General features: G+C 43.9%; 4 protein-coding genes and 1 pseudogene across 8 annotated transcripts in view; 3 read left to right on the top strand and 2 right to left on the bottom strand.

Moving 5' to 3' along the window:
- Shisa6 (shisa family member 6) overlaps nt 1-52685 on the top strand; it is a 295943-nt gene extending 243258 nt beyond the window's left edge. The window contains exons 4-6 of the mRNA XM_051168000.1: nt 45201-45257; nt 49882-50034; nt 51828-52685. Of these exons, the coding sequence (XP_051023957.1) occupies nt 45201-45257; nt 49882-50034; nt 51828-52378 (761 nt within the window). The 3' untranslated portion in view covers nt 52379-52685. The remainder of the gene's footprint in view (nt 1-45200; nt 45258-49881; nt 50035-51827) is intronic.
- A 20877-nt stretch (nt 52686-73562) lies between these two features.
- On the bottom strand, nt 73563-74001 carry LOC127207943 (40S ribosomal protein SA-like; annotated as a pseudogene).
- Nucleotides 74002-91652: 17651 nt separating this feature from the next.
- Nucleotides 91653-419917, top strand: Dnah9 (dynein axonemal heavy chain 9). The gene is given in 70 exon segments (XM_051167603.1): nt 91653-92096; nt 98734-98930; nt 101744-101902; nt 103122-103252; nt 111516-111727; nt 113496-113729; nt 124589-124756; nt 127773-127889; nt 131007-131157; nt 132526-132640; nt 136308-136376; nt 138449-138575; nt 139218-139473; nt 140526-140767; nt 145752-145887; nt 149516-149712; nt 149805-150229; nt 161779-162001; nt 164951-165117; nt 174244-175114; nt 178248-178378; nt 178858-178984; nt 183400-183552; nt 184681-184806; nt 186925-187164; nt 187764-187924; nt 198006-198162; nt 205652-205756; nt 214352-214509; nt 219093-219231; nt 221518-221805; nt 224709-224919; nt 229403-229530; nt 232045-232153; nt 233674-233821; nt 239959-240133; nt 244769-244942; nt 245399-245606; nt 257548-257713; nt 260660-260762; nt 261240-261479; nt 270386-270547; nt 274782-274978; nt 281477-281639; nt 283778-283901; nt 299296-299438; nt 299790-299951; nt 300105-300338; nt 309981-310241; nt 335746-335952; nt 335954-336172; nt 345719-345838; nt 349406-349594; nt 351903-352138; nt 356527-356649; nt 358064-358268; nt 361186-361350; nt 370269-370409; nt 374552-374722; nt 376087-376209; nt 386566-386759; nt 389441-389589; nt 398408-398535; nt 403314-403541; nt 404531-404722; nt 405585-405776; nt 407355-407525; nt 411619-411801; nt 417614-418003; nt 419602-419917. Coding segments are annotated over 70 exon segments (13455 nt in total). The 5' UTR covers nt 91653-91685; the 3' UTR covers nt 419830-419917.
- A 4898-nt stretch (nt 419918-424815) lies between these two features.
- Znf18 (zinc finger protein 18) lies at nt 424816-438901 on the bottom strand. Of its 2 annotated transcripts, none has more exons than XM_051167514.1 (6): nt 438418-438901; nt 437114-437303; nt 436663-436742; nt 431334-431418; nt 430440-430553; nt 424816-425860 (listed from the first exon to the last, which is right to left on the bottom strand). In XM_051167514.1, exons 1-6 carry the CDS (start codon nt 438805-438807, stop codon nt 424977-424979), a joined length of 1743 nt encoding a protein of 580 aa, XP_051023471.1. In that variant the 5' UTR covers nt 438808-438901; the 3' UTR covers nt 424816-424976. The 2 variants fall into 2 exon arrangements, with proteins under 2 accessions (XP_051023471.1, XP_051023472.1); XM_051167515.1 differs by having other exon boundaries at nt 430440-430550.
- Nucleotides 438902-465906: 27005 nt separating this feature from the next.
- Map2k4 (mitogen-activated protein kinase kinase 4) lies at nt 465907-559763 on the top strand. 4 transcript variants are annotated; one of them, XM_051168191.1, is made up of 12 exons: nt 465935-466058; nt 479589-479621; nt 497401-497503; nt 521085-521259; nt 534986-535105; nt 541629-541748; nt 543944-543995; nt 545467-545594; nt 552470-552547; nt 555017-555165; nt 557435-557480; nt 558581-559763. In XM_051168191.1, the coding sequence occupies exons 1-12, from the start codon at nt 465950-465952 to the stop codon at nt 558692-558694; spliced, it is 1227 nt and encodes a 408-aa protein (XP_051024148.1). In that variant the 5' UTR covers nt 465935-465949; the 3' UTR covers nt 558695-559763. The 4 variants fall into 4 exon arrangements, with proteins under 4 accessions (XP_051024149.1, XP_051024148.1, XP_051024147.1 ...); XM_051168190.1 differs by having other exon boundaries at nt 479556-479621; XM_051168192.1 differs by lacking the exon at nt 479589-479621 and having other exon boundaries at nt 465907-466058.
- Nucleotides 559764-576716: the final 16953 nt, after the last annotated feature.

The raw sequence follows: 576716 nt of genomic DNA, 5'->3' as shown, positions 1-576716 counted from the left end.
GGAGCTTCATACTGAAGTCTCTGTCAACAAAACCAGCTACCTGCAGAAATGCAGTGTCTGCCCCGTGTACTTAAATACAGCATCCCTAGAAGAAGGAATCCTGAACACTGGAGGACAGTATTGGGGGTGAGAAATACAAGGCACAGAACCTACCTGCCTTATGTTCCACAGTAATGTTGACTGTCCACCCCCAGCCCAGGACACATTTTATAATACAATTTTCTTTGATATGTCTGTGATCATAAAGCCAGCCCTCCTCCTGTGTGTAGCAGAGATATAGTCATAGAGAAAGTGTTCTGCACATTCCAACATAGGGGTCACTGGTCATAGGCGGCTATTTAAATTAAAATGAAATCAGATTAAAAATTCATTTTCTGAGTTACACAGCCATGTTTGGGGTGATTGTTCATGTGGTTAGTGTCTGTACTGGAGCTTGCCTTACCTCAGAACATTCTATTGGAAGTAGCTGGATTATGGACTATGTTTAGGTACACAGGGAAACCAGGAAGCAAAGTGAGAAACACCTTCAGGTGAGCCGTGTGTCAGGAATTGTGGGTCCTCACATGCCTTCAGTCTTCACTAGGGCTGGCCTGCGAGTGTTTCTGTGACTCTCGCCCTAGAGAGGAAGCTGTTAAGTAGCTAACTGTGATTGCATAGCTTGAAGGGGACTTGGATTCAAGTCTGTTTGACTTCAGAGATCAGGACTTAAAGATTAAAGAACATAGACTAAAACACTGCTATTGAGCCAAGCAAACAGATGCCATCCTCAGGATGGGAAAGACAATTAAAGGGCTCAGAGCTAATTACAAGAATTAACGAGGCTTGCTGCATACTTGAAGAGAAAAGCCCAGGGGTGATGTAATCCCATCTCTAGGAATGGGCGGCTGCTGGGCTGGCAGCACCCTCCATAGGTGCTACAGGCCAAAAAGAAAAAGGAGTGTGAGGCGAAGACAGCTCTGACACTCACCAGGCGAGGCTTCTAAAGCATGCAGAAATGAAGATGAGGTGGGCCACCACCCCACGAGCTAACCAGAGAAAAGGAGCCTCCCGTCTTACACCCTCTAAGGCTCCAGTGATGTCAGGGTCATGGGGAGGGCAGTGTTGTTCCTTCTCTTGATGGTGGAGTCAGAGGGTACAAGGGAGGGAGTGATGGATAGACATGGTAAGGGAACACTTGTCCCCTCCCTAGGGCTTTATTAGGAAGTGGATAATTCCTTGATATAAAATTACTTCATTTTCCACTCTGGTTCTTCAGGTCCTTCCCTGCAGGCCTTGGGGACACCAGATGAGGCCACGATGCGTGGACAGCAGCTCTAGATTCAGTCCAATCACTCTGATGTGTGAAAGTGCAGATGATCCAACGTAAAAACACTCTCTGTCAGGCTCTGGGTTGGGGTCCTGTCTGGGGTTTGCATCTGACTTGGAGGGACTAGTGGACCCCTGGCTTCCTGAAGCCTTCTCGCAACAGGACAAGAGGTAGCCTTCTGGAGTTGGCTTGGGCACAGAGCCATGCCTCAAGGATCTCACTAGGCATGCATGTGGTATGGAGAAGGCTGGGAAGCTGGATTGCCTTCGGGTCAACCATCTTGGGTTGTGTTTTATTTCCCCCTCAGAAGGTGGTGCCATTAAAGCACAACCTAACTTGTCTGTATAAGATCGTGAAGGGTTGTAGGCTCATCTGCTACATGACAGATAAAGAAACAGCATCAGAGAGGCGAGGTGATTTTCCTGTCATAGCTGGTTGGTGACCAAGCTAGAGCTGGAAGCCGGACACTGAGAGCATGGAGGTGTTTAATGGGAAGTTCTCAACACACAGAGGGGTGTCTTTTGCCTGTTAATCCAGTGCTGGGAACATAGTCCAACAAACTAAGAGGAAGTTCATCTTTGGTCATTTCCAGGGCCTGAATTTGTCAAAGGATATGGAGTGTAGACTCAGGGTTTGAACAGAGCTCAGTTTGACCACAGAGACAAAGTTTTGATCTTTTTGCTATCACTGAGATTCTGGAGGAAGGGGTGCCTTTGAGTATCCATCCAACTCAACATGGTTCCCACCTAGCCTTATGCATTTCCCCACATCTTGCTTTCCTTGTGTTGTTTCCTGATTTTTCTCTTACTCTCCAAGCCCAGTCATGGATGACCTCCCACCAAAAAAACAAACAAACAAAAACAAAAACAAAAAAACAAAACTAAACTAAACAAAATGCTCTCTGAGGTTTCCTAAACTTTCTTACTCACTAGTGATGTAATAATGCTTTGTGTGTTGTTGTTGAGTGTATACTGAAAATAGATGTTGGTTATGTTAAACTATGATGTTTGCCAACTTTCATCTGCTCTGTGTACCCAATGCTGTTTCATGTTGAATGTAGTAGCATGTAGCCACATCCTGAGCCTGTTGTCTGTATTGTATGTGTATCTGTATGCTCTGTCAGTGTCTCTGTGCCCTTTTATATGTACAAACATGTTAATGTTAATGTGTAAGCTCTTTGCAGCCTTCTGATGTCTGTCTCTGTGTGTATTTAACCTTGTTCCGATATTCACAATGTAATAAAACAACCAAAATAACACAGCGCCTTCTGGCGATTTTTAAACCCTTGGGAAGTGATTCTCCCTTATCTGGGATGGCTGCATGTGTTATTATTAAAAGGCAATGGGTTGAATAAATGACTCTTGAATGACCTGGAAAGGGTCTGTAGGTTCCTTGACCTTCTACTGAATGTAGGCAGATGAGAAAGTGCTCATATACGTAAAAGAAGAGGGAAGGCTGCTTCCACAAGCTTGTCAGGTGAATCACTACAATCTAGTGTTCTGCATGAAATCCTAGGATGCAAAGCAGAAATAAGGCCCCTAATTAATAGTCTGTGCTTCCTGGTGTATATAGAGGCTCCATGGAGCCCACTCTTTAATAAAAAAAGACTTAAATCACTGTGCAGACTTTTGCCCTTAAAACACTCTTTTCATCATAGGGAGGACCTTTTTTTCCTACTATGCTTTCTCTGCTGCATCTCAGAAGCCCAGCTAGAGGATACTTAACATTTTGAGATAGTCCTATCCTTCAAACAAACAAACAAACAAACAAACAAACCACCCAAACTCAGCATTCCTGTGTATGGCCAAAAATGTGAAGGTCAGAGGAAGGGGGTGCTTCCTCAGGTCACATGGATAAGTTGAGGTAGAGGAAGGGAAGCTATAAACAGGATGTGTGGTTGCAACCTAACCCTGGCCTCTTCCAGATTCTAGTGATCTGGAACCCTGGGTAAAAGTCTCAGACATATCATGAACAACATGATGATGGAAAACGGGAATAACATACACACCCTCACGTTCTTCATGGAAAAGAGACAGCCAAGGACTTGGAGACACAGGGATTTAAAAACTGCTGCTGAGTCTAGACATGTAATGTTGCTGGCCCTTCTCAGGGGCCCACACAATGAATATTGAAGGAGGTTACAACAGCACTTGTTTTCCTAGAAGTACCTGAGCTCTCATGAAGATGTTCTGTAAATATGTGTTCTTTAAATATGCTGTGGAACTGATAGGTGCCTCCTCTGGGATTACTACAACTGTATTGCCAGAAGCTTACTTCTCTGGCACTAATGGGTTCTCAAAACAAAGCCTTTGTTCAGCACCTAGAAATGTCTAGCTAGAATCATATCTATTTGAAATGGTGGAAGAAAACTTCAGAAATCCCTTTCCACTCCATGTGTAATTATCTTTCCTCTAAAGAGTAAGAGGAAGCATGGTTTATTTCCCACAATTCCAGATTCACACACAGATTCATGTAGAAAAGTTCTTGCCAGAAACATCTTTCTTGGGCATCCTTGGATTCATGCATAGGTTGCAGAGCAGACCCCTTGCTGTCTGCTAGCCTTGCAGAACCTGAGAGTAGGAGATAGTTCCACATATTTGAGCCCTTTGAGTTAGTGTAGGAAGATACTGTAATTCCTGTATAGAATCTTCCATCATATATATCTTCCTAGCCTGATCACCCTACGTATAGCCAGCAACACTCTGTAACATGGACCAAGAGTCAGACATGGTTTGAAGGCTCTTTCTCGGCACTCTCGCCTCTATAAATTGAGTTCTACATAAGTTCTAAAAATATCATATGCACTTAAGCAGTGTGATGTGCCTGATTTGTTAATCAACATGATTTGGGTTCTAAGAGATAGGATCCCAAAAGAGAGGATAGACCCCTGCCTTCTAAAAATCATTCAAAATGCAAATGAAGAAAGCTTTAGGCTTCTCCTTTCATATCACAAGATGACCCGTGATAAGGGTTGGGATAGCAGTGAAATCTAAGAATCATGGAGAATCCAGGGGAGATGTTTTTACAGATATGGTGACATGGGCAGCTTCCTGGAGGGGGTTGGGGTAGAGAGAGACTTGGAAGATAGGCAGGACCTGTCTAGGATTTCATGACCAAGCACTGCTGATAGGATAATGTGAAAAAAGACTGTGTGATGAGAAGTGAAAAAATGGGAGAAATTAATGGTTTTTGGAAGGAATTTTTATTCCTAACCAGTGATTATAACATGATAATTTGTAAATCCTAATAAAGATTTTCATAGAAACAGGATATAGGGTTGGGGAGACAGAGAGAGAGAGAGAGAGAGAGAGAGAGAGAGAGAGAGAGAGAGAGAGAGAGAGAGAGAGAGACAGAGAGACAGAGACAGAGAGACAGAGAGACAGAGACAGAGAGAGACAGAGACAGAGACAGAGACAGAGAGAGACAGACAGACACACACACACACTATGTAAGGCTGATATTTAGGAAGCTGATGAAAAGTTATTTTATAAGCTTAGAGGAAGCCATTGCTTCTTATTCCCCTTCCTGAGCACACTTACACCTCATTTCCTTTTCTTGTCTGACCTTTCTGCATCATCTTCCTTTGTTTCTAGTTTTCTTCATTTTCTCTTTTCTCTCCTTCCCTTTCATTGACTCCCATCTGCAGTAATTTTGGGAAGATGATATACATTAACAGAACAGTCTCTAATACTGGTTCAGAGACTCTGGGCACCATACAGAAGTCAGTTGGGTTAGACAAATCCTTTACACATGATCTCTTTTCTTCTTTGGAAGAAAGAGATTGTTACTTTTCTTGTTCTAGTATTTTAAGTATCTTTAGTTAAACTCATTCTTATAAGGACTTAGCTAGGATTGGGCCCCACAAAGTCAAGCCAAGCATTGTAAGGATGGGATTGATGCTGAATTTAGTCGCTCTCTGTAATCACTGTCAACACTAAGAGGAACAGTGACTTGGGGGAATCTGGAATGGCTAAACAACAGTGATCTCACACCCCTTTTCCCCCTGAACAGAGATCCCCAGTGATCTCACACCATTCAGGTCAAGGAACTATGAAATGATAGGATCTCTTTATAAATGAACTTTAAACTAACACCAGTCAGGCAGAGAGCATCTGCCTTTTTTGTCCACCAGCACTTCACAGCTTACAAAACAAGGTTCAGCACCTAGGACAGTGACAGCCCATGCTTGCTGTCTACTGGATAGAGAGGATGACACACTGACTCAAGGCTGAGCATGAGGAGAGCAGAGAGATGCTTATAGTGCCCAAGCATGGCTAACCCATCTGATCTGATGGTCCACAATGTGGAGATCTAGTCTTCACTGCCAATCATCAGATGTGTGTCTCTCCGGTTTACTCGTCTATGAAATAAGAAAAAACAGTTACATCTGTCCCAACGGTATCTCATAAAGATTTAAGAAATGAACATATATCAGTTTACCCTACAATTTAAGTAGCTCAATTAATGTTGCTTTTTCTACTCGTATTATTAACAGTTATGCAAGCAGTTTGGACAGGCAAGCTGGAGAACAGACTGTCTGACTGTTCTTAACACATAGCACATGAGTCTTGCCACCCACACTGAACCTAGACTTTCTTGGCCTCAGTGATAATGTAAGGCAAGGAAACTCCCTACAGCCTGAGCCTTCTACACTGCTGCATCTTCCCCTTATGTCCCTCTAGCATCTCTCTCCCTCCTTGAACCACTTGGGTACCTCTCAGGCTGCCATCCTCTTACACAGAGAGCTACCTCTTATTTCCTACGTACTGGGGAATGTGACCCATTCTTAGGCCTCCCCTTTTTCCCCTGAACAGCTTTAGCCTTTCTTGCATCTCCTTTCTGAGCCTCTGAGATGAAACCCTCCCACAGCACACACAAGTGATGGCATTCTCTTACTCCTCCAACTTTATTACTAGAAAATATCATTTTCAGAAAATGAGTGTGGCACAGATCTGCTCTCTGCTCTATCACCGCCCCAACTTCAACAATATGATCTTAATGTGTCTCTTGCCACCAGCCTTGAAATACATCTCTCCTTGAAAACAATAAGGGTCTTTCATTTCTGATCTTCAGCATCCTTCCAAGTTCATAATCTCCTTGCCTTCTGGGCATATCCTCTTTAAACAGCTTTTCAGATTCCACTTGGTCTCTGAGTTGCAAACACCAATATACAAGCAACCCTACCAACCCTACTCTATCTAGAAGACACAACACCCAAGAGAGTTAGCCAAATAGGCCAGTGCTGCCCACTAGACTGTCACCTACATTCCTATCACTATAATCACCACTTTGAGATATATTGAGATATATTGTGTCTCAAATTCAAGCCTTGTATTAAAGTTGATTTCTTCTTCTCCATCCAAAGGCTAAAGAACTTCAAGAATGCACTGTTTGGAATCTGAGGTCTGATTCTGATTCCTACTCTGAAATGTATTCGTTGTGTGACCCCCCCAACCCATATATACTTCTATACCAAGCCATGGTGCGGGCACTTTAAAAAGCAGACAAAGAAAGGCCATATACATCTAGTGCTCACCTCTGGAAGGTGGAAACCCAAGCCCAAGCACCAACACCCAGCATCTTGTGAGAGCTGCATCCTGTGTGATCAGATGGGGAGAAACAACAAAATATCTGTGTTAAGCCCTTCATCATGATCCCTGAATGCACTCTTGGAGGAAAAGCCTCAGGTCCTGTCACCTTCCAAAGGCCAGAGCCCTTAGCACCCTCACACTGGCAACTCTTTTATTAGAGAAGACTCGCTCAAATCTGCAGCAATAGTTTTCACCTACATTTCTATCACTATAATCACCACTTTGAGATATATTGTGTCTCAAATTTAAGCCTTGTATTAAAGTTGATTTCTTCTTCTCCATCCAAAGGCTGAAGCTCCTTGAGGTTCACTTCCCACGTGTTTTAAGAAGGATACCTAAACCAAAAGACCTCTAGAGCCTGGAAATTGGTGACCAAGTCTGCAGGCCCTTTCTGCATTAAACCAGCGTTTGGGACTTCTTTAGCTCTCTTTGCCTCCGTTTCCTCATAGTGGGGACCACACACAACCTCAGAGAACCAAACTTTCTCTAGATGTACGCATATGTGGCCTCTTGGTCTTTTTGTCCCTTGAATATCTATTTAAGTTGTCTGCTATATGCCAGTTACTAAGGTATGGGTGTGTGATTAGCAGGATAAATTGTGACCCCTCCATCTATGCCTTGAGGGGAGACAGCCAATGACCAGACACAAGTGCATAAAGGAAATAAGTGCATTTTTCTGGGGGTGCCAAAGTCCATGGGGTACAAAGGTAGAGAAGGCACATGTTTGCCCATCTAATGGAGGCAGCAGATCTGGGAAGGGAAGCATGTACCTAGCTCTCCATGATGGAGAGACCCAGCCTTCCAGGGAGATGGAGCACATGCCATAAATGGACCTGGATGGGACAAACTGAGTGGCCTGCAGAGAGATGCATGTAAGAGAGGAAGGAAAGAGGCAGGTCCAAAGGTGACGGCAGAGGCCAGAATGGAGTGGATGCTGTGAGCCATGGCAAAGAAAATAGGATTGAAGCAAGGAGGCACAGTGGGTGAGGCAGAGAGACTGAAGGTTTGAGAACAGTCTGGGGTATCTTGTGAGATCTCATCTCACAAAAGAAACCAAAACAACAAAAATCCCAAGACTGTAGATGTGAAAGTCTGACATTCCCCCCAAATAGATCATGTTACAGTTAACACTTGCCTGGAAATGAAACATCAAGTGTGAAAGAAAGAGAAAAATCAAGATGAGTGACTTAGCTTTTAGCCCAGGACAACTAGAGGCCAAAGTCCCTTCTCTCTAACTCTGAGCATCTCCAATACATGCTATACGTCCCCTTGTCTACTTCCTGCCATTCCTACTGCCTTCCCCCTCATTTAATATCTGAGATATGAAGGACAGATAGACAGCCAATCAGCAAGGACTAACAGGCACATTCAACCTGACAGTCCAAGGTTACATACATCCAGAATATCTATGAGTGTGGCTCAATTAATTTGTAGATGGGAAATGTCATCAAAATGTTAAGAAGTTGGACGTCACCCCCTCCTGAGAGCCTTTCCTACGTGTCTTTCAGTAGGATCTCCTCTTGCCACAAGTCTGGATTCTCATTTCCCAGGCTGCTGTCTTTCTATGTGATCATAGTTTGTTGCTATAAAGTACACAGTCTGAGGATTGCATTCAAAGATCCAACGTCAAGCATTGTCATTTATAGGAATAATTAACACTAGAGACCTGATTTTTTTTTACCTGGTAGGATAATAACAATATCTTAAAAACCCTACCATTTAAGGAGCACCAAATGTCTCTCAGAGGGTGAAAGACAGAGGGACCTCAAACTCCAACACAGCTTGCATGCCTGCACAACCTGAATCCCTCAGGCAATCCAAGCCAAGGGAGAGTTTGATTGGCTAGATCCTGAGCTAAAGTTCTGCATGAAGCTATGTTTGGGCAGCAGAAGTTGTTCTGTCTCAGATAGGAGGCAATTCTCAGCATGTCTCCTTCACTCTACTAGGAATTTTAGCCAGAGAAATTCACTCGGAGCATACAGGCTCACACTCTCATTCTTCACATCTACAGCAGGCTTCTGCAACTAGGTGGTACTTTCCAGCCTCTGTGGAATGGGAGATGGACAAGAGACTGAGTTTCCAGGGTTGGGAGAAATGTTTGAGGTGCCCCCGCTTCTGTGTACTTTTATCCAGGGCCAGCATGCACCACCAACCCAGGAGAGCTGGTGACTTGGCACCCACATCTCCTGTTATAGTAACCCTCAGCTTCCCGACCTCTCTGAAACTTCCTCCCTAAGTGGGATCAGAGGGGACAAATTAATAAATGCATCAGGAAGGACAGGAGAGAGGTTAGGCTTGGCCCAGAGTAGGAGAGGGAGCTGGATGTGTTCCATTGAGGAGGAAGAGGTGAAGGTGAGGGGAGATACCTGACTTTCTAATATTCTGTGGTACTATAGGCACTTGTGCACCTTGGCCTGGGTAGGGGGACACTGGTGGGTTCACTGATCACTTATGCCAAGTAGAAGAGCAGCCTGAAGAAGGGATTTTGTAAATGAGTGAGGAGAACTGCAGATCTGGGGTGGATGACAAGGGAGGAGACACAGAGACCAATGGCACACAGGGGAGGTGGAGCCAAAAGAGATACACAGCCCACTGCTCTGCACCCAGGTCGACAACAGTGACTTCACAGCATTCCTGTCTCCTGATGGTCTCTCAACCATGTCCCTCTGATCCCTCCCCAAAAATCTCATCACCAGCTGTTTCTCAATGTCACAGATGGAATGCCACTGCTTCCAGGTGCCTTTTCTGATGTCCAACCCCCTCCCCCAAATGGCCTGTAGTTCCACAAAGATACCTCAGGGCAACCATGCCCTCCTGTATATAAATGAACCTGAGATGCTGAAATGCTGGGGAACCCAGAGGTGGGCAAAGAGATGCAGCCTGTGTCCTTTCTGCAAGCAGTGTGTGGGGAGGGGATGCTTACTCGCTGGACGGGGACTTGGGTGGCTGTTTGGCATGGTAGTCTCACTCAGAGATGGGCATGGTTAGTGAGGAAGAACTTCCTGTACACACTGCTGCCCAAGTAGGGTACCCCACAAATCTTGGAATCCACTGAAGGGTGACTGAAGTCCTTGGTCTGCCCAGTTCCTGTGCAGAGGTTCCACAGGTGCCCCAGTGTATTCTTTCCTCTGTATTTGACCTGCTAGAAAGAATGCAGACATCTGTGAGATGTGGGTCTCCACGCAAGCTTCCTAACTGAAGTGCTGGCTTAGACTTGAATACATAACGCCATTCTTAATGACATGCAAGTTATGGGATGTCACTATAGACTGAGCCCAGTGCCTAGCTCAACACATCTCAGCCAATGGTAGGTACAGCAACTCATGCAATCACCTCAGGAGCCTGAGGAAGTTAGAAACTGAAGGTCTAGATTCCAAACAGTTGGTGTGTCCTGAAGCTGGGACCTGCCATCTCCTGCATGCGACAAGGCTTTTTTTTTTTTTTTTTCTGCACTGTACCCCGTTCTTCTTATCTATTGATTAAGCCCAAGGAAGAGGTCCTACCGAGGAAATTGTGATTATGAAACCAGATAGTGGATTAACAAGGCTTAGATGCGTACCTTGTGCTTGGTAAGCACCCAGTGTTTAGTCAGCACCGTTTGGCTCGGTATTATTAACACGAAACATGACTTTTAAGCTTCAAAGCTCTGTAAATTAAGCAAAGTCATCCTCATTCTTGTATCTGTGCATAATCCCTTCACTACCTGCAGTTGGTACACCCAGCCCACATGACTCCTGCTTGCAAAGCACACGGATCTGGCGTGGGAGAGAACGGGAATGCCTGCGTGTTAGTGGACAGTATAATCCGCAGACATAGTCACACACACACACAGGCGTGAACAGACAAGTCATAGGCAAGGAGGATGGAGAAGGCAGGGTGTGGCATGAAGAGCAGAATCAAGATACTCTGATTCCAAGGCCGCCACTCTTCCTGTTTACTGATTCAATTACCTCTCGCTTCTGACCAATGGTTTTCTACGAATGGGTTTGATCCGAAAGTGCTTCCCAGCAATTCCCACCGCTTAGTGATAACCCATTATGGTTTCATTCCCTTTGTTGTTGTTTCCCACACTTTCTTTTTGAATTTTAATTTATTATAATTTGTTCAGATTACACTCGTATTGTTATCCCTTTACTTGTTTTTTTTTTTAATTTTTTATTATTAATTTATTTTTGTTACATCTCAATGGTTATCCCATCCCTTGTGTCCTCCCATTCTTCCCTCCCTCCCCGTCTCCCCTTATTTCCCTCTCCTATGACTGTTCCTGAGGGGGATTACCTCCTCTTGTATATGCTCATAGGGTATCAAGTCTCTTCTCGGTAACCTGCTGTCCTTCCTCTAAATGCCACCAGGTCTCCCCCTCCAGGGGACATGGTCAAATGTGAGGCACCAGGGTACGTGAGAAAGTCATATCCCATTCTCCACTCAAGTGTGGAGACTGTTCTGACCATTGGCTAGATCTGGGTAGGGGTTTAAAGTTTACTGCCTGTATTGTCCTTGGCTGGTGCCTTAGTTTGAGCGGGACCCCTGGGCCCAAATCTGCCCCAGCACACAATAAGAAAATTTGCTCAACCATATTCATAGCAGCCTTATTCATAATAGCCAGATCATGGAAATAGCCTAAGTGTCCCTCAGTAGAAGAATGGATAAAGAAACGGTGGTACATATATACTATGGAATACTACTCAGCTATTAAAAACAAGGAATTCCCGAAATTTGTGGATAAATTGATTGAGCTAGAAATTATCATAATGAGTGAGTTAACCCAGAAGTATCCCTTTACTTGTATCTTCCCATTCCCACCCTCCCTCTATCACTCTTCCACCCTATTTCCCTCCCCTGGCCGAAGGGGACTTCTTCACCATATTACCACAGGTCTCATCTGAATAGCCTGCTTCCCCTTCCTCTCTGTGCCCACTGGGCCTCCTCACCAAGGGGAAGTGATCAAATCAGGGGCATAGAGTTCATGACAGAGGCAGTCCCCACTAGAAAACAATATATTCCACAACAAAACAAATTTAAACAGTACCTATCCACAAATCTAGCCCTAAAGAAGATACTAGAAGGAAAACTCCAACCCAAGAAGGCTAACTACATGCAGGAAAACATAGGAAATAGCTAACTTTACTTTAGCAAAACAAAAATTAGACAAGCACACAAACACACTACCACAAGCAAAATTAGGGAAAAAAAAAAGACCTAACAGTCATTGGTCACTAATCTCTCTCAATGTCAATGGTCTCAACTCTCCAATCAAGAGACACTGGCTAACAGAATGGATGTGTAAACAGGACCCAACATTCTGCTGCATACAAGCAACACACCTCAGCCACAAAGATAGATAGTACCTCAGAGTAAAGGACTGGAAGAGAGTCCTGCAAGCAAATGGACACAAGAAGACAGCTGGAGTAGCCATTCTAACACCAAATAAAATAGACTTTCAACCAAAATTAATCAAAAGATATCAGGAAGGACATTTCATACTGATCAAAGGAAAACTCAACCAAGATGACATCACAATTCCAACACTTTCTTGATCTCTAAGCACCTTTGGAGAAATTTCTATTCAAAAATTTGTTCCTTGAATTGAACCTGTGATGCTCTCCAAAAGGATAAATGTATAAGCCTTAATATTTTAATTAAAGCACTTCTTTCTGTCTTTGTGTCTGGAGGGATCTACCCCTTGGAAGAATCTATTAGACAGTACCACCTCCTGCGGTTCCCTTTTTACCTTTGCTACCATACTCTCAAAGTTTAGGACAGAGTTATAGCAATCAGGTCAATACACACACACACACACACACACACACACACACAGACACACACAGACACACACTCGCGCGCGCAGGAGAGAGAGGCGGGGGGTGGCGGGGGGGAGCACTAGTCGTGTCTCCTTTTGCTTCCGAGAGCAAATCTCGTTGTTTATCTAATACATATAATTTTATAGCTTCCTGTTTAGCCAAATAAAATCTATTTAGAACTTGTCCAAATTTAATTACTTTAATTTTTAAACTCATAGCTTTTTTGTTATTACTGCAGCTATGTAAGTGGTAGAAAAATCAGAACACACAAGTCAGCCAAAAACCCATGGGAAAGTGTCAGCAAGGGTACCATTCAGAAATAACCGTTTCTTATGTTTTCCGTCACTTAATACAAATAATTTATATACTTAAAAATCACATTCTAGCCTGTTTTCCTGTTGCCTTCCACATCTGTCTTGCATAAATGTGCTGCTTACCCATAAGTGAAGGCCAAGTGGCAGCTTGGAGGTTTGTACTTTATTAAGCTCATCTGCTGTGACTGGACATGGGTTGCTTCTGAATTCCTACAATGACTGATGGTTCTAAGGAGACCTGTCTGGGTTCCTTCCTTCCTTCCTTCCTTCCTTCCTTCCTTCCTTCCATCCATCCTTCCTTTCTTCCTTCCCTCCTTCCTTCCTTCCTTCCTTCCATCCTTCCCTCCCAATCCTCCACTGTTAAACAGTCAGGTGAAATGGTCTGTACATTTTCAAGATTCAGATATGTGTATTCTTGCATTTAACTCCACACAATTTGAAATGAGCGTGTGAGTACATAGTTTGTTCTTGGGCCGCACATGCCATAGCCATACACTGCCTGGCTATCTCGAATCTGCTCACTTGCAGTGTGAGGAGGAGATGGCATCTTGCTGTTTGGGGCGTTTCTTTGCCCACTGAGATGCATCTTTTGTGTACAAGCTTATTGATAAAAATGTGCCATCCACACAACCAATATTTATTAGTTACCTATCATGTGCCAAACACTTCTCAGGTTTGTTCTTCCTTTCTGAGTTTGCACTGACTAGGCAAGGATGTGGCAGTGACGAGAACACTGATGCTTAAGCCCCCTCGCCATTACCCTGTGTCCATCTCTAGTTCACAGACAATGACATAAACTCTGTCCCCAGACTCCATGGAGAATGCCACACCTGGGAACTTATTTCTGATCTCTCTGAGTCCTTTCTTCTCCTGCCTCTTGACTAAAGGAGTACCAGCCCCACCTCCCAGGAGGACTCTAGAGGGATGACCATCGGAGCCTTCCATGGAGAGATCTGAGTGGACCACCACAGCTCAAAGTCAAGCCTAGGTCTGACACATCCAGAAACTCAACCTTGTTAGTGCTCCAGCGTTCACACAGGCTGGCTCACAGTGACTAAACTCGGTGTAGGCTGAGTGTGCTTAGCACAGAGGCAGCTTCTCAATTGTGAAGAGAAGAAGAAGAAGAAGAAGGAGGAGGAGGAGGAGGAGGACGAGGAGGAGGAGGAGGAGGAGGAGAGAGAGAGAGAGAGAGAGAGAGAGAGAGAGAGAGAGAGAGAGAGAGAACACACCTGACAGGCAGACCAAACAATTGCTGAGCTCTCCAATACAATTTACAGCCCCAGGCAAGTTGCAAAAACAGCCAGATATCTTAAGAGAGCTTATGGGTAGGAGAGCAGAGCGAGGGCCAGGTTTGTACATTTGGCAGCATCGTGTTCTGACAGCCAAGGCACCATTCGTGTCCTCTCCCTAGACAGTGCCTGGGTGGGAACAGCCAGTTGGGCACTGAGCTTTGCAGCTGACAGACCAACAACCTCACCTTGGCCTGGTCAGCATTGATCAGCTTAGCAGAGATCACAGCCTTGGGCAGAATATCTTCTGGCCGCCATTCGCCATTCATCCTTCTGTGTTCTCATGATGTGTTGGCCCACACTAACGTGCAGACTTAGAGTCCCATGTGCCACTCTGCAGATTTTCTGTGTCCAGTGTATGCACACTGAGAACTTTCCTGTAGTCACATACGTGGGTTATAAAGCTTGGGCTTCTGATGTTGACTGAGATCGGGTAGCCTAAAGGCATGATGGTCAGTCTCAATGTTGGTTAAGGGAATCTGTGTAGCCAGCTCTAATAAGGCCCCCTTTGGGGAACTGCCCTTTATTTACTTCAAGATTATTAGGGTGGCTACTGCAGCGTGTCTCTCTACCACCTGGATCCCAAGTCCTTGGCACATCTCGTATCAAGCTTAGTTTCAGGGGACAGTTTTGTGCCACCTCGGGCTCCCTCACATGTGTGTCACTCTATCTGAAGCTCATGCTTGGGTTTTGAACTCAAGAGTGATTCTCAATGTAGCAGAAACTTAGAAACTCCAGGGAATCTATATGGCCAGGAGACTCTCATCCTGGGTAGGATGGAGGCCAGTCCCAGTGACGAAGCCATGAGGCCCCTGTGCCGTCCTTAGGAGGTCCCTGCACATACCTCATGTCCCATTTCACTCAGCAGAAGTGTACTCACTGAAATTCATTTTTCCCCTGCCTTAACATCAGAGATCAACCTGCACACACACACACACACACACACACACACACACACACACACACACACACACACACACACACTAGCTGCTTTGAGTGCTATGGAGGCCAAGGGGGTCTTGCTGCAGGCACAAGTTGCTGAGATGGCAGCAGACAGAGCCCTACAAGCCTCCTTCAGAGACCACAGTGGGTGATGGAGTTACCTCAGGCAGCGTGAGGTCATCACAGGGCAAAGAATTCTTTAATTCCTCCTACCACTATGTCACCAGGGACAGGGGTGATGTTAAGGGGCGAATCCTTAGCAGATGTTCCAAGTGACCACAAAGACTTCATTTAACCCTTAAATCCCCAGCTAGAACAATTTCCTGTCTTTAGCTGGGATTCTTAGAGGCTCTGCCTCAGAGGGGAAGCTGGCAAGTGAGTGACTAGGTCCTCAGAGGAAGGGAGGGAGAGTATGAAGGACAGAGTGGGGGTGTAAAGCTAAGTGGGTGTGGTCTTGGCTGTGGGCTTGCTTCAGCAGAATCCTTCAGAGAACCCTGGCTCACAAGTGAAAGGCACAGACATAGCCTTTCCCCACGTGCAATGTCTCCCTAGCCAGGCGCCTCAGATTTTGACCAGGACACCTTCCTGAGTATTGGCCAAGAGGGGTAATGTGGTGGAGACCAGCGGTGGAGTGCTTGCTTAGCTGCTTTCACAAGGCTTGCACTCTATGAGTTCTTGGACATTGTGTGTGTCAGTGGAGGCGGGGGCGGGGGGAGATAAATGAGGTGATTGTGAGCTTAGTGAGGGTGAAAAGAGCCAGAGGGAGGCAGACCAACAAAGGGGATGTGAGCAGGAGACAAGGGGCCATGAGCAGGGTGGAGGGCTTGGGGAAGGAGGACATGAGAAAGCCACCACTGGTGTCTTCTACACTCCCCTCAGTAAGGAGATCCTGAGAGGTAAGCCTCTTTCCCTTCAGTTTCCTCATGGTGCGGAAACTTCTGCTCCAACTGGAGCTAAGTCAAACCCCCTTCCTCAGAAACCCCGTTTAATCTTTAGGAGCCTCTCAGCTTCACACAAAACAAAGTACAACTGAGGGAGGGCAGTGGTGTGCCATGGATCCTTCCCACACACACTAGAGAAAGAATTTTTTTGTGTGTGTTATGACGTCATCCTAGTCCTTAGCATGAAACAGTTCATAAACCCCATTGCGTCTAGCAGGGCTGTGTGCCGAGCACATGAGGACCTTTTGTAAACTGAAGGCTGGCATTTCCTCAAGCACTGGGCTGCCTCAGAGGCAAAGCCTCTGCTGTCCTGGAAGGGTCGTGAGACGTCTGTCCTGCTGAAGCATTGGTGGCAGATGCCACAATGACTCCTTAAAACAATACATCAGAGTCTAATTCCAGAGCGCAGACCTTCGTTGGAAAACACTAGCTCTCAATTCCAGTCCGGCTGATCGCCCATCAAGGGCCGCTTGACAACTGGCCTCCTTCACTCAGCCTCCTTCAGCCTTGCTGAGCTCATTGTCAGGGACAGAGCAGAGATTAGATTTCAAGTGAACATAGCAGCCCCTGATTGCAACAAGGCATGAGATCAGCAGTGTGCTAGACCGAGCAGATGATGACTCCCTGCACGTTCAACGAAAGACAAATGAGTTAGAAAACAGGCCGAGGAGGGCTACTGTCCCTGGCCGTGGATGGGCTCAGCAAAACCTAACAGGATCTTGGTGCCACGTTCCTCCAAACCTTCACACATGTAGGTAACTTTCATGTGTTTACACTTGTTGCAGCCAGGGGCAATGCAGCTTCAGTAGCCTCTGGGATAGGAATCATGTCAAAGTTTGTCATGAGACTTGAAGGCTTTGGGATTGGGGAAAACAGCTACCAGGGCTAGAAGCCTAGAGACCAGAAGAGCACACTGGCTGGGAGCTAGGGGAGGCAATTCTGGGTGTCATGAGTCTGATTGCTCATGTCCAGGCAACTGTGAAAGCAGAAGGCTGCCCCTGGGTGCCACATCCAGGTACCATAGCTTCTGTCTGTACTTTCCACTCTGTGGCACTGGCCTAGCCCCCATCCTGGCCACCTGCCCTGCAGACAGTTCACCACCTCAGTGGCTTTAGCATGGGGCTATGTGGGTGCTTGAGATTCCATGGGAAAGATGTCTGCCTCAGACATTCCATTTTGCCAGTTCCCCTGACCTTCACTTCTCCTGGCTTGCCTTTGAAGCCTTCTCCTGGTCTGTGTGTGGAGAAGTGCCGCATTTTCTGCAGCCACTGCACAGCTGGCTTTAACTAGGCCCACCCTTCACCTTTCACTACACCTGTGCATCCTGGAAGGTCTTGTACAAGCTTTTCTGCCGGCTTTCTGTATTTATTTATTTTGATACAGAATCTCAATTCATTGCCCAAGCTAATCTCTGTCACCCAAGATAGCCTGGGACTCCTGATCCCCCACAGTGCTGGGATTACATGTATGTACACACATCATACGTGGTGACAGTGGCTTATCAAAGCATTTCTTCCAGACCTAGGAAGGGCCCTTCACAGATGAATTGCTACTAATTCTTCTGTCTTATTTGTGTATAAGAAGGACAGGGCCAGAGTTTAGATTATGTATTTGGGGAGGGGAGGATAAAAACACGGACTTAAGGTTCAGATTTCCTAGTCCCAGGTGCCATGCCGGGGTTCATTAGCTATGTGTGTCGCCATGTGCCTGCTTTCCTTTTAGACCTCACTTTCTTCTTTGCAGAATGGATACATTGACTACTGTGAGGACTGTTAGGCACCGTGTCTAAGAGTGTGTTGGGTGTACAGTGACATTAACTATTACCTTTATAGATAGTGACACTGGTGAGAAATGGGTTCTCAATTGAGTGGGTTGGAAAAGGAAAAAAAAAGTCTAATGAAGAGTTTTGCTGGAGTTTTTACATGTTGTGTAGGAAACACACACCCCGTACAGTTTGCACTGGCTCATTTCACTTGAAATTTATGATTACGAATCTCAATCTGGGGCTTTGACACTCTTGGGAACCCTGCCATTTTTCTCTAACCAGTTGACTTTCCTACCCTAAAGCATTCTGTCTCAACCAGCAGTACCTGGGGAGCTTTCCTCTATTTGTTTGTTTCATGTTGGCAAATGATAGTTGTGGGTGTTTTGTGCAGTACAAAGTGATGCTGAGATTTCTTAATATGATGTGAAATGATTAAATCAAGATAATTAACATATCCATCACCCCAAATGCTTGATTGTTTTTGCAATGAGGCTATTTGAGATTTCCTCTCTTGGTGATACTGGAAAGCACACAGTGCTTGGTTATCGGCTATATTTTCCATGCTATGTAATCAATGTTAAAAACGGAGCAACGCTATTGTCCCTAGCTAAGAATTCCCATGCTCTGACTATTAACTCCCTCCCCAACCCCAGGTCTGGGTTACCCCCACTCTACTCCCTACACTGTGTGTTCAGCATTTTGAGATGTCACATGGCGTGAACACGGTGCTCATCTTCCTGTCGTTCTCGACCCATGTATCACATGGCTGTGAAATAGAGGAGTTTTAAAATTGCAGTGCCCAGGCCTCACCCAACACCAATTAAATCACAATCAAAATGCAGTAGAGGCAGCAGCTGTCAGAAAACCATGCAAGCTCTGCTTTGAGGGCCAAGGAACAGCCGAAACAGAAGCCACCCTGTAGCGGTCCATCCCGTCCCTCCTCTCCACACCCCCTCTCTTCCATCAGCCCTCGCTGATGAACTTGCATCACACTTCAGAACTTCAGAGAAGATGGAAGCAATTTGAAGGCCTCTTCCTCTTACCTCCTGCCAAAGCTCTCAAAGGACCTGTGTCTAGAGCCATGCCGTCTTTTTATCATCCTCAGAGCAAGTGTTTCTCCTCTGCCCAACGACTGTCTCCCCCACGTCATTGTCTTTTCCTCCCGTTGTTCCCCAAATCTGGTCAGTGGTTCTCCCCCCCCCCCCCCCCCCCCCGCCACCCGCAGGCATTACTAACAGCAGACAAACTTGGTTTCTTTGAGCTTGGGGAACAACAATGAAGCCAAAGCTGTGCATTCCCTCCAGCTCTTGCAACGAATTGCTGATGGCCTGGGCACCCAAAACTCACTGCAGCACTTTTCACAGTGGCCAGGAGGTGCCCATGGATGCATCAATGGAAAAAACCCAAGTGTGATACAGTCTCACGAGGGGATATAAGACTGGACACATCAAAATATGTGGGTGCTCAAGACTCTTACAAAATGGATCCATGTTTTCACAGCACCCGTGTAATCCTCTCAGTCACTGAATCACCCCTACATCACACACAGTGCCTGCCACATAAGCACTACGTCAGTAGTGCTGTGTTGCTCAGAGAACTATAAAAAGTGTATGCTCAATATAAGTACAATTTTTTCCCAAATATCTTCATCTATGGTTGGTTGAATTGCAGGAATAGGAACTGCAAGCGGCACATAGGCTCATCTGTATTATTTAGTCTTCAAGAAAAATGAGATTGTGACATGCACTTCAGCAGGAATGAATCTTTAGGGCTTTTATTAAGATAGGCCAGGCCAGCCACAAAACAAATAATGTGATCCTATTTATATTATCTAAACAGTAATAGTAATAATAATAATAATAATAATAATAATAATAATAATAATAATAATAATAATAATAATAGTTTAAAACTGTAGGAGAGAAGCAGTCAGAGGCTCGGGACGAGGAGGATCTGTGCAGCCATCCCTTAGCTGAGTGAGACTGCCCTGGAGCTGGATGTGGTGACGTCTGGGAAGCCCTGGGCATGCATATGCTGCTATGGGAGTGGCCAATTGGACACAGTGACAATGCACATTTATAACCTATATTTTACCACAATTAAAAATTTCAAAATAATAGTAAGCATTGTAAACACCAGCTTCCCTACCTGAGCCCCACTTTCCTTTCTCAGCCCACAACCTATCTGGCTCCCGCTTCCTCCATCCTTCCAAACGTCCAGCCAAGGTCACCTTGACACACCTGCTTGAATCTCAGCAAACTGCTCCTTTCCCTTCCTCCCATAATCCCCTCACTGAAGCCAGCTGCTGAGGCTTCCAGTATTCCTGCCCCATCCTCGGCTTTCCATGGCTCCACCCTTTCTGCCCTGTCTCTTCTAGTCCGCAGGTTAGATGCTGGTTCTTGGGCATCTAGGCCTCTCATTTCTCCCAGACCTCTCTCTCTCTCGGATTCTCTCTTCCTGTATCACCATGTCCTTACCCAGAGCGACTCATGAGCTCTGCAAGTCTTAATGCAGTTCGTTCGTCTATGACTCACAGAGCTGCATCTCCAGCCCTGGTCTTTTTCTCTGAAACTTTTGTGCGTCCTTGACCTCACCATTCAGGTGTGTCAGAAGCATCTCACAATTAATGTGTTCCAAACGTGACCCTTGGCTTTACATGCCAGGCCCAAACCATGCAGCCAACCTTCTCCCTTATCTCGGCAAAAGTGAAACTGCTCAACCATTCGGATACTGTGCCTTCTTTCTCCCATTCCCTCAGGCCACCCATACTCACAGCTTCATCTCCTCACTTTTCATATATACATTATGCATACAGATTACCTTCAGCCTTGAGTGATGCCTTCAATCCACTTCCCCGTGTTCTTTCTACTTCGTTGGTCCACCAGCGCCTCTCCTCAGCTATTACCTTGGCCTCCTTACTGACCCAGCAGCCTTAGCGTCTCTTCTCCTTCTCCTTGCCTTCAGCCACAGTGTTCTACCTACACAGGCCATCTCAACGTCACTTCGGTGCTCAACTCAGCTTAGCTTTATCCTACCCCGAGACTTTGCATACACAGGATACACACAAACACTTCTACCTCGTTCTCCCTCAGCCTATGTCCACTTTGCTCAGCTGGGTCATCATTCTCAAGACCTCTTAATAATATCACTTCTCCGACAATTCATCCTTGATCACTGCAATAGATTCTGCATTCTTTTTTTCCTTATTTTTTATTAATTTATTCATATTACACTTCAATTGTTATCCCATCTCTTGTATCCTTCCATTCCTCCCTCCCTCCCGCTTTCCCCCTACTCCCCTCCCCTATGACTGTGACTGAGGGGGACCTCCTCCCCCTGTATATGCTCATAGGGTATCAAGTCTCTTCTTGGTAGCCTGCTATCCATTCTTTTATTTTCCATTTCTCATGTCTGACTGTCATTGCCTTAGCCTTTACCACTATAAAGCAATTCCTTGTATGTTTGTTAACCTATTATTACTTGTGTATTGCTATAAACCCTGGACACAGTACAAACCAGAGTCACATCTGCTTGGGTCAGTAATGTATTTCTAGAAGCCTTCTGACAGTCTCTGCTTGGGCCATGATACCCTCATTAAATCCTTGTTTGACAGATTGAGTTGATGCCACCACGAAACGCAATGCCTTTGACTTAGCTTGTGCTTCTGTTGAGATTTTTTTTTTTTTAAATCGGCCATGTTCTAGCAATTTACAGTCCTGAATTTCCCACATTTTGTTAACTAATAAAAATTAATTCAAATGAATACTATGAAGATTCATTAACACATTTGTCTTCTGACATGTTTTAAGGCTAATGTTTATATGTTTATTTTGTACTTAAACCAAGAAGTTTTTGTTGTTGTTTTTGTTTTTCAAGACGGGGTTTCTCTTTGTAGCTCTGACTGTCCTAGAGCAGGGTGGCTTTGAACTCACAGAGATCTGCCTTGCCTCTGTCTCCTGGGTGCTGGAATCAGAGGTGTGCATGAACCACCACCACTTGGCTAAAGCAAGAAGTTTTTGTGAGAGTGAATAAGAATTTGACATCGTTGAAAACCTTATCATCAATTCATCTTAAACATCTTTTAAACTTGGGGCTTGCTTTTCCCCTCCTCCATTGATTAATTTATTTAAGCACTTTACATCCCAATCCCAGCCCCCTCCTAAGCACTTTACATCCCAATCCCAGCCCCCTCCTTCCTCTCCTCCCAGTCCTCCCCAACACATTCCCCCTTCCATTCTCCTCTCTCTTTCCTCACAGAGAAGGGGAGGCCCCCAAGTGGTACCAATCTACCCTGGCATCTCAAGTCATAGCAGGACTAAGCACATCCTCTCCCACCAGGGAGTGACAAGGCAGCCTAGCTAAGGAAAAGTGACCCAGTGGCAGGCAACAGAGTCAGAGCCAGACTCCTACTCCTGTTGTTAGGGGACCCACATGATGACCAAGCTGCACATCTGCTACATATGTATAGAGGGTCTAGGTTCAGTCCATGCATGTCCTTTGTTTGGTGGTTCAGTCTCTGTGAGCCCCCATGGGACCAGATTAGAATACTCTGTAGATCTTCTGTGGTGTCCTTGACCCCTCCGTCTCCTTCTGTCCTTCTTCCCACTCTTCTGCAGCATGCAACCAACTTGACTTAAAAAATGCTTCTAGGATTGCTTCCGGTGGCTGGTTAAATGTTTTTAGAGACTTTTTTTTTTTTTCAATTTCTGCCTGTCTTACTTAGAGTTTCTATTGCTGCAATGAAACACTGTGAGCAAAGGCAAGTTGTGGAGGAAAAGGCTTATTCGGCTCACCCTTCTACACCATAGTCCATCATGGAAGGAATTAAGGAGAGGTACTCAAACAGGGTAGACACCTGGAGACAAGAGCTGATGCAGAGGCTTACACGGGCTTGCAGACTCCCCTGACCTGCTGAGCCTGCTTTCTTATAGACCCCAGGAAGGCCCGCCCAGAAATGGCCCCACCCACAATAGGCTGGGCTCTCCCACATCATTCACTAAGAAAATGGCCCACAGCCTTGCCTACAAGCCCGGTCCTATGGAAGTATTTCTCAGGTGAGGTTCCTTCCTCTCAGATGATTTTAGCCTTTGTCAAGTGGTCATAAAACTATCCAGTGCGTTGCCTTTCAATCAGCAGCTATGAAGTGACTAGCTGAGCCTCAGCTCAGCTCTCTTAGTTTATCCTTAGAGAGGCAACCCAATATGCAAGTTTATGGAAATTTTGCATTGGGCATTTTAAAAGAAAACCCAAACTTCTAACTGGGATCTCCAGTTATGGAATCATATATTTCAGATTTCATTTTTATTGCATGCTTTTGTTCTCTGTTCCAGTGATGCATTTTTCAAGCAGGATTTCTTCATACTGGGTCGAGAGCCTTAAGATTTACATGGAAGCTTCCAGAATTTCCTCTACCCTGTTGAGTTTCCAGATACGACTTGAGATTACAAGCAGCCTCAGAATTGCTGTCTCCAGGGCTTTTCTCCCAAAGCAACTTGTGCACTTTGCTTGAACATAATTTTATAAAGATTAAAAAAAAAAAAAAAAAAAAAAAAAGTTGCTCAAGCCCAATTTCCTGGCAGGCGTCTCATCAGCAGCCTTAGCTGAACACTCTGTGAGCCCTAAAAAGATCCATCGCTGTGTTTTCTAGGAACCACCAGCGAAGCCTGGTAGCGATCAAGATGAGGAGTTGTGTGACAGGCATATTCTTGGGCCGAGCAAGGAAGTTGCTCAAGTCTCCTACTCAAAAGAAACAAAAGAGAGAAAAGCCCACTTTGCCTGCTGGATTCCCGGCTGCTGCTCATGGCTGCAGCTTCCCTTGTTTATATTCTGAGCAATTTATCCTTCCTGGTGTCTGTGGGTGGAGTTGGCTTTGCAAAGGAAATCTGACAAAACACTGAGAAGTGCAGGTTGAATGAAAGTGCTGAAATATCACTGCAGAAGCAGACAGGTGACTCTCGCATGGGCCAGAGAGACAAGAATGCTTGATAAAGAAGCTCAGATGGCCCCAATATGTTGGGAGAGAGGTCAAGCTCATAGCTTGTGATGTCAGGGGATTTTGGCATCAAGTCAGGGTGAGTCTGGCTAACTGCGGTAGCTTGTTTGTGTGTGCCTGTGTGGGTGCGTATGTGCCTGCTTTGAAAACAGCTCGCTTTGTACTCATTTCCAACATGCTTGGGTTTACCTCCTTCACAATCAGTTCTTTACTAGGTAAGAGATGCAAGGAGCTATAATCTTGAAGGTGTTGAAAATACTGTGTGTTACCTTCTGGTTTGAGTTCTAAAACAAGGTCACACTAATGCCATCTGAAGGGAAGTATGCCCCAAAATCGCCGAGAAAGGGACTGGGCCCTGCCTGCTCAGTGGTGAAACAACAAGGTTAAACATTACAAGAGAGAATCTTGGGGCCAAGATGTGTAGAAAATAGGAATTGTGGGAAGACAAGCAGATTTTGTTCACCTGCAGATTGACATGGTCCAGAATTGTCCCAAACAGTGTTCTGGAGGAGGCAAGTCAAACTCACGAATAACAAATGACCTGACAGGTTTTAAGATGTGGAATGTTTCTCTGGATACTGGACCCAGAGGTGGATTTCACGTTGTTGAGCTGTCAGTTTTCTAGAATTTCTGAATATCTTGCAACAACAATTACTTCTGTAATCTGAGACTTCAAAGTTACTAGTAAAGGGCTGGGCGGTGTGGCTCAGTGGTAGAGCACTTGTCCGGCTAAGACAAGGCCCTGGTTCAATTCCCAGCACCATAAAATAAGGAAACAGATAAAAATAAGGCCATTGAAAGAAAAGAAATTAGAGACTATTCTTAGAACCTGACTCCCATACCTGGTGAAATTCTAGGACAATAGGTCCAGGATATTCTCAACTCTAGCTAGTAGAAGACCAGCAGGGCTTGGTTGCTATTTTGATTTTGATTTGAATATTGTTCATATATCGTTCACCTTGTTTCAGGAAGGAATGAAACCAGCCTTGTGAAAGAGTGACTTACTTAAAAGGGAAAGAAAGAAAACAAAGGTGGAGGGGACAAAAAGAAATAAAAATCAAGACTTAAGCTAAATACAGGGCCCCGCCATCCACTCTCCTGCGGGTCTGAGCAGGCCGTTACGACATCCAGTCACAGAATGGCATTGCGTTGGTGACATGAAATGTAACACCCTAGGAGAAAAGCAGGCATCCATGAGGTGGTGCCTGACTACTGGAATAAGGTCAGGTTCTTTTTCCCAGGGCTGTCTTCCAGAGTAGGTCATGTCATCACGAACAAGGCTATTAGAACTGACTGGCATCAAAGGCCTGATTGCCATCACAGCCTTCAACAGAGGGAGGTATCGCCCCGAAGTCAGTGTCAGTAAATGTAAATGGTGGTGGTATATGACATGAGCCCAGGAGCTCCTTGTCCTCTGCTAACTGGATTTGTACAACGTGGCTCTAAACACCATCGTGAACAAACCGTCTGTGTTTACTTCCTTCACTTCTCCCTGGGTATCATGTCTCTCAAGCACACTGCTGACAAGCATACACAGGAGAGAGGTCTGAAGGTCCCTGTCAGTGCAGTTGGCCTGTGAGTAACAGGTACATGTGCGTAAGATCAAGTGGGTGTGGCTCCATGGCACGGCACTGGCATAACATCTCTGAAACTTTGCACTCTATTTCTAGGACCACAAAAATAAGGATTCATAGGAAACTCAAAGAGGTAACTAAACAGAAGAAGATATCGTGTGCTTGGATGGGGAATTTTTAGTTACCTCCAAATTAGCTAGCAAATATAATTCCAAGCAAATATTCTGAATTGGTTAATATGACCAAATGACATCTGAAATTAAACACATCCACAAGAATGGACGAATAAGGCATGCGTCTAAAAACTGCAGGTGGGTGTTTGTGCTCGTACACATTTGGATACTTAAAGGCGGCGTACATTTTTATGAGCAGAGTGGGAAAAGTGGCACCAAACACAAATAGACCGGGCAGCGTGGAACTGAAGGAGAAATTTTACTCCACAGGGAAGGCATCACAGCATAGACATCAGGTGGAAATAAATGTTCACTTAATAATAAAGAACTGGCTTGTCTGTTTTGTGTGTGTGTGTGAGGTGTCGGCACCCAGAGCACAGCAGAGAGGGCTGTCAGAAGCATCTAGGCTGGTGTTCACAACCCACAGAGATGCCTCTGGGCAGCAAGCCCTGATGACAGACAGCAGCAGCAAGGGGCAGGCTTTAACAGACCTCATCACTCAGTGCCCTTTTGTATGTAATTGTAGCTTACTTTGTGAGCTAGTCCTATTCGCAGGGCTCCCTTCCTCCAACTGCTCTTCTGCTACCCACAGGGTCTCTCCCTGGTCCTGGTGAGCAGAGCTGTAATCCCGGCCCTGCCCCCCTCACCGCACGCACTGAAACAGGAGGATCACAAGGTCAAAGTCAGCCTGGGCTACACAGTGAGGCTGGGCGGGGGGGGGGGGTGCTTTGGATACACCGAGAGTTCTCCTTACGCACCCCTCTGCCTGGACAGCCCACTCTTTCTGCTCTCTTGGACACTGAGCTGCCAAAGTATGGTATCTTTCACAGTGGCTTATGGTTTGGTATGGAATTAATACAGAAAGGAAAATACAGTAAAGAAAAGGCTGAGTTCCAATCAGCATCGAGCCATTTCATAATAAATTCCTGTCTCACAACATCGAACAAATAGGTTCCATGATAAAAGCATAGAAAAGCAATGTATGTGTTCCTGAGAGCAGGGGCTTTCTCTGTGAGCGGACCCTGACCTAGCTCCAAAGACAGTGCTCAGAAACTGCTTCCTGTGCCAAGCCGTGTTTCACGAGTACAGTGCTCACCCTGCCTGAGTGAGACCCCAAGTTTCATCCCAACACTATTAAAAAAAAAAAAACTTTGTGCATTATAAATTAATAAATGGACAAAGAGAAAAATCACTGACTACAACTTTAATGCATAGTATTTGTGAGGGGAAAAAAGGACCGAATGCTTTTTTTTTTTTTTTTAAGGAAAATGCCGTGATGTGTGACAGTTGGAGAGCCAGTGGCCTTTATATATCAAACTCTTTTAAAACTCTTTGAAATGATTTTTTAAAAAAATAAGGTAATATCCCCCAATATAGGTGCCTGTGCTAAAAAAAACACTGAGTATATTTAACATATTCAAACATAGGTCAAACACAGATAAACTCTTCCTCTACCAAACACAGCTGAGATGGAAAGATGAGTGTTCATGCTAGGGATTCGTGATGTGCAAATATCCTTCAGGTTGGTGAAGACAACCCCTCAAAGAAAGTCCCAATGCTCCTTGGGGTGAAGGGAAACCACCATCAACTTTCCATTCAGAACAGGAAGAATTACCCACCCAGGCAGCAATTCTGTGGAGAAAGTTATCTGAAACCCTTATAACTTAGAAATGTAGAATCTAGAGATTTTTCTCTGGGGAAAACAATGGTCCTCCTGCAGAGTATTATTTATAACACATTGCAATGGAAACAGCATACCTATAACACAAGGAACTGCTTTAAAGAAAGCTATTGCAAGGACTATGCTGTGGCCATGTAGCTGAAAGCTAAGCCACTATTTACAGTCACAGAAGTGTGTATGACTTACCTCCGAAATAGCCACGCTGTTTTGTTACCAAGAAATAATTGGTTCAGCAGTATTACATTTTTTGTGGACAAAATGCACAATCCTCATTTGTTTTGTGTGCTTGCTTGCTTAGTAGCTTTGCTTCCTAGATTTTCAACAATTTCGCATGTTAATTGTATAGCCTTTAAGATTAAAACCAGTAGCAACTGGAGTTGTTTTTCAGGGACCAGAGATCCTCAGCTGTTCCTGGAAGCCATAAACAAGCACAGATGCAGAAGTTTCCCACCACTTTCCCCCTGCTTTGTCACACTGGAAAGAATGTCCCAGGCAGGGTCCCATGCTAGATAGTTCTACCAGTGTCATTGACATGTCTCTTGTCAAGGCTGGCCATTTATTTAAGATGCCTTTCTTTGTGCACAGCTTTCTGTGTCCATGAAAAAAAAAAAGCAAAACAGAAAGCAGAGTGTGGATTTTTCACCAATGCAAGGACATCTCCCGGTGAAGGTGCAGAGCCCTGTGATGTGAGTAGACAGTTCTCAGTCTGATGAGTGAAGGTGGAATTGGACAGCAAGCGGGGAACTGAGTAATTGCTCTTTCTTCTCACTGACAGTATCAGCTGACGGTTGGTATTTTATTACGGTGTTCATATGGGCAAGGTTCCCAGGAGACCAATAAAGTCTTTCCAGTTGTCTTACAGCTGATTTGAATAGAATGTGGCCATGGAAAAATCAACTGCAGCGCTGGCAAACAGGAGCAATGCGTATGTGGGTAGTGTGGGTGAGGTGGGTTTGTCTGCGATGGGATGGTTGGGGTTCACCAGCCAAGCCATTCGTAGCCATGTGACCTGAGCAGGTGGCCACATTGAGCCCAGGTTTTCCTCTCTGTGCTGTGGGGAAGATATTAGTCTCTTGCTTTTGAAGTTGTAGTAACGGTTCAAGTAATACATACAAAAATTGTAGACCCCTATAATTTACCATGTTAGTGGGTCTTTTTACATTTATAATATTAACTCTCCTAAGTGATCTCATGCACAAAATCAATGCCTTAGCCAATGTAAGAGAGATTTGAGGACTCAGAATGAGGACTATAGTCCATAATGACACTCATACACTTCACGCTTCGAAATTAAAAGTGCCCGCCACCACTGCCCATTTTTTTTAAAAAGAGCACAGGCTACTCTTTTGTATGTGTTTGCTGTTTGTTTTTTGGAGACTGGGTTTCTCTCTGTACTCCTGGCTGTCTTGAAATGCACCCTGCATATGTACACCAAGCTATCCTTGAACTCAGCAGTCCACCTGCCTCTGCCTCCCAAGTGCTAGGAATAAAGGTGTGGGCCACCACCGCCTGGCAAGTTTCAAGGTTAAGGGTGAGATTCTAAATGTTCTAACCAGAGAACACATACCAAGACATCACATTGCTGCCCTGCTCTTGGCTGAGTCAGCCATCCTGCGTGTAGGTATTGGGGTGTAGATTGTAATAATACATTTTTTTTCCTTCAAGTATCAACTGTCTTTGCTAATTAGTAAATCTAGAAATTCCATTTGGCTCAACAGTAGAGTTTGCATGTATACATTCTAGAAAAGTAGTGGTATGATACAGAACTTAAGATCACAACACTGGAGGCTTGAGTAGTAATCCTGGATGCTGCTTCAGCCTTTCCCCTTCTGTCCTTGAGCAAGTCAGTGTCCTCTCTAAAATGGGAATGGCCTCATAGTTTGTTGTCAAGTTTCAGTAACGTAACTTTTATACATGGTAACATGTCTGACACAACAAATAGTTACTCATGGAACGAGAAGATGAAGAGACTAGCTAACTGCAGGGCTAACAATACTGCCTGCTCTTCCAGAGAGCTGACGTTTAATTGCAAGCACCAAGATGGCAGCTAACGATGGTCTATAACTCCAATTTAAGGTGAGCCAACATCCTCTTCTAGCCTTGACAGGCACTGCACACATGTGAAACACAGACATATATGCAAGCAAAGTACCCATATACAGAATTCTTTAGACGCTTTAAAAGAAAATATAATGGATAATGATGAATTAGATAGATAGATAGATAGATAGATAGATAGATAGATAGATAGGCAGATAGATAATCTTTGTTAATCACAAATGTCATAGTGTGTCAGATACACTCCTAATATTACAGGGTAGATGCAGGTCCTGGGGTGATCTGCTTTGTGCCAGGGTGTTTCTCATGCTTCCAGGGTGTTGCACACCCTTAAAATTTCAGACGACATTGTCCAGCACATCTTTATTTGGGTTATACTTTGGAATACTGAGTGACTTTTTGTTACCCAGTGAAAGCGTTAGAGCCCTAGACTAGAGACTCCGACAGTGGAAGATGGAGTGTCCCGGTGAGGGTGAAAGAAATCTGATATCTGCAAATTAATTTCACAACAACCTCCACTTCTGAGCGGCTGGCATAGACCTCAAGCCTCCATAGGGAGCCCATTGAACTGCTAGCTTGGCACAACAACAGCGGTCAAGTCTAATGCCCCCTTTCACGGATCCACAACATTGCAGTCTGATGCTCACACCTGATCCCACTTCCTGGAATTTCCCAGACATACCGAGCTTGTCTTTCATGAGCGAGATTTAAAGAGCTCAAGTGGACACACTTGGGCCTGCCTTGGCGAACAGAGGAGGAGTATTAGCTCCCTGGAGCTGAGCAGGGATGCTAAATGCTCCTTTTGGGGCGACTACAATAACCATGAGCAGAACCAACAGCCTCAGAGTCTGCGATACAGAGGAGCCTGTCTAACCCCAGGAAGTGGGTCGCATCAGGCACTAGGCAACACTCCCAAGGAGACCTAAAGTTGGCCTTTTCAAATGAATCTGGTAGGAAGACACATTGCTTCCCGATGTGGGCATGGTAACCATGCAATACCATTCTTTCCAGGCAGAATTAAAAATGAAAACCCTTGACAGAATAGGGAGGCTAAATAATCCTGTTGGGGAGGGTTTCACAGGCTAGATGCGTGTGTGTGTGTGTGTGTGTGTGTGTGTGTGTGTGTGTGTGTGTGTGTGTGTGTGTGATTTGAGAAACCCTGTATGAGAGTCATTCTTGTAAGGAGGGGGTGGAGGTTGGACAAGGGCATCACAATCAATGAGCTCATGATGTCATTGGCAGCCTACCTGTCCTTGGAGGAATCCCATATTTTGATGCCAAGCTTACAGCTTGCCTCTCATGATGTCTCATAATACCAAGAAGAAAAATGGTTGTGCTGGACTGCATTAAAATAGCAACCAATCCTCAATAATTGCTAAGTGTGTGTCAGACGTAAGGTGAAAAGAGAGTATTGCCCAACTCTTCCATACACACTCATACTCCGACATAATAAAGCATTATAACCTATAAAAACTGGTCCAGACAAGTTCCCACTTTGGTGCTTAAGGGGGAGAGTGGGTAATAAGCAGGGGGAACTCATCATGTTTTTCTGCCTCAAGAGTTAATTTTTTTACTTGTTACATCATTCAGAAATCTGCACTAAGACCTTAGAGAGCCTATGAGGGCTAAGATACAAAGGAAGACATGGAATTCATCCCATCCCTATAGCATGCCCCATGTCCTAATAGTTGGAGAGAAGACACTTGAATGCATAAGGATTTAATTACCTTCCAAGGAGTGAACAAATGAGATGGTGACATCACAGTGCCGTGCGTGACCAAGCATTAAACGCAGTGGACATTGGTGATTCACTCTGCCCTTCCAGAATAGTGAGAGACACCACTGCCCGGGAGACCTGAGCATGGCTGTGTGAGGAGACACTGAAGTTTTGATGTTAAGCAACTAAACTTTAACCACCTGGGAATTTGTTGCATTCGCAGGCTCAAGGCCAGATGGACAGTCATGTCTGTTTAATGGTGCCATTATCTGAGAAACACAGCCGGGCAAAGCAGGCCCTAAAGAAGCAGGGAGGAGATGGGGATGTTGTCATGGCAATTCTAGAATGTGGTGTCAGGACCCAGCCTCAATGCATGCTATATTTGTCCTATATTCTTGGATCCCATTGATCAAGCCACTGCCTATATTTGGCAAAGGAGTTGTACCCTTCTCCTAGCTTTTCTGTGCCTCCCTGAGGAGGAATCCCATTTGTTAGACCTATAACTGACTTATCATTTAGAGTCCAACGCCAAATCACCAAATTCCTCCAGGGCTGGAATGACATACCAGCTCCACCATGCTCTGTCTCAACCTCTCTCTTCTTCTACCGTTTCCTACTCCAAACATACATGTGCATAGTGTGTTCCATAAAGAAAAGTAGCCACTTCCCTTAGGAAGCCAGTCCCAAAGCTGGGAGGCTCGTGGTTAGCTCCATCAGCTTTGGCTGCCGACGTGAGGATGGAGGTTCTGGTCTTTAATGGCCTCTTCACTCTGTCAGAGGTCCATCTGCTGCCAGGGGACAGAACGTTCCTCACTGGGTCTCTTTACAGAGCCTTAGAGCTCTGGTGGAGGATGTTTTTTCACTTTATGGTCTCATCAATGTGTCAATCAATGAGGCCTGGCCACTAATTAATTGTTATGCTATCCTGTTCCATCCATCAGGAAGGCTGGTGGCCCCAACTGGGCACTGTGCCAAGACTCAGGAACTGACTATAGCAAGGAGAGCAAGAGAGACTAGTGAGGGAAGGGGTGCAGATGAGATCAATTGATCAGTCTAGGGAGGGACAGGATGCCAAATTTAACAGACTGGCTACACATCCCCACAAGAAGAACTGGCAAAATCTGGGATCTATCAGCTTGCCTGTGCTGTGTACACTAAGAGTTCTGCTTTTCTACAGCCTGCACACGTGCCCACTTCCTACATATCTCAGACCGTCACCCTGGACCCCACCCAAAGTTCTTGGGATGTACTAAAGTTACATTTGTCAATGTTAAAAGGCCTAGGGTAAAGCTTCGTGCCTCACCTACAGCCACTGTGTACCTCACCTACAGCCACTGTGTGCCTCACCTACAGTCACTGCGTGCCTCACCTACAGTCACTGCATGCCTCACCTAAAGTCACTGCGTGCCTCACCTACAGTCACTGTGTGCCTCACCTAAAGTCACTGCATGCCTCACCTACAGCCACTGCATGCCTCACCTACAGCCACTGCGTGCCTCACCTACAGTCACTGTGTGCCTCACCTACAGCCACTGTGTGCCTCACCTACAGCCACTGTGTGCCTCACCTACAGTCACTGTGTGCCTCACCTACAGTCACTGTGTACCTCACCTACAGTCACTGTGTACCTCACCTACAGCCACTGTGTACCTCACCTACAGCCACTGTGTACCTCACCTACAGTCACTGCGTGCCTCACCTACAGCCACTGTGTGCCTCACCTACAGCCACTGTGTGCCTCACCTACAGCCACTGCGTGCCTCACCTACAGCCACTGCGTGCCTCACCTACAGCCACTGCGTGCCTCACCTACAGTCACTGTGTGCCTCACCTACAGTCACTGTGTGCCTCACCTACAGCCACTGTGTGCCTCACCTACAGCCACTGTGTGCCTCACCTACAGCCACTGTGTGCCTCACCTACAGTCACTGTGTACCTCACCTACAGTCACTGTGTGCCTCACCTACAGTCACTGTGTGCCTCACCTACAGTCACTGTGTGCCTCACCTACAGCCACTGTGTACCTCACCTACAGCCACTGCGTGCCTCACCTACAGCCACTGCGTGCCTCACCTAAAGTCACTGCGTGCCTCACCTACAGTCACTGTGTGCCTCACCTAAAGTCACTGCATGCCTCACCTACAGTCACTGCATGCCTCACCTACAGCCACTGCGTGCCTCACCTACAGCCACTGCGTGCCTCACCTACAGTCACTGTGTGCCTCACCTACAGTCACTGTGTGCCTCACCTACAGCCACTGTGTGCCTCACCTACAGCCACTGTGTACCTCACCTACAGTCACTGTGTGCCTCACCTACAGCCACTGCGTGCCTCACCTACAGCCACTGTGTACCTCACCTACAGCCACTGTGTGCTTCACCTACAGCCACTGTGTGCCTCACCTACAGCCACTGTGTACCTCACCTACAGTCACTGCGTGCCTCACCTACAGCCACTGTGTACCTCACCTACAGCCACTGTGTACCTCACCTACAGCCACTGTGTGCCTCACCTACAGCCACTGTGTGCCTCACCTACAGCCACTGTGTGCCTCACCTACAGCCACTGTGTACCTCACCTACAGCCACTGTGTGCTTCACCTACAGCCACTGTGTGCTTCACCTACAGCCACTGTGTGCCTCACCTACAGCCACTGTGTGCCTCACCTACAGTCACTGCGTGCCTCACCTACAGCCACTGTGTACCTCACCTACAGCCACTGTGTACCTCACCTACAGTCACTGTGTGCCTCACCTACAGTCACTGCGTGCCTCACCTACAGTCACTGCGTGCCTCACCTACAGTCACTGCGTGCCTCACCTACAGCCACTGTGTACCTCACCTACAGCCACTGTGTGCCTCACCTACAGCCACTGTGTACCTCACCTACAGCCACTGTGTACCTCACCTACAGTCACTGCGTGCCTCACCTACAGCCACTGTGTACCTCACCTACAGTCACTGTGTGCCTCACCTACAGTCACTGCGTGCCTCACCTACAGCCACTGTGTACCTCACCTACAGCCACTGTGTGCCTCACCTACAGCCACTGTGTACCTCACCTACAGCCACTGTGTACCTCACCTACAGTCACTGCGTGCCTCACCTACAGCCACTGTGTACCTCACCTACAGCCACTGTGTACCTCACCTACAGTCACTGTGTACCTCACCTACAGTCACTGTGTACCTCACCTACAGCCACTGTGTACCTCACCTACAGCCACTGTGTACCTCACCTACAGTCACTGCGTGCCTCACCTACAGCCACTGTGTACCTCACCTACAGTCACTGTGTGCCTCACCTACAGCCACTGCGTGCCTCACCTACAGTCACTGCGTACCTCACCTACAGTCACTGTGTGCCTCACCTACAGCCACTGTGTGCCTCACCTACAGCCACTGTGTGCCTCACCTACAGCCACTGTGTGCCTCACCTACAGCCACTGTGTGCCTCACCTACAGTCACTGTGTGCCTCACCTACAGCCACTGTGTGCCTCACCTACAGCCACTGTGTGCCTCACCTACAGCCACTGTGTGCCTCACCTACAGCCACTGTGTACCTCACCTACAGCCACTGTGTACCTCACCTACAGCCACTGTGTGCCTCACCTACAGCCACTGTGTGCCTCACCTACAGTCACTGTGTGCCTCACCTACAGCCACTGTGTGCCTCACCTACAGCCACTGTGTGCCTCACCTACAGCCACTGTGTGCCTCACCTACAGTCACTGCGTGCCTCACCTACAGCCACTGCGTACCTCACCTACAGTCACTGCGTGCCTCACCTACAGCCACTGCGTGCCTCACCTACAGCCACTGCGTGCCTCACCTACAGCCACTGCGTGCCTCACCTACAGCCACTGCGTGCCTCACCTACAGCCACTGCGTGCCTCACCTACAGTCACTGTGTGCCTCACCTACAGCCACTGTGTGCCTCACCTACAGCCACTGCATGCCTCACCTACAGTCACTGTGTGCCTCACCTACAGCCACTGTGTGCCTCACCTACAGCCACTGTGTGCCTCACCTACAGCCACTGTGTGCCTCACCTACAGTCACTGCGTGCCTCACCTACAGCCACTGCGTACCTCACCTACAGTCACTGCGTGCCTCACCTACAGCCACTGCGTGCCTCACCTACAGCCACTGCGTGCCTCACCTACAGCCACTGCGTGCCTCACCTACAGCCACTGTGTGCCTCACCTACAGCCACTGCGTGCCTCACCTACAGTCACTGTGTGCCTCACCTACAGCCACTGTGTGCCTCACCTACAGCCACTGCGTGCCTCACCTACAGTCACTGTGTGCCTCACCTACAGTCACTGTGTGCCTCACCTACAGTCACTGCGTGCCTCACCTACAGCCACTGCATGCCTCACCTACAGTCACTGTGTACCTCACCTACAGCCACTGTGTACCTCACCTACAGTCACTGTGTGCCTCACCTACAGTCACTGTGTGCCACACCTAAAGTCACTGCGTGCCTCACCTACAGCCACTGCGTGCCTCACCTACAGTCACTGTGTGCCTCACCTACAGTCACTGTGTACCTCACCTACAGTCACTGCGTGCCTCACCTACAGCCACTGCGTGCCTCACCTACAGTCACTGTGTGCCTCACCTACAGTCACTGTGTGCCTCACCTACAGCCACTGCATGCCTCACCTACAGTCACTGTGTGCCTCACCTACAGTCACTGTGTGCCTCACCTACAGTCACTGCGTGCCTCTGGACCTCTTTTCCTACCTGAGAAATCAATAGCCTTTAAACTGACTTCTTGGCAGTTGAAATGTTTCTTCCAATGAACTCAGATAAAAATCAAAGCTCAGAAGATGAATGGAAACTAAATAGCACTGACTGAAGAAGCAGGGAGTGGGAAGACACCGAGGACACATGATCCTGGAGACAAACCTTTTGAACTGTTGCCCGTGGGGTCCTTTTAAGATACCTACATAGCTCACCACTCAGAGGCTGTTTTGATACGATCACAGAGTGGGTCTTCCTCACCAGGGACTCCCCTTGGAAAAGGTCTAGAGAGTCACTGGCTTTGCACGTAGGGCAAAGCAGGTAAGGGCCATGGAAAATGTATCAGATTTAGTCAACAAGTAATGTCCTTGTTGTCAGGGTAAAGGCACTGAATCCTATTGTGCCCTCCTCTGACATAACTTCTATACTAACAGACTCTGATATTCCAACTATTCAAATGGATGAACAGTCTGAAATGTAAACATAGATCATATTCTACCTGCACACATGCTCAGTGGTTTTACTAATGTCAAGGTTTTTATTATTTAATTAATTTATTCAGATTACAACTCAATTGTTATCTCACCACTTGTATCCTCCCATTCTTCCCTCCCTCCCGCTTTCACCCTATTGCCCTCCCCTAGGTCTATGACTGAGGGGGACCTCCTCCCCCACTATATGGTCATAGGCTATCAAGTCTCATCTTGGTAGCCTGTTTATTCTTTCTTTGAGTGCCACCAGGCCTCCCCACCAAGGGGAGGTAGTCAAATATGGAGCAACAGAGTTCATGTCAGAGTCAGTCCCCATTCTCCACATAACTATGGAGAATGTCCTGTCCATTTGGCTGGATCAGAGTAGGAGTTCGATGTTTACCACTTGTATTGTCCTTGGTTAGTGTAATAGTTTGAGCAGACCCCCCTAAGCCCTGATCCACCCGTCTTGATATTCTTCTTGTAGGTTTCTAGGACCCTCTAGGTCCTTCTATTTCCCCACCTTGTATATTTCTCTTACCTAAAGTCCCAGGGAAATGTCCTCACATCTATCCCAATCTCCTGGTAAGTGAAGATTTTCATGGGACATGCCTTTTGGGCTAGTGCCCAATTATAAGTGAGTATATACCATTTGACTCTTTCTGCTTCTGGGTGAACTCACTCATTATGATCATTTCTAGTCCCACCCATTTGTCAACAAATTTCAGGATTTCCTTGTTTTTAATAGCTGACAAGTATTGCATAGTGTAAATGTACCATAGTTTCTTTATCCATTCTTCAACTGAAAGACATTTAGGCTGTTTCCAAGTTTCTGGCTATTATGAATAAGGCTGCTATGAACATGGTTGAGCATATGTCCTTGTTTGGAGGAGCATTTTCTGGGTATATTCCAAGGAGTGGAAAAGTTGTTTTTTTTTTTTTTTTTTTTTAATATCTTTAAGTTGCTCAGAGGAGAAACGCATAGCCACAATTGCTCCACCTCCATCAAATAGCTCTTTGACAGACCACCAAGGCCTCAGGGTGACTGGGGAGCTGGAGGGTGATTGAAATTTTCTAGACCACAGGCACATCTGTCCGTGTTTCAGTAAGAAGACTGGCAAACCTTTTCCCATAATGCAATTAGGAAACACGTGTACAAAATTGACACAGCGGTTTTATTGCTCCGGAAATACGGCTCTGGAAATTGACTGCGGTGGTTAAGTCTAGCTGTGAGTGTGACTGGATGAAGACATGCCTGAAGAACCGGTAAAGCAACTACTGGGGCGTGTGGGGTGACAGTTCCAGAGGGGACCAGGAAGCGGGAGTGCGTAAATGACGTGAGGCAGAACTTCCCTCCATGTTGGTGGTCCCTGTACAAAAGGCCGGAGCGAACAGATGTAGAGGAGAAACCTCTCTCACCCAAGAAGGAGAGCTTGTTTTTCCGCCACTTTGAACATTAAAACTGTGGGCTTTCTGGCCTTTGGACTCCAGAAATAACACCGATTACTGTCTCGTGACCCTCAGCACCCCATGTTCTCAGACTTGGACTGTACCAATGGCTACCATGGTTCTGAGTCAGCCATCCTGGAATTGTCATGCTTCCAGCATATTCCAGGGCCTCCAGCCTGCAGGCCTCTCATCTTGGGACTGCTCAGATACCATACACATAACTTATGTATAAGAATATATTGGTATTGTCTCTCTAGAGATCTTTAAATAAAACACACTGGCCAAAAAAAGAAAAGAAAAAGAAAGAAAGAAAGAAACAATACTTTGAGAAACTCGTGACTTTTGGAAACAGTTGCAGTTCAGGTAGGAGCAGTGGGCGCTCCAGGTAGGAGCAGTGGATGCTCCGTAGTTCTGGTTAGTCCTGTCTTAGACACATTGTCTTCTCCTCAGTCAGCACAGAAGCACTACCAGGGTTGGATAGACCATGAGTCCTGGCCTCTGTGCTACTGTAATTCTAAAGGGGCTGACTGGCTGCTGCTGTTCTTCCTCTCACCACACAGAGACCGAGCTCTCTGCTCTTCCTAAGCAGTGGTGGCCAGGGCGCACTAGAAAGACCTATTCTTCCTGGTGCCAAAAGAAGCGGGGATGTAGTTCAGTGGTAGAGCCCTAGCCTACTATATATGGGGCTCAAGGTTCAATCCATGGCATTGGACAAAAATTAACAAACAAAAAGCAAGTACCAGAACAGTTGAGAATGCATGACTGCCCAAAGCAGCTAAGGTCCCTGGAGTTTGGGTGGCAGAGATAAGTACAGAATCATATTACAACGTCATAGCAGTCAAAGGCAGGACTCTTGCTCAAAGAGGGACCACTGTTAGTTATCAGTGTAAACAAGAAAACAGTAAGGTGTGTGTGTGTGTGTGTGTGTGTGTGTGCGCGCGCGCGCGCGCGCGCGCGCGCACTCAAGAGACAAGCTTAAAACAACAAGATACAGAAAGGTTAGACACAACAGATTGGACAAAGTTTGTCAGGCTAATGCAAACAAAAAGGAAGCAGAGCTGGCAACATAAATATCAAATCAAGTGAACTTACAGGACAGAGGTGTCACTGAACAGGACAGAGAGGGCTACTGACAGGGGCTAAAAGGGAATGTGTCCTAAAGGAGACATTAGTGTCCTGTGTCTTTGGTACTACAGAGTGTAGCTCTGGAATGTAGAAAGCCAACTGTTAAGAATGCAGAGAGGAAATGGCAGGAACGCAAAGGTAGTGGGAGACCCTACCACACCTCCCTCAGTCTTTGACAGATTAAGTAAGTGAAGAATGAATTAGGGTATAAAGGGACTGAGCAATGTGTTTCAAATGTCTTACTTAATAGACAGATGTCAAGTTTGTACTCTATGAAACAAAAATACACCTTGTCTCTAACTGCCTATAAAGCATTCAAGAGTGTAAAGCATCCAAGAGAACCGATTTTATGGTATCCCACAAAGGAAATCCCAGGAGCTCTGAAAAGTAAAAGTTGGACAGGCTCTGTTCTCAGACCATGGTACAATAAAATTGAAAATTAATGGCAAAAGTACAAACCAGTGACTCCAAACACTTTGAAATTTAACAGCACTCTGCTAAATAACTGTTGGGTCAATGAGAAACCAAGGCTGTAATTATAAATCATTTATGTCCCAACAACTAGAAGAGCACCGTGTGCTGACACTTACGGGATGATGCTAGAGCTAAGTCCATTGCTGAGGACCTGACATCGTTAGCAGAAAAGATAGAAGATAGATGGACCGAAAAGTCAAGCCCAGAAATTAGAAAACTATTTAAAAAAGCAAGCCAAAGATAGTGAAGAAACAGGAGTTACCAAATCACAAAGCATAAAGTACTAATTTTTTTTTAATTTTTTTTTATTAATTTATTCTTGTTACATCTCAATGTTTATCCCATCCCTTGTATCCTCCCATTCCTCCCCCCCCCATTTTCCCATTATTCCCCTCCCCTATGACTGTTCCTGAGGGGGATTATGTCCCCCTATATATTCTCATAGGGTATCAAGTCTCTTCTTGGCTACTTGCTGTCCTTCCTCTGAGTGCCACCAGGTCTCCCCCTCCAGGGGACATGGTCAAATGTGAGGCACCAGAGTACGTGAGAAAGTCTAGACCATTGGCTAGATCTGGGAAGGGGTTTAAAGTTTACCTCCTGTATTGTCCTTGGCTGGTGCCTTAGTTTGAGCGGGACTCAAGAAATTAAACACTACCAAACCGAATAACCCAATTGAGAAATGGGGCTTGGAACTAAACAGAGAATTCTCAACAGAGGAATATCAAATGGCTGAGAAACACTTAAAGAAATGCTCAACCTCCTTAGGCATCAGGGAAATGCAAATCAAAACAACTCTGAGATTCCATCTTACACCCATCAGAATAGCTAAGATCAAAAATTCAAGCGACACCACATGCTGGCGAGGATGTGGGGAGAGAGGAACACTCCTTCATTGCTGGTGGGAATGCAAACTAGTACAGCCACTTTGGAAATCTATCTGGTGCTATCTCAGAAAAATGGGAATAGGGCTTCCTCAAGACCCAGCTATTCCACTCCTTGGAATATACCCAGAAGATGCTCCAGCACACAACAAGAAAATTTGCTCAACCATGTTCATAGCAGCCTTATTCATAATAGCCAGAACATGGAAACAGCCTAAGTGTCCCTCAGTAGAAGAGTGGATAAAGTACTAATTTTGAAGGTTGAAAAAAATGTATTGTCAGTGAGATGGCTCTTTCTAAATGAAAGCCTATATGAATAAATTGCTAGTCCAAAAACATAGTGCCAAGCCCCCAAAAGTAAGAAAAAGGGGTTGCCTTCATCAACAGAGGCCTTTGGAGGGTCTATAGTTTTAAATATCCAATAGATATTTTATTATTTTTTGTTTTACTTTATGTTTTTGAGTATTTTGCCAGCATATTATGTGCAGTACCTCCGTAGACCAGAAGAGGGCACTAAATCACCTAGAACTAGAGTTCTTTAGGCAGTTTTGAGCTGGCCATTGGGTGCTAGGAATGGAGCTTGGGTTGTTTGCAAGAGTATCAAGTGTTCTTAACTACTGAACTATCTCAGCATTGATTATTTTAAAGAAAAATAAAAACTGCAAATATAATTTAGAGTAAGAAAACTAGAATCAATGAATGAATGGATTGATGGGTGAATATATTCCCAAGTAGGAGAAGGCAGTACACACACTGGTTAGGATTTAGGTCTAGTGACAACTTACAGATTCAGATGCAGAACGTCAAACAACCTCTCCCAACCTCAGTTGCCTTATCTCTAAATTGGTGATGAGAGCAGCATTGACCTTCTGAAGCTATCAATAAAATAACAAGAGCCAATAAAATAATAAGAGCCAACTTTGCTAACAAAGGACTCTATACCCACAGAGACACATAAGACACATGCAGTGATATACACAGAGACACACAAGATACACACACACACACACACACACACACACACACACACACACACACACATACGTTCACTATTACATTTCTCCAGACCCTCTAAGTATCCAGTATTTCAAATGCTAGGTAAGTAACTTCAAAGCATAAGGATGCAGCCCTGTTCACTTCGCTTTACAAAATCATAACTTTAATACAAAACCTTAACAGTGTTAGCACAGAAAATGCAAAGTCTTTATGAGCATATGTGTGTACATATATGTTAGACATGGGTAAATGTAATCCGGAGTTGTAATAAAGTAAAACACCAGAATCAAATAGGGCATGTCCCAGGAAAAAATGAATGTTCCAGCATTAGGAAATCTACCATCTATTTTGGCACGTTGGGAGGCAATTGATGATGTGTTGACCCAGAAATGTAGTTATTAGCCTAAGGAAATAAGACTCAGCCAAAGACTGTGCCCAAGGTTATCTGAGGTAACATTATTAAATCCTTAAGCCATCCAAATACCCAATCTGGAGGAACACTCAAATATACTTAGGTTATACTGTGCTTAGACGAATAGATTATGCTTAAGTGACAGATAGAAATAAAAGGCAGCCTATCCTATAGGAAGAATTTTGGTTAAATCATAAAACAAAATGCTTCAGTGATTATTTCAAAATGTAAAAAAATATATTCATGATACTGTTCATTAAGCATAGAAAAATTAAACAATATGTACAGTGTCCAGAGGCTGCACATTTGAATATCTGTGTTTATGTGTATGTGTATAGACTATATACACAAGAATTACATAAATACACAAATCTTCAAATATAAATATTGGCATTTTTCTTGCTTTTCTGATGTACTAATGTGGCAATAAATAGTTGTATATGTTTATTGTTTTGCACAAATGTGAAGATGAAATCACCATCCTGTTTTGAATCTTTTAAAGCAGATTAACTGCATGAAAACTGACACACAATTATTCATTATAATATTAAGTGTGTGTGTGTGTGGTGAGGGAGGAGGGAGAAGAGAGAAAGGGGAGGGAGGGAGGGAGCAGCCTTTTATGAAGCAAAGAAAAATAAGAGGAAATAGAACAAAATGTCACAGTAGTTATTATAGGGCAGTTTTAATTTTCATTTCTGTGCTTCATTGGAAATACTATTCCTTAATGCCAGCAGACAAAAAAATGTCAAATGTTACAAAAATTACTTTCAATGAGTCTCAGACAAGGAGCAAAGCTCCACACATCTCTCAAGTCAAGTCATTTACCTGGTTTTGACTTCATCTTTTAAAATGCAGTAAAGATTACAGTTAAGGTACCTGGGGAATCTCCTATAGTATCTGGTTATGACAAGCCAGATAGTATATATTCATTCAACTCCAATTCCTAGTCAGGACCATTTTAAGGACTAGTCAAGAAAAAAAGATGCATGTGAAAATAAACGAACCAAGAGGACACTATGTTAAGTAAAATGTGTCCGCAGAGAAAAAAAAAAAAAAAACAGATTACAGCGTACTCCCCTGTGTGGATGCCAAATAGTTGATCTGAATACTGAATAGTGATTTCTTGAGGCCGGGAAGTATGTGAGGGTGCTAGACAGGAGAGAAGCAGGTTAAGTCCTGAGCTCCGCAGCACAGGTGAGGGTTAGCAAACGTGAGTCCATGACTAACAAGAGGAGATTAGTTTAAAGCTCTTGAACATAAACAACGAGATGGGCATGTTAATGTTCCTGGTTTGACCAGTTCACATTGCACATGTGTCTAATAGTACCCTGTGTTCCCAGCTAAGTATAATAATTATAATTACAAAAAGAATTTTAAAAGAAAAGAAATTACCTGGTCATGGAGGGCACCTGGCCATCAGAAATAATTCTCTAAATCTAGGTGTCCACCAGGATTTCTTCCTTCCACCAAGACTTCAAGATGGGAGATTCAAAATATAACTAGTTGCCACTCCATCCACTCAACCTGGGCTCTACTATTTTTTTTTTAATCTTGCCACACTGTTTTAAATGGGAAAACACACCAAATAAAGCAAAGAAAGAAGATAAATTGAATCCCCTCTCTCCTCTCCCTCTTCTGACAAGGGTTTTCATTGTGTAGCCCAGGCTAGCCTCAAACCTCCCCCTCCTACCTTAGCCCTCTGAATTCTGAAATCACAACCCTCCCCCCCACACACACAGAGTCTCTATCTTCCCTCCTCCCCTCTCCCTCTCTTCTCACTCCCTCTCATACTAGCCTCTCTCCTCTCTCTCCTCCCCCACCTTTCTCTACCATATGAGGTGAAAATTTCTCTTATTATTTAAATTAAGGTCTAATGCAGAAAGGATTCGACTTTTGGCAGATGGTTTCTTTCTCAGGGAGGGTTAGTGCCATCCTCTGAGGAATGCTGGCCTGCTGCTAAGCACCCATCCCTGATTGGCTCTTCTGCTTGCCTACCTAAAGGATCCATCTTCAACAGAGGAACCAAGCAATCATTCCACCATTCTAGCCTAGCATCATTTGTTAGGAGGAAAAAGAATATTTTGTCTTAGAAATGATGAAGGAGAAATCTTGATTAAAAAAAATAATAATAGTGACGACTTGTGAGACTGGAATCAGGATATTATATGGAAGAAAACTTTGTGTTTCATCGGCTATGGGGGAATGAAAGCAAAGAATTGCCAAGATGACAGACCTTTCAAATTCCAAGCTCATTGGGGCACCAGTGTCATGGGGCAGACCTTGAACACTGGGGAATGAAAACGGCAAAGTCACTTTTTGAAGGACAGGGATTTCGAGGGGATGGAAGGGGTCCATAGGTGGCTTAAGATCTAACATTCACACTACACATGCTGACTCGGAAGTGATCCTTTCAGACAAGAAGTTGGAAGTTACAAACCAAAGCCCACGTCTTCATGAAGATACCTGGGCCCAACAAAGCCCCAGTATTTAGAGAGGAGATAAGGGGCTAGATTGTGAGGCTGGTGGTAGGAAAACCACATTCAAGAACATGCACAGAGATGGAGATAATATCCCAGCCCTGCAAAGACAGGAGAGATATGACTCATATGAGCATAGATGGCTTCTTCCCCTTGTTTTGGCTAAAATCAGATGCATGTACCGATGCAAGGCAAGAATACAATGCTGTGTTAAAGCAATAACACAGTGTTGGAGTGTACTTTAGAGGCAAGCCAAGTGTTCATTCAAACCATTTTAGAAACCGTTGGAATGCCCTGAACTCTACACATTGGCAGCCTGGCTCGATTGATTTTATTGTTCATTCAACTTAAGTGGGCTTTTGCATTAGGAGTAGAGAGAATGCATTTGAACTATCCAGCTGCATCAGTTAGCCAAGAACCCAGGACTCCTGATCTCAAACACTGAACAGTGCCTGATCTGCATCTCAGATGCAGTCGTATCTTGTATGTGTCCTTGACAAATGCTCCCTCATCTTCTTTCTTCCTTCCTGACCCACATGTACCCTGGCATAGCCTCTATAGCTAGTCAACCAAGTCCAAAGGTGTGTGTGTATGTGTGTGTGTGTGTGTGTGTGTGTGTGTGTGTGTGTGTGTGTGTCTGTGTTTTTGTGTCTGTGTCTGTGTTTCTGTTTATGTGCATGTGCGTGTGTGTGTGTGTGTGTGTGTGTCTGTGTTTCTGTGTCTGTGTCTGTGTTTCTGTTTATGTGCATGTGCGTGTGCGTGTGTGTGTGTGTGTGTGTGTGTGTGTGTGTGTTGGGGGGAGTCACCACAGTGACTAAAGAAGCCTGATATTGTTGGATAGAGACAGAAACAGCAGGAAAACATTTTTTTTTGCCTAGTATATTGTTGCAAGCTTTTCTTGGAAAGGCCTCCATTGAGTTGGAGAAAACTGGCAGATATGAGTTAAGAGAAGTACTGCCGTGTTAGAGAACCAACAGAAAGCCTGAACTTTTCTCTTAAAATGTCTTTTCTGTGATTTTCAGGTGATCGTCAGTACAATCATCCAATCTTAAGCAGCGCTACCCAGACCCCTACACACGGTGAGAGCTGGTCGCGAGCATCCCATCTGCACATCAAGTGGCTCCATTCCAAGGACGGGGGAGGAGTTGGAGCCATGTGCCTGCCCTCCTCTGGGCTACAGAGCTTCACTTTTCCTTTAAGACCATTGTCCCCTGGATGTTTGTGTCTTTGACATCAGAAGGATTTTTCTGCCTTAAAAAAAAAAAAAAAAAAAAAGAAGAGAGAGACCCTTTCTCAACTCATTTATATTAGTAATCTCTATCACTTCTTGGATTTACACATCCCATACGTCCATAGCAAGACTGTTAATGTACTCCTTTGCCCAAAGCCATTAGATATCATTGACAAATGAAATAAGACTTAGTTGAACAATCTTAACACTCCCCAATCTAATTAAGATTTGACAAAACTCAAAATTGATTTGAGCTTTACCCTCTTGGCAGTGACGAGGCTGACACTTGCCCAGCAGGGGGCTGTTAGTAAAGAGACAGGAAGTGGTAAGAACACCTTCCCCTGTCAGGTTCTAATGTCCTCTCTGAAGACCACAACTTAACATCTGTATCCCCTGGAAAAAAATTATCTGATGTCTCTCTCAAAAGTCAGTAGAACAGAGAATAGCCCTGTAAACTGTCACCTGCCAGTCATGCTTGTCTCTTTACTATAAAAGATTAAAGAAAATAGTAGTAGTAGTAACAATAATAACAATAATGATAATAATAATAATAATAATAATAATAATAATAATAATAATAGGTGTTTCCTGAGAGACACACTAAAAACAAAGATAAATTTGAAGCCAACTTTGATGGTACAGGCTTACAGTCTCAGATAATAAAGGAAAACGACGCAGGAGGATTGCCAGCTCAAGGCCAACCCGGGAAACTTAGTGAGCTACTGTCTCAAAACAAACCCAAAAGCTAGCTCAGTGGTTGCATATTTGTCTAGCATGCATGAGGCCCAGTGCTTGTCTCTCATAATGCAAGAGAAGACCGAGGGAAACTGGACAGCTCACCATTCTTACCATCATTAAGCCGTATTGCACAGCACCTCAGCACCGAGGCTGGGGTACACCTGGATTAGGAAGAAAGAATGGTGTATTTAGACATGCTTTTTCAGCACCACGGGCTAGTGGACACCTTTATGAGAGCAGGAACATAATTGGAAGCTTCTGGTAGGAGGATCTAACCGAGAAATTGTGGGGACAATTAAGAGAGGTTGATGGCAGTTTTAATGTTGATGGTGGGGACAATAAGGAAGACTGAGGTAAGAATTGAGAAGGTATAGTCAGTCAAAATGTCCATCTCAATGGAGAGCCAAGAGTATTTGGAAGAATGGAGGCTTGGCTGTGGATACCGTCTAAGGACTGAGACAAATAGCCAACATGCAGGAATGGAATTCGTGATGGGGAACTTGAACTTGAACTTAAAAGAATCTGTGTTGACCGTGGAAGATGCAAGAAAAAAACATTCTGGAGGTAGTGTGAGGCTGGAGCTGGGGATGTTCTCATCAGTCTTTGAAGGGAGTAACAGAAGGCTTGAAAGTGGGGACTCTGTGCAAGAATTCTGCAATGGGGGAAATAGAAGACAGAGACAGAGAGTCTGGGGGTGCTGTGGGGATCTGGGAGAGGGAAGAGGAGCCAGAAGAGGCAGACGAGGAAAGTGCCCACGTGTTCGGTAACATTCTGGAATGAACAACCACTGAGCTGAGCCTCCTTGGGAAGAGCCAACACAAGCATAGGCTCGTGAGTACAAACAGAGGGACTGTCCCCAACTCTACCTCTTCGTGTCTCCTCTCTTCCAGCTGGGACAAGGAGATGGGAATAGAGGTGCCCTAGTGCCGGTTCTTGAGCAGCTTGCAGCACGGTTGAAGCAGAGCTTTCCTACCTTCCTTTCTTGGATGGTACCCCTTTCCCCATACACACACACACACACACACACACACACACACACACACACACACACACAGACACCGAAGAATGAGTAGAATAATCAGGAAGGTCTGAAAGACCTGCGTCTACTTGATCAGCCCCAAATCATTCACTAGATCCTTAGCTTTGCCATGCAATCTGAGAGAAACAGGAAAATTAGAAAGCGGGCCGACTGATGCAAATGTCATCTGAGATGAACACAGTCAAGTCATATCAAGTCATTAGAGAGCAATCAGTGAGGTACTAAGTAGAGGGTAACTGAGTGAGCAGGGACAGTAGGAGGGAAGAGCAGATGCCATTGAGGAATGACAAAACGTGACAAGGTTGCGCTCACAAGCTTCTAATCAAGGAAAGATGTGATGGAGGACAAAATAAAGCAGGGCATCTCATTAGAAGACAAGCTGGATGAAGGGAGGCTCAGGCATCCCTGGTCAGGACAAAGGGCAAAATGTTCTTGGCTCGGTGGTAATTTCAGAATAAGTGGTAGATGACAGCATATAAACCCACAGCCTTTGGAAGAAGGAGAACTGAGCAATGACCTCAGTGGGAGTAAGATGCCAAGACTCAGAGGGATCCCAGTTCCTCTCCAGCATGGTGAGGAGCGAAGAAACAAGAAGCCGTGGGTTCGTGGCTATTAACCCAGTGCAGGGAGCAGCGCTCTTCATGCCCACTCCACTTGCTGGCATCTGTCCTGGTCCATGCCAGGGAAGCTCTCTCTGTACAGCATGTTCTGATCTCTTGGGATACAGAGCATCCCTCACCCCCTCACATATGTACGAAGCTGGCAAAAACACCAGCTTATTGGCTGAAATCCCCTGGCTCAATCCCCAGTTTTGGGGGTGACAATGCAGGCAGAGAAGGAGAGAGAAGCCAGGAGTCCCCATGCCTGGGGCAATCCTTGGATACAGCCTTTCTTTCTCTCTTTCTCTCCCCCCTCCCCCCCCCATCTCTGGCTGTCTCTGTCTCTCTCTCCTTCTCTCTTTCTCCCCCTCCCCGCCAGGGATAACAGGATTCTTGCATTCTATAATGTGACACTCTCTGCCAAGAGGTGTATGAAACCACAATCCGCCTATACATCTATACCAGCTTAGGGCTTGCCCCTTCTCGGAGCATCTTTGGCTTTGAGGAGTCCCAAACAAAGAGGACGAATGGATGATATGGCCAGACCAACTGCCTTTCCCTACTCATTTTGGGAATGGTATCACTATCTCCCTGGACACTAACTGTTGACTTTTTTTTAATGGTTCCTCCTCCTCATGTCAATCAAGCATCAAGGCATTTTGTCCCCTCCCACTCACCCACTCACCATCATTTGTTCACTCTGTTGACTGTTTGTTGCTACTCCTCTCTTGACCCTTTTTCCCTGAGACTGGCAGTGAACTGCACTCCATTTTGTCAATGCTGACTTTGGAATTTCAAGATTTATCTTAGGGAAAGTGAGAGAAAAGAGGAAGGTATGATAGACAGGTTTTACTCAAGGTTTTCCCTCTGGGAGCTTAGAAATTCCCAGGGCAGCCTCTCAGAGAGGGCTTAACATATGCAGCAGTGGCTGTGTGGCTCTCAGAGGCTTGCCCATGTATGGAACACAGAGAGGCCCAGGGGAGCTGCCCCAAAGGTGCATGGCACGATGGATTGAAAGTGGATTGCAGCTGCAATGGGTTTGGGTCCTGTACCCAGCTACCCTGTGGCCACTACAGCTCTCTGAAGTTGGATTAGCTGGACATCAGAATTAGATCAGCTATTAGGATGAGGCAGTGCATTCGTGTATTGGGGGGGTTGGTTTGGTTTTTCAAGATGGGATTTCTCTGTGTAGCCCTGGCTATCCTAGAATTCACTCTGTAGACCAGGCTGGGCACAAACTCAGAGATTCACTTTTAAAGACACCTCTCTCTCTCTCTCTCTCTCTCTCTCTCTCTCTCTCTCTCTCTCTCTCTCTCTCTCTCTCTCTCTCTCTCTCATTCTCTCTCTCTGTATTGATGACATTATGATGCTTGTCTTACTGTCTCTATCGCTGTGATAAAACAGCACAACCACCACCCCCAAAATTGAGGAGGAATGGTTCATTTAGCTTACACTTCCACATCACAGCCCCTCATTGAAGGAAGTCAGGACAGGAAATAGGAGCAGAAGCTGAAGCAGAAGCCATCAAGGAGGAGTCTTGCTTACTGGCTTGCTCTTTCATGGCTCACTCAGCCTGCTTTCATCTACCGTCTAGGGTGATGGGTCCAAGAGGGGCACTGCTTCCAGTGAGACAGATGCCCCCACATCAGTCATCCATCAAGACTTGGCTACAGGCAGTCTAGTGGAGGATCTTCCCAATTGCAGTTTCCTCTTCTCATGTGGCTGTCACTTGTGTCAAGTTGGCAAAAGTCTAGCTAGGAATATGTTATTTCATTACATCTGGCTCAGTTTTCATCAGACAGACCAATGATATATCTGGATTTAAAAAAGAAAAAAACTGTTGTTGAGTGTCCCAATTGAGTCCTCATGGACTGATCAATATCCATGGGAGCCAGAGGCAACCAAGACAATGCCTTCCCCCACCCCACTCCCCAGATTGTTGACTAAGGGAATTGAGCAGGGGGATACTGAACCCCAGCATTCCCCACTGGGGACTCTAGTCAGGAATGGAGGAGAAGGTACAGAGAAAGCTTGGCCACTCTGACCTCAGCTACCTCTGCCTTTCTGTCCACTCATGCCATGCCCTTCCTTTGCAGAGAAGCCGCGGTTGAATAACATCCTGACATCAGCCACCGAACCCTACGACCTCTCCTTCTCACGCTCTTTCCAGAACTTAGCCCACTTGCCTCCATCATATGAATCTGCAGTGAAGACCAACCCAAGCAAGTACTCATCTCTGAAAAGGCTAAGTAAGTCAAGGCTGTCTGGAATTGAGGTCTGTCTCACGGGTCTCCAAGTCATCCTCCTCTGTGTCGCATACCCAAGGGACGAACTGTAGAATCCCAAGAGCCAAGGAATGAGTTGTACACAGGATGATGAGAATACAGAACCCTCTCTTTTCTTCTGTTGCCCTTAAATCCAGTATTTTCATAGTTAAGAATGATGCTCTAAGACCCTGAGGCCCTTGTCCTCTATAAGCTGTACTTACCACTCAGGTACCAGCTTGCCAGGGGCCTTCCTCAAACCACGGGCATTCCTGTGTGTCATTTCCTGTAATAGAGGCAGCAAGGGCCGATAAAACCATTCTAACTGAGCCAAGGCCATCTCAAGGACCCAAGCACACTTCTCATGTATGTACCTTAATAGCATCCCTTAAGACTGGTTTATATGGGGACCCACCTCTGCTGTTTGGCCCTGAAATGGCTGTTGGCATTGGTGGGTTTAAGACATCAAAATGTCAAGAAAGTACATTTAGGGGCATTTTTTTCTTTCCTGACCTGACATTTCTCTATGAGTGAGTCTATACCCCCGTGTGTGTGTGTGTGTATGTGTATGTGTGTGTTGGCATCCTTGTGTGTGTGTGTGTGGTTTTTTGGGGGATGGCACACAGAGCCCTGTGCATGCTAGGCAACCATCTGATCCCTGAGCTCCTGAGCTACACTCCTAGCCCCACAAGTGTCCTTTGATGGCTGCCCAGCTTAGTTGGCTCTCCACTGCCAAGCATGTGCTTAACTTCCAGGGTAACTCACATTGGTAGAAGTCCAACCCAAGTCTATCTCATCTACCTACCGAGAAATGTTGAGTCTTTATAGCAACAAGTGAACATCTCTGGCCACCTGAGATGGCCAACTGGTGCCCCAAAATGAGAAGATGGGGTTCAGTAGGCACCCCTAACTCTGAGCCCACTGAGGAGGAAGTGGCATGCCCACACAAAGGAGAAAGTCCCAAAAACCTGCCTGCAGGGGGCCTCCTTGCTGAAATCTGGGACGCTGTACCCTTAGCCAGTGCCCTGGAAAAGGTCAAGGATCCATAGGGCAATTCTGGGAGAACCTTCTAGAACAGGAGGCCAGAACAAGATGCACATATAGTGTGGCTACGGCCCACTGCCTGGTGGGCACAAGGAGTACGTGCGGGCTGATGATATGGCTGTGTGTGGGGCTGGATGCCCATGTGTTGGCTCCCTGTATGTTGGCTGTTACTCCAGAGAAGGTGTTACTAGGTTCCTAGGTTACCAGGGAAGCTTTTCACAAACGCCTCCTAGAGGAGCATCCTACTTTATTCTAACAGAAGCTGGTTCTGAGCCCAGTTTCCATAAGGAAGTGCTCTAGCCACCATTGGGAAACTGTCAGCTCTACCTGGGTGCTGTAGCAAGACCAGAACCCACATGGTGTAGGCACAGCAGACAAGCCATAGGAATACCTTGAGCTTGCCACCAGCTCTGCTGTGAGCTGGGTGGGGAAGTCATTTAACTATCCCCCAAGGTGGTCCCTGAAGGAGAAACAGCATCTGTGGGACCACTGCACATATGGGATCTGGGGGAAAGGCAGTGCTCCTGAGCATCTTTCACGGGCTCTCAAGGGTTAGTTTATGGATGCAGTGGAGGAGGGAGTTAAGGTCATCAGCCTGAACTCCCCTCACCTTGTAGATTTCCAAGTCTGTGGTTGAGCAAGAGGGCGTACACGCCCACGCCCACGCCCACATTCCCCTCACTCCCTGAGTCGTCCTGGCTCACCGATCACCACCCATCTCTGTCTCCTTGCAGCGGACAAGGAAGCTGACGAGTATTACATGAGGCGGAGGCATCTGCCAGACCTTGCAGCCCGTGGTACCCTCCCCCTCAACGTCATCCAGATGTCTCAACAGAAGCCTCTGCCTCGAGAACGGCCGCGCAGGCCCATTAGGGCCATGTCCCAGGACAGGGTCTTGTCCCCACATCGGGGCTTGCCTGATGAATTTGGCATGCCCTACGACCGCATCTTGTCTGATGAACAGCTGCTCTCCACGGAGCGCCTGCACTCCCAGGACCCGTTGCTGTCCCCAGAGCGGACCGCCTTCCCGGAACAGTCGCTGTCGCGGGCCATCTCGCACACGGACGTCTTTGTGTCCACGCCGGTGCTGGACCGCTACCGCATGACCAAGATGCACTCCCATCCCAGTGCCTCCAATAACTCCTATGCCACCCTGGGCAAGAGCCAGACAGCAGCCAAGCGCCATGCCTTTGCCTCCCGCAGACACAACACAGTGGAGCAGCTGCACTATATCCCAGGCCACCATACCTGCTACACAGCCAGCAAGACCGAAGTGACCGTGTGATCAGAGCGTGGCCTGGGCTGCTCAGCAGAGCGAGCGAGGGCAGGACAGAGCAGAGCGGGGCAGGGGTGAGGAGCAGCACATCCAGCCTTGCTCTCCGCCCTTCCCAGGTTCACCCCCATTGGAGCTGGAGGTGGGCTGCCTTTATCCAGAAAGCCATACCCCCAGGGACATGGCGCCAAATGCCTGGTCCAGCAAGCACAGGCCCAGGCTCTAAAGCCCTTTCTCTCCCAGTAGACTCCCCCTGCAAAAGAGAAGAGTGATGAGGCCCACGTCTTTCCTATCATTCAGTCCCTGCCCGGCCCCTTTCCAGGGGGACTCAGCGCGGGTTCTGCCAGTCAGTGGATCCTCTCCTGAAGGTAATCTGAAGCTGCCTGGGTTTGAACAGCCAGCCAGCCAGCCAGCCAGAGGGTGCAGTCAATGGGCTGACCAAATAGGCTACTCGGTCTTCTTCCTGTATTTAGAACCCCGTCACAGAAATCTCTTAGTGCCTAAAAACTGCCTGCTCGCTCTCAGCCAGAGAGCTGCTGTGTCCATAAGCACAATATGATTCTCTTCTGCCTGCTTGAACTCTGGTCTTGACCGAGTGGCTCTTCCCTCGCTGAGCCCTGCCGCCCACAACAGGGAGGAGTCCCCTCCTCCAGCTGCTTGGATGCCCCTGCCTCTGTGCTGTGGGGGCTGTGCTCTCCCAGCCGTCACTGTTTTCTCCTCAGAGCTCTCTAGAGCTTTAGCTCTTGCCCCCCACGAGGGAGCATTAGCTCCTGGCCTCCAGAGAAGAATAGCGATGGGTTGCCAGGACTTTAGAGGTTCCTTGGCAGCGGGCAGATTGTCTCCCCACTTCCTCCAGGCCTCTGGGTCTGAACTAGGACCGCCTCTCAGGCCTGCCTTCTTCACCCAAGCTCTGCTCCCTGGAGGCACCTGCAGTGGGCAGACAGCTAGGGTGTGGGAGGCCACTGTGATGCCCAGAATCTCAGGGGCTCACCATTCCCATTTTCTAGGGCTCTGCCTGCCCCTCACCCACGAGCCTCAGGCAGGACAGAGGCAGAAGTTTCCAGATACAGACAGAAGAAGCTTAGCCCTCAAACAGGCAGAAGCTCTCTGACGTGGTCATGCTGGAGCCTGCCCATTCTTTTCCACCATCTTTGCTCACTCCACCAGCCCTTTCCTGTTTAGAAACCATTCTCTCTCCCTCTGCTCCCTCCCTGACCTAACTCCCCACCTCGCCCCCTGCAGCTCCATTATTTTCCTCAGACCAGTGGATCTAAAGGACCAGGGCCCATTGGCCTGATGCAAAGAAATAATAGTATCCTGGGATGTTGCTCTGGGGGCCTTGTTCCTACATATGCTTGGGCATAAGGCAGGGGCACCTTAAGCTCTGTGAAAGGCCCCACTGCCAGCCCATCTCAGCCCCTTCTTTGCCTCTAATTTGAAGGTGGACAAGGTGTGACCAGCTACTGGGAAATGATCAATGAGGGCAATCCTGCACCCCCCCCCCAGGATAAAGAGAAGAAAGACAACGAGGTCCCCCACCACTTCTGAGGTTGAGGGCACCTCTCTGGGACTGGGGAGAATTGGTCCTAGACTGTCTGGTGGAGGGATGTAAGAAATGGAACCATCGCTTACCAGGCTACAGTAACGATGCCCTTAGGTCAGATTTTTATATCTCCTCCGTTCTGCATGGGTAGCCCTTAAAAAGGGAGGCAGTGAGAAGCTTAGATCTGTCCTGGTCATTTTTAATCTAGCTTGGTTGACAAGCCACAGAGAAGGCAGTGGATGGCTTCCCCTCACTCCTTTCAAGAGGTACAAGCTCTCCTGAGCCCTTCCTCAGAATCCCCCTCTGTGAGCAGGAAGGTTCTGCATAACTAGGAAGGATCGAAGCTGGGTCTTCCAAAAGCAGTCCTCAACCTCACCTCGGAGGGTGTGTCCCTGGCACCATGAGGCTAGGAGGCCCCAGACCATCCTGTTTTCCTCTCCACAGAGACACAAACCTTCTTAAGGGCTGGTCCCCACAGGTCTAAAAGCATTCGTTGTAGAAGGTACAGCTTACAGGAAGAGAGAGAAACTCTCAATCTGAATAGAGAATAGCTCACTTCCAGAAGCAAAGGCATGTCTCACAGCTGGTCCCCTCCCAGCACCCTGTAACTCTCTAACCCTTAGCTTGGTCCCTTCGAAGGCCATGTGCTCGTGGGAAATGAAAAGGACAAGATTGTGGTGGGCAAGAATCCCCTCCCACGTGTTTGTACATCCCGTGAAGAATCTTCCACACACCAAGTTTTCCAGCCCTTGGGTAGAGCAAGATCTTAACCCAGGCTCTTCCCCCAGCCTTGGCTCTGACAAGGTGTCTGTCTATCTTCCTGCCTGCCTGCCTGCCTGTCTGTCTGTCTGTCTCAGGGGTTGTTTGATAAGGTGATTCCAAACTATTTCTCATCCCTGCCTTACCACCATCCAGTATAAAATACCTGGCATCAGTTACGTCAGAAAATTCTAATGGAATGTTTGCTTCTCCTGAAGGTTTTTCTTCTGTTTCACCTTTGGAAGGAAAGAAATAGTAACAAAGACTGAAGTCTACAGACTAATCCAGCCCCTTCTCCAAACTCCAGAAAACTGTGTCTTAACTGGGACGTGAAAACACAGTTACCCTCCCCCTCCATCTTCAGTCTTGCATGACTCCATTTCAATAACCTATAGACAACTATGATCCAGAAATATTTACATTTGTCTTAACTCTTTTGAGAGAGTCTACAATCACATAGCTTTTGTTACAGTATCTTCTTATAACCTGTCCTATTTTATTGTCAATATCTTCCTGTGCCTAATTTACAAATTAAACCTTATTGTATGTGTATGTACACAAAGAAAAACACAATACGTAGAGAAAGAGTTTGGTACTGTGTGTAGTTTCAGGCACCTGTTGAGATTGTTGGATCTTATCCCTCAAGGATAAGAAAACAAACAAACAAACCACTTGATCCCATCAACTCATCCATCACTCCAGAACCAGCTAGCTCCATTGCTATATGAAGCCACTTGAGAGTGTCTGGGGCTGGAACCCGAGTCACTGCTTCTACACCTAGCAAGCTAGTGTCTTCTGTCCCATAGGAGGGCCATGGCTCCCTCGTGATAAACACTCATATCCCAAGCAGACCCACTGTTTGTTTTGTTCTTCATGTGTGTCTCTGCTTCCCTGGATTTGGGTATGTACAGGTTTCGCTTGCCCAAATGTTCTGCCTGAAGACCTCTTACCACACCCTATCCTTCATCATTTCTCTCAAGCATCCTCCAGTGAACTCTTGGCTCCATATACTCATGAGCCACAGAAGCTTGCCGATAATTCCTTAACCTCCCATCTGGATTTTGACCCTCAGAACTCTGCAGTGTCTCAGGCGATGCCTCTCCCTTGGGAAGTTCCAGTCCTCCCCCCCACCCCCCCGCTGAGATCGCTCCCTTTCATTACATGCTCACTCCCATCGTAACCTTCTACACCAGTTTCCTCTTGACACCCTCTCATTTACCTCTTCAATCATCAACCTTCCTCCAGCTCTGTGTTCTTTTGCCAGGACCTGCTGAAGTGTCTAGTTTTAAGAATTAGAGCTCTTGATGTAAACTGTGGATGACTCTGACATTCTTTGAGTCGTTTGTTTGCCTCACTGATTTGTTATGCTTCCCCATATGGGAAATGATGCCCCAAGGTGTGAGGTCATTGGGCTTCCCAGATGCCTCTGATCTCAAAGAGGAAAGGGAGAGAGCTGCCTGGTTAGAGGTGCCGTGGCCCAAAGATCAGCTTTGATTTCTGCAGCCATCAGACTCAAGAACCTCTTGACTCAGACTGCTATTAGCCCGGAGTCTTCTGCTCTGGCCAAAGATTCACCCCTTTGATGCTTGTAGCTCTTGCTTCTACTCCAACGCCCTTCCTCTAGTGGATATCACAGGTTTCCCTTCATCCCAAAGACACAAAGGACCTTGTAAGTCTCCAAGTATGGAGGAGTAGTCATCCCAACATCTGCCATCAGACTCGACGACCCATTGCCTTTGGAGAGTTCTTGACTGCCACCTGCTTCATCCATCATTCTTTGCACAGATGTCTGTGGACTGGACCCAAGGACATAGTCTGAAAGGGCTGCCCATGACTTAGACCCTGGAAGGCACCTGCTGTGAGAGGAGCAGGCGCATTAGCTCCCACACATCCCTCTGAAATCCTCTCTAAATCTGAGGAACTCTTGTGTATTTTCAAGAGGCTCGCTGTGCTTTACTGAAGTATTGTCAGGGCTTAAGTGTTTTATAAGCAATGCATTTTAGTGGTATGTTAAACGTGAAAGAAAGTTCTTTCTGGTCCCTCTCTTTGATTTTGGAAGGTGGCATATCAAAGATGGAAAAAAAAAACTAGGAATGAGGCTCTAGAAACATGGGTTCTAGATCTGGCCTTTGTCTCCATCTTGCCCTATGGCTATAGGCAAGTCACATTTCAGTTGAGTGACTCAGTTTTCTCACCTAAAAAAAATGATGTGCTTTGGCTAGATGAGTGATCACCCAAAGTTTCATCCAGCCCTTACACTCTAGTGTTCTCACTCTCCACTCTTTCCCTTCTCTTCACCCATTCCCACATCAACTGAGCTGTACCCGCCATATGCTGCCTGCCCTTTGATAACATCATCAGAGGCCCTAGACAGACACCAGACTCCTTACCAGATTTGGGGTGGAACCAATGGGTTTGGCCACTCTTGGATGTTCTTGTATCAGAAAGCTAAGGCCTGACCACTCACCAGGTCACCAATCATGTGTCTCCGAAGCCTCTCATATAAACATACCTACAACACCTGGATTTCTGTTGCTGTGAAAATCTGAGTTTGGAGTTTTCATTTTTTGATGTTGTCCTTTTAGCTGGAGGGAGGTGATTCTAGATTCAGAGAGGGGACAGGCTGAAAGAGGGTCTAGAAGTCTGACCATGAAGGTTGGACACAGAGTTTATATTTAAGGTCAGAGAGGAAATTTGTCCTACATCCCAAAGGAGCATACTTGGCAGAAGTTCTGTGTGGCAAGGGATGTTATCATATCCCACAGCACAGCGCACATCCTGAAGACCACATCTAGATGCCGAAGCTCCATCTCAGCTGGAGAGGACGAGGCACCATCACCTGGGCTTCTGGGAGGCCGGTTCTTACCCCATCCCAGTATTTTTGTGGTCCCTCTTCATGAACCATCATCCTCCCCATGAAGGCTTGCAAAGCACTAATGAAAATTCCAAGTGAGTGTCATCAAACACATCTTGTAAATCGCAAACACATTATCCTTCCATCATTCAGAAAAAAAAAAAATGCTGTGTGTTTGCCTAACAGCCTCCCTCATGTGGAGGAGAAGACGCTGCTCAACTTTGCTGCCAACCTCCATGGCCCTCCAATGCCACTCCACAGAAGGACCCATCCATTTGCTTATTAGTGGCAAATACGTCTGTAGTCCTGTAAACTCAACTAGACATTTTGTAGTAAAGAAGTCTTGAAACTCTCTAATAAGAGGCAATTCTTACTGTAATATTTTTAGTTTGGGGACACAATTTCCTAAAGGGGGGGTTAAGGAACATTTTTACTCATTAGCTGGATTTATGGATTCTATGTTTATTGTACGGTAGCATTATGAAGAATACCTTTCTATCCGTACCTCTGCAGTTTCTCTGTCACTCAAATGCCCCCATTACTGCTTCTGTACAAATTCATTTGCCTTCCCTGTCAAAGCACACCCTATATGTACTGTAAACAGAGGTTGCTTTAGTAAGATTTAGTCTTAGGGATTTTTCCACTTTTGTCAGTAACAGATATTTATGGATCAAAAAAAATAAATAAATAAAGCTGTTTCAACATAACCTGTGTGTCTTAAAGTAGCCACATGCTTATACAGTTAAAACCAAGGTCATGCAAAAGCAAGGAAGGTCATGGGCGATAGCTATAGTCAGGAGAAGAAGCAGGTATCCACCACAGATAGTTGCTAGGGAACTTGGGTGTTATGAGGTGTTTTAAATCTTGATATGGCCAAGCTCAGTGGTGCCTACATACCTGCAATCCCAGAACTCAGGAGAATGCTGCAAAAGGATTGAGTTGAGTTTGAGGTCAACCTAGGCTACATACCAAAATGTCTCAAAAAACAACAATGAAATCTAGGTTGCGGTGACAGCTTCAGAACAACATAGATCCCTGAAATCAGCTATAATGTGTAGATTTATGACCGCTGTAAACATGAGGGCAGAGGAATGCAGAAAAGTAGATCCTGGATATTGTGTCACCTGAGAGTAGAGCTGAGCTTCCCAGTGCTGCCCATGCACTAATGGTGCTCTAACATTAGTCTTAAATATCGGGTTTCAGTCTTATTTTAGCATTAGTTACCTTGGCTGAGCAGATAAAAGGTGGCTAAAGATCCGTGACATTTAACTCAGAACACCAAAAACTCACCATGAAAATTGATTCAGATTTGCAGTTTCATTCAAGACTCTTTCTCTGGATGTGGCTGTGATATTATTTTCTTTGGCCCATGCTTGTTTTGTTGCTAAGGCTATTTGTTGGTCACTAGAGCCTAGAAGCAGGCTGAACAAACAAAATGCTGCCTGGGAGGGCATTTAGGCTACCCCACAAGGCAGCGTCTCTGTAGTTTCTAGAATCCAGGGCTCAACATACTCTAATCTTAATCGTCCAACTCTCCTGCCTTCCTCCCTGGAGGCATTGGGCTGCTTTGTTTAAATCCTAAACCAGACCTGATGTTACAGGTCTGCAAACTTCCACTACTCAGGAGGCTGGATCAGGAGCATCAGAAGGGAGTTCAAGGTCAGCCTGAGCTAGGGCTTTCTCAATAGTCAATGTTATTACTTAGTTAATGGGCTAAGGACATATCCCAGTTGTAGGGCATTACCACACATTTTGCCCTTGGTTCAATTCTGCAAAGAAAGGCTTTTATTCTCTAGCCCCAAGAGTTTTTAGTCCCCTGAAATGAGCACAGTGTTGGTTGCTTCTCCTGGACATGGTAGCACATACTCCAGAACTTGTTCATTAATCATCACTCTCGTTGAGGCAGCGCCATCTCTTCTTTCCTAAGTCAGTCTCCAACACAGGACAACTCACAGCAAGTGCACACATGCACTGACACACATGTAGAAACATTTGTAGTCTATATTCATCACTGAGGTTTTCCCTGAAACCTCAGGGAAAACAATTTTTTTTTGATTGGAAGATTTTTGAAGAAGTAGAATTTCATCTTAATGCTTACACATACATTTAATGACTAAATTATAGTACTCAAAAGAAACTCTCTGGAGACTTCCCTATTGAACATACAAAATTAATAAGACATGTAATTAAATACACATTCAAAACCTGACCTTCCTTCTTTCTTACCTTCCTTTTATTTCAGTTTCATGCTGGGGCCACAGGACAAACTAGCTTGGAACTCATTAGTAGCCCACTGATTGAACTGGGAATCTTTCTGTCTTGGCTTCTTGAGTGCTAGGATTACATGCCTGAGCCTCTTCAAAGCTCAATTTCTGAACTTAAAACAAAACAAGGCAATATATAAACCAAAACACCCTCTGAAATGCCTCTTTATCACATTATTCTGTATTTCCTTAGCTTCACTAAAACTTTTTAGAAAATAGTCAAGGGGGAAGAGAGAGGGGGGCAGAGGGGAAGGGAGAACTCATAATGGTGTCACTTACAAGGCAGTATCTTTGCACTTGTCAGCATATCCACCCTTATATAAAAAAGAAGGTGATTTTGAATGATATTCTGAGGAAAATCTCATTGGTTTGATTTAAACTTACTGTCATTGTCCTTGGTGGTACTAGATTTGAACTAAGGTATATTCTAATGTTAAGCAAACAGTGAGTGTACCACCATGTCACATCCTGCCTACATTTTTTTCATTTTTATTTTCAGAAAGATTCTCACTAAGATGCCCAGCCTACCCTTGAACTCACTGTATCACCCAATCTGGAATCAACCTTATGATTCTCCTGCCTCAAGTCCTGAAATAGCCAGAGTTACAGGTGTATGCTACTATTTCCAGCTGGCTTAACTTCTTATGATTCCTCAAAACCTATAACTTGACCATTAGAGAAATCCCAAAGATTTGCATTTTCACAGAAAGTTCTAGACTGTTTATGAGTTCACCGCCCTGACCTTAGAGAGAGAGCTTATCTCTGTGTTAGAAATACCAAGAGGATAGGTATTGTCATTTAACCTCCAGGCTTAATCTCAATTCAAATCCCGGTTAGAATGAAAGATAGCCACTGTGACATACTGAGGCTCTTACGCTGTCATTCCCTATTGAGGGTCTCTTAAGGATTCTCCTTTGGACCACACAGCAAGCTATTCCCATGAGTACATCATAGCAGTCTGGGAAAGACCTCCCTTTCTCCATAAAGGACATTGGCCCACACACTGGACTTCATTTTAGAGTCTTAGAAAACAAAGCCTCTAAGTAAGGCTCATCCCCACGTCCTCAAGAGCATGTGTCCACCCAGAACACATGCCAGACTTATTCAACTGAAATTCATGCTGGCACAGCCCTAGGATTTGCAGAAAACAAGATCCCTACATGACTCTATAGACGTTAAATATTGAGAAGCACACCATTTTGATTTTTCCTTTTTTAGCATTGAATGTGCATGACCATATGACAAGAATGGCTTTTAGTTCTGGCAGTCGTCAGAGTGGTTTATGTAGTGTGATGATTTTGAGTAACCAGCTTTAGTGAACAGATTAAAACAAAAATGAGCTTATAAGGGACAAGTATTTAGGGAATGAAGAGAAAACTGAGGCTTGACGTACAAATTACCCACAAGAAAGTTTGATATAAGAGAAACTATGGTGACTCTTAAGGCTAAATGGGAACCTTCCAGACCACTCGCCTATGACGAATGAGTCAGATGCAGAAAAAAGGGAGGCCAAGACTACAGATATAAATGGAGGAATAGGAGGGTGGCTGGGCATGTCCAGACCTGCTCCTCTCGTGCTTCCTGGGCAGTAAAGGGGCGGCCATCTTGGAAGAGAAAGGGAGAGGGCAGTCCAGGGTGGATCCCTGCAGCATCCCAGTCATAGTGCATGAGGTGAAGCATCCAAAGAGCATGAGAGGGGCCGACTGCGATGACATGGTAGTGCCTAAACTTTCTCCAAACACCATATGATTATTTTTCACTCATTGTTTTTCTAGGCTTCTGTGGTGCTTTCAGAACCCAAAAATAGAAGAGCTGATATCAACAGTGTTACTGTTATGGGGAAAAGTAACTAAATTCCAAAATTACTGGGAGAAAACACAGAAGCCTCTAAGATTCACTCTGTGTGTCCATTTCCTATTTATTTTATAACAAAATAGAGGGTCTAGCAAAGACTACTAAATGGCAGTCTAGAATGACTCGAGTCGTTTCCACTCATGTCTTTGTGGCTGGAACTATCTATACAGTCCTACCCCACCATAGCAGAGCCGAGAAGTAGGACTCTACCATGTTGCAGGAAGACAGAGAACAGAAAACATGGAACGGACCACTGGTGAGCACCATGGTTAGCACACTGTGTTTGCAGATAAAGGTCAGGAATTTACAGAGGAAACAATGCCCTTCTGTTGCCAAGACAAACCCGTCTGAGTTATTTAAAAGCAGGCAAAGCTTTCTACAGCTGATTTATTACATCTGGGGGGTTCATCCACTTTTATTCCAAGTCGGTTACTGATGTCTTATTCAGGATTCATTTGATGGTAAGAAATTCTTATTAAATTACTCAAATTGGTTGAGGAAAATAATGAGAATTTCATCACTATTATTAGCATGGGATATAAAAACTTCTCATAAGACATAAGGCATCACAAAAGCTAAGGGCTTTTCTCCATTCAGCTCTTGACAGTCTCCTTCCTCCCACTCCCAAGCCAAGCACTGTCTTTTCTCCAACTCTGCAAAGGTCTAGCTTTTCCTTATATATGGCTTTCTCAGATGGTTAAGCTGAACTGAAATAGTATCTTCAGCAATTAAGCCTCAATAACTTTCCCTGCCTAGCCCTTATGGCTAATTGCCTCAAGTTCTGTCTCTAAATTCCAAAATTACTGGGAGAAAACACAGAAGCCTCTAAGAGTCACTCTGTGTGTCCATTTCCTATTTATTTCATAACAAAATGCTCCTAACTTTATTCTATTTTATTTTTATTGAGGAGTAAACCTAGGCCTCATGCCAGGCAAAGACCTCACCTCCGAACTATATATATCCCCAGCCTTAAATGCCCTAAAATTAATGGCAGCTTGCTGATTATTGTTAGCATGATTCTGAAAAAAACAACTAAGGTTCCTTGAGATAGTTCTGAGCTGGGTCCGTTATAGCTGCAGTTAGATGGCAGATTACTGGAAGAATTGTAAATCCTTCCTCACTCCTGTGTCTGGCTGTTAAGGTAAGGTGTCAGTTAGCCCTCAACCAAGGCTTCCCATATAGTATGCTGACAAGGGTCCCTCCACAAAGGCGTCCTCATAGCATGGGAGCTGGGTTCTGGTAGCAAATGCACAGAAAGAGCAAGAGAGCAGGCAGGTGAGCGAAGCACATTAAGAGGATGAACCTGGCAGGACATCTGTCCCTTTGTAATGATGTGCTCCTCAGAAGTCATGTAATCTGCTCTCTGAGTCATGCGTTGGTTTGAGGTCACAGAACACAGGCTATGGTGTGAAGGGAGCATAACAGAGTTATTCTGAAAAAAAGAAGTGTGTTGATGGAAGCTATCTTTGCAAATAAAATCTACTACATTTTGTGTCAAGTGTCTAACCTTGGTGCCACAGTTAGTAGGAAAGGCTTGTATCACTGACTCAAAAATAGCTACAAACATGTAGCCCTGAAGGGGTTTCAGAAAAATGAAATGTGGGCCTGAGACCCACACTGAACAGATCCTTTGTAGAGGGGCACCCTCAAATTGTTGAGAAAACATCCATGAGAGAACAGCTTCTCTTCTGCTCTGTCCCAGGACCCTGGAGAGGACAGTGGCTATGACATGCATACAGCTGACTCTGTCCCTACCACAAGGTGAGGATTTTAGAGTGTGGTAGTGCCCTTTGTTTGCCTTTGTCCATCTCCCTCCAGACCATACCAACCACAGCAGTAACCACCCTTTACTCTGCCCATTGGGGAAAAGGCAGACTAAGACCACAGGAAGAAGTCTTTGTGAACTTGACTTTCAAAATAGACCATTTCAAGTGCAAAGACTGCCACACACTTTCAAAGGCCTTGCAGCAGAAAGGAAAGAGAAAGGCTTGTTTTTAACGTTTAAACACTGATCGCTGAGTAGCAAGGAGTCAAACTTGGGAAGCTTGAGGCTTTACAATAAGCCATAGAGTGGAGAGCACATAAGATACGAAAGAAACATACACAGCTAGTCAAGACCAAGAGGAAAGCCTTATATGCTTGGAGTGGGGATCCTGGAAAGAATCCTTGAAAAGATAGAGAGATGACTCTTTCAGAGACTCCCCACCATGGTCAATCATCACAGGGTGAACTCTCAATGATGAGAATAGGGAGAAGTGGATAACAGAACTTTCCAGATAGATTAGAAGATCTGCAGGCAGAATGGGCCTCTGAGAAGCAAGTTCCTGATGACGCCCAATGTCCATAGTAAGGTAGAGATTAGAGCATAAACTGTTGTAAGCTAGGGCTGCACAAAGGGATGGTCCGTGACTCTGCCACCAAGGCCTCACTTTCCTGTCTGGCACTTTGAAACGTGTCTCCAGAGTCGTCTCAGAGCTTACAGCAGCAGCACACTGCCACACATAAAAATGAAAACATGTATACCTGTGCAATTGCATTTGTCCAAAGCTGCTCAATGCATATCTTGAGGCCCAAAGCCTTTCAACAATGGCTGTCACAGTGTTTTGTTTCAGGGCCTTGTTACACTCTTTAAAAGTATCAAAGACCACAATGAGTTTTTTGCTTCTTTAGCACAGACTGTATACAATTACTAATATTTGAGATTAAAATGCAGAACATTTAAATTTTATTTATAAAAGTCACAGCCAGATGGGAGAACAAGTCTGATGTTCTATTACACAGAAGTGTGATTATAGTTAACAATATTGTAATGCATAATTCAAAATAGCTTCAAGAGACAGTTTTAAATGTCCTCATCAGAAAGAGATGGATAATACTTGTGATGATGGAGAAGTAAGCATCCTTCTGTCAACATGAAATGTATAAATGTAAATGTACTGGGATATTACACAATACACTGTACCCCATAAATATGTGTGGCTTTGATCTGTCAATAAAGATAAATGAAAACACAATGTATTTATTAGCTCATTTGACAATAACAATGCAACAATGATGTGTTAACATGGATAACATATTCTTGTGGAAATGACTACAATTTCAAAAAAAGCAAATTAGCCAGAAGTTTGAAATTATTTTACATTATTCTTCAACAGTGTTGGGTGTCTGGCTTCCTAGAAAACTATTGGATTCTGGTGTTTGCTGCTGTGGTTAGTCAGCTGCAGCATCACAGACAGTAGCACATTTCCCCCAGAGCAGCCTGCAGAGCATGAAGGCCGGGAGAGCATCCCTACAGAGGAAGGAGAGAGAATTTGCCTCCTCTCCGCTGTGCTGTACAGCCTAAGGCAAGCCTGTTTTAGGGGCTGGAAGAAACTTGGATTTTATAGTGATCTGAAAGCTAGCAATCACGGGTTGCGCTCAGTCTTAGGTAGACAAGTTACCATACGGCTTCCTACTCTACAGAAAGCCTGGAAAGCAAAGGGTGGCAAGAAGGAGTAAAGTCACTTATTGGTGGTGCACTGTGTTTCCCTTGCTTGCTGTGTGAAATGTGTATGAACCCACTTGGTTTGGGGCCTGTGTGGGAAGAGGAATTTTATACTGAAGACTTCACTAGAGGAACACGTTGCTACCAGGATAAGAAACTGTTTGCTATGGTTGATGAAGGGTAAGAAGAATTTCCTATATTAAAGGCCAAGTCTTCAAAAGAGAACAGGATAGGATGGCGGTAGGGGACATGATGCGCAGACAAGGCAAGGCTTCTTGCCTTATATTGTCCTGGCCACCACCCTGTGTCCTAAGCATCTTCTTGTCATGGACTCTAATCTTAACCCATCACTGTAGACAAATGACTCAGATGGGATCTCAGCTTCAGGGACTGAAGCTTAGTTAATTACATCAAACCCAGGGGTACCCAAAGCCACATGCCACAAAAAAAATGGAGAGTGCAGGCAGCGGAGGGTGCAGTGACTGCTTACATGCATTTGGTGCTTGCTGCGCGTTGGCATTGCTCCAAAGCCTTTCCATGCATTAACTCAGGTATCCCTACACCACTTGATACTGGCAGGGATTACCACATGCCCCACCATGAAAGGCCATCATCTCATCCTAAGGACAAAGAAAGGTAATTGAGAGGCCACAGAGAGCACGGAGGCAAGAGCAAAGTTATGCTGCTTCAGAAAGACAACCAGAGCTTTAAGCACTGTATGAAAGTGAAGAAACCACTGCTAAAGGTCAGGTGCACAGGAGCACAGTGGAGGTATCTGGAGATGCCTACCAAATCCTGGCTGCCCTAGTTAGGATTCTGTTGCTGGGATAAAACCACGACCAAAGGCAATTTGAGGAGGAAATGCTTGATTTTAGCTTACGGATTATAGTATAAGTCTATCATGGAGATAAGTCCAGGCAAGAGCTCAAGGCATGCAGGGACTGACGCAGAGACCATGGAGGAACATTACTTACTGGCTTGCTTCTCCTACTTGTCCTCGGCCAGCTCTCTTATACAACTAAGAATCACCTGCCTAGGGATGGATAGCACTCCCCACAGTGGGCTGGGCTCCAGTCAATTAAGACAATATAGCACAGTGTAGTGGATGTAAACATGTTTTTGTTTTGATCCCAAATGTGAGATGGGGAACAGCCATGTGAGAGAACAGGTGATGTTTATCCACTAAAAGACAAACCACCTCATGTCGGGGCCTGGTTTTTGCCAGCTGAAACACATCTTAGTATAGACTCTGAGAGGATATATACATATATGAGCCCAAACAGGAAGCTTGGGGCTTTTTTGGGGGGCTTAGTATCATTTGGCTGTTCAGTGCTCCACTTCAAGATGCTCCTAGAGAGACCCACTCCAGAGAATTCTTCAGGGTTTTCTGGTTCCAGCTGCTGTTCCAGGTTCCAGGAGCAACTTTGGTTGAATTGCTGGTCTACTGAAATTCTGCCGAGTACGCCAGGTAATCACTCTCAGGAACTGAGTCCAAAAAGGTCTGCTTCGCCGATCTAGGGTAGGTGGGTTGGAAGGGAGGTGTAAGCATTAAAGACCCTCAAATGAAGTAGGTTTGTAAAAAGGTCACAGCCTACAGCACAGGCCAATCATCTGTTAAGGGCAATTCTTCAAGTCTCTCCTCCAAGCTGTGTCAATTTGGCAACCAAGATTAACCATTACAGAAGGCTTTTCTTTTGCTTTAAACTTTCAATGTTATCCCAAAACAAAGGGGATTGTAAGAGGGGGATTGTGAGAGGGAGATTGGACCACAGAATGGCACCCTTTCTCAAATACATACAGAAATGTATTAGGCAGTCTACGTATTAGACAAGGTTCCCTAAAAGGATGGGAATGGTAATATACATTGTGGAGGAATGCTAAGTGAATGTATCAACCATCAATAACGCGCTGTTTAGCCAATCAGCTGGGCAAAAGGGCAGGAAGTGGAAGGCGGGACTTCCTGGAGGTGAGGAGAAAAGTTTTATAGTTGGAGAGAGAGGAGGATTTTGGGACAGTTGGAAGAGGGCGGTGGGAACTGGACACGGACCGGCCCAGGGGTCATAAGTGGCAAGTGTTTGGAATATATGTATGTTATAAGGCTTAGAGTAGTTTGTTTAGTTTATGAGTAGATTAGAATCCGTTCAGACTCTGCCCGGCGAAGTGTTGGCAGCTTTAAAGGACGTTTCAGTCTCCCTGTGTCAGTTATTTGCGTTGTAGGCCAAACGGATACAAAATTTTACATATATATGCACACACTGTAGATGGGGTGTGTGCATAAAATGTAAAATAAACAGCCTAGCAACCCAGTTGTCTTATCTACTAGATAATGAGAATCTATCCAATTTATATAACTTCATCATATATATTGGGGGGGGGCATTAGAGTGGCTTTCAGGCTATGGTCCATCTAGTCCAACAGTGGTTGTCTGCCACCAAAAGATCTAAGAATACAGTAGTTATTCAGGCCACAAGGCTGGATGTCTCAGCTGGCTTTCAGTATTTCAGTATATGCCAGAATGTTAAAGAAGTAGGCTCTAACTCCAGTTAAGGAATGGGCTTGCCATCGAGGGTGAGAGGCAGCAGGCAGAGAGAGCAAGCGTCCTTCTCTCATGTTCTTTATATAGGCTGCCAGCAGCAGGTGTGCTCTAGAATAAAGGTGGATCTTCCCACCTCAAAACGATCTGCATTAAAAGGTAGTCTTCCCACTTCAAATTATTTAATTAAGAGAGAAAAAAATCCCTCACAGGTGTGCTCACACACTTGGGATTTATTTAGTTCCAGATGTAGTCAAGTTGACAACCAAAAACAGCTGTCCCATTCTCCATCACTGTTCTTGTTTCAAATGTAGACAAATAAAATGGTTAGCAGTAGACAAGATATATCACAAATGGCATTTCCATATCTGATTATGATTATTATGGGATGTACTATGCTTGACAATCTAGATTGAGTGTGTGTGTAAAAAATTAACGAACTAGCAAATCAATTATCTTATCCATCTTGAGTAATGAGAACCCATCCAATTTGCATGACTTCATTTTTTAAAATCTATAGTTTCTAATTTTCTACAAACATATTAAATTTGGTTCATACAATAACTAGTACATGCAATGTTGAAAAAATTATAAAATTGTTACATACAAATGTACATAAATGTGTGCATCAAAAAATGACTGGGAAGAAAATTTCCCAAATTACTAACTGTGATAGTGAATGCAAGTGCTTTTTGAAATAGTTATACTTTTATGTGTTTTCCAACATTTTATGATGAACATATATTACATTTTAATAGAAAAAAAAGATATTTATTCTTTTAATTTTTGAATGGAGTAGGAGTAGAGGGTTTTCTCTTAGCAACAATACCACACACTTCTGGAAAAAGAGCAGCAAGCGTTCTTAGCCATTTTTGGCAGAGGCCCCTTCTACAAAAGAGGACTTGTCTTGGGTAGCTGCTGCTAAGAAACAAAGTCTGCCATTATGTGCCTTTGCGTTACCATTGGCTCACCTTCTTTCCCAGAACAGTGCTGCTATGACGGCCTAATAGGCTTCTTTTCCTGCAGTAGTCTTTTTGGGGGTGATGAACAGTGAGTCAGGGGCTACAGGAGACTGGTGGACAGTGACCTCCCTTTAGAAAGAGACTGCCCCCTTATATCACTCAGATCCCTAAATTCCCTGCTACAGCCATCATAAGCCAATTACTATTGCCTTTAGAGAAACATACTCCCTAGGCTATCTTTAATTTTACCCTAATATTATGTCTGTTGGGTCCTTTAGGAGGTGGTGAAATCAGTGTCAAATGGGAGGGCATAAGTCCCCGCTGAAGAAACAGGAACAGCTCAGCCCTACCAAATATAGTGGCCCCTCACTGCTATTGTGACTGTCCCTTTGATTTTGTCTCAGAATAAGATGAAACATGTGCATCAAAGACAGTGGAAATTAGATCAGCTCCTGGCTGCAATAGACCAAGCACGTTTCTTTTATGTTTTTTTCCCCACAGAAATTAAGGTCAGTTGTACTCTAAACTAGATTATAAGTTGGGGTTGTACAATGTGTGCCTGAAAGTGATCAGATCCAACCAAAGTGCCACCTTTGATTTGAAATATCATTCCATGAAGCATCATAGCATGGACTGGGCTCGTCCTTATAGAAAGACAGAACCTTCTTCTTGTCACATTTGTCCAGGGGCTAGTCAACACAAGGAAGCTTTTCCATGCCTGGGCAGAGAACTAACTGGGAAAAATCTCCCCACAGAGGACCAGAGCTAACAAAGACCTTGGCTCTGAAGGCAGACCACTTCCTCTCCTTAGACCATACATTCACACTCGCTTTGATTCCGTCAGATCTATCTGTAAAATGGGGTTACTATTGCACATAATCATGTTTTTGTAAGTGTATGATAATTCACTACTTGTGAAGCACTTGAAATCACACTTAGGGCACTGTGGTTCACACCCACAATCTCAGCACTCTGGGAACTAAGGCAGGAAGGCTGTAGGGATTTCCAGGCTACCTTGGGCCACTTAGTGAGTACAAGGCCAACTAGGGCTACATGGTAAGTTACTGTCTCAAAGCTACCAGAAAAAAAAAAAAATAAGACTTAACTTGGTGTAGAGTAAGGATTAATGAAGGATTAATGATTGTGACTTCCATGCCATGTGATGGAGGTGCATAGGGAGCTGTGAGGCCAACTACATGAATCTATAAATGTGTCCCTGTCTCAGAGAGTGCCCATGCTAAACAAAGTTTCACTACTGAAATATCTATATGTGTACAATGGTTGTAGTTCCTGTCAATCAAAATATGTTTCCGAAGTCTCCCTTTCATAATTAAAATGTTCAAGTATTGTGGTCAGAGTCTTCTACTTCAAGATGGAGTAAGTATTTATCATCCTATCTCAAAAAGTTGAAAAATGTGCATGTATATGCATATCCAAACATATGTATGCCCAGGGGGAAATGGCTTTGAGGAAACTGAATATTAGGCATCAGAGGACACATGTGAAACACACAAAGAGAGCCTTATGTCTGCCCCAGCTCATTACCTGGAAAGAGCTTTCACAATGAGGAGACACAGTTTAGCTTGAGGTGGGGAAGACAAATGTCAATCATGTGATCATGTATCTGTTGGAGGACTTTTCCCAGAGGATATAAGAAATTCTAAAAAGTAAACTAAAACAGCCTATCCAAAGTGGAGGTGTGGTTAAAATATTTGAATAGATGCTTTACAAAAAGATATATTTCACATCAATTAAGAGACAAAATTCTGCTCAAAATTGAATATTGTAGAAGATGGGGTGGAAAGAATGTAAAAACTGGAGGAGGAGGAGGAGGAGAGCTCAGAGACTCCTCCTTCTGAAATGAAACAGCTGTCGCACCCAGGAACTCACAGATGCTCTAGGGCCATCAACATCCAATCAGGGATGGGGAAGGGCACTTGAGGCCCCACCCATCCTTGAAGAGTCATTGGTTGCTGGAAGAGGAAGAGTCATTTTCTTTTTCTTGATGTAGCCACTGGTAAGTCTTGGTCCATCCTCCATTTAAAATCAAAAACCAAAAGCAACACCAAGCTCAGGCAAGGGACCCAGATCATAAAAATAAAGGCATGGAAGTAGGAGGGGGCCTGATGGGAAGAAGAAGAAAAGATTCAGTAGGGATGGGCAGAGGTTGAGAGAGAGAGCAATTTGGGATGAAAATTACAAAAACAAAACAGAACAAAAAACTGAACACATTGTATACATGTATGAAGGTTTTTAAATGATAAAAAAAAGTTCAAGATCACTTCATCTTCAGGAAACATAAATCAGCATCACAGTGGGATACTACCACACAGTATTAAAATGGCTAAAATAAGAAAGAACAACCATAGCAACAGTGGACAAGGGTACAGAGCTGATTAGAACTCCTGTTTGCTGCTGGCTACAGTACAAATTGCCATTTGGGGATACAGTTGGGCAGAATGTTTTGTTAATAAACACATATACACTATAATCCAGATACTCTACTCCTCAGAATCTACGCAGAAGAGACAAAAATGTGTGCTCACAAAAACCCATACACAGGGCTGCAGAGGTAGCTTGGTGCACAAAAGCACTTGCCACCAAGTATGAAGACTCAAGTTCAATCCATCATGACACGATGGAAGGAAAGAACCGACGTGCAAAAAACAATCTGACTTCCACACATGTGTACACATGCAATGAAGTAGGCAAATAGATGTAGTTTTGAAACCTTGTATATGAAACGCGCATTAACTAAGAGCTAGAAACATCCCAAATGTGTGTTAATGATAAAGCATGAAACGGTGTGTCCAACCCAAATGATTTTGTACTGGCTGGAAATACTGCTGGACTTTGAGACACAAATAACATGGACAAATCTCAAGGCCATTACCCTAAATGAGAAAGGCCAGCACTCAGTTGAGTGCTTGATCCCACTTTGCGCTAAATTATAGAAGACGGTCTAGAAAGACAGACAACAGAAACTGTTTCTGGGGGACAGGAGGTGGTCAGGAGCAAAAGTGAGATGCTAGCACAAAGAAGCTTGGGGTGCTCAGGTGTGCGCTATTTTTTTTTTTTTTATCACAGGGTGGTTTAGGGACACACAAACATTCTACAGTCCATCAAATTGTATACTTACATGTGGGTAATACGCTGTATTAAATAAGATGCCAAATACACTTACATCTGTCTCTAGCCCTCTTGCAGGCTCTTCAGTCTTGCACTGTATTTACACTAGTATGGCCCAAACAGTGCTTTCTACAGAGGCCAATGAATCCTGCCTCCTAGGTGAGAAGGCTTCCTTGCACCCATATTTTCCCAAATGCAGACATACTCAACCCTTTAGCCAGCTAGGCAGGAGAATCAGCTTGTCTACAGCACCAACTGAGAGCTCAACCATATGAGCAGCAGCTTAACCTCTGGGCCGATAGTCATTTCCAAATGGGGTGTGTTTACAATGCTCCTCTTACCAGGCTCTTCCCAATGAAAACATTTTCCCAGTGCTGAGAACCACAAAAAGCACACACGATAACTCAATTAACCCTACCAAGCAACTCTATATGCATTTTACATCCTATTCATTTCTCATAGGATAGAGAAGTAATCTTATTATTTTTGTAAACTTCATTTTTAATTTTATTTGTGCATTTTGTGTGAGAGAGTATATACCATGCGTGTGAGTGGCCATGGGGACCAGAAGCGGGTATCAGACACTCTGGGGCTGAAGCTATAGTAAGCCACCGGAAGTGAGCACCGGGAACTAAGCCTAGGTCCCGTGCAAGGGCAGCAAAGGGCCCTTAACCACTGAGCCATATCTCCAGCCCAGTATGTTTGTTCTTTATCAACTTACTTTGCTGGAGAAGTCATCAAATGTTGTTTTAAGGGTTGCCCACAAAAGCACTGACAGCTAGAAAGCCCTCAATCCTTCTTACTTGTCAAGGAGAGGAATCCCACAGAGGAAAGCCTCACCCTGCACTCACCCCACCCCCACGCCCCAAGGATGCCTTTGACAACTTCCTTCTCTCAGAGAAGACTCCCTAGAACTCCCACTCACACGTTCTCGAGCTCGGGGAAACGATGCGGGAGAGTTTCCTCTCCAGGCACTCCCAGCTCCCTTCTTAATTCCCTACAGATTTCTACCTCTGCCCGCTTCATCGCTATGGGCCACGGGGAGAGAAAGGATGGACAGGACAAAATTCCTCCCAGTGCTCTATCTTCCTGTGTCAGTCTGAGTTCTCCAGAGAAACAAAATCCCGCCACCTGCCCGCCTGAAGGCCTAAGAAAGTCAGCATTGTTTTTAGAAGGCCTGAAAGCTGCAGAGCAGCTGGGGTAGATTCTGGCAGGATCTGAGGCCTGGACTGCAGGTGTGCCGAAGGATGGACGACCAGTGTCCTCCTAGCTCATGCAGTTAGGCAGTGCTAATTCAACTTTCATCTACCTTTTGTTCTCTTTGGGCCTTCAACAGACCGGATGATGCATACCACATGGGGAGGGCCATCTGCTTCATAAAAATCAGCCCACCAATTTAAATGTTAATTTCTTCTGGAAACTCCCGGAAATACTGTCTTACTAGCTATTTATGCAACTATCCCATGACCCAGTCAAGTTGACATGTACAGAACGAACCATCACAATCAATAACTGAGTTCCCTAATTTTTTCCTCTGACTTCCAATTTTAAAACAATGCAGAGAAAGCCGGTTCTGCATTGCACCCAGGCACAGGCACTGCCCACTGCTAGGCAGCCCAACTTCGGCTTCTTTGACCCCACACCCTTGTATATGGTTCCCTCTTATGTTTGCCTTGGAGTGTCTCCCAGATGCAAACTATGGAGGGTATTCTCTGAGGAGGGCAAGCTCTGACTGCATAGCCTCTGCTGGTTTTGTTGTTGTTGTGTTTTTTTTTAAAGCCATTCTCCCTTTGCTCACGTGTCTGCAGAGCAGCTCAGGACCACTCAGTGGTGGCTGCAACCCCCTTGACGGCCTGTGCTGTGGGAGCCGCTGACCAGTCCTCATGGCTGGCTGGGCGCTCCAGTCCTCGGTAGGGAACTGCTGGATGGGTACAGAGGGCACCTGCACACCCTCAGACCAGTCTGCCACTTCTGGGTGAGCAGCGGTGAACTCAGGAGCTGGGGCAGTCCATTCGCCCTGGAATTCCTCCTTGGTCACTGCCTTCTCAGCTGCAGCCTGCTCCTCCTTCTCAGTCTCCGCTGGGTCTCTGTAGAAGTAAGGATCAGGCATAACCTTCCATGGGTGCTCACGGGAGATGGCTCTACGCATGCGTAGTACTTCACAGCCAGCATCCAGCACATCAGACCCATTGAGTAAGCTCCCTTGTTGTTGCCTGGGATGGCAATGTCCACATAGGGCAGGGGAGAATCCATGTTGCGGAAGAGCGAAGGTGGGCAGGTTGACGTAAGAGGGCCTGTGAGGGGCTGGTGGCCAGCCCTGGGGTCAGTCACCACTAGGCTGCTTGCATCTGGTTAGTGAAGGTCGCAGGTGCTAAGCAGCTTGCAATGGGAGTGGCTCCCTGAACCTGCGAGAAGCTGTTGCTTGCTGCTCAGGCTATGGTTGGCCCTGCTGCTGTCAGCTTCATCTCCTCAAGGAACACTAGCCAGCGATCTGTGCTGAAGTTTTCTGCGGCGTCTGGAGCCTCCGCTGGTGTTAACGCAGGCTGTCTTTGTTTAGTTAGACACAAGGCACTGATACTAGGCGGTGCGGCGGTGGTGTGGGGAGGTCGTCTTGCAGCAGGTGGGTTTATTCCGGTGAGTCACTAGAGGTCTCAACCAACCTGTGAGCTCACGAGTTTAAGGATCTTGCTTTTAACTGCGGAGGGATTCCGTGAGGAAGAAAGCAGGAGGCTCCTCTTCCTGGAGCCTGGCTAGCAAATGTCACCACCATGATGCTTCTGAATTATCTGAGGAGCTTGTGAGATGAGACCCGTTCTCAAAGTGGCCTGGGGGTGGGGGTGGGGGGTGGGGGGAAGGTGCAGAGTTGGGAATTGAGAATTTGCATTTCTATTCAGTTTTGGGGTCCTGCTGCTGTTGCTGCATACCTGCCTGGGACAGCCCTAGGGACAAGGACCCCAGACAATTATCTTGTCTTGAGGATCTTCAAGGCCTAGCTCCCCATTTCAAACCTGTGGCTATTGTGAGTTTTTACTTCAGACAGGACCTCTGGACCTAAGGAACCCTCCCTCTTGCTCTGGTGACTGAGAGGCTTTCATCATTGTAGGCTAGCACTTTACCATCGAGCCATAAGCCCTAGCCTTCCTCCTCCTGGTCATCATCATCCTCCTCCTACTTCTGTTCCTTCTCCTCTTCCTTTTCTTCCTATTTATTATTATTATTATTATTATTATTATTATTATTATTATTATTATTTTATTTTTTTAAAATTTGAGACAAGGTCTAGCTTTAGTTGCCCATGCAGGGCCTTAAACCCATGATTTTCCTGCCTCAGCCTTCAGAGAAGATGAGATTGCAAACCTGTGCCTACAATCCAGAAAAGATATTTTGATGCTTTGGGATTGAACTCCATAAATATGCTCTCTACCCCTGACCCACAACCCCAGACCCTAGGATCTGAAGGGGTCTTAAAGGGGTAAGATCTTCTAATACTGGAGAAACCAGTGGTTATGAGTCACCATGTGGGTGCTGGGAATCAAACCTGGGTCTTTTGGAAGGACAGCCAGGGGTTTTAACAATGGAGTCATCTCTCCAACCCCTGTGTGTGTGTGTGTGTGTGTGTGTGTGTGTGTGTGTGTGTGTGTTTTTAAGGAAAAACAGAAAAGGATCTAAGTGAGTCGGCTTCCCTCTAGAGAAGAAAGGTCTCTTCAGTCCACTGGCATGGCCTGGAGTCACCTGACGATCTTCCAACAGATGCCCAGGCTAGGGCCCCTAATAGCTGCTCAATTGCACTGGGGCGGGGCCTGGTAACCATGTTCCTTTTCATATGCTGGAGACGGGCCCAGGGCCTTGCACATAAGCGCACTCTGTGTCACCTTCACCAGCCACAGCCCCTAACCATACATGAAAATATCCCCAGGTGACTTAAGCTACAGCTGCATTGAGGAGTCAGGCAGAGAGATCTACACACCCCAGTGGAACTTACCTGTAACTGCGTGGAACTCTCCTCCCCGTGGACGCTGTCCCACTGTACCCTGGGCATAGCTTGGTCCACTCCAACCAGCTCAGAGCTAAACATGCTTTTTCAAATCAATTCACAAATGAATATGTGTCACACAATTTTATAAGCTCAGTACCACCAAAAAGGCTGGGCTCCCTGGATCTGCAAAGAGTGTAATTTCCTCTAAAACCACAGAGGGCCACATCTCAGAAGTAAAATTCAACCCGAAGCCCAAGAATTCCTACAATTTGCCAAAAGAAAGAGCCAAGGAAGTGCGTTTGCACTGCGCCATCCCTTGTTCTGCCCACCTGTATCCTGTGGCGTAAAATGCAAGTTACACTCTATGGATCATTATAATTAAGTAGTGTGTGGAACTCATTTTTAAAAATAGCTTCATCAACTCTTCATAGCATATTTCTGCAAGACAAGTGCATGCGAAAGTAAGTGGGACCGTTATTGTTTAGCGGGTTTAATTAAGTAAGTATTTCTTTCGCCCCTTTGGGAATTAAACATAGAGCAGGGAATCAACATGGAAAAATCTGCCCATATTAATTTCTGGCTTACTGCTTTCATTCAAAAGCAGGGTGAAAACTGAGGTTGTGTCTATGGTCTGCGCCTTTTATGTGTTAACTGAAAGGATTCAAGGTCTCCCCTTAGCTCCCACTGTAGAAGTAACCCAGGAAGTGGCCCCTTTGTGTTCCTTCTCAACTGTTTCTTTGAAGGACTCTTTCTGCCTTACCAATAAACATGCAGTTTTTTTTCTCTCTTTGCAAAAGTTGCTACTCTTACTTAACAAGGGATGGACAGAACTGAAGTACTTGTCTACTGGAAGGGAACATGGTCACACAAAGGAGTCCTCTCTCTCTCTCTCTCTCTCTCTCTCTCTCTCTCTCTCTGTGTGTGTGTGTGTGTGTGTGTGTGTGTGTGTGTGTGTGTGTGATATGCGATAGATCTAAGGCCCAAACAATGCCATAGGGACCACTTCCTCTCCTCCATTTTTTGGCTCCCTTCCATTGTCTGAGCGCCACTGAGGCTAAGGTGGTTCTGACCCTCAAGGAGCCCAGGTAGCTACCAAGCTTTGCCCTCTGTCCCTCTATTGAAAATAGAAATCCCTCATTTACCACAACAGCCAAACCAAACCTCTGGCTCGCTCTATGGTCCAAATGGGATTGAATGAGCATTAGGCATTGTTGATTGGTAACAAGACATAAACAATGAACCAAGACACCTGCTTCCTGCAGAGCTGGGGGCTGAGTGTTCTGGAAATCTATGGAATAGGGTTACTGTATGAAAGGGCCTAGTGTCTTAAGCAAAACTGACCAATCATTACTGGGAGAGTATAGGACTTGTGACTAGTTGTTTAGGTGACACAGCTATAATCCCAGTTACTTGAGAGGCTGAGGCAAGAGGATCAAGACCAGTCTAGCAAATATAGTGAAATTCTATCTAAGTAAGTAAATAAATAAAAATAAATAAGTAAAAGGCAACCTAGGCATAATGGCTCATTCCTGTAATCTCATAATTTGAGAGACTGATACAGAAAGATGCCATGAGTTCCAGGCCATCCTGGTCTACATAGCAATTGCCAGGCCATCCTGGTCTACATAGCAATTGCTAGGCCAGCCAGGGCTTCACAGTGAGACCTTGCCGCCAAAAGCCAATGAACGAAGGAAAAAAAAAAAAATCCAACAATGACACTTTTGTATTAAGTATGCCCCATTTTGCTCTGCAGTTTATGCAATAGTTGGGATATTAACTAAAATTTTTATTCATTGCTCATCTAAAATTCAGCTTATGCCTTTTCTGGTCATGTTCCCTGGGGACGGAGTGACCACTTCCAAGACCACCCCATTGTGTTTCCGGTAGATGTGCCGTTGAATATCACTCTGCTTGGGAGCGGGTGTTCTGACATGAGGTGTTCTGGCTTCTCACAGTCCTCCACAGAGTAAGGCTATTCCACCCATTTCAGGGCAGTGCACGCTGTTCTGATCAGTACCATCCAGCCATCAGCTTGCAGCTTTCTGCACTCCTTTAAGCTCTTCTGTCGATGTTGAACTCTGTGTCACATGCAGAATGACACTGATCCTTCCAGCCTGTATGCAGTGGCTGCAGGGAACAGTTTATCAGGCCCAGTGAGCCAGGCACTTCTGATGTCTGTTTCTACTCAAGGTTCCTCCCTCTTCCTCTCCCTCTCTTCCCCTCCCTCTCTCCCTCTCTCTTTCCCTCTCTCCCTCTCCCTCCCCTCCTCCTCCTCCCCCTCCCCTTTCCCCCTCCCCCTCCCCTCTCTGTGGTGTGTGTGTGTGTGTGTGTGTGTGTGTGTGTGTGTGTGTGTGTGTGTGTTGGATGGTGGTAGAAGGGCTTGTGGGTCCTGGCCAGCTTATACATGCTCAAGCTATCAGGTGAAGGGGCCCTTAGTATACAGCTGTCTTTTGTCCTTGCTGAAAAGATACTTTATAAAGACTTAATTATTTGTTTGTTTATTCATTTGTTGCAAGCTCTTGCTATGTAGCCCAGGCTAGCTTGGAACTTATAATTCTCCTGCCTCATTTTCCCATGCTCTGGGATTGCAGGCAGATGTATCTGGCCTCATGTAGACTGTATAACCATATGCTCTTAGCTATGAACACTTCTAATTAACACAGCTATTTATGTTGTCTCAGGCTGGGTTTAACCCCCAAGCTGATAATCTACATAATTTTAGCTCTCCTCCTTCTGTCTACAAAGATTATAAAAACTGTCAGCTCCTGTCCCATGACTGGAAGTGGCCTCATTGAGATGCTTTCTGTCCCTTGGCTTGGTCCTGCCCCTATTGCCCTTATACCAAGGCTTCGCTCTTTCCCTGACTTTCCTGGGAAGCTTGGCCCAGGGGTCACATTTTTCTGGACACCTGGGTATTTTTGCCATCACTGTCACCCCACCTTTTCTCCTGGACCTACCTGAAAGAATGCCACACCTTTGCCCAATGTGTTTTGTTGTTGTTTCTTTATTTGTCGTCATACTAGAGATAAAAACCCAGAAATCTGGGCATTCCAGACAAGTGTCACACCACTGAGCAATATTCCAAGCGCCTTTATAATGCTATGTTTCTTTTGGGACTTATTCTCACTGAGTTGCTTGGGATGGCATTAAACTCTTTATGGCCCACACAGACCTTGAACTTGCCACCTTCTTGCACCAGCCTCCCTTGTACTGGGATTACAGGCCTCCTTCTTGGTTTACCCAACCTCCTGAAAATGCTCTTATGTTTCCTTTGTGAGGAAATCTGCTTATTGTCATCCAGTTCTCCTTTCAGATCTATGGTTTAGATGGATAATGTCCTAGTCCGCCCGCTGTGCCCTGCATATTCAAAGCCAAGCTTTAGAATTAAATTATACATGCACACAATGCACATCTTTTCTCCCTCCATGTGCTCGGCTGTTACAATATAAGAAAGTAAATCATGTGGCTACCACAGCTATTGTCTCTGATTTGTGTTTAAAAGTGTCTTAAGCATCAAAAGGCTGCTTTAGGATGAGGTCTGTGACAGCTAAAGTGTTGCTAACTCACTGGGTGGAGACCATAGGTCACCATGGAGACACATGGAAACCCTCAGTTCCCACCTCAGGATGTATTCCCTGCTCATAACTGCCAGTTTATATCACCAGAGAACCAAATCAAGGAGAGCAAGTATATAACACAAAAGAGCCCTAGAATACCCTTCTAGCTGAGAAGAAATGCTGCCAGATGAGAACCGAGTAGGTTATTAAATTTTGGATTAAACCCCATGAAACAAGCTTTATTTCTGATCCAAAATATTTCAATTACACACACACACACACACACACACACACACACACACACACACACACACACACACACACACACTTAAATATTCAGGTAACTTCAACATATTACCTAAAAAGAAACAAACATCAAGTTGGCTTTCAACTTATTTTCCAAACTAAGTTCTAGAAAGCAACAGAAGCATCTCTGAAGAGGTTTCCCCAGTGGTAGTTAGAGACAGAAGCTGCTAGTGTAGGAGCAGCCTGGAAAATTCTCCTCAGGTCCAAGTGAGATGGTTATGTATATCACAGAAAAGAATTCCGGGCCACTTGGTATGACTCACATTTGGACTTTTTTAGGAAAAAGGATTTATTATGTGTTTATGTGTTGAGAGATGAGAGGGAAGCTCCATCCCTCTACCTTTAGACACCTCTGCATGAGTAGTACTGGGGATTGAACTCAGGATTTCACACATGCCAAGTACACTGCCCCTGAGCCTCCTCATTAGAGTCTTACTAAGTTGCAAGCTGACCTTTAGCTTACTCTGTAGACCAAGCTAGGCTTGAACCCATGGTCCTCCTCCTGAGCTTCCCCAGTAGCTGGTAGAGTAAAAGTGGGCAAGTTGAAGACAAGTTTATTACCCTGGGACTCTATTTCACTTTAATTAGGTGCAGGAACACTGCTTTTGGAAGTCTGGCTCTTTCTTTGCATGTTCTACAGACATGTACACACTCCAAAATAATGCACCTCGATATCTCAAATCTCCACACGCCCACTTCTGCAACAGGCTTCGCATACACCAGTCTATGAACAATAATGGGTATTTCTCTGTCCCTAATAACCGTCGATTTAGATTCTATTTGAATCTATCCCTGATGTATCTGGATATGAAAATGAGAAAGGTTGACCCAATCTCAAGTAGCTTTGGCGAATGTGCAGTAAGGACATGCACTTTTAGAGAGAATCTATTTACCATCTTATGTCTATGCATAACTAGACATTCATATGATTATAGCCAGATGCACCATGGGAAGGAACTTAACCTATCAACCAAAATAGAGACCGTCCAAAACCACACAGCTTATTAACCAACTCTTCTTCCTTTAGATCTCAGGCTGTGACTTAGAGCCTTTGAGAATCTTACCCACGTGTTCCCTCTCAGTGTATCCTTTTTCTTAAAATAAACTTTCTTTGCTATTTTTGCAGATGTATCTGCTTCTATTTCAATTCTTCGAATAAGAAGCCTAGAACTAGGAATCACCCTGCCTAGACGTTGACCACTAGGAACAGAGAGATACATATGAACAAGACAGTTGCCTAAGAAACAGGGTAGAAAACAGAGACAACCTAAAGGGACATGAGACGTAAGGACAGAGCCCTCACCATGGTGTCTATTTGTCTTTACTGCTGACTGAGATAAAATACACTGAGATAAACCCCAACTGCCTACAGAGATCATGTGTGTTTTCTTAAAGACATCTTTGCCAAGGATGTTAAAAACAACACACCTTGCTTAGTTAGGATCAGAATGCTTTTAACCTTGTTACTATCTTAGTATCCTTCTCTCATCCCTAAATATAAACAGTGATTTAAAGAACCACCTTAGTTTCATTTCTGAAAGAAAGTTATTTTTCATCATTTTATTAGTTGGTAATTTCATAGAATGTATTTTGACTATCTCCACTCCTTTCCTTGATTCCTCCTAGATCATCCCCTCTTCCCTACCCACCCCACCTTCCCGCCTTCCCCTATATAACTCGTCAGGTTTAGTTTGTGTTGCCTCTATTTCTTCTGGATGTGCTACTGTCGCTGGAGGATGATCAACCCACTGGAGCTGCACTCTTAAAGAAAACTGACTTCCCCTCTTCAAAAAGCTATCAATTGCCAGTAGCTGCTTAGCTGGTGGGGATAAGCTGGGGCTTTATTCCCATGCCAGCCCCCTCCATGTAGCAATTTGTGTGGCCCGAGCCTGCACAAGACTTGTGCCTGTTGTCACAACTACTGTGAGTTCACATGTACCTTGTTGTGTCCATAAAACACTGTTTCCTTGTAGTTGTCCCGGATCTATGGCTCTTACATCCTTTCTGGCCCTCTTCCGTCATGAACTATTAGAGAAGGGTGTAGTGGATATAAACATGCTTTTGTTTTGGTCCCAAGTGTGGGATGGGGAACAGACTTCTGAGAGATCAGGTGACATTTATCCACTAGAAGATGAACCACCTAGTACGGGGGGCTTGGTTTCCTTGCCAGCTGAAAGACATCTTAGTAAAGACTCTGAGAGGAGATATATGAGCCCAAAACAGGAAGGGGGCTTTTTGGGTCTTGGTATTGTTTGGCTGTTCGTTGCTCCACTTCAAGATGTTCCTAGAAAGCTCCACAGAAAGCTTCAGGGCTCCGGGTTCCAACTGCTGTTCCAGGTTCCAGTAGCAACTTTGGTTGAATTGCTGGTCTGCTGAAATACTGCCAACTATGCCAGAGCAATCACTCCCAGCTACTGAGTCCAAAAAGGTCTACTTCTCCTGTTCCCATTAACCTCTTTTCTCTCCTATCTTGGCTAGGTGTCTCTCCTATCTAGGGTAGGTAGGTTGGAAGGGAGGTGTAAGCATTAAAGAACCTCAAATAAGTAGGTCTGGAAAATGTCGAAGCCTACAGAAGGGAATATGATATAGATGCCACATTTAGTGCTCCCTCATCAGTTATGGGTCTCTGTGTTTGACAAAATGTGCATCATATTAAACTTATTATTATGATTATAGATTAGTACATTGACTTAACCAGCATCACAGGAGCTTTTCTCCCCCATAAATAGTATTTTCCCCCAGTAAATAGTGATTGATTAACATAGAGACTCCAAAGAAAATTCTTTAAGAAAAACAATAAGTAGGAGGACCCTAGATAGCAGACAATACTCAAGGATGGCGAACAAGAGTCTCTAGGAAATAATGTGGGGAAGGCTGCAAACCATTGACCAGATGTCAATGGCCCATGCTAAGGCTCTTCACCTTGGCAATGACAGTCAACAGATCAGGAACAAAGTACAGTTTCAAAAAGATTTCTAGTAAAGTGGCATCATCAGAGCCCACCCCCCCCACACACATACACATACATACACAGGAGAGAGAGAGAGAGAGAGAGAGAGAGAGAGAGAGAGAGAGAGAACAAAAACATAAATGAAAAATAAATGTACAAAAGAAAAAGAAGTTGGCTCCATTGGTTTTCTGTTTCCAAGAAACACATCTCACTATCAAAGACAAATATTAATTATATTGCTGGAGTGGGGGGAGGGGAAGGATGGAAAAGGTGCTCCAGGAACAGGGAACTAAGCAGGAACCATGCGTTGCTATTCTTGTATATCACAAACATAGGCTTCAAAACAAAACTGGCCAGGAGAGACAAAGAAGGACACTCCAATCTGAGCCACACAACCCATCAAGAGGACACAGCAGTTCTCCACAGTGAGCACAGGTGAAGGATCGGGGGAATTATGCCATTCCCAATAGCTATAAATAAATAAATAAATTGCCTTGGAATAAGCTTCACCAAGGAAATGAAAGATCTCTAGAAAGTAAACTTTCAAATGTTAGAGAAGAAAACTGAAGAGGATATTAGAAATAGCAAAGCCTCCATTATTCATGGATTAGAAGTAATTTTGTGAAAATAGTTCTCCTACCAAAAGCAATATACAGATTCAATACAACTACCCTGCAAATTGCAACACCATTCTTTACAGAAATAGAAAAAAAAGCTTCACATTTTATATGGAAGCACAAAGGACCATGGGTACCCAAAGCACTGTTGAGCAGTAATAATGCTAGAGGAATCATCCTGTCATTTTCAAGTTACATTACAGAGCCATGGTCATAAAAGCAACGTGGTACTGGCAAAAATAAGACATGTAAGTCAATGGTATAGAACAGAGGACACCTATATAAATTCTCAAAGCCACATCCAGATGATTGTTTACAAAGAGTCCAGCAATACACATTGGGGAACAGACAGCCTCTTCAGCAGATGGTGCTGGGGAAATTGGGTATCTGGATGTAGAAAAATGAAAGTAGATATTTATCTCTTACTCTGTGTAAAAATCAATTCCAAGTAGAAGGAAGACTTGTGTGTAAGACCTATAACAAACTGCTAAAGGGGAAAACACTTCAAGATATCAGCACAAGTAAGGCTGTTCTGGATACAACTCTGGGTGTTTAGGAATCAGACCAACAACTGACAGAATGGAACCTCAGGAAATTACAGAGTGTTGTCTGTGTAGCAAAGGAAACCATCAATCAACTACAAAAGCAGGCTATGGAATGGGAGAAAATCTTCACTAGTTATATATCTGGCAGAGGGCTAATATCTAGAATATATCAAGAAATACAAAAATAATGAACATTAATAAAATAACCTAACCCAAAATAGGCTATAGAAACGGACGGAGTTTACAAAAGAATACAAACGGCTACCAAACATTTTAAAACTAGTCAACATCACTAGCTATCTGAGAGATGGAAGTTAAAATGGTTCTCCGATTCTATCTCACCCTAGACATAATGGCCATCATCAGAAATACAAATGCTGGTCGAGATATGGAGAGAGGAAAACATGTGCTTGATGCTGACTATAAAATAGTGTAGCCACTGTGTTGTGTATGTTTCTCAAGAGGCAAAGAATTACCATGTGACTCAGCTACATCACTGCTAAGCATATACCCAGTTGCTTCTGTATCCTACTACAGAGATATTTGCATATCTCTGTTCACTGCTGCTCCATGGTAAGGAAAGGGAAGCAGGACTATGAGGTGCATATACACAGTGAAATTGTATTTAGCTACACTAAAAGTGAAGTGAATGAAAAAGGAACATCTTGTGCGTTGTATAGATGCAATATCTGTCAACTAAAAAACCTATGGCCTATCGCTGAGGCAAGAAATAGGTGGGACATCTGCAGGCAGAAGGGATCCTGGAATAGAGCCAGGTGTGTGAGATTCGGCCACCAAGTGGTAAAGAGGATGAATACATGGTACCTGAGTTCAGGTAATCGGCCACATTGCAGAATGAATATTAGGATTAATGGGTTATTTTAAGTTATGAGCTAGTCAGAGAAGAGCCTAGCTATATGGCCTAGTTATATGTAAAATAATAATTAATTCTCGTAGGTCATTATTCTGAGAGCTGAGGGCAGGAGGAAAAAAAAAAAAACCATATACAACAAGTGAAATTTGCAGGAAAGTGATTGGAACTAGAAAACATTATACTAAGTGAATTTATCCAGGCCCAGAAAGAAAAATACCACATGTTATCTCATATATGGATCCTAGGTTCACACATTTAGATCTGTATGTTGACTTTGCTGTGCAGGTAGAAGCTATGAATCTAGAAAGGAGTCATTTGAGAAAGGGATAAAAATAAATAGGCCGTAATGGGGAAAGCGCAGTAGAACATTAATGATATGAAAGTAGAGTAATGGCTGGAAAGGTTTAAGCAGGAACAAGGGTAGGCAATGGGGGCATAAGAGGGTTAAGAGAGTGGGGATTTACTAAAACTAAAGATACATGAAAAAGATATTTTAAAAACTAGTAGTTTAAAGCCTATGAAAAATACATTTTTCTAAAAGTTTGAATGGGTGTTTACTGCATGGGTGTATAACACTATTCCCAGAACCATATGTTTATAAATAAAATTCTAGCTCCAGGTGCATAATACTTCTATGAGTTGCTGGCTAGGGAGGTTCCAGATGCCCCTAAAGCAAGGGAGGTTACTGTCATTCCTCCTTGCTGCCCATTACTAGATGAATACGCCACATGCTCTGGTTGTATGCTGTAGAGAAATGAAGCTGGGACTAAGCTTCCTCCCTGCCAACTGTCTCTCATAATATTCCAGGGTGCTGAGAAGAAAAGTCATCAATGGTCTTAGTCATCAGTGAACTTTGTGACCTGCAATATCAGCCTCCCAGGAATGACGTTTCCACTGGTGCAATAGCAGGATACGGTAATTGTTATGGGAGCAACTAATCATTTTCTGATTGGATGTGAGGCCTGCTCCACTGGAGGAAATTCCCTCCTGGTACTAAACATCTAGTCAATAACCCATGGCTGTGAGGTTATAGGCCTTCATGGGAAATCTAGTACTTGTGCTTTCCTGAAAAACAAACAAACAAAAAACCAAGATGCCAAATTACCTTCTGAATATCTATTTATACTTTACTTAGTGCTGATCTCAGCACTGGTCAGAGAAGCTTCTATCTCCAGTAGATGATGGTTAAAGCACAGACTCCATATTGGTCCAGATGCTGAGAATGTGTGACTGTTGGTTGCTTAGCCCTAAATAACACATGTATATCACCCCTCCCCCCAAGACACGGAGGTAGTGAAGAAGAGGGAGCAAATCGAATGTAAGAAGTTGGAGAGCAGAGTTGACATGGGAACACTATATGACCATAGAACTCATGGGTTCATTTCAGCTGTGGTTACCGGAAGGACACATGTACAAGATGACGCCTATCAACATTCCACCATGGACATTGATGGCAGTGGGGTAAGAGGAGTCATTTTCTTCAGTGGTGTAGGCACTGGTAAGTCACATGTGTGCCAGCAAATAACCCCACACCAATGACCATGCGAACAAAATGCAAAACAAAAGACATGAAGGTAGAAGGGGGAGTTCTTGTGAAGAAGGATACTCAGCAGGAGTTGGAGGGTACAAGAAGAGGCAAACATTTACTTTCATTTCTGTTGCTACGACATAAAATAGCCTAAAGCTCATGTGTCTTTAACTCTTAGCCTTTATTAAACTGTTTTGTCTATTGTATCTTTAACAAAATTAATGTTCGGTTTATTAGGTTTTTGTTTGTTTGTTTGTTTTTGGTTTTTCGAGACAGTGTTTCTCTGTGTAGCCTTGGCTGTCCTGGACTCACTTTGTAGACCAGGCTGGCCTCGAACTCACGGCGATCTGCCTGCCTCTGCCTCCTGAGTGCTAGGATTAAAGTCATGCGTCACCACTGCCAGGCCTTGTTTATTAAGTCTTTAGAGGGGATTATTGCAGCTTACAATTCCACGCTATACTCCATCATTTTGAGGAAATCAAGACAGGGATTTCAAACAGCTCAGTCACAGTACATCTATAGATAAGAGCAGAGGAAAATTAATACATATGTACTCAATTAATTGTTTGTGTTCTGCTTGACTTCTCCACTCTTAGACAGTTCAGCATCCCCTGCCTAAGGAATGGTGGTACCCATAGTGTTCTGGAGCTTAATGAACTTAAGTGAGAAAATCTTCCACAGACATGCCTATGGGTCCACCCAATATAATCCTTCATCAAGGCTCTCTTCCCATTCTAGGTTGTGTTAAGTTGAAAATTAAAGCTAACCTTTACAGCAATGGTTGGTTGGTGAAATAACCAAAATTCACTAAATATACCATATTATGAAACTGTCAAAAATTTAAAGAAAAACAATAAGTGAATCAACTCATATGTTTTAACCTTCTAATCTTCATTTAAATACTTTATCTTTAGACAGTCCTATAAGTCATATCCTTTGGGAAATGTAAGTCTAAAATCCCCAGGATTGTACATATAATCATTGTAATGCTACTTAAGCATGAAGCCTGCATTCACATCTTGGGGTCATATACTGTCCTTTTTTCTACATAACTGTTGGTCTAAATATTTACTAAACTAACTTTCCTTTACTCTGGTTTGTCTTGAAATATTTTTCTATGACCTAGTCAAAGATCCAACTTTGCTTCAGTGGAGGCCTCAAAGGAGATAGATAATGCCTTCTCAACCTTCTGATGGCATTTCTGGTCTATCTCCTTGCCACCAGGCCTGGTGCACACTGGAGAAAATCAACTTCCATAATCTAACAATAGCTATATGTACAACTTTGAAGTTACAGTGTCCAGAGGCTTAAAAAGGTTAAGCAGAGATGTTTGGTCTACTAATCGTATTTGTTACTGTTCTATTGCTGTGAAGAGACACCATGACCAAGGTAACTCTTACAGAAGACAGTATTTAATTATAAGCTTGCTTACAATTTTAGAAAGTTAGTCCTTTATCATTATCATGGCAGGAAGCATGGCAGCAGGAAGGCAGTCTTGGAATTCAGAGCTTACATCTTGAGCCACAGGCACAGAGAGAAAGAGAGAGAGAGAGAGAGAGAGAGAGAGAGAGAGAGAGAGAGAGAGAGAGAGAGAGAGAGAGAGAGAGAGAGACAGAGAGAGAGAGAGAGAGAGACAGAGACAGAGACAGAGAGAGACAGAGACAGAGAGACAGAGACAGAGACAGAGACAGAGACAGAGAGAGAGTCTGGGCCTATCATGGGCTTTTGAAACTTCAAAGCTCACCCCCAGTTACATCTACTCCAACAATATTTCCCAAAAAGTTCCAGCAATTGGGGACCAAGCATTCAAACACATGAGCCTAAGGAGGGGGCATTCTTATTTAAGCCACCACACTTACTTTCAACTAAGCAACTTTAATAAGTGATGTTATGAGGTGGCTTATGAAACTCATAGTATAGTTGTATAGACTGATAAGATAAAATAAGTGAAAAAGTCAAAGTATTTGCGACATATATTTTTGACTAAACGTAGTTTAGTATCTTATTTGTGATATTTTCTCAAAAAAGAGATTATAGTCCTTTGCTGATGGCTTGGACATTTTTGTGAGAGACTTAAACCAGATCTCTGATATAAATGGCTCTATTTCTGTTCCTACACTCAGTTAATTTTCCCTTTTCCCTTGCCTTAGTTTGAGTGTGTAAGTTGTATTATTACAAAAGACAATACCTTACCAAAATCTGGCTTGGACATAAGGGTGTGTGTGTGTGTGTGTGTGTGTGTGTGTGTGTGTGCGCGCGTGCGCGCGCGCCATTTTCATAAAGGGAAGAACAGTTGATTTGGATGAACAAGATCATGCAAGGAGAGAGTAGAAGTTGAGAAGACAGAGATGCCTGCAATACCAATGTTAAAGGGACAGGAACAGGGGAAGAAGCCAAGGAGACTAAGAAGAAGTGGCTACACAGGAAGGAGAAAAAAGGAAAGTGCTTGTCATAAAGCCAAAAGATAAAATGCTTCCCCATCCATGAATCAGGAATCAACCAGATTGGACAGAGTCAAGAATCACAGTGAGAGACAAGCAAGCACTGCCTACTGGATTGGATAACGACGATGCCACCAGTAACACACTTGATTATGAGGTTTCATTTATAAGATCTTTGATTATAATTTTATGAATGCAAACTGAGTATTTCCATTAGGTGGAATGAGCTTTTTGACATAGAGTCTCATGTAGCACCATGTGGTTGAAACCCTCTATGTAGCCAAGGATAGCCTTGAGCTATTAATCCTCTGGCCTCTATCTCTTAGTGTTGATGTTCTAAGCACACATCCCATACTTGGTGTGCTTCTTTATTTGTATTTATTTGAGCCAGGGCCTTACTATGAGGCCCAGGTTAGTCCTGGCCTTGCCTGTAGTGATTCTACTTAAGTCTTCCACATGCCAGGATTATAGGCATGAACAACTGTGCTAGGCTTATTTATTTATTTTTGTTGTGCATTATATAATTATATATAAGGAAGTAAACTTGTGTAAAGTTGAAGAGGAATGGTAAAAGTGAAAATCCATACTGAACAAAGACAACACCAATAGACATGCTAACATGGAAAGCTCATGAGGCCTCAACCCTAGACAAAGAACTATAGGCAAATAAGGAGTGTTGAGAGCAGGAGATACTGTCTTCCCTAGGGAAGAGCATGCCAACTGGTCATCCAATACCAAATGGTCAAGTCAGCCCTAAAAATAGACACAGACAAGATTGTAGTTGTGTACCTAGGAATCAACACAACACACACACACACAACACACACACACACACACACACACACACACACACACACACACACACCAGCAATTAAAGACAAAGAAGCCATGGATTTGAAAAAGAGCCTCCTGCCAGCATTCAACTTTGACCTGCCAGTTTGTAGAGTGTGCCATCTTGCAGGTGACATGCCAAGCTTGTTCAAGCCTTTAGATGATTGATGGGCCCTAGCAAAGCTTAACCTTCACCATCACTAAAGATCCTATTTCACAACCATCTAGACAAGCTGTCCTCAAAATCCTCACCCACTGAAAAATACCTGGAATAAGTATTTATTGGTATTTTAAACTTCTAGGTTTGAGGATAATTTTTTATTGTAACTATTCAATAAATAGAAAATATCAGTTTTACAAAATAAAACCTATAGAGAAATTTCCAAAAAAATGGACTTCTAGAATGATTGGAAGATGTGTTTTAGAGAAACATAAAAACATATGTCAATGTTTGGGAGACTACCTTCAGGCAGACATCTTCAGGGACTCTTTCATTCTCTCTGTGTGTATGTACATATGTGCACATACATGCTCATGTGTGTATATATGTCCCATACCAGTCAGAGAATGATGTGGGACATCTCTCTCTATGACTTTCTGTTCTATTTCTCTCATTAGACCAGAAGTTCACTAGCCAGTGAGCTCTTAGGATCCACCTGTCCCTGACCCCAATGTTGGGGTTACAGGTATGCACAGATATGCACAGCTTTTACCATAGGTCCTAGGGAGGCTGAACTTGGGTCCTAACTAAAGCCTGAAAAGTAAATTCTCCTGCTCACTAACACATCTGCCTGTCCCATCATTCACCCAGTTTTTATATATGTTGGGGCATGAGGGCAAATGACATACAGGGCAGACACAGCCAGAGTGAGAGCGGCACAATTTTTATTTGAAGGGCTTATAGGAAGCGAATGGTCTTGAGTTCACTCTACATGCAAAACCTAAGCGGATCAACACATTGGAGACACCTGCCATCCAAAATGTCCATGACGATGTCTTATGAGAAGGGAGGAGGAAGAGAAGAAGAAAGGAAGGGAGGAAAGGTAGAAACAAGGGATTATGACGTTTATAAGAAGCCTCTGGCATTTCTATTTCCCCCAAAGTCGTTTTGAAAATATCAATTTTAAAATTCATTTGGTCCCTTTCTTCATAATTGCTGCTCTTGTTGTTTAATGCAGCTATAGACACAAAGATCCATTTTCTAATGCCAACATTTTCATCACAGAACCCCTGGGTTCCAGTTATTGAGAAATCAATCATTTTAGCTGCCAGGCATTGGTGTTGTCCTGAGGGGGTCTTGTTAAGCCAAGCTGCCTTTGATAAGTGCCACTCTGTTAATATTCCTCTGAAGATTGTTGTAAGCATTCGCTTTACTAAGAAACCCCGCGGTCCCTGGGAGGTAACACAATCAGAGTGGAGGGGTAGAGAGGAGATTCTTGCCGACCTGCAGGCCTCATGCTGAGTGTCCATTTCCTTGGCACCCACAACACCGGCACCTTCATTCACACATGCATACAAAGACTCAAGCTGTTGACCCTGATCATGGAGAAGGATCCAGCCTATGAGCAGTGTCTTTATAACTGTCTCAGCACATTTAAGAAATGACCTGAGGTCACTCCCCCAGAATCTCATCACGCAGCACAGTTGCCCTTTTGGTAGATGAGGGTGTAGCAAAGCAAGGTACTGGAGACTATTTTTACAATAATTTATCATAAACATTTGAAGTGGAGACATCTGAAGTACTTACTAGGCATGTGTAACTATTTAATTGTAAATTTAAAGAAAACAATTAAGTCCTGGGTGTCACCAACAGATCGCATGTCTCTGTAAGCCCATAATTTGGGGAAGAAAAAAAAAAAACTCTATTGGACAGCACTCTCCTAGAGTCTTCAAGTTGTCACCTTGGAAAAAGAAATTTATATTGCATTCAACTTCCTTGCCTTCATGGTATTGTGATTTGGCATTGGAATTGACTTTTTAAATGATATATTTAGGATACGGTAAGAAAACTATGCTGTTTGTGTATGGAGGCGTCTGAAGACTTTAATTTGACCTTGGACAAAGGAATCCCACTCAAGCCTTTGCTTTGCAGTCTTCAGCACACCTCCAGTCCACAGGACCAGCCTGGAAGTGGGCACCTCCACCAGTTTCCCAGCAACAGCGACGCGACCCCGCCCATTCCCAGCCCCTGCCTACCTTATTAACTTAGGGGGGCGGAGCTAGAGTCCAATGCCCAATATAAGGAGAGGAGAGGTGGGAGGGTCTGGTATCCCCGTCGCCAGGGAAACAGACGCTGCAGCAAGCTGCTAGAGATGCCCGGAGCGGAGGAACCGTCCACGCTTGTAGAGACTGAGGATGAGGAGCCTGGGGACCCGAGGCTGCGGCTCCTCGGGGCATTCGTAACTCGGAGCCTCCGTCCGGCCGCGGGGGCCTGGGAGCGCTGCGCAGGCACAGCCGAGGTGGGGCAGCTGCTGCAGGCATTCCTGGATCACAGTGCTGCCTCAGAGCCGCGGCCGTTGCTGGTGGTGCAGCCCGGGCCCGGGGGCCTAGTAGTGAGACCCGGTCTGGCCGCAGGACCAGAGACAAGCCCGGCTCGTGCCAAGGGGCTTTTTTTCTTGCGCACCAGTCCTGAGCCTCCTGGAAGTCACAGCCTCCGCGGCGCGGTGCTTTGCGGGGACCTGCCCGCAATGCCTCTGGAGCACCTGGCCCCGCTACTCTCCGAGGTAAGGATGGGTGGGTGGGTGGCCCCGGAGGCCCCTTGCTATCAGAGGCTGAAGCCTAAGGGGGGGCAGGGGGAGGACGCGCGTGTACATAAGGGGCGGAGTCAGAGCCAAAGAGGTGGGGCGACGCTGCAGGGGGAGGGCAAGTGGGCGGGGTCCCAGGCGGAGGGCGGAGGCCAGGGGTGGAGTCTGGAAGAAAGAGGGCTGAGGTTGGAGCACAGCAGCCTGGGAAGGAGTGAAAGGGCGGAGCTGCGTAGAACCAAAATTCTACTGAACTTGTAAGGTGCCAGGTCAAGGCAAGCCAGGCCACAGTAAGAATCAGTCTTGGGTCAGGGTCTTGGTTCAAGGGGAAGCCGGAGTGTGAAGAGTGCCTGAGTCCTTGCAGCTTTGTAAGTCGGGACTTACATATCCTTACTTTGCAAGGGCTGAGGACAAGTGAAGTGGCAAGTATTTCCAGTGGGTCTGCTGGGTGGAAAGAAGCTGTGCTGCTGTAAATAGTATTTGCCTTGGAAAAGGAGTTTAGAGGAAGGCGGTTTGGTTTTGATGCTTATGTCGTTCATTTACCATGTACCTATTTACTAAAAGACAGCCCTATGACTACAGCAGTTGGGTATCCTTTTGGAAATGGCCAGCGGGCACTGGGAAGGGTCTGTCCTAGGCCTGAGTAAAGGGACGTGAGTGGAGCCTCTGAACCTTTAGAACTCAGAGGATTTTCACAAGGATATTCACCAGAGATTCTTAGAGCTTTCCAGGTGGAATAAAACTTTCCTGCCTAGCTTAGGGCACATTGCTCCTGGAGGTTGGTCCGCTCTAGGTCCAGCTGGTTGTGAAGTTAGTGCGTGCAGTTACTAGCTGTGTGATGTTTTGTGTAGTTGGTGCCCTGGAAACCGCACAGGACCTAAACATAAGTTCCCATCCGTGGAATGCTTCCCTTAAGAAGCCCAAACGCGTGCATCTAATCATGTATTGACAATATTGGAAACAGAAGACAGCCAGGACAAGCACTTACTAAAATTTGAGCCTAGTGGTAAAAGCCAAGACCCAGGTGTTCCATGCTACATCTGCTGTTAGCTCCATAGTTGCTAAGGAAGGGGGGATTCCTAGGAGGAACATGATGGCTGGACAAGCTCTCGGGGTCTAGGAAGCTAAGCTGCTAGCAATGTGTTCTTCAATGCTGTTAAATTGAATGGTCTTATCGCTGTAGTATGTTTGAACAACCATCCATAGAGAAGTCCACTTGTGGGTCACATCCCCTAGGGAAGGATAGAAAGTGCCTTTGGCTTCAGAGCAAAGGCAGATGCACACAGTCTAAGATGTTGCCTTGAGCTTAGTGTTACACTGACTTCTCATCTGGGAGAACAGTTAAGGGCACGTGTTGCTCTTGCAGAAGACCCATGTTGGGCAGCTCACACGCACCTGTAACTCCAGCTCTTGGGGATTTGATGACCTCTTCTAACCTCTATGGATATCTGAAGTCACATGTACACACAGATATGTAATTTTGGGGGCGGGGGTTGAGACAGGGTTTCTCTATGTAGCCTTGGCTGTCCTGGACTCACAAGGCTGGCCTTGAACTTCTAGAGATCCGCCTGCCTCTGCCTCCCAGTGCTGGGATTAAAGGCATGTGCCACCACACCCAGCCCCAGATATGTAATCTTAAACACACACACACACACACACACATACACACACACACACACACACACAAACCAAAACCAAAACAAAACAAAACAAAAAAAACCTAAATGCTTAGAGATGTGCCACAAACTAATAAGGGCTTGAGCACAAGTCAGGATTGTGCAGTTGCTAAGGAAACGCAATCCCAGCATGCAAAAGTAGTTTTAGAGGCTGCAGAGATGAATTAGAACTTACAAAAGCACATTTCTAGGGGACAAGAGTTTGATTCACAACACCCAAGTCAGGAAGCTCCCAGCAGCCTAAAACTCCAGCTCTAGGAGATCTGACACCTTCTATGCTCCATGCACACTTACACATATGGTATAATTTCACACAGACCACACATAAAGACAATTTACCACTAAAGTTTTTATTTTTTTAGGACAGAGTCTTACGTGGCCCGGGCTGTCCTTTAACTTGCCGTGTAGCTAAGGGTGACCTTTAACTCCTGGTCCTCCTGGCCCCACTTTCCAAGGGAGTAAGGTTTTGCAATACCAAGCCACCTGATTTTTTGTTTTGTTTTGTTTTTAGATTGAAAACAAAATTATTCAGTCAAGGAGTAAATGAAAGAATTGGGGGGGGGCATTTGTACAGTGAATTGCTAATGTGGAATGCTCTTTAGGGTATTATTTTATTTTGGAAAAATAAAAACAACAACATAAAATTGATCCCCTCCCTGCAGGAGTCTCAAAATGTACAGCACAATGTTGTTGGGCACAAAGGCCTTGTATGACACGTCTCCAGCTCTTCCCCTGACCTAGCATGATTGAAACTACACTCATCAAATAACACACACATCCCTGCGCTCACTCACACCCGTTGAACAGCATTCTCCTGTATGTCTTTGTGAATTCCACTGCTCCAGGTACCTATGCAAATGGAGTCATGTGGCATCTGTCTCTCTGTGACTCTCAATGTTGTTTCTCCTGACTTAACAATTATGTCAACAATTGAAAGGCCCTCCAATCACATGGCCTCTGGATCCCAGTCTTTTTCTTCCATTCCCTGCCACTCTGGGACCCAGAGTACCTGCCCCCTCCCTCCCCGAACAGTGCTTCTGATTTTCTATCTTGCTACCCCCATACCCTGACTATAGCAGTCTCTGGACTCTGCTGGGACCTCAATCCTTTGCCTTTCCAATGCCCCTCGGCCACAATAGTGCGTTTGTTCCTTGTTCAGATTGGGAGGCAGCACCATCATTATTATTCCACTGGATCATTCTGTTTCACTTAGCTAGTGTCCTCGTGGTTCGTCCTGTCTTCCCATACAACAGATCTGCCTTTTCCTCTTTTGTTAAAACCAAATAATATTATACTGTATAACACATTTCCCCCAATTATCTCCATCATGTCAGCCTGTGGGCATGTCTATGGGGAAATTATCTCGACTGATAGTTGACGTGAGAGCGTCCAGCTCGATGTGGTGATACCATCTCTGGGTAGATGGTGCTGGATTATAGTAAGAAAGCAGGCTGAGCAAGCAAGAAAGAGGAATCCAGTAAGGAACACTCTTCCATGGCATCGGCTTTAATTCCTGCCCCCTGGTTATTCCTTGAGTTATTGAGTCCTTCAATAAAGGAGTGTGACTAGGAAGTGTAAGATAAAAATAAAACTTTTCCTTCAACAGGTTGATTTGAATCATGTTATTTATATCAGCAATGGAAAGCAAACTAAGGCAAAGGTTGACTCCAGTTCTTGGCTATCATAAATAATGTGGTAATTATGAATTTTTTAAGTTCAGAATTTATAGATAGCATGTAACCACTTGTGTTAAAACGAGAAAAAAGAGACTGGGCAGGTAGCTCAGTGGGTAAGATCACTGGCTGTTCTTCAAGAGGGCCTGGGTTTGATTCTCAGCACCCACATGGCTGTTCAACAGTCAGCTGCAACTGCAGTTATAGTGAAAGAATAAGCATTTTTTTAAAAAGCAGCCAAGTTGAGAATCTTGACTCCATTGTTAGGGTTAAAATGAGCTGATTGGGGTCACCCAACATGGTTTCTCTTTGGGGGCCCTTTCCCACGTTGAGAGATGGACATAGAACTCACCTGAGACAATGAGCATGTGACCCAGACTTTCATTCCAATCCTCATGGAAGAGAAAGCATTTCTTTGGCACTCACCTGGAGCCTTGGAGGGGATCACCTTCTACGTTGAGGGAGCCTTAGAACAAAGTAATGTAGAGGCGAAAGAATTTACAGGGGAAGAAAAACCAAGTGGCCACTTGAGTTCCTGAGCCAAGCTGCTCTCGAAGCTTTAGGGTTGTTTTAAACTGAATTTCTATGACTAGTAGCTTTAAAAGCTCAGCTCACTAGGAGCTACTTCTTATTGCAATATGACAGCTAATACAGCACGATGGACACGCCAGGCGGACAGGGATGTGGCAGTCAGATAATCGGTTCAGGAAATCATAAAAAGAAAAAAATGGATCCAGGGCTGGTAAATAACTCTTGGTGGTTGCAACTTAGATAGCTCTTGCCTGATCTTTCTAGAAACATGTACTGAGCAGAGATCATCATTTGGGCAGAGTGCTAGAAGCAACAAAAAAGATCCCACACTAAGTTCAGTCACGTTTATGTTGGACTTGGGGGAGAAGGCTGAGCAAGAGAAGGCTTTTCCTAGGCTCTCAAAGGCAGAGACTGAATCTCAATTGATTCTGAAGCACTCATATTCTCCCTTAGGGTCTGGCATCTTGCTGCATCCCCTTAGAAGCTGACAAGTGTATACTAAGAGACAGAAAAGTGGGGATAGGCTTAGGTGGAGGTCTGTAGGGATTTGAGGTATAGAAAAGCAATGGCTAAAGTTTTGAAGAAAAGAAAATCTTTTTGTTTTGTCTCCTGCGACCACTTCAGTCATCTTACAATCACCCTGATGGGGGAGGGATTGATGAGGGTAGAGTGATGGAGACAGCAAACCATGTGACTCCCAGCATAGCAGATGGCATGGATAGTGTTTACTTGTCATGTGTACCAGTGAGAGGAGCAGGTGACTACCACACAGGACCACATGGAGCTGACTTTGGGAACACAGTGAACCAGGGACTGTGGGAGGCATACTTTATAGTCTCAAAATGGAGGTGTGCCCCTGGTTCCTGTGGGTGGGAGGATGTGTTTGACTTGTATGAATTATCCCTTGGCTAGCAGAGAATAAAACCTGCTAGTAAGGGTTAAGATGCCAGAGTGCCTGGCCCCTCTGGGTGAGGAGGACTGTTTGCCTGGGGGACATTCTCCAAGAAGCAGCTGAGAAGGGAATTGGGAAGAGTGCTGTTGGAGGCTTCCCTGGTTTCCCTGGAGGGCAAGGCAACATATAACATTGGGCCCTAGTCTCAGGCCTTACAGAATAGTGACTCGCAGAAACATAGGTCTGGTGCTCTGCAAACTGTTCCTCACTTCTCTCTCCTCCCTCCCTCCTTCCCTTTTTTCCTCACTCCCTACATTTCCTGTTTCACTTTGTTTTGTTTTGTTTTCCTTCCGTTGGTATTTATTGATAGTTTTCTATTTGTATGTGTTATTAGCATATGCCTCGTTACCTTTGCTTGCTCTCTCATTCTGCTGACCCCTTCTTCTTCCTAACTAGTCTCCTCCTCCTCCTTCTCTCTGTCTCTCTGTTGTCTCTCTCTGTGTGTGTCTCTCTCTGGCTCTCTTGTTTAAGTGGTCACAGCTTCTGTGTGTTCATTATTGTCAGAGCCATGCCATACCCAGGAGACAGCCTTTTATAGCTCTCTGCCTCATCCTTTGCTGCTCACAGCCCTGCTTTCCAGAGAGTTCCCTGGACCTTGGATTGGGTGGTGGAGATGCTCCACATTGACCTGAGTACTCAGAAGTCCCTTACTCTCAGTGCTTTGATGGGTTATGATTGTCTGATTGAACCACTGTATGTTGCCAAGGGGCTTCTCTGACTCAGGCAGACAGCTACACTAGCCTGAGGGTGTTTAGAATTTGTCTTAGTTGCTTTTCTATGCCTGTGAAAAGATACCATGGCCAAGGTAAATTATAGACGTAAGAGCTTATTGGGGCTTACAGTTCCAGAGGGTTAGTGGTCATTCTGGTGGGGAACATGGCATCAGGCAAGCATGGTGCTAGAGCAGTAGACAAGCACTTACTTACTTCTTTATCTGCAAGTAGGTAGCAAAATAATGCACACTGGGAAAGGCACAAGTCTTTTGAAACCTAAGAGTCCACCTCCAGTGACACTCCTCCTCCAACAAGGCTACACTTTCTAATCCTCCCCAAACGGTTCCACCAATAGAGGGCTAAGTATTCAGCCATGAGCCTACGGGGGAAGGGTCATTCTTCTTCAGACTCCACTACACAAGGCAACGTAACAATATGTAGATTTAGCAGAACACCAGCAGTAGATTCTTCCATTGGGCCAACAACCTCAGCAGTCATGGGCTTTTCACCAGGTTTACAGTTCCACACATGTATTCCACCTGTGGAGTGGACCTCAGCTCCAATGGAGAAGCAGTTGGTTGTATGCACGACAGTCATGCCACTGATCACCCCGTGGGTGTATCTCATCTGGGAAGTTAATATTATGATACGCAGTGTCTACATCTGGATTAAATTATTCATGGCTTTTCTTCCCCAACAGCTTGCATAGTACCTTCAGCACTGTCTAGCTCAATTCCAGTTTCATTTCTCTATGTCCTATATCCAATGTGTGTGTTGTCTTCAGCAACAGGATCTCACTGTCGAGTTCTGGTGATCAGCCCAAATCAGTGACAATAGCCTGTATTATTTTGAGAGCCTCGGGGCGTTCTTGGCCAGTAACTCATAGGGAAGTATTCCATGTACTAGGATTTTTGGTTTAACAACCAAAGCAACATCATCCACCCAGGCAGGCTAATTTCATTCAAGTTCTTTTTTTTTTTTTTTTTTCTTTCTGTTGAGACAAGGCCTTACTATGTAGCCCAGGCTGGCTTAAACTCACAACCTTCTTGTTTTCTTGGTGTGTCTCTGTTTCAGGTCATTATCCCTGTCCTAGCCAATGAGAAGAACCATCTAGATTGGCCCTACATGGTCTGTCAAGACATCAGGCATCACGCCCACTCCCTGCAGTGTGACCTCCTGGTAATCCTTGAGCACGTAAAGGGAAGAACCCTGCTGCCTCTTCCTGTTAGCTCAGACACTGCGGAGTTTGTAGATGGCCACAGTAGGCCAGTGTAAGTACCGCCAGCCCATAGGCCTTGGCGATGGGAAAGAAACTGGTTTTCCTGAGTGTTTTCTCCAGGGCCTTTCCTGTTGTTGACTTTGCTTATCCTAGTTCACACACAAGCACCACTGTTGGCCCTGCCTGCCAACATCCTTGGACTGTGTATTCACACTGATTATGTCCCTTCCTCAGTCTTACTGCTTGAGGTTTCCTAAGGTTCCCTCAGCAATGTGGCCATTATTCTACCCAAATCATTTCAGGGCTCAGATCAAACAAGGCATTTTCAATGTAATGCAGACATGGCTGATATCTGACCTACAGTCCACCCAGTAGCTGCACAGCTCTTGCCTGCATCCCCCAGTGTGCAGCTATCGATCTCACTTTCAGCCTCTTGCTACTGTTCCAGGCTCCATTCTTCAGCAGCTGTTGACTTTTCATACCCTGGAGATATATATTTTAACCCAGACAAATCTGGCTTTGCTGGGGAGTCGATGCTTCCTGCCCCTGAGTGGGCATTAAAACTCCTACCTCTTTTGATTATGTTGTCTTTGCCTATTCATTTGAGACAAGCTCTCATTCTGTGGCCTAAGCCGTCCTAGAATTTTCTAGGTAACACAAGCTGGCCTCAGACTCAAGATTCTCCTGCCTCAATCTCCCCAAGGGCAGGATAACAGTCCTGTGCCAACACACCAGAGCCTCTGCTTTACAATGCTGTCTTCCATCTGCTTCCTTTCAGCTATTCCAGTTTTGAGTAGTTTTCTTTGTCTTTGTATCCAGGAGTATTTCTTCCCTTCTAATCCAACCTATGTGTGTAAATATATTTTTCTTGTATTTCTTTGCCCAGCATTTCTATGCATTTGTGGCAATGGGTCATTTTCCTGCATGAGTGTGGTTGGCCATATTGCCAGGATTCTCTCAACATGTGTCTCATCGTTGTATTTATTCAGGAGCCGTGATGTATCTGAAGATGCATCCAACTGCAGAATACTTCTTACTAGTTTTATGTGGAAATGATTATATAATTTGAAGCAGCATCCCAGTTAACTGGAAAGCTTACTATAGTTTAATAAAAGTATCCAACTTTAAAAATAAGTACAATTAATCTCCCCCATTTTCTCATCTCCTCTATACCACACCTTAATAACATTCAGCTCATGTATATAAATCATTGCTGAGTTTATCTCTTTTTGTTCACGTTTGATAATTTCCCCAAAGGCTGCATCATTTGAGGGAGGAGAGCATTTTCTTTTAATGCCTTTCATAATCACTTGTGCTGTATCATCTCTAAGCAAATATGAATTTCACATTACGTGAAGGTGATTTCCTGATGTGAAAATGTCAACTATAAATTTCCTTTCTCATCACTGTGCCCCTGTTACCTGACATATAATTTCCAGTTAAGACTCGGAACATTAGCCAATCCAATTTTTATTTTACTTTATTTAAAATGTATTTACTGTTATTGTGGTGTCTGGATAGGTGTACAGATTGTGTGTGTGTGTGTGTGTGTGTGTGTGTGTGTGTGTGTGTGTGTGTGCGCGCGCGCATGCGTGTGTGTGTGTGTGTGTGTGTGTGTGTGTGTGTGTGTGTGTGCCCCACGCACACATGTGGAGGTCAGAGGACAACTGTCAGGTCTCTCCTTCACCACCTGGGTTCTAGTGATGGAACACAGGTCAACAGGTTTGCATGGCAGGTGCTTTTAGCGCAAAGCTATCTCACCTGGCCTATTTTAATTTTAATCTCTTGCCATATCACACTCGTGTTGTTTAAAACAAAATGTGTTTGGAGGAGAGCACTGGGGGATTCCATTGTGTGTTGAAAATCTGAAGACAGAATGGAAGGTAAGTCCCAGGGAAGGTCAATGTGGCCAACTGTCTTCTGTAAGTGCTGGTTGACTGAGGAATAGGCTGCTGTGTTACGCAGGGAGCTTGTCCTCTGGTGAGAATCAAGCAGGGGCTTTGAGTGACATCTCAGTGCTTCATGCATTGACAAGATTTTATGCCATTTAAGGTTCTTAAATTAGTCTTTAGAATATTGATGGACCCCTGACCCCAGTATAATGTCGAATATACATGAGAGTGAGCATGTTTCCCCAGAAAAGGATTTGGACAGTTTGTTGATGTGCTCAAAGGAATCTGTTACAGGGCTAAAAGTTTAGAATTCATAGGTTAAAGATATTGGTAAAGACCTTGGCACACGAGCATGGGGACCTGAGTTCAGATCCCTAGCGTGCCCAAAACATTGAGCATGACATTGTGTGCCTGTAACCTCAGCACTGGGGAATAAGTGAGTTGGAGACAAGTGGACCCCTGGCGCTCATTGAACAGCCAGCCCAGCCAAACCAATGAACTTCAAGTTCAGTGAAAGTCCCTGAATCAAAGAGTAGGTGGTGAGATGCTACAGAGACATTAGGCACCGACCTCTGCCCTCCATATTCACGTGCACAGGCAAGGCACCAACATGCACACATCCGCATGACCATGTACACATACACACAAACACACACACACACACACTTTACAAACAAAATGATTCCTAAGTTAGGTGGAATTTCCCACTGTTTTAAAAGACTTAAGGTTCCCTTTTAGAGAACACCCAGGGATATGTCTTGAATGACTTAAGTTTGTCCCCCAAGGATTTGTGTGTTGGTATTTTGTTCTTCAGTGTTGCTCTGTGTGGAGGTGGTGGGATCTTTAAGACTTGAGCTTAGTGCAGGGCAATTAGGTCAGAACACGGCCCTCAACATTCTTTTCTCTCTCTCTCTCTCTCTCTCTCTCTTACACACACACACACACACACTGCGATTTCTCTTGTCCTTTGCAGCTTGGATTCCGTAGACAAGTCAACTGTCTATGCCATGGAGTCTGCAGTGATCAGATGGAGCCACCAAGTGCAACTGGTACTCAGGAGAGAGTCTTCTCAGCAGCTCTTACAAGGGGGAAATCCCACCCCCACGGTGGAGCTGGAGTTCTGGAAGAGCAGGTAGGCAGGGAAGCTTGGAGAGGATTGGTTACAGAAGAGAGAGCCAAGGCTGGCCCCAGGGAGCCGCCATAGAACCCTGTCCCACCTCCAGATGTTTTTCATCCTCTCTAGGGCTGACACTTGGGTGTCTTTGGGTTAGTACAGTTTTTCCCCCCTGTGAACTGGGAGGCATAGTAGCCACCCTTTTTTCTTGGAGCACAATCAGTTCCTCAGGGGAAATCTTTCAGCAATGTGTATATAATTGAATCAAGACTTAAAGCATCATTTTTGTTCTGTTTTTAAGAATTTTTAATTTTGTATGTATGAATATTTTACCCGAATGTGTGTGTATGTGGACCACAGTTGCCCAGTCCCCTGAAACTAGAGTGAAAGATGGTTGTGAGTCACTATGTGGATGCTGGAAACCAAACAGCGGTCCTCTGTAAGAACAGCCAGTACTCTTAACCACGGAGTCATCTCTCTGGCACTGACTCTTACTACTGTGTATACTGAAAAAAAAAAAAAAAAAAAAAAAAAAAAAAAAAAAAAAAAGAGGAAGAAGGGATTTTGGACATTGGCTGCAAAACTGTGCATCCCGGGTCTCGGTTCCTCATTAACATCCACTGTGTCTCTGTCCCGTGGGGTGACCAGAAACAAACACCTAACTATTGCTCCTGATGACTTCTCTTCCTACCCTCCATCCCTTCCCTCCTATTTATCATTGAGCTGGTGAATCTTTTCTGGAGAAGACAGGCAGATGCTGGAGGCAGATGTCCCTGACCCTACATAGAACGGAGTGTCCATGTCACAGGACCAGCTGCCCTGTAGGGCTCCGGCCCTCTTCGCAGTGCCATGCTGAGAAGCCCATCACATCACCTGGTTTCTGACTGTCTCCTGGCCTACAATGAAGCCTTTCTCATTGTCCCACTTAACAATGCTTCTATAAGAACTAATGACCTCCAGCTGCCAAGCTTGTGGGCCACCAGCTGGGCACAGCAGCGTTTCCTGGAGCTTTGCCTCTGAGCCTCTGTTCCTGACTCACTGCTCTGAAACAGATATCCAGGCTTTGGGGGCTGGAGCTAGGTCTCTGTGGAGGCACCTGAGGCAAGGCCTGGCCTCTGGCTGCAGGAGAGTGGGGCAGCACAGTGTGACAGCATTACCAGGTGCTCACTCGCATCCCCTCACCACCCCCCCACCCCCCCCACCCCCGCTCCTCCTCCATGGCTCCATGGTATTGCAGGTATGAGGACTTGGGACACATTTACAATCAACTGACGGCGATTAAGGTGAGGGGCACGGCCAGACTCCTGGACAGACTTCAGAGCAGCTACCTGCCAGCTTTCAAAGCCATGTTCAGAGACGTGGAAGCAGGTGAGGACCCACAAGTGTTTCCACAAATCTATTTGACTCAAAGTTTTCTTTAGCCCTGCATCTGCTTCTCTCTTCGTGATGTCAGCATCTTTACATCCTTATTACCTTCTTATCGGACACAAGACAGTACTGTGGCAGGAACAGCAAATCCGGAAGCAGCTGTGTTTGTGGGTCAGCAGCCTCGTGGCCTTAGATAAACCTGTAACCTCTCTGTGGTTGGAACCCTGGCTCTGGTGTGCCCACTTCCTTGCCTCCCTCAGGCCTTGTGAGATAGTCTAGATGGAAGGATGTTATTAGCTGCACCACACTGTGAATGCATGCCGTGACAGAGGTGACATCTCACCTCTGGAGTTCAGGGCCCTCTGCGACATTGGCATCTTGAGAAATCTCCTTTCTGCTTCTAGCACCATTGTGCCATTTCTGTTCAGATGGGACTGCAATTTCCTGTCCCTCTGAGTGCCAGACAAGATCAGCCTGTCAAAATTGCACAGCTGGCAAGGACTCTGATGAGACGTAGGTGCATTTTTTTTCTAGGCTCCCTCTTCCCTTATTGGTGTGGTATGCCCCCGCTTGCCCAATTCCTACCAACTCTGCTTCTTGTTCTGAGTACTGTTTGTCAAAATGGGCTCTTAAAGGTATTTTCAATTTTGTGTGATTAAAATTAATCTAAACAGTGATTCACAATGCTTTCTTCTCCTCAGACTTCCTTTTGGGACTCTGCTCTATGTATGTCCAAAATATAAACCTAATCGGTGTCTGTTTGTCCGTTAAGAAGGGCAGCATCATATCCAGAGCCCACTAGCTGACCTGTCTGTCATCTTAGTCTCTCCTTCTGCCCTTGGGAATAAAAGAATTAGTGACAGCGTTATCTTTTTCTCTTTCCTGTTTATCTATGTTGTTGTTCTTGAGATAGCATCTTGCTGTAGAGTTCAGACTGGCCTTGAACTTAGGATGTAGTCCAGGCTGGCCTTGGACTTAAGAGTCTCTTCCTGCAGACTCCTACGTGTTGGAATTAGAGGCAGGAGTTAACATACCCAGCCTTGGTGCTGGGGCTTCTGAAGGGAGCCATGCAACAGAGAAGCACTGTCAGAAAAGTCCTGAGCTTCACCTGGTCCCATGAGCCATTGTGGCTGCTCCTGAGCCTTGCACATGGTGTCTGTTGAAGCTTCAGATCAGTCTTTGCCCAGAGATCTGTGTCCCAGGGGTATTATATGTGCTCCCAGTTTGCATTTCAGTTGGGGTACACAGGTATCACCAATGTTTACATTGCTGTATCATTGTGGACTTGAGAAGTGACTGGACAAGTGTTTTATAAAATGACTTTAAAAATGCCATTTTGGCAAATGCTACCAGTTTTCTCCTTGGAGTTGAAGCAGCTTTCACTTTATATACAGTCAGCCCTCCACATCTGTGGATTGGTCTTTATGGAATCAACGGACGATGCTTCTTAATTTTGTGTTGGTTATACACAAACACTACGCCTTTTTTACACAAGGGGACTGAGCATGTGTGTTCCTGGGTTTTAGCGGGAAGTCCTGAAACAGATCCTCTCCCTCGCCCTATGGACACCAAGGAACTATTATAATTTTATCTATGTCAAAGTGGGAGTTTTTAGAGAACGAATGGGAGAAACAGTGCTACAATGTGCACTGCACACACACACATATAACATGGGGCAAATGACCAACACTTAGAACTCAGCTAACACAGCAGAAAGCAGGAGTGTGCTATGCACTGGTTGGTCCAGACGAGCTTGTTTTATCTTTCATATTTGTAGGTTAGGAAATTCATTGTTCACATGCACTAATGGGTGGAAAGGGTTTGTTTCTTTTGGGAAGCTTTAAAAAAAAAAATGCTTTCTTCCCAGCTGTATACTAGGAGCGAGACCTGAAGGAACAGTGCTATGGTAGTATCAAACATACAGTACAGCAACCGCAGAAGTCTTTTCAGTGTGTGATTCAATTCCCATGATGGGAGAAAAAGAAAATTAGATTAGAGGTGTTAAGGAGACCCTTGGTCAGGAATTTGGCAGAGTCTGGAAGAATAAAAGATATTAAAGGCTGTTGACTGGGTTTTAGCAGTTCTAATCTGATTGCAGAACATCTGGCTCTCCTTATCCTGAGTAGATACGGTGGGTGCGTTATTCTTATTGGTCAGCGCTGGCCAGTTCATTGGCTTTGTATGGACTAAAGAGAGGTGGAGGAAAAGGAGGATCTGTGGGTTTGAGCACAGACCAGAGAGCCAAGGATGCAGTGCGGGAGCAAATATGATTGGAAATTGAATTGATTAGAAGTTGAAACAGGAAGTGGAATTGACTGTCCCCTTGGAGGCAAGAATATCTAGCTAGAGAATTTTCTTCCTGGTCATTAGCGAGAAAGATTGACACAGAACAACCTGCTTTCCAGTTTCTCGGTGGGGCCATATTGCCCTAGCAGCCATCACAAACTGGGCCATGTAGTTGACACTGTTTTGGGGGCTGAGGCGATCAAGACTGTGACCACGGAGTTCAGTTGTCTAGTGAGGGTTGCTCTTTTCCTGCAAGATGGCACTCGGTTGCTGCATTCTCTGTGGAAAGGTGGGGAAGTGCTGCGTCTTCATATATGGAAGTGGAAGACAAGCTACCAGAATGCTACAAGAAGCCTTTAATCCCAGTCACAAAGGATGAGACCCCATGGCCTAACCACCTTTGCCAGCCCCTCCAGTTAGCTCTGCCCACTGACCATTAATTTTCAACATGTGATTTTGTGGGGGAGGGAGGGAAGGATACAATGAAGCCACAGCCCCAACCAGAGATGTTTCCCAGGTAGACTAACTGAGAAAGAAGGCATAGCCCTATGCTGCACTGGAGCCATGGAGCACAGGCCCGCTCTTCTATGCTTCTCTCTTAATTTCCCACCCCTACTTCCCAAGAAGCACTCAGATAAGGTAAACCAGTAGCTTGAAACTGGACATAGTGGATATATTGTGAATATATGTACCAAAAATTAATAAATGGACACATAAAAGCCTTTCCCCTTATAGTTTGTTATTAAAGGTTTACCAGCAAATGACTGCAAATGTCTGTCAAAGTTTAAATAAATAAGTACAGTATAACAACATGAAACTATACAAATTCTAAAATAGGCAGGAAGAAAGATGGCTCAGTGGTACAATCACTGTCTCTGCAAGCATGAGAACCTGAGTTCAAGGCCCGGCACCCACATAAATGCTGGCCTTGGATGTGAGTACCTATAAACCCAACATTGTGGGCCAGAGATTACAGAGTCCCGGAGCTTTCCAGGCAGCCATCCTAGTTGAAAGGAAAAATTTCAGTCTAGTGAGATAACTTGTCTCAAGGGGACAAAGTAGAGATTCCTACAGGAGTACATCTGACACATCTGGTCTCTCTTGCATGCAGCTGTGCCTTCACCATACCCACATATGCATGACACACACACACACACACACACACACACACACACACACACACACACACACACACACAAACCACAAAAACATACCATGGCCAGCATAAAACCATACATGTAGAACAATAGAGCAAAACAGAAAACACAAACATGAGTGCACATAATTACAGCCATCTCATATTGACCAAGGTGCCCAAAATACACACTGGAGGAAAAAAGTATTGTTAACAACAAATGGTGCTGGGAAAACAGGATGTCCACATGTAGGATGAAAGTAGACCCGTATCAATTGTTCGGCACAAGTATCAACTGCAAATGGATCAGAGACCTCAGTGTGAAACCTGAAGCATTGAGCCTGCCAGGAGAAGATGTAAGCTGTACCTTACAGGATAGAGGTGGGCGAAGGGACTTTCTGAGTGGCACTCCATTCACCCAGAAATCAAAGTGACCAGTTAACAAATAGGACCTCGTTAACTGAAAAGCTTTTATACTGCAAAGAAAACCTGCGAGTGATAACGGAGATGACTGAAGGAGAGTCTTTGTCAATTACACATCCAACGGAGGATTAATTTTCAGAATATGCAGAGAGCTCAAAAACAAACAAACAAACAAACAAACAAAACCAAAAAACAAAAAACAAAGACTCTAGAAGCAAACAATCTTATGAATGATGGAGTCCATATCTGAACAGAGGCTCTTCAAAAGGGGCGGGGGGAGAAATATATTTAAAAGTGTTCAATGTCTTTAACAATCAGGGAAATGCAAAATAAAACTGCTTAGAAACCCCATCTCACCTGAGTCAGGGTAGTGATGGTTAACAAAGCAACAAATTCTGAAGAGCATGTGAGGGAAGAGGAACCCTCTCTGCAAACTGTTGCAACCACTCCAGAGATCAGTATGAGGAACTCTTTAAAAATCTAAAAATAAATAGAGCATATGGCCCAGTCGTACCATTTCTGGCATATGCTCAAAAACCTTGACATCTTGCTCCACAGACACGTGCCATGTTCATCACTGCTCTGTTCACAGTAGTTAGGAAATGGAAGCCCCTAAATGTCCTTCAACGGGCGAAAGCATGGGATACATACACCATGGGATCCTATTCATCTGTAAAGAAAGTTGACTTGTAAAATTTGCAGGCAATGGTTGGAACTGAAAATTACACTGAGTGAGGTGACCTGGACCCCAAAAGGCAAACTCAGCCCATTCTTTCTCATTGTGGTTCCTAGTACTGAGTCTGTAGATGTGAGTATCTGACCTGATGAAAGTGTGGAGGCAAGGGGAGCATAAGACAGAAGGAGATATATAATATTAAAAAGTTTGAAAAAGCCATAGGGAACATCATTTTATGATTATATATTATGTATTATATATTATATTATATATTATGTATATTATGATTATATATATAATTATACCATACAAAGTGATAATTCTCCCCACAAAAGCCATAGCTATTGAACGGGCATGAGTTATTAGTTGGGCTCAAGAAACTCCCTAATCAATATAGGTCATTACCATAACCCTTGGTTGCCTCCCAAAATTTGAAGACCTTATCATTGAAGGCACCACAGTTTGGACAGAGGGCTTGGAAGGATCCAGCTAGGGCTGACCTGGAAGCCTCCTCCCTGAGGACTAGCCAAATTTTAAGATGTTGTGCAAGCTGCCATGGGAGAAGAGCAATCAATAACAGTTCTATCCACCCTTAAAGGCTAGTAACCATAGCAATGACTGGCCCAAAAAGGTACCCCCAATGATGCAGTAATGGTACCTTTGTCTTGGGATAGCTGATAAGTGTGTAACTGAATGTAAGACCTGTCCAATGAGGAAAAAAAATCATTCCTGGCATTGCAAATCTAGGCAACTACACATGGCTGGAAAAGTTACAGACTCTAGAGGTTACTTACTACGGCCATACTGCCATTCCCCTAAACTAGCATAATTTCTAACTCTATTCTAAATGTTTATCCATCTATACACAGATGAGTGTAGCTCTCCCAGCCTCATCAAAGAAGTCTCTTTTTACAGCAAAGGGGGATGATCACAGGGACTCGTAGCTGGTCAGAACTCATTGAATAAGTGACCATGGGATGTTCACCCCAACTGGTACATATAACAACACAACCCCTGAAACTGGAAAGAGAAGGGCTTGGGAAGCTTGTTAAGAGCTATCTAGTGTCTTCTACACATGACAGGGGCTTTTTACCCATGACACCTCAGCAAGATGGTTTACCTAAAGCAGGCCTGGATGATAACATCAGATGACATGCCAATATAGTTGGGTGAAATTTTACAAGGTCCCACCCCCTAGAAGACCTACAGGCAATTAATGGCTGCTTAGAGAGGGAGAGCCTTGTACCTTCTCCAGGTCCAAAGCCTGTGATAGGTTATCTAATCCCAAATGGTCACATATACATAGGAATAACACCATTGTGTGTGTGTGTGTGAATTTCTCAAAAATTCTCAGATAGTGTGAATGCTTGGCATGCATGAGGCCTTAGGTTCCACCTCAGCACAACATACACAGAAAATGCACTTTAACAACTACTCTGCATTGTCACTGTAGTCAGTATAGTAAGTGTCAGAGAGACAATTGACATACACAAGAAGATGTGCACAGCTTATACGCCAACACTGTGCCATTTTAAATGGGACTTGAGAATCTGTCTTTGGGGATCCAAGTGGGGCTAGCAACTAGTATCCTTCAGAAATTGAGGAACAGATATCTTAAAACAAATCAAAACAAAACGACAACAACCAAGCATAATTCTAGCTCTATTTGTCTCCTCCCTTTCTCCCTCCCCCTACCTCTCTCTCTCTCTCTCTCTCTCTCTCTCTCTCTTGGATAGCTCCCTGATAGAACTAGGGAACAGCCTATACTTTCTCAAATATTATGGTATTATGGTCTTAAAACAAGCCAGTTAACAGTTGTGTGAAAAAAGATTTGAGTTTTAAGGGGCCTCCGAGCAGGGTGACATAAAGAGAAAGCTCCTGTGCCTACACCTCAGCCGCCTCTTCCGTGTGTGTGTGTGTGTGTGTGTGTGTGTGTGTGTGTGTGTGTGTGTGTGTGTGTGTCAACCTTAGGTCTCAACAGCACCTGTGATGCCAGGGATTGCATTCTTTAGAATGTCTGCTAGATATTAAAGTCCTCTGCCCCAACTCAGGGTCTCTAATACACCCTGTCAGCCCCTCCCCCTCAGAGTTACTGCTCTTCCTGAAGTGCCGTGTCATTTGACTGACTTGCTCCCCTTGGGATATAAAGTACAAGCATCCATATCCGTACATCATGTGTGCCTGGAGCCTCGTGGTAACTGAACCAGAGGCTCGTAAGAATTAATGAGAATACCACTCCTGTTGTCCAGGCAAACAAGGCTGGTTGGGTCACACAGTGAGCCTAATGAAGTACATAGGCCTTATAGAATGCTCTAAGTCTAGTGGTGGAATTCCTGATATGTTAGAGATTATAGCTAAATCAGATAATTTGTTTCCTTTAGGGTAATCATGGAGCCTCATCCATATAGTATGACCTAAGACCATCTGCTCTCATAGGCACCGCCAGTTACCTGCCCAGGAGGGAAACATCTGCTGGTGTTCCCTTCAGTCTGGCTCCTTCCATTTCTTTTGGGTTGCTGTGCCTGTGCATGCGTCAGTGTTACCAGCTTGCCCACACTTCCCTGTCAGCTACCACAAGATGACTGCTGAAGGCTTCTCCCTCCGAGCTGTGTTCAAGCGGGTGGTAGAATAGTTCTTTGGTTTGGAAAACCAGCAGACTCTGGCCATCCACAGCCCATGCCACTCTTCCATTCCCCGTGACTTCTCTTTCACAAGCACTCAGGAAAATCTCTATTAAACACTCACCAGAGACGCAGCAGCTGTTTATTAACTAAATGCTACAGTCCCGGTACCACGCTGTTCTCCAGGAAGATGCCGTTAGGACTGCCTCCTGTTTTCATGAGGATTCAAGAAATTGCCTCCCAGATCAGCCCATTGTTAAATGAGCCCAAAGTTATATGGTTGGGAGGTGCCTGGTCAGCGTTTGAAGGCATACTCTCCTGGCCTTTACACTTGTCCCATTGGCTGTCTTCATGTCCTCTTCATGACATCAGCATCAAAGCCATTAGCAGGCATTTATCCAGGGAGGTCCCCTAAAATAAGAGCTGTAGACTGGGGCTGTGTGCTGGCTAGTTTTATGTCACCTTGACACAAGCTAGAGTCATCAGAGAGGACATTAGCTTCAGTAGAGAAAATGCCTCCATAAGATCAGACTTTAGACAAGCCTGTAGGACATTTTCTTAGTGATCAATGGTGAATGACCCAGTTCATTGTGGGTACAGGTAGGCCAAGGAGGGTGGTCCTTGGTTCTGTTAGAAAGTGGGCTGAAGAAGCCATGGAGAGCAAGAGTAACCTTTCCTCCGTGACCTCTTCATCAGCTCCTGCCTCCAGGTTCCTATTTTGCTTGAGTTCCTGTCCTGACTTCCTTTGATGATAAACTGTGATATGGATACCTAAACTGAATAAACCATTTTCTCCCCAAGTTGCTTTGGGCATAGTGTTTCATCAACAGCAATGATTGCCCTAATTAAGACAGGCTGGGAAAGCCAGGAAGAAGCTCTGATCCAGGCTGTTGTCATAGGGAGCTTCTTAGCCCATCATTCTAGACTTTTCAGAGCACTTCAGATTTCAGCCTTTGTACAGAAGTGCCAGGAAGCTTTCTGAAACCATCTTCTGGCTATCTTCTCAGGTCAGGAAGAAATCGCAGCCTTGGCTCTGCCAACTCTTTGCTCTCCAGACACTGGGGGCTCCAAGAGGTGGGAGGTGCCCCATCAGGGCTAGCTGATATCTCTAATTCCTCCCAGCCCTGACAGAGGCCCAGGACATCTGCGTGCACCTGTTACCACTCCAGCAACACCTGGACATCCTGGGAAGCATGGAGTTTCCTGAGGTGAAGGGCAGGCTGCAGCCTCTGCTCCACGTGGTCTGTCTGATTTGGGCTACCTGCAAGTGGTACCGATCTCCGGGGAGGCTCACAGTGCTGCTCCAGGAAATCTGCAACCTCCTCATCCAGCAGGTGAGCTGATCTGCGCATCCCAGCCACTCCTCCCCAGGGGCTGGTTGGCACAAAGGCACATGGAAGAGTAAGATGTGCCGGTTTCCCTAGGCACGGAAGTAATTATGGGCCCAAAGAATTCTCTCACTTGAATTATACATTTTCACAAGCCAGCAGTTCATAGAGAGGTTTTGGGTACTGCTAACTCTGGGGGTGGCCCAGTCTCTCCTTTCTTTCTGCCTAAGCCCCGAGTGATGCAAAGGGCAAGGCTGGTAAATTACAACCTCCTTTGTGATCTGTGTGAGGGATAGGTATTACATCACCAGCAGAGCCTAGTAATTAAGACAGAAGCCTCTGACATCAAGGGGTTCTGTTTCTGACTTTCCAGGTGTGAGCTATGTGTTCTAGGGCAAGCCACCTACCTGCTCTGTGCCTTGTTGTCCTGTTCATAACGGTGCACCGGGGATCATTAGGACGCGTCAGTGTAACAGTGTCAATGATGTCTGTGCCCCGCACATGCTCAAAGCTCCTTTCCCGTGCACTGTCAAGATGCTGCTGCTGCTGCTGCTGCTTGGATTACACAGATTAGTCCTCTACTATTTGTTGCTGGTGGTGGGTTTTTGTTTTTGTTTTGTTTGATGATTGAACCCAAGGCCCTTCGCATGTTTGATTAATCACTCTATCACTGAGCTACATATTTTTAAATTTTATTTTGAGACAAGGCCTCCTTATATTTCCCAACCTAGCCTTAAACTAAAACTCGCAATCCTCCTCACTTTCCCAGGCAGATGGGAGTATAGCTCTGCTTCATAATACTGACTTTCTTACTCCCTTTTAGGGATTCCTGTAGTACTAAAACAGTCTAAGTTTTAGAGAGTGTATCTGTAAGTGGAACTAGAAGCTTTGGTTTGGGTCACCTTTACTCCATATTGACTTCTTTTGGTGCCTAAGGACAGTCAACTCTAAGGAAGCAATGAGCAAGCTCACAGAATGGTTCACAGTAACTGGCATTCTCTGCAATGTTGAAGCTACAAAATGGTGTTGCATTTATAATCCTAGTCAGACATCAGATGAGGGAACAATAGGAGTCTTGGAATTTATTGCTTATTTAAAGAAGTTGGTCAAGGTTCAAGGCATTGATTTCTCGCCCAGACCAGCACCTATATCTAGAGTGCTTGTCTCACAGACCTGCAATTTACCATCACTATTGATGGGGACTTTTAGTTGAAGATAGACAAGACCTCAATAGAGAGCTCGGATTAGCTCCCATGCTTTGAAAATCCCAGGCAAAGCTAATGATTTACCTTGTGCTTTCAGATGATGTCATCCAAACCCAGTACTCTCTGCTGCCCCCTGTGTTGGTGAGAGGGACTGCCCAGTAGCTTAGCTTCCCAGTTCCCAGGTTCAAGTCTCTTGAAGAGAGAGAAATAGTCACGGTGCAGATAATCCTTGCATTCTAAGTAGTGTGCTGCCGAAGCCATTAAGTTATGTTGGGATCAACATCTGCCCAGGTGCAGCTGGCCCAGCTGAGTCCCGTGGTGCCTTCTGGTCTCTGATCACAGTGTATTTTCCACAACTGTGTCACTGAAGGAACATACAGACTTGCTGGGCTTCAGCACCGGCCCAAGATCACATGTGGAAATGAAAAACTGGTCAGAGGTTTTTCTGTGTTGTATTTGTGAAGAATATTACACGGGCAATTATCTGGTGCTAAGACAGTACTGACACAGTTAGGGGTTTCCCCGTGCCGGCCACTGTGTTCATGGATAATGATTTATCTCTCTCCCAGGCCTCTAGTTACCTCAGCCCAGAAGACCTCCTGAGAAGTGAGGTGGAAGAAAGTCAGAGAAAACTGCAAGTGGCCTCAGACACCTTACACTTCTTCAGACAGGCATTTCAGGACAGAAGGGAACATCTCCACACTTACTTCAAAGAGGACTCGGAAGTCAGGGGATGGGACTTCCAGGCAGCTCTGGTGTTTGTGCGACTGGATGGCTTTCTGGGCCGGCTACGCATGGTGGAGGTGAGAATCCTCATCTACCACAGGCTCTTTCGGTCTCCCGAAAGAGTCATTCGGCTCACAGGTACAGATGGATTTAGTCTATGGAGGCAGGATCAGGGAGAAAACAGGCACCATCTGTGGCAGCAGCAACACTTGGTGCAGTGACAGGTCACGGAGTGATGAGACAGAAGGCAGAGAGCTGGGCTGGAACCAGGGCTGAGTTTCAGAGGCCTGACCCTAGCAGTCTGCTTCTGTCAGCTAGGCTCCACCTACTAAAGGCTCAAAGAATTCTTGCAATCACAGCCTCCTAACACAGCCGCACCACCTGAGGGATCAAGCATCCAAACATGAGAGCCTGTAGGTGACATTTTAGATTCAGTCACCCACGGTTGACAGGAGGAGTCATAGAAAATTTTTGTTTGGTTGGTTGGTTTTTGTTTTTGTTTTTTGTTTGTTTGTTTGTTTGTTTGTTTTTTGAGACAGGGTCTCTCTGTGTTAGCCTTGGCTGCCCTGGACTTGCTCTGTAGACCAGGCTGGCCTCGAACTCACAGCGAGCGATCCGCCTGCCTCTGTCTCCCAAGAGCTGGCATTAAAGGCATGGGCCACCAAGCCCAGCTTTTTGAAATTTTGAGTAAATGGTTCTCGTGTGGCTTGACCGTTAAGCAGTGGTTATTCTGTCAGAAGTTGGAGACTCTGGTCATAGTCACTTAGGGAGAAAGCTCCAGAAGTCAGTCTGCTAACTCAGCTTATTTTCAAATAAACTGAGGCTGGAAAGCCCAGTGAGTGAAATACACAGCTGCCCATTCTCACAGCCCAGCTGCTTTGAATTTCTTGTTCTTTCCTGGACAGCCCAGTGGCTCTAAATCCCTAACACTGGTGAATCCCTGGGCAAAAGAAATACATCTGATTCATAGTTGTCTCCCTCTGCAAATATTTAAAAATTACTATGAATTTTTGTTTAAGTCCTAGGAAGAAAATGACATGAAACTTTTCCGTTTGTTTTTAAACTCAGAATTTAGTGTCTTACAGCTGTGGGCTTACTTATTACATTTTGGTGTTTAAAAAATATGTTCTTATATTTAGAAAATATATTTATCACTTTATTTCTCCTCTTTCCTCCATCCAACCTATCCGAGCTACTTTTTCTTGAACCCCCTCCCATGTACTTCCCAAGCCTCAAGATAATAGCACTTTTTATTATTATTGTTAACTTGTGTGTGTGTGTGTGTGTGTGTGTGTGTGTGTGTGTGTGTGTGCAGTCATTTCTAGAAGAGATGCATACTTCCTGCTATTCTGACTGACTCTTAAAGCCTTTCCAGGCCCTCTTTCCACATCTTCCCTGAGCAGGAGCTGTGATGTAAATGTGTGTAGTAGGGATGGGTTCCCCACAATTTGCTGGTCTCTGTATTGTGTCCAGTTGTGGTTTTCTGGGACAGTCTCCATTTGTTGTAAGGAGGAACTTGAGGACATCCGGGTCAAGTCCAATGTTAGACCAATAGCTGAGGGAACGGGGAAAGGGCATCAGACCTCTGCTCTGAGCTAACAGTAGCGTTGTGGAAATGCCATAATGAACCTAACAAACTGTTTGATGACAAAGATAAAAGAATAATAGACTAAATCTGTTCATGGCAAAAAAAATTTTTTTTTAAATGCGTATTGAAAAAAATCTCCAAGCACTGAGTTAAGTGCTGGCATCCAAAGATGTGTAAAATATAGTTTTGCCTAAAGAACTTTCTAGACACATGGTCATGGCATAGGAGAAGAGAGCTAAATTAGCACAGAACATTAGCACAGGGTAGAAAAGACATCGAATCGGTAAACTTTGCTAAGGTGAATTGAATGTCCTAATAAAAGCACACGTGGGTTACTGGGATCAAAAGAGAGGGAGGACCCTAACCCAGGAGAGCTTCGAAAAAATAGCAAAGAGCACAGGAGGAAGTCAAATTTGAACTGGAAAAAGAATTCACTGGGGAAAGGCATAAAGGCAGAAAATATGTGAGAGAAAGCCAGAAGCTAGATTTTATGAAAGGCATACCTTAAAAACCCTTCATCAGAATCAGGGGAATATTAATAATTGATATCTAGCATCCCCCTAAGTGCCTCGTCTTCTCTCTCAGCTGTTTCTGGCACAGCTCTTGCTGCTCAGCCCCCCTCCCCCCCCCCCCCCCCCCCCAAATCATTATTCAACTCTTCTCCCACATCAACTCCAGGCTGCTGTTTAGCCAAAGTGATGGACACCCTGGCCTCTGGGCTGACCCTGGAGGAATAATTACCTCTGTAGCATTGCAGCAGGCATGTCTGAGGCTCTCCAGCCTTGAAACAAGCTTCCACTGACTGTCTGGGAGGGGAGGTCTTCAGCCCAGTACACACATGCTAATGCTGTGGCCTTATATATAGACAGCTATTGTAACATAAGGGCACCTAATCTGCAGGGGGTATCGGTAAATATTAGCATAGCTGGCCACAGCCTCCCCAGAGCCGTTATCTCACAGTAGTCCCTTCTCCGCTTTCTTTTTCAGAATCAAAGGCCCAGATGCATTAAAAAGCAGCTGCCCTGGTTTGATTGCAGAGAGCTTGGATGCCCTCTGCCCTCTGCCCTCTGTCCCTTGGCTTCTGCCCCTGCAAAGTTGTCTGTCTTGTGTTCTGGGCTACTTACTCCTTTGCTCCTGGGTACAGCTCCTCTGTTTCTTCTTCTTCTTTCTTTAATCTCTCCCATGTTGGCTCAGATTCAACCCTCTTGCCCTTTTCTGTCTTCTCCTCCCTCCACCCTCCCCATCTCTTCCCTCCTCAGCTCAGTGTAGCAGGACAGGGGACTATCGATTGTCTTCTGACATATTTCATGTAGCCCTTTAGTTAACATTCTGAGTTTCACAGTGATCAATGCCTGTTTGAAATGGGATTAATCTGCCTCTCTGGCAGGAATTAGCATGAACTTAATCTTCTCCATCTTCTGTTCTAATGCGATGTGTGACTGCCATGGTGCTGGCACCTGTGATGAAGAGATAGAAGCAGGAAAGTGAACAGAATGTCATCGGTGCATTTAGCTGCCCCCCCCCCCCCCACCCCCCCCTGCTCATGCTGCAGGCCGATTGCAAGGCTCTGGGTTCTAATCTCTCCCACCTGTCTTTCTTTCCTCTCATCTGTGATGTTCATTATCCTTTTTGCTTATCTTGTTGGATGGGTGCCCGCTTCCCTGAGGGGTGGTGTGTGCCAAGGAGGGTGTGTGCAGGTGTGGAGCAGCAGCTTCCCAGGACGGCAGGATAACCAGCTTTCTTCCTCATGGTCAATACCACAGGGCCTACCAGAATAGAGAAACGATGCATGCGAGAACTTTTCTCGTGTTAGGGTATGCGTCGTTGCAATCCTTAAAAAAGCTAATCATCAATACCCATCCTTAACAAACAGTTCAAACCAACATGTCAGTTAATTTATCCATGGTCACCCAGAAGCAGAACATTGAGTTGGGATTTGTTCCCAGGAGCATGTACTCTTTACAGCAAACGTTGGCATCCTCCAGGGAGTTGTAAACATCTCTGTTCCCCATTCTCTTTCTTCTTCTTTCCCTTCTTCCCTCTCCTCATCCTTCCTTCCATCCTCGCCTTTTTATTTTAAGGGGGCTCAAACTGGCTCTTTGCTTTTATTTCTACCTTTACATAATCTTTTCCACCTTTGCACACCCTGTTTCTTGTTTGTTTGTTTGTTTGTTGTTTGTTGTTTTGTTTTTCAAGACAGGGTTTCTCTGTGTAGCCATAGACTCACTTTGTAGACTAGGCTGGCCTTGAACTCACAGAAATCTGGCTGCCTCTGCTGGGATTACAGGCCAGCTCATGCCCTATTTTTAACTCTATAGTTTCTAGGTCTTTTTAACTAAGTAGGTCCCTCATGTAAAGTTCTAGTTCCAGTCCCATGGAAGGGCTTTATCTGACTTTATGGTTCCACCTAAGGCAGTGGCTCTCAACCTTCCTAATGCTGAGACTCTTTAACACAGTTCCTCATATTGTGGTGACCCCTGATGGTAAAATTATTTTCATTAAGATTTCATAACTGCAATTTTTCTACTGTTATGAATCATAATATGAACATCTGTGTTTTCCAATGGTCTTAGGCGACCCCTGTGAAAGGGGCTGGTGGCACCCCCAAAGAGGTCACAACCTACTCGTTGAGAGCCACTGACCTAAGGGTATACCCAAAGTCTACAAAATCCTTGCCAGTTTGAACAGTCAAGGAACTGAAGAAAAGCCATCTCCTTGTGCCTCTGGGTTCCCCGACTCCTACTTCCCAGCACCGTACTCCAGCACGGGCACACGCATGCCCACAGTTCCCTTTTCCCACAACATCGCAGAGTATGAGCATCCTTGTTTATGTTTCTGCCGGCAGCCTCTTCCCTGCAAATGATGTGGGAGCCGTGTGGAGAGAGCCCTCATTTCTTTCATTATAAAATTGCTGTGATTCACTTGGAGACAAAATGATTTCCTGCTGGGGCTTTATGCAGAGTGATTAGCAGGGAGAGAGGTAATAAGCTGACCTGATACACACCACATTTCCTTGTGGCCCCTCTGCCATCTCCAGCCACTTTGCCCAGCTTCTCTTTTCATTCCCAGCCTAATTGGGCTGGCTTTCTTTTCAGCCCAGCTTGAACATGTGGTCACGTGTGAGACCATTAGCTGCATAAGGTTAGTGGCAGTTGAAAGGTAAAGGAAACAGCCTTTTTTTTTTTTCCAAATGACCTTTTGAGATTTTCGTCTGTGAGTATCTGCTTTGTGCTCTCCCTTAATGAATTCCGAAGACATTTCTTTTAAGCTTGGCGGCGTGACCTCTCCTTCGGGAATGGAGTAGCTGTTGGTAAAGCTCGCCATTGCATCTGGTTTTGCTCCTTCATCTTATGGGCCAGAGCACAAATTGAGCCCCATCTCTCTACCTGCCACTGCCATTAAATGTTGCATCTTTTTTTTTTTATAACAATAAGTCCCAATCAGCCCAGTAAGTCTTCTGGGACCCCGGGTGTTTTGTGATACCTGCCTGTAAATGAGCAGCATGGGGTCTCCTGGAGAAACTATTACTTATCCAGAATCTAATGACATCAGGATGCTCATATTTATCACGGTGACACGTTACTGACACCCTACATTGGCCCTTTCTGCGGAACCTCATGGAATGTTAAAAATCACGTCACAGGTCCCATCCGCAGGTTAGGCAAATGAGTCTTCGAATCTCAGTGTTTGGCAGCAAAGAGCAGGACCAGGGTTGTGGGAACATGAATGTCACAGCTTTTCTACGATGTACACCCTAGCTCCAAGGCTCATACGCACATCCTGTACACAGCACAATGCATTTCATGGTTTCACTACTAGGATTAATAAACATGGGCATTTAAAAAAATTTTTTAACCTTATTGGTTTAGATTTGCCTTTTCTCTGTCATTGAGGACTTTTAAATGGGCTGTGAAAAGAGCCTATGTGTAAATTAAGAATTCATGATGGGTTGTGGTCCGTGTGCGAAGTCTGCTTCTGCAGCTACAGAGATTTTTTTTTTTCCTACAGCACTGTCCACTGTGCATTGTACTAGAATCTTCTCAGAGATAAAGAGCTCAATGTCTGGCGGGCAAGCGAGCCAGTCTGATTGGACTGTCTGAAACTCAGATGCTTTATTCCCAGGAACTGCTTTTTTTTTTTTTTAAGATTAAAATGATTACATATCAGCAGTCGCTCAACCTCAACCCAGATGGTCCGCTCCTGTGCTCATTCGCTCAGATGCCTCTTTCCTGAACGTAGGACCACAAAAGTGTCTAACTGGCATCTGCCAAAGACCCTTTCAACACCGAGGTGCCCTGCCTTTGCTTTCTCAACCCAGCTTTCTTCCTTCTCGCTAATGGCCCAGCAGTTGTGGTTACTAGGTTTTCTGTCACTTTGTCACTTTCTGCTGGATGTGCAGTGGCGAAATTAAAGCAGAAACATGTCTTCATTCAACAAATACTGATTGAGTGTTGTGCATTCTCTTGGGCACAGGGAAGTCTGGGATAGCTTTGGAATATCGTAACCTCCTGAGAAAGATGGCCAGAAATAACATAACAAAACATAATGTTGAATATCATTGTGACTGAGTACAATAAGATTCCAGAAGAGCGCTAAAACAGAAAAAGAAGATGGGTGGTGCTGAGAGAGGGGAAGGAGGAAGCCCTTTTGATAGGAGTTGAAGGCCCCCCCACAACCTTCACATGAGCCCCAAATAAATGCTTCATTTGCTGTATGTTTAAGTTAGGTAAATTATAAATATCTGTCATTTCCTAATAACAAGACACCCCAGAAGGAGGTTCCATCTGGCTTTTGGGAACTAGTGTCCTTTTTGATGTCTGGGGACCTTCCTATGTATGTGGCAGTGGTGGCAGCCTTTTGTTGTAATGTCTGCTACTCCTGCAGTGGAAGTGTGCCTCGGACATAGGAAGCATCTCGGAGAAAGCGGCTAGCTAGACTTTCTCTGAGAATGCCGTGATCAAGGAGCACCCCGATACCTGTGATCTCCTGCTTACATTATCAATAAAATGCCTCCCACTGGCAAACTAGCAGCGTGCTTCAAATCTTCTTGAGAAATAAAAAGTGTAATGAAATTATCATCTCATTTTCTGCCATAGCCAAATGTGTCAAGATGCATCTGTCTTTTAAAAGTGATTAGAGAGGATTTCCTTACAAATTGAAATTGGCATCCACACAATTGTGAAGAGTGACTGCTAAGGAAATATTCCAGGGCGCAAATATTTTCCGCCCATAACACGAAGCAGCTAGTTAGAGATTTGAATTACCGTAGAGGTCAGTTTCATTTCGGTGGGACCCATTTGTTTCTTCTAAGCAAATACTGTTATTTCTTTGGGTCAGAGTCTCTCTGTGTAGCCCAGGCTGGCCTAGACACCATAATTCTCCTATCTCGTCTTCCACAGTAGTAGGATTATATACTACAGGATTATACAGGATTCCCAGCCACTATTCTGTGACTATTTGAATTGTACAAATTTATGAGATATAGTTATGATGCTGTGTCACGTGTATATAGTGTGATGGTGAAACCAGAGTCGTTAACACGGCCTTAAACACATAAAAGCCTTTTCCTGCTTAATACACATTCACTGTGAGTGTTATGGAGTACACTGTAATATTCCAATGCATTGTGCGGTACATATAAATATTATCAGGTCAGGGTGGTCAGCATTTTTATGTTCCCATTACTCCGCAGGGCCTTGGAGTTCCTCCTTTCTCTTCCTTTGTCATATATGTAGCAAGTCACGATAACTGCCACTCCCCGCTATTCACTAGACCTGACTCCTAACTGATTGGGTCTGTGTACCCACTATCAACCCCCACCCCCACCCTTGCTGTGGCCTTCTCTGTCTGCAGGAGTCACCACTGTACTTGTTGACTGAATTGTTTGTAGCATCCACATGTGAGAGAACGGGACTTACTTGTCCTCTTGTATCTGATGTATTTCTCTTCACATATGTCCTTTGGTTCCATAGACTTGGGTATGTAGGATAGATTACTATTATTTATAACAAATTTCACCCATTTGCCAGTTGATGGACACGAAGGCCATTCCATATTTCATCAATTGTGGGTGGCACAGCAACAAGTATGGGCATGCTGAAATAATTTCCTTTTAATATTTATGCAGAATGGATGGGGGGGGTGTCATATGTTAGATCCAACTTCAGTTCAGAGGTTGGTGACCCTCCATACTGTTCTCTCTGGTGGGCTTATTAAGTTTGTCACCAACTCGGCTAGCTTGTGTCTTTAGAATTCCAGCCACCCCAACTGTGGTGTGCCATCTCATCATGATTTTAACTTGCATTTCCTTAACTGCTAGTGAAGCTGAAAAAATTTTTTTCATGAATTTGGGAGCCCCCTCCCAATTTTCTTTTTCCCTTTTTAAACAAAATGCAAATATAAATTTTTAGTGAATAATCATCACACAAACGACCATATCCTCACAATCACTGAGGCCCAAGAATTAAAATAGTGTCAACACATGGATGCTTTTTTGTGTGTTTTTCCATGATTCAAATGCCTCTGCCTCAGGTAATGGCATCAGGCTGGCTTTGTGGTGTTGGGGTTGAATGTGGTAGCTCTACTCCTTTAGTGATGCAAGAAATCACAGCATGAAAATTCACTTATCAAAAGCTGCCCATAGAGTTACCATCTTCTAATTGTGCTCTGGGCTGATGAGTGGGTTCTTTTGGCACACAAAGGGTACCATTTTTTACTCCTACTGCATCACGCCCAGTCTTTACAGCCAGTGCTGAGTGAGACATCACTGGTCACGCTAACCTAAACCTTGCTTTGTTTTTCATACAACTTGTCTTTTCAGGAAGCATCTAATTCATGCCCTTTATCCAATTTGCAGTTGAATTGTTTGGCTTTTGGTTACGAAGTTGTTGTTTTTTAAGTTTCTTATATATTCTGGATATTCATTTTCCATCAGGTAAATCATTTGTAAATACCCCAGGATCGCAGCTGTCTCCTCGATCTATTGATTGTTTTAGCCGCTGTTCTGAAGCAATGCACTCTACCATCCCTGCTGATCTGCTCTCGCTTCTGTGTCCTCTGCCTTGGAGATTGTACCCAAAAAGCCACTGACTATACTGACTTCTTGAAGTGTTTCCATGTTTTCTTTTAGTATTTTCTTTCCCTCCATTCTGTCTTCCTTCCTTTTCCCCTTTTCTTATTTTTATTAAATATTTTTTAAAAAATTTTAAATATACATTTATATTATTACGCATATATACAATAACCTACTACAGCAAAGAGAACAATGACACAATCAGGAATTATATAAATGTTACATTCATAGTGTTTTGGCTCTTTGTGTTTGGCAGCCTTGAAGAAAACATCTTTCCTATCTTGGCCTTTCCCCCTTTTCTAACGCCAAAGATGGAACTGGAGGCTTCACTATGCTAGAGAGGTGTACTCTCTCTAACATAAATCCTAATATTTTAGAGTAGTGATCCCCTCACCTCTCCCTGCTCTGTTTCCCCACCTATTAAGGCACATCAGCCTGTGACCACCTCAACAAGTAGATCCCGAGAGGGGAAGCAGGCCTGGGAGTGGCTGGGGTGAGAGAGACCTCAGGAAGTGATGAGTGCTCAGCGAGAATCAGACTTCTTGGGAGACAGCTCATTTAATTGGGGGGGGGGACAAAGTCTACTTAAACTTTTGGGGGGTAGGTAGAGGTTTTGGGGTAAGTGTATATCATTGGCCAGGGCTAGGCGACTGGGGCTTCCTTATATGCATGAAGAGGAATTCCAAGTGTTCCTAGACATGACCTTATAAGTGTAGGGGAAGTTTAACCTAGCTACCAGGCTATGTGACCTCCTGGGGGGCAAAAGTGGGGGCTCATGGCTATATACACTGGGACATGCAGGCCCAGTGCAGGGGAGAAACAGTCATATTCCTGCCAATCTCAGGAGGAGATTTCCAGGGTTTGGACACTCCTTAACCACACCCTTGCTCTGGGCATCCACATTCCATGGCTCCCCAGCTCCACATTCTCCTAAGGAGGCAGGAACGCTGATCCTGATGTTCCTGTCTCTTCCTTGCTGCTGTCTCCGCGCTGCCTCTTCATGCCGCAGCATGGCTGTGTGAATGGTTGCCAGGGGCTGCATGGGTGACCTCCTGGCAGTGTGAGAAGTTGGTGGCTCCTCCTCACTACTGTGCCTCTGTCACTACTCCTGGGCTTGGTATCAGTAGCAGCAGGGACCACCGGCCATGGGAAGTTCTAGACTAGAGGCAGGACCTGATGTCTCACAACCTCAGGTGGGGTACTAGGACTGGCTCTTCATGTTGGATGGCCCTTCCCAGGGATCATCACAAAATCTCCCCCCTCTCTTTCTCTCTCCCCCCCTCCCCCCGGAGGAACACATACATAGACTGAGAGCTCTGACAGCAAACACATCTTGGTTTAGAGGTTTTGTGATGTTCAGACAGGTCCTCACAAGGGATAGATCCAATCTTCCTTATTCAACATGCTCCGAAGGCATTTCTACTATTAGATGTGACATGGCTTCCATAGGCTTGGGAGAAATTCCTCCCCAAGGCTTTTGGGCCTTGTCAACCATCTGCCATTTAATTCTGGGCACAGCTGGGATGTGGTGTGTCAACGGTGACAGTGACACATGTGGCGTCCTGGCAGCCACTTCAATCTCATGCCTGCAGTAACTTAAGTTAGTTCCCTACAGTGTCATGGAGTGTTACATTACCCTGCGTGAGATGGAGAAACACAGCAAAGAGATGATAAGCAACCACCTTCTGTCACTGAGGTGTCACTGTAGCTTAGCATGCCAAGAACACTTGTATGTGTGTGCGAGTAGGGGGGTGCTGCTTGGTAAAGGGAGTTGCGAGAAGGCCATTGCCATCCCATGCACGGGTCTCCTTCGCCTTTTGCAGGTTTTGCTTTCTAGCAATATTATCTCAAACATGGGCCCTTGAATTCACTATTAAACAAGGCTCGCCTTGATCCTCCTGCCTCCATCCCCACAGTGCCTGGAGAACAGGCACATAATCACCATGCCTGGCTTGATATTAACGTCTTTGAATAAAAATTCACACAAACCATGCCAGTTAGGATTACCTTTTGTAATTCTTTGTAGAACACGGAGATGCTGACACATGCGTTACATGATTTACTTGTTTATTCTGGCTTCTGTTGATCCAGTTTTTCTGTACGTTTTATTTCAGTTTGTTATGGAGTTTAAGCAATCTGATCTAATAAGGTTAAAAACTAGAGACATTGCACTTTCCCAAGCAACCACTGTCCCTGCAGCTTCTCCCTCCTCCATATGGTGGTGAGGGTGAGTGTCATGATGTTTCCTTTAACTGTTTGGTGAACTGTCCTGATAGGATCTTCTGAAGACAGCCTTGGATTTCAACAAGTTGGAAAAGCTTGAGTTCAGTGGCCTCCGAGGGAACTCCCTGAGTCAGCAAGTCCAGCAAATTCACAAGGAGTTTGAAGAGATGCACAAAGTCTTCTTGGAGTGCTCCTATGACTGTTTGGACCCCCAGTGCATGGTAGGACTTGGATGGGCTAAATCACCAATTTTGACCCTTTTTTCAGCTGCCTCCAGCTGTAGCAACCTAAGTATTTATGTGATTTTTTTTCTCAAGAATCTCCTTTGGCTATGTGGTCTTAGTGGTTTTGTTAGTTATTATTGGTGTCAAGAGAAATTGCCATTCTTGTGTCATTAGTAAGTTCCTAATTATTCTGTGTGAGGAATATAAACCAGAAATGGCCTCTCTCAACCACTGACCATCTCAGACTAATGCTACCTAGGGTTATTGGCATGGGAAGACAGGAGGAGTCGTGACTACTTTATGCCTTCAAACGTTTAAGCTGAGCAAAGTAGGACAGTTGCGAAGGGACAAATGCTTTGTGAGTTCACTTAACCCTGGGATCTCAGATAGTCCAATTGTCAAGTATACACGCTGACTAGAGTGGATCTTGCCCCTGGGATGAGAGAGAGGGAAATGGGAGGAGTTGGTCAATAACCAAAAAGTGTCCTTGATACAGGGTGAGTGGTGTCTACAGGTACAGTGTGGTGGTTATAATTAATAACACTATCTTGAATATTTGAAATCTGCTGAGGGGTTACTTCCAAGGACATGCACACACAGACACATAGACACAGAGGCACACATACACAGACATAGACACAGACACACGCACAGAGTCACACACAGACACACAGACACACAGATACACACAGTCACACACACAGACACACAGACAGACACAGTCATACAGACAGACAGAAAGACAGACAGACACACACACACACACACACACGAAAATGTTAGTAATGTGAGGTAATGAAATCTCATGGATTTAAAAAGAAATCTACACTAAGCCCACTAATCATGATAGGTCCATTCCCTCCATTGCTTTCATCATTTCACAGTGTGTACAGGTATCAAAACATCACTGTACACATTAAACACACCGTTTTAGCAATTATACTCAATAAGGCTGCAAATAAATTCTAAGCTGTAAGCACAGACTGCCAAGCAAAGGCAGGCATACTGGTGGGAGTTTATTTGTAGTTCAGAGTTGGGTAAAGGAAGACCACGCATGATAAGCAAAGGCAAGGAGGAATTTTTTAAAGATTGGGGCTCAGAGTCCAGGTCTCACTCACAGTCTCCCCAAAGTCAAGCACCAGAGGAGAATAAAATAGCTGGCTACTGAGGGGAAAGCGAACAGAGTTCTCCCCAAAGAAAGGCAGGATTATTGGAGAAGGAATTGTAGTAGGGGAAGGAAATGCAGAAATTAGGGCAGGACTCTGTTCTGCGCACATTCAGTTTCCAGGGATCCTTCTTGGCCAGATCCAGGGGGACAGAACTTAAGGGAAATTCCATTAGTTGGAAGCATAAAATAAAAACAAAAATAGATTACAAAATAGAATGTATATATATATATATAATATATTATGCATATATTACATATATGGTATATTTAAAACTATATAAAAATCTCCCATTTTCCACTTATTATATATTATATACTTAGTTATCATATGTGCCCATATATTATACACATATATGTATACTTTGCAATATATATATGTGAAATACACGTATGAATGTATATCATAATACCACAATGCCAATGTATTTAAAAAGTAGAGATGTGCTATGTTTTCTACTTTTCTTTGTATTTTCTTTTAAAGACACAGCGTGGGGGCTGAAGAGATGGCTTAGCACTTGTGAGTGCTTGCTCTTGCACAAGAGCCGAGTTCAGTTCCCCACACCCACACTGGGCAGTTTACAACCACTTGAAAGTTCAACTCTAAGAGCTCTGACACCTTCTTCTGGCCTCTGTGGGCACCTGCACTCACATGCACACCATACAGACAGACCCACACACATAAATGAAAATAAGTAAGTCTTTAAAATATAACATAAGAACACGTTCCTGGTGTAAAACAATAATAAAAAATAGTAAGTGTGCAAGTTAGAGAGTGGAGCCATCAATGCTTTCCTGAAAGCTGCTACCTCCTAAGAAGTGAGGCACTCTTAGCATTGCCAGATAAAGAACAATAATTAAGAGAGACTTATATTTTTTTAAAAGATGTTTCTCTGAAACTCAGATTTAACTGTGTACCCTGAGTTTTTATTTGCTAAATTAAGAAACTCAAGAACAATGGCTAATTGCCATCTTAACCAATTAAGGTATTTTTGAAAGGAGTAATGTGTATTCATTTAATTAGTTTACTTTCCTTCCCAGGATTATATTAATTTGGTTACCCTGGAAAAAGAAATGCATTTAACTTGGGGGTAGAAAGACAAGAAGGTGGTGATCCTGGGGCTGTTGCTGCTGCACTAATCTTTAGGGGAGTATGAGCTGCATGGTGCTCAGAATAGGAGATCATTTAGAAAGTGGAAGAGAGAGGGGCACAGAAAGGCCGGCGAGTAGATGCCAGCTTTAAATTTCATTCTACTGTGCCATTTTGGCCAGAGTGCCATGCTCTCATGGTGTCATAGTTAGGTTTTGTCAACTTGACACACACCCGGACATTCCTAGGAAAAAGAGAATTCAGCTGGAGAACTGCCTCCACTACATTGGCTTCTGGATGTATCTGTGGGGAGTTTTCTTGATTGTTGATTGGTGTGTGAGGGCCCAGACCAGTGTGGGCGGTGCCTTCCCTAAGCAATTAGGTCTTGCCTGTATAATAAAGCTAAACAAGGCAGCAAGTAGCTCTCCCTCAGGGCTTCTCCTCAGTTCCTGCCTTCAGGTTTCTGTTTGAAGTTCCTGCTCCAACTTCCTTTAATGATGGACTGTGAGGTGGAAGTACAAATCAAATAAACCTTTTCCTCCCCAAAGATGGTTCTGGTCAGTGTTTTATCACAGCAACAAAGGAGCTAACTAAGACACCTGGGGAGGTTTAGAAAGTTAAAATAAATCTCTGGTATGACTGATTTCAGCACCAAGGTTAGCAGCCAAGACTGTGATGAGATTGGGTTGGAAAAAAACAAAACAAAACAAAACAAAAAACCACCATGGGTTTCTTACATGCATGTAATGTCTCCTCAGGAATTTGAAAATGATGTCTGTGGATTTAACAAGAGAGTGGAAGATCTTGACCGGAGATTGGGGACTATCTTAATTCAAGCTCTTGATGACGCACCTGATGTGGAGCATGCCTTTAAGGTTAGCATAAGGGGAGCAGAAGGCTCCCCAGTGAATCCTCCTCAGTGCCCACCAGAAGAAAATAAGTCTGAGCTTCTCATTTCTTCCTGACAATATTGTCCCCACCCTAGGGCTGGGGATTCAGCATATATAATTGAGCTTCTTGGGCAGATCACTTATGCTTTTTGAAACTGTAAAAGTGCTTTGAAAATGGCAGTGCTCTTTTTAGGTGCCATGTATCTCTCTGGAAGAACTGATGTGCTTAACCACTGAGCCATCTCCCGAGCCCATGCATCTCTCAATAGGGTCACCTTTGGGAGTAAGAAGGTCCAGTGTGGTGACTGTCTTGAAGACATGGCTCAGAACCACCAAGGCTGCCTAATCACTGAGGCAGGGTTGACTCAGCCTTGAGCAATGCATTTACCAAGAGGTGGCTTCCATGACCCCAACACTGGTGGCTGCCATAACTCTTGCCCTGGTTCTATCTCCCACATACCATGTGGGAAGAAGAATAGAGAGAAGGTTTAGGGTAGTGAGCGCCCAAGTGGCGACACACTCAGAATGTTGATGTAAGACTTAGGACTCAGTAAGGTGTGAAAGGTCTCCTGTAAGTACATACAGGCCCAATGCTTCAAGGACTTGGTTTAGAAGAAAGTCACAGGGAGGGGCATTTTGGCTCAGAAGAGAAAATAGATTTCTATCAATGTTGTTCAAGATGAATTGAACTTTCCAATCATTGAAAATGTCCAAACAGAGACGAAATGATTTGTAGGACAATTGTCAGAGAGGCAAAAATCTTGGATGGGCTAATCTAGGTTTTTCTAGAATATTAAATAACCCAAGTGTTTCATGCTCCATTTGCTGTCGTGTGTGTGTGTGTATGTGTGTGTGTGTGTGTGTGTGACATTTAACAATCACCTGTTATTAGTAACCTACCCTCACCTGCCAATACTTCAGAAATCCCTCTTCAAACATCAGAAATGGTTTATAGGTGTCCATAGAACGATCCTATATACCATTAGCTGTCATGACTAACTAGGACTCAGCATGCAGATACACTGTAAAGATGTAACTCTACCCATGTGCAGAAGCTGCTCCCTCCCACCCCAGGAATCAATCCCTCTGCACCTGCCATTCTGAGGGTGTTCGTGTGATGCACTGTGTTCATCCCTCTCACTCTGCCTACAACACTGGTGCATGTCCCTGCTCTGTGTCTAGAGGTGCCTTTGGAAATTCCTCTACCCAGAAAGACGTTTGGGGTCTTTCTATTGCTCTTTGGATGTTCCCATCATGAAAACACTTATCTTTCTCCAAGGAGAATATTTCTAATCTATAAGTTTTAAAATGTTCAGTTCTTGAAAATATATGGGATAAGGGTTCTAGATAAAAGGAAAAAGGACCCTTTATAGTTTTGGCCCTGGTCCTGAAAAATCTCTGTTTTCAGCCACACTCTCAAAGTGCTTTCATAAAAACAGATCCCTTATCTAACCCTAACTCATCTTAGCAGCTCTTAGAAACTGCAGGGGAAACCACAGCCAGCCAGCCAGCCCTCTTGCCTGATCTATTTTCCTCCTTTTGGTCATCTCACAAATAGGAAATTAAAACCTTTCCCTCTTCCTTCACCCAGCGCAAATGCTCCAGTGGGCATAAATTAATATCAATAAGTAGTTTTTCGCACCTGGGGAGCTGGCCAAAGAGATCATCTAACTCCATATACCCACCCCTGTCACTGCTACACAATCATCTAACATTATTTGTAGCTTGGTAGTCATGACCAGGGTGTGTGCAGGTCAAAGCCCTCAAGCCAGTGGCATGAGGTGGCCACGTGGTTTATCAGCCCCCTTGTCTGCATAGTCTCAACTGGAGGCTTGAGTCACAGCAGAGAAACACGTCCCTTTTGCCTCCATTAAATGGGAGATGCTTTCTCAGGCTGAAGATAGCTCAGTCAGTAAACTGCTTCTTGTGCAAGCATAAGGACCTGAGTGTCTGTCTGTCTGTCTGTCTGTCTGTCTGTCTGTCTGTCTCTCTCTCTCTCTCTCTCTCTCTCTCTCTCTCTCTCTCTCTCTCTCTCTCTGTCTCTCCCTCTCTTTGGAAAAGCTCATTTGAAATATGTACCACTTAACAAGGTCATGGACAAAGTTTGGCTATGTACTGTTGTCTATCGTGAACCTCTGACTTGACATATGAAATAGACATGAGAGCTTATAATTCAGTGGTTCTCAACCTCTGGGTCATGACCCCCATTGGCAAACTCTATCTCAAAAAATTATTTACATTATGGCTCATAATAGCAAAATTACAGCTATGACGTAGCAATGAAAATAATTTTATGGTTGTAGGGTCACCACAACACGAAGAACTATATTAAAGGTTTGCAGTATTAGGAAGGTTGGGAACCATGATTATAATAGAACGCAGGTTTAGAAACAGCAGGGCAATATCCCAATATTGCTGAATCCCTGTGTGGCTTAGTCTCAGGCAGCATCACCGTTAGAGAAATCACAATCCAGGAGTCATTAAAGCATTTCTTTTTTTCTGTTGACTTTGGAGACACCTGGGGCTGGGTTTAATGTACAGGAAAATACCTCAGATTGTCTGCATCATGCCTGTGATCGACAGGGCAGCTGATTCCTGAAACTTTCTTCTTCTGTCTTTTTCCATCACCAGCTCCCTCCTGTGTCGTATCTCCTGTGTGTAGTTCAGTTTGCCTTGCTGGTGTCTTTGGTTTTCCTTTTATTTAGAGCCTTACAACAGAAGAACACTTGGTAGATATCCATCAGGACAAAGGAAAGACTGGGCACAGTGGAACCGATGGAGTAATCCCATCACTGAGGATGCTGAGGCAGGAGGATCATGAGTTCCAGGCTAAACCTGGGCCGCACAGTGAGAATTTCTCTCATAATGCCAACACTCCTACCCTTCCCCTCAAATAACTAAGAAGCAAAGAAAGGAGAAGGAGAAGGTTCCAGATATCCAACTCTGGTGGCACTGTTATAGTTCTGCCATAATATATATATATGCACCCTTCCAGAGCTGGGTCATAGGAAGGAAAAAGGGGGAAAAAAATAAACAGAAAGGAGGAGTTTTTCAGCCTTGGAAAGATTAAGTACATGTCCTTATCCTTTGCCCCCTCTACAGATGCTAGACATTGCAGGAACCCTCCTGGAAAGGCCCCTGCTGGCACAGGATGTGTCACACAAATACCTGGCCCTCATCCGAATGTTCAGCACAGAACTGGATGCCGTGAGAGTCATCTACAGTCAGCACATCCAGGAGGAGGAAGAACATGGTAGGGTGGTTGCTAGCGGAACGGGAGGGGTTGCTGGGATGGGTAGAATGCACGCATCTTCTGTTTGCCTATCCACACATGGATCTATAACATTCTTCGATACCCACAAGCATAGTCCTTCGGATGGGAATTCCAGATCACCTTGGGTGATGGTAGAGTTCACTCAACCGTACATTCCTTGGTGTGAGAGACTGAGGTTGCCAGGGTAACCTAGACCAGTGAAATCTTGACTACCATTGGCCAGCTGTGGCCTCGGCATAATGAGTGAGTAGTCGATGGACCCCTGTGGCCACACTGGCTCATTGTCCTCATAACTCATTGTACATGTTACGTACCTGAAAAAGAAACTTCCTGTCCCCTGCAGTGTCTCTGGAGGAAGGAACTAGGAAGCATCTGACAAGGCCAGTCACTTTGCAGGTGTATATATGATTTAATACCATCTCAACCCTTGGACCTGTTGGCCACAACCCTTCTTTAGCTACCATTCTCTTCACCTTGGGTGGAGTGTGGCTCATGGGCTATGGCCAACCACCCTTCAGTGTTAATTATTTTACCCCCCACTCAGATCCCACATATATACCTTTCATATAGTGAGGACTCAAGAACTGTATCTGAAAAGGAAAGAAACTCAGGTTTCATTTTCAGACATGTAAGATGGAGTACACAGCCCAGAAAACCTGGAGATGCCACACCTCTGCAGTGGAGTTCATGGTGAGGTAAAGGGACTGTCCCCTCTCAGCTCCTGTTGGGAGTTAGAAATGGCAGCAGTGGCAGATAGTGGGCAGTGAAATTTTTCCCTGAAGAGCTGAATGCTTTTACCTTTAGGTGAAATCTCACCTTTGATAAATTGTGATAACTGTTTATATAGAAGTAAATTCAATGTATGGACCAAGAACATAATACATGGGCTGCTGACGTACTTCATAATCCACATGGCTCATCCATTCATAGCCTGATGGGATTCTCAAAGAAATCTTTGACTGTTACTAACCAAGGGAAAGGTGGTCACCTCCATTTTACAAATGAGTAAAGTGAGTCCCAGAGAGATGAATTTATCTGTTTAAGGCAGCTGCCTCAACCCTCAGTGTTCAAGTAAAACTCTCCTGAGCTGTCCTAAAAGTAACTATGACCAGCTGCTAGACCTATTCAGTCAGGATGACTGGGTAGGGGACCGTGTTCCCTGAGCTGTTGTATTCTCCCAAAGGTCTCTTTAGTAAGGCATTTGACTCAGTGTGGCCATTTGAAGTCAGCGGGTGACTTCAGGCTAGACATAGATACAGCAATATAGGGACAACTGGAGAAAGGTCTCATGGGTAGAGCGAACTGGGAGCTGTACCCTCTCTTCAGGACAGTTCTTCACATCTCCAGGATTCTCTCCGGTGCACAAGAACATGCCCACTATGGCCGGGGGCATCCGCTGGGCACAGGAGCTGAGGCAGCGCATCAAGGGTCCCTTCAGCAACTTCTCACACATCCCACACCTGTGAGTATCTGATTCCTGAGAGACACCTGACTGAGGGATACACACACACACACACACACACACACATGCACACACCACACACACACATGCACACATACGCACACATGCACACACACACGCACGCACACACACGCACACACCACACACACACATGCACACACACATGCGCGCACACACACACACACACACGCACACACACGCACACACCACACACACACATGCACACATACGCACACATGCACACACACACGCGCGCACACACACACACACACGCACACACACGCACACACCACACACACACATGCACATACACGCACACATGCACACACACGCGGGCGCGCACACACACACACACGCACACACACACACACACGCGCGCACACACACACACACACACACACACACACACATGCACGAACCATCTTCCCATTATTCCATGTTCAATCCTGGACCAAATTGTATCCAAGTTGGACCAAGTAATGAGACTATTAGTACATAGGGTTTGAGATGTGGCTCTTTCAGGGTTAACTGAAGCTTAGCCCATGATAGGCTGCCTCCTGCCCTCCTGCCCTCCTGCCCTCCTGCCCTCCTGCCCTCCTGCCCTCCTGCCCTCCTGCTCCATGGGTCATTTCCAGAGGAAAACCAACTAGGGCTTCACATTCTAAGGAGACCCTCAACATTACTTCCTTGGAAAAGTACTCCCTGTGTCCCTGGAACATCTGGGAAATAGCGAGTGCTTCCCAAATGTGGTCTGAAGAGCATGCAGCTCCCTGGCCTCACTTGTCAAGTCTGGGGCTGGGCTGGGACTCCCTGTCACTGGCAACCTCCTTTGGTGACTGATGGTAGCCAGATTAGGGAAACATGGGCCTGCTTCATGGCTGGGTCTAGGAGCTGAGCCTCTTAGAAGGCTCCTTGACTGCTAGCAGTGGGTGAGAGGAGACATTGTGTTTAGGATGCTTCGTGCCCGGGGACAAGCAGTCTTCCTCTGATCCTGCTTTATAGAAGACTTGATCTTGTTCAAAGCACTTGGCCTTGGCGAGTACAACAAAGATGAAGTATTTGGAAGCTGGCCATCGGCGTTACAGCTTTGCTTAGAGTCAGGAATGTCCATAGAGACCCTGGGATCAGGTAGTAAGATTAAATGTCTTTCAAGATGTGAGACAGAAGCATCTGTAGGGATAAGTCGCTACCACACTCCACTGTTACCAGCCAGACCAGCAGTCTCAACGTGAGCAGTCCCCTCTTGGAAAGGGGCTGATCTCTGCCCTGCTCTGCTGTGGTTAGCTTTTCATGCTGCGAGTGGAGAAACCAGGCAGAAAGAAGGAAGGTGACTCCCCTCTGGTCCCAGAGACTGCCAAGAAATAACCAAGAGAGTCATCTGGGCCTTCAGCTTCCAGCCCAGAGTTCCTTTCAATGTTCTCCAGCCACAGAAAATTTGTCCAAGAATGGAGCTAAGCCCCCACGCCCTGCAGGCATATCCCTTAAGGCGATGGTTCTCAACCTGTTGGTTGTGACTCCTTTGGGGGCAAAAGTTGAACGACCCTTTCACAAGGGTTGCATGTCAGACATCTTACATATCAGACATTTACGTTATGATTCATAACAGTAAGATTACAGCTACGAAGTAGCAAGGAAAATGATTTATGGTTGGGGGTATCACCACAACATGAGGAACTGTATCAAAGGGCTGCAGCATTAGGAAGGTTGAGAACCACTGCCTTAAAGAAAGCATGCAGAAGGGAGTCAGCACTGCTTCTAGGCATAGGGACTGCATAGCTGTCATTGGTCTGGCTCCTAGGATGCAAACTGTGAGACACATGTGCAGAGACTACCAAGGATGCTCTCTGCAGCAGCAGCTAAAGGACAGAGGGAACAGGGCTGGGTGGGTAGTGGGTTGGGGTTAGCTGTATCTGAGGCTTCTGTGGATTCTGCAGGGAACACAGCTCTTCAGAAGCACCTAGGCTTGGCATCCCTACCTTAGCTAGTTCTTATCTGTGGGCTTTCACCACACAAAACATGACTATGTGCCAGATTACTCAGTCCAAGAAATTCAACGCCCTCTATTGGCTACGTGGGTGCCAGTGCACAGGAACACATAAATGCAAAACAATCACATGCATAACAAAAATACAAAATAAAGTAAAAAGAGAGAATGCTGTAGGGTTCTACCACATGTGAGATAAAAGAGTCATCACATTGCTTCCGGTGACCTCCCAAACCCACTGGTCAATATGGCCTGACAGACACCTTGTGAAGTAAACTTTATGCACATCGGCCTTAGCCTCTCCAGATCCAAATCTGAGATGTGATCTTTGTGAGGCCTGTAGAAATCCTGCAAAACAGGAGGCAATTAGCGAATCTGAGGCACAAGCCACCTGCCTGGTCTGGAGCCCTCGCCACAAGGCTGCTTATTCAGCACAAATGGGAACAAAGCAATCTGGTGCTTTCTCCGCAGGAGTAAGGGTTTGGGGAAGGCTCCAGGGATCGTGTGAAGAAACGTGTGCTGGCATAAGGAGAAAGCGGATGTTAAAGATTTGGCAATAAGCTCCCTTGTTTTGCTATCAGGACAAACAAAACCAGACTCCACTCAGTTAGTGTGAAGATATTTGAAAATTAATGTTACTTCACCTGTTTTCCCCAGGAGCTGGGCTTTTATTTAGTATTACAGCCAGTGCCAAATGGGGGGAAAGAGTTGTGGTAACAGTATTGCAGGGTAGACTCTGCCTTGTCTTCTGTGGTCCTCAGGATCCTGGCAGAAGCCTCTGAATGCATCTGTGAGACTATGGTGTTTGTGGATGCATCTCTGTGTGCAGGCATGTGCATGTGTGTCTTGCATTGTATGTGTACACATTTTAGGAGGGGAGACATGGGTGTGGCCTCATGTACACATGTCAAGGAATAGCAGTGCTTCTGATCAAGTGTCTTGGATTTCAGAAACCAGTCTGTCTGTACCTATCTAGGGAAAGGGAGTCTCTGTCTCTCTGTCCATCTGTCTACTATTTATCTTCTATCTATCCATCATGTATCTATCTATCTGTCTGTCTGTCTGTCTGTCTGTCTATCTATCTATTGATCATCATTTATCTATTACCTATATATTATTATATAAGGCATTGTTATGTGTACATCTGCACACATTTAATGTTAATGTTATGTGGCTATTTTTCTTCATACACAGAAAACAATGCCACCTATAATTTTTCTTTACTCCCTCAACCTTCTTTTTACTCATGTTTTGTGAAACCTCATCTACCTGATATATATAGGGCCAGCTTAGCCATGAGAGCAGTTGGTGGAAACGCTGGCAATAGAGAGCACACTGCCCCTGTCATCTAGGATACTTCCCAGCATTGTAGGAAGTACAGATGCCCTCTAGTGGCCTGTGGGGGATGTTCAGGGCAAAGAATGCAGTCTCTTTCCAGGCCTTTGAAATCTAGCCCAAGAAACTGTCCCAGCGCTGGTTTGTTTGGCTTTTGTTATTGTCATTTTATTTCTTCAAAGTCATAGGATCCCTGTAGGTGTCCCAGGCAGGGCTGGGACACACGATCTCCCCTGCCTCAGTCCCCCAATTATCATTACTTTCTCTGTAGCCGGCAGTTTGTTAGATGGCAACGTTGGCTGCTTCTAATTTTATGTCTTTGTCTTCCCCTTTCCTGTGCACTGATAGGTGCTTGCAATCTGCTGAAGGAAAGCGAATGACACAAAAATATGAAGATCTGCTCTCCCTGCTAGAAGAGTAAGGAACTTCTGAGATTGCATTGCACTGCCGTTTGCCCCGCCTCACCCAACCCTCCCCACCGCCCCCAACCCCTCATTCCCCACTCCCTACACTCCCACACCCACACCCCTCCACCCCCACACCCTCACACCCCCACACACCCCCATACTTCAAGCCTTTTGATGTTCCTAGGGCAGATTCCATATCGTCTCTGAAATCTCCTTGCATGCTTTATGGTATGGCCCAGCTACCTGTGAGTTCAGTATTCCAGGGCCTTGAGAACAAGTCTCTGAGGGCATGTGTTTCTACTCTGGACACAAAATATGTTCCATGTGTCACTTTCCTGGATCTGTGAACCTCGCGGAGAGGAGCGGGATGCCATGCGTGGTGCCCTGAGAGGGCTGAAATTGCGGTCATTGCTCAGTGAACAGAAAACAACAGTTTATGCTGCAAGGAGTGAAAACTAAGTCTCAAAATATGTCCTCCATACTTTTAGAGAGAAAGAGTAAGAATGGGATTTGCACAGCGGCCCATAAGGTTCCTGCTCCGCAGCCCAGTAAATCTTTCAGAGGTTCGGGGTCTACAGGCACCTCCTTCAACATGGCCGTGACTTCTGCCCCTGCCATTCCTTTCTCCTAGTTCCAGAGAGCAGGGTATAGGCATAAAAGCTCAAATTCTGATACTGCTTGACATTGGGTTAGACAAATAACTGGTGGCCCTCTACCTGCCAGGAACCCACAGGTCTGCTCTTTTATACTGTAAATATCTTAGCAGTATATTCTCTTCCTTGTCTCCACTGGTAGACTCTTACAAAAGCAAGCAAGCAAACAAACAAACAAACAAAAAACCCAAAACTAGCTCTGCTCTAGCATGAGCTACTGTAGTGGCTTCGCCAAAGCCCTCCCTGCCTTCTTATTTGTGTCCCTTGATGCCCACACTAACCAAATCTAATAATGTCACCAGAGCCCCAACAATTGAAGACCTCTCCAAGGTTTCCAGTCTTCCCCAAGCCTTGTGTCTCCCTAGCCTCAGATATATCATCTATGCTTTATTCCCAGTTCAGTCTGGCTATTTCTCACTTCCAAAGCTCCTCATCGCTTCTGATGGGAACCATCATCCACATCTACTCAGCCATGAAACTAAGTCAAGACTTGCTCCATCACCTCCCCCATGTAGACTTGCTCCATCACCCCCCCCAGGTAGACTTGCTCCATCACCTCCCCCAGGTAGACTTGCTCCATCACCTCCCCCAGGTAGACTTGCTCCATCACCTCCCCCATGTAGAGTTGCTCCATCACTTCCCCCATGTAGACTTGCTCCATCACCCCTCCATGTAGACTTGCTCCATCACCTCCCCTAGGTAGACTTGCTCCATCACCTCCCCCAGGTAGACTTGATTCATCACCTCCCCCAAGTAGACTTGCTCCATCACCTCCCCCATGTAGACTTGCTCCATCACCTCCCCCATGTAGAGTTGCTCCATCACCTCCCCCATGTAGACTTGCTCCATCACCTCTCCCATGTAGACTTGCTCCATCACCTCCCCCAGGTAGACTTACTCCATCACTTCCCCCATGAACCTTACTTGATCTCCTTACCCACCTCTAACTTCCTGCCTCTGCCATCTTATGCCCTACAACCATGACAACTCTCTAAGATTGAATTTGCTGTACTGTGTTATAGTGTTCTTCCTGTGGTCCCCACCATTAGCTGTATTTATCACGAGTTATTGATTCACTAATTTATTCTCCAAGCTCAGCACATGGCATGACCCTCCCCCCTGAGTCAATGTGTGATGACTGAATAATGAATTCCACAAGCTACTTGAAGGTTAGTGTGGGAGTGATTGTTACCAATATTGTCTCTACATGTCTCCGGAGCTCACCGTGACTTTCCATCTCACTCCAAAGATCATTGAAATGTTCCATTGTAGTGGTACCTCTTTAAAGATCGGCAGGCACCTGAAGGTGCTAGCTCCATCTGGCTTGATCAGATACTAGTTTCTTCTGCAGATGGTACTACAGAGCAGGGCCGGGAGCTGGGGGTTCACAGCATGTTTAGGGGGTGGCTGTTGTCTCTGGTTGTTGCAGGTATGAGAGAAGAGTTTATGAGGACTGGTGTCAGACAGTGTCTGAGAAGTCACAGTACAATCTCTCCCTGCCACTTCTGCACCGTGACCCCAACACAAAGCAGCTCTCTGTCAACTTTAACCCACAGGTCAGCTGGGTGACAGTGATTTCCATCGGGGTTCCAGAAGCAGTCACTTAACTTTGCTGATTTCAAGGGTCAAGAGGCCTTTAAAAAGATTTTCCAAATCTACTCAAAAGAACTTATGTCCTGCACTCTCTTGTCAGGTGGGGGGGGGGGGGGGAACCAATCTCAGGTTGGAATATTTAAGTTATTCATGTTAATGATCTTTCTCAAGGGCTGACCAAGGCATTCTACTTTCCACAGTAGGGAATCAGATATGAGCTGCATATTGACAGGGACCCTTTCTCAGAAATGCATTGCTAAGTGACTTTGGCATTGTATAAACATAAACTCGGTGCACACAAGCTAAAAACAGCTGGGATATTACTAGATAAGGTGACCTTATGGGCCAGTGGCTTCTTTCTCAGGACCTCTTCTTCTTCCTCTTCTGTTTTATACTTCTGGCCATCTTGCTACCCTCTAAGTCATTGGCTTTCTGCTGAGCACTCACTCTCCCTCCCATCATGCTGCATGCAAGGATCTGGTGGGGACAGAGGTCCATAAGAGGCCCAAGGCCTTTAGGTCCCTGAGATTCTTGCATCCTTCCTGGATACAGTTGCTTTCTTGCTGACCTGAGCAAATGCTGCTTACGTTTGCCTCTTTCCTCAGCTGGTTTCAGTGTTGAAAGAAATGAGCTATCTTCAGCCCACTGAGATGAAACCCATCCCTGTGACAGCAGCAGCCATGTGGTCCTCCAGGGAGTTCTATCGGCGCCTTGTGGCCAACTTGGAGTTGATGGCGAGTTGGTACAACAAGGTTATGAAAACTCTGCTTGAGGTGGAATTTCCGCTGGTGGAGGAAGAACTGCAAAATATTGATCGCTGCCTGAGAGCTGCCGAGGAGACTCTGAGCTGGAAAACAGAAGGTAAGGGGGAACAATTTCAGTTAGAAAGGAGTGTGGGTACTGAAAGACACAGCAATACTTAAAGAACCCTCATTATCCACCCGTAACCTGATTTACATTGGAAACACAAAACCAGCTTCTCTGTAGGCATACACCCAAGCTGGGAAGCATGGACATCTGACCTCCTCTTCTTTCTCCTCCTGGGATTTAATTTGTCATATAAACCTCTATAACCTGCACCTCGAGGGGCCCAGAGGTTGCTGTGGTGCCCCCTTGTTCTCCCACACATGCTGGTCACTTCATAAATGAGAACGCTGATTGTTACCATTGCTGTTTAGTTTGCTGAGCTAGGGTATGAGCACAGTAAGGAAGAAAGCAACACATTTACCACCCTGGTATCTCACAGTGGAATCCAGGAAATCTTTAGTTACTGCTGAGCATGAGCTTGTGAGGGACTCCAGGGATGAAGTGCGACATGCTGTAGACTGGCCATGTTCTCTATCATCAAGGAGTTCACATCTGTGGGGAGGAGGGAAAGGCACGCATAACCCAAATCATGCAGGACTGGCCAAGATTTTTAAAACCAATCATGAAGTTTGTAATGAAGTGTAAAGAATTATGGAATAGGGAAGACAACATTAAGGTCCTTAGAAAACTTAGCATTAAAAGAAAGACCATAGTCAACCCAGGAAAGCTCCAGAATATTCCATTAAGCATGACAGGACTTTTCCCAGTATATGAAAGAGAATAACATTTTCAACATACAACACATTGCAAGTTGCTATAAAAAAAAAAACATGATTAAGCCAAATAAAACCATCAAACTGACCTGGTGTTCCCTGGCAACTGTGGTAATGCCTATCTGCTTGGTAGCTAAGCATCTTCTTGTTCGTTTCCTATATAGTCAGAACTGTGCCGGGAAGGAGTGGACTCTGCTGACAAAGAAGCTACCTGTGCAGAAATGTCTCCTAAAGCCCATAGGCATAAATTTCCATCATTCAGAGCACACAGCCCTTCAGCGCTGCCACCACTATAGGCTGTTTCAGTTAACTTTATTTCTTTTGGGGGAGCAGGCATTTGGGATTATGCCGTGCAGACAACCAACAGGGTTCGTGACCTGGAGCAGAGAATTCAGAAGACAAAAGACAACGTGGAAGAGATTCGAAACATCATGAAGACATGGGTGTCTCCAATATTTAAGAGAAAAGATGGGAAAAAAGATGGGCCCCTCTCTCTGGATGATCAGCAGGACCTCACGGAAAAATATTACAGCCTCATCAGGGAATCTGGCATTAAGATTCACGCTCTTGTTCAGGTAACAGCCGGCCTCTTAGACACGGTACCGGGAAGGGTATTTAAATGCTAGGGAGGAATCTATGCACTAGAATATCAGTAGATGCTGAATCTTCTTCAGGTCAGAATAAAACTCTAGACTCACAGTGAAATGGCTACAGCTAATAGATGCTAGGGGCCACAAGTCAAGGTGTCAGTATCAACACTGCCAAGTGTAACTCAAGTCTCATGCCTAGCCATCCAAACTAGAAGGAGATGATGGCAGAGCAGAATCCTAAATCGCCCAATGCCCCGAGCCCCTCCTCCCCGTCCCCTGCCCACACAGCCTGGTTTGGTTCTACAGCATCATCCTGATGGCCTACCTCTAAAGAGCCCTGACAGATGAGAGAGTGCCATGGTATCCCCGGCTTTGATCAGAAGAAAAAAGAATTCACAGTACCACACTTAATGCGGCAAGGCTTTTTGTCCTGTGTGATGGTCAGGCACCATCAACAATGAAAGCGTCCCTGTGAACACAGGGTAGGATATAAATGGCTGCCAGCCCTAAACACTACTGAAAAAGCAATGCACACGGTCTGACAGGTTGGCCCATGCCAGAACTAGGAATAAATCACCATTCTACACAGGCTGTGGTTTGAAACACAATTAAGATGTCAAGTCATACATGTTAATGGTGACCAATTAAACGAAGGAGAATTTCCTAAACTTTACCTTTGAAAGTTGATGAACTCTTTTACTTGATTTTTTTTTTTTTAACATCATCTGGTCTTAGAATTTTAGGATATATTGCTTATCTTTTTTTTTTTTTTTTAATAGACTCATAGCATAGAAATTTAGTGTCTTGCCATTAGGCCTTCCTTTCTTCCTTAGATGATACCTCTTTGGCAGTATGTTGCCTTCATGTCACAGTCTTGGCCTGCCTCATTTCATCACTGGCTTCAAATGCTTCCCTTGTATCACTTGGCTAATTCCGAGGTCATTTAGGAATGTGTTTTCTGATTTCTCTACAGCTGGGGCTTCTCTGTATATCTTAATGGAACTCATGTCTAGTTTAAGTCTATGGTCAGAGAGATACTTGGAATTAACTGAGTCATGTTCTGCATCTTCTCTTGGAGAGGATTTCTTGGGCATTGACAACAATGTCTGTGCTTCTGTTTTGGGTGTGGCATCCTTTGAATAGATGTGATGGTGCTGTTGGGATCTTTAGGATGCTTTCTGGTCCTGTTTATCCAGTTTTTCTATCAACTTGTGTAGGTAGAATATTAAAATCTCCACGATTTTAGGTTTGCCTATTTAATCCTTTAGTTCTATCATATTTTCCATCATGAATGTGAACTCTGCGGGCACAAGCATGCTTATAATTTACCATGATCATAACTTCCTGATGAACTGACTGTTCCATCACTGTGAAAGGCTCTCTTGATTTCCAATAACACTCCATCATCTTGAAGTCGGCCCTTTTCTGAAAATAGTGTAACCTTCCCTTCCTGATTCAGTGTCCCTAGTACTTGCATTGTCCATGTCCTTACACATTTACCTTCCACCTATGTATTTCTCTACAGTCAAAATTTACCCTTTGAGCCAGTATATAGTAAAAGGACTTATAATTTATTATTATTATTTAGAAATATCATGTGTATATGTGTATGTCTGTGTGTAGGTATGTGTATCAGTCAGTTCAGGGGCCCATGGAGCCGAGAGATAGTATTAGATGCCTAGATCCTGGAGTTACGGGTGGTTTTGAGCCACCTGAAGTGGCAGTTGAGTACCCAGCTCAGGTCATCTGGGAGAGCAGTATGTGCTCTTACTGTTGGGCTGTGTCTATAGGCCCAAGGAATGTGTTCTTATCACTGACAGTTGCAGCTTTTAATTAGACTGTTTGGATTGTTTGTGTGCAGTACGGATATAATGGAGTTTAATTCTGCTATTTATCCTGCTTGTTTTGTTGTTGTTGTTGTTTTCCTCTCTGCTTTTCCGTGTCCATCCTTGTGGGTTCACATGGAATTTTCTGCGTCATATTGACAGCTCAGTTGCAGTCCATCTTTTTACACTGTTGCCTTCCATTTCTAGGGGTTGATCTAGGTTTCAGCTGTTTTTTTTTTTTTTTTCTTTTCTGAGATGTAGAGAGACCATGGAAAGTGCAGGCTCACTAATGCTCTGCTCTACCATGGTGATCTTGGATGCTCCACTCAACACAATGTTCATTCACCTAGGTAGGGAGTTTCAAAGAGAACCAATCCCACTTAGGTTGGCCTCTGAGCAAACCTATGAGGAATTTTGTTAATGAGGTTATTTGAGGTGGGAAGGCCCACTGTGAATGTGGGTGGCTCAGGTTTCCTAGCCTCCCTAGACAGCAAGAACCTTAGAGAGCGAGCTGAGCACTGGCATGCAGGCACTGATTCATGGTTCTCTGCACTTGACTGTGAGTGCATTGTTCCTGGTCAGGTGTCTGCCGCCTCGACTTCCACACCATGACGGACTGGAATTATGAGATTAAAAATCATCTCTTTCTCCCCTAATTTTGGTGTGTGTGTGTGTGTGTGTGTGTTGTCTTTTGTGGTTGTTGGTTTTTTGGGGGGGTTGCTTTTGGGAGGGTAGAATATTTTATCATGGCAATGGAAAACAAAACTAAGAAACTCATAAGCTACCTATGCTATATTGATATGTTAAATATAGTAAAATAGTAACACATTCAGTCATTGATATGTTAAATACTGCCAGACTTTTTGTTCATTAAAATTTTAAGAGAAAGAGAAATAAAAATAAGAGGAAGACTTATGGAGGAGAAGAAGGTGTCAGAGGAGTGGGAGAGAGATGAGAGAAAACACTGACAAGTAGGTGTATTTGAATATGTTACACGCATCTATGAAACTTTCAAAAACAAATACAATTTAAATAAAATAATAGGGAAATGCATCAACGACTAAATTATAAGTGACTCATCCATCTTCTTTGTAAAAATAGCTTAGAAGTATTGGCAGCATTCTCTTGTTACCCCCACACATGTCATAGTCATACCTTTTAGTCTTTTCTGTGGATCTGTGCTTCTGTCTGCACTTGTTTCTCTTAGGCTTAATGAATGTCTTCAGTCTCCTGGAGCTCAGGGCTCACGTTGATACATTGGCCCAGCTTTCAGTGAAACATGTCCTGACTTCACCTGGTTTGGGAAGGGCAGTTTTCCTGGCAAGAAAATCCCATGCAGTCTTGTTTTATTTCCATGTTGTTGCTCGGTCTTCATCCCCACACTGTGCCATAAGAAGCACGCTGTAACCATGCCTTTGCCTCTTCTCAAGTTGATTGTAATGGATGCTTAACCTTTTCTCAGCTTTCAATTCAGCTATGATGTGCCTAAGTGGACTTCCATTGCACTCACCCCGCTTAGGGTTTGCAAGCTCTTTGGATCTTCTTTTCACCAGATTTGAGAAATCACTGTAGTTTCCTTTCTTGGTCTGTTGTTTTGTTTTAGAGATGGGGTCTCCCTCTTTAACCCAGACTGGCTTTAGAGTCATGATCCTTCTGTCTCAGGCTACTGAGAATTAAAATTGTAGGTGTGTGCAATTGATGCTTGGCTTAGCCAGGCATGGTGGCTCACACCTGTAATCCCAGCACTCAGGGAGGCAGAGGCAGGTGAATCTCTATAGTTAAAAGCCTGCCTGGTCTACAAAGTAAGTCCAGGATGGCCAAGGATGCACAGAGAAACCTTGTCTTGAAAAACAAAACAAAACAAAAAATTTAAATAAATAAACAAATAATAGATGCTTGGCTTACTAGTTTGTCGTTTGTTTCACAACTACAATGGTCTTGTTTAATAGTTACAAAATCTACTCTATTCTCCTAGTCAGACTCTTTTCCGTGAAACAGAGTTTGTCACATAAAATAAGCCTAACAGTTACTTAGTGTAGAAACATACGTCTTAACACCTGCAAGCCACAGCACATCATCACGTATTACAATTTGCATAATGATGGGCTTAAAGTCATTAAGAAAACCTTAAACCTACTTAGGATGTAAAGGCATTGGTAATGCATCTTGAAAATTTTAGAATCATGTCACTTAAAAAGCAGGATCGTGAAATCATTAAGCTCCGGCAGGATCCATAATGTGGCAATGTTTCCTCAAGGGGTAAGTGTGAGTCATTTAAGAGCGTCACCTCTTCAGGTTGCCTACTGCTTCTCTGAAAACACCAACTCCCTAGAAAGAAGCTCTAAAGTCATAATCATGAAAATGATGAAAAGCAGATGGATGTCTGTGCTGAGTATCATTGGGCACTTAGGTTCCCTCTCCTTGATGTCCAAACTTTGTTACCATAGTGATACTTAGGGTACCACCATAGGTCATTGAGGAGAGAGAGAGAGAGAGAGAGAGAGAGAGAGAGAGAGAGAGAGAGAGAGAGAGAGAGAGAGAGAGAGAGAAGGAGGGAGGGAGGGATGAAGAGAGGGAGCAAACAAAGAGAAAGATTTCTTATATGGTTTGTTTTCTAAGTCATTCAGTGTGATGAAATGCCTTTAACTAATACTAGGTGCCAGCTACTAGGCATGGCCCATTTCCAAGGATTATCCAGGAAATCCTGTATAGTCCTGAATCCTGGTCATCCTCCTGTCTTCTCTCCCTCCTGCTCTGATGTGCCTCCCTCAGCAGTATGAGCAGTGAGAGCTGTCAGAGCACACGTGTGTGCTGCATTCCTCAGCATTCCCCCTGAGAAGCCAGCTAGAATGTGCCCTCCATTTTCAGGGGCAGATATGACCCCACATCTCCTTTAGAACTGACTTGTGTTCCTCTCAATCAATGGCTATCTCCATTTGGCAGAACAGGCTGTATGGACACGTAACATCAATGATTTTGCAGAGAGCTTTGTGTGTGTGTGGTGTGTGTGTGTGTGTGTGTGTGTGTGTGTGTGTGTGTGTGTGTGTGGTGTGTGTTTGTGTGCATTCCTACTGATAATGGTTTTTTTCCAGTTTTCCTGTGTTGTTAGTCATGGCTTACACCCTGTCTTCTTTCTTCTGTAGGAAAACCTGGTTTTGTTTGCAGCAGACCCAGACTCCAGCACCTGGAAGACTTATGTTAACTACATCGATTCCATGTTGTTGGATGGATTCTTTCTTGCCATTGAGTGTTCTCTCAAATATCTGCTGGAAAACACTGGTACCTAGCAGCTGATGGCTATGGGCTATAGCTGGCCAGACAGCAGCAGCAGTCTCCGCTGTATTAGAGTGAAGTCAGAGTCGGGCTTTGGCAAAGGGGTGGGGTGTTTTATGAGTGATGCACGGATAAACTAGCCAAGGGTGGTTTAAAGAGGAAAGACTCATGACTTTAAACATCGCACGACACAACAGACTGTAAGATACTAAGGGCCCAAAGTAGCAAAGGCCAAATGTGAACTCTGCCAAAGTCAAGGCCCAGGAGAGGAGTGGCTGAAGCGGCAGCCGAGGGAAGCGGTTACTAAGGACAGCTGCCTCAACACTTGGCTCGTGGGCAGATGGCAGGGAGTGTTCTGTGACTTCAAGCTCTACATGTTCCTATCTCTGTGGCCTTCGGGGAACACAGAGGGTTTGAAGTTTCCAGGTAACAAGGGAAAAAAAACCCCACAGAATTATGTGTTAAAAGGAGACAAGAAGCCAGGGAGAAGACAGCTCTTGGAAGGAAGAGCTGTTAAGGAGGCAATGAGTTGTCACTGAAGCTATGTGAAATAGGCAAGGGCTTTGAATTAGGGTGGACAAACTAGGGTAAAGTGCACAGAATCAAAAAGTTATAGCCGCTCAACTTGGCTAGTAAATGGTGAGACAGAAAGGGGCAGACGAGTTCAAGACTAAAAGTTAAATTGGACCTTCACAGTCTGGTAGATTCTGGGTTGTCTAGCAAGGGTCATGTTGAAGAATGAGTCAAATTACACCAGCAAAGGAATATTTTGAAGGCAGAGGATCAAAGTGAGATGAGCATTTAATGTCAAGTCCAACCAGATACAGAAATCGAGCACAGAGATAGTGTCAGCAGGTCAACATGAATGCTGCTATTCAGCCTGGGAAAGAGGGTACCCAAGTTGAGGATGCAAATTGGAGCCATGCTCAGCTCAGTGTGTCTGCAAAAAATAATACCATGGCCTCAGTAGCTGTAAAGGCTGGGGTGTGAACTGTGGTGCCTATACCGAGCAGGGCTGCTCCAAATGAAAGAAAATTGGCAAAGCACTCTGGGAGGTTAGTTACTAGAGCCTGGGGAACAGAACACAGATGCTGAAACTCAAGAACTAGCTCTTATTTACTGAATTTGACAGATAGACTTCTCTGATGGTGTTGAGCTTTGGCAAAGGGGTGGGGTGTTTTATCAGTGATGCGGGGATAAACTAGCCTCCCATTCAGATGGTGTCTCAGGTTAGCGATCCCACCTTGCCTAACCGCTAGCTGACTTTGATATGGAATGACCTGGTGTGTCACTTGCCCTGTGATGAAAGATGAGATTGGAAACAAAAGGATCGAGAGGAAGTGGCAATGTTTCTCCAAGATCACTAATGTCATATTCCCTCCAAGGAGACCAGAAAACAGAGGAACACCTTTTCCTCCAAACATAGCCTTTACAAATTCTTTGAGTGGGGAACATTTTGTAGCAGCACATGGGTTCTACAGCTGCCTGAGCTGAAGCTTTATAGGTAAAATTTAAGCCCAGGTCTGGTGGTACATACCTGTAATCCTAGCATCTAGGAGGCAGAGGCAGGAGAAATGCAGCTTTGGGGCAAGCAGGAGTGACAAAGCAAATTCCAGGCCAGTTGGATTACATAGAAGGAGCCTGTCTCCAAGAAACAAACAAACAAACACCAAATTTTTTTTTTTTTTTTTTTTTTTTTTTTTTTTTTTTTACAGATACTGGCTAGCTAAGGGGAAATGAAGTGGCATAAAAGACATTAGATTTTTCTTGTTGGTCTGTTTTCTCATGTTTGCCTCCATGAGTAGGATCTAGTCTACATCTTTGGCTGGCTTCCTCATCGCATCTGCTCAAATGTTACATACATAGCAGGTTAAATGTCACTTACCCTACCGAGACACAACTCCCCCTCCCCCCTCCCACACCTTACCTCCTAAAGGACAGGCTTGTACATCCACTGAGGAAGCGGGGCAGTTTTCCTCCTCTAATAATGATGTCGGCATTTTATCCCATGTAGGGATTTAGTTGTCATGCCAGGACATGTGGCAAAAAGTCCTACAGCTCTCTGATATTCTTTCAAATCTTGTAAATGGTAGAAACCACACATGGCTTTATCTACCAACATCATATTTCGCAGTGCAGTGACCACACACTGAGAACCCCTGACTGAAGGTCTGAAATCCAGAATGCTCTGAAATACTAAGCAAGCTCTAAAAGTTTTGGATTTCAGACCATTTGCAACTTTGGATGAGGAGTGCTCCATTAGCTGTCTGTGCTGCTTGTCTAAGCCATCTGAAACCCTTCGAGCCCCAAGCGTTTCTGACAAGTGATGCCCAGCCTACTTAACCATGAATTCCACAGGATTTTATTGCTGTTTGTATTTTTTTTTATACCTCTCCCAAGAGATCAGACTTGCAAGGGTATTGGTAAACTTATCTCCCTTAGGCTAAAATACACTTGTTGAGACTCTCCTGAGTCCCATAATACGTATTCATTATCCGATCCCTGTGGTTTTGAAAGTAAGATCTTAGTCTTAAGTAGGACCCTGTAGTTTTTAGTTAAAGTGAACGGCCAATCTATGGTAACCAAAGCTCCATCCAAAAGATGGCTTAAGGGATAAAGAAGCCCAAGCCACAGCAAGGAACAGTCCATGAGAATTGCCCTTTTGTGGCAGCTTGCTTCCACTCTGTAGCTCTGCCAGTTTCTGGGGCCTTGTTCTCATTCTATGATTGGAGAGCCGTGTCACACCCAAGCCGTGGTCTATGAGAGGGGAAGTAGGAAGTATCACAAAGGGCCACCTGCCTCTCTGGGGTCCCTTCCCACCTTCCCAAAATGGAAATAGCATCACTACATGCAATCCCATGTAGAGCTGAGGAATTTGGCCACGCACCCAGTTTTAGCTCTTTTTCTAGGAAAAAAGAGGGCAGTGGTTCAGTCGGGAGACTCCTTCGGCCACATTGTCCAACCCACTTATTTCTACTGTCAAAAGATGCGTGGTAGTCAGTCATTACCGATAAAACTTTTGAGTATTTATCTTTAACAGGGAACACTGTTCCACATTATATTTTGACTTAAATCTAGCAAGGCAACTTTGTCTAGCAAGTAATCAGGAACCTGTGAATTATTTATGCTGTTTTTAAAATTTTTATCACTGCAAGACTGCTGAATTAAACCCTATGTTTATAGAAAAGGAACAGAAGAATCTGGATTGTGACTCTTCAGTGTTCATTCCTGTGTGGGCAGACCCCACTTGGGAAATGACAGCTGGAGAGACTGTTGGTTGAAAACTCCATGTCTTCTTCTGGAGAAGCAGCCCCACCCCGGGGAGGCAGTTGAGGATATGGGTGGGAACTCTCTGCTCTATGGCTTGGGTTGGCCTGTCACTGGAGTGTGTTCTCCAAGGACAAGGGAAGTAAATGTCCTGAGATACCCAGGAGAGCACCACGCAAGGATGGGTTCACTTGAAATGTCAGCAGTTCCTTGTGGTGAAACACTATAGGGCTGCCTCTTTCTCTTCACAGGCAAAGTTTACATTTGCATTTCTCTGCCCTCTAAAGAGATGCTGGAGTCCAGGTCTTAGGAAATGGTGTCTTGTCCACTTGCCCCACTCACCCCGTTCTGTTGCTTTGTTTTCTAGAATGTAAGCCTGGACTCACCCCGATATTTGAAGCACAGCTCAACCTTGTCAGCACAGAATTAGTTTTCCACCCATCTCTGGACTCTGGAGTGAAGGGAGGCTTATATGACATTGTCCAATGTCTCGTCAGCAGCATTTTTACAGTCCCATCCCTGGTGCCCCGGCTTTCCTCACACAGTGGCTCTCCCCACTATCAGGTACCAGAATGACAACCCTCTGCTCTGTTCCACATCTAGCCAATCCCAATAAGCACCAGGGTAACCTCCATGCTGTGGTCTCACTCCCCTAGGATGACCTAGAGGACATGGCTGACTTAGCCAGCCTGCGGAGCGTGCTCATGGAGAGGGTGCACAGTATGATGGGCCTCTGCTGTGCCTATCGGAACACGCTCAGCCAGTATTCTTACCTGTACGTGGAGGATAGGAAGGAGGTGCTTGGTCAGTTTCTGGTCTATGGGCATGTCCTCACACCTGAGGAGATAGAAGCCCACGCTGAAGACGGCATCCCAGAGAGTCCGCCCCTCCTCCAGCACTTCAAGGTCCAGATAGAGTCCTATGAGAGGCTCTATGAAGAGGTGGTCAGCCTGGAGCCCACCAAGGTGTTTGACAGCTGGATGAGAGTCGACGTGAGACCCTTCAAGGCATCTCTGCTGAACACAATAAAGAAGTGGAGCCTCATGTTCAAGCAGCATCTTGTTGACTTTGTCACTAACAGGTAATGCCGTGGTCCTAGCCACCTTCCAGCATCCCAGGCTACAGGGATGCCTTGCTTAGCAACCTCTTGATAGCTTTCCCCATTGAATCATCGATTAAATTAAAATGGCTGGTGGCTTTTCAAGTCAGATACTACGATCATTTCAGCCCTGTCTCCTTGTTCACCAGATAATGGACTGTGTTATTTTTCACTTGGTGCTCAGTGGACGAGAGGCACCTAGTACATGGTAAATAATATTAGAGACCGTCGTCAGAGATCTATCTATCTCCCCTCACAATTCTCATGGTGATATCTAAGCCTTGCAGGCAGAGGGGGGGCTAATTTCATTTAAAATTTTATTTCCTATCATGTCATCTTTGCTCTAGATGCTCCAGCAGGGCACTGTGGAAGTCATTAGGGCCACAGGCTCCTGTGTGCCTCTCTGTGCCATTCTAGCCATGACACACATAGAATCTGAAAGTTGTCTCTCCAGAAACCCAGAACTACTTAGCACCATATCCTTCAATTTGGAGCCTTGTTCTCTGCATGGAAAATCTAATTGGTTGACAGTACCCTGGTCACTCCATCTTAGTCATTGTCCCTAGAATCTCACCAGCTGTCTCTACTACAAACCTTGAGGAGTGTTCATGTACAGAGAAGGTATTCTGTGTCAGGTGATGTTGTGAGGAAGCCAGCCTGGCCCCACTCCAGCATTCTGAGCTGACCCTGCTGCTCAATGCTAAAGCTGCTCCGTAGAAAGGAGACAGTGAAACTGAGTCATCACCTACCAAAAAGAAATCCAAGAGCCTGCCAGGGTGGTGTTCTAGCAGCCTACAGAGACTCTGCAAAGCACAGGTCACCAGGGTGCCTTCGGAAGCAGCAGTTGGCTTCTGTCCATCTGGGGAAGCTTTTGCTCACCAAGGAGCTGGAGGCAAGAGGAAGACTTGCTGGCCAGTGGTTTGGTGCAGACAAATACCCCTGGAAGAAGCCCCAGAAGGCTCTACGGTCCTCCATTTGTAGACCTGATAACTGATAAACACTGCACACAATTTAGGATGAATAGTTGGTTTTTTTTTTTTTTTTAATTAGGGCCAGAGCAGCATATTACAAAATGCGTTTGTTGTAGTTTCCAAGCAGGAAGACACCTGCCATGTTACATATGCCCATGCATGGAGCATTTATGTTGGGCAAGGAGAAGGGAGACAGTGGTAAGAACCTCTATTGTAGTTTTCGTGGGAAGGAAAGGATGATGCGTGTAATTGACCTAGGATTGGTGGGTTTGAGTAATTGTAGGGAGCTCTGGAGCCCAGGGCCATCCCAGGGGTGACAGGGATGGAGGAACATGGTCAGAATATAGGAATCTGGTATAGGAAGCCTCTGAGGTTGGTGTATGTATGAAGGGTGAGGAGTTTGTCAGTCAAAAAGGCTCTTTTACAGCCAGCAGGCTCTTCCTGCACACAGTAGTTCCCCCCAAGGGCTGTAAAACTATATGTATGACAGAATAGAAAAAAAAAAAAAACAATGGCTGCAAAGCGTAGTGACTGAGCAACCATAGGCAACCATCACATAGAGTCAGGGTGCCTTAGAGATGGTTTAACAGGATAAAACCACAGCAGAAGGGTTAGGAGGCTGAGATCTTGCCTTTAACCCTGTTTCCTTATTTCTGAAAACTGACAATACAGTACTTGGCTTAAGTCAGTGATTCTGTCTACTTTGTAAGCCTTAAGGAGAGTATTTTATTGTGTTATTGAAAACCAGATAAAAATAGAGATAATAAATTTAACAAGCTGTTAATGCTGAGTATCTGCTGTATCCTATGCCTTCTTTTAGTGGCCTGGATGGACCACAACTTGCTTTACATGTTATGCAAGTCCCTCGCTGTCCGAAGTCCAGCCTTCTATCATCTAAACTCTCATCCCACTCAGCCGGGATGGCTCTAATCTGACTCCGCCTTGGAGAGGTCCACTCTACCCTCTCTGTGATTTTCACTAGGCCTAGACCTTCAGCAAAATGCCTCCTGTTCCCTTGTCTCTCCCATCCCTAGCTGGAACCTGGTTGTCCATTAGAAAACCTGCCACCACAGCCCTCCCAGAGGGGGCTGCCTCTTCTGTACCCGTCTGAGTGCTGGGCCTAGAATAGACATATTCCCTGCTGTCACCTGCAGCTGGCAAACCATTTCCCCACATCACTAGCACTACTGAAATGTCTTCTTACAGACAGTACCAGCTGCCACTCATCCTTGCTAAAGCCACCTACTAAGCTCTCACTATCCATCTAACTATCACCAATAGGCTTATGTCCGTTCCCATCACCCTAGTGACCTCACATACCCCTTGAACTGCCATAACACCTGATATGTTTTGTTGACTCTTGCACACCCTGTCTCTCTGCCATATGACTAAACCTGATTGTATGTTTTGCTCTCAGTGGGGTAGGGCAAGATAGGGAAGTAATTGTTCTCCTTTCAAAAGCTCGGGTGTAAGCATTCCATTTTCTGACCACACCTGGTATCTTTCCACCTCACTTACTTGGCAGCCCCGCAGTGTAGAAATCTTCAGACCGATCAGAATTTCCAACCCATTGGCTCCACCACCTTCTCAGTGTCTGTCAGTTCACCATAGCGTCTCACTCCCACCCTGCAGACTCCTGACTCTATTTAAATCTCCACATCTGCACCTGTGCTGTTTATCTTAGCTGAAGTCAACACGAACTGTTCTTCCGACCAGCCCCATATTCAGAAATGTCCAGTACCTACCTGTAGACATGCATCCAACTACCTCCATATGTTCTAGATGCTTCCATCTCTCCCAGACTTCCTTGTTTTTGCTCTCCACAAACTCTGAGGGTTTTTTCCCCCAATGTCAACAAAGATACTGTATTACTGTATATCAGCATATGCACAGACAGATGTTCTTTTAGGATATCTACATATGGGCAGAGTCACTGGATAAAGAGCAGGTCAGCTGTGGTAAACCTACTCCGAGGTAGAGAATAGCCTTGTGTCCCAGTCTCTGTGTCCCAGCATCCTTAGCACGTCTTTGTCTGTTTCATCCTGGCCTCTTCTGTGGAAATGCCATAGTACTTCATGGAGCCAAGCACTTTAACAGAACTTGGGTCAGGAGGAATAAGGTGACTCATCTTTTTGCGCCTTGGGCAACTGTTTCCTTTCTGTCATATTTTTATATCATCTTCCCGTTTCTGTTGAGCTTTATTTTGTATTTATTCTCATTTAAGAGTTACTTGCACATGTGAGCTAGAGAGATAGCTCAGTGGTTAAGAGCCTTGGCTGTACTTGTAGAGGACGAGGGTTTGGTTCTCAGAGTGCATATCCTGGCCAGGCTTGCAATCACCTGTAAATCCAGGTCCAGGATTTCTGACATCTTCTGGCCTCTTCTGAGTGCTGCATGTGTGTACATACGTGACACTTATAACAAACTCATAGCACAAACACAACAATCATACACATAAACTAAAATTAAAATCTTTTTAAAGTTACTTCCATATTCTATGTGTGATATTTTGCTAGTTTTATATAGATCACCGATACACAACTTCCCAAAATAGCCCCTAGTCGTGTGGCCTATATTTCTCTTCCATTTACAGGCAGCCATCTGTATTCATATGGTCTACGTTGTAGATCCAAACCACCACACATCAAAAAAATATGCTCTAGAAACTACATTTGAACTGAACGTGTACAGACTTTGCTATCGTCCCCTAAGCAATGAGGCATAGCAGTCATGTGCACAGCATTGACACTGTAGGAGGAAGTCGTCAATAACTCAGGTAGGGGTGACACAAAGTACATGGGACGATTTGCATAGGGAAGACGTAAGTACCATCCTGTTTTACAGATTGGATGCGGATGTTTAGAGAAATAGGAATCCACAGGTGGTCCTGAAACCAACAGGGTGTATAGGAGGAGGGTTGCCCTTAGTGATCAATTCAGCCTAGCCCAAAGCACCTCTCTTCTCCACTCGGTCCTTTTCCTCTTGTCTTGTTGAATAAACTCTCTTTCTGCCTGGAGATCCCAAGAATGCTCTCTTATATTCTAAAAGTTTTAGAACATCCCCTCCCACGTTAAGTGGTTCCCTGCCTCAGGAACATGACAAACCCCTCATTACTGTGGCTCTGTAACACGTCTTGATATCTGGCGGGGCACGTCTCTGCCCATTTACTTTCATAAAAACGTCTTGATGGTTCTTGGCCATTCTTTTTTTATATAAATATTATCCATCATTTTGTAACAACGAAGGGGGCCATCGGGGTTTCTCATTAAATTTGTACTCAGCATAGGTAAGTTTGGGGATTTTTATCTGTACAGTATCACATGTCCCTGTGGAATGACATTATTTCCCCCCACTCTTGTTTGCTAAGAAAATTTTATAACTGTTACCTTTAAGTTAATTCACAAATGGTTTTGTTAAAATTATTCTTCAGTATTTTTTTGGATTTTAGTTCAAAAGATTTTAAAAATAAAATTCTAGGTGAAAAATGTAATTGTTTTAAATATATTGGTTGGCTTTTTTTTTTTCTAGAAACCCTGCTAAATTAACTTATTAACCCCAATGAATAATTTGTTGACTCTTCGGGGTTTGCTATGTACATAGCCACGCCTGTAGATCATATGAGTTCCGTTCCTTTCTCTTCAGTCATTGTGCTTATGTAAATTTTTAAATAAATTTTTACCATGCTGGCTAGGACTTCCTGATTGCTGTTTGAAACAGGTGTGTGGGCAGGCATCCATGCCTTGGCCCTGATCTTGGAAAGGATTTTGAGTTATATTTGTGTGGGAATGTGTGGTGTGTAAGTGTGGGGGTTGCACATGTTGGGGGTATATGTTTGGGTGTTTGTGTGAGAATATATGTGTGTGCGTGCATGTGAGTGTGCACGCACATATGCACAAACATGTGAATCTTCCCAACTGATTAAGGAGCCCTCTCCTATTCCTAATTTGTTAAGAGTATATATCATAAAAGTAAGTATAATCTTTTCAAGTCATTTTCCTGAGTCTGTCATGATAATTTTATCTTGAACGTGACTGTTTGATTTCTACTATCAAACCAACCTAGTGTTGCTGGGGTAAGCCCACCAGGATGTGTCTGTTCTGCTCTGACCCTGGGTTGAGCTTGTATGCAAATCCTTTAGCATGGCTGTTCCTGCGCCTGTGCTTGTGCCTGCCTCTTGTTGGCTCTTTCACACTGCCTTTGGTTTTGAGATTTTTCCAGCTTCGTAAATCAAGTTAGGATTCAGTTCTCTTTGCTTATTGCTCGGCTCTCCGCTGTGTGATGTTGGAATCCTTTGGTCCTTGGAAGTCTGATTTAAATTTTTTATAAAGGTATTGGGGCTTGTCATTTTCTCTGTGTGAAGATTTTAAACTACAGTTTCTTTAATGGTTATAAAGATATGAAGATTTTTCTAGTCATTACTAAGCCTACTTTCTATAAATGTGTCCATCACACATTAGTCATCAGATTACTGTCATGAAATGTACAACTTCATCTTAATCCATCTATTCCAGGCCTTACATTTCTATTGATTTCTGATTGCTCTCTTTGGCTCTTTTCCTGATTTGTCTTACAAATGACTACTTCACAATTCATCGATTCTGTCGTTATAGTTTGGCATTTATTTCAATGTATTATTATTTCATGTAAGTATTTTTTCCTTTGGGTTTATTTCCTATCTCTTTGCTGTCTTAAGATGGATGCTTTTTTTTTCCTGTGGAGGTTTAGCTACACATTTACTTTTATTATATAATAATTTCATAATGATCTACTTCTAAACATGTTTAACATTCATGCTGATGGTGTTTGTCCAATTGCTCTGTGGTTTACTTCTGAGTTGCATTGTGATACACATGATGGCAAGCTTCTGGAGCATGCTGGTGTCTGTCATATGCGCCACAGTCAGTGTTCCTGTTATGTGCATGGGTGAAGAGAGTACATCCAGTAATGGGCATGATGTTCTATGCCCCCTTGCCATTTGGTCAAGCTTGTTAACTGTTTTAGTGAAATCTGCTGACTCCTGATTGCTTTTTTTTTCTTTATGCCTAATATACCAATTGCTGAGCTCACCTGGTTCAAGCCTCCTGTTTTGAGGTGATCTACACTGACTGCACTGTCTGTGGAATTCCATCTCTTTGTCCCATGTTATATGAGTCTACAGCACTTGACTTATTATATATTCTTATATACCAGACCTTTAAGTGGACATCAGAGCCCTCCTTCACTCTGGCTGTGTCTCTGTAGATAAAGTCTGCTGTGTTGGACGTTAGCGTAGCTAAAGCAACTTTCCTCAGATTGCTACTTGCATCTCATGATCCCTTGGCTTTCAACCTCGCCACGCAGTTCCATTAGGAGAGGCTTTATGATGGGCATCACTGAAAGTTTAAGCCACTGTTAGCATGCTCCCCCTGTGTGGCGGCTTTCTTCACTGCTCTCACTGGGCTGTGTTTTAGTTTAATTCTAGCAATTTATAGGGTGCTATTTGTTTGTTTGTTTTGTTTTGTTTTGTTTGTTTTTACAATCTTTTCTTCTTTGCCTTTTAGGTTCAATGCTTTATTTTCCATTTCTATATTCCATTTCCTGCCTCTGCTAGCTCACTTATTACACTATTGTACAGCTCTGAAGGCTGTTTTAACCAGCCCTGTTAAATGGCTAAATGCATTGGTATTGTCACTCTCCTCCAAGCCAGTGCAGAGGGTTGGGAAACTGACCTCAGGGCTAAAGTGCAACTCCCTTAGTTCTGTTCCCAGCATCACATGCACATATACATGCACACACACACACACGCACGCGTGTGCACGCGCGCGCGCGCGCACACACACACACACACACACACTATAACAATTTCATTCTATTATTTACACATCAAAATGTATCCTTCTATTTCTGGTCATGTAGATCACTTTCCAATATTTTAGGGTTTTTCGTTTGTTTGTTTGTTTGTTTGTTTGTTTGTTTTTCAAGACAGGATTTCTCTCCAGCCTTGGCTATCCTCAGACTGGCTTTTCTAGACCAAGCTGGCCTTGAACTCACAGAGATCTGCCTGCCTCTGCCTCCTGAGTGCTGGGATTAAAAGCACACACCACCATGCCTGGATAACATATATATTTAACCCCCTCAAATTGAATTTTATATGAAACATTACATAGGGTTTTTTTTTCTGTGGTTCTGGGAATCAGACCAGGCTTGTATATGCCAGCAGGTGCTAGGCTTCCAAGCCTGGACCTCACTGCCCTGTTTTGTTTTATCTAGATCCACCCCTGTCACTGCCTCAGGTGTATCCATTGGTGGCTCCTTTAGCAGACGGGTCTATTGGAAGGACTCTGCTCTTCATCTAAGTGTACTTATTGTGCTGCTGTTGTTTTTTAAAAAATGTGAAAGAAATTTTTAGAAAGTCAAATTTCTTTCCGATTGTTGAAATATTATTCCACTGTGTCCTGGCTTCTATTGTGTTTTCGCTACTAACTGGTTGCTGTTAGTATAATTGCCCCTCCTGTCCTTCCCGCCTCCTCTTCTCCTTCTTCTGGTAACCTGAAGTTTCATGCTGAAGCATGTGTGGGCTTGCTTTATATTTATTCTGGCTGGTGTTCTGCTCTGCTTGTTTGTTTTGTCTTTCTTGATACTGTCTAGTGAATTTCAGAAATGTAAGAGAATTTGTGGAGCCAAGCACTCCTCAAATATTACTTTTGTTCATCCTCTCCAATGTCCCCTTGTAGAGCTCGCATTTGCCCTTAGCTTTGGCCACAGCCTGTGCTCTCCTTGTGGCGCCACAGCTGAGACGAGCAGCTTTCACATCTACCAGAAACCAGTCTGACTCCATCAGTTTTAATTCACAGGTCAGTCAGGTATTGAGGGAGGAAATACAGAGAAACAGTCTCACTGCAGCCCAACGTGGCCTGAGCTCACTCTGTAGTCCAGGCTGGCCTGAACTCACTCTGCAGCCCAGGCTGGCCTTAAATTAGCAGAGGTCCTCACACGCCCAGCCCCTTGAACCCTGAGATTACGAGCTCGAGATGTCACGCTGCACTAATTGACTCGAAATATCTCTTTAAGTGTCTCAGTTTCTCCATCAAAAAGGTATTCATATCGTCATGTGGGCTGCACAAGAAATAAAAGCCTATGATTCCTTGCCTTGGTTTTCCTCCAGGCTTCACTATGCCGAGTCACTGAGATCATTTTTGTCAAAGTCATCAGGAATCCTCAGATGCTCATTCCTGGGGCCATTTGCATCCGTGTCTCTCTTCTGTTGATCAGCAGTGAATCCCGCCTCCCTGTGCCCTCATATGCCTCCATGTTTGCTTCCTTAGTCAGTGTTCCGTTACTGTGCGCAGACACCATGTCTAAGGCAACTCTTATAAAGAAAACATGTAATTGGGGGTTATCTTACAATTCAAAGATTAGTCCATGGTTATCATGGTGGGGAAGTTGGCAACACGCAGGCAGACATGGTGCCCGAGAGGTAGGGGAGAGTTCTACATCTATCTGCATCAATAGGCAGCAGGAAAAGCAAGTGAGACACTGGGTCTGGCTTGAGCACCTGAGACCTCAAAGCCATCCTCAGTGACACAATTCCTCCAACAAGGCCACAACCTCTAATGATGTCATGCCATATGAGCCGATGAGGCCATTTTCATTCAAACCACCACAGTTGCTTTCTTGTTTTCCTCTCACCTCACTAGCTATGCCTTCCTGGTCTCCTTTGCTGGCTTCAGTGTGTCTCTGAGGTCTCTAAGTACTGGAATTCCGTAACCCTTCCATCCTGGTCTTTTTTCTCTGGTATCTCCACTGTTTTGGGCATTTCTGGTCCTTTAGAAATGTCTGTAGAATTGGTGATAGAGGTCAGGTGTAGAACACTTGCCTAGCATGTGTGGCTCCCTGGGTTTCATCTCCAGCACCACCTTAATTAATTGAATGATTGACTGAAAATACCTATATGCCAGGCATAGTGGTACATGCTTGTCATCTCAGCACTGGGGGTACTGAGGCAGGAGAATCATAAACTCCAAGTCCGCAGAGGCTACTTGATGAAAGTTTGTGCCAAAACGGCACAAAGAAACTAAGTGCTGATAGCTACTGGCCTTATAATTAAAGCCTCATCTTTCTAAAATAGCAGAAGTATATGTAACTGCCTGTGAGAGTTACTTTTCTCATCACTGTGACCAAGTACTTGACAAGAAGCTGCTTGAGGTAGTGGCTCTCAACCTTCCTAACACTGTGACCCTCAACCATGCAATTAGTTTTGTTGCTGCTTTATAACCTTAATTTTGCTACTGTTATGAATTGCAATGTAAGTATCTGATATTTCTAATGGTCTTAGGAGACCCCTCTGAAAACATCTTTTGACACCCACCCTACAAACTAAAGAGGTCATGAACCACAGTTGAGAAACACTGACTTAAGGGCTTTATTTTGGTGTCTAGTTTGAGAAGGGGTATAGAGCATCATTGTGGAGAAGCTGTGGCGGCTGTAAGACAGCTGGCCACAGTGCATCTGCAGCCAGGAAGTAGAGTCAGGTGAATGCTGGCACTGGGTTAGCCCTTCCTTTCTGTTCAGTCCAGGACCCCAGCACATGCAATGGTGCTGCCTACATTTAAGATGGGTTTTCCTACTTCTGGTAATGCAATCTAAACACTTTCTCACAGGCAGCCCAGAGGCTTGTCTCTGTGGTGACTATTGGTCCTATGAAGCTGGCAATCAGTTCTAACCATCACACCTGGCTAATAGCTCCCGTAGGAGTTTAAGACATTCCTTGCTCATTTCCCACAATACAACTCAGCCTTACCGGCTTTTCCCTTACCTCTGTAAATGGTGTTATCATTCGAGTCACTGCTACAAGGTACTAGAAGTTTCCATCATCCCCTTATGGCTCTCATCCAACCCATTGACTGGTCCTATGCTCTGTGTGCAGGACCATCCTGAATCTGATGACTTCTGTACCTTCCAGGTCAACGGTGGCACCATCTCTCAGACAGTGACAACCTCTCCCAGATACTCCTCTTGTTATCCATGCTTGTCTCCCCACCACCAAGGTCACTGTCCCCAGCAGCAGACATCCATCCAAAGTCTACACTATCCAGCAGTAGAGCTGTCTGCAGGCATGAATGAAGTCACATATTGTCCTCAGAATTCTTTTATTTAGAATAGGCTCTGAGCCTACTAAAGTCATCAAGGTCCCTGTTCACCACATTTTCCATCTGTCATGCTTCTTTCTCTTCTTATGCTTCTACCACCTTGACTTTGCCTTCCTCAAGCACACAGAATTTAACTAACCCCGCTGCCTTTGTTCATGTCTTTCTTGCCACTGGGGTTCCTCTCATATGCCTTTCTGTGGCTCACTCCGTTATCCATTCACTTCTCTGCTCAGTACATCCTTTCTAGAAAAGCCTTGGCTGGCCCCCATCACATCAAGTCTTGACTTGCGTCTCCACTCCTTCATCCTGACTGTCCCCAAGGCCATTCCACTCTGTGTGAAGCTGTGCCATGTATGCCATTGTTTGCTTCCTCCTTTCTCGCCCTGCTCTTACACAAGCTTCGTAAGTGTAGGGACTTCGCTCATCTCCTCTATTGCTCTACTCTCAGCCCCTGGAATCTTGCTAGGGCTCCTAATGGATGCTCGCCAAACCTTTGCTGAATCACGGAATGTATCTCACTTGACTGTCATAACAGCTAGTAAGAGAGGATGAGCCTTCCAACCCTCCAGGAAGGGAAGCCAAGGGCCTGGGATGTTAAGTGTGTTGGCCATAGTGAGATGTCTAATACCTGTCAGAATGAAACTCATGTATGTGTGCGTGTGCGTGTGTGTGCGTGAGAGAGAGAGAGAGAGAGAGAGAGAGAGAGAGAGAGAGAGAGAGAGAAAGAGAGAGAGACAGACAGAGAGAGAGAGAGAGAGAGACAGAAAGAAATAGAGAGACAGAGACAGAGACTTTGGAAGTAACATCTTTGCATGTACATGTTTATTTGTTCTTGTTGTTTTGTTTCGTTTTCAGACAGGAGCCCCTGGATCTCACTTTATATACCAGGCTGGCTTCAAACTCACAGAGACCCATCTGCCTGCCTCTTGAGTGCTAGCACTAAAGGTGTGCACCACCACACCCAGCCTTCATGTTTGCCTTTTAAAAATTTGATTTAATATTATTTCAGACTTAGGAAAAGTTACAAAAACGGCATGACATTTTCTATTGATGCTTCCCTGACTTTGCCAAGTGATAACATTGTGTCTAGCCACACTTCAGGCCATGAGTTATTGTTGATGTAGGAGCACTAATAACTAATCCCCAGATCTGTCATGACTTAACATAAGTTGCCCCACTCATATGCTTTTTCTGGTCCAATATCCTACCTAGAAGCACACATGCATTTGTGTATCATATCTCTTGAGGGTCCAGGGATGCCTTCACCTTTCATATGTACACTGCTGAAGAAAGCCACATTAATCACAAGCTTAGTCCCTCAAAGTGCCAGGCCCACAGTGAGCTGTCTGAGACAATAGCTCCTGTTAGAGATGTCAACAGCCTTCCTCTAAGGAGCTCAAGGAGACTGGCCTTGTGCTTTGTATTCATCCAGCCTGGCTGACCTTGATGCGTTCATAAGGAGCACCGAGAGTGGTTTGCTCAAGAAGGTGGAGAAAGGAGATTTCCAAGGATTGGTTGAGATCATGGGACACCTTGTCACCCTTAAAGAACGGCAGAGCAGCACCGATGACATGTTTGAGCCTCTGAGGCAAACGATCGAATTGCTGAAGTCCTACGAACAAGAGCTGCCAGAATCTGTGTTTAAGCAGCTGGAGGTCAGTGCGTCTGACCACTTTTTACAAGACACAGAAGGAGAGTCTTAGGTGTTCAGAAGGGGGTGGTAGGTGGGCTCAAATTAAATGAAGAATGGTTCTGTGATGACTCCAGAACCAAGGTCCATATCTTAGAACAAGAAAGGATAATGCATGGGTAATGGTTAGCATTATGGGGAAATTTAAATACTGAAAATTGTAGTGGCAGAAATCATAGGGATACCAATTTTATCCCAGATTTAAAGACAGGCCAACTCTTTTTTGGGACCAGGTTTTGCTACGTAGCCCAGACTAGGGCTTATTTCATCTTATAACTCTCAGGTCACACTCTATCACGGAGGGAAGGCAGGGTAGCAAATCAAGGCAGGAACCCAGAGGCAGGAACCTGGAGGCAGGAACCTAGAGGCAGGAACCCAAAGGCAGGAACCCAGAAGCAGGAACCTAGAGTCAAGAACCTGGAGGCAGGAAACTAGAGACAGGAACCCAGAGGCAGGAACCTAGAGGCAGGAACCTGGACACAGGAACCTAGAGGCAGGAACCTGGAAGCAGGAACCTGGAGGCAGGAGCCTAGAGGCGGGAACCTAGAGGCAGGAACCTAGAGGCAGGAACCTAGAGGCGGGAACCTGGAGGCAGGAATCTGGAGGCAGGAACCTAGAGCTGGGAACCTGGAGGCAGAAACCTGGAGGCAGGAACCTAGAGGCAGGAACCTAGAGGCGGGAACCTGGAGGCGGGAATCTGGAGGCGGCAACCCGGAGGCGGGAACCCGGAGTGGAAACCTGGAGGTGGGAACCTGGAGGCGGGAACCTGGAGACAGGAACCCGGAGACAGGAACCTAGAGGCATGAACCTGGAGACAGGAATCTGGAGGCAGGAACCTGGAGGCAGGAACCTAGAGGCAGGAACCTAGAGGCAGGAATCTAGAGGCAGGAACCTGGAGACGGGAACCTGCAGGTGGGAACCTGGAGGTGGAACCTGGAGGCGGGCACCTAGAGGTGAGCACCTAGAGGCAGGAACCTAGATGCAGGAACCCAGAGGCAGGAACCCGGAGGCAGGAACCGGGCAACAGGAACCTAGAGGCAGGAACCCGGAGGCAGGAACCCAGAGGGAGGAACCTAGCAGCAGGAATCTGGACGCAGGAACCTGGAGGCGGGAACCTGGAGGCGGGAACCTGGAGACGGGAACCTGGAGACGGGAACCTAGAGGCGGGAACCTGGAGGGGGGAACCCGGAGGCAGGAACCTGGAGATAGGAACCTAGAGGCATGAACCTGGAGGCAGGAACCTGGACACAGGAACCTAGAGGCAGGAACCTGGAGGCAGGAACCTAGAGGCAGGAACCTGGAGGCAGGAACCTAGAGGTAGGAACCTGGAGGCAGGAACCCAGAGGCAGGAGGCAGGAACCTAGAGGCAGGAACATGGACACAGGAACCTAGAGGCAGGAACCTAGAGGCGGGAACCTAGAGGCGGGAATCCGGAGGCAGGAACCCAGAGGCAGGAGGCAGGAACCTAGAGGCAGGAACATGGACACAGGAACCTAGAGGCAGGAACCTAGAGGCAGGAACCTGGAGGCGGGAACCCAGAGGCGGGAACCAGGAGGCAGGAACCTAGAGACAGGAACCTAGAGGCAGGAACCTAGAGGCAGGAACCTGGAGGCAGGAAGCTAGAGGCAGGAACCCGGAGGCAGAAACCTGGAGGAACCTGGAGGAACCTGGAGGCGGGAACCTAGAGACGAGATCCTGGAGGCGGGAACCTGGAGACAGGAACCTGGAGGCGGAAACCTGGAGACAGGAACCGGGAGGCGGGAACCCGGAGGTGGGAACCCGGAGGCGGGAACCCGGAGGCAGGAACCCAGAGGCAAGAACCTGGACAGGAACCTAGAGTCATGAACCTGGAGGCAGGAACCTGGAGGCAGGAACCTAGAGGCAGGAACCTAGAGGCATGAACCTGGAGGCGGGAACCTGGAGGCGGGAACCTGAAGGTGGGCACCTAGAGGCGGGCACCTAGAGGCAGGAACCTAGATGAAGGAACTCGGAGGCAGGAACCCGGAGGCAAGAACCTGGAGGCAGGAACCTGGTGATGGGAACCTAGAGGCAGGAACCTAGAGGCAGGAACATAGAGGCAGGAACCCGGAGGCAGGAACCTAGAGGCAGGAACCTGGAGGCGGGAACCTGGAGATGGGAACCTAGAGGCAGGAACATTGAGGCAGGAACCTAGAGGCAGGAACCTGGAGGCAGGAACCTGGAGGCAGGAACCTGGAGGCAGGAACCTGGAGGCAGGAATCTGGAGGCAGGAACTGAAATAGGGGCCATGGAAGAATGCTGCTTATGGCTTCTTCCCTGGCTTGCTCAGACTGCTTTTAAAAAAAAATACCATACAATATCATTTGTACAACCCACAGGGGGCTATCCCATATCAATAATTAATCAATAAAATGCTTCACAGACTTACCAACAGGCCAGTCTGATGGAAGCATTTCTGAGTTGAGGTTTTTTCTTTTCATATGATGCTGATGTGTATAACGTTGACAAAAAGAAGAAAAAAGAAAAAACAAAACCATCTAACTAGGATATAATTCGTGCCTTGCCCTACTCTCTGACAAAGGGTTGAGCCAATTATTTGATTTGAGGAAAACAATCGGGTCTTAGTGATACTAAGAAGGTCTGAGGTGGGGAAAACCTCAAAAACAGACAAACAAACACCCTTGAGGACTGTAGAAAAGGACAAGGGTTACTAGGTCAGAGGGTGAAGGGGAGAAGAGCACTGCTGAGTCGAAAGAAGCTGACTGTGGAGAGAGAAGACAACTGGAGTGGTAAGTTGAGGAAGAGTTAAAAATGGCACCAGTCCACCCCAGTGTGCCCTGCAGAAGGGATGGAAGTATAGTGGCAGTGTGCACTCTCAGGCTGGAGGGGAAGGGAGAGCAGTAAGGATGTGAGCCTTCCTACTCGTCCCCTACAGGAACTTCCCGAGAAGTGGAAGAACACGAAGAAGGTGGCCACCACTGTGAGGCAGCAGGTGGCCCCTCTGCAGGCAAACGAGGTGGCTCTCCTCCGCCAGCGCTGCTCAGCCTTTGACTCCGAGCAGCAGCAGTTCCAGGAGAGGTTCCGCAAAGAAGCACCCTTCAGGTATGGACCAGGGTGGTGATCTTTCTCTTGGGTTTATGCTTTGGCTTTTGCAGCAGACAAAGGCTTATTAACAGTCCCTTCCCCCACTCCCCACCTCCCCCTCCCACCCACACCCTCACCCCCACTGCCCCCCCCACCTCCTTGTCCTTGTAGATCCTGTAGTTATAGTGCAGTCCTGAGGTGGGCGGAGTCTTGGTTCCACTTGTATGAGTGACCAAGGACTAGACAACCACCCTCCCTTTAAGAAAGACTTAGAAGCTTTTTATGCCCCCAGATTAATGAGGGAACTGTAGGGGTTTGTAAAGGAATTACGGTAAAATAAGTAGGATTTCCTATGTAAGAATTCTGATTCCTTTGATTCTTTGGCTGGGCTTAAAAAGTGGTTGCAAGAAAACACACAGGCACATATCAATATGTGTGTGTGTGCATGTGTGTGCGTGTGTGTGTGTGTGTGTGTGTGTGTGTGTGTTGCGTACACATGTATTTTTAAAACTGGCTGCCGCTAGGATGTTTACATAATGTTGGAAGGCATTTTGGTAGTTTAAAATTTTGGCAAAGGTTAATGTCTGAGGATGTTTCTCTGCACTTGGCACTCCCGTGGAATATCTCTGTTGGCAGCATAAACAAATCAACCCTGGGAGAGGCGACATCACTCACATGTGCCCTACAGCATACTTCTGGTCTATGCATCAGCTTCCCACACTCTGCTTGGCCTCCAGGTCTCGCCCTAAAGGCAAAGCCATATCTGAATAGCTAGGGACCTCTCTCCCCCTCCGCCCCTGCACTGTGGTCTGTTTCCCATGGCTGAGGTTTTGTTGTTGTTGTTGTTGTTTTGTTTGTTTGATTGTTGCTATGGCTTTAGATTTAGAAATCTCCAAATGTAGGAAGCATATGGAAAGACTGAGGAATTTTTCCAGGTCTGGTCCTAGTGTCTATATCCCACCCAGGCTGTTCAATGCTGTTTGTGCTCTAGTTACCTCATAGGTTAATACTGGAATTAACAAGATAATTGTTTAAAGTGTTGACTGCTGTGCCCAGTGTGTTGGTGTCCATCCATCCTGGTAGGCCACTGTTGTCCAGTTTTAGCACAGAAAGTCTCATGTCTGGGCCTAATCTTTTAATAACCTATTTTAGTTGGCAGGTAATAATACTTTCATGTCTTCTGAGATACAACATAATGCTTTGTCCTATTTATACTCTGTGTAAAGATCAATTTGGAATTTTGAGGCTTTCCCCCATTTCAAGCATTTTCCATTTCTTTGTGATGAAGAAATTTGACATCCTCTTTTCCAGCTGCTTTGGGTCTTACCTTGCAATCATATACAATCTATAGCCAGACCTCTGTGTAAAGAAGCCCTGTGTGCATCCCTCCCGGTCAGTCTATCTCCTAGTCAGTCTATCTCTGTACCTTCTTATCCTTCACCCCCAGTGAGGCCACATTCTCACCATTCAGTCATCTAATGTTGATTGAGCAGCCACCAGCTTCCAAACACCATCATTGGAGCCACAAGGCACAAGATGCTGAGCTGCTAAGAAGCCAGCAAGAATGGGAGTCTAAACTATGTACACTATGGACATATAAAGCTCGTGGCACTACAGCAGGGTGCTGTCCAACAATCACAGTGCGGAGCTTTGAAAGCCTGCAACGTCCAGCCTGTTGTGAAGACCCACTAAGTTAGATTTTCAGGGGCCACACCTCTGCATCAGTATCAAGTGAGGCTCCCCCAGTGATTCCTGTGCAGCCAGGTTTGAGAACCATTTCCCTGAAGGGCAGTAGCTGTTGGTTTGTTTGTTTATTTGGGGTTTTTTTTAAAGCAAACATGCAACAACTTAGAATTTCAAATGACTCTGCAGCTTAACAGTTATGTTAGGGGGTTGTAACTTTGTTCCAGGGGACCATTCTTTCAAGGTTCAAGGCTTATATTTTGAGTCCTCCTTTGAGTGTACAACCTCAGTTCTAACCTGAGCTCAGATTACAAAGAGGCAACACTAACAAGGGAGGTTCATTTTCAAGAGATCAGCGCTCATCACAACCCTGTCAGAGGCAGCCATAAACAAGCCTTTGTGTCAACTGTCTACTTATCTTCAAATGAATCCCACGGATACCCAGAGGAACATCTTCCCACATTGACTGTTCCATAGGAAGCAACCATGGTGTCCTATTGTATGTCCATAGCTCATGTGTAGCATGTGGGCTATTTCATGTGCTTCCTATCTGTGGTTGTTTCTCCTTCCCGGTGGCTGCCATGGCTGTGCACTCTTAGCCGGCTTTCTAGGTTCACATCTGTTAATTTCACATGCAGATGAATCTTTAGAGGAGACTGCTTCCAAAAGAACTCTCACAACAGTCTGAGACACCAAATGTTGCTGAAATTCTGATGTATTTCTCTTCCAGAATCATGGGGCTCTTGCTAAAGGGAAGCTTAGCAGGCATCAACTCATGGGCTGTCTTGTGTTGTTCCTTACTTTGGTGTGTGCAAGTATGTAAGATGTGTGGCCAAGCATGCTCTTGTTCTTTGACATTTTGATGCTTTATAGGTCTCCAGAGCAAGCCGCATTCGCTCTGCTGAGCTCCTAATGTTCTTGTCTTTGAGAGGAAGAAGAAAATGAGTCTCTCATTAGGCCTTTGCCATCTGACAGGTGCTGTGCAAAGTTGAGCTTCTGAAATTTAGATTCTCGCTTCGTGCCCAAGTCAAATGTTCCTTCTTCCTTTAGTTCTTAACTCCAGGACAGCTCAGCACATTTCTTAGCTGAGTCCCCACACTTCAGAATAATTGACTGAAGTGTCATATTCAAGGACCCTTTACTACTTTTTTTTCAGTCTGTGACAGATTCTACTGAAACAAATGCTCCATGCTTCTGTCATTCTCCTGCTCAGTCTTTGGCCTTGAGCACAGGGTTCCTGACCTTACAGCTTCCTGGTGCTGTGATGAATTCTCTTCCTACCTTCGCTAGGCCAAGGTAATCCAAGGAGTTTCATGGCCTAGATGGTCTATCCTATGAGCTCCAACTCACAGGGAAACTGTTAGGACTCCAACTGGCCACTGGGTCCTGTGAACAGCTGGCAAAGCCTACCTGAAGGTGCCCTCCATTAGAAGCTATGCACAATAGCAACAGGAAAAAAAGACATGTTTTCCTAATGGCCTTGTGCAGGAGCATGAGGGTAATGGGGATTCAGCTTGCCTGACTTACCAGTTAACCTGACTTGTTTATGATTTATATGATTTGGGATTCTGTAGTGTAGATGAGACATGGCCTCAACAGTGGAGTTAGCTAAGAACTATAAGCATACTAGAATTTTTCAGAAATACACATCCCCTGACATCAACAAAGCATAGCCTTAAGGATAATTTCAAAACTGAGTAATAAGACATATTATTGACACCATCTTTAGCTGAAGCTGCTCATACATACTGGGAAAGGTGTTGATTGAGCCCATGGCAAGTAAGTTCCATTTGGGATTAACAAGTAAAGTGGAAAGCAAGGATCTTCTATAGAAAGCAATCATGGACAAAAAGACACAATGACTGAAAGTGTAAGGCACAGAGTGAGAGGGAATACAGCTGAGATGCAGGAGCCAGGGCATGAGGGTAGACCGAGAGGTCCAGATGACCCAGACTAAGAAGTCAGCATATGGAAGCACAGCCTTTAGATATACAGTGGGCTTTGTCCCAACAACCTTTGATGTACCTGGCCTGCCAAACCCCAACGCTAGCAACACAGCAGGGCACAGAAGGTCAGTTGTTTCTCTCATGATTGCATGCCTGGTTACTGGTACCTGTTCTCTGCCGTTATGATGGAGGATTGGACTGCAAGCCTGTCGCTAGCCAGAAAGGAGAACAAAACTCACATCCCAAGTCACAGTGCTGTTAGATTAGCATTGCTTTTCTGCAACTATAAAATAAAAGACATACATTAAAGCATTTGGATATTGGAAATTTGTCTGTAATGTAACTCCCACTTGCACATGGAGCAGGACAGACTGAAGACCAGGTCTCAGCTGAGAAGTTATAGCAGCCATGAATCAAAGTGGTAAGGCCTGAACTGAAGCAGTGGCCAGGACTAGGTTTGTGAAACAGGAGAATCATTGAGAACTGGAGGAAGAGCCTATGGGATGCTCCTCCATCTTTTAGCTTGAACAAACAGGTAGATGCTGGTACTGAGATGGGGCAGCCCAGCCTGTGCAGGACTGGGAACTGCAGTTGAGGGTGGGCACCTTGAATTTTGTGTGCTGATAGGATGCTATGCTGGGTACATGCCATTCTTCATCCACCGTGCAGATGTTACGCTGCAGTCAGTACTCCCAGGTGACCACCTTCCTTCCTAAGAATCACAATAGGCTCTCTCTCTCTCTCTCTCTCTCTCTCTCTCTCTCTCTCTCTCTCTCTCTCTCTCGACTCATGACTGAGCAACGCATTTCCATTACTTAATTACTTCAATTAGTTTTATTCATGCAGACATTTTTCCTTCAATTTAAGATACTGATTGTGTCTTTATTTCAGTTTCAAAGACCCACTGTGCCTTTCCTCTCTGTGACATTATTTTCCTTAAATTTTCTTCTTTCAATGATTTGGGAAAATGCTTCATTTTTAGCACATGAGTAAAGTTTATGAATATCTTGACAAGTTGTTATAAAGGAATGTTCTGGAGACTGAGTCTCATTGTATAGCACAGGCTGGACCTCATGATCATTCTGCTTCAGCATGCTGCGTGGTAGGATTATAGGCATGTGCCACAATGCCCAATTTATTATAAATGTTTGAAACTGCTAGCCACTGTCACATGAAGAGAATCCCTTCAAACTAATTCAAGTTGGTGTTCATGCATGATCAGACACAGGAAAAGATCTTTCACAAATTTAAACAACAAACAAAATTATCTCAAAAACACATTTAAGAAACCATTGTAAATTTCTGGATGTTTATTTAATGAGGAAAAATAGTGCATATTACTACCTTCTGTGCACTGTAAATATTCCTTAACTTCAGGTAACTTCTTCCTCAATTGTGCACCATAATGATTTAAATGGGATGCAGGCTTTTTTTTTTTTAAGTTTGTCTGAATTTCATAAATCTTGTTCTAACACCAAATAGATGATTTCACATTCTAAGTTTCCTGTAGACTAGAGAGAAAGTACAGTTCATACACACCAACAGTTCATCTCTGAAAGAAAAAAAAAGCAGAAGAATCCTTTGTGCCTTGGTGATCTTTCTTGCTGAAACACTATCACAACGACAATTCTATTTCTCCCATTTAGTCTATTATCTTCTGCTTGCTGCAGAGGAGGCAAGGAAAACTCCAGAGAGGATGCTGGCTCGCTCTGAAAACCACCCCAGTATTCTGTGCTAAAGGCTAGCCCGGACCTGTGCATTGTGTTCAGCCACATGTCTTGGTGGCCACAGTCCACAAGGCAAAACCAGTTCAGAAGAATTAGGCAGGCTGCATGCAGAATGTGCAAGCAAGGAATTTGACATTAATGAAAAGGTGTGTGTGTGTGTATGTGTGTGTGTGCGTGTGTATGTGTGTGAATGTGTGTATATATGTGTATGAGTGTGTGTATGAGTGTGTGTATGTGTGTGTGTATGTTTGTGTATGAGTGTGTGTATATGTGTATATGTGTGTGTGCATGTGTATGTGTGTGAATGTGTGTGTATGTATGTGTATGAGTGTGTATTGTGTATGTGTATGTATGTGTATGTGCATGTGTGTGTATGTGTGTGTATGTATGTGTGTGTGTGGACATGTGTGTGACTGTCACTAAGCTGAACAGTGATGGGGAGGAAACAGTAAGCAGCTCAGGTGAATGGGTTTACTTAGGTGTTCTTTCCATCTTGTATGGCAGATATTTCTAGAGACAACTAGAAGAAGAGAAAGCTCATGAAAGGGAGTCTGCATGCATCCTCGTCCTCCCTTCCACCCTTCCATAGCCTCTCAGTAAACAATCATACACAGTACATAGAAGGAAGTAACCAGTTCTCTAGTCTCTTGTAGCCTTTTATCATCCTCCTGAGGAGCCTCTGAGGCCCTGTCCAGAGGGTAGAAGAATGTATTCATTCTCCATTAAGTCATAGGACCCCAAATATCTACCTCAGCACACAGAAGCAAAGCCTTCTGTGGAAGTGGAAATGGAAAGGAAATGGAAATGGAAATGGAAAGGAACGATAACAGGAGATGAGAGAAGGGAAAGCAGAGGTCCCTTGAAACTCAGGTCATCCATGCCCCCGACCATGTGACTGCCCTGTGAGCCCTTTGCACATGAAGCTGTTCTGTTAAGGAAAGGCTTTGTCCTGAAGCATGCCGTGAGTGTCAGTGCAAAGTGTTAACACTCAAGGATCAGAAGCCATCTCCAACTGGGTATATGCTTTTGGCATTCAATAAAAAGGGAAAAGAACATGAAGCAAAGAGATAAAACTAGGTATCATGCTTAAGGAAGTCACATGCAGAGTTAGAAGTTGCTAGGAGGGAGCAGCCCAAGGATCGGTGAAAGTTTACAGATGGAGGAGAGTGGGGATAGCCAAGAGGAAGACAAGGAGCCTAGATTGAGGCAGTGAAGAAAAGGGAACAAATTATTTAGGGATTTGAACTCAGTTTTACAGTGGTTCTATTAAGTTAGGACAACACTGATGATGCCAATACCAGTGCCAGTGCCGATGCCAGTGCTGTTGCTGGTGCTGATGCTGTTGCTCTTGCTGTTGCTGGTGCTGATGCTGGTGCTGGTGCTGGTGCTGCTGCTGATGCAGGCTACAGGTAGGAGCTCCTCTGTGGACATGGACACTACCTTAGGATATCAGAATACTGGAGAAAGCTTGAAGGCTGTTGCTCCTTGGACCCCTTGATGACTCTGATCATACCATCTAGATTTATGTCAACTTGACACAAGCTATAGTCATCTTGGAGGAGCAAACCTCAATTGGGAAAATGCCTCCATTGGATCTGGATGTAGACAAACCTGTAGAGCATTTTCTTAATTAGAAAGTGATGGGAGAGTGCCCAGCCCATTCTGTGTGGTACCATCCCTGTGCTATTGCTCCTGGGTTATATAAGAAAGCAGGGAAAGCAAGCCATGGTGAGCAAACCAGTAAGCAACGTCCCACCCCTCCCACCTTTGTGGCCTGACATCAGCTCCTGCCTCCAGGTTCCAGCCTTGCTTGAGTTTTGTCTGGCTTCCTTCCGTGATGGATGACAATGTGTACGCGTAAGCCAAATAAACCCTTTCCCTCACAACTTGTTTTTGGTCATAGCATTTCATCATAGCAGTAGTGACCCCTACCGGAGCAGAAGTTAGTGCCAGGCTAACACAATGTTGCTGTGACAAGCCTGACCATGTTGTTCTGAAGGGGTTGTGGAAGGACTTTAGAACTTTAGGCTAAAAATGCCGCTGAGTGTCGAAAGCTCAGCCAGCTGGTCTGTAGGAGCTTGGAAGACAACAGAGGCCTGGCTTGTGATGTTCAGAGGGAAGCAAAGACTCCACTGGGCCTTTGGTGTGAACTCAGTGGTGACTGGTCAGCTAGCACTAAAGAATCAGCCCTGATTGACAAGTGACCAGAACCACTAAATAAAACCTTTGTTTTGCTGGAACAATGGACGCTGGTGAGCTGGGGCTGAAGAATCCACTGTGATTAAGGAGAGACTGGCATGACTGAGGTGAAATCTTCTGGGAAGTGTTTCCTCAGAGTTAGCAAACAGAAACTGTGTTCGTGAATTGGCCAAGGTTGTGCCTTGTGCTGGCAGCTGGACTGGTAGTGTAAGAGTCACCCAAGCGGGCCCGGTTTTGAAGGAATGAAAGTTTGATTGTGACTGTGCCATGGTTTTGAAGGAATGAAGGTTTGATTGTGACTGTGCCATGGTTCTTCCCTCTTGAAATAAGAAAGCCTTTAATTTATTTTCAATTATATAGGAGCCCACAGTTGAGAGATTTTGATCTTTTAAAAAGATTTTAGAGTTTTACAGAGATTTTAGATTTTAAAAGAGACTAGATATTTTTAAAGATGCATAGATATTTTTAAAGATGCAACTTTTTAAAAGTTTAAATTTGTATGAATATGGGACTTTTTAGTTTTGTAAAATGTTTTATTTAATGATTATTTATGTGTTATCTTAGGGATAGACTATAAAGGGAAGGTTTTAGTTTAATGGGGATGTGTTTGTGTGTCAAGTTGGCAAAAGTTCAGTTGTTCTGTGATTTATGTCAACTTGACCTAGGCTATCATGATTATAGATGAGGGAGTCTAAATTGAGAAAAAGTCCCTGTAAGATCGGACTGTAGGCCCTATAGAGAGTGGTCTTATTTAGTGATTGATGGGTAGGAGCAGCCCTTATGAATGGCGTTACCCCTGGGTCATTGCTCCTGGGTTCTCTAAGAAAGCAGGCTGAGCAAGCCAGGGGTAGCAAGCCAGTAAGCAACACCTTCCATGGCCTCTACATCAGCTCCTGCCTCCAGGTTCCTGCCTTGTTTGAGTTCCTGTTATGGCTTCCTCCAGTGATGGACTAGGATGTGGAAGCATAAGCCAAATTAACCCTTTCCTCCTCAACTTGCTTTCAGTCATGGTGTCTTAGTAGTGGCCCTAGCTAGGACATTGATTTAAGTGATCTGGGAGATGTTTGTTCAGAGGAAACTTGCAGCTTCTAACTCCTAACATGCTCCTAACATGTACCCAAAGGCAGAGAGCACTGACCTACAGGGGACAAAGGCAGAGCTGTCTCATGGAGACCTGGATACAGGCCCTAAGATTAATTATGAAGAAGTACATAATGACAGGTCTATTTTAATTTTTCTTGGATTTGGTAAGAGGTGTAAGCATGGTATTGCTCTTTTATGATTGTTGTGTTTTGGGTTTTTCAGACAAGGTCTCACCATAGAGCCCACAGTGACCTCAAGCTCCGGGTCTTCCTGCCTCAGTCTTCCAAATGTGTGGATGACAGACATGTGCCCCCACACTCTGATGTTCTCAAATAGCTCTCCCTTCTAGTGCCTCCTCCACCCCATTCATCCCCAGATGAGCATCTATGTTAGGAGCTTTTCCTCTGCCCTGGGATATTGAGCATTTCAGCAGATGCTGCCTTAGTGGGTCCAGGAGTTGAGCCCTGTGTGCCTTGCTTACCAAGGGGCCATGTTGTGCCTTCTAGGTTTGATAGTATCAATCCACATCAAATGCTGGATGCTTGGCACTCGGAGATCCAGCACATGGAGTCCACCATGGCCACCATCTCCAAGTCAGCTGATTTGTTTGAAGTCACCGTCCCTGACTACAAGCAGCTGAGGCAGTGCAGGAAGGAGGCCTGTCAGCTAAAGGAGCTCTGGGACACTGTTAGTATGGTGACCTCCAGTATCCAGGCCTGGGAGGCCACCAGCTGGAGAAACATCAGTGTGGAGGCCATGGACTCAGAGTGCAAGCAGTTCGCCCGGCACATCCGGAACCTGGATAAGGAGTTCAGAGCCTGGGATGCATTCACGGGCCTGGAAAACACAGTGTCGAACACCCTGACCTCCCTGAGGGCTGTGGCCGAGCTGCAGAACCCTGCCATCCGGGAGCGGCACTGGGAGCAGCTGATGCGGGCCACCGGTGTGAGCCTCACCTTGGATCAAGACACTACCCTGGCTCATCTCTTACAGCTCCAGCTCCACCACTTCGAGGATGAGGTCTGCGACATCGTGGATAGAGCTGTCAAAGAGATGAGTATGGAGAAGACCTTAAAGGAACTGCAGACCACCTGGGCCAGCATGGAGTTCCAGTACGAGCCCCACACACGAACCCATATACCCTTGCTGCAGTCGGACGAGGACCTCATTGAGGTCCTGGAGGACAATCAAGTGCAGCTTCAGAACCTGATGATGTCCAAGTATGTTGCTTTCTTCCTGGAGGAAGTGTCAAGCTGGCAGAAGAGGCTGTCCACGGCTGACTCAGTCATCACCATCTGGTTTGAGGTGCAGCGTACCTGGTCGCACCTGGAGAGCATATTCATTGGCTCGGAAGACATCCGGGCTCAGCTACCCCAGGTACCTTCCCAGAAGTCCTATGCTCCTTAGTTTCTGGTCCAAGTAAAGGGAAGAGCATCCCATCCCAACAGTGTTGGGGTTCCTTTCCTTGCACCTGAGGGTACTTCCTACAACTGCTGACCTGACCCAACACCAAAAAAATGGTAACATGCTTGCAATCAGTTGCCTTTACATGTGAAAGAGAAAGGAAGGAGTGATTTAAACTTTATTTTCAAGTATGAGTGAGGAAAGAGATAGAAGGTAGCACCTGCTGTAGCTCAGGGATGGCTCTTCATGAGCCACTTCATAGGTCCTACAGCACAAGTACTCAAAGAAACTGAGTCTTGTTGCCAGGCAAGTTCAAGAGCATCCTCCCCAGGCAGCAGGACCATACTGCAAACTGTTAATTGACACTAGCACGCCAGATACCAGTTCTCTGCTAATGACCTGCAGCAGATTTGCCTAAAACACATGCACTCGTTATTCCCTTCCACATGCCTGCCCCTCCTCATTATTATCCCTAATTAATGTGTCATTAACCCAACCCCCCCCCTTTCTGGTGGACCCTCATCCCTCCTCTTTAGCCCTAGACTTCTTCTGTATCCATTCAGTACAGCCAATTCTTTGCTGACAAATGCGTTCGGTTCTAAAATGTCACCAGTTGTCCAGGCCTTCCTGAGAGCTTGAAGCTCATGCCACCCGGCATTGCAGCTTGCCAGCTCCTCCTGCAGAAGCATGCTAGTGCAATAAGGTGGCTTAAAGGCCGACATTCGCAACAGAAATGAAGAGGGAGCGATTCTGCACTGTGGTTGTAATAAAGCCAGCTCCAGACTTTATTTCTCCTAAACACCAGCAATCGAGGAAGAATAGGCTTAGTTAGAAGAGGCAAAGGACATAGGTGCAGACTTTGAGCAAGACTTTAAGGGGATTTTGGGGAAGCTCTTATGAAAAACGTTAAAGACTTTGCTCTCTGGATAGTGCCACAGGTTTGTGCACACAGCATGCAAATGCCCACACTTCTTTCCTATTAAAAATGTAACAGAAATGAACCAAGTCACATTACATCCTAACTAGTAACTGTTTTTATCTATTATGACTATTTCCCAACTTTTGCACACGTATACGCATAGTTTTTACATAATTTTTCCCAGGGTCATTCCAGTTTTCTGATTGGCTCTTTTCATTTGAACATTCATGCCAAGTATGGTTCCATACTTCTGACACCTTGATACCGTTTCATTTTCAGCCAAATCAAAATACCTCATTGGGAGGGGATTATAATGTACTCCACGCATGACTCTTGTTGTATGATCTCCTTGGGCAGTGGATGTGGTTTACCGAGAGGAGGACAGTAGGACTTGGCTTCAGCCCTAGTCCTCCCATGTTGTGCAATTACATAATGTCTTCATGCCTTCATTTCCTCACATGTGAATAGGGACAGGCACCTACTTCAGAAAGTCCATTAGAGCAATGCACACAACATATAACATTGTGATTGCTGTTTATACTAACACCATTTGTTCTTACCAGGTTCCATAGTTAAGCCAAAATGCTTTTTATATATTAGAGATGTTTTTTGTTCATTTTAGCAACACAGTGAGAATAATGACACTGAATAATTTTGACAGCATAGTGACACCTTTGAGAAAAAAAATTTGGTCATACAAATATTTCTTTTTTAAAAGATTTATTTATTATGTATGTATACAGTGTTCTGCCTACATATACACCTGCTTGCCAGAAGAGGGCACCAGATCTTGTTATAGATGGCTGAAAGCCACCGTGTGGCTGCTGGGAATTGAACTCAGGACCTTTGGAAGAGCAGCCAGTGCTTTTAACCACTGAGCCATCTCTCCAGCCCCCCATACAAATATTTCTATAGATCTAGAAAAAAACATCCAAGCTGGGCACAGTGGTGCGTACCTATAATCCCGTCCCTCAGGGAGGTGGAGGCAGGAGGCTCTCTGTGAGTTCAAGACCAGCCTGGTCTACAAAGCAAGTCCAGGACAGCCAAGGTGACACAGAGAAACCTTGTCTCAAGAAACCAAAAAGAAGAAACGGGAGGGGGGGCGAAGAAAACACATCCAATCTACTGCCTATTTGACTTTGAAACAATTTATTGGACAATTAGAGTAAGTGTGAGGAGTCTCTGAAACTTTGTTAGGGGACTACAAGGTGCACATGACCTTAGAAATTATATGTGCTATTTGGCTTTTTGACCTTTGTTCTCCATGAACACACATGAGCTTCTGTGATTCTGCACAGTCTGTCAGAGCAAAGTATACCAGAAGCAGAAGCCAGTGTGGAACAATGATGCGTTGTGTTATGTCAGATGAGTACAGCAAATTGGAGGTTGAAAGAGCAGAAGGGTGTGACTTGTGTTCTCATTGTAGTGGTTTTGGGTTTTGTAAAATTATTTTTAGATAAAAATATATTATGCTAAACTGATAGGCTCATTATTATTACATTTAAATTTTATTTTGAGGGCTTAGAGCAAACTCCTGAGTTGCAAACTCCTTGGTTCTTCTTTCTTTAAATAATTTTTTAATTTAAATAATCTATTTAGGCTACACCCTGATTGTTATCACCTCACTTGTATCTTCCTGTTCCCCCCTCCTTCTTTCACCCTATTCCCCTCCCCTAGGCTTGTGACAGAAGGGGACATGACCACAGCCTGTCAGGTCTCATCCCAATAGCCTGCTTACCCTTTCTCTGAGTGTCATCGGGCCTCCCCACGAAGGGGAAGTGGTCAAATAGGGGGCACCATAGTTCATGTCAGAGTCAGTCCCCGCCCTCCACACAACTGTGGAGAATGCGCTGTCCATTGGTTAGGTCTGACTAGGGTGTCTACTTTTACTGCATGCATTGTCCTTGGTTGGTATGGTACTTTGGGCAGGCCCCGCCTCGGTCCAGATCTGCCGGTCTTGATGGTCTTCTTGTAGGGCTCCAGGACTCTCTGCCGCAGTAATCCCAGAGCCTTAGGCACAAACATTGTGATGAAGATTGTATCCACGGGGCCTGGGCTACACAACTTTGCAGTCAATCAGCTGTGATTTTTCTATAATGGGACTGGACTGATTTCTGCCTGCAGATGACTGCAAGGGCCAATCCAAGACAGATATTGATGATCATTTTCTGTATGTTTCATCTGTAGGACTCTAAGAGATTTGAAGGCATTGACTCTGACTTCAGGAAGTTGCTGCATGATGCTCAGAAAACCCCAAATGTGGTGGAAGCCACAAACAAGTCAGGTCTCTATGCGAAGCTGGAGGACATACAGAGCAGGTGGGTCGGCTGGCTGCCCCACCTGGGGGGAGGAAGCAACCTTTCCTTCTCCGTGTCTTATTTTTATTAACCACCCGCCAGCGAGAACGTACTTTCCCATTGCTTTGCCTACAGGTTTAGGTAAAGTAGGGCACGGTATGCAGTTGCTGGAGTTCCTTATGCAAAATATAGTTGTGTCTAACCTGTGTAACCCTCTCATGGGTTACATGATACCTCTAGCTTATTTACAATACCTAATCAATGTAAATGCTTTGCAACTGGTAATATTGTTTAATTTGGGGATTGATGACCAAAATTATTTGGATGTATTCAAACACATGAAAAAAATTCCCAAGTACTTTTTCAATCTTTAGGTGGTTAGACCCTCAGATGAGGAATTCCCAGACACTGAGGTCTGACTGGATTTGCATTTAGGTAATATGTGTGTAGCCTGGGGCCAAGTATACCAAACTATGAGAGCCCGTGTTCTGTGCCCCCAGGTTGTGCCTGTGTGAGAAAGCACTAGCAGAGTACCTAGACACCAAGAGGCTCGCCTTCCCTCGGTTTTACTTCCTGTCCTCCTCTGACCTGCTAGACATCCTTTCCAATGGCACAGCTCCACAACAGGTAAAATGGGTAACAGACTCAAGATCATCCAAAGGGCTGGGGCACTCCTAGCAGGAGCCTCCTCCTCAGTGAGGAGGCAAGCATTTCACATCTGTGTTACCCTGAGCATCTCTGCCCCTTCCATCTTTCTACACCACCACCATCACCACCACCTATTGTTTTTAAATTTTCTATATTATCAGAATCAATTAAGACACAGACACTTGTTATATTTTAAAATAGCCTTAGTTAACCTGGGGTAAGGCAGATATCAATCCTCTAAACTACTTTCCATAGTGGGGAAGACATAGGATTCCTGCCTCAATCCCATGCCATCTGCTTCCAATAACTTCTATTAAGATACCTCCCATCCATGATCCCAAAAACTTGCTAATGTTCTTTATCTGGGCCAGATTCTCCATCCATGCCAGCCATGTGCTTCTCCTCCAGCTAACCCATGGCGGCCTTCTACTTGTCTCCTCTCGAGACCCTTGGGTCTTCTTCATCCTCCAATGATTTCTCTCTCTCTCTCTCTCTCTCTCGCGCTCTCTCTCTCGCGCTCTCTCTCTCTCAGCCCAGGACCGGAGCCACACCTCTATTCCGCGGCCCGCCCGGTGGGGGGGCGGGAGAATTAACAGCAAAATACATCAGACCAGCCCCCAACCACCACCACCCCACCCACCAACCACCCCACCCCCCAACCCACCAAACACACACCACCACACACACCAACCACTACCACCACCACCACCATACCAACCAACCACCACCATCACCGTACCAACTACCACTACCACCACCACCACCATCACCACACCAACCAACTACCACCATCACCACACCAACCACCACCACCACCACCACCACCCACCGTACCAACCACCACTACCACCACTACCACCATTGCCACACCAACCAACCATCACCATCACCACACCAACCACTACCACCACCACCACCACCATCACCACACCAACCAACTACCACCATCACTGTACCAACCACCACCACCACCACACCAAACATCACCATCACCACACCAACCACTACCACCACCACCACCCATTCCCCAGCTGCTGAAACAGAAGTGGAGTTGCAAAGGAGCATGAGGTTAAGCTTCTGTCAGGAATGCCTTTGATCTGGTTCTGACAAGACATCTAGTCACTCGCGGTCAAGAGTGACAGCTGTATAAAGAGGAATGGCATTCTGTCACTGGCAAGGTGGCATGCATGGAGCTGGAGGCTGTGATGTGAAATGATATGAATGGGTCACAGAAAGACAAATGCCACATGTGGGAGCTGAAGTTGATCTCATAGAAGTAGAGAGGAGGGCAGTGGTTGCCTGAGGGGTGGGGGGAATGGCTAGTGGGTGAAGGGTGCTGGATGTGGCACAATTGGGTAACTTTTTGAAATTTTATAGCACAATAAGATACTACAGTAGACAACAGTTTATATATATATATATATATATATATATATATATATATATATATTAAAAGCTAATAGGATTTCAATAATCCCAGTATAAGAACCAATGTTTGAAATGATAGTCCTACCAACCACCCTGACCTGATCATATTTGTTGCATAGATGTGTTGGAGTGTCACAGCAGGTCCCAGAAATCTGTACAATTATTATGTATATGAATGTCAATTACAGATCAGATCAGAAAAAAAATGGTGCCTATAAGTTGAGACATTTTATTGATTGGGCCTTAGGGTGATTTACTTAAAAAAAAAAAAAAGCATATATGAGGAATCCCAGGTTGTTGGCCAGATAGGCTAGTATTTCTTGGAGTCAGTTGCCTTCCATGGTTTAGAGCCTTTGAATCACTAGGTGAGGCTCCATTGGTGCTGGGCTCAGCAGACACCAGCCCTCCAACTGGAGGTAGTAGCAGAAACCCGTGGGAGGGCTATTCCAAGCACAGGCTCTCAGTCTCTCCCCAGGGTTGATTTCCTGGTTCCAGATGGGGCTTTGCCTTTTGAAGGCTTTCCAAGCGAGACCACACTATGAGACCCAATGCCATTGACCATGCAGTCTGTGTCTCTCCCTAAATGTCAGAGTGCTCCCTCTACTCACATCTGAGATGAGTTCAGAGAGCTTTAATTTTACCTCGGGCTGAAGATATGTACCCTGAGCACTTGACTGAGAAGTCCCTTGGCAGAATTCCTTTCCTCCCTTCTGTGTGACTTTGTCATTCATTTAAAGTAGGAAGGGGTTTATTTGTCTCGCCTTTTTGCTTATTTGTGTTTTTTTTTTTAAAGTCATCTACGCAGTTTGTTTTTATTCTTTTAGTATACAGAACACTGATTTGATTCCAAGAGCCACACCATGTCAAGAGACACATATGTCTGAGGAGTGCCCCTCCTTCTTCTGTCTGTCTCCCACCGTCACTATCTGCCCTCCATTGTCCCCATAGCTGACCAGTTTCCCTGGGTCCTGATTTATCTTTCCTGTGTTCATCTTTGCACAGATGGGCAGGCTCACATTTGTACCCACGCAGATATGTTCCCCCCATCACCTATTCTTTCTCACGCAGAAAGTAGCATGCTGCACAAAGCTGTTTGCACTTGATCTTAGGGGCTTGGGGTGGGCAGGGTGTCACTCTGTAGTCCCATCTCACCTCAAAATTGTGGTCCTCCTGCCCCTTCCTACTAAGATTGCAGGCATGTGGCACTAGTTTTGTGCCTTGTTCTTTTTTTTATGAGTTGTGTATCTTAGAAATTATTACATGTTAATCTGCTTTCTCTCTGTGTCTCTGTCTCTGTCTTTGTCTTTCTTTGTCTCTCTCCGTCTCTGTCTCTCTGTCTCTGTCTCTCTCCATTTTAACATTTGTATATCATTGTCATAATATGACTATTGTTTTACAATCTCAAATGAAGTAGTGTTGGGTAACCTTGTGTTTTGGAGACCTGACTTCTGGATTTAGAGAAATTCCTAGAAAACACTGGTTGAAAGAGTAAACACAGCACAGCCTTGTTAGCCCTGCAATGCTTTGCTGAACAGGAACTGTCCCTTTGCATCACTACCAGTCAGGAGAGAGAGCTTCTCCAACAGAGCCAAACAGCAGCTCCAGTGGCTCCTAGTCTGCTTGTTAATAAAAAGTACGTGTTAAAGGGACATCATCTTTGCACTTATGGGTCTTCTGTTTTAATTCTGGAGACTAAATCCCTTCCCCAGTAGCCCAGGCACAGTGGAGCTGAACTACATATCATATCAGCCTTCTGTTTACAGCTGTACAAATTCCATGTGTAGAAGGGGTCAGACCACCTCCATCCTTTCTATATCTTTAGTACCCAAGTACTTATTCTTAAGTATTTACTTCTCATTTGGTTCTATTAAATCTTTAAAGAATCCACCTCTCACATACCCTAGGGAATGAAGCATAGGAAAGATATTTCCCAGCCCCTCCTCTGTGTGAGTGACTGAATGGGTTGGTTTAGAACTCATAGTGGCAATAATTCCTTTTAACCTAGATGTCTGTTGAAATAAAAAAATTCATATTAGTGCTTAAAACATGTCTTTGTTTATGAATTTGCTTTATTTTGTCATTTTTTGTAACATTTGATGAGTTTTTCCCCCCTATCTTGAAACAGTGGCTTCTGTAATTGTGATTTTTTTTCTATGATGTTTTAGAGCATTTCTGTTCCACTGATCTGCCCCCTCTGGGTTCATCACACACATGTAAACTGAGGTCTGCTGCCTTTGGCTGCAGAAACCCTCTTCTCTTTGACTGTAGCTCTTAGTTCACTTCCATGCCATTCTTCAGACCTTCACTGAATTTAATTGTTTGTGCCAGTTGAACTCTTTAGAGAAATTCCTAGAAAGCACTGGTTGAAAGAGTAAACACAGCACAGCCTTGTTAGCACTGCAATGCTTCGCTGAACAGGAACTGTCCTTTTGGCATCACCACAAGCCAGGGGTGAGAGCTTCTCCAACACAGCCAAACAGCAGCTCCTGCTGTTAATACTGCTGAAAATTGATTTTGAGTTTGCTCCCTTTGTTTCTGTACCAGCCCATCTTTTGATTGACAGAGCTTGTGGGTTATTGTTGTTGTTGTTATTGTTGTTGATTAAATGAAAGCAAAACCAAGTAGTAATGATTTCTCTTGTTAAAAACATTAAACATGTCAGTGCTTGTTTTCACTTGCACTCATTCCTGTTTGCTCCTCTTTGATTTCAGGAGTGGACCCTGGCTCCCATAATGGAACTACAATGGCAGCACTGTTATCACTAGTTTTATATTCCTTTGGTCATGTCTGTCCCATTGGCATGGCTTCTAGCTTCATACCTCCATAATTGCTACAACCGCCCTTCCACATGATTGGTGGTCACCCTTTTATCTTATGCTAGAGTTGTTCCCTGTCAGGCCCTAGACGTCTGTGATCAGCTTCCTGTGTGTCTTCTCAAATCACCTGCCATTGCTTCCAATTTTCAGGTTCAACGTCACCTTTCCAAGCTGTTTGACAACATGGCCAAGATGCAGTTCCAGTTAGATGCCAGTCAGAACCCAACCAAGACAAGTCTTGGCATGTACAGCAAAGAAGAGGAATATGTGGCCTTCAGCGAGCCCTGTGACTGCAATGGGCAGGTAAGTGACAGTCCCCCTCCCCTCCTCACACCATGTCCAACCCCCCCTTCAAACAAGATTCAGTGAACATCAGTTTCCCCCAGGCTAGAGTTTGTGACCTGGAAGAGGGGCTTTCCTTTTTTGACTGGGGTCCACACTGGAGCTGCCCCTGGAGCCTTCTTATCCCTAAGAAAAACATATGTCAAAATTTATATTTCTTCACTCAGCAGAGACCAGTGCTGGGAGAAATAAAATGCACACAGTCACTGCAGTCATCTATGAGGAGATTTTAACATAACTGACAGCACAGAAGAGGTTAAGGTATTCCCCCTGGAGTACCTCATGGAGGGGATCTGGAGCCAGATACTTTCCTCAGAAACACCTCTCTGAGATGTCTCTTCTTTTCAAATATACTTCAGAGTTACTTCCTCCCATAGTTCTTTTCCTCAGAGAGCTGACTATACACCCCATTCTCCAGGAAGTCTCACTACATTTCCAGGCCTCTCACATCCAACTGCGGGCACATGAATCATAGAACAATTCTTTCCTTACATCCCACCCTGTCCTTCAGCATCATTGAAGTAAAGTCCTGACCTGCTCATTATTCCCAGTGAAACAGCCAAGCGTTGTCCCTGGGGGCTTAATTTCCACGAAGAATAAGGCCTGGACAAGGTCTTTCAGAAGTTCCCACCAAGAGAAATTCTCCTATCAAAAAACCATCCAAAGTTCTCAGCTACATGGAGGTGGCTGCAAACTTTAGGTTAAATTCTGACTATGATCTTTTGATAGACCAAGACCAGAAAGCATTCAACTGAGAAGCACAAAGCCAGCTAACATCTCTACGCTGTGTAGACAAGCCCATGAGAACCAACTTGATTAAATCTGCCTCCATCCAACTTAGGGCTCTTTGTATGAGCTCTGATTAGCATTCTACCACTCCTTCACCTGTTGTCACATTAGCACATTAGCCTAACTCCCACTCATCACATCCAAGATCATAAATACAAAATGTCTACCCTTGCCTCCTTCTACTATCTGGGTTGTATACAATGCTGGAGCTTCACCCCCTCAGACTGGGTGAAAGAAAACAGAGAGTATCAATCAAGACCTCTCAGGCTCGTGAAGTCTAACACACAGCTCTTCTTTCAGGTCGAAATATGGTTGAACCATGTGCTTCATCACATGAAAGCTACCGTGAGGCATGAGATGACAGAGGGGGTAATTGCCTACGAGGAAAAGCCCAGGGAACAGTGGCTCTTTGATTACCCAGCTCAGGTATTCTCCCAGTTGAACTTTCCTGGGTTTCTTTCAGACCTTGTGGGCCTTCTGAGGCTGAAGGGCCTCAAACTAACAACCCTGTAATTCACAATAGGAAAGGCTTGAATCCTAGACCATTGCAAGAGCCAGAAGACAGAGCAGAGGTGTTGGCAGCCATGACTGGATTCAGTCATTGCTTTAGAAAATTTGGGTTATATATCTGTATTGTTATTTATAGGAAGAAGAGGTGAACAACTAAGGTCTTCACATCCCCTTACACTGTATGTGCCAGCTTTTTGTTGACTATGAGAGGGGATGCCCAACTGGAGACAGTTTTAGGCAATCTGCCCTGTAGAACCCAGTCACTGTAAATGTGGCTAGTATGATCATAGTGTAGGCTCAGAGCTCCCTGGGCATCTATAACTGGCTGGTGGGTCTGATATTTTTTTTCTGAAGATATATTTAAGCTAAGGTATGAATTAAGAGTTAGGGAGCTAAATAATGGAGAGAAATAGCACCCCATATAGGGAGGAGCATAGACAGATGTTCAGAAGCAAAAGAGAGCACAGTGTCTGAGGAATGTGGAAGAGCTGGGTATGATGGAAGGGAGGCTAAAAGGGGAGGGAGCAGGAAGCATCTGATGGTGTCTATCTGGGAAACTGGAAGCCAGTTCTTATGGACCGCATCAGGGAGACTGTATTGATGCCAGATTTTGAGTTCTGCCCATTTTTCTCAGGAGGGTTTCAGTTAAAAAGACAAATGAAGACCATTAATGAATCTGTCTATAGTATACCACTCTTCCTGCGTCTTACTAACAGGAAAGTGCTGGTGCTGTGTTAGCTGGGGATTGTAGACAAGTGTAGTCACCTAAAGCACAGGATTAGATTAGAGTGACCATGAGGAATTTGGTGGTGAGAGTGAAGCACGGCTCCCTGAGCATCACCAAGAGCCTGGGAAGGTAGGAGGAGCCAACAAAGAAAAGGAACCAAGAGTCTTCTCAGAAGGAAGGTCCAGGCCACGGTCATGAAATGAAAAACAAGCTGTTGGTAGCAGAAGAACAGTATCAAATTGCCAGTTACTTCTGTAAGATCAAGCAAAACAAGGGAAAAGTCTGTCTGTCCCTGGATTACTTAACTAGGCCATTTCAGCAGAGTGCAATGGAATGGGCCACATGGAAGTGGGTAGAAGGGTCTGATGAAGCAGCAAAGGGCTGAGTACAGAGAACATGGAGAAATAGGGCTGTAGAGAGAAAGGAGCCCCATCAGGGCCATGTTATAAAGCACTGATACGGAGGGGCTTTCTCTAACAAACCTTAGTAGGATGCAATCTCACAAGAAAACACAGGCGACCTAATGGATGGGACTGCTTGCAACACTGATTCCTGTTTCATGAAAGGAATAATTCCCATGAGAGTTCGTCATAGCAGATGTCCTGTACTAGAGTTTTGAACTAAAAAGAAAATAATGTCTCCTGCTAGTAAATACATAACATCTAGACCACTGTCTCCAAAGTCCAATGGAACTACAGATGAACAGTGTATCCAAGTCGTCCATTATAAGTCCTCAGAAAGATGAATTTGCCATGAACAAGTCCAGAGTCAACAGGAGACGTATTGATTTAAATTCCCCTTTCCATGTTTATGTTTAATCTCTGAAAAACACAAGTGTAATGACCACATTGAATCTTGGTCCTATCCCCCTGACCTCCACCAAAAGGAGTCAGCCTCAAATTGCAAATACTTGGGACCCTAAAGGATCAAAGACCAAGTGCCATGAGATGCTCAGTCAGTGTGTTGTCCTCCCACATGGGGCAGAGGTGCCATTTCTGGGAAATGAGAGGTGAACAATGCCTGGAGCTATTCCTAGAAACCGCAGTATCAGCCAGAGCCAGCCTTTGGCAGTTCTCAACCAGGATCCATCTTTCAAGAGCAGAATGTGCTCTTCTCATTTGCATTGTAATTAGTTCACATCTCTGAGGACTTGGAGCATATGGTTGCCTTAGTCAATGATCAGAAAAGAGGGAAAGGAAGAGGCCTGTCACCCACACAGTCACGTCCTGAACCCTTGCTGCATCATGAGTGGGTTGCTTGGAAACAGCCTTGGCAGCAGCTTTACTAAGCAGCTCTTGGTGTCACAGGTGGCTCTGACCTGCAGTCAGATCTGGTGGACGACGGAGGTGGGCATTGCATTTGCCAGGCTGGAGGAAGGCTATGAGAACGCCATGAAGGAGTATTACAAGAAGCAAGTGGCTCAGCTCAAAACCCTCATCACCATGCTAATTGGGCAGCTGTCCAAGGGGGACAGGCAGAAGATCATGACCATATGCACCATTGATGTTCATGCCCGAGATGTGGTAGCCAAGATGATTGCTCAAAAGGTAAGCACTGTACCTCTAGGTATGTTTCTCTTGTAAGTAGAATGGGACAGCTCCAATATAGGCCCCGGCTCTGCAGATCCAGTGGGTGAGGAACGTGGTAGTTCCTGCTATCTTTCAAAACTTCCAGCACAACAGTATTGGGTGGTCCTTGATTTATGGTGGCTCAGATTGTGGTGTTTTGACATGATGGCAGTAGAAAAGCAATATGTATTTATTAGGAACTGTACTTTAATGAATAACATGAGCTCCTCAACACAGTCACGTAATAGACGTTAGGTAAGACGGTTTTATCTGACTATAGAGTAATGAAAATGTTTTCGCCATGTAAGGTCGTTATGATGTTTAGAAGGGTAAGTGGATCAAATTCATTTTCCACTTAGAACATTTTCAATCTCTCGTGGGTTTATTATCATGAGGATGTAGCCCCAGTGTAAGGCTCGAAGCATCTGCCTCTGCTTCCTATGCTATGGGCCGAGCATTCTGCACACTCCAGTGTCAGACAACATCTGAGCCACTCAGAGGCTTCCATGTTGTGGACAGGGGCTACCTATCTGTGAAGCACTATACTTCACCCACCTGAGCTGCCGCCTCCTCCTCAGGTTGACAATGCCCAGGCTTTCCTCTGGCTGTCACAGCTACGCCATCGCTGGGATGATGAGGCCAAACACTGCTTTGCCAACATCTGTGATGCCCAGTTCCTATATTCCTACGAATACCTGGGAAATACACCTCGCCTAGTCATCACGCCATTGACTGATAGGTAAGTGCTGGTGCTAGCTACCAATAGTTCTCTTTATTTCTGGGAAGGCTAACCACGTGGTCATCCAGAATCAAGGTCACCATAATTTGCCATTTGTTCACATGGCTTCAGGGGGGAGAAATTTGACTCAACACAGCAGCCGTAAAAGAAAATTTGAAAGGCTGTAAGGTGGTCTTCTTGGAATGAGTCCCAGAGAAATCAATGAGCACTGTCTTTCTTGAGGAATTACTCAAGGTGGTGGCACACTCCTGAACCCCAACACCAGATCTAATACACCCCAATTGCTTAACTATGACCAAAAGTGACTTTGCATTCGGTTTTCTGAGCTGTCACATGGAGGTAGTGGTTGATATGGTACATGATTTTTTTTCCTCCCTGAGGATAGGGCAGTAATCCTAATGAAAAGTTTTGCAGCTGGGGAGTATCTCAGTTGGTGAGGTGCTCACCCCGCAGATACAAGGACCTGAGTTCAGTCCCCAGCTCTCACATTTTAAAACCATATGCATTCCCAACTGGCACATTTATTCATTACCTCATTCTCAGAATACAAAACTTTAAGGAACATATTTACAACTGCTAAGGTACATTCAGTGATTTGGGAGTACAAAGTCTCCATCCTTCATCCTATTTCATATACGAATAAACTCTGGCCATACACTGGTATTTCCAGTTGACTAAAATATTTCCTACCCTTAAAAACCAATACTAATGGGGAAGTAAAACACATGCAGATAAAAATTTAAGTAGCACAAGCACAGAGGGTCCTAGACCTTAGCCTCAAGGAAGGCTGTGAATTTCCAAGGTCGGGGCACAGAGTATACTTTCTGAACACAGAATCCCATCACCGCAGGAAGAAAATGATGCCTAGAGGGGTTTGAGCAAAAACCAGAAAGTGCCTGATCTGGACCTTAAGGGCATGCTGGATCCAGGGTGGAGGCTTTCCCGGTATCCGTCATGCAGTATGAACTCTGTGTGTGAACCACTCTTGTTGCTGAATGGGACTCTAGTATCCATTTTGTTTGTCTGGATTTTTTGAGAAAGTGCCTCCTAGCTCAGGACGTCCATGAATGTCTGATCATCCCTCCTCAGGTCTACGCCACCACACACAACATATTTGTACATTGTCAAAATAGATCCCCCCAAGTGAAATAACTTTAGATCTTCATTAACTGAAACATTGCAAAGCAAAGTCACGGAAATGAGAGACCCTGGACAGAGTTGCAGACTCTTGACTTTGGGGAAGGCAGCCAGTCACCAGAACCAAACTAGAGAATGTAAAAGATGTGTTCTTTATCCAGTAGGTAATGGTGAAAATTGTACCTTACAAAAGTTTATCCAGCCCTCTAAGCTACCATTTTAAATGGTATCATCTGTCTCACAGCAGAGTGGGCATGAAGAGAAGACAGCATGGGCAAAATGGCATGAGAGATATGGTCTTTTAGGTCTCCTGAGATTTTTTTTTATTTTATTTTTTAGTTTTCTGTGCCCTTTGCTTATACAACCATTGAACATAACATCTCTTCTCTGGAGAGAGTAGCTCACCTGGGTACTAGAGGTAGCAAGGTGATTGTTATAAACTGTGAGTTAACATGGGCTGTATCATCTCCCCCCACCTCTCTCTCTCTCTCTCTCTCTCTCTCTCTCTCTCTCCCTCCCTCCCTCGTGTGTGTGCATGTGTGTGTGTGCGTGCGTGCGTGTGTGTGTGTGTGTGTGTGCTCACACGCATGCATGTAGAAATAAGAAGACAACCTTGAATTTTATTCTTCAGGCACTTTCTACTGTTTTCTGTTATTTTGGATTGGGGTTTTCCTTTGTTTTGTTTCTAGACAGGGCTTCTCACTGGCCTGGGAACTTGCCACGTAGGGTCATCTGTCTACACAACTCTGGGAATCCACCTATTTCTGCCTCCTCAGTGCTGGAATTACAAGTGTGGATTCTGGGGATTGAACTCAGGTCCTCACGTGTGCAAGATAAGTACTTTACCAACCGAGCCACGCCGCCAGCCCTCCAGCTCTCATCTCAAGCAGTATCATCTGCCTTGCAGCCAAATCCTCAAACACATTTCCAAAGATCTGGTGGACGTTTTCAAGTGACTTAAACTTTAACCACTGCTTATGAAACTGAGAAAACGTGGATACCCAGCATCTTCTGTAGACGAAGAGTCTTGGCTTGCTTGCCTCCGGGTTTTCACATCCTTCATTCATTTTCCTGCCCAGTTGGAAAGGTCTCTTATACCTACAATTCCACTCAAGTCATTCCCTTTTTATTCTCACGACTCCTTTTTTGGGTGAGCTTCATGAGGCCACATCCCTGACTTCAGTGGCTCCCCGCTGCACTCCAGCTAAACTCTAAAGTCTTTGCATCACATTGTTATCCCTGCCCATCTCCCTTCTCCTCTCTCCCTGCTTTGTCCCCAAACCCTCCTTTCTACTTATCATCAGAAGTTCATGCCAACTTAGAGTTTCTTCCTCCAGGCTGTCTCTTCTACCATGGCCCCTCATCCTTTCCTGACTGCCATTTCTAAGAAGCAACCTCTTCCATCTGATGTGCACAGAGCGCAGGCAGCCCTTATTGGACCCTTTGCAGTCTCCCTCCTAATTTCTCCCACTTTCTGAGATGATCTACTTCTCTGCTTGCATTCTCTTTCGCAAAGATGGAAACTTCCATCTTCCTGGTACGCAAAATCACCAGTGCCTAGTAGCATTTAATGAATGAATGAATGGATGAGTGAATGAGTGAGTGAGTGAATGGTGGCTAAAAATGAAAGTTGCTAATCATAAGAAGAGGCAACATTGAGGAGAAGTTGACTTGGGGTTTTACTTGGACTCCATTACCTCTGCGGTCCCTCCAGATGAAGGAAGTTTTTCCGAACTCAAGGTACATTAAGACTGGATTCTCCCAAAGCATCTTTTAAAATTCTGACTCTCAGTAACACATCCATCATTAGAAAGAAATCTGGCAGCACATTTTAGTTTTACTGTGAGTTTTCTGGCTTGCCATGGAATATGAGCTAATAGTCAGGGAAATTATATTACTTGAAGCAGTATAATAAAGCCATTACATGTTTGAGCAACTTGATTAATGTCTGTCTCCATCTCTAGACTGCCTGTCCTGTGGTAGCCTTGACTTTGGTTTGTCCTGTTCTGCTCTCAGGGCTTAACATTGTGTTCCTCTGTAATGGGCGCTCAGGATAGACCCTGAGTGCATGCAGGGAAATGAGTTCTGAGGCTCAGGTGTGGATGCTGCCGGGGTGTGGATGCTGCTGGGGTGTGGATGCTGCTTCCCCATAGCATTCTTTCTTCTGACCCACCAACATCATCATCCCCAGTCATAGGAAGTATAAGACTCTTGTTTCCCTGCATTTTGACACTTGCCTGAAAGTGGAGAAGATAATTAGCACCTTTGGATTTAGAGGTACCTCAAATATGGTATGCTCATGCCAAATGATCTTGGGGGAGCAGGGAGAGTAGTTCAACAGTGAAGTGTTTCCAAAACAGGGATTTATCACCACCACCACCCTTCCATGGGGTATTACAAATAACAGTTTAAAAGGAGGGTTTGCTACAAATATTGGCGAATACAATATAAACCTTGGCCTCATTTTGCGCATTAGGTGCCTTACTGACAGAATGTATATAGTTGAATATTTACATAAGCCCCCTTTCTCACTGACTGCAATTATTATCTTAGGAAATGTTTTACCCAGAGAAACAGAAGAGGAAATAAAATTGATCTCTACCTAGGAAGTCACATTTTAGAACGCATTCAGCCTTTAGTGTGTGCAGCATCGGGACATTTAATTCGCTCCTGCCATAAGAATTAATCAAACGAACAATTGATCCCTACAACCTTTGCACATTCATTAAAAGCACACCCGTGTACAGCACATCCGACCGATTGTGCCCGTGTCTTTGGAACTTCCCACTGCCCAGATGGGACTTGAATATATAAGTAGGCTCAGTCGCTGTCACGGACTTAGGTACAGCACTAAATTGAAGAACCAAATGGAAATGTTTTCTCAGGCTGAACAAAAGCAATTGTTCTAGGTTGTCCCTTAGCCTTAGGTGAGCTCCTTGCCTGCCTCCTCTTGCCTCCCCTCCCCTTCACACACAAATGCCCCTATCTGCCCTGTGCTATATTAAGTAGTTTTAATCAGCTGCTTATCAATTTTTGAGCACCTCTTAATTTCTCTGGAAAAACTGAAAGTAGGTGAGATATAATTGATGCAAGAGGCTTTGAAGGTGGTTTGCTGGACAAGGGCAGAGCCAGAAAGTGTCTGGAAGGTTTTCCTCCATGCTTCTGTTAGAGAAAAGCTGAAAACCTTAGAAATTAAAGAAAAAAGGCCAAGTCACCCATAGGCGCTGTCACTGTTTACCCACTTCCTTCTGTGTGTGGGTGCTGAAGACAGAAATTGAGATCATATCATGATGTGTTATGAGGCAGGGATTTCTCATTTTACTTAACACGGTGCTGTGTGGCTCTTTTCTGAACATGGCCGCCAATGATGATCTTTATCAGAGCAGCTTCATCTCCTGCAAGGGACCCTTAGGCTCTGGTCTGCTGCCTCCTTGCTCTGCCTCTGACTCAGTAGTTCCACCCCAATTGCATATGACCCTGTAGGTGATGAAGCATAGTGATTGTAAAAGGTTAACATAAAGGGGAGACCTCCATTTATGGAGCTCCTGGAAGTTGTCATCCATGCTGGGGTGAGAATCTCAAGTGGCTAGACTACTTTATTCTGTAGGTAACACGTCACCCACAGTCTCTAAGCAGGCCCAAAAAATACACTGGTCTGTCAAGTGGGATGCCAGTGACATTGTACGTGGTCATTGGACACGGTACGTTGGTACGGGGACATTGGAGCCTCATCTGGGGTGGGTAACCATTTGTTCACATCTCCCCATGGATATTCCATTTATATCCTCTGCATCTTCTAAGACAATTCAGGAGAGGAGTCACAGCCTGCTTGCTAATGTCCCGTAGTTTATGTGATGTAACCATTGGGCAGAGGCATCTGAGTTATGACTGAATTCTACCGTTAACAACAAAGCTTCAGAAACTCCTCTGAATGTCCCTCTAAGGTTCTTATCATTTCCTCTGAGATCCCAAGAATGAAAATAAGCAAATGGTACAGACTTGCAGATCATCATCTGTGCATGTGCGTGGACACAAATATGTTTGCAGGAGTGCCCACGGAGGCCCAACAAGCATGCCTCACTCCTTGCATCTGGAATTACAAATGACTGTAAGTCACATGGTGTGACCTAGGTGCTGGGATCCTAACTCCTATCCCTAGTAGAGCAGCAAGTTATGCTAACCACTAAGCCATGTGTACAGAACCCTGTTGGTTTTACTTATTGAAAATTAATGTTGTCCCCACTCTCACTGGTTTCTGAAAGGGTCCAGAGGACGGTACCTTAAATAGCTTTATGTATTGCTTTAGTGCCCCAATTCATTTTGCTGGTCACACTATATCTCCTTTGGCTTTGGGCCTTAATTACTCACAGGCCACGGAGTCATATGTTTATTGGTGACTGGATTTTCTTCTCCTCAGAGTTATGCTATCACTGTTCTGGTTCATTACAAATAATTGCTCTTATGCTTAGAAAGTCTATGTTCAAAGTGTAATATAATATTTTCCTATATCTTTTTCTAGCTTGTTTTATTTTGCTTCTTGTTTAACCTCTTTGAGTTCTTTCGGAAATGTTTTGACTGTTGAGAACAGTGAGTCAAAATATGTTTTCATCAAAACCTTTTTAATGATGAGTGGTGGCAGTCCAAATTAAGCCAGCCTTTAGACTGAAGAGGAAGCATTGCCCAAACCTGGAAACTGTGTCCATCCGGCTGGAGCATAGTTACCTTTCAGCCCTAAACACTGGAGACCTCAGGGCTTGAACTCCATGGACACACCACATTTTGTCTGTGCATTTGGGTAGTGGCAGACACTTGTGATGTTTCTAGCTGGAGCCATTGTCACAATACTGATATGAATATTTTTTTGTGCAAGTCTTCATGTGGATGTGTGTGGGTGTTTTGCTTTGTTTTGTTTTGTTTTTTTGTGTTGTTTCTTCTTTTGCTTGGATGGGGACTTGTTAGGTCTTTTCCCAAAATGGCTGTACTATTTTACACTCTCACCAGCATTCCCATTTCTCTGTATAAGCAAAAGAAAGTTGCACCCTAGATGGGAAAGGACTTTAGAGCCAAAAACAGAGCCAGAATCATAGGTATTTAGAGTAAATACAAGACATTGAAATGTAAGCGTTATCGTATAAAAGGACCAGATTTGTTCTAGATTAAAGCAGATGGCATTTTTCTTCTCTGATGCTGCCTCTTATGTTGAGGTGGAGACTTGTTAAAAAATCTATGGTCCTTTTACATGGACCTCCCTCTAACTACAACCCCACCCCCAATCTCTGTGGGTACCAATGTTGGAAGACAGTTTTGCGTTCATCTCTTTGAAGAATGAATTTATCATCCCTAGCCCATCATTTTCAATATTTTATTAATAATCTCACACAATATATTTTTACCATATTTACCTCAACTCCTCCGTTTAGAGCATCCCAGACCCTCTCCCAACTTTGTGTCATTTTTAAAAATTCATTTTATGTCACTCATACATTCATGGGCATAGGGCATCATGTTTAATTGCTAAAATTGTTTAGAAATTTTGTCCTAGTTAAAAATCAGTGGGTCACAACACAAAAAATATGAAAGTGATAAGGAGACCTGAAAGAAAAGGGGGAAGGGACAGGGATGGGAGGGAAAGGGGGAGAGCGAGACACAGAGAGACACAGAGAGAGAAGAAGATGGAACGAGAATAAATAGAATACACTATATACATATATGAGATTGTCAAGGAACAAATTAAACCAATAAAAAAAAAGTCCATCTTCTACACGATAAGTTACTTTTTAATTCAAATGACCAATAAGGATATTATTGAAGGTTGCCGGAGGCCTCCTTTCAGGCGGACATTGCTGTGCCTGTTTGATTCCTCAGCTTCCATCACTGTAAAACCCCATGTTTTTCATTTGCGGGCAGAAAATGGTGGCGATACTGATGATGTCATTTCTGCAATTGTGTTTCATTCTATGGAAGGCCAGTCATCATTCTGTCACTGTGACAAAAACCTCAAGAAAACCAACTTGAAAGAAGAACCATTTGTTCGGGCTTCTAGGTTCAGAGGTTTTACTCTCTGGTCACCTGGCCAAGATGCCCTGGGCCTGTGACAATGCAGTGCATCATGGCGGAAGAGTGTGGGAGAGAAGGCCTAGACACCTCAAGGTGGATGAGCTCCCAGCTGCAGCTGACGGCTTCTGCTTTGCTTTGAGCTCTTCTTGTTGCCCATTCTAAAGTCCCCACTGGTACTTTTTAGTTATTAGATCCCATAAGATGACCCAGTTCCCTCCACTGAGAACCAGTCTACACTACCCTTCTGTAAAGTCAAGAGGTTGGATTTGCTGACACTGGAAATCTCACTTGGTTCTGAGTTCTATTGTTGTGGATGGAAATAACAATATTTTAACGTTACGCAAGTGCTCAGAAACTCAGTGCATCCTCAAAACAAGAGCGGCACCTAATTCCAAAGCTATCATTCAAATGGAGTCTTTTTTTAAAAATGGGAATTCTAGTTTGTGCAGCATGCCTTTATAGACTTCCACATCCTGTGCAAGTTCTACCACTCCAGAGTGGAGATACCTAGCCCTGCCCTTCAGTTATAAGAGGGGAGGAAGGGATGAGAGGGAAGGGTAGGGTGTATCCAGGTTAGGTCTGTGCTAGTTCAGGCAGAAGCCTTTCTTCCTGGGTTTGGAGTCTTGGGCTTCAGTGACTGGGAGAGCCGTCAGGTATGGGACCAGTCTATAACCTGAAATCAGGGTTTGGAAGTTTCTGTGAAGATCTCATAGAGAATCCAAGTGGAAGTAATGGCCAAGAAAGATGACATGAGGTCCATCTGGCTTTAAACCTTAACCATCACTCGCTTCATCTTGCCCCATGGCCTGCCTGATGCTCAAAGCCCCTCCTCATTGTGTCTTGTGGCCGTTTTTTTCTCCAGGGAAAGTAAGGTAACCCAGTGAGGCCGCATGGCCAGAGGCTAAAGCCGAATGCAACCCAAATCCCTGTGCTCAGCTAAAATAGTGTCATATATTTTACAGACAAACTAGAGAGATGAGATAGTTCTGACTCGTTTCTTCCTTCTGCCCAGAGAAACTGCCCTCCTGGGTTCCACTCAGCGGCAGAAACAGGGATGGGGAGCTGAGTAGTAGAGAATGAGGAAACTTACGTTGAGTCCCTTCAGCATCATGCCGGTCTGGGCTCCATCACCAATAAAGGTCATCGCCATCCGACAGGAAAGATACTTACTCAGTTGCAGGTCAGCCTGAGGCATCAGATACCAAACTAGACAGATAATTCTGGACACTGCTTCCATCAGACTGAGCTCATGAGTAGAGTCTGTACTGATTCACTGGGTGTGAAAACATTAGACCGTTGGTGCAATTGAACAGATTAATCAAGATATAGTTTTAGTGTCTTAAAGTTCACCTACAACAAGGGCACAGTTCATCTGATCATGTCTTTTATGGTATTTGTGGGAAATCTCTGCTCATACTCCTGCCCCTAGCAGCCACTGATATGCCTGGGGCTACCTATCTCTATTGGTCATTTCTGGAAGTTTTGGTGATCTTGTTAATCTGTCTTTTTTCACTCATGGCACATGATGCTGATAAGTTGCACCTGCCATGTTCATGTCTTCATCCCTTCACGTTTCTAAGGAGTGTTTTGTTGCATGGTTGCTGCATTTTGCTTATCTACTCACCACGGGTGGACATTTATGAATATTGCTACCATGGTTGAGTACTGCAAACTCCAAGGAAGGGGATTACTGAATTGTATGAAAAGCCCTTCTCCTTCTTTTGAAGACACTTTTAACCCATCTTTCAAAGTGATTGCATCAAGTAATATTTCCCCCAGCAACATATGACGCTCTCCCTTCTCTTGAATCCTTGCCACCATGTGTTATGGCCATGTTCTAGGTTATAGTCATCCTGGTAATGCACTGTGTGCACAGTGAGTTTCTCTGGGTGCCAATACTAAGCATCTTTTCATGTGCTTATTATCCAATGAGCACAATTAAATGGAACTATGAATCCTTTTGAATACCTTAAATATTTGTGTGTAGGGGTGTGTGGTATGGTGTGTGTGTGTGTGTGTGTGTGTAGTATGTGTGTACATATATAGTATGTGTGAGTGTGTGTATATGTGCAGTGTGTATAGTGTGTATGTGTGTAGTGGGGGGGGGGTCCATATGCCATTGGGTAGACACTGTCCACTTTATTTTTATGACAGGATCTCTCTAAATAAACCTGGAACTTACCATCTCAGCCACACTGGGTGACCAGTGAGTTTGAAAGTCTGGAAGGCCTTCTGTATCCACCTCTACACACACGCACACACACACGCACACACACACACACACACACACACACACACACACACACTAAAGTACTGGTATTACATATATGTAGCACCGACACCCATATTTTACATAGAACCTGATATCCTGGACTTAGGTCTTCACACTTGAGCAGCACTTTACCCTCTGAGTCATCTCCTCAGCTCCATCAGAAATAATCTTAAAGCTGACTTCATTCCATTGTTACTAGTGAAGACAGTAACAGGAATATTAAACTGAATGATTGTTGGTTCACTCATGGAGTCGTAAGAGTCATTGAGGTCTTATAAGTGCCTGGAGGCGTGCTGCATTCTGAAGGTAAAGCAACAAACAAGAAAGTTATGCATCATCACTCATACAAACACATGTGTGAAAGATCTGTACAATATGCATGATGGGAATTAGGGTGGATCAGAGTGGACAGGAGCAGAGCTGATCATGGTGGCCATGATCAGGTTTTCTCTGGGAAGTCCAGGCTCTGTGGGGAACAGATGAGGGCGTGTTCTGGTTTTCTTTCCTTTGTAGATGCTAACTTTGGTCCCTCTGTCCTTGAGCGTCCATCTCCCCGACACTGAGCAGGGCCATCTGTGGCATGATTAATGGCATTTGTGCTCCTATGTTTGGCAGGTGCTACATCACTCTCACCCAGTCTCTGCACTTGACCATGAGTGGGGCTCCGGCAGGACCTGCAGGCACAGGCAAGACAGAGACCACCAAGGACCTGGGCCGAGCCCTGGGCATCATGGTCTATGTGTTTAACTGCTCTGAGCAGATGGACTACAAGGTATGAGTTCACCCATCCTCTGGAGAGACTGGGAGTTTGGTGGCAGCTCAGTCAGGTACATGATTTGTCTGTACTTCGTTGGCCCCTCTCTCCCAGGAAATGCAGCATCCACATAGGAGGTTTCTCCTTACTCTTTCACAGTAGACTTAAGGTTGCTTTAACCCTTGTGCCTCCTAGCAACCTCTTACCTAGCCAAGAAGCACAGCCCTGTACATCCTGACTCCACTAAACTTTGTGAACAAGTGGGTTGTTTGACATTCTTGCATCACCTGTAAAATGATCAGGCTGAACAGGTCCTCCCCAAAGTCCTAAATTTACTGATGGGTGGAAGGGCAGAAAGGCTCATGAGTATCTGTAATGATGTTATGGCAGATGAGACTCCTGTAAGCAGAAGTGACTAGCCACTGCCCACTGCAGGAGATACCTGCAGACAGGCAGTGTAGAGACCACATCCTTCGTCGTTCCAGAACCCAGCACAGTCCAAATACCTAATGTGTTCCAGGTTATATGCTGGAGAAAAGCCAGAAAAAAAGGCCCATGAGGTCACTTTCAGCTACAGACACTCTGCTCATAAATGAATAAAACCTCATTTTAGGGATGTGTAATAGCAGCTTGCCCCACTGCCTCTACACTGGAGTTTCCTCATAGTATATGTTTTTAATAAGATGCTTTCTGTTTCTCGTGTAAACAGAATAAAACAGATAATGTGAACATTTCAGAGTAGAAAAAAAGTTACATTAAATAGATCAAATACAATTTCCTGTTTGAAAATACACTTCATGTAGAAATAATTTTAGAGGTTGCAGCTACAGAACCCTTGTTCTTTAGCTGACACTACTTTCCTAGAACTGGGCTGGTTAACTTTTAGTAGAGACCCTTCTGTGGACAAGCCACAGAGCCCTGGGAAGCCATGTTTTCTCCTCACAAACAGAAGGGGCATTCAGACCTGAACCCCTCCCTTCCCGGAGCCATTGCCTCTAAATTTGGGCACAAATGTTTTTATTGATGAATACATTAAGATAATGTTTCTTTTCAGGGCTGGAAGAAGATTTTTTTTTCCTCTTTAAAGAAATAAACTCAGTCTTAAGGATTATTTTGAACTTCTAGATTCTTCTATAGTTAATTATTGGCAGCATTGTTGAAATAAGTAAGTCTCCCAAGGAGACTATTCTGGAAGACACACTCATTTGAATGTAGAAGGTGTGTGTCTTCATGACAGAAAACCAGCAGATGTCTTCAAAGTCACATCAAGCACAGCCAACAGGAAGAGAGAAGTTGACTCTGTGCCCACCCCACCCCCATCATGAAGGTCATTTATCACAATGCTTTCAGAGCTAATCAGTGTCCCTGGCCCCACCTATTCCCCTGACTACCAAGTCTTAGAAGAGTGTTGATCTTTGGCTCATCTGGGCTGTCAGAAAAGTTTGTCTCTGAGTCCAGGCCAGATACAGACTAGAGCAGTGTCAATAGAAGTCTAATGACGCCACAGAATGAAGGTGCTCACTTCCTATGCACAGACAGCTCTGTAACCAGGCAGGCTCACTAAACTGCTCCTGCAAGCCTGTCTCCTCTATGTCCGGCTATTTGGAAACACTCCAGAAATAAAGTAGGTTGCTTTATTGGTTACTGTCATTGCTTAGAATGTGTGGGGCATTTGGGAAGATAGCAAAATAAATGTTTCATCCTTCAGAACTGCAGATGGAGAGGCTCCAAAAGTAGCCAGCTGGGAATTCCCACCAAGGAGTATCCTTAGCCATCCCGAGATGGAAGCGCTTAAGGTTCCCGAGAAACACAAAAGGCTAGTGTGTCACTCAGGGGGGAATGTTTTCTTAGCATGCATAAGTCCACCAGGACTCCAAGTTCGATCTCTAGCACCAAAGGAGGCCAGGAGGTGGGGGAGAAGAAAGACGGAGGGAGGGGGGGATGGAGGGAGGGAGGGAGGGAGGGAGGGAGAGGAAGGAGAGGGAGGAGAGGAAGAAAGGAAGGACAGACTAGGTGCTAGGGAGGTCAATGAAAAGCACTCAGCAGAGGCATGTGTAGAGTGCTGGGACTTATCCCTGAAGTTAAGCTGTGACAGTGACAGGCTGGGGTATTCTGTGGAGGGCTGTCCTCAGCCAGTGTGTATGGCTTCTATGACACTTAAGGAATTTTCTTCAGGACGGGGGCCAGTTTCTTTAGGTTTGTGAAACCACCAAAATGTCTCTGCCAGTGTCTAGGAATATACCGGCTTAGACTCAATGCTGCTGGAAAAACCTGCTGCCAGCTGAATCAAGAGTGGTCAAGGTACTATGTGGTTTTCAGAGAAGACACAGAAGGAAAGTGGGAGGGTCATGGGAGACCGTATGGATGATATAGATGAATAGATAGGTACATTAGGTATATCACTAATTGAAAGATGATACATATATACATAGATCAAATATAGTCTGCTCTATCCGGAGGGACAAGACATTTACGGAAAAGCCAGGAGCCAGTTCTAAGCAGCCAATATCTCTATTCCAGGCCTCATCAGCTTCACTCCTGAGCTTTTCTCCTAGAGCCTGGCTAGGGTGAGGAGAGAAAGGAAAAAGAGCCAGGCATAGCTGTCATGAATTTTTTATATGTTTGCTATGACTCTAACAGTGATAACTTCTGTTTGCATTTCTCCAGAGTAGAGACTAGAACTGAGGATAGCATGGTGGCCAGGAAGCCTTAGGGAGGTTTGGGGGATATCAGGAGTTGGGTGGAGATAGAGTACAGATGCCACTGACCATAGGCCCTTCAGGTGGTGGGCTACAGGGAGACCTGTGGGCTTTAGAATAGCAGTGAAACATAACCATGCCAAGAAGCTGTTGTGGGGAGTCATGTGAGCACAGGCAGCTGGAGAGGAGACTGGGGAGAATTCTGCAGACTTTAGACAGGACAAGAGAGAACCCAGGCACCAAGATAGTGAAAGGGGGAAAGAAATAGCATGAGAGACTTAAGGGAAGCAAAGCCCAAAGATGATCTAGGAAACAAGGGGAAGTAATGGGCTGATAAAACAAACAGGTATTAGAGGGGAAGGCTAGGGCTGTCCTTGTGAACTTCCGTCCCAGAGCATCCATCAGGACATAAGCTGACTCAACTCCATGACCACAGGTACAGGGCCTGGGCATTCCTAGAACAGCCTGAAAATATGGAAGAAAGGGAAAGTGGGAAACTTACAGAGCTAGCCAATGTCCCTAGACATAACCAATTAACACTGAAGAATCTTATAGATCTCACTAGGCATGGGACTTGACAAAGCTGTGACACATAACCCATAAATGAATCCACCAACATCAGAATAAAGCCATAGAGCTTATTAGAATGCTGAAGTAGAGCTGAAATGAGTGAAACAGTGAAGAGAAACTGTGTGCACAGAGTTGTTTAAGGGTTGCTTTTATGTGCAAGGTTTGCACATTGGACTGTCAGGCAGTGTTTCAATGACACCGTGTCCTGGAATAATTGTAGCTGGGATTTACTGTGGTTAGCAACAGCCTGGCCCTGAGGCAGCGATGGTCCTGCCCTGCATCAGAACTGGCTCAGCACAACTACCTGGCCTACACTGGCACCCACAGTCTGCAGCAAGGACTTAAGATGAGCTCTTTCTGATGAGATAATGGTCCTGTTTGGAAGCAGAAGTCACCTTGTAAGCCCAGCCTGCTCAGAGGCAAAAGCAGCCTTGTGAGGCTGGCTCTGCACAGCCATTGATTGCAGAATGGCGTCAACACCTCATATTAAGCAGCAATATTTTCCCCTTGACCTTAATTCAGAGGCTACTGTAAAAACAGCCAGTGGCTTTGAAGTTGAGAGCATTTGGATGATTTCTGGACCTCAGGAGATTCACCCTTCTCTAAGAATCACAACTGTATCTCAGGACTTGTGCCTCCCTCAGCTTCTGGTATAGAGGGTCTTCCCCACCTTGGGAGAATCCTGACACTCTCTTCCTCATCTCATTTCTTACCCCATCACTGAGGTGGAAATCTCAGTCGTCCTGATTGTTTGCACCTTTAGTTTCTGAGTGCAAATCAGTCATCAACATGGATCCCCCCTCAGCTTCCTCCACTTTCATCCTTTTGTGATGATCTGTCTTTATTACAGGACAGAGGTGATGCCACTGCTTACCAATAATACCAAGAAGTTTATCCAGTGAGCAAGTGGTGGTGACATGGGTTCTGCTATTGGACCTCAGTAAACAATGAGGTTGGGGAAAGTACTTATGGAAATTCTTTTAAAGGTTTTTTAAAGGTTTTATGTGTTGTCTACAGTTCATAAAATGGATAACAACTTTAAAAGCTTTCAAACCACTGTTAGGCATGGGATTTGGTTCCTGATTTTCTAACTTAGGGTCTGTGATATTTATCAAAATTAATATAGACATGTGCATGCATGCATGCATGCATGCATGCATACATACATACATACATACATGCATACATACATACATACATGCATACACATGAAAGGTGGGTGGATAGATAGATAGATAGATAGATAGATAGATAGATAGATAGATAGATGACAGCCTCAATTTATAGGAGTTTTGAGAATAAAACTCACTGCCTGGAACCATATCACCCTCCAGGACACATCCCCCACTATGAACTCTAAGGTGGTTGTGTCATCCTCTTTCTGACTGCAGTAAGACTCTCCTCATCTGGCATTTCTGTTGTTGTTCATTGTCTTTTTTCCTCACAAGAACATCCGCCCTAGAAAGGTCTTTCTTTTCTATCCTGTGTGCTGTTTACTCCTCATGACCCATTCTCTAGCAGGCAGTACCTGCTCAATTAATATTTGTTGTATGAGGCACTCAGAGGAAGGATAGCTAGTTACCAAGAAGAGACTTGATATTCTGAGAGCATGTATAGGGGGAGGAGGTCTCCCTCGGTCACGGACATAGGGGAGGGGAGAAGGGGAGAAATGGGAGGGAGGGAGGAATGGGAGGAGACAGGGGAGGGGCTAACAATCGAGATGTAATATGAATAAATTAATAAAAAAAAAGAACAAAAAAAATATTTGTTGTATGAATAGACTTGTTTTTGCTTTATTTTGTTAGTAGTTTACTTTGTAGAGGATTTTTTAAATTTGGGGAGCAATTGTTACACAGCACCCCATGCATTCTCCTTTCCTCACACACAAGTCCCCCTATTATTAAATTACAGGTGTGCTGCCTGGTTTTATGTCATCTTGACATAGCTAGAGTAGCCAGAGAGGAGGGAGCCTCAGTTGAGAAAATACCTCCATAAGATCAGGTTGCAGGCAAGCCCATATGGCATTTTCTTTATTAATGACAGGAGGGCCCAGCCCACTGTGGGTGGGGCCATCCCTGGGCTGGTGGTCCAGCTGAGCAAGCCACATGGGCAAGCCAGTAGGCAGCACCTGCCATGGCCTCTGCAGCTGCTCCTGTTCCAGGTCCCTGCCTGTTTGAGTTCCCGTCCTGACTTCCTCCAGTGATGAACAGTGCATAAGCTAAGTAAACTCTTTTTGCCCCAATTTGCTTCTGTTCATGCTGTTTCCTCATAGCTACAGTGACTCTAAGACAATAGGTTAGTGTAGTGTACACAGTGCCTGTACACGGCTCTAAACTAAGATCTAAGACAATGTGGGATTCACCATTTGCAAGAACAGTTGAATGCATAGTTACACTGGTCTAGGCAAGTGTATGATGCCGTCACCCAACGTCACAGTAACATGTGCAATAGTTTCCCCACCCTAGCATTTCCTCTCCTCCATGTGCATTTCAGTCTCTTCCTCCACCTTCTCTCAAAATTCCTGGCAACTGCTGGTCTTTTTTTTTTTTTTTTTTTTTCTTTCCCTCCTTTGTTTGCCTTTTCCACCTGAGTTTGAGCCTTCTAGGGTTTAATACAATGTGGGCTGTATTTTCCCTCCCTCTTTAAACTCTGCCCTACATCCAACCTTGCCTACCTAGGTAGATGTCGGACTGATTCTGACAAAATGTTGCCTTAATCACCGCCTTGCATGCAAACCTCTAAAGACCCCTGTAATAACTCAAGGCTTTCTGTTACTAAGACTTTCTTTAGTAATCAATTTTCCATCCCACATGGCACCTTTACTTTTCTCTGGGCACATCGTTATTTCACTCATTTTTCTTCCGTAATCTTTCATCCTCCTGAAAAGCCTTCCCCTGGCCTCGCTACACAGACATGGACTGTATTCTGAAGCACCTCGCTCTGGGAACTAGGTGCTTAGGCTTCCGTCTGCCTCCATTTGTTTTCTCACTATCCCCATGTTGCTGGAGTGTATTCTGAGAAATTCAGAGGTTACGTGAGGAAAAAGGAATTCCAGCTATGTAACAAATCAATCTTGTTTCAGGAATTTAAAGTATGTATGTGCATATTTGTGTGTGCGTATATGCATGTAGGTGCATATTTGTGTGAAGAGAGAAAGAAGGAGGGAGGGAGGGAAGAGAAACAGACGGAGATAGAGAAATAGAGACAGAGAGATATACTCTTTTATATGTTAGACTAAAGCAGGCTCTCCTGCTGCTTGACCAACCTCACAGCCCAGTAGTATATGTTTATAACTTGACAAAGGTGGGTTATGGAATGTAGTGTTTCTGCAACTTTCTTGACAAATATCCTTTTCTCAAGGGACAGCTGGTGCTCCACAAAATACATTTGCAATGTGCTATTGTTCTGCCAATCCCATCTTCACCAATCGCACTAGGGTACACTGACCCATTTCTCTGTTTTCTGTGACAGTATGGTCTGCAGTTTGGAACTAATACTTCTGTAGCAATTCTCTTGTATTTGTAACCCATATTGCCCACGCCTTCCTAAAAGTTCCTGCAGGGACCATAGCTAACACACAATTAATCCTTTAAAAAATGACCTCTGGATAGATGCCAGGACCCCCATGACTGCATCTCTCCAGCATTTTAGAGGCACCACTTAGCCAGTGGCCTCCAGTACCTGCTCTTTATCATGGATGCTTAGCTCACTAGCTACCCTTTAAAGGAATGTATTTCATTTTAGAATATAAATATAGTCTTCCCTTGAATTTGTTTTCTTGCTCTCTTTTGCCAAGACTTTGTCAATAGTTTGCTTCTGTGACTGTTGTCTGTTTCCCAGCTCCCCATCAGCTGGAAAACCTTCATGGCTGGGCATGGATTGAAGACATAGGCATTGGATTCCCATTAGGGTGTGCCAAAGCCTGAGTAGAAGGTTATTTGTCCATGTGGTATAAGAAAAGCTATCTTTCATTCATTTCTTAGGACTTTGAAGGCTACAGAATGCTCAGGAAGGAACCCTGATGGCACCTTAAAGGGACTTTTCACCATAGCATCTTGGAAAGCCTGTCTGTTCCCATGACTTGTGTTGTCACTCATCAACTTAAAAACTTAATTGTTCTTGAAATTAAAATTTTCAGGGGACCAGATATGTTTATAATAAAGAGGCTGGAAAAATAACTGTGGGCAAGACTCTTCTAAAACAGTGTCATTATTTAATTTTTATATGTTCCCTTGCAGTCCTGTGGCAACATCTACAAAGGCCTGGCTCAGACTGGCGCCTGGGGCTGTTTTGATGAGTTCAACCGAATCTCTGTGGAGGTGTTGTCAGTGGTGGCTGTTCAGGTATGGATTATAAGAGTGTGGGGACCTTGCAGTCTTCATGGCTGGCCATGTGGAAGTCTACAGCCTTTTGTTTTTATTCTGTTCTTCCTCAGCATTGTTTCCCCCTCCTACTTGCTATTCCAGCTCCCTTTCTCCATTCTTTGGCTAAGCTCCCTCTATTAGCCACCAAAGCACAACCATGTCTAACTAGGACAATCTATTTCTCTGTCTGTAAGATAGAGACATAAATTATCTGTCCCACCTGATTCAAAGCGGGGGACAAAGGATCAGCCAAGGAGGTTGGTTCCAGCTGCTTGAAAACGTCATCGGTTGTAAACATGGCCTCTGGTTTCAGCTCTTATGTTTGCTCTAGAAGTCTGTAACAGGTTGCCTATTTCACTCAATTGTGCATAAGACAGGGCTGTCACTGGGCTTGAGTGAGTGGAGGTGCCCAGCTGGAAAGACACGATTCCAAACTTCAAAAGTGTCTCGAGTTTTTGAGACACATGTGAGCACTTTTGATGTTCTGAAAGTGGTCTGCATATCCACACTATAGAGTAAGTAAGACTCTGAACTGTGCTTCTTAAAGTCAATCCCTAAAGGCTGCCTGGAGAAGATCTGAATTGAGGTCAGGGACCCACAGACAAGCAGAGGAGAGCAGAAGGAGAAAAGACAGAAGGTAGATTGCTTTGCTCAGTCTCTCCTGCCAGACTCTGTCCATATATCACCCCTTATGCTCCAGTGACTCTCCTGGTATAACTTCTACTTTATGTAGAGAAAACATATCAGGAAAGAAAAGGTTGCCCAAGACACACTGCTGAAAAATGACAAAAGGAAGATCTGAACCTGCTTCCTCCATCTGCATCATCAATGTGCACATACAAATGGCCAGAGAAGCAAGTTAAAACCAAATAAAAGATGCATGTAAACGCTTTCTGGAGCAGGTGGCCAACCGATGAGGCAGGTAGCTGAGGGTTCCAAGGCAACCAGCTGCTATCCCACAACATCCCACCCCTGGGCTTTAGCTGCCACTGGGAGCCATGGGCCATCGGGGGCTCTCAGAGGCCCTTCATTTGCCTGCACTGTAACGGTCAGTTCTCTAGGCTCTCTTGTTTGACAAAGGCTACTCCATAGACACTGACCCTTGTCCTAACTGTCCCTTAGCAGAGCTTCCCCCAGAGCAAGGTGCAGTTTCCCTTCCTTAGATTTGTTCTTCTCTCAGTTGGAGTTAGTCAATAGGGGGGTGGGGTGGGGGGGGGGGGGGGTGGGGTGGGGGGGGGTGGGGGTGGGGAGGCCCACGTGGTAACCTGAAAACTCTCCACCATCTCTAGCATCTTTCTGCCTTTGCTAGGTGAGCTGATTATTGCAAATTTCTGTGGTCTCACATTGGAATGACTTGACAGGGCCTAAAGAGGAAATGTTTCCACCAAGCGCTAAGGAGGTGGGTAGATAGAAGATTGTTCACCTATCAGGCATGAGATCTCACATTTAATCACCATAACTGTTCCTTCCAAAACCTACAGTTCCATGGCACTGACTCATTCTACACAGGAAGGCCTGTTTCCCTGGAGAGCCAATGGTTAAACATTTATCAACACACCTCTGCCTTGTACAGATGGGAGACTGGTACTACCTAAATGAAAACTGAATATTCATATTTTTGCAAGAAATTATATTAGCCTTTTCTGTAATTATAATGAAATACCTAAAGTTGGCCAGCATATAAAGAAAATGAGTTTATTTGACTCACATTCATGGACTGTGAAGGGTGCACATCTGGCAATGACTTCTTGCTGTTAAAACCACAGGATTCATTCATGGGCCCTAACCCAGTGACCTTGCCTAACCATAACCACTGCCCAAAAGTTGAATCTCTAGATACCATAGCTGGACCACGTTCCCACCATCTCAGTATCTCATAATGAGGATTTAATTCCGATATACGAACCCCTTGAAACAAACTGAAACCAGATCCAAACCATATCAGAAATTGCACATGCTGTCTGGTTGTTTCCACCCTTCGGTGGTCATATCACAACTTATAACCAGGAACAGTGCCATAGACGCTCTCTGTGAACACTGAGGACTAACCCCTCCCTAGGTATCTGGTGTAAAGTTAAGAAACCTTTCTCAGGACACTGGTTCTAGCTTATGAGTGGTTCTAAAAACTTGGAGAGAGTTTGTCTCTTCCTTTAGCAGCCACTAGAAATGGCCTGATTTCCTTCTGTTGTACCACGCACTTGGAGCTTCTCTTCCTCCTTCTCCCGCTGCAGACATCTGTCTTCTCAGCCCCTTGCCCACTGTCCTATTATTTCCTCTCGCCTGTGTGTCTTCCTCTCATCTCAGTCTCATTCATGATTCCTGTGCCCTGTTGTCTGGCTGCTTGTCACAGTGTTCCGAGGGCAACTCTTACTCTCACCAGCCAGGCATTGCTGCCCCTGATTCCACGTAAGGCCAGAACCACTCATTGTGCACAGCATCTTTGATGGGTGTCTTGGGATGATGGTTAGTGCTATGGGCTTGCTACAGCTTGCCTCTGGCTGTGCTTCCCAAGGCATTCTTTTCAGCATGCCTCACACAGAGCTCACTGAGACAATCTCAGTTTTTTTTTTTTTCATTGTAAATTCTTCAATGAGTTGATCTCTAAAACATTTAAATCAAAGATTGATAGCTCATAGGTGCTCAAGTGTTAAGGTGACAATACTGGTAGGAGTCATGTAGTAATGGTGGTGATGGTATAACTGATGAGAGTGGCAACGGAAGTGGCAGTGATCGTGATTGGTGGTGGTGTCCGTGGCGACAGTGATGAAGGTCATGACTTTGGAGATAACGGTAGTGGTGATGCTGATGGTAATGAAAGTGGTGTTGGTGTTGGTGTTGGTATTGGTGTTGGTGATGATGACAATGATGACGAGGATGATGATGATGATGAAACTATCCATGGGGAAATGAGCATGACACTGGTGATGGTGATAATAATGGTGGTGGTGGTGATGGTGATGATGTTTATGGTGCTAGTGCTAGCAATGATACAGAGGAAGCGAGTGATGGTGGTGGTGGTAATGGAAGTGATGGAGTTTATGGTGGTAGTGATAGTGAGGAGGAGGAAGACAGTGGGTGGAGGTTGTGATGATGGCTATTATAGCAGTTGTGGTAATAATGTTGGTTGTTATGGTGGGGATGACAATGGTGATGGTGGTGATTATGAGGGCATGATGATTTCAATGGTAGTAATGATGGCAAAGGTAGTGTAGTGATAATGATTACTATGGCAATGGTGGTGAAGGTGACAATTATGAAGCCATGGGATTGCAATGTTGATGATGAGGATGGCGGTGATGGTGATGGCTATGGTAATGGTGATGAGGATGATGATGAGGATGGTATAATGATTACAGTGGTGGTGGTGATGAGGGCAGGTGGTGGTAAAGATGATTGCTAGCCTTGTCATTTTAACATGACAGGAAAGGAGTTGGAAACAGATGTCTATGACCCATGGCACAAGGGTAAAGGCCCCCACCTGTCTTGATCAGGCCTGTACTACCTGTATCCCCACCACCACCACCACTTATCATTAGCTGGACCATCCCCAGGTTGTATCACCAACCCTAACCATTTGCTAGCAGTTGAGAGAGTACCCAACAGCTGTTATCAACTTCTTGGGAGCCAGAAAATGGGATGACCTTACTTTAAAAGGGCAGTCCCAGGCTTCTCTTCTTTGTTCCTAGAATTAAATAAAATATGTTCAACTTGGAACTTTCTCATGCTGCCACATCCCAGTCTAGGGACACGCCCATGAAGGACAGTTGGGAGGAAGTGGTCTGACAACAGCTCAGGCAGAACTGGGGTTGGTAACATTTAAAATCATATAACCATCCAAGGAGAAAATTGTGCTTAATTATTCACACAGTAATCCTGGCTAGCATATTGGTTTGGAAGCTGCACCAGCTGCTGAGGGCTCTCTGCTGCCCTCCCCTCCCTCTCTTCTCACCCGTCTGTGTTCCTCATCCCAGTGACTTCTGCAGAAGTGATTATGCTCCAATGTTTACACTGCTGTATATATTCATGTCTCTGTCAGGTTGGTCAAGCAGAATTGCATACCCATTTGGGAAAATCCTCAGTGTGGCAATTGCGAGAGAAATTACTCACTATTTTTAAAAAGCATTATACTGTTTAATTCTTCTCAGAGTCTCCTCATTGCTGGCTCAGTCAGCTCTCTAGACCTTGGACTGTCTGAGTTTTGTGAAACATTCCAGCAAGGTACAACTCATCACCTTGAACATGTAACAACTGACCTTCCCCCATATTGTCTGGTGTCCCCGCTACTTGTGGTACGGGCACTGACAGGGGTCTGGAGTGAGGCATGAAGCCACTGAGCAGCTGATCCAAGGCAGGCATGGCAGCAAATATCCAAAATCCCAGCTAAGATTGTGAGTCTAAGGCTAGTCTGCAAGGCCCTGTCCCTCACCCTCCCCAAAATAAATAAAAGCCAGAAGGTTCATTAGCAAGAGATTTACAGCATAACTCCAAGGACTCCAGGTGTGGGACAAATGCTCCAGTCTTAGAGCAGAGTTGCACCCTTTGTAGAGGAGCTTACTGTCAAAGGACACAGAACTGTGACAAAAATGTACAAAGTAGTGATTGGGCTGCTCGTCCTAAAGGCAGGTGAGCCCATCCTACCATTACTGTGGGATCCAGGCAGGCTTTTAGTGATATGTGGAATTTGAACAAAGGCTTCATAGAAGAATGGCCAGAGAACGGGGTTCCTTTCTAGACTGAAAGGAGTATGGTAAAGGGGTAGAGAGAGAAAAAAAAAAAACTGAGAACATTCACGCAGATGAGGTTAGCCTATGACCTCCCTAAATTGTATCATGAGCAAAAAGACAGAACAGTTTGCATATGTCATCTACTATGACAGATTTAAGGCCCAAGTGGGAGGACACAGGATGGAACCTTCAGAGAATGGCAGCTTCTGGGTTAGGTCTGTTGCAAAGGTCTGTCCTGTGCTGTATAGAATATCCACCCACTAGGTACCTGCAGCATCCTTCCATCCATGATGCGAGACTGTCCCTAGAGACCAAATACACCCATGGGGATTGGGTGAAAATGATCTCCAGTTGAGAACCATAGCATCCTAACAGCTTTACATTTCTGTTTTTGCTTATTTGGTTGGTTTTTGTGTTTTAGAGAGAGGGTTTCCCTGTGTAGCCTTGGCTGTCCTGGACTGGCTTTGTTGAGGACGCTGGCCTTGAACTCACAGAGATCCACCTGCCTCTGCCTCCCTGAGTGCTGGGATTACAAGCATGTGCCACTGCACCCAGCGTATTTCTGACTCTTTAGTGGGCAATATGAACTTCTCTCTTGTCTTATAGGAAATGTTTCTAATGCATAATAGACATTATTTTCAGAGTAAAACAAATGACATGTATGTAAATACAAATAAACCTTGCAGGAAGAGGCTGCCACCTAACTGATACCGTAGGACCCTAGAAGGTTCTATCTGTGGTAGTCAAATAAGGGCCAAACTACCTATTGGGTTCTCAGAATATGTAGGGACCTGAGTCTGACGAGGTCATGCTCTACCGGTGTCATGGTGCCGTGCCTCTTCTGGGAGAAGAGGCTAAGCTAAGCACACAAGCTTTGGTTTCAGCACACTTGATTTTAAGACTTGACCTGCTTTGCTTGGGCAACTGTTCATTATCGGCCATACTTTAATTTTCCTGTTCATTTTTCACTTTGAGCCAATTTTAGATTCATAAAAAAGTTTCGAAAAACAGAACATTTTCTATTTGTCCCCCTGATGCTAACATCACGTCCACCTCTGTAAAATTGGGGTCTCAGACCACCCATCTCAGTCTTCAAGGAACTGAGTGAGATGCTTTCTGAAAAAGGTTCAGAATAGTAGCTGGTACTGGTCACGTACTTTAAAAACATCAGTTATTATTATTATTATTATTATTATTATTATTATTATTATTATTATTATTATTATTATTATTATTATTTATTCCTGATGACTTTAGAGATGTGTGTGCAAAGTCAGCTTGGCAGCTTCCATCAAACAAAGCTTGCATTTGAGCTCCACCTTCCCTGTGTACTTGTATCCTCCTCTGGCACCCCCAACCCTCTGGACTTTATCCAGGCCCCTTGGATCCTGATTGCAGTCACATCCCTGTGGTTTGTCTCTATGGTTTGTCCCAAGAATCTCACTGGCTGCAGAAGCAGTGAGGAAGAGTCACAGCCAATGACCTCCTGTGTGGCCCAAGCAGGCGGAGAGAAACACCTGTCAGCCAGCATAGAAGCTCCAGCATCGCCCACAGCCCCGGGCCTGCGCAGTCATTTCCCTCAAGAGCCCTCTACAGAATTTTACACAAAAGCACAGATGCCTCCAATCCAAAGTACGTCATAAATTCCTGCTGAGCATGGGCTTTCTGGGCATCAGTGCTTGGGTAGAGAGTGCTGAGTCAGGATAAACAGCAGGAGGGTCCTAAGCTCTCGCCTTGGCCTTCACCCAAAGGTAGCACAACATCTTGTAACCGCTAATTAAACTCGCCTCGCTGTCCCTCGCCAAGAAGGTGCTCTGTATATTTTATAGACTGAACGACGAGGAGAGAAGGAAGCAAACAGCGTTCTCCCACCACCTGACTTTCAGGTGGAGGGTAGCAAGGAGCTCCAAGGCAGAGCAGGGCTGGGGCTGTCAGCCTGGAAAGAATCTGGAGTGTTCTGCCTTGGGTGGCCAGCCCGGAGGCAGGGTACTGCCCAAGTGGCATTGGTATTCTGCACCAAGGGCAGTCTCAGGCTTCTGCTAATTGCTGTGAGCTCAAATACATTCAGTCATTACAACTTTGCTGCAGAAGGAGAGCTGCATCCTAATTGCTGAACTGTCACATATCCTGGCTATGTTGTCCCTTCCCTTTCTCTGCCACCTTGACACACACGTACATGCACCCTCCCTCGCCCTCTGCAGAACTGGGCTACCCTTGGCTTTCCTAGCATCCATACTTGCTGGAAGTTTATTTAAAAACCTGCCCTGGTCCTAGCTAGCTTCAGGCTCTGCTTCCCAAGACCTTCAGGAGGCTAGAAATTTCCAGAAACACTGTGGAGCCTGAGCAAAGCCAGCCCGCTGGTATGTGCCCTTTGTTTTCTCCTAGAGCTGATCATTTTTTTTTCCACGTATTTCAAAGCAGAGTGTGAAAAGCACACACGGTTGGGTTCTGTTGGTCTCTCTTCTGACTGAAAGAGCTACCCAGAATGAAGCTCTGAACAGGTCTCACTTGTTAAATGGGGACTGATGGAGGTAATAGAAAAAGAGGAGACTGACCTCTACAGAAGCAGGCTGACCTTTAATCAGAAGTGAAGGGCAGTAGTCTGACTGGGGGCTGACGCATGAGGCTGGGGGCTGGGGAGCTTGGGGTTTTTATAGGGCAAAAGGGAGCTGTGGGGAGTGGAAGATTCCAGGCATGGTGGCACCCCAGCAGCCTCAAAGTTGTAAATACCAACAGGTCTGCATGCTGCCCTACTTTCAGGAGCATTCCTGATCCTGATCCCTGCCTCCTGTGCAGGCTGTGAGGCTGTTAACAACGTGTCAGCATTCCCATCCAGAGTTTCCCAGCTCTCCTGAAGACTATTAACCCTTTAATGCTTCAGCTAATATAGTCCTCTGGCTTCCTCGGAGGCATTTAGAAGGTGGAGTGCTCTTGAAGAGGTCCCTCTTCAAGTCCCAGCTTACCTCTGCCATTCTGGCTCACGCCATCCCTCCCCATAGTCTGGACTCTCCCATCTGTGAAGGAAACATCTTTCAGACCTGTTCATAGCGTCACCCTGGACCCGCAATCTGGGGAGAGATGGGAGGGGCTTCAGCAAAGACAGTACACACAGCTATAGGGGACAATGCCCAGGTGCAAAACTTCCGTGCGTGCCTCCGGTTTGTTTTCTATGTGGGGTTCATTACCCTTAGAGCAAGCTGGGCGGGGGGAGGGGGGGGGCGGCGCAGGCAGGTACTGCCATTCTCACCATGGTGCAGTGGCCAAGAACACTTGTTCAAGAATCCCCTGGCATAGACACAAATCCTGCTGCCCCAAAAAGGGGCACTGCGACTGTGGGCAAACCACTTCACCTCTCTGAGCTTCTTGAGATGAAGAAGCGGAGGTGATGGGTTGAAATGTCCCCTCTAGCTATCTGGAGATTTGAATGGCTTTCTGTGCATAAAAAGTACTCAGGACTAGGTCTGAGGCCCCGAGGCACAACACTGGCGTGTGCAAAACCCCTCTCCCTCCTGCCCCCCACCCCACCCCTCTCTCTCTTTCTCTCACACACACAGAGTTCTCAGCACTGGGGCTCCTTTAGGTGTTATTTCAAGGAACCCAGATTCCAAGTGAGACAAACACCTGCTTCCTGACCACGCCCATCCAAGTAGCCACAGTGTAAGGAGACTTCTGGCCTCATATTTAGCGCTGTCAGCAAATGCTCCAGGGTGGAGGCACCATGTTTGTCTTTCTATGCAGGGGCCACAGACTGTTGCCTGTGCTGCGTGTCTGGATTTCCAACGTTAGTTACTTATTGCCCACCGCCCACCACTAAAATGTACAGAGCCATTTTCTTCTGATCCCCAACCAGGTGAAAAGCATCCAGGATGCAATCAGAGACCGGAAGCAGAGGTTCAACTTCCTCGGGGAAGAGATTAGCCTGGATCCTTCTGTGGGCATCTTCATCACCATGAACCCAGGCTATGCTGGCCGCACAGAACTGCCAGAAAACCTCAAGGCTCTCTTCAGGTAAGTGGCTGTATGTCTCCACACAAGGACCCTGAAAAGGGGAGCTTCTTGTGATTTCCTATTAAAAATGTAGTTTACATATTAGAGAAAATTTGGAACATTTAGATAGTAGTTTTGTTTGTTTGTTTTACCCATTGAAACTCATTTGGAGAAAGCTGACTTTCTCTTTGCTATCAAGTATGCTTCATGGTTCAGAGTGGGGCCCTGTGTCTGCTTCCCTCTCTCCACGGTGGGCCCCGGTCTGGCTTGAACCTGTGCTGCTCCGATGTGTTCTGTCACTGTCTCTATGAGTTCATATGTGCATAAGTCCTATCGTGTTGGGGGAGGAGAAACATCATCAAATATATTGTATGAAAAATCAATTAAAAAAAAAACAAAAGTAGATTTTTAAAGATCTGCTTTTGCTGTAACGGCACCAGACTAAAATCATTTTTTACTTAATTGTAGCTCATTCAGTTACATATGTATATATTAATTTTATTTTATGTACTTACAATATACATTTGTGACTTGTGTACAATTTTATTATTTATTTTCACCCCCTAGTGTATCATAAATATTTTCTCCTATTGGGTATTTTTAATAAATCTCATTCCATGGCTACATATTTTTCTATCAAGTACATGGTCCATGGTGTAATTAACTAGCTCCTCATGGCTGAATATTAGGAGTGTTTCTGCATTTAAAATAAATTCATACATAATTCTGTAATGTACATTTTTATATATAAATCTTTTTTTTCTGTATGCATGATTATTTTGTTTGGCTAGCTTCCCAGAGCAGAATTACAGAGTTAACGAGCAGGAACATTTTTAAGGCTTTTGATATACATTGCCAAATTACTTTCTAAAGAGCTCAGTGTCAAATTACATCCTGGTAAAGATGCATAGAAACACCTCTTTTATTTCACCCTTGCCACCAGCGCATATGGCAATGTTTTTAACTGTTTTTTTTTTTTTTTTAAATTTTGATAAGAAAACACAAACGTCTTCCTAGCACCAACTAGAGTTTGCATCTTATTTTCAAGATAAGTGAGGTTGGCTCAACAAAAAGAAGATTGAAGGATGCTTCCTGCTTTCACAGCTTCTGTTTATTAAACTTTTTCTAAGTGAGAGAGACAGTGGGAAGTGTGGCAGGGCTGTTTGTCTCCTTTGGCAGCTAGGGGATCTTGTCCTCTCCAGGGGAGATGGAGTCAACATTATGGTGGCCAGTCAGGCTGCCAAGCATCTCCCTGGCTGCTCCAGTCTCTCCCAGATTTGGTTGGGTTTTTTTTTTTTTTCAGTTTGTTTGCTTGCTTGCTTGCTTTAAAACAGGATCCTGCTGTGTAGTCCAGGCTGGCCTGGGACCTGTGATCCTGCTTGCCGCAGCCTCCTGAGCGCTATGATCATGGCCATGTGCCACCACACATCTGGCTCAGCCTCTCTCTCACTCCTGTTATAGCAGCTCTCTGTGTCATCAATGTGGGCATGTCCTCTCCCAAGTAATCCCTACTTTAAACAAAAGCCATTGTAATATTAGCAGGCTGTACTCACTGGTACAAAACACTGCTGTTTGTGTGCCCAGAGTATTCAGTAAGGTATGCATGACAGACAAAAATACAGGTAAGTTCATCATCCAGGTAGGAATTTTTCTACATATTTTCTTCCTCAATTAAGGTAATCTTAGTGTGAGCCACCAGCAATAGCAAACTGCTGTAGACTAGCTGACTGAAACAGTAGACATTGCTCTGTGTGCTTGAAGCCAGAAGTCCAAGGTCTCAGAGGATCAGATGGTTAAGTTCAAAGGTGGCTCACTTCCAAGTTGCAAGGGATGGCCACTGTTATGGAGTTCACTTAAATCCAACATAACTTGAGGCTGGAGAGATGGCTCAGGGGTTAGGAGCACTGGCTGCTTTTCCAAAGGTCCTGAGTTCAATTCCCAGCAACCACGTGGTGGCTCACAACCATCTATAATGTGATCTGGTGCCCTCTTCTGGCACGCACATGTGCATGCAGCTAAACACTGTATACAACCCCTTTTTTTAAAAACCCAACATAACTCAAACACCAGATCAATGCAGATGACAAAAAATTTATTCTAATCATCTGCTACTGATCGATCAGGGCCACAGAACAGACTCAGGAGCTGAACTGCAATCCTGAGCTATAATATCACACAATATTTAAGCTTGCAAATCATAAACATCTGTTCAAGTTATTGTCACGTCTTCCCACCAATCAGGACAGGAATTGGTTCCTATGCCCGGTAACATGAACTTAGTTAACCTGCCAGCAAGATAGAGAAGTTGTCTCTGAGATGGCTGGACTCAGGCAACTGTCTCCTCACAGTCACCTCATGGTATTCTTCTGTGGCAAGGAGGCAGCAAGCTTGCTCTCTGACCTCACCCTGCTCCTTAGGCCTCTTTCTCATGTCCTCTAAATCCCAATCCTATCATACTGTGGGTTTCTATAACAATTTTAGGGGGATACAAACATTTGGACTCTGGCAATCTATAATATATTCATAGAGGAAATATGGGAAACAACGCCAACAATATCTCTGTGTCATTTATTTTTATTTGAGGTGCATGGATGTCTTGCGTGCATGTATGCATGTGTACCACCTACCTCCTTGATATTCCTGGAGGCCAGAAAAGGACATTGCATCTTCTAGGACTGGAGTTACAGATGGTTGCTAGTGGCCACGGGGGAGCTTGAAACGAAACCCAGATCCTCTGTGTCAGAATAGCCAATGGTATTAAAGCACAGACTCATCTCTCTAGCCCCGAGGAAGTTACTTTTAAAATATTAAGATGAACGTCTGTTTTACACTTAATTCTTGCAAAGGCCCTGCAGCGAAGATATTGTTAGTTTCCCCCGTGTATTGGGAGAAAACAGATGGATTCCCTAGTGAGTAAACAGCAGACCTGAGGTTTGAACCTACAGCCTGGGTGCCCACCAGCCCAGGCCTGTTACCAAGGGGCATTCCTCTAAATCTCTTGGCATTCTTCTTCCCATACTGTGTCAGCATTTTTTTCAAAGCTGGGGACTGGCCATATTATTTAATATACTGCTCTCGTTAATTAATATTTTCCCATGCTGCTTTCCAGTCTTCCTTCTGCAGCGTACTCTTACACGGCCACATACATACTGCCGATGTCCTCGTGTGCAGACTGCTAAATAATTTCAAGAATCTAAATATTTGGTGGCTCCTTTGCTTCTGACTGCAGGATAAAACATTTCAAAGGACAGCATGTGCTTGAGTTATTTTGAAAAACACATGTTATCAACACAGGAAAAATGGCAACTAAAGAGATGTAACAGGCCAGGGAGATACCTCAACCAGTAGAGCGCTTGTTGTGCAGACACAAGGATGTGTGTTCAGGCGGCTTGCCAAAAGCTGGGTGTGGTGTCCATCTTTCCGGTGCTGGGGAGGAGAACACAGGTGTCTCCCTGGGCCAGCCTGGATCAGTGGGAAGCTTCTGAGGAACGGCATTCAAGTCGGACTTCTCATTTCCACATACCTTGCACGCGCGCGCACACACACACACATACACACACACACACACACACACAATGTTCCCATAACATGCCAAATAAGTTAATAGCTTTAACAAGTCATTTTAAAAATTTTTTTAAAGTATATCAGTAGTGACAGAGAAAGGAAAACCATAGCACCTTGTTTTTAAAAAATATTTTATTAATTAATTCATATTACATCTCAATTGTTATCCTATCCCTTGTATCCTCCCATTCCTCCCTCCCTCCCACTTTCCCCCTACTCCCCTTCCCTATGACTGTGACTGAGGGGGACCTCCTCCCCCTGTATATGCTCATAGGGTATCAAGTCTCTTCTTGGTAGCCTGCTATCCTTCCTCTGAGTGCCACCAGACCTCCCCATCAAGGGGACGTGGTCAAATATGAGGCACCAGAGTTCATGTGAAAGTCAGTCCCCACTCTCCACTCAACTGTGGAGAATGTCCTGTCTGTTGGCTAGATCTGGGTAGGGGTTTGAAGTTTACTGCACGTATTGTCCTTGGCTGGTGCCATAGCACATTCTTATACAGAGATGAAAGTCTCAGACCTTCTCTGTTCTTGTGTCAAAATGGTGCTAATCAATCCTACCTGGCCCTTAGCATTGTAAACTTAAATACATCTTACACAAATAAGTACAAAACAAGCCATGGCTATCTGGAAGACATCCCCACCTTAAGGAAATGGAGGCAAGAAAGCTGTGGTTCCAGCAGACACCTAGGGAGAGACTCCATTCTCCGATTAGCTCCTACCTACTATAGACAGCTTACTAGGGTTAATCCTTGCCTTTGCACGAGGCACTCTGACCTCAAGATACAAGACCTGAGCTGTAGTCCCAACTCTGCCCTGTTCTGCTAGCATCACCCGCCACTCTGTGTAGGAGGGTCACTCCCTGTATCCTTAGTTAACTCATCTCCGATGTAGAGGTGTGTGAGGTAAAGTGATTACAAAGGTCCTTCTGTGAGGTTTTGCCCTGGAAGACAGTTCTCTGCGTGATCGCAGCAGCCATCTCTTATCCTGCCTGGCTCCCTTCAACCCAGTGTTTCTGCCTCTGTGTCTCCCTGCACCCAGGCCCTGTGCAATGGTGGTTCCAGACTTTGAGCTGATCTGTGAGATCATGCTGGTAGCAGAAGGGTTCATTGAGGCCCGAGTGCTGGCCAGGAAGTTCATCACTCTTTACCAGCTGTGTAAAGAACTTCTCTCCAAACAGGTAAGGCCTCAGGGGAGGCTGATGGCCAAGCACCATGCTGTGGCCCAACTCGAAGCCAATGGGCTAGAGGTTTCTTACAGAGTGTCTGGCCTTCTGTGCAATATGAAAAAGCCCTGGGTATTTGTGCGATAGAAGTTTGTCTTCAGTGTTCAACTCAGCCCTCTTTCAAAGTTTTCAAGCACTGAATTATTTTTAAAATAGAGTTCTTAATAGCCTTTCTCGGACAAGTGCCCCATGAGGAGTGTGGCAGTGGCAAGTGACAATCCCTGAAGGGAATGGCATCTTCCTGAAGGAACATGAGATGGGCTGTGTGCTGGGCGTGCCTTAGAACAACAGCTCCATGTTGTGCCTGAGTAGTGTGAGGTCCAAACGCCCTCTCCTGAAGGCAGGCCCAAGAACTAGCATCTTAACAAAGCCTGGGCCTGGGCCTGCAAAGTCAATACTCCGAATGGAGAATTTCTGGGTGTCAACGACAACCGAAAAAAAGCTTCCCAGTGAGTTTCACATCCCCTTTTGGGGGGGGGGGTTCTCTCTCTCTGATCACCTACCCTGTCATGGGTGCTGTCAGCCCTGTTACGTAGTTACAAGAGAAAGGAATCCTATTTTCTCCATGCATTTTCATTGTGCCCTCCCTCTAGGTTTCCTGTCACCACTGACCTTCAGGCCTGTGACTTCTGTGCTCACCATTCCGTCACAAGCCTCTCCCTCCTGCCTAACTGAATATTGTCAGCTGGGTACCCACCACTCTCCCATGTCTAACGAGCATCCTTGCTCAGCACACTCAAAGCTGCTCTTCCCTGCCCGCTCCCACCTTCTTTCCCTGTTCTTGACACAGTATGTGAGCTAGGTGACTGATGAAAGAGAGAGGGCACAATGTGAGTCAGGACCCAAACTAGCAAGCTGCTCCCAGGCTTTTCTGCTTCTGGATCCTTCCTTGGGTTCCTCTCTCAGCTTCCCTCAGTGATGAACTGTAATCTGTAAGTCAATCCTTTTCTCCCCAAGTTGTTCTAGATTGTTTTTACAGCAACAGAGTGCTAACTAGCACATTCTAACCAGAACACCCGTGCTTTCTCCTACTCCCTGCTGCTGCTCTAGTTGCAAGTCCCCATGTCTCTCTGTTAAGTTCTTGTAACCTGCCTCTAGAGTAATTTCGCTGCTGGTGACGGAACTTCCTCAACCCGTTTTTGAGATCCCAGTTGAACTAAAGTAATTGTTTTCAAATGTTCCTCACTGGTCTTAGCATTGAGGCAGACTTTTGCTCCCTCTGCCGAAGGCTGCAGAGCTCTATGCTCTTCCTTCCTCGACGGCTCGTGCTCAGCGTTCTCAGGCTGTTTCCGCCTGCTCAAGTTGCCACAGAGTTCCCAGAGATACACTATTCATTCACCCTGAGCCTGTATGTAGAAAACTTGTTTTCTTGGACTTTTACCGCACTGCCCCCGCCCCTGTCTGTGTGTAATGTATGGCTTTCCCTCCCAGTGTTATTTAATGCTTTTCTTCCAGGAGACTGTCTCTAGTCCACAGCCACCGGGTGCGCCCCCCCCCCCCCCCCCCCCCGCATCTTTTGTCTTCACTGCACATGGGAATTTTTTTTTTCTTTGTAGCACTTATCACAGCCCGAATTATGGGCTGATCTGGTGTGAAGCAAAGCACAGACTTGAACTCCGATCTATATGAGTTCAAACTCTGTACTCTGAACCACCCCCCCCCCCCCCCGTCACCATGCCGTGGAGCCCTTGGTGTCAGTTTTCTGATCCATTTTCCCCAGACTCTACTATCAGCTCTGGTGGTACCATGGTGGCTCTGGCATTGTTTCGTAGGGTTGGGAATCAAGCCTAGGAACTCGCATATTCCAGGCAAGATTTCTGCCATTGACTATACCCTCCCAGCCTCAGGAACTATACTTTTCAAAACTATTCTCAGTGAGTTTGGAGACCTCTAAGGAAAACTTCAAGCTCAGCCTGTACCTCCTCTGACAGCTAAGATGCTCTCTTCTTGACAGCCCTCCCGCCCTCTGAATATATTGGGAACAGCCAGATCCATTTGAAAATCAATGGTTCTCTCTCATCCCCCCTCCACCGGGAACCCCATCCCCTTGAATGTTCCGTGTCTGCTTTGTTATCATAGCTAGAAAAATGTAGGCAATGCCAGACTAGTATTTGGTGTCCAGAGACTTATTTACCCACCCTCCACCTCGGCTGCAGTAGTGACCTGTAGCATGATCTGCCTGTAATTGCGTAGCCCACACAGCCAATGCTCCATTTCCTCAGCTGTGTTGTCTTCCCACAGGATCACTATGACTGGGGACTGCGGGCCATCAAGTCTGTCCTCGTGGTGGCAGGCTCCCTGAAACGGGGAGACCCAGACCGACCAGAGGACCAAGTACTGATGCGCTCCTTGAGGGACTTCAATGTCCCCAAGATTGTGACAGATGACATGCCAGTGTTCATGGGTCTGATTGGTGACCTCTTCCCTGCTCTGGATGTCCCCCGGAGGAGAGACATGAACTTTGAAGCTGTGGTTCGGAAAGCAGTCTTGGAACTTAAGCTCCAGGCTGAGGACAACTTTGTGCTCAAGGTACACGAAGCTTTCCCTGACGAGCCTTCTCTGTCTCTGGGTTCTCTTCTTGGACCACGAGTTACACTTCATTCTTCACTCACATGGAGTTTTAGCTGTACAGATACATACCCAGTTAGAAACAACTCAATGTACTTAGTAGTTCTTGGCTGGGGGATGGGGCATAGTGTGGAATACCGGTGGGAAGACAAGAGAAAGAGGCAGCCCTGTGCATTAGCCTCAATGGAAAATGAACTATTTAGTGCTAAAGCCTTCCAGAGGAGAAGCTGGAACTTTACTACGGTACATCTTGCTGGTGTCTTTAAGACCAATTTGGGGTGATTTTCCTCTGCTGCAGAAGCTGCAAGAGCCTGGGAAACCGTCTTCCTTACTCTCAAACAGTGGCTTAATGAGGCAAGTTCCATCTGGGTCTGATCTTTAATTGATGTTAAAATAGTCTCCAACAGAACAGGACCTGCCTCTCTAATGAGGAAGCCCAGTGCCCAGTGTAAGCCTGCAAAGCACAGACTGGCAATGAGGCAAAGTAAAAGATGCACAGGCATGAACTGTGCCAATTTTTTTTGCGTTAGGGACGGGATTCGCTGCCCATCTTTCAGTGCTCAGGACACAGAATTCCTTGCATTTCTTAGGGCCCTCACCAGTCCTGGTTTTCTGTGAGCCTGTTATTTTCACGTGTGAGTTTTAGAATGTGATGGTCACATGGTGTGTGTGTGTGTGTGTGTGAGAGAGAGAGAGAGAGAGAGAGAGAGAGAGAGAGAGAGAGAGAGAGAGAGAGAGAGAGAGAGAAATGCTAGAAATGAGTGCATGGCATGGAAACAGGTTTAGCTGGCAGTGGAAGAGAGTTGCTACAAAGAACAGCCAAGGTTTCCAAGTACAAAGCCATAAATTATTCTTCTGGTCAGATAGTGGGCGTGAGAAACACACGGCCATCACTTTAGAGTTCCCACACGGGATTTATATTCTGCCTCGCACTTGATCTGCACAACAACCTGAGGCAGATAATACAGAGGCATTTCACAAGTGAAAAGAGAAATGAGCCTCTGCGAGACAGTACAGGGAGGCCTTACATGAGGGAGACAGTGTGGCCCCTGAAGGGAAGTATGGCAAAGGTCTTCCAGGAGGAACAGCCAACACTCAGGGTGCTCCCTGGTGGAGAGTCAGCCCCAAGTTCTGCAAAGACAAATTTAAGATGGAATTGCACACACCCTTCCTGTTACACTAGGGTGCGTGTTTTCATTTCTGGGATTCCATGTTACAGAGGAGAGGGAAGCATGACCTGCCCTTTGCAGCCAGTGGATCCATCCACACTCACTCTCTCCTGCCTTCAAAGCCCAATGCATAGACTGACTTTTGACATAAAGTAAGGCAAGGTTGCCGTCTAGTTAGGCTAAAAGGGGTCAACAAAGGGGTGTGTTACACAGGCACCAGTGGGAAGCCTAGGAATGGCAGGATTTGATCAGGCCTCCGTGACGCTGGGGGGAATTGTGTTTTAGAAGCTACAGTGGAAATGCACATGTGAAGTGGAGTATGGATGCTTCTGCTTTAAGAATGTTCACCAAAGAGCCTCCATCTTATCAGAAGCAGCTATAGAAAAAGAGAGGGAAAAGGGAATAAAGCCAAATGCCATAAACTGACCAAAAAAAAAAAAAAAAAAAACAAGATACTGGAAGGAAAAAAGTTGAAGAACATGACAGATATTGAGGTGCTAGATTCTCTGACCAGATTCCAGAGAGTCTGGAAAGACATGGCCAGCCCCGATTTTTAAAACTTTAGGTTCAACGGCATAATGCCTACATTGACTCAGCCCTGGTGAGGACCAGCATGGTGGGCAACAATGGCAGAATATGTTTTCAGTCAAACAATCATGCCTCAGTACAAAGCTGGAGAGCCCTGGGTATGGCCAGGTTCAGGAATTTCATATAACTGTTTTCTCAAGACAATGAACCAGGGTCTCACAAGAAACCCTAGCCCCTTGTGATACCATGTCCCTAAGTTACCTAAGCCCTGATCACCACCAGGCCCTACCCCTGGAAGTCCTGGCTCCCTGTGGTGAGCTGACAATCAAATAGTGAGACAGGAAAGTAGCCACTGTGATGTTGTCAAGTGCTGGGATACAGGAAAGGCACCTGTAAGCCGAAGGCAAAGACGTGGAACCCAGCATCCGTGAGCTGCGTGCGTGTCATTGTTGGGGGAGTCTGGCTTGGGCCGGATTGCCAAAGGGATTTTTAAGCCTCTCTAAGGATTTTTAGGACTTCTCTCCTGTGCTCTAGGTTGCCACCGGAGGGGCAGAGGGTGGCAGGAGCTTGGCTACTTACAGATCTCTTTGTTCTTTTGAGCCTTAATTTAGTGTCTGCCTGCACAGTAGTTTGATGCTGCCATTGTCTCCATGCTGTTTTCTGTCTCCATCTTTTCCAAACCACCCAGCCAACGTCACACTCTGCATCATACTGCAAACCGTTGTTTATGCTGTCATCCTCCCGCCCCTGATGTCTCCCAAAGCATCCTCCCTGTGCATCCTCTGGACAAACTCCTAGTTACCTGTGGAGCCCTGTTTCCAATGCCCTCTTCTCTGGAAAACTTCCCACATTCTTGTCATCTTCAAGATGAGTGACTCCCACAACACTTTGTAAACACATGTTACTTTTCACCCCCGTCCTGCGATCTCCTGTGTGACTTTCTTCTCTGTTAGACCAGCGTAATCAGAATGCCGCATCTCTGATACCTTCTTAGAGCTTGGTTGGCCGCTGATACCCACATGGGCGAGTGAGAGGGCCGTGATGCTCTTGCGTCTTAGACCCCACCATGTTTGTTGACATCAAGCCTCACTCCAACACCAGCTTTGCTCACAGCACAGCAAGCGTCCGTGTGTGATAACCTGTCCCAGCTGCCTTTCCTCCTCCCAGGTGGTCCAGCTTGAGGAGCTGCTTGCCGTGAGGCACTCCGTGTTTGTGGTGGGTGGTGCCGGCACCGGCAAGTCACAGGTCCTGAGGTCTTTACACAAGACCTATCAGATCATGAGACGTCGCCCTGCGTGGACTGACCTCAACCCCAAAGCTGTCACAAATGACGAACTCTTTGGCATCATCAATCCAGCTACTCGAGAATGGAAAGATGGTAAGAGTGAGATGCTCCAAGACAAAGTCTTTCTGATCCGTAGAGTGAGTCCCTGTCGGTCTCAAAGGTCTAGAGGTGAGCTACAGAGAAGAGGATGCTGAGCTGGTCATGGGGACCACCAAAGAAGATTAGAGGAGAAGCCACTCTGGCCTGGGCAGAGAACCCTAGCTTTCCAAATGTCTCTCCCCTGAGAACTCTTTAGCTCGCGTTTATAAAGGTCTTTAAAGTACCTTAGAGTGGTTGCATCACCTCATATGGATCCACGGGATGTGCAAGGAAGGGAAGCTCATGGCTCATCTTCAAAAAAAAGGGGGGAGGGACCTGCCAGCATCCAGTACAGGGACCCTCCCCACCACAGGCACTGCCCTAGCAGTGGTGAAAAGGATGCCTGCTATGGAACAGAGTCTGGACCTAGTCCCTGGTGACACCTGGGATGACCTTTCTACCCTAGAAGGGCTTGTAGGGTCATATTGCCTTCCGCAGGGCTGCAGAGGAACCCTGATCCCACAAAGCCTGTGGTCTGAGTGAGGAGATATCAGCCTCTCCTAATGATTCAGTGTCTGACTTCATCATAGCTAAACTGTCTGAATTTCTAGAATGTAGGAGTTTCAGCCAGAGACAACTGATGAGCTACACCTCTGAGTTTTACTTCTCTTGTCAGTGATGCTTTCCTTCTTATGGCTCTTTGTTATTATTGGTGTTAGTAATATTTGCTGCTATTATTGTTTTGGCCTGTGTTTTGCTTCCCTTTGTTACTTTGTATCAGTGAGTAAGTGTTCATATGTACATGCACAAGCCCCAAAGACAACTCTCTTTGTGATATGTTACGTGTGTTGCTAATGATATCTCCTATCTTGTGTCTGTAGAGCTTCATGCTGAGTCATATAATGCATTTTTAAAAAGAAATTATGTGTGTCTCACTCTTTTAGCAGCTGGAATTCCTGTTAATTTATAATTCTGTCTAATTTTCAGCTGCAGATATAGGATCATAAATTTTTTCAATAAGGATTCTTTTACATTAACATTTCTTAACCCATCTGGAATTTATGTGGGGGCTTAGTATGAGGCAGTGTAGAAAACCAGCTTTATTTCCTTCCAGATGGGCCATTGATGGTGCCAGTGCCATTTATTAAATAAACTATTCTTTCCATCTGAGCCTAAACACTAGTTTGTCATGTGTAAACCCCAGGCACTCTGAGCTCTGATTCCAGGGTCTCCAGTCTGTCCCACTCTCATATTTTCCTCTTCCTAAACTACTTTCATTTTGTGTCAGCTACAGTCATTTTGAAGCATATTTTACAAATCGATGAAGCACGTTGCCCCTCATAATTCTTTTATAACTTTCTTTTTTTTTTTTTTTGTTTTTTGTTTTTCGAGACAGGGTTTCTCTGTGTAGCCTTGGCCATCCTGGACTCACTTTGTAGACCAGGCTGGCCTCGAACTCACAGCGATCCGCCTGCCTCTGCCTCCCGAGTGCTGGGATTAAAGGCGTGCGCCACCACGCCCGGCTTTTTTATAACCTTCTTGAATACTCTCAAGCACTTGTTTTTTCCATACTAAATTTGAGCTTGATACTATATAATTCAACATTTTAAACCTTTGCTGATATTCTAGTTAAAACTATATTAAATTTATACTTTATGCTTGGCAAAACTGGTAGAGACAATGTAGAAATCAAGTATTCGTGTTCAGTAAGTAGCACAATTTCCAAGCAAATGGAATATATCCTTTTACAAATTTTCAGAATTTGTTAAGACCGTAGTGTGCTATTTTTTCCTGTATTCCCTTTTGAAATCACTTAGTACCAATAGAGAGAAAAGGAAGTGTACACACAGGTGAGTCTTCGTATATATATCAATCATTGGATTCAAAATGATACATAGTTATTCAACTTTGCATCCCATAAGTAGAACACATTTCTTTCTTGCTTGCTTCGTGGAACAGATTAAAAGGCTTAAAACTCAGTTGCTTCAGAGAAAGGTATATTGAATTCCAAGGTCTCGTGTTGTAGGCTACATTCTCTGATAATGCAACAGAATTGGAATTAACTAGCAAAAAATAACCCCAAACAATCTCCTCCTACCTGAAAATCAAAAAAATGTTCCCTGTACCTGAATCAGAAGGAAAATCAAAGTAAAACCCATCGAAGAACCAGTGAATGGCATGATTCACACAGAATCTGCAGACTCTTTTGACACTGCAGATTCAAAGCCTAAAATGACATTAAACTCTATGAAGAAAGAAAAGCTAGAAATAAAGGAAGTTGTTATCTATATCAAGTAATTAAACTAAACCTGAGGGGGATGAAACTGTAGACGGTAAAGTCTGAAATTAGTGAGAAGGAGACAAACCGTCAAACAGAAACAAACGCCAACAAGACAGCACTGAATATTGGTTCTTTTTAAAGGTCAATAAGTTTATTGTCAGTTTTCTTGGTGGGGAAACAGTATATACTATCTTATGTAAACAAGCATATGTGCATGTGTGAGAGTGTGTGTACATGTGTGTGCCTGGAGAAATAACTCAGTCATTAAAGTGCTTGGCTTGTGAACACTAGGCCTGAACTACATCCTCAGAACCCACATTTGAACAAGCCTGGCAGTGGTCCATGCTTATAATCCTAGTGTTGCAGAGGGGGATATTGCTCTTAGCCTTGCTAGCCACTGAATCCATCTTACTGAGTGAGCTCCATGCCAGTGAGGGACCTCGCTCCAAGGAAAAGTAAGTGCATAGTGCCTAAGAAGAGCACCCAAGGTCATCCTGTGTAATCCACACACATTTGCACATCTATGAATGTCCTCAAATAATTTTTCATACAGTGATTACAGAGCAATGGATTCAAGAGTTAAAGAGAATGTTTTAAACAGATGACATGGTATCTGGAATAGATGAGCCCTAACAAAATGTAAATTAACAATAGTCACCCAATAGCAAGTAAGGAACTTGATTAAACTACTGAAAATGAACATGTAAAGGTAGCAGAGACCAAACCAACTTCAAGCCATAAAAAGATGGCTCAGAAGTCATTTCTGTGAATCCAGAATAATTTTGATACCAGCTTTTATGTAGAACCAAAGGAAAATCATGATCTTATTGCTGTAGATGCAAAAATTCTAAATCAAATAACGATAAATAGAATCCAGCAGTCTCAAAAAGATAATTGAGACTTTATCAAGTATAATGTACTCCTAGAGTGCAGGCCAGACAATTGTTTCTATAAAACAGGTCACTAAAAGCATTGACAAATTAAAAGAAAATAGACTGATAAACAGATACTAAAAGTTTAATAGCTACTTCTAACAGATAAGTCTAGGTAAAATTGGATCCAATGGGAAAACCCCCAATATGATAAAGACCTTTGTACCTAAATGTGTCTAAAGCCCAAAGGAAAACCCACCTTCTCTGAATAATTATGCACAAACCCTCTCCATTAAGAAGGGGAACACGTCAGGAAGCCTTGTGACGTTATTATTCAGCCCTGCTCTGGTGGCTCAGAGAATACAGTGAGGCAAGGAAAGTGGAGCATATGGTATAAATTAGAGGAAAACAATGTGTTTTTTTTTAAACTCTGCAACTTTACAGTAAGAAAAATCTAGAAGACATTATTCACTAGAATTAATAAAACAATTTATTAAAGTTAAATGAACATAAAATATATAAACTTTGGTAGCTTTTCTCTCTACTAGCAATAGCTAGTAAGAAGAGAAAACACAAAAGGAGAAAATCCCATTTCAAATTAACAGCAAAGCCTGAAATATTCAGGAATATTTTGGCCAATGAAATAGGTTTTTAAAGCTGTACAATTTTAGTATTGGCATAAAACAATATGTGAATAAATTCTTTTAAGATAGACCCTCTTATTTAGTAGGAGAATTTGGTATAAAGATCAATCCTACCCAAATTAATATAGAGATCCCCAGATAATTACAGTGACAATAAAGGGATTGCTTTTCAAAGGCCATCATAAACATTTGCTAAGGCTGTGATTGCAAAGTCCAGAAAGTTCACCTCAAAAACCTTGAAGTAAATCTCTTCTGATGCAGTCACTTGCTGAACTGATTCACTTGGTTTTTAGTCACTTAAAACTCTGAACCCTCATAAATTGCTGCTGCTGTTTCGTTCTTACCGATGTTCTGTAATTAGTCTGGTCCACAGAGAGCTGTGCCTCAGAAATGTGTCAGCCTTTAGGTAGTGCAAGAACTACAAAACAGCTGGGCATGGTGGTGCACATCTTGAATCCCAGCACTCGGGGAGGCACAGGCAGTTGGATTTCTGTGAGTTCTAGGCCAGCCTGGTTGACAGAGTGAGTCCAGGACAGCCAAGGCTACACAGAGAAATCCTATCTCTAAAACAAAAGAACTGCAAAGCTGGGTCTGCCCTGTCTCGTCTGTTTGTATCTCCTGAGGGTTGTAGCCAACACAGGAGGGCTGGAGAAAGAGAGTATGTGCAGGGTGGAAAAGAAGCTCTCTGTGATTCCTTTCAGGGCTGTTCTCCTCCATCATGAGGGAGCTCGCCAACATCTCCCATGATGGGCCCAAGTGGATCATATTGGATGGTGATATAGACCCAATGTGGATTGAGTCTCTGAACACTGTCATGGATGATAACAAGGTATCATGGTGGGGTGCCCCAAGTCATCCGTGTTCATCTGTGGTGGATGGGGGCGGGGCAGCGGGACTCTGTGTAATGTTCCCAGGGTGACAATACAGCTGGAAATTCTGATTCTGCGTGTTGTCCAGCCTAGACATACCAATGTCTTCAGTGGGATAATAACCCAGGACTTACCTGTCCTCAAACTAACCTGCTTAAGGGCCTCACCACTGCCTACCTATTTGGGTATGGTTTTCATGTTTTTCAGAATCTCCTGTCTGTGGATTCATTTAATATTTAGTGCTGAAGGGAATCGTGGTCATCCATTCAAATCTTTTTTATACTTCATTTTCCTTCAATAAATAAGGAAACTAAATATCAGAAACACCCCAAGTCTGTCAAACATCCTCTGGGATGATAAATGCCTATCTCCAGAGAGTGAGTGTTATTTCTTACAGTGGAAACTAACTGCATCTCCATAAAAATGGCTGTTATGCTGCTAACTGCTTCTAAACTTGTTTAGAAACCATGTCCAGATTGGAAATGTTCAGATGCTTCCAGCATCACAGAATCATTAGACTAAATGCACAGATTCCCAGTGGGGCCACTTAGAAGGAAGATCAGAAATATAACACAGAAGTCCCTTTCTTTTTATAGTTTTATTGTTCCAATATGGTCTGGTTTGTTCAAATTATCAACATCAATTTGAAGTGTTTAAATAACTTTTTTCCAGACTCACTGAGGAGCAAGGGTGAAAGTAGGAGGGGTGCAAAGAAATAAAAAGGAAGGATTGTTGGAGAAAATACATGGATATGGGGGGACAGACTTGTAACCCAAACACTCAAGAGGCAGAAGCAGGAGGATCTTGAATTCAAGGGCACCTTCATCTACATAGTGAGTTTGAGGCTAGCCTGGGCTACATAGTAAGTCCTGAGTGGGGTCAAGGGGTGGTGGGAATCAGTTCTGTCTGTGTTCTGTGCTTCTCTGCCAGAATACTGAAGACTAGAAAAGACACTTACTTGACTCACAATTCTCGAGGCTAGAAGTCTAAGATCAAGAGGTCACATCTAACGGAGCCTTTTGAGATGTGTAATCCGATGGTAGAATGGAGAAGGGCACGAGAAAACAACGGTAGAAGAACTCAGACTCAAGCCCTTTCGTGTTCACCATTAATCCATATATGGGAGTGGAGGCTTCAGGGCCTCATCACCTCTTTTTTAAAATATATTTTATTAATTTATTCATATTACATCTCAATTGTTATCCCATCCCTTGTATCCTCCCATTCCTCCCTCCCTCCCATTTTCCCCTTACTCCCCTCACCTATGACTGTGACTGAGGGGAACCTATTCCCCCTGTACATGCTCATAGGGTATCAAGTCTCTTCTTGGTAGCCTGCTATCCTTTCTCTGAGTGCCACCAGGCTTCCCCATCCAGGAGATGTGGTCAAATATGGGGCACCAGAGTTCGTGTGAAAGTCAGATCCCACTCTCCACTCAACTGTGGAGAATGTCCTGTCCGTTGGCTAGATCTGGGTAGGGGTTCGAAGTTTACTGCCTATATTGTCCTTGGCTGGTGCCATAGTTTGAGCAGGACTCCTGGGCCCAGATCTGCCCATCATAATGTTCTTCTTGTAGGTTTCTAGGACCCTCTGGATCCTTCTATGTCCCCATTCTCCCATGCTTCTCTCATCTAGAGTCCCAATAGGATGTCCTCCCCTCTGTCCCACTTTCCTGGTAAGTGAAGACTTTCATGGGACATGCCCCTTGGGCTAGTGTCCAGATATCAGTGAGTATATACCATTTGACTCTTTCTGCTTCTGGGTTAACTCACTCATTATGATAATTTCTAGTTAAATCCATTTGTCCACAGTTTTTTTGGGAATTCCTTGTTTTTAATAGCTGAGTAGTATTCCATAGTGTATATGTACCACAGTTTTTTTATTCACTCTTCTACTGAGGGACACTTAGGCTGTTTCCATGTTCTGGCTATTATGAATAAGGCTGCTATGAACATGGTTGAGCAAATGTTCTTGTTGTGTGCTGGAGCATCTTCTGGGTATATTCCAAGGAGTGGAATTAAAAATTCTACTTCTTATGTTGCTTGGGGGAAAACACTCAAAGTGTAGCATATCCCAGCTGAAGAGAACCCATCAAACCTCACCATGAACCACTGTATCTTATTAGATACTTTTCCCCACTGTGACTGGATACCTTACAGAAGAAACTTAAGGGAGAAAGGACTGTCGTCCATCCATCCATTTTGTCATGATGAAAAGATACAGCAAGGGGAACACATAGGGATGGGTCTTTACATTTTGGCTGATAGATGCAGAGTACAGAACTGGAAGTAGCACCCTGGTATAACTTTCATAGGCCTGTCATCAATGGCCCACCTCTGCCAGGCAGACCCCAAGTCCCAACAGCACCACCAGCTGAGGGCAAAGAGTTCCCATGAGCCTGTGGGCCATTTCACCTTCGAACCGTGACAGCACCCCAGCTCAGTCCTAAGTGATTACCCTCCTGTGGTTTCCAGGTACTGACTCTGGCAAGCAACGAGAGGATTCCCCTTAACCCCACAATGCGTCTCCTTTTTGAGATCAGCCACCTGCGCACAGCCACGCCAGCAACTGTCTCCAGGGCAGGTATGACCGAACCTTCAAGTCAAGTGGCTCAGTTGAGGCAGGTGTTCATGGGCGCACGTTTGCTTTGGCATGCACTGAAGGAAGCTCCAGTCAGGAGCCACGAACCTGATTCTTCAGAAATCTGGCCAAGTTCTAAGCCCTTAAGCCATGCCCACAAAGGCAAACAGGCATCATGAGGCCCAGGCCACGTGACTTTGTACCTTCAGAACAAATGCTGTGTCTGTGGAAGGGAAAGTAGCCCCTGATCTGGATGACTGTCTGTGGCATGGGGATGTCTTGAATCTGGCGACACTCAGTCCAGGGTTGGCCTCCTTGTCAGCAGAGACAAGCAAGCATCACCAGTTCTCATTTACTCCGGCTGCAAGTGGCAGTGTGACTTTAACTTTCCTGTCTCTACCTGCTCAATTTATCAGCAGGGACAAGGGGGCAAAGGCGCCTTTCTGATGAGCTGGTCAAGGTAGAGGTAGGATGCCGTGGTTGCTAGGATCTTACCAAACAACAGAACAGAGCATGAGAACCGTAGAGATCCTTTGACGTGATGGACGTTTTGATGACTGCCATCACAGTGATAGTTTCACCAATGGATTCACATATCCAAAACTAACAAAGAGTGCACATTAAATGCATGGTGCTTTTATATATATCATTGATATCTCACTAAAACTACTCAAAGATTTCATAAAATAATATAAAAATAAATAACAAAGAAGAGAAACTTTATGATCTCAGACATAATAGTAGATGTTCTCTGAGTGGCCATACTGAGTTTGGTGAACACAGGGCTGGAGAGCTGGCTGCCTCCCCCCACCCTTTGTTCATTTTTCCGAGGTGACCGTGACAGGTCTAACATATTACATACACTTGGTAACTTTTGAAACAGCAAAAGTGTATTTGCCTGTGTTTCCATAAGTCGGATGTCCAAAATGAAGGCCAGCAAGGTTGTGCTCCCCACAGAGGCTCCTGAGAGCATTACCCCTTGTATCTGTGAACTCAGGCAGCCCTTGGCCTATGAACGTGTCACTCCGTCTCTACCTTCTTCATGTGGATTTATTAGCTGTTTCTCCCTCTCTCTTTTGGACTCTTGTAATGATACTCGCAAATGTCCCGTTTAGATAATCCATGACAATCTGCTCTTAGGATGTTTAACTCAGTTAAAAGTCTTTGGTAAATAATGCCAAATTGAGAGTGTCCAACAACTAAGACACAGCCATATTCTAGGGGACCTCAGTTTCCCTCACTGTACGTTCGCACATGCTGACAAGCATTGCTGATCAACTCCTGGCTTTCTTTCCTCCTATCTAGACTTGAACCCAGGTTCTTTTTCAGCACCACTCTCCCTTGTCCATTACTTGGTCTTGATCTTCAGCTGCAAACCCATGGGCCTCTCTGACCTGCGTGGGGACCCAGTTCTATAGCTGGTCTTCGACACACTTTTAAGCCAAGAAGCTGACTTCCCTGGGTGAAGAACCTCTTTGACATGCATGGACTACTCACTTAATCCTATTCCCCCATGCACTCAGGGATCCTGTACATAAACCCTGCAGACCTGGGATGGAACCCTCCAGTGAGCAGCTGGATTGACCAAAGGGAGGTCCAGACTGAGAGAGCCAACCTGACCATCCTGTTTGACAAATACCTTCCAACCTGCTTGGACACCCTCAGAACCAGGTAGGCCAAGACACGGGAAGGAAGTCCATCAGTGCAGCCATAAAGAACCTGCTGGCTCATGCCTGAAGCCCTGCTGATGTTCTGTCCTGTTCTCAGAACCAGGACCCCACAGACACAGCAGTTGGCAGAGGAAAAGACACATTAGGATGGCCATATGATGACTATTGTCAGACAGACAATGGTAGGGGTGAGGGAAGAAGGGAGGACGGTTTTAAAGTGCTCTTTCTAGGGACCACGTGGTTATGTTTAAAGGAGGCAACTGTCTATAATAGCTGGCAGCAGTCCTAAGGCTGAGAACCTTTGGTTTTCAGAGCAGACAGCCTGTCCTTCCACCTAGACCAGGGGTAAAGGATACACTTTTCAAGGACATGAGACCTACTTCTTGTTTCTGACTTTGTGTAATACTGTGGGATCAAATGTGATATGTCACTTGACCAATCCTGCCAACACTAGATTCAGGGAGTTTTCTTTTACTCCAGCGACCTGCGTCAGTCAGCTTTCCACATCTGTAAAAGAGAAGCACCAAGAAATATCTGTCTTGGCTCTGGCTCTGCAGTGATTGACCATAATCAGCAGACCCTGTTTTGAGGGTGGCTGTAGAGACACATGGGCAGTGTGTGTGGCAGAGCCAAACCATTCATTTCACATCTGGGAAGGAAAAAACATCAGACTGCTGTATCTGCAAAATTATATCTGCAGTAATCTAAAGACATGGCCCACTATGCCCTCCTCTTGAAGGCTCCACTGCCTCCCAATTGCACTAAAATGAAGACCAAGCTGCTAACACATTGGATATTTGTAGACACTCAAAATTCAAACTATAGGAACAATGGTCACTTAAATAAAGAGGTAATTATGCTTGACTGAGCAAAGGAATACTACAGCCAGAATAGTACATGGGTCAATGGAGAGGCCCCCAGGCTTAAAGCTTACTTCTCTCTCATTTACTTATAATTTATTGGCTGATATATGTGTTTGTGTTCATTTTGATTACTTATTCTGAGACCCTGGGACCCATCACCATAATTTGGCCAAGAATAGCCATCAGAGGCGATATTGATAAGGCCTACCACTCAATATCTAGTTCCTTAGTCACCGGCCTGTCAAGCACATTGTAATTCTAGTTGTTCCCAGGGATAGAGGCAGTAGGGAGGGAGAATTCCAACAGGCAGCAAAGTCACAGGTGACCCAAACACTCTAACTATATGAGCCCTACCCTACCCCCACTCTAAAAAGCAGATCTACCCACATTAACACTGTATTCTGTATAACTAGAAACGGAGCTGTAGTCTACTAATTGAGATAGTAGTGTGTAGATATTTAACCAAACACTGATTTTGATGTAGTTTCTGTATTTGGGGGTTTCGTAAATCTTCTCCACCTCTGAAGCCTTTGAAAAGCTTTCAGCCCCTGGCAGCTCTGGGCCCTTTGTCCTTTATATCTGATGCATCTCTCTGGAAGCCAATTGATTCTTGAAGTGGTTACACAGTGTGTCAAGTGAGCAACCGCCATGATGTGCAAAGCTATAGTACCAAAAAAGAGTGAGGTGTTAGCGAGATGGGCTACTGTTATGTGACACAACTTTTCCTAGGGAGACACAATACATGTGTCTATTTGTGCCAGATAGGAGGCCCATAACAGACCAAAGTACAGGTGCCACCAAATGTCCAACCTGTTGAACCTATGAGTTTTGGGGGGGTTACTTACAGGAATATGAGCAAGAGATTGCTTACAGGAGCAGAAATGACTCAAAGACAGTGGCAACACCAAAGCTCACCCAAGCATGGGTGACAATTCACAGAAACTGGGAACCTTGAGCGCACTGCACAGCCTGTAGGCAGCTCAACAGTGTGGAGAGTGTCTCTTCCAAGTGACTCAGTTGATCCAGGTAATTAGACCAGTTTCTGATTCTTCCAAGCAGCTAGTCTGGTCTCAGAGTCTTCTTTGCAGCTTGGCTTGTCTGAAAGCGACACTCTACAGTCTTTCCTATTTATATACCATTGAGGAGGGAGGGATCTGTTGAATCTGGTCAGTTTGGGGGCTTCCTGAAGGGATTTTAAGTTGTTCATCTTCTATCTGAAAGAGCTTCCCTGCAGAATAGAATGTTTCAGTCTCGAAGGAAGCTGCTATGCAATCGCTTGTCCCTTTTATTTTAGGGTCTCCGAGGACCCTGGGTGATACCAACACATAATAAGATTTTGTTTTGTTTTGTTTTATTGTGTATATTCATTGTACATGCTACTATGTACATAATGGCATTGTTGTCCAACTGTATCTGTTGCGCCCTCAGCAGCTCTCCTTCATAACCGTTCCCCCATGCCCATTGGTCCTCTTTGTTCTCCTGGACAAGTTTCACTTTTACTTTCACATCATGAATGCACACATGCTATAATGTGTTTATATAAAATCTAGGAATTGCAAATAAAAAGATACTCATCTTCCTGAAATTAGCTTCACCTGCTTACTATGGCCATCTCTAACTGCATTCATTTCCCTACAAATGTCACAGCTTCATTCTTTACAACAGAAGAAAGCTTTTGTTGTGTGTGTATGCCACATTTTTCTGTCCTCTGTTACTGGACACCCAGGTTGAGTCTATAACTCAGCTATTGTGAGTAGTGCTTCAACTCTGTGAAATGCTGACTTGGAGGTCTTCCAGTAAGTACCCAGGCCTGCTATTGTTGGGCCACATGGTAGACATATTATTAGGGGTTTGTTTTGTTTTGTTTTGTTTTGTTTTAGAAACTCACCAGTAGCTTGTCTGGTTTACATTTTACCAGTAATATTATATCTGTGTGTGTGTGTGTGTGTGTGTGTGTGTGTGTGTGTGTGTGTGTGTCCTATTGTTCACATCCTTAACTGCAGTTGTTACTATTTTTTTCCTCAGTGACAACCATGCTGACTGGAGTGGACTTCTCAGGGTTTGCTATGATTTGCATTTCTCTGGTGGCTAGTGAGGATGAACATTTTTCCACATGTGTATTGACTTTTGGGGTTTTTTTTTTTTTAGAGCTCTCTGTTCATTTTATAAGTGCTTTTTTTTTTTTCATTGAGTTATTTGGGGGATTGTTTAGTTTTTTGAGTTCTTTATATATTCTAGATAGTAATCCTCTATCAGATATATAACTATAAAAGATTTTCTCTCTTCCCATTGACTGTTTCTTCTCTGGGCTATTTCCTGTCCGGCATAGGAGCTTTATGATTTCATGGGGAACCTACCTATCAATCCCTCACATTTTCTGAGCAACTAGAGTCTTATTCAGAAACTTCCTACCTATGCCTATATGTTGAAGTATTTCTCTATTTTCCCTCTTGCAGTTTCAGAGCTTCAGGTCTTACATTAAGGCCATTGTTCATTTGGAGTTAATTGTTTTGTAGATGGACAAGGAGGGTTCTAGTTTCATTCTTGCACATGGAGAGTTCCAGTTTTCTCAGCGCCATTTGTTGGAAGAGCTGTATTTCCTCCAGTGTGTACTTCTGGAAATTTTGTCAAAAATTCGCTGTCTGTAGCTGTGTGGGTTGATCTATAGAATATATATTATATCCTGTTGGTCTCTATGCCTGCTTTTATGTCCATACCTTGCTGTCTTTTTCACTGTGGCTTTGTAGCATAATTTGAGATCAGGTGATGTGACATCTTCAGCTGTGTTATTTCTGCTTAAGATTGCTTTGGGTAACCATGGCATGTGTGTTTCAACATTAACTTAAGTTTTTCCTAGTTCTGTGATAAATGTCATTTGAAATTTTATATATATTTCACTGAATATACAGATTACTTCTGTAACACGTTCACAATGTTAAATCTTCACATCAGTAAACATGGGAAGTCTTTACATCTTTTAAGCTCTTGTTCAGTTTCTTTCCTAAATATTTTAAGTTTTCATTATGGAGGTCTTTTGCTTCCTTAGGTTATGTCATAGTTTATTTTGAAGCAATTGTGAATGCAATCGTTTTCCATATTTTTTTCTCAGCATGATGGTTTTGGGTATTTAGGAAGGATACTGATTTTTGGTAATATTTTATACTTGTTTGAGAATTTCACATAATATATTTTAATCATCTTTACTTCTCCCCCCTTAAACTCCTCCCAGATCCATGAAACACTTCCCTCCCTATCCATCCTCACCCAACTCCCCTCTCCACAGCAATTCTTATTCTCTCTCTTTGAAAAAGAAAACATTAAGTCCAGTTTGGGTTGCCCAAACACTCTTGAGTGTGAGACCTGCTGTGGAGAGTCTCCAACCTGCCATGAGTCACAGGCTTAAAGAAAACTGACTCTCCCTGTCCCAGCAGCTACCCAATGCCAATAGCCCCCTCCCCCATTCCTCCACAGGAACAGGCTTTGTTCCTACTTCTTTTCCCCAGGCTGAGATTTTTATCTGGTTTGCGTGTACACTGGTCTTGTGCATGTGGTCACAATTATCTTTAATTCATACATGCAACTGACATGTGTGTCTAGAAAGCACTGTTTTCTTATAGCTAGCTACTTTCTCTGGCTTTTGCAATCTTTCTTCCCCTCTTCTGCTATGGTCCCTTTAGTCTTCCAGAGAGAAGTATAGACTTCCAGTTTAGGGCTTAACACTCCGCAGTCTCTAATTCTTTCACACTGAACAGCAGTGAGTGTCTGCATTAACCACCATCTACTGCAAGAGAAGACTGAGAGACTCATTAATCTGCAGGTACAGCAATGAGTCATGGGAGTTGTTTGAATACTGTGTCCATTTAGCAAAATATTAGTAGGTTTTCCCCAGGGCCTATGACATATCTATCCACAGGTGATTGGCCCCAGTATGATGCTGATTTTGTATATTAATTTCCATGAAAGTATTAATCATATCTAAGAGTTTTCTTCAAGAGTTTTAATATCATCCACAAATGAGGATGCTTTGACTTCTTTTCCTGATCGTATTCCTTTCATTTACTTCTATTGTGCTAGTGCTTTAGCTAAAATTCTTGAGTAAGAGTGGAAAGAGTGAACATAGTGCCTCTGCCTTAACCCTGACTTAAGAGGAAATGCTTTGAGGTTTACCTGTTTACTACGATGTTGGCTATAGGTTTGTGATATACAGATGTCATCATCTGGAGAGATGTTCCTTCTCTTCCTATTTTTGTTTCAGAGCTTTGATTATGGAAACATGCTGGATTGTGTCAAAAGCTATTTCTGTGTCTTCTGGCATGGTCACATGCAAAGCTAGCATCATGCATAAAGGAAAAGAGGCACCAAGGGGAAGGAGAAATGTGGGTGGGGATACAGCATGAATGCGGTCTGTCTTACTTCACAGCGTCCATATCTCAGGTCCTTCGGTGTTCCTTCCCGGGCTCCCAGATGCTGGCCACATCTCTGATGGAGCTTCAGGAACACTGGCCCTTCCCCAGGCAGTCCTTCCTACTCTTGGCCACACCACTTGTTCCTCTAGAGACCCTGACTCTGACTAGGAGGACAGCATCCCATGACAGAATGCAATGTGGGTTGGGTATAAACTTACATGATGTATACTGTTCAGACAGGTGGAGGGATGCATGTGTGTGTGTGTGTGTGTGTGCGTGTGTGCGTGTGTAAGAGAGAGAATGTGTGAGAGTATGTGACTGTATGAGTGTACAAGTGTGTGTACATGTGTACGTACATGCGGTGCTGGATATTGACCCAGGACCTTGACTACACCAGGCAAGCTCTCTACCACTCAGCTACATCCCCAGCATTTAGTTCTACTCTGAACTTTGAAGAAATTACAGGATGGGCTAAAAACATGAACATCAAGTCATTTTGCCCAGCCTCCTGCACTCCCCAAACACTGGGAAGGAAATTTCAGGGCAAACAAAGGAGAAGAAAGGAAAAGATGGCAACAAAGGACAGATGAGACAAGAAACCTTATCTAGTAAGGCTCTGCGCTCTCATTTTTTAAAGGAAACTGACCCAGGAGTAGCTATGGCTGGTGAAGACCTCCCTAGTACCATAGGCCTCTGTGTGCCCAAGGGACATGAAAAACCACCAGCCCTCTGAACCCAGTGGGCTTCCATGGCTGTGCACTTGAACCTAAAGAGTGAAATACTCATGGAGTCTTAGAGCCTTTCTCTCTCTCCCTCCTTCCCTGCCTCCTATCCCCTCCCTGCCTCCCTCCCTCCCTCCCTCTCTGCAGATTTAAGAAGATCATCCCAGTCCCAGAGCAGAGCATGATCCAGATGTTGTGCTACCTGCTCGAGTGCCTCCTGACCAAGAAGGACATCCCTGCAGACTGCCCCAAGGAAGTATATGAGCTGTATTTTGTGTTCGCTGCCATCTGGGCATTTGGCGGTGCCATGGTCCAAGATCAGGTAAGATGACATGCTCAGGTCAATACCATGTTGGAGTATACATCTGGGAAAAAAAAAAACTGACCCTCCCACAAACTTTAAACGTTGCCCCTCCCCCCTTGCCGGTAGAGGCCTCACAGGCTGAGACAGAGGATGTGGTGTGCTTGGGGAGCTGTTGATTACTGAGCAGGGGAAAACATCTCTGCATTCATGGAAAGCTGTGCAGTGTTGGGGTTCAGACAACTCCAGGGGTGTGTACAGGATTCTCTGCCAGGTGACTTGTGTTCTATAGAGAGGGATAGGAATGTGGTGTACCATAGACACCTAAATGAGGGGCGTATATTCAGCCTTCTAGAGCTCTTCAGAAGGACCTGCTACTCTGTGGCCAACCAGAGTTCCTGCCCCCCCGCCCAGCCCCCCGGTGTCTCCATATCCTTTAAACACAGAGAACGTTGGTTCAAATGTTTACTGTGAACAGGAAACCAAGAGGTACTTATCACCAGGTGTTACCAGTGCAGTCTCATGCTGTTGAGGAATAAATATTGACTCAGAATATCTTGGCATTTGATTTCCTAACCCTTCCTATACCCACAGCCCCTTTCTTTACTTTAGTATATTTTATCTAGATATAAAATATTCAAGATTATGCAAGCCAATGTTTTATAACTGGGTCTATTATGCAACGTAATAAAGACGTCAAGAACATGGACTATGTGAGCAAATTTTTAAATCCACATTAAAGTGTTGTTAACTATGGGCACAATTCTGTTCAGATTTGTTCGTCTTGGATTTCTCCACCTAGTATGAATGAAACATTTGACCCTGGCTTACTACTTTCTGTTCCCCACAGTCTCTGGCTATTATTATTCCACCCTCTGCTTCTATGAGTTTGCCTATTTTACGTTCATTATATATATGTAGAATTAGTCCCTCCGTGTCTGACTTATTTAGCTTAATACCTCCCTGCTAACAGCACATTATCATAAAGAGATTATATGTTTGATATGCTTATCCCAAAACACAACAATAATAACAGAAATTAGATGAGTGGAAGGCAGTTAGGAGGGGGTGGATAGGTTTACACATTGATTATCATGATGATCTCACAAGTGTATACTTAGCTCAAAACTCTCTAAATTGTACACATTGAGTATGTGCAGCTTTATGTATCAATAAAGAGGTTCAAAGATAAACCATCGAGAAAAGAACGAAAATGGAAACAAAACAAAACAAAAGACGGAAGGGAAGCAGGAAAGGGAAAGAGAAAACATTCACAGGACTTGGGCTGTAACCTGTCAGTGTTACCTGGGAGACTGTGGGGGAGAAATTATGGGAAATACATGTCTGCTAGCAATATTCTCCTAACCTGAAAATTCAGCTATACAGAAGTATTTGGTGCTGTCTCACAACAGGATGCCAGACAAGCTGTGGCCACTATAGAGTTATAATTTACTCCTGATTTGGATTGGCTGTGGGACTAGCTGTGTGTGGTGGTGGTGGTGGTGGTGGTGGTGGTGGTGGTGTGTGTGTGTGTGTGTGTGTGTGTGTGTACATACACATGTGTACACATGGATGTGGAGGTCAGAAGTCAGTGTCACATATCTTCCTCAATTGCTCCACAATTTATTTTTTGAGAAAGTCTCTTACTGTGACCTGGGGCTTATTGGCTATCTAGACTGGCTGGCCGATATGCCCTAGAGACTCCCAGCTCTGAGACTATAGGCATGTACTGCTGTACCAAACCCATACATGGGTGTGGGAGCTTGAACTCGGGTCCTCTTGTGTGGCAAGCACTTGACCAACTAACCCATCTTCCAAGCCCTCTAGAGCTCATTTTCCAAGAAAACTAAAAAGTCTCAGCCTTACAGGACAAAGCCATATTTGAAGAATCTGAGAAGGTAGAGGGGTGAGGCCTGAGAAATAAATGCTTTGCTCCTTCATGGGGAGAGCGCTGGCTCTGGTGCCCACCCGTTACTGCATGCTACTCAGGCTTCACAGGGTGCCTCTCCCAGGCTCCCCGGGAGGAGCCATTCCCTGATCCCTGTCTTGAGGATGAGAAGGCAAAGATGTGGAGGCTGGGGACTTTGACGTCTGAAAAGTTCTATTCCTGCTCTGTAGTCCTCTGTGGCTGCTCTTCAGACTGCTTCCTGGACTGCTTTATGGTTCCCCTCAAAGACAGAGTGTGCAGGATGTGTGAGACTTGGCTGGAAATCTCAAAAATGGTCCCAAATGCACAAGCTTATCTTTTCCATCAATTGTAGTCTCTGGCCTTGCAGCTGCTGAGATGTCAGGTAGCGACTGCTGGGCTTCTTGCCCACTTTAGCAGTTGAGTGTCAGAATGAAGACACCTGGTCAATTTTCCAACCTATGTCGAGATATTTAAATCTACTCCACTCTTTCTAAAAGCCTAGAAGAAAGCACCCTCCCAGGTGTCTTAAGCTTTTGGAACTATGGACAGCCATGCTGGCTGATGGGGAGAGACACAGGAGAAAGCTTTCAGCAACAGGGAGTGCCCGGAATCCTGCACAGCTTACATTAAAGAAAAAACACCAAAAAGCGATGTAAATTGGAGAGTGGAAATTTGGCCAGATATTTACATCAGCACCACCAATGATGCCTCATTTAACTACTGTCACTAAGACCACACACCAAACAAAAATGGAGCCTATGCCAGCATGGAAGGTTCAATTAAAAAAAAAAAAAATAGCAACACAGTCCTGGTAAATACTTTGCAAGAATCACAGAAAGTGATCTCCCACAGAGACATGGTAAAGAGAGCACAAGACTGGGGCTGGGAGCTTACATATACAAAGCAGAGACCATTCTAACCAGCCTAGATAATTCAGAGCATTGTGATGACTGAATGTGGTGAAATCAGACCCCCAAATCCTCTAGTAGGATTGCCAGTAACATGTGAGTGCCATCTAGGTTAAAGGACTTGGCCATAACAGAGTAAAAAGCCATGGGAGGCTGGATTTCATTAAAATACATTGCTACAAAGAGCCCTGCAGAGCGGAATACAAAGGGGGTCAGTGGCACAGTCATCTGGGGTCACCTTGTCTCCAGTCAGAGTGGAAGCTTAAGTCAACTGCCAGATTATGGGGTGGCTGGAAAACAAATTAGTGTGTCCTGACCTGGCCAAGAACTAACCAGGTAGATCAAAGATGAACTGAGGTGAGATTGGGAGAAGATGGACAGCCGCATCCTTTCTAGAGGGAGCCTCAACTTGGGGGCTCCCTAGAAACCAAAAGAGTCTCCAACGACTTCCTCCATGAGCTCAAATGGGGAGTTTCTAGCCTGGTATGGTGGTGCATGCCTGTAATCCCAGCTCTCAGGGAGGCAGAGGCATATGTATCTCTGAGTTTGAGGCCAGCCTTGTGTACAAAGGGAGTCCAGAACAGCCAAGGCTACACAGAGAAACTCTCTTTAAAAACCAAAATGAAAAGGGAGGGGGGTTTCCTCTGGGATTATGATTAGAGAGAAAAAGACAACAACATCCCTTAAATTCAAATTGAAATCAGAATCAGAACTACACATAAGCCTGTCAATAGCTTTGGCCTCTTTTCATGTTCTTGTTTTGGTTTTTCTATTTTGGTTTGCTGTTGGTGTTCTTACTGTTTTGAGACAGTGCCCTACTATATAGCCCAGGCGAGCCCTAAACTCTTTATCCACCTGCTTCTGCATCTGGATTGCTGGGATCAAATGTGTGTGCCACCAGATCAGCTTCCATCCTCATTTTGAAATGGAATAATTCTATCCTACTGACTTAGAAGGCAGTAAAATGGGAAGTGTCACCTCTTTCAGGATACAGATCCATTCCTCCACAGCAGCCCCCATCATTCATCTGGTCTTGGAATGCTGTGTCTGCCCTACCCTTCCTGGTTGTCTCCTACAATGGCCAGTCTGTCTTTTTCTGGGATATTTCTCATCTCTGTGTATTAGCAGTTTGGTCCTACTGTGTTGGAGAGTTGCTGGGCTTCAACTTAGACACAATGGAGCGCATGGGTGTTCAACTCTATCTCTGTGTTTTATATTTAGGCATGGAGATTGTACACACAACCTATTATTTCTGTCAGAAGGGCCAATAAGCTTTATGTATTCTGCTGCTTCTAGATAAGATATTATATTAAGTCTTGAAGGAAGCTTAGAAGTCTTTTCTAGAGCCTTCATCTTTAGATGACAAAAGTGAGACCCAGAAGGCTGTGACTAGCCTCTGTGGCTTTTCTTGCTCAACTGCACTGTGTCCCTTGCTGTCAACCTATATTTATGTCATGAAATTGCTCAATCTTATATGTCTGGGAGGGTGGGAACTGGTTTCTGTCTTGGAGAAGTCTTGGTCTATACTTGTTCTTTCAGGTCAGGCACCCCTGATCCTCTCTGTGTCCTCATGCCCTTCCTCCCTCAACTCTCTCCATTCTTGGGAAACTGTGATGTATTCCATTGTGCATTGTCTATGGGCCACATGCTAGGCCATTTATAAAGAATAGAAATCTGTTTAACTCTTGGTTCTGGAAAGTAGACTTTTGTGAACCTGGCACTGCCCTAGGCTAGAGACATAGGTAGGTAGGAACTCTTGGTATCCCAACCTTTGTCAATACCAGAACTACCTTCCTTGGACTCTGGTAGACCCTATCCTGACCAGCTTTATCTTTGCAGCTTATAGACTACCGGGCAGAGTTCAGCAAATGGTGGCTGACTGAATTCAAAACAGTCAAGTTTCCTTCCCAAGGAACTGTCTTTGACTACTACATAGACCCTGAAACCAAGAAGTTTGAGCCCTGGGCCAAGCTCATTCCCCAGTTTGAATTTGACCCTGAAATGCCTTTGCAGGTAAGTGGGATTGAGCAACCCAGGGACTGGGTACCCCTGAGGGTGCTCAGCAGCGACCCCTGCTGGTATTGAGTGTTTGACCTTGCATAAACCAATTGGTTCCCAGCTACATCCTTTTTCAAATCATAGGTATAATTAAGCAACAGGTTCCCCTACAGGAAAGGAAGCAAATAGAGAGCCCAGTCAGCATCATTAGGGACAAAGGACAGGAATTAGCAAGGACATAACATCCTAAAGTCCCTTTGGAGATGTCTGTGGGAGACAGAAGACCATGGTGGGTCTCTGTTGAACTTCAGAGTACAGTGACAGTAGGTTTATAAGATGGAGAAACAATGGAAGATAGGAAAGATACTCAGACCTATCCTTATTAGGCAAGCTTTCTTATGACAGACTCTCCTCTTCTGGAATGTCCCAGAGCACGGCGCTATATTGTATGCCTATTATCTTCTGTTCCAGGCTTGTTTGGTACACACAAGTGAGACCATCCGTGTGTGCTACTTCATGGAGCGGCTTATGGAGCGGCGGCGGCCAGTTATGCTGGTCGGCTCTGCAGGCTCGGGCAAGTCTGTGCTGGTGGGAGCAAAACTGGCCAGCCTTGACCCTGAGGAATACATGGTGAAAAATGTGCCCTTCAACTACTATACTACATCGGCAATGCTGCAGGGTAAGCCGGCTTGGGGTGTGAGCAGCTGAAAGGCTAAGAGAGCTTCTGTGCTTTCAGGGATGGGCCTCCATCATGCCATTCACCTCTGTCCCTTGTACCCAGCACCTGTTAACCCTGCCACCTTCTCTCTTTCTTCCTATGACCTATGGCCTGTCAAATTCCATCAGAGTAGTCCCGTGGCTTCAGAGAGCCCAGCACCACTTGGAGGCCTACATGGCCTTGTAGGCTCAGGCCTGGAAGCATCATCAGATATCACTTCATTTGGCTCTCAAATCTAGTAGATGGGATCAGAGGCTCACTCAGGTTAGGAGGATGGCTGCCTAAGGTCACGCCAAGAAAAAAGCCTCATTGCGCATACTGTTTTCTGTATTCTCCTGGGGTCAGTCATGAGCTATTCATGAGTGTTCATTCAGGGCCTTTTGGTGGAGGTAGGCTCAATGTGCAAGACATTTCTCATTGGTCCTCTCTTGCAAGAGGGTCTTAGTGTGTGAAGAACACGCAACACATTGAAGAAAAGCATTTCTAAGTCTTAAATGATAGCACATGCTTGTGATCTCCACACCTGAAGGCAGAGGCAGGAAGGTCAGCCCCAGTCCATCGGCAGTGTAGACTACATAATGAGTTCCAGAGCAGCCTGAGATACAGAGGGAGTCCCTGTCTCTCAAAACAATGCAAAAAAAAAAAAAAAAAACACATTTTCTTTTGAAGATCCATTCAAGACAAGGCGTCAGCAAAATGAAGGTAGAAGTGGGATTGAGGAACAGCCTGTTCTCTGCCCTGCCCATTGTAGCTGTTAGAACGATGGAGAGCTTATACACACAGAGAGACATACATGCACACAGATACACATGCACACACTAAACACATACAAACATACACACATGCACATATACAAACACAGACACATATATTGCACACGCACACACACACACGCCTCAATTTAGATAGAAGATGCTTTTATATTTGGCAATGAGTGATATGCTGACCTAAGTTGTCATCATTTTGCTTGGGACTTGTTCACTTTAACATTTTTTTGTGTGATAAGCTCATGCCTGTGATGTGAATACTCCCACCACAGCGTATTACAAGGTACTAATACAATGTCAGAGAACATGGAGTCATTGAGAAAGAGATGCCCCCACCACCGTACTGCCCCATACTCCCTCAGATCTGAACAGAGGAAAAACCTCCAGGCATAGATGATGGTAAAATGCAACAAATCCATTAGGACATGATGAGTTTTATGTTTTTACGCCATTGTTCTTATTACAGTTACTCGTAAATTCTTTCTTTTTAAATAATGGTCTTATTGAACAAGCAGCCAAGTGCTGGGAGAAAGGGTTCTGCCAACAATCGGAAAGGGGAAAGCTAGACACGTAGTGTCAAAGAGGGCCTGAAGCACTGAATGATGCTGATGACCTCAAGAGACAGCCACCTGGACTCACTCAACAGACGGGTGAAACAGTGCACTTGCCACAGACCCCTTAGTCTGAGAGGCCAGCGTTTCAGCTGCTGCTAGGATAGGGCACTGTGGGTTAGGAAGACTACAAGCACATGGCTTAGCTGTGCAAAGCAGGTGGCATATTGACAGAAACAACGTGCAGTTTACAGTGGGTCTGCAATGGCAGGGGATGGGGTGCAGCCCAGTTACTCACGCAGTGGGGCGATTTGCAGGAATACAGACAGAAAGCTTCCCAAGGGTGAAGCTGGAATTATTTCCATAGCATTATCAAGGGACAAAAAGGGAGCAATACAGGGCAGTGTGTACAGCACTCGCTATATGATGGTTTAAAAGAAATATGCATATGTATTATATTTATTTTATATTTCCCATATAAAATATATTATGTTACATATTTATATATTATTTTTATATATACTCATATAATATATTGGGAATTATACACACACACATATATATGTATATATATGAGGGGCTGGAGAGAAGACTCATGAGTTAAGAGCCTGTGCTACTCTCGCAGAAGACCCTGGTTCAGCCCCCAACACCCATATTATGTGGCTTACAACCACATGTACTCCAGCTCCAGGAGATCTGGCACCCTTGTTCAGCCACCATAGGTACCTGCACTCATACACACACACACACACACACACACACACACAAAGAGAGAGAGAGAGAGAGAGAGAGAGAGAGAGAGGGAGGGAGGGAGGGAGATCTTTAAAAAAACAAATAGAAAAAAATGTATTATAAGATACTCTTAAGTTACAAAAGCTTATTACAAAAATGGCCACACACCATGGCACATATATATTATCTCCAGAAGGAAATATAAGGAGCTGGTAACAGCAGTGGTCCCTGGCATGGGGGAGCTAAACACTGAGAGTGGGATGGATAATTAAATATTTCTTAAATTATTAAATATTTCAAGGGTACAGAAAGCACAGACTGTGACATAGCAGATGCCCATTTACTACCACCCAGATTCAACAGATGGTAGCGCACCTGCCCTCACCCATCCTCCTTGCAGCTCCTTACTAATAAGAATACCAAACCCTGTATGGATCATTAAACTCTTGATACCAACTTGTAGTCATAAAACATAGAGTGCTCGTGCACACACCGAAAATGTATATCATACTGTTCTCTTTGGCAACTTTTCTTTTTATCAGTGTTTTGATACATGCAGGCCTATTTCATTCATTTTCACTCCTGCATTGAATTCTATTGTGGGGATAAATCAAGGCTCTTTTATCCATCAATCCACTGAAAAGCAGCATAACTTTCTTTTTAAATTTTTATCAGTTCTTTGAGAATCGTGTGCAGTTTTTTTCTTGCCATGTTCACACCCTGCCAAACTCCTCTCAGATCTAACCCCTTCCCTACCCACTCAACTTCATGTCTTCTTTTCCTCATTTTAACCAAGTCTGATTTGTCCTGCCTATATACTAGATGTGTGGCCTCCCAGTGGACCATGGTCAGCCTATCAGGGAACCACGATCTTAAGGAAAACTGATTCTGCCTCTCCTGGTAACCATCAATCGCAATAGCTCCTGGGCCCTGAGTGGGGCTCAGTGCCTGCCTCCCTTAATTCTTACAGTTTGGTCTGGCTTGAGCTTGCAGGAGACTTGTACATGCTGCTGTCACAACTGCTGTGCATTTCAATGTGCCCTGCTGTGGCAGAAGACCCTTGTAGTCATGCTCTGTCTCACGCTCTCACTGTCTCTTCACCATGATCCCTGAGCCTTGGGAGAAGATGGCGCGATGCAGATGTGCCCCACTTATGGCTAAGCATTCTGCATTACTCACTCTCTGCGCCTTGACCAGTTGTGAATCTTTGGGCTAATCATCATCTATTGCAAGTACAAACTTCTGTGATGGGGACTGAGAGACACATCAACATGTGAGCATAACAATAAGTCACTGGGAGTAAATGAAATACTGTATCCGTTTAGAAGATTAATAGTAGTAAATTCTCCCCGAGGTTCTATGGCCTATCTAGCCATAGGCTTCTGGCCTGAAAATGGTGCCAGCTTTATGCTTTCACGTTTGGGAGCAGAATTTATTCCAATCAATTAGTGATTAGTTACCCCTGTGACAGCCATGCCGCTAGTGTGAGAGTAGGCATGTCTTGCCGGGCCAATTAATAATGTAGCTCCTAGGGTTCAGAGCTGGGAAAGATCGAGGATCATTTTTCTTCTTCAAAAGTGCACGTGGTACCTTTCATGTGCACTGTGAAACTTAGAGCAAGGATGGATGGACAAAGCCTCCATATCAATACCAGCTTGATTTCTTCATGTTCTTTGACCCACGCATGCGATGCTGTCAGCAATCATAGGGTCTTGTCCTCAAGTCTCAGAGGGTAGTTAAGGGCATTAGCAACAGCTTGTAATGTTTGGGGATCTGTGGATCTCATTGGCCAACAACTCCAAAGAAGCACCCCATTCATGGCACTGGGCTTTTTGTTTGTTAGGCTGTGGTGTCAGCTAAGGGCACTGTGACCCATCAGAGTAACTCCATCTTAGTTATTTTATCTATTCTACATAGGTATACAGACACACACTAGGAAGCTTCTACTGTAGTAGGTTTCCATATAATTTTTTTTGGAAAGGTCCTTAGTGTTGCTTGTCATTCCCCATATTTTCCTTTTCTACCCTGCTTTCCCATCTTTCACCCCCAACTTAATCCTTCCTGATAAATCATTACCCTTTAACTCTTTATGCAACTGATCCCACATGCACACCGACCTCTTACTAATTTTCTGACGTCTATGAGTCATTTGATTTGAAATGAAACACACCTGTCTGAAGGCTCAATGTTATCAGCCACAAAGGAGAGAGAAAAAAAAAAAAAAAACCCACATACGCTGTTTTTTTGAATCAGATTATCTCACTTAGAATGACCATCTCCAGCTTCATACCTGAAATTTGCATAATTTTGTTTTTCTGAACAGCTAAATAATATTCCATTGTACAAATACATCACATTTTCGCTGCCCATTTATCAGCTGATGGACATCTAGGCTGTTCTCATGACCTGCCTATTGTGAATAGAGCAGCGATGAACACAGATGGGCTGGCATCTCTGTCTTAGGGCATAGGGTCCTTTGAGTATATGCCCAGGAATGGTATTGCTGGATCACGCAGATCTGTTTCTGGGTTTCCAAGGAGCCTCCACTCTGGTTTCTGTGGTGTCTGTGCCACCTTGTGCTCTTAGGCAGCAATGAGCAAGTCTCCCCCTTTCCCTTCACCCATGCCAGCATTTGTCATCATTTGTGGTTGCTTTTTTTGTTTATTTGTTTTTGTTTTTGCTTTACCTTATTCATTCTGTCTAGTGTAAGATGAAATTTCAAAGTAATGTTAATTTGTGTTTCCCTGGTGACCAAAGATGCTGAGCATTTAAAAAAATGTTTCTCGACCATTTAGGTTTTATCTTTTGAGGACTCTGTTTAGTTTTGTGCTCCATTTTTGAAAAATTGAGTTGTTTTCTTGATGTTTCATTTTTTAAATTCTTTGTACATTCTAGATACTTAGCCCTCTGTCAGATGTACAGCCGGTAAAAAAAAAATTCCCATTTTACAGGCTTCATTTTATAAAAAGTGTTATTGAGTTATAACACGTGTAATAAACTACATGTTAAAGGTATAAACTTTGGTAGGTTTTTAAGTATCTACACGCCCATGAAACCATTGTTATTACTGAACTACTGAATACCCCACTCCAGGTTCCCTCATGGTCTCTGATAACCCTCACTGCCATCCTTCCCACCTGCCCTAAGCCAGACAGCCACCAATCTTTCTTCACAGCTGATGAGTTTTATCATATATTTGTTATTTTGTACACTAAAATAGCACACATGCTCTTTTTTAAAATTACCTCCTCACTCAGCTGCATTTTACATTAACCCATGCTGTTCAGTGTCAAGAGTCCACTCTCTTCACTCTTGAATAGGAAGATAAAACTTGTTAAACACTCCAGATGATTCCCAACACACAGTGCTTAGTAGGGGAAATCCACTGTTATAAAAATATTAGCAAAAACGCTTCTCAAAGTTAAGACTGTATTATGCCATCCTTTCTCAGCCACAGCTGTCAGACTCAAAAGAGCATAAAAATTTTCTTACTTAACAAAGAAGCCGAACAAAAAATATTCTGGAAAAAAAGAAAGCTAATATTTGGGGGGGGGGATGCTCTCTCATTGAAATAAGGAATAGCGCCACCTCACGGGCCAATCCCAAGGGATCTCAGGGACATTTTGTAGCTCGCACATTGTTCTAGCCCAGTGGATGCTTTTTTTCTCCACATCAGAAGCTCTTGTATGGAGGAGGCAGCTGCTGGCTGTACCTGCCTCTCTTCTCTCTCAAGGCATCCAGTTCTGGGGCCTTCACTGAATTCTCTTGGAACTGACTGAAATGCAAATGAGGAATGTGCTTAAGGCATTCCCGCAGCTCACATAGCTGTATAGACAGCACAAATTCAATGTTAATGTAGCCAACCTTGTGCTAAGAGCGCCATCCCCATGCCTTTGGTTCGTTTAATTCCCCAGCTCTTCCTCCAGTACCTCATTGGTAATGCTTTTAACTATAATTAGCAGAAAACCTAATGGTGGTGGCGTAGAAATCATACACATAAACACACACACACATACACACACACACATACACACACACACACACACACACACACACACACACACACACTCACTCACACACCAGGCAGTCCAAAGGTAAGTAGTTATAAAGTCTTGATCATTTTTTTAATGTTTAACCAGTGTTAAAATATTTGTTATTCCCTTGACTGATCTTTTAAGGTAATAGAACGGCTTCTGCTTCAGCCATTGTATTTTTATTCCTAACATGCAAAGGAGAGACATCATGGTACACATCTGTAATCCTAGCTTTGGGACGCTGTGGCATGTGCATCAAAAGTTGGAGGACAGCGTGGCCTGTATGGGGAGTCTGGGTATAGATGGATGGATGGATGGATGGATGGATGGAATGATGGATGGATGGATGGATGGATGGATGGATGGATGTAGAAGGATGGAATGATGGATGGATGGATGTAGAAGGATGGAGTGATGGAGTGATGGATGGATGGATGGATGTAGAAGGATGCATGCATGCATGGATGGATGAGTGGATGGTGGAGCACTCAGGAACCTCATCAGTTTGTGCTTGTGTCTCACTGTTCACAGCTATGGCCACCTCAGCTGGAAAGGATCAAAAGAGAATAAAGATGAAGCCATGATGCTCACAGCTTTGACGATAATTTCCTTTATCATAAGATAAACACACAAGACTTCTGGTTTTAACTGTGTCTTCTGTCAAAGTCAAAGTTAATAGCAGAGTTGCCTGCTTTTATCAAATTATGCAGCCCTTATATTTTGATATGCTGTAAGGCATCCATCTTAATTTCCATAGTAGAATGCCTGCCGTGTGCTCATATCTTTCTCTTTGACTACGACTGTAACAGGACCTTCCTGCATCCTTTGACAAAATATTCTGTGTTCCGTGCACAGCCAGGTTGGCAGTGCTGCTCAGTGTTGCTCAGGCTGAGGTCTCTGTTCTCCACCCCACCAGGTTCTTTGCATGCCCATCTGTATGGCTTTTCTTCCCTTTGCTAAGCAGCAACCTAGTGGTCCATCCTTGGCTTCTGTTGAGGGTCACTATGGTGAAAGCTCATTTTGGCCATCTCTGTTGAAGACAGTTGTGCATCCTTGCATCTCTCTTGTGAGTAACTATGACCTATACATCCAAGAATTTGACACCTTAAACAAGTTTTCTGTTAGAAGAGGTGGAATTATACTGCTAAATCTGAGAAGTTATGGTTACTGGAATTAAACATAAATTAGCTCTGAGATTTCAAACAAGCAGTTCATAAAGGTAAATGTGAGATAAGTTTTATGAGTTGTAATGACGGTGTCATCTTAGATTCCCGTTACAAATAAGTTACATCTCTTTTCCAGATTGTTTCATTACCCTCTTTTGGTCTTTGTTTTAATAGCTCTGTTTCTGTCTTTTCTCCCTTTGCTCTCTTCTCATTCTTTTTTAAAATGTGAATATGGAATTTTTTAATAATAAAATTTGCAAAGGGACACTGACTGATCAAGACAGAAAAGGGTGAGTAAAGAACATGGTGGAGTCGGTGGACTTGGAAGGAGCTAGCTACATCCACACTCCTGGTAATCTTGCATTCTCTCATCATCCAACTGCGATTTGAATTATTAGTTCAACAAATACTTGAATGCTTAATTACACTAATTAGAGAGGAGATAAGATGTCTAAAAGTGTAAGATGAGTCTCTGTAACCTGCTCATTAAAACTTAAGGCTACTGGATACCTTCAAAGGTCTGCTCAGATCCCGACCTCAAAGGAGTGTCGTGCTTACGCTATTGTAGATAGATAGCTCTCTTTCACTCAGTGTCTTCCACAAAGGAGATGGCACCAACTAATGTGAGGTCAGGCACAACCCAACCTCTAGTGAGCAAGAGTTCTGCTTGCAATTGTGGGTGCTTCAAAGCACAATGAAACTGTGAACACCACCTTTAGACAACAGAGAAGCCATCCCATCAACTAGCAAATGTAGCAGAGCCATTAAAATCACGTTTCAAAAGGATCGTTATTATCAGATGGAGGAATTTGCCTTTGAGCCTGGCATGATGGCTCACATCTGCAATCCCAGCCCTCCAGAGGCTGAGGCAAACCTGTGCTTTACAGTAAGATTCTGTTGTCAAAAAAAAAAAAAAAAAAAAAAAAAAAGTGAAAATAAGAATATGAAAACTAAAATATATATAAGCAATAAGCTCACAAAAATTTGTAGCAATTCAAAAATCTAATAGAAATAAGTATCTCAACTGAAGTATAGAAGCTAAGAATGTAGAAAGAACTGCTAACTGCTAGGTGATAGAATTTTGGCCAATTGTCACTTCCATCACTGTGAATTTTTATGCATTCTAAACTCTCCAGAATGAATATGTATGATTTTTATAGTCATGCAAAGCAAGCTATTTCTTGAAAGAATACATCAAAAGGCCTTACAGATACAACCAAAAAAAGTCTTAACATATGAAAAACTTAAATAATCTGAAAGGAAAATGGTTCAAACGCAAGTACACACATCATGCAATTGCAAGGAAAGCCGTGGTTAATTATTGATGCTATCTATAAAAATAATATGGAGCAGGCAATGAGCTGAGAATTTCTAAAGGCAGAAAACAGATTGGAGGTGCTGTGCAGACTTGGCTGGCAGCTGGGCTTCCCTGAGAGTCTGCAACCCGGCAGACTGAGGGGCAAAACCCTTGCTTTGCCTCTTCATAGCCATTGGAGAAAACCTCTTGATTTTTCTAAAGCTCAGTCTTCTCCCCTAAAAGACTGTTGAGTGGTAAAGACAGTCCATCGGGGGCTCTAAGAGGTGTTAGTCACACAGTGCAGGCCAACTGCTCACTGCAGTAGGTCCCAGGCATACCATACAGATGCATGAATGTACGACTCTTGACTCTAGATGTCGGAGGACCAGAATGATCAGGAACAATCCAGAGAGGCTGATGATGAGGCGCAAGTGACCCCTCATCCAGTGTGATACTTAATGTTTATTGTCGAATTGACAGAATATAGAATTACCAAAGACACAAACATCTAGATATAGCTGTCAGGGATTTTCTAGCTTGAGTTGATGAGGAAGGACAACCCACCCTCACTGTGAAAGGCACTGTTCCAAGGGGATGAAGCAAATTCATGTCTCTCTGCTTCCTGAAGATGATTGCAATGGACCAACGGCTTCCTGTCTCGCTGGCCATGATGAACTATCCACCCAAACTTAAGTTGCTTTCATCAGGTTTTTGTTATAGTAACCAGAAAAGTCGCCCCTATGTCCAGTGAGGGAAAAAACCATTGGGATTGATACCTAAAGATCTAGCTTCTGGTTTCCACAAGGAGCCTGACATGGCTTGCTTAATTTCTGTGTCTTTAATTCCAGTATGAAGATAAGACTTGCTCTCGCTGTCTCTCAAGGCTTGTTATAACATATTCATTCATCCCTCAATTGAGTAAACAATTCCTAAGCACTCTTCTGTATGCTAAAATATGTGCTAGAAAACCAAAATAGTTCCTGTCCTCAGGAGTTCAGATTCTCGTATGGAGTGAGGGGTCAAAATAACAAACAAGATAAGTAGTAAGTAACAAGAGACATTAAGTAGTGATGAGTGTTATAAAATAAAATTCGGCAGAGGTAGGGGAAAGCTGGGGGCGTGGGATCTAATTTAGAGAACCAGAAAAGCCTTACTGGACAGGGCACGTATTTGAGGAAACAAACGAGGAACATCATGCTGGCATTTGGAAGAAGAGGATGCGAGGCATAGGACATAGCCAGAGCAAAGGCTGTGGGGCAATGACAGGCGATTGTATCCGAAACAGGTGGCTGGTGCTGAGCGAGGAGCTTGTTCAGCTTAAAGTAGATGCCACGGAGCGCTTAAGCAGGGTAGTGGCACGATCTGGCTCACTCTTCCCAAGCGTTCCCCAGTCTGTTGTTTTGAGAGAATAGGGAAGAGTGGAGGAGAAAGCCAAGCTGACCGACTGGAGCAGTGCTGCGATTGTCCCGTGAGAACCAGAGCGCAAAGATTGCATCCACAGCAATACTGAAATGGCCCCCACCTAGAAGAGGGCACTTCTCCCTGAGGCCACAGACTGACCTGCGCCGTTCTATACAGATCTACAGCGGTTCAACAATGTACGGATGGGGTGCGTGGGACTCAGACCTGGGTGGGACCAGTCAGAAGGCAGCCAGAAATGCTCATAAAACGCTGCTCACATCGCTCCTGTTTGTCTTGCAACATCAGTACCCCAGAGTCCCTCAACCGTAAGCCACGCCCACTCCTCAGGCCCACCTGGACCCAGACTCATGGTCATTCCCTCTTAGTTGTGAGCAGAAACAGTGAAGTCCACAAGGCTGAGGACCATGCCTGCCTTTCTTTCTTTCTTTCTTTCTTTCTTTCTTTCTTTCTTTCTTTCTTTCTTTCTTTCTCAGGAGAACGTCACATATTCCATTTGAGACAATCCAGCACTCTCCAAGGCCACTTCCTGCTAACTGGGGTGCTTTTCTCCTCTACCATCCTGCACATGCCTAAAGAGTTTAATCAACCCAAATTATAGGGTCTGCTTAATTCAAGGGGTTGATTTGAATACCATTGCTTTGGGAGGTGGAGGAACAAGAATTCCTAAGGAGAAGCTTCCTATTAGCAGGACTGTTCTCAAAGCGTGTCCTTGGCAGCCCATTAATTATATTTCATTTTGACAGATCTCATATATAGTTGTTATATCTTTAGGGGGGAAGAAGGTGTTGGGTGATTAATTGGTTGATAGTGTATGTTAATTGCATGCTAATTAAATTTAAATTTAATTCCTATTTGAAACACTTAATTTAACTCAGGGCCGAGGAAATTAGAATATTCAAGCATCTTGAAGGAACTTGTCTTTCTATCTGTCACCTTCCTTGTCTGTTGACACTTTCTACTTGTTTACAAACTTGTTTTTCAGGAGAAGAAATCAGATGGTTCTCAGGGCTCCCAGATGCAATAAGAAAGTGTTGGTTCTTGCAATCCATAAATATTTAATTGCTTTACTAGAAAAAAGTCAATCCTGACTCACCACCGTATTACTTAAATTTGTTCCCAACAAGCCTCATCAGGCTGGAAGCTGTGCGCCTCATTTCTTCCCTCTGGCTTGATAATGGAAGAGACAAGAGTGTCCCTGCTCTCCACCAATGGGGGGCCATAGGACGGGGAAGGCAGACAAGGACACTGATGGATACCCTGAGGCATACTCTGAGGCTGGTTTCCCACCTCCACTCACGGTGAACCCTCACAATGAAGACTCTGCAAGGATTCTTGGCAAACTATCCAGTGATTCCTCTTACAGCTTTCAGAGTCAGACAGGGCCCCCAGCCGAGCCCTGGATAGGAGCCTCAACCATCAGTCCCCTTTGTGTCTTGGCCATAGTGGAAAGGTTTGCCGGGGTCCGGTTCTGTGTAGATTTCCTTGGTGATAGAGATCCGGCCTGGTGGCTGTAACCGCATCTTCAGTTTCTAACCTATAAACAATAAAACCCAGCAAACACGAGCCTGACAAGCACATGGGCTTTGGGGCTTAACTACTCTGCATCCTACCTCTTCCTGAGTAATGCTGTTCAGCACTCATGTGCCTCATCACCCTTAGCTCCGAAATGGAAAAGGATCTGTTTCGTTATCCTATGTTGTAAGTAGTAAGTAGTAGATGAAGCAGTGAACACTCTCAACAACAGTGCCACCATTGCTGCCTGGTCACTCCAGATGCCTCTCTGTCCCTACAGAACGAGTAAACTAACAGTGTGATAGTCGCTATTTGTGTATATGTGAGATGGCACCCCACCTTGTCCTGAACACCTGTCCTGCCTCAGTAACCACCTCCGAAGTTCAACCTTCCTTTTCTATCTAACCCGTTCTCTCCTCAGCTGTCCTGGAGAAACCTCTAGAGAAGAAAGCTGGCAGGAATTATGGCCCTCCAGGCAACAGGAAACTCATCTATTTCATCGACGACATGAACATGCCCGAGGTGGATGCCTATGGGACGGTCCAGCCCCACACTGTCATCAGGCAGCACCTAGACTACGGCCACTGGTAAGAGTCCCCAGAAGGGTTTCAGGACGCTCAGCTCATCAGGCGCTGTGATGACAAACATCATTCACTTCCAAAAATGAGAGGAGCCCAGAGAAAACCCCACTCCTTGGGGGCTCTGTGCTTCTTGGGGTGCTCTCTCAGACAGCACTTCCAGGTCAGAGGGTTACCGAGCTCTCACCCAGGAAGGAAGCTACAGGTTTCTGCAGGACTCATTTTCGTGAGCTCTGGAGATTGGGAGGGATAGGTGCATTGGAAGAGTGGACAGAGGTTGAAAAATCAACTTGGGATTTTATTGGCTATATGCTGTATAAGTGTATGGAAACCTACCAAACTGCACACTATGCACCATAAATATCTTCATACATAAAGCTTGTGATATACAATTTTAAAAAGAAAACATTATCCCCAAATTGTATTCTCTGAGACTTCATCTAGCCACAGAGCCGAACTTCCCCTTACCTGGCCCGATGTCCTCAGAGCAAACACAGAGTCTTAGTCTTTCTTGAAACAGCCTGGTTTTTAATGGTACACAGTCTACAGAGTCTAGAGGGAAAAGTTAGTGATCCGAAACATGTCTGGGTCCCCTTCTTCCTTCTAGAAAGATGGGGTGAGGCTATTCTGGATTTTTTTGTCTTTCTATGGAATACTACTCAGCTATTAAAAACAAGAAATTTCCTAAATTTGTGGACAAATGGATTGAACTAGAAATGATCATAATGAGTGAGCTAACCCAGAAGCAGAGAGACTCAAATGGTATATACTCACTTATAACTGGACACTAGCCCAAGGGGCAGGTCTTATGAAAGTCTTCACTTACCAGGAAAGTGGGATAGAGGTGGGGACATCTTATTTGGACTCTAGGTGAGAAAAAATACAGGAGATAGGAAAATATATGGATCCAGAGGGTCCTAGAAACCTACAAGAAGAACACTATGATAGGTGGATCTGGGCCCGGGGTTCGGCTCCATCTAAGGCACCGACCAAGGACAATACATGCAGTCATCATCAAACCCCTACCCAGATCTAGCCAAGGGACAGAATATTCTCCACAGTTAAGCGGAGACTGGGGACTGACTTTCACATGAACTCTGGTGCCCCTTATTTGGCCATGTCCCCTTGATGGGGAGGCCCGATGGCACTCAGAGGAAGGATAGCAGACTACCAAGAAGAGACTTGATACCCTAGCATCATATTCAGGGGAAGGAGGTCTCCCTCAGTCACAGTCATAGGGAAGGGGAATGGGGTGAAAGCGGGAGGGAGGGAGGAATGGGAGGATGCATGGGATGGGATAGCAAATGAGATGTAATATGAATTATTTTATTTCTCAATAAAAAATGTGGAAAAAAGATGGGGTGAGGGATTCAAGAGAGAAATGAGAGAGGTATCATACTGAAGATGTCAGCTTGAGTTGTTTCTCAGTCCTTCCTGAAATCTCAATCAAGTGCCATGAGCATCTTGCTCACAGTCCCCACAGTAGGATTTGAGCCACTAAACACTAAAGGAAACACAAAGCAAAGCTAAGTTGTTCAACTTTGTTTCATGGCTGCCCACCTTAAGTGGGAGGTAGAAACCTGACAAAATTCTGCCCCAAAATGCCTTCTCTCTTTGTGTGTACTTTGCCTGACACACCTATTTTAGACCCTCTCCTCTCTTCTCAAATTCCCAATGCACCAAAACCAATGGCTTGGCGTTCTCTGAGGAAACTAATGCTAAGTTGACTGTTGCTTTTGTACAACTTGCTCACTACCTTCCGAGCCCTGTGCCCCAGCCTCCCACGACTTCTTACCTAAAGCATAACTCCCATACACTGGCGCTTGCTCCTGAACTCTGCTCTAACTAGTCCCCATCTCCTTGCTGGCTCCTTCATGTCATTGAAACTTTGTTAAAAATCATTTTTCAGTGGCTAGTCTCTCTTTCTTCCATGTATAAGTATATAACTAAATGTCCCCCTCTGTCTTTGCTTCCTGCTTGGTTTCTAACTCACTCCTCAATGCATTCTTCGATACCTCGCCCCTGAATTTCCGAAATGGTCTGCAAACCTACTAACTATTGCCACTGTGAAATCCAAGAGACCCTGTTGGAGTAGGTCTTTATCCTCTCTGTAGTACTGGTGTAGGAGTGCTGGTTTCCCTTGCTTTCTGGGGAACACGCCCCCTGGTTTCCCTTGCTTTCTGGGGAGCACACCCCCTGGTTTCCCTTGCTTTCTGGGGAGCACACCCCCTGGTTTCCCTTGCTTTCTGGGGAGCATGTCCCCCTGGTTTCCCTTGCTTTCTGGGGAGCATGTCCCCCTGGTTTCCCTTGCTTTCTGGGGAGCATACCCCTCTGGTTTTCCTCTTGTCTGTCAGTCCTTCTTTGTGTGCTCTCCTCCTGGCCTATTTCTATAGATACTGAGTTTCTCATAATTTTGTCTTAGGCTATTGTTTCTTCTCAATAAATCTAAGCTTCTTTTTTTTTTTTTTTTTTAATGTAATCACCTGTGGTGGTTTGAATAAGAATGGCCCCCATAGGCTCATATGTTTAAATGCTTGGTCACAGTTGGTGGAACTGTTTGGGGGAGGCAGGTCACTGGGAGCAGGCTATAGAGTTTCAAAAAACACAAGTGATTCTCCATGCATTCTCACTGCCTCAGGCTATGGATCAAGATGTGAACTCCCAGATGTTCCTTCTCTTTGATGTCATGGACTCTAACCCTCTGAACCTGTAAGCCAAGTTAAAAGTTCCCTTGGTCACAGCAATAGAAAAGTAAGACACAACCAAACATATGAATCAGTGCAACCTACCTCAGCTCTCACTGTAATTTTGCTTGTTTTTTTGTTTGTTTGTTTTAGAGACAGAATGCTATTGTGTAGACCAGGCTGCCCTCATACTCACAGATTCCTGCCTCCTGAGTGCCTGGGTTATAGATGTATACTACCACAGGTGGCTCACGTGAGGCATCTCTTTCAGGTATGACCGGAACAAACTGTCTCTAAAGGAGATCATGAATGTACAATACATCTCCTGTATGAACCCCACTGCAGGCAGCTTTACCATCAACCCAAGGCTTCAGGTACAGAAGGATCCAGGCATGGGTGATACCTCTGAGTCCTAATGCCATCTTATCAGGGCTAAACTCCTTTGATTATTAGTGGTAACTGGACTTGCCTACCAAAGTGGCAAACCAGCTTGTGTCTCTAGGATGAGAAAGAAACTCCCAGACCCAGTGCCACAAGGATCTAGAGCTAGAGGGGTTCACATGACTCGACTCCCTCATTCTTAAGAAGACTTCTGTTCCATGGAATACCTTCCCAGGGGCATACAGACATGTAGTGTCAACTCAGTTTGGACTCAGATTCTTTTCCCACTACCCCATGTAGTATCATTGACCAAAGCTTCAATGCTATGGTTCTTCCAGTCATTTTGGGTTCATCCTAAGTTCTGATACAGAGTCTCTGATTACCGTCCCTAGTCTAGAGCAGTGACCTTTACCACATGATAAGTGATACCCAGCTTACTCCTGTCCCATGTGCCTTGTTTCCTCCTGCAGCGTCACTTCAGCGTGTTTGTCCTCTCCTTCCCGGGGGCGGACGCCCTCTCTTCCATCTATAGCACCATCCTGACCCATCACCTCAAGCTCGGAAACTTCCCCACCACCCTTCAGAAATCTGTCCCTCCTCTGATCAACATGGCTGTCACCTTCCACCAGAAAATTGCCACCACGTTCCTGCCCACGGCAATCAAATTTCACTATATCTTCAATCTCAGAGATTTTGCCAATATTTTCCAGGTAAATAAATGAGATGCTGTAAAATTTCTTAGAGATGACACTTAGGCTCCTATTCTTGATAAGTGGTAAATGGCAAACCCCTCTCAACAAAGACACAAGTTGTAAGGAGTTGTGGTCATAAATAGGTAGAGTGTTGAGGACTCTATAAGGAAGACTTCAGCAAAGCTATTTCTCAGTAAAGGGAGCACAGTCCTCAGTTGGTTCCTTTGTTCCAAGGCTCAGCACTGGGAAACAATGCTATGTTACTAATATAGAATACTGGAAAGAAAATAGGAGAAGGTGAACAAAAACATAGAAAGAGAACAGAGAATGAAGAGGACTAATGAGAGAAGATGGACAAGGGAGAGAAGAAAAGATGAAAAAGGAAGAAGGGAAGAAAAACAAAGAGGAGTAGTTATTTTAAAACCCCCTCATCACTTGCGTTAATTATTGGTTTCATGATAAAAGGCAATGTCTCCCAAGCCATACAAGGTAGAAGTGACGTGATGATACTCCTAAAGTGTCATTTTTGCCATCTTCTAATTCAACCTCAGCCTTACAAATTCCAGGTTCATTTCCACCTCAAATCTGTTTCAGATAGTCTAGGCTGGTCTCCAACCTGACATCCACCTGCCACAGTCAGTTGGAGGCCAGTCAAAATTACATAGTTCGACCCTATCTCAAAAACAACAAAAGCAAAAACCCCACTACCATGCAAAGCCTTTGGCATTGAGGCTCTCAGGCCATGGCAAAGTCTGTGCTTGCTCACAATCAGTTCTTATGCTTTGAGCATTAGTTGAAAGGGGCATTGCTGACATCACAAACCCACGCTTAAACTCACTGAATTGTGATGGAGGCTAGCTATTATCATCTGCAAAAATGAAAAGCAAGAGGTCAAACTATTTGGTCAAGTTCACACTGCTCTTCAGTGGCAGCGCTAAAGGAAACTGGTCAACCGCCCCTGACCAGAAGAGCCTTGCTTAGGCTCCGGCCTGGACATTTGCATTGTCATCTAGACATCCCCAAACTCATGCCTCTCCTCAATGCTTTGGAGTAGATGTTTTCCTCATTAGTTTTATCAAGTTGACACAAGCCTAGACATATGTGGGAAGAGGGAATATTTAATTGAGAAAATGCCTACATAAAATTGGCCTGTGGGCAAGTCTGGGAGGCATTTTCTTGATTAATAATTGATGTGGGAGGTTCAGCCCACCGTAGGCAGTGCCATCCCTGGTCAGATGCTACTTACTATATAAGAAAGTAGGCTGAACAAGCCACAGGGAGCAAGCCTACAAGAAGCACTCCTCCATGGCCTCTCTATTAATTTCTTCTTCTAAGGTCCAGCCTTAGGTCCCTGTCATGACTCCCTCAGGCAAGCTGTAAGATGAAATAAACCCTTCCTACCTGAGTTTCTTTTGATCATGGAGTTTTTACACAACAGTAGAAACCCTAACTAAGGCAGATATTATCACTTTCATTCTGTAGATGCTTGAAAAAGTTACTAGATAGCAAACAAGGACTTGAATGCTAAGGGAGACAGAATGCACAAGATGGTATTAACAGAATAAGAAAATGGTTCAGTCAGCTCAGTGGAAACAATGGTGGTGGGTAGTGAGGAGGTAAAAGATGAGACTACGGGATAATTGGAGACCTGAAGAGGCCCTTGTGTAAATTTTGGCTTTAGTTTATAATATTTGCTGAGCACATCCCTAAGTCTTTACCCTTATTAACTCATTTAATTCTGTCAACACCCATAGAAGGTGAAACGCTGACGACAGTCAACCTTTAGTCTGGAATCCCACAGAGCTGGATTCAACCAACTGGCAGATTAGAAATACTTCAAAAACTGGGATATATACAGAATAGATTGTTTTCTTTCCCACCAGTGTCCCATTTAATAGTATAATATATAATAAATATTGACCTTATCAATATCCTCAGGCATGATTGAGGGTGTGCAGAAGGTTCTGCATAGGATATATGTTCTATGCTACTGTATTCTATACAAATGCCTGGGTGTCCATGGATTATGATGCTCAAGGGGGTGAACCAGTGCCCCACAAGTCCCCAGGGATGTCTCTCTCTTTCCACTACAAAATGATACAATGGTGAGGTTCCCTGAGCACAATCATAGAACTGGTAATCAGAAGCTGATCAGGTCCCAGCCAGAATGCTCAGCTCTCCTGTGTAGGTGGTTTAGATCCACACAAAATAACTTCTAGAAAGGGGGTATTCTACCCTAACCTTGTTTTGTGTAACAGGTGCAGTGTCAGTGAAGAATCAGAAAGATGGAGGGGGTGGGAGGGGATGCCAGATTGGAGGGCGAGTCTCTTGTTCTCCTGGCCTGTCTTTGCCTAACTCAAGCAGCTTGAGAGGCAATTCCTTGGGCTCTGTATTTCAGCCTGGCCTCTTAGCAGCCTGTCTTCTGTCAGCCAGCTGCCATAGCATTGGAGAGCACATCCCCCGCATCCCACCAGAGGAATACTTCAAGTTCAGAACTTGACCACTGCCTCCCATTTTCATTCTCCTTGACAGCTCGTGTGAAGGTCTGATGCAACAGATTAGGGGGTTAATTGAACAGCCAATAGGAACACATCCTTCTTACAGAATTTAGTTCTTTTTTTTAAAAAAAGATTTATTTATTAAGTGTACAGTGTTCTGCCTGAATGTACATCTGCACATCAGAAGAAGACACCAGAACTCATTATAGATGGTTGTGAGCCACCATGTGGTTGCTGGGAATTGAACTCAGGAACTTTGGATGAGCAACAGTACTCTTAACCGCTGAGCCATCTCTCCAGTCCCCAGAATTCAGTTCTTTTAGAGCTTTTGTATGTTATCTCCTCCATCCATCCATTCGAATTACAGTAGAATTTGGTGAGCCATGGTAGCAGAAATCAAGAAGCAGTTTTCCCCTCTCAGGCATAGAACATAACAAATTAAGACAGTGTGCAATTTGCACTTGCCAGGCTCACAGTTGCTGAGTGCTTATTGCTACTAGTCGGTGTGACTGTGACTGTAACAGGAACTGTAAAGGCCAAGAGATAATGGCCACTGTCAAGTGCAAAACCTTTGAAGTCAGGATCCCTAGGTGGTGCTTTGTCTTGTCCTCCACATTTTATTTATGGCTGAGACCTAGGAGATAATGATGAGAAAGAGGCCAAGGTTTGCATCTGAGTAGGGTCACCAAAACTTACTCTCATTTATTTTTTTCTTAAAAAAAAAAAACCTCCAAACAAGCAAAAACTATTAAGGTATATCACAGAGACAGAAAAGCATATAGGTCTCAAGTATCTGGCTTGGTCAATTATCGCAAGTGACCACACCTCGAAACCACAGCTTGCTTGAGAGCTAAGGTACCAGTGCCCCTTTGTTCCACAGCTCCCTCTTTGTTCCCTCTTTCCTCCTCCTTTAAAAAAAAAAAAAGATTTATTTCTTTATTATTATGTATACAGTGCTCTGTCTGCATGTACATCAGGCCAGATCATATTATAGATGCTTGTGAGCCACCATGTGTTTGCTGGGACTTGAACTCAGGACCTCTGGAAGAGCAGCCAGTGTGCTTAACCTCTGAGCCATCTCTCCAGCCACTTTCCTCTTCCTTTTAGCCCTCAATACTACTCAGACTTCTAGCCTCACACATTATTTTGCCCTCATTTTGAACTTTTGTAACAATAATATTTGAGTGAATGTTACCAATTCATTCAATATTTCTTTTGTTGTGTATGTCTTTAGTTGTGTTGTTGAATTTAAAAGTAGCATTTAAGGCAGGGTGTGTTAATACAGGCCTTCAGCTCTAGCATTATAGACACAGAGGCCAGAGGCCCTAGGAGCCTGAGGCCAGCATGGTCTTCATAGTAAGTTGAATTATACAGTGAGACCCTGTCTCAAAAAAAGAAAAGAAAGAAAAGAAAAAAGAAAAAAGAAAGACAAAAGAAAAGAAAGAAAAACCATGTTTATATTTCTTTTTTTTTTAGTTAACTTATTTATTCACTTTACATGCTGATCATAATCTCCTCCCTCCCTCTTCCCCATCTCCCTCCTAAAAGGGGAGGCCCCCTACTAAGCCACATCCAGCTCATAAAGAGGAAGGAGTTCCTCCTCTTCCTCTGTAGCCTGGCAAGGCAACCCTGCCAGGGGAAAGTGATAAAAAAGCAGGCAACATGCCCGGCATGGTGGTGCACGCCTTTAATCCCAGCACTCAGGAGGCAGAGGCAGGCAGATTGCTGTGAGTTCGAGGCCAACCTGGTCTACAAAGCGAGTCTAGGACAGCCAAAGCTACACAGAGAAACCTTGCCCCCCGCAAAAAAAAAAAAAAAACCCACAAAAAACAAAACAAAAAGCAGGCAACAGAGTCTATGTCAGAGACAGCCCCTATTGCTCACATGAAGCCTGCGCTCTCTCTGTCTCTGTCTCTGACTCTCTGTGTGTCTCTCTGCCTCTCTGTCTCCGTGTCTGTCTGTCTGTCTCTCTCTCTCTCTCTCTCTCTCTCTTTCTCATATCCAACTTCCAGTACAGTTTTGAAGAGGAGTGGTGAGAGAAGGACCTTTCACACTGGTAATTATTCAACTAGAAAAGCGTTAGCAGCTCATCAATACAGTGTTTTCCATAGGTTTTTGAGCGTGCTCTTTGCCATGGTAAGATGATTTATTATAATTTACTAAGAGTTTTATTTCTAATTGAATACAGGAACTTAAAAATTGTTTCCTGGTTGAAATAATTAATTTTTTCTTCCCTAGTCTGATACTATCCCAAATTATGTTAATTAGTTTTGAATCTTAAGTCAACCTGGCATTCCTGGTGTAACTTGGTTACTACCTGTATCCTTTCACTGTTTCACTAAATTTGACTTTCTAACTTACATAATTTCTACACCTGAACTGCTGAATCTCCTTTCTTGCCAACCTAAGGCTATAAAATCTAAATAAAATACTTCGGAGGGGTTTTTTTTTTTTTCCCCTCATTTTTTTTTTCCTACTTCTGGAAGATTTTGTAAAACACTGCATTGTGTTTCTCTCACATGTTGACAGCCACCTAGAGCTTTCTTTGCAGACAGTTGAAATTATGATTTCAATTTGTTTGATACGCATAACACTACTACATTTTGTATCAAATAGTTACCACAATATCACATGTCAGCGTAATAGGCAAAAAAAAAAAAAAAAAATTCCTGTTGTACTTCGAGTATCTTTGAAGGCCTTCTGAAGGCAGAATTCCGGTTCTCTTGAGAAACTGTCTTTGCCCCGCAAAGCTTCAGCTGTCTGGTCAAGGCTCACCTCCACAGAAGGCTTCATGGCCACAGACAAAGTTACGTGGTGCAACATTCCTTTTACTCTTGTGTCACTTCTGCAGAGGTTTTGTCAATCACTAGTCTGTTTTTATTATTGTTTTTTAAAGAAAATTGGAAAAAAAATTCCAACATTTAACTTTATTGACTGATTTGGCTTGACATTTGTCTTTAATCTAAAAATTAGTATTTGTTCTTTCATTTGTTACCTTCCTATTTAGTCTGGGTGTGGGATTGCCTTAGTTTATTTTTTCATGTCTTGACATGGCTTCTGACCTCAATAATTGCCCTCTTGACTCTGTAGTGTTCACTTTATGGTTATAAATTTACTGTTGACTGTATTTGCAATATCCAGGCTTTTCTATGCTGCACAGCCTGTGATCTTCAGGGCAGCACTCATTTTCAAAGGTTTAGAAGTTGTTGGCTTCTTTTTTGCTGATAACTACCTAATTTCTGAAAAATCCATGTGATTTTATTCCTTTGAAATTTGTTGATATTTGATATGTTACCCACAATAAAATCAACATGCACTTTTGAGAAATGTATTCTCAGATGTTGGGTATAGTTTTATCAATATGTCAATTAGAACAAGTTTTTAAATCATGTAATTTAAGTTTAATAAATTCTTATTGATATGAATTTTTTAATCTATATGTTCTGCAAGCCTTTGAGAAAGATTTGTGAAATCTCCCAAGTAGTGTGAACATGTTAATTTCTCCTTTTATTTTTTTTTTTTTTTTGGTCTTGTTCATTTTTTATACTTTGAAGTTACATTGACAGACACGTAGAAACTTAAATAACTCTATTTCCTCATGCATATAGGGTATACTTATAATTAGCGCACCTTCCTTACCTGTTGCTTATATATTAAACATATTTCTTTACCTCAAAACATAGCCCTTGCTTTAAAGTTAACTTTATCTGATGACAACATACCTAATCTATATTCCTTTAGTAAATAACTTCACTTGTCCATTGGTGACCACAGGACACTGGACCCAGGACTCCTCATAGATATGAAAGTCTGAGATGCTTAGGTCCTTTATAAGAAACATCAAAGTAGTTTAGTTGCTATTTTTGTCCTTTTTTCCAACTCTGGAAATTGATCCAAAGCCTCAGTCATAACATGCAAGTCTTCTACCCTCCGCCGCCCATGTCACGGTGCTCGATGTAACCTGCACATGCCATCCCACGTACGTCAGATAAGCTTTAGGTTACACGGAATACCTAACGTGGTGCAAATGTTCTGTGAGTCGTTATCATTTGGTGTAAGGGAATAAGGACCCAAAATGAACATATTTGGTGCAGGCACAATCTTTTCTGAGTATTTGTTATCCGAGATTGACTGAGCCCATGGATGGAGAGCCCGTGGTTAGGGAAAGCTTCCCTTTTTCTTATGCTCAGATTTTGTATATTGTAATGCTGGAGAATAAATGTGGGTGCCATACATTTGACTCTTAGAAATCAAGCCTGGCAGTTGTGCCTCTCGTAATACTGTTTGTCTGCCCATGTTGTTCTATCTAATAATATATTTGAGATTCAGTCTGCGTATGCTGCTTGTATGTGTCTCACCCACTCTGTTTCCTTTCCCTCACGTCTTATATGGAACTTTTGTGTATTTCTGTTGTTTTGTTTTCTCCATCTTTCAAGATTTACTTTTTTTTTTTTTTTTTTTTTTTTTTTTGTTCATCTAGTGACTGCTGGGTCAATCATGGCTTGATGAAAGTTTGGATTTGTTAAACCAATGCCCAAGTCTGCTGTGAATTGGGATTCTCTTTTCTTTTCTTTTCTTTCTTTTTTTTTTTTTTTTTTTTTTTTTCATTTCTTAAATTTTTTATGGTCTTTCTGAGACAGAGTTGCCTTGGCTGTCCTGGAACTCCCTCTATAGACCAGGTTACCCTCTAATTCAGAGATCGGCCTGCCTCTGCCTCCCGAGTGCTGGGAGTTGCCCAGCGGTTTCTTTGTCTTTTGTTCTTGGTTTTGGTCATTTAGTCTTATATGGCCCTGATGTTCCCCATAAGTTTTGCTTGTTATGCAGTTCTGATTGGCTTTACCGTGGGCAGATGCTTTGAGGGTTAGACAGTGATGTTTGCCTCTGGAGGTTACACTCTTCTGCTTGTCTGAACATCTGTGAAGCCTGCGGTGATTGCAGCAGGGCCTCCATCCCTGTAAGACCCGAGCTCAACCCTTTGGGGCCTCCCTGTAGGTTTTAAGCCTGGTTCTCCCTCTTAGTTGTCCTTGTGCCTGGTTTTCATCCTCCCCACTCCATGAGACAAGGCACGATCACGCAACATCTTTATCTCTCGCTTATCTCTGTCTCTTCCTGGTCCCTAGTTGTATCTGTTGTTTGTCAAGTGATAAAAGTTTGAGGAGGAAAAATGATAATACTTATTTGGTTCATCTCTCTAGTATCTTATCCCCTCGAGTCTTCACTATCTTGGTTACTCTCTATATAATAACTGAAAACAGAAAGCTGTAAAATAACTTCTGCGCCTTTTCTTGTTGATCTTAGTGGGTTGGTCCATGATCAGCTAGTCAGCCATTACTAAAACAAACCTCGGTGAAGGTTTGGTTAAGCCATATGACAACGTGTGGAAGATTTACTACTAGACCACTCTTTGTTTCAACATAAATTTATTTCAGGGGGCTAGAGAAATGTGTCAGTGGTTAAAAGCACGTATTGATCCTGAGTTCAGGTCTCAGCACCCATGTTAGGGAGCTCACAACCTCCCGTAACCCCAGATCCAGGGGATCTTGGAGGCACAAAAAGTGTGCAGAGTCATAAAAACAAAATTAAAAGTGGAAACTATGTGTTATGGAAGATGATGATGAAGATGTTCATGAAGAAGTAGACTACAACAATATTGGGACCAGGTGTTTGCATTGTGTCGCTGAGTCTAGTTTGAGTATTCTTCTATGAATAATAAAAAATCATTAAGTGACTCTATCTCCTCTGGGACAAGAACGCAATGGGCGTGAGTAAGGTGATGAGTTCAAAGCTAGATAGAAGACCATAAGTTAGGTCTGCCTCCGTTTTCTTTTTCGTTGAAAGCAGATGTCTGTGCACTGGATAACAATAGCAAAGAGAGGTGACAGAGAGTTAGCATCTCTGTAATGTTACAGAAGGGAACTCCGTTGAGATGAGCACGCTGGCTGCTGACCTGCAGAGGCCAGCTATTCCTGTCCTATCACTGGCCATTGTTCTGATCATATGTGTTCAGCCATTGCCAAAGTCAATTTGCAAAACAAACCGTGTAGGATTGAAATATGACATGTCTTTCCCCCACAAACCCTTTGTCATCGTTTCAAGTCTCCCCTCCACTTGTAACACACTCCTTAATGAGATAATTCCAGGTTGGACAAAATGCTCTAGAACAGTGATTCTCAACCTGTGTGTTGCGACCCCTTTGGCAAACTTCTGTCTCCCAATAGAGTTACATAATGATTCATAACTATCAAAATTACAGTTATGAAGTAGCAATGAAAGTAATATTATGGTTGAGCATTACCACAATTATGAGGAACTGTATTAAAGGGTCGCAACATTAGGCAAGTTGAAAACCACGGCTTTGGAAAGTTCTTTTAACTGCCGTACTTCTGCACCATTGTTAACATTATTTGTCATCTGTTCCTCTGGAAGGGCATTCTGTTCTCTTCTGTCGAATGTGTGAAGTCCACACAGGACCTAGTAAAACTCTACCTGCATGAGTCAAATCGTGTTTATCGAGATAAGATGGTGGAAGAAAAGGATTTCAGTCTTTTTGACAAAATCCAAACAGACTTCCTCAAGAAAAATTTTGAGGTAAGTATTGCCTGTGGTGGTGTTTCTATATTTGAAAAATAATGATGACCATGCAGGTGGTCACCAAAATCACCCTAGTCCTTCAAGTCATGGAAAGCCGGAGATTGGGCTACGAAGAGAAATTCTTTCATCATTTTGCCCAGTCAATAGAAATGATGACAAAGACACAGTTTTTTCATAAGACCACACCCCAAAAGGTGTGTATCTGATACAAGGTTTGACATGATACCAAGGCCCTCCCTGGTCCCACCTGTGCTGTCTTTGATGGTGGCAAGCGTCCTGAGACTGTGATAGCCATTTTTGAAAGTGTCAATAACTGGCAATGTAGAGAGATTCTGAAATTTACAACATTTACCTTAATGACTTAAAATGTACTTCTCTGTCCAAAAATCAGAGAAAAGAACTACTGATGATTGCTCTGTCATCAGCTCCTCCTCCTCCTTCCCTCCCCTTCTCCACCTCCTCTCTCCCCTCCACCTTCCTTTTCTGTGAGGCAGAGTTTTACTATACAACTAAACTGTTCTTGAGTTCACTATGTATCTGAGTCACTATGCAGCCCAGGCTGGCCTTGAACTCTTGACTTTCTTGCCTCCACTTCCTGACAATGGGATCACACGCACGCACCACCATGGGACCCCCTCTTCTGATACACCAGATTTCTGTGACTGTGATCTTCAGCATGTATTGTTCTAAGTAGTTGGAAAGAAGTCCAATTGGGAAGAATGGCAAAGGGCTCTGTATTCTGCTCCTGACCTGGAAACTTCCAGTGCATTCAACACTTAAGCCCAGGAATCTGGAGTCAGCCTAACCCACACACCACTTTGCAAATACATTGCAACCTAAAACTCATTTGCCTCTGTCAAGAGCTCACAACTCACAGAGTGAATGGCATGTGAAATGTGCTTTGAGAAGGACTGACAATGGAACTCGTCCATTTCCAGCGTCAAAATATCCTAGCAACTAGCATAGAACTTTCTCACAAACTAGAGATAACCAAACTCTGTCTGTAATTACACTATGCCCTCTCTATACACAATGAACTAGCCTGTTCTCTGTTGTTTTAACAAAATACCTTGGGCTGGGCAATTTAGACTTAGGAGTATTTGAAACACAACACTACAAGCTGGAAGTGTAAGATAGGAAAACAACCCCATTGGTGTGGTCTCTGTGAGTGTGCTCATGGTGATGGCAGGTGCAGAGGTAGAAGGGCCAGCATGCTGAAAGGAGATGGGATGAAGGAATCAGGCTCACTTTTCAATCTAACACACTCTTGGAAGAGTTAACAATAAATTGCCCAAGATTAGAATCATGAGCTTCAGGGAGCAGTGTCCCCAGTCACTGATTCACTTTCTGACTGACATCACCTTTTAAAAAGCTCACTGTCAGACACATGGCCAACTGGGGATCCAGCTGCCAACATGTGAACTTTTGGGGAACAACCCACATGTACATCGCAGCACCTACTCTGACTCAACTCCATATTTTCTCCTGGGTGCATCTCTGAGGACATCACAAGCCATGCCAGTCTGAATGGAGAACTTTTAGGGGCTGAGCAGACCTTTCAACTAGCTTGTTTTCCACAGGCTGTCACCCTCACTTCTACTTCCCTCATCATTTTTAATAGAGCCTCATGTTCAGATCTCTCGCATCTTAGACGGTCCCCTGTGAGCACTACAGAATTAGCCAATTTGTGCACATACAGTTGACTTTGCAAGCAAGCCTGGTCTTTATGAATTGGTCTGAGTTGGAACTTTAAAGTCACAGCACTCCTTATGTGGGCTTAGATTAAAAAAAAAATCATTTGATCAGGAACCAAAATATAGTTCACACAGCCATTATTCTAACTAGCAACACTTGCGAAGACAGCTGAAGGCCCTTGCCTACGTGTATCCTAGTACAGGTATCAAGACAAAATTGCCAGATTTCTCCCAAAGTGATTCGGCGCCCCCACTACCCCACCACCCCACTTAAAGCCTTGAGTCCCCTAACTTGTAGCTCTGTGTGATGTAGTGTCACTATTAAGGATGCTTTGGTTCACTGTATTGGGTGGCTTCCTTTCTCCCTTCTGCACAACATGGCTCTGATCATCATCAAACTGGAGACTTGTTTTGTTCATCAAAGAATCTTTGTAGATCAGGCTTTTCAAAACTGCATGTTCGCTTCTCTCCTGATAGAGCCTTAGTGTAAATTCAAACCCATCAGGAGCAAACCAACATGTTAGATGGTTCTCAAGATGGGCAAATGTGCTTCTGCATTCCTTCCTGTACTCTCTTGCTTGTTTTATGTGTATGGGTGTTTCCTTGCATGTGTGTCTGTGCACCATATGCATGCCTGCTGCCCTTGGAAGTTGGAAGAGGGCATTGGACTCCCTGAAACTGGAGTTCCTGGTGGCTGTAAGCCACCATGTGGGTGCTAGAAATAAAGGCTGGGCCCTCTAGAAGGACATACAGTGATCTTGACCACTGAACCATCTCTCCAGACCTGTCTTAGTTAGGATAACTATTACTGTGATGAAACTTTGATGATCAGAAGCAACTTGGGAAGGGAAAGCATTTATTTCACTCACAGTTTCATGTAGCAGTTCATCATCAAAAGCAGTGAGGGCAGGAACCTAGAGGCAGCAGCTGATGCAGAGGCCATGGAGGGGTGCTGCTTACTGGCTTGCTTCAAATGGCTTGCTCAGACTGCTTTCTTATAGAACCCAGAACCACCACCAGTCCAGGAGTGGCCCCGCCCACAATGGGCTGGGCCCTGCCATGCCATCAATCACTAATTAAGGAAATTCCCTACTTGCTAGCCTGTAATCTGATCTTTCAGAAGCATTTTCTATTTCTACGCTAAGGCTCCCTCCTCTCAGATGACTCTAGCCTGTGTCAGGTTAACATAAAACTAGCTCAGACAAGGCTCCTGCTGTGTCTTTTTTTTTTTTTTTTCCGAGACAGGGTTTCTCTGTGTAGCGTTGGCTGTCCTGGACTCACTTTGTAGACCAGGCTGGCCTCAAACTCACAGCGATCCGCCTGCCTCTGCCTCCCGAGTGCCCCCTGAACGCGCCCGATCTCGTCTTCTTAAACTAGAAAAAGCAGCTCTTTTGCACTGCAGTCAGCCTACCCAGATGTCTGAGCCATTGTTACCACCACCAAAGCTGGAACAGGCTAGGGTTTTCTATGGCCCTAAACAGACCTTCAAATATCAGGGCACATCTGAAAGGTGGTCTTCTAGCCCTCTATCCTTATTCTTAGACAGCAGGCCAGGCTTCCCTCCATTGTATTTTGTGGATCTTGCCCAAGAGGTTTATAAAACTAACGCTGTCGTGACTTAGCCCTGGCAATGGTCATCACTGGTTGTCTGTTTCCCACATGGATTTCCTAGTCTGATTTTTAGGAAGCCTTCCTAGAATACATCACTTCTATAATATTTCCTCCTACATAAAATCTTAAGTATCCAGATTTTGACATTGCAAATAATTTGCTATTTGCCCTCTAATGCAAACTAGTAATAACAGCCTCCAAGATACTTAGAGAATAAGTTGCTAGTGGAGAGATGAAGAGTTTGTCTCTGCTTAATTAATCAAATTATACTAGTCCTTATTCAGTGCAGTAATGTTTGTCCTGGGTTAAGATTTGACACACAGAGAGACAGAATCCTTTTGAAAGTTTTATAAGCAGTGCAAATTCCACCCTAAATGCTTTAATGTTGTGAATAATCTTATATAAAAACCAGCAGACTAAGGGTGGGGAAGCTACTAGCATATTCTTCAGAAACCAAGCCCTCTCTATGGGTGGACCGACCTCACAGGAGACAGGAAACATGCCTTATGACCACGTCATAGATTAGGGAATAAGAGCCACTGAAATGGATGTAAAGTAATTGATTCCACAGGGCAATAATCTCCAGTATCCAACATTGCTAAAGGAGGCCCTACTTAGAGAAACCCACCTATGTCCTCATCTGTGCTTTGGTACACAAAACATTCTTATACTGTTTTAGAGTGGATGCCTTCCATTTTTCATGTCCCACCATTAATCCATAAGGAATAACAAACAGCACTTATGAGTTCCTGGGCTGGTAAACCCATAGTAAAAGTCTACCTCCTAGAGAACTGTGAAAGAGGAAGTTGTCAGATGTAGCACTTAATTTTCTGATACACACACACATACACACACATCTGTCAGCTTGGTGTCTATGGCACCTGACAGAAGTATAGAAGATCCTCATCCCTGTGTCTTCTCACCAGGATATTGAAGAGATGCTGCAGCAGACCCGAAGCCTGAACATATATTGTCATTTTGCCAATGGCATCGGTGAACCCAAGTACATGCCTGTACAATCATGGGAGCTCCTGAGCCAGACTCTAGTGGACGCCCTGGAGAGCTACAATGAGGTGAATGCTGTGATGGACCTGGTTCTCTTTGAGGATGCCGTGCGCCACGTGTGAGTGTGCATCTCTGCCTTGTCTCTCCTTGGTGGCTTCACTTTCCACGTGTCCGGGTCTCGTTTGGTTATTAAAAGTCACTTTCTCTTTTCCATTCTAGAGTTTTTAACTAGCTCTTTTAGAATTTCATACAATGTATTTTGACCAGATTCCCGCCTCACGCCAGTACAGTTCCATAAAGCCAGAAGTGACCCACAGGTTATCCCTCAGTGAGGGTCAAGATGGCTGGTGGCAGTGCTACAGCTGCAGTTTCACTAATGGCCATAGGGGGCAGTAGAACACAGGGCTGGACTCCAGATGACTTGGATTTACTTCCACATTCACATTTACTGTACCTGTACATAAACAGAGCCATAGGAAGAGGAGATTTAGGATCATAAAAGAGGCACCAGTACCCTTATCTACACACACACACACACACACACACACACACACACACACACACACACACACACACACATGCATGCACACACGCACGCATGCACATCTATTCTAAGTTCACATATGTTTCAAAACTCAAGTATTACCACACATGCTCTTAATAGCTAGTGACTCACTGGCAATAGTCACCAGCTCTGTCAGATAACTTACACTCCACAGTATGTCTTCCATCCAGTCCAGTCTGAGTTCTACTCAGCAAACTTGGTGCCCTCCATATTCTTCCTCCCTGCCCAAGGTTCACAGGGTCTTCACAGATAAATTCTCACTGAAGCATGGCTGGTCTATGAACAGAGGGAAGCTGTTTTCCTTTCCCACCCATCCCACGAACCCCAGAGCTCAGAGAGGGGCAAGGCTCCTCCTTATCCTCGCGTCCATCATAATGGCACAGTTTAAACCATTTCTCCCCTTGAAAGGATGTCCTTGGTTTTAAGTTTTATGTGTACATCTGTGCTGCTTGCATGTATGTGTTTGTACTGTGCATATGTTGGGTATCTGTAGAGGCCAGCAACATTGGGTCTTTTGAAACTGTGGTTAGAGGCGGTTGTGAGACACTGAGTGAGTGCTAGGAACCAAATTCAGGTCATCAGCAAGAATAGCAAGTGCTCTTAACCACTTAGCCATCTCTCCTGGCCCATCCCCACCACCTTCAGAAGGCCCGGCCATTCCAAAGCATGGCACACCACTTTCACATCCCTGCCCTTTTCTTGTCACTGTCTACGGATGTCCAGTCTCCCCGCATCGTTCAGCACCTGGGCAGTCTTCCTTTCCTCTCCCGTGACCTCGCTCGTTCCCAACACAGTCCTGATCGTTCTCTTCCCTGGCCACTTTGGCTCCTGTGACCTTGGCTACATGTCCCAGCCCCTCAAATACAAATTCTTCCCCAGCGTGTCGACTCTTAATGATAAACTCTCTTCCAGAGTCTGAGTTGCAGACATCTCTTTGAGTCATACATTCATCTTTCCCTTCTGCTAGCCTCCAAAGATGCAGCTGTCCTTCAACTCCACCAAGGCTGCCATTTATGGGCCAGATGCTTTATTATCTTCATGCACCCCTTTCCCTGCCATGTCTTTTTGGTTAACAAATGGCTATCCCAATCTTGGCTTCCCTAACTCTCTGGTCAGTGTGTCTATGGGACCAAACACAGCTCCAGTTAAACCATACTGTCTCCTAGTCCATCCATTTTCCAACTGTTCAAGAAAATCCCCCCAAACATGATGTCTAGTGTTGATTCATGCTTGTGGCCAGACATGTGAGGTGGGCTCTAGCTGTGGCCTGAGCTCCCACTCCCCTAGTCTATATATTTTATCTCCTTTAGCTCCCTGAGATAACTAGATGATTGTCCTCTGTCCTCAAGCTCTGACAGTCCTGCCCTGTCTTCACTTACAGCTGGAAAATCTACCTCTCACTCTCTTGAAATGATAAAAGTGACTGGCAGAGAATGCTCACACTTGCCTCCAGTGCGCATGTAGGCAGCCTGAACCCCATCTGCCTCATGCATCCCACATACAGTGGCCCAGCGGCCTTCCTGTCTCAGCTCGAGGAGCACTCTGCCTGTCATGGGGTCCCATCCATTTTCACCCACTAAGGAACCTTATTTCTCCCCGTAATTATTCACCCTTCCCTCCCTCCTTTCACTTTACCCCATATCACTATATGCAAACATTTTCAATTGTCAAAAATATAATAAGCTATTCTTAATCCCAATGTTCGTTTTCATCTAATTCCACCATTTCTCGACTCTTGTTTGCAACGAAACGTATCAAAAAGGCAGTCTGTACCTGTCACACTTTCTCACCTCCAGTTCTCTCTTCAACAAGCTTTTCTTGACACATAAACAACTATCCATATCCCGGGTCTACCAATTACTCACTAGGGTCAAATGCTATGACCAGGTCCACACCTCATGTTCCTTGATCAGGTATGGCATTTCTCATTTTTCCACTTTGTTTAACATCCACCCACCCATCCACTATCTAGCATATGTTTGTAGACTAGATATTGTCTCCGCAGATTCTGAGAAGTGTCCTGGCCTCACTCTGAAGCCTCTTCTCCTTATGGAAGTGGGTTGCTGCTCCAATGACCCCCTTGACCACAGCAGCAGATTCTGTTCTTGCTGAAGGCTTTACATTAGATGTCCGTTTGTTTGTTTTTCCAAGACAGCGTTTCTCTGTATAGCCCTGGTCATCCTGGATTTGTTTTGTAGACCAGGCTGGCCTCGAACTCCCAGAAATCCACCTGCTCTGCCTCCCGAGTGCTGGGATTAAAGGCGTGCACCACCACTGCACCCAGCTACTCTAGAGCTTTTACTTCACTTTGGCGTGATCTTCTTCCAGCTTTTTTCTTTGCCACTTTGGCTTTTATTTTCCTTCTTCAAGAATATTTTTCAGCATTTTTTTCTCCTCTTAGAATTGCAGTAGTTATTAATCACATAGATCTTTGGTTGTACTTCTTTTGTGCTCTGTGTCCTATTAGTCCTCCAGGGTGTGTGTGTGTGTGTGTGTGTGTGTGTGTGTGTGTGTGTGTGTGTGTGTGTGTGTGTGTGTGTGTGTGTGTTTTCAAAGAATCAGCTGCCCCCCAGCTGTGCTATGGGGCATCTTCAGCTTTTGTTTTTAATCTCTCAAAAATTCAGTAATGAGCTTAACATAGTCAGTCTTGGTTTTCTAGCCCAGGAGTCCTCTGGAATATTGATCTTCTTCTTAAATTTTGTAATTTAAATTCAGAGTCCCTTGGCCTTGTCAGCGGTTGTTAATGAAGCCCCAGCTGGAGTCTAGTGCTGACGGCTGCAGACTTACCCATTCTAACTCAGGAACCTCATGACTAACAACGCATTTCCCATCCAGATATTGAGGAACACAGCCCATTTGATGCTGAAATCAGCCTTTCAACAATAGAGCTGGGTACCAGGCAGGCCAGTGACCCAGTTGTACCCCAATTCTTCCTCCAAGCCTGCCTTTCTCCTCCAGGAATCCAATCTGGCCTTCACCTTTCCTGCATGAGAAGATAGGGCCTGGATGCTTGGTCCCAGTGTCATTTTCCACCAGGCACCAATTCAGACCTAGAAAAAAAAAAAAACAATCCCCTGCACAGAGCATAATGAAGGATTACAAACAGTGCCTCAAATGCGATAGTGAGCACAAGACACTGGGCTTTGTTTCAACTTAATGAAACGGTATTGGACGGCTTCAATGTGCTCGCTCTATAATGGATACAGAACAAACACGCACACTCTTTAGATGCTTGCTCTGTAATGGATACAAAATGAACACACACACTCTCTAGGCCCGTGGAAACAATAGTTTAATAAGAGGGCGAGAGAAGGGTAAATCTAGCTGATAATGACAGAGCATTAAGTTTCACCATCACTTAAGTGGAATGAAAAGGGGAACTAATAAAAGAATAATAAATGTAGGCCAACAAATAGCTCCTGAACATTTAGGCGCACAAGTCTTAACCACACTGAATTCAGTGACAGATGGTTTCAAGTTCTAAATGTTTTTCTATGTCTAAGGCATCGGGGGAAATGAAAAGGTGAAAAGTAAAAAACTGAAGGGAACTCAGAATGCACATGAAAGGGCCTTACAAATTTAGAAGTGAGCCTTGGTGAAAAACAGCAACAGGACATTCCCAAAGGCACAGCACCGAGATCCATATACCTGAAAGGTACACAAGTTCCTAGAAAATCAAGCTAAAATTAAAACTGTAATATTTGTATGCTTCCATTTTATTTTTGACTTAAAATTTTTGAAAGATGCTCAAACTATGGTAATTGGATGAGTAGGTACAGTTAAGCCCAAAGAGGGATCAGACAGGGCTCAATTTTGTCTTTTTAAAAAATAATTTATTCAGATTACATCCCAGTTGTTATGCCCTCACTTGTATCTTTCCATTCCTCCCTCCTTCCCTCTTTCACCCTATTCCCCTCCCTTAGATCTGTGACAGAAGAGGAAGTCCTCCCCCACCACGTGACCACACCCTATCAGGTCTCATCCAGATTGTCTGCTTCCCCTTCCTCTGAAACTACAATATTTATCATTTAAAGTTGTCAAATATATGTGTATATATACATTTTATATGTGTGTGTGTGTGCGGGTGTGTGTGTGTGTGTGTGTGTTCCATGCCCACTGTACACAAACACCTATGTAAGAGCTGCCATCCCAACAGCAAACATGTTCCACAGGAGAGCTGAGGCTACGACTCTCAGCTGATTACGACCAAGTCATACATGCCATGCATCTTCCAAATCCACCCCCAAGCACCAGCTCCGTGCTGAGTTTAGCCAGGACCTTAATTGTTCACCATTGTTTATTATGAATGTGGAAATATCTACTGTAGCATCCTTAACAAAGGGCAAGGATGCAGGGGTGTGGTGTGTACAGTCCGGTCGCAAATAGATCCTCTGCTTCTCGGCCAGAAATGCAAAGCTGTAACTCTGTTTCTCACACTCTTTGTGTCCAAAGATCACCAATGTTAGCAAGTCAGCGGCTACAGCCCAGTGTGTCCCTGCCCTGCCGTGCTATGGAGCCATTGGATCAATGTTACCAGAGAAGAGAACAGATGGGCATCACCATTCTGAAGAGACTTTTTTTTTTTTTTCATTAAATTTCCAGAGCCATTTAAAAATTGCCTTGGCTCAGCAACTTTACATCGAGGAAACTCGCCCCAAGGAAATGATCACAGATATAAACAAAAATGTTATAACACATTATTTGGAACGGGAGATATTGGAAACAGCCTAAGTAGCCAATGGTAGGGTATTTAAGACAAGCAAGCTATTGTATTTTTATTATCAATGCAACACTGATATTCTATACGGTAGCGTTCCCCCGTCAAAGGCATGGTCTAGCAAATTGCCTAATGGCTTAGAGAAGCCATCACAGCTTACTGCTAAATGAAACACTGGTCTCAGAACACTGTACTCAGTGTTTAGGAGTTGGCTTGGTGGTAGAATGCCACTTATCATCGTGAGGACATGGGTTTGATCACCAGGACCCGAAGCAAATAAACAAAACATTATGCTCAGTACATAAGCCGCCCTCAAAATTTAAAAGCTACAGGATAGAAACGCACTGACATTTCAGATGTAATAACCAAATATATATTCACAGACATCCAGACACACTAGTCTGGAAGGCCATAAAATTAATGTCGGTAGGATTTATTGCTAAACAATAGAATTGTGGGGGTTTTCCCCTATGTTTTATATGTTTTGTATAATGAGAAGCCATTAGGTGCCTTATATAAGTTCCACTGCTGGTGGAGACAATGGAAGGGCGGCATGAAAGCCTGGAGGAAGCTGCCAGCATATCATTTGAGGAAACCCTCTTGGGTTGGGAATGGCTTCCTTCAGAGGTGATGGCCTAAGCCCAGGGGAGGCCTGGATTACTTTCCCACTGCTGGGACGGAGCACTGGGTACTGAGAGTGCTAAAATGTCAGAGAGGAAGAGCCAGACGACAAGGGAGTGAGTGCATTTGCAGATATCCATTGCTTGAACACCAGCATGCAGGGAGGGCCAGACGACAGAGCCCCAAGCCTGGACTCCCTGTTCTCTGCCTATTGCTCTAACTTTGTTCCCCTTCACGGTGAGGCAGACAGACCCTCCTAGCCTTGCCTTAGCAACTTTAGCCTTCTCTGACTATTTTCCTCCTTTTCCTATTTTTCATCTTTTGCCCAAAGTCACAAGTAGGTGAAAAGGAGGAAACTGGGACAATAGCAGGTTCAGTGAGGGAGGAGAAAAAAAAAATCACCCCCAGTCCCTCTCCAGCCCTACCACTTACCCTGCCAGCTCTGATGACCTGCCCCGGACTTGTCACTCACTCTCACCACTTCACTGGGGGGGGGGGGGGCTGGAGGGCTCAGGCTTTACATAAAGCGATGATAATTTCTGTGTACTTGAGCAAGAAGATGATGTCACATCTGAGAATAAGCTAGGAAAGCTCCGCAGAGTTCAGCTGAGCCTTCAAGAGAAGCTCCTATTTCATCTCCAACCATTGTACCCTTTGTGCTTCTAACTGTGGACAACAGCCTCTGAGACATCTCTCCGCTTGCTCCTCTTCAGCTGTCACGTCAACCGAATCCTGGAGTCCCCTCGAGGAAATGCCCTGCTGGTTGGTGTAGGTGGGAGTGGTAAGCAGAGTCTGACGAGGCTGGCCGCTTTCATCAGCTCCATGGATGTGTTCCAGATCACCCTGCGCAAAGGCTACCAAATCCCCGACTTCAAGGTGAGCTTGGCCATCATAGGAGGAGACCTTTTGTCTTAATAGAGTTTATATTGCTATAATGAGACACCATAACCTTGGCAACTCTTAGGAGGGAAAATATTTAACCAGGGCCGGCTTACAGTTCAGAGGTTTAGTCCATTATCATCATGGTGCCAAGCATGGTGGCGTGCAGACAGACATGGTGCTGGAGAAGGAGCTGAGATTTCTATATCCGGATCGGCAGGCAGTGGGAAGAGATAATCACACTAGACCTGGCTTGAGCATTTGAGACATCAAAGCTCACTCCAGTGGCACACTGCCTCCAACAAGGCCACACCTACCCTAACTCCCTGTGACCAAGCATCCAAGCACATGAGTAGGGGCAGTCAGTCCTATGAAAACCACCAACACCCCGCCTCTCTCCAGCCGCCTGCAATTCTTGTCATCTGTCCTTGGTTCTCTACATCCACAAACCCAGGACATCCCATTAATTGTCCATTTTCTCTCTAGTTTCTAGGGTGGGAGTATGAGGGGTCCTTTTCTCACTAGACTCAGCCTGAGGACAGTGTCTGTTCCAGGGTCAACCTCTGTGGGCTTGTCATCTTTTACGTCAGTGTGCCTCAGCTCTTCCCCAATCCATTTCAAATCTAGCACACAGTTTGCTAGCTGCTCTTGTAGACTTGAGAAGGATTCAGACAGTCTGTACAAGTTGTATAAGAAATTTATATTTTAAAAGACAGGGAATAATTACTGCCTCTGGGACCTTCTGTGATATTTTCTGGTTTCAGACAGCAGCCACATAGAGGCCGTGATCTACTCTCTGGACGGTGATGAAAGGCAGGATATATAACTTCCAAAGGTCATTTGTCCAGCAGCCTCTGCTACCCGCAGCCACAACCACACCACTGTAGAAAGCCATAGTATAAATCCCACCAGGAACTGCCCTGAGTATCCCTGGGAGACCCCCAGCCAGCACTGAGTCAGACCCCACACACCTGCCCCCATCATCCCTCAGGCAGTGATGAGAGCGGCACATGCTCTCATTTGCTCTGAAGACACAGCCCAGTTTGTCAACTACTGACTGCATCCAAGATCATAAGTCAGGTTCACATTTGATCTTTCTTCAGTGTTTCTGAAGACAAGCTAGCGAGTTGGGAAAGTGGGCATTTACAGAATGATGTCATGCTAAATCTTGGCAATATACCAGAACTCTGGGGCTCATCCGATAAAGCTCATGCCTCTGCCTTCCTTCCCAAGCTATTCACATTTACCTCGTGTGGTGAACCACCTGGACATTGGGGCTGCTCAAAGCATCTTCTAGGTGATTCTAATGACAACTGAGAAATGCCGTCTTAGATCATTCTGTAAAAGTGTGGGATAAGAACCATTAATCCAAAAACAAGTCGGTTGCCTTTGATGTGTTATTTGAACACTACAGAAGTTCCATGATGAAAGGATGTGTGAGGCTGTTAGAAAATAAATTCTGAAGGGCACTAGAGAGAGAGAAACATAGTAGGGTGCAATGCACAACTTTATGCGAGTTATATAGCACAAGGAGCCAAGATGATACACTGGGTAAATTCGAGGTTTGGCTCTTAGCTCCAGATTTCATCGATCTTCTGCTTTGACTGGGTTTCCCATGGGTGGTTTTGTGTTTGCACCTAGGTCTGTGTTCTCCAGCACACTTTTTAAAAATCAAAGTCTTTCTCTGGAGCCATTCATAATAGCACAAGGCATCGCAGGTTTGAGAAGCATCCATTCTCATACAGGTAGCCCCGCGCACATGACTTTCCTGATAGCTCACCTTCCAAAGCAAGTCATTTCCTCACTTGGTGACATCAGTAAAACAGATGATCAAGGATCACTGTGTCCTTTGGAAAAGACCTAGGTTACCTTACAGGTAAGAGCTTACACCATGGGCGACCATGGTTGTATGAATTAAGAGCCCCCCTAAGTGGTCTTAACCGCTCATCTCCATTGAAGTGACGCCTAGCAACGTGGCGTGCTTCCCTGCCTCTTACTGAAAAGCAGTGTTTCCCTTTGCCTCCCGTTTCCATCTTGCTTTATTTCCAGCTAAAACAGATAAGAGAATGGTTCTATTCCCGAAGAGTGAGTTTCCTATCTCTTTTGATGGCTTTCTGACATTGGTGACCTTGCAGGTGGACCTGGCCAATCTGTGTCTGAAGGCTGGGATAAAAAATCTCAGCACCGTGTTTCTCATGACCGACGCCCACGTGGCTGATGAGCAGTTCCTGGTGCTCATCAATGACCTCCTGGCATCTGGTAAGAAAGTCTTTACATCTGAATACCTCTAACAAGGTCAGAGTCATTTAAAGATGGAGTCAGGGTATTGGCAAGCAAACATTAACACAGCGAGGGCCTGAACTTCCCAAGCCCTTCCCAGGGATGTTGCATCTTAGGGCCATGCTGGGTTTTGGAGTCTGTCTTTATTGTGGACCAAACAGTCATTTTGAGACTCTCTGTTGTACAAAATCTGATCAAGGGAAAAGTGGATACGTATCTGAGAATTTGCTAAGTTCAGAGAGTAGATGCTGTCTCCTCAGACTGCCCATGAGAAAGAGAAAGGGAGAGCATATATAAATCTTCAGACTGGCAAGATGTTAGGAGAAAACAGAGAAGGAGAAGGTGCCCTGATGCCACAGAGTAAGATCAAGTCACCAGCCAAGGGTTCAGCAAGTACCAAGAACCCTGATGAAGAAAAGTAGAAGCAGCAACAGATGGAGAATTTCTCCGTGTAAGTGTCCTCAGTCTCTACTGAAGTCCACATGAACTACCAAGTGCCCCACAACTGAGGAAGCAGAAAACTAGGTTCTTGCTACTTTGTTGATCTTACTTATGTAGGAATTCATGATTTATATAAGTCCTTCTTTAAAAACACACACGTATTCATAAAAATATAAAGCACACAAATGGCCCAATGCACTTGATAAATTCTGCATATGACAATAGATTATACATTTGCATAAATGTGTATTAAAGCCAATCAAAAAGAACATGCTTTGTGGATCTTACACCACCTATGCATGAGAACCACCCTTTCACCTGGATCAAGAGAACACTCAGTACACAGATGTCCCTAAATGAAGTTCCCACCTCAGTTTCCTGTTGTTCAAAACACACTCCTGCAGAGCCCACTCCTGCTCCAGTGTATACTGTTTATTTATGAAGTCTGAGGACTGTGGTCCCAGGCTGTTTCTCCACCATCTCTCCCATATCATAACTGTTATGTTTCAGGATGATGTTCCCCTTCTTAAATACCATCTTTAACACCTTATCGTAGTATTTAGCCTACAATATAACCCCACAGGGATCCACTTCTCCTCCTACATCGAGTCTTCCTTAAAGCCTAATGTAAAATCAGGTTTCCAAAACTTACAGCGTTGGAGATGCTGGGCATTGTGCCAGCCCCACCTTGTATTTTATTTGGCCCCTGTCCAGCCAGGTCAACTTCTCTGACATTGTTCGATTTTAGCCCATTGAAGTTTCATTCCCCCAATGAGGTATCTTTAATTTATTCCATTTAAAAGACAACTCTGTTGAAGTGCGGACGGATTTCTGAAGCCTTGCCCAATAAAAATGCAAGCCTGCTCAGGAGCCAGTCTCAGGTGCGTGGTTTCCCCCTCAGGATATAGTTTGCCCAAGATTGTGGTTTGCACATGCGCGTTTCAGTGGAGAAGCAGGGTGGAGTGTTTGTTTTTTCTTATAATGCTCTCCTCTTTAAATTAGCAATGTCAGCAGAGAGGGTTCAAGCACATCTTCTACTTTTCACTTTCAAATAAATAATTTCAGACTGGGAAGCCACTGGATACCAGTCCAGCCAAGGCCATGGGGGTTTCTAAAACATTGCTCAGTAATCCTACAGTTCTGCGGGGTTGTCTGCCCACTCTGTTGGAACACAGAGTGGAAGGAGGAAGCTGTAGCTTGTGGCTTAAGGTCAGAAAAGCTGGGTTCTAGAAAAGAAGGAGAAATCTGTTGCAACGAAAGGCTGGGTTGTGAAGGTCCTTCCCCGGCCTGCTACCATGGGTGCGCCTGCCAGTGATTTCAGTACACGGTTGTTATCTACAAGGCAGGATGCCTTCTTCCCACACACTTTCACTTCTCAGTATTATGACATCACTGCCAAAATCAAGCCGTGATGATAATACACGCCCCCCCAAATGAAAGAGAGAAGAAAAGCCTAAATGATCTGCCTCTTGTTTTTCTCTTGTGTCTAGACTCTACATCTGTGATTCCTTCCCATTGTTAGCCTCTTCTCTATTATAGCCAATAGATGCTGTTTCCTCTCCACTTATTTCTGAATTTGTCAATTTTTGCTATGACAACTTATGACACATCTTAATTTATGTCCTCCCCTTCCACGCAGCCCTCTGGTACTATACTTGAGGCAGGACCTGCTAAACTATGCTCCCTAAGAGTCCATGACTGGCTATAGTGTAAACCCCAAAGCCTCTTGGTATAGGGAAATAAGTCTTTCTGCTGCCTCGCTCCCATTGCCACCCTCACGGCATGATTATGAGTTAGCAGTTCCTAATTCCTTGATGCTGCATACCAGCTCTTCCAGCTTCCGATGTTCCTTTTGATTCGATTCCACTGATCAACCAGCCTGTTGCTGTGCCAGTACCAAGCTGTTTTAATTACTATTGCTTTATAGTACAGTTTGAGATCAGGTATGGAGATTCCTCCGGAGCACCTTTTATTGTACAAGATTGTTTTAGCTATTCTGGGTTTTTTGTTTTTCCATATGAAGTTCAGAATTGAATTTTCAATGTCTTTAAAAAAATGTGTAGGTATTTTGATAGGGATTGCATTGAATCTGTAGATTGCTTTTGGTAGGATGGCCATTTTTACTATGTTAAGTCTCCCGATCCATGAGCAAGGAAGATCATGCCATCTTCTCAGGTCATCTTCAATCTCTTTCTTCAGAGTTTTGAATTTTTTTTCAAACAAGTCCTTCACTTGCTTAGTTAGAGTGACTCCTAGATATTTTATATTGCTTGTGGCTAATGTGAAGGGTGTGGCTTTCCTAATTTCTTCCTCTGTAAGCTTGTCATTTGTGTATAGGAAGGCTACAGACTTTTTTGAGTTAATTTTGTATCCAGCTAATTTGCTAAAGGTGTTTATCAGCTGTAGGAGTTCCCTGGTGGAATTTTGAGGGTCACTTATGTATACTATCATACCATCTGCAAATAGGGATAATTTGACTTCCTCCTTTCCCATTTGGATACCCTTGTTCTCCTTTTGTTGTCTTATTGCTCTGGCTAGAACTTCGAGTACTATATTGAAGAGATATGGAGAGAGTGGGCAGCCTTGCCTTGTTCCCGATTTTAGAAGAATTTCCTTGAGTATCTCATCATTTACTTTGATTTTGGCTATTGGCTTGCTGTATATAGCCTTTATTATGTTGAGGAAAGTGCCTTGTATCCCCGATCTCTCTAAAACTTTAAACATGAATGGGTTTTGGATTTTATCAAATGCTTTCTCTGCATCCAAAGAGATGATCATGTGGTTTTTTATTTTCAGTTTGTTTATATGGTGGATTACATTGATGGATTTCCGTATATTAAACCATCCCTGCATGCCTGGAATGAAGCCTACTTGGTCATGATGAATGATATCTTTGATGTGTTCTTGTATTCGTTTTGCAAGTATTTTATTTAGTATTTTTGCATCGATGTTCATAAGAGAAGTTGGTCTGAAATTCTCTTTCTTTGTTGAGTCTTTGTGAGGTTTAGGTATCAATAGAATAGGTATCAATAGAATTCCATTCATCAATAGAATGAATTTGGTAATATTCCATCCATTTCTATCTTTTGGAGTAGCTTGAAGAATATCAGTATTAGCTCACCCTTGAAGGTCTGGTAGAATTCTGCACTGAAACCATCTGGCCCTGGGCTTTTTTTGGTTGGGAGACTATCAATGATTGTTTCTATTTCTGTAGGGGAAATGGGACTATTTAGCTTGTTTATCTGTTCTTTACTCAACTTTGGCAAATGAAATTGATCAAGAAAATCGTCCATTTCCCTTAGATTTTCAAATTTTGTGGCATATATGCCTTCAAAGTAGGATCTTATGATTCTTTATATTTCTTCAGTGTCTGTTGTTATGTCTCCCTTTTCGTTTCTGATTTTGTTGATTTCAATACTGTCTCTCTGCCTTTTAGTTAGTTTGGCTAATGGTCTGTCTATCTTGTTGATTTTTCTCAAAGAACCAGCTCTTGGTTTTGTTGATTCTTTGGACTGTTTTCTTAGTTTCTGATTTGTTAATTTCAGCCCTGAGTTTGATTATTTCCAGACGTCTACTCCTTTTGGGTGTTTATGCTTCTTTTTTTTCTAGGGCTTCCAGTTGTGTCGTTAAGGTACTTATGTGCGATGTTTCCAATTTCTTTTTAAAGGCACTTAGTGCTATGAATTTTCCTCTTAGCACTGCTTTCAGTGTATCCCACAAATTTGGGTATGTTGTTCCTTCATTTTCATTGAATTTCAGAAACTCCTGGATTTCTTTCTTTATTTTTTCCCTGACCCAGGTGTCATTTAGCAGAGAGTTGTTTAGTTTCCACGTATGTGTAGGCTTTTTGTTATTTCTGTTGTTGTTGAATTGCAGCCTAAGAGCATGGTGATCTGATAGGATACAAGGTATTATTTCAATCCTCTTGTATCTGTTGAGGCTTGCTTTGTGACCTATGATGTGATCAATTTTGGAGAAGGTTCCATGGGGTGCAGAGAAGAAGGTATATTCTTTCTTGTTTGGGTGAAAGGTTCTATAGATATCTGTTAGATCCATTTGACCCATGGCATTGGTTAATGATGTTATTTCTCAGTTTTAGTTTCTGTTTCAATGACTTATCCTTCAGTGAGAGTGGGTGTTGAAGTCCCCCACTATTATTGTGTGGGGATCGATGTGTGGTTTAAGCTTTTTTAGCAGATCTTTTACAAATGTGGGTGCCCTTGTATTGGGAGCATAGATGTTCAAAATTGTGATGTCATCTTGGTTGACTTTACCTTTGATGAGTATGAAGTGTCCTTCCTCATCCCTTTTGATTAATTTTGGTTGAAAGTCTATTTTGTTCGATACTAAAATGGCTACGCCTGCTTGCTTTTTGTGAACATTTGCCTCGAATATGTTTTTCCAAACTTTTACCCTGAGGTAATGCCTATCATTATGGGTGAGATGTGTTTTTTGAATGCAGAAGAATGTTGGATCTTGTTTATGCACCCATTCAGTTAGTCTGTGTCTTTTTATTGGAGAATTGAGACCATTGATATTGAGAGATATTAATGACCAGTGACTGTTAAGAGTCTTAATTTTGGTGTTGGTTCCAGTCGAGCGTTTGTGTAGTTGTGTTTTTGCCATGGGATAGTTATCTATTTCCTGAGTAGTTTTGGTTGTAGCTTGACCCTCTGGGATGGAGTTTTCCTTCTAGTACCTTCTGTAAAGCTGGATTTGTAGATAGGTACTGTTTGAATTTGTTTTTGTTATGGAATATTTTGTTTTCTCCATCAAGGGTTATTGATAGTTTTGCTGGGTAAAGTAGTCTGGCCTGTCATCTGGGTCTCTTAGGGTTTGCAGGATCTCTGTCCAGGCCCTTCTGGCTTTTATGGTCTCTGCTGAGAAGTCGGGTGTAATTCTGATAGGTTTGCCATTAAATGTTATTTGGCCCTTTTCCCTTGCAGCTTTTAATATTTTTTCTTTGTTCTGTATGTTTTGTGTTTTGATTATTATGTGACGGGCAGTTTTTCTTTTCTGGTCAATTCTATTTGGTGTTCTGTAGGCCTCTTGTATGTTTATAGGCATCTCTTTCTTTAGATTGGGGAAATTTTCTTCTATGATTTTATTGAGAATAGTTTCTGGGCCTTGGAGACTGATATCTTCTCTTTCTTCAATGCCTATTATCCTCAGATTTCTTCTTTTCATGGTGTCCTTAATTTCTTGGATGTTTTACGTCAGGAGTTTTACAGATTTCGCATTTTTCCTTAATGGTTGCTTCAAGATCTGTGATTATATCTTCTAGACCTGAGATTTGTTCTTCCATCTCTAGGATTCTCTTAGAAAAGCTCACCTCTGTGTTGCTCGCCTTCTTCTCTGAGGTCTCACGTTCTCGTTTTTCTTCTGTCTGTGTGTTTATTATTGAATCCATTTTCGTCTTCAGATCTTGAACTGATTTTTTTATTTCTTTCATCTGGTTGTTTGCATTTTCCTGAAATTTTTCCAGTTCCACTCTATGTGCTTCTTTTATGTCTCTCACCTGTTTGGCTGCGTCCTCCTGCATTTGATTACAAATTTTATTTGTTTCCTCCATTAATATCCTCATTACTAAGGATTTGAGGTCATTTTCTTGTATTTCCATTGTATTTGAGTTCTCTGGGTTGTTTTCTTTGGGATAGCTGGAAACTGGAGACACCATGTTGTTTTGGGTTTTTTGCGTATGCTTTTACGCTGTCCTTTAGACATCTTGGTGCCTTTCTGTTTTGTTGGGGTAGCTTCCAGAGTTGGATGGAGGGAGTCTGATGATAGATTCACTTGTTTTCTCACAATTTTCGTAGGCTGGAAGCTCTGATACTTCACTGGTGTGGATGGCAGGAGGTTAGCCCTGTCGTTTTGGTCTCTCACAGCCAGTGATCCTCAGCTCCCCTGTGCTGTGGGTCCTGCAATCGTTCTGGGTCTCTGAATGAGCGCTGGGTCAGGCCAAGGTATCCACAGCCTTCTGGTTCCTGCCAAGTCCAGCCGAGGGACACTGGGCCCGAACCACAGTGCCGAGCTCAGCTAGATTCTCAGGGCCTGAACTGTCTGCCTGAGGCTCAGCTAGGGATTCTGGGCACAAAATGCACACAGGGTCCAGCCAGAATTTTGGGGGCTGGGACTGCATACCAAGCTCAGCGAGGGGCTTTGGTCCAAAAGTGTGTACTGTGGTCAGTTATTGACTCAGGGCCTGAACTGTCGCCAAGCTCAGCCAGGAATTCTGGATTCAAACTGCACACTGTGTCCAACCAGAGTCTTAGAGCAGGGACTGTGCCAAAAGCTCCGCTAGAGTCTCTGGGCCCAATCTGTCTACCAAGCACAGTTAGGGACTCAGGCCCCAAACTGCACGCCGAGCTCCACCTGAGTCTCCGGGGAGGAATTGTGCACTGAGCTCAGCCAGGGACTCTGGACTCACACTGCACGCTGAATTCAGCCCGGGACTCCGGGCCTATACTGCGTGGATAGTCCAGCCAGAGTCTTGGAGCCGCCAAGCCTGTGCACACAGCCTTACTAGAGTCTCTGGGCCCAATCTGCCTGGCAAGTCCAGCTAGGGCCTCTGGGCTGAATCTGTGTGCTGACCTCAGCCTGTGTTAGCGCCCCAGAACTGCCCGCTGAGCTAGTGTCTTGGGCAGAACTGCTCATTGATGTGAGCTAGTGCCTCTGGTGGAGCTGAGTGCTCCGCCTAGCCTGCGTCACAGCTGGAGAACTGCGGCTGTGCTGAGCTGGTGCCTAGGGTGGAATTGAGCGCTCCGCCCAGCCTGTGTCATAGCAGGAGAACTGCGGCTGTGCTGAGCTGGTGCCTAGGGCAGAATTGCTTGCTGCGCTGAGACAGCGTCTCCATGGCACTACGCACTGAGCTGAACCTGGGACTCTGGGGCTGAACTGTCCGCCGAGTCCAGTTTGGGTCACAAGGCACCACGCGACTCGAATCCCGTCCAGAGTCCCCTCTCCCGCAGCAACTCCCATCGGCTACCACACTAATCGCCTCCACTGGAAGGCTCAGAGCTGCAAACCTCAGCCACTGCCACTGCTGACACTGGTGCCACCGCTGTTGCTGCTGCCTCTGCCACTGCTGCTCCGATCCGAGATAATCCGCGCTCCTCCCGGGTGCAGGGGCACGCAGGTCCTCCGCACCCTGGTCCCTCCGAACCGTGGAGCACTCCCGCTGCCATGGTGTGGGGACCTTGGTGTTCCTGGCTCAGAAATCTGTTCAATTCCCTGAATTGTTCACTGGAGCCTCCAAACACGGTCCACGCTGCTCGCCGCCATCTTGGATCCGATGTTCCTTTTGAACCTTGTCCTCTTCACCCTTATTATCCAAAGACCCAGCTCAAGCTCCTTCCCTGCTCCACAGTCAAGACTAGGAATGTCTTGTCCAGTTGAAACATCAGTGGCTACACACATTCCCACCGTATTCAAACAAGACAGTATCTTTAAGGACACTAAGACTAAACTATCAGTTGTTTGCTAATTTTACAATGTCAAATGATACAGAGGCATGAAAACATAATGATTAAATACCTACTATCCACTTTAGGAAGGAAAGCTAACAAAACTATAGCCATTTGCGGAATTTTGTTTTTATTTTCTTCGTCGCACGTAATGTCTCTTGGAACGTTCTGGGAGTTGTCTTTTAAACTGAAGGGCATGAGGCAGTGTGGCTAGTACCATGAGAACGTGTGTCATGTTGCATATTGGGTACTGCCATAGGACAGCATGTTTTAGTAACTCTTCAAGCCATGGAGAGGAACATGGGAAATAGCCATCGCAACCCCCTGATTTTTTTTCTTCTGGCAACAAAGGAGGCATTTTTTTTTCTTTTAACCATAGAATCTGGGTGGAGTCAAAGCTGACAGGCAAGTGTAAGACTGAATACAGCATTGTTGTTTCATCCAAAGCTCTGCCTAACTGAGCCATACCAAGGTATCATGGTCCCTTCCACCAATGCGCACTAATTGCATGAATGCCACTCTGTTCTGCAAGGTACCACAGCATTTAGCCTGTAAACACCTGCAGGTAAAAATTGGGATGCCTGACTTTAGACCCTACAGGGAAAGTTTTGAGGTGTTTGAAGAGCCCCTGCTTTCACATACATCGCAGAATTCCCTCTGACAGCTTTCATCAAAGCATAGAATGAATGTGTCCCAGACTCAATGATGGGAATGGTGACAGCAGAGATAGAGGGGCACATAGGCAGATGGGAGCTTTGTGTACAGTCCATATCACACTGAGGGATCATATAGGCTCTTGGGGTCTTCAGAAAACCATGGCCAGCTGATGAGCCTGGGTGAGTTTCTAAATGCCCTCGGAGCTCTAAGCATCTTGCCACTAAGGATGCTCCATAATCTCAGAGCAGCAAACATTCTCTCCAGGCTGGGTGTGGTGGTGCACACCTTTAATCCCAGCACTTAGGAGGCAGAGGCAAGTGGATTGCTGTGAGTTTGAGGCCAGCCTGGTCTACAAAGCGAGTCTAGGACAGCCAAGGCTACACAGAGAAACCCTGTCTCGAAAAGACAAAAAAGAAGGGGGAAAAATTCTCTCCAGGGTCAGAAAGTAAACACTCCAGGCTTTGCAGATCACCTGGCCTCTGTCCTAATGGCTCAAGCCTGTCACTATAATATAAAAATAAATACAAATGATGCATAAATGTAAGAGCATGGCTGTACCCAATAAAATGATTCATGGACAGTAAAATTTGAACTTCACATAATTCTTGTGTACTTGTAAGTATTATTTTATTTCAAGCATTAAAGATTGTCTAAAATATCCAATCCTTAGCTCATAGGACATACCAAAAAGAGGCAGGGAATAAAATCTGCCCTGCAGGCCATAGTTCTTATTCTCAATATGCAGCACATTTTTTGAGAATAATCAACTCTGTGTCTTTCAAATGAAGAAAAGGTGAAAAGGATATGAGCCAATCAATTGCAAATGTCTAAGATCAAGGGGAATCCATGCCACACCTGGAGGCACAAGAAAGTACAGCAGAGCACAGAGGCCTTAGAGCTGGAGACCCAGCCCACTGCAGAAACCATGAGTGTGGTGCAAGCCTGCTCCATCTGAGTATTTCTAACAGCAACACAAGGCCTGCCCTGAACCCCAACACCCCCAGAACACTAAATACCACTTGATGGTCCTAGTAGTTTTATTTTTTTAATTTTTATTATAATTTATTCACATCTCATCCAGATTACAATCCCTTCACTCTTATCTTCCTGTCCCCTCCCCCCCCCAGCCTCTCTTTTCTGCCCTATTCCCCTAAGCCTCTGATAGGTGGGGACCTCCTCCCCACCATCTGACCACAGCCTGTCAGGTCTCATCTGGGTAGCCTGAGTCCCCTTCCTCTGTGTGCCAACAGGGCCTCTCCACCAAGGGGTAGTGATCACACATGGGCACCAGAGTTCATGTCGGAGGCAGTCCCCAGCTCCCCCATCCCCAGCTTCTCCATGTGGAGAATGAGCTGTCCATTGACTACATATGAACAGGGGTCTAGGTTCTCTGCTTGCATTGTCCTTGGTCAGTGCATCAGTTTGTGCAGGTCCCCCTGGGTGCAGATCCACAGCCTTCATGGTCTCCTTGAGCTCTTAGTAGTTTTCTTTGATCCTTCTTTTTATCAAAAGAGGCTGAGATGAGTTACTCCATTTGGAAGTCCTTAATTTTGACAAATGGTAGCACGGGGTATTTTATAGGCATACTACATTTTTAGATTTTTTTTTCATTTATTTTTAAATGGCCTTTTGCCTGCATGTATTACTATGCACTGCCTATGTGCCTGTTACCCAAGGAGACCAGAAGACATTGCCTGATGCCTTGAAACTGGAGTTAGGTGGTTAGGATCAAACTCAGAACCTCCCTGGAAGAGTACCCAACGCTTTTAGCTGATGATCCATCTCTCCAGCTCTGTTTTTATCTTTTTAATAATTTAGTCTCTCAGGCGTAAAGCTCATCCCTGAGTTAGAACCATTAGCTAAGCTTCCTCCAGGTGTGGTAGTAGTTCAAGGATGTGCACTGGTTCAGGTGAGTGACAATATCACGGCTCCAGGTACACTGGTATTGGGGAGCATTGGCTAAATTACCCACTTTCGACATCAAGTCCTCATGAAAGGAGAACGGGCAGGGTGACCCCAAGACTTCTCCCATCTCCAGCATTTCTGCAGCATCGCCCTGTTGGTTTGAAACAAAAGGTCATAAGAGTTAATGGAGTAATGGGATCTTGTGGATGCTTCTGGGTCCATATAACACCACGCTGACCTGATGGCTTGTTCCAGGGCTGAGCGTAGGTCTTCTTGTGTCTGTCATCACACCATGACCGTGCTTTTAAGTCTTTAGCCAGTCCGCTGCTTCCTTAACTCTTTCTTTCATCTCTCAAACTCAGTTTCCTGAGATTGATCTGTTCGATTGAGCAAGAGCCCCACGTCGCCGTCGGGCCTCACAGTATCTGGGTTTCTCCGTGGTGTCCCCTTCCCCCGTCATTTCTACCCTACATCTCCAGGATCAGCCCCTTTCGCTGGACCAGGATCCAGCCAGAGTCAGATTTTTCCCTGTCTTGCTTCCTGGCTTTCACACATGTCTAAACCCATCCCTTCTAATTTTATATATGTATATTCTGATGTAAAATCCAAATGAAAATCTTAGATCCTTCTCCCAGACTAAATTATCTGAAGAATAAAACCCACGATGTTTATATTATCACTCCCACTCTGATTGTTTTCTTTATAGAATATTTTGAACATTCAAAAAGTGGCAAAACAAACACCCTTGGAATTTGAAATGGTGTTGGATGATTAAAAGAGAAGTTTGATTGGGTTTTCTGTTTTGCTTTGTTTTGTTTTGTTTTGTTGTTATTGTTGCTTTGGTTTTTGGGGGGGTTGGTTTTTTGGGCTTTTTGTTTTTGGTTTTTGGGGGGTTGTTTGTTTTTTTGTTTGTTTTGTTTTGTTTTTCGAGACAGGGTTTCTCTGTGTAGCCTTGGCTGTCCTGGGCTCACTTTGTAGACCAGGCTGGCCTCGAACTCACAAAGATCCGCCTGCCTCTGCCTCCGGAGTGCTGGGATTAAAGGCGTGAGCCACCACCGCCCGGCTTCTTTGTTTATTTTTTAAGTAGGTGTTCCACAGGTGCTGGATGACTTGGTTGTCCGATTCTATGCATCTCAATTTCACCAAATAAGAGTAGTGATTCTAATTTAGGGCCTGGCCTTGGGGACTCTGTGTTGTTCCCCTAAATTTTTTCCTCCCATCTTTACCGACACTCCATTTATCTGACACTAAGTTGTCAATGAACGAATGGAATCTCATTATTTTCCTTTTCCCCTTTGCAAGTGACTTTGAACTATACACAGCTCCAAGCACTTACTTAAAAGATTAACTAAGAGGGGAAAGGCACTTCCTGCCAAACCTAATGAACTAAGTCTGATCCTTGGAACCCACACAGCAGACGGATTGAGTCCATTGCTTTCCTTGTTAGGCTCTGACCACCACCTGCCCCGCCGTTATTGGACAGCTCCATTCATGCAGTCTGTGTTACTTTCATCCTTTACCCGTTGGCCCTTGGACTGATGTTGCTTGTGGGTTTATAGATGTTCTCTCTATATTTTGGATACTGCCCTTTCCTCTTGTGTGGGTGGTAGATGCCTTTTTAAAGTCTTTACTTGACTTTCATCTTTACCTGACGTTGCTGTAATTTAGTTGCAATGTCACAAAAGTAAACTGTGTTTTTAATGCCTTAGGCTTTTCATTCTCTGTTTCAGAAATCCTGTCCTACCCCAATGCCTATATTTGAATATTTAAATTCCTCTTGTCTTGCTTTGCTTTTGTGTTTATGTTTTTAATCTACCTGGAATTTATTTTTGCGTTGTAACCTAACTGTTTTGTTGTGTCGATATTGATGTGTCCTCGCATCTTTACTTATTAATCTCTCCCATTGTGTGTCAATCTTCAATATTAGAGTTTGTTGTCACTATTTTTTTTTTATCTGAGTTGGCTCACAAATATCTCACTTTTCTTATGTTAATTTACCCCAGGAGCAATTGCACACCCTTCCACAGCCTCAGCTTTACAGGGAGACTTGGTTTCTGACAGGGTGAGCATCTCCTTCCCAGGCTCCTCTCCCCTTCCGAGATTTCTTGAGATAGATTTGTAGGATCTGTGACAGGTGCAGTACTCACCACATTACACCCCATGTGTACATGTCTCCCTTTTCCTACTAGAAGTGCATTTCTTTTCTTCAATAACACTCTGTATCAGAATTAAGACCTGAATGCTTTATGTATTCATTATTTAGCTGCCTGTAGTTTTGTGACTATTTCAAATGATTACTTTTAAATTAACTCTTTTCTGTTTCTGGGTTTTTAAAAATGCAATTTCTTTTTACTATATTGCTTTTGAATCCAGTAAGGCTGGTCTTAAACACTCTTGTGAGTTCTGATTATTAGTGTGGACATTTTCTTTGATTTTCTCTGTATAAAACTGGATATCAAAGGATAATAGTTATATTGCTTTGCTTATCTTTATATATGTATCTGCTTTTTTCTTATTTTAGGCACAGTCTGAAATGACATGTGTCATAATGAATAGAAAACATGACAGAAACTGTGCAGGTCTTGATCTTTATTTAAAAGCAAACATTCAGTGTTCTATTGTTAATAATGTTTGGGTTGAATATCTATCACTGGACTAAGAGAAATCTTACTTATTCCTGTTTTCTAACAATGCTTTAGAAATGCTGACCCTTTTTTAGTGGTTTTTAAAATAATTATATTTTAAAAATAATTTATTTTAAAAAATAATTTATTTTAAATTTTAAAATAATTTATTTTTAAAATAAAATAATTTATTTTTAAAAAAAATTTATTACATTTATTTACTGTGAGACATAAGTGTTACGATCTATAAAGAAGATGCAGTGGTGTGGTGTGGCACCCTGATGGGCCCATGCCAAGGTGTACCCCCTTGCGGAATTATGTCATGCAACAGATCTGGTATAAAGGAGGTGTACTGAGGTAAGGGAAGAGAGCCTGTGAAAGAGTTAGGGATAGTGAGTGAGCCACGAGGGTTGAGAGAGAGAAACAGCAAGAACAGAGAGGGGGGACCGAGAGAAAGAGGGTTGGCATGGTGGGGGTCCTTATATCCTGTACACACCTGGCTCGCCTGGTGGCTGCAGGGCTGCAGCAGGTGATGACATAAGTAATTGCTAGGACCCTGAAGTCAGGCCAGCTGAATCGCCTGTACACTAGCAATGAGGTCTAGATATACTACAGTGCCCGTAGAGGTCACAGGGTAACTTGAAGTAATGAACTCTCTCCTTTTAAGACCATTGAGTTCCAGGGGTCAGACTTTGAGCATCAGGTTTGGCAGCACGCGCCTTTACCTGCTGAGCCATCTCACCAGCCCCTCTTCTGCTTCTGAAATCTTTTATGGTAGCAAACCATTTCATCACATTTTCTAACATACAAGTATCTTGACATTTCCAGGAAAAACCCTAGTTACACATACTAAGTTGATATATTTGTTAGCTTTTTAAATTCTATTCATTTCTGGCATTGAGCACACAGTTTTATTCTCATGTACTGCCACAGTACAATGTTTAATCTTATTTTAAAGTCTTGCCCATGTAGTTAAAAGCGAACAACTCGCCAGACTTTCAGTATGCATCCCTGTTACTACAAATGAGTGTAGAGCCTTTCCGTATTTGCAAAGCTGATGTATATAAACCAAAAATCTGAGCAGTTTTGTTTGTTTCTTTGTTTGTTTGTTTGTTTTGAGAAGGGGTTTCCCTGTGTAACCTTGGCTGTCCTGGACTCACTTTATAGGCCAGGCTGTCCTTGAACTCATAGTCACAGTGATCTGCCTGCCTCTGCCTCCAGATTACTGGGACTAAAGCCATGTGCCACCGCACGGCACTAAAAAATGTGAACAGTTTTGAGCAACATTTTTGTTATTACAATGGGGCTAGCACCTATCCATGTGTCTCAAAGACATTTTTATCTCCTTTATTGTGGAAACCTCTTTCCTACCCTTCACTCATCTTTCTATTGATTATTAATCTTTTATCTGTGAAGAATGTCTTTATATAATAAGTGAATAATCTGAGCTAGTGGTTACCCTCTGCAGTTCCTGGGTCATGCTAGTGTCGTGACATTTTTTTTAAGTTGTCAAAGGTCTCCATATGGGAGCATCCAAGTAATTTTTAAAAGACGAGTTTTATTCAGAATATTGTCTCTCAAACCTCTTAAGAATTTTTCCTCACCCTCCTTTCTGAAATTTTTTTTTTAGTTTTTAATAGTTAAACAATTGATCCATTTAAAATTCACCCGGGGTACAAATTAAGATGAGAGGCTAATCCTGGTTTTGTGAGTCTTAATTCTGCAAGTACAGGTCCGCTGAATTCTTAGGTAGCTCACCCGCCCCCGCCCCTTCCCCTGACTTAAGGCTTTGTATTTTCACATTAACTTCCAGGAACCCATCCTGGCTTCAAGTGTCCTGTAGAAAATGACTGCTCCTCAGTCTCCTTAGCTATATGCACATAGCTGTGTGTTGCTGTTGGCCCCTTTTACCGTAAATCTTATTGATAACTATGTTTTATGTTTCCTTCTAAATAGTAAACTCCTTGAGGGTATAGTTTCCATGAAGGTCATTAATATCACTAATAGAGTAGTTGGTAAATAAATACCTTGAACAAAAGAAGACATGACCAGTTGAGTGTTAACATAAACTAACAAAAAGACACTGTGCACCCCTCCCTCTCACTAATGCACTTGCTCCCTGTCTTGGTATGATATGGTACCTGTCCAGTTTCAGTAGTACCTGAGGTTAAACATGATGAAAACCCCAGAGACCTATATTTTAACGCCAAATAACTCTCTTTGTCTAACTATGCCGCTTATCAAGACGTCAGAGCCACACATCCGTGCCCTGTTTATCCCCAGGTGAGATCCCAGATCTCTACTCTGATGATGAGATGGAGAACATCATCAGCAATGTGAGGAATGAGGTCAAAAGCCAAGGACTCATTGACAGCAGAGAGAGCTGTTGGAAGTTCTTCATAGACAGAGTCCGGCGACAACTTAAGGTACCAAAAAATTGACTGCTGGGCATGGGCACAGCTAGAGGTGGCTACAGGATATGATATATTGGGCACTGGCCCTCTGGACTGGGTCAGGAGGAGGTGGTGAGGACGCAATACACTTTTGGCTGAGCAGCGCTGCCAGGATGGCATTTTCCTCTGCGTTGCCCTCGTCGGCACAATCCAGCCCTGGCATTATTGATCTCCTAGCTAGAAGGATGGGCTCAAATGGGAAGATTTTTCCCTGTTCAGCATGCTTTTCAATGTTCTATGAGATTAACGGCCGGAACCTGTGTCTGTTTCTCTGTGGGTTTCTCTGATACATTCTTGGTTCTCCCTGCCCTGCTTCTGTCTCAGGTGACTCTCTGTTTCTCCCCTGTGGGGAACAAACTAAGGATCCGAAGCAGGAAGTTCCCAGCCATTGTGAATTGTACTGCTATCAACTGGTTCCACGAGTGGCCTCAGCAGGCCCTGGAGTCTGTGAGCCTCCGCTTCTTGCAGAATACAAAGGACATTGAGGTAAGCTGGAAAGGGCTCTCCTTAGTGTTCACTTCATCTCAGGCATCCAGAGGTCAAGGCTAAAGTTGGAGGTTGCATAGAGCTATTGAGTGTAACTTTCTGTGTGGTGAAGGGTTGAATAATCATCTTCAATTTCGTTACTTCTGATTTTAGCCTGCAGTGAAGCAGTCGATTAGCAAGTTCATGGCCTTTGTCCACACAAGCGTCAACCAGACATCCCAGTCGTACCTGACCAATGAGCAGCGTTACAACTACACGACGCCCAAGTCCTTTCTGGAGTTCATCAGACTGTACCAGAGCTTGCTGGAAAAAAATGGAAGAGAGCTCCAGTCCAAGGTGGCGAGGCTGGAAAATGGGCTGTTAAAGCTACACAGCACCTCAGCCCAGGTGAGCAACGTCTCTTTCTTCTGCTGAGTGAAAATCAGCCCCAAATCATCACAGTGAAAGTCAAGGTCTGAAAACCTCCTGTGGTTCTCTACAGCCGCCATAGCAACCAAAAGAAGATCAAAAGCCAAGAGAAAGTTCCCAAGCACATAGCTTCAGCTTTGGTCTCATCTGCTCACACTTACTGAAGTTAGAATCCTCTGAGGGACTTCCTCCTCTTCCTCACTGCTGTCTTCTCTTTCTCTTCCACTCCCCTTTCCTCTTCACTCACTGCCCTCCTGTTATAGTCTGCTTTGGGTGGCTATAACAAAATACTTGTGGTGGAATATTTTATAAAGAACAGAAAGCTTCTTCTTTTAATTCACCATTCTGGAGTACAAAAGCGTGGCACCAAAACATGATAAGCTCTAATGAAGGCCATTTGGTGGTGGTAAGATCATACACACAGAAGAAGGAACTGGGAGATTCCAGGATTGACTTCTTTAACAACCCATTGTAAAATGATCCTATCTCGTGAGACAAGACCAGCATTAATCCATTTGTAAGGATCTTATGACCTCCATTGCCCATACTGAGAACCACACTTCCAGCACATGAACATTAGGGGAACACACCACACCCAAACCACACATCTTCCGTACTTAAAACCAAATTAAAGGAATAATGAGGAGAAATGGTTCAGGGTTACAACAACTTTCTTGAGTGTGTGTGGTGGTGGTGGAGAGCTTGTACTCTATCACTTGCCAAAGAGCCTTTAGAACCTCATATTTAAATGAATATAGTCTTATCTCTTATATAATTTATAAGTAGCTGGTCATTATAAGAAGGCCATCTTCATCCTGTCCTTTCTGTATTTTTCTATTTGCTCTTTCAAACGGAACTGGCTTATTCCTTCCAACCTTCTGTTTTGCCTTTAAGCACTGGAAGAACTTCAGCACCTAATTTGCCTCTGCCCTGGCTTGTCAGACACCACCTGCCCCTTTAGGACACATTTCTATCCTCTATTTATCAGTGACAGAGCTAGCTGCAAACTGGGGTGGTGACATTTCCTCAGTTTGCACAATTGAGGTACCATTGTACTCACGCCAGCATTCACACATTCCTGTAGATGGCTGGCCTCTTGATGAACATGACGTGTTCCTGTACATGCAGGGCCTCTTGATGAACATGACATGTTCCTGTACATGCAGGGCCTCTTGATGAACATGACATGTTCCTGTACATGCAGGGCCTCTTGATGAACATGACATGTTCCTGTACATGCAGGGCCTCTTGATGAACATGGCATGTTCCTGTACATGCAGGGCCTCTTGATGAACATGGCATGTTCCTGTACATGCAGGGCCTCTTGATGAACATGGCGTGTTCCTGTACATGCAGGGCCTCTTGATGAACATGACATGTTCCTGTACATACATGGGCCTCTTGATGAACATGGCATGTTCCTGTACATACATGGGCCTCTTGATGAACATGGCATGTTCCTGTACATGCAGGGCCTCTTGATGAAAATGGCATGTTCCTGTACATGCAGGGCCTCTTGATGAACATGACATGTTCCTGTACATGCATGGGCCTCTTGATGAACATGACATGTTCCTGTACATGCAGGGCCTCTTGATGAACATGGCATGTTCCTGTACATGCATGGGCCTCTTGATGAACATGACATGTTCCTGTACATGCATGGGCCTCTTGATGAACATGACATGTTCCTGTACATGCATGGGCCTCTTGATGAACATGATGTGTTCCTGTACATGCATGGGCCTCTTGATGAACATGGCATGTTCCTGTACATGCATGGGCCTCTTGATGAACATGACATGTTCCTGTACATGCAGGGCCTCTTGATGAACATGACATGTTCCTGTACATGCAGGGCCTCTTGATGAACATGACATGTTCCTGTACATGCATGGGCCTCTTGATGAACATGATGTGTTCCTGTACATGCATGGGCCTCTTGATGAACATGACATGTTCCTGTACATGCATGGGCCTCTTGATGAACATGACGTGTTCCTGTACATGCATGGGCCTCTTGATGAACATGACGTGTTCCTGTACATGCATGGGCCTCTTGATGAACATGACATGTTCCTGTACATGCATGGGCCTCTTGATGAACATGACGTGTTCCTGTACATGCAGGGCCTCTTGATGAACATGACGTGTTCCTGTACATACATGGGCCTTTTCTTGTCTAAAGATTTTGTCTTTGGAGTTATGCTTTTCAACTTTTCTCTCTGAACTTCTCTCTCTTCTCTCAATTTTGGTTTCTTGCTTCAAAATACAATGTATCTCAAGGGCTTAAGGTCACTCAGGAAATGAAGTGAGCCCTTGCAATCTGAAAGGAAAATTCTTCGCTGTGCTTCTGTTCACCTGGCCTGGCCTCTAGGGGCAATGAATGGCTAACTACACCCGCTCCTGGGCCTGAATCTATCATGTTCTCACCGTGTCTTTCATCCTCCTGGCCATTTCCTCCGTATTATAGGAGAGGTTTTCAAGTTAAGCTCAATAATATTAGTTTTATAGTATGTAATATTGCTGCTACTTCATATGCTTGCAATATGAATCTTAATTATGCCATCACCCTTTACTGCCTTGATGCCCTTCCTCACCGGCTCCTTCTCAGCACACTCAATTGCTTTCTACTACTTTGTCTGGTTTTCTGCAAATGGGTTTGTGCAGTTCTTTGTACCCGTGAATCCAGCAGCCTCTGCCGTGTTTTCTCTACTCTGATGATGGCCCTGTTCTTCATCTTCTAGACGTGACCACTTCTTTGTATGTTGTACAGGTTGGGTTTCTTTCTCTTTCTTCATTTACCTTTAGGCAAATTGGGATCAGTTCAGTGTTTGTCATCAAACTGTGTGATGACCAACAACAGCCTGTCTCGGCACTCCAGATGATGGAAAACTGAAGGACACAGATCCCAGGTCATGTGCTAACCCTTTACCTCGTGTGCCTCTGTGCTGTGGGAAGGTGTCTTTTTTTTTTTTTTTTTTTTTAAATCGTTTCCCTTCTGTTTCTTTCAATCTCTGAATGTATAGAAAAAACCAGAGCATAAACCCCAGTATGGTACCAGATTTTGGTGATGTTTCCCACTTCTTCCCTCTTTCTTTCTCCCCTTATCACCTCAAGGCCCTTGGAAGATTCTCCACACGCCCCCCACCCAGAATTTGTGCTACCTCCCCACCCCAGAATTTGTGCCACCTCCTCCTCCCCTCTTCTCAGCAACTGATGATTTATTTGTGTCAGAGAATGATAGCCAGGGAGAGAGGGATGTGAAAGGTGCCCTGACCTCAATGTTCAGATGCTGGGTCTTTGAGTAGACAACGAAGAAGGCATGCGGAACACTCCATGTTGAAAGTGGAGGTGGCTTCTATTTAACAAGCAAAGGTCAGGTTGTCCCATTAGGTGACTCTAGCTCTCTCTGCACTCGTGGCGGGGAGTCTCAGCCCCAGGTTCAGTATCTGCTCTCTCCTCCTGTGTTCTCTACTTCTGTGAGCGCCACCTCCAGCTGCCTCTATTACCCACACCAGAAACTTCCCGCACCCAAGAACCCACAGGTTCTGTGTGTTTCCTGTCTTGAAATCTGCCCACTCAGCTTCCTCATCAACTTATCAGCTTTGTTTAAATGCTTCCTACCTGATTGGTTTTGATAGAGTGAATTTTTAGTGTCTCCATGCCATGTACACTTTACCTGTTACCCCACATCGTCCATCTCAGCCCAAATCCTGGAGACAGCCCTGACTCTGCTCACTCCTCGGTCCTTTCACATGCACATCCAAGCCATCAGGGTGCCCCTGTTATCTCAGGCTTCACAGTATATTCCCATCCCCCATAACATTCCCAGCGCCAGCACCGGCTCAGTCTGAGCTCCTGACATCTTGATGTGGACAGCCATAAACACCATCAAAACTCACACATCTGCTTCTGCTTTAGTCCCTCTCTGCCACCAAATGAGCAGCCAGGGTCATTGGTTTCAAACACAAATCAAGCCATGTCTTCTCTGTTCAAGACCTTATGGTCCCCTTCTCTTCTTCCTAGTGGCATCCACAGATGCTCTCTAGCCCTGCCCTCCAGCTCCCAGGCTTTGTTTCTTACTAACCCATCCCTGCAACATCCATCTACAGCCAGGGTGTCTCCGTACCCTCCTCTCAGATGCACTAGGACTTGGTATCATTGTCCCCTATGCCTGCACATCTTTCTAGAATCTCTATGAAACATCTCTTTGTTTCATATCACCTTCCCAGTGAGTCCTGCTTTGATGACTACAGTAGAAGTTTCCACTCCCCCCTACTCTTGCCCTCTCCCTATTGTTCCACCCTGCTAATTCTCGATGGTGAGCTTTTATCTGATATAATTTATAAGTTGCTTATTTGTTACATAATCAATGGTGTTGCTATTGGTTGGCTGCAAGCTCTGCAAGGACAGGAACTCTTCTCTGTTTGTACACTGTATCCCAAGAGCCTCAAGACTGACTGGGCAGAATGACACTAATTTAATAGATGTTGCATGAATAAATTAACAAATGAACAGTGTTTAATGCAGTGTTCCTGACTATGTTCTGGCCCTTGCATATTGCTCTACCCTATGCTCTTGCCCTCCACTCTGTTCAGCACAACTGCACGGCTGGTTCTCATCCTTGTGTTTTCACCCTCCACTTGCCCCGTGTCAACTGATCCTGAGTGGGTTTGCTGTCCCTCCCAAAGCACTTTCTAAGCTGAGGGAGCTATGCATACTCTGAACTGTAGTTCCTTCTTTGAATTACAGTTCTTCTCCTGCATGCATTATTGTCAGCCCTTGATAGAAAAGAACAAGATTCATTTATCTTTCATCTCAAAGACCAGTACATAGTGGGTGTTCTGTGAAATATGTGAGTAAATGGGCATGTGAGTATATGATGGGTGAATAGACGAATAAGCAGTTCCCACATCATCACCAGTCTTGTGGTAGGGGTTCAGCCTGACTTTGGGTGAGTGTGGTGAGCATTCTGTAAACACGTATCAGTGGCTACAGGGGATTATTCTTCTAGCAAAAGTGGCATCTCGTTTCCTAACTCTGGTGTAAGCAATTTATCTCTCATCAGTTTGGTTGAGGTTTTGGTAGGGAATGTCTAAATTATATCATCATAGTCATGACATAAGGCTAATAACTTGAATTACGCAGTTAACGGAATCCTACCACCTGAGTATGGCAGTTTTCGGTGATCCCTATCAGTGTGATTATGCTAAAGGAATGTTACAGCTCTGGCTCAGACAAGATGCAAATGAATTTGTTAATACTTGTTATATGAGAATCACTCAAGATTGTGGTAATAATGAAAATTGTGCAATAGCAGTTAGGGGGTGGCTCTATAGTTAGGAGTGCATATTGCTCCTACAGAGGACTCAAGGTTAGCTCCTGTAATGTGCATCACTCCCAGCTGCCTGTAGCTCCAGCTCCAGGAGATCCAACGCCCTCTTCTGGCCTCTACAGGCACCTGCATCCATGAGTGCATGCATCCATAGATGGACACACACATATTCATGTAACTGAAAATAAATAAATCTTTTAGAAAATTGTACAATAATCCAACATTTTCAGCTTCAAATGTATGTTTTTGTGCTGAGATCTGGTCAGACATGTAGCTTTATTATTGTGCTACTGAACTTAACTTCTTTCTGATCCATCTTTTTCTGTTAAGACTCAAGTGCTCTTAATCTCAAATTTTAGCACAATTTCTCCCCCTCTGAGTGCTAGAGCCTGGGTATTCAGGGGATGTCACCCAAGAACATGTATGTTGGGAGCTCAGTGCCAGTTCTGGTGGTGTTAAGGAACATTGAAGGGGTGGAACCCAACAGAAGATAATTATATTATGGGGTGCCAGCCATGGAGGGGTTGACAGTTTCCAGGGATTTAGTACTTGGTAGTGTAGGTTGCTTGTTTTTGGTTGGTTGGTTGGTTGGTTGGTTGAGGATTTGCGCTGTGATTCTCTTTTTTGAGACAGGTTTTCACTTTGAATCCTAGCCCAGGCTGACCTCAAAGTCATGGTCCTGCCTCAGCATCCCAAGAGCTTGGGATTACGAGCCACACAGCTGATAAAAGCTTCTGTATGCATTTCTCCTCTTCTACACACCTCCAGCTTGCTTTCCACTTCTCTATCACACTGTGATGCAGCCAGGAGGTCTCCACCAAGACATTAACACCGTGCAGAATCCTACGCAAAGTCATAAACCTCCTTACTCTAACAACTTATCCGGTCTCGAATGTTTTCTTACAGCAGCAGAATAAAAAGTTTAAACTTAGCATTGGTGCTGGAGTGATTTTCAGCAGTTAAAGCACACACACACACACACACACACACACACACACACACACACACACACACACACACACCCCATGGGCAACTCTGAGAAGATGCATGTCCTTTTCTCCAGGAAATATGCCACTCCTTAGCTCCTCCCCCGGCATCATTTCTGGGGTTCTGGAGTTCTGGGGAGGAAGCCAAGAGAACTTTGACCTCTCCTTTTGGCACCATGTGCTTGGTCCTTACAGATCCAAAGTCTGCCCACAGCCCAATGTCTTCACCCTTCCAACAGGCATTTCCCTGAGAATGGAACATGGTTCTGATTCATGGAGCCAGCAGTACTGTGGGAAAGAGGCTTCTCTGTGTCCCTGAGATCTTCTTAATGTTCTGTTTTGGTGGCATTAAGTAAGGAAAAATGCGGAGTGTGGCTTGGATGTTCGAGCAGGAGAACAAAAACACTTTAAACTAGCCTTCTCCGATCCGCTGCTGTTGAAGAATCCTAAAATGAACCCAAGCTCTCTGTGGTTGGTTACTGGGGAGTGGCCTCGTTTGGGCTGGCAGGACCCTGCTGTCACTCCACATCACAACTTAAGAGCTATTAAACTCCTATTCATGGTGAAGAGGATTATTTACCTTGGGCTTGAGGTCACTGCCATATCTACAATCAGCAAAACAAAATAATCACAAAGAAAAAAGAAGAAGAAGAAAAAATAAAAACACTTCAATTTTCTCAAATCTCCCAAGATTTAAAAAGAAACAAAAAGTTAGTGGTGTGTTTGCTGACTGGGGTGATTATGCGGCTCAATCATTTTGATTTACAATTGCGTCTTTGTCCTTGCAGAAGTAGACTCTGCAGCTGAACACCGGGAGATGGAAGCAGATTAACCTTCCAACTTGTGAATCTAAGACACGTTCCAAGGAGCAGCCTCCATTTGAGGTTAAAACAGGCTCTGGCTTCCATGAATACACAAAATTAAAGAATATTCTCTTTTTTGCCCCCTTTCCTTTTCTTTCTTTTGATCTGCCATGAAAGGGGAATTATCAGCGGCTTCTAAGCCCCAGTTTTATTTTCGATTTATGCATTTTGCATCATAAAGCCCTCGAATCTGTTTGACGTGTTCCAGGAGCTCCGAAGTAATCTGTGATTGTTGCAGGCAATAGACTGCAAGAAAATGAGAGGCAAGAGGTCAGCCTGCAACGTAAGGTTTATGAGCCATACTGCAAATACAAATGGCTTCTTTGCTTTTCAGAATAAATAGGTCTGTCTTCCCTTTGCACTTGAAAACGCCATTATACTAGGACCAGCTAGTTTAAAACCCAGGCTAGCAGAATCGACAGGGGCTGCAAGGCCTCACCTCAGAGTTTCTGACTTAGTGGGGCTGGAGTAGGACCTGGGTCTTTGCACAGCCAATTTGCTCCTGGGTGATGCTGGTGCTGATGCTGATGCTGGCCCAGGAAGCACAGTCTCAAACCATCACTCTGCTGATCTGAAGAGACACAGAAAACCAGACCCTCTCTAATCCACTCTTGAGGCTTCATTATGCCTCCCAGTGGCATTTGACATCAAAGGCATTGTGGGGAATCCAGCTGGCTAGGACCATTGCTACACTGGCTGTCTAATCTTTACATAGTCATCTATTTGTAGTTAAGGATTGTAGAAATTAGTAAAGACTAACCAAGCAGAGGCTATCCAAAGCCACCAAATTAGAGTCTATTAACAGCAAGGGAGTCTGGCATCACAGCTGTGCCTGTCTTGAGCCAAGACCCAGGGGGAGGCATAGGGAAGCTTTGTAGGATAGAAAGAGAGGGCCCTGACTCTCCAGTTTACCTGAGGAGGTGGAAGCAGGCTTCCCTAGAAAGGAGCAGTCTATGGGATGGCTTAGGGCTTTCTGTGGTCCTACATTGGAAGTGACAAAAAAAAAAAAAAAAAAAAAAAAAACAATGTTACTCTATTATTAATCAGGTTCCGGCCATTGAGGGCAACTGCTATACTGCTATGGGAGTTACTGTGTCTTTCTGGATTTTGGCTGCAAGGTGTCAGCCAGACTGCCTACATCTGAATTGAAGCCAGCTGGCTTCCTGAGGCGTCATTAGGCAGTTTCACATGGGCTCCCTTTAAATTTGTTTTAGAAGCAGAGGGAAGGCACGTGGTGGTTTGTTATCTCTCTCTTCTCTCACCGTTCTTGAAGGTAAGGGGTTGGATTCCTGGTGAGTTGCCAGAGGTCATAGGTCAGGCTTGTACTTGTTCGTATAAAAGCCACCCTGGGCACTGTCTGTCCACACACTTCCTCTCTCAGGCTGCAGAGTCGACCATCCCTTATGTAAATCTTTACCACATTTGACAACACACAATTTTAACTAAGTAACTACTGATCCTTGCCAAGGACCCATCACAGGTGAAGTATGATGTTAGGCGCATTAAATTTTTCATTATTAATAATATTTTTATATTTACATGGAGTTTCATCACGGCCTCTTCATGTGTGTTATTATACTTTTTTCTCGTTCATTACCCTCCCCCACTCCCATTGTGCTACTCTCTTTTTGTAAACTTAACCCACACTAGAGACATCTGGGAAGAGGGGGCCTCACCTGAGGAATTGTGGGCATGTCTGTGGAGCATTTTCTTGATTGCTAATTGGTGGAGGAGGGCCCAGCCCACTGTGGGTGGTGCCAACCTTATGAGGTGGTTCTGAGTGGTGTAAGAAAAAAATAGCTGAGCATGAGCCATAAAGAGCAAGTCGGTGAGCGATGCCCTCTGCAGTCTCTGTCTGAGTTCCTGCCTCAAGCTCCTGCCTCCAGCTTCCTTCTAAAGGACAATTTTGTGTAAGAAAAACCCTTTCCTCCCTCAAGTTGCTATCAGTCAATATTTTCTCACAGAGGCAGAGAAACAAGCCGGGGCACTCCCCATCCCTAGTTAGTTTACATTTTCCTATTTTCTGCTCTCATATCAATTTCATTACTCTTTATTTCCCACTTTCCTTCTCTCACACAGTTCAGCCGTTGATGGATGCTTAGGCTAGTTTCATTTCCTGGTTATTGTGAACTGTACAAGCAGCAAACATGGATGCCGGCCCATGGAGTTTTAGCGGACTTAAGCACTCACTGAGTGAGAAGCATCCCGCATCATTTGGGCATCGAGGAGAAGATTCTAGACGTGTGGATTTCACGATAGTCCACCACACTGCATGCCTTTCCTTTTTCCCAGCACAGGAGTTTGGTTACACTTGGGAATGCAGCTTTGCAGCTCCGTGTGTGAGTGGCCTCTCGGGTCTGTCCTGCAGAATTGGGTCCACGTAGCCGCGAGCCCCGTGGCCTGCTCCTGATGGACCCTGTGCTCTCTGATGCAGGTGGATGATCTGAAAGCCAAGCTTGCCACCCAGGAAGTGGAGCTGAGGCAGAAGAACGAGAATGCAGACAAGTTGATTCAGGTGGTGGGTATGGAGACCACCAAGGTAAGCAGGGAGAAAGCCATGGCGGACGAGGAGGAGCGGAAGGTCGCCCTGATCATGCTGGAGGTGCAGCAGAGGCAGAAAGAATGTGAGGAAGACCTGGCTAAAGCAGAGCCAGCGCTCGCGGCAGCCCAGGCGGCCCTCAACACTCTCAACAAGGTAGGCCATTCAGGCAAGCTCGCCTACCTTTCTCTGCGGAGGCGCAACACCTGGTTCTCATAAATGACTCAGGGCACCTCCGGGGGTGGGGCACCTCCGGGGGTGGGGCGCTGAGAATGGGCCCTTAGCAGCCATAGCTGCAGCTTATTCATTATGTAAACATCAGTTTAAACTGGCTGCATGGTAGAGCCCTAGAACTCTACCAACGAAATCCCCAAATTTGTGAACCTTAGAAACAACCCAAAAGAAAATGAAAGGTCAGTCAGTCCCGCTTCCCTACTTCACAGAGGAGGAAAGCCTCGGAGGAGCTTCACATGCCCCAGGGTCACAAATTCTGAGAGCTGGGACCCAGAGTCTGTATCTTTAGAACTCAGTCTCAGAGGCATGTCTGTTAAGAGTCCAGGTTGTTTCCCCCACCAGTTACTGCAGGCCACACAGATTGGTAGGTACTTCCTTAAGGTAAGCGTTTAAACTCTGGGCCTAAAATAAGGTGCTAGTTCCAAACTACAGGGGGAAAAAGCCCACAAAACCAAAATTAATGAGCGTTCAAGTGGCAACAGGATAATTGTACAAAGTGAAACTCACACATATTTGGCGGGAAAGTCTGACTTTGACATGTACTTTTCAAATCTCTTTAAATTTACTGCGTGGGTGAGAGGTGTACACAGCTTTCCGGTTCTCCTTTCTCGTTTTTCACAAATAACTTTCTCATTTAATACCTATGTGTTATTTAATAACCATGGAAAGAAAGGGCTGAGCGGTAGGGTTTGCTATGAGGAGGCACCGCAGAAGAGCGGGGAGCTGACCTTTCCATTGCTGTGGCCACAGAGGTTCCTGGGCGATGCTGCACTAGGCTTCGGGACCTCACCCGACACATTGCTTCCTCCTGATCTTTCTGGGGTCTGGGAATTCATTTTGCTCTATGAATGGGCATCTTAGAGCAAGTCTGCCCTGCAAGCTCCATGGATTCGCCCCTACTGGAGACACCAGTGTCTCCTCTGTGTTGTCTCCAAATAAGTTGGATTTTTTTCATCTTTTTTATTTTACTTGCTCCTTACTTAATTTTTTTTGTTCAATATATTTTAATTATATTCTTTCTCCTCCCCCAACACCTCTCTGATTCTCTGTACATCCCCAACCACCCAACTTCATGTTCTTTCCTCTCTCAAAATAGACAAACAACCCAATAAGACAAAAAGGAAAAGAAAAGAGAAAGTACACAAACACACACACACACACACACACACACACAGAGAGAGAGAGAGAGAGAGAGAGAGAGAGAGAGAGAGAGAGAGAGAGAGAGAGAGAGAGAGAACAGACAGTCCTTTTTCTGTTGGCCACTTGCTCCTGGGCAAGGGGCCTGCCTGGAAATGAGGTTGATATGCCCTGTGTCACTCCATTGTAGGGAACCGATTTTCCCTTTTCCAGCAGGTATCAATTACGTATAGTTTCCTGGTTACTGGTGGGACACTGCGTCCACTTCCCCTTCTCAGTGCTGCGATTTTGTGTGGCTTGAGCCTGTACACATGTCTTTTGTGCACAGATACAGTCTCTGGGCTCATATGCTTTGGTCTTGCTGTGTCAGGCTTTTCCCATCACATTGCCCTTGCCAGTCTGCAGCCAGCAGTCAGATGGCCTCACCACCACAGGACTCCACACGTCACTACATGCCACATAAGCCCTACACAGATTTCAAAACAAAGCTTTTAATCTCCCTCTCTGGATCTCTATTTTGTGTGTGTGTGTGTGTGTGTGTGTGTGTGTGTGTGTGTGTGTGTGTGTGTGTGTTTTGGTTTTGTTTTGTCTTGTTTGTTTTTTGGGACAGGGTTTCTCTGTGTAGCCTTGGCTGTCCTAGCCTCACTTTGTGGATCTCTATTTAATTTTTTATCTTACCTCCCTCCCTCTCTCCCTCCCTCTTTTCCTCCCTGCCTTCTTTCCTGGTTTCTAGATTACCAAAACAGAAATACTTATTTGTATACACATGACTTGTTCACTGGTAATTTCTTACTAAGGAAAGCAACATTTTTCTTAAGCTCTTTTGACACAGAGATTTACGTTTCCTAAGATGGTCTGAAGCAAATGTAGCAATGTCTACTGTGCTGCTTTGGGAGTCATCTGTCTTGGCTGAGTCTCAGCCTCCTCATTTGCTAAGAGGAAGCAGGGAGGACATAAACATCCCCTGTTGTTATAATGACTAGATGAGATAATGTATGCAAACTATAGTCACTAAGAAAAACTTTCTTGCTGTCAATATTGGTTTTGTTTTGTTTTGTTTTCAAGACAGGGTTTCTCTGTGTAACAGCTCTGGCTGTCCTAGAACTTGCTCTGTGGACCAGGCTGGCCTCGTACACACAGAGATCCACCTGCTTCTGCCTCCCAAGTTCTGGGGTAAAAGGTGTGTGCCACCACTGCCCAGCTGCTGTCAGTATTGTTATAGTCAGGAAAATCACTTGGATTTTCATAAAACCAGAATGAAGTGAACACTCGCAAACTCTCCGGTTGGCTGTTTGGTTGATAGATGGGAAGATGGAAATAAAAACAGAGTATAAATCAGTAACTGAAGAAGTGGTAGAATCAAATACAGAAAGTCATATTGGATCCGTCTATGACAAAAGAGGTGAAATGTGTCTTTAATCATGGCCTGTTACAGCCACCATGAGAGGTCTTCTCCCCTACCCAGCTGTGTGGGATGGCACAGTTTCTTTTTCCTTCTATTTCCTTTGCCTGTGACGTAGAGGAGAGAAGATGGGGATTGGTGGACTCTTTCTTATACATAAATAGATATGTGAATCTATTAGAAAATTTGACCAATCCTATGTTTAAAATATATCCAGGATACAAGTGCTTCCATAATCTCTTCTGCATCTGCTTGATGGAAGCTAGTCGATATTATGGTGATGTGAACACCTATGTAAAAGTTGTATAAAGTAATATGAGATCTTATCTAAAATTTAGTACAATGAAAAATTATAAAGGTGTATGTGTGTGTGTATGTGTTTTGGTATTTGTGTGGTGTGTGTGGTGTGCTGTGTATGTGTGTGTGTGGTATGTGTGGTGTGTGTGTGGTGTGTATGTGTGTGTGGTGTGTGTGTGTGGGTGTGGTGTGGTGTGGTGTGTGGTGTGTGTGGCTGTGTGGTGTGGTGTGGTGTGTGTGTGGTGTGGTGTGTTGTGTTGTGGTAATGTGTGGTGTTGTGTGTGGCTATGTGGTGTGGTGTTGTGTGGTTGGTGTGTGGTGTGTGTGTGTGGTTGATGTGGTGTGTTGTGTTGGTGTGTGTAGTGTGTCGGTGTTGTGTGTTGTGTATGTGTTGTGTGTGTGGATGTTGTGTGTGTCGGTGTGCGTGTGTAGGTGTGTGTGTGGTATGTGTGGTGTGGTGTGGTGTGTGGGTGTGTCGGTGTGTGGTGTGGGGTGTGTGTGTGTTGTGTGTGTGGTGTGATGTGGTGTGGGTGTGTTTGTGGTTGTGGTGTGTGTGTGTGTGTTGTGTGTGTGTTGGTGTGGGTGTGTATGTGTGTGTGTGGTATGTGGGTGTGGTGTGGTGAGTGTGTGTGGTGTGTGGTGTGTGTGTGTGTGTGTGGGTGTGTGTGTGTGTGTGTGGTGTGGTGTGGTGTGTGGGTGTGTGGTTTGGTGTGGGTGTGGTGTGTGTGTTGTGTGGTGTGGTGTGTGGTGTGTGTTGTGTGTGTGTGTGTGGTGTGTGGTGGTGTGTGTGTGTGGTGTGGGTGTGGTGTAGTGTGTGTGTGTGTGTGGTGTGTGTGTGGGGGGTGTGGTTGTGTGTTGTTTGTGTGTGTGTGTGTGTGTGTGTGGTGTGTGTTGTGTGTGTGTGGTGTGTGTGGTGTGGTGTGGTGTGTGTGTGGTGTGTGTGTGGTGTGTGTTGTGTGTGTGTGTGGTGTTGGTTTGTGGTGTGTGTGTGGTGGTGTGTGGTGTGTGTGTGTGTGGTGTTGTGGTGTGTGTGGGTGGTGTTGTGTGTGTGGTATGTGTGGTGGTGTGTGGTGTGTGTGTGGTGTGTGTGTGGTGTTGTGTGGTGTGTGTGTGGTGGTGTTGGTGTGTGTGTGTGTGTGTGTGTGGTGTGTGTGTGGTGGTGTGTTTGTGTGTGTGGTGTGTGTGGTGTGTGTGTGGTGTGGTGTGTGTGTGGTGTGGTGTGTGTGTGTGGTGTGTGTGTGGTGTGTGTGTGTGTGTGGTGTGTGGTGTGGTGTGGTGTGGTGTGTGTGTGTGTGTGTGTGTGTGTGTGTGTGGTGTGATTATGGGGTTTATATATGTGGAATGATTGAATTAAGCTAGCTATCATATTGCTCACCTCAATATTTAGCAACTTTGTGCTGATAAGATTTGAAGTTTATTCCCTTAATGCTATAAGATCATATAACCCTTAACTATTAACTATATTTACCACAATGTAGCTCTCCAATACCTGCCATCCCAACTCATGTAGTGTGGCAGCCACCACTACATTTTCTTCTTATGTATTTATATATAGTTTTAGATTCTGCACATAAATAATATCATGTGATGCTTGCCCTTCTTTGTTGGGTTTATCTTGTGTAACAGAATATTTTCCAATTCCACTTGTTTTCTCACAAGTGATAGATTTTCATATTACCCATGTCATCTGCTGATGGGCCTTGAGTTTTTCCTCCTGTGGCTACTGTGAACAGCGTTGAACATGGAGGGGCAGGCGCTGCTCTGATGCACTGATTTTGGAGCATTTGGGTAAATACCCACAAATGGGATCACTGCAGTCAGTGATTCTGTTGGGGTCTCCCTGCGATGTCTCTGTGTTGTTTCCCATAACGTCTGTATTAATCTGCGTTCCCGTCAGGAGTATACAAGAGTTCCCTTTAACTTGTCCTTTCTAGAGGACTCATCATCAAATCCTGTGATAATAGTCCCTCTCTAAGAGGCCTGGCTGATGTGCATTTTAACTTGGGTTTCCCTAGTGCATACTGAACCATTCACATGTCTTCACGTAAGACTATCTATTTGCATCCTTTTCTTGAATTAAATCTGTCTCTGGGGGAGTTTGACTTCTTCATGGATTTTAGTTGTCTGCTCCAAATCAAGTGCATGGGTTGCAGACGTTTTCTACCAGTCTGTGGATTTTTTCCTTTATTCTTTTATTTTATATGAAGACTTTTTTTAAATTTTTATATAATCTGTGTCCTTTTTTTTTTTTTTTTTTTTTTTGCTTTTTGCTTGTGATTTTGTGATTTAGGGATCAAACCTAAAGATCATTGTCCAAAACAGTGTTGTATAGTTTTTCACTAGTTTAATTTCTAGTGGTTTTACAATTTCAGGTCTAAGACTTGAATCTATAATGCATTATATGTTTATATGTGGCATGAGTGTTCTTCAAGCCTTTGCACTTGAAGACCCAGTTTTCTCATACAATTTATTGAATGAGATGTATGTTCTTAATATATTTATCATGAATCAACTGACCATAGTTGGTCAGTTGACTAATAATTTCAATTCTAGTTGTTTAGTTCCATTGGTCAATTTGTGTATTTTTATGCCAATATCATGTGATTTTAATTAATATCCATATTACTTTGTAGTGTGTTTTGAACTCAGGAAATCTAATACCTCCAGTTTTATTCTCTGGGGTTTTGTAATTCTGTTTTGTTTGTGAATGCATATGTACTTTAGGTTCAGATTTTCTCAGTGAAAATGGCATTTGAGTTTTGAAAGGGATTATACTAAATATGCAGATCACTTTGAGTATTAGACACTTTAACAATAGTAAGTTTTTCTAATCCATGATCATATCTTTTCACTGATCTGTGCCTTCACTCTCCATGATTGTTTTATAGTTTCCAGTTTTCTGCTCTCTTACCTTCTTGGTTAAATTTATTCCTAAGTGGTCTGAGCCTATTATAAATGGGATTTAGTGGAACTGTTTAGAAAGGATGAGAAGGTGTGGCCTTGTTGGAAAAGGTGTGTTACTGGAGGTGGACTTTGAGGTTTCAAAAGCTCACACCAGGCAGGGGTGTGTGTGTGTGTGTGTGTGTGTGTGTGTGTGTGTGTGTGTGTGTGTGTGTGTGTGTGTGACTGCTGCCTGTACATCAGAATGTAACTCTCAGCTCCTTTTCCAATATCATGCCTGCCTGCTGCCATACTCCCCACCACAAAGATAATGGACTAGCCCTCTAGACTGTAAGCAAGTCTCAACCAAGTGCTTTCTTCTGTAAGTTGCCTTGGTTATGCTCTTCTTCACAACAATAAAACAGTAACTAAGACAGGATTATTCTCTAGTTTCCTTTTTGGAACAGTCCTTGTTGATGTAGAGAAATACTTCTGGCTTTTGTGCACTGAGTTTTGTTTTGTTTTTGTTGGGTTTTGTTTTGGGGTTTTGTTTTGTTTTTTTGTCTCCTACAACTGTACTGGACCCATGTATTAGTGTCAAGAGTTGCTTAGAGGATTGTTTGCATTCTACATATGGTATTGTGTTGTCAGCAAAAAACAACAGTTTGATATGTCCTTTTCTACTTGGCTTGCCTTCTCTCTCTCTCTCTCTCTCTCTCTCTCTCTCTCTCTCTCTCTCTCTCTCTCTCTCTCTCATTTTATTTCTCCTACAAGGACTTGAACTCCTATGTGAATAAATAGGCAAAGTTGGGCATCATTTTCATTTTCCAGACCTTAGGAGAAAGAATTTCAGTTTCCCATCATTGCACATAATGTTAGTTGTGTGTTTATATGAAGTGTGTTGCTTCTTCTTACTGTGTTATGCTGATGTGTATCCCTTTTACACCTGATTTCTTAAGTGTTTCTGTCACAAAACATTTGAATATTGTTAAGATATTGTTAATGCTTTTCTACATCTAAGAAAATGACTCTGTATATTTTAATCTGTTAGTATTATTGAACCATCCTTGCATCCCAGCAATAAATCCCATTTGATATTGGGGAACAGTCCTTCTAAATGTGTCATTGGATGAAACTCGCTGCCATCTTGTGGAGGACTGTTTCATCTTTGTTTATCAAAGATCTTGGGCTATTGGGCTCTGGTTTTCTCGTGAGGTCCCTTCTGTCTTCAGTGTCAGAGTACCTCTGGCTTCATTACAAAAAGTATTTCTTCCTCTTTGATTTTGAGTGGTGTTTTTCTGGAAGAGTTTACAGTGCGTTGTCATTGAGTCATCCTTAAAGGTTTAGTGAAATTCTTCACTGGACCCACCAGGTCTTGGCCTTAGGCATTTATTTGACAGATGATTTTTATAACAGATTCAATATCCTCACTCATTATCAGTCTATACAGACACTCTGTTTCTTCATGACCTGTCTTTTTATGTGCAAACTGAGCAATTTCTCCTGCCTCATCCAACATGGGGGATACAAATGTTCAGGGCAGTCTCTTATGATCCTTTATATAAGTGGTCTTTTTGAACCAGGAATTTGATCTTCCATTGATTTCCTTTCATGTTTAGAATATAGTCCAAAGTGGTCATCATGACTGCAAGGCACTGTAAAATTTCCCCTGTGATTCCTCTTCTATCACAGCTATTTTATATCTCCCATTGGCATTCTCCTCGACCCATGCTGACATCTCTCTCTTTCCCCCCATTATTCCAGCCACAGCCAAGAACTCTGAATGAGCCTGTGTAGAATGTTCGTTCTTTCAGGCGTTTTCTCAAATTGCATGAACAAATAAAACTATAAATTTCTGAAAATTGAATTATACATAAAAACACATAATCCAATTAATAATTATATGTACATAAATATTAACTGAAATTTTTATGTAATCATTTAGAGGGAAAGGTGATTAATGGTAATTAAGTAATCATATTCTATGCTCAAAATCACTTAATGTTTAAAAAATAGATGCATGAAAATGCTCTATGTTCATGAGGCATGACCTATGGAAGTGACAGTGAAGAAAAGTGCATGTGATGGCCTCTGGGAGCAGCAGTCAGTGTGTATACGGGCTTGCATTTTTCCCCTTAGCCTCCTAATAGTATTAAGGTTTATAAGCAATGTGTACGTAATACACAACAGAAACAAAACCTTTTCAATGTCTTGAGAGAATGAGAGAGGGCAGGGCTAACTGTCTGACCAAGTAGGAGACAGGAAAGAAAGCCTATTAGGTATATTATTATTAGGACGGTGTCAGTGGTAGGAAGGGATATCCCACTTAGGAAAGACATTTGCAGAAATATGGATGCATGAGGGGCGTGGTGGGAGTGAGCTGCAGGTATAGAAGTATGGGCATGGAGTAAGATGGACCAAAGGGTCCATCTGTAGTTAGAGCAGATGCTACCTCATGAACTGGGGGATGGGGCGCTTCTGGACAGTGTCCGCAAACCCCTTGGCATTCCCAGGACTCTAGCACTTAAGAGCTATTTCCCTGTTTGCCCATTCTTCTCAAGTTAAGGATAAATCTTTAGTCAGTGCATAAACAATACCTGTAAATCAGAGCTAGGTAGTGACTCTGCATATTCTGTCTTCATCATGGCAGTTTTATTTTGCTTTTATTACTAAGGTGAAATAAATCCACTGTAACTTTCCAAGCCTTAGCTTAGGAGTGCTTTATCTTTTAATGTCATGACCTTGTCCCTTCCACAGAATTACCTGTGCATTTCTATTTTCCGTGCACTTTTACAGTGAATTTATTTTTATTATACACAAAATATGCAGTGGCACTTCTATCACTGAATAATTCAAGTGGGATAGAACCCACGGAGTCAAATATAAAGTCCTTCCCGTTTCCCTTCCAGGAACAGTTTCCCCCCAGGAGGACCCCTGTAACAATTCAAGGGTCTCCATCCCAGCAACTCTTTATGCATTGACATTTCTGCAATTGCACACATAGAATATATTATATTTGGGCTAGGTATCGTGCACATCTATAATCCAAGTACTTAGGGGGCAGAAGCAGGAGGATTGATTAAAAACTTAGGCCTGGGCTACATAGAAACTTCCAGCCCAACCGTTATATATTATATATATGTATATGTGTGTGTAATTAGATGCTACTACCTTAATTTTTCTTTTGACTGTATATATTTGAGATATGCAACATGTTTTAATGTCCGCAGTTAAATAATTACTCAAGAAAACTAACAAAGCCATCATTTCACATACTTGTAGTATGTGTCTTAATATCTTCTCCTATTGCTGTGATGTGAAACCCTGACACAAGCAACTTAAAAGCAAAGGGGGTTTCTTTTAGCTCCAAGTCCATCACAGCAGAAGTCACAATGACAGGAGCCTGAGATGGCTGGCCACAAGGCATTTATAGTCAAGATGGCAGTGAGCAGGGAATCGGTGCTTCGTACTACTAAGCTTGTTTTCTCTAATACAGTCCAGAATCCCCTGCCTGGGGAAGGGTCTTTTCTGCACATGCCATATGTCTTTCTATATCTATTAATATAAGGTAATTCTGCACAGGCATGCCCAGACGCCCACCTCCCAAGTAAGGCCAGATTCTGTCAGGCTGACAATTAATCGGTGTTAGTTAGGGTCTCTATTGCTGTGCTGTGATAAACATCATGACCAAAAGCAACTTGTAGGGCTGGAGGACAGGGTAGATACTGCACCTTATAACTCTAGGATAGCACTCTGTCGCTGAGAAGAGTAAAGGCAGGAACTCAAGACAGGAACCCAGAGGCAGGAATGGGGAGGAGGGCTGCTTTTACTGGGTTGCTCGCTCAGCTGCTTCCTTATGACACCCAGGACTGCTGAACCAGAGATAGCACCAGCTACAGTAAGCTGGACCCTCCCGCATCAACCTTTAAGAAAATGTACTACTGACTTGCCTACAGGCCTGTCGTATAGATGTATTGTCTCAATCGAGAGTTCCTGTTCCCAAATCACTCTAGTTTGTGTCTAACTGACTTAAAACTAACCAACACGCCACCACAGTAAATGCATGTGGTAAGAACACCTAAAACCTGATTTCTTAGTAAATTTTCTATACAGAAAAAAGGAACAAAACACAAGCTTTGTAGGTTATAGGGAAAAGGGATCACATACACTCTGACATTAGTGTTCCTGAAATATGATGTGGCCATTATGGGCGTATGATTCCTCCCAGAATAAAACAACTGGGAAAAAAAATACCTTATGAAGTTATTTCCCTTCTGAGAGATGAAAACAGCCTGTGTCTGCCAGCAGGTAATTGGATTAAACATGGATTTCACTTATGCTGAGTGACATAAGGCAAAGAGAAATGGTTTGTGATCATTCCTGTATCTCAGAATCTTAAGTTCTCCTTCACAACAAGATGAATTAATGCACCTGCCGTGAACCTTCATTTAATCCATTAGCGTTTCCCATGTTTGATTTGCTTTTTATTTTGTTAGTTAATCTAGCATTGAGCATGTAGGGTTTTCTCCCCTAATGAAAATGTTGTTAGGCATCATATTTCAAACTTCAAGTTATTTAGGTCAAACAAGTACAGTTCTTTGTTAGAAAACAATGTAACAGACTGAATGGTGTCCCTTCCAAAGATATCCAAACTGTGATTCCTGGGGCGTGTGAAATGTTACCGCATATGGTAAGATTGCTTCTAGAGATATGAGTGAGAGCTGGGCCTGGGATGGGAGACTTTCCTGTCTTGTCCTGGTGGACCCTGTGTGTGCTCATAACGACCTCACAGACGTGGACGGCAGTGGTGCATGGTGAGAGGAGTGGGGACTGGTGATGGAGTGCGGGGCCATGTGCATGGGAGCAAGGAGTGGGGAACGGTGATGGAACGCAGGGCCATGTGCATGGGAGCAAGGAGTGGGGACTGGTGATGGAACGCGGGGCCATGTGCGTGGGAGCAAGGAGTGGGGACTGGTGATGGAACGCGGGGCCATGTGCTTGGGAGCAAGGAGTGGGGACCGGTGATGGAACACGGGGCCATGTGCGTGGGAGCAAGGAGTGGGGACCGGTGATGGAACGCGGAGCCATGTGCGTGGGAGCAAGGAGTGGGGACCAGTGATGGAACGCGGGGCCATGTGCGTGGGAGCAAGGACAGCAGCGAGAAGCTTGGTGAGAGGTGGCATGTGTTCTTGAGCTTCAGAAGGAGCCAACCTTTCTACATTTCATTTCCATGCTGTGCTTCCAGAACTGTAAAACAACGAATCTGGATGCTTTGAAATCAGTGGGTTCTAGTAATCCGTTACAGAAGCCATAGGAAACTCAGCATGCTCTCTTTGATAGATACTGCCTGATGTCTGTCCAAGATGTCTGTGCTAGGAGACTCCAGTGAGAGAGGAACATGTGAGTGAGTTTCCTCACTCAATAGGATTTTCTAGGTCCATCCATTTACCTGTGAAGTTCATGATTCCTCTTTTCTTTATAACTGAATAGTATTCCATGGTGTGTATGTGCATTTCACTATAGATTTGTCTGTTGTACATTGGGTTGTTTCCATTTTCTGTCTATCGTAAATACAGCAGCAACGAATGTGGCTGAACAAGTAAGCATATGCGGAGTAAGACGTCGGGTCCTTCGGGCATGTGTCATGGAGTGGTGCGCTGGGTCATATGGTACAGTTGGTTTTAGTTTTCTGAGAGTTTTCCACACTGATCTCCATAGTGGCTGCACAGGTTGCAATCCCACCGATAATGAATGAACCTTCTCCTTACCCAGCACGCCTTCCAGCATTTGTTGTCAGTTGTTTTGTTGATCTTCGTCATTCCGACTGGATGGAGAAAGATGAAATCTCAAAGTTGCTTTGATTGTTATTTCCCTAATCACTAAGGACTATGAACATTTATTGAGATATTTCTTAGACGTGTTTTTCCTTCTTTTCAGAACTCTCTGTTTAGGTCCCAGGTACACCTTTAAATAGGCCTTTTTGACACTGAGGTTTTTTTTTAGTTCCTCATATATTCTGGACATTAATCCTCTGTCAGATGTATAGCTGGCAAAGATTCTCTCTGATTCTGCGAGCTTCCCTTTTACCCAGCTGATTTGTTTCTTTATCTGTGCAGAAGCATTTTAGTTTCTTGAAGTCTCACTTGTCAATTGTCGGCCTTAATTCTTGGGCAAATGGAGTTCTATTCGGAAAGACTTTTCCTATGCTTGTATCATGTAGGATACTGCCTGCATTTTCTTCTGACAGTGTCTGTGTTTCAGGCTTTAAATTTAAGTCTTTGATCCATTTGGAGTTAGATTTTTGCTTGTTTGGTTTTTGTTTTGTTTTCAATCTAATTCCATTCTTCTTCACATGGACATAATGTTTTCCCAGCACCTTTGGTTGAAGATGCTTTCTTTTAACCAGCATGCTTTTGGCATCTTTGTCAAATGTTAAGGGGCTGAGGTTATGTGTGGGTCTTCAATTTTGTTGATCTATGGGTCTGTTTTTGTGCTGGTGCCGTATTGTTTTAACTACTGTGGCTCTGTAATATATCTTTAAGACTGAATTGGAATCCTTCCTGCATTGTTCTTTTGGCTCAGGACTGTTTTGGTTATCTGAGGGTCTTTTGTGGTTTCATTTGAATTTTAGGATGCTTCTTCGTATCTCTATGAAGAGTGAGATAGGTATTTTGATTGAGATTGCATTGAATCTGTAAATAGCTTTTGGTAGAATAATCATTTCATTATGTTAACTCTACCAGTCCATGAGCATAGCATGTATTTCCATTTCCTAGTGACTTACTCCCTTTCTTCAGGAGCTTAAAGATTTCATTTTAAGGGTTTCTCCACTTCCTTGGTTAGATTTCTTTGAGGCTATTGTGAATGGGGGTGTTTTCATCATCTCCCCCTCTGTATATTCCTTGTATATGGAAACACAGACTACAAACATTTGCCAGAAATATTATACACCATGAGCAAGTTGGTTTTATCTCTGAAAATTCAGGAGTAATTCAACATACACAACTTAATAAATATAATAAACAATATAAATGGACCAAAAGATACAAATCACATGTTTGTATTCTGTTTGCACATACTTCGTTCTTCCTGATTTTTTATTTTAATGTGGACACTTAGAGCTATGAATTTCTCTTGTGGGACCACTTTCCATGTGTCCCAGAGGCTTTGTGTTGCATTTTAATTTTCATTTAGTTCCAGAAAGGTTTTTTTTTTTTTTTTTTTTTTCCTGGTTTCTTCTTTAATACACTTATCATTCAGTAATGAATTGTTTAATCTCCATGAGTTTCATTATTTACTAAGGGGTTTTTGCAGTCAATTTTAAGTTTTATTGTACTATGTCAGATAGGATACAGGAAGGGATGTCAGTCTTTCTAAATTTGTTAGAGAGAGAGAGAGTGTGTGTGTGTGTGTGTGTGTGTGTGTGTGTGTGTGTGTGTGTGTGTGTGTGTGTGTGTGTGTGCGTGCCTGCCTGCCTGTCTGTCTGTCCCAGGATGCGTTCTATTTCAGAAAAGCTTCCATGTGCTGCTGGATAGCATGTGTATTCCTTGGTGTTGGGGTAAAATATTCTGTAGGTGTCTGTTAAGTCCATTTGATGTACAGTGTCAATTGATTCTAATATTTCTGGTTTTGTTTTATACAGATGATGTGTTTATTGTAGAAAATAGGGTATTAAAGTCACCTAAAATTAACGGATTGGTGTTAATCCATAATGGAAATTTATATCTTTAAATCTAGAAGTAGATTTTGATTTTTTTATAAAGTTGAGCACCCGAGAATTTGGTGCATATATATTTAGGATAGCCATGTCTTCTTAGCTCACTGTTCCCTTGGTTAGAATTATGTGTCCTTCTTTGTCTCTTCTGATTAGTTTTAGTTTGAGGTCTATTTTGTCAAATATTAGAATAGCGATGGTTGCTTCCTGGTCCCAGTTGATGAATACTTTTGTTCATCCCTTTTATTCTAAGGTGGTGCCTCTCTTTAAAACTAACATGTGTTTCTCATAGGTAGCAGGTAGATGACTTTTCTTTTTCTTGATACATTTCGTTGGTTTGTATCTTTTGATTAGAGAGCTGGTGTCATTGATATTTAAAATTCTTATAGAAATGTATATGTTAATTGTACTCAAGTGTTGAGATTTGGTGGCGGTTTGTGTGTTTTCAGTGCTATTTTGGGTTTTAGTAATTGCGGCTTTGCATTTATTTTCACAGTCTCTCTGTGATGCCCTTTCCTCTCTTTCACCCTGAAATGTTGCTTCTTCTTTAGGTTTGATTTACTGGGCATAATTTTTGTTTTTGTTGTTGTTGTTGTTGTTGTTTTGAGATAGGGTTTTCCTGTGTAACCCTGGCTGTCCTAGACCAGGCTGTTGTAGACCAGGCTGGCCTCAAACTCATAGAGATCCACCTGCCTCTGCCTCTGTCTCCTGAGTGCTGGGATTACAGGTGTGTGCCACTGTGCCTGAAAATGGATATAATTTCTTAGGGTGCTTATGCAGTGGAAAACTTTCTCTTCTCTTTCAATTGTGGCAAATACTTTTGTTGGGAATACTATTTTAGGTTGGCTATCATAGTCTTTTAGGATTGGAACACACAGATCCAGGCTCTTCTAGCTTTCAAAGTTCCCATTGAGAATTCAGCTGTTATTCAGATGGGGTTTCCCTTATAAGTGGCTTGCAATTTTTCTCTCGCTGCTAACAATACATTTTCTATATATACTTAGTGCTTTAAATAAGATACACCATGGCGATTTTCTTTTCTTTTCTTGTCTCTTAGTAGATCTGTATGTTTCAATCTTCTCCAGCACATTATTTAGCTTTTAGCTTGTTAATAAGCAATAAAAAACATATTTTATGTTCAAATAGCTTTTAGAATTCCAGCTTAACAGAACTTGTCAAACTCCTTTCCTATTGGACTTCTCAGGGCCCTTATTATGGGATAAGATTAATCCCAAAGGTGGCAGACATAAGTAAAATGGAAACTCTGGGTAATTTATGAGCAGTCATATGAAGCCTGTATAAGATGCTAATCACATGAATCGAATCAAACACCAATATGCCAACTGGTCCAATGCAATAAGCTATTCATATAACCATACCCGGGCATATAGCTAAGAAGAAAAGCTGGGAAGCTGCTTCAAGAAACAGCAAAATGACAGTCTTTTCTACTTCACTGTTGCCGTGACAACATACTTGACAGAAACAGCAGCGTAAGGGTGGGGCGTTTGATTCATGTTTCAGAAGCTCCAGTCTCTGGGCCCCTGGTACACAGACAGATCACATCAGCAGAACGAGGCAGAGGAGCTACGTGTTTCACTGCCAACCAGAAGCAGAGAATAAGACATGAAAGGGCCAGGGACAGTTTTACCCCAGGGACCCACCCCCAGGGGCCTACACAGACCCACCCCCAGGGGCCTACACAGACCCACCCCCAGGGGCCTACACAGACCCGCCCTTAGGGGCCTACACAGACCCGCCCCCAGGGGCCTACACAGACCCACCCCCAGGGGCCTACACAGACCCACCCCCAGGGGCCTACACAGACCCACCCCCAGGGGCCTACACAGACCCACCCCCAGGGGCCTACACAGACCCGCCTCCAGGGGTCTATTATCTCTATCTTGACCTCACCTTCTAAGATTCTACAGCGTCAATTAAAAATGTCCCCTGGAGGGGGAGACCTGGTGGCACTCAGAGGAAGGACAGCAGGTTGCCAAGAAGAGACTTGATACCCTATGAGCATATACAGGGGGAGGTAATCCCCCTCAGGAACAGTCATAGGGGAGGGGAATAATGGGAAAATGGGGGGGGGGAGGGAAGAATGGGAGCATACAAGGGATGGGATAAACATTGAGATGTAACAAGAATAAATTAATTTAAAAAATTTAAAAAATTAAAAACAAAAACAAAAACCACAATCTCAGGCCCAAGCCTTCAAATCATGAGCCTTTGCAGGGACTGGGAGAGGGCACAACAGTATATAATTAAACAGTAACAGTGATACTTAATAAAATTCAACAATTATTACTTAGCAAAGCAGGAATGCCAAGGAATCTGAATATATTGCTAACAGAAGGCAACCAACCCAATCGAAAGGCAAAGAACCCTACCAACAGGGTATGAGACGCATTCCCACTAACACCAGAAAAGCACAAAACAACCCCCTTTGTTACTATTACCAAAGAGGCAATATTAAATAAAAATATTAACTGAATGCATATTATGGGATAGAAGAAATGTGTTATTTTTTCATAATAAGCTATAGAAATATAGTAAAAAAAAAAAAACAAATAAAAGGGAAGTGATGGGGTCTTATAACAAAATATATTTTAAGATTTAATAACTTTTCTGATATCAGCGGTAGCCAGTTGAAAACAATTTTAAAATAACAACCAAAACATAACGTGGAAATAAGTGTGAGGGCATTTGTTGAAACTGTGAGGAAAGCTGTACCTCATTTTTGAAGGATTCAGAAATGGTGCAGATAAACACATAGATGGAGCTGTGACGACTACTCTTCCTGTCACCAGTCCTCCAGTTTCTTCATAAGTTAAAGACAAATCTAATTGAAGTCCAATTATGTTTTTAGCTTGTCTCTAATGCCATTAGAAGTCCATATTTTTCAGTCAGTTTTATAACCTGAATGTTCAACAACATGAAACTAAATTATGATATATCCACGTGAGAGAGACAGTATATTGTTCATTTTAAACTGTGATTTATAAAACAGTGACACAAGAAGTTTGATATTTGTAGTAAAAATGTTTGAAAATATAATAGTTAACATATATGTCTAAGTCTGTGTCTATATAAGCATATTATATAGACACAGAAATGTAAAGTTACAGAAGGGGGGTACCAGACTAACAGAAAGACAGATTTTTTTTAAAAAAGCTGCAAGGATAGATACAGCAGGTTATACATGTCTTTATTAGTGAAACTATGAGTGCTGTTCGCAGTCATTTCTTTGTCTGTCCTCCTTTAGTGAAAGAGCGCGACCACATTGCCTTATAAAATACCGATGCATAAGAAAGAAATGAAAAGTTTAAGAGAAACAAAATTTGCATAAGTTCCCAGCTTGGTTTTTAGATTTGTGAAAGGTTTCTTTGAATAGAAATGAAGTACAATGCCATTGAGAAAAATAGTACTAAATCTGACGACACAAAAATTCAGCAAGAAACTTGCAGTATGTAAGAGAAAATGTACATACCATATGTGTGTGTGTGTGTGTGTGTGTGTGTGTGTGTGTGTGTGTGTGTCCTCCAGCTTTCTGTGACCTTGGCCCACATGAGCCCAGGAAGTCACTGGAAGAACAACAGCCATGAAGATGAAGACATGCATTGCCTCACCCCCAGCTTGCCCTCAGCTGAGAGTTACAGCTCCCTCCAGATTCCTAACTTACATTCACCCACTCAGCCAAAACCCTAAATCAACCCATCCTCTTCTCCTGAGACAACTTTGGTAGCCTGACTTCCATATCCATCACCCCCTGCTACAAGTTTTCCCACCCTGTATCAAGTTTTCAAAACATAAATCTTATCGCTTCGTTCCCTGGCTTAACCTTCCAACTGCTTCCCATTGAACCAAGAATAAAGAAAAACTATGCTTTTATTAGCATCCGGTGCCTATGGTTGGTTGAACTTCAGCTGCTGTGATTGGCTGAGACCCAGTTACTTTTATAAAAAACAAAACAAAACAAAAGTTTCTTAGTGATTCTGCAAGAATTCTATTCATTGTATTGTCAACATTTTCATGCTCTCTGCCATCTCCTCCCAGATCCACCCTGCATTCTGTATCTGCCCAACTTTGTATTCATCTTTTTTTTAACTGGTGTTTATATGCTCATAGTGTGTGCCCATCAACTTGAATGCATTAGATCTACCAGGAGCCACATCCTTAAAGGATAATAACTCTCCCTCTCCTGGAAGCTATCAGTTACCAGTAGCTCTTAAGCTAGGAATGGTACTTGTGTGGCAAGTCCCCTATCTCTCTCCATAGTGGGATTTTGCCTATTTTAGCTTGTACATGTCTTTTACATGCCATCATGTGTGCAACTGGCCTTTAGTGTCTGTCAAATACACTCTTCGTAGTCATCACCACCTCTGGCTCGTCTAATTTTTTTTTGGCTTGTCTAATCTGCCTCTTCTCTAAGAATGATCCCTGAGCCTTGGGAAGCAGGTGTGATACAGATGTTCCATTTTGGACTGAGAACTCCATGACCAGTTACTCTCAACACTTTGAGCAGTTGTCAGTAATAGGTTATCTCTATTGAAGTTCCAGGACAGCGAGATCCCATAGACCTCTCCCCCAAGACATTACAGGCTATTGCTATCGCTCTTGGTTACCCTCCAGAACTTAATGGTAAAACACTGGTATTGAAGACATCACATAATTAAGTCATAGAATATGGAAGTCAAGTTGTTATTGACCTGGCAATTTCATCTCTTCTAGCTAGCTTCAATATGCTAGGAGACATTATGTACTATTGGGGTGGGGGAAAATAAATATCGGTCTTGCTCAGATGTGAATTCTGTGAGCTAAAGGAATAACCTGATGGAAAGATGTGCTCATTGATGCAACAGTGGTACCAATGGCATGGGAGTAACCAACCACTTCCTGGTTGACTGTAGAGCCCACTCCACAGATGGAACCCATACCTGACACAGTGATTAGGACCAAGGGAGTGCACAGGTCATGGGACCAAGGGGAGAACCTACTTCTATTCCTACTACCTATTACTCTGCTAATGAGACATAGTATTAAGTCAGCTCCTAAGAATTTCTCATTATCAGTTCTAAAATTATTTTAATTTCCTGCTTGATTTCTGTCCTGACCCATTTTTTCCATTCAGTAGTAACTTGTTCACTTTCTGTGAGTTTGTATACGTTCTGTTGTTGATGATATCCAGCTTTGGTGCATGGCTGTCAGATAAGATGCAGGGGTTATTTCAATTTTCTTATATCTGTTGAGACTTATTTTGTGTCCAAGGGTAAAGTCAATTTTGGAGAAAGTTCTGTGAGCTGCTGAGAAGGTATATTCTTTTGTGTTTGGGTGAAATGTTCTATAAATGTCTGTGAGGTCAATTTGATTTGTGACATTGTATAAATGCCAGCATTTTTCTGTTTAGCTTTTGTCTGGGTGATCTGCCTATTGGCAAGAGTGGGGTATCAAAGTCATCCACTATCGCCACGTAAGGGTCAATAATGTGATTTTTTTTATATAGCTATAGCAGTGTGTCTTTTATGAACTTGTGTGACCTACTGTTTGCTGTGTGAATGTTTAGAATTGAAATACTCTCTTGGTAGATATTTCCTTTGTGTAATGTCCTTTGCTATCTCTTCTGATTATTTTTGGTTAGAGTTCTATTTTGTCAGATGTAAAATGGCAACACTGGCTTGCTTCTTAGGTCCATTTGCTTGGAATATCTTTTTCTAGCCTTTTACCCTGACGATTTATCTATCCTTGGTGGTAAAATGTTTTTTCTTGAATGAAGCAGAAAGACAGATTCTGTTTCCTAATCCAGTCTGTTAGTCTGTGTCTTTTCACTGGGGAACTGAGACCCTTGATACTGATAGCTATCAAGGAGCAGTTAATTTATTCCTGTTATTTCGATATTAAGACGTAGGTTTTCCCCCTTATTTTGATGTACTCTTCTGGCATTGTTATTCCTTGTGTTTTCTTGATTATGGTTAACCTCTTCAGACTGAAACTTACTTTCTTATGCTTTCTGTAGAACTGAATTTGTACATATATACTACTTAAATTTTGTTTTATTGTTGACTGTTTTTCCTTCTCTATCCATTATGATTGATAGTTTTTCTGAGTATAGTAGCTTGGGATGGCATCTGTGATCTTTCATAGCTTTAAGAAATATCTGTCTGGGCCCTTCTGGCTTTCAAAGGCTCCACTGGAAAGTCAGGTTTTGGCCTAGTAGGTCTGCCTTTATATATTACTTGATTTTCCCATTGCCGATTTTATATTCTTTCTTTATTTTGTATATTTAGTGTTTATATTACTGTATGTCCTGAGGAGTTCCTTTCCTGGCTCTATCTCTTTGGTGTTCTGTGTGCTTCTTGTACCCTGATAGGCATCTCCTTCTTTAAGTTGGGTAATATTTCTTCTATGATTTTCTTGAAAATATTTTCTATGCCTTTGACCAAGGCTTTTATCCTTCTTGACCTCTATTATTCATATAGTTTGTCTTCTCATAGTGTCCCAGATTTCCTGTTTTATGCCTAGAATTTTTTTAAAGAGTTAACATTTCCTTTGACTGACTTATTTATTTATTCTATCTTGTCTTCAATGACTGAAATTCTCTCTTCCATGTCTTGTACTCTGTTGGTGATGTTTATTTCTGAGGTTTTTGTTTGGCTTCCTAAATGTCAGTTTTATTTCAGCTTGAGTTTTAATTTAATTATTCTATTTCTACTTTCATGTCTTGAGCTGCTTTCATTATTGTATTCCACTGCTTCTTTGGGTTTTCACAGAATTCACTGAGTGATTTATTCAATTCCTCTTTAAAGTCCTTGATCGTATTTATAATTGATATTTTAAAATCCTTGTCTTATGCTTCATCTATATTGCATTCCTCAAGACCAATCATAGTAGGGGTATGAGGTTCTGGTGGAGGAATATTGTCTTGTTCATGTTTATAGTTTTGTGCTGGTGTCTAGGCATCTGGAGTCAGGATGATTGAAGTGATTCTGGCTGTTGATATCTTGGTTTGTTTTTCTCGGGTGGATGTTCCATTCTTTGAGTTCTGTTGCCCTCTTTGGATATGGAAATTCTAGCAGCTGTGGGTTCCCTGGTAGTAGGTGGGTGCTTCTGAAGATCAGTGGGTGTCAGAGGGGAATAGTGATGGACTAGGAGAAAAGGCTGAGAGGGGCCATGGGAAAGAGATATGGGTATTCTTTCTACACCAAGAGTTGGGATCCCCAGGGAGTTGGCGGTATGGTTGGAGTGGGACTCTGGTAGGATAGCCCTGCTTCTCAAAAATATGACTTAAGAGGAAGGGATCAAAAGGATGGGGGGCCCTGGGTCAGTTCCAAGAGTTAGAGTCTCTTAGTGAATGGAGTTCAGTTGGGAGGAGAGGCACTTGCCAGCATGATGCTACAGGGCTGAGAGTGTAACTGGAGGGCAGGAAGGATAGTGAAAATCACCTGCTGGCATCCCTTCCAGGTGTGGCCAATGGGAGTCACTGGTGGGAAGTATTTCTGTGTATCAGAATGAAGGTGGTCTGAGAGGAGGGAGGGCCAAGAGGGTCAGCACAATGCAGCTAAGCTGGATCCACTCCAGGAATGGCAGTTTCCAGGAAACAAAGGGTAGGGTGAGAGGAGGCGTACCTACAAGTAGGCTAGGGATGAGACAGGAGGCTGTAATGCACGTCAGGAAGGACAGTAAATGTTGTCTTGCCTGAGTCCTAGCCCACTGTGGCCCCTGGGTCTATGTGTGTTCTTGCCAGGGTCTTCCAGTGTGCTGATTCGTCAGCCTGCAGCTGTCTTAGATCTCTGCAAAGCTGTCCCTTCCCACTCCCTACATCACAGACCTTCCCAGGCCTGCTTCCTTAGCTATCGGAATCCTCATAGCCCAACAGGTCCACCTCCCTTCAGTCCGAGCCTGGGTGGCCTTTCTTTCCATATGAAAGAGCCAGCAAGATGGCTCTGTCGGTAAAGGCACTTGCTACTGAGCATGTCTACCCAAAATTGATCCCTGGGACCGACACAGCAGAAGGACAGCACTCATTCTCACATGTTGTTCACATGTGCACTATAACACATGGACACACACACATACACACACACACACACACACATAAATGTAAAACAAATTTTACAATATAATAATCAAATTTATCTCTTCTTTTACTCACTTGAATGAGTGATAGGATTTTGGTCTCCTTATTTAATCCTCCCCCTAAGCCCCCCTCCCACCACGCGTGCCATCTTTAACACTTGAAACCATGCCTAACACATCCAAAAATGAGTATTTATTTAACCCAAGGTTATGCAATATGTTTGTTTGTTTATCTATTCATCCATTTAAGAAAGACTCATTGGTTGTTCTTTGTGTGCTAGGCAGGCATGAAGAGCGAGCCCTACCTCTAGGAAGCTTAAATTCTAGCAGAGGCAAGAGACAATGAGATGAAGGATGCTACTTTAGCCAAAGCAGTAACACAGAACAGATGCTACGAGGGGGGAAGCAGAATGGAGAAGCAGAGTACCAGGGCTGGGGCGGGCAGCCGAGGAGTGAAGGTGAAGGGGCCAGATGGGTTCTCTGAAAGGGGCTGTGGCATGGAGTGTGTGTGTGTGTGTGTGTGTGTGTGTGTGTGTGTGTGTGTGTGTGTTTCCCCCAATGACTTAAGATTCAAAAGGCAAGAAAATCAAGGTCTAAGCACTCATGTAACTTTTATTGAGAGCAGATAGACACACACACACACCCAAAGAAGAAGGAGGCGGTCACAATCAGGACCTGTCATTAACATTAACATTAAACATTAACCATACTTTAGCATTATTTACAGTGCCCCAGAGACACAGAGATTCCCCTCATCTGTCATATGAGACAGGAGTAGAGTGGAGCCAAAAGTTCCCAGTGTGTGTTCACTGAAAATAGTGTCTGCTTCCTTCTGAGAATGTTTCTTCCCACCTTCTGTTGCTCCTGCTTATACTGTAGCTGTCTGCCCTGTGGTGGCTGGCTTGAGGTCCATGCCTAATAGGATCTTTCAAGACAGGGTTTCTTTGTGTGGTCCTGCCTGTCATGGACTCACTCTGTAGACCTGGCCAGCCTCAAACTCAGATCCTCCTGCCTCTGCCTCCCAAGTGCTGGGATTAAAGGCGTGCACCGCCATCACCTAGCCCTTCCTAGGCATTTTTTTTTAAGTACTGCCTTCTGTTGGAGGAAAAGGCTTTTTGCCTCTGCTTACACAGCTAAGGATGTGGACTGAGCTGTCATCAATCCTTCACCCCATTCAACCATTTCTAAGTCCAATTTGATGGATATCTGCTAGAGAGAAGCTTTTTCTGAGCAGAGGAAATCAGGTTCTTAAAAGACCAATAGAGGCGGGTCCCTGTACTCTTGAGGACAAAAAATACAGTAGGTCAACAAGGAAGAAGTAACAGTTGTTTAGAGTGCAGTAAGTTTGCTGAAGAAAATCACCATGGAATTAAGATAGGACAAGCTCCAGGGGGGCTGAATATACATATTTCTCTAGTGTGTTCTGTGACCCCACTTACTACCATCCTGTGTTCTACATTGATCCTTAGAGCTGTTTTCAAATACGGCCATTTCTCCCTATGAGTTTTATACCGTGATGTGTTTTCTATGAACCTAATAAATGAGACCTATTCATTTGTGACAAGAAAAAAAAGAAAAAGAAAAACAAGATTAAGAAAAAGAGGATGCATAGAATCTCTCTGAGTAGAGGATGTTTTGCTAAAATCTTGAGGGATGGGGCAGGGTAAGCCATGCAAATGTCTTGGGAACAAGTGTTCTTACAAATATCCTGAGATAGAAATGGGCTCCATAAGCCAGTACCAGCAAAAGGAAGTACATTAGTCAGTGTTGCAGCACACTTGCTGCTTATAGTAAATACTGGCTTATTCAGGTTTCTGGTTCTGGTGGCTCAAGACCAGGATCAGCTCTCTTTCAAGGCTGATGCACCAGTGGAGGAGCTGGTGTGTACACCTTCGGCCAGGAAGAATAGAAAATCCTGCATCTGGCAAGCCTCTTCGAGACCACTCTCCTTGTACAACCAGGTGCTTCCCACTAGGCTCCTTAAAGAACCGAAGCACCTTGTGATGTTACCTTTGGAACCAAGCTTTGTACTTTCAAAAGCATCTTCCAAATCCCAGCAGGAAGCAATTGTGACTTGAAAGCAGAGAAAGAGGGAAAGAGTGCCAGGGGCAGAGAGCCAGTCCAGGTGCCTTGCAACATGAGAAAAAGTGTGCAAAAAAAAAAAATAATAAATAAAAATAAAACAAAAACAAAAAACAAACCCACACAGAGATCCAGAAGCAAGAGAAGGCCCAGAGTTCCCTGTGGACACTCAACATGTAGTCCTGCTGGTCTCCGCCCCATGTCCCACCCTTCCATAAAAGAAAGCTCATCTCAACGTCAGTGGGGGTTCTGTCTCTTAGACCAACACTATTGCCATTGGTTTGTATAAATATCCGGATATGAAAAGGGCTGAAAATAGCTCCATTGAAATCAGAACAGTGCAAGATCTGGGTTGTGCTCCTTCTCTGTTTTTATACATAGTTTGTGTTAATTCCACCCACTGGCTGTGCCCGACTTCCTAGTTTAGGTGGTGAAGGTTCATGCTTCAGTTTGTTTCCTTACTCTACCCTCTCTTATCTCCTCCTTTCCACCTGTGCTAGCACACACTTGCATTTATGCTGCTTTTTGCTCCTGCCCCCGACAGAGTGCTGTCATCACATGTGACAAGAGTTCAAGAGTATAGCCTGTTGGCTACACTTTTGGTGTTTCTGGGTATATAGTTTCAAGGCTGGCCAATCTGGACCGGACAGCCAATAAGGGGGCTGATTGGCATGTTCTATTGATGTATCTTTGTGTACGGACACCCGCCAACTATCATCAAAGAAAAAGAGGCTGTCAACTTAAAGGGAAGTCATGAATGGACTCAAGAGAGGGTTACTGAAAGAGGCTGGAGGGAGGAACGGGAAGGCATAAGTGGTGTAATTCTATTTCAATTTAAATCACTTTTTGAAATCTGGGGGGAAAAATGTAGTGAATGGAGCATCTATTTCACCTTATGTCCACTTCTGTCAGGTGTTAGACTGATTCCGCCCCCCCCCCCACTGTAAATTTTTAGGCTCAAGAGCAGTTCACATTCATTTACAGAAGGTCTTAAACTTTGCAATAAGATCCTCCTGACTCCACTTTAAAAATCACCTTTCCAAAAGCAGGCTTTCTCGGCTTTCTCAGTGACTATCACAGCTTGCCTTGAATCCAATTCACAAGGTCATGCCTGCAGCCAGAGCTGCATATCCAAGTTAGTGACTCCTCGGGGTCCAGATGACAGATGGGGACACTGAGGCTTGGGGAGCCTAAGAGTCAGAGTCATCACTTCTAGGTTACAGATGAGGACACTGAGGCCTGGGAAATTTAAATATTCAAGGTCAACATCTTCCTGCAGCAAAGGGCACACCTGAGACCAGTCACACACAGTTGACTCTCAAGCCACTCCTGGCTTTCTGTCTGAGTTATTTCTTGGCAAAAATGCCGCTGTACTTTCAGGACAGTCAAGTGTATTTAGAATGAGCTCAGGGAAGAAAGCAGCTTAATTAAAAGGGGGAAAAATTAGTTGAGTTTCAGTGCTATTCTCTTCAATCCAAGATGGAAATTAATTTATAATAACCTTATCTTTTATTCATGCCATGCTGCATGTTTCAGAGTGTATTGGCATCCTTTTATTTCTCAGCTAGATGTGAAATATTGGTGTGTTTCTAATGGGCTGTAAGTCACTTAGTGGTGAAAGAACATAGCTGAGGCTCGGGTAACCATCAGGGGAGTCTGAAGCCACTAGGGAGTCACTCTACTTTCCTTTTGATGAGTCATGATATTTAAAATTCAGAGAGCTGCTGCAGGCTTCAAAGCAGCCCTTTCAGACTGATCACTCCACAGCCTAACTCCATTAGCAGCCCAGGACAAAGAGAACTCATCCATGTTCTTCTAACGACCTCCTCCTCTCTTCTCAGACCAACCTGACAGAGCTGAAGTCATTTGGTTCCCCACCTCTGGCCGTCAGTAATGTCAGCGCTGCTGTCATGGTGCTCATGGCCCCAGGGGGCAAGGTGCCCAAGGACCGCAGCTGGAAGGCTGCCAAGCTCACTATGGCCAAGGTGGACAGCTTCCTGGATTCGCTAATCCACTTCGACAAGGAGCACATTCATGAGAACTGCCTCAAAAGCCATCAGGCCATATCTGCAAGATCCTGCGTTCAACCCAGAATTCGTGGCCACCAAGTCCTATGCAGCCGCCGGCCTCTGCTCTTGGGTCATGAACATTGTGAAGTTCTATGAGGTCTTCTGTGAGGTGGAACCAAAGCGCCAAGCTTTGAACAAAGCCACCTCAGACCTCACCGCTGCCCAGGAGAAGCTGGCAGCCATCAAAGCCAAGATCACTGTAAGTGGACCTAACTCTCCTGCCCAACTCTGGCCTTCTAGAAAACAGACGGCACCCTCTGGCCACCACCAGAGTCTGACAGCTGTCCCCTCATCAGCCAAATAGGAACTAAATGTGTTGCACTTTTGATAATGAGGAACAAAAGTGTAAGGTTCTGAGATGCTTACCCCCCTCCCCCGAAATGTAGGTTGGCGCTGTCTTAACATCACCTTTTCCACCCCTTACGTCCAGCTCTGGCCATTGTTGGGCTGCCTCGCTTCCTGCAGTGTGAAGATGTGGGCATGGTGTGTGAGATCCTCGTTGTTTTTAGGCGAGCTTTTAGAAACAAGTCAAGTCATACTGATGGCACACACAAGCATGTAGAGCCAGCCCTCGGGAGGCTGAGGCAAGAGCATCATAAGTTCTGGGGCCAGCCTGAGCTACACAGCAAGATTAAGTGAAGTGAATAAGTAGGCATGGTGTGGGTTATGTGGTCTTCGCTCCACCTAAGGCTTGTTAGCATTTATAAGCACCATACATTATTAAAGATGTGTCCCTCGGGTTTGAGGGTTGTTGTAACCTTGGGCCTACACCTGCCAGAGAGAGGATTGTCCTTGAATTTCTCTTTTACTATTGTAATGAGTACAAGCAGGCTGAGAAGAGTGCAGACAGCTCCGTAGAGCTCTTGCCTAGCACATATGATGCCCTGGGCTCGGATCTCAGCCAAAAAAGAAGATTAAAAATTAGCGAAGTGAGAGGTAGCAATCAGAAAGCTTAAGATAGCATGGTTTAAAAATCTGCGCATTTCTACAAAGCCCCGCCCTTCACCAAGAAGCAATTCACAATGGATCTCTCCTGGGAAGGGGAAAAATCAGGGTTCTCTAGTGGAGTGTCACAGGTAAAAACCACTGCACTCCAGGGCAGGCAGAAAGCCCGGGAATAGTTGGCCAACAGAAAATGGACTCCACGTTTTCTTTGGGGCTTTTGTCCACTTTTTTTTTTTTTGTTTTGCTAATTTTTATCCTGCTGATCTTTTTTTTTGTTTTGTTTTGTTTTCTCTTGTTTTTCTTTTGCTTGTTTTGCTTTTTTTTTTTTTTTTTCCAAGAGAATGAAGAGAGAGAGAGAGAGAGAAAGAACTTGAAGTTGGCTTGGGCAGGGGGGTAAAGAGAACCCAGGAGGAGTTAGAGGAGAGGAAAGAATACAATTAAAATATATTACAGGCCTTGGCTTCAGTCTCAGCTGTACTATTTATTTCTTATGTCTTTGGAGTGCCCAGACTCAGGTCCCTGAAGGAGAGTAGACAAAATAATAGTACCTGCCTCATGGGGTTGCCCTGAGGACTGAAGGCAACCATGCGTGGAGCATGAGGCAGAGGCAGTGTGTGACAAAGAGAAGAGCAAGAAGGGCCTTGGGGACCATGATCATCCCTGTTGCTGCTCTCCCTTACCTTGCTTCCTGTGCTGTCCATCACACACATACACACACACGCATACACACACGCATACACACACATGCATACACACACACATATACAACACACACACATGCATACACACACACACACCACACACACGCATACACACACACATATACAACACACACACATGCATATACACACACACCACACACACACGCATACACACGCACATACACACCACACACACACACACGCACATGCATGAGTTCAGTCACTGTCACATTCAAGTGCAATCCAAACAACGTCCTGGATACCTAGCTCCCTGACATGCATTGCAGGCAAATAAGATTCCTGCTGCAAATGCATGGGAATGATAAAGCAGGTTTTGCAGACTGAGAATTAGGACTGTAGACTTGCTGCGTGTTTTGTGTGGCATTGGTTTATTGATGGTCTGATGAAAATCTGCACATAAAATCTCTGCAAGCAGTCTTTTTGTGTAATACAAATCCTTGAGACTGGGGATATAGCTCAACCGTAACATGTTTTAGGGCCCAACCTCAATACACAGCATCTTAATCAATAACAATAACTTTGGTGAAGAAATTAATCTCCTCTAAACAGCTGCTTTATAAACCTGGGTGTTCATGGACCATTTATTTAATACAGCAGGTAATGGTCATAACCAGTCCTCGGCAAGCACAAAACACCTTAGCATCCCCCTTTGCAGCTTTTGGGGGAAAAAATCTTGCTAATAATTTTCAGATTGTTCAGTATTTCCCAGAAAAGTGTAAAGAACTGAATTTTTAAAGACTTTTAACTCAAGTTATTTTAACAAAAAGAACATGTGGTGCAGATGGGGATGTTTTTAAATGTTTATACCTTACCAGTAGCCAAATTCACATGATGGGCCCACTCAACCCGGGAATGCAAGGAGAGTATGCAAAGAACACTGGGCTGCCATAGAAAGCGTTCCTTTTCAGCCAAAATATTTTCTGCTTTTAACCACTTCCTCTCCTTCCTGTGCTTATCCGTGTGCCTGTAACCATTTCAAGGATGTGACCGACCACTTACTACTGCGTCAGAGGGTGCCAGCCAGCGCCCATCCTTCTCACGGAGGCCCAATCCAGGTGCTGCTGAGGTCACTACAGCCTTCTCCACTCACACGTGAATAGTCACACTTTCACACATGTACACTCACACACACACACACTCACACACGTGTGTGTTTAAAAACAAGATGTGTGGCAGGAGAAATGGCTCAGCAGTTAAGAGCCCTTGCAGTTAGGTTCCCAGGACCCATATCAGGCATCTCATAGGCTCCTGTAGCCCCAGCTATAACTGTACCCTGTAACTTGAGTTCACACACACACACACACACACACACACACACACACACACACACACACACACACCTTGTTAACAGCGTCAGTCTCTGTGTCATGGATTTTGGATGATCTTGATTTGATCATCTATGATTTCATTTTCTACAATAAGCATAAATTGACATTACAATTTATAAAGCATAGTAGTAATGAGAAAACGTTGGACACTTTTGTTGGGAAATAACAAACAGTGGAGAAAGGTCTTCATGAGAAACAACAGTCTTTGATCTACTTAGACCCATTGAGGCCATCTCAGAGCCTGCTATATAGTAACTGAACTGTCCCTGTGAGCCTATAGCGATATCTGCAGGAGACTAAAAACGTTGCTGACTCAGTTACTATAATATTCTGCTGCTGTGAAGAGACACCATGACCAAGGCAACTCTTTTGTTTGTTTATTGTTGCGGTACTTTGTGGGGAGGGGGGGGTGGTTTGGTTTTTGGAGACAGGGTTTCTTTGTATAACCCTGACTGTCCTGGACTCACTCTGTAGACCAGGCTGGCCTCAAACTCAGAGATCCACTGGCCTCTACCTCCAGAGTGCTGGGGTTAAAGGTGTGTGTCACTGTGCCTGGCTGGCAACTCTTATAAAAAGAAAGCAAGCCCCCAGTTAAATGCTTTCTTTTATAAAGGTTGCCTTGGTTATGGCATCTCTTCACATCAGTAGAACGGTGACTAAGGCAGCTGCTAATATTGAAAATATCAGAAAATGTATACAGAGATCTGGTTTCTGGCCATTATATAAACAATCAGAAGATTTCTATGCATCATTCATGGCCCTGTGGGTAGTTAGTGTCTTTCTATGGAAGCGAATGGCCGGGTTGCGTTTTGCCACCAGCCCTATCAATGCATTTTTCCTGATACTTGACTAGTGTCTGGCCAGTTCTTGTTGCCATCTTGTGCTAAACTTACCTTTCCACTCCCCAGCGTGTCTGATTCGGGCAACTGGCTTCTCTACATTGTTTATTTTGACACCCTCCCAGAAAATTTGTGGCAACTAGCTTTATACGACACTGTCTTTATTTCTTGCTTCATTGCATAGATGCAGCTTCCTGGGAGCCGCCTCTTTCAGGATGGAGCTGTCTATCATCCCAAACTTCTGCTCTCCTCTCAGCCTCCCATCTTCTATGATCATGACATCATCTCTGTTTTGTGGTTCTCATGGCCAGAAGCACTGGCTTCTGTAACCAACATGGAGTGGCTCTGTCCGGAGCCTGATTTGGGAAATGTTTTGAAGATCAAGAGCCTCCATTTATATTGTGTGAATGTCTCTATTGTCCACATGTTATGTGTGTTTATCTACATGTCTATATGTGCACTACATGTGTATCCTGTGTCCTCAGGGACCAGAAAATGATGTCAAATCCCGTGTAACTGGAGTTACAGCTGGTTGTGAGCCACCATGTAGGAAATGAAACCTGGGTCCACTGTATTAGCAACAAGTGCTCTTAGCCACTGAGACCTTTCTCTAGCTCCTAACTTACTTTTTATTTTTTACAGCTTCTTTTCCTCCAGGGAGTTTCTATCTTCCTTTATTGGTTTTCATCCTTTATTTCCTTTTGTGTAGCCTCCATTATTTATCCATTCTCCAGCCAGCCAGGGGCCCTAGCAAGTCACTATCCCCAGTGTCTTGCTCCCTTGCTCCTAGTTCAGAGCTCCAGTCAGTGTTGGATAAATAAGCAAGGGACCACCAGTTTATTTCCTGGGCTGGTTTCCATGGTGTCTGAGTCATAGGCCACCTCCTTTCTTGGCTTTATCATTTTATTTTGCTGTAGTCCATCCTCAAGTCACTTTCTCAGGAAAGCAAAGTGTTGAGCAAGAAGTCAATGTTCAGAACAGTCAGCCTGGAACTGTCTTTATTTTGCAGAGTACTGAAATCTGATTCACTCACTTTTCTTCCTTGAAAATGCTGAACACTTTCTGCTCTAGTCCGCTGAACCCTCAGCATCCTGCTCACCTGTCCAGGAGACCTGTGACCTCTTTACTGTTCATAGCACCTGACACTCTGCAGTGATGTGCTTAGCTTTCATTCTTTATTATTTCCTGACAATCTCATACATGGATGTGATGAATTTTGGTCATAAGGTCACATGCCTTTTGATTGATGTTGCTTAACTGTCCCTTTGCCACTGAAACCATCTTACTCTCTGTTCCTGTTTCTACATGCGCGTGTGTGTGTTCCATTGAGTTTAACTAGGGTTGCTTATGCAAGCATAGATGGAGTTAGTTACTTACCCCCAGTGGCTACACTGTTGAAGAAAATGACAGACACACCCCCTCAGGAACCATTAACTATTGATAGGCTCTCAGAAAAGGAAGGAGCCACATCAGCCCCTCTCTCATTCATGAAGAAATGATGACAGGCCCAGCCATAGACAGCCGCTCAGGTAACTATAACTGAGTTCAACTAGAATGACCATACGATGTCCAGTAGACAGTATCACAAAGCACAATTACCCTTCTTATGGCTTTTATAGTCTCCTACCTCACCCCAACACACACACACACACACACACACACACACACACACACACACACACACACACACACACACACACACACACCCTACTTCTGCAACGTTCCCTGAATCCCAGAGGGAATGCTATCTACTATTTATGTCCCTTGAGGGCTGAATACTCAACAGTCACTTAACTCTCAGTGCTTTGACCAGTTAAGAACATGTTGGCGAGGATGTGGAGAGAGAGGAACACTCCTTCATTGCTGGTGGGAATGCAAACTAGTACAACCACTTTGGAAAGCTATCTGGCGCTTTCTCAGAAAAATGGGAATAGGGCTTCCTCAAGACCCAGCCATCCCACTCCTTGGAATATACCCAGAAAATGCCCTACCACATAACAGGGACATATGCTCAACCATGTTCATAGCTGCTCTATACATAATAGCCAGAACATGGAAACAGCCTAAGTGTCCCTCAGTAGATGAATGGACTAAGAAACTGTGGTATATTTACACGATGGAATACTACTCAGCTATTAAAAATGAGGAATTCCCGAAATTTGTGGACAAATCTAGAAATTATCATAATGAGTGAGTTCACCCAGAAGCAAAAAGAGACAAACGGTATATACTCACTTATATCAAAACACTAGTCCAAGGGATACGTACCATGAAAATCTTTACTTACCAAGAAAGTGGGTCAGAGGAGAGGATATCCGATTGAGATTTTAGGCAAGAGTAGCATGGAAGAAAAGAGGAAATAGTAGGAGCCACAGGGTCCTGGAAACCTACAAGAAGAACTTTATGACAGACAGATCTGGATCCTGGGGTCCTCCTCAAACTAAGGCACCAGCCAAGGAGAATATAGATAGTAAGCTTCCAACCCCTACCAAGACCTAGCCGACGAACATGATACTCTCCACCGTTGAGTGGAGAGTGAGATCTGACTCTCACACGAACTCTGGTGCCCCTTTTCTGACCATGTCCCCCAGATGGGGAAACCTGGTGGCACTCAGAGGAAGGATAGCTAGTTACCAAGAAGAGACTTGATATTCTGAGAGCATATATAGGGGGAGGAGATCTCCCTCAGTCACAGACATAGGGGAGGGGAGAAGGGGAGAAATGGGAGGGAGGGAAGAATGGGAGGAAACAGGGGAAGGGCTAACAATCGAGATGTAATATGAATAAATTAATAAAATAAACTTAAAAAAAAAAAGAATGTGGTGCACGCCCGTAATCCCAGCACTTGGGAGGCAGAGGCAGGTGAATCTCTGTGAGTTCGAGGCCAGCCTGGTCTACAAAGTGAGTCCAGGCCAACCAAGGCTACACAGAGAAACCCTATCTCAAAGCCCACCTCAAAAAGAAGCTTTTCTGGCCAAGGTTGACAGCAGCATAATTAATAGATATAAACATAAATATTTAGATGATAGTTTAACAACATGTCCATTTATGAAAACAACAGCAATAGATTCCTTGACCCAGAGCCTGTGGTCTTCCCGTGGAGTTTTGGCCAGGTTTACAATCCTAGATATGAGCTCCCTCTTGTGGAGTAAGCCTCAAGTCCAGTCAGAAGGCAGCTGGTTACCCCATAGCAGCCATGTCACTATTGGACCAGTGGGCACATTTTGTTCGGCAGGATGTAGTTTGAAGGGTTCACGGCTAGATATTTATGACTTTTCCCTCCAATCATCCTGCTTGGCACCCTCCAGGACTGTGAAGGCTGGCCAGCAGGGAGGAAGCTTCCAGGTCAGGCCCATCTTGATGCTTTTTATCCTACAACTGAACTTTGTGGTATCTTCAGCAATAGGGTCATGCCACCTAGTTCCACTGTACAGTCAAAAGGAATCGCAATAGCCTGCAATTGTTTTGGATGCCCCCTGGGGCCTCCCTGACCCATGGCACTTAAGAGGCAGTCCATGCCTTGGCATTTAGATTTTCACTTAATAACCAATGGTTTCTGAGAGGAGCATTGTCCACCCAAAGCAAAGTATCTCCATTCAAACCCTTTTAACTATATACTTAAGAAACTTACAACATAGTAGGTTCCTATACCACTCTCTCGTGCCTCCTTAGCTTGACATAAGCCCTACCCTGCTCCCTTGTCTCTCCTACCTAACCCTCAGCTTCCATCTCCCCTCAAACCTTCCACTTCAAACACTGCTCCCTCCTCCTTCTCACAGCTATTTCCTAGATCCCATTCTTTTGTGTTATTCATGCTGTCATGGGGGAGACCTGCTGTCTTCAGCTCTGACATATTATTGTTTTCTTCTTTGCCAATCTTGCTCACATTTTCTTTGTAATCTTATCTTCTGTAATACATATAGATTGGGTGTTGAACCTCCTAATATTGCCCTCTATTTTCCCTCATCTTTTTCACCATGTTATCAGGCTTTTTGGGGGATTTGGGAAGCTTTGCAAAATTTCTAAGTTCATCTTTGTTGCCCATACTCAAACCACTATTGTTAATTTCCACTAAGAATAAAATGATGATGATTCCCAATAGCGGTTTTCATCCTTCCTCCATTTAATGAAACCCATTTATCCAATAAAACGTTATAGCTGAACCACCTTGAACCTCTCTGAGAACTGGTCACCAGGCCTTTAGTGCTGTTCTTGTTGATACTGCGAGTCCTGCCTTTTCCCCGTGCCATGCTTTCCTCTTGTTTACCTTAATCTAGGCTTTTGCTAACGTATTCTGTCTGCTGAGTCTTAGAAGAAGCTAAGAAGATGCCTTGGCCACTGCAGTAATGAACACACAGCAGCTGTGATCACCCTTGGAAAACCCACAAAGACATGAAAGCTGGAGGGAGGTTCGGAGAGAAGAAGGGGACTAGCAGGAACAGGAGGAGGGTGTCAGAAAGATAAAGGGATAGGATGACTATGGTCATAATACACTGTGCATAAGTAGGAAAATGTCAACAGTTAAAGATGCACTCTTTAAAGGCTGGTATTATCTCTGCAGATAAAGACAAGTCTGACTGATAGGATTCATTTCTAAGCTCAGATGAGCTACGCTGGATGCATCCTAACTGCTAGAGTCTCTCATGGTGATGCTCTGCTCTCCTTATGGTCAGAAATCCTTGTTGGGGGTGTTAGTAGACCCGCTCGACACCCACCCTGACATACTTCCAAAATCTCCCAATTGCTGGGAGGCTCTGCAGATTGATACTTCCCCTGGTGTCCTGTGGAAGCCTCATTCTCCTCTACCCTTCTCCGGCTATCCCACACCTCCACTAGCATAGTCTCCCAACATCCCACTGGACTCTCCCACTCCTGAGACATGTCCATTGATGCACAGAGTGCGCGGAGCTTATGCCGGCTGTAACTGCTTCCTACTCACTTAGTGATAGCTTGGGAAGAAGAGGAAGGATGAGTGTGATCAGTCTGCTGTCATTAATCCTATGCCTTGCTTGCTGCTTTTCTAAGTGTTCTGTTGTGCGGGCCCAGAAACCACCCGTTTATCTTACACCTTAGCAAGGACCCACAAAGCAGCCTGGATTTCAGTTGCTGCACAGACACGGGACGTGTGCAGAAGTACCTTCTGTCTGTCCCTGTGTCTTCAGCTGTGTGAATGTACACTCTAAAGGTGACAAGTGCCATGTTTCCACTCTTACTTCTTGATAAAGTCAGAAAAAAATTGAAGCTATGCCTCTCTTAAAAAAATGTTTGCCCTTTGTGATGATGAGGTAAAATAGAGGGCTAAGTAAACGTATCAGCAGAAGGTGGCCAGCCTAGCCTCGTCCCAGTGCAGCACATCCCGGGGGCAGTCCCAAGTCTATCCTGGGCCTGCAACCATATTCTAGTTTCTCCAGCTTTGATGTGCTGTTTTGCCTCCAACAGCAACACCTGTGCTCTGTAAACTCACTGAAACCCCTCCCCACTCTTCCCCCACCACCCACCCACCCCCGCCTTCCCACCTTCCCACTCCCATCCCCCATCCACCCAACCCCCCACCACACCCCCAACCCCCACCCTTACCTCCCCTCATCCGTGTACAAGAAGAGGGGGAAAATACCATGTTTGTCTCACCTCACTGCCTTTACAGAAGCCAGAGCACTCAGTTTTGATTAGGGGTCTCTGGGCTTCCACCTCATGTGCCTCCTGCAGGAAGAAAGTGAGATTGTCTCTGGGGCGCTGCCTGAGATCACCCCTCACTTGACTTCCTTCCCTCTTCCCTCCTTGCTGTCCTTAATCCCTTAGTCTTCCCCTACCCAGCATTTCCTTCAAAATCCTCTTCCCATGAAGCTCTGTCTCTAAAGCACTAGAGGTGGCTTGGAATTACTGACCAACTTTGTGTTCCTTCCTCAACAAGCACCTTGATGAAAACCTGGCGAAGCTCACCTCCAAGTTCGAGAAAGCCACAGCAGAGAAACTCAAGTGTCAGCAAGAAGCTGAGGTGACCTCAAACACCATCTCCCTTGCAAACCGCCTGGTGAGTCTGGACTCTTGTCAAGTGCCCCAGTGGTGTGAAAAGAGGAGCAACCTACAGGGCAGCTTCCTGCTGCCTTTGGGGAGGGAGAGTGTATTCAAATGTGCAGAGATGCATGTGGGGGCTGTGACCTGAGAAGTGTGAGTACGCAGCCTCCTCTGTTCAAGCATTTTGTGGGGCAGTTCCAGAGTTCTCATCCATGCAATATTTGATCATAGGGTGCAAGATTAGGGACTGAGAAGAAGAAAGAATTGACCTGAGTAGATCCGAATGTGGCCTTATTCATGACACCCCCAACCCCTATAATCCCCTAGCGCCCACCCCCCACCTCCACCTCTACCTCCACCCCCCACCGCCCCACCCCCGTGTATGCACAGGGAAACCGGGAAGAGATGGGCAGTCTCTGGCCCTCCTGAGAAAACAAGTCTAAATGTCAGGACAAAGGTTTATTTTATTGCATCTGTGTTATATAACAAATTATCCTCCCCCCCCCAAAAAAAAATTACCCAAGGGGGAAGTGTATATATGCTGTCTTTGGTCTGGTCAAGAGAGAGCTGACTCTCTGTGGGCATGGGACCAGAGGAATATATTAAAGGGGCTAAGTGGTGTTTCGTGTCTCCTGAATTGGTTTGCCCGATGTTGGAGGCCTTCATAGTCCACACCATCTTTATAAGATTCAGATGCCTTCCTTCTTTGTTTCATAGGAACTGTTTCGTAAAAAAACAAAAATCAAAAAACAACAACAACAAAACACTGTAATCATTCTACAGTATTTCACAATTTTGCGGGGGCCGGGATTTGGGTAGAATTTCGCTTGCTGTGTTGTTTCCATGCCTGAAGAATTCAGGGTTACTCGGTCCTGGGGCTGAGCTGGCTTGAAGAGTGTAGAATGGCTTCCTTCTCCTGAAGCAGATGAGGCTGGTAGGGTAGACTCAGAAGGGCCTCTCTCCATCTCTAGGAAAGTCATAAGAGAAGATGCAACCTCTCCAGTGACTATACTAAAGGGCATCCCATCTCAGGACTCTACAAGAGAGTGGTCCAAGGGACAGGAATCAGAGCATGTCACTCTCATAAAATCTGGGACCACAGTCTAGCACAGTGTCAGTCACTTCTGCCTTAGTCCACCAAAATAGTTACGAATTCAAGGGTAGATAGATAGGCCACTGTTGCTTTTGAACTGGACAGCCTGCTGTCCTACTGTGCGCTAAGCCTGTTTAACTCTAACCTGCATTTTTGAGAGCGAGGTAACCAACCTTACCGTGCTTTGCCCTTCCCATGTAATCAGCGTTTACAACCTAAGCTAATGATGCCCATGACCCATAATAAAGTACGTGGAGATAGACAACTGTTACTTTTGTCTTGTGTCTGTTTTGTCTGGTTGAGATAGACTCCCACTCTGTCATCTAGGCTGGCTGCAAACTCGCTAACTTCCTGCCTTAGCTTTCTGGGTCTTGGGATTACAGATGCGAGGCGCCATGCCTGACTTTTGACGAGAGGTTAAAGAATCTGTGGCTTTTTGAAGTTCCCCATGCCTCATGTTTCTGTGACATCCAGCATGGAAGGCTAGAGAGCAGCTTCTACGGAGCACGGTTTCTCTCTAGCCTGGAGTCTTGGCAGTGCCACTCCCACCTAAGGAGAGAGAAGCAATTCCTTCTCTCATTGATCCCAGCTATAGCCATGTTTCTTTGAACTTAAGGAGCCATGCGTTGTAGCCACCACCAGGCTGAGCTGTGGTTTAATGGAGATGCTAGTCCATATGTGTCAGTTGCTGTGTGCGCTGACATTGCATTGAGACATGGAAAATAGAAATAAGACACAGAAAGTTTCCTCTTGGAGTTCTTTAGACCTTGAATGAGCATACACATGATTTCTCCTTAGCTTTCTCTGCCTCGAGTCTGTGGTATGTTATATTGTTCTGACCTGTACCTGTTGTCTGTCCCTACCAATGGAGTTTGCTCTTTGTTTATTGAACAGGACAGAAATAGGTGGTGCGTGGTATGGGAAATGGATGGAGAATGGTTTTCAACAGAAATATTTAATAGAATTTTACAGGGAAGAGGTTACTTTCCTGACCACGACAAACCTGGAGCAGCTCTTAAAACCTCACAGATGTTACCAAGCGACATCTGCACATTGCTCCCAATATTTATGAGATATTGCTTGTAAGATTGCTTTCAACCTGCTGGCTGCTTTCAGCAAATATTTACCATAACATACATACACATGTTTTATCATGGGTCAGGGGCATGGGAGCACATGACTTAAGATTAAAGCTATGCATTAGCTTAGGCTGTAAAAGCCGATAACACAGGAAGGGTGGCCCGTACTGAGGTTGGTCACCTTGTTCTTATAAAGGCAAGTTAGAGTTAAATAGGCCGAGCCCATAGTACTGTAGAGCAGGTTGAATACATAGACCTAAACAGTCTCAAAGCATGTTACCAGCTTGGATGCAAGGTCTGGCAGAAAACTGCGTCTCCACAGTTGTAGGTGAGACAGGCTGCCATGCAGCCTCGAGATGACCAGTTTTCACCAAACAATTTGGTTTATAGACAGCACCCTGCAGATATGCAAGAAATAAGCCAGATCTGGCTGGCCTGCCTCCCGCCTAGCTCCTTACCTGGCTTCCAAAACTCAACGCAGCCTTCTCCGTCATCTGGCGACTTCTCCATATGCATTTCCATGAGAGGCTGTGGGGCTGGATGTACGGACGCCAAAGCCACTTCTGTCTCTACAACAGAGACTCTGTAAGAGAAACTTGGACTTCGCTGTTGTTGTCTAAGAATGGGGCAGGGCCTTGTTGGTTGGCAAATCCTTCTGGCTCTGCCAGCTCTAATAGTGTGTCTTCTTCCAAATATGAGCCAGGTCAGCTGAGATGTGTTCTGCAGTCTTTGGTACGTTGTACACACTCGTGTGTGAATATATCACTGCCTCAGTTCACCTCTGTCTTCCCACCCACTGGAAGTTCTTTAAGGCACATGGGCTTGATTATATTTTCATACCTCCAGCGCTTAGGGAGGAGAAAGAGGATAAGCCTCCCTTTCTATTATGCCCTTACAGACCAGACACAATGATAAGTGGTAACACATATGAGCACACTCAGTCCTCACATCATCCCATGGAACCGGTGTAGCTGTCTCTACAGATACAAAGGGCAGAGCCTTGCAGCCCATGTTCAGAACCTGCTGCCATTCCACAGCCCATGTGATACACAACACAGAATAGAGTCTTGTGTGCTGGTACATCACCCGCAGCCAGGCCATGGCTAATGGGAAGGGGCCGCCCAATCTTATGTGTGTAATGCATATGTCATTGCAGCAGTTAGGAGGCTGATGTGAGAAGGTCATGGGTTCAAGGTCATCATAGTAAAGATGTTGGAGAAAGAGACTGCTTGATGCTATAGCGCGGGCCACCCGTTTCCTTCATTTAAGCTGGTTTAAACTTTGACGTCGCGACAGTGGTTTCCTGAGACTTCCTGCCACGGACGTAGAGCATGCGACCTCCTCAACTGAACACACAACTCTGCAGGCTCCAGCTGACTCATCTCTCCTCTGTCTGCCTTTTTAACGACAGGTGGGAGGACTCGCTTCTGAAAACATAAGGTGGGCAGAGGCCGTGCAGAACTTCAAACAGCAGGGAAGGACATTATGTGGAGACATTCTGCTTGCCACAGCTTTCGTTTCCTACTTGGGTTTCTTTACCAATAAATACCGCAAGAGCCTCGTGGATGGGACCTGGAAACCCTATCTGAGCCAGCTGAAAGTACGTATGTAAATGCCTTTTCCACCAACGTAATTCATTGAATTGAGCTGAACTTAGAGGGAAAAACAAAAAGGCAAGTTTATTGGGGCAGCGCTTGGGCAGGTTCACCAACCTCCCAGGAGTGGGTCAGTGAAATCACAAGGCTAGGCTGGGGTAGAAGCTTCTTAAAGGGGAGTTGTGGGGATGGGGGATGAATTGTGATGTGATGGTGGGGTAGGTGGGGTACTTGTCAATTCCCAAACACTGACCAAATGCGGAGTACAAAAGACATCCCCGGCCAGGACAGCTTCAGCACAGTCATAGTCCAGAGGGAGTTAGGTCCACAGACGTCCACAGCAGGAGGAGTGTGCACAATTCACAGTGCACCCCGAGGCGTATTACAAATGCCATTCCTAACCACAGCCCTAGAATGCAAAATGCATTTTGTACAATGATGCCTAAGTTTTCCTGGATCAGCTCATAAAATTCTGCCTGCTTAATGATTTGATGGGCTGGTTTAAAATGGACCCGGCGCTGGGGATATCACAATGACTAGTTCCGGGAACCACTGTCACAGGGATTAATTCTTTCCTGAGATATCAATGGGAACCATTTACAGGGAAGAGCCACAATGACCTGCTCGCTGCGGGGTTAAGTTTTTAATACCCACATTTTGGGAAATGCATCCGAACCACAGCAAACAATCTGGAAAAGTCTACGGATCCTGGAAAAATGCTATACTCGTAATGTTATAAAGAAAACATGGCAAAACACATTTCTGTTTCTCTTTTGTTGTATTTCCTCCATAGAGCTCAGACCCGCTTATACCTCATAATCCTCCTGCCTCATCCTGGCTACCCCAACCTTCTCAAGGGAAATCAGTGCTATGGAATTTTTATCCTGAGATCAGAAATGTGTTTTAAGCTGGGCACGGCATCATCATACGTGTGTAATGCATATGTCATTGCAGCAGTTCTGAGGCTGATGTGAGAAGGTCATGGGTTCAAGGTCATCATGGTAAAGATGTTAGAGAAAGGACGGGAGGAAGAGATTGCTTGAAGCTGTAGCGTGGGCCGCCCATTTCCTTCATTTAGGCTTGTTTAAACTTTGACGTGTGACATGATGTCTCACCTAGAAACTTCATGCTCTAGAACTGTGTGATTGAGTTGCCAAAAAAAAGCCTCACAAAAATGTCATAATGTGATTTTTGTGAGACCACATCTACAGCTATCCGGGGGACTGTGTAGCCAAAGGGCTCCACTTGAACATGCCTAAAGGAAAAGGCAATGGTTTCAGTAGTGTTCCTGAGGTACTGAAAGGCAATTGAATCAAAGAGTTTAAAGGGTGCAAGTCTAAGCCTCAGAATCATTATACTAAATGGAAGTGGCCAGACACAAAAGGTCACATCTTGTATGATTCCATTAAATATCCAAAATAAGAAAAGCTATAGAGACAGAAAACATTTAGTAATTGCAGAGAACTTGTGGTAGAGAGATGCAGGGAGGGGTTGTTTAATGAGAAAGAGCCTTCCTTTGGGGCCATGAAAATACCTGGGAGTAAACGGATGGGGCTGAAAGCCGCGTAACACCGTGCGCATGCTATCCCCCACTGAATTGTACACCTTATACAATGGTTCGTTTTACCTTGTGTAAAGTTTACCTCTTTTAAACAGTCCGTAAGCCAATGAAAAGGACTGTTTGTAGAAGAACTAGGTGAGCTGAGAGAGGCCAAAATAGAAAAACAGGAAGGATTTTCCAGCCCTGAGAGAACACAGAATGGATGGAGGTCTCAGGGCTGGGGGTGTGCTTCCCAGATGGCCCCAGCAGGCATGCTCCCTTGGGAGGAGGGGCAGTGAGGGAGCAGCCTTGAGGAGGGAAGATTGGAGTAGGGAAAGGAAGCTCCCCAGCCCTTTTCAAGCAGGTACAATAGATGAGAGGAGAGAGTGTCTTGTGTGGGCTGGTACTGCTACCAGAAAACCAATAGGAGAAATAGAGAAATACATCAGGCAAGTCAATATCTACATGGCTGTAGGCATTATAGGTCAATATCTAAATAATCAGAGATAGCTCAGTCTCCAAGCGAAACTGCCTGAGGTAGATCAAGGAGACCCACACAGTAGAGGGAGAGACCCAATTTTCCCAAACTATATTTTGACTTTGGCACACATGCCATTATCAACATGCTTTTGGCAATAGTCACTCAGCCAGGAAAGAAGTCTTCAGAGGGGTGCTGGTCTCCCTGTCAAAGGGCTTACGTCATGTAATGAGATACTGTGGGTTCTCCCCCACAGAGATACGGTTTTCCATTCAGAGTGTCACCTCTTCATCAGGTTCCCATCCCAACCATCCCAACCTTGGACCCACTGAGGATGCTGACTGACGATGCGGACGTGGCTGGCTGGCAAAATGAGGGCCTCCCCGCAGACCGCATGTCCATGGAGAACGCCACCATCCTCACCAACTGTGAGCGCTGGCCGCTCATGGTCGACCCTCAGCTGCAAGGCATCAAATGGATCAAGAACAAATATGGAGAAGAGCTCCGGGTCACCCAAATTGGCCAGAAAGGGTAAGTGGCTGGTCACAGAAGTTGCCACTGTTGCCTTTTGTATAAGAAGAAAAGATTACACGGAGCACACGTAAGCCCTGGTGGCTTATTTTTCTTCTTCTGACCTCTCCATCAATCAACCATCCTGATTTCTTGCAGGTCCCCCCCTCCCCCCAGTTTAGGAAGTATTTCAGCAAGATAATTGGGTACCAGCTCTTCACTCTTTCACATTCAAAATCATGCACTATCAGTAGGATGACTGTAGTTCATAATTTATTATTCATATCATAGGAAAAGAAGAATTCAAAGGTTCCCAACACAAAGCAAGGGTAAGCATTTAAGGAAAACTATTTACCCTGACCATTGCATAACTCATACATGTATCAAGAATACACAACTATTATATGACAGTTAAAAGGATGCGGTGTCTTCTCATCTCTTCTGGGCAAACATTGTCACCATTCTGGTGTTCATCTCTTTGATATTTATCATTGGTTATCAAACAAACAGTACCAGAATCACATAGGAGGTAAGCTCGGGCAATGCCTGTAGGGAATTATCTCAACTAGGTTAGCCTCTGGGCCTTAATTAGGTTCACTGAAGTAGGAAGACCCACCCTTAAAAGTGGGTGGCACCATTCCCTAGGCTTGGGACCCAGACTGTACATACAGGAAAAGGCTGCTGTGGTTGTTTGAATGAAAATAGCCCCTTTAGGCTCACAGGGAGTGGCGCTTTTAGAAGGTGTGGCCTTGTTGGAGGATGTGTGCCACTGGGGGTGGGCTTGGAAGTTTCAGAATCTCAAGCTAGGACCAGTGTCACTCACTCTTCCTGCTGCCTGTCCAGATGTAGAACTCTCATCTACCTCTCCAGCACCTTGCCTGTCTGCACAACGCCTTCCTCCCTCCTTGTCATGATAATAATGGACTAAACCTCTGAAACTGTAAGCTAGCCCCCATTAAATGCTTTCCTTTGGTTATAAGAGTTGCTGTGGTTATGGTGTCTCTTCACAGCAACAAAACATTGACTAAAACACTAACCGAGCATGGCCATTCTGCCCTCTCTAGTTTGGCTCTGTGAATGCAGCTTAACCAGCAACCTCAAGCTCTTCCCTCCAGACTCACCTTGATGGTCAGTACCTATGAGCCAACATAGACTCTTTCCCCCTTAAGCCAGATCAGGCCTGGTGGCACACTAAGTACAGACCAGGAACAGTCAGGACCAGCTCTTGAGGGAGGGGGGCAACCTGGTCACTGGCTTAGGTTTACTCTGTTCAGCCTGGCTCTTGGGCTTTGCTGCCAGTTTCCATGGGAGCCTCTTCTGCAGGAGGCTGACAAGCCTGGTGCTGATCTTTGGTCTAGCATAGCAGTAAGGGAAGCACCAGCTTCTCCCTGATCTACATCATGGCTCTCGTGATGTTCGATCTGTACCAGCAGGCTCATACTGATGACGTCAGAGGGAGCCATCTGACTGACATCTATCAGTCAGTCCGATGCTCACTGCATCGGAGAACCCAAAGCATGGAGACCATGGATGGATAAAAGAGAGTCCCCCATGGACCCGCCTGGCAAAAAAAACAGATGTCAGGAGGAAGTGGCCAGAGCAGACTGTTATGTGGCCTTAAGAAAAATATCACAGAAAGGGAGACCTTGCCCACAAAGGGGACTAGCAATGACAAATGGAAAGTCACAGGGTAAGGTTGTGTCACTGGAGATGAAAAATGGCCTGAGCAAGGCTGACCCCTAGCCTCAGGGTAGCTGCAAATGAATCAGTGGGAAGAAATGAGTGGTGGAAGCAACTCCAAGCATCACCGTGGAGGAAAATGATTTGCTAGCTTGTCCCACAGCTTTAGGAAGGGATTAGCCTAAAAGATGCCCATGGGAGGAGGGCCAGGAACCACTGACGGTGATGAAGGTCGGTGTGCGCAAAGGGGACCACCCTAAACTGGGGCCTATGTGGTTTTTGGAGTGAACCACCAGGATCTTCTTCTGAGGGACCAGGTCTGAAAGGCTGTGTCTTGCCTGTGTTCCGAGTGGTTTCCAGGTCTGTGTGGTAGTCCTTAAGTTCTCTGGAAAGATGGAACAAAGATGGGTTTCCTTGACTGCCTAAATCCTTTGTCTTCAAGACCAAACAACAGAAAGCAAGCAGACCGTGTCATGTATAGAAAGCACCCCCAGATGGTCTGCATTTAATACCTGCGTAACTGGCTCTGTGGCCTTTCACGCTACTGAAGCCTCTATGCCAGAGGTATGGTACAGGAATGGTCAAAACAGTGGGAGGACTTTCAGTGCTGCCTTATGTCTGCATGCACACAGCACAGCCGTGTGCAGCCTTGGCTTTTGATCTGCACAGTCACACAGGCCATGGTCCTGTTTGGACGCCCTCAAGACTGGTCACAGTGGAAAGAAACTCTCGAGCGTGTGTTGAGCTGTTCTGGAAAGGCACTCAGGATTGGGAAGCTTCCAGGAGAGTATTGCTCTGTCTGGTGTGTTGTCAAAGGAGAATGTGGTGGTGATTATGAGGTTCTCCTGGAGTTGCTTTGTTTTGTTTGACACAGGGTCTTAGATAGCCCAGGCTAGCTTTGAACTTCTGATCCGCCTCCTTCCTTCTACACTAAATGTTAGGACTAGAGGAGTGAACCACCATGCCCAGTTTATGTGGTTGTGGGGATAAAAACCCACCGCTTCACCCATGCCAAGCAGACACTCCATCAACTGAGCAACAGCCCAGTGGCGCTTCGTGGAGTCTTAACATGTCTTCAATGCACACTCGGAAGGGCTCCTGCCTGAGATATTTTTCCATCTCAGCTTCTCTCGAGTCGCCCAATAGAAATGGGTATTTGTAATGATTCCCTGCTCAGCTCGGGGTGACCTCTTACCATTTCTGCATTTAATAGATCCATGGCGTTTAAAATATAGTCGAAATGGAGGCCCCGTGGTAGAGTAGCAATGTTAAATTTAGAATAATCTCTTTAAAGTAGGAGCCCTAAAGCCCTCAGACCAAAGGAGCCCAAGCCTGTCCCTAGAGCTCGCATACAGAACGTGAGACATTTACCTCTCTTGTAAAATTTCCCAGCCCTAAGAGTTGAGGAGCTTTTTCTATGTGTTGTTGTTGTTGTTGTTGTTTTGCTTTGGTTTTTGTGTTTAGGTACTCAGGGATAGGGGTGAATATGCCATAGCACATGTTGTAGAGGTCAAAGGGCAACTTTCAGGAATCAGTTCTCTCCTTCCTCTATGTGGGTTCCAGGAATCCAATTCAAATTGCCATCCTTGACACAAGGTGCCTTGGCCCACTGAGCCATCTCACCAGCCCCAAGGTCTCTTGGAGATTTTTCTGAGCTGATTCCCTCTGCTGTTTGTTAACAAGTTAGTAAAAATCATTTTTAAATGTTTGGAAAGGCTGAAGGGGTAGCTTAGTGGTTAAGAGTCATGGCTGCTCTTCCAAAGAACCTGAGTTCAAGACCCAGCACCCACAGCTCACAAACCATCCAGAATTCTAGTACCAAGGGATCTGATTCGTTTTACGGCCTTCACTCACACAGAAGCATACACAACATACAAATAGTAAAAGCAAATCTTTAAAAATAAATAAAATAGTATATGCTTCCTAGGCCTCCCAAAGTGAAATTTAAGAACAGCTATCTGTGGGTTAACTAGTGGTGCGTACCAGCTTGTGCTGTGTGCTAAAGAGATGCCCCGTGCACCATTTTAGTGCTTTCATAAAATAGATAAAAATCTGTTCTTAACTATAATAAATGTCTTATTTTACATGTGTAAAAAATTACTTTGGAAGAATATTCAGTGCCTTGAGGAAATGTTTATATTTTATGTGTAAAAAAAAAAACTAGGCTATAAAGCAAAAGTACCATATGAATTCAACAATACAAAAAGTAAAATTGAAAATGCAATGTGGTCAGCTTACCATACCTACACACTGCACAGAAAGCCAACCCTGTGTCCAAAATACCTGGGAACAACTGCATTTGTGCTAAACATGTGCAGACATTGCGTGACTGTTATTAATAATCCTATGCAACCACCATTACACAATGCTTTACTGAATCAAGTATTATAAATAAAAGTAAATGGAAGGATGGCTGCAGACTGTATGCAAACATTACCCCATTTCACGTAAGATGTGATCGAGCACTTGTTGGTTTTGTTTCCCATGGGACCCCAAACCAATTGCCCAGTACCAAAGGACCACCCAAATAACCAGACGTCCACAGAAAACACTGAGTTGTACAGGTCATTTTAAGTAGAGGAAAATGTAGGAGCTGAAGACATTTCTGGAAGCTGTGCCTCCCTGCCCAACACTACACTTCCCTCAGAGGCACGGCGGTCTTGCTAAGCTGCTTCAGATCTGTGCGTTGGTATGGACTCACATACCAACATGCCTACTTTGCTCTTCAGTTGTCTTCAGAGCATCGAGTGTGCGCTGGAAGCTGGACACGTGGTGCTGATTGAGAACCTTGAGGAGTCCATTGATCCTGTCCTGGGGCCTCTGCTTGGGAGAGAAGTCATCAAGAAAGGCCGGTGAGACTGCACAGCCGCCCCTTGCCCTGGGTAGGACCTGTGGAGAGGTCAATTATAGAACCACTCCCCCTTGGCTCAGGGCAAGGAGCTCTCTGCAGCTTCCTTTCCTCTAGCAGCAGGCCCGTTGTGTTGCCCTTGGCTTCTGGAAGCCTGTACCCCTTTGCCCTGCTTTGAATGGCCACAGTTCATGATCTGAGAGGTCAAAAGCAGACAGACTCTTAGGACAAGCCAGATGTGTGAGGCTTACAACTCAGCTCCTGGTCAATTTGATGACCCTTTGTGACTTTGAAGGCTTAGGAGAGGTACAGGGTAGAAAGAGGAAGCTGACAGGAATGAGAAAAGGAAAGGAAGTAGAAGCGCTTCCATTTCATATGATAGGAGTGCTAATTAACAGGAAGCTGCGATTAACTCTGGGGCCGTCCTTACCTGTTTTCTGTTACTGTAACAAAATACTCAAGGCTAGGTAGTTTATTAAGAAAATGTGTTTGTGTAGTTCACAGTTTTGGAAACAGAAAGCCTACGATTGACCAACTGCATCCGATGAGTCTCTTTGCAATGTCACAACATGGCAGATGGCATTGGGGTGGGAGTACATGGCAGGAGTGGGGTTAGGAGGGATCACGTGATGAGACAGGAAGCAAGAGATTGTTGAGGGTCCAGGCTTTCTTTCTCAGGGACTAATCCACTCCTGTTAGACCCAACCCCCCAACCCTCCCAAGAAATAGCATCAACTGCTTCCAATTACCGTCCACCAGACCACACCTCTCAGACAGACTCGGGGAGTGCATGCTCGCGTGCGCGTGTGTACACAAACACAGAGGGGGTGGGCATATGGAAGCCCAAGCTCCCAGTACATGGATCTTTGGGAGCAAACCACACCCAGGCTTTAGCAGGAGCCTTACCAGTTGCACAGTCCCCAAACTACCCTTCTGTGTTTCCAGCTGAACCTGCTTCTGTATTTAACTGTTTCACCCCCATCAAAGCCATTCCTCTTCTAGCTGAAAAAAAAAACAAGAAAGAAAGAAAGAAAGAAAGAAAGAAAGAAAGAAAGAAAGAAAGAAAGAAGAAGCCTAGGAAGCCTTCCTGCCAACTGAAAGCAGATGCCCTTTTGGCCACACTCCGTGCTGCCATCTGCTGGGACATTTTCATAGCAATGGAATCTATACTGACACAGTGGGAACAGCTCTGCCCAGAGTTTCATAGTGCAAGACGAAGCATGAGACAAAACTTAATCCTTCCAACCTTCCCCTAACGTCAAGTCAAAGAAGGGTCCTAGCCAGTTAGTTGTTAGACATAATTAGGAAAAAATGTGTGAGAATATGATAATACTGTTGACTATGCTCTTATTTTTTTTTTTTTTAATCTAAAATTCTACCTGAAGGCACCTGCCTTCACCTGAGCCTATGTGTTACAGATTCATTAAGATTGGAGACAAGGAGTGTGAATTCCATCCCAGCTTCCGGCTCATCCTTCACACCAAGCTGGCCAACCCTCACTACCAGCCAGAGCTGCAGGCTCAGGCCACGCTGATCAACTTCACGGTGACCAGGGATGGCCTGGAGGACCAGCTGCTGGCCGCTGTAGTCAGCATGGAGAGGCCAGACTTGGAGCAGCTGAAGGTGTGTCAGAGATGGGCCGCAGACGGAAGGCAACCTCTGCCTCCAGGTCCTTCAGTGCGGCCACTGCGGGAGCAGCGGTGGGCAGTACCCCCTTGAATCCTGCACAGTGTTTTCCTCAAGACATTAGATGGGTCCCAACCCTACCTAGTCACCTGTGAAGACCCAGTTGGCAAAGGGAGAATGTGGTGAGCTGAAGAACAGGAGCAGGGAATTTGGGAGAGTGGCCATTCCTGTCCCCAAGAGCAGGGCCTGACTCGGGGCTCTGAAATGCGAGCATCTGATGTCACATACTCACTAGGGGACATCCAGAACCAAGTAGGATTAAATTATGCCTGGGTAACGGAAACAGGGTCACCCTTGCTGGGCTTGTGTCCTAGCTGACTTAAGACACAGGTCAGGCAGCTTCGACAGCAGGCACCTGGGTCTCGTCAATTCTGAAGGCTGGAGGCCCAGGACCACAGTGCTGGCTTCTTGCGTGGCTTCATTTCTGGGCTGCTGGTGGCTGCCTGCTCATATGACCTCTCATATCTATATGGAGGTAGGAGCCTCTCTCTTGTGTTTCTTCTGGGAACATTGATCCCATCCAGCAAAGGCTCCCCTGTGTGACACCAAGCACTTCCCTATAGAGCCAGTTGGAAGATTAGAGTCTCAGCATACCACTTTGGGAGAGTATAGTTCAGTCCATGCAGTAAGCATTTAATTGGGGCTGGCTTTGCAGTTTGAAAGCTTAGTAGTCCACTGTCATCATGGTGAGGTGCAGGCAGACATGGTGTTGGAGGAGCCAAGAGTTCTACATCCTCAGGCAGCCAGGAGGAGGGAGACTAGATGTGTTTAACACGGGGCATAGCTTGAGCATTAAGACTGCAAAGCCCTCCCTCCACAGTGACACTTCTTTTAACAAGGCCACACCTCCTAATTGTACCATCCACTATGGCCAAGCATTCAAACACATGAATCCGTGGGGACTGTTCCTATTCAGACCACCACACACGGCATTTGTGAGGTTGAGTCCAAGGCTCCCCAGAACTCTCTCCACACCATCATTTATTACTCAAGAGACACCCTGGAGCCCAAAGTACACAACAAACAAGATTATAGTGTAGAAGACCCAACAGAGCCCAAGGATGACCATGTACCCGTCTACAGACCTTATGGCCAAGCAGAGGAGCACAGGAAGTAGAAATGCAAACTGAGAAATAATGTCATTTTAGCTACTCTAAGAATATTCAGGAAATGAAACAAGGTAATATGGAAAGCCACAGGCTTAAGCTGGCTCATCATGACCTCTCTGTCTCCCATTTGCCAGAATCATATTTGTGTGCATGTGTGTCTGTGTATATGCATGCATGCTCACGTGCACACTAGCAGGCACAGCTTAAGGAGAGTAATTTAAATAGTAGTCATCAGAAAGCTTGTATGAGAGGCCAGGCATGGTGGCATATGCCTTTAATCCCAGCACTCTGGAGATAGAGGCAGATGGATCGCTGTGAGTTTGAGGCCAGCTTAGTCTACAAAATGACTCCAGGACAGCCAAGGCTACACAGAGAGACCCTGTCTTGAAAAACACCAAAAAACAAAAAACAAAAAAAGAGCTTGTATGAAGTGTTGGCATTTGAGCTAATTCCTAAGTCATTTGAAAGCCTCTGGGTACAGAGTGTTCCCAGAAGGGAACAGCCAGTCCTAGCCTCAGGCTGGCTTAAGGTCTGTGTTTTTAAGAGAACAGAGGCTGGAGTAATGGCTCAGCAATTAATAATGCTTGCTTCTCTTGTACAGGATCCAAGTCAGTCTCTAGCACCCATGTGAGACAGCTCACAACCATCTCTAACTCCAACCCAAGGAGATCTGACACTTTCTGGCCTCTTTGGGCACCTGCACACATGTGCATGTACAGACACATATACACATAATTACAAATGAAAATAGGTCTTTAAAAAAAAAAAGAAGAAACCAAAGTGAGTGAGGGTGGCATGGCTGAAAGCCCTAACTTGTAAGTTGTTCTTAACTGTGATGCAAAAGTTTCACAAGTCAAAGATGCTAGAGCCATCTGGAGTCAACTCCGTGTGCCAGCATATAAGTAAAAAGTGCCAAGTGCTTTCGCATGCCAAGTCTCACCATCACAAATCAAAGAGGACCTGAGAGCTATCAGAGTCCAACCCCACCCTGGCCACACTGAAGATCTTGTTGGGACTGTGTGAGGCAGATGGGTTTGTCTTTTAAGAACTCCTTCACTGTCCATCTGATGCCAGTGAAGCAAAAGACAGAACTCTCGGGTGAACTGAACCATTACTGTAGTGTCTGCCCACAAGTTCCATTTCGTGACATCAGCCCTGCACTAAGCATAGCATGGAGTTCTTAGGTATAAGGACTGGCAGTCACAGGTTACCAACATGGAAAGCGCATAAGGACCAGCCCATGGTCTCCATTCTAAACCAGTGGGGGGGGGGGGCGACTGTATCCTGGAGCCTGCGGACACCAGATGGCTGCTACTCCAGTCCCGCATGTAAATGATGTGGTTTTTGCCTGGACATGCCTACATCCTTCCATATGCTTTGAATCACCTCTAGGTTACGTCTCACATCCACTACAACATAAATGGTACACTGATCACTCAGACTGCTGTCCGGGGGGATGACATTAAAAGTATGGGCACGTTCAATTCAACTGAAACTTTAACAGTAGTGTCAGCCTAGGCCACTTGCCTTTTCACACCCGGAATCATGGAGGCCAGCTGCACACCTGCAGCCTGGACCCCACTCACCTGCTCCCTTCCGCACTTGGTCAAATGCATTCTGCCCTTCTACCCTTGGTACACTGCCAGGAAGGACTCAGGTCCTTCCAACATCTGTTTATTCGAGCCTGTCCTAGAGTGAAATGCTTTGGCGTCTCCACCTGACTCCCCCTCGCTTGATATTTGCAGTCGGATCTCACAAAGCAGCAGAACGGCTTCAAAATCACCCTCAAAACCTTAGAGGACAACCTGCTGTCCCGCCTCTCTTCAGCCTCGGGGAACTTCCTGGGAGAGACAGCCTTGGTGGAGAACCTGGAGGTCACCAAGCGGACGGCCGCAGAGGTGGAGGACAAGGTACATCCATCCACTGTGGGATGACGGGAGACCCAGGCCGGATGCTCGCTTGGTTCCTGCTTTCCCTGTTCTCGGTACTTGAGTCTGGCTCCCGTTTCCATCTTCCCAAGTTTCTCCTAAAAAGCCCACGTGCATATGGGCAGCCAGTGCTACCTAGATGCAGTGGGTTGTTAAAAAAAAAAAAAAAAAAAAAAGACATAAAGTTGGGAGGTAGACATGTTGGGAGTGGTACAGGAGTAATTGGAGGAGAAAAATGGGGGTGTGAATGGTCAGGTTCTTTATATACCTCTGTGAAATTCTTAAGACTAAAGAAAAATTATAATTTTTTCTTTATTTTTGAGACAGGGCTTCTCTGTGTAGCCTCGGCTGTCCTGGACTCATTTTGTAGACCAGGCTGGCCTCAAACTCACAGAGATCCATTTGCCTCTGCCTCCCCGAGTCCTGGGATTAAAGGCAAGTGTCACCAAAACTGGCTGAAATTTTATAATTTTTTTTTTTTTTTTTGTCGTTTTTAAAAATCTAGGCATGATCCTGGAGTGGCCCCTGCCCATGCTGGGTTACAGAGCTTTGCCTTCTAGAAAAGGGTTTTGATATTGCCACGTCACAGAGCACTTATGTCTGAGTGGTGCCCTGCTTTTTTTCTGCAGGGAAGGATACCCACAGAGAATGCCTTAGTTTGTGGAATTGCCCCAAAGCTGAATAAGTCGAATGATCCAGATGTGATTGTGTCCTAAGACAATCCACTGGTCTGACCCCCACCCCTCCCCAAAAACTCTCAAGGTCTGACTTTAATGAGCAAACATTAGTAACATACCAGGAAACTCAGTTCTCAACAACAACATCCTCCTGAGAAACAGTTACAGTACATAGCTTCTTTCCTGCGTAGCGTGAGGGAAGCCTCTCCCCCCACAGAGACTAGAAAATGACTCGATGAGAAAAGGACTCAACTCCTCCCCCCTCCCACCAACCCTCCAGCCATGTGCAGGCCCTTCTGCTTTCCCTGCCTGCCCAGATCAGACCAGTTGTGAGGCTGGCTCTGGCGAGGACTCCACACATCTGCAATGGGGACCAGGAGCAACATGTCTCCAGATGAGTGTGCTGACCGCGCCCCCGTTTCTGGGAGTCTTCCAAACAGGAGAGGCTTTGTTCAAAGTAAAAGACAAAGAAAATAGAAAAAATAAAAGCCTTGCATGCACGAGGCATGGCCAACATGTTAAAAACAGAACAAGTGAAACACCACAGTCAGTCCAGTCATCCCACTCTGAGCTTAGAAATGGCTGATGATGATGTTGGAAAGTCTCACCTAGCTCGGTGGCTGCCCTGTGACCAAGGTTTTCTGTCCATCATCTTGGCTGCTACATCTCCAGATGGGGCCATGCAAGCCTAAAAGTAGAGAAAGTCCACAGCTCTGGCCTAGAGAGACCCAGATCACACAGAGGCCATAGGTCAGAGGGTCAGGCTGGCCTTGCTGATCTCTCTGCCTCTTAACCTTTACTTTCCTCATTGTTTCTTTAAAATCAGTGCACTACTGCCCGCCATATGCCATATGGAACATTCTTATCTGTATTGTTTATTGCCCCTTTCTTTTAGTGGGTCTTTTTTTTTTTCTTTCTCATACACTTAATAGGTATTTATTTAGCAGCTGATAAATTCCAAAGTCCATGACAGCAGTTGGGATTACAACAAGCAGCACGCATGGAAGGGGAAATGGGCATCTGAGGAAAGACTGAACTCTCAGCCATGAGAGAAGCTGCTTAATGAAATGGGCCTGGTGAGATCATCTAATTCAGGGTATGATGAAAAGCGTGTCAATAGAAAAATGGAGACTCAGTTTCCAGTGTCATAAGGCATAAGGGCCAAACATAAGTCTACAATTGGTCCATGGGTCCACGTGTGCAGATAATGAGAGGCAGAAATGAAGGTAGCTCATTTTTAATTGTCTCTATAGATAGTCATGGGGGCTTAACAGCTGGGATATGTTCTGAGAGGTGTATTGCTTGGAGGACTTATGTAGACTTGTGTACTTATGTAGACACTAGCAGTTAGGCTGTCAGTGGATGCAATGACATGATGTGGGACCCCATTATACACGCCTTCCGGCCTTGACCAAAAACATCGTGTGACTGTATTTTAGGAACCCAAGAGCCAATCTTACCTGCTACTCGTGAGGGACAAGTGATGAGATATGAGTGTTGAGTGTGGGAGAGAGGTGAAAATATATTTGTGGAAAATTAGAGCATAACTTGACTAGAGGCTAAGCAGTTGGGGGCACTGAAAACTAACTCTGTCATGACACTGACTGAAAATTATGTGATTTTTTTTTTTAATGCTCTTCTGAGATCCAGCTACAGAACTTAATTTGTATTTATTAGCATCATTAACATATGGTAGTTGGATTTTTCTTAAGAGTTTCTTATTAATGAGTATTTTCATTTCAAGCATTGCTGTTTGTGTATTTTTTAGCCTTCCATCTCCTCCTAGTGAGTTTGAAATAGATCACAAATTCTTGTAGAATCTAGGCTGTCGGAATCCAGATCTACTTGTGTGGGAGTGCCTTTATCTAATAGCTCTCTTGTTTCTCCCCCAATGTCCCTCCCATGCTTCGTTTTGTTTTGTTTTGCTTTCTGAGACGGTTTCTCTGTGTGGCATTGTCTGTCCTGGACGCCCTTTGTAGGCCAGGCTGGCCTGGAACTCGCAAAGATCCGCCTGCTTCTGCCTCCCAAGTGCAGGGATTAAAGACATGTGCCACCATACCAGGCCTAATTTTTTATTTATCATGTATAGTGTTCGACCTGCATGTATGCCTACATTGCCAGAAGAGGGCACCAGATCTCATTACAGATGGTTGTGAGCCACCATGTGGTTGCTGGGAATTGAACTCAAGACCTGTGGAAGAGCAAACAGTGCTCTTAACCTCTAAGCCATCTCTCCAGTCCCTGTCCCCTGCTTCTAGCAATCACCAATCCACTTTCTGCTTCTGTGTCATTCATCTTCCAAATTAGTGGAAACACAAAGTGCCTGGGTTTCTTTGCCTGACTTCTTTTACTTGATACAGTTTCTTCCAGTTTCATCTGCTTTGATACCAATATCAGAACTACGTTGCTTGTAGTAAACTACCTCTTGACACATCGATTTCAACCTTTAGATATGTATCCAGTGGATACATAGATGAATTGTGCAGGGACCAAGCCAGGGATCTTCTGCAGGAACTTCAGGTGCTCCAATACTTTGTATTCCCTTAAACCATACATAAAACTTCTCCTTCTGCATCCATAAAAAAATGTTATTTTTAAAAATATTTTATTTAAATTTTCTTTGTTTTTAAGAATTTCATATATGTACACAATACAATATGATCATATTGTGGTATTTTGAATAAGAATGGCCCCCATAGGCTCATATATTTGAATGCTTAGTCACCAGAGAGTGGCACTATTTGAAAGGATTATAAGGATTAGGAGGTGTGGCCTTTTTGGAGGAAATATGTCACTGGGATGGGCTTTGAGATTTGAAAGACCCACACCAAGCTCTCTCTCTCTCTCTCTCTCTCTCTCTCTCTCTCTCTCTCTCTCTCTCTCTCTCTCTCTCTCACACACACACACACACACACACACACACACACACACACATACACACTCTGTTTGTGTGTCTGTCTGTCTGTCTGTCTCTCTCTCTCTCTCTCTCTCTTTCTCCCTCCCTCCCTCTTTCTCCCTCCCTCCGTCCTCCTCCCGCTCCCAGGGATCATGTTGGACCTCTCATCTACTGCTCCTCCTTATTTACATGCTCCCACCATGATGATAATGGACTAACCCTCTGAGACTGTAAGCCAGCCTCCAATTAAATGATTTTTTTCCCATAAGAGTTGACTTGGTCATGGTGTCTCCTCACAACAATAGAACAGTGACTAAGGTATACATCTACCACCTAATTTCCCCCTGAAACTTCTCCCAAATCTTCCTATTCCATCAAAACCCTTCCAACTTCATGTCTTTCATATTTTTATAACCAGTAAGTCCAGTTACAGCTGCCCATCTGCTTGTGAGTGCAGCTGTATCCTCTGGAACATGGGAAACCAAGTAATGGCCACATCATTAATAAAGAATGATTCTCCCTCCCAAGCAACCATCCACTGCCAATAGCTCCTCAGGAAGATGTGTAGCCTGGATATCATCTACTCAGTCTATGCCAAGATCAGGCTGGTTTGCTATGTAGCTCCTGTGAAGGTAGTCATAGCTACTGTGAGTTCATGATTCTGAAGACAGCATTTTGCAATATTCCTCCCCTTCCTCTGGCACTTATATTCTTTCTGCTTCCTCTTCTGTGATTTTACCTGAGCCTTCAATGGGACAGATAAGTGTGTGCGCACATGTGTGTGTGTGTGTGTGTGCACACGCACACTGTTTAGAATTGAGCACCCTATATCCTCTTCTCTGAACTAAAGCTTCTCTAACCAAGGTTGAGAGCAGCCAGGTCTGTAGGTGTAAACATAAATATTTAGAAGGCATTTTGATACTATGACCATTCAGCAAAATCACAACAGCAGGTTTTACCCTTTGACCTCTCTGGCCATGGATTTTGACTAGAATTAATGTAACAGGTACAAATACGCTTATAGAAATGAGGCGGGCCTCAAATCCAACTAGAAAGTAGTTGGTTACCCCCATTAACAGCCATGCCACTATTGCATGAGTAGGCACATCTCACCTGGTAGGTCAACAGTGCAGTATGTAAAGCCAAACAGTAAGTAATGTCATTAGTGCTTTTCTCTCAAGCAGCCACATAGTACTTTCCAGTACCATAAAAGCTGGCCAGTAAGGACAAATTTTCCTGTTTGGTTTGAGATCGATATTTTTTATGTCCTTGTAGCCATTGTGTTCTATCTTCAGCAATAGAATCTTGCCATGCAGTTATGGTGAGTAACAAAAGCAATAGAATAGCCTGTGCTGTTTGGGGGAAACCTCAGGGGCCTCTTTGAGCAAATAACTTGCAGGGAAGTATTTTATGCCTCATACTGTGATTTTCATCTGTTAACCCATGTCTTCTGGAATCAACATTATTCACCTGTGCAGAGTAATTCCATGTCAACTCTTTCTTTTTTTTCTTAAGTTTTATTTTGAAACTAGTATACTAACTGCTGTGTTTACGTAAGGCTCTTTCATACATCCTTAGTTTGAGCTAATAACAGTTCTAACTATAGTGGGATTGTTCTTTCTTCACTAATTTTTTTTTTTCTTTATCCTTCTTCTCATACCTTTTGATGATTTGAAAAATGCTCACTATATTTTATTTTAACTTATTTTGCTTATATATAAAATGTAACTCATTTTAAATGTGACTTTAATATATATGTTTCAATGAGGAATAAGATTAAGCAATATATCTAGCATCTTCCAAAACAATTTTAGAGTACTTTAATTTCAATCATTTCCTTGCTTCTTTCATTATTGTTTCATAATGTATCTTGTGGCTATTATTGCTGTTAAGAGTTTGCTTTCAATCTAATTACTATCCTTTTATAGCTACTCTATACTTTCCCATCACTTTTAATATTCTGTTGTCATTGTTGATGTTCTAAGATTTCACTGTATGGTGATGACACATCATATTTATCATACTTAAGAAAGATATACTTCTTCCAAATAAAAGCTCTGATATTTTATTGATTTTGGAAAATTATTAGCTTTAGACATTACCTCTCCTACATTTCCTTTATTCTATACTTATTTCTGTTAAATTTATTTAGATTTTCTCATCCTACCTGCCAGTTCCTATAAATGTTCACAATTTTCCACCGTTGGGTCTTTCTCAGCTGATTTTAACCTTTCTTTCAGTTTCATTATTCTCTTTTCAGCTCTGCTATTGATCTCATCACTGTTTAATCTGAATAACTGTGTTATTTTCAGGCATTCTTTTCCACCCTTTTTCAGGTAAACCTGTTCCTTTTTGTCTTAGGCTTTCTTGTGTATCTACTGCTCTAAGTATATTCATTTAATGTTGTTTTTAGGTTCTTTAATTGTCTTTAGTTCTTGATATACTAACCTTTGTGGGGTTTGTTTTTGGGGGATGGGGGTTATTTTAGTAGATAAAGAGTCTTTGTTTTGAACCTTGGGCTTTTTTTTTTTTTTTTTTTTTTTTTTTTTTAGGTTCACTGTTCCAGAGGGTTAGAGCCCATGGCCATCATGGGAGGGAACATGGCAGCAGGCAGGCAGGCATGGTGCTGGAGCAGTAGCTGAGGGCATACACCCTGACCCAAAAGCACAAAGCAAGAGAGAGTTTACTTGGAGTTGCATGGACTTTTAAAACCTCAAAAACCACCCCCAGTGACACATCTCCAACAAGACTTCATCTCCTGTTCCCTGAAGTTCAACCAAGTGAGAACTAAGAATTCAAACTTATGAGCATAGAGAGACAATTCTCTCTCTCCCTCTCTCCCTCATTCAGACAACCACAGTCCACTTCCCAGCCCCCACAGCTTATGGCCACATCATCATAACGCAGCATTCGTTTAGTCTGAATTCCAAAGTCCTCAGAGTCATTCATAGTTGAAAACTCTGAAGCCCAAAATTTCTCCTGAGACTCAGCAATGCCTCAACTATAATCCCCCTTACATACTTCCAAGATACAGCGACACAGGATGTATATTAACATACAATCTCTTAACTATAATCCCCCTTACATACTTCCAAGATACAGTGACACAGGATGTATATTAACATTCCAAAAGAGATAAAAATCAGGTATAATGAGGAAATACTGGACCAAAGCAAAACTGAAACCCAGCAAGGGCAAACTCCAAATGCTCTAGTTCTATGTCCAATGTCAAGGGCTTTTGTGACTCTTCCCTTCCAGCCTTGCTGACAGCAGCACACCTCTCTCTGCTGCTGGTTCCACTTCTGTCTACAGCTGTCCTTGCAGCACACCTCTCTCTCTCTGCTGCTGGTTCCACTTCTGTCTACAGCTGTCCTTGCAGCACACCTCTCTCTGCTGCTGGTTCCACTTCTGTCTACAGCTGCCCTTTGCATGCATCCCATAACTCTGGCGTCTTCAACATCCTACAGTCCCCGATACAATTCACTTTCACAGCTTCACACTTTGGCCACTCTGGGTCTCCATGCAGGGACTCTCCTACCACACACTTGGCCTCTGCAGCTCTTCCGAGCCACAGGAGCAGATACACAACCCCTTGACTTCTGTATCCTTCACAGCTCTAAAGCTAGAACCACATGGCTGATGCTGCCAAATTCTGCTGCCTGCTTGGGATGGAACTGGCCCCCTCCTTGGTTTAAACTTGCATACTCTTTGATTTGTTGATGCATATTCTTTTTTTTTTTTTTTTTTTTTTTTAACAAACTGTGGGGTTAGTTAGGTCTTGCAATGAAAGCACCACTCCCTTTGTTAAACAGGCCTCTCTTTATCTTTTTTAGAACAAGCATGGCTCCAACATTAAATTTCCCAATTCCCTTTCTTTTTCAAACTTATCATTTTGTATTCCTTCTTTCCTTGCTTGATCTTTCTCATCGTAAACCTTTACAAGGATTATTACTAGTAACCAAGTAACAGAATCAATATTAGACTGTCCTGAAATCTCTGTCAATGAACTTTGTCCTATATTCTTCAATTTTGCCTTAGGCAGATTCTTAGAACAGGGGTAAAAAGAAATCATATTCTTTGCCAAAATATCACAAGAATGGTCTCTAGCACAGGTGCTAATATTGATCTCCTCTGAAATCTTTTTTCCTTCGAAAACAAGCATGGTCAGGCCTGTCTCAGCAGTAGCTCACTTGATGGTACCAATTTCCTTTGCTGTGATAAGATATAATAACCAAGGCAACTTAGGAAATAAAGCATTAAATTTGGCACCCACAGTTCCGGAGGGCTAGAATCCATCATGGTAGAGAACATAATAGCAGGCGACGAGGTATAGTGCTGGTGCGGTAGGCAAGAGCTTAAAGTTTGATCCATTAGCACAAGGAAGAGAAAGCTTAGTGAGAATGGCATGGGGTTTGGAAACATCAAAGTTCACACCCAGTGACACACCTCCCCAAGCAAGGCCACGCCTCCTAATCCTTCCCCAATGGTTCCACCAACTGGGGACCAAGTATTCAAACATGAGCCTATGGGGCCATCCTCCTTCCGTCCACCACAGCTGCCAACTGTAGTTTGTAACCCTGAGATCTAAGAACACGAATCATGATCATTGCTCTCTCCTGATGGACTCTCCAATTCCCAAGAGTTCTATCTTATTTTGGAATCTAAGGACAAATGAGGTGAAATCCATATGTAGGGACACAATCTTACAGAAATATGCCTTCTGGAAACTTAAGTCTCTTATTGCTATCTGTGGCAAGAATTTTAAAAACAAAATATTCCACTAGAAGAGACTTTTCTTGTGACTTAATATAGAACTATCCTATTTAAATTAAGGAAAGGACTAAGTTTGTAGCTCAACGTTGAAATGATTTCTGGCATGTACATGACCCTGGAACCAACCCCATCACCATCCCATTCCCCCCACCCCACCCCCCGTCTCTCATACACACACATGTATGCGTGCTCTCACAAGAATGAAAATTACGCTGTGCCTCCTTCCTAGATTCTATTACTTCTTACTTTCAAGTGATAGGTATTTCTTGGTTTTCCAAGAAACCGTCTCCTTAGACATGGTGCTTAGAGTTTCCCATACTTCCCAACAAGAAGAGCTGAGATTCTCCCTGTGGATAACTGAGAGTGTATAGACTTCTTTTATACTTGAGTTCTACTAAGGACTACCACAGTGACTTTCTGAGCTTCTGCCCACTTAACCCCACCCCAGTTTACTGCACTCCATATACAAACAGGTTCCTATTCCATGGAAGGCCCAGGCTGCTTCCCAGAAGTCCTGCTTGGTTTGAACAGTGGACTGCAATCTATGTTTCCAGGTCCAGGAAGCCAAATTGACAGAAGTGAAAATCAACGAGGCCCGAGAGCACTACAGACCAGCCGCTGCCAGGGCATCTCTGCTCTACTTCATCATGAATGGCCTCAGCAAGATCCATCCTATGTACCAGTTCTCCCTCAAGGTAACGTTCACCTGGAGTGCTCCGCAGAAGCATAAATTAGCAAAACAGCACCACAAGAACTTACCCACCTTCTGCATTAGTGATGGCAGATCTTCCAGATCAAACCAGGGAAGCAGCTACATTGACTTTAGACTTGAGTGACAGTCCCCTCCCCACCTCTTTGACTTTGTCTTACATAACTTACTGTAACAAAAGAGGATGCTCTGGTGAATCTCAGCCTCATTTATTCAGCGAGCAAACCAGATATCCATTAATACTGGATGATGCGTAGTAGAGGATACCAAAAACAAAACAAAACAAAACAAACAAACAAACAAAAGCAAACCTGTGAGAAGTTATTCCATCCCCAAAGAGCTTAAAATGTAATGGAGAAGATCTAAAATGCATATCGTTTTTGTTGATGAAAGACCAACACTAAAATTAGGATAGGCCAGCATTAAATTACTTTTCTTATTATCCTAATATTCCCAAAGCTACTACTTAGGGTTGTTGAAATACTCATAAAACCAAAGTTCTTAGCACATTTGAAGTGCTGACTAAACTTATCTTACTCATGAAAAAATAAAGACCTATAAATTTTGGGGACTCTCTGAAAGTACATCGTATCCCCTAGTGCATTCATCAAAGGGCCATAATTAAAGAGGCATTAAGATGCTGTGGGTGGGGGAGTGCTGAACAGTGTCATTGGTTTGAACCAAGAAGAAGATTGTATACACATACACACACACACACACACACACACACACACACACACACACACACACACGTGCGTTGAGAGGGAGGAAGGGAGAAAGAGAGAGAGAAGAGGAGAGAGCCATAAACACAGGAATTTCCCTTACACTGGAACTTGAATGCAAACAGAGAGCACACTCAGGTCCATAAAATATTTCCACTTTAATCAATATGTGGAAACCAGGGTCAGAGTATAGGGCTGATGATGAATAACTGAGAAATCCTCAGGCTTCTAATCCTTGAGGCTCATTTAATTGGAAATGGCATGTCACTATTTCGCAGTCTCTTTCTTATAGCCTTGAGTCTCTGTAGCTTGGATAAACAGAAATTATGGTATTTTATAGTTTTAAAAATAAACATGGGCTTATATTCCTATCATAGGAACATGCAAAAGAATTACAAGATAGTAAAAAAGCTAGCGTAACAGTAGCATAAGCGAACTACAAGAGGGCACCCTTAGTTCAGGAGTAGTGGGAATTCACTGTAAGTACCAGGAACCTGCCATATTGATGCTTTCTGAAAACAAGTCACATGAAACCCATGAATAGGTGTTCAAAAATATGTTGTAAGTTGTTTTGATAGCATTCTGATTCAGGAGGCTCTGAAGCATGACCTCCAAAAAATGGAGGGGTTACCTGGCATGATTGGCACACCTGTAATGCCAGCCTTAAGGTGTGGGCCTGGGGTACAAAGACCAGTTTACGATACAGAACATGTCAAAAGGAAGAAAGAAAAAAAAATGTATTCCAGATCATGATATTGTTGTTAAGAATGCCAATGACAGTTGTTTACTGACCAACTTAATCTTTGCAAACAGATTTAAATGTGCAATGATTAAGTAGCTGTGAAAAGAACTTGAGAAATATAAAATAACAGAGAGGGGGGAGAGGGGGAAGAAAGAGGGAAGTCACAGGACTTATCTGGGCTCCAGGGACACTGGGTTCAAATGGGGTGTACAGATATACATTCATACACCCATAAACAACAAAAAATTTTTAAATAAATCTATCTTTTAAAAACAACTACAATTATAATAAGGAAATTTGAACCTAGCCCTACGTCCTAGGACATACAAGGCCCTAGGTCTTATACAGAGCTCCTTAAAGCATTTAACTTTTAGCCCCTTGTCTGAGAATCCCTTAAACTTTTAATAACATCTTTCAGGCATCAGTGGGTCACAGTCCTCCACTGAGTGTTCTCAGGTGGGTGGGATTCTGAGAAAAATGAGCATAAGAGCCAGCCCTACTCTCAGAGTGCTCATGTCATTTTCACACAGTGGGAAGAATATCTTAAAATATTAATATGTTAGAAAACTGATTTAGCCCCTAAACATTTCAGAACAGCTGCTAAGGATCTATCTTCAAGGGTAGCCAGAGCCAATGATGAAGCCCTCTGTTGGGGAAGCTGTAAATGTGCAATCAGGCCAGCCCCAGAGCCATTCACACACCAACAGGGAGAGGAGCTGGCGGCCAAAGTACACGCAGTGTAAAGTAAATGCTAAATGTAGCCAGGGTTTATACTTTCTCTGAGTGTTTTTCTGGATTATGAATTGTCTTACTCAAATTCAGTAGCTCAAGGTTCTTGGCTGACCACTGCCTTTGGATAGAATTTTAGAGGAAACAGGCACTGAGGTCGTGGAGATGACACGCTATCCTAACCATTCTCTGTACCTTCTCTGTGAATGGAAGCTTCACACATTGCTCCTTGAGGCCCCAGGGGACATGATCAGCCTCTAATGAGCTATTAGTTCATTTAAAATCTACCAAGGGAAGGTAAACCTCACAATGGGTTGGGCTAGGTACGGGCAGAAGATCTGCTGAGATCATCAGCAAAGAAAGAAATCTTCCCAGGGCTTTGTTAATAAGAAATGCCTTGTCACTGTGAGACAGAAGGCTACATCATCTCCCATTCTTAAAGGAAGAACCCCAAGACTCAAGCCTTTCATGGTTTCCACATAGGTCCAGATACTTGATGTTATAATGACTGGAGGGTTTTCATTTTACTACTCGGAGCCACAAAAAGAAAACTAGAGAAAGGAATAGAGGTCTGCAGAGCTAAGAATTAAGTCAAATTATATATTGGTTTTTAGTTCCTTTAATTATTTGTTCTATCCATATCACACTTAAAATATGGTATACCTGTTGTTCGGCTGCGGGTCTGTGCATCTGTTTCCATCGGCTGCTGGATGAAACCTCTCAGAAGGCAGCGGTTATGCTAGGCTCCTGTTTGCAAGCATAGCAGAGTGTCGTTAATAGTGTGAGTGGTTGGCTCTCTCTCCCATGGGGTGGCTCTCAGGTTGGGCCAGTCATTGGTTTGCCATTCCCTCAATCTCTGCTTTATCTTTATCCATACACTTCTTGTAGACAAGAAAAATTTGGGATTGAAAGTGCCGCTGAAGGAAAGGGAAGTGGGATTAAAGGATACTCACAAGGTCTTATGAAAATGAATGCAAAGGTAATAGAAACAAATATATGGCATCTGGGATTCTTATTGAGAGGAAGAGTCATAAACTAAAATAATTCTCACCGCCTACTACGTGCCAGGGTCAGAGTTAGACAGTAACATTATGCAGAACACGGTCTCTGTGCTACAGGGATTTTGTCATCTAATAGATGACATCACTATCTCAAATAGTCATTGTTGGCTACATCATCTTTGTATTTAGGTCATTATCCAATAAAAAACTTATTGGCTCAAGTCCTTTGGCTACGGTACATTTCTTTTTCATTGATTTCACTAATCAATGCTGAATATGCACATTTATTAAACCATTTTGTGTTGCTAACAACATAGTGCCACTGTATGGGAAAGTTACAAAGATGAGAAGTTTATTTTAGCTCATAGTTCTTGGCCCAAGGTCCAGAGGCTGTATCTAGTGCCTGTGTTTGTTGGCAGAGACTGGAAGTTGCATAGGACATCACTTGGTAGGAGGCAAGAATCATACCTCTGTGTCCTGCTCTTTCTCCCTGTCCTACAAGCTGATGACCTCATCTCCCAAAGGCCCCACCTCTAAATACCACAGTCAAACTAGGTTTCTACCCTCTTAACAGCTTAAGGGAGGGATTAAATTCCAATATGAGTTTTGAAAAGGGCAAACCTAGAGCTAATAACACGTCTGGTGCCCTTACAAGGGTGTCAGATCCCCTGGGGCTGGAGTTACAGACAGTGATGAACAGTCACGTGGGTGCTGGGAATCAAACCTGGGTCCCCCGAAAGAACAGCCAGTGCTCTTAACCTCTGAGCCTTCTCTCTAGTCCCTAGTAGCATGGCCTCTTCTTACTGCTGCCTCCTCTTAGCAGGAAGTGCTCAGAAAAGCTTTCAATGGATAGACTAGAAAATCATAATATTCTTTGCAGGGAAGAGGCCTGCAAAGGCCTATCAGTTGCCTATGATTCATCTTCTCTCCTCAGGCCTTCAGCATTGTCTTCCAGAAAGCTGTGGAAAAGGCACCTCCCAGTGACAGTGTCAAAGAGCGAGTGGCCAATCTAATAGACAGCATAACCTTCTCAGTGTACCAGTATACCACGCGTGGCCTCTTTGAGTGTGATAAGCTGACCTACCTAGCCCAGCTCACCTTTCAGGTAAAAGCAAATCAAAACTGTTTCCCATGGGTCATATTTACTGCCCAGTCAGCAAATATTAAGAAACCTCTTTTGATACTGTTTCTCAAACAAGCCCAACCTGGCCAACACATGCACTGACCCACTGCTGTCCAATTTATGGCAAACCCTCCTAACTGACCATTGTCCCACTCGGAGCAGACATCCTTAATCAACCATCGTACCTTTCCCCTGCTAATACTATATACTCTGAGATCCTCAAAATGTCCCTCCAAAGGCCACTACCAGTCAGTCAAATTGGCACTGATCATGCAGGGTTTTCTATTGCTGTCATCACAGCATGCTAGGAGAGTTTTCAACAGCTTTGATCCTCAGGAACTTAAGATTTCCCATGTCACTGCAGCATTTGGAAGAAGCTTGATGTGTCACTTAATCCAACATCAAAAAGCCCTAAAACGACGGTTTTTTTTGTTTTGTTTTGTTTTGTTTTTTTACGTACCTTCCTCACCACTCAGAATTGGGCTTTTTGGATTGTATAAGTAAATGTATAACACTGGCTATATGAGCCCAGGGGCTCCCTCCAGTGCTGAAAAAGCCAGGTATCCTGCCACTCATTTGTGCTGTTCCTTTGCTCCAGTGTCTGAGTTCATGGGTTCATGCTAGCATGTTTCTGCCAATCATCCATCTTCTGTATTCCCAGCTGTAACTCAGAGGGCAGCTTGACCTCCAAAGAAACCTAGATCCCGCCTCTCATTGTGAATCATCCACAGCCAAACCAAAGGCTTTCCATCCCATGCACATGGCTATACATGCCCCTCCAGGCCCCGCCCCTGTGCCATCACTCTCCTTTCCCTGCAAAGTTCTCCCTTCCTGTTTCAGCATCCCTTTCTCTTAGCCTCACAAAGAGCCCAAGACAGAAAGCTCAGCTGGATTAATCCCTTCCTTCTCCCGCCTGCTAGTCACTCCTCTACTTCAGAGCCCCTTTCACATTATTGATTTATATATGCATCTCTATTTTGCATATATGCATATGTCGCTTTGACACTTCCCTCAAATCATGTCGTTTGTATGTGTCATCTGCTCAATTAAATTGCAGGCACATACTCCATGGCACTTGTGATTGATATATAATACTTGCTAACCAAGACGTATAGTCATCCTCTGTGTGCATTTAAGTCGCTCTGGTGTTTTGGCTGAAAACAGATGCACATAGAAGAAATTTGCATGAATATATACTTCCAATCCATCCTCTTTAAACAGCCGAAATTGATGGGCAAGCTCTAAAGCTAAAGACAGCAGCAATTACACTGAATGACAATCCCTAAGATCCCCAGCCCGCTGTGACCACAGCTGAAGGATCTCAGGGTTATTTTTCCACATTGCAGATTCTCCTTGTGAACCAGGAAATCAGTGCAGCAGAGTTGGACTTCCTGCTTCGGGCTCCCATCCAGACAGGAACCCCCAGCCCACTGGAGTTCCTCTCCCATCAAGCGTGGGGAGGCATCAAGGTGAGCACCAATCCATACAAAGCCATGTTCTCCCAAAGGTTTGACTTAAATACATGTCTTCATAACATTGATATGGCTTTCTCAGAGTGGAAACATGGAGCTCTGTTGAAGGCAGGGCATTTTCTTTCCTGCACCACCACAGCAATCTCATCTTTCCCAAGCCTGGCAAGAAGCCACCAGTACGTTCTGGGGTAAGAGCTCTCCCTTTAGGGTGGGAGGGAACCAAAAGTCCTGACGGATTTTTTTTTTTTTAAACCCAGCTAAACTGCCTTTCGTTTGCTGAGGCTTAGGGCTGGAATCAGGTGAGCCCAGGGACTCCTGTGAGGATGCCGTTCTCCATTTCCAGAAGTCAGGCAGCTGCAGGAGTCCTGTTGGACGTCTCTGTTAGTCTGAACTGAAACTCTGAGCAGAAGATCCTGTCCAACCTCTGAGTCTTGGCATTTAAGAGGAGTAGCTCACACCTTCTGAGTTTGTTGGAATGTACCACTTAGTTCATCATCTTATCCATATGGGAAACAGGTCTTGTTTGTCTCCAGGCAACACGGGAATGTGCAGCATGGCTCCTACCGCTCAGAAGTAGCAAATCCAGGACTTAAATCCATGTTAGGCGGATTGGTCTAGTGAGGATTTTATGAACGTTGAAAATATCAGAAATTATTAAGTCCTTTCAGTAGGGACTGGTTCCGAGCCAGACCTGATGTCCGCCAGGAAATGAGGAATGACTGATTCCCAGGGTCAGGGAGTCCACGCCTGCACTCTGTGCAGCCAGCTCTCCGGCACATACCCAATGGGCACACATGAAATAGCATGTTTGTAAGAAGAATCCTGCTTGTGATCTTCCATGTTTGTTCTCACATTGTGCGTCCGAAGTAAAAGAACCGGCTTTCCCTATATTTATTACTCAGCTTTCTTAATGTAGTTGTGTGTTTGCAAGGAATTGTAAGAAATGATTCACAGACATCCCACACAAGCCCGTTTCTTATAATGTTAAATTCTTGGAATATTGTCCTTTAATAACATACCCAGGAAACTGACCCTGAGGTGGTCCAGCAGTCTTCTGATTTCACTAGTCCCAGGTGTGTGTGTATGTGTGTGTGTGTGTGTGTGTGTGTGTGTGTTGCATATATCTGAGTATATTTAGTTTTATCATAAGCATTTTTTAGACATTTTACAAATTGATGATTTGGATTGCTTTTGTGAATAGAATCCTCCTTTATTTCTTTCCCAATATATTTGTCCTCTTCTCATACACAAGATTGGGCTGGTATAGATAGAAATTATCACTACCATCAAAATTCAGAAAGCTGCATCATTACAAAGACTCCCAATTGGCTTGTCATAACCATGACAACCTCCTCCTCCCCATTATCCTTACTACCAACCACCCACTAACCTGTCCTCTGTTTTCAGAATGCTTATTACCTCGGCGATGCCGTATGAACAGAAACACAGTATATAACTCTTACAGATCAGACCATCCACTCAACCTAATTTCCTTAAGGTTAATCTAAGCTGGTTCACACCCAGAATGTAGTCACTTACAAACATGCTGCCCGCATTAAAGGAGTTATCTTAAGAAATGCAGGCTAAGCCGGGCGGTGGTGGCGCATGCCTTTAATCCCAGCACTCGGGAGGCAGAGGTGGACTGATCGCTGTGAGTTCAAGGCCAGCCTGGTCTACAAAGTTAGTCCAGGACAGCCAAGACAGAGAGACCCTGTCTCGAAAAAAAAAAAAAAAAAAAAAAAAAAAAAATGCAGGCTAATGCTGCTAATGCCACCATTGCTCAAAACACTTCCTTACCTTTCTTTTTCTTTTCTTTTCTTTTCTTTTTTTTTTTTTTGTTGTTGTTGTTGTTGACAAACATTGAAGACTGTGCCTTTATTTCTGTTCATCAAGCTGAAAGTTCAAATTTTGTATTCATTTGAACTACAAACTGGAACATGGCATTTACATAGGAAAAACTTGGAAACAATAAAAATATGTAGGAAAAATAGCTGGGAGTGACAAGAGTAAAGGTTTGTCATTTGTTGATTTGTTTACTCAAGTTACTGTTTGCAAACTTAGAAAGAATCTACCACTGAATGGGTAGATGCTCCATCTACTTTCTATAAACATCTTTAGTATAAAGTCTGAAGACTTCCCAAGACTGGATGTGTAATGTTTAGGTAGTGCAAAGCCTTGAAAAGAAGATCTGATTCACTGTCATTTAATTTCTCATGCATTCTTTAATATAAAAAACAAATACCTTTCTTTTTAGAGAGTCTGTAATTGTATTTTTAGTCTTTGAGGACTGTTAGCTACCTTCCCTGATGCTACAAAACACCTGACAAATGCACTTAAAGTAGAGTTTGTTTGGTTTACAGTTTGAGCGAATAGTCCATCATGGTGGGAAAGCCGTGAGGCAGTTGTTCGCTTGGCACCCACTGTGCAGAAAATAGACGATGCTGGCATTCTGCCCGCTTCCTCTTTCATATTTAGCCCTGTACTTAACACATGGAATGGTGCTGTGGACCTTCAGGGTGGGTTTTCCCACCTCACTTAACCCAGTCTAGAAACCCCTTTACAAGCCCACCCAGAGACTTGTTTCCATGAAGATGTTAAGTTCTAACAAGCTGTCAATGAAAATGAACCATCCCAACTCCAGTTCTTGCTGGGCTGACACCCAGACACATCACTTTCAAGCCATAATCTCCCATTACTTGTCCCCAAAGGCTCTTGGCCATCTCATAATGCAAGACCTATTCAATCCATTTCTAAAACTCCCCACAGTCTCAAGAGCCCTAACACTGTTCAAAAGAATTAAGTCTCTTGTGAAACTCATGTAATCTCTTGTGAGCTCCTACAAGATAAAAATAAATAAATCACGTGCTTCTCACATATAGCAACACAGAATTAACATGCACATCTGAAGTGATCTGGCTGAAACCCATCAGAGAACACACCAGACTCTGCAGCTCCATGACCAGCACCTGGTGCTTGTGATATAATTACCTGGGCTCCAAAAGGTTTGGGTAGCACTATCCTCTCAGGTCTTCTGCCTGAAAAAAAAAAAAAAAAAAAAAAAAAAAAAAAATATATATATATATATATATATATATATATATATATGTATGTATGTATGTATATATATGTATATATATCATGTCTCTTGGGCCAGTTGCATCTCATGCCTACAGCATTCCTTGTACACATTCCAGAGTCCTGGAATCTTCTTTACCTTCACAGTTTCACTCTCTGGCCTCTCAGCACCTTCGCCAATAGAGCCCAACCTTGTCATGTATCACCTGACCCCAGTGACCCTCTGAAACCATTGTGCTTGGCTCCATGACCCCCTTGTTTGCATATCATTCATGTTGCAAAAACAGTACCATGTGGATGACACTAAAAAGTTCTTCCTCCTAGGCTATGGTCATACCAACCTTTATGTCCTAGCCCTAGGGGGAAACATCTCTAGGCTTGGGCCATGGTTATACCAACCTTTATGTGCTAGCCCTAGGGGGAACATCTCTAGGCTCGGAAGAAGAAAACCCCTTCGGCAGGATCTAACCTTAAGCTCTCCCCTCTCAAATTAATTTGCATTTTCACAAGTTAGATCATCTGATAGGCACTGAGCAGGGGGCCTTCCCCTCTAGTACTTTCCTCTCATGTCAGTATGCAATGCCAGGTTCCTCTTTAAAGATGGTAGTCTCTTTAGTAAGCACAGCTGCTTTGGAGGCTTGCCTTATCTTTAAATCCATCAGCGTCTTCCTCCACAAACTGCAGCTTTCCTATCTCCCTGCTCCACTTCTTGCTTGCCCACACCCACGCCGATGAGCTGGATGAGAGCAGTGAGCAAGGAGCATGGCCTGGCCTGATGCTATCTTCCTGCGATCTCCTCCTGCAAGCAGGCAGGACTTGGGCAGAATAGAACCAGACTTTCTATTAAATAAAAAGGTAAAATAAAGCTACAGATAGAGCTGGGTGACAGAAAAAATGCTTTCCTCTCATAAAAGAGACCCTGCTTTAGATCTTCCAGAAAAAAAAGAAAGAGACAGAGACAGAGAGACAGAGAGAGACAGACAGAAAGACAGCGAGCGAGAGAGAGACAGATACAGAGACAGAAGAGAGAGACAGAAGAGAGAGAAAGGTTAATGAAATTACTTTTAATAAGGTAAAGATTTTGCTTAAACCAATGCAAGTAAAATATTGCCATTCCAACATGTAGTTGTTATGCATCCTTGTGTTAGCTTTCTGTTACAGTGACAAAATATGTATGATTAAAAACCTAAAAGAGAGAAATGTTCAGGGATGGCAGTATATGCGAATGGTAAAGCACTTGCCTAGTTTGTGTGAGGCCCTGGGCTCCATCCCGGCATAGGAACAAAATAAGCTTAAAATTAGGAAATACGTGTTCAGCTCAGAATTTCAGAGGTTTCCACCCATGGTTTCTTGGCCTACATTGCTTTCACCTTTTCTCCTGCTTTGTTTTTACTTATCATTAGCATCCAAAATAATCTGTTGTTTCATTATGGAATTTGCACACAACAGAGTCTCACTCTATAGCCCAAGCTGGCCTTGACCTCACAATCCTACTGCCTCAGTTTCCTGGTTGCTGGGATTAAAGATATACACACATCGGTTCTCAGCAGCCTCATTGGTCTGGGGCTGTCGTAAAGCAGTGCATCATGGGAGAGAAAAAGGCTCATGGCATCCCGGAAACAAAGAGACAGAGAGGACTAGGCCATTAGCCAGGTCCAGGGTCACACCTTAGAGGACCTAGCTTCTTACCACTGGGCCGTACTTCTTAAAGCTTCTGCCATTTTCCAACAGTTCCATCAGTAACAACCAACCATTTTAGAACATGAGTCTTCAGAAGATACTTAATGCCCAAACCATAACCATTATTGAGATATTTTGCTTTCAAACCTGGTGAATATTCTACACACAAATCCCCAACCCCCCAGATATTAATCTTCCTTCCAAAGTGTTTGTATTTAGATTTTTTTTATTCTTGTTAAAGCAGTTCACTTACCCGTCCAAATTGTTTCAAACATCTCTCTATTAGTTTTCTAACCTAAATTCTAGTTTCTGCCCTTAAGTTTTTAAATCGTACAATTAAATACAGTTGAAAGTTCAGGCTCTGAACCAGGCAAGTGGGATTTGACTTATAATCTCAGCTGTCTAAACACTGAGGTGGGAGGATGGCTTGGGTTCAGGAAGTCAAGGACAACCTGGGATTTGGAGAGAAGTCTCTTGAAAAACACCAGTCCCTCCATCACACTAACCGCATCGCAAGTTCTCAGTCTCCCCCACGACTAGTGCCTACCTTGTTGGCCTGGAAAATCCTGACTCTGAATCCGTGCCTCTATGGAAAGTATGTTCTGGAAGCAGTTCTGAACAAACCCATTGCAGAACAAGAGCAGAAACGAAGAGGGACTAGTTAACAGGCCCTGGATCAAGACATACCTGGGTTGGGGGCGGGGGTGGTTCTGGCATGTTATCTAACTCTTTGAAGCCTTTGTTTCCTTACCCAAAAAATGACTATCCTAACATCATCCCCAAAGTGACAGTTGAGCAGTCAGACTTAGCTGACGGTTGTGCCGTTTGCTGCACAGGCTGCTGTTGTCAAACACTGTACACCAACTTTCCTAAAATGACAGAAATGTCGAGTTGTAGAGCCTGGAAATCTGAAATGCTGATCTAAGCAGAACCAGGCTGCCTCCAAATCCTCTGGGCAGGCCTTGTCTCTGCAGCTTCCAGTTTCTGGTACCCTCTGGCATTCCTCAGGGACCCATAGACTGAGTCTCGGCCTCCAGCTGCACAGTCAGCACAAAGCTGTCTTCCCTGTGTGCATCTCTCTTTCTCCTTGCAAAGGCACCAGTCCTGGTGGACTAGGGCCCACACTAGTAAACCCACTTTTAATTGAGTACACCTACAAAGACCCTGCTAACTTTTTAAGTTTAATTTTATTGAAAAACAAACTATGCTAGAGGATAAGTATATCTTTTGATGGACACAATTCATAATAATCTTAATTATCAGTTTTCCCAATATAGGAAACACGCATGCTGTGGCTATGTGGGTGTGCCTCATAGAAACTGTCCATAGGAAGAAAAACTTTCAGCCACTGTGAACTGCCCAACTGGGCCAGATCTAGTCAACTTTCTCTGTATTCTTTCTCATGATGCCCTCCATGACAAAAGGGAAGAGTAAGTGCCTCACAGGCTTCCATCTTAACAGCTCAACTCAAGCTAGTATGTAGACTCTCTCCATCCCCCCTCTCAAAGAACAGCGTTTTGCTTGGCTTCACTCTGCTGTTTTGTTTTGTTTTGTGGGCTGAGCTCATTGCAAATGATCAAAGCTTTCTCTCTCTCCTCTCTTCTCTTCTCTTCTCTTCTCTTCTCCTCTCCTCTCCTCTCCTCTCCTCTTCTCTCTCTCTCTCTCTCTCTCTCTCTCTCTCTCTCTCTCTCTCTCTCTCTCTCTCTCTCTCTCTCTCTCTCTCTCTCTGTTGTGTGATGCAGCAGATTCAGATTCATCAAAAGCGAGCACAGCCTGGGATGTGTGCCGGTGAGGCGCAGAGCAATATGTGGTACACATCCTGGAAGCCTTTGATGAATGCTTTTAAAGTGTAGGCTTGGATTTCAGCCTAAAGAACAAACTGAGTATAATTGAATAGGAGATGATAAAAAAAAAAAAAAAAAAAAAAAAAACCATTTTAAAGGATTCTATCTAATGAGGAAGGTTGATTGCCTTGCTTCCTTCCCTAGGAGAACTAATAAGTAGGTAATGAATGACATTTCTGTGATAAAATTTTGCTTTTATTGTTCTCCTTTGTAAAGATGTTTTTGTCCCCTCAAATGCTGAACTTTCAGGTAGCAGGCATGTTCTTGTCTTCATTAGAAAATCTCATCTGTGCTGAATTTCTTTGTTTGCCTTTGAAAAGGCCCCTCACTGCCACTCTGGTTGCCAATTTAGCACTGTTGTGTTTTGCTGCACAGTCCAAAGTAATTAGGTTAATTAGTCATTTCCATTTAGCTTATTAGAAGGCTAGAAATCCCTTTCCCCCATTTGTGAGATTAAATGTTGCAATTGTGTTCACCAAAGAGCTTCAAGGATGTGGTTTCAAACCTAGTCCTGGCAGCTGGGAGCTCTGGTCATGTTGTAATTTGCTCTGTTTTGTGGAGAAGGGATAAGGGCGATTGGACAGTGAAGGGTTAATGATGCTGCTGCCTAGGAAGGTGGGGCATCCAGGCAGTAGAAAAGAGTGAGCTCCTCAACTCTGAGAGGAATTATGGCATCCAGGGCCCCAGCCCTACCCAGCTTTCCTGCCAACCCTGCCTGTGCCTGTGCCTGAGGAAGTTCTTGCCCACGAGGGCTCGCAATCTTGTGGGCATTAGAGGCAAGTAATATAGCAGTCGGCATCCAATAGCTATCAAGCCCCCCTGGGAAGAACTCTCCACAGCTTTGTGTCTGTGCTACAACTTAAGCTATGGCACATGGCCACATGACCTCATTTCTCATATGAACAAACCAAAGCCCAAGTAAACATCAAATCCAGTGGGCTGTGCGTGATGTTTCTGGGACTGAACTGTCTCCCTGCACCCTGTCCACCTTGCTCACAGCACCCAATACCACTTGTCATGAAAGGAGGTGTTTCTTATACCATGGTGGGATTGATAACCCCTGGAGTCCAGGTGAAAGGATGTGTGTTCATGCGCACAGAGGAGCACAGGCACACCAGGCCTGTATCTGTGGCCTTATGCCGCCTTCCTTTGTCTCTGTTCCCACCAAGAATTCTCTGCTGCCACCATGTTTCTCATGGTCCCAGCTCACCCTCAAGGTTTTGGCTCATTTTTATTCTTCCCACAGAATGCTTTTCCCATCCTCTCTGCCTTGGGCATACCTAACAGAATCCTACATGCCTTCCAAGACGTCCGTCACCTCCCTTCTCCTTAAAACTGAAAGCTTGCTTGAAGGCACATGTCTAGTTTTTTTCACTGTTGTATCCTGATGTTCTTGGGATGTAGTAGAAATGTAATAAATATTGAAACAATATATGAGTTAATGAATGGATTGATTGATTAATTAATTAATTAATTAATAGGCAGATTGATGGACTCAAATAATAATAATTTTTGGGCTTCTTAACATTCATTGCATTTATAAGGGTGCTTTAGTCCCTCAGTCTACTGTGGGAAAAAACAAATATAAAGGCAGAGTGGAAGGAAGTCTGCAACTCACTAATATAAATATCATGAGGGAGTTGTGTCAAATCCCCACTGAAGTCATTTGCTTTTTGTCCCTTCAGTGAAATACCTAGTAGTACAACGTCAGTGGCAATGTTAATTTGGCTGATGATGGTACAGGGCTCAGTCCATCATGGTGGGAAGGTGGGAGGGACACCTCAACTTGTACCCTGGTAGACCAGGAAGCAGAGTGAGAGAAATGTGGCCAGGGATAACATGCCCACAAATACTCACTCCCAGCAACCTTCTTCTAGCTAGCCCTTACCTCAAGTTCCCAAAATAATGACACAAGCTGGGGATTAAGTATTCAAAACAAAAGTTATATTTAAACCATAACACACACCCAAAATTTTAATATCAAGACTGATACCGTAGACATACTAAGACGGTATAATAATGCTTACTACTCTTTGCTCACCCTAAAGTGGAATGTCTATATCACATCCCTTAACTCAAGGGTCAGGAATCTTTGCAGAAGAGATGGAAAGACCTTAAAAGCCAGAGGAGATTTAAGGCTGTGGTGGTGCACACCTTTAATCCCAGCACTCTGGGAAACAGAGGCAGGTGGATCTCTGTGAGTTCAAGGCCAGCCTGGTATACAAAGCAAGTCCAGTATAGCCAGGGCTATTACACACAGAAACTCTATCTTCAAAAAAAAACAAAAAACAGAAGAAAAAGAAAAGCCTATAGGAGATGGTGGGTAGCTGCAAATAGTGTTTTCTGAACACAACGGGGCAGTCATGTGTGTGAACTCACAGTGGCTATAGCAGCATGTGCAAGACCCATGTCGACTCAAGCAGACAAAACCCCAGCACAGAGGGAAGGAGGCAGGAGTGAGTTGCATAACAGAGGATTTATTTGCCTTTGATAGCTGCTGGCTGAAGAAGATTAAATTGTCTTTAGGGAGATAACCTCTGGTATGTCAACCACACTCCAGGACAGCCACCATACCCTCAAGTATAGGGGAAATGCAATGTGGTCTCAATTTGGGGTCAGGGGAAGAAAACGAGAAAGAGATAAAACAAAGTTGGGTGACAGGAGGTCAGGGGCGGGGGGGATCTGGAAGGAGTTGGGAGAAGAGGATAAATAAGATCAAAATACTTTATACTCTGAGAATGAGGTTTTCTGGAAAATCAAATGGGAGCTTCCAGGTAGAGCAAAAATGGCTTGAGATCCAGGCATGAAGACTGGGTCAGGGTGATAGGAGCTATGAGTGGGCCAGGGTAAGGGCTCCTTTCAAGGGCAGAGGTCACATGGTACGGGTTCCCTCCAGCTTCAGAGCAAGAAGTGCCCTGCCTTACTTCCTAGCCTTCCCAACTAGAGCGAGGAAGTAGGGATAAAACATCAGGAATCAAACATCTAGAAATTGAGCTCTTGTTTATTGGCAATTTAAGCTCTATGGATAGCTATCAGTGTGCTACAAAAAGGTGCGCAGACATCATGCTCTAGATTAGAGGACGTGCTGAAGTGCTTGCTGACCTTGAACTGACTTTGCAGAGCCTTAACACATAATAAGCGTGGCCAGCACAAGAAAGGGAGGGAGAAGAGAAGAGAACCTTTAACTGAATTAGTAGAGTCAGGCACACACCCACGGCTAAAGCAGGAAAGCTCAAATGGGACGGGATGGAGCCAGACACGTTGGAGAGAGGCATTAAAAATGGAGACTGGTAGTCCTCACACTCTGTGTTTGAAGTTGATCCTTACAGACCAGGCTGTCCATGGAAATGCATTCTAGGGGCGTTTGAGAGATACACGGGCAGAGTATGGTGGTCCAGTGAATGTGAGAGTGCAAGGAAGAGCCTCTGAGTTAGGTGTTGGTGCTCTGTGGCCAGAAAACATACAGCACCCACGTTGTAACAATGTGCTGCTGGGTGTGACCCAATCACATTTCATTTGTAAGGTCTGCATGGCCCTGGTGAGAAGTGTGTTAAGGATGAGCTTAGTCTTATCCTTAGTCTTTCTTGACTCTCTCTCAAGGAAGAGCCAAGACTCTAGACCAGACTATAAATGAGAGTGGTTTGTGTATTGAATGCCAGCCACTCGCCTTCCAGCCCTCTACCTCTAAGGCAGTGCAAACCACAACTTTCTAGAGAAAGTGCATTTTAGAACAAGATTCTCTGATGTTCCCTAGGCACTTTCATCAATGGAGGAATTCTGCAATCTGGATCGAGACATTGAAGGATCTGCCAAGAGCTGGAAAAAGTTTGTGGAGTCAGAGTGTCCCGAGAAGGAGAAGTTTCCCCAGGAGTGGAAGAACAAGACATCCCTACAGCGCCTCTGCATGATGAGGGTCATGAGGCCTGACAGGATGACCTACGCCATGCGGTAAGGGGTAGGGCACAGGCTCTGGGAAGGCATGGATACAGCCCACTCTCAGGATAAGCAGCGTGGCAGAGCTGAGCTTCAAGGCCATGTTCATATAGTAATGGGCACCTTTGTACCAAGACTAAAACCCATGATACCAGTTGCCTTGGGTATGCCATCTGTTGTCTTAAAGTCTTAATAGAGAGTTTTGGAGGAAATACTCATCGATACCAGCACTGAAATTGATGCCAGTCACCTATAATATGAAGAGAGATGGAGGGATCCAGAAAGCATATGCAAGTTCTATTTTTAGCATCACAGAAACAGAGAAAGTGAGGTGGTTATAATTGTAGGTTGATAAATGAATGGCAGAGAATTGTAAGGATATTTGACTTCTATCTTTGACTTCTAACTTGTGAGAGGATAGCAAGACTGAATATCTGAAGAGAATGGAGAAGGGGTCAAATGACCCTTTCACAGGGGTCACATATCAGATATTCTGCATACCAGATATTTACATCATGATCCACAATGTAGCAAAATTACAGTTATGAAGCAGCAACACAAATAGTTTGTGGTTGAGGGTCACCCAACATGAGGAACTGTATTAAAGGGCCGAAGCATTAGGAAGGCTGAGAACCTCTGCCCCAGAGCAAGCCAAAGTCAGCTAGTCAGAATCAGTGAGGTCTGGGTGCCACTGAGAGACTCTGTCTCAATATATAAGGTAGAGAGCAATTGAAGATGTTCAGTGTCAACCTTGGCCCTTCACAAGCACATGCACACATATGCTTGTGCACTCATATATACCTGTGTACCCACCTGTATGTGAACATGCATACATGTACCCATACCTGACATATGTGAAAGAAAGAACAGATCTGTGGAAAATGAGAAAGATGGGAGAATAGAGGTGTAGTTCAGTTGGTAGAATGCTTTCCTAGCATGCATACGCTCCACAGTTAGATGCCCAACACCACAAAAGCTGGGCATGGTGGCACAGCCTATTATCCCAGCCCTCAGGTGGTAGAGGCAGGAGGATCATCAGAAGTTTAAAGCCATCTACCGCTTCATAGTAATTTTGAGGCCAGCCAGGAATACATGAGACATTATCTCAAAAGAGAGGAAGGATAGGAGAGGTGGGGAGCAGATGACAAAGGGACGAAAGGAAGAGAGAAGTCTGTCCAGGGAAACTCAATCCCAATATTACACTTGTAGTAGAGCCAGCCATCACCATTGGATATTACCCACCCTCAGATGTAGAGTCAGAGGCACATGGTTCCAGACTAAAGTTCTAGTGCCTTAAAAACAGCCAAATAAGAATTGGGAAAGGCAGGAAAGGGTATGATTAGAAGACAAAGGCCATGGAGTCCACAGAGGCAGAGAGCATCTTAGCAGTGGACTGGGAAATATCTGAAAAGACTCACTCATGCAGTGAGAATATTCTAATACTGGACTGTCAAGAAGATTACACAACTTGGTAAATTTATTTTTAAAAAAATCAATTGGTAATAGACTTACATGAGTGAGTCATGTGCTATTTATTATACCTTAAAACATTATCTTTTAGGTAATGGAGTGATAAGACATAGAATTTACACTTGATAGGAAAGAAGTGAGAAGAAGGCGGTATTGATGGGAAATTTTCATGGGGCCCCAAAACTGAAATTCCTCCATTTGCCCCGACACTCATTCAGGCAAAGGTTTGTTGAGATAAAGATATGGTACTGATAACTGCAAGGATTTTAAGATTTTGGTCTGAAAATGAGATGTTCAGACATATAAAAAAAATTCCCAAGCAATGGCATGGATTGAAGGATGTCCATGAATTGGGTAGAGAAAGGGATAATGGATGAAAATCAATTGGCCTGAGGTCTGTCCACATGACTGTTTATGTCACCCAGGTTGAAGGGACAGTTCATGGGCCAAGAACCTAAGTGTTGAGCAAATGGGAAAGTTGACCACGTGGGATGATGGCTAGTGTTGCCGTGCACTGCAAGTGGTGATGAAGCCAGGGGAAACGAGTCCCAGTAAAGCCACACAAGTGGAAGGGTGGTGACTTGAAGGCAACCATTAGACAGCGAGTATGATGTGGTGACTACACTGAGGTTCATCTGGTGCAAGAGAACAAGGCCAGCTGAGAGGAATGTAGCCGGGAAGCATGGACAGCTCCCATGGAGGAGAAGCTATGTCTTGGCGAACAGTGGAAGGGCCCATGAAAGTCAGGAGTTTGTCCAGACATCTAACAGCTGGAAGGATTTGTTTAACACAAAAATGGGACATGTTGGAAAAGGCCACTTGAGGTGGGGTGGAAGAAAACCCAGGGAAGAATAGAATATGAAAGAAGAGAGTCCTGTGGGCTTGGTGGCATATCACAAGGCAATGGAGTAGGGCAGCTCGGCTGCCCATAACCATTCAAGGATGTTGGGCCTTATCCTCCTGAAGGATGAGGTGGTGAGAAAGGACCCCAGGTCTACAGAGGGAGGCAGCAATGGTGTGGGTACAGAGTGGTCAAGATCCCGGATGTAAGATGTGTGGCTTGGAAGTGGCAGCACAGGCAGTAAAAGTTGGCAAGTTATGAGCTTGGAGCCAGTCCTAACTCTGTCAGCGCCATGAGCTTACATGTGCCTTTTCATTCCTAGGAGCCTCCGTTTCTCAAATGTTATTATTTTTGGACTGATCCACATGCTTGTCTTCTCCTACAGAGATTTTGTTGAGGAGAAGTTAGGAAGCAAATATGTAATGGGACGAGCACTCGATTTTGTAGCCTCATTTGAAGAGTCAGGACCAGCCACTCCCATGTTTTTCATCCTATCTCCAGGGGTGGACCCACTGAAGGACGTGGAAAATCAAGGTGAGGAAAGCTTGGTTTGAAGCCAAGGTCACACTAGTCCTGTGTCCTTTCATCCTTTGGATCTATTGCTTTCTCTTTTCTACATTCAAGGTTCACCGTGTAAAATTCTACCTCTGCAGGCAAGACAGAAGCCAGGGTTATTGACAGAGCAAAGCCAGAGCATCGTGTAAAAGAGAAAAGATTGAATTTCTTCTTAGCCATTCTGTTTAGACCAGTGATTCAAGTTAAATTGACGCTTTTATATAATATGAATAAGGCAGTCAATCATGTCCTTTGGTGTGAGCTACATTGTCTACGGACCAGCTATTGAAAAGATGGAGTTGTCTTGGAACCCTTGTCAAAGTTAAGTTTATCCAGGGCAGGAAAGATGGGTCAGTGTTAACAGTGCTTGCTGCTTTTGCAGAGGACCTGAGTGCAGATCCCAGCACCCATGTCAGGCGGCTCTACAAGCACCACATCCTCACAGATACAGACAAATAAATAAAAGCAATGTATATTTACATTTTTAATTAAATTGATCATAAGTATAAGAGCTTGTTTGGGGACTATTAATTCTGTTCTGTTGGTCTATGTATTTATGTATGCCATCAGCAATACTAACACTGGAGCTTTATGATAAAATTTTAAGTTGAAATGAGTTCTCCAACATTTTAAGATTATTTCAGCTCCCTGGAGTCTCCTATATTTCCATACAATTTTTTAAATTAGGTTGTTAAGTTCTGCAAAAATGAAAAAAAAAGAAAGCGCGGTCAGCTTTCAATAGGGATTTCTGTGATTACCATGTAGGTAAACGGACATGCAGGTCGCATATCCACCCTGACAATATGAAGTGCTTTAATACATGAACATGGGTTATCTTTCTCTGTAGTTTTTAAATTTAGTTGCTTTTGACAGTGTTGAATAGTTTGCACTTATGTTCATCCTATTGTATGTAAAATTATTTTCTTAATTTTAGTTTCATTGCTAGTAAAATTTTTCTATATGAACATCTATTAGAAAAGTTTCTAAACTTGTCTTTTGGTTCTAGTGTTCTTATGACTGAGATGCTTAAGATTTTCTAGATACTGGATTCCATACACATGCACACACACACACACACATACACACACATACAAATATACACATATATATATATATACACATGCACACACACACGACACACACACATACATAGTTATACACATATACACATGCACAAACATACATACACACACATACACACATACCTACATGCATACATACATAAATATGTATGGTGCTCTAGTGGCTAGGATTCAATGCTTTCACCCTGACAGCCCAGGTTCAATTCCTGGTCAGGGAACAAACATAGAAATGTCTTATAGGAATAATGCAAAAGAAAAATTATTGAATCTACTCCTCAACTTAATGCGTTAGTTGTTAATCACAAATAAGGTTATTTTGTTACATTGTTACAGAATTCAAATTTAAGGTTATCTTTGATATACACACAAACATATATGTGCCAGATATTAGTCTATTTTTATCACAGAAATTTACATTGTAAGTTTAACAGATATGATTCTATAGGTTATATAAATATGAGTAAATAGGTGGCCTTCAAAAACCTCAGAGACCTAAAGAAAATTATATTGAAATATATTTTTATTACTTTAAAGATTCTTTGACAATAAGACATGTTAACTCCTGGCAACACCCAGCCTATCTCAAAGAAGATGATGAGCATCAAAGAACCTCCTCTTGGAGAACTTGAACTTGGGTCCTCCAGCTTGCGTGACAGGCATTTAATTAACTAAGCCATCTCCCTAGTCCTGAAGCAATACTTGACAAATTTTAGATACCTCTTCTTGACTTCCCTCTATATAAGCTCAGGGTTCCATTTTTCAACTATGAAGCTGTGATTTTTATTTATTTTTTTTTTTTTTACATAATCAAGGCCAAGTGTATGGTCGTTTTCCTCTGCTATTATCATGAATTCTACATTTCCCCAGCCTACTGCATTCACATTCAGACTTGAAAATAATAAATAGCTCTATCCCAGTTAGTAGAAAGAGCCCTCTCCGAGACTAACAAGTGCATGCACATGGTGTTGGGGAGTGGGCATATGGGCCACTGGAGTATGTGGAGGCTTCGCCCCCTAAGCCAGCTCACTGACCCACTTAGTTAGTTAGGGTCTTTATTCCTGTGTTGGAATACCATGGCCAAAAGCAGGGAATAGGTCTTTTTGGCTTACTCTTCCATACCACAGTTAATCATCGAAGGCAGCCAGGGCAGGAACCTGAGAGCAGGAACTGAAGCAGAGCCTATGGGAGAGTGCTGCTTACTGGCTTGTTCCACATGCCTTGCTCCCTTTGTTTTCCTATCTCATCCAGAACCACCTGCCCAAGGGTGACACCACACCCTGTGTGATGGGCTCACCCAAACCCATCATCAATCAAGAAAATGTACCACAGGCTTCTCCATGGGCCAATCTGATGGTGGCATTTTCTCAATTGGGGGCCTGTCTTTCAAGATAACTCTAGCCCATGTTGAGTTAACATCAAAACTAGCCTGCACATCCACATTCTCTACCTTGTGGTTCAATGTCATGATCTCTAGCTATCCTCAGAAGAATTTTCTTAGACAGAGTTCAAACCCATGTGCAATTCCACTTTGTTTCATATATAAATGAAGATTTTCTTTGAAAGCTTCCAGTTTTTCCCGGAGTTACAAATTCCCTTCAAAAAATGTCATTTATAATTATCACTAACTTTTTACCCATTCTATGTCCTGAAAGACATTCTTTTTTATTCTAGAAGGTGTCCTTACTAGAGTTATTAACATCCTACTACAACACAAATGAATTCTGTTTTATGAAGCTGATATCCCTGTTTTTATGTTCTTGACATTCTACCTTAATATTACATATTATGTATTTAATCCAGCTTATTTCCTATCTTCTATCTTCATTTTGCTGGGACACATCATCAGAAAGGAATCCTAAGATGTAACATATCTGCACCCTTGTTTGATCTCAGATTTGTTGGATAGTTTTTCTGGGCACAAAATGATTTCTATTTAGAACTTTTGTTGTAGAAGCCAGTTTTGTTTGTGAGTGAGCGTATGTCATTTCCTTTGTAGGCGACCCATCTTTATCCCCTAGGAACTCTGAGATCACCTGCTCTGTGCTCTATCTCATGAGCTTTGTTTACCTGTGGGTGCTTTACACCCATCTGTTCAGCTCCCAGCATGTCTGTTCAAGGAAGGATCATACATTACATCAGCTTCTATTACTTTCAGTAAATGCCATCCTTAGATAGGGTCATCCTAAGCAGTCTTTCCCCTGTCCCATCAAACTGTTTCCAGTTTTGTTTGGATTCTGCTGAACAGCCATAGTCTCTCTCTAGACTACCATGATTACCTCCCGACCCCTCTCTTCCCACCTCCCCTAAAATCCTTTGACATTCTGTGACCAGAGTTCGCTTGCTAAATCTCAAATCCTGAAATATCATTCTGCTCCTTAAAACTTTCTCATGGAGGCCAGTGGTGGTAGCACATACCTTTAATCCCAGCACTCGGGAGGCAGAGGCAGGTGTATATGAGGCCAGCCTGATCTACAAAGTGAGTTCTAGGATAGCCAGGGCTACCCAGAGAAACCCTGTCTTGAAAAACAAAAACAACAACAACATAAAGCTTTTTCATGGACTCCCCCCAGCATAAAAGTTAAGTCAAGCATCCTTCCCATAATCTATATAACCTGGAGGGCCTGGCCTTTCTGTCCTACCTAGTATCTTACCTATCTCCAGCCTCTCTCTCTTTTTTAGATCCTTGGCCATTTTGGCAGGGGGCATTCCAGAAAACAACTCCTTGCACCTGAAATATTCTCAACAGCACACAGTACTTGCTCATCTTGCAAAGATCAGCCTATCCTGACCTCATCGCCGCATGACCATTTGTTTCCACATTATGTATTCTCTCAACGCTCCTATATATTTGTGTCACAGCACTTGATACAATTCTAATTTAATCATTCTCTCAGTGCTGGGGTTTATGTTGGCCCTGCCCGTTTGTAACTAAGGTCCTTGGGGGTTAGAAGAAGCCATGTCATCTTGGTCCCTATCTTACACTGTGACTACCACAGAAAATGTACTCAGTAATATTCGTTAAATAAATTAGTGAGTGGATATCCTAAGACCCTCATCATAACTACAGTATCCCCGACTTCCACATGTTTATGGAGCTCTGTGCTCCTTTTATCCACCAGGGCTTTGTTGGTTTCGCATGAATAACTCTAGCTTCCTCATTTTCATTCACCATTCTCCCTTTGAAAGGTTTCATATACTCTATTTATGAGCAATTTTGTTCTTAGCCAATTGACCTCCAACTATCCCAGCATGTTATTTGAAGCTTCCCGTCATCTCAGGCAGCCGGGGCCCCTCCTTGATCTACACTGTTTATCTGTCTTCGCATTGCCTTGGCCCTGCCCTTGCTTTCATCTTAATGCATACTTCTTGAAGCATATTGCTGTTCATAAACAGGAGATCACTTAGGCACCTGGGCCCCTCTCTCTGACTTCTTGATGGTTTGATTTATATCCTAATTCTCCCGTTTAGACATAGAATCTGGGAGAATACATATTTCCCGTTTCTTGGATCTAACTAGTTTGTCTGATGAGCTCCAGTTCTCATTTAGAATCCACAGAGATGGCCCAAGCAGTTTCCCCAATCACCCGTAGTCCCGGCATATTAAGCACTGTCTCCTTGCTTCATTTTGAAGTCTGTGTATCAGATAGTTCATCCTATCTTTCAGCTTGGCCTCTTAAAACATCAGCAACCCCTCACATCCTTAGGCAGCTGGGTTATAACTCTTAACTCATTCACTGGTTTCCTCCTTTGCTTTACTCTGACAGTTAGTATCTGGGTAGGTTTTTTTTTTTTTAAGGCCCTGAAAGTCAGCCTGAAGATTTGTTTTCTTGTCTCCGTCCACTCCTCTGCCAACAGGCATGTGCCCTCACACTCACAGAGCTATGAGTCTGCTCAGCAGCCAGAGCTTCGCTCCGATCCTCAGCGAAGAGTCTGTGATGTGCTCCACTCAGACTCCTCCAGGATGTTCCCATCCTGAACACTGTGGAGGAGGAAGGGGAGGAAAGAGTAGGAAGAGAAGGGGAGGGAGGGGAGGGGGGACAGGAAAAGGATGAAGGGCTAATAGGACAGAGAGCAGGATGGGGACAAGGACCAGGGGGAGGAGAGAATTGTATCCACACTTCTTGGCCTCTGATTGAACATGAACTCTCTCATCCTCTCCGCACCTCTACTTGTGTGCTCTCATACTCTGACTAGTCCGTCAACGGCCCTTTAATTTTACCTGTCCTCTCTCTCTTCTCGCCACTTTCTTTGCACATTTATTTTTCTCTCCTTCCTTTGTTTTCTATCACCCAACATGCCTTTCTAGCCCCTCGGGTAACTGTGGGGATAAAATGAAATCTCTGATGTGAAAAGACTTTGAAAAGTTAAAAGCAAAGCAGCAGGTTCTGTACGATAATGACGGCGACACAGCTTCTGTTCTCCGACGCCGCGCAGTGTGCGCCTTCCTTAGCATCCTGACACATCCTTCAAAGCCAGCTTCATCTTCTTCCTCACACAGGCCTCTCCTCTCGTCTTTCACACATCTGTAGCACGATCTTGCTCGGTTCCTTATCTCCTTTGTCCAACTACTTGGCTTTGAGAAAAATGAGTTTGGCTGCTTCAATTTTGTGATCAGAAAGCAGCTGTCTATCTCACCTTTGGCTTCTTCTATAATAGGTAAGTTCAAAGATGAGGTTTTCATCCAGTGTCTTTGTAGCCAAATTATCAATATGTTGCTTAGGTCTCTCTTCTGTGCTCCTAGCCCCCATTCTTTTTCCTTTGAGAGCCAGAGAAATATGTGGATTAGATTGGTGAAGACTGGTCTCCAGAGGGCAGTGTGAGAACTGATGGGTTTTTGATGGCAAAAGAATCATGTGTTTATGTGCCAGGGAGGAAGGTGAAGAGGAAGAAAAGTTGAAGCTACAGTAAGATAGTATCTAGAGAACAGACTGATGGGCAAAAGGAGGACACCCCTTCTGTTAAAGGGGGAAATGCACAGAGGAACATACCATGGCAACCAGTTGAAGGAGTTCCTGCCAGAGGGGGCATAGGAGATAGGAGAGAGTGAAGCAATTTGCTGACAACAGAAAGGAGGCCTGAAAACAAAGGAGTGGTGACATGGCTAATCCGTGAATACACACGAAAAGCTTCCTCAGTGGCATTGAGGCTAAGAGCTCCAATTCACCACATTGGCATTGCTTAATTTTCTCTTTTATGTTTGAGTTCTCATAGAGCTAAGGTGTCTAAAAGTTCCATAATGAACATGTAGAAGGAAGCAGTGGAGTTGAAATTTTTATGAGATCGATCCATATTAAACGAAATCAAAGTGGTAAAGGTAAAGATTAGAAAACCAGATGGAGGGCCCAGTAACCTGGGCCTTTGATTGAAGGAGGGTGGAGAGGGGATCTGGGTGAGCCTGGGAGTCAGCTGCGATAGTCGTGAACAGTGGTGCACGCCTTTGATCCCAGCAGAGGCAGGCGGATCTCTGTGAGTTCAAGGTCAGCCTGGTCTACAGAGTAAGCTCCAGGACAGCCAAGGCTACACAGAGAAAACCTTGGGGCAGGGGGAGGGTAAGTAAAGGAATAATAGCTCAGCCATGCAACAGTTCTCCTGGTGCAGCCCTTGGGAGGGGTAGCAGCAATGGTGCCAAGGTAAACTGTCTTAGGTTGCAGAAACAAACATGAAGGCAGATGAGTTAGCCAACTTGTCCATAATGATATTAACAACAGTGCTGAAATAGACAAAGTCAGGGTGCTCCTAAAAGTCAGTCTCACTAGGAAGCTGGTAGGAGGCACAGAACATAAAAATTATTGGCCAAAAGGCACATGTAGCAAGTAGCAGGAGAATTCTAGAAAAACCTTCCCCTTTCTCAGAGCATCATTGGTACATGGCACTTAAGAGTGGGCTGCTGGAGCTGTGGGATCCTCACAGAGACTGGGGGGTGGGGGTGGGGGATGAAGTACCAGAGGAGAAGCTAAGTGGGGTCTATCGTACTTGCAGATGACATGGCCATCTAGACAGGCAGGCAGGTCAGGAATAGGAAAGTGGGTCACACACAGCCAGGTGAGAGCATGGAGGCCATATTACAAAGCCATGGGAATGTGAACCCCCCAAAGAACATTAATACCTTAGGAAACTTGCTAATGACCTAAACAGTGTCTATGAGCCTCACAGCTGTCAGTGAAGGAGCTCCTCAAGTTCACCTCACACACCATGAGGCTCATGTCTGATAGTCACAGTTAGCTGAGTGTGGAGGAAACAGAGTCCCATCAGCTGTCCCCATTCCTATCACTTATAAGATCCATCTCTTTCTTGTCAGCCTGGATTAATGCAGATTGATCCGAGCTGGCTCTGCATTGCCAGGATTTGCCTCACCACGACCCCTACCAGTCTGTAATTTTCCAACTAATCTTTATTAAACACCTCTTTCCCCATATCCTTCTCCACCGAACAAAGGAAACAAATAGGTTCCTTTGTGAACAAAAAACATCACCAAAGCCATCTAGTAATCCCCACACCTTTTATCCTGCTGTTTGCTCTGGAGTTAGTTGCTTATCTCCCCAGTTCTAAAGCTGACATCAAATGCTTGCCAGCTAGGATTTATCGAGTTTAATAAAGGTATTTCTTGGGTTCATCTCAGTCGAATCCATAATAACTATTTCTCAATATAAAAAGTCATCATCCTACGTACACACAGTTGAAGAAGAGTACACACACATTTTAGTGTTTAGAAGGAATATCCAATATTAGCTGCTTTCTTTTCAAAGCTTTCTTGCATGAGTATCAAATTATATCTGTAATTTTAATTCTTCTGAAAGTAATTTTTGTACAGCTTAAGTATTTTCTCTTTTCTAACTTAGCTTCTTTCTCATATTTTACCTTCCCAGAAAAAAAAAATTCAATGTTTCCTTCATGGTATTACACGGTTTTATGATCCTTTTGTGTAAAGAATGGCATACGCCTTTCTCAAACTTTATTGGATTGTGCTAATAGCTAATGTGTAAATAGAGTTGGTCCTCTATATTAAGGTCATTTTTTAGGTTAAGTTTTTTTGGGAGGAGGGGGCCTTGAAGAGCAACACCATGGCATTGGCCTTGCTTCTGTGGTATTGGCTATGATATTTCATTACTATCATTATTGAATCTTGTTTTTTCCACTCGCAGCACAATATAATATTCACACCAAACCCCATTCTTGTTTTACATCGTTCTTCTCCCCATGGTCTTATATGCAAGAATGACACAAAGCTTCCCACGTACTGAGAATAGTAAGGGAGGAGTCTGATAGGGGAGAAGCCAGGACAGACTGAACACTGCTCACACCTTCCAGGAAAAGTCCCAAAGAAGACCAGATACATTCAGAAGAAAAAGAAAAGCAGAAGAGATCACACTCCCACGACTGCCCTTAACTTTTTTATGTCAGCACTTTGTAGGTAGTGGACCACTGCCCAGTCTTCCAGTAGGGGCTGTGTAAGGGGAACACAAATAATCCCAAACCGATCTTGAGGATAGCTGAGGAAGCAGGGCTGGGGAGGTCCAGATGTGGACAAATGTTTCCTTTTATCTGGGATTGCATATCTGAAAGATTTAGCCTCCTGGGAAGGGGGGAATATATGTCTTGGGTGTGAGTCCAGGCATGCCTAGGTCTGAGGGATGACAAACAGGCAACTCTGAGCAACAGAAGCACAAGATGAACAGACACAAGCAATGATCCTAACAACTCCATGCTTGCTTTAGGGAAGAAACTCGGATATACGTTCAACAATAGAAACTTCCACAACGTGTCTCTGGGGCAAGGACAAGAGGTAATTGCTGAAGCTGCACTAGACCTGGCTGCCCAGAAAGGTCACTGGGTGATTCTGCAGGTAAGGTCCCTCGGTGCAGAAGTAGGGCAGCCTTGCCTTCATGCCTGTTTGGGCTGCATCCCACAGACTCTGGGCTTCCTGAGCCCTCTGGCCCTCCTGCACCTGTTCCTCTGCTCTAACCCTCCTCAGTCTCATGGCCTCTCCACAAGGCCTCCACTAATCACTCTCCTTCCACCATATCCTCTCTAGTATGGTCTCCAAACAGTTCTGAGTTCCACTCAAAAGAGGAAACAGATCCCACTCTGGTGCAGGCTCAAGAAATTGGCATTAGCAGCTGGACTCTCAGTTGCTGATCTCGTCCATGGATGCTATGCGTTTTCCTCTCTGGTGCTCTTCTTTTGTGTCATATGTTCTGAGTTATCTCCCTGCAAGACAAGCCCTTAGCTGCTTCATTGGGAGTTTCGTTGTGGGGGCGGCGCAAGCTGGTATCTGGAAACACAGAGCCCTGCGACTGTCAACTCCATGGAACAAGGAGGAGGCGGGAAGCTACCATTCCTTCTTCTACCAAAGCCTGTCTCCCCATGCAGCTCACTTAGAAACTGTGATAGAGCTGGATGTGGTAGTGCATGCCTTTAATCCTAGCACTTAGAAGGCAGAGGCAGGCAGATCGCTGTGAGTTCGAGGCCAACCTGGTCTACAGAGAGCACCAGGACAGCCATGGCTATAGAGAGAAACCCTGTATCAAAAAAAGAAAAAGAAAAAAAGAAAAAGAAAGAAAGAAACTATGATGGAGTCAGAATAGTGCACGCATTATTCTTTTGTCTTAAAGCCATCTGCAGTCAGTCATATCAAGGCATCCCTTTCATGTTGGCTGTTTTCTTAGGACTTGTCCTTTGCCAAACTTCATTAGAGAAACTGATGTTTCTTACTGACTTTCACCATCAAGATCACTGCCTTAAACTGCTCAATGAAAGCCTGGGGTGGGGGTGGGGTGGTGGAGAGATAATTAAGTGGTTTAAAATGCTTGCTGCTCATCCAGGGGGCCTGAGTTCCACCCCTAGCATCTAAGTCAAGAGGGCCACAGCCACCTCTTCTGGATTCTACAGGCGCCTGTGTAATGGGAATGGTACATATGATTAAAGCATATCACGCACATTTTTTAAAAGCCTGTTGGGTGACAGAATTAATGAGGAAACTAAAGAAAGAATAGTGGCAAAAGCCATCCATCCATCCATCCTGGCTTCATTACCAAGAGCTTCATCAATCCCCTGATTACTCCCCCACATCTCGCTGCAGACTCCTTAATTATCCTTTTATTTATGGGGAGCCAGGCAGCTGAGAGATCTGCCATTCTCTGGAACTCCTTTTTCCGGGAGCAGTAGGAATCCCAGGAGAAATGGTGACAACAGCTGGAGCCCCTGCTTCTTCCATGTGCTGTGAGATACAATTCCTGCCCCCCCCCCCACTCTCTCAGCCTCCACCCCCACCACAAGGATCCAAGGATCCAGATCTGGTGGTTAGAAACACCATGTTCCTGAAACAAATGGCTCTGCCTCCAACCAGGGTCCTCAGAGTAGGAGCTGACTTTCCTTCCTCAGCAACCACTAGCTACTCAGTACCCCCACAAATCTAGTGTTGATGCGGTTTCTGGGCTCAGAATTCCCTCTTTAATCCATGGCAAGCGAGCATCTCTGAGAGAACCTGCCTCTCTGGATAAGACCTAGCTATTTGCAGTCTCTCCTTTTCCTCTGAGCAAACCATTGGGAGTGTTGACTACACATGATATGTCTGAACTGTAGCGTGTGGTGGGGGTGGAAGAAACTGACACCTCAAAGAGTTTATCTGCCTGAACCTCCTGGATAGTCTGGTCTTAATGCTTACCCTGGTGTCACCCAGCATGGTGACACTCGCATGCAACCCATCGGTCAGAAGGGGGATGTTCGAGGATTTTGAGTTTGAGGCTAACCTGGGCTATCTATCTGGTTCCAGTCCAGCATGGGCTTTGTAATAAGAACCTATGTCAACACTCCATCCCAAAAAAAGTTCCTGAAAAGTGAAAACCAAAACAAAAAACCAATGAAGTTGTTCTTCTTTCAAAACTTGGAAATGGAATAATTATAATCTTTTCAAGAAGAGCTGGGCATCAATAGCCCAGTGCTTCTGAGAACTTGTGACACTGCATTCTTGCTCCTGTCACTGTTCCTCCACTGGATCTAACAACTGTTACATGCCATGTCACAAAATGTCCCAACCAAAGAACAGCCAGAAGAACAGCTGGTATCCTTGGCCTGTCAATCAGGCCAAAGCTCAGGGTGCCCTACTCTTCCTGGCTATAAAAATTGTGCGTTGTTTTCCCAGTTCTCAAAGTCCTAGGGCTCCTCAAGTGGCCCCCAGAGTTCCTCCCACAGGAAATAGGTCTCCTGCTCCACCCAGCCTAGGTCTGTGAGGACTTGGAGTCTGAAGCATCTACAGAGTCACTTACTGCTGGCTTGCTGGTATTACCACCCAACAGGACCCCTGGCTCTCCAGAAAGCCCACTCAACTTGGCTTTAATCATGTGGTTCCAAGTGAACTACTTAACAAAAGTTCATTTCACTGCCTGCTACTAACCCTCACATTGCAGTTCCCAGTATGAAGAGCCCTTTCAAATTCCTTGCCTATGGGTCTTTGCAGCAGCTCTACAGTGTGGCGAGCATGGCTGTTACTTCTCTTTCTATAGGAGAGAGAACAGCACAGGGCAAATTACTGCAGTCCTTGTACTGTGTATTTAAGTGATCTGTGTATTTAAGGCTCTGCAAGCCTACCTGATCAAATATTGATTGAGGAGCCTTTATCTGTTCATCATAATGAAATATAGTGCAATGAAGCCAAGGAACCTACTTAGTAAAGGGGAAGGTGCCTTCTCCAAATGAGTGAGGAAAACTAAGTACTGATCTTGATTTTTTTTTTTTTAAAATGGGTTTCATGGTCTCTGCTGAGAAGTCAGGTGTAACATCGAACCACTACTCTGACATAGCCAATAGACAGGACATTCTCCATAGTTATGTGGAGAGCAGAGATTAACTCTGGCATGAACTCTGGTGCCCCGTATTTGATGATGTCCCCTTCGTGGGGAGCCCTGGTGGCACTCAAAGAAAGAATGGGCAGGCTACCAAGATGAGACTTGTTAGCCTGTGACCATAAAGTGGGGAAGATCCCCCTTGGTGAGGGGATTAGGGTTGGGGTGGGAGCGGGGAGGAACGGGTGGATACAAGTGATGGGATGACAATTGAGTTATAATCTGAATAAATTAATTTAAAAAATGGAAATCAGATTCGGGAACAAAAGACAGGCTCAAAGGCTAGACTGTGATGAGAGCAGGGACCTTTGTGGGTCATTGACAGCAGTATCTCACTGTGTCTTAGGTGGGTGTTTTTAGTGGCAGTTAGGAGAATGCTTTGGTGAGGTTGGAGCTTGGTCGGAAAAGTTTGAATGAGTCAGTCCCTTTCAAACTTGAACACTCATATACTGGTATAGAGGGTCCCACTAAAATGTGCTGAGTCTGTACGTCTGAGCAGGGATCTGAAATTCTGTTTCTTCCCAGCCCCCAGGTACAGCAGCCATGGCCACCCCTTCTGGTTCTCAAGGGTTCAAATAATCTGGGCACCAGGCAGTGGAGAATTGCACTTTAGACTCTAAGTACAGACTTTGTACCCACAGTGTGGTACCATCTGGGAGCTTGTTGGAAATATAAATAGCCAGGCTCTACTCTAGCTATTGAATCAGAAGCTGCAAGGCAGGGGGTGGGGGAGAAGTGGGGGGGGGTCCCAAAACCTGTGCTTTAAGCCATCCTCCAGGGGAAGTACATGCCGCCAAGTCTGAGAGCACAATGCTGGAAGGTCTATGATTATCAAAAGACGGGGTTGAATTGCATGACGCTGGGAGGACACCACTACTGGGCATCTCCAACTCTTCCTGTGTTGTGATTTTTAGACATTTCTCCTACCAAAGGCTATGAGTTACATGGCAGTCTAGGTGTACATACTCCTCTGAGTGCTTTAACATGTCTGAGAGCACAATGCTGGAAGGTCTATGATTATCAAAAGACGGGGTTGAATTGCATGACGCTGGGAGGACACCACTACTGGGCATCTCCAACTCTTCCTGTGTTGTGATTTTTAGACATTTCTCCTACCAAAGGCTATGAGTTACATGGCAGTCTAGGTGTACATACTCCTCTGAGTGCTTTAACATGTATGTTCTAGGTCTAGGGCAAAGCTAATTAGTAAAGTACTTGGCTGGCCTGAGTGAGACCTTCGTTTAATCCCTAGCCCCATGAAAATCAACGACTGTACACTCAAAGGTGGTGGGTATCGCATTATGTCTATTTTATTGCTAAGTCTAAGCAGTGACAACCACAATAGTCATGCCAAGACCCCTAGACAAGAAAACTGGAGGTCACTAACCACTGCTGAGACAGAGAAATAGACTTCTCCAGAACTAGCCTACACTACCAAGTGGTCAGCCTTGAAATAATGCACCTGCGAGCAGCCCTAAACAGACTTAGCAGGTTGTATTTGTATGTTTGTGCATTTGTGTATATGAGTAACAACAATGACCATGGGGGGTGAAGGTCATGGCTTTGAGAGGAAATGGAGGGAGCAGCATGGGAGGTACTGGAAGGAGAAAAGGGAAGGGGGAAATTATGTCATTATATCTTAACTAAAATTTTAGAATTATCAAAAAAAGATCTGAAGATTATGAAAGGCCAGGTGTCCCCTCTAGCGGCCCACCTGATAACTGCTCACGGCTAAGAGATATAAATGCATGCCTACTTGGGCCCTCTTCCTTCTTAACAGAACATCCACCTGGTGGCCAAGTGGCTCAGCACCCTGGAGAAGAAATTAGAGGAGCTCAGTGAGGAAAGTCACCCAGACTTCAGGGTTTTCATCAGCGCCGAGCCTGCACCGTCCCCTGAGGGCCACATCATTCCCCAGGGCATTCTGGAAAACTCCATCAAGATCACCAATGAGCCCCCGACAGGCATGCACGCCAACTTGCACAAAGCCCTGGACAACTTCACTCAGGTACTGACCGGGAGGGAAGACAGAAGGAGGACTCCACCCAACAAAGGGCCAACTCAGACCCAGTGGGAGGAAAGTGTGTGGGCTCTGGCTGCCTCATCTTCCTCCAAAATGAACAGAAAGAATCCCATGGCAGAGAATTTTGTTTTGGTCTTTTGTTGTTGTTTTGTTTTGCTTTGTTTACTTCAGAGGATCCAAAGACTGCCTCCCTACTATCCTTTTAAAATGCAGGCTTACCTCTGTCCCCCATAAGCAACACCCCCCTTAAAGTCCACCAAGCAGTGCCTCGCCGGCTTCCTCTGAACCAGCACCCGCCTCTTTCCTTCTACTGATCCTTTTTTTCCTTTCGGCCCAGGGGTCCCTCATCTGCCCCTCCTTGTGTTCTGCAGCCGCACACCCCTCCATACTGTTTGCTCAGGCTCCTGGTTGATCAGTCCTGCTCAGAAGAGGGGAGCAGTGGGGAGCAGTGAGGACCGTGGATGGCACTGCATCCCCCATTGCTAGGAGTCTGGTTCCCGTCTCCTCTCTCCTTTCAGAAGCATCTCAATACAGAAGCCAGGGGCTCCTTACCACCAAGAACAAAAACGCATATCCTTGTTCCATGATGGGCAGGGAAGGACAGTTTCCCCACCTACATGGGGCACAGTGCATTGATAGAATGGATAAGGCGTCCATACCCACAGACCCTCTGCTGCTGTCATCAGCTAGGCTTGGGTACCTAAATAGTTAGTCCATGTGCACAAAGTTATATCATAGACCAAACACCTGTAACCTGAATATAAACTGTAACTCAAATGCTGGGTGGAAACCCATCTCTTCTGCATGCCTGCCTCCAGCCTGGACCCCCACCTGGCCTCAACTCAGTATGATCACCAGTCCCTTCACTGTGCATCAAACCCTAAACATGACTTACTATCATACCTTGACGCAGTATGAACCCAGCTCTTCACCACACCCTTGTGTCAGTGTTGTTCATGATGCTTCCCTTCCAGGACACTCTGGAGATGTGTTCCCGGGAGATGGAGTTCAAGAGCATCCTCTTTGCTCTGTGTTATTTTCACGCGGTGGTTGCCGAAAGACGCAAGTTTGGGCCGCAGGGATGGAATCGGTCCTACCCTTTTAACACTGGGGACCTCACCATCTCTGTAAACGTGCTCTACAATTTCCTGGAGGCTAACACAAAGGTAAAGCAAAGGGGTATGGGTGTAGGTCGTTATCATATGGCTTTCCCATATATGAGGGTTGTGTGGCATGAGGAAGGTCTAAGACCCTCACACAAATGCGATAAGCAAGTTCCGAGGCCAGGACCAGCCTAAGGCTGAAAACTACTACCATGATATCAGAGCTAGGAAGCAAAGGAACCCAAACTGTCAGCCTCATAAGAATTTATCCAAAACCAATCAGACCACTTATATGTGCTCACATCATTGCAGGCATTTGTGGATTGACGGGAAGAGACCCCCCATACTCACCTAATTTAAGTTCTCAACCCAACTTGACTAGGCAAAGGGGCAGAGCTTTCATTGGTACACACAGCTCTTCCTGTGGATATGGTTCTGCCAGAGGCAGAGAAAAGGCCAAATTCAAACTATAGCCAGCCTCCTCTTTGTTGATTCCATTTCAGAAAAACTTATGCTAATAAAGTCTTCCATCTAAAGGACTGTTCATACCACCAAGGGCACCATGGGGGTCAGATGCTCTGAGAAGTCCCCCCTGTAGCGCTGGGCCCAGGGGAGCCTGGCTCCAGGGCTTTGCCCCCTTTCTTGTTTGACTTGTCTCAAATGGTTTCCCTCATTAACTCTTACTCCAGCAGCCTTCTATCCTGCACTGTGCTTACTCCGAAATTAATGGCAGAAAGGTCCTCACTTCCTCCATTTGGCATTCACTGCCTGTGTGCAGGGCTTCTAGGAAAAGCTTGGTATAACATAAAACACATCCAATATACTGGTTCTGGGGGGCACAAAGTTTAAAAGGGCTTCACTTTTAATCTGAAACAAAGCCTGTGGGGGGGTTGTTTCTTTTCCTACCCTTTTGCCTCTGGTGCAGGTGCCCTACGACGACTTGCGCTACTTGTTTGGTGAGATCATGTATGGAGGCCATATCACAGATGACTGGGACAGGAGACTCTGCAGAACCTATTTGGAGGAATTCATTAGGCCAGAAATGCTGGAAGGAGAGCTGTCCCTGGCCCCAGGGTTCCCACTCCCAGGCAACATGGACTACAGTGGTTATCATCAGGTGAGGCACTGCCATGCTTATTGCAGTGTGCTAGTCTCGTGGGGTTTGTTGAACATTCCTCCTGTCTGTCCTGCACACCTCAGCATGTCCATGTGCACAAGACTGGAATCCAGGAACGGATGGCCCCAAGATCTGAGCATATTTCAAACGTGCTCTTTGCCCCAACCTTGCTTTGCTCAACCCAACAGACTCAGGATTTCCAGCCTCAAATTAATGATGAAATTAAGCCTGGAGATCTTGTATGTTTGATTCCATAATTCCACTTGTCAATCTTTCCCACAAATAATATCCAGGGCAGTTATTTTCTTGTTTTTTAATCAAGATGTTGACAAAAACAATATTAATGGGGAAATTAATATTATTGTGGAAATTAATTTTGCTTTTAATTTCCCAGGTAGGAATTTAGATACCTTTGCATAAACCTTATCACTATCTTCATAGAAAGTGATCAGGTGACCTCACATTTCCTGTTGGTTGCTATGAACACAGGCATGTATAAAAGAAAAAGTTTTCTTACTAGCATTTCAGTTTTTCATGTGCTATTATTGCATTTATTTTTAAAGCATTCTGTTCTCTTTTTAAAATCTACTGAGAACCATTTTGGAGGGGAGGGAAAACGATTTTTAGGCGTTTCAACATTCTTGAAAGAACTGCAGCTTACCAAAGCTTATAGTATATTTAAGGTGAAAAAGTGGTCATAGAAACTTAAAAGAAACTTTTGAAAACTTAAGAATCATAGTTGTAGAAGCCATTTGACCCACAAGAGTCATACTTGTAAGGAGAAATTCAAAGTGAGGAGACTCCTGATGAGAAGAAATAACTTTCTAAGTACGTGAGAGGCTTTGCCCAGGATCGCAGTGCAAGAGCATCCCCTGGTGTCTGTGGACAGTCCACCAGCCAGAGCAGCACTCCCGAGGAGGCTTGGCTCTTGGATCCCATGGCGGGCCTGCGATAGGACTTGCACATTTCCAAAGAGCTGAGGTAAACTCCCTTCTGCGTACTTCCCTGAAACCTGCCAGATAAAAGGTGGATCTAGGGCACCTGCCGAGGGCCAAGGAATGGGCTGGAAGAAATACAAGGAGGAGCAATATTTGAACTAGTTGGTAACACCACCAAGAAACCGCGAAAGAAAGCCTCTTTAGGAGCTTAAGGTGGACGTTAGCTTCTCGCTGTTATAAAAAAGAACCATGAAGGAGTATGCAAAACAATCAGTGAAGAAAGTGACCTCTATAAGCTGTGTAAGATTCTTAGGCAGACTGGTGACTACCGGAGTTAATCAGAGATGTGTTTATGCGGCACCATGTTTTAACATGCTTCAGTTCCTGTTCCTTTTGGGGGAGAGTGTGAGTTCTCCGGTTTGTAGCCAAGCTCATGGCTTCCTCCAGCACAGTCTCATGTTTATTTTGTATGGGAGTTGTGGGGAACTGGTCTGGTGTGAAAAGAAGAGGCCAAACCAACCGAGCCAGCAGGAGCCGCGCCTGGTGAAGTACGCAGCCACCTACAGCCAGGGGAGTGGTGCTGTGTTCCACATAGGACCTCGCAGAGGATGGGAGACAAGTTGGTTACTCTTGGTTTCAGTATATCGACGCTGAGCTGCCCCCCGAGTCTCCCTACCTGTATGGCCTCCACCCGAACGCTGAGATCGGCTTCCTGACCCAGATATCGGAAAAGCTCTTCCGAACCGTGCTGGAGATGCAGCCTCGGGACAGCCACGCCGGAGATGGAGCTGGCATTACGCGGGAAGAAAAGGTGCATGGTGGGCATGGCCCGAGATGGTTTGGGGAGCCCAAGGCTTGTAAGTAGGCGCCTTTCTGTTAATCACATTGGCAGTGGGTAGCGTGTATAACACACACACACAAACACACACACAAACAAAGACACTGATCCTTTGCCCCAACAGTCCCTCCCCACCCACTTCAGCCCTTTCCTGACACTCTGGTTAAATCAGAGGAAAGTCCTTGCCATTAGGATTGGCAGATGATTTTGCCAGTCCAGAGCCAGATTTTACTTAACTTGTCTGCCGAAATGAGGGAGGGAAGGTTAGGGCTGAGCAGAAGGGACTGGGGGTTTTGATACCAACTTCCGGATTCTTTGGCAAAGTAAATCAAGACACTGCAGAATTGGCTGTAAAACACCTCTCCACTCACCTGCCAAGCAGACCCCTTCTGGATAGGCCACTCTGTCAGTGGGAATGACCTCCAGTCCCAGTGTCAATAGACACAAAGTGCTTCTAGCACAAGGCCAGGAAATGCCATGAAGCTGCGAAGAAATTACAGGATAGAAAGCATGATTCTATTGTTAGAAATCAGCCAGTGAAAGCACTCAAAGTATGCTGATTTTATGATGTATTTACACTTACTTATTGCAGAATTTTTATGGTGTAGAAATGCTGAATAGAACAATTATTTATCAATAGAATGACAGTAAATTATGTGCAACAGCAAAATAATACACAATTTAAATGAAGAAAGCAATTCTATACAGAGGAGTGCACTCCACATCTATAGGAAAGTGAGCCACAACGGCACATACCTTTAATCTCAGCCCTGGGGAGGCAGAGGCAGGCAGATCTCAGTGAGTTCAAGACCAACCTGATATACATTGTGAGTTCCAGGACAGCCAAGGGTTACCCAGTGAGACCCTGTCTCAATAAGTAAATCAATAATAAAATATTTATAGGGACAGGCCTGTAGCTCAGTGGTGGAATGCTTGCCTGGCATGCATAAGAGCCATGCATAAGCTGTGTGTCTGTGTGTGTGTGAGAGAGAGAGAATACACACATATGTATGTATGTATGTATGTATGTATGCATGTATAGAAAAAGAGAGGAAGAGAGACTAATGGACCTCCTGGTGGTTGGATGGGTGATAATGCATAAATGGTAATTGTTAAGTAAATGCAGTTGGCTGGCTGGCTGGCTGAAAACAGCAAGTGTCCTGCACATTGAAGGAAACACGACAAACCCAACCGAACACTGGCAGCTTAACTGTATTTTTTTTCCTCTTGTCTGAAGAATAGATTCTAAAAAGGTGTTTTTCCTGATATTTCTCAAAAAGAAGGAAAAGCAGAGGTTTTGCTTATGGAGATGAAGCTAACCTCATCCCTTGGAACCCTCCCGTCTTCTCTGCAGTACTCCTGGGGCTCCCTGAGCAAAGAAGAGGTCCCCTGCCCATCTGTGTCCAGCTCCTCCCACCAACAGGTTCCTTCTCTGGCCTCCAAATTCCTCCTGACTTGGAAAGGCAGAAAGAACTCTGTGTCCCCATCCTCATGTATTTTGGAAGAATGCCTCTAGACCATCTTTTCATCTCTTTGTGAGTCACAGCCAAATGGCCGCTCACTGATACAAGACTGTTTCTTCAGTTCCACTCCAGAGACAGAAATATAATATAAATTTAGCCATTTGTCTTCAGCTCTGGCAGCGGCTTTCAGGTACCATTAAAATTCCATTCCACTTTTTGCTATGACAGCAACCAGAGACCCATTTGGCGTGAGGTGATGGGCTCTTGTTTTTTCTTTTCTTTTTTTCTTTTTGTTCTACCATCAGCCCTTTTACTAGGGAATGGATTGTGTGTTAGCAATTCAAGTCAAGGTGAATATTAATCACCCTTTACGTTTACATAGTCCTTTAAAGCTTTCAGACGCTGCCGCATCCATCCATCAGTTCATTTGATTAGATCTTCAAGTCAACCCTGGGGGTTGGGGGAGGGGAGCCAACCAAGAAAGACTCTAGTGGATATGTTTACTGATGAAAACCCCCAGTCCTAACTAGATTGTTTGTATCTCATGAGAACTGGGTTAACTCATTCAGGGCTCCTTGGTTGTAAGCAGCAGATAAAAATCTAGCTAAACTAAGCAAAATTAACCAATCAAAGAAAAACAAAACACCGTGGCTCCAGGGTCTCAGAGACGAAGAAGCCTGCAGGGCCCTTAAGGGACTCTCCATCCTCCCACTGGCTTTCATGCCCCTGAGAATATAATCTGATTTGTCTTGAATAAGGAGAAGCTTGTGCCAGTGACTCTCCAAAAAGGTGGGGAAGATAGCAGTCCTCAGGAGAGACAGAGGCCTCCTCTTGGAGGAAGACATCAAGATGTCAGAGCTGACAAAGCTCAGGCATGCACAGGCCTCTGGAGCTCAGCTCTTAGAACTTGGACAGGCTGGCACTAGCTCACACGCGCCCACCTTCCTGCTCCTTCAAACCTACTCTGCTAGCCATATGGTCATGATGTGTGCACAGCTTCATTTGTCTTTCTCTGCGAACCAGCCTCCCAGGCTTACTCATTTACTCCAAAATGGCAGGCTTAGCCTCCAAGTGCTTGCCCCAAATAGCCCACAATTTTTGAACCTCAGTTCCAATTTTCCAGGAGAGAAACCCGGGTTATTCTAGCTCCCCTGGTCTAATTAGCTGATAGTTCATGTGAGAAAAGAAACTGTGGGAAGACAGGGTCTAAGTGATAGATGACCATGCCTCTTTCAGAATTCACAAATAGAAAACCACAGTATCACTTCATGGAAATACAGAAGGGAGGAGGTCCGTTACTATCCATGCCCCTCCCTATGGATGCCAAAGTCCCAAATGCCTTACGTCAGTGGCTTAGGATCTGCATGTAAGCTAAGCACATCCTCTGGTATACCTTCACACAGTGCAGACCTCATGCATGCTAAGCAAGTACTTTACTGGGGTGTCATCCCATCCACTCATATACCTTACTCACCCCTAGATTACTTACAATGCCTGAAGGTGCGCAAACAGTTTCACTGTGTTGCTTAAGGAATTGTGACAAGGCATGTTTGGTTTTTGATCCCTGGTTGGCTGGATCTGAGAACATGGGAACCATGCACTTGGAGGGTTGTCAATGTGTACATGTGTGCTTCAGCCCCACATGGCCCACATGGGCATCTTAGGTCAAAGTTTTACGTGTTTCCAACTTACTCCCTATAGTTAACTGGGTCAGCCTGTGAGGTTTTCAACGTCAGTTCTTAGGAAGGTGGTCACACAAGTCACAGGCCAGCCTCTGAAGGGAAGTGTCCTAAGGCCACTCCTCATCCCTAACCTAGCTGAACGAAGCAAGCAAGCCAGAGTGTGATGAGAGGAAGGGCAGCAGGTGGAGGTGGCTGTCATCTAGTGTCCATTACAGGATGGAATCCCTTCATTTAAAAATATTGTATCAATTCCTTGAGAATGTCACACAGTGTAGTCTGGTCATATTCACACACACACACACACACACACACACACACACACACACACACACACACACACACACACACACACACACACACACACACTTTTCCTAACTCCATCCAGATTGAGAACTCTCACCTCCATATACCCTCAACTCCATGGTTTTGTTGTTTTTAATCAACTCTGGTAGCTAAGGCTGGGAGCCTACTGGCTTGATCTTTTGCATGCACCACAGGTGCTACAAGTTTAAAAACACAGCCGTCTTGCCACGTCCCAAGCCTGTTTTGGTCAGGGTCCTCACCAGTTTCTGGCTGTTGTAATCTTTCTCCTTCCTCTCCTGCAGTGATCTTAATCCCTGTCATGGAGTGATATAGGTGTCCCATGCGTCACTTTGCCTGATCATGAGTTTCTGCATCCACTCTCATCCACTGCACTCTTCTCTGAAGAGATCTGAGAGCTGTACTAGTCTATGGATGGAGAAATGAATTTAGAAGGCAATTTGGCACTGTGTCCATTTAGCAAATCCATACAAGAAGGAACCTCCTAGACTTGGCACTTGTGAGCTCCCCAGCTGCTGGGTTCTTAGCCAGATTTACCATACCAGGCAGGGGTTTCCATGGTATCCCTTTCTTAACCCCGTATTTTCTGTCATGGAGCAGGTCAAGGCCCTTCTGGAAGAAATACTGGATCGGGTGACAGACGAGTTTAACATCCCAGAGCTGATGGCAAAGGCGGAGGAACGCACCCCCTACATTGTAGTTGCCTTTCAGGAGTGTGAACGTATGAACATCCTTACCAGAGAGATCCGGCGCTCACTAAGAGAGCTGCACCTCGGCTTACAGGTGAGTGGGAGGGACATTGCCAGACCCCACAGACACAGACACAGTCACCAAAGGACACTGAAGGGCAACTGCCCCAAAGCCACCTAAATGGCTGAAAAGTATCACTAAGCCAGACTGGCTATGGGGACATTTGAGAGAATCTGTACAGTGCTGGGTCCCTAGGCAGTGCAGTCTTCTATGTCCGTAAACAATGAGTTACATGTGCCTACACTGACATCTTTAGTAAAAGTGCTATGAGCTCTGGCTGGAGGCACAGCTCAGAGGTAGAGCTTGCCCATCTTGCACAGGGCCCTGGGTTTGTTGCCCAGTATCTTAGAAGTGTGTGTGTGTGCCTATAATCCAGAAACTGATTTTGTAGCTTACACTGAAAGCTCAGCCGAGCCTTCAAAGTGCCTAGGTCTGGAGTCTGCTGCTGGTGCTGCCATGGCTAATCTTCGGAGTTATACAACTGTGTGTGTGAGTGTGTGTGTGTATGTGTGTGTAAACAACTGAATTTTCTACATGTGGACACCTACAGAAACTACCAACAGCACAAAATCTAGGGTTGCTTTAATTTTTCTGGTTTTAATCTCCACCCCCTGACACACATAAACATACATAATATGGGCAGAGGGAAGTAATATGGAAGATGAGGTAGGAATGCCTATCCTGTTGAGGACAGGCAGTGCTTGATGGCTTCCAAAGTCTGTGCCAGCAGATAATCAGATAAATACAAATTGCACATTAGTCTCAAATGTGCACCAAGCCCTTGCCTGTCATATTTTGCATCTCCATTCCTGGATAAGCAGGTGTACAGTAGCAATTATCTTGAGTAGGTTTGCTACAGTCGTAGCTTATTGAAGCCATGCAATTTGGTGCAGGCTATTTACCCATCTGACTTCCAACTCGTTCACTTGTTTTTCTTCTACGAACCTTCACTGTGGCTCTGTGTAGTCAATCATGAAGGATGCCTCGGCAGAGAGGCGGAAGCAGTGTGGAGTTTCTCTCCCTTCAGCTTAATTCCCGCAGTGTTGATTGATGGGCTCTGTGAGGAAGGACACAGAGAGGCTAAAACAGAGCCTTCCCTCCAGGACAGCCCACTAGAAGGTGGGGTTCATAAACAGAAGCTAAAGGAGGAAGAAAAGGGGGGGCTATGAGATAAGGGAAGGCCCCAGAGGAACGGTAGATATGGACAGATGAGGACAGAAACAGGGCCGCTAGAGACAGAACAGAGGAGCCCAGAGCCGCCTCCAACAGTTCACCCAGTGTATGGTGAACTTCTCAATGATGCAACAACGGCAAGAAGCCGTGAGAAACCTGTATGAGCTGAAGGGTATTTTCCAATCAGAGTCCTCTCAGGAGACAGTTTCACAAGGATGGTCCCCAGAGTGTCCTGGTCACCAGACTCACAGCACACTCTGCCATCTCCATCCTCCAGTCCTGCTGTCTGTCCTCTGTGGTGACTCTGAGGTGAGGCCCTGTAAGCATTGGCAGGTGACGCTGGCAAGTGAATCAGCTTCCATGAGAGAGGAAAGGCAGGGGACACCCTCCATGGCAAAAGGAGGCAGAGCTCAGAGCAGGGAAAGCATTTAGGCTTAAAGCAGAGGTGGGCAGCCGCCGACAGGCTGGTCCCTCAGTTGGGCTGACAGAGCACATCAGAACCTGCTAGAAGGCATGGTGGAGAAGTCCCCTTCCAAGCTAGGCAGGGGCTTAGGTGACCTGCTGACCTAACAGGGACGGGAAGAGGAAGTGCTTCTGACTTTTTTCTTTATCTTTACTTCTCTTCAGCAGTACTTTGAGGTTGCTGCTGGTTCAGTGTGGGAAACAGTGGGCATCTCCAGTCCCCCAGCACATAAAACAAGCCAACAGCCACCCCAAAATAGGCACCACAGTTACAAGATACCTGACTCTATGAGTTACTAAGCAAGCACTCTTAGCCTTTTTGATAAAAATATTTCTGTTCAGAACTGACTGGCTCTGAGACCCTGTGTAGCCAGAAAGTCCTAGCTGAACTGTGAGATACAGACCTGTGAGCCTGTAGCATCTCAAAGCACACAGAAGGTGGGTGAGGGAAGAAATCTAAGGGAAAGCCAGCTGGCCACAGACATATCCCACAGAGAGAATTTGCCTTGGGAATTCACCACTGTGAGACATCTGGCTCTCCGCCTTCCTAGGTGTTCCAGTTCCTATTAGCCAGATGCACAAAGGCCTGATCTACAAAATTCCTAAATGCCAATTCTTTTTTTTTTTTTTTTTTTTGACATTACAACTATTTGTAATTTTCAAAGGAGCATATACTGATAGAAGGCTATCTAGAAAATTCCCTTTTTACAGAGGTAAGCATATATCGGTGGTATAATGCTTACCTAGAATGTGTGAAGGCACCAGGCCCCCCAGCATAGGGTGTGGGGCAGGTCAGAGAAAGCTACTTACGAAAGACATTTTCCTGAGAAGAATGGATAGGGAGCTGACCTTGACCCTCAGCACAGGGTTTAGCATGAAGCCCTGAAGTGAAGTGCTATCTCCAGCCTGCACTCTGTGGACTGAATGCTGCTGGGGCCATGACTACTGATGACCTTCCAAATGGAGCTTTCTGGGTTCACCTGCCTCCTCTGGTGGTTGAGTCCTTAGTTATGCAGTGGCTTTAGACTATGAATCTAGCTTCTAACACATTGTGACTCAAAGGAACAAGGGCCTATAGTTAAAAATAAGGTTTTTACTCTATTGTACCAAAGGAGGATTATGAAAGCATTTATTTATAGGGAAGAATAAAATAGATAGGGTCACAGACAAGCAGCCTTCATACCTAGGAAAGGTGCCACATGGTGCCACATGGACTATAGTGTTCTCCCAGATTCCCCATCAGTGCAGAAACCAAGGAGGTGTGTCACAGGACCCTGGAACAAACACAGGGCTGCTGAAGAGACGGAACAGCCAGATTTTTAAGTTTTCTTTTTGCTGACCCACCTTTGAACAGGTAGGCTTCGATATTAAACAGTGCTGCTCAGACCCAGGCCAGGGAATGCTAGAAAACCAATTTCTTTATGATATCACAGTTCTTAAGAAGAGCCCTAGCAGGGGCTGGGGACAGCCCATCCACTAAGAGCACATGTTGCTGTTAGAGAGGTGGGTAGCTTGCAACAGACTATAACTCCAGCCCTAGAGGAGTTACCACCCTCTTTTGGCCCCTGCAGAGGCTGCACGCATGTATACAAACCTACACATAGACACATTCATACACATATACAACTTAAAAATGAAAATAATCTCTTAAAGGGCCCTGGTACCCAGACTTTGGCCATGGACTCATCCTGTCCACACCAAGGCAGCCTCTACCAAGCCAGCAACATATTAGGAAAACATCTTTTTGTTTGTTGGCTCTGAATACCTTTCAGGACATGATGTTGGTCTGTACTCCCCTAGGTCTAAGAAGGCAACACAGGTACATCTGAGTTGGGGAAAGGCATGGCTGCCTCCCAGCTCCCTGAAGATCAATCCTTTCTCTTTCTGCTCAAGGTAATGAAATTACCTGGGTTCATAAACCAAACTACCAGGTGGCTTCAATTGCACAGTAGGTCATGCTCCTGTGGGAACATAGGGGAACCTAGGAGACAGTAAGTACATCCTTTAGGTTGCTTTTGCTTGCACATTCATTTAAGTCAGTGGAAGATCGTCAGAATAAATTATAATATTATAAGCCTATGTGAGAAAAAAGTTAAGGCATTAGGTTACATACTTTATGTTCCCTGGCTGTCATGAGTTTAGATTTTCAAAGGGAGTTAAGCATTAAGTATTGCCTTTTAAATTTTCAGCCTTATTTTTATAGCATGATTTTAAGATCATAGCAATTTCAGACTCATATCAAGCCCCTGTCCCACCACACAAAATACTCCTAGCATCCCCAAAGTCTGCATTTATTACAACTGATGAGTCCACAGTCCACTTGGGGACCTCTCTTGGTGTTGCCCTTCCTACGTGTTTGGACAAATAAGTCTCAGCCCATAGTCACAATCACAGTTCCACATAGCATGGTTTCACTGCTAGTCACATTGGTGTGGCACGGAGGTCTGTTTGTCTGGATGCATGTGTGTGGGGAGTGACACACACACGGACCAGAGCCAGACCTTGAATGATGTTCCTCAGGAGCTGCCCATCTTGTGTGGGTGTCTCACTGGCCTGGAATTCAACAATTACATGGTCAGTGAGTCCCAGGCATCTGAGTCTCCACCTCTCCAGCACTGGGACTGAAAAGCACACCCCACCATGCCTGGCTTTTACATGGGATCTAGGAAACAGACCTCGGGGCCTCAGGTTTGCCTCACAAACATTTTTACCAAGCTAATCACCAGGCCATTGCACTTATTTTTATAACAAAACTCAGACTTGGTTTCAGGCTTAACAGAGACCTGATAACAGAGTGTATTGACTTAGCCCAGTGAGATAACCAGGAACAAAGGAAATCTGTATACAAGCAAAGGAAGGCAGTAGGCACTGTCGGATGCCGTAGAGATTTCCCTCACTCTGACACAGTCCTCTGTCAGCCACATGAGGACCAAGCCATTTTCATCACACTTGAAAAACACCAACGGCTTATGAATTCTGTGGGGTTACAGTATAGGACAAATCCAGGATGGGGCTATTCTCCGTCAGTTCACATGACAGACTTCCCCATATAAAGTAAGTAACTCCCACAGATAAACCCAAACTTGATAAAGCACAAAACGGTTTTTGGAAAAGCAAACTTAATTGCATCATTTCCCAGGCATGGTGGTGCAGACCTGCAATCCCAGCACTTGGTTGGTTGAGGCATAAGGGATGTGAGTTAGAGAGTAGCCTTAGTTATAAACTCTCTCTCACACACACACACACCCCTCATTTTTTCTTGTTGCCTTTGTGGTACTTTGTTTTTTGTTATAATCCATTACTTTTGCACATATCCTCTTAACCAGACTGGCAAGCAAATGGTGATGCTATAGTCACATTCAACTTTTTTAAGCTATAGCATATACAATTTTTAACAAGACTCTGGCAAGAGTACATACATTCTACAGTCTCCATCAGTAGTAAACATAGCCTTTCCATTAACGGGGAAACTCTGAGAACTCCACTTAGCACCCAGGCTCATTATCCTGTACATCTCTGCTGTGCAGAACAAACCAGGACATCAGCTCCACTCCACCCACCTGTCTTTCCTCTGCCCCTTTACTCATTTCATATTCACAAATGCTCCTGGTATCCAGGAAGGCCAGCTTAATATTTTACCCCTGCTTCCTCATGAATAAGAACCTCCCACTGAAGACCAGCCTCTTGTTCTGCACCCTAGCTGCCATCTGACTTCCTTACTCTCACTCAGACTGAGACAGTAAGACCAAGCAAAGGGTTGAGTGTTGAGACTTTTGTGATGCTGGGGCCATCCATGCCTGTCAGGCCACATGTGCCTACTGGGTATATGCAGCGCAGCCAACAGGACTCAGAAGAGTCAGTCAGGAAAAGGTTGCTGAATTTGCATACCTATTATGGAAGCCTTCATTCCCAAGCCCCAGGGATTCCGCTCCTATCTGTGCTGCCCTTGCCTCATGGAGTGGCAGAGCACTGCAGCAGCAGCTTTCTCTTTATCACTGCCACTGCAAAGTGGCAGCAGTGGGTACAAGGCATGTTCTAAAGCACCAGCCTTGACAAGCCAAACTTTGCAGAACAAACCCAGGACAGGACCACACTTGTAGCCCGTATCACTGGAGTCAGCTCTCACCTATGAGCCAAAGGGCACAGATGCCACTACTCCCTGAGACTTCTGCCTCCTTATTCTTTTCTCCCCCCTGCTCTTGGTCTTTAGGGGGAGCTGACCATGACCAGTGAGATGGAAAACTTGCAGAATGCCCTATACCTCGATGTGGTCCCAGAGCCTTGGGCCAGGCGAGCCTACCCTTCCACTGCAGGCCTGGCAGCTTGGCTTCTGGACCTGCTGAACAGAATCAAAGAGCTGGAGGCCTGGACAGGCGACTTCACGATGCCCTCAACTGTGTGGCTGACAGGCTTCTTCAACCCCCAGTCCTTCCTGACCGCCATCATGCAGTCTATGGCCCGCAAAAATGAATGGCCACTAGACCGAATGGCCCTGCAATGTGATGTGACGAAGAAGAACAGGGAGGAGTTCCGGAGCCCTCCTCGGGAAGGGGCCTACATCTATGGTCTCTTCATGGAAGGTGCCTGCTGGGACACACAGGTATAGTCTGGGGACAAGCCAAAGGACACCTTGGGGTGGGCTTGATGACACGCCCATGGACTGCCCAGTGTGGTGTTCTGGGATCTCCTTACCTAGGTGGCCTACTTTTTTATTAACCCATCCAAGAATGGTGGGAGAGCAAAGGCTCTGAAAGGAGAAAGTGTGCTAAAAGTGAGGCCTGTGCAACCACACTCGCTGGATCTGACCTCAGCACCACTGTTTACTAACCAACCATGTGGCTGTGGTCTAGTGTTTGTTGTCAAGAGCCCCATAGACCAAACTGACAAATGGGAGATGGCCACTGTGAAAATCAAATGGGTTACTACATATGAGAATTGGACTGCATCTGGCATACAGCCAGCTGATGATGCCACTGTACAGAGAGGGGCACAGGTAATGGGCACTGCATTTCTTCTTAGAGTAGTGAACATAATCTGAAACTATCATATTAGTAATCTCTAAGAACACTTAGTCATATACCTTTAAAGGGCTGGCTTTATTGTGTGTTAAAAACAACAGTGTAAGCTGCCCTGCTCTTCCTCTGCATGAACACTCTGCTCTAAGGATGGAGGAGAGTCCCACTGTTGACTAATTCTATCACCCACCATGCCTTCCACCAGCCTCTGAGAGAACTAGAAAAGCACATCCTTTCCTCATTAATACATTCCATGAAAATAAACCAAATTCTTCTATCCATAACAGAAGCAGGTCAGGGTCACATGGGTAAAGGGATCAGTTTCCCACAGGGCTCTGCATGAAGCATTCGGCACTCCATGTGGTAAAAAGTGTCCTATGGCTCAGCAGAGCTGGGAAAGCAGCAGGCTAAATAGTTAAGTGTCTTCTGGACTCGAGAACATCCCATCGTTAGTGGGCTTGCTGCAAGTCCCAATCTACCTGGTTAAGGACTCTTTTGTTCCTGAAAACATCTTGGAATCAGTATAAATTTTATAGCCAAGAAGACAGTGGTCTAGATAAGTCTGGTGAGCCATCCCAGAAGACCATAAGACAGCCATATCTGAAAAGTTACAAAATGCCCAAGGCCCTTCCTTGTCCCCAATTACAGAAAAAAAAAAAAAAAAAAAAAAAAAAAAAAAAAAAAAAGTACCCCCTTTCCTCAAAAGGAAGCATTTTCTGGCAGAATTTGAACACTTTTCCTTCCTAGCTCTCTAGCACCTAGCATGCCATCTGCCAAATATTTGCCCTTCATATTCGGATGAAATGGACGTATGAAAAAAGTGAGAAGGAGAGAGATTCTACCTGGAAATAGATTAGTCTCTGCATCAGCAACTGACCTAAGGCCAGTCTTGGTATCACACACTTTTAACCCCACAGGAAGCTGAGGCAGGAGGATCATTAGGTTAAGTACAGCCTCGGCTACACAGCAAGACTACCCTCTTAAACAAACAACAACAAAAAAGATGATTTGTGCTGAGCAAGTAGAAATGTATTTTTAAATAGTTTGTGGGTTAATTGTGGGTTAATGGGCGAACCCTCAAGAGTGGGCAGGTTACCTCACTCCTTCCTAGGGTTCTGGCAGAAGCATGCTGCCTGGCTGGGCTCTGGGACTAATGTAGCTCTCTCCACATACTTGTCCTCAGGCTGGGATCATTACAGAGGCGAAGCTGAAAGACCTGACACCTGCCATGCCTGTGGTGTTCCTCAAGGCCATTCCAGCAGATAAGCAAGATTGCCGAAATGTTTATGCCTGTCCTGTGTACAAGACTTGTCAGCGAGGACCCACCTACGTGTGGACTTTCCACCTGAAGACTAAAGAGAGCCCATCCAAGTGGGTTCTGGCTGGGGTTGCCTTGCTTCTCCAGATTTAGCCTCCTGAGGAGCCCTTGGGAGAACAGAGGAAGGTGATGGCAAATTCTTATGAAGAAACCATAGGCACCAAACTTCTGTAGAATTTCTTTGGGGGACCTGGGTGCCTGAAGTGAGGCTGAGCTCTTGGAGAGTCAGGCCAGAAATTATGGGAGAACTCTGTAGTGGTGAATTTGTTCTAATAAAATGATTTATTCTTCAACTCTTCTAAGAATTATTGAGTCATAAATAATGGTGAAGAGACCCCAAGAATCAAGCTGGGGATGACGCCCAGACCTTTTAACACAGCACAGCCCTGAACCTCAGTGCTCCAGCTCCTAGACACCTCACACGCATAGGCAGCCTGCATCAACCAGAACCTCCATGTCATCACTGTTTGGGAAACACTGCCCAGGATCTGTAAGTACTCAAGGCTTTGCAAGCCACAGTCTTAGCTGGGAACCCTCTATGTAGCCATGGCAGCTGTGGCCCAAGGCAGCCTGGACACCATGTAGGCGGGGCTGCATTCCAGTAAGACTCACAGGAACATCACCTCTGTGGTAGCAGCTGTCATGCAACGCCTGTCACAGTCATCTGTGATGACGACATACATCTACTGACACTTTTTACATGCTATTTGCTAAGGGTACAACTAGAATCATGCTGTTATAGCTCCCGTAAGCTCTGCTATCCTGAACACTGCCTATGAGAGACCCAAAGAGAAGCTGAGCCCATACAGCTACTCACCTGAGACTTTCCAGATTCCCCACTGTGGACAATGCCCACTGGAAACCAAAGTGGTCTGCGGTTTCGATGGGTTTCACAAAGCTCTTCAAAGTGACTTTGGTAAAGGAGGTCGGATGAGTGGAGAATCACTCCTCCTCGTCTTCGTGCCCTTGCAGCAGTAATTAAAAACTAATCAGATAGTGGTTCATGAAATAGAAAAAGTACCAGAAGCCCCTGGAGGACTTGTAAAAGCAAAGCTGGAGACCTACCCTGCAGAATTTCTGACTCGACTTGTAAAGTTTAAGAAAAAATGGGAAAGGGGAGTTGTTTAGTGATGAGGGAAGGAGGAAAATCCAGAAAATGGGAGAAGTAGATAAAACAACAATAAGGATGGCTGAAAAAAGCCACAAAGAATCATACTATTATTTAAAAATCTGTATTTATATATGTATTTACATATATAAATATGCATTTATAGTTTTCATGAACTTTTTTCATCTGGTCTGGTAGTGCTCCCTCCAAGAGCCAAAGACCACCTAACAAAAACCTCAACACCAGACATGAGAGATTGTCTTTTGGGTTGGTGGTCAGGGGCCACCCAAAGACTTCCACAACATATAGCCTATTGTCACTGTTCTTAGTTACCCACCAGAGGTGTAAGGTAAGTTCCTATTGTTGGAAATACTATGCACATCAAAATAGGGCCCAAAGATGCCTGAGCTGTAACTGACCTAAACTCTCTCTCTTTGAGAACCAGTTTTCATGGTACCACAAGGCTCCATGCAAGTTTCCAAAGGAGAAAAACAAGCAACAGTGCTACCCAGCTCTAACACTGCACCTATGAACCACATCAACAACCAGCATGGCACAATAAGCCCGAAGGGTGTGGCTGTGGAAGGGTGTGGCTGGGGCATGCATACCTTGGCAGTAACCAACAGCTCTCTAATTGGACTTAAGATCCGCTCAACAAGCTGGGTGGTGGTGCATGCCTTTAATCCCAGCACTTGGGAGGCAGAGGCAGGTAGATCGCTGTGGGTTCAAGGCCAGCCGAGTCTAGGACAGCCAAGGCTACACAGAGAAACCCTGTCTCAAAAAATCCAAAACACAAACAACCAAGAAAAAAGCTACTCAACAGAGGGAGACCATGGCCGAACTGGAAATCTGACTAACTACTCAGTGCTAGAAGCCATGGTCACTGGAAGACAATCTACAACCAACAATTTACTAAACCAGGATAATACCAACAATAATCTATAACAGCTGTCCCATGGATAAGTGTAGTCTTCACCCTTCATTAAGGAAACTTCTTTGCAACAGATGGAGACTACTACAAAACACACACACACACACACACACACTCTCTCTCTCAATATATTGAATTGTGGAACCTGGTCCCAATGGACAAATCTACAAAACAGTTCCACACCTGAAGGCTCAGGGAACACTGGGAAGAGGGAGTACAAAAATTGTAGCTGGGCACCATGGCAACACCTACAATCCCAGCGCTCGGGGAAGCAGAGGCAGGTGGATCTCTGTGAGTTCCAGGCAGCCTGGTCTATAAAGCGAGTCCAGGACAGCCAATGTTGCACAAAGAAACCCTGGCTCAAAAATACAAAAACAAAACAAAATTAAGAGCCAGAAGATCAGGGAGTTTTCTGTGATATTGTGTCCCCTAAGAATGTCAGAAGCTACACCCATAAAGTCTCACCAACATGACTGTCCAAATATGAGCTGAACAAGGACACCAACAAACATGCCAGACTGGAGGAAGAAAAGTGCACAAGGCCTCGACCTTAAACAGAGAACTGCCAGCAGTTGAGTAACGGCGGAGTGGGCGAGGTGGTGCTCCCAGGGAAGAGCACACCAATCGGCTGTTCAATGCCAACGGTTCCCCCTGAAAACACACATACAAGTGTCATTCACAGACTGCGCAGCTTACATTTAGGAACATGTGTGCATGCGTTTGAAGGAGAGTGGGGAGGGGTGACGGGAAGGTCTGGAGGGAGGAAGGGGAAGAGGGGAAATGTAATTACTTATACTCTCAAAATAAAATGTTTAAGTCTACCGGAGAGAGGTGAGGAGAATGAACATTAGCATTTCTGCTGGCTTGGGAACCGCTCTGAGCAGCCAAGCTAACACTGGGTCCCATTGTCCTGTATCCCTCTGTGATGCAGAGTTTACTCCAACACCAGCTCCTCCCATTCTCCTGCTGGCATCACCTTAGCATGCTCATGTTATAATGAGCTAACAGGGATCCAGGAGACCAAGCTTAAGTTTTCCCCGTGCCCCTCTCATTGCCCTGATTTCCTAACCCTCACTCAGAATGGGTCAAGGAGGCCAAGCAAGGGGATCTGAGTGTTGACAGTCTCACTGTACCAAGGTAGGAAACTTTGACCCGCAACTTGTGACTACAAGGACAAATGGACAGGTTATACATATACATGTTAATAAAGTCCTAGGCAGTATTAAAAACTAGATCGATAGTATTGAGTTCTTCCTAACACTCTACAGGCAAAATAAGGTAATAAAGAACATTCTAGAACATAAAACACCCTGGAAAAAATAATAGCCCAAGAAGGGTGCCATGAGAGAGAAGGGATATTTGAGGCATATGATCAAGTGGGAGGCAGACTACAAAAAGACTTACCTCAAACTGACTTACCTGAGGTAAAGGTGTGCTGGCACAGATCATGCTCTCACTTTCTGGTCACTCTCTGCTACATTACCAACCTGATCGTTTTCTAGGGGCTGGTCCTAGAGCTCCATCCCACATGGGCTCTGCTGTGAAAGTGGTATGCTTGGAGGTGACAGTCAACACACAGTGAATACAGCAGACACAAGGAAGGCAAAGACTAACTCTCCCGTAGACCAGCTCCAGGAAGAAAGAAGAGAAAGTCTTGGTGGTTCCATGGTAGGGAGAATGGAGCAGGCGGTGAATAGCTGGTTAAGGGAAACCAACTATTGGCTGAACAACTAGCGAAAGGAACTAGTTGTTGAGGAGAGGTTGAGGAACAGAGGAGAAAAGAAATGTTGAGACTCAGGCATAAATTGCAGTTCAAACTGAAAGGTCTTCCAGCCCAGGAGAACTTTTATTTTTCTTCTGCCTTTTCCTTGTCTATAACTCCCTTGGGCCAACCCCAGTACTTTATTTAAAGTGAAGTTCAATTTTTTCATTAAAGATTACATCATAATTTTCTCATCTTTTACAATCAATAAAGCATTTAAAAATCAACAGAGCAGGAAAACAATCTAACAAAGAAATACATACAGTTCTGTATAACCTACAATAAAGCATATAGCAAAAATCAATCAATTTCCAAGCAATGGTCAGCATGACCTGATTATTATTTCTTAAACAATACTCAGGAAAAGTGAATTATAAATTCCCCCAGGTTAAAGTCACTGTGTTTATATGATTGTCATAGCAACATAGCTTGAGCTAAATATTCTTAACACAGAAAAGACTTTACTTACTTCCAGTCCCAAACCAAACAGGTGTGTGCTGTCCAAGCCAAGCCTAACTGCCCATGGGTCCTCTACTGTAAATATCTGTGAAGCATGAGGCTCCAAGCCCACCTTCTATTGCCCTCAGAGCAGATTCTGAAGAACCCTGTCTTCAGCTAACAGTATCTATCCAGGTACTGTTGTGTCAAGGTCCTAATGTTCTTTCAAGTAGTTTCTACCCAACTGCACACAACAGTCAGAGCCAAGACTCTCACTGTCTCGAGCCTCTGGCCAGATGCCTTCTTTCAACATTTTATGTGGGAAAAAGTTTCCCACTGTAAATTTCATTAGGGCTGAGAAAAAGAGAGAGAGAGACAGTTTTAGGAGAAAAGGCAGATTTCAAAGTAGTTTTTAGGCAAAATTACACCTGGACTATACATAATATTTAAGGACAGTGGTGATCAGCCACTTTGGAACTTTGTCAAGCAAAGCCTCGACAGTTGTTCTGGATGTCTATAGATCATACTGGACAGTGGGAGGTCTTTGGAACTTTTGTCAAGCAAAGTCTCCGTGACTTGTCCTCTGACAAACTCAGCTCAGTTTATTTCAAATAAGGGGCAGTTAGACAAGAACTGTGTCATCTGTCTGACAGAGATGGCATGCACTCACAGGCCTCCCTACTCCTCTTCTGCAATAGCCTGCTCCACAATTTTAGTTCTCAAGCTGTGATCTGAACTTCTCTCTGCCAGCAGCAATTGTGGCCATGCTAGCAGGCTTTCATCAGAGAGAACTACAAAAACCAATATCTTCATGACATGTCTTTCCAAAGAGGTCAAAGAAAAAAAAAAAAAAAAAAGAGGCCAGGTGAAACAAACAAAAACAAACCAACAAACTTCTTTTCTTTCCTGGTGGAAAAGGAAAAACTAAACCAAGAATTTCATCAAGTCGGAATAATATCCCCCTCCATGTCAAAACAGTGCCCAGCTCCTCAACCTCCAACCTACAAACAGGAGGAGGTCCTTTCCGGTTGCAGTTCCTCCATGCTGAGCTGAGCAGGGCTGCAGTGGACTGGCAAGCAGCGCCTGGGGGTGTGTGGCAACGGGCAGGGCTTCTTCCCCAAGTGTGATCTCTGATGCTTGTCAAGGCTGGAGCTCCAGCTGAAACACTTGCTGCAGTCGGTACATTTATAAGGCTTCTCACCTGTATGAACCCTTTGATGTCTATTGAAGTTTGACCTCTGAATAAAGCTTTTCTCACAGATGAAGCATTTATAGGGTTTCTCTCCTGTGTGGATTTTCTTGTGGTGGCGCAAGCCAGAGACGTCACTAAAGCCTTTCCCACAATAATCACATTTACAGGGCTTCTCTCCTGTGTGAGTTCTCTGATGTTTCACAAAGTCTGAGCTTCGTAGAAAGGCTTTTTTGCAAATGAGGCAATGAAAGTATGTCTCTCCTGTATGAGTCCTTTGGTGAAAAACAAGCTGTGAATTCCGATTGAAGGTTTTCCCACACTCTCTGAAGGTGGGCAGTTTCTGGGTCATGGGGGCTCTGGCCTGTCCCTTCTGAGCAGCCTCTCTCCTCTCCTCCAGCCACAAGGCAGACAGCTCTCCCGAAGAAGAGCTCTGTGTGTGCTGACCTAGCTGTTTGCCAGAGCCCCTTTCATGAGAAAAGAGCTGCCCCACTGTTCCCTCACCTTGCAGGCTTTCCAGAGCCTCAGGGACGACGCTCTCTCCTCCAAAGCGATGCAGCTCACTCTCCCCTAAGAAATCACTCAAGGCAGCCTGCGGCGCTGCCTCGCCTGATGCCTGACAGAAAGCATCCAGAGATCCCTGGTCCCTGTGATTTTCCAGGTTTAGGTTCTCCTTGTCATTTTCTTGCCTGTCTTCTGAAAAGAAAACGAAGCTTTAAATGACAGTAACTGCTATGCCCATTCTCCAACTCACGCAAAGGTGGCGCCAGGCAAACATCATCTTTCTTTTTACTGAGAGGCTATCAATAAATATGGAAGAAATCTATCACCTGGATGACTGTGCACCCCAGACTCACTCTGCCTGTGCTGGGTTCGAAGCTAAATTGATTGGCTCCAGGGCTGAGCCATTCACTCTGAATCACACAGGCTCCTAGTGGGCTTTTCTGACCCCTCCACAAGCAAACAGCATGCACTTAAGGTCCAAAAAGTCCAAACACTTTTTATGCAAGCAGTGCTTGTTCAGATAGTTGGCTTTCTTTTTGAGATCTGTTTCTATTATCTTTAATTATGTCTGTGTATATATGCACAGGAGTGCAGGTACCCACAGAGGAGCTGGACGGACATCTGTGAGCCAACTGGCATGTGTGCTGGGAACCAAATTCAGATCCTCTGCAAGAGCAACATACATGCTCTCAACTGCTGAGCCAGCCTACCAGCCCCAAGATTCTTACTTGGTTCTATGTAAAAGATAATCACAATCACAATTTAGAAAGAGAAAATAAACATGCATGAGAAAACCAATTCAACTCCAACAACCACAACCACACATGCTGACATATTTCCTTCCAGTCTCTGCTTTGAGCCTGAATCTCACTATATGGCCCTGACTAGCCTGGAACTTTCACTGACCAGACCAGCCTTAGACTCACAGAGATCTGCCTGCCTCTGTCCCGACTGCAGGAACTGAAAGTGTGTGCCACCACCATGTCTGGACTTCTGGACTTCTAGTCTTTCTAATTAACTTGCACGTACATATGTATAACCTATTTTCAGATATAACTGATGTCATATTGAGCACAGTTCTATATCTGGTTATATAATGTTTATATAGTAACTCCTGACACTAGTCTATTTAATATTTAAAATAAATTCTCTTAAAAGAAACAAAACTTGGGAGAGAGGGAATTCAAGACAGAGTTGCTCCGTGTAGCCTTGGCTGTCCTAGGTCTAGCTCTGTAGAGCTAGTTCCTCGTCTTTAAACAAGTCTTTATTAACAGCATCTTAAAAAGCCAAGTAACAGCCACCTTCAAAGAGTTAGAATAAATACATTGTGAATTTAAGAATTTCCCACTGGAAACCTATGTTGTTAATCATGTATTTACTACAATAAATATCACTGTAATGAGCAATTCTCTTCATAAGTGTTTGCCCATTTTCTGATCAATACCTGAAAGGAATTCCTCAGAGCACAACTAGTGCACCTATGGCATGGACATAATGGTTCTTTTAAATAATATACTGTTCTTAGATTGACTGACTTTATGTGTGTGCCTTAGTGTAAATATGTGCATCACATACACACAGGAGCATATGTCAGTGAGAAAAGGGTATGGAATCCTCTGGGACTGGAGTTACAGGCGTTTGTGGCTGCCATGGAGATCCTGGGAACCAAACCCAGGTCCCCTACATGAGGAGCAAGAGTCCTAAACCACTGAGCCACCTCTCCAGCTTCCCATCCTCTGGTGCATTGTTAAGTGCGGGGGAAGTGGGAGGGGCTAATACTTGGATACTGGATGCTTCTTCTACATATGCTATTTAGACCAGTGAAAAATGAATTTTTGTTATTTTAAATGTTAATTCCTCCGTGATGAAAGGATGAATTCTCTTCCCCGTATCTGGGAGCTATTTTTCCTACTCTAAGACTGCTGTCCAAATTTTGCTGAGAAAGTAATTTGTTCTCACCAACTTGCTTTAACTTTCTCTATTTTAAGAAAAACAATATAGACCATCATTTATCTATCAAGTTCACCTAAATGTCTTACACCAATTTTGTTACAGTAATTTTGTTGGGGTTTATTTTTATTTATAAATTTGTTTTTTAACTTTATAAGTATGAATATCTGTTAATCTTTTCCTCAAAGATTTCTTTTATCACCTCTATGCACAGAAAAATGTTCCCAATCTAAACAGGATGCAAATGTCCACTCCTTCTCTTCTTTGTGTCTACTTTGCAAATTATCTTTTTAAAATTGATTTCTAACTTATTTTGTTCAGCAACACAGGCAAAACTCTGCAGCGGCTCCCTTACATCCCTACTGAGAACAGCAACTCCTGCCCACAGGCCGGCTTCCTCCCGCTCGCTCGCCTGGGCTCCTCTCCAGGGAACCTCCCAGCCATCCTCTAGCTTTGCTCACTCGCCTTCTCTGTTGCTAAGGTGTCTACTTAGGAATCACACAGCTGGTTTTGGTTGGCTTTGTTTGTTGGGACGGTTGCGTTTGGTTAACCCCTTAGGACTCTGACGACAAATCAGGCATACAACTTTTTGAGGCTGCCCCCTGCCAATCTGCTTTCATTCACTCTGAAGTGTCCTTCCATGTGGTCAAAGAAAACAGCATTTCTCTCTTGTGACTTCTGTACTTGGTCTTACTACATAGCTGATCATCTGGGCAACTGTTGAGTTTTCCAACTGGCCCCTTCCTATCTCGTCACTGCAGCTTCTGCCACAGTTCAGAGTCTCTTCCCTGTGGCCCTGGACCCCGCTTCTGCCCGCACAGGCTTCTCTCTCCGAGTGGTCTCATCTGTCCTCATCACCACCAAATTACTCCTCCCATACTTGTTTCTAATGCCCTTTCTCGAAGCTCTATCTCTAGCTTCAAAGACAGGCTTATGCAAAGCAGAATCTAATGTGGTCAAGTCAGCAAGAAGAATGGACTAAAAAGACAAAACAAAAAGGAAACAGTTGGGACATAGTGAGCTGAAAATCACAAACCAAATCCTAGTGCTACAAGATAGTAAAGCTCTGTCCTTTACTCATGTTGACGGAGAATATAAAACTCTGCCAAAAAAATCTAACAATAATAATTACATAATAATAATTATAACAACAATAATAATGGGCTCAGTGTATAAGACCATTTACTATTCTTGCAAAGGACCTGGGGTCTATCCTAAACCCCCACGTGGCAGCTTACAACTGTCTGCAACTTCAGTTCCAGGGAATCTGAGGGCCTTTTCTGGCTTCCTTAAATACCATGCATGCACATGGTGCACAGACATATACAGGCAAAATACCCATACACACAAAATTTAAATTTTTAAAATTGCAATATTAATCCCACTAAGTGAAACAGACAGGCCGCTCTTCCTGGGCTCCATTCCTGGATTAACACTCAGGAAGCATCTTCTCAGACTTGGCTCACCACTCATCTCTGCTGACATGACACAGTTTGAGATCGATTGCTCCAAAGGAACCCTTGTGAAATAGTAAATATATTGTTTCCAATTAAAATCAGAATAATGTGTGCTTTGTATGTAGAAGATCTGGCTCGACTCCCAGCACCAAAAAGAATTGATAATAAAGCCATATCTATCCTGTCTTGTTCTCTGTAAGACATTAGCAAAGGAATATAAATACATTCCATTAGGGAAAGGGTAATTTATCATACAGTTTCTACCCTGAGTCCTTTCCTTCTCCAAGGTTCTAGAATTCAATGCAGGTGTACTTAGGCACATGTGTACACAGGAATGCGAGTGAACTGTCATGGTTTCTAAGACTGACATGTTTTAGAAAGACCATCCAAGGCAGAGGGATGCTCAGCGCAAAACAATTCAGATTTATTCCCAGTCTAAGACTGACGTGTTTTAGAAAGACCATCCAAGGCAGAGGGATGCTCAGTGCAAAACAATTCAGATTTATTCCCAGTCTTCAAACATGTTAAGCAAAAGTTGATGCTGCTATTTCATGGCGTCCAGGTACCTGTAGACTACATATACCATTCTCCTGTTTGCTTATCTTGCTGAGGTTAAATGGTTACCACTGAATATAATTAGGGTAGAAAAGTTTACTTTTGGGCCAGCAAGATGGTCCAGTGGGTAACAGAAGTTGCCACATAAGCCCGGTGACCTGAAGTTGATCTCTAGAGCCCATGTAACCGTGGAAGAAGCTTGCATAATGCTGCCCTCTGGCCTCTACACATGCAAGGGCACCACATGCCCCTACACAACAGATCATAAACAAAGGTTAATAATAAAATAAAAGCTGGGTGCAGTTGCACACAACTGTTATTCCAGCACTCTGGGAGGCAAAGACAGGTAGATCTCTGTGAGTTTGAGGCAGCCTGGTCTACAAAGTGAGTACAGGACAGCCATGGCTACACAGAGAAACTTTGTCTTGGAAAACAAAAATAAAATAAAATAATAATAATATAAAAATATTTTTAAAATCTAAAACAGTATTTTTCTCTGAATTTCTTTGTGAGTGTAATGGTTATTACACAGAGTCTTTATGAGGAAATTTTAACTACCTATATTGGTCTGAGTATTAATTCTCTCTAAGAAGGAAAACTATCGAAATAGATGAGACTGACAGTAGATCCAACATGTACTCCTCCTTCCATGGTTAAATAAACACACCAACAGCCCTGTAGCCACCAACTTGTGGTATTCAAGTCAGATCACAGTTAGCTATAACTAATGGAATAAACACGTTACCCACCATTTCCAAATTTAATCTGAGGAGGTCAGAAACAGCTGGAGCTCAATGGCACCCACTGACCTTTGCAGGTGGGTCTTGACATCTTCTCAGCGATGTGAAGGTGCAGCCCCGGCAGCTCCTCTCCAGACTCTGCTAAGTTAGTGAGGTCAGGTTTGGAGTTGGAAATGCCTACTGCTGAGAGAGATAAATGTTGTGGCCTTAAATGAACAGTGGCATCGGAGAATTCAAACTGTGTATTTTAAAAGAGAACCCTAGATATGGAGTTACTTAGAAACACTCACCTGAGAACTAAGTGATAAGGACTCATGGTGAATGCCATGAAAACAAATCTAGGCAGGTGACAAGGGCCTGGGGATTACTGGCAGCCTGGTGCAAAGATCAGGGCAGGGATCTTTTTAAGGTAGTCCAGTTTGGAAGGAAAAGAACATGGACTCAAAGCCCATTGCAGCTGGATCCACCTTAACTCAGCCCTGGGCCCTGAGGAAAAGTGAGCAAGTCCTTGATCTGATGCTCACTCCTTTAGAAGCAGTATGCCACCAGCTGGGTGAGGTGATACAGGCCTTCAGTCCTAGCCCTCAGGAGGCAAAGACTGGTGGGCTTCTGTACGATCAGGGCAGCCTGGTCCATAAAGCAAATTCCCGGCTATATAGTGAGACCCTGCCTCGAAAAAGGAAAAATAAAGAGTGGAAGGGGAGGAGTAGCATCACCATGCCCATTTTTTTTACAGGTGTTACTATATGTGACATAATCACACAGTTCCTGACAAACAGAACACTTCCGTATAGGGATGTTCTTACTGAGAAGCCTGTCATCTCTAACTCGTCAAGTTCCTAGAGTAGCGCCTGTGACTCCCTTTACCGGCAGATGTTGAGCAGATGTCTCTAAACACATAGAAAATACCTACTTCTGCCCAGTCTTTTCACCTTTTCCTATCAGGTGGACCCATGCCCTCACCTCCTGAGACCATCTTCCCATAGTTCTCCAGCATGAGATCCCAGTACTGCTCCTTCTGAGTAGAATCCAGCTGTCTCCACTGCTCCTGGAGGAAAAAACACGGAAGCGTCATTCCAATGAAGGTGCTTAAACCTGCTTCCCAAACCACAGAAATCTGAGAGGCGGGCCTGGTCAGTGGGAGACCTAAGAGTCGGGGACAGGCGGCCAACGGGAAGATGGCAGGATTCACATCAGCATTCCATGCCAAGTTTAGAAAAGTTCAGGGGTGAATTCCTGTTTTTATGCTGTATATATTCAGGAGTGACGAGCACACACTCTGACCCTTGCTCCAATCTCTTTCCAGAGCTGCAGTGACGCTCTTCTGACACTGGGTATCTGCTATTGCCACTACTGGACAAGGGAGAAATTAAAAGGAAACTGGTGAAAACGGACAGTCAACAACCGCAAACCCTGATTCTGAAACAAAAGCTTGTGGCTTCAAAAGCTGCACACATCTGGAGCCCTCAGTGGTTCACAGGCACCCTCGCATGAAGCTGGCTTTACTCCCAGTGCTTCCAAGCAAGATGTTCCCCCAAAGTAGCCTTTTGTCTCTTCCTGAACTGCAGGCTGAAGACCCAGAATGGGGGAGGCTACCCATCTCCAATCCATCTGCTTTGCAAACTGAAATTTCAGGCTCCCCCACAAGAGGCTGGCATTAGCAACCCACAGCAACCGGTAGCGTACTCTGCGGGTCACACACACTGGAGCCTAGGCTCCTGACTGGCAGGCCACTTTCTAGCTAAGTGACTAGGTTGGGCAAGCTGCTTAACCTGCTGGAGCCTCTGTCCTCATGTTCTTAGCACTGAATTCAAGAACTTGTTGAGCGGGTTGAAGGAAATACTACAAGTGCCAAGCACAGCTACAGCAGGCCGCTGCACTCCTCACCCTCAGTTCTAAAGCAAGCCTGCCGCCTAGTGTCAGGAATGTCTCCAGCTGGCAGTAAATTAGGTGCTGAGAGTTGGGGAGAGAAACTTTTTGGTATGAAAAATATCAGAATGCTGACAAGTGGTCTCAATATACTTAACTGTATTTTAGATACAAAATTAAATTTAAACATATTTTGTTACTGTTACATGAATGAAACAGCTGGAAACAGCCAGCCTGAGTAAATATTGCTAACTACAGGAGTCCTCGGCTGGAACCCAGACAACTCTCATTTGGGAGCTGGCAGGGAAAAAGAAAGATGCCACACAAGCACCTGACAGGATGCCAGCCTTGCTGGACACTGGGCATTTCCCAGTGCTGCTAAGTTGACAAACAAAAGAGCACAAGCACCAGACGCTCCGCCTGACAGCCCAGGGCAGTGGGTCAGGGCCGCTCAACAATGCACCCCTGGCTGAAAGCCCCACACTCCAGAACTGCCAAGAAGCTGAGGCCTGGATGTAGCCCTCCTGGAGATGCAGTCCCAACATTCCACCCCAGAGGACCTTGTGTGCTCTGATGGAAAATCGTGTTCCACGTGGAAAGAGCACCACCTTGTGGGCTTCTGAGCTATGCCACCTTCAAGTCCAAGTAGTGTAGGAGTCCTAGTCAGTTGTAGCTTCTGATGATACACTATGCAGGGGTAATCACACCCCTTCAGCATTCCGAAACGATTAGCAAAGTTCCCAGTTTACAGACAAGACTGGAGGAAGGGGTTGTTTATGTTTAAATTTCCCTCCCTTTTCAAAGGATTTCATTAAATATAAGGGTTTTGCTAGGCTGATGATGGTTGGGGTTGGTGGGTATTAGGATACATAAGGATGACTTCTCCTGGTAGTGCTGGGTGGGTAGTTGTCAGCTAGCACATGCACTGTGCATATTTATAGTTGCCAAACGGCTAACACGGGCACTGTGTGTGTGGGTGGTCACCAGCTGGCTAGCACGCATGCTCTGTATGTATAGTCACCAAGCAGCTAACACGGGCACTGTGTATGTGTGTAACTACCATTAAGGAATGGTGCTGCTGAGCATTTTGAATATTTGGTTTTTGTTTTATTTTGTGACTTGCCTCAAATTCTAACCCTGTTGCCTCGGCCTTTTGAGTGTTGGAATTATAACCAAGAGCCACCATGCCCAGCCTTGCTCATTCAAGTTATCCAGAACAGCTGATGGCGTCTGTACTAAGTATATTAACCAATTCTCTGGGAGTGTCCCTACATACTCCAGAAATAATCCTTTGACAAAGCAACAGGGACAGCTTGGTGCTACCATAAGAACAGACAGGTAGGCTAATGAATGATAGAATAGAGGCTCTGAAAATAATATGACAAAGCTATGTGCACTTAATTTTTCCCCTAGAGGCAAAAAGTTACATTGGAAAAAAGATAGCTGCTCAACAATGGTGCTGCCAAAACCAGTTATCTACCTGAAGGGTAAAACGAGATTCTTATCTTTCAGTTTATATTAAAAAAATCAATTTAAAAATGAACCAAAAATCTTAATTTCAAACCTTAAGTGCTGAAACTTCTAGAAAAAAACATAGGGACTACTCTTTGAAACAGTGGGGTAGGCAAGAACTTTCTGACTAGAACCCCAACAGCACAGGAAGTGGCAGTAACAAACACAGGACCAAGTGTGAACAGATGGACCACAGGAAGATGAAAACCTTGTGCACAGCGAAGGAAACAAGCTGCAGAACACGACAGAGCCCACAGGATGGGAGATCTTTATCAGCTACACTTCAGGCAGGGACTAATAGCCAGAATGTACAAAGAATTGCAGAAATTAAACACCATGGAATGAAACTGCTGGTAAGGAAAAAGGAAGCAATAGACAGTTTCCAAAGGAACCTTAGCCCTAGGCAGCAGGCTTCTCTGGTGCTGTACCACAACCCTCCCAATCTACATGTTTGCATCTCTGGTTTCCGTTACCCACTGTCAACTGTAGACTGAGAACATCAAATGGAACTTTCCAGAAATAATTCCTAGGGGTTTGGTTTGGTTTGGTTTTTTTGAGACAAGGTTTAGCCCTGGCTGTCCTGGACTCACTTTGTAGACCAGGCTGGCCTAGAATTCACAGAGATCGGCCTGCCTCTGCCTCCCGAGTGCTGGGATTAAATGCATGCACCACATGTCTGGCTCAATTCCTAGGTTTTAAATTGTACACTATTCTTTCATTTATAATTTGTCTGCTTATTTGCTGTTCCTTGAGACAGTGTCCAGAAACTCATTATGTAGTCTAAGTTGGCCTCGAACTGTAACACTTCCCCTCCGCCCACTGCCTACTTGATTCTTTAACGTGCTAGAATTGAGGTACGCCACCACACCCAGAAACTGTGCATCATTCTGAGTGGGTGACACAATTTCAAACAGGATATGAGTCATCAATTTAGGCAGCACATCCACCCTACATACACTCCCTGCCCCTGTCATTTGGCAGCTCTGTTTGCTGTCAGACTCTCTATTGCAGCATCAGGGTGCATCTGCTCAACTGCCCCTTATTTCACGTAAGAGAGACTTCAAAATACAAGAGATGGTGAGCATGCCTGAGAGAGGCCATGAAATGCTTACTGGGTGCAAAATGAAAACATTTTCTACTCACGAAGAAGCCATACACAGAAGCTGCTCAATCTGTGCGAAGAGCAAGTCCTCTAAAAAGGTATATATAGCAGGAAGTGATGATGGAAAAAAAAAAAAAAAAGAATTGCATCAAAGCTCTTCCCTCTGGGCATGTTCATGTTTCACATCCTCTGGGCCTTGAATAAAGTTTAGCACCCCCCCAAAAAAAAGAAAAAAAGAAAAAGAAGAAGTCCTCTATCCATAAAATGGTGAAAAGGACCAAAATTAATACTAGTTTTGCTGTCACATCATGAATTGGAAAGTTACAGCCACAGAGGTGGGTGCTATCGTCCACCTCACTCCACCTTGTCGCACGGGCCTGTGCCATCTGACATCAGCACCTAAGGGATGAGTGGAGTGTCACACGGTAAGACACACCGACACAGGAAACCACACCCCTGTCACTCTCATTACAGAGTGCTACTGTATGTCAGTGTTAATTTCTTACTTTCCATAACTTACAAATTAACCCTCCTCAGAGGACTGGTAGGATAGGAAAAGCCTGCTCTATGTACAGGGTGTGAGTGAGTCTATCCGTAGTTTCAGACATCTACTGGGCTCTAGAAATGACACACACACACCTGAAAAGTCTGCACAAACTACAACAAACTTTGTCCAAACAACTGCCAAGCTCAAGGATATTTATAAAAAAAACAAAGACACTTAGCAGATGTCACCTAACATTCATGGAGACTCGGGTGCCATCCCTGGAATGGACAACACAAAACCAGTGAGAGGACATTTTAAAAACAGGAAATAATACATTTTATGTAGGAAAAAGGAAGATGAACTATTTGGTAAAATTCCATTTTACATAAAATTCTAGAAAATACAAACAAATGTGTGCTAGTAGTTAGCAGGTATCTTAGAATGGCTGGGATACTGAAAGTGACAGGAGACAAGAACTCAAAAGAAAGAGATGGGCTGGACAGACAGCGCAGCAGTCAAGAGCACTGGCTTCTCTCCCACAGGACATGGGCTCATTTCCTAGCATCCACATGATAGCTCACAGTCACCCGTAACTCCATTTCCTCGGGATCTGCCCTCTACTGGCCTCCATGGGCACCAGGTACTAACCTGGCACACACCAGCAAAACACTAACACACATAAAAATAGAATTTAAAAAATCCTTTTAAAGAAAAACTTAAAAGGTAATTGAATAGGATAGGGACATTTACTGTCGACTGTACCTGTGTTTTGAGCTGCGCGCGCACATTAGAACTACATGCTTATAGTTTATGTGACTTATATGAGGATGTACAGGCTATCAGCACTATTCCTATGATGCCAGAGAGGAAAAGACTCACCTGCCACACATGAGAAATAACCATTCCAAGTCTCTAACAGACCCCTGTGTGGGCAGCTCATACCAGGAAATGAAACAGCCCTTTCTTCAAGGCCCTTTTCTCAAAGTAATACTTTTTTTAAAAGCAGAAACTACCAAGAATCTTGAGCAAAGACTCTTCCCAGAGGCCATTAGTCATTAGCCAAGATGACTGACTAGAGAAGCAGGGGTCTCTCTCTCTCTCTCTGTCTCTCTCTGTCTCTCTGTCTCTCTGTCTCTCTCTCTCTCTCTCTCTCTCTCTCTCTCTCTCACACACACACACACACACACACACATACACACACACACATAGAGCAACAGTTAAGTAACTGTTATGTAGCATGCCCCATTTCTGCTCCTCTTCTGAGTCTGTGTCCCCATCAATACTCCTGGGCCAGGGGAGGCAAGGCAGAGGGCCAGGCTCACCTGATGTAGTGCTGTTCCCACATCTTGGTCTCTGATAGGCCTCTCCTCAGGTTGGGCAGGAAGCTGGGAAGTAGCCAGAGCTTTGGCAAAGAAGAGGAGGCTTTCAGAATTCAGATGTCTCCCTTAACCATTCCCCAGGGGGTGCCATGAAATTCTTCACAAATTAGAGCAGTTTGCAGTGTCAATCAAACTCAAAGGCTCATGTTTACCTCCTAACAACTACGACCCCTCCAACCTTCCAAACAGTCTCATTCATGTTTCTGCCAGTTTCCCTCCAAAGAACCAAACCCCAATGGCATGGCCCAGTCACGGAATAGTTTAACATACAGACCCTGGGCATCTCCACACCTGTCAGGGCATTGTGTTCTTTCAGCACACAGCCAGCGTTAGCCACAACCCCCAGAGTTCTCCCAGAGACCACCATGCAGCACAGCAGGTAACTGCCCCTCACCTAATTCTGGCTCCATGTCTGATTCCTTTTTCACATCATGGCTCAGCAGCTCCCTGGATGCTGGGGGTGACTTCTGAAGGGGCAGGTCCTGAGGTACCACTTCCAGCGGGGGCTCAACCTTGTCCTCTTGGCGGTGTGCCGACTTTTCCTTCTCAGATGGGATCTCTTGTCCTAGAACTTGGATATTGATCTAACACCAAAGAGCACTAGTTAGCGCAGGATGCCCAGTCAAGATTGCCGAGAGTTAACAGAACTGGCCTTCTACAACAGACCATGAGATATTGCCAGTCTTATGGCCATGGGCAGAGGAAGAGGAAACCCCTCTGTAACCCCGGGGTAGAGGGAGGTAGACAGAAGCTGAGGTCTAAAGCACATCTAGGAGATCTTCCAATCATAACACTAATATTCTGTTCTACTACATGGCCTCCAACAATTAAAACTCAAGGCTGCTTTTTAGTAAATCATAATTCCTAAGGAGGTGTGGGTAGAGACTAAGCCACAAAAAGTAAGATAAGAGACTAGAATTTAATGTAAGCAACGTGTGCTGTGGTCTTTCTTTCCTCTTCTAGGGAGAGCTCCTTGACGCCCTGTTGTTTCAGCAAGGAATCTCCCATTATGCTCCGAGTCCATGCTGAGCAGCTAACTCTTGGTGGTTCTTAAATAGCGGCAGGATGGGGCCTGATTGCCAGCATGAGCAATTGTGGGATTCCAGGCTTAAAACTGTCAGCTGAACCCACCTCCAACTCCAGAGAAGGGAGAGGGATCAGTGACATTCAACCACTGATGGCAAGTAAGTTAAGTGAGTGTGCCAGCGAGGTACACGATGGGGTTCCAGAGCTGCCAGTTGGTGAACACAGTGCGGTCCCGGGGAAGCAGCACGCTGGCAGAGGACTGGGGAGTACCCTGTATCTTTCTTCACTTGTCTGCTTGTAAGGTTGACTCTACAGAGGAAACTGGTGAGCGTAACGAAAGCATGTCCCTGAGTCCTGTAAATCATCCATCATCAAATCAGACAGCCAGTTTGTTAAGACACCTGGTCCACGGCACGTGTGAGTGGCATCTGAAGTGTAAGAGCAGCCCTGTGGGATTTGGCTCTGGTCCTGTGTAGACAGCTGTCACACCTGGACTGACGTGGTGATACTTGGTTTATATCAAAGACTCAAAGGACTGATTATCGGTTTGGAAAACCCTACATATTTGGTGTCATAACAACTATCAGAAAAAAAAAAAAATGGGAAAGAAAGTGAACCAGAGAAGGTGCAGAGGAACCTGGGCTTTACTCGCAGACAAGATACTGTGCTTACCCACTGCCACAGTCTCCAGGGGTCGCCCTTCAAGCTTTCCACAAGGGTCGCTGCCTCTTCTCCACTGCCTGGACACTGTTTCCTCACCCACATCTGGATCTCCCCGGGGAGGATGTTCAGAAACTGCTCCAGCATGAGGATGTCCAGGATCTGCTCTTTGGTGTGAACCTCTGGCTGAAGCCACTGGAAACAGAGCTTCCGGAGCTGTCTCAGGGTCTCCTGGGGCCCAGACATCACCTGGTAACGAAACTGCCTGAAAAGCTGGCGAGCAGTCTCGGGGTCGGAGAGCTCTCTTTGCTGGGCAGCATCTGGCCCAGAGAATGTGGCTTCCTCCGCCCTGGCCAGAGAAGGCAGCAGGCCTAGGGCCTGCCCCAAGTCGGCAGGCATCATCTGGCTTCACAGGGCCTTTTAGGTGAGGGGCTTCCAGGATAGGGCTGTCTCTGCAGAGAACGGTGTCTTCTAGGGAGCTGAAGAGTGAGAGCCAATGCTGTGTAAGAACAACACATAGTCAGGAGCAACACAAGTGCACACTCCCCTGAAAGGCCTGCAGGCTTGGAACTGTCCAGTATGTGTACGAGTCTATTTTGAGACGTTGTAAACTTGAAGCTACAAAGCAAACTACACCTTTATCCTGCCCATATTTATATTCTCAGTTGATCGTCAAATGTCCGTAGACTATAGAGGGATGGAGTGTACCATAGGTAGGCATGGCGGCACACACCTGCAATCTTAGCACTTAGGCTGAGGGAAGAAGATGATGCATTTGACAGCAACCTAAGCTATATAACAAGTTCAAGGTATGTAGCAAGATCCTATTTCAAAACAGAATAGGCTGCCAATGATGGCTCAGTGGGTAAGCGCATTTGCTGTGCAAGCCTAACGACTGGGTTTTGATCCCCAGAGGCCAGGGAAGGACAGAACCACTCCACACATGCAATGTAGCATACACATAGTATCCACGCAAAAAATTTAAACTTTAAAAAAGAAAAACATGACAGAAAGGCACACATGAATCATTTCTCTGTGAGTCTCCAAGTAAACACATACTTCCATGTCTCTGTATCTGTAAGCTAACACATAACACTACTTAGGGTTGGGGCTGTACATCAGAGTGGAGTGCCTACTTGGCATGAGCAAAGGCCTAGGTTCAATCCATAGCATCCTTAAGTTGTCACAGTGACTCATGACTGCAATACTAGCACTTAGGAGGTGGAAACAAGAAGGTCAGTAGCTCAAGGTCATCCTCAGTTACACTGTGAGTTCAAGACCAACCTGGGATACATGAGACCCTGTCTCAACATAAGACTAGATCAGATTGGATTAGATAGACAGACAGACAGATATGGACTAGGGCTATCAGTGCCCCAGGAAAACAGGCTAATGTTGAAAGGGTGATAGGCTTCGGCAACAGATGTACAGGTCTCCTTTACTACGGATTCCTGTCTCAATATAACATGTTATCACAATGCAACAGGGCCAAGAGACCATACACCACAGCCTATAGTTTCAATTATAAGCCAAAACAAACCTCTCCTCCTTAGATCTTATTTGTCTCAGGTATTTTGCTAAAATGACACAAAGCTATCTAACAGGGCATCAGGATTTAGAAAACAGCAAATGAGGCAGTAAAAGAGGAAACAGTAAGTGCCAAGGTTATTATTAAAGTGTTTTCAAAGGATCATTTATTCTGTTAATAGCTAACTTTATTACAAGTGCTCATAAGACTGAGTCATTGGACTGGCCCTTAAAATGTCATGAAGGAGCTAATGCTCACCATTTCTTTATAATACTAATGGCACACACATGCACACATGTACACACATGTGTGTACACACCATATATACATGTACAATGATAATAATAAATTAAATTAAAAGGATAAGAAGGAAGAAGACAGAATGGAGGGGGAAGAAAGGATGGAAAGGAGAGAAAAAGGGGAGAAAGACAGATAAGTATAACGTTCAAAAACCAACCAGGGCAATTTTTTTCAAGGATGCAAAAATGGAGAGACAAGAACAACTTAATGATGTATCTTTTTCATGTGGACCTCACTAAGTTGATGGGTTTTATTTTTTGTTGTTTTAAAGAGCCTACACACTTCATTCATATACTCAGGTAGTATTCAGTGGTACTAAGGTAACATTCCTAAAGTAAAGAATATGTATTTAGGAAATTCCATTTCTGGCCTGGCAAAATAAGTGATAATACAGACTAGTCAGCCAGCTACAACCAGCTTCCAAACTGGAGAAAGCATCTAAGACAGCCAGTTTCAGGCATTGCACACAGCAGGTGAGAATGCAGTCCTGGGAGAAACTGGTGAGGCACGCCACGACCACACTGGATGGCTATGTGAGGACACCTCTGCAGCCACAGTGCAGAGAACTCAGTGCCAGTGGAGCACAACGGTCTCAACAAGCTGATGCAACAAGAGCAGACTTGAAAGACTGTGGCGGGAAGGATCGCTGGGGATGGGGACAGGTGTGGCGGGAAGGATCGCTGGGGATGGGGACAGGTGTGGTGGGAAGGATCGCTGGGGATGGGGACAGGTGTCTGTGTGGGGTGTGCCCTAGCTTGAGATGAAGCATCACCAGGATGGAACACCAAGATTTTTGGTTTTTCGAGACAGGGTTTCTCTGTGTAGCCTTGGCCATCCTGGACTCACTTTGTAGACCAGGCTGGCATCGAACTCACAGCGATCCGCCTGCTTCTGCCTCCCGAGTGCTGAGATTAAAGGCGTGCGCCACCACGCCCGGCCACACTAAGATTTTTAAAAAGATTTTATCTACTTCTTATTATGTATACAGTGCTCTGCCTGCATGTTCACCTGCAGGCCAGAAGAGGGCACCAGATCACATTATAGATGGTTGTGAGCCACCATGTGGTTACTGAGAATTGAATTTAGGACCTCTGGAAAAGCAGTCCGTGCCCTTAACCTCTGAGCCATCTTTCCAGCCCCTGGAACACCAAGACACACAAACACACACACACACACACACACACACACACACACACACACACACACACACACACACACACACACACACACACACACACACACACAGAGTCAGGAACAAGGCACACTCCAGGACTACACAGAGACCCTGTCTCAAAACCACAGAGAGTGATAAGCACTCTCACCTTCCCTAACAAAACCTAGAGCCAAGTTGCTACTAGATCCACCGGTAGCAGTTTCATTCATCAACTTGGAGAGCTGTGGGGAAGCACCAGCTCCTTCCAAAGATGTGCTCCAGTGAAGTGTAAGACAAAGCCTATAATAAGTGGACTGCCTGCTCCAACAAACAGCAACACCCTTCAAGAAGAGAACTGGCCTTCTGCATCACTAATGGTCCCACTGTAAGACAGAATGCAACCAAGACTACTAGACACACAAATTAATAGGAAAATATGACTTAAAGGTAAGAAGCAGTCAACAAAAACCAACTTCAAGATAGTCAAGGGCTTAGAGAAAAACAACTCAAGTCCAGCATAAAAATCCTTCAAAAATTACAATTAAATACACAGTTTACAGGGGCCAGGGGTAGAATGTATGTCTAGCATGTATGAGGCTCTAGGCTCAGTCCACAGTACTTTAAAGCATGCACACAAATACACCACACACGAGAGAGAGAGAGAGAGAGAGAGAGAGAGAGAGAGAGAGAGAGAGAGAGAGAGAGAGAGGCGGGGGAGGGGGTCTGTGAACAGATGTTTCAAAATCAGTGAATGTGCTACAAGAATAAATGACATTCATTCCTCCAACTGCTAAAAAAAAAAAAAAAAAAAAGACTCAGATCTTCAGAAAAGGATAGAAAGGAGCAGAACTGGTTAATGTTTGGTGAATAAAAATACTATACTATTTTATTTTGATAGCTTCCTTAAAAGGCAGATGAGTACTGGTGAGATAGCACAAAACGCCAAGTCACTTGCTGTCAAGCTTGACTGCCTGAATTAGCTCTCTGGGACCCACACAGTGGAAGGAGAGAACTCAGTTCCACAGTTTGTCCCCTAACTACCACACATGCACTGTGACCTGTGTATATCCATATACATGTACAAATAAATAAATAATGTAATTTAATTTTTAAAATAATAGTATAAGAGATATTAAAATTGCATGGGGGAGAGCACACTTAATGAATCTGCCATGTTAATATATTTGTGACTTGCCAAATCAAAAAAAGAAAATGCGACGCAATTGGTGGCGGAGTGCCAGGCGGGAAATGGGAAGTGTTAAGAGGTAAGACATGGCAGATCTGAGCTGGGAAGGATAAACGGGTGCAAAGACAAAGGAGACTTTGACAGGTTAAACTCAACTTAGAGTTTAAGGGTGCAGAGTGTCAGCATTGGCTGCTCTTCCAGAGGACCCAGGTTCAATATACAGCACAGCCATCTGTAACTCAAGTTTAAATGGATCCAACAGCCTCTTCTAGCCTCCTCTGCTAGCACCATGCACGTACAAATGTGCACAGACATGCATGCAAGCAAAACCAAACCATAGGCACATTAAAAAAAAAAATAGCCTACTTTTAAACTTAAAACAAAACAGAAATGTCATAGGAAATAAGGAATGATCAGGAAAAAACAATGTAGTGGAAAACAAGACAATGCCGTAAAGCACAGCCACATCAAAAACTACATTAAATGTAAATGGAATAAACACTCAAACTACAAGGTAGAGCTTTCATATTTTAAAAAGCCAAGACCCAGCTATAAGCTATCTGAAAGAGACATGTTTAAATATAAAGACTCAATAACCTGACATGTAGCTAAGTGGTTAAAACACTTGCCTAGCCTGTGTAAAGTCTTGGGTTCCGTCCTAGCGCCACAAGTATTAACTCGTTAGGTAGAAAAAAATAGTTTAAAAATGAAAATTTAAGAAAACTATATTCTACCTGAATATATTTCTATTTTAATTATACTAACATGAATATATTTCTATTTAAATTACATTATAGTTGAAGAATACATACTTGAAGTTTTCAGTTGTATAAAACGTGTGCCTAGGATTTAATTGTTGTTTCTTAAGTGTTTGAACTGAATATATGCAGCTGTTGGGTCTAATTTTGACTGCTACTACTAGGCGCTGGCACAGCACATAAAAATAGTATATGGCATAAGCATTTGAAAGTCGATGTGGCTACTTTAGTATATTTGGTCAAGCTGACTGGAAGACTTAGTTTCTCTTCGTCTGATGCGACACCGTGACCAAAAGCAACTTGTGGAGCAAAGGGTTTCATGCACACTTTCCATCCAATAGTTCATCATTGAAAGTCATTGGGGGTCAAGAACCCCAAACAAGGGAGGAACCAGGAGGAGGCCGGAGCTGATGCAGAGGCCAGGCAGGATGGCTTATTGGCTTGCTCAGCTTGCTTTCTTATAGAACCCAGGACCACTGGCCGAAGGGTTGCAGCACTCACAATGGGCTGGGCCCTCCCTCATCACTAATTAAGAAAATGCCCTACAGGCTTGCCTACAGCCCTAACTTAGTGGAGGCAATTTCTCCATTGAGGTCCCCTCCCTCCAAGTGACTATAGCTTGTACCAACTTGACGTAAAATTAGCCAGCACAAAGACAGAAGGGGAGGGGGGTCTGATTTCATTTTGAGAAAAGTGCTGATTCATCACTAACACTGTGGTTATAATAATATTGACAAAAAGGGAAAATAGAGGTCATGTTATTAAAACAGATAGGTCAGGTCATCTAGAACATATAACCCAAGTGTACGCACACCAAGCATCAACTTTTTGTTGATTTTTAGTGGGTTAGTTTGTGTGTGTGTGTGTGTGTGTGTGTGTGTGTGTGTTATGCTTAGGGTAGCTGTTGTTGGTGTTTTGAGATAGGGTCTGTCTCTGTAGCCCAGGCTTGCCTGGAACTCGAGGCTGCATGCATTAGCCTCCTCAATGCTGGTAGTAAAGGAGAGAGGTGCAATGCCTGACTTCTAGTATCAACCAAAGCTAAACCCCATAGCTGCAATATGCTTAATTCAAGTCCATAAGAAATACTAAGGAAAACAAACCAAATATGCACGTTCCAAACAAGCGGAAACATCAAGTATGTATTCTGTAACCATGGTGTCCTAGTCAGGGTTACTATTACTATTATTATGATGAAATACCACAACCAAAAGCAAGCTGGGGAGGAAAGAGTTTATTTGGCTTACGCTTCCACACCATGGTCCAGGATCAGCTGCAAAAACAAGGTACAGCCTTGGATCACCTCTGGAACACAGCTTCTGCTTGCTGGCTCTAAGAAAACACTCTCTAAGGTTTCACATCAGTGATACTGGTCTGTTCTTAATCACGGCTGATTTCTTAGCTCCAGCTGACCAGACTTTAGTCACTCTGGTGTCTGATTCTTCAGCCCCAGCTAACCAGAACCACAGACTCTCAACTGAAAATACCCAACAGCCTCCACAGTCTTTAGTGAACACTCAAATTTTCTTCTGGAACTTCACAAGCCAGGCCTCTACCGTCTGCATTTCTCTCAACACTTTTATCTTCCAAGCTCCCACAGAACAGCTCACTAAGCTGTGAACACTCAATGGCTTTTCTAGCCCAAAGATCCAAAGGCCTTCTATAAACCTTCCGAAAACAGCACGGTCAAGTCTGTCACAGCAATGCCCTGCTCTGCTGGGACCAATTTCTGTCCTAGTTGGGGTCACTATTGCTATGATAAAACACCACAAAAAAAAAAAAGAAAGAAACTTGGTGAGGAAAAGATTTACTTGGCTTACACTTCCACGTCATACGTAGTCCAACACTGAAGGAAGTCAGGATAGGAACTTAAGCAGGGCTGGAGGCTGGAGCTGAAACCAAGGCCAAGGAGGGGTGCTGCTTACTGGCTTGCTCTTCCTGACTTATTCAGCCTGCTTTCTTTCAGAACACAAGACCACTAGCCCAGGGATGGCACCACCCACAATGGGCTGGGCCCTCCTCAATCAATCTCTAATTAAGAAAATGCCCTACAGCTGGATCTTATGGGAGGCATTTTCTCAAATGAGACTCTCTCCTTTCAGATGATACTAGCTTGGGCCAACCTTACATAAAACTAGCCAGCACACAAGGCAATTAAAATAGAAATCAATACCAATAAGGGATCTTGAAACCCCAATTTGTAGGAACTAGTAATCAGTAGTCAAAAGACATCATGGTGGAAATTAAAATAAATTTTCACACATTTTATCATGAAATTACAGTTTACCAAACTTTGTGAGCTTAGAACTGCAGCTCTCAACCTGTGGGTCCCAAGCCCTGGGGATCAACTGACCCTTTCACAGGGGTCACCTAAGACCATGGAAAAAACACAATTATTCACATTACAATTCATAACAGTAGCAAAATTACAATTACTAAGTAGCAACAAAAATAATTTTATGGTTTCGAGTCACCTCCATGAACACATTAACGGGTCACAAGCACTAGGAAGGTTAAGAACCATTTGCTTAGGAGGAAAACTTTCAATGAAGCCTCTGTTATAGAAACGATATCTACAAAAATCCTTCGCTATCTAAATGGATTGCTTCCTGAGTTTTAAAAAAATAATAGAATTTCAGGCAGCAAAATTTCCACCTGTAAGCTTAGTCAGACTTAGTTCCGAAAACTAATTTGGAGAAAATGCAAGAAACGTTATTCTGGGAACCTAAACCTTACATGTTTAAATCTTATGATACTTGTTCTGTGCAGTAAAGGCCAACTGCTGGCTACCCCCTACCCCAGGCATTTGTGACCAGACATCCATTTAACTCAGAATCAAATTACTTTATAAAGGGGCTTATGGGTTTTCACGCTGATGAGGATTTGCTTCTCACTGCTCACAGAAGAAACTCATGATCGTCAATTATATTTGTATTGCTGACACTTTAACAAATCGGAATGAAGTACGCAACTAGGTCAGCATTCTCCTGTCCACGCTTAAAGTAGACACACGGCTGCACATGTAGGCAACCCTTTATCAGTTCACGCTAGGCTTTGCTCCTAGGTGAGCATTAAAAGTATCTGGTTCCACGGGGCACTCGAGAGACAGAGGCAGGCAGATCTCTGTGAGTTCAAGGCAAGCCTGGTCTACAAAGTGAGTCCTGGACAGCCAGGGCTGGTACGCAGAGAAATCCTGTCTCGAAAAACCAAAACCAACCAAACAAACAAACCAAGAAAAACCCAAACAAAAAACAAAAAACAGAAGGAAAAAAAAAAAAAAAAAAGGAAAGAAAGAATCTGGTTCCTCCAAGGCTCCCAAGCATCAACGGCTCGCTAAGGCGGACTTCTGCGGGGTTGCGGGGCGCGTCTGCGGGTTGTCACTGAGGACAAGGTGACAAGCGGCTAGCCTCCAGGGTTTGTACAACCTGAGCCCAGGGGCCTCACTGTCCGGTCCCCTCTCCTGGGGCAGGCAACCCGGAAGAGCCCACTGTCTGTTCCGCCCGGAGTCCCCTCCCCCGCAGGCGCCAGCCGCCAGCGAGCGCTCCAGGCGCGGGGCGGAGACCGCCGTCCCCGCCGCAGCTCGCTCCCGACAGTCTGCAAGCTGGAGCCACGACAAGCTTGAGCCCCCCAGAGTCCGCGACCCCGCTCGCCCCGGCCAGCCTACGCGCTTACCTCAGCCCTAGCGGCCCGCTTTCTGGCGCACTTCCGGAAGCTGGACAGCTGCGGGGCTCGGCGGCCTTGGCGACGCGCCGCACCGCCGCGGCGGAGGGGCGGGGCAGCTGAGGGGTTTTCCCGAGGCCGGCTTTCCCATTGGTTTCCGGGAAGCGTCAGCGTTCAAGGCCCGCCTCCCAGGGCGCGAGCTTGCGCTTCCGACCGTCACTCTGCCAGTCTTTGCCTCTTTTCTATCCTAGGATGTGAGCACTGCCTTTTCTCCCATTTTCAAAGCGTCCGGGCCACAGCTGTCACCTAGTGACGCTAAACAGGGTTGACAGAAGCCTCGTGTCCAAATCCAGGTACCCAGTCTTGAGTAACTGACATACAGGACAGCATCGGTATAGAGATGTGTCCTTCCTGTCCCACGGCAAAAAGAGTTGGCATCTCCGCGGGCGGAGAGGGGAGCATGGTGTGGTCACACGCCTGAAAATCTGATCAGTGGGAAAGGGGCTCGGCGTGTTCTCCAAGTCCTTGGCGCGGAAAGGCCCGCAGTTCGTGAGAAAAGCATTTCACAGTGCTGGTTAAAGCAGTCATTGATTCAGACAGACGTCAAGAGACTTACGTAGTTGACAGGTTACTTACTAGCCTGGCAGAGGCGGAAGTTCCTATGACAGGAGAGCTTGGCTGACTGATCAGACATTTAGCTAGAGACCCGACCTGCGGGCTATTTTCAATTCTTAGGAACTTGACTTCCAAGATGCAGTGGTTTGGTCAGGACCTAACGCGTTGGGCTTTAGTTGAACAACATTCAAAGAAGATTAGAGTAACTCAAAAGTCTTGAATTGCGCAATACACCTATGAGAATCTGAAGGAAGCTGAGGCTTTTCCCACGGGAAATACGGAGACATAGCTACACACATCACCTTGGAATCCACAAACCTCAAAGTGACAGTTCTAAGAGCATGTCCCTTTGGCCGATTATTATTATTATTATTATTATCATTATTAATATTATTATTATTATTAATCTGGCAATTGGGAAGAGGCATGACAGTTTTTGAAGAGGCATGAGCAGGAAAAACACATTTTAAATAATAAGAAAGTACCATCTATTTTTATTTCATAAATATGTACCTGCTGCCTTGTCTGTGCCAATGCTGTTCCATTAGCTAGGGATATAGCGGTGAACTACACGTGCAATGCTCTGACACAATACTATTTTGTGAAGAGAGCTGAACAACAGATAAGTAGATGTACAGGTAATAAGTGGAGAAGGTCAATTAGGTAATACAGGTGGTTTTCGAGTTGGATCGCAGTTTATGTACTTTAGGAGAGGACTAATAGCTAAAACAAGCTTGAACTGAGACTTGAAGTTAAGGGGTTAACCTTGTGTGCAGGGGAAGTTTTCCAGGCAGAGGAAATAAAAAATGTCTAAGCCCTGAGACAATAAGTGAAAATAAAAAAGTATGAGATCTAAGCCATGGAACACAGCAACAAATAGCTCCTATGAGAGAGCCATTACCAAGGGAGAAGCGGCGTACCACGAGGTGGTGCAGTGCTTTTCTAGCCTGCAAGAAATCTGGTTTCCCGAGGACCAAGTATAATGGACTGAGTTTGCTCCTATGTTGAGCAGTCTTGGGAGACTGTTATAAGGGAAAGGGAGGCCCTTCTCGTGGAACAGGCGAGTTCAAGACCAGCCTGGGCTACATGGGTCCCTGCCTCAGAAACAAAACAACAACAAAAAATTTGCTTGTTCTAAGACAGACACATTGACAGACATTGAGTTCAGGAGGTTTGTGGATTAAAGTACCTGGTTTTAACTAAACCTTAACAAAATGCACATGTAATGTTAAGAGTTCCCTGGATGATAATGTCAGGCTAAAGGAGTGAGTTCTAATACATGGAAAAGTAAAGGCGAACATGGAAGGACTACATTTCTATTTTGTTGTTGTAACCCAGGCTAGCCTTGAACTCACTTCTGACCCTCCTGCTAGAATTACAATCACATACTTCTAAACCCAGTCCTGAAGTTGGAAAGCAGAATGTTTGTGTGTGTGTGTGTGTGTGTGTGTGTATGTGTGTGTGTGTGTGTGTGTGTGTGTGTGTGTGTGTGTGTGTTGCACCTGTGCCAAGGCCTGTGGGTATGGAGGTCAGAAGGCAACTGCAGGGAGTCAGTTCCTTCCTCCCACCATGTAGGTTCCAGGATCAAACTCAGGTATTGGAACCCAGAGTCACCTTGTCAGCTTGGAGCCTAGGATTTAGTACCTGTTAATCAAGCACTCTACCAGCGGAGGAGTTATATCCCCAGACCCCAAAGTACATTCATCATCAAATACTACTTTACACACGTGGTACAGTCAATAGCAATGCTAAGTCAGTCAGATCTGGCCAAGAGGCTAGGAAATAAATATGTGAGATATACAGATATATATATATATATATATATGTAAATTATACATACAGATAATCTATGTGTGCATGGTGTGCTGCTTGCGTAGAATGTGCGGAAAGAATCTTCTTAGCAGCTTAGATTTGCATAACGTTCTACCCAGTAATTCACGAAATGTCATTAAACCTAATGGACAGATGCTTGGTAGCCTCTCTTTGGGCCCTAATAGGCAAGAACAACATATAAAATCCTCCACAGGAAACATTTTAGTGCCTTCATTGTAAGACTATTGGTTACAATTAGGAAAAATTAAAACTAGACGATGGTTAATTTGCAAGAGCTACTGACTCACATGAGGGACTGGAAATTAATAGTCACAGATGATTTTAAAAATAAACGCGAACAATAATGTAATTTATCCACTTGGAGTTTTTGTGAGGCGTGCTTTGCTGTTTTACTTTGACAATGCTTAAAACCATCAGAAATAAACTAAACTTAAAAGGAGAACTTAAAAGTCTCCTTATCCCAGAAGAGCAAAACAGAATTTTCTCAAATCCAGCATCCACTATGCTTTTATGAGAGCCTTATTTAATAAGTAACATGTGTATTTTTAAGTGTTATTTTTCATTTTTACCTCTTCCTTTTATTTTTTTTAGCTTTTTGGATATTTCATAGTACATAAAAGCACAGGAGAGAAGATTAGACTAGTTTAGCTTTAAAATAATTTAATTAATTAAAATAATTTAATTGATTGAAAATTCATGAACAAAAAATACAGAATCCTATTCTAATTCCAATCTGGCCATGCAGCATTCAGTGGGAACGGGTTAAAACCATGTTATTTATGCCTCTCCCCAAATTGGAGTCTCTCAGAGGCAGAGCCTGCAACTGGATCTTTTAAACAAATGTTTTAATGCAGTTCTGTGGTCACTGATCTGGGGAGCAATACCACAATTCATGATTTTAAAGCCTCATGCATGGGAGCTGGGAGATGGTTCAGTAGTCCCCAACACACACTGCTCTTGCAGGGCACCAGAGTTTGTATCCTAACACCAATCTTGATTGCTCACAAGCAAGGGTTCTGATACTTTTTTATTCTAAAGGAACGCTCAAAGGCATGCACAAGCACACTTGCATCCACATGAACACACACACACACTTTTTAAAAACGTATTGAACCATGCAAGGTGGTGCACACCTGTAATCCCAGCACTTGGGGTGGCAGACAGATCTCTGTGAGTTTGAGGCCAACCTGGTCTACAAAGGAAGTCCAGGACAGCCAGGGCTACACAGAGAAACCCTGTCTGAAAAAACAAAATAAAACTATTATCTCAGTCTTCAGAAGACAAATACATGTGATCATTTGCAGTGCTGGTGAGTTTTCAAGTAATGTAATAAATACTGTAGAAAACTTACAAAAGAAAGAAATATTTGGTTTGCAGTTTGGGTTGGTTTTAGTCCATTGTGGTTTGGTCTTGTAGCTTTAGAGCTTGTGGCAAGTTGGCACGTCATGGCAGAAGAGTGTGGAGAATAAAACTACTCCGTATGGCAGGGAAACAAAAGAGAGGTGTGCTAATGGCCACTATTCCACCCAAAGTCATGCCCCCTTAGGGGTTGGACAGATGGCTGACTCAGTGGTTAAGAGAACTCACTGCTCTTCCTGAAGACTGAGGTTCAGTTCCCAGCAACCATATGGTGACTCTCAAAGGAGTTCCAGAGGACCCACTGCCCTCTTCTGACCTCCAAGGGCACCAGGTTTGCACAGGGTAGGCATACATACAGGCAAACACTTATTCACATACATGTAAAACAAAAAAATTTTTAGCCAAAACTGTGTCCCCAATAATTCAAAGACCCTCCATCAATAATACCACCATCTTTTGTTTGTTGGGTGGTTTGTCTTTTAAAATGGAATTTATCCACTTTGGCCTAGGACTCATAGCTATCCTCCTGCCTCAGCCTCCCAAGCAAGCCCTACGTATATGTGTTGTGATGGTTAGTTTGTAGAGCTAACTGGAATTAAAGACCTAAGCCCTTTCTTTGAGGAGAGACCAGGACTGAGACTGTGTAAGATCTCTGAGCACTGGGAATGCTGAGGCAGGAGGCCATGCTGAATTTGAAGCCAGCCAGACTGCAGCGCAACCATGTTCCAACAAACAAAAATGATCCAAACCCCCAAAGCCTGTCCCCTCTGAAAGTCTCCACAAATTGTAACAACAAAATAGTAATCTCAGATGTGATAAGACTCTAAAAAGACAGAAATTGCATTATATAAGTTTAAAAAAAGAGCTTGTCATAGATGCCTGTTAACTGACAGCTAGGCCCCTCAATGAAGCAACAGTCACTTTTCGCATGAGGTTCAACCTGGAGATGTTTGTCCGGAAGTGTAGCACATACTGCCATGGGTATAACTCATCATAACTGTTCACTGAGACTCCTATGGTATTTATGGTCACTATGAACCTCACCTTTCGGTATCATGTTAAAATGCCATGGCAAAAAGTATGATAAAATAATATATAGGCCCGGTTCTAGTTCTTGCTATTATTATCCACAGCAATCTCCCTTCTGAAAACAGATGCCACACGGCATTCAGTGAATTACTACTAGGTTTCATGGTAAACCAGGTACAGTTGGTTCTCAGAATTTTACATCCATTTTCTCATTTGATTTCTGCAATAATCCTGAGAGGACGATGACTTGTTAGCACTCATGTTACCAATGAGAGCACTGAGCTACATCAAGATAGCCAAGTGTTTCACTCTTAAAATGGCTGTATCTGTGGGTCACTTTTTGAGCTTCCTTTCTCACTCAGGAAAGGGCAGCCTTCATGCAGACTGGCCAAACTGCTAGCTCTGTAGGTGGTTCCTATCTGTGCTCTCTGGTGGTTAGGTTTGCTGCCTGTGGATGGACAGAGAGCCTGCAGCTCAGCCCGGGCCAGCGCTGTGCTCTGGTTCACCCAAGCCCCGAGTGTGCTCTTTCATCTCATCAACTCACCTAGAGTCCTTTAAAGTTGGGCCTAAGCATCTTTAAAGTGCTTCCTTTGCTTTAAGGTACCTAAATCCTGGAACTTGGGATAGGCAGATTCTGCCCTGCTGTGACATCAACCTCACCTTGAAAACCAGGACTCTGAAGAAAAGTCTTAGCAGCGAGCAGTGGGAGGTCCCATCTGTCCCTGCTGCCTGTACTGGGAATGGTTGGATGCCTGCCCAGGCTGGAGTTCTGTCTGCATTTGGTTTTTCAGACTGAATTTGCCTCCTTCCAACAGAAGTCTCCAGGCACATGTGGTGGCTCCGAACGGTCCCTTGGTCAGTGGGAAAGCGAGCTTTTTTTTCTTCCCCTGGAAAGATGAGAAGACTGAGTTATGTTGTCTCAAATAATCAGCACACCCACCCAAGTCCTGGGGAACACACTACGAGAAAAGACTGCAATTAACCAGACTCTGGGCTGCTTCTCTTTAAACTGCTACTTCTCAGAATGTAGCCGATCAGGAGAAGAGGAAGAAAATGAAAAGTTAATCAGGAAAAGGGGTCTGTTTTTATTTTTTTATTTTATTTTATTTTTTGGATTTCCAAGGCGGGGATTCTCTATATAACCCTGGCTGTCCTGGACTCTTTTTGTAGACCAGGCTGGCCTCGAACCTGCAGAGATCCGCCTGCCTCTGCCCCTGAGTGTTGGGATTAAAGGTGTGTGCCACCACGCCTGGCTGAGATCTGTTTTTAAAAAGTCTTAAAAAACAGATGCTGCAGGGAGTTTTGGGTTATCCACAGAGATACATGTGTAATCAAAGCCAAAAAAATAAAATAAAATAAATTCATTGTTGAGAGACACTAGTTAGCCATAAGCAAGCAAGGAATGAACACTTTAAAGCTTACACAATTTTGGGCTAAAGAGATGGGTCAGCAATTAAGAGCACTGGTCACTCTCATAGAGGACACAAGCTCAGTTCCTAACATCAACACTGAGCAGCTCACATCTCTCGTAACTCTCACCTTCAGGGAATTCAATGTCCTCTTCTGGCCTCCTTGGTACTACATGAACATGGCACACACACAGAGAAGCAGACAAATACACATGAACACATATGAGTAGTTTTAAAATATTTATCTTTATATGATGTATATGAGTGCTTGCATGTATGCCTGTGCACCACGTGTGTGCAGTGCCTGCAGAGATAAGAAGAGGACATCAGATTTTCTGAAACTAGAGCTACAGATTGCTTTGAGCCACCATGTGTGTGCTGGAAACAAAACCCAGATTCCCCTGGAAGATCAGGAAGTACTCTTAACCACTGTGCCGTCTCTCCGTATCCCCATCAGCTGTGTCTGAAAATGTCACTTGCGCACACCCCCTCATCAACGTATTGTGTTAATAAAGTTTGCCTGTAAAACATCATATTTCACCGTGCTCTTTAATGTGAAAGTCACTTTAGTATGACTAAGTTGTTTTCCCCAACACTCATCCATTGCTGGTGTAAGTACAAACTTGTACAGCCACTAAGGAAATAAGTGTGGGGTTCATCAGAGAGACGTGACTAGATCTACCTCAAGATCCAGCTATACATTCTTGAGACTATGCCCAAAGAATGCATCATCCTACAACAGAGACCTTGCTCAAACATGCTCATGTTGCTCCATTCATAATAGCCAGAAACTGGAAACAAACTAGACTATCTGTCAATGAATGAGTGGATAAAGAAAATGTGGTACATTTGCACAATGGAATAGTATTCAGCCATTAAAAAAACAAAATCATGAAATTAGCAGGTAAAGGGATGAAAAAAATCATCCTGAGCGAGGAAACTCAGACCCAGAAATACAAATATGCTATGCATTCTCTTACATGTGGACTTTAGCTGTTAAGTCATTGATAAGCAAGCTACAAGCCATAGAACCAGAGGCTAGGTAGACAGTAAGAGACTAAGGGGAGGGATAGATGACCCTAGGAAGGGTAAACCAGATAGTTATGAATGGACAAGGAGGAGGGAGGGTTGGAATGTGAGGATGAGATACAAAAGGGGATGAAAAGGGAGGTAAGGAAGGGAATACAGAGACGGACAGCTAAAACTAAGGGCATCTGAGAGGGCACAATGGAAACCTAATACAGCAGAAGTGACCTATAATATATACATATATGAAGGCAGACAGAGCCCCAGCTGGACATCACTTATCACCAAATGGACCTTCCAGCACCAGGAAAGAGTTAAAGCTAATCAAGTGTTTGGCTAAAGAGGTCCCCACGGGAACCACCAAACAACCCAGGCTATTGACAAGGCTGCTGGTGGCTCTTCACAAACTGACAGTGATGCCCTGCGGCTGAAGACAACACCTATACTATACACCTCTTTCCACACAAAGAAGGTAAGCTGGTGTCTACCTAGCGCCCTCTTCCCTATGGTCTAGCATTCACAGTACAGGAAGGTGCTCATGCTACCAAGGGAGAAAGATAAACACCAGCCCCGCTGCAAATGTTTCAGTCTACACGTGTGACTCACCTGCAAGATATGCTAGCACAACAGTGGCACAGAGCTTGTGGGAGTAACCAACCAATCCCTGCTTTGAGATAAGGCCTACTCCACACGATGGACACATTTTCCAGCACTGCATGGGTGGCCAAGAACCTGAGACCAGATAGGCCATGGGCCTAGGAGAAAACCAAGTCCTACTGTTCTGCTAAAGGAACGAAACAATCGAATGACTCCTAATGACATTCTGCCATAGTCATGCCTGCCATGCTCAGCCACCATCAGAGAAGCTTCCCCGTGCAACAGATGGGAACAAACACAGAGACGCACAGCCAGACAACACTCAGAAAGTGAGAGGATTTGGAACACTCCGCCCTACAAGGAGGTCTCCATCAAATCCCGGCCCTCAGGGCACAGGGAACTCTGTAGCAGAGGAGGCAAAAAGAGTGTAATAGCCAGAGGGCATGGGGGACGCCAAGGAATCAAGGCCTTCTAGTCACAACAGGGCTGGAATACATATGAACTCACAGAGATTGTGCTAGCATGCACATGGCCTACATAGGTCTGCACCAGATAGGGTCCTAGAGCTGAAACAGGTGAACACACTTTGTCCCCAACTGAGAAACTACCTTCAATTGATAGCCACTTGCAAATGAAAAGCTAATTTTCTCCAAGGGAATCTAACTGGGAAAATTATTCTTAAAAGTAGGCTGTGTGCCCAGGAGTAGATGGACAAACCCAAACAAACTCAGTGGCATCTTTGGAGGATCTTTGTCTCATAATATTAAGTCATGGCATCATCGTCATCATCATCATCGTCATCATCATCATCACCATCACCATCATCATCTTTACCTTAAAGTTCTTCGCATACGTATTATAGCTTCTATTTTTGAATCCTTATGGGATTCTTGTGTATATGAATGTTTGTGACTCTGCATCTATATGCACTTCTTGTCCTTTTTCCTTGGCTCTTTTTCTTAATAGTTTTGTCATATTATGATTCATTTGAACTTGGTTTGTCATGTTTTATTTTCTTATTAGTCCTTAGATGCCTTTGTGTTTTCTAAGAAGCAACAGAACGGGTAAGGATCTGGATGGGAAGGGAGGTGTGGAGAAACGAGGAGGAGTAAGGAGAAAAGAAACTATAATCAGAATATATTATTGTATGACAAAAATCTGTTTTCAGTAAAAAGAAAAAATTTTCCCATTCTTCTTTATTTCTTCCTTCTATTTCCTTCGTTTATTTTCTTTTGGTGTGTGTGTGTGTGTGTGTGTGTGTGTGTGTGTGTGTGTGTGTGTGTGCGTGCCCTAACACCTGTATGGACATCAGAGCACAGTTCCCAAGAGTCATGGGTTCTGTGGATCAAACTCAGGCCATCAGGCTCTCACAGCAATCATTTTTACCCTCTGAACCACCTCAGTGACCTACAATTTCCCCTTCCTATAAGTTAGCCATATTTTATAGGAGAAAAAAGAGACTCGTTTTTGTCATTCATAGTCTAAAAAAAAAAAAACCTGCACTGATTGTAAAGTTCATATGGAAAGATGTCAAAGCAGAAATCTGAAAGATGAAAAATTAGAAATCTCTAGTTGTGCTAGGTATTAAAATCTGCCAGACTGGCCTCAAACTCACTGTGTCAGAGGGTGTATGAGGATGACCTTGAACTTCTGATTCTCCTTCTACCTGTCTGTCTGGTGCTGAGATTGCATTTGTGTTTGTCATTGCACTGTCTTACATGGTGCTGGGACTTGAACCTAGAGCTTTGTGCATGCTAGGCAAGCACTCTACTAACTAAGCTACAGTCCCAGTCCAAGTTTAACTCCTTACAACAAACTTTACCTCTGTAATCTGAAGCCTGTGCAGTTCTATGTTGACGTTAAGATGGGCTTGTGCTGTGTGAACTGCAGGAAGAGGTCTGTTTCTTTTCTTCCTCCTCCTCCTTGTCCTCCTCCTCATCTTCTTCTTTTCAATGCTGATAATTTTCTAGGCATGCAGGACTCTTGCAAGCCCTTTTTCTTTGAACAATAAACCCAGATCAGCCTTTTCAGCTATAAGCTCATGAAATTTCTCATGAAATTGCGTGAGAAAGGGAAGAATCTTAGGAATTGAGTTTAGTTAAATGAACTGTCTTTGAAGTTCTAGGGTTTGTATCCTATGCAAAAAAAGAAAAAAAAAAAAAAAAGCCAAGAGAAGTTGGCTGTGGTGGTGAATGCCTATGGTCCCAGTATCTGAAAGGCATTTCCAAAAGCTTCAGATGAGCACAGGTTACATAGAGGGACCCTGTCATGAACATCATGAACAGAATCCACAAAACAACAACAACAACAACCAAAAAGGACTCGATGTAGTGATGAACACCTATAAGCACAGTCATTGGGAGGTGTTGTATGACACTGCTCCTAAGGAAATGCAGACAATTGTCTACTCACCCCAGATAAGAAACACACAACAGACCAAATAAGGATATTGTCAAAGTCCAATTGGTGAACCAATGGATTTACTGGGATTACTTACAGGAGTGTAGGTGAGGGGTTGCTTACTGTAAGAGAAATTACTCAAAGATAGTTGTATCACCAAAACCCCAAACTGCATGGGTGGCATCCCATAAAAACTGGGAACCTAGAGTGCACTGAAAACCTGCAGGCCACTTCACAGGTTAGTGTTTTTTGAGGGGTGATGTTCTGATGGTCTGAGATTGTAATCTTTTGGGCTATCTATGTGTGGGGAGGCAGATGCCTAGTAATCTGGTCAGTTTCAAGGACTTCCTGAAGCTTTTGTGTTGTATACTTCTTGAGCTTAAGGAGCTTCCCTGCAGGATGGAATGTTTCACCCTCCTTTAGAGCATCTTGAGGCTTAATGACCGTCCCGTCAAGATGGGATGTTTTATCTTGGGGGAAATTACTACACAACAGATGGCATGACCTTCCCTTTAAGATGGGATGCTTTATCTTGGAGGAAATTACTACACAGCAGATGGCAGACTCAGGTGGATCGATGAAAGTTCAAGGCCAGAGTGGTCTAAGTCTAAAACAGGTGGCAGTGAGGAGGAGTCAATAAAAACAACAACAACAACCATCAAACATTTCTATTTGTCTTATGGGTAAAATATTATAATATATCTTTGTTTTAATGTGCATTACTATAATTACACGTGAGAGTTGTAATCATAGGTTTCAACTAATGAAATATACATCAGTCATTCATGTTTTATTCATTTTAATTGCACTATGTTAGCACATTGGCTGTGTGCTCTTTAGATATTAAAATAATTAAAAGTGTTTCTATGAATTATGTATCCAGAACAAACAAATAAATAAAGCCTTCCTGGTAGCTGGGCATGGTGGTGCATGCCTGTAATCTCAGCCTGAGGCAGGAAAACTAAGAGTCTGAGGTCTTTTTGGCTTTCAGTGAATACTGAGACTACATCTGAAGAAAATCTGAGTCAATCAAACACAGTAATTCTTTAAAACTTTCCTCTTGTGATGTCTATCTTGCTCATTAGCATTATCATGCCACATATAACTTTATTTTCTTGTTAATCCCAAATTTAGGGGAATTTCACTCTTTCCCACATTCCAAAAATAGTTATACGTCTAGCAGTAATCCTTGTTAATCTATACTGATGATAAAGTGATTGTTTTTCAATTACTAGCAGATTTTAATTTACTAGTATCTCATTAGTACATAGCCCAACTTCCAGAATGTACCTCTTGCAGAGAGGAAGGCTTTCTTAAGCTCTGACTAGTTGAATCTGTTGTGGTCTGATTCAGTCAGAAGTGACTGATGATGGCCTCAGAGTTCATGGTAGTCTCTCTAGAAACAAACAATGACTGGTACATATTTCCTTTGTGTTTTTATATTGTCTTTATATAGATTTATAGGTAAAGGTTTAATACCTGTTTGTTCAGTTCATTGGATATTGTAGGTGAAATTGCCCCAGACATAATGAGGCTCACTAGGGAGACCACACTAAAAAAGACAGATAACAATCTGCACATAGGTGGCGAAATCGAAACCCTCGGGTATTCTGGGAATACAAATGACTCATCCACTTTGGAAGGAGTCTGATAGTCCCTTAAGTGGGTACACACAGGGTTCCCTAAGAGCTGTCCGTGTTACTCCTTAGGTACCTACCCGGAGATCAGACAATTGACCCCCACAGAACAACTCATACACAAACATTCACCACAACATTGTTGAGAATAACCAAAAAGTGAAAACAACTTGAAATGCCCATCAATGGACAAACGGATAAAGAAAACATATCACAGTAATGCAATGTTCCAGATATCAAGTTGCCAAAAGGAACAAAGTGCAAAAACCCAGGCAAATCTGTGTAGACAGGAAGTAGATGCTCTCCTAGACCTGGGAAGGGTGTGTCAGTTAGGGTTTCTACCAGTGTGGTAAACATGACGGAGAGGAACTGGGGGAGGGGCGATTTCATTCTACATCTTTACAGTTCCTCATGAAGACAGTGCAAGGACTCAAGGGAGGAACTTAGGAGCAGGAACTGAAGCGGAGACCATGGGAGAATGCTGCTTCCTGGCTTGTTTCTGCTGGTTTGCTCAGTTTGCTTTCCCATACCTCCCAGGACCACCTGCCTAGGCGTGACAGAGCCCACATTGGGCCCTTCCTCAACAATCATTAATCAACCCCTTCCCCCCAAAAAAACAACCACAAAAACCCACCTCACAGACTTGCCTACAGGCCAGTCTGATGGAGGCATTTTCTCATTTGAGGTTCCCTCTTCCCAGACAACTCCAGCTTGTGCCAAGTGACAGCACAGAGGGCACGGCTGGCCATCACTGGGGGGTCAGGGGTGACTGTAAAAGGGATAGGATTCTGTTGGAGGTGATGAAAACATTCCAAATTTGCTTCCTGTGATGGCTGCATACTTCAATGACTGTACTAAAATCACTGAATTGTACAGGCCAAGTGGGCAAATTGTGTGGTATATGGAGCAGTTTAAACCTCTTCCCAGAAAGACAGAATGTGCCAGGTGCATCCATACTTTTCTTCTTTCTGTGACCAGATATTTAAAAAAAAATCAATTTAAGGAGAACATATGTATTTGGCTCCCAGCCTGAGGGTAGCGTCAGTCCATCATGATGGGAAAAGCACAGCAGCAGGGATATGATTCTGCTGGTCCTATCACATCAGCTGTCAGGGCCAGAGATGAAGGCCAGTGTCCAGCTCATGGTCCCCTTCTTATTGAGGCCATAACCCCAGCCTGTGAGATGGTACCACCCACATTTCAGAGAGAGATTTCTTACCTTGATTAACCCAGCCTGGACATACTCTTACAGAGTGTCTCTGAGGTTTGTCTCCTAGCAGATTCTAGATTCTGTTCAGTTGACAATCAATATTGGCTTTCACAGCAGGCAGGAGGGCACATGCCTATAAGCCTCACATGTGGGAGACTGAGACCGACAGGAAGATCACTAGTTATTCTTGTATGAGCAGCCTGTGTTCTATTGCATGACTGCCTTAAAGCAAAGGATGAGCGAGATAAAGAAGTGTTATTAAATTCAAACCATATATTGTTATCTAAAGACTAAAACAAACAAACAAAAAACACCTAACCAGAAAGCCACAATAGTGTACCCATGCACTCCCTTAATTACTAAATTCCTTTCTCACAAGCTAGTCAGTAGGACAAACTTCATTTAGGTTTTCAATTAGATTGCTTCTTCTGTAATTTTATTCACAGCACGATTTAGTGACATGTTCAGTTTTAGAATTTTTTTTAGTTGTCTTGTACTTTTGATTTTTGTGGTATTATGACATTTCAGACATACAGTTCAAAATTCTGTAGCTTGAATCGGTGTACTGATCCTCTAGACTTTATCAACTTAGAAACTTTAGAACATTTTAGAAAGCTTCTTTTAGCATGCAGCTACTCATCTTTCCATCCCTGTGTTCTTTAACTCAGCCATTTTTCAAAGTCTATCGCACATTACCAGGCAGTACATGGCCTCCTTAAATACATCAATGTATGATTAGCTAGCGTTTGCTATCTGATAGGTTCTTTTCAGATGTAAAATATACATACAAAGTACACAAGTCTTAAGTATACACTTACAGTGTGTATGCTGCCTTTCAAGACAGAGGGTGTGGCCATCATTCCTGGCTGGTCCCTCTACCTCTCTCGCAGAGGGGCGCCTACTGTTCCCTTCCCTCCCTGCCCTCCTTCCCTCTGCGCTCTCTTCCCCTCTCTTTCCTTCCTTTCTCTACAGTGTCTCACTATGTAGCCCAGGCTGGCCTTGAATTTGTGATCTCTCTGCCCCAGCTTCCCAGTGCTGGGGTTATAGTTAGATTCAGCCATGCCTGAGTTTCACTTTACTTGACTTTTCTTGTCTCCCTCTCTTCCTCCCTCCCTCCCTCCCTTCCTATCTTCCTCTCCCTCCTCCCTTCCCCTCCTCCAGTCCTTTCTCCTGCCCTCTTTCTTCTTTTTGATGCTGTCTGCCCCTCCTCTTCTTTCCTCTGTAGCCCAGGCTGACAGGAAACTCTCAATCTTCCTGCCTCAGCTTCCCTTCCAGAATTCTGGGACACAGGCATACATGACAGCACTTAGCTCTCCTCTCTTTTTAAAGAGACATTAGAGAACTAGAAGACAGGTTCTGAGCACTGGATGGGGATGTTCTTCTAGTAGACGAAAGCCACATCCTTTTGAAGTGTACTCGTGTCTGCTCAGACCATGGCCAGTGCTGCCAGTATTAGCCTTCCGTAGAGCTTTCATACTTTCATTTATATTGTTATGAACAGTGCCATGATAAATATTTACCTGCAGTTCTACACAGATGCACAATTATTGGAAGTTGAAATTAGTAATATCACCTGAATGGCTATCTGACATGAGCTGATATTCAGGCTTTTCTGGTGGTAGGATGGGTCAAAGCTTCTCTCATGTACCATGCTTCCAGTTGACAAGCTGCTCAAATGGTACCCAGAGACCACACAGTTCGTTGTGCCTGAAGAGGCCACAGCAGCCCTTGAGATGGCTTGGTACTGAGCTCTTGGTGATTTTGGGTAGAAGGAGATGGGTTTGTTTTTTGTTTTTTGTTTTTTGTTTTGTTTTGTTTTGTTTTGTTTTGTTTTTTTTTTTGAAAGTTATTTGTGAAGCCCTTACAGGAAATATCTGTTAACTCTGTTAGCCATACCAGGGTATCTGACCCTCTTGTTACTTATTAATGAAACTGGGGTCCTAAGGTGAAATTCATCTGTACGTTACTTTTGTTTTATTTGTAATATAAAATGAAAACAAAATATTTCTAACTAAAAGCTTTGCTTTATTTTCTTTTCTGTGTATGAGTGTTTTTCCTGCATGTGTGTGCTTGGTGGAAACAGAGGTCAGAAGAGGGTATTGGAGTCTATTACAGATAGTTGGGTTGTGAGCCACCATGCTGGTGCTGGGAATCAAACCCAAGTCCTCTGTAAGAAAAACAAATACTCTTAACTGTTAAGTTATATCTCCAGCCCCTGACAACTGTTCTCTTAATCTAACTATTGAGACATGAATCAAAAAGAAGTAGCGAGCTAGGCTTTCCAGCCAGGTTTCCCTAATCATGGGCTAGGCAAACACGACTCTCTGCCTGCAGCTTCTCCCAGGGCATGTTGTTTTCATTATGCATTGCTCTAAGCAGTGGTATTAATGCTATTCTAACCCTCTGGTTGCACAGCAGAGCCTGACTTCCAGGCCCATGCAGAAAGTGCATACAGTGGCTTATAAATTGGTTTTTGCTGGAGCTTGATACTTGTTGCCCAGTTGCCCTCCCCTCTCCTCCAAACTTATGCCAGCTACTAGTATCTATTACCCCAAATCCTATGCTTCCTTTGAGATACTCCGTTTCAAAAGCCATATGCAGTGTCAGTTTCCTGTGACAGCCATAACAAAGTACCACAGGCAGGCAACTTACGCAACAGAAACTCATCTGCTCAGAGCTCTGAGATCAAGGTGTGGTCAAAGCATTTTCTCTTCTTGGCTTGTGGATTCGCATCTTCTAGTTTCCTCATGTGGATCTTCCCTGTGTGTGTCCACACAGCAGCAGCTCATGATGAGAACACCAGGCAAATGGGTTAGGGCTTTCTCACATGACTTCTTCTATCTGACCCATCTCCTTAAGGCCTCTATCATCCCCAGGCACAGTCACTGTCACAGTACCGGGGCTTAGGATGTCAGCAAATGAATTTTGAGGAATCCAACTCAGTCTATGAGGAACACAATACAGAAACATATAAGAAACGTAGGAACAAGAGAAGAAGCAAAAAGCAGGTAAGTAGCTCCACCAGTTTTAACAAATCAAAGTCCTTTCTTGTTTTTGTCCATGTGTAGACTTAGTCAGAAGTTCTTGTTCTCAGCCCTCATCTATTAGTTTACAATACCAAGAGCGATACAAATCCAGGTCAGCTTTATCATAAGCCCAACGTTAGGCAAATAGCTTGGCCCAGTTCAGGCCCCTTTAGTTCCCTTAGCCTCGTGAATTTGTTGGATTGAATGTTTTTTCTCAGGTTTCTTTGTTACTTATTTTTCTCATTCATGGTCACTTAACTATATTAGGCCAATGTTTTCCTAATTTGATTAAAATCGTTTTGTACAACTTATACTGTTGTACTGTATTTTTAAAATCTAATTTACTTTGGTTTCTTATATCTCTTTTCCCCTACTCCACCCTTCATCCCTTCCAACTCCCCAAGGCCTGTAGGAGAGAAAGAATGCTAGAGGGGAAAGGGGGTGGAGCTGTTCTTAGCGATGCTCAGCTGGTTACGGTCCTCAGATTCTTGGGGGCAAGCCCAATCTTTCTCTCAGGCTATCTCCAGCTTCTTGCCAAACTGCATCATCAGCAACCAGGAGCAGCAGGGGAGCAGCAGCAGCAGCAGGGGAGCAGTAGGGGAGCAGCAGCAGCAGGGGAGCAGCAGGGGAGCAGCAGCAGCAGGGGAGCAGCAGGGGAGCAGCAGCAGGGGAGCAGCAGGAGAGCAGCAGCAGCAGGGGAGCAGCAGGGGAGCAGCAGCAGGGGAGCAGCAGGAGAGCAGCAGCAGCAGCAGCAAGGGAGCAGCAGCAGCAGCAAGGGAGCAGCAGCAGCAGCAGGGGAGCAGCAGCAGCAGCAAGGGAGCAGCAGCAGCAGCAGGGGAGCAGCAGCAGCAGCAGGGGAGCAGCAGCAGCAGCAGCAGGGGAGCAGCAGGGGAGCAACAGCAGCAGCGGAGCAGCAGCAGCAGCGGAGCAGCATTCTTCTTTTCCAGAGCCCCCTCTCTCTCCTGGCTCTAGCATTTATTCCCTCTTCAGAGTCCCCAGAATTAAACTATCTGCAGTTTGCAAACAGTCCCTCTCAGAGCCCACATGAGGCTGTGGACAATCTGAATCAGCCCCATATCCTACACCCAGTATTAAAACAAAAACATGTTTACAATACATAACTGAGTTTTTAAAGATACCAAAACTTTCCAGTACACTGTATACCTTCTAAGGAAATATTGGATATGTATATGATATATACATTTTTAGCACCCCTCCAAACTCTGGTAATGTCTTTAAGAGACTATACACACACACACACACACACACACACACGCACACGCACACGCACACGCACATGCACACGCACACGCACATGCACACACACACACACACGCACACGCACACGCACACACACGCACACACACATATATACTAGCTATGTATACATATATAATGTTCTCATTAAATTATATAATTACCATATATTATATAACACACATTATATAGTAATGTTATATAATCAGTAATAATATATTACATATACAAAATATATTTGCTATGTATATTGCTTATATTAAGTTCTTATTAGAGAACTATGTCCTTGTTAGAAAGGGGGCGGGGCCTTTACAAAAGCACTTTCCATAAGAGTGTGAACATATTGATTATTCACACCAAAGACAGGGAGTGGGAAGCTCATGGTGCTTATGGAAACAGGGACGTTCAAATCCCTCTAAGCGATTGCTTGGCACTGCTTCAGCCCCCAAGGAACTGGAACTGCGAATGGAGATGATTCTCACACCCCACAGTGACGTCAGAGCAGCCCCAGAAGCATTCCTGGCACGGCAAATGTCATAACAGACTGTGGGTAAAGTCTGGTAATGGCAGGACATGATACTTGGGACATTGCTAGCAAATTATGGGGCCTCTGATCCCCTTTTCCTGTGTGTTCAAGTGTCTAAACCAAAACAAATACTCAACTGTATTACTCGCCCCCCCCCCCTGCCCTTATTTTGCAACCATCCATGTTTTCTAACATGACAAGTTGTTTTGGAAGGACTATTTGATTTCATTATTATCCTTAAAAATATTTAGAGAAAGTTCTGGAAACCAGGTTGACTTCAAGCTCACAGACATCTGCCTCCCAAGTGCTAGGATTAAAGGCATGCGGCACCACGGTCAGCCTTATGAATTTTGATCCTTCTCCTGGAACTAAAATATAGCTTCCATCAAAGAAAGCCACCTCCTAACCGGCATTTGAAAAGGCGATACATTTGGAAGCCACCACAGCCTCCCCCTTTTTGTTGTTCGTTGTCCTCTTCCCCACAGAACACACTGACAAAATGTGTAGCGTGCATTCTGTGCTGAAAAGCCTAAACCGGAACTTTCTCTTTTGGGTTATGATAAACGTCTTCCCTGAAGGACCCCTGTCAGCTTCCAGGAGTGCAGAGAATATTGGGGTGAAACCGCAAGCTACAGCTGACTCTTCTAGACAGGAAGCAAGCATGACCTGTGAGATTTCTTCCAGCGTTACGGTTCTGATGTTCTAAGAAGGTGTTCTAAAGCTCCGGGGTCATAGTTCTTTCGCTCCCTCCAGTGCACATATATTTCTGATTCTGCAAGCCACTTCAGGTCCCTGGGGGTAGAGAGCCACCTAGATCCAGGACTGCAGGCCAAGCCCTCAGTACTGGGTGCTGCTGCAGCTCAGCCGGTACTGCAGGCTGCGCATCAGCTCTGGCGGGGGCGTGCACGGGGAGGGGGCGTGACGGGGGCGTGTTCGGGGCGTGGCCACGGCGGCGCAAGCCGCGCCCTCGGCGGAGCGAGAGGCCAAGCTTGGTGCATTGCAGCCGCGGCGGCGCCGCTCGGCTCCTCACTTCCAACAATGGCGGCTCCGAGCCCGAGCGGCGGCGGCGGCTCCGGGGGCGGTGGCGGCACCCCGGGGCCCATCGGGCCTCCAGCCTCCGGCCACCCGGCCGTCAGCAGCATGCAGGGTAAGGACGGCGGGCGCGCCGGGACCCCGGGGCCCCTCGCGAGGCGCTCGGCCGAGCCGCGGCCTGTGAGCCGCCGCGTCCCCGGGGCTGTCCGAGGAAGCCGCCTGAGCTCCGCGTCCCGGGCTCGGCCTCGTCCCGGCTTCCCCGTCCCGGGGCCCGGCTTCGGTGGCCGCTGTGGCGGCTCCGGCTCCGCCAGGTCAGGCCCACCTGGCCGCCCCCCGCCCGATCGCTCACCTGGCGCCCGCGGGCTCGGGGACGCGCGCGGCCGGGCCTCTCGCTCCCAGGTCGGCCGCGTTCCGGCCCTCGGCCCCGCCGCCCCCGCGCGCCGCAGTGGGGCCGGCTCAGGGCCATCTTGCGCCTCACCGGGCGCCGCTGGAGCGGGGCCACCGCGCTGCCCCCGGTCCCCAAAACTTTGCAGGAGGGGTGGGGGTTTGTGAGGCCCTGTGCCACCTGTAAGGTATGGATAGACAGCCATTGGCCCAGGAGAGCCGTTTCGACCCAGGCCGGAGACGTGTGTTATCCTTGCATGCAGAAAAGAAAATCAGATAAAAATAGAAGACCGAGTTCGGCTAAAAGGGAGAGATTCAGGAAACCGAATGGCAGAGGTCAAAGTGATCGTGTCTGGGCATCTGAGGCAGCTCTTCTGTAATGGCCTTTCCCCACTGGGAGGCCTTAGTAGCTCTTGTGGGTTTTGACAGGGGGTGTTGTGAAAATAACATGTCCGAACCAATTACGGACCATTTCTTAAGTTTTCTGGGGGGATTTTGAGCAATAATGCTATTTTTGAGACAGGCAAGCCCAGGAAAAAAAAAAGCACTTGACAACTTTAGCAAACGACTTCTGTTCGATTATTGGAGTCCTTTGGATTTCCCTGGTATCACTACGACTATGGTTTCTTTTTGGTTAAATGCTCCATAACGGGCTCCTTGTGTCTAGTTAAGTTCAACAGATAATATGCTGAGTATTTCATGTTTATGACACCATGATTCAGGCAGTAGAAAAACAATCTGTATTTACATCCCTTCCCATAAGGAAAATTTATGGGATAGATTATATATATATATATACATATATATATATATACACACACACACACACAGAACGAGCTCTTCATTCAGAAGATATATTTTGTGCAGCCCCTAAGCTAATTAATTCAAGTTGAGTTAGTTATTGGATGCCTGCTATGCTGCATTGCACATTATACAGCGTTCAAGATGGATTTCTTCATCTCACACCTTGACTGCCTGTGTAGAATTTAGGATTATTTTACCTTGTGCCTTGTCCACAATGGGTGACTTAACGTTTGAAAAAAAAATTTTTTTTTAAGGGTAGAGACATAGCCTGATTTGAATTCAATCCCTGGGACTTATATGGTAGGAAGAACTGATTCCCTTAAGTTGTCCTCTGACCTGTGCACTTGGACACATAATAAATAACTCAGTAAAACAATGTATATATTTCAAGTTTTTTTTTTTTTTAATGTGTGTGTGTAATGTGGGGGGCTTTGTGTTTTGTTTTTTTGAGGGAAGAGACTGACAGTTTGAAAATCCTGTATACATATTTTCTTCTTGTTCAGAAAATAGCGAGCAACTACTTAGAGCCGGAACAGTGCTCTGATTTGAGTGTAGAAAGATCAGTGAGCCCAGCTGCCTCCCCTCTGATGGAGCATGCCCCTTGGAGGATGGAGGAGGGAAGACGTAGAGGTCCATAGGAGCAGCTGCTTAGGAAAAATGGAGGGGACAGGCTGAGTTTTGCAATTGAAGATAACAGGGCCATGTTCTTGATAAGACAGACAGAGAAAGCCTGTCTGGAAAGAACAGAGATGGGGCCTGGGCAGTGAAGATGGGAGAGCTTCTAGGAACTCAGAGTCTCATGGTCAGGAACTGCCCTGGTGTTCTCTCTATCTCTGCCTTTTGATATCTGGGACCCTTTTTAAAGGGGGCCCTAAACTGTTTTCGAATCATTGCTGAATTTTTAAAAGACTTATTTTATTTGTGAGTGTGTGTGTGTGTGTGTGTGTGTGTGTGTGTGTGTGTGTGTGTGTGTGTTTATGTTTTACATACATATCTGTCTGAGCACCACTTGGGTGCCTGGTGCTGGGAAGGTCAGAAGAGGTCATCAGATTCCCTGGGGCTGGCTTCACAGATTGCTGAGCTGCCATGTGGGTGCTGGGAATCAAACCTGGCTTCCTTGTAGAAGTGACAAGTGTGTTCCTAAACCGCTGAGGAGTTCTCCAGCCTTTTTTTCTTTACCGATATATTTTTGCTCGAGGCAGGAACATGCTAGCTATTTCTTGTGCTTTGAACCTGCTTTGATTGCTCAGAATAAACATAAGTGCTTGAAATGTTCAAGGGGGTTGTGTAGTGTAATTGGAATTGGAAAGCTTGAGTTCAAGCTGAAGATAAGTAATTTTTTTTTTCTAAGTTTGAGCCAAACTTCCCTTTTTTTTTTTTTTTTTTTTTTTAACCCCTGGTTTTCTTTGGACTTAATTGTATATATTGTTTTTTGAGGTGAAGCCTTACTGTGTTTCCCAGGCTGCCTCCCATTTATATGCTCACTACCTGAAGGACTGCCTTTTTGAGTTGTTTATGATTAGGTCCTACTGACCAGCAGATTCAGCCGTAGGACGTATGATTATATTTTGGCAGTCATTGAGCCGTCTCCAGGAAAATAGGCACCTTGCTTGACAAAGGACTTTGTACTCTTTTATGGCTTGACATCTATGACCCAACTGTGGCCCGAAGTTGGAAACATTATTTCCTTTATATGGCAAGGCCTAATGGCCAGAGCTCTGGAGTCCTGGATTTGAATCCCACCAGGACTTAAGCTTTTGGTGAGTATAGTGCTTAGCCTCTCTAAGCCTCTGATTCTTAGTTGGAAAGTAGGACTAATTAATTAATTATCCCGTAAGAGAATGCAGTGAGGAGGCCATGCTTGTGGCCATCAGGAGTCTTAAGTGCCCATCCTGTTATTTGCAACGGTCCTTATCTCTTTCCTCCACGAGTCCCTAGACCCTTACACATCTTTTTCCCCTAAGCCTTATTATCTGCAGTTCAACAATTCTTCTAGACTGTTGATGTCACTGTTTGTTGCTGTTGAGAGGACTCTATTTTTAGAATTCCAGAAAAGACTTTGACGTTAGACTCTAGATCCTTGTTGTTTTCTGCATCTGAATCTGAATCCGAGATTCTCAGATGATGACAAAGCTGCTGTTACGAGGTATTATTGTGGCTGTAGATGGGCTGTGGGCGGTGGGTGGCTGGAATGGGAATTGTAGTGGCTTTGGCTTCTTAACAGTCATCATTTGTTCTGTTAGTTGCATCTTCGCAGAGAAGTGGTACTTCTGATCTGGCCATTTTTTAAAGCATTCTTCCCACGGAGTCTCAGATAATAGAAATAGTAGCTGATTCTGTTATTATTCATATGTTTGAGTTTTCATTCATTCTGACTCACTTTCTTTTTTAATTTCCTCATGTCTGTATCACATGTGCAAACATTTACAAGCTGAATATGCTCTCCCCACCCCTACCCCTGTTCCCTCCTTTGATTATTTGGTGACTAAAACTATCAAAATGGAGATCTGCTTGCCAAGTTGGGTAAATAGTATAAAAATACATTAGACATTAGAGACATTAATATAAGCTTTTTTTTTTTTTGAGAGAGAGAGAAAAATATTCAAATGAGCTATTACTAAATGGGCTTTTATTCTCAATAATTAGTTCAGAATTAAAAAATATATTTTCCTCAATAATTTGAGAATTTGAAAAATCATTTCCTTGATAATTAGTCATCATAGAGAAATTTACCTGAAAGGTTTCTTGCACGGTACAGTTGCTGAGCCAGGTGCGGTGGCACACTTCCAACACTCGGGAGGCAGAGGCAGGTGGAATGTGAGTTCGAGGACAGCCTGGTCTACAAAGTAAGTCCAGGACAGCCAAGGCTACACAGAGAGATCCTGTCTCGAAAACCAAACCAAAACAAAAAAAAAACAACTACAGTTGCCATCTGAATATTCAAGAGCCTTTCTTGTGGTGGCTTGTAAAAGCCCAGGAATTTAGCCAAGTTAGTGGAAGTATATCACCTGATCAATCTCAGGTGTGCTGGGCGTAAGTCTAGAACCTCATGTTCCGTAAAGTCACCATGGGCACGTTAGAGAATAACAAGTATTCTGGTGAAGAAAGCCTGCCAGCTGAGAGCTGTGTTTCTACAGTGGAAACACAGCAGGATGCTTTCTTCTGTACTAGAGGCTTTTCTTTGCATAGGGCAGTGTCTTAGAAACAAGACATCAAATTTGGGAGGATGCTGGATTTGGGCTAGAAAAAAAAACCAAGGCTCAGTCTGTCATATGCACACTCTGCACCCTTGGGAAATTAACAGATTTTTCTAATTTTCCATAATTTCTCATCTACTAAAGCAGAAGATACATAGCTTGTAGATTGTTCTAAGAATCACATTAAGTTAATGCATGTGAAAATGTCTTACATCATAAAACATTATGAATATGTGAAGATTATTGGAAATGGTATTTACCTGCTTTAGCTGCTAGTCACTTAATATGTAATGGATGTAAAATATCTAGAAATGTGAGGAGTTGAATTTATTATAAAGACCTAAGTAGCCTGGAGAGATGGCTCAGTCTGTAAAGCCCTTGCTGCACAAGCATGAGACCCTGAGTTTGGGTCCTCAGCGCACACATAGCAAGCTGGGCACGGCAGCGTGTGCATCTACAGTTCCAACCCAAGGACTCAGCGCACGCATAGCAAGCTGGGCATGGCAGCGTGTGCATCTGCAGTTCTAACCCGGGGACTCAGTGCACACATAGCAAGCTGGGCACGGCAGTGTGCATCTACAGTTCCAACCCAGGGACTCAGCGCACGCATAGCAAGCTGGGCACGGCAGTGTGCATCTACAGTTCCAACCCAGGGACTCAGCGCACACATAGCAAGCTGGGCACGGCAGTGTGCATCTACAGTTCCAACCCAGGGACTCAGTGCATGCATAGCAAGCTGGGCACGGCAGCGTGTGCATCTACAGTTCTAACCTGGGGACTCAGCGCACACATAGCAAGCTGGGCACAGCAATGTGCATCTACAGTTCCAACCCAGGGACTCAGCGCACGCATAGCAAGCTGGGCATGGCAGCGTGTGCATCTACAGGTCCAACCCGGGGAATCAGTGCATACATAACAAGCTGGGCACTGCAGCCTGCATCTATAGCTCTAACCCTGGGCACTCAAATACAGAAAGGTTTCTGGAGCTTGTTGGCCAGCAGGCTCAGTGAAATATGCTGTCTCTTGAAGAAGACAGTAAATGTTGACCTGTGGCTTCCACATACACACATATCTGAATGCACAGATGCACATACACATTAAATTAAAAAATAAGGCTATGAACCTTGAGTAGTTGAGAAATGTTGCTTTAAAAATGCCTTATCAAAGTGGTTAGTATGGTTAGAATTTGTGGGTTTTATTTATTTATCAAGATAGTCTTGCCCTGTATGCCGAACATAAACTTGAAATTCTCCTAAGGGTTGGGACTACAGTTGTGTAGCAGCAGATCCAGTTTAGAATCAATTCTGAAAAACACTGAAACATTTGTAGAGCACTGGCTGTACAAATGGTATAGCATAAATGTACATTTGATTTTCTTAATATAGTGAACTAGGCAGGGTTTTTTTTCCTCATTAGGTATTAAGTGTAGCTGTATAGTGTGTGATTAATGCCCATTCTTGGGGAAGCATTGTATATATGCCAGTTAAAGTATAAGCATGGTAACTTTGCAGGAACATAAACTTTAAAATGTCATGGGGTGTGTCTTTTAAGAGAAAATGGAGATTTAAAATCAGTGTGCTTTTCTCTTCCTAGCAGTATTTAAATGTATAAAACAAATACTTAAAAAAAAAAAACCCTGCCTTTGGTTTAGTGTGTGGTTTAAAGAACTGAATGTGGGGTTGGCATGTAGCTGATTTGGTAGAGTGTTGCCTAATGTGCAGAAAGCCCTGAGTTCTAGTCTCGGCACCATATAAACTGGGTGTAGTGCGTGCTGAGACCCAGCACTGGGAGGTAGAGGCAGAAGGAACAGAAAAGCTCAGCATCCTCCTCCACCACATCTCACACACACACACACACACACACACACACACACACACACACACACAGGCAGACACAGACACACAGATAGATAAAATTAAAACAACAACAGTAGATCCTGACTGCAGACAGTGAAGAGTTCCAAATCCTATAGTTGCCTGCTTGTTTGAATGCTGTGTCTTTGCATGAAAATGTGGCGTGTGTGTGTGTGTGTGTGTGTGTGTGTGTGTGTGTGTGTGTCTGTAAGTAAGGATGTTTACAGGTGGAGATCAGAAATCAACTTAGAGATTGCCACTTTTTAAAAAGATGGTTTCACTGGGACCTGGAGACCTTCAATTAATGTAGACTGCCTAGGAAGGAAGGCTCTATTTTGGCTCACAGTTCCAGGGTACAGTCCATTATGGCAGGGAAGTCAGGGTGACAGGAATGTGACATTGCTGACCACATTGTGTTCACAGTTGTAAAGAAGAAGGTGGTGATGGAAGCTTATTTTCAGCTCACTTTCTTCTTTTTATACCTACCTCCCAGAATCCTAGCCCAGGAATGGTACCCGCCCCCCCAGCAGCATGCACAGGAAGAGCAGGGCACCCCCACCTCCTTCAACCCAGTAATCCTCTACCTAGGTCCAGATCTCAGCAAGTTGACAGCTGAGATTAACCGTCAAACATGGCAACACTTTACTGTGCGCTTCACCACCAGCCCCGAACACCATTTCTTTGCTGTTATTTAACATGACCTGGTGTGAATGCAGCATAGTAAATTAGTTCTCCCCTAAAGCACGTATTGAAACTCTCTTATGTACCTTTAAAAATGAGAGCAAATTTATAAGACTAAGTAAGAGATAATCTTTTAGAATACGTATTTTCTCACTTTTTGTCCAATGTACCTTAGATGATATAGTGGGAGGAGTCCTAAGATCAGCTGAACTGTGGTGACGCTGCAAAAAGGACATCAGCCTGTAGTTAACCCTGCCCTAGATGGGCCTTTCAAAGGAGAAAACAGACCACTTGCAGCTTGATTCTTCAGGAACAGCACATTTTTCCCACTGCTAGGGAAGGGGACAGAAGTGGATAGTGCACGAGCCTTTAACAGGTCTGTTTTTCTTCATTTTGCTCAAGATTGTTGAAACAATTTTTAAAAAGGATAAGTGTTACTGCATGCATTTGTGTGCATGCACACATCTGAGGGAAGGGTGGGAGTTACACACACTAATAAATGGCATATTTATATATGTATTGAGTGTGTGGCTTTACCAAGAAATGACATTATTAAGTGTCTTTTCTGATTGCATTCTATTTTTATAAGTATGGATATTTTGCCTGTATATAATTATGTATGTTTATCATGGCCATGCCTGGAGCCTGAAAGGCCAGAAGAGTATTGGATCTCCTGGGACTGGAGGGGTACAGATGACCATGAGCCATCGTGTGGATTCTGGGATTTGAACCCAGGGCCCCTGGAAGAGCAGCCAGTGCTTGTAGCCATGGAGCCATCTCTCCAGCCCGTTTCTGATTGTCTGGCAGTTTCTTTAGGACCTGGCTTAGGTGCTTGTAAGGAAGAAGTAATCACTGTAGGGGATGTTAGAGGCCTCAGGACACCAGACTGTGCCTAGCAAAAGCCACAGTTGAGACATTCTGTTTGAAAAATTGGTTTTGCCTGTCTTCTTACACCATAATGTTGACACAGAAGACGGCTACGACGTCAAAAGGTGCACAGAGTCTCCTCACCAGCAAGGCAGTGATCAGTTTTGTTGAGTGACTTCTACTTCAGTTCTGATACTGTTAGGAGATGAGCACTGACTGATTGCACAGCTTCATCATATTCCCTGTCTTTACATGCCAGCCACAAGCCCATGGTTCAGGAAACAAGGTCACTCACAGTTTTATTATAAACAATATTACAAGAGATACAGAGAAGACGTCTAGAGCAAGTTAAGGAGAGGGAGCTTGGAGCTTGGGTCATGCTTTGGTTGGGGGAGGGAAGGCGGGCAGGAGAGAATCTTGTCTTTGGGGAAATTAATGGGGACTCCATTGCATATCCATTGTTCATAGGCTAGATGGGGAAACCTGGCAAGGCTGGCCTGCTTTACAGCTGTGGCCTCTCCAAGCAGCATTCACTCCTCCCCTCAGGTTATGAGCCAGAGCTCCTCTGGAATAAGGAAGATCCTGCAGCCTACTGTAGGATAAGAGTAGGTCAGAAATCTCATTTTTTTTGGGTACTAGGGATTGAATTCAGTTCTCAAGCATGCTGAGCAGATGATATTTCCCTGAGTGGCATCCCCAGCACCCAGAGAAATTCAGTGCCAAGACTGAGAAGTCTGGGAAGATTAGAGCATTAAACCCCTGGAGGTGAAGAGAAACTCTTTTCCATGACCTGCCTCAGGGAGTTACCTGCCAAAAATTGTAGGTGGAAAACAAGATACATATATCATAATACCAAGGTGGTAGAATGTAGGGTGTGGGGTTGGTCTAGTTCATTGTTGGCTCGTTTTGTTCCTGGCAATACAAAGGCGCGGGCTTTGTGTAGGTTTAGCTGAAGAATATTTGGAAATGCAGGGAAGGCACTGCCAGTGTTGCTCATCCAAGGGAGTGAACAGGAAGAGTGACTATGGTAATGAAAGCCTGCTCTATCTTGGTTCTTTAGTAGACATTTTTATCAGCTCAGAACACTTCTGGGTCTTAGTGAGACCGATCGAAGCTAGTCCTTACTTAAAGTCACACAATTCTAAGTTGTTCCCCCTGGGAACCATGCTACATTGAAACAATGTGGTATTCAGTTATGCAGCCAAAAAGAGAGGGTGGCTGTTGCCCACAGGAGAAAAGAACTGGCATATATGGGCTACAAAATCCCGAGTTTAAAAAAAAAAAATGAGAAGAATTTGATGACTGATGTCTGAGTGATGTGGACAACCTGAAATTACTAAATTAGGGAAGATCCCTTTTGATAATGGCGAGAAATCAAAAGAGAAGAATCCACCAGGAAAGAAGTTTTATCGAAGTCACTCTGAGGTACAATGAAAATAGAAAGTTAGGACAAGTTTAGCTAACTGGATTTTAGAGCTGTAGTGATGAGCTGTGCATGGCTGTGCTGTCAGCAACACGCTAGGGTTTTGAAGTGGAAGTGAGAAGGGTGCCAACAACAATGCTCTTCATGCTTGTGCTAGAAGGATTTGTGCCCAGTCTGTGCTGTGAGCCAGTAAGAAATCTCTGATCTCTTTTACAGTAGTAGTGTGGCTTCGTGATGCCTTTCCACAGCTGAATGTACACATTCAGTAGCCCCAAGCCCCTAAGTGCTCAGATGAGAAAGGTGTACAGTGTTATGCTGCCCACCCAAAGGAAGGGGAGCAGAGAACTGCGGAACTCTAGAAGGGCCAGTACACAGCCAAAGCTAGGTTTAACCACAGCTTTCCATCCCAGAGGTTACTGGACATCATCTTAACTTAATATATAAACAAGAGAACTAGAGCTTAAGTGGGATGACTTAAGTTCCAAGGAGGGCTTGCAATGTTGCTGTGATATTTCTGGTTTTGTTTTCCACTGTTTACCACTTGTCAAATACTGCTTAGCATCTGCTTTTATATTTACTTATAGTATAACCAGAGTTTTAAACTACTACAGACCATCTCCCTACAGAACATTGTAGATTTCCACTTATGGCTAGTTAAGAGATCTCAGAACTGAAGGGAGAAATTAAGAATGAAGGGAAAGCTTAGGATGAGACTGGGAATAGAAATCCTCATGTAGGTTTACTTCCTGTGTGGCCTTATTGGCATTTGGTGCTGCAGAGTCTGGATGCTGCCTCTTTGGTTAGAGGAAAGCAGAGATTTACTTGTCTTGGGCCAGGAAAACAGAAGGATTTCCCCTGCTTGGGTGCAATAGAGAGACCGAAGTGGAGAGTCATAAAATTGAGTCTTAGAGAGTACATGAGGATCTGAAGAATCGAGGAAAGGCTTGCAGTGATCAGTTAACGATCAAAAGATTCACCCAATACCTAGCACCGCTGAGATGGGAGACTTCGGGTAAGTGAGTGGCAGGATAGAGTTTAGGAGATAGGAGAGGCTGCGCATTGAACAAATGTGTGTATTAGTAGGTATGTACATGCTCCAAAGGCGAAGGTATTTAGGGTGGTTCTCCTCATCATGTCACTCTGTCTACACAAGATTTTTGAGTATTATGAGCCAAGTGAGCCACTGGGCACTAATTTTCTGATTTACCCAGGTCTTATCCATAGACACACATGGGACATAAAATGATTTAACTAGAATAGTTCTTTTGAACACCTATTTATTTGATGTTTTTGAAAAGTGATAGAAGCCTGGTGTCGTGGCACATGCCTGTAATCCTAGCACTCAGGGAGGCAGAGGCAGGCAGATGTCTGTGAGTTTGAGGCCAGCATGTCTACAAAGCAAGTCCAGGACAGCCAAGGCTACACAAGTCTCGGAAAAAAAAAAAAAAAAAGTGATAGAATTAACAAGGAGATAGTGAAATACTGTGTTGTGGCATATCTTTTCAGAGTGAATAATAATTCATGGAAGTGAGCAGAGGAAAGCTCAGAATTCAGACAGTTATCCATAATTAAATAAAATGAGCAAGTTTATAGTTTCAAACCTTCAATTGTGCAATTCTGGATTGATGGCAGAACTTAAAAAACTTTTAGGAATTTTTTTAGCATTCAGGTTCAGTTAGTTCTAATGTGGTACAGAAACAGTGGGTGATGGTTCATCATTTTCAGCCCCAGTTCCTTTACATATTAGCCAAACATTCTCCCTCCCACTAAGCCATTCCTCAGCCCTCTTTTTAAAAATTTATCACAGACTTTACTGTATATTTGTGTGTGTGTGTGTGTGTGTGTGTGTGTGTGTGTGTGTGTGTGTGTGTGTAAAACCCCATACACATTTTGACTCCTGTTTTTACATCACCTTTTAAGTTTATTTATTTTTGTATCTTTTTTAGACAAGGTCTTACTATGTAGCTGTGGCTGGCTTGGAACTTGCTTTGCAGACCAGGCTGGACTCTTAATTCAGAGATGTGCCTGCATTTGCCTCTGCCTCACCAGTGCTAGGATTAAAGGCTTGCATCACTATTTTTTTTTTTTTTTTTTCCTCTCTCTCCACCATTCACATTGCTGTTTTGTTCTCTGGTTATCTCCCCTCCCCCCTCCTCAGCAGCCATTTGCTTTGAAGAGAAAATTTGTTGTTTTCTAGTCTCTCTCTGATGTGGTGGTTAGGGTCTCTCTCAGGGTTCTCCTCCAGGATCCTTCCTGGACTCCCTTTCCTCCTGACTTGTACCCTGCTCATTTTGCCTGCTAGGAGGCTGTCTGGCTTTTAGATGCTCCAGCCAAGAGCATTGGTTTCCAGTTTCTGGTTTGCTTCCTGTATTGTAGTCCTGCTGCATAGTTGATAATACAGCCTGTTACCCTGTTTGTAGAGTTTGACTCTTAAGTGCACTGCTGTCCAGGACTTTGTTTCAATGGAGTTTCCATTTTTGTTTCCTTTTCAATTGTTATTTGGTAGATTAAATGGTCAGCAATGGGTTACTTAGTTGTGTGAAAGTAACTAAGTTACTGTATAAGCGTTTTCCAGCTTTTATATATTGTAAATGTAAAAATGTAACTATCTTCTTAGAGTTTGAAAAGGATTTTGGCAACTGGATATGATGGACTAGTTAAACAGCTCTGCCTTTAGATTTGGTCTTTCTTTTCTTTTCCTTTTTTAAAACATATGTTTTGATGGAATCTGTATAAACAACTTAGCCCCCTCCCATTTTTGTCTTTCAAAGCAGTAATATATTACAGATATAGGCAGATTTCTAAGAGAACGACATGACTGACTCAGTTAGCTAGGGGGCAAAAGAATGTTTTACAAATCAGTGGACTCATTTTGATTTTTGAGACAGGTTCTTGCTTTATGACTTCCACTGGCTTCAAACTTGTCATCCCCCGCCTTGCCCTCCAGTGCTGGGGTTGCAGCTGCTTTACTTAAGTGACTTACTTCACTGTGCCATTTGGCAAATAATGACCTACAGATATAACCGGATCCCGTGAGACTGGGAGATAGACTCACAGGAAAATTCACAGGCTTTCATTCTATGAGTTCTGAAGTCCCACTCTGCCATAGCATTGCCAAGGACACCTTTTGTGGGAAGGATAAAGTCTCATGCACTAATAGGCTAGGTGGGCCTCAAACTAGAGGCAGTCCTTTCACCTCTGCCCTCCTGAGTGCTGAAAGTACAAAGCGTATCATTACATCCAGCAAGGACACTTCCCTCTCCCCCCAAGTTCCCGGTGATTTGACTCTTGTCACTTGAAGTTAGCAGATTGTCTAGAAAATGTTGCTTTATGTGTTTAAGTTTCATTGCTGGTAAATCACTAAAGTTTTTTAGTCATGAGTAATAATTAGCTTGGGCGCTTCTAAATCAATAATTTTTGCTAGTTGTTGGTCTGATGTATTTTGATGCTAATTAATAAAAGGCCATCACACCAGGGCAGGGCAAATGAGATAGGCGTGGCTAAGGTTCCCAGGCATGCGGAGACAGAGAGAGTCCTGGGAAGAAGAGAGACCAGAGGAGAAGAGAAGAGAAGAAGGCCGCCATGGGTTAGATGGAAGAGAAGCAAATGGCTGGCATGGATGGAAACTTGGCCCAGATGAAGAACATTAGCAAGTATTTGGGATTATGGATGGGAGGTAGCTTGATAGAAATTATTAGAAGCAGATGGCATGGGATTGGGACAGGTATCCCGTACCTGCCCCACTATGGGAAGTAGTTTAGGGGATTAATATCTGCCCTGCCCCAGGTTAACTAAGGCTATTTTAAAATATAACAGCTGTCTATGTCTTGATTGATTGCTAGTGGGTTAGAAAATACTGTTGTAATAATAATTATAGGCTTAATAATAAACATTATTTGGCCTTACTGGAAAATTAACAACAGCTGGTAAAATAAATCACAATATCTTCTGAATGAATTAATTATTATTTTGGTTTTTCAAGACAGGGTTTCTCTGTGTGTAGCCTTGACTGTCCTTGACTCACTTTGTAGACCAGGCTAGCCTCAAACTCACAGAGATTCACCTTCTTCTGCCTCCCTGAGTGCTGGGACTACAGGCGTGCACCACTGCCTCCAGTTTATATTCTGAATTTATAGATCGACAACATTAAAAAATTTGATGAAACTGCTTTAAAACTTTTTATTGCATATATGGGAAAAATAACAATTAGTATGATATGAAATGATGTAAGCTTTGAGTGTAATGCAGTGTATCTGATAGAAATGAGTTTTTACAGCAAGCCCTTTGTTGCCTTTGTCTGTATGGTGGGGTAAAGTGATTGGAACTGTTCTTGCATTAGTTTTATTCATAGTGTAATATAAAGATGCAATGTCATGTTCTGATTTGGTTTGTTTTATTTACAGCAAATGAACTGCAACTTATCTCTTTTACTTTAGGCTTTCAGATAAACTTCTGTGAAAAGGCACAAAGTAAGCTAAAATTTTGATATTCTGTTACTTTTATTTTCATATCCATCTTGGTATTGGGAATGTGTCCACTGTTGTTTCAACTAACAGACCATGGTGATTCTGCACTGAAAGAGCTTCCATTTTTCATTCTGTCCCTTCCCATCCTTTGTTACATTCTTGATTATAAATTATTCTGTTTTTTTTTTTTTTACTTGAAACTCAAATAGGAAAAAGATGTGTATAGACATTTAGATTATATGGGCATAGAAAAAGAAGTATTTAGCTTTAACTGAAATTTAAATCACAAATTGAAAGTTTACCTTTAAGATTGTGGTATAGAAAGCCCATTACTGTATGCAAAGACTATGGTTTTATTTAAAAGTATTTAGCACATTTACTTTTTTGTTTGTTTGTTTGTTTAAAACAAATCTTGTTGCAGTTGTGTCTCATCCTCACACCCACCTCTGTTTTCTCTTTGGACATTAGTCTCCCTAGACTTCATGGGCTAGACTTAGCTCAGCCATAGCTCTTTGGCCATGTAAGTGCTAATTTCTTGGTTTGAGTCCCAGCACCACAAACGAACAATTGTGTTAATTAATTACAAATGTTTGGATTCATAGAATATAGAATAGATTTTTAAAAATAAGAAGACAATTTTTTTTGCCTTTTTTTTCCTTTTTTTATTAATTTATTCTTGTTACATCTCAATGGTAAGAAGACAATTTTTATAAAACTTAAACAAAGTACATTTTGAATTTTAAGCATTATAAAATGCAGGGCTTTTTTGTTTTTAAGTTTTATCTGAAGAAGACTACTCTGGTTTACAGGAAGACATTCCAAAATGAAATGATTTTTATTGTCTGCCTTGTATCTGGGGAGGAATGATGACTACTTGATGTGTTTCATTCTTAATAAATTAGTTTATAGGAAAAGTTTAACCTGGAGAGTTAAAGCCTCTCTCTGTCTCTGTCTCTGTCTCTCTCTTTCTTTGAGACAGGGCTTCTCTGTGTAATATCCTTGGCTGTCCTGGAACTTGCTTTGTAAACTAGTCTGATGTCAAACTCACAGAGATCTGCTGGCCTCTGCTGCCCAAGTACTGGGGTCAAAGGCGTGCACTACCCCACCTGTCCAGAAAGCTTAATTTTTATTGGCTGGACATTGTGGTGTTCTTTGTAATGCATTGAGCAAAAGTTTTATTTCTTGAATGGGTTACCTATGACGTGACTCTGTGGTACGTGATCGTGGTAGCCTACTATACTAGGGTAGGTTTTTTAGTAGGCAGACCATTATCTTCCTTTTAGCTTAAGTACTAAACCCAGAGTGTAAATGCCTATAATGAACCTACAATTATATACATAGGAAGTTGTAATTTGTAGTTTCTATTTTATGCTATCCTAATTCATAGTAATTTTTAGTTTTCATTTATATTTTAACATAGCATTTGCTTAATGCCTTTAGTTCTGCTGTGTGTAAAAACAAGAGGCACATGGTTGTGTTTGCTCTAGTATGTGCTATCAGCTCTAAAGAGCTGTGAGGGTAGGCCAGCTGTTCTGTGGGGCCTGAGTGGCCCCGCCCTCTTCTGTTGCTGCAGCTCTGCCTTCTTTGCTGTTCATGCCTGACTCTAGTAAGAGAAGCTGAGGCCCAAAACCTAGGGGAGCTTAATAGAGTGTGTGGGAGGGGCATATGCAGGCACACTTTCTGCACTTACCTTTTCATTCTGTTTCTTACTGTCTCTGCTTTCTCCTGGCTTTCCCCAACTCCACCTTTGTTTTTTCTTCTCTTTATATTCATTTCTTCATGAGGTACATAGATACTAAGCACCTGTACAGTAAGTGGGATTGCTGTATAGAAACAAATAAGAAGAGGGTCTGCCTCTAGCCGGCTCACAGCAGAGTGGACAGCATTGAGTCCCCACTCGTTATCAGTGCTTATCTACTGATGCTACATGCAGACTGCGTAGAAACTGAGGCCAGGGTGAGAATGGCTGCAGGAGCTGATGTGTCCAGGGCACCCTTATTTCTGCTGATGTCAGGACAAACAAGCCTAAGGATGCTGTGTGTCTCATAGTCACTGCTTGCTTGCTTCCTTTTTTCTTTCTTTTTCTTTTCTTTCTTTTCTTTTCTTTTCTTTTCTTTCTTTCTTTCTTTCTTTCTTTTTTTCTCTTTTTTGAGATGAGGGTAGTGTCTCACTTTGTTGCTGAGGTTGACCTTGAACTTGGTGCTCAAATGGTCTTCCTGCCTCATCCTTGTGAGTAGTTGGGACTTTGGGTATGCTTCTCTGCACCCCTTGCAGTTGCTACTTTTTGTTGAGAGCTGGAGGTCCAGGGATCCTGCCATGGGCCTAATCTGCTTCAGAGTTGAGCAGAGTTTTTTGTGTTGACTCAATCTGGAGGACTCAGGACAAAAAGTGGACTTATCAGAGAGAGGAATGAGAGTTGGAGAATTAGTAGGGATGGCCGTCTTCACCCAGTAGCATTTGCTTCTGTACAAATCATTATTTATATTTTAGGATCAGGATAAGCTTATTTATTAACACTTTTCCTTGTGCTTTTATAGAAAAAATTTAAAGTGCAGTTTTTGTTGTTTGCAGAGTCTTCCAGTTTGCTTTAGAATGCAAGCGCTAATTTTCTTAAAGTAGTCACCATTTCTTTAAAAATTAAGAATTTGAAATTGTCAATTGAAAAGTTGTTTGGTTCATATGTTTCCAGAAATATCAAAGGATGTTTCAGAATTAGGGAAACTTGTATTTAATTCATTAATACTGCATATATATCATACAATAGTTGTAGGAGAGGATGTAACAAAGAGCAATTAGGCGTGTTTTGTTTTGTTTTTTTGGTTTTGTTTTTCGGAACAGGGTCTCTCTGTGTAGCCCTGGCTGTCCTGAATTCGCCTTTTAGACCGGGCTGGGCTGAAACTCCCAGAGATCCGCCTGCCTCTGCCTCCCCAGTGCTGGGATTAAAGGCGTGCGCCACCATTTTAGAGGTGCAGGTGAAGCAGCAGTACCCAGGTCCCCACCCCACCCAGGACTGCTCTAAGATAACCATGACTAATGGAAGCTCTGAGAGATTAATGTTCCCATTGTTTGACACACACAGTGTTTGTTCTTTATGTTTCTCCGTCACAGTTCCAATCAGTTTTTGTTGTTGCCTGTTCTACCTTAGTGAAAGCTTATCAGAAATGTATATATGTGTATTTATATGCACTGATGGTTTGAGATTCCACTTTTAATTTGGGGTCCAGAATTTGGAATAAAATTGAGTATTCACTTTGTACCTAATTTTTTAAAAATAAATTACAGTCTGTGCATGTCTGATTTTTAAATATTTAAGATAATATATTTATTTTAGATAATAAAAGTAAGTAATTTATTTATGAAAACTATGTTATATTTCTTCTCATACTGTTGGATCACTGAATTTTTCTAAGTGTAAGATTACTTGAAGGAGAAATGCCTTGTCATTTGTGAGCACTGTAGACCTGCAGCTCCTGCATTTCTAAGACTGAACTTCAGTTAGAGCCTCTTGGTTAATCTTGCTACGATAACTGCCTTTGCTCATGTAAATATACTTCTATATGACCAAGTTTAAATGTACCTATTGTCTTTAATAGATGGAGTTCACAACATGATTTGCTTGCTTTATAAAACCAGTCTATGGGAGTGAAGGCAAAAGTTAACTGAGAAACATGTTTTGGAGATTTGCTTTTCTTTTTTTTAAAGACATCAAGTTTGTCTGAGGTCTGCCAACCAGGGGACTTAGGGGTGGATAGGGGACAAGAGCAATATCTATCAAAGGTCCCTGGACTTAGGGTTTTCCTCAAAAAATATCTGAAATCCTGTGTTAATCACATCAACAGTATTTAGGAGGCTGTCCCAGTAATTCAGTTTTTATTTCAGTGCATTTATAAGCCCATAGCAGAAGACTTCCTCATCTCTAAGGAAAATTTGGCAATATTATTTCTTTAGTTTTGGATTTTACACTTATGTTGGCTTTAATTTTTTTCTTGTGTCTTTTAAGTGCTTTGCTTGGGATGTTCGCCTAGCAGTGGAATAGTGCCCCACTCCCACTCCTGTGCCTCCGTCCATGACCCAGACTGACGTACAATTCCTCTTGTAGCTCAGGCTGGAGTTTTGTAGCCCTTTCAGCTCCTGATGCTGGAATTGCAAACATGTTCTCTGACTCTTAGTTTACAACTTAACTGTTACCTAGAAAGCTACGTGTGCTCCAGAGGCCACTGTCATCCTGTGGTATTAAGTGAAATTACATTATGTTGGTAGTCATTTTTGGTGGTGCTGCCCATTAATATATTGGGGAAGTTTATGTGTGGAAGAGATGCATTCTAGTGGCTGATTCTTCTTACTCGGTTTTTAAAAATTATTTTTTGAGCCAGGATCTTACTATGTAGCTTAGGCTGGTTTGAGTTTAAAGTTAAAATCGTCCTGTCTCAGCTTCCGAGTGCTGAGTTTGCAAGCATGCACTTTCACACTCTTAATTGTGAAACCTTTCATTTACAGTAATGATCTCTTACTGTTTTTAAATTGGTAGTAATAAAAAGACAATAGTAAAACTGAAGGGAGCATATTTCCTGAGTATTTTCCAACGTTGTCATAGTTTGCTGGCCTGATAAAGAGTGTTTGTAAAAGGCGTTGCTTTGGCTTTATTGGTGGGATATAGAGGATCAGGGAAAAGAAGTAGTGGAGAGACTTAAAAAATAATTTATTGTGAAAAAAATTAAAAATAACAAAGAAACAAAAGCCCTCATTTTTTAAAAGTAAAGATTAAAAATTTTTATTTTATGTATATGTATATATATGTACTTGTCTGTCTGTACACCATATGCGTGCAGGAGCCTATAGGCCAGAAGAGGGCGTTGGAGCCCGTGGACCTGGAGTTACAGGTGCCTGTGAGCTGCCTGATGTGGGTAGGTACCAGGTGCTGGCAATTGAAGCTTGTCCTGTGCAAGAGCAGTAAATGCTCTTAACTGCTGAGCTCTTTCTCCAGTCCTGGCTGGTTACATTTCTAAATCTTTCGTTTTTGTAGTAAAAGTCTTGCATAAAATGTTATCATATGGAAATTACTGACCTCAGCTGAGATTTTCTTAGGAAACAAAATGGACACATTTACCACTTTTGGGTCTTAGAATAGTTTATTTAGATTGATAGAGAAGATGAAGTTAGTTGACAAGAAAGTTTTGTAGAGCTGGCCTATAAGCTGTGGAGGCTGATGCCCAGTGTATTCATCATGTTGTCTGGGGACCATGGTAAAATGTCAGTGTACAGTCCTCCTTGGAACAAAAAGCACCAGAAATGTATTTGTGGTGTATAGGCAGCGTCAAGTCTATCTGTTCCCTCTGTAACATGCCACCACAAGAGATGTCACCTACTTAGTTGTGTTTGTGGAAGTTGTTAGAACACAAACAATCCCTAAAAATGATTTCTGTTGCTAGAAGGAAGATTTCTAATGGCCATTACACTTAAGGCTATGCTATTTTTGAAGAAGGAAAGTGTTTAAGTGGGTTCTTTCACATTACAGAGTTTTCTTCCATGTGCCAGTTGGTATGACTGACAGCGAAGAGATGTCTGACAGAAGTGTGGTGGAATGGATGAGGATAGAAGCGATGGTTCTAGACACCAGTCTCGGCTTCACTCCTGGTCAAAGCTTTTTATGTTTGCTTACACATTTAGGGGGACGGTTTTCAAATAAGGCATTTGGTAAATGCCAGAATTCTTACTACCTAGTTTCTGAATGTTTTCCAAACTCAGACAAAAATTTCCAAGGACGTAGGCTGTACCTCCAGAAACTTAGGCTGTCATCCTGGCATTGATCGTCTTACCAGGTGGGACTAGTAAGCAAGCATTAACCAGAAGTGAGGACTAAGGTAGACAAGCATATTTCCTCTTTAGGGAGGCCCTTACTACAATCTCTGCATGATTGAGGCCCATCTGTAACTGTGGCTGAGTGCTGGACACTTTAAAGCTGAAATAAATCTACAACTTCCTTTGAAGAACAATATATTTTTAGAAAGTGAACATGTATACACAAGGTCGAAAGAGTAGATGTGATGATTTGAGACAGGGTCTCACCACGCTAGCCTGCTCGTTAAACAAGGGTTCTGTCCCCTAATTAAAAAAAATCTTCTAGGTGCTAAATCTAGTAAATAATCACATTAAGTGAAAAGACATTGGAACAAGTTGAACAGTGGAGACTAGCTTCTGTTTTGTTTTGTTTTGTTTTTCCAAGACAAGGTTTCTCTGTGTGGCCTTAGCTGTCCTGGATTCACTTTGTAGACTAGGCTGGCCTCGAACTCACAGCAGTCTGCCTGCCTGCCTCCCTGAGTGCTGGGATTAAAGGCATGTGCCATCATACCTCGTTAGATTAGCTTTCTAATTCTTCTTATATTATTTTATCTTTTTCCTCATGTCCAGCAGATGTCATTCACTGCTCAGCAGTAACACTGTTAGCCATTTCTTTCTGAATACTTTGATTAGTATGCTGACTTTGAAGTATAAAGTATGCACTCCCGGCCGCCCCCCCTCCCCCCCCCCCCGCAAGTTCTAAAACTGACTTAATCTTGTTTTTCCTTCTTGGGTCCTGAGGGTATGTGTAACAGAAGAGAAGCATGTCAGTCAGGATTTGCCTTTGTACTACATGCACATGAAGCAGATAGGGTGTATGTCCTCTTAGAGTGTCATTTACTCCTGCTATTCTCTGTAGAGCCTAACCTTTTAAAAAACATCAATTCACAGAATACATTTATGGGCAACAAATAGTGCTTATTTATGTCCACCAAGAAATTAAAGTCTTATTTAGATATTGATATTTTTGAACTTGGAAGATATAGTGAATTGAATAAGCAGGGCCCCCATAGGCCCTCTGTTTGCGTGCTTAGCCACCAGGGAGTAATACTAATTGAGAAGGGTTAAGAGCTGTGGCCTTGGCCCAGTGTGTGTGTGTGTGTGTGTGTGTGTGTGTGTGTGTGTGTGTGTCCGTGTCCCTATCTCCCTATCTCTGTTCTCTCTCTCTGATCAGGGTGTAACTCTCATTTACTGCCCCAGCACCATGTGTTCTGCCATATACTCCGTAATAATGATAACGGCTTAAACCTCTGAAACTGCAAGCAAGCCCCCAGTGCTTGCTTTCTTTTGTAAGCATTGCCTTAGCCAGTGTCCTTCACAGCAATAAAACAGTGACTAAGACAGGAGGCATTTAATTAGGGCCAGAAGAAGCTATTTGTATTGTGGAAGGAGGTAGAACATTGCACATACACAATGCTAAGTCTGTGTGGGGAACCCACTTCTCTTGTTTGCCTTGGTAGTAACTCAGTTGGATTTTACTTTAAATTGGACTGTGCTTTAGTTCCTTGAGAAGGTGGATGCTTTTACTGTGAAATTGTCTGCATCTTAAAGCTTGCTTTCTCCTTCCTAGTCTGTTTGCTAATGAAGTTCTTATAGAATTGGGAAGTCCAGAATTAATTAATTAATGTCTGGTGGAAATCCTTATGGTAATTGGGCAAAGAAAGAAAGTAGATCTCATTTGCTTTTTGACAAGAATCTGACTTTGTTATATGATTTATAATATTGTCCTAAGCAAACTTCCTAAGGAGAAAGAGTCAGAGTTGGTGGTTTTGGTGGCTTCGTGCACCATACATCAGTGGGGCCTATAGAAAGCATATGGAGGCCATCAGTGGGGCCTATAGAAAGCATATGGAGGCCATCAGTGGGGCCTATAGAAAGCATATGGAGGCCATCAGTGGGGCCTATAGAAAGCATATGGAGGCCATCAGTGGGGCCTATAGAAAGCATATGGAGGCTGAAGGACTTGCCCCTCCCACCTGTTGTTCTGGGAATTGAACTGTTACCAGGCTTGATAGCAAGTGCCACTCTTGTGGACCCCAAGTTTTTTTTAAGTGATGTTTCTTTCTTGACAACAACGTAATATTCCAGTTATGGATGTGTCACAGTTTTTATAAGTATTGCAGTGTGACTATCACGGCTTTGAACAACTTGTTTGCATACTTTTTAATGTTCTTTGCACAAACTTGTAGAAATGAAGTTACTAGTTCAGGATATTTTGAGTTGTTTTCTACATGTTGCCTTTTGAAACTTAACCCGGTTTACAGTCGGTGACTTGTGCTGGAGGTTGTGATGTCTAGCACAAGAACAAGTATCCAGACAGGGAAGGAAATGAATGTTTGTACTCCCAGCAGATGGCACTCCTACGGTGGGAAAGGGACGCATTCCTCACATAGTGGCAGATTGGACAAGTTTAAAGAGGATACCTACTGCTGCATTCCTTTGCTAATATTGACACCAAGATCTATTTATTCACGATGGGATTAGAGATTTTAATTTGTTTTGTTTTTCTTATTGCTGTGACTAAAAGGGGAGGGAAGGTTGGTTTTTGGCTCATAGTCTCAGATGGTTCAGTCTGTAGTGGCTTGGCCCCTTGTTTTTAGACAGGCAGGTCATCATGACAGTGGGAACATGTGGGAGGACAAATTTTTCACACCTTTTCAGGCCAGAAGGCATTCAGCGTGTATTCATTTAGAGAGTCTCTTGGGTGGACAGCATGCCCGGATCTTGGATCCCTGTGGGTTGAGGCACTGCACTTAGACTCAGGCTAGTGCAAATGCTTTGGTTTGGAAGTAATGGCAACCCTTCTGCTTTGTTCTCTGGTTAAAACCACACATGCGCATAAAGGCAGTGAAGACCTTGACTCTAATAGATATTACCCATCATTTTCCCACTTTTTAAAATCAGTGTTGTTGAAGATATATAGGTTTGCTGATATTTTATAGATTATAAATGGCATTTAGTCTTACAAATGGAATTTATGCTGTCCAGTTCTGACCATATCAATAATAGAGTTTTGATGCTGTGAGAAAAAATAAGCCTGTTAGATTGAGTTGGAGGGCATTGAGATACCAGCAAGTAAAACAATATAATTTGAATCCAATAAATGCTTATGAATATTCCTTTGTTTTAGGTATTTATCATGTATAGTATATTTGCAGATTTTAGAGGTAAATCAGGACAGTTAAAAAATGGAGAGAGTTTATAGTTGGATCACAGGAACAAACTCTTGAGTATCAGAGGGAGGCAAGGTGGACCAGTGTGAGCATAGTCTCTCTGAGGAAAACCTTGATGGTGGTGATAGATGTGTGTGTCTGTGCAGGTGCACACCCGTGTGTCCATTCGCAGAGGCTGGAGTCAAATGTGTCTTTGATTTGCTCTTTGCCTCAGTTTTTTGAGACAGGATTTCTTATTGAACCTGGAATTCAGTGCACCCAGGAATCCTGGGGTTCTATGATGGCACCTCTGCACTTGGCTTTTGTGTGTCCTCATGCTTGTTCAGTAATCACTTTACTCACTGAGGCGGTTTTGATGATTTTGATGCTGGTTCTCAATGAATCACAAGGAAAAGAGTGTTTCCTCATCTGAGTGAGAGCTGTTTTCAGTTGCCTGGATTGCCATCACTGTAGCTTCAGTATACAAGGAGGAGATTATCAGCTCCTGCATTGGGGTCTTTGAGGGAGAGTCAAACTACAAGCGATGTGAAGTTAGTTGTGAACATGGTCTTAAAGGCTTGTGTTGCTTGAGCAGTTAATATAGGGAGAGTACGCAGGGTTCCTTGTCCTCTCGCTTAGAGCTAAGGACAGCTGGACACACTTCCCTTTACCTTCAGGGATTTTCCTAGGTGCTCAGATTTACAGGGAAGGACATTTCTATGTCTCTGTGGTTCCACTTGGGTAAATCTTAGTCTTCAGAATCAATGGAGCTTTTAAAATGTGTTCTTCTTTCTTTGAGAATTTCATATATCCACATAATACACTGAATATGTTTTAATCATACTCACCCTCTCTCTCCCTGATTCCTCCTGCATCTCCAATTTTCAGATTCATGATTCTTTGTGACCTTGATGGCTCTATACTCCCCAGTGCCTTTTTTTATGTGAACTTTGAAGAGAACATTGTGTGCAGTGAAGTGAAAGCTCATATTAGATAGTGTGGGTGTTTTGGTGTTCTGTTCAGACTTATTGGACAGCAAAACTTTGAGAGTGGTGCCAAAGGGTGTGCCCCTTAGTCCTGGGTCTGGGTCTGCCAAACTGTCTAGGCCAGCTGGTGGGCCAGGTGTGAATTTAATTTTTCTACTATTAACAAGTGTTCTCACATCCTACAAGTCCTGAGGAGAAAAAAAGTTAGGAAGCATTATTTTGGCAAGGGTGGCGCTTAGAGCAAGACTTTGGAAGGGCAGACACTAGCCTCTGTATGCAGCATCAAGTGCCCCGAGTGCTCACATTTCTACCTCAGTTACTTGAGCAGCTGAAGCGGAGTTATCTGGGCTGTGTGTATCGCATCTGTTCCCAGCTCAGCAAGCATGGGAGTCACTGGGAAACATTTTCTTCTCTTGGCACTGATCTTTTCAGAGAAAACTCTGTGTAAGTATAATATGGTTCCTGGTTTCTGCTGTCATATTTAAGGGAAGTTCTCTTTTTCTCCATTGGCTTGTTACTAACTTGGCCATGACGACACCCCCAAAAGAGTACTGTTAACAAACACATGGTTTTTATCCGTTACATTTAATGGCTATTGGTCTCTTTCAAACTAAAATCTCCTTAGACTTTTTAAAAATGAAATGCATTTAATTTTACTTCATGTGCATTCATGTTTTGTCTCCATATGAGGGTATTGGATCCCCTGGAACTGGGGTTACAGTGAGTTGTGAGGTGACATGTGGGTGCTGGAAATGGACTGGCTCCTCTGGAAGATCTGCCAGTGCTCTTAATTGCTGAGCCATCTCTCCAGCCCTCCATGGACTTCTTATAGTGCCTGTTCTTCTGTGCTAGGGAACTATCGTTTCAAGTTTGGTTTTTAACATTTGTTCACTTGTTTTGTTTTTAATTTGAAAATACGCATAGTGGTATCTTGTGCATTTTTATTTCTTGTGATTACAAGTATCTGAGGGTATAGCTCAGTGTCAGAGGGTTTGCTTCGTGTGAAGGAAGCATCAGGTTCCACCTCCAGCATCAACCCGCCAACAGGAAATCCCTGAGCACATACATTGCGGCAGTATATGATCCCCTGGATCTTTTGGGACACTTGAAGGAGTCAGCATGGGTAGGGAGGGGAGGAGATGCTTTGAAGGAAAGGCTACTCAGCCTGTGTATGTTTGGAAGGAGCAACTCAGGTCTGAAAGGCCACTTCTTCCTGTCTCAGTCTCACCTGCCTTTAGGGCGTTCCTTTTCCTCCTCAAGACTAATTAGTTTCAAGTTCATCCCCAGCTGATCATTTGCAAGGCTAGGGTGTCTACCTGAGAGCTGGCAGGATAACTGACTCTTATCTCGCCTTCTTGTAGTTGAGACATTTGTGATTGGAGAGACTGAAAACTTAGAATTATTTCATGTATTTGTTAGTGAATGGTTGGAATATATTTTTGTTTGCAGACCGAGTATAGAACATGTTTAAATCTAACATAGAAATCACATTGTGTTAAACTATGTAGATTGTTTATGAAGTAAATTGCCTTTAAAATCCCTCTTCTTCAGTTTGATCTACTGCTCAAAAGGAACTCCTCTTCCTTGTGTGCAATAAATATTTTTATTGTTAAAAAAATCGCTCAAGTGAGCTTTCATTGTAGCAGCATGCTTCAGTATCCCCTGCAGAGCTTGCCTGTCACTGCCCCTCACCCGCAAACTGAGAGCGTCTTTTAGTGTTCTGCTTTTGCATAGCTTCTGCAACAGTTCTGTGTTCTGTCTTTGACTCACTGGTCTGTCTTTTGTCAGATTTTCTTCATGTGGAGTGATCATGCATGATATGTGTGCTAGATGGTTTTACACAGAACATGTAACTTACAAATGGTGTTCAGCTTTTGACATAGTGACTTTGTTGCTTTTGAGCTCATTAAGATACAGGCTATTCTTTAATCTCTGTTATCCTTGCTATATAAGAAAAAATTCATAGGGGTCACCATTCAGCCACTGCACTCTGGCCCTACATTAGTCATATACAACTTATGTGCAAAATACATTTATATTACTTCAGCATACCTCAGCATACCCAGCATACCCAGAGTGTCACGTTACAGCGTCAACTCAGTCAAGTTAGTGGTGAGACTCAGTATGTTGTCCATCCTTGGATCAATAATCTGTATTTGTGGACCTAGAAACTGGAAGACAGATGACCTGACTGCACAGTTCAGTGGTCAGAGAGTGACACCAGAATATTCCCATTCACGGAGGGAAAAGTGGAAGGAACTGTTTAGAGCCCAGCACAGTGAGTCCCATAGGGCTTTTGAGAATCACAAGGACAGATTTTCAAGAAGAAAGGAGCATTTAATTTAAAAATGTTTTTATGTTATTAAGTCTGTCAGTTTGCTTTTAAAAAGCAATTTGCTATTCATGATTCTTTCACCCAGTCACCCTGATCAGCCTGTTTTCTAGCCAAGCTTGTACTTAGTACAAACCCTTAAGACTTTAAGAAATAAAACATGTTGAATGTTTTTGGTGTTAGCACTTCATGTAGTCATTCTTGTTTATTTTAATGTTCTTTGTCAAATTTGCTTTGCTTTGCTTGAGAGAGACAACTCACAACATTGCCCTGGAAGTTGGGAACTTATTTATGTTGACCAGGTTGGCCTAAAAGCTGTGATAATTCCTTGCCTCAGCGTCCTGTGTGCCGGCACAAGCCACCACCCTTCCCAACAAGTTTGTCTTCTGCTTTGCTTCTAAATGTTAAAGACCACCTTGCTGTGCCACGTGTAGTGGTGACAATTGTAATCTCAGCACATAAGGAGAGGATCATTGCCAGTTTGAGGCTAGCCCGATGTATGTAAGCGAGGCTAGCCCGATGTATGTAAGCGAGGCTAGCCCGATGTATGTAAGCAAGCCCCAGTTTGGTGGGGTTACGCTGTCTTTCTTTCCTTCCCTACCCCACAACTTGAAAACATCATTTTAACTAATTTTATGTAATTTTTTTTATTTTATTGAAAATATGTTTCATGCAATATTTTCTGATTCTAGTTTCCCTTCCTCTACTCACAGTTTCTTGCTGCCTCCCTCCCATCCAGATCTATGCCCTTTGTGTTTCCCCTTAGGAAACAAACAGGCATCTAAGGAATAATAACACAATACAATAAAACAAAAACAAATTGGAATATGATAAAACAACCAAACAAGAAAAAGAGCCAAAGAAAAACCACAAGAAACACATAGATACAGAGACACACAGTTCATACACTCTTAAAAACTCCAAACCAGAAACCATAGTATATACACACAGGACATATAAGGTCAAAAAAAAAAACAAATTAAAGCCATCCCTGACTTAACATTACCAGACAAAGAGCCTCCAAAAGTGCCTTTGAGTTCATTTTGTGTTGGCCATCTACTGCTACCCTTCACAGCAATTTCCCCAGTTAGATTCCCTTGGAGAAAACTAACTTTTCATTTGCAAGTGGCTATCAATTGAAGGTAGTTTCTCAGTTGGGGACAAAGTGTGTTCACCTGTTTCAGCTCTAGGACCCTATCTGGTGCAGACCTATGTAGGCCATGTGCATGCTAGCACAGTCTCTGTGAGTTCATATGTATTCCAGCCCTGTTGTGACTAGAAGGCCTTGATTCCTTGGCGTCCCCCATGCCCTCTGGCTATTACACTCTTTTTGCCTCCTCTGCTACAGAGTTCCCTGTGCCCTGAGGGCCGGGATTTGATGGAGACCTCCTTGTAGGGCGGAGTGTTCCAAATCCTCTCACTTTCTGAGTGTTGTCTGGCTGTGCGTCTCTGTATGTGTTCCCATCTGTTGCACGGGGAAGCTTCTCTGATGGTGGCTGAGCATGGCAGGCACGACTATGGCAGAATGTCATTAGGAGTCATTCGATTGTTTCGTTCCTTTAGCAGAACAGTAGGACTTGGTTTTCTCCTAGGCCCATGGCCTATCTGGTCTCAGGTTCTTGGCCACCCATGCAGTGCTGGAAAATGTGTCCATCGTGTGGAGTAGGCCTTATCTCAAAGCAGGGATTGGTTGGTTACTCCCACAAGCTCTGTGCCACTGTTGTGCTAGCATATCTTGCAGGTGAGTCACACGTGTAGACTGAAACATTTGCAGCGGGGCTGGTGTTTATCTTTCTCCCTTGGTAGCATGAGCACCTTCCTGTACTGTGAATGCTAGACCATAGGGAAGAGGGCGCTAGGTAGACACCAGCTTATCTTCTTTGTGTGGAAAGAGGTGTATAGTATAGGTGTTGTCTTCAGCCGCAGGGCATCACTGTCAGTTTGTGAAGAGCCACCAGCAGCCTTGTCAATAGCCTGGGTTGTTTGGTGGTTCCCGTGGGGACCTCTTTAGCCAAACACTTGATTAGCTTTAACTCTTTCCTGGTGCTGGAAGGTCCATTTGGTGATAAGTGATGTCCAGCTGGGGCTCTGTCTGCCTTCATATATGTATATATTATAGGTCACTTCTGCTGTATTAGGTTTCCATTGTGCCCTCTCAGATGCCCTTAGTTTTAGCTGTCCGTCTCTGTATTCCCTTCCTTACCTCCCTTTTCATCCCCTTTCGTATCTCATCCTCACATTCCAACCCTCCCTCCTCCTTGTCCATTCATAACTATCTGGTTTACCCTTCCTAGGGTCATCTATCCCTCCCCTTAGTCTCTTACTGTCTACCTAGCCTCTGGTTCTATGGCTTGTAGCTTCCTTATTAATAACTTAATAGCTAACACCCACGTATAAATGAATGCATGCTATGTATGTCTTTCTGGTTTGAGTTACCTCATTCAGGATGATTTTTTTCTAGTTCCATCCATTTACTTGCAAATTTCAGGATTTTATTTTTAATGGCTAAATAATATTCCATTGTCTAAATGGGCCACATTTTCTTCATTCATTTATTGACAGACAGCTAGGATTGTTCCAGTGTCTGGCTATTATAAAGAGAGCAATAGTAAACACGATTGAGCAAGTTCCTCTGTAGTAGGATGAAATATTCTTTGAATATATACCCAAGAGTGGAATGGCTGGAAATTGTAGTAGATCAGGTCTCATGTTTCTGAAGAACTGCCACACTGATTTCCATAGTGGCTGTACAAATTTGTACTCTCACCAGCATGGATGTGTGTTCCTCTTACCCTGTATCCTCAGCAGCACAAGCTGTCTTTTGTTTCATTGATTTTTGGCTATTCTCATGGTGGTGCACACCTTTAATCCCAGCACTTGGGAGGCAGAGGCAAGTGGATCGCTGTGAGTTTGAGGCCAACCTGGTCTACAAAGCTTCTCCAGGACAGCCAAGGGTACACAGAGAAATCTTGTCTCGAAAAACCAAAAAAAAAAAAAAAAAAAAAAAAAAAAAGAAGGAAAAAAAATTACAAAGTAGAGTTGATTTGTATTTCCCTGATGGATGCGCATGTTGAACATTTTTAAGTGCTTCTCAGCCATTTGAGTTTCCTCTTTTGATAATTCTGTTTAGACCTGTACTCCATTTTTAAAGAGGTAATTTCCTTTCTTGATGTCCAGAATTTTGTACTCTTTATATATTTTGGATATTAGTTCTCTATCAGATGTGTAGTTGTTAAAAAACAAAACAAACAAACAAACAAAAATCTGTCCCCATTCTGGATCCTGCTGTTTTGTCCAAATGATTTTTCCAAGTTTTGGTATTAACTGTAAAAGTTTTAAACTGTAGGTGAGAATACATATCTGTTGTAGAAAATAAAGATGGCTATTGATGTTTACTATTAATTACCTATAATTATTATGGTGGTTATTATTAACTTGCTACCATAGCAATAAAATACACAGACACCTGTTGTATTTTAAATAAGCCCTATTTCACCTGGGGCTGGGCAGCTATTACCCCCTAAGGTACCTTGTTACTGCCCAGTTTTATGTCCCATTCCATCTGCTTTAATCCTTTCCATCTGGGCTCCTTCCCATCCAATATCTCCATAAATACTTGCATGTGCTTTCCATCTGGGCTGCTTCTCTCCACGCTGACCCTCCTGGCCCCGTGGTTCTCTCCACACTCACCCACGTTGCTTCCACTTCCCTTCTGCTCCTCCACTACCCTCTCTCTCCTTCCTGTGAGCCTTCTGTCCTCCCTGCCTGTGAGCCCTGGCCACGCCTACCTCATTTTATTGGTCAACCAGGGATTATTTGGAGGCAAGGTTACACAGCAACATTTGGGGTATGTGATAGTCTCCTCCTAAGAGAAAGCAAGCCAACCTCAGAAAGCAAAACAATTAACAATCAAATACAAGTCATCAGACCATGCTGTTACACATGTCTGTAATCCTAGTGTTCACACTCAGGAGGTGGAGACAGGAGAGTTAACAGATGAAGGTTGTTCCTCGGCTAGGTGGTGAATTTGAGGTCAGGTGGGCTATGTGAGAGAGATTCGGTATCAAAATTAAACAACAAAAACATTTTGTCCCTTTATCCTTTAGTAATACATGCTTTTAACATTAAATCTGATGTTTTTGTACCCAAAGTGCCTTTTACATGTAGTTTGAATGTCCTAGTTGAGTCGGATGAAAATGCTTTGGAAGTAAAGTTTTGATACCTGCAACAGCAATTCATGTAGAAAATTCCTGTACCATCCTTATTTCTGAAAGTGGCTTTTCCCATTATCTCCCTAATCTTCTAGGAAGGCTCATCTGAGAGCTGCTCTCAGGACTGCCAGGCAGGTGTGAGCTCTCAGCCAGACATCCCCTTGCTGCCGGCCCCACTCTCGTATCTGTAGTCAGTGTGCTCTAGTATATACCCGTAGAGTTTACTGGAGTGGCGAAGTGTTGATTGCAGAGATTGGCTGAGTAGCTAAATATATAAAGCACTCTGGAGATAGGGGTGCTGGAGAAAGTGTTCCTAATACGAACAGGAACCAGAATGCGTAAGAACTTGTTCTGTAATAGATTATCTGTAGAAACCCTAAAGAAGCGAGTCCATGTGACTTACTGAAACTGGGCTACCAAGGATAGCATGTTGAAGCAGTCGGCACCATTGTCTGACTGAAATTTTGAGAGAAAACATGTGTCTCTCTATGTTTAGGGAAACAGTTTGCAACAAAAAGTAAGAAATCGTCTTGGGGGGTAATTAGAGTGGTAAATGGATATACATTTTTAAAGATGCTGTGCATTACATATTTAAAAACTTTGATTTTTTTTCTCTGAATTTTCTGGTTTTTCTATAATGGATACAGTTTACTTTTGCATTAAAAAAAATGCTGATACTTCCCTGCTTTTAAGCACAAAGAAATAATTATTGGGATTCCTTTGTTGCTAACTTGAAGTAGACTGTACTCTAATGGTTTTACTCTTAGAGCTGCAGAATGCTTCAGATCTGTGAGTCAGCACTTACACTGCATTTGAAGGAAGGGGATTTCTGTGAAACTGAAGAGGTTTTGGCGTGTAGCACTGTACTTTGACTGAGTAGAGTGTTTGCGCTCACCTTGGGATGGGCAATTCAGCAGTGACTGGTGCTTTCCCTGCAAAGGGTTAGAGTTCTGGACACTGAGCTAGGAGCACTGAGCATCATCTGATGCCTGCAGCACAGACAGTGATTTGTGGGGAGTGGACATCAGATAACTCTTGTTTACTTTTTAAAATTTTAAGATATTTGTTGCTTTTTCAGATACAATTCTATATTGACTAAGATTTATTAAAGCCAGGTTCTCTGCCTTTCACTGAATTCTGAGGCCTTCAAAGTAGTACCTGTTTTAAAATAACTTGAATGTTAAAAAGTTAATTTAATAAACAAAAATTCTTGTATTTATAGTTAGTATTTGAAACTTTTACTTTGTGTTTGTCATTTCTCAGGTAAACGTAAAGCACTGAAGTTGAATTTTGCAAATCCACCTGTCAAATCGACAGCACGGTTTCCTCTGAATCCTAATACTACAGGAGTCCAGAACCCACACATGTGAGTATTCTCAGTGACTAAATGCAGAGCCTTCCCGCTGCTGCACTTTATGCAAAGCAAGGGCTGGTCTGTTTTCTTAAGATGATCTGAAATTTTACACTTTGAACTTAATTAGAAAGTTACCGATTCTGTAGTCTTAAGTTGATGAACAGGATTTTCTTTAAATATTTACGTGGGAAAATGCCACTAAAGATTGAGGCTCACTTATACCTTTGGGCTTTATAAACTTTGGGTTTTTATTTAAAGTGCAGGTTGTGTTTAAGAACACAGCTGTCTTCTCACTCTCAGTCCCCACTGTCCATAGTGACAACATAGATTCTCATTCCTAGAAGACTCATTTGGTATATCAAAGTTGTATACATATCGGTGTTACCTGTTACTGGTTAATATTTTAAGTAAAAAGATAGAAATGATGGTGTATCTTACTGAAAATAGTAGGGACATGTTAGTTGATTTTAATTCATAACTTGAGAATAATAATTTAACGACAGCTTCAGTCTAAGTGCCGTAGTATATTAAATAGTAATCTCTTCCCCCAACCTTTCCTGAGCATGTGGCTTTACTTTATTCATATGTACTTTCATCTAGTCCTAGGATTGAGATGCAGAAAGCAAGTGGTGAAAGTTATAGTTTAAAAGCTGGCAACGGAGTACCATATGTTTCAAAAATAATTTCTCAGTGTCTGGATTCAGGCCTTATTAAATTTAGATATATTTAGTCTTCTCAAAGAGGCACAGTCATTGGTTGTCTTTTGAAGTTAGACGCACCTTGTATTTGCACCCACTAACAAGTGGGTGCAGCGCCCTGTGACGGGATGGCTGAAGTGCTTTATCTTTCCTGTAGTGATCCCTACAAGTGAGGAGTGTGTGTGTGTGCATCTATTAAAGGGTTTCACCAGTAACCTTAGGATGCAGGACCCTTTGTTTGTCTGGGAAAGCCAGCCACTCACAGTCACTCTTAAGAGCTCAGCTGCAGTCTCAGTCTTTTTCCTTTTGGAACATCAAGCAGGGCTTATATTGGGCAAGAAAGCCTAACCAGTCAAAGCTCCAGAGCCAAGCGGTGTTCTTTCCTCACTTGTAGCATTTTGGTTGGAACAGGTCCAAAGTGATCTGTAAACATAATCTAGTTGATTACTGCGGTTATCAGCTGGTCATATGCTTGAGGTGAAAAGCAGGGGAGTGTAAGACCTGCTGCCTCCCTCCTGTCTCCTTCCCATTTGAGTCCTTGGAGGGTAAAGAGATCATCTCATTAGGAAATACATGTCTGTAGCCATGGGAAAATTAGTCATAAACTAGAGACCCTTCAACATTTAACAGCTATTAACGTTTTGCCTTTTGGCTCCTAGGATGAAAAGTTAAGTTGTGTAAAACAAAGAGTATAAAGGAAAATAGATTAAAGGAAAAAAATCTGTAGGACCCTTTTCTATAATCCTGTCAGATTTTCATTATACCAGATACTCTTTCTCACACCCCAGGGCCTATTCTTGTGATCTTTTTGCATGACTTGGGCTAAAATCCTATTCAATGTGTTGAACTTGAGAAATAGAAGTAGACATTCTGTTGTTATGTTCTGTGCCTTTAGTGTAGTAATAGTTGATGCTTTCCGAACAAAATTGTTTAAAGTGTGCAGAGCACAGTTATTGCTACTATACACCACAGTTGTTCAACAAGGGAAAACAAGCTTAAAACTTACCTCAGAAATGGAGCTAGAGATCTGTCTCAGCTGTTAAGAGCACGGGCTGCTCTTTCAGAGCACTCTGGCTTAATTCCACCATCCACATGGCGCGTCACAGTCATCCTTAACTCCAGCTCCATGTGATCTGACACACTTTTCTGGCCTCTGTGGGTACTGGTTACACATACATTCATACACACACACACACACACACACACACACAAAACACATGTGTACATATGTACACACACATATGCACACATGTACACATAATATATTTTTTTAAATTAACTTGAAAATAAATGAGTATTGATATGTTTCTGGCTTAAGCACCGGGAGCCACATTTTAAATTCAAGGCCTTTTGAGACCAAGGCCTCGTTTCCCTTGTTTGATATATTGGAACAAAGATCCATTTTAAAGTCCCATGTTAATCAACAGTACTCTGAATTCTGTAAGGCCCTTCGTCAGTAAAGCTTCACTGAGAAAGGCACTTACGGTTGAGTACGTTGTAGAAACTTTTCATTTTGAGGCAGGGTCTCACGCTAAAGTTCAAACTGGAATTCCTTCTGCTTCAGCCTCCTGAGTACTGGGATTGTAGGCATGGGCCAGCATACCTGGCAAACTTTTGTCTTTAACCTTTTCTGTAGATATTAGCAGTAGGTGGAAACTTAAGTGTTGGTTTCAACCCAGTGGTGTCACTAACTCTGGCCTGTCTATCACTTGACTATGATATGCAGTCCACGCCTGACTTAGAATGTTCATTATTTCATTTTGGTGAAAGAGGGAGAGACTGGGAAAGGTAAAGAGTTAAGTGTTTTTTTCATGTTCAACTTTGACAAGCTGAAAGACAGAGAGCTTCTCAGCTGGCAGTGGGAGAAGGCTCTGTCTGCATTCCCCAAGCAGCTCCAGGACACTTCGGAAGTCTCCTGGTCTGTGTCTATCCTCCTCCCCATTAAGTAGGCCGTGAGTAGACTCTGTTGTGAAAGAAAGCATTATATACAAGGCTGCTGCACTCGGGGATTCAAACTAGGCAGAAAGGTTTATCTCTATTACAGACTTGTACTGTGTTTCTTCCAGTGTTTGTGCCTTTGGTACAGTTTGTCCAAACAGCCTTACTTAACTGCTGGAGCAAAGAGGGTCATGCTTGCTTGGCATCATCTGAGGCCCTCTGACTTCTCATGTCTTATGTCTTTAAACAGGTTCCGGGATTTGGCCCCATCCTGCAGCCTCACTGACGCTTCCTGTATTTGAACTTTGTAGGAAGATCTTCCCTCCCCTCCTTCCCTTTCCTCCCCTTCCTCCCCTCCTCCCCTTCCTCCCTTCCTCCCTTCCTCCCCTTCCTCCCCTTCCTCCCTTCATCCCTTCCTCCCCTCCTCCCCTCCCTCCCTTCCTCCCCTTCCTCCCCTCCCTCCTTTCCTCCCCTCCTCCCTCCCTCCCTCCCTCACTTCCTCTCCTTCCTCCCTTCCTCCCTTCCTCCCTTCCTCCCCTCTTCTCCTTCCTCCCTTCCTCCCCTCCCTCCCTTCCTCCTCTCCCTCCCTCCCTCTCTCCCTTTCTCCCCTTCCTCCCCTCCTCCCTTCCTCCTTCCCTCCCTTCCTCCCCTCCCTTCCTCCCCTTCCTCCCTTCCTCCCTTCCTCCCCTTCCTCCCTCCCTCCCTTCCTCCCCTTCCTCTCTTCCTTCCTCCCTCCCTTCCTCCCCTTCCTCCCTTCCTCCTTCCCTCCCTTCCTCCCCTTCCTCCCTTCCTCTCCTTCCTCCCTTCCTCCCTTCCTCTCCTTCCTCCCTTCCTCCCCTTCCTCCCTTCCTCCCTTCCTCCCCTTCCTCCCTTCCTCCCCTCCTCCTTCCCTCCCTCCCTCCGTCTCTTCCTCCTTTCCTCCCTTCTTCCCTTCCTCCCATCCTCCCCTTCCTCCCTCCCTCCCTCCCTCCCTCTCTCCCTCCCTTCTTTTTCCTGTATGTCCACTCTCTTGAATCCTTTGTTGTAGGCAGCTCTTCCTTTCACTTTTCTCTGCCTTACTAATTCAGTTACTGCTTACTCTTTGACTTTGATCTTCCCAGTATCGTTGCTATTTTTTCTTCTTTCTTTTCTTTTCTTATTTTTGTTTTAAAGGTAACAACTTTGGCTTTTATTTTAGGAGCTATTAGAAAGTAACTTGAAATTTCTGAGCTAGAAAACTAAGTGGTAGGTGGATGATAGAGTTAGTTCTAGGGCTTGTGTACATAGGGTAGTTAAGGGTGTGTACGTGGTTAATAGATGAAAAATGAAGCAGATCAGAATCTGTAGATAAAACTTTAGACATCAATCACGTTAGATTGAGAAGATCCTCAGTTGATTAGACCCAAATCCAGAAAATCTCTTAAATACTTATTTTAGCCTGTTAAGTTTAAGGAAATACAGCTAGATACATATATTATTCATGAAAAAGTATAACTTCCAACAAACAGGAGACTAGAGTGATCTTTACTTCTAAGTAAGGTTTATGTTTTTCCATTTGTATGACTGATTGTAAATTGTTTATTAGTAAAATGTAACATAGGAATACTTAATTTTAGGTGTTTCCCTTCATAGTCACCTAATAAAAACACATTATAAAGCAGTAATGTATTTTTACATTAGCTAACACATATAAATAAAACTACCAACTAGTTTTATTATCCTGAACAAACAAAGGAACCAGTGGTTAAAAATAATTGCTGTCTACTTACAAAGCAGTAATTATTTGTGATCTAGGATAACGAATACTTGTTGAGCACCTCCTATTTTTTAGGTCCCCAGATACTTTGTCACATTATAAAATTCTCAGAACTGCCCTTTTAGAGTATTTTTCATTTAACAAAAAAACTAAGAATGAGATCAACAGGACTGTGCTCAGTACCACAGGCACTGACACAGCTGGTGTTATGATGCCAGTTCCTAGGGAACAGGTCACCCCTTCTTCACGGGTGTCCGATAGCCATAGTCTCTAGGTTTAAATTTATTTCTCTTAAATTCAATATTGATACAAACAGTATTTTTATTTATATCATCAGTTATTTTTAGATAGTCTTAACTACATAATTACAATTTCTTTCCTATAAACTTTACTAAAGTATATATAGGAGGGAATGTATGGTATTAAATATTACACTGTTAGTTTAGATGTAAAAATGATAGAAACACACTTCAAAAATCATACCTATTAAATAGATAAAATACTATGGTTTTTGAAATATATAAGATTAAGCTTTTTGGTTTATAAATATATTTTTGTAAATACAGGATGTTTCAGCACTGAAATGACTGTACTAATACATATACGTATATATGCACATATAATATATATATATATATATATATATATATATATATTCTCTTTCAAGCTTAAGACATCTTTCCTGACAGCTGAGTTCAGTTGAAATGAAATGCTAATAGTGGTATTTTCCTTTACATTATAGGTATGCAACTAAAGCCAAGGGTTTATATAACACAAAAGATACTGAGAATAATCTAATAATATTAATTTCTAGACAACTTCTACATAAGTACTGGTTATAGGAAATCTGTTCTGAGCAAAATATCTTCATAGAAAGGAATGGAGCTGCAAAGAAACAGACTATAAATGATAGCATAAGTGTTCTTATTTTACAGGTTAGGGACTGAGTTTCTCCTTTTCCCCCACAACTAGGAACCGAATCACAAGGCCTTGTAGAAGCCAGCAAGTCCCCTAACACCAAGATATGTTCCAGCCCTTTGAGGGCAAGATACTAGCTTGTTTTGACTATTTTGAGTGTATTTTTGTTGTCTTTTTGTTGTTGTTCTGTCATTTTTGTAAATTTTCCTGTTTTAGCTATAATTAGTAAAACTCTCAAGTAATAAAAACTGTTTCTTCAGCCAAACATCTCTTCTAGTTTCCCCTATTTATCATGAACATTATAAGAACAGGATGTTGTTTGTAACGTTAGGACATTTTTATAGCTTTATTAAGACCTTTATCTACAGGACAAAGTTCATTTCATATATTATTTAGATTTAGCTGGAAAAAGCTTATACAAAAACCATAACTTTCAAAACTTACTTATATCACAGTAACTGCATATGTTGCGAAATTATTCCCTATTATCTTGACATTTTTTTCACATAGCCAGTTCTCCTGTGGTAGCTGACTTATAAAAGGCTTCCAAAGTCTTCCATCTGCTAGAGATTGGTGTTCTTATAGCTCAAGAAGAGTGACCTTTGCGTGCAAGCCAGACTTGCCACGGTGCTCCTGACTGATGTCTTGTCTGCAGCGGGAACCATGAGTTCGCAAGACTTGGCGCTGGGCTCTGTCCTCATTTAAGGACTCTTCTTCTTCTTTTAAACTGAAGATAAATTGATTTTTATTAGAATTAGGAAATCAAAAATTAAACACCAGCATGAATATGTAATGTATACATTAATTGTGTCTATATTAAGTACCTCTTAATGCAATATTTCCATACTATGTTACCTCATGTTGTGTTTAAAATATATAGGGAAATAATACTAAAGAAATTACAGAGTTTTGGCTTCTGTGAGCAGATATATTAACCTTATTGGAAAGGGAACTGGAAGGTAGAAAGAAAACCACCTGAAATGAATAAAAAGCCCAAGGCCTTTAGACAGTATGCATCAGAAACACCACTGATGAGAAATCCATTAATCACAATAAGAATGAGAAGGTTTGAAGTGGCAACTTCTGTAAGAAAACCTTTGAGTGTACTGAGTATACACGGCATCTACACTTAAGGACTCTTCAAAGTCTGTGTCTTCCATTTCTGTGGCTTACTTTGAGGCTGGTATGAAGATTTAACTGCAGGGTTTGAATATTTTGCGGGTATGAAAATGGCAGTAACAGATTTGTTACTTGTGTTTAATTCTTCAGTGTGCTAAAGAAAAGTGAATTTCCCTGACCTGGTACAGTTTCCATGAAATTATTTGTAAAGTTTGGATTAGCAAGACTATTGGTAATGATATCTTCTGAATGTGATATTGTCAAAGTGACAGTTGCAGAATTTAGAATCTCAGAGCATTCACAAAACCCAGGTGCCCCTAGAGCCTGATTTACTGATATTTCCAAAGTATCTTCTAAGAGTTTGTATGCAATGTTGTGTACTCTGCTCTTCGAGCTGGCTTCACCAGGGCCGGCGAATCGAGCATCGTGCATGTTCAGGTTCTACCTCTGTGTTACCTGTATTTTCTTTGCTTATTTGGTGCAAATGGTTATTTGGACTCAGCTTTTAGGCATACTTCTTTCACTTTTTTTTTCCCTAAATGAAGCATTTTTCCCAGGCAGTCTTCAGGCAAAGAAAATATTATTGGAATTGCAGTTTGCTGTAAACAGGGGATTCCCTATCTAATGTCAACAGTCAGCACTAACGTGAGCTCCGATGCGACTGGAGTCCCAGAGCCTCGTTTCTTACTCTGTACCTGCTTTCTAAGTCTCTCTTTATCATGTAGAAGAGGCGGAAAGCTCAGCCCGTCCTTCTTGTTACAGCACTTCTTGCAATAAGTCACTGAGCAGTCGGCATCACAGGTACCTGATGACCCCGCCCGCCAGGGGACAGGCAGCCGCGAGTTCTTCTCTCTCGTGCTAGCTCCCTCCCAGTTTCTTCTACAGTGTGAGATTGACTCTCACAAATACCTGCTTCCGTTATTCACCAGTGTTAGGAGAGCAAAGGGAAGATGCTGCATCTATTAAAGGAGGCTTTGAGACCCTTTTGGTTAAAGGAATTATGTGCTCCTGTTGAAAGCTGATTCCTGAGTACTTGTCTTTTTAAGGTCGTAGAGAGTTTTAAGAATGATCTTGAATTCAGTATGTAGCCCAGGCTAGCTTGTAACTCCTGCATCCGCTACCTAAGGACATGGATTCTGGGTGTATAGTATGAAGCCCCGCCCTACATATTTCTTAAGTCAGATTCTACCCCTCCCCCAATGGACAGGAATTAAACTCAATCTGAGAAAAAGGGTAAGAATATTATTACTAAGTATCTTAACAGCCTAGACAAAGGTACAAAGTCTCTTTAGAAGACTAATGAATAACATTGAAGAGTTAGGAAAGAGTGAATTCAAGTGTTGAATAAGTAGACGGAAGGAGATAATGAAATAGCTTTAGAATGGCTGGGCATTCTCTACTGTGCGTCCATTTCATATCACCTAGAGTTCTGCTAGTCAGTAGAGAGGTGAGGAAGTGCACGTGCGTCTGGAGAAAGAAGAGCCCAGCATGGGTTATATGGCCAGACCCTGCCTCAAGATAAGAAAACTAACAGCTGTGAAGTTTGCCTGAGACAGAGAGGCAGTGGGCGAGAGGGCTTTGCGGGACCAGGTGCTCAGGGCGTCAGCCTGTAGGTCTACTACTTGGGAGCACAAGACAAGAAGAATTAGAGTTCCAGAACAGCCTGAGCTAAATGGAAAGATGCCCCCTCCCAACAAAGAAGGAAATGAAAAAGAACTCCGAGCTACCATTGTGAAAAATGAAAGAGAAGCTATTACTACAGATCCTGTAGGTACAAAAGTACATAAATATAGTGAGTAATTTATCTCAAGATAATTGGGAGTTGAGGTAGTTTGTGACATAAATAACCAAAGCTTACTCAAGAAGTTTCTCATCTGGTAAAAAGTTCAATTTATACTTTATATATTTGCATAAAGGAAATATGGGACCTTGGTGGTTTTTCTGTATCTGATAGCAAATAAAAAAAGAAAGAGCTGTGTGGAACAGCTCAGTATAGTATCTGGCAGTGATCCTGACTGATGTGTGTGAGGCCCTGAGGGAAACAAACAGCAGCAATAAAAATAAAGGGAAGAAATAATATTAAATTTGCAGAACTTATTAGACAGTGGAGTAAGGGACATTTCTCAGCTCATACTTTGGAGTCAGCATAACATTGATAGAAACCAGACAAAGACATTACAAAGCAAAGGAGACCATGAAACTCCATTGTTAATAAACGTACACTTGAAAATCCTCAAAAGCACCAATTTGGATTAATCTTGGTTGGATATTTATTTGATCCTTATAATTCACTGTACTAATAAACCAAGAGAAATATGTGGGCATTTCAGTAAGTGCAAAAAAAAAATTGAAACATTAATTATTAAAAACATTTCGTTAAACTAAAGGGGGTAGTTCCTCACTCATTGGTGGCATCTGAGGAAATGCACTTACAGTGGTGCACTTAGTGAGGAAAGACTCAATGCTGTGTCTGTGATTGGTAACAAGGTAAGAAGGCCTGGACTCTGAACAGAAAGACTTAAAATTGGATTGCAAACTAGTCTTTTTTCAGACAGATGTAATGGCATATGTAGAAAATCTTAATCTACCAAAATTCCTAAAAGTATTAAGTGATTTTAGCAAGGGGCAGGGTAACAAATTCAATTCTTTTCATAAATGAATGTCAGGGTAACAAAAACAGTTCTTTCCATAAACATCTGTTAGTGAAAATAAACACTTAGAAGTACAATTTTAGTAGCCTAAAATGTACAAAATATTTATAGATACAGTTAAAGAAAATACATAAAACCCCACTACCATTAATTACTGAGAGAAATGAAAGACTTTAATACATGGGTAAGATGTCTTTTTCTGGGCAAGTCATGTAGCTCAGTGATGGATTGCTTACCTAATATGTGTCAAACCCCTAAACTCCCACAGCCCCCCCCCCTCTTTCTCGCTCTCTCTCTCTCACACACACACACACACACACACACACGGGTGGGGAGAGGAGAGAGATATATTTTGGTTATGTAATAATTTATATGGAAATACAAAGGATGTAGAATAGTGAAAATACTTTAAAAAAATAATAAAGGGTGAAGGATGTAAATTATTTGATTTCAAGGTTTAGTGTGAAGATACAATAACTAAAGCTTTATAGAAGAATGGTATTAATAAGATGAAACAGGAAGTTTAGCCCATGAGCACACATGTACATTCTGTTCATTTTTGTTCAGTTCCAGGTAAAGGATAGACTTTTATGATGGTGGAGCACACTGGGATGAGATCTGTAATAGAATGAACCAGGTCCTAATTCATACCATGTGCTTGAGATAGAGCACTGTCCTAAACAGAAAAGCAGAAATTCCATTCCCTTGTAAAGGGAAACGTCCTAATATAATTACCTGGCGCAGGCAAAGACTTATTTGATAGTACAGAGGAACATAGTAGTTGCCACCAATGATAAATTGAACTTCGTTGAAGATATTGTTCTTACCAGAAGTTTCTTCGGAAAGTATATAGGCCAGTCATGAAGTGAAAAAAATACTCTGCATTTACCTGACAAAGGACTTTCAGCTATGTAATGAACTGCAATTCAGAGTAAATGATGATTTAATCACTTCCCCTTGGTGGGGAGACCCAGTGGTAGACAGAGGAAGGGGAAACAGGTTGTCTGGATGAGATCAGATAGGCTGAGGCCGTATGATAGGGGAGGAGAATAGGGTGGAAGAGGAAGGGAGGGTGGGAACGGGAAGATACATGCGAGTGAATAATATTCAGGATGCAATCTGAATAAAGCATAATAAATTTTAAAAAATGGGTTTTAGACTTATGTGGGCATCTCACAGAGAAGCTTAAGAATAGGTAACAATGCATGGCAGGCATTTTTGACATTAGCCATCAGAAGAGACAAATACAAGTGAGAGTGATATTGCTCACCTGCCAGAAGGGCCGGGCCCAGACTTAAAAGGATACACAATGGTATCAGAATTCTCACATATTGTTAAGGGAATAGAAAAGGCTCAGCTACTGAGGAAAGCTCCTTGATAGTTTCTTATTAATTAAAACATGGCCTAGCATTGTATTCATTGCCCAGGGTGAAAATGCCTTATGAAAATTTGCATTTGAACATTAACAGAAACTGTTGACCGTGGTTCTCCAGCGAGGAAGACTACAAATGTCAGCAGTGGGAGGATGAATGGATAAATTGTATCTTACTAGAATGCAATAAAAGTGACTGAGCCACACAACCACAGTCCAGGAATGCTGAGACAAAGCCAGGCACAAAGGAGAGCACATATTGTTTGGTTCACCTGCCTAAAATTCCAGAGTGGCTGACGTCAGAACAATTCTTATCTTGGGGAGATTGACAAGAATGGCACAAGGAGTAGCAGGTTTTCTGTCTTGTTAAATCTTCTACGACCTAAGTGTATATGAATTTGCCAAGACTTAATGGTTATGGTGCAGATATTTCACTCTATGTAAATGATACTGTAATTTAAAGACACAGAACAGTAAAATTATATGGATAGATTGTTTATTCTTACTCAACAGTAATAGTGGTTTTCTGTCCTTTTTCTCAGAGCACACGTGCCTTTCAACAGGCATGATACCTGGTGATAAAAACACACACACAGATGACGGTTGAATCCACTTATCTTACTAGAGAAGCGTGTGACAAATGTTACTTCTGCTCATTTGATTTCCTTGAGGGATGTTTGAAAGAAACCTAGAATGATTGATTGATTTAATTTACTTAGCAGTGCTAGTGATTTCATCTAGGGCCTTAAAACTGCTATTGTAGTAAGGTTTCTACCTTTGGGCAGATCCTAACTATAGAGGGATTTGTTTGTGAAAAAATGTATTTATTTAGTTATATGCATATATGTAGGCGTGCCTTTGTGAGTTGATGTGCACTATGTGTGTGCGGATGCCTATGACAACCAGAAGAGGGCATTAGATCCCCTACTACTGGAGTTACAAGTGATTGCCATCTGAGGTAGGTGTTGGGAGTCAAGCTTAGGTTCTCTGCATTAAGCACTCTTAGCCACTGCTCCATCTCTCCAGCCTGAGTAAAACTTTCTAAGAGATTGTTGTCAGGTGTTACTTGGTGCTCAGTCTACTCTGGAGCATTTGTCGCATTATTCCAAGTATAGTGTACACCTGGGTGTTTGGCTTCTTTAGATAACATTACGAATTTGTCTTTATTGTGTGTTCAAAAGCATGTTTTTGATTCAAGTGTGGTATCATGAGCTTATAGTCCCAGCTACTAACAAAATCAAAGTGAGAGTTCCCTTGTACCAGAGAAAGACAAAGAGAAAGAGGCCAGCCTGGGTGGCATAGTGAGGCCCTGTCTCAAACAAACAAAAACCAGTTTCTTTTAACATAGATCCGTATAATCTTACTATTGAGATTGAACATATTGTTTTTAAAAATTAATGCATGCTTCAGATAAGAGTATTCAATATGTCTGGGTATGGTGGTACATGCCTTTAATCCCAGCACTTGGGAAGCAGAGGTAGATGGATCTTTGTGAGTTTAAAGCCAGCCTCGTCCAAATCATGAGTTGTAGGATAGCTGGAACTACAGAGTGAGACCATGTGTCACTGAACAAAACGAAACCACAACAACAAATTCATTAATACAGAAAATTATAGAATAATAAGCTTCCTGCTATTACTGCTTCTTTGCCAAGACTACTAAACAAGCAGATATATATGTTCTGGCAGAAAACTTAGTAGATACCAGACTTAGTCAACTTTTCACTGTGACAAAAGCAACTTAAGAGGGAGAATTGATTTTGGCTTGTGCTTTCAGAAGATTTCACTGGGGTCTGGATTTTTAAGGGGAAAAACCCCCAAATGCATTTTGAGATTAAGTTCTAGAAATCTGTAGGATTTGAATAGATAATTAGGTCATATCCATGTACCTGACAAGAAGTCGGTGCTAAATTGGAGATTTAAAAAAAAAGCAGAGCGTTGTCAGGATACAGGTGATGAAGCCGTCTAGTGAGAAGGTTGGACTTTATTTTGATGAGAAAATTGTACACAGAGCCAAACCCCAAAGAAACATAGTAGAGACTTAAGGAGCAGGCAGAGAATGAGAAAAGATGTTTGCGAGGCAATGGCTGCGTGTGATGTCATAGAAGCCCAGCATTTTACACGGAACCGGTTGGAAAGGGACAGATTAGCACTGTGTAATGCCAACAGTCTTTAGTGGGATTCCTTAGATACCCTTTTAAGTGCTGTGGTGGTTGGAGTTGGAAATAGACAGTCTGTTAGCTCAGGGCAGTTTCTTTACCTTCCTCTTTATGAAACGCAGCCCAGGAAAACGACCATCTCCGCAAGCTTTGGGCATAGCAGCAGGTCGCAGGCCAGCTCTCAGCAAACACACTGGCTGCAGCAGCCACATACAAAGCCGAGTGTTTGCCTTGCCCTCTTTACCATCACTGCTTCCTCTGTGAGGAAACAATCAGCTTTCCTATTTTAAATCAGTTTTGGCCCAACAACTGCATATTTCTCTAATTTGTCTGCTTAAGCCCAGACTGGCTTGCAACCTCCTACTGCAGCCTCCTGAATGCTGGGTTTATAGATGCCTAACACTGCACCCAGCATCTTATTACTTTCTGATTAAGAACATTAAAATGTGAGTGCTTCTAATGGATTATTTGAGCAGTTTTTTGTTTGTTTGTTTGTTTTAGGTTTTTTTTTTTATACCCCCCTCCCCTTTTTTTTTCTTTTGCTGCTTCTTAGGTCTAGGCAAAGACACTCATTTTGCTAGTAGTGCCAGGAAACAGGCAGTTTCCATGGTAACCGACAGGCTGGGTTTTACTGTGGAAATTTCCGGAATTAACAGAGCTGCATTGCAGAAGGATGCATAGAGCAGTATTCATATAGAGATCTTCACAGCGTGTGCAGAGAAGAGCAGTTGCTGTGTTATTGGGATAAGTGCATGTTTATTTTCTTGTCTAAGGAAGATTGGCAGGTGTGTGTGTGTGTGTGTGTGTGTGTGTGTGTGTGTATGCATGCATGCATATGAGTGCTCAGTAAAACATCTTTGAGGCATTTCATACATCCTGGCTCAGTAACCTGGGGCTTGCTTAAAGATTAAAAAAATAATAATAATAATGTGGCTTGGAAAGGACAATCTTCTTGGTGCCTTTGGAGAGAATTAGGTAAGTGCATCTCTTACAGGGATGGTAAGGAGCTGAGGGAAGCACACTTCTTCAGTAGATGGTAACAGTTCTTAGAAAAGGTGGGCCTAGGCAGAAGATGGCTTTTCCTTTTTAAAGGAAAAGTAGTAGGTAGCATGTTTGAGGAATCGGCTTTCTATTTTGAGCTGGAAATGCACCAAGGTAATTACTATCACCTGCTGAAAGACAGCAGCTAAGAGAGGCGCCCAGGATGCTAATACAGAGGTTTGGTGCACTAAGCACTTACCTAAATGGTAAAAAAGCCAGCAGGGTGTTGTTAGATTCCTAATCCTGTTGATCTGGGGTCTGGGTTTTTAAGGAAAAAAAAACCCCAAATGCATTTTGAGATTAAATTCTAGAAATCTGTAGGATTTGAATAGATAATTAGGTGTTTCTTGTGGTATAAAATTATAACTTTTAAAAAGAAAAGGGGTCTAGAAACGCAGGCAGTGGCTTTGATGCTCAAATGATAGCCAGGCAGCATTCATGTCGTGTGGCCAGGGGCTGTGACTTCTGGCCAGGCTGTTCTTGTAAAGGAAGTTTGACTGGAACACGGCTGTGTGTTTACAGCAGAGATTGTTTTGCAATGACTGTATTGTGAAACCTGAAGTATACTATCTGATGCTGTACAGAAAAGTTTTGAGACTCATAGTGTATTCTTAATGTCTGTTGTAAGTAACTGTTGTGACAGACTTGATACCTTAAAGCAATAGCAATTTATTCTGTCACAGTACCACAGTACAAGAGGCCAGAAATTGAAAATTAAGACCTTGGCTGGGCCGTGCTTCTTCTGCAAGTCCTAGAGAAGGCTCCTCCTTCTTCTTCCTCCCTTCAGTAGTTCTGAGCTTTTCTGGCCTTGTCTCAGGAGAGTTATAATCTCTACCTTTATCTTCACTTTTGTCACAGACCAGCTCAGCTTCAAAAACTCCTGATCCCAAGGACCTATCCCCGACAGAGCCAGTCCATGACACACTTTACCACCTTCCCTGTTTCTCTCTGACTCTCCTTTAAGGAGAGTCGTCATGTTTGAAATATCTGAAAAGTCATACATATGCATGAACAGTAAGAGTCTAATTTTTGTTGCTCTTAATGTTTTTTTAAATTTTAAGATAGGGTCTCACTACGTAACTCAGGTGGGCTTGGAACTTCTTATGCAGACCAGACTGGCTTCAAACCCACAGATCTCCTGTCTGCCCAGTGCTGGGATTCGAGACATATGCCACCATGCCCAGTGATTCTATTTTGGATCTACCTGAGTAAAGATGATCTCTTTCTGAGATCTGAAATAAGATTTGTAAGGATAAGGTTACATTCTGAGGTTCTGGATAGGTATGTATTTTAGGGGTACAGGGGATTATTGAAGAACTGAATTTTGTTTTCTTAAACCACCTTCTGTCTTCAGGCTAGTCAGTTCCTGCCCAGTTTTCTTTGGAAACTAGTGAAGAATATATTCTGCAAGAGACTTTGGCTATTGGGAAAGATACTGGACCCACTCTTCAAGTATGGGGCCATATAAACCATAGAGCATGGCCGTGTGCTGCCAAGAGGCAATGGAGGCACTAGGGTGCTAGAGAGGGAGACTACCAGAATTCACAGGGGACTTGGGAAGACATGCCAGCATCTTCATTATCCTCTTCTCATCTCTTCATGTCTTTTCTCAGCTCCCAAACTCCAAACAGTAACAAACACACTTGGAGTTTTAATGAAAAATGATTGGAACCAAAGCAAGACTCTGAGTTATGAGCGATGAGGACTCATGGCTCTGCCAGTGGAAACAAGCTGATGCGGAAGAAGTGCCGAGTAAGCAAATGGCAGATGGTGACGTGGAAGGAACACACCAGTGCAAGAGCCTGGGGCCTGGTTTTCATGGGATGTCTGCACTGTGGGAGAGTCTAAATAAGCAGCTGAGTCTTCCTACCTGTGCACATCTTGTGAGCCATAGTCATGAAAACAGTTTCTGCCGTTGTAGTCCTTGGAAATGCCGTCACTATATTCTAGGTCCGTGTTTGAAATGGGGTGTTTGTGTAGGGAAGAAGCAAACAGTAACCAAGGGGTTCGCATGTGAACGCTGCCCACAAGAGAAAGCGTCTTGCATTTTAAATTGATGGGCTAATGCCCACAGCCTTATCTGAACCTGTAAGGACGAAGCCCCTGATAGAGGTGGGCGTGGTCCTCCACGGAGATGATCGTAAGAACTGGACAGACGTGATTAGCAGCAGACCCTAATGACTATTTACTACAAGTAAGGATGTCCTAAACGACCACACCATACTTTCTGATAAATGGTGCTGGGATTATGGACCAAGTCTCTGGTAAAGACTAGTGTATTCTGACTTCATTCATAGATGCAGTGGGGAAACATGAAACCCCGTCCACGATTTTCAGAGAGAGTTTCCCAGAGAGAAAAGACCAAATGAAGTCTCATTTCTTTTCTAGTTGAATGCTTTAGTCTATAAATATGTTCATATTGGATGCCAAGTTGAGATGGTAGGAGGCCATGGGCTTTTCACTTAACCAAAACATTTGTGCATATGGTTGAATTGTGTGGTTAAGCCTAAATAGTTTTCCAGAAATACAAACATTCTCTTGAATGTAGTAACAGTTGTATTTATGGAGCTCATGAGTATGCCAGGATTATCATATGGTCTGGACTTAGATTAAGCTGCTTAATCACAGATGACAGTTATGCTGAGCTCTTTACCCTTGCTGGGACAGGTCTTGCTGTATGGTCTGCATTGGCCTGGAGTCTGTGATCCTTCTGCCGCAGGCCCCTGGGTGCTGCTGGCCTACGGTGCGCACAGCACCTGCCTGTCATGCTGACCTCTCATTGGCAGCTGTGCTAGTTATGATACTACCAAAATAAAAATTCTACCCAGGCGTTCTCTTCAAACAAAGACTGCCTGTGGAAGGGTGGCTGGCCTTCTCTGCCCTGTCTCAAGTCCCCTTGTATCCTTTTTCTCCCTATAGAAAAGAGCTTATTTCCTTTGGAGATTGGGGTGTGAGAGAAACGGATGGAGGCACACCTTATCTGGGAAATTGGGTCATCATGAGTGAATCATTGTGGGTGAAAGTAGAATAAGATTGTAGTGCCAGTAGGCCAAGACTTACGTTTTAGAATCCTCTGCTGTCAGTTCAGAGTTTACTAGTAAAGGGCAAGAGGACTAGGGGTGGGAGACTGTGCGCTGGGGCTGTGGTTATTCACATTACTACACTGGGCCCTGGTGTCTGTCTCACCAACTTGTGCCATTTCTCACCTGCACTGAGATGGAATGGGGGAGGCCTGCATGTCTATGGCATGCTTCTTCTGTGGCCTTGGTAACTATAGTTATCCTGGTTTCCCTACACTCCCAGACTCATGTCCTCGACACAAAGATGTTGACAACCCTTCCTAAATCTCCTTTCTCTGTAGTAGTCTGAGCCCTTGAAGCAGGGGCTAGAGATATTTGCAGCTTTTTTGTTTTTTGTTTTTGTCTCTCAGGGCCTACTACCATCCATGCCTGAGGCCCAGTGTTTTTAGGATTGTTTCTTCTTTCTGTCTTACCTACTGTGATGAGAACCTTGGTGCTACACTGACACAGATAAGGGTTTATAGGAGTAGAAAACATCTTGGCTGATTTTAAGAAGACTATCTCTCAGTAACATTTCTTAAGATTCAAAAGAGTTTCCTTCCTCCATCCCTAGCCAAGATTAGTTTTCTTTATAATATAAAGAAATTAATTTGTAAGGGTTGGAGAGATGGCTCAGTGGTTAGTAGAACTTGTTGTTCTTGCAGAGGACCTGGCTTAGTTCCCAGCATTCACATAATAGCTCATAACTGCTCATAATTCCAGTTTTGGGGAATCTGACACCCTCTTCTGGCCTCTTTGGGTACCAGGCATGCCCATAGTGCACATGCATATATGCAAGCAAAGCATTCATATATAAAAAAAATATATAAATAAATTTAAAAGAATATTTTTAAAAGAAATGTGACTTATAAGAAGAGGCTGAAAAGCCAAAATGTGAGACTAGGTTTAGATGAGTGAGCGGCAGCATTACTGAACAGGGTGTCAAATGACGAAGAGTCCTTCCTAGGAATCTGGAAGCAAAGTGGAACAGAGAGCACGTCACATGTAGCCTCCACACACAGGCACAACAGGTGCCAAGAAGTGGAGGGAAATAGCTGATTTCAAAACATAAATAACTGAAATTATTTTTTACATTCTTGAGTTCATTGAGAAGATAGACAAGCCACATTTATGACAGATGGAATTCATGTTCTAGATCAGCAGTTCTCAACCTTCCTAATGCTGCAGCCCTTTAATACAGTTCCTCATGCTGTGGTGACCCCCAGCTGTACAAGCCATGAAATTATTTCATTGCTACTCCAGAACTGTAATTCTACTACTGTTATGACTTATAATGGAAAATTTGTGTTTTCTCATAGTCTTAGCCAACCCTTGTGAAAAGGTTATTTGACCCACAAAGGGGTCACAACCTCAGGCTGTGAACTGCTGCTCTAGATAAAGAACTTTTGGGCAAAGCAGCAGTGACAAGGCAATCAGATGGCCTGACAGGACTCAGTGGTGCTCTTTCAGGCAGCAGAGCCAGAAGTAATTATTGATCAATGTGCACAGGATTGTTAATGTACAGCAGCGACGCCGTAAAGTGCAAGCAGGGAGAGTCTTGAGCCAGCACTGGTGGTGTTTGCCCAGAACCCCAACACCTGTGAAGCTGAGGAAGAAGTTGAGACTAACTCTGTCTATACAGAGCTGTCTCAAGAAAGAGGGGTGGGGGAGGAGTTGCTTTATCTTAGCATCCTTTCTAGTTGGAATACAAATCAGAAGTGGACTCTTGACTGATGGGTATTGCTGCCCTTCCAAGGCTGTGCGTGCATGCTGTACAGCCCTGACCAAAATGAAGCTTCTGTTAGTGACTGCGGTATTAGAATATTTTAGTGGAATTTGTCAACTAGTTTTTGTAGTTTATGCATATCATATAGAAAAATACAAAGTGTGTTTGCTTTCTGAATTGTGAGCGAGGCTTTCCTTTTTATTTCAGCAGCCTTGTTGAGGGAGCTGGCCTCTGGTGTCTGGGTAGACAGGAGCAGCTCAGGAACCTGCCTTGCTGCTGTGTTTGCAAGGTAGACAACCCTGTATTAACAGAGGGCAGAGGGAAGGTTTGAGTGCGGCTGCAGCCATTTCACCTCCTTGGTTAGGTCACTATATTAAAAAAAAAACAAACATGCAACTTAAGTTCACCCACCTACATAGGAAGCAACATGAAATCTACCCACCTATATAGAAAGCCCCAGGCAGCTTTATCAGACACTTGGGATAGAAATATAACTTTTTCAGCGTTTGGTCTGATTAATGTTCTGGAACATAATGTTACACGCAGTTCTTTGTTTGTTTTTGTTTTTTTAAATCTGTAGGCTTTGGGAAATTAGACTTGTGTGGGTCAGTGAAAAGATGACAGCTAACATAGATGTAGGATTAAATAGTAAATGAACAGGTTGATAGTCCAAAAGCCAAATAATCAGAAAAGACATTAGTACAAATTTGTAGTATCAGAAGGGACAGTTTTGTAGATTTTCATGTGGCAAGGTAAGTCTATGATTTCAGATTTTAATCTGTACACACTGATGCCACTTTAATAATAAGGCCTGCGGGTGTGGTGGTGCACGCCTTTAATCCCAGCACTCAGGAGGCAGAGGCAGGTGGATCACTGTGAGTTCGAGGCCAGCCTGGTCTACAAAGTGAGTCCAGGAAAACTCTGTCTCAAAAAAACAAAAAACCAACCCCCCCCCCCAAAAAAAAACCAGCCTGTATTAAATGGATCAAGTTGTTCTATATCAAATGCCCTACTTAAACTCTGGTATGTTCTATAGAGTATGTTACTTTTATGGACATACATTCCTTTTGCATGCACATAGTATGTCAGTTTTTCCACTATGTGAGTGTGTATGTGTTTTCTTTAGGAACCTAGAATTATTTATTAGATTTAGGACATAGGTCTCTAGATATCAGATGCAGTTGAGAATTCCTTAAGGCAGAGCTTTTGGCTGAAGTTGCTGTGGGGCTGAAGGTGTTTAGGGTTGTTGTCTGCCAGCCACCATATGCTGAGCGAACTTTCCTGTTGACCTGTCTCCTCTCATGCCAGATGCAGGGGACACAGGGCTCGGCCTCCCATGGGAATCACTAGGAAATAAATAACATTAGGGACTTTATTAGTTCAGAGTAAATTTGTGTACATACAAACATCAAGTGCATACACAATGGCATAAGCCCAGTAATTTCTTTCCCCAATTCCATAGATTCATCTAGAGATAGGCTAGAGCTCATGTAGTGTTGTCACAGGTGAAGTCTAGAGTGCTTTTGTGGTCACCCTGTCTTTCTCTGGACACTATTTCCTTTCTCAAGGGCATTAAAGGAGCCTGGAGCCAGAAGGAGGAGGGGAAGAAGTTGCATCAGCTCCTTTAAGCACTGTGTTCCTATTTACCATGTCTAACTGCAAGGATTATTGGTATCTCAGATGAGCTCTTTAAAAACTAAAACCAAACCATTGACTGTGAGGCTTAAACAACAGAAACCAATTTCTCTTATTTGTGGAGGCTGGAGAGTCCAGTAAGGAGTTACTAGCAAGATAGGTTCCATCCTGAAGTCTCTTCCCATCTTTTCCTCACGCATGTGGGAATGTAGCAAGCTCTCCGCTGTTTTCTCTTTCAAGAACACTAGTCTTGTTAGACTAGGCCCTCACCTCAGCCATCTCTAAGGCCCTTTCTTCAGTCAGTCACACCAGGCATTCTGTGGCATGTGAATTTTGAGAGGGAACACAATTTAATTGATAAGCATTGCTGCTCATGTAGGAAGGATGGTGAGGAGAGTGGGTGTGGGCAGCATGGTGGATGTATCACCTACATATTCTACCTGACTTTCCCAGCTTGGTAGTAAGGATCTTGGAGTTGGGACCTTATGGATTAGTCACTGAAGGCATCAACGTGTAGAAAACTGAAGAGAAATGAAGGCTGTTGGGGAGACTTTTCTTTTTTCTTTTTTCTTTTTTTTTTTTTAATTGAAAGGCATTATCCTAGAGAGTCAGGGAACTTTTTTCCTCATGAAGAGTGCAGTCAGAGTATAAACGTAACATATTTTCTTTGTTGTTTTGTCTTTTTTTTTACACGGGGGTGGGGGTTGGAGGCAGGAGAGAAACATGCACACCTGCAGTGACTTGCTTTTTGAGGTCAGAGCATACAACCTATGGGAGTTAGTTTGCTCCTTCCTGTGTGTGATCCAGGAATTGAACCCAGGTAGTGGCGATTGGCAGCAGGTGTCTTAACCCACTGAGCCTTAATGCCAGCCCCTTGCCAAGCTTTCCAATAGATGTGTTTTCTAGTCTTTGTAGGCTTTTTTCCTAGGTCCCTGTCTTAGTAGTATTCTGTTGGTGTGATGAAACACCATGACCAAGGTAGCTTTTAAAGTAAGGCATTTAATAGAGGGCTTGCTTACACTTTCAGAGTGTTAGTTCATGCCCATCATGGTGAGAAGCATGGAGACAGGCGGCAGGCGGCGCGCTGGAGACGGAGCTGAGAGCTTACTTATGTCCTGATCCACAGAGAATCTGGGCCTAGTTACTCCTAGTGACACGACTCTTCCATTAGGGCTACACTTATTCCAACAAAGCCAAACCTGCTAATCCTTTTCAAAAAGTCCCACTAACTGGGAATCAAACATGAAATGCATGAGCCTATGGAGGCCATTTTTACTCTACCACAGCCCCTAACGTACTTTAGAGTAGAAGCTGCCTCCCAGCTAGAGTTCATGGTTGGGTTCCGGCAGACTCACTAGCTAGTGCTGTACTTCTTTACGATCCTATGGAAGCCATTAAAATTGGGCGGTTGAAGTGGAAGCGTTGAAATCGTTCAGTTTTCCTGGGAAGGTTGTGTGAACATGCTATGGTGATGGTTGTCACCATGATGTGGCCTCTGATTTTGTAGTATGTTCACAAAGTAGAATATCAGGTGGCTTGTTCAGTTTGGGATATTTTTATTAGTTCAGTAAGACATTGTATCTCTTAACTATTAACTGTTCACTGCACAGTGACTAATTAGCAGAGAGATTCCATAATGCTAGAGTTTTCCCGTAACAGTGTGGAGCATTGTGCCTGTTGCTCTTCCACGCTCTATTCACCAGTGCTGCGCTCACTCCCATTCTCAAGGATGGCAGCATATGCATGTGACACAGTGCAGTCATGGAGTGATGTCCCATGAGCTCACCCATATTATGTTGGTTCAAAGAAAGTCACAGATTTGCCCGTCCAAAAAGAGAAACCTGAAAACAGTCTGAGGCCAAGAGGGGACGATGTTGGGAACCATGTGGTGATGACTGTGGCCCTCATATTATCAAATAGTTAAAATACTGATAATTTACAAATAATTTCAATTAACTTTTTGTAGATACCTTCACTGTTAGGCCAGTGCTGTGTTTTATAAGTGATTTAAATAAGCCATGGAGATGGTATTAACAGTGATTATAGAGCAATGATCACTATAAATGGAATTTCTTTATGCTAGAGTATTTCCTGGCTTACCCTATCTACTTCAGGAGGAAGATTACTGAGAAAAATCTCTTTTTATGACCCAAATATATTTTCCATCATCAGAGATCAGTGCTGGCTTCATCAGGACTAAAGTGACCTTGGGTCCCCAGTTGCTGGGCCTCTGTCACTGGAAACTAGCTGTGACAAGGCAGGGGTAGAAGCTAAAAGCACTGGTGTAAGTGGAAGCCACTGACTCAAAAGTCACAAGCCTGCAGTGTGAGAACCTCTTGTTTGGAGCACAGCTTCCCTAACTCATTCATATAAAATATACTAATTAATAGCTATACTCTTGAGTGCTGCTTATTATCAACATTAGTTAATATGGGCTTGGGGAAGAGAGATTTTAGCATTCTAATGCTTTCGAGGCCTGTAGTATTAGCCACAAAAAAAAAAAAAAACAAAAACAAAAAACAAAAACAAAAACAAAACAAAACAAAAAAAAAAACCAAACAGTTCTGCACATTTCAGGAGACATTCCAGAATTCTTCAAGAAGCAAATAGATAAATGAGCCGTAACCCTTCCATGCTCTTATTACAGGCTGGATTTTTGGTAACTTAGTATGAAATTGAAAACTAGTTGATATTCAGTGTCTCTTCATGTGTGTTGCACTTTCTAGTTTGACATAGCTTGTTCTCACATATGGGAAGAGGGAAGGAAGAAAGAAAAGTCTGGTTTCTGTATTGGGATTCAGGTGTGATATTTAATGCAAAGTTGCCTCTGCTTTTTTAATGCGTAACCAACTCCCTTATCAGCACATTACTCCTGCTGTTGAACAGAGGTCAGAAGGTTCGAATAAGACGGCACAGATTTCCTCTTAGTTAGCTGGCTATTTGGTTAACTGTTCCCCCTTCAGCACAGTGTAAACAATAACAGGACTGTATATTGCTCATTACCAAATGCTGCTACAGGCACCGGGGATGCTAGAAACGCTGCTTTCCAGTTTACCCCATGTGCTCTGCTTCGGTTGCTGTAGGCTGCTCCAGGGCTTTGCAGTTTACAACAGTAGCTCAGGCTGCCCTGGGTACAGTCAGTGAGTGTTGGAAACAGCTTTACAGTTAGAGGATGTGGTCCGAGAGGATTAGAGAAATGAACTCTCAACTCTGGGGCTCTTGGTTGGTAATATAGTTTTGAAGGCTTGGAAAAGGTCTACTATTGAGTAATCAAACCCAGTAGATAGCGCTAGTTCCTTTAGCAAAAGGAGATTGGGGTGTATGAATGTCTTTGAAGCTGTGCCTTCTGGATACCTAAACGTATTCTGTTAAAATTCAGTGTGTAGAAAGCAAGATGGCACAAACAACTGTAGACCTGGAGGTCAGGCTGCTTGTGTCCTGATGAGCAGATGAGCGTTCCCACACCAGACTCAGTGCTAGCTGAAAGAAAAAAGTTAAAACCTATTTAAAATGTGGAAAAATTGCTTCCCAATATTTTAACAGAGAGAGACTGAGAACCCACAGCATTGAGTCATCAGGAAAACTGAAGATCTCCCCTGAACAGCACTGGGATTTCACTGCAGAGGACTTGAAAGACCTTGGAGAAATTGGACGAGGAGCTTATGGTTCTGTCAACAAAATGGTCCACAAACCAAGTGGGCAGATAATGGCAGTTAAAGTAGGTGATGCCGTCATTACTTCTGGTACTTTAATCCGTCAGCTGAAATTTTGTGGTGCATCAACACCACTGCTCTGTTCTTACCTTTGTGGTAATAATGGGTGCTAACAATCCTGTCTCTGCTTTCCCTGAGGATGTTTTGTGTAGAGGTTGTCCTATTGGTTGTGTGTTTTCTTGCTCTGGAACATGAGTGTGTGAAGTGTGCATGTTCATTGCACTTTTGCCATGATGCATTAACAGGTTTTAAACTTCTGGCCCTTCACTGCCAAGGTGAGTTCAGGCTGGACCACTGCATCCCTGGGAGCAGGGCAGTGCTGCTCTGAGCCAGGCGGGAGCTGGAGGAAGAAGCAGCACACTGGGCTGGGCAAGGTGCGGGGCTAGGGCTAACAGCAGTCTTACTGAAGGTTTCCTGGAAACCACACACATGCTGTTGCCACTAACCTCAACCTTACTCGGTCCTGACCGGCTCGGCTTCTGTTGGTTTATTCCATCTCTACTCAGTACTGCCCTGTTCCCTGGTTTAAAAGTTGTATCTAAATGCGTACCTTGTGATAATACTGTCACATTCTGTCCTTACCGTGTTGTGCCATTGAATTTGTTCGTTTACCTCCTTCCCCTAAGGTCAGAAGTGGAGATTTGGTCTGTAAAGCATTCCCAGCAGGCCTCTGCGCGCCTGTGGTGAGCTAGCGGTGCTCGTCTTGCTCGTAATGGGTTTGCAAACTGTACTTTGTTTGTTCACATGTTTAAAAGTGTTATGTTCTGTTTAAGATACACAAATGCACACCAGCAATTTGGGGGCAGTCTTCAAAGAAAAAAACAAGATGTGGCCATACTCTCACTAAACTTAAAATACCTATGAGACCAAATAACATTTCAGTTTATAATAGTTGAAAGTGGCTTTGCAGATAGTCTAATTTGATCTTGTTGCTCTCTATTTTGAGTCTGTCAAAACGCTTGCAGAGATGATGCTGAGGAGTGGGTATGTCTCACACTGCTTTAATGCTGAGGGCTATTGCCGCAGCATCTTCCCTGATGGTGTTGGTACCCACTGCTATGTGTTTCCTCACTGCTGGGTCATGTCAGGATAATGTTAAATTAGTGTTGAGGAAACACTTTATGTTTCTCTCCAGTTTCTTATTTTTGATCAGATTTTTACAGAGTGGAGAGAAAGGTGCTTTGGGCAGGAGGAAGTGTATGCATTCATAAAATTTTGCATATAGCCCACAGACCTCTAAAAATGCGCAGACTAGGACCTCTGCTCAAGAGAATCCATTAAAACAAAATGTGTTTCGTAGAATTTGTAATGAGTTCTGTCCTTTTATCTTGCACTTCTGCAGTATAAGGGGAAGAAAGCCATTTGACTTAGATGCTCCCGATGGATGTCCTGATGTCCTCATGTTCTTGTACTGTCCGTGTGTGGCATCCAGCTTCACTGGTGGGGACTCAGGGAAAGCTTTATGGGTAGCACAGGCTCTAAACTACTGCCAAGTAGGAGGGAAAGTATTTTTAAAAATTATTACTGATGTTTTTCTTAGTGTTGTGTGTACTCCGTCAGTGGTGATCAGCACCATATGTTACTTAGTTGTGTGGATAAACTTTAAAATGAGTAAAAGACTTTAAAGAAAAAGAAAGCGCTTCATTTTCCCATTTTTTGGTGATTAATTGGATCATCTTTGAGGTTGTATAATGGTTATTCAAGTGTTAAGTAAAAATATTTAATTATTGTTCAATACCCATAATATATACAGTAGATACTTATAACACTGGTGACTGTTTTGAGGGCTCCACTTGGGGTGCTAATATGAACCCCAACTCTTAGGTGCTCAGAGACAGTTACGGATCCTGTGCCTGTAGCTGTCAAATGTACACTTCCTACCTGAGCTGTCTGTCTGCTCCCTTAAGCAATTGAGTGTGCATAACAGTTTGGGACATGAGAAGATAGCAGTAAGATATAACTTGACATAGGTGGCAGAATAACATGGATTCCATGACAAGCGATCTTCCAAATTTACTTGGAGAAGCTGTACAAAAGTGAACTGTGGAATTACTGCCCCTGTATGATTCCTCATTTTTACTTTTGAGCAAGCCCTTTCCCAGATTCTTCATTAATACTGGAAGAACGGGATCAATATACATTACATTGATACCAGGTGATGGATGATAAATGTCACCTACTTTAGAATTTTGAACATTTATGGTTGATTTTTTTAGAGAGACAGGTCTTTTGTCACAGGTCATCATGGAGGCACACAGACTATCCTGACCAGCATAATTACATAGCAGTGACGAGTGGTTAAGGATGGGTTAGAGTTGATGTGCTATAGAGACAGCCGCGCAGTGACTAACCTGTCATTGTTGTTAACTGAAAGACACTTCCTGAAGCGTTCAATGTTCCTAGCGTTTGAACCTGTGTTTGGTGCTATGGAGAAGGACTGCTTTATTGGACATTAAGTATACCCTACAAATTATCTTCAAAGTTTACTTGGAGTAACTATAAAAGTGAACCGTGGAATTTCTTTTCATGTATGATTCCTTATTTTTACTTTTGAGAAAGCCCTTTCCCAGATTGATTTAGCTCTGTACAAGAAATGGTTGAAGGGTTCTTCTTAGTTACCTGAAGTAAGTATATCAAATACTGAGTCTGAAAATTGACTAAGGTGTAATAAATCACACTCAACAAGGAGCATGTAAAATGTGTCTTTAGACAGTTCCTGACGTGTGGACATTTTTAATCTCCAAGCTTTAATTGCACACAGTGGGCAAAGAGCTATTGCTCGTTCGTGAGTGGGGACAACATAGTTTGCCTGTCAGCCCACTGCAGCCGGACTGAGCCGTAGTGCTCTGGGGAGACGTCATTGTTGGCAGTGAAGTCTTCTAAACTGCTGTAGGAGGAGGAGGGCAGCTGTCAACTCTGACTGCATCCTTTACTCTTGACTTTGACCAGTATTCTCCACAGATGACATTTGTTTAATGTCGTATTAAACAATTTTAAAGAATTCTAGAACAGACTCAAAAAACTATCATAATGAGGAACTCTCTCTTCCACACTAACACAAACATAATGTAGTGCTTCATTTCGGTTAAAAATATAAATTACCCCAATTTTATTTTTTACGGCGAATACAAATTTGTTTCTCTAAATATACAGCACATTCTTTATTAAAATGTTAATTCTTGTGCAATAAAGTAACATCTACTACTGTGTTCTCAGTTTCTGAGAGAAATTTTTTCGGGCTCCACAAATGAAATTGTACAGTTTCGCTGCACAGCTGCCTGCCTTGCAGCTCCAACAACGCCTTCATGACCAGGACGCCATTCTTTTTAAAGGATGGATAGTATTCCACAGTGCGAATGCACAATATTCCTTTTTATCTACTTTTTAGCTCCTAGATAATCAAAGTTATTTTTGTTTATGGCTGCTGTGAACAGCCCTGCAGTGGATTTTGAAGTTAATGGCCCATTTTTCTCAATGGCAGAGTAATCACAGATGGAAGCAAACATGAAGTCACTGTCCTCTAAGTAAAGTAGGCTTCTCTGCATAGCTGTCCACAAGGGCTGGCTGTATTAGGCAAATCTCAGGGTTTGAACTCAGTCGATGAAGAAGTGATTATGATTAGGTTTCTTAGGTAGTGTTAGAACAATTCAGGTCTGGGGGAAACATCTAGTAGCATCAGGACATAGGTAATCAGAGTCAGAAGACAAGGCAAATCCTGGGATGTGGGAGATGAGAAAGAACTAAGTAGGTGTCATGAGTAGCTTAGACTCATGGCCTGACGCTGCACGGTGACCAGCATGGCTTGCTGACTGTGAGAAGGAAGACAGATATGAATGATCCATGTAGGTCTTCCCGCAGTAATCCTGCTCGCCCAGAGAGGATGGTGTTAAGGATGGTGTCTCAGCCCTCAGCTTGGGGAGCTACCTGGGCAAATCAGGAAAACAGGCTCTTTGTTCAGGTTGGATGCTTGTTCCAGACTGCAAATGTGTGATAGTGTCTGTTAAGGCTTCAGGGATTTTCTTTTTGTTGATGATCTGCCTGATATGCCTGTCTCTGTCTCTCTATCTGTCTCTGTCTCTGTCTCTCTATCTGTCTCTGTCTCTCCGTCTGTCTCTGTCTCTCTATCTGTCTCTGTCTCTGTCTCTCTATCTGTCTCTGTCTCTCTATCTGTCTCTGTCTCTCCGTCTGTCTCTGTCTCTCTATCTGTCTCTGTCTCTCTATCTGATATGCCTGTCTGTCTCTCTATCTGTCTCTGTCTCTCTATCTGTCTCTGTCTCTGTCTCTCTATCTGATATGCCTGTCTCTGTCTCTCTATCTGTCTCTGTCTCTGTCTTTCTCTTTTCCTCAACTCTACTCCTTTGCTTTTTCTGCTTTTATTAATTCAACTATTTTTAATCCAGGACTGGCCACTTGATCTTTGATATTTGGAATTGACTTCAGTGTGCTTGAACTAGAACCTAGGTGCTGAATGGGAAGGACAAGGTTCCTCTGGTGACAGAATCAGCAGCCCCACAGCTCAGCCCTTCCCTGCCGTCTGCTGGTTAGGTAGGTGTGCCCTTGGCGCAGACGGTAGAGATGTGGTGCTGTGTACTTTCTCCAGGGAGAGATAAACAAGCATTTACCTCGAGTGGAACACTAGTGACTGACCAGAGAAAGGATCCTACCCAAGCCCAGCTCATTGAACTAGTGTGTTTATCGGGATTACAAGGACAGGTGAGCGATACTTAGAACAGTAGGTGGGCAGTTGTATTAGTGAGAAGCCCCACCGCAGTAGTTAGGAAAGCTGCATTCCTGCAATCCTGTGCTTACCTTTCTGGCAGCTCAGCCTGTTGGGGAGAGCAGCTGTTACTCTTTGTATATCCCCCAGGGTTATGTGAGTCTTGTAAGTTTCAGGAGTTTCAGGAGTTTTTGCATTTCATTTGGGTTTTGTGTCCCCCGCCCCCCTTGAGACAGAGTTCCTCTGTTAGTAGTTTTGGCTGCCCTGGAACTCACTCCATAGACCAGGCTGGTCTCGAACTCAGAGATATGCTTGCATCTGCCTTCCAAGTACTGGCATTAAAGGCCTGTACCACCACTGCCTGGCTGTTTTCTGTGTCTTAATCTCCCTCCTCTCTCTGGGTTGGAAATACATCAGTTTGAACGAAATACATACACAGTGTTTCTCCCACTGGTGCCATGTTTTCTGAGATGTAGAAGGGGTAATAGATACATCTGATTATTTCCTTCCATCTACCACTGACCATTAGGCTGCTTTGCTACAGCAACAGCTATCTACTCTAATTAGGAGCTGGACTGGCTAAGAATCTGCAGTGAACACTGCCCATTACAAGAAAGTTTCTCTTCATGAGTCACCTAGGATGATGACAACAGTAACCTATGTTGTAAATACAAAGGTTACAAAGACAATTTGACAGGCATTATATCTATTTAACAAAATAATAGTTTTGTTTTGTTTTCCCACACGTTGGGGCCTATTACCTCTCCAGCCATAGGCTGGGACATAGTAGCAGATCCAAGCTCCCCTGGTATAGAGGGCCTTAAATCCAGTCAGAAAGCAGTCGGTTGTACCCATTGCAGTTGTGGAATGCAGTATTACACCAGTCAGCCCATCTTACCTGGCACGTTGATGCTCTAGCTTGCAAGGCCCATAACTGGGCAACACTGTCAGTGAGAGCCCCTAGCAACCTACATAGTGCCTTTCTGTACTACAGAAATCAGCCAATGGGGAAGGGACTTCCATCCTAGTACTAGTCTGATTCCTTCATGTCTGAGTCAAAGCCAGTGGTGTTAACGGCATAGGGTTTTACTTCTAGTTCTGGCATGCAACCAAGAGCAATGGCAATAGCTTTTATGGTTTGTGGGGTTCAAGGCTTCCCTGACACATAATTGACAAAAAGGAAGCCCAACTCCTAGTACTGATTGTTTTTCAATGTACAACCTTATGGTTCCTGAGAGTGCTGTTTTCTGCTCAGCAAGGTGCTTTCATGTCAACTTCTTCTTCTTCTTCTTTTTTTTTTTTTTTTTTTTTTTGGTTTTTCGAGACAGGGTCTCTCTGTGTTAGCCTTGGCTGTCCTGGACTCACTTTGTAGACCAGGCTTCATGTCAACTTCTTAACTGCTGTCTTTTCTGTTCTTCAGGATATTTTTAAAGCACCCAAGGGTTAGCGTTGTGTAAATGATCCTTTTCACAGAGGATAGACAGGATCCCTGAAAACGACTGTCTCTTCTAAGCAAGAACCAGTTTCTTGGGTGGCTAAGAGTATTAAAAAAAGAATGAAAGATTAACCAAGGTCCAGTACAACTTGAAAAGATCTCATCATTTGTATCAGTTCTGAACTTAGGAGCATATGTTATGCAGGTGAGGTGGCTCAGCAGTAAAGGCTCTTGCCACCAAGCTAATGACCTTAGTTCAGTTCCTCAGACTAACATGGGGTAAGGAGAGCGCTAACTCCCAGTCCCAGTTAGCTTGTGTATACACACACACACACACACACACACACACACACACACACACGCATGCACACGCATGCACACACACACACAGAACAAATATAATAAGAAGATATGAAAAATAAAAAAGATTGGGTACAGCAGTGTGGAAGAGAAACTCCACCCCATTTGTCACTCTAATCTAGTCATTTTCCATCAGTCATCCACTGACCTACCCTGAGGTACTATGCTTTACTCCATCCCTGCTCCAGTTGGCCTGGCTTTATCTTAAGGGGGAGCAAGGCCACATTTGTATTTGTCACTGGGCCTGGTGCCTCAGTTCTGACAGGCTCTGGGTGGCCCTTGCCTGGCTGCTGAAAGGGTACCAAGCCAGTCAAACACTGCATGGCTTTTCCTGGGGATAGGAGAACAATTTATTCACCCCAGATAGGATACCAGTGGCAGACCAGAAAAACAAGAGTTCATTATGGCTACTCATGAGCGTGTAGGTGAGAGAATTCTTACAGCAGCATTTGCAAATCATAGACATCCAGATCACTGAAAAGCCCACCCGACAATGGGTGAATACTCAAGAAAGCTACATTCCATGGCTTCCCTGCAATACTTGTAGGTAGTAGATCCAGCAAGAGCCTCCTCTCTGGCAGTTGTTAGTGTTTGTATAATCCTAGGGTAGGCATATGTAGGAGGGGGCGTTTATGCATCTTGTGAGCTTCAGGAGCTCAAGTTCTGGAGTCTTGTGAAACTTCCTGCTCCCTCCAGAGGAGATGCTCCGATATGGGAAGTCAGGGATGGTAAACGCATACTTTGGCTGGTTTCTCTACCACTCTGAAGACTGCCAACACTTGTGTTAGAAGACCATCACTAAATGGTTTTGGTAGATGTTGATGATCAGTAATCATTAAGGGAGAGTGTTCATTTTAGTGTTTATGTTTATGTCTTACGTATTCCTCTGAGGGCCTTAATGCGTTGGAGTGGGGTAATTTGGAAATGCTTGTTATAGGTGAATTTCAACTAGCCTATTGTGTGTTTCAGATCATACTTGAATCTAGTTTCTGAAATGGACCATTGCTTACTAGATGTATCTGATTTATATCTTTGCATGCATAGCTATTTGGAGAAATACTAGGCTTATCATATCTCACTGTCCACGGGGACATCTGAACTGACATTGGTAATTCCTAATAGTGCTCATTGTATTAAGACCTTGTCCTCAGTTATCTTTTAGATTTGCATCATTGTCTCTTTTAATGTTGTAGGTACAGGAGTGATAACATGATCTGTAGACCTTAGAAACTTTAGTGGTGGTCAGCACTGTGCTGTTTGAATGTACTTGATTTGAACGTACTTGTTTGAATGTACTTGAATGTACATGTTGTGCTTAGTAAAAAGGAGGAAGCCCCTTTATCAAGCTTGAGCCATTACCTCTGCCCTCTTCCTACAATGGGGTATGATATATTCTAAGTTCTTAGTGCACAGCCAGAATATACAAAAAGTATCAGGCCTTGGTGTCCTCAGTGAGAAAAATGGGATGTATCAATATTAGTTTGTCAATTTATAAATTATAGAAATTTATAAATTGATTTCACTTATAAAGACTTCAGTGAGTGTTCAGCTAAATTTCACATTCTTTTTTCTGGACTTAGTAACTGCAAATACCCTCATAAAACCTTTCTACTCAGTAGATGTGACTTAATACTCAATAGGTAGCATTTTTTTGGGGTGTGACAACAAATATATCTCTGATCTTCATTTCATGCTCCCCTCCAAACCTCACCTTTTCTGTTTTGGATGCTGTTCCCATCTGTTGGTTCTTATTGATCCTGGCTCTATGAGGTGTTTTGGGGATTTAAGTATGGTGTGTATAGAAACTTTAGCAGAAATACGAGTCAGTGGAAGACAAAATAAAAGTTAATATTGTGTGTGTGTCTGTGTGTGTCCCAGAGGAAGGCTGTATGGAGTAATGGGTCTATGGCAGGGTGCAGGACATCTCCTTTTCTGTTTTCTTTGCAGACACTGTCTTTAGCAGCAGATACTTAGTGAACAACAGTGCGTATATTGTACAGTAGTTTTGGCGCGTGTTGATTATGGAGACTAGGCACCTCTCCCTCCTCTTCCTCTGACTTTTTACTTCCTCTTCCCCCCCTTCTTTTCTCATTCTCTCTTTCTCTCTTTCTTCCCCCCCTCTTCCTCCCTCCCTCCCTCTTGGAGAAGATTTTCCCTGTGCTGTGTTTGCTTATATACTAACTGGTTCTAGAATTTTTGCATGGGTAGTATTTATCAGTGTCCATTTAGTTAAAAAGGAAAACAGCTGTCATCACTGGAGGTTTTTTTTTTTTAATGATTTGTTTTTATTTTACATATATTGGTGTTCTGCCTGCTTGTGTGTGTGTGCGAGGGTGTCAGATTCCCTTGGAACTGGAGTTACAGACAGTTGTAAGCTGCCCTGTGGGTGCTGGGAATTGAACATGGGTCCTCTGGAAGAACAGCCAGTATTCTTAACCACTGAGCTATCTCTACAGCCCCATCACTGGAGTTTTTTATTTTTGCCAAGGGTGTAGCTTTTATGATCATCACACAACTTTGAATGTGGCAATTGCTTGAACTATGGAGTGCATATATTTTGAAAACATTATGACAATAAGTGCTTGTGTAGAGGAATGAGCCACATAAAGGAGAAATGGCGTCAATACATTGAAAATGACATTTTTCTTGTTAATGGACAAGTTTGTAGTAGCGCACATCATTTGAATCTTCTATCAAGATTGCTTTAATTGGGCCTTGGCGTAACTTGAAAAGTGTATGCACTGATTTCTTTAGCAGTTAATGAATCTGTAGCCTTGCTGAGCTTTTCTTGTCGATAGCCTCATTTCTGATCAGGAAACATGCTTTTTTTATGTTGGAATACCCCTGAAAGATGGGCTTGTGCCTCAGGAATGTGATGTCTAGTTTACCTTAGTATCTGCACCCTCGGCTGAGCCAACAGGACAGTGACAAGTACTGGTCACCTGGGGACCTAGAGGACTCAACTGTGAGGACTGCGGCTATGACCTCGCTCATTCCTCAGCTCCTTTATTTTAGCCCCTCTCCTCATTTTCTCCGTTTCAAAATGAAACAGATGAAGTGACAGGACTGGCAGCGTGTTGCGTGTTCATCCTTGCTGCTGTTTTCACGTCTGTCTGTGGAATGGCTGCGCACTGAAGCCGATGTTTGATCGCCTCAGCTCTTGAGTCTGTTGTGTTTGCTGACTCGTAGCCTTCTTGCCTTCAGTGTTCTAACTCAAGAACTGGCGTGTCATGCACACTGTGGTGCTACTGTTTGTAATCAATAGCAAACACAGCTCACCGTCTTTTTTTTTTTTCCTTTTTTCTTTCTGTTTTTGTTGTTGTTTGTTTGACTTTGGGTTATTGTTGGAATGCACGATGACCTAGTTTCCTTAGGGACCCTGCAGAGGCCAGTGCACACACATCATCTAAGAGATAGACCCATCATTTCTGCCTCACCTGTGCTCATAGCTTGACTTGGTAGGAAGGAAAGCTGGGTGGATCTGGTGAGACCAAGATGTTATCCACCAGCCGCAGAGTCACAGAATGTCAGTTAGGCAGGCTTTGATGTGTTGTTAAAATAGTTGTGGCCTGGCTTCTTGAAATCCAGAGATTAGGGGCATCCTGACTTGGTGCTAAAGGATGGCCTGAGTCAGAGGCTCACGTCTTTCTAATGAACAATGCTCAGTTTAACCTCTGGGACTTGTCATTTCTACTCACTGCTGCTGAATATAAATAAAATTCTCCATTCCTGAATTTGCATTTCTAGCCAGTGGCACATCCTATCTTAGTAATTTTAAGAGAATGAAGATCTTTGTTTTGATTTTTATTTTGTAAAGAACTATACAAAATAGCACTATTCCAAAGCCAGCGAGCTATGCATTTAACTTATACCTTTTCTCTATGATGATAGTGGAGCCGTTTGTCATTTCTGATCATACCTACATGCTATTTATTGATATTTACCTGTTTTAAAGCCTTACCAGGCATTTAAATGACATTAAATACAAATTTGGACAATTAAAATATTTTTACAGGTTCAAGTATATAATTTCACTGAAAAAACTTTGTATATGAAGGTTATAATTTCCTATTATGATTTTAGATGTTTATTTAAGCTATATTACATTCAGATAAAGTAAAATAAAAATAATCCAAAGATACTTTTGTATTAGAAAGAGATGTGATTTGCTTTTCAAGAAGGACAGCTAGGCTTACCCAGGGGTGTATGTTCACTAAACTTGGTTACTATAATAGTGACCAAGGAAAGCCATAATGACCATAATGAAGGAAATTATGATTTTTGCAGAATTTTTCCTGATATTTGATTGTAAACAAAACTTCTTTAACCATGTGATGACTTTTCAAAGTCTTTCATGCTCTCCTATGGTCATGTCATCCTACTCTTTAAGTAAGAAAAAGGAAAGAAGAGAAGAAATAGATAAAGGCTTGTGTTACCCAAACTAGTATCATTTCCTCAGCTTAAAGTTAAGATGTAAATTAATGAACATTTCTTAGAAACCAGCACATGAGCTCCTTGGTTCAACCTCTGAGCGCGATGAGTGTTGCTTCCTCTTTGGGCTTCTGTTTCCTGTGCCTGGAATGAAGGACTGACTGAAGGGAAGGGAAGGTTCTTACTCAGGCGGTCAGCTTTACGGGGCTCTGCTCCCAGCGTTGGCCTCACTTGTGAATGGTGGGAACCTTTCCCGTGCTGCTGTGCTGACTACCCATGGGGAAGTGTCCTGGAGTGACTGTGTCACTTCTAGCTTTATATTATGCATTATCCTCAGATTCTCTAACTTGAGTTATTTGTCAAGGTTCTGCATTAGAGTTGTTAAGTTGAACGTACTGTTAATATAGGTTTATACTTGTAGTTAATTTTCCTTTGGGAGGATTGGGAGGCTTCTTGAATTGGATCTGCTTGTTAGGTGCTCATTGAGGTAAATGTTATAACTCAACCGCAGAACCTTACTGTAGATATTGAGCTTTGCTTTCTCAATCCAAAATCATTCGGGTGGAGGCCTAGCAGCTGGCTGCTCATCTCTACCCAACATCGAATGTAAGACAGCATCAGCCTAGCAGAGTGTCGTGTTGGACCTAGGCCATTCTCTGTGTACAGAAGTGAACTGAGAATGCTATTGCAGATGAGCACATTCTGCCAAAGCTTAGAGCTCTCCAGGCAGTGACCCCACACGCTGGTTAGTAAGAGTGCTCCAGGGATTTCAGCTGGGCCTCTACGCCAAAGCTAGCATGTTTCCTTTCTTTAACTATGGCTGAGTTTTGGAAATCTGCTCCCAGAAGTCAGACATGAATGTGAACTATTGTGCTTTTTATTGTAATGCTCTTTTTTAGTCTTAGATAAGCTTTGTAAAAAGATGAACTTAGGAAAACAATTTAAAATTACGTTTTTGAATCATGTGTGTTAATATTTACCAACATAGGCATGTAGATAGAAAATGAATAATTAAGGGGGAAAATCTGAATAAACTATTACCTACACATCTTTCTCAACCAAAGGTAGTTTGAGATTTCTCTTCTTTTATTTACCAACTCTTTGTATTAAATTCAGATATGTGGAAATAATAAAATTATTTTTAAAAAGTCACATTGACTATTTTGTACAACCACAGTCAAATTGTACTACTAAAATAGGAATAAATGTTACTTCTAATAATTACTGACTATTAATTATTAATTAAAATAATCTTGGTCGTGTTGTGAACAAACACAAATCACATGTCTGCTTAGACTTTCAAGAACTATCCTTTTGGAGCAAGATATTAATGTTGATATAGAAGCAAAGTTATTCTCAAACTATGAAAATATGGACATAAGAGTGAAAGAAAGAAAAGGTTCTCACCTATAAGATGACTACTTGTCTTTTTTGTCTCTCATTCTTAATTTTATTTTTATCTACATGACAGTGGTATAATGTAACATTTACATCAAAGTCAACACATTTCATTTGGTCTGAAACACTGTAGATAGCAAGGTATGCATTTTAAGTAAAAACATTTTAAAATATATTTGGAGTATATGGAATGGATGCCTGGTGTAGTGTCAAACAGAAAGCCGAGAGAGAGCCCACTTCTGTTCTTTAACTGCCTGTTCTCCTGTCACATGGAATGCTCTTGTATCTCTGCCTCTGGCTTCTCTTCTGTAAAATGGGCTCAAGAATTTAATTGCCTGCCTTCACCCCTTGCAAGAGCATTGAGGACAGATACCTCGAAGTCTTGGAGGACAGAATGCTGCCTTGTATAATTTTTGATAGTAACTTATCTTGTAAGTAATGTGCTTTGTGTTGTGTACGGTGACACAGTGTGGCATTGTGAACTTTTAAAAAATGAGAATAAAAGCTATTTGCATGCTTTAATGTTAAACTGTACTTCTGTTATTAATGTCTTATATTTTCTGAACTTGATTCTGTTCTATTTTATTAGTGCAGTGGGGAATGTTCATCTGAACCCTATGCATTTGGGAGATGGAGTATAGATGTTTTCTGGCAGTTAGAAACGTGCAGAGTTGTACAGTTTGGTTAGGACTCTGCCCCAGTTCTGCAGTGTGCAGAGGACTGGCTTTTCATCTTGGGACTAGATAAAAAGAACTCCCTGTTTCTCCATTTTAGGATCTCCCTCCCCCTTCCAGGTTATACTGTCCTGCATGCAGACCCATGAATAGAAAGCCAGGGAGTTCAGAGAGGAAAGAGCTGGTTAGGATTTGCAAGGCTTGAGTTCTCATCTGTATGCTCTCCATACTGGTCCTCAGTTTTCCTGTCCCAGCCTGTTTCCCATTGCAGTCTAGTTAATTAAGATGCTAGGTAGTCAAGAAGGCTGTTGTTGCTTTGGGTGCTAAAGCCTATACAATTCTGAGATGATGGCTAAAAATATATGTGTGAAGCTGCCTACAATTATTCATGTGAAAACTTCTATACTCTACGATTTTCTTTGTATTTGCATGTGGGCATAACCTCAGAGCCCAAGAGCATTGTTGTGTAACCCTCACCATCATCAGTGAATGTGTGATCCAGAGTCCTGTGCCCTTAAAAGAATTCCTGAGTGCTTTTTTGTTAAATGTTCTGTGATCAGACTTTCACTTAAAAAGTATAAGGAAACATGATTTTCCTGTCTGGGCAATATTGTGAGGCTTGGTAATTTTCAGTACTGTGGTAAAGTACTCAAGTTTTACTCAATTTTCTAAAACTGTTCTATGATTGCATGACATCTGTTATCATTCTTTTCCAGAGAATACGGTCAACTGTGGATGAAAAAGAACAAAAACAGCTTCTCATGGATTTGGATGTGGTAATGCGGAGTAGTGATTGCCCATACATCGTTCAGTTCTATGGTGCACTCTTCAGAGAGGTACGAGTAAATTATTGGGGTTTTAGGTGATAAATCCATATGTAATTTGAATAAGTAAGAAGATGGCAGGATTAAATTCTACTCTCCAGCAAAGTGTCATACATTAACAATGAAATTGTCTCCTATAATCGTACAGAGCCATCCACGTTAACCTGTAGGTTATTCTTTCCGCTTAGGGTTGCTTTGGCTACTCATTTGTTTTTGTTATGCTTTTCTTACTAGTTCTATGAGGAATTCCACTGAAGTTTGGACTCACTGCTTCTTACATTAAAGGATGATTATCATCAATATATATGTAAATATTTCTGTGTCTTTGTGGTTGGTACTTCTGAATCCCATAGTTTCTTTTATGTTTTCTATTAAGACTGTGAAATATCTGTGTGTTAGTACTGCAATGTAGACTTTTAAGAATTATAATGTTTAAACTTTTTGGTTAATAATGAAATGGTTGTCATTGTGACATCTTTTTTTTTTTTAAAAAATACATTTTAAATTAAAATAGGTATACATCCCTTTCCCCCTTTCCTTTCCTTCCTCTAGCCACCTTTATGCATATATTCCATTACACTGTGTTCTTATTTGCCCCAACCTCCTGCCCTTCCCTGATTTCCTTCCTTGCTCTTGCCGGTCACTGTCCATTTTCTAATGGCCCCTTTTCTGTCAGTATTTTATTACACCTTCTTGTTCGCTTCACCTCCTTTCTTCAGACCTCTTCCTTCCTCTCAGTTCCTTCTCTATTTTCGTGCTGTGTGTGTGTGTGTGTGTGTGTGTGTGTGTGTGTGTGTGTTTTGTCTGAGTCTGTCTATCTGTTTATCTTCTGCATGTGGCAGAAAATATGCAGTATTTGTTTTTCTGAATCTGGCTCATTTTGCTTCATCGGATTATCTCCAGTTTCATCCACTTTCCTGCAAAGGATATAATTTCATTCTTTACAAAAGAATAAGTTTGCATTATGTGTATGCACCATATTTTTTAAAACATCCACCCTTTCATCTGTTGGTAGACATTAAGGTTGGTTCCGCACCTTGACTGTTGCAAATAGTGCAACAAAACCACGAATATGCTAGCGTCTTTGATATGCTGATGTACCTTAGACTGGGTATGGCTGGGTCATATGATAAGTCTACTGTTAGTATTATTGAGAGGCCTCCATACTGATTTCCGTAGAGGCTGTACAAATTTACACTGCTACCAGCAGTTGGTAAGGGTTACTTGCTCTGTACATTGCCATTGGCATTTGTTTCCTTGATGATAGCCATTTTGATGAGGTTAGATGCAACCTCAAAGCAGTTTTCATCTGTATTTCTTTGATAGCTAAGCGGCTTAAAAGCCCTTTTTCAAATGTATCTTGGCCATTTTTATTTCTTCATCTGAGAACTTTCTATTCATTAACTTACTATTGATTAACTGATTGGGTTTTATTTTGTTGTTAGTATTTAATTTCAAAGTTCTTTATAGATTCTAGATATTAATTCCTTGTCAGTTATATCACTGACAAAGACTTCCCACCATTCTAGAGGTAGTTTCCTTGTTGTGTTCATGGTTTTTTGTATTTTTTTTTAGGTTTATTTTATTATGTATAAAATATGTATACGATGTTGTTTCTGCATGTGCACCTACACGCCAGAAGAGGGCACCAACTCTTATGGATGGTTGTGAGCCACCATGTGCTTGCTAGCATTGAACTCAGGATCTCTGGAAGAGCTGCCAGTGCTCTTAACCCCTGAGCCATCGCTCCAACACCACCACCACTCTTTTGTTGGGGGGGGGGGAGGTGTAGAACCATTTTAATTTCATGTAATCCCATTTATCACTGCTTACATGCTGCTGGAGTCCATGTTAAAAAGACTTTGCCTGCTCAACTGCAGGTCTTAGATTAATGTCTTTGCTGTATTCTCTATTGGACTTTTTTTTGGTGCAGGTGGGAGAAGTGAGCCTAGTTTACTTTTTTTACACTGAATATCCAGTTTACCAGCACTATTTGTTGAAGAGGCTTCTTTGGTAATTATATTTTAACACATTTGTCTAAGATTTGGTGGCTGTAGCTCTCTGGATATATTTCTGGGCCCTGTCTTATCTACCATTGGCCTCTTTACAGTACCACTATTTTTGCAATTGTAGCTCTATGGTATGACTTAAGATCAGAAATTAGGATGCCTCTAGCACTGTGTTGTCTACTTAGTATTTCTTAGTATTCATTTGTTTGTTCTTTTTGTTGTTGCTTTTAATTTGTTTTGCTATTCTTACTAGTTCTATGTGGAAACCCACTGAAATTTAGATGGGGACTATCTTAGTTAGGGTTACTGTTGCTGTGCTACAACACCATGACCGATGTAACTTGGGAAGGAACAGGTTTATTTCACTCACAGTTTAATGTAACAGTTAATCATCTCAAACAGTGAGGACAAGAACTCAAGCAGGCTAGGAACTTGGAGGCAGGAGCTGATGCAGAAGATATGGGGTGGGGGTAGGAGGGCTTGCTTCCTATGGCTTCCTACACCCGCTTTCCTTTAGAACCGAGGACCACCAGAACAGGGTGATCCCACCAACAATGTACTGGGCCCTCCTCCATCAATCATTAATTAAGAAAATGCCCTAAATTCTTGTCTTCAGCACAGTCTTATAGAGTTTTCTCAGATGAGGCTCCTTCCTTTCTGACGACTTTAGCCTATGTTAAGGTCACATAAAACTAGTCAGAACATGGACTGTGCTGCACCTGTAGATTGCTTTGGGCCATGCATATCTAATTATCACAGTGGCTATTCTGCCAGTCCATGTGCTTGAGAGGTCTTTCTGTCTTCTAGTATATTCTTTAGCTTCTTCCTTCTAGACTTTCAAGTTTTACCCTTTTGTTAGAGTTATTACAAGGTATGTTATTATTTACTTTTTGAAAGTGTGATGAATGAGGTTTTTTTTAATTTGTTTTACCCAATTTTTTGTTTTGTTTTTCTGGGCAAGTTCATTGCTGGTATGTGGAAAGGCTACTGACTTTTTTAATCAGTAGTTAGATATAAAATACAGTTTATGGGGGCACAGGCCTTTAATTCTAGCTCTTGGGAGGCAGAGGCAGGCAGATCTTTGTGAGTTCAAGGCTAGCCTAGTCTACAGAGTGAGTTCCACAATAGCCAAGGCTACAAAGAGAAACACTGCTGTGAAAAAATAATACAGTTTATGTCTTAGTTACTTTTCTACTGCTGTGAAGAGACACCGTAACAAAGTCATTTTATAGAAGAAAGAGTTTTGGGTGCCTTACAGTTTCAGAGGGTTGGAGTCCATGACCCTTATGGTGGGGAGCATGGCGGCATGCACATGAAGGGGTGGTACTGGAGCAGTTGATGAGCTTACAGCAGGTAGAGAGAGCTAACTGGGAGTGGCATGGACTTTTCAAACCTCAAAGCCCATCCCTGGTGACACACCTCCAATAAGGTCATATCTCCTAATCCTTCCCAAATAATTCCACCAACTGGACCAAACAGTCAAATACATGAGACTATGGGGGACACTCTCCTTTAAACCACCACAGCGGTATTACTGTATTTATCACATCTAGAGTTGTCTTGTAGAGTCTTTGGGGTCTTTTAAAAATAGGATCATGTCGGCCAGGTGTAATGGTGTACACTCTACCCCAGCACTTGGGAGGCAGAGGCAGGCTGATTTCTGTGAGTTTGAGGCCAGCAAAATATACAAATTGAGCTCTAGGACAGTCAGGTCTACACCAAAAAACCCTTCTGGGGTATGGGAGTGGGGAGGGGGGGCCATGCCATCTGTAAATAAGGATTGTTTAGTTTCTTCCTTTAAAATATCTGTCTTTTGTCTCATTGCTCTACCTAAGACTTTCAGCATTACGTCCAATGAGAGTGGACACCTTTGTTTCCTTTCTCATGTTAGAGAAAATGCAATCGATTTCTCTTAATTCACAGAAATGTTGACTATAAGTTTGTCATATATGCCCTATGTTGTGCTGAGCTATGTTGCTTCCAACCTTAGTTTCTCAGGGTTTTCATCCTGAAGGAGAGTTGCATTTTGTCAAAAAACCTTGTCTACAGCTTTTGAGATGATCATACAGCTTCTCCTCGAGTCTTTTGTATGTGCTTTACTAATGTACTGCAGGAGGTGGCTTGAGTGAGAAATGTCCCCCCATCGGCTCAGGCATTTGAACTACTTGGTCCCCAGTTTCAGTTGGTGGCACCGTTTAGGGAGTGTTAGGAGGTATAGCCTTCCTGGAGGAAGCACGTCACTGTGGAGAACCTTTGAAAGAATACAGTCATATCCTACTTGCAGGTCTGCCAGGGCTTCCTGCTTCTGCTGCTGCTTGCGATCATGCCTTCCCACCGTGATGGGCTCTGTCTCTCTGGAATCGTAAATCCAAATAAACTCTCGCTTCTAGGAGCTGCTTTGGTTATGGTATTTTATAACAGCAACAGAAAAGTAACTAGTATGTATAAGCGTATGTACAAAACAATCCTTACAGTACTGAGCTGAAAGCAACTTAGTATTTATGGGTTTTTAAATTCAGTTTGAAAGTATTTGATTGAAAATATCCTGTGTATGTGTGGGTTTGCTGTCATTGTAATGGCAGCTTTGGAGGATGGTTTTGGTGTTCCTTCCTTCCTGTCCTGGAGCAGTCCGAGGACAGTGGTGTGGCTCATCTGTAAGGGCCTGCTTCAGTTCAGCATCAGCCTTTCCAGCCTGAACTTTCCCTTGTTGGGAGATTTTATTACCACTGCAGCTTTAGTGCTCCTCATGGGTCTGCTTAGTTGCTTTTATCTTCTTGATTTAGTTTTAGTAAGCCATAGATATCTATAAATTTATCCTTTCTAGATTTCTTGTTTGGTTTTGGTTTTGGTTTTTCGAGACAGGGCTTCTCTGTGTAGCCTTGGCTGTCCTGCACCCGCTTTGTAGACCAGGCTGGCCTCGAACTCACAGCGATCCACCTGCCTCTGCCTCCCGAGTGCTGGGATTATAGGCGTGCACCACCATGCCTGGCTGATTTTTCTACTTTTTTAAGACTATATTTCAAGCATTCCCTAGTGATTCTCTATCACTGGCATATATTCTAGAGATACCTAGTAAGTTACTTTTATCTGTGGTGCCTTATTCATTTGCTTGTGCCGTTACGCTCTTTGGCAACATTTTATAGTTGGATATTGTATAAGGCTTTTTCTATCTTGTTAGATCATTCCTGTGTGCCTTACAACTTTAATTTCTGTTGGGAATGATGTTTGTGTACGCATGTGACACTCTTCCTCCAACAAGGCCGCACTCCTAATAATGCTATTCTCTCTGTGCCAAGCACTCAAACACATGAGTCTGGAGTGCATACCTATTCAAACCAACTAAGGGTGATTCAATCAAATGTCAATATGGCTACAGTAGCTTTCCCTCATCTGCAGGAGGTGTATTCCAAGACATCAAATGAATGCCCAAGACCGCTGATATTAGCAAACTTGATATATTATTTTTTCTTTTACATATACCTGTGAAAAAATTCAACAGAATATTGGCACAATAAGTGACAATCGTAATTATACCAAACATAAGGTATAACAATGATAATATCTTGGGGGGGTTACTTGAATCTCAGTATAGCAATACTGTGGCAGTTGATCTAATAACTGGCATGGTTACTAATGAAACATGGCTGCATGGAGTGCCTATCCAGACCCTTTAGAAAGCAGTGGTGACTCTCATCAGGGGCCGGTTGGGGCAAGACATCACAGCATGTCATCAGCTATGGGCAAACAGCAGCTCGAAACTTATGACATGCTTATCACTAGAGCCCTATTTGTGCTGTTATCAGACCATGGTGACTGCACGAAATCAGGGACACTGACCCGTGTCTCTGTGATAAAGCTGCCTTCACACACTGGTTTAATTGTTGCCAGTGTTGATTTGCTGGGGACAAAGACAATAAATGAGCATCTGTGCTGCACCAGACGGTGGGAAGTTCTGCAGAGAGCAGATGGAGTGAAGGCGCGCTGCGCCAGGGGCTCTTCTCACCAAGAAGGCGGTGGCTGACCTCGACACGGTGTCATTTACTACTTTTTAAGCTTTCCAATTTGAGAAGTTTTATTAGTTTCTTAAGATAAGCTCTTTTGTCAGTGAGAAAGGATGGTTTTCCAGATAGTTCCTGATTTGGGTTTGGTGATGGCAAATTTTGAACTATTTGTCAAGGCACAAAAGTTTTCTGTAAGTTAAGAGTGGTCGAGATAGGGGTTGGAGAGATGGCTCGGAGGTTAAAATCACTGGCTCCTCTTGCACAGGATCCATGTTCAATTTTCAGGAGATCTGATGCCCTCACTTGGTGTCCGATGCTTTGGCCAAATAGTTCTGTTTAAACCTAGGTAGGACATCCTTTCCAGGTCCCTAATGATGAATAAAAAATCACCATGAGTTGGAGGTTCAGTGTAAAAGCCGAGGAAGGTGTCTTCCTTCTTAGTTCTGTTTCTGTCCTAAGTAAGGGGAAGACATCAGTGTTTCCAGTTTTAGGATTTTATGGTGACAAATATCTGTTGTTTTACAGGGCGACTGTTGGATTTGTATGGAGCTCATGTCTACCTCGTTCGATAAGTTTTACAAATATGTATATAGTGTGTTAGATGACGTTATTCCGGAAGAGATCCTAGGCAAAATCACTTTAGCAGTAAGTATCTGGCTTTCGCATTGCTGACATGTAACTGTGAAGAAGTTGCTGGTGTTTGGATTTTGCATTGTTGTTGCCTTCATGAGAAAAATCAATTGTAGTAGGACAAGAGATACCATACCATAATTAAAATTATATACCACAATTAAAATAATAAGTCTGAGGAATACTTTCCAAATATGGTCTATGAATCCTACAGTGTTGTTCTCATTCAAATCTCAAAGAACTATAACAAACTGATTTAAGCAAAGCTAGAAATGCTGTTTTATATTTGTTTCTCCTGCTGTTTTAACTATCTTTAAGTTGATTATATACCTAAACTAATCAGAATGGCAGAAGTCTTTTTAAAGCCCTTTAATTGCAGCTTTTTGACAAGGTTTGTTTTGCAGTGGTTTAATAATGAGGATTATTCAGACTAAGCCATTTAAAATGTTGCCTTGTAATTTTAGGAGCCAAATTTAGGAGCCAAAGTTGATCAGCTCACTTTTACCAGAATACCAAGAAGGAAAAGAGTTCACTTTTAAATATGTGTATGGCTTGAAACTGACTTTCTTGCTCTCGTCTTTCAGTTGAAAAGTGTGTAAAACTTTCTTACAGAGGAAAAGGCAACTTATTTGTATGAAACAAAACTAAAAAGACATTTAGAAGCCCTGAGACTCTGAGCCAAATACTTGTTTAGTTAGCTGGTGTGTACGACCTAAAGCACATTGTGGCTGCATGTGGCTTCTGGTTTCTTTGAACCAGTCTTCCCCCAATTTAGTTTATTTGTCACTTGCCAATTTAGTGACTTCTAGAGCAAATAAAACTGATTTAAAAATATAAACAATTTCTGAACTCTATTTCACTTGTAAGAGATATGTGTGTATAATAGTATACTTTACAATTTTGATTAAACTTTAGTTAGTATGTTATTTTAAGGTTGATAATTTGCTAAAATTTTGTCACCGCCAAAGTAATGATTAAATTTAAACCTTTTACGACTAGCTAACTTTAGAGATCTATATCCTTTCATATAATAGTATATAGAGTGAAACTGAGTTGAACTAGATACTTATTCATAGTTCAGATGAATATGTAAGCTTTACATTGTTAGTTTAGCTACCCATCCAGTCTACCGAGCCACTGATGTCTTGGAACTTGCCCCCTTTAGACAGTATTAGAAATAATAGTACTATACAGTAGAATAGTACTACAGTACTATACAATAATAGAATAATGATAGTAGTTAATGGTGAGTGAATTTTATTTGTCTTGAGCCAAAATTCTATAACATAATCTTTTTGGTAGTCATATAAGTAATATACCATTTTTACAGATGGTAAATCCAAAAACATGGGAATATTAAGTTGGTTTGGTATTTACACCGTTTTAAGTTATTGATGTTTAAAACCTCCAAAGCTTGCTCTCATAACCCCACTCTTAACTATAACATACAAATATAAAATTATTTTATCACATATTGTAATATATACAGTATATACCTGATTAACTTAGTACATGTGTGTTTATGTTTTCACACTGATGATCACCTTATATACTAAGTTCAACATTTTAAATTGCTTTCTATAAAGTCTCATGCTACTTAATAGACCAGTGAGCACACAAGAAGAGTTACTGAGATAATATAAGGTGGAATTTTCTACATTCCTTATATACTTCCTGTGATGACAAGAACGGCTTGACTCTTTCCTTTTAAACAGCAAATGTGTTGGCTGTTGTTAGGCCTCTGTTTCTTCCCTTTCTGAAGAAGCCTACGATTTCTAATCATGAGTAGTGTGAGCCAGGATGGATGAACTGCTACTGGCTGAGCAGATGTGCCAGATCCACAGACGTAACTCAGGAATTTGGTGAACAAGTGTGAGGAGCTGAGGATGAAAATCATCCCCGTCATGGGTAGTAGAGCCAGTGCAGTGAGCTTCTTGCACTGCTTTTATGATTGTACAGGTTTGAGGGACTAAAACAGTACAACGGTGACTTAACATTGCTCATGTTACTGTTTTCTAAGCTGTTAGGAGTATGTAAAGGCAACTAGCCAGATGTAAAATTGCATACCATCGTCATTCAGAACACAGAGGACAGCATTTGAAATGTTAAGTGGAGAAGACATAATGGAAGGCTGTGGAGGCTTGTAATAGGTTCTTAGGCTGTTTGTAAAAATACAGAATCTTTATCCCACTTCTTCTTTTTCTCCCTAGACTGTGAAAGCACTAAACCACTTAAAAGAAAACTTGAAAATTATTCACAGAGGTGGGTATGAATTGCTTTCTTTAATTACTCAAAACATTTTAAAATTAAAACTACCATAATACTATATAAACTTTCATAAAATATTAGTATTTGTGGCTAACAAAACAAAACAAAAACCCAACTAACAAAACAAACCTACAAAACCGCTAAGCGCTGTGTATCCCGAAGCTTCGCCTTTGCCTCCCCTGGGATTCTTTAAGTTTCCATCCAACTTAACTAAGTAGATTGGACCTAAAGAGTATATTTAGCTACAATTATTGATCTTAGTTAGAAATAGTTACTATTGGTTATAAAGCCTCTTTGTACAGTTAAAATCTGCCAATAAAACTAATAAAAGGGAAACATAAATGACTAAAAATAAGTCACGCATTGCCCAATGTAGCTGAGGACTCTGCTTACTGTCAGGGCATCACAGTGGGCCTGTGGACATTCAAAGAATGGCCCTTCAGAACCGGACCTCAAGGATCCCCCACCTCACCCACTGCTGGGAATTGAACACAGGTCCTTTTGTGTGCTGGACAAGTGATCTCTACCACTTAGCTCCACTCCCTCTGCTAAAGCATTTTAAAGCCATGGAATTTCTTCTATGAAATACTTCTTCACTTTAGAGCATGTTTTACAAAAGATTTAAAATTTACATTACAAACTAAAATTCCTCGAAAACATGACCTGCTTGTGAAAAGTATTAATTGTCACAATTTTAATGACCACCTCAGCTCCCAGTGTTCCTTCTAGACACATCAATGTCTTGAAAAAAGGACTTTTGCTTCCCATGTGCCCTTTTTAGAGAAGGACATACTTTCTTGCATGTTTGTATTCAATGTCACATTTGCTAGAATTGTCCCCTGCTCTGAAAGTAGCTACTGCCAGAGAGCATGAGACTTACCCATCAGAAGCCACAATTTGCAGAGGTGGGTAGAACTTTACCACGAAAGGATGGGTCTATTGTGGTTCTCTTCTAGACTTTTTGAATTATATATAGATTTTTCTGTGTCTCAGTTGTTTTCCACGATACTGACAATGAGACAGGTGGAAAGACTGTGATAGAAGTAGACAGTGGAGGCCCCCAGAGAACTCTGACAGCTCATTGGCACAGTGATGGTGGTTATCAGGGAGGAAGATCTTTGGCTCTCTGCATGCCAAGCAGAGGTGCAACTGCTCTGAATGCGGGGGATATGAATCCAAGGGACAATTAGTTGGGAGAAACTGGAAAAAGTATTTGAGGTCAAAAGGCTTTCTCAGGCTGAGCCTTGACTCCATAGTTAAAATGCTTGCTGCTCTCCAGAGGACCCAAGTTCAGTTCCCAGGACCCCCACTGTATGTGTGTAGGAGGGGACGGGGCCTCTAAAAACTCCCTGTAATCCAGCTCTGGGGCATCTCATGTCCTCTTCTTTCCTCTAAGTGTCTCTTCGCACACTTAAGAGTCACTTGATTGATCAGTTCTATACTGAATGGCATGTATCTCTTGCAGACATCAAACCTTCCAATATTCTTCTGGACAGAAGTGGGAATATTAAGCTCTGTGATTTTGGCATCAGTGGACAGCTCGTGGACTCCATTGCCAAGACAAGAGATGCTGGGTGTAGGCCATATATGGCAGTAAGTGTACAGCCAAGTCCCTTGCTTAGCAGGCGTTGCATAGAGAGCCTGTGCCCTGAGGTGCTGGCTGTAAGGAATCTGCCTTGCAGCCTCACAGTCATAGAAACGTGGTTCCGAGGACACAAATAGAGAAGGGGTATTAACGATTCACTGTTCTTCCTGACTTGATAACCTCTGTAGCTCTGATGTTGACTGAATCAAATGAAATGGTCCTGCACTTGGTACAGAGGCCAACATATTAATAGATGGACAGGAGCACAGAATTAATTTTGAAAGCCTCAGGGTGGCTTGACTTTCCTTGATATATTATTATAACATATCAGAAATGCCGTTTGCTTGCATTTTTGTAACAAGGTCTTATAAAATTTGGGCTCTTCCTGCTTTAGCTTCTGCCTTACAAGGCCTGGAACCCCCGGGAATGCCCTCGTGGTAGGCTTTCATAATTTTTCCTTGGTCTAGAGAAGCTGGGATTACTCTTAAGTTGTTGAGCATTATTTTAAAAACTGAAAACATAATGTTTTTATATGGAAATTGTTAACTGTTTACCAAGCTCTCTTCCCCCACACATAAATATATGAATGTATCCGCGTATGCTTGCGTGGTTGCTGAATTATTTTATTCTAAACACATGAGTGTCCCTTTCCTAAGATGGACGTTCTTTTACCTGACCACAGTAACACTAACATGAGTAAAATAGTTAAGAATTTTGTAGTATTACATAGGCAATACTTACCTACATTTCTTAAATGTCTAAGAAATAGTCACCTTAAAAGGATGCCTTGTTTTCAGCTTTTATGTTTACTATTCTGGTCTGAACTGGCCTGGACTCTTCTTCTCTCCATGGGAATCACCTTTTTGGAAGTAGTTTTTGAACCCTTCATTCTTCATGAATCTGATTCACCCAGGTGATTAGGTTAAGACTGTAGATTGTTTTGAGATGCCAACTTCATAGATGATGTCTGCTTTATAGTTACCAAATAAAGCGCATCATGTTGACTACTTGTAAACACTTGAAAGATAGTGGGGGAAATTGCAAAATAGTGCCCTCTTTCCTCAATTTCCTCTTTTGAACGTTCTTGATACTCTAATTTCCAAGAGATTCCTCATCCTTTTATTACCCTCCAACATAGCAGCTTCTAAAAAGTTACTTCAGGGGCTGGAGAGCTGGCTCAGGGGTTAAGAGTACCTGTTGTTCTTCCAGAGGGCCCAGGTTTCAGTTCCAGCACCCATGTAGAGTGGTTTCTAAATGCCTTTAAGCTTAGCCCCATGGGATGGGATGCATTCTTCTGGTCTCTGTGAGCACCGCCTCTCCCCCCGCCCCCATCACACACAAGGCATACACACACAGATACAAGTACATAAACACAGATACGAAGTATATGAATAAAAGTCACCTCAGCTTCCCTTTTATAGCTTTTTCTCTCTGTGTCTTCTTGAGATATTGAAGCCTTTCCATAAAGTGTATAAAACAGAGGTAGATCATTGGTGAAAGAGAGAAGGGTCTACTTTATAGAAGTATTTCCTAAAATGTATCATTATCCAAACTTTTTTCTCAGTTCTGTGCAGTGTTTACTTCACAAATTTTGTGTACCTGTTGTTTGGTGTATAGTGCATCTGTTATGTCACTCTCTTTGACTTTGTGTGTGTGTGTGTGTGTGTGTGTGTGTGTGTGTGTGTGTGTGTGTGTGTATGGTGTGTGTGTGTGTGTGTGTGTGTGTGTGTGTGTGTGTGTGTGTGTGTGTGTGTGTGTGTGTGTGTGTGTGTGTGTGTGTGTGTGTGTGTGTGTGTGTGTGTGTGTGTGTGTGTGTGTGTGTGTGTGTGTGTGTGTATGTGTGTGTGTGTGTATGCTGTACTCTCCATGTGATGGTTTGAGGACAGCTTAGGGCAGTTGCTTCTCTCATCATGTGAGCTCCAGGGATTGGACTTAGGATCACTTGCTGTTCTTCTAGAGGACTGAAATTCAGTTCCTAGCACCCATGTTGGGCAGCTTACATATACCTCTAACCCCAGCTAAGGGGCATCGTAGGCACTTGAACACACATGTGCAAATACATTCATACACATACATACAAATAATTAAATAAATCTTTAAAAAATATTGCACATACAAATAAAGACTAAATGTGTCAAAATGTATTTAATTCAGTGAGAAAAATTGTACTGCCAGGGTGTTGCAAACTGGTTTGGAGAACATCTGAATAAATTAGCATTTATAGTCACAGAAGAAAGGTTGCCCTGAGATAGCTAGGTTAAGTATCTACCCATAAAATAAAACTGCCAATTGTATCTATGCCAGTAAAACCATACACTTTGGGGTTGTTGGGTAGGGATCATTTGCATCCTACAAAACAGAAGCCTAAAGGTTTTCAGGTCATGTCAGTGCCTGGGCTCTAATGATCAGGTAAGTACACTTAGAGAGTCCTAGGTAAACTTGCCAGCAATTGCACTAGTATGACAATGAAAAGAAATAGATTTTTTTCCTTTATTTTCAGGAATCAGGTATGCAAGAACTTCTAGCTCATTCATGACAAATACAAAAGAGTTCAGAGTGATTTTAGCCTTTAACCCTGAGTGGTAGCTCCTTGTGCTATGTGCACACTTGGAGTGTTAACAAATAGTTACTCATCACAGTCAGTCAACACTCCTTACTTGGCAGAGATCCCTTGTCTTTGTCGTGTGTTTCCCCGTTCCTGCCTAATCAGCCAACACCTGCCTTCTCTGCGTACTTTGAAGATATATTGGTGCTATTGTGCTCAGAAGATTGGGGTGTATAAATCTTGAACCATTTGCTTATCCATTTTTGTGTTGACACTGAAAGAAATGAAGTTTTTAATCTCTGGCATACTTCTGTTTGTTTAGCTCTTTTGTTCTCTTATCAGTGTTCATTATTTTGAGGATGGAGGTAATTTTAAATTGATTTCTAAAGAGTTCCTGGTGTTGGTTGGTAGTGGTGCACATCTTTAATCCCAGCACTCAGGAGACAGAGGCAGGCAGATCTCTGAATTTGAGGTCTTTATTTAGGATTCTTAAATATTTCTACCTCCCTTCCAACCAAGCAGAGGTAGGAGAGAACGAAGGTTAGGCACAGGGGATGTGGACCTTTTTAGACATAGTTCCTTGGGCCAATTCCACTCTGTTGTCAGGATACCAGCTGTCCCCAGTCCAATAGCAAACAATAGCGTGAATGCTCCCGAATCAATAGCAGTGGCACAATCCAGCAGTAACAGCAAGACGCCACCAAGTCATCCAGACTCAGCCAGAGTACCACAAGAAGTTCTCTCAATCGTTTCTCTCTGTGAAGAGAGCACCAGCAAAGCTATATAAACTGCTGCACGGCATAGCAGTGCAAAAGCATTGTCACACTGTCAATGAGGTTCTGTTTATATTCTTTTAAAATATCACATGCCCTCTCACGTAAAGACACGTGCCCTCTCACTGGTCTGTTTTCTCACTAACAGAGGTCATGAGACTGTCTTTAGCCGTAGAAAAACACTTCCACATCCCTTACTTGCTACCAAAAAAAAAAAAACTCATAAAAGAAACCAAAACTTCCACTATAGAGGTCAGTTGGATCTAGAACTGTATATTGAGACTCTGTCTCAAAAACAATCATAAATAAAAAACCAAAATGAATTCATGGATTTGGATGCTGTTACTGAAAATGGAATGGGTTTGGTTTTTAAAAACACATCATTATTGTGTTGTTATTGTTATTGTTGTTGTTGTTGTTGTTGTTGTTATTATTATTATTATTATTATTATTATTATTATTATTATTATTATTATTACTATTATTACTACTACTACTACTACATGAAAATAGCACTGTTTGGCTTACGTGGCATTATATCTTGGTAACCTTGCTAATTTAACTTCACTGAGTTTTAATAGGGATTTTCTATGTAGAGAGTTGTAGAAATTTAAATGTAACACCCCAACCTTGCCTGTTGCACTAGCTGGAACCCAGTGATGAAATAGCAGGGTGGCTTAATTAGAAAGGAAACACTGTCTCTGGAATTTCTTTGATGATGTTGCTGTTGTCATTATTACTGGGGTTTGAATTTTGTCAGAAGCTAAAACGCTGTTGATGTACACAGATTTTCCTGATCGGAGTATGTGTTTCATTCATGTCACATGTACAAGGCTCATGTGTTCCTGAGACAGAGCCCACTGGCTCTACTGTACTAGCTCTTCTGTGGGTTGGATTTACTCATGTTGTTACTGAGTTCTGTGCCTTTGTGGTTGGGAACATTGTTTCGCACTGCCTGTGTCTGTCTGTCAGGTTTTCCTAAGAGCTTTTGGTGGCCTCCTGGAATGAGTTGAGAACCATACTCCTTTTTTTGTTTGTCTTTTGAAATAAAATGTGTATAAGATGGCTGGTATTTCTTCCTTGCAGGTTTGAAAAGGCTCAATGAACCCACCTTAATGTGAGCTTGTTTTGGGGAAGGAGGGTTTTAGTTGATGTTTCTCCATTTTTCTTTTAAGACAGAGTCTTTCACTGTAGCCCAGGCTATCCTAGTACCTGCTATACCACCCAAGCTGGCCTTGAACCTATGATAATCATCTTGCTTTAGCCTTCCCAGTATGAAATTATAAATGTGAGCCATAGCATCCAGCTTATGGGAAGGTTTTTAATGATAAACAAACAAACAAACAAACAAACAACAACAAAACCCAAACCCTGTATTTCTAAGGTTATTAGTATTTGGATATTGTCTTGATACATTTTCATTTTCCTTTTAAAATCTATTTTTACTATTTCTTTTAGACTTCATTGTGCTTTAGGTCATATTCCCTTGCTCTTCTGGACCTGCTTCCCTACCCCCTCCCAACTTAAGATGTGTTTTTCCTAATGGCCCACCAAATCCAATTTGTGCTAACCGTAAACTCCCAGATGTGCAAACATCCGTCCACTGGAGTTTGGTTGACATGTCAGAGGCCACATCCTTCAAAACGACCTGCCCGTGTCTCCCTTAGAAGCCACCAGCTGTCAGGCTCCTCACTTACAGAGGAAGGCTCATTTGGTACCTCTCCCGTCCCCATAGCACAGGTTTTCATTTGATTGTTTCTTTCAGTTAAATAGGAATTCCCAGCCTTCATTCTTACGGAGTAATTCCAAGGCTTTCTCATTCTCTTGATCTGCTTAGATCTGGCCGACAGTGTGTACTCTGAAGAAGAGCTGTGGTTTTGTTGATCCCTCTATTCTGGTACCTCCTGATGCTCTGTTCTTTGGGTCTGATTCTTCTTTTGTGGTTGTCGCTGCTGCTGTTTTGTTTGAGGTTTGGATCTCTAGTTCCTTAGTGTATACAGCTGGGCTGTGGATGTGAGGTGTCTTCTCTTCCATCGTGTACTTTAAGGAGATGGTCTCCCCCTGAGCAGGACTCCTCTGAACCATGTGCCACTCAGTATGTCTTTTTCTCTCAAAATGGATGGCAATAGTCAAAATTAGAGTTTGAAGATACTCATGATTTCTAGTTTAGCTCCTCATCTAAGAATGCGCTCACCATTGTTGCCTCTCTGTATAAAAAGGCACGGGTCTTACCTCAGCACCAAGTCGGTACTAGTGAGGATTAGTGATAGTGGGACAGTATTTTCTCCTGTGGTTGAATAGTCAGTGCTTTTATGTAGTATTTATCAATTTCAGCAATATATTGTATTTTAATGAAAATGTAAATAGCTCTCAGTGAATATTAGTGCAGTTCAGTACTTATTTTCAAATTAAAATGCATACATCTCCAAATGAGCGTTATAGTACGGCTATTACACTTTTGGGTTGTTCTTTTTAGTAGCAGTCACCATCAGCTTTGGCCAGCCGGCAAGAACAACCCCATGGTTAACTCCGAGCCGTTGGCATTCTCTTGCTGTTCCTCTGTGCCTAATTTCAAGAATATGTAACATGTAAAAATGTTCCCTTCATGGTAATTATTGTTTGCTTGTTTTGCTGTTCCTAAGACAAGATGATATATTATACTATTGGGCTGTAGTTCGCCTAGAATGGTTCGTAAACATGTATCTTTGAAGGTAATGCAAGTAATTGAGGTGTTCAGAGAATACTGAGAAGAGTTAAAGGTCGGATAGTCCAGTGATGACAGGTTCCTGTGACCAGTCTTCTCACTGAGCAAAGGCTGAGACAGCAGAAAGTTGTCTTCCTCCTGCTCCTCCTTGTTTGCCAGCATTTGCTGTAATAGGACCTTGTACTTATTTGTTCCGGACCCATATTCCCCTTTTTCTCTCTCTGACCATTCTCAGCTTTAGCTTTGCCAGTGCCTTGGGTATTTAGGGGAGAAATTCAGAAAGTCTATAATGTGGTCCTTGTGTTAGTTGGGGTTGCTGTTGCTGTAATAAAACACCATGACCAAAAGCAAGTTGGGGAGGAAAAGAATTATTCGCTTCTACATTGCTGTTCATAATGAAGTCAGGACAGGAACTCAAACAGGACCAGAACCTGGAGGCAGGAGCTGATGCAGATGCTGTGGAGGAATATTACATATGGGCTTCTCCCCCTGGCTTGCTCAGTCTATTTATAGTACTCAGGATCAGCAGCCCAGGGATAGCACCATCCACAGTGAATCACTCATAAAGAAACTACCTTACAGATGGATTTTATGGAGGCATTTTCTCAACTGAGGCTCTCTTCTCTCTGATGACTCACGTCAAGTTGACATAAGACTAACCAGCACAGTCCTTCTGACAGCTTTGATGTCAGTGGAGTTTTTGTTGGTTGTTTCTAATACATGATGTCTCCCAGTCTGGTCATGGGCATGGATTCTTCTAGGACAATGCTCAGGTTTTGACTCCTCCCCAGCTACTGCTTCCATCACCTACTGCTTTACCATCCACATAACTAATGACATTGACTTCTATTTGTATTCCAGCCTGAAAGAATAGATCCAAGTGCATCAAGACAAGGGTATGATGTCCGCTCTGATGTCTGGAGTTTGGGGATCACATTGGTATGTTTCTGTTGGCTTGCTATTGTTGTAGTAATGTAACAGTTTAAAAAAATGGTGAAAAAAAAAAAGAGAGAGAGAAACATTGTGATTTGTAACAAGCAAACAAAAACTCCTCATCTTACCTAGAGACTATATTAAAGGTTGGTTTCATTTTAAATATTTCTGCCTTAGTTTGGAGTGCTTTTGGAGTTCTTTAGGAAAATACCAAGTTACCTTAGTAAGAGAGGGAAGGTATTTTTTGAGGTCCTGGAGACTACAACGTCCAAGCTCAAGGGTTTGACTTATTTGTAGAGAGTGAGATGTTATCTTTATTATTTTCAGGTGGCAAAGGGCAGGTGAGGGACATGGCTGTCTAAGGTCTGTCTCGTGAGTGCCCAAATCTTGTTTGTGAGGCACTCTGATGACCTGGTAGCTTCCCCAGGCCCTGCCTCTTGCCTTCCACATAAGAATTTTGAGGAGACACAGTCTAAGCAAGACTTATTTATATACTCATTTTCTCTTCTTCAACATGTACTTTCTTATTTACTGTTGTTCCAGGCCTTGCTAAGACTGCTGTTTCTGATTTTGAATGGCTTTTGTAACTTCTTCTACACTATCTGTGAAGTTTCTGTCACATGGATTATATGAGATAAACAGTGTAAAACTCCTTTTCTTACATTTTTCTCCCATTTTCAATTTGAGCCAAGATCCCTTAGTTCATATTTAAAGCAATGAACGTTTTGTAGCTTACCAATCTCATTTTTAAGCGGCATTTCTTCCTATAATCAGAATCAAATTAATTTTGGTGAGAATTGTTGACAGACTGGTGGGTTGATTCTCTCATGGGGAGGCTAACAGTTTGCTTCTGTAGGTCTGCAGCTGTCTTCTCTTTTTCTCACTGTAAAACCAGGTCACAGACATACAGGAAATCGATTGATCCCACTTAAGTGATTGCTTGCATGTAAAGCATACAGAAATATCTGCCTACTACCTCCCTGTTGTTATGCTTAAAAAGCAAAAAAGCCAGGGTTAATGACCTGAATTTGTAATGCTACTCCTGGGAAGGTAGAGACTGGTACATCCTTAGAGTTTGCTAGCTAGCCAGCCTGTAGCCTCCTTGGTGAATTCTTGGTCATAGAGAGAGCCTGTCTCAAAAGAACCAAGTGGGTGATGCCTGAGGAACAATATTAGAAGTTGTCCTGTAGCCTCCACACACACAAATGTGTCCATATGTACCTGCATGTGCACACACACACACACACACACACACACACACACACACACACACACACACACACATGCAAGCAAACCAATGAGTGTCTGTATACACACACCCAGAACAAGCATGCATTTCCTTACTAAAGAGAAACTTTGTTTACTAAAAGTTGTTTTGTTTTGTAGGGGAGGAAGAGTGGTGATTGCACCAAGGCCTTAGGCATAGTAGGTGAGAGTTCTATCACCAAGCCACAACCCAAACCCTTGAAGGTTTTTAATGTAGAAACATTTATTTATACAAGTCTTTAAGCTGCTTTAGCAAAGTATTTCAGTGCTTTCACTGGATAATCTTTAAGTAGTCCTTTACCGTATAATACAGATTTTCCTTCTTATTCCAACTTGTCCTCCAGTGTGAGCCTAGTGAGATTTTTCCTAGTGGGTAAGGTTTCAAAACATTTTCAGTTTTACTGAAAAGAAACTACAGCCAAAGGTCTGTCCCCGTCCTCTCCCTGTATCAGTTAGGAGCCTTATTCTCGTCAGTCAGTGTTCTGTCCAAGCACACGCAGTGGGCTCCTGACACCATGGGGTAAACAAGTTTCATGTCTTGGGAAAAGTACGAGTTCTTAGGTTTTCATTGAATTTCAGAACAGAGCAGAGGCAGTATTAGACATATTGGCTTTTAGCCAGTATACTGGGGCCATGACACTGCTTAGATGTGTACTGGGCGCTTTAATGATACTGTTACGGTCCTTTGTTGGATCTGTAAGCATGGCTTGGTTTCTTTGGTAATTATAAAGCCTGGTCATAGTTGAAGTAATTACAGGCTTTGCATATTCTTTCTTCTGAACTCAGACCAGGTTTTCATTCATTAAATGTTCTTTTTACCTTATAAAGGGATTTGGCCACTATTTTGACTGAGAACTTCCCTGCAGGTGGCTACAGAGTGTGAAAACGTTTTCTGTGGAAGTTCTGGACTAAACCTTCCAGAGCCTTCCATACAAAGGGGTTGGGCCTGCATTTTGGAGGTGTAGTTGACCCTAGATCCAGAGTTTGGCTTCACCTGTGGGTCAAGGTCTCGAGTGTGGTGAAGGCACACTTCTCCACATTATGTCCTCCCTTTAACCCTGTCATCTACAGATTTCTCTCTGACATGACAGAGTTTGAGGGAGGGCTTTAGAAGAATTCTGCTGGATGTTTGGATTGACATCAGTCTTCCAGCAGGGAGTAATAAATCATGCCTGCTATCTTTTTCTGTTTCCTTTTTGTTCTCTGTAGTATGAGTTGGCCACAGGCCGATTTCCTTATCCAAAGTGGAATAGTGTATTTGATCAGCTTACACAAGTGGTGAAAGGAGACCCTCCACAGCTAAGTAATTCCGAAGAAAGGGAATTCTCCCCCAGTTTCATCAACTTTGTCAACTTGTGGTAAGTACTGTATTTACCAAGGTTCAAACACAAGTGCAAGGAGCAGGCAGGCAACTGATTCTCAGTTACATACACACTTTACATAGGGAAAGAGGCCCTTTGTTATATTACCCCTAGCTAGGACTATGGGTCACTGCCATGTGGTACTTCAGCCTGCCTGGAGAAGCATCACCCTCTTGTTCTACTACAGGTATTGGTGAAAACAGCTGTGGGTGATGGAGAAACAGCTGCTCCAGATCACCAGTCCCTGGTACAAGTTACCAGGTTAAATGTCTAGGTTATGCTGGTAATCCTATCATGATGATGCTGTTACTGGGTCACCTGGGTGCTTTTATACTCAGTAACTCAGACCAAACTTTAAAAACCTAGAGCAGAGCTGGGTGTGGGGGTATAGGTATATGTAGTAAAATCAAGCCCAAACCTTAAATTCATAGGCTTAAATGAATATATTGGCTCTCCGTAATCCTATTTCAAAGAAGGCATGGAGTCCATGTCTGTTATTGTTGTCTATTTTATCAGTTTTTACATATACACGACACCTAAGAATAAATGTGGTGGGGCTGGGGAGATGGCTCCGCAAACCAACCACCTGCTGCATAGATAAGACTGGAACTCTAGCCAGTCCCCAAAACATGTTGGGATCCAGGTAGGCAAGTGGCCTGCTTGTAATGCCGGTACCCTGACATGGAGACAGGACAGACTGACTACTGAATCAGTGACATGGAGTCAGGACAGACTGACTACTGAATCGGTGAGCTCTGGAGTCAGGGAAGGATATTTTCTTAGTAAATGAAGCAGAATGATTGAGGACGGAATATTGTGCCAGCCTCTGTCCTCCACACACGTGTGTGTACCCATGCACCCACACACATGAGCATGCATACGTATGTACGTACAGAACATAGGCAAAGAATTACGTGCATGTAGATACTGCTGGTACTGATAGATTCTGTTTTAAATAGCCTTTTAAAGCTGAATGCGATGGTGCATGGCTGAAATCCCAGCACTCGGAGGCAGAGGCAGGCGGATCTCTGTGAGTTCGAGGCCAGCCTGGTCTATAAAGCAAGTCCAGGACAGCCAAGGCTACATGGAGGAACCTTGTCTTGAAAAACAAACAAACAAAACAAAACCAAATTTTAAAATGCCTGTTTTGGGTTAGCATTTAAGCAATTTTGATAGTTGCTCATTTCATTCAGCATGATTTAAAGATACTTTATTTTTGAGCATGCTTTTCTTCCTATAGGAGTGCCGTCTCTTTGTACTCTGTCTGGGTTTTAAAAGACTTCTGTTGCAGGTCCTAACATTGACTTCTTTTTGAATAATGAGAAAACATTTGTTGACTGGAGTTTTCAAGTCTATTTCATTTTCTCTGACAAAATTCTGCCTGTTGTGATCTTTCAGAAAGGGACTGGCTGCCTCAGCAACTTGCTGGAAAGCTTGTGGATGGCAGTCGTCTGGCCCCTCTTCTCACTGAGAGCAGTCTCTCGCTTGCTTATTTGCACATATAAAATGCAATTGTATAACTCCATAAGCTTGGCCCGTCTGTGTATTCCAGCTTAATGAAAGACTTGCCTAAAAGAATCTAATGTATATCACAGACTCATATTTTTAAAATGTGTATTTTTATGTGTTGTGTGCAGCCACACAGATGCCACAGCACACATGTGAAGGGCAGAGAACAACCTTTGGGACTTCATTCTTACCTTTTACCTTGTTTTGTGAGACAGGATCTCTTGTTTCTGCCGCTGACTGTGTACGCCAGGCCTACTGGTACACAAACTCCGGGTGGTTCTCCTGCCTCTGTCTCCCATCTCTTGGGAGTGTAGGGGTTACGTGTGTCAGCTACCACATCCAGCTCTTTCCTGGGTCCTAGGGTCTGAATTTAAGGCAGCAGGCTTACAGGGCAGTGCTTTACCCACTCAGCCGTCTCCCAGCTTTGTTGTCTGGACCCTGGACCTCCTAGCACTGTGCTTCGTCTTCTCCTTGTCTCCCGCTGGCCGCAGTAGGTAGCACTGGTGAATATAAGTATCCCATGATATTTGCTTTTTAGTATATCAAAGTTGTGTAAATTATTATGTCTGTAATTGAAGGATATCTGTACTGTCCTCATAAGAGCTTTGTTTAAAGCCTTATGTAACCCAGGCTAGCCTTGAACTTTCTATATAGCTAAAGACAACCTTGACCTAGTCCTGCCTTTCATTTGTAAAAAGGAAAATAATTGGGTCATTGTGACTTCATCTTAACAGCGTTCCTTTTTCTGTTATTTTAGCCTTACAAAGGACGAATCCAAAAGGCCAAAGTATAAAGAGCTTCTGGTGAGTATGGAGCCCGTAGCCAGTTCTCTCAGCAGTATGCACCTCCATAGAGAGGCTTGGCCTAGCAGAGTGTCTCAAACATCCAGCTTTAGAGAGAGAAAACTGGTGGTTACACTGGGGTTTGTTTGTTTGTTTGGTTGATTGATTGGTTGGTTTTGGTTTTTTTCCTCTAACTTTCTAGCTCATATCTCCTAGAAAGAATTTGGTCTTAACATGTTAGAAAATTCTGAAGCATTCCATTGCACAGTCTAAGTGTATGTAACTGTAACTCCTCCATGAGACAAAGGTAGTGGAGATCTTACTCCCTGTGCTTACTTCCCTCTGCTAATGCACACTGACCCATCTGCCAACCACAGTCCTTTGAGAAGTTCTCCCTCATCTCATCATAAGCAGTCTCCTTTATGTGGCTTTCTTCTGAGGAGAGAAGAAAGTATTGTTTGTGGACCAATGATGTGGGGATGTTTTAAGAAAAAAATTAGATTGCTCATCACATTTAGGGCTCCCCAAGGTATTAAGCAAAACTTAATCAACTTAGTCAACCCAGTAGTGACTACCAAGATGCCCAGGTAATATAACCAGAAAAATTGTAGGAAAAATTATTATTTATAGTGCTAGAGAGCAAAAAGAGGGCTCGGTGAAGCAGGCCTCAGGCCATGGGCTCTAGAGAGCACAGGGAAGGGCTCTCTTGGTCTTTTTCTTTTAGTAAAAAATCAGGTTTGAAACTGAAAACCTCTTTGAAAGATTCCTGAGCTACCAGAGGGGAAGTGGAGGCTCGGGATTTTGTCTGGTGGCCTAAGAGGCTGGACTGAGATTCCTGTGGTAAGTTGCACGCTAGGAACAAGCCACTGTGCTTTCTTCCTCAGCAAATACTCCCTGGACACACGTATGATCTGAGACCTCACTGCCAGGGTGGGCCCTCCACATGGTAGCCCAGTATCTCACACTTAGGTGTCCACATCCACTAAAGATGCTTGTGATAAAGGCCTTGCCTGTGCTAAACTGAGCTGTATGTGGTTGTGGGGGCGTGTAGTGCTGTGCCGTATTATAAATCGAGAAAGACTGAGCTCGGCCTCTGACACAGATGTTTGATTTTCTTGCAGAAACATCCCTTTATCTTGATGTACGAAGAACGCGCCGTTGAGGTCGCGTGCTACGTCTGTAAAATCCTGGATCAGATGCCGGCCACTCCCAGCTCTCCTATGTATGTCGACTGATAGCACTGCTGCATCAGACTCTAGAAAAAAGGGCTGAGAGGAAGAAGACGTAAAGAGTTTTCATCCTGTATCACAGTGTTTTTTTTGCTCGCCCAGACACCATGTGCAATAAGATTGGTGTTCGTTTCCATCATGTCTGTATACTTCTGTCACCTAGAATGTGCATCCCTGTAATGCCTGACTGACCACAGTGTTTGTGCTGGTCAGAGAGACCTCATCCTGCTCTTTTGTGATGAACATATTCATGACGTGTGGAAGTCAGTACGATCAAGTCGTTGACTGTGATTAGATCACACCTTAAATTCATTTCTAGACTCAAAACCCGGAGACGCAGCTACTGGAATGGTGTTTCGTGAGACTTCCAAAGCCTCGAAGGACACAGTGATGGATGTACTATGTCTGAACATAGAGACCTGGGCTGGAGTGAGAAGAGCTTGCACAGCCAGTGAGACACATTGCCTTCTGGAGCTGGGAGACAACGGAGGGATTCCCTTTTTTCACTAAGTGCAATAGATGTACTGATCTGATATTCTGTTGCTTTACAGTCACAGTCGATGTTTGGGGATCGATGTGCTCAGCCAAATTCCCTGTTCAAAATACCATGTTAAATTAGAATGAATCTATCTTTACCAAAAACCATGTTGCTTTCAGAAAGGTGAACATTAAAACACTGAGATGGGATAGAATGTGTTATTTGTCCTTTTCCAGCCCTGCTCTTCATTGGGAAGATACAGGAGCCTGCCACTTGTCATAGAAGGGTGCTGCCAACTTGATGCTCTACCTGCCACCAACCACCAGGACTGACCGAAGGAAACAGTACTGAGGGCAAAGTTTACAGATGTTTTTGATTCTGCTATCTTCTCCAGAAAGCTTGTAGCAGCTATAGATTTCCCCTTGGCCCCAAGCCTGGTACTTGAGCCATCGTAACTCATTAACAGGGAGAAGTAGCTAGTAGCAATGTGCCTTGATGATTAGACGAAGATTTCCTGTAGGCAGCAAAACACCAAATCACAATTCTTTGCTTCTTGCCATCGTGGGCCAGGTCTTCAGTTTCTAATTCATTCCCTTCACCACAATTTGTTGTCACCACATGACTTTTGCTCAATTCAGTATTCTGCCTTGTTTTTCACATGGGGAACCCTGGCATCAGGGATGCTACGTACCATGATGTGCAGCCCTGAAGCTCTCCTGTGCTCTGATGTTCGAAAAGCTGAGACAACCGGGCTCAGTTGATGCCGTAGGTGAGAAAGAGGCTGTCTGTCGGAGAGGCGCATTTTTAACAATGAAAGATCTGAACTGGCAGCCTTTCAGATAGGCACATCACCTGCTGGGGTCTCTAGCAGTTTACTGTCTCCCTTGGAAGTGGAATTTTACCTACCCCTGCCTCCCCTCCCCCCGAAGACAAAATGAAAAGCCACTTCACCTCGAGTGCTGCTCGTCTTCACTTACGCATTAGCCAGGCACCGAGTGTCAGGCTTTGCACAGTCAGCAGCACAGGTAGCAGCAGCCTGCCATGCAGGTGATGCCCTTACAGAACTAACCCTGGAGGGCACTACTGTGCCTCTCAGAGTAGCGTAGCGCTCATAATACTGTCAAACAATGAAAGGAGAACGGTGCTTCCCTAGTCACTGCAGACCTGAAAATTGATTTATCTCGTGGTCCACTTGCCTGATTTCCTCATTTTCTACTCCTGGCCCACTAACCCTTAGAGTCTCTGTATTCCACAAGGAGGCATTACTGTGTGTCTTCCTTAAGCTGCACCAAGCCATCATCCTCCATTGCTCCCAGGACCGAAGAGGAATTTGTTTCTCTGCTGTCAGCTTCCTGTCTGGCTCAGTATAGCCTCACTCCGCCATTATGCAAATGGAGATCAAAGCAATTCTGACTGTCCAGGAGCTATCTCACTTTCTGCTGTGTGGGCGACCACATTAAAAAGAAAAGGCAATTTTAGTGTATTAATCATAGATTATTATAAACTTAAGGGCAAGGAATTTATTACAATGTATCTACTAAAACAAAAGGGTGTATACTGTTCACAGAGTGTGAAAATAGTGTAAGAACTGTACATTGTGAGCTCTGGTTACTTTTCTCTTGTACCATATGAAAGTATATAAAAGTATCAAAAAGCTGATGTGCAGGGACATTGCCTTATTTGTCTGTAAAAATGTAGCTCAGTAACATAACTGCTTATGGAGCTTTGGAATATTTTATCCTGTATTCTTGTTTGAATCCTTCCTCTATTTAAGACATAGCCATGGAGTCCACATGTTTATGGAATAGTCTACCCTTTGCCTGCAGGTCAGTTGTAATAAACCTAGGTTGTGATGATGGCCTTGGAATTTGATTTTCTGCAGACTTACCCTGAGAAAGAAAGCCAAGAAAAATGGCATTAAATTATCTGTGCATTTCATATGGAGAAGAGTTACCACCTTTCAAAGTTTCTGGCTCTTTTCTTTTTCCTTCTCTTTCTCTGCTTGCTCCCTGACCACATAGCACAGCAGCTCTGGTACAGCCTTTTCAAGCTTGTACTTGGTAGGATATCTGGACCTGCCTTGCTGCAGGAGGCAGGTGCAGATCTCCCTGTCACAGTTGACAGGTGTGACCTTAGGCCTCTGTGTTGCCGGCCAGGCTTCCAATGTTGGAACTTCCAGGTAAGAGGTCAGTTGTGATCTCTTACTGCTACCTGAGAAGAGAGCAGGATAAGGGGTTGACATACAGTTTAGGAAGAGCTATAGGGGCCCTACCTGGGGAGCTTATGGGGGGTGGGGCAACGGAGGTGAGCAGGAAGCCATGGGGGCCTGCAAATGGCAGGAAGCAGCCTAATAGTGACCTTTCCTGCTGTTTTCATGGCAGACAGTGCCTACCTGATCATGTAGTTCAGCACCATGTCCTGTATCTTATGTGCTATGTCTGCTCCTCAGCTAAGTGTCAGCTGCTTAGGGGTTTAGAGTTTCACATCCCACTAGAGCCCAGGGCGTCAGGAGCAACTGCACTCCAAGTTCTGTAGGACTTTATCTTGTATTTATCTCATTTGACTGTGAGTGCAGCCCACCAAAATCAGGTAGTAGGAAAACAGAAAGGGGCTAGAGAAGTAAAGTTCTGTACCTCAGGTAATAGGGAACAGAGAGCTGAGAGACTCAAACCCAAGACTATAAAAACAAACGATGGTTTAAAGCCACTACCTGGGGCTGGCAAGATGGCTCAGTAGATAGAGGAACTCACCACCACGCCCAAACGAAGCCCTGAGTTCCGTCCCCTGGACCCACACACTAGAAAGGGAGAACCAGCCCCTGCAAGTTGTCCCCTGCAAGTTTCTAGTTCTTGGCCTGTTACCTTTTTGATGTTTTATATCAGACGAGTCTGTCAATTATTTAGTACACTTAAGCTGTGTGTAAGTCTGAGGCAGCAATACCATCCTTTGTAGTCCACCTCAGGGCTGTGTTCATATTACATATGTTTATAAGGACTGAAAAACCACAGGTTTTTCCCACAGTCTGTGTAAAAATTTTCCAGGTAGACAGCAGTTTACATTACTATTACAGTGACCATTTCTTTCTTTCTTTCTTTTTAATTAAAAAAAAAAGTTTTATTAACAAGCCAATACCCAGAGATATTTGATTCTGTGTATTCTTTTTTTGTTGTTTTGTTTTTGTTTTTTTCTATACTTTTATTTTACTATACATGCATAAAATAAACTACATACAGCAGGGAGAACCATGTGACAATCATGAGTTCTATAAACGTTACATTCATAGGGATTTAGCTATTTGTGTTTGTCAAACTTGAAGTAAACATCTTTCCTGTCTTGTTGGATCTAAATTTCTGAATGAAATTAAATATCTATTCTATCTCATCTCTATTAACTTAACTCCTTTATCTTGATCTAAAAAGATCGTATCCCCTAACCAACTAAACTTGATTGTAGAACTAAACTGTCTGTTCTTCAACACCCCTCCGAGACTTGAGAAGGAATGAGACTTAAATTCCTGAGTAAGCCAGCAGTGCAGGTTAGCACCTTCCAAAATGACAGAGACAGTTTACTGCCTGAACAGTCACCCAACACTGCCTATAACGTTGGAGCCTCATCCTCAGCCTTCTGTCCCAATGTCACTGCCAGACTTATTCACAAGGCAGGAACTATTGAGGACTTGCTTACCCTGTCTTGGCAGAGTTTGGCCATCGACTCTGCATGCTTCTAAGCTGCCCATTTGTAGGCGGAATTCTGTTTGTGGCAGGAATGGGGACATTTTGCCCAGTGGCTGGTAACATATACGTTTATATTATTACATATGGGTAAAATAAACTACATACAGCAGGAAGAACCATGAGATAATCAAGAATTATATAAATGTTACATTCATAATGATTTGGCTATTTGTAATTAGCAAACTTGAAGTAAACATCTTTCCTATCTTGTTGGGTCTAAATTTCTGAATGGAGATTACTATCTATCATATCTCATCTCTACTAACTTAAAACATCTATCTTGATCTAAAACATTTTAACCCCTAACTTACTAAGCTTAATTGAAAGACTAAACTAACTGGTCTTCAAACCCATCAGAGACTTGAGAAGGGATAAAACTTAAATACTTGCGTGAACCCAGAGTGCAGGGTAGCAGCTTCCAAAATGAAAAAAATGAGTTTGACTCTTTAGCGCCCATGTTTTTTGTTTTTGTTTTTTAAAGGAAGACTTAGGTGTAGCAGCACACACCTGTGCTGGATGCTGGAGAGAGGAGATGGGATTCTTGGGGTTTGCTGGTCTAACCAAATCAGTGAACTGTATATTTAGTATAAAACAGATGGATGGATGGATGCATGGATGGATGGATGGATGGATGGATGGATGGATGGATGGACGGACGGAAACATTGGGCTGTGGGTTTAGTAAGAAACGTATAACGAATGAATGTAAAGACTGGTTGAGGAAGACCTCCTGTGTTAATCTTATCAGCCTCCACATGTATGTGTGTAGCTGCACACACAAAAAATAGCATAAACATATCTTAACATATCTGAAGAAAGTGTATAGAGCACCAGTGATCCTCATGATCTTGAGATCTGAGATGAGCTAGGCAGGCTGACACCAACAGTAGGGATGCTGAAGAGGGTTTTGAGTTTAAGGCCAGCCTGGGCTGTTGAGTAAGCCTCTGTCTCCAGAGGAGGGAATTTGAGCTGAGCCTTCCTAGGTACCTGTTAATGTCCATTGTATAAGCATGTCACATCTTGTTGATCTGTTAATTTGGTTTTTTGAACATTGGTAATTCTACCTTTTGTAACTGTTCACTTACACATTTCTCCGTGTTTGTGTTTTAATCTCGAAACTTCTGAAGGCTCTGGGTCCTATGCTTACTGGTCGTTCAAGTAGCTGGCAGACCTTTACAAAGCACCGTGTCATTCACTGAGTATTTTCACTTCAAGGGTTTGGTCGTTATAGCTCAGATCTTTACATCGCAGCCCACTTTTCCACTCTTTAAGATGGCATGAAGTGACAGACCGCTTCCATCTGTGATGCCCCACTGTCCTGCCACCTCCACTGAGGCTGTTCTTTCCTCGTCACAGTGCGCTTGATGATGACCTCCCAGCCACAGGCATCCGCACTGACTTCTGGATCTTCTGCCCAGCTTCTGCCTGCCTTGACCTTCATTGCTTTGCAGGAACTTTTGACTTCATTTTGCTGCTTTCCACGTCAGAGTCCTCTGAACCTCTGTTCTACAGATGTTCGCATCAGCTCTGCGGTTTCTCACAGAGCATTCTGGGGGCCTCAAAGGAATGGTCCTCTGCTAGTGGATGAGTGTGCAGGGATTGGTTTACTTCTTAAAGCTTCTTCCATGAATTGGGATATTTTCCAGTTTTCCTTAAATCATTTCATTCTAAACAGTGTTTTGTACTTTTCAATTCATTAGATTCACTGCTGCATAGTTTTTGATGCTCTTATGAACAGGATTGCTTTCTTTGCCTAATTTCAAATATTGGTTGCAAGTCCACGGGTTATAAGTCATTTTTCCTTATAGGTCTTGTATCCTTTCTGAATTCATTTACTCTAATAGTTTTAAAGTAGATTCTTTTAAGCAGTCTATGTACAAAATAATGTAATCTACAATTGCAGTTTCCTTCCCATCTTCCTCATTTACTATGCAAATTTATTCTAATGTAGCTTTTAAATTTCTGCACTGATTTCTCACCATATATAGTTAGATTTTTTTTTTTTCAATGTGGCTACTCTGGAGTTTAGTATATGTGTATTAAATGTAATGAGTGTCAGGCTTACACTGAATTCCTGTGATCCCTAGAGAGATTACTGGTATGTCTGTTTCTCTCTCAGCTGGGTGGCACACACAGAATCAGACAGTCAAACACTCCATCCCCCCCTCCCCCCACCACACACACACACAGGTGCACCTCCTAATGCTGGAAATGCTGGTTATTTGCCTGCTTGTTTTAGGAATGGGCTGGATTGTTTTCCTGAAACCTACTTCCTTCCCATCTCCATGCTCCAGTATTAAATCTTTTTTTGTTTGTTTGTTTGTTTTTCTGAAATCTTTACTATCTCAATACATTTACACTTTTTCTATAGCGATGTGGCACAAAGTAAGATTATTACCAGGCACTTAAACCTCTGGACAATATTGTCAATGTGATTTCATACAGGGAAGCTGAATTTTGCCCTTTCCCTCTTGTCCCCCTTTTGCATCTAAAATAGACTCCTAGTTTTCAGTTTTGTATTTACGTGGTCAAGTCACCTACAAATAATATTTCATTTTCTTCTTTAATCATCGATGTAACTTACACTGCCTCATTACTCCAGCAGTGATTGCCAGTACAACATTGACTAGAAGGGTGATAATGGAGCCCAGTGAGCAAAAAGGGCCGTCTAGGATCTGTGCTGTCGCCGATGGCAGCTTCTGACTATGGAGCGAAAAGCAGGAAACAGTTTCTTCACTGTTGGGATAACTGGAAGAGTCTCGGGGTTAATCTGTGACGTGGTGGCCATGTTCCTTATGTCTTGGAGAGAGTATTGAAAAAGACATTGGAAATACAGCCTGTGAGCTCTACAGGATGGGAGCATGTAAGTGGAAAGCATATAGCTCAAGAGCCCTAAGTTCTTTTTTAATGAGTCCAAGTGGAGGAAGGAGCCAGTCCTGGAAGCAGGCATGGAGTGGATGCTGACCCTCACTGCAAGGTCTATTTCAGATGCCTCATCATGCACACATGAGTTGAAATTCTCCAGACTGGCCACTCTGCTTGCCTCCTATGCTGGTCCAAGCTGGCCTGTTCCATCTCTCCTACCAAGAAATACCTGACCACAAATTATCCACAGGAGGAGAATATTTTTCCAGGATCAATGCCTTAGGTCACTGAGATGTCCCTATGCTTAACTGCCTCAGTTGCGAGCCTGTTTGTTCCACTGAAGTGATTTTTCAGATGTGATGGACAAGGAGACTCCCTTTCAACTCTAAAAGAGAATATTCAACATAATGGAAACCATATAGAAAAGCCCACAGTAATAGGCCAGTTCCGTCACATGTGCCTGTAAATCCAGCACTCCAGGAAGAAGCAGGAGGACCAGATCATTCTCAGTAATGTAGGGACATAGAGACCAGCCTAGGGCACAAGCGACCTTGTCTCAGGTTTGCTTGTTTGGCTGGTTTTGGTTTTCTCTGTGACAGCCCTGGCTGTCCTGGAACTCACTTTGTATACCAGACTGGTCTCCAACTTACAGAGATCCGCCTGCCTCTGCCTCCCAAGTGTTGAGATTAAAGGTGTGAGGCACAACACCCAGAGTGACCCTGTCTCAAACCAAAACACAGCACTCTCCAAGGGTGGGGGAGCTAAAAATGCTTCCTCTTAAAAATCAATGTGATACTGGAAATCACAAATAATAATTAGGGGAAGAAGAGACAATTATGTTGAAAGTAAGTAATATATACTTGCAGGTGATAGGACCATATATACAAACCTCCAAAAGATTTCTTATAAAAGATACCAAAGATAGCTGAGTTTATAAAGTTAGGGTACACGAATAAGTTAGGAGTCTGTTAGATGTCTTGACAAGTAAAATGCACTTAGCCACCCAAGCCTGATGACCTGAGTTCATTCCCTAAGACCCATGTGGTGGAAGAAAGAACAGTGTAGACCAGGCTGGCCTCCCAAGAGCTGGGAAAGAGCTGGCATGAGCCACTGTGCCTAGCTCATATTCATTTGTGAAGGGATTACTTAGTTTTACAAACTTCGACAATATCATTACAGTTTCTCAATTTAATTGAGGGGCACTCTCCCCTAAGCATTACAAGCAATTTCCTTTATTTTCATACATGTAATTTAATTTATAAAGTCAACCCATTCCTAAACAGTATAGATTCAATGCTATTATCAAAACCTCTTTATTTTTTAGTAATTTATTTTAATTTCATGTGCATTGTGTTTTGCCTGCCTGTATGTCTGTTAGGGTGTCAGATCCGACCGGAGTTATAAACAGTTGTAAGCTGCCATGTGGGTATACTGGGAATTGAACCTGGGTCTTCTGGAAGAGCAGATAGTCTTCTTAGCCACTGAGCCATCTCGACCCTTAAAATTTCAGTAACACTTGCTTTTACAAATAGGAGAGCTCAGCGTATATGGAGAGAGGGCTCAGCAGTTGAGAGCTCTTGTTGCTCTTCCAGAGAACCCGAGTTCAGTTCCCAGCACTCCCAGCAGCTGCTTTAGCCACCACCAGCAGCTCCAATGGAGGCATCTGCTGCCTCTGTCCTCCACAGGCATGCATACACATGGCATATATTCATACAGACATGTAAATACATCCTAAGAGAAAAGTGCAGCCCGAACTCAGTATCTCAAAAGACCCTGAAGAGCCAGAATAATTGGTTGGGGTGGAGGAGAACCTAAGAAAAACAATATATTATGTGCTGATTTAATTTTTTTCCTTTTATTTATTTATTTTTTTAAATTTTTTAAAATTAATTTATTCTTGTTACATCTCAAAGTTTATCCCATCCCTTGTATCCTCCCATTCTTCCCTCCCTCCCATTTTCCCATTATTCCCCTCCCCTATGACTGTTCCTGAGGGGGATTACCTCCCCCTGTATATGCTCATAGGGTATCAAGTCTCTTCTTGGCAACCTGCTGTCCTTCCTCTGAGTGCCACCAGGTCTCCCCCTCCAGGGAGTACGTGAGAAAGACATATCCCACTCTCCCCTCAACTGTGGAGAATGTTCTGACCTTTGGCTAGATCTGGGTAGGGGTTTAAAGTTTACCGCCTGTATTGTCCTTGGCTGGTGCCTTAGTTTGAGCAGGACCCCTGGGCCCATATCTGCCTACCATAATGTTCTACTTGTAGGTTTCTAGGACCCTCTGGATCCTTCTACTTTGCTATTCTCCCATGCTTCTCTCATTTAGAGTCCCAATAGGATGTCCTCCCTTCTGTCCCGGTTTCCTGGTAAGTGAAGGCTTTTGTGGGACATGCCCCTTGGGCTAGTATGCAGATATAAGTGAGTATATACCGTTTGAGTCTTTCTGCTTCTGGGTTAACTCACTCATTATGATCATTTCTACCTTAATCCATTTATCCACAAATTTCAGGAATTCCTTGTTTTTAATAGCTGAGTAATATTCCATAGTGTATATGTACCACAGTTTCTTTATCCATTCTTCTACTGATGGACACTTAGGCTGTTTCCATGATCTGGCTATTATGAATAAGGCTGCTATGAACATGGTTGAGCAAATTTTCTTGTTGTGTGCTGGAGCATCTTCCGGGTATATTCCAAGGAGTGGAATAGCTGGGTCTTGAGGTAGCCCTATTTCCATTTTTCTGAGATAGATTTCCAAAGTGGCTGTACTAGTTTGCATACCCACCAGCAATGAAGGAGTGTTCCTCTCTCCCCACATCCTCGCCAGCATGTGGTGTCGCTTGAATTTTTGATCTTAGCCATTCTGATGAGTGTAAGATGGAATCTCAGAGTTATTTTGATTTGCATTTCCCTGATGACTAAGGAGGTTGAACATGTCTTTAAGTGTTTCTCAGCCATTTGATATTCCTCTGTTGAGAATTCTCTGTTTAGTTCCAAGCCCCATTTCTCAATTGGGTTATTTAGTTTGGTGGTGTTTAATTTCTTGAGTTTTTTATATATTTTGGATATTAGACCTTTGTCAGATGTAGGGTTGGTGAAGATCTTTTCCCAGTCTGTAGGCTGTCGCTTTGTTCTCTTGACAGTGTCTCCTGCCTTATAGAAGCTTCTCAGCCTCATGAGGTCCCATTTATTAATTGTTGACCTTAAGGCCTGGGCCATTGGTGTTCTGTTCAGGAAGTTGTCTCCTGTGCCAATATGTTCCAGGCTCTTCCCCACTTTTTCCTCTAAGTGACTTAGTGTCTCTGGTTTTATGTTGAGGTCTTTAATCCACTTGGATTTGAGTTTTGTGCAAGGTGACAAATATGGGTCCAGTTGCATTTTTTTACACATAGACCTCCAGTTAGACCAGCACCATTTGTTGAAGATGCTATCCTTTTTCCATTGAATGGATTTGGCTTCTTTGTCAAAAATCAAGTGACCATATGTGTGTGGATTTATATCTGGGTCTTCGATTCGATTCTACTAATCAACCAGCCTGTTGCTGTGCCAGTACCATGCTGTTTTAATTACTATTGCTTTATAGTACAGTTTGAGATCAGGTATGGAGATTCCTCCAGAGCACCTTTTATTGTACAAGATTGTTTTAGCTATTCTGGGTTTTTTGTTTTTCCATATGAAGTTCAGAATTGAACTTTCAATGTCTTTAAAAAATTGTGTAGGTATTTTGATAGGGATTGCATTGAATCTGTAGATTGCCTTTGGCAGGATGGCCATTTTTAGTATGTTAATATGTGCTGATTTAAAAATAGATACATACATTGATGCAACAGTATAGAAAGCCCAGAAACATACAAACGAATTTTTTTTTTTTTTTAATGAATTCTAAAACCGGTCAGAAAAAGCAGCTTAGAAGAAAATATGGGGCAAAGGTTTACAATACTGGATTTGGCCATAATTTCTTGACTATAATACCAAAGACACAGGCAACAGCAAGACAGGTGGACAAATTAAAGAAAATATGGACATCGAGACAATGTGATGAGCATCCTACAAAACAGGAGAAATGTTTTCAAATTATGTATATGATTTTTAAAAATGTAGATGTGGTTGGAGGGGTGACTCAGAGGTTAAAAGAAACTGCTGCTCTTGTAGAGGATCCAACTGTTCCCAACTCCAGCCTGTAACTCCAGCTCCAGGGGATCTGATGCTCTCTCCTGGCTTCTACAGGCACACACACACACACACACACACACACGCACGCACGCACGCACGCACGCATGCACGCACGCACGCACGCGCGCACACATCATTTAAACAATTTAAACCTTAAAGAGCTAGCATGTAGAATACTTTTTAAAAACTTAATCTCAACAGCAACAAGATAACCCACTTGATTAAAAGGGAAAAGACTTTAGAAAAACACTACTCAGACGATGTAAATCAATTAGAATAATCACTTCTTACAACAAAGAACACCAGGGAAGAAATGAACCTGTGTAGTAAGGCATCTGGGGCGTACAGTGTGGTATTGTCCTGGCAAGTTGAGAAATCTCTGATCCAGTAACTCTGCTTCTGATTAAAAATTCAAAGAAGCCAGGTGTGGTAACTTGTACCTGCTATCCCAGCCCTCAGGAGGCTGGGGCAGGAGGATCACCATGAGTTTGAGGTCTGTCTGAGTTACTGTATTAGTTGCTTTTCTGTTGCTGTGGTAAAAATAACAAAGGCAACTTATAGGAGGGCTTGTTTTGGTTTATAGTTCCGGGGAGACAAGAGCCAACCATGGCAGGAAGGGATGGAAGCCAGTGGCAGGCTGGGTGGCTGGTACAGGCAGCTGAGAGCTCAAGCCTTCAATTGCAAGCACAAAGGAGAGGAAACAAGGCTTTTAATTTCAAAGCCCACCCCTGGTGAAACACTTCCTCCAACAAGACTACACTATTTAAACCTCCCCAAATGTCCCAGTAACTGAGAACCAAACACTAGAGCCTATAAAGGACAGTGCACATTCAAACTACAGCTATATAGTGAAGGCAGCCTGAACGAGAGAGAGAGAGAGAGAGAGAGAGAGAGAGAGAGAGAGAGAGAGATCCTGTCTCCAAGTTAAAATAATGTCTTAAAGAGATATGTGTACACCAATGCTAATGGCAGTGTATTCACTTGGAAGCTACCCAAGTGCCCATCAACCAACAGACGGATAGATGAAACATAGGCTACACAGCCACTGAGATATTAACCTTAAAAATAAAGGGTAGTCCTGACACATGCTTCAGTAGAGACAATCCCTGAGAATATTAAACCTAGTGCAATAGACAATCGTGAAAGACAAATACTTCTTGGTCCCACGTGCATGGAGACACCTATAGTGATCAAACTCAGACAGACGGCTTCTCGGGACTGGAAATGGGGACATTTAGAGACATGTTTTCTTTCCCTAAGATGAGAGTTCTAGAGAGCGATGCTGTGGTTGAACACTGAGAAATATCCTATATTGCTGAACTGTGCGCCTAAAAGCTACTTACAGTTATAAACTATGTTCTGTATCATTTTACCACAATGAAAGCTTGAGAAAATAAGGATGACAGAGAAGGATGATAATGGGGTGCGGGAAGGACCTTGGCAAGTCTTAGACTGATGAGGCTTTAAGACAGAGAAACAGCAGGCAGCCAGGGACCCCCAGCCCTCCCCTGGTTCACTAAATTGTTGAGCTACGGAAGGCCAATAAAGCCATAGGCCAGGCTACAACAGTGAATGGTCCACGCATTTATTCTTTCCTTTTGAAGTGAGACATACTGAGAAAATGTAGCAGGTTGCAGTGGGACCGGATGCTGAGAGGAGTGAGGAGGGAGGAGTGTGACCTTCAGAGCCACATGCAAGCCAGAGCCTGAGCGCAGGCAAAGGAGGATGGGATGCACAGGTCACATGCCAGCCAGTCTGAAGGAGCAAAGGCCATCTGTGAACAGAAAGTAACGGTGCAACTACTCATGGAGAAAGGCGGAGAGTATAGGGAGAGACTGTGAATGCCCTGAGTCTGTGTGGAACTCCCTCATCCCTTGGAGCTTCACTAGCGACCATGAATCCCAGTAAACCCAATGTTGAAGTGTAAGTCCCAGAACAACTTGGCGCCCATTTTCTAAGTTTTCTTCTCCCTGGAAACCCCTCAAAGGTCAATGAACAGCCAGCTCCCCAGCCAGGATGGCGAGCTCCCTTTCCTATATCCACGAGGCACAGCTAACACACAAACCAAGAGCTCTTTTCAAACCAAAGGGACCTGGAGAGCTCTGCTCGGCAGGATGTAGGAAGCCGCTGACAGCAGCTTGTCTTCCATCAAGAGCAGCTGACAGCTCCACACAACCAAAGAAGCCGTTGGTGGAGGGTGCTGAAATGTCAGCATTGGGGCTGGGCTGGGGAGCGAAGGCAGTGCTGGAGGACCGCGTCCTTTTCTGCGCCACAGAAATGCAGAGCACGAAGAGCACCTTACACTGAAATAAAAACCTGGAAAAAAGCAGCCATGGGAGACGGACGCACGTGGGAGATGCCAGAGGTGGTGGGTACCATAGGCTCGGCGACTGCTTACTTCCTTGTTCTGGGTTTCTTTACTTAATTTAAACAAAAACAATACCCTCGGCTCAGTGTGGCATACCTGCCTCTAATTCCAACACTCAGGGAGGTGAGGCAGGAGGATCACCAGTTTGAGGTCTGTCTGGACTATGCAGTGAGCTTCTTTTCTGAAAACGAGAGGCAAACAGATGGACAGAAGACAAAAGGAAACCGCAAACATTCCTCCAGATCACCCACAGGCAAACAAGCAAAGCAAGCCAGTATCCTCTTGGTGTGCCATTTAAAAATAGATATTTTAAACTTTTAAAGGCATCTATCTTATTCCATGTGTTTGGACGCCTTGTCTGTGTGCATATATGCATGCTTGACACTTGTGCAGGTCAGAAGAGGACATTGGATCCCCTAATACTGGAGTTGCTGATAGCTGTGGGTGTGGAAGCTGAACTGGGTTCTCCATAAGAACAAGTGCTCTTAACCACTGAACCAACCATCCAGCCCCTTTAGGGATTTGTTTTGGTTTTGTTTTTTTTAATAGTATATCCATTGTACAAGACAGGGTTCCATTATAGTTTCCTACAAATGTATCATGAACTTTGATTACATTCATTGTTTTCCAAGACCCCTCTTAACCTCGGCTGGCCGCACGCCTTCCTTGGCTGTGTAGTGCTGCAGTGAACAGGGATGGCTGTGGAGGTGTCTCTGAGCTGTACTTGTATCCCGCTGGGCATGTTCCCAGGTGTTCCTGGGTCATACAGGAATTCTGTAGAGTTCTTTAAGGAGCCTCTATCCTCACTGCACTGTAAGGTCACCCCACCTTCAACTCCCTGGCAGCATCTTTGTTGTTTTCTTGTTAGTGGCTATCTGACAGGATGAGGTGGGATCTCATAGTTTTGAGTAACCAAGCCAATCTCTGTGCTCTTTGTGGTTATGCCATTGAAGATTGTTGATCTGAGGAAAGTTCCTGAGGTAAAACGGTTCTTCCTGCAGAGCTGAGAAGCCTGTCTGCTCTCTCACCGCACACGGGAGAACATGGGTAGAGGGGCTGGCTTCTCAAGAAGACCCAGCTGACTTCTGAAGTGCTTTCTGGCTAGAGGTAGGGAGAAGGGAGGTCCTTTGATTCTTGGCTGCACCTGTGGCTTTCCAAGTCAGCATCTGACACCAATTGCCTGCTCATCCTCTCTGACCTCTGTGAAGAGCTAGGGCTGTGCTCAGCCTGCTTGGGTGTGAGCCATATGTCTGTTTCCTCACCTGTAAGGTGCAGATACAAGCACTAACTATCTCGTGGTGAGAGCTCGAGCAAGTGTACCCAGGCTGTTTATCAATAGCTGGCACATGCTGGAGGGCTGGTAAGTGTTATTAAGCAGTGCCATTTTTTTCCAGTTTCATTCATCCCCTTGGGCACTTGGGGGAGCCATACGATTGTAAAACAGGCACAGGCCAGGGAAGGGTGCTTGGAGTAAAGATTCTAATGGCTAGAAGTTGAGGGCTAAGGGCTGTTGAATTCCGTGCCTGCCCTTGGCAGAAGGGAAACCTGGCCCAGAAATTAGAGGTTTGTGTGGTCATGCAAATAGCAGGGAGTGTGAAGGCTGGGGTGTTTGTTTATCAATTATTAGCACCCCAAAGCCCACCAGACACCTACCTATTCCCTGGGTCTGTGCAGAGCTAAGAACAATTTTGTCCTTATCACATTCTGCGCTGATGAATTTGTGTTGTTTCATTTTGCTGCAGTCTGAGCTTAGTGATCAGAAACTCAACCGATGGTGTTCATTAAATTTATTGCTGTGATGAACACATACATGCATGCATATGCGCGCACACACATACATGCCTTCCCACACACATCCAGATACACATATACATACAGACATCCTCACATACACACATACACACATGCACCTTCACACACACCTGTCCTCTCACATACGTACACACATGCGTGCCCATACTCATAACACTCTCACACTCACTCTCAGTTTTCACAAAACACAACAGGCATTGCTTTCATGCACTTTACTTTTATAGAGGAACAAGGACACTCCCCCACATCATTTCATGCTCACGTTCAAAGCTTAAGCACCATTTTTAAGTTGATAGCTCAGATTTCACTGTCCAAACTAGACCATCACCCTAGGCAGTAGCTTGGAATGATCAACTGACACAGGATAGATTAGGGTGAGGTGACTCTGGGACCAGGGGCCATGGAAAAAGTGCTCAAATGTTTTAGGTCCCCAGAGGACAAAGGCTAGCATTACTATGGGTGACAGCAGGAGCTGAGGTGAAAAATCACATCTGACATAGCTGAAGGGGGAAAAAAAAAAATGAATCAGGAAGTGGCAGGAGAAAGTTGGGGCTGAGGGCTGGGCATTTAACCCAGTGGCAGAGAACTTGACTGCCAGGCAAGAGGACCAGGGTTCAACCCTTAGCATCACAAGAAAAGAATGGAAGAAGTGTGGAGGAGGCTACAACCATTAACGTGTAACTGGGGGGGGGGGGGGGGGGGGAGGGGAGGTGAGCAGCAGATGGGGCCAGAAAGAGGTAGGTGAGAGCAGGATGGTGTCAGATTTCTAGGCTGTGGGCATTTTATACGGAAAGAGTGGTTTTGGGGGGGTCCCTTTTTCTGGATGTTTCCAAACAAAGCATCAAAATTCCAGGAAGATGTGCAGCAAAGTGAAGGGAAGGGAAAGAGGCGTCGCAGGGGGAAGGAGTTGAGGTCTCTGGGTAATCTGTAAGGGAGAGGCTGTCTGTCATAAGGAGAGGGTCCTCCCACTCCATCTCAGAGGCCAGAGAGTGTGTGGGCAGCCCCAGGAAGCAAGGCTAAGGACACACTGGGAGCCTATTGCTGCGTGAAGCTTCTGGGGAGTAAGGACACTCAGTTATCTGTCCGAGTGAGGCAAGAGCCAGGGAATAGGAGTAACTTGGCACAGGATGATGGCCTCCCACAACCTAAACTTAAATATACCTGCATCCCCCATCACAGCCGTTAAATATGCCTGCGTCCCCCAACACAGCCATTCCCTACCTCGATTTATGGGCTTGCAGTTTTCATAATGTGATATCATGTTTTTATAGTTCCCTTTTTTAGAGTGGGAATGGGGGCAGGTTGGTGTGTGAATGAGGACACTACGGAGATGATTGGCATACCCCGTGGTCTGGGTACCAGAATCACCTTGACTTCATGAGGTTCATACCATCTCTCATGGTCTCTGTCCTCTATGTTTAGGTGTTCTTCATCTCTTACCTACCGTCCATGCATGATCAATCTTTTAAATGTTTTCTTGACCTTCATTATTTTATTGTTGTTGTTGTTGCAAAACTACAACCTTGAAGTAACTTAACTCTTTGCTCATTCTCAGTACACATCAACTGAAAATGGTTGGATAAACACACACACACACCCTACACACACACATGCGTGCACACACACACACTATACACACATATACACGTACACACATCCTACACACACATATGCGTGCACACACACACTATACACACATACACACGTACACACATCCTACACACACACCCTACACACACACATGCGTGCACAGCCCTACACACACACACATGCGTGCACACACACACACTATACACACATATACACGTACACACACCCTACACACACACCCTACACACACACATGCGTGCACACACACACTATACACACATATACACGTACACACACCCTACACACACACACCCTACACACACACATACATGCACACACACACACTATACACACATATACACGTACACACATCCTACACACACACCCTACACACACATGCGTGCACACACACACACACTCTATACACACATATACAAATACACACACCCTACACACACACATCCTACACACACACATGCGTGCACACACACACACAGTCTATACACACATCCTACACACACACACACCACACACACATGCGTGCACACACACACACTATACACACATATACACGTACACACACCCTACACACACACATCCTACACACACACATGCGTGCACATACACACAGTCTATACACACATCCTACACACACACACACCACACACACATGCATGCACACACACACACTATACACACATATACACGTACACACACCCTACACACACACCCCACACACACATGCGTGCACACACACACACACCCTACACACACACATGCGTGCACACACACACTATACACACATATACACGTACACACATCCTACACACACACACCCTACACACACACATGCGTGCACACACACACTATACACACATACACACGTACACACACCCTACACACACACACCCTACACACACATGTGTGTGCACACACACACACACTATACACACATACACACGTACACACACCCTACACACACACCCTACACACACACATGCATGCACACA

This window comes from Acomys russatus, chromosome 25 (assembly GCF_903995435.1).
Source record: "Acomys russatus chromosome 25, mAcoRus1.1, whole genome shotgun sequence".
In the NCBI taxonomy this organism is placed as follows: Eukaryota; Metazoa; Chordata; class Mammalia; order Rodentia; family Muridae; genus Acomys; species Acomys russatus.
The sequence above is the reverse complement of the archived record's forward strand: the minus strand, read 5'-3'. Positions and strand labels throughout refer to the sequence as shown.

Bases quoted from the DNA above. Each gene is read 5' to 3' on its own strand.
- Znf18 (XM_051167514.1), bottom strand. From the start codon at position 438,807: ATGATGCCTGCCGACTTGGGGCAGGCCCTAGGCCTGCTGCCTTCTCTG. The intron at 437,304-438,417 runs GTAAGCACAGTA...CTTTGGTGTTAG, and splicing joins CCTGGAGACTGTGGCAGTGG to ATCAATATCCAAGTTCTAGG. The intron at 436,743-437,113 runs GTGAGGGGCAGT...TCTTTGCCAAAG, and splicing joins AGACATGGAGCCAGAATTAG to CTCTGGCTACTTCCCAGCTT.
- Map2k4 (XM_051168190.1), top strand. From the start codon at position 465,950: ATGGCGGCTCCGAGCCCGAGCGGCGGCGGCGGCTCCGGGGGCGGTGGC. The intron at 543,996-545,466 runs GTGGGTATGAAT...TATCTCTTGCAG, and splicing joins CTTGAAAATTATTCACAGAG to ACATCAAACCTTCCAATATT. The intron at 545,595-552,469 runs GTAAGTGTACAG...TTTGTATTCCAG, and splicing joins GGTGTAGGCCATATATGGCA to CCTGAAAGAATAGATCCAAG.